This window comes from Taudactylus pleione, unplaced genomic scaffold (assembly GCF_031769625.1).
Source record: "Taudactylus pleione unplaced genomic scaffold, aTauple2 ptg000535l, whole genome shotgun sequence".
In the NCBI taxonomy this organism is placed as follows: Eukaryota; Metazoa; Chordata; class Amphibia; order Anura; family Myobatrachidae; genus Taudactylus; species Taudactylus pleione.
The window spans coordinates 7,717,966-8,294,681 of NW_028284937.1; the positions used below are offsets into that span (position 1 = coordinate 7,717,966).

General features: G+C 44.6%; 3 protein-coding genes and 3 pseudogenes across 5 annotated transcripts; 2 read left to right on the top strand and 4 right to left on the bottom strand.

Moving 5' to 3' along the window:
- The first annotated feature begins 32,297 nt into the window (after positions 1-32,297).
- Positions 32,298-36,096, top strand: LOC148501087 (uncharacterized). The gene is made up of 2 exons (XM_088450969.1): positions 32,298-32,804; positions 35,074-36,096. The coding sequence occupies exons 1-2, from the start codon at positions 32,298-32,300 to the stop codon at positions 36,037-36,039; spliced, it is 1,473 nt and encodes a 490-aa protein (XP_088307095.1). The 3' UTR covers positions 36,040-36,096.
- A 3,311-nt stretch (positions 36,097-39,407) lies between these two features.
- On the bottom strand, positions 39,408-88,187 carry DNAAF3 (dynein axonemal assembly factor 3). Of its 3 annotated transcripts, none has more exons than XM_088451004.1 (12): positions 88,100-88,187; positions 87,858-87,938; positions 84,498-84,637; positions 82,967-83,060; positions 75,572-75,729; positions 63,301-63,477; positions 61,533-61,655; positions 60,493-60,615; positions 45,103-45,313; positions 44,746-44,860; positions 43,207-43,281; positions 39,408-40,765 (listed from the first exon to the last, which is right to left on the bottom strand). In XM_088451004.1, exons 2-12 carry the CDS (start codon positions 87,931-87,933, stop codon positions 40,597-40,599), a joined length of 1,461 nt encoding a protein of 486 aa, XP_088307130.1. In that variant the 5' UTR covers positions 87,934-87,938; positions 88,100-88,187; the 3' UTR covers positions 39,408-40,596. The 3 variants fall into 3 exon arrangements, with proteins under 3 accessions (XP_088307130.1, XP_088307129.1, XP_088307132.1); XM_088451003.1 differs by having other exon boundaries at positions 88,062-88,167; XM_088451006.1 differs by lacking the exon at positions 43,207-43,281 and having other exon boundaries at positions 88,062-88,167.
- LOC148501089 (5S ribosomal RNA) lies at positions 78,374-78,492 on the bottom strand (annotated as a pseudogene).
- A 26,887-nt stretch (positions 88,188-115,074) lies between the features above and the next one.
- SYT5 (synaptotagmin 5) lies at positions 115,075-469,668 on the bottom strand. Its single transcript, XM_088450947.1, has 9 exons — positions 469,506-469,668; positions 213,008-213,174; positions 200,405-200,586; positions 170,160-170,279; positions 168,828-168,995; positions 165,635-165,802; positions 123,553-123,670; positions 122,324-122,457; positions 115,075-121,219 (listed from the first exon to the last, which is right to left on the bottom strand). Exons 2-9 carry the CDS (start codon positions 213,165-213,167, stop codon positions 121,010-121,012), a joined length of 1,260 nt encoding a protein of 419 aa, XP_088307073.1. The 5' UTR covers positions 213,168-213,174; positions 469,506-469,668; the 3' UTR covers positions 115,075-121,009.
- Positions 206,639-206,758, bottom strand: LOC148501091 (5S ribosomal RNA; annotated as a pseudogene).
- On the top strand, positions 207,799-207,918 carry LOC148501092 (5S ribosomal RNA; annotated as a pseudogene).
- Positions 469,669-576,716: the final 107,048 nt, after the last annotated feature.

Here is a 576,716-nt window from a genome sequence, read left to right on the forward strand (position 1 = left end):
GATGCCGAAGGTAAGTAACGGGGTTGAGGTGAGGGTTAGGTTTAGGGGTAAGGGTTAGGCACTTGAGGAAGGGTTAGGCACTAAGGGGGGAGGGTTAGGTTTGGGTGCAGGGAGGAAGAGGTTAGATTCAGCCACTTGGTTAGGGTAGGAAGAGGGTGGGGTTAGCATATCGACCAACTAGTGTCGGTATGTTAACCCTGTCGGGATCCCGGCGTCAGGATTCTGACCGCCAGGATCCCTACTGTCGGTATTTCATACCAATTCCTTGTACAATATGCAACTGAAAACAGCATGTACAATCAATACGCGCGACTCAGAATAGATCGCAACACTGAGTACACACCCACAACGTGCAATGGGACCTTTCTGTTACATGCAAGCCCCCTGTTGCCACCCTGCAAAGCCCATTAAGCCATTGCTTAGAACTTAGCCACTGAGATGCTTACGACTCAGAACTACACTTAACGGCTTAAGGTCCTTGACAAAGACAACCTAGAGCGTCTAAACACGTTGGACAAGTGACGTGAAGCATCTACTCCTTTCCAGAGGTCTCTTTCAAGCCAGTGTTAGGACTACCCGGGTTCCATCTATCCTGCCTGGAGACTGATATGTTATTTGTATCCATCTTTTTTCTGCTGCCCTCTGTATGATGTCAATCTTGTTAGGATAAAGTACCATCTCCAAGAAGTGATTGATTGACAAAGATACCATTATATGCTGGTCTCAAGTTGATGTGACATAAGCTTTCAATCCTTAAGGCTTGCTTCCACTTATCTTATCTTGTGTTTTTCCGGGCTGTTGGGAGAGTACTTCTTTTGGAACTTGAGAATTATTTAAAGACACTTTTGGATCCCTCTCCCATTAACTATTGTAGAATGCAGCCTGTAGGGGCCCAGCTTGGTACATTTGGCAAATAAGCAGCCCCCATTGATACCTGTGTGGTTGCTTTTGCAATCGAAAATGAGGGATCACAGCAGATATCTCAGATATCTCCTGAGGTCCCCAGTACATACATTTAGGGGATACTTAATATTTGCAGGTACATCCCGAAAATTGGTGTTTTGGGGCGATATCCTGTAAACAATCTTTGATAAATAAGTCCCTTTGGGGTTTATGCACTATGCCTTGGAGAGAGATAAAGTGAACAGTGATAAAGTACCATCCAATTAACTCCTAGCTGTTATTTTTCACACACAGCCTGTAAACGGACAGATGCTGATTGGTTGGTACTTTATTTCTCTCCAAACCTTAGTACATAGACCCCTTAGTCTTGTGCGCTGAATTCTATAGTGTATATAATATAGTAAATAAAATTACCTACAGTAAGGGGGTTATTAGCCGAAAATATAAGTTACGGGAAATTGCTTGCAGCATTCACAGATATGTTTTTTTGAATATTTGAAATTGTATTTTTTCATGTTTTCAGTAACTACTTTGTCGGTAAGAAAACACTGGTAACTCTCATATCTGATCAATAAAAAATATCTGGTAATTTCATATAACAAAAAAAAACACAACTCTAAAGCTTTGTTTCAGTTACAAAAAAAAAAGAAGAAATTATTAGTTTACATAAATATTCACCGACTGTGCTAAGATACACCGAAATAACCCCTTAAGTAATCAGTTTTCTTTAACAATCAAATGATTAATTCATTGGAGTCTACCTGTGTACGTACAATTGTCTAAATTAATTTAAAAATAAATATGCCAATGTGTGATGTCCTACAGTTGCATTATCAAACAAGAGCTTCATCACAAAGATCAAATAAGTTATAACAAACTTGAGGTTATTAAAATGCAAACTTAAGGAGAAAGATATCAGATTTCATGCCTGTATGACATAGCTAAGGTTACTAAGGTTATAAGATTTATCTGTATGTGTATATATTATCAGCGTAGAAAGTGCTTTTTAATGTACACTAATGCAATTTCAAATGCTTTGCTTGAATTATAATAAAGAAATACAATTATATACATTACTTACGAAATTAGTAATATATTTACACATTACAGTAGATCTATAAAACTATACTTAAGTGTGGACAAATAAAAAACCCAGCATAGAGGGGCCAAGCTGATTAATGTATAAAGTAAAAATAAAAGTCTAGAAAATATTTATATATGCGTTCAAATTTTCCATTCATCAAAATTTCAAGAAGTTGTGCTTTTTTTATTTAATTTTTTAAGGAGAGGTGTATATAAAAATATCTGCTTTAAAAAAGTTATTTTACTGCATTTTCTGTTTATGAAAACACAAACGTAAGTAACACTACAAAGTAAAATAATTTATAAAAGTATAATAGAAAATAAATTGTTACACAAAGCAATTGGACGAGTGGAACACTAGTATTTGTTCTAATGTTTAATACTTTACCAATATTTTTTTTAATATAATTTATGTGTAGGAATGTGCCCAAAACAAACGTTAATATAAATTGCTAATAATAAGTTAGCAAACCTTATTATCTACAGTAGTGTTCCAAAGAAACATCAAAATGATCAACAAAGGCATAAAAAACAGAAACAAGTTATTAGTTGACGGGTCTTTATGATGGAAAATTGAGACAAATTCAAGTTTTAACAATCACCCAATTACAATTTTTGTTCAGTCTTAGCTACCCACAATATATTGTCCTCTATGCAGAATATCACCTTATTCCAAAGTTTAACATACCTGTAGTGAGCAGCGGTTTCTGGATAGTGAGCTCAAACCCCTGCTGCTCTTTTAATACTTAGAAGTGAAAGAATATCCAAGATAAAGGCATCAGTGACTGTTATAAAGAGAGACAAAGCAGACCAGCCCTTGTAAGGTATAGTACAGGGGGCCAGGAGATACCACTCTGCTATCTTGCAGGTCACTATCACATTTTATCATCCTAGACATTCCTCAGCCAAGGATTGCTGTGCAAAAATAAAATCACACTTCTAAGCAGTGACGTAAAAGAATGTTTTTATTTTTATCAAGAAAATACATAACACTGAATGAAACAAGTAATTTGTGTGCTGCCTCTAGGGTCCCCACACCAGTAGCAAGACTAAATTAAAATGTATGGACGTTTGTTATATCAGGCATTTAAGGATATATTTCTTACTCCCACTTATTGTAGAGATTAGTACTTAATACTGACAAGCAGTATACCATTATTTACTCACAAATCAGTACTGTTCTATTGATGTCTATTGATATACGTTCTCTTTCAGGACCATCCATGAGAGCTCCCACTCCTGCTAGATAAAGGAGGAACAATATAAGACTTCCTACGCAGAAGGCACAGTACACCCTATGGGGTTAAGAAATATAGAAACAGTAAACACTACTACAGCATATTTGTTTTAATTAAACCTGTACATTTTATATTTATCGTAGGTTGTGAACTTTATTGGGTAACCTTCCCTTAAAGCCGTGGGAATATTCTTATTATACTCATAAAGTAAAATCTTATCGAAAAGAAACCGCCTGCCGTCCCCAAGTAACAATGAATAAAATAATAAAGCTGGTAATTAGCTGTGTTTTATATTGGAGATAAAGCAAAGCCTATGATTAACTGTTCAGCTATTAACTAGCCAGACTGCCTAATTAAACTCATAGTGTAGTCGGGGCACTCTGGAGAGATACGCTTGGGCTGTGTGTTTTTCCCCCCAATACCAATTGGACTTTAGCAGATCAAGCCAGTAACAAGGGAACATGTAGGTTTCAAGTCAGAGAACACAGTTTTCTATTATAATGGTTGCCTGTTTTTTTTTTTTTTTTTTAAACTAATGGGGGCACAACTTTATTTTTTATTTTATTTATAAAAAAATCAGTAATGAAATATTTAATTTTGGGGTAAAATTTTATTTAATTTTTTTCTTAAAAGTGGGCAATGATTTGGTGCCGAGAGGGGTTGGGGCGGGTAATGGTTACCCGAACCCAGGCTTTTTGGAGCTACTGAGGAGGACAAATGTTTCCCTTTGCAGTGTTGCAGTGGGAGAGAATTGTCCCCCCTTTGCAGCACGCAGCCCCACTTTGCACATAATGTTTTCTGTTTATTTTCAAAGAGGGTGTGGCCATACATCCCAGATTCGGTCACGCCCCTTCCAGTACCTGGGCCCCATTCAGCTCTCGGTGGTCCTGATAATTAAAATGATATGAATAAATTAAGGCACCACAAATTATTGCTATTAAAAGACTGAAGATTATTAACCTGACTCCCACATCATTAGCCCAGTTAGCCACACACAGGGGGGAGTGAGCGTTTGTACGTTTTTTTGCATGTACGTTTATAGGACCCGATGCTGAATAGCACAAGTCTTTATATAACGGAGGTTAGGAATAGAGCCGACGGCACATAAACTTCTAGTCAGGGATAGAGGGGTTAATAAAGTTAAAAATGTTTGTTTACAGTTATAGGCAGATGCGATAGGACGTTGGGTTAGGGGCGGAGTTAGTGAGAGGGTGTAGAGAATCTACTGTGGTAAAATCTGCCTCTTTTGAATTGATCTGCGACCAGGGAAGTGCAGTTCCTTTATTAGCAGATCTGTCTGTTGGGATAATCGTTTTTATTCATCCCTACTTTCTCTTTCCCTACTTTATATCTTTCCCTACTCTATTCTCTATACTTTCCCTATATATACACTCTTTTTTCTTATCTAACTTTTCTTTCTCTTTCTTTACCTACCTATCTTGCTTCCCTGCACTATGAGCCGCCCCCAGCGCGCGCGCTCGGTACCCGCCCGTCTGTCAGACGGTGGCGGGCCCGGCGCACTTTATTTCCCTCAGGTACTGCCCTCCCGGCGTTCGGGAGGGTCAGGTACAGCGGGCCCCTTAGCGGACAACGCTGCGGGCACGTGCACGCGGCCGCGGCGGTCCCGCGAGACGCCACAGGTGCTGCCTCCGCCTGCACCTGGTTCCCCGCGGGTCGCCAGTACTAGTGCGACTGGGGACCAGGGCAGGCGGGGATCGGGGGCGGCCAGGCATACTATAGTGCCTGCGCGAGTCGCGGGTGCGCGCTCCGGCCGCTCTCGCGGCCAGCAGCGGGCAGTCACACCGCCCGTCCCTTCTTCCCCGGTGGCCGCTCAGAGGGAGCCGGCTGAAGTCCGGGGGGAAGGGCGGCGGAAGCGGCCACATAAGCGTGCAGGCCGGATGCCTGTCATGGCGCCGGCTTGCACGCAGGCCCACATTAATACAGGCGGGGGGCGGAGATGAAGGGGGCGGAGCCAACGCCTGCATGGTGACAGGCAGGTTAATCCGCCCCCTCTTCTGCTGCCCTCTGTTCATAATGATGCAGACATGGGGTCCCCCATGTCTGCAGTAGCCAGCTCCTCCAGGCCTGCGGGGGTGGCAGCTGCTCCGGCGTCTGCTATGCCTGCAGGGCCTGCGGCACCAGGGAGTGCTCCGTTGCTGGATGCTGGTGCCATAGCCGGACTGCTGGTGTCTGTGGTGGGTGCACTGACACCGCTTTTGACCCAGCAGCCTGGAAACGCTGACACTGGAGGCCCTTCTGCGTCAGCGGCGTCCGCCGTGCAGACGCAGCTTGGCCCTCTGGTGCAGCAATTAGGCAGGATTTGCGGTCTTTCCCTCGCTCCCATGCCCGCAGCTCCTTCCGTTTCTTTCTCTCCCTCTGCCATCTCCCTTCCTCAGCCCAATCAGGCTACGGACACAGACAATGCGCACAATGCCGCCTCAGTCTCTTCTTTTACAGACGACAGTCTGGAGGAGTTAACAGTGGTCGCAGCCCCGACCAGAAGTGCGACGGCGGAAGTCGGAGCTAACGCGGGCGCTGGAGTTTCCAATGCCCTCGCCAGCGCTTCTGGTGAGTGTGACAGTACGTCTGACTGCGGGTCTACTTCCATTTCCTCTTCCTCTTCAAGCGATAGTTCGCGGAAGGCTAGGCGTAAAAGGGCAAGGAGGTCTCGCAGACTTCGCTCACGTCGTCACAGGCATTCTAGCGAACGGTCCTCTGGCAGTAGTACCAGTGTAGATCGCGGAGTGGGTCCGGAGGATGTTGTAAACTGCGCTAATACAGCTGTCACTCGAGGTATGCGTACCAGGGTTAAGCAGCGGATCAAAAAAGGGCGCTACGTAGATATGTTCACCCTTACAGCTACGGCGAAGAAAGCTGCTGCGACCGCAAAGGCAAAAGGGGGTATTGGTCTGGAGGCCTTTAAGTCTTACACGAATTGGATATCTGGGTTCTGCGTGTTCTCAACTTGCTATCTCAAAACCAGGCCTTCCGAGTACCTTAACGTAATACGATACTTACACCTGATACATGGCCTATTCAAGGCCTCATGCAGTACGGCTTGGCGTCAATACGACGAAGAGTTTCGTCGAAAACAAGATCGGGTTAAGGTCATGGAATTGGGTTGTAAAGATGTTGAAGTGTGGATGGAGGTGACCCAGCCTACACGCGTCCTTGTTGATCAGTCCCCTGGGTGGCCAGTTCAACCCTCGTCCCCCTCGGCACCAAGGACAGCCAATGGAGGGCAAAACAAGCGGAAGTGTTACGCATACAACAATGGGAATTGTACCCTTGGTAACAGGTGTCGCTTTTCGACACCAGTGCCTTCGCTGCGGCGCGGCACACCCCAGTAAGGACTGCTCCCGCGGTCCAGGAGGAGCTCAGGCCTCCTCTGCAGTACCCTCTGCCAAACGGTCAGGGGCCGGGACTTCAAAGTAAAGAGTTGACCCCCATTCATCTGGATGCCATGGCAAAATGGTTAGACTGGTATCCTGTGCGGGACGCCGCCGCCTTTTTGCGTAAGGGTTTTGCAGAAGGATTTTCGCTTCCAATAATACGGCCTGTCAGTTCCGGGTCCCCTAGGAATTTACGCTCGGCCTGCGATTTACCTCACGTACTAAAGGATAAGGTTATGAAGGAGGTAGGGCTGGGTCGCATGATTGGACCTTTCCCGCAGCCTACGATACCCGATCTGGTCCTTTCCCCTGTGGGTGTTGTCCCCAAGAAGGCCCCCGGGAGTTACCGTTTAATTCAGCACCTGTCACATCCGTCAGGCACGTCGGTTAACGACGCCATAGATGTTGAGGTCTGCCGCGTACAGTACCAGTCATTCGAATCTGCGTTAGCCTTGGTTCGCGCAGCGGGTCCGGGTTCTTTCATGGCGAAAGTGGACATTGAGTCCGCCTTCAGATTGTTGCCCCTGCATCCTGAATCATTTCGTTTCATGGGGTTTCGGTTGACGGATGGCTATTACCTGGACAAATGTCTTCCGATGGGTTGTTCTATTTCCTGCGCGTTCTTCGAGCGTTTCAGTTCCTTTCTCCATTGGTGTGTCGCGGTGGGGTCTGGGGAGACGAGCATAGCCCATTACTTGGATGACTTCTTGTGCGTAGGTCCAGCTGGCTCGCGTCGCTGCAATCGTCTCCTTTTTTCATTGCAAGCACTCTTCTCGGAATTTGGAGTACCTATTGCGCAAGATAAAACTGAGGGCCCAGCCACTAAGCTGGTTTTCTTGGGTATTGAAATTGATACCTTGGAGGGTCTTTGCCGGCTGCCGCCGGACAAGATTCGTCGCTTGCAGGATACTATCCTCCTAGCGTTGGCAGGAGGAAAGGTAACTCTTCGTCAAGGTCAATCCCTGCTCGGGCTGTTTAACTTCGCGTGTCGAGTTATCCCGATGGGGAAGATTTTCTGTCGGAAGCTACAGAGGGCTTTGGTAGGGCTGCGTCACCCGCACCATTTTCTGCGACTGTCGTCTGAGCTAAAGCTGGACCTGGCGGTTTGGGACGTTTTTTTTTGGTCGATTTTAATGGAGTGCGCGTCTGGCCTGCGGATCCTCAGCCTAATGCTTGCCTGCAGCTCTTCACGGATGCTGCTGGATCATCAGGTTTCGGATCTTTTTTGGGAGGAGATTGGTGTTTTTCAGTTTGGCCGGCGGAATGGGTGCAGGCAGGATTGACCAAGAACTTGCTCCTGCTGGAGCTGTTTCCCATAGTGGTGGCATTAGAGCTATGGTGTCAGCGGTTGCGCGACCGTTCCATAGTTTTTTGGTGCGATAACCTGGGGGTAGTACATGCGATCAATAACCAAAGATCGTCGTCGCTGCCAGTGTTGCGGCTTCTTGCTTGGTTGGTTCTGCGCGCTTTGCAGTTTAACATATTGTTCACAGCTCGTCATGTGCCGGGTACTGATAATTCCATTGCTGATGCGCTCTCCAGACAGGATTGGCGACGGTTCCGCGAATTGGCCCCGTACGCGGCATTAAAAGGTGAGCTTTGTCCATTTCATTGTTGGCAGATCATCAAACCAGAATGGAAGATCTCGCACGTCGGTCCGTGGCCCCACGGACGTTGACGGCCTACCAGACATCTTGGCAACAGTGGGAGAAGTTTTTGCAAGGGCGGAGTTCGTCAGGTAAATCTCGTGATACTAATATGGTTGCTTTTGTTTGTTTCTTGTTCGATTCCGGCAGGTCGCGGGCTTATGTTGCCCAGAGGCTTGCTGGGATTTCGTTCTTTTTGCGCCTAGCGGGGCGGAGGGACATAACTAAGGGTTTTTTAATACAAAGGGCCCTTAGGGGTTGGTCTCGCGTCAGGCCTGCCGCGGATGACCGACGTCGTCCTATTGGTCCTGATTTGTTAGCGCGTCTAGGTGAAAGTTTGACGGGCATTTGTTCTTCGCAATTCGAGGTTCTGTTATTCCGACTCGCTTTTGCGATGGCCTTTCATGGGGCGTTTCGCATCAGCGAGCTGGTAGCGTCTTCGCGCCGCGCTCAGCCCCCTCTGCTTCGTTGTCACATTTTGCTGCGTGATACGCTGCTGTGCCGTATTCGGCGTTCCAAGACCGATCAGATGGGTAGAGGTCGCTGGGTGTCCCTGAAGTCCTGTCCTGATGACGGGATTTGTCCGGTTCACTTAGCCTCCCAATATACTCTTTGCAGGCCAATGCGGCCGGGGGCTTGGCTTATGCACGAGGACGGAAGTCCTTTGACTAAATTCCAATTTAGATCGGTCTTCCATCGCTGCATACGGCACCTCGGGCTTTCCCCTTCGGATTACGGCACCCATTCTTTTAGAATAGGTGCCACCACTTTTGCGGCCTCCTCGGGTCTTTCTTCACAGGAGATCCAGGCTCTCGGAAGATGGAAGTCCAATGCTTACAGAAGTTATGTTCGTCTGGAATCATAAATTGTTATACTTTATTAGTTTGGACTTGAGTGCCTTGGCCAACTCGCTGCCTTTCCGGTGGGGGTCCCGAGAGATTTTGCCCTGTTTTTTGCCCTGCTTTGGACATTGATCGTTTAGCTTAAAATAATATTAATGTGAACGAATGAAATATAGAAAAGATCCGGCAGGTTTTTTGTAGGTTTTCACCTCGGGTCAAGTCTTCCTCCCCCCCTCCCACCCTCCCACTCCTCCTTCGTGATTTACATGTTGCATATATACTTATCTATTATATTTCTGTATATTTGCAGGTTTCCAGGACGCTAGGCCCATTTGGTTGATTGGTCACTCTTTTATTTTTTGGGCCGGGCAGTCGCGCTTTGCTGAAGATGCCTCCGTGTTCCCACATTGGGAGAGTGTTAGGTGGTTGGGGCAGAGGGGCATGCTGTGGGAAGCTTTGTTGCGCAACTTGCACAGGGCAGTAGCTGAATTTGGTCCCCCTTTAGTGTTAATTATCCATCTCGGGGGCAACGATTTGGGTCAGCAAACGTCCTTAGAGTTGCGCCATGCGATTGTTCGTGACTTGAGAGAGGTGGTTCGGTTATTGCCTAACTGCCTTTTGGTGTGGTCCCCTATCATCGCCAGGCTTTCCTGGCGCTATTGCTATAATAGTGTGGCTTTGGACAGGTCCAGGAGGAAGGTTAACAAATGGGTGGCTAGGCACGTGCTGGAAATGGGAGGGCTAGTGGTGCACCATCCTTTAATTCGGATTCAGGATGCCCACCTTTTCCGCAGGGATGGAGTTCATCTTACTGAGGAGGGTAATTTTTTGTTTCTAGAAGATATTTTTGCAGTTTTTAAGGGTTTGGTTGGTTAGCATGGTGGCGGGCTGCTTCTCTCCTGAGAGCCGCTGTGGCGGGAAAGACCGGCAATATTGAAGTGTCCATCTTGCAGCAGTAATAGCGGTGCGCACCCCTTCAATGCACTGATAGGCTGATTTCACCCTATTGGGGTCAGCGGCACCTCTCGACCGAGCAGGATGAATGGTGCATTGGCATGGGTGTTGGGGCCGCATCACTTGCTCTGAAAGGGATAGTTGGCCCTTTGCAAGTTTTTAAGATCACCCTACCCTTGTCTGGGATAGTTGGCCCTCACAAGTTGTGATTTACTTCCGGCCTAAGACAAGCGGACGCGGGTTAGTTGCCGTTCTTTCTCCTGCCACCATGTCTACCTTTGTAACCAAATAAAGCTGACCAATTAATTTAAACGGCATAACTTGGTCTCCTGTGTTTATTTTAGTTAAGTTTAGTTTAAGTTTATGGGTCACATCTATCATCTGACGATAGAAAGTTTAATATAACGGAGGTTAGGAATAGAGCCGACGGCACATAAACTTCTAGTCAGGGATAGAGGGGTTAATAAAGTTAAAAATGTTTGTTTACAGTTATAGGCAGATGCGATAGGACGTTGGGTTAGGGGCGGAGTTAGTGAGAGGGTGTAGAGAATCTACTGTGGTAAAATCTGCCTCTTTTGAATTGATCTCCCACCCTCCCTACCCTCTTGTGTCTTGTGTCGGCTTTATTTCATTGGCAGGGAAAGACCGGCAATATTGAAGTGTCCATCTTGCAGCAGTAATAGCGGTGCGCACCCCTTCAATGCACTGATAGGCTGATTTCACCCTATTGGGGTCAGCGGCACCTCTCGACCGAGCAGGATGAATGGTGCATTGGCATGGGTGTTGGGGCCGCATCACTTGCTCTGAAAGGGATAGTTGGCCCTTTGCAAGTTTTTAAGATCACCCTACCCTTGTCTGGGATAGTTGACCCTCACAAGTTGTGATTTACTTCCGGCCTAAGACAAGCGGACGCGGGTTAGTTGCCGTTCTTTCTCCTGCCACCATGTCTACCTTTGTAACCAAATAAAGCTGACCAATTAATTTAAACGGCATAACTTGGTCTCCTGTGTTTATTTTAGTTAAGTTTAGTTTAAGTTTATGGGTCACATCTATCATCTGACGATAGAAAGTTTATGGAAAAAGGGAAAGGACTGCGCGCATCTGAGTTTTTTCCCCTTTATTTACGGTGTCTCAATTGCACAGACCAGATAGCTGTGGCTGCAGACAGAGGGCCTGATTCAGCAAGTATCTCAATTGCAGAGCTGCACGCAGGCTAAAGATATATGATGTATGCACGCAGGCAGCTTTGCAATGCGATCCTTGCAATAATGCAAATGCAGCAGGAGGTGTATGACACCCTCTGCTGCATTTGCAAACCCAGCACTTCGACGGAGGTCGCAGGCTGGGATTACCCTCACCCTCGCGACCATCGGTGGTCTATGGTCGCGATGGTGGACAGTGCCGGGCCTCTGGCCAGCTAAGTAAGCCTCAGCTTACTCAGGCTGGCCGGCTTGCAAGCCCAGGACACTCGCAGATCATGGCCACTCCAGGAAAACGGGGTGTACACGTTTCCGGGAACGCCGGCCAACTGCACCCTGCACCGCCGCTAAAATGCCTCTGCCTGTCAATCAGGCAGAAGTATTCAAGGGTTTGCAAGCGACTTCGCAGAACCCATTCTGCACACTCGCAGAATGGGTCCTGCGCATGCACAGATTCCCGATAATCAGGAATCTGCGATCAGCAATGAACTTGCAAGCCTTGCTGAATCAGGCCCAGAGACCCCTTTATCGTTTGCTGACTTTTCTTGGAGACTTCTGCTCAGCTTAGTTATTACATCTGACAGTTTGTTTTCAGAACACTGGAAAGATCAAGGTGGTTTTAGGGTAATTTTCTGCTGTTTCGCCTCTATTACATACATACATGTATATATATTAGGGGTGTGCACCGGCCACTTTTCGTGTTTTGTGTTTTGGTTTTGGATCTGGATCTTTCTTCGTGTTTTGGATCTGGATTGGTTTTGCCAAAACCACCCTTCCGTGTTTTGGGTTCTGGGATTTGTGTTTTGGATCTGTATTTTTTTTTAAAAAAGCATAAAAACAGCTAAAATCACAGAATTTGTGGGTTTTTCAGCTTCTATGCTATTATTAACCTCAATAACCTTCATTTCCACTCATTTCCAGTCTATTCTGAACACCTCACAATATTGTTTTTATGGCCAAAAGGTTGCACCAAGGTAGCTGGATGACTATGCTAAGCGACACGAGTGGGCGGCACAAACACGTGGCCCATCTAGGAGTGACACTGCAGTGGCAGACAGGATGGCAGTTTGAAAAAGTAGGCCCCAAACAGTACATACTGCAAAGAAAAAAAAGAGGTGCAAGATGGAATTGTCCTTGGGCCCTCCCACCCACCCTTATGTTGTATAAATAGGACATGCACACTTAACAAACCAATCATTTCAGCGCCAGGGTCTGCCACATGACTGTGGCTGAAATGATTGGTTCGTTTGGGCCCCCACAAAACAAGCTGGCAATTAATGTGTCCCTGCACAAACTGGTTCTATGGAGGCAAGATGTCGTCCTCATCCTCCTCATCCACCGATTCCTTGGATAAAACAGGAAAAAGGGATTTAGGTGACCCTGGACTGCTTACGGTCTGAGCCAAAGTTTCTGAACTTGACAGTAACTTTTTATGAACGCGCTGCAGGTGCCGTATAAGGGAGGATGTTCCTAGGTGGTTAACGTCCCTACCCCTACTTATTTCACCTTTACATATGGTACATATGGCAAGACAGTTGTTGTCCGGATTTGGTTAGAAATATTGCCAGACCAAAGAGGTGGAATGTTTGGTCTTCTGCCCAGGCATGACCGTGATGGGCTTTTTCATCCCACGGACAACAACTGTCTCCCCCGGAGCCTGATTTAAACAAACCACATCACCATCAGAATCCTCCTCGCCAACTTCCTCCTCAGTGCCAGCTACACCAGTATCCTCATCCTGTTGTACTTCAACAGTGACATCTTCAATTTGCATATCAGCAAGTGGACTGTGGGTGCTCCTTTCAGCACTTGCAGGGGGCGTGCAAATGGTGGAAAGAGCCACCTCTTCCAGTCCAGTGCTGGGAAGGTCAGGCATCGCAACCGCCACCACACTTGGACTCTCCTTGGGGATTTGTGATATCTTCTTAGAACGCACAGTTCTTCGCTGTGCTTTTCCCAGCTTAACTCGTTTGATTTTTTTAGCGGGAGGAGGGCTTCCATCATCATGTGAAGCTGATGATGGAAGATAGGGAAACATAGGGAAAGACCTTAGCCGTTCCTTGCCACTCCGTGTCGTAAATGGCTTATTGGCAAGTTTACGTTTCTCTTCAGATGATTTAAATGTTTTTTTCAAGGTAATTTTCCTGAACTTTGTCATTTGGGATTGTATGTGCCCTCTACTATGACATTGGGCATCGGCCTTGGCAGACGACGTTGATGGCATGTTATCGTCTATGTCATGACTAGTGGCAGCAGCTTCAGCACTAGGAGGAAGTGGTTCTTGATCTTTCCCTATTTTATTTTTATCGGAGAAAGTTTGGTCCTCCATTTATGTTATATTGATATATACGTGCGGCTAAGGCGCACACAAACACAGAAAATAATTTTTTATTTTTGTTGGAGACTAGTGCACTTTGTGGGTTACACCACCCTTTAAGAAATGAGCCAGCCGCCCCTTAACTTATGGGACACAGGCGCACGCTTGGCACTACTTTGTTGATGCACGTGCGGCTACTGCGCACACAATTCACAAACACAGAAAATATTTTTTTATTTGGTTTGGACTGGAGTGTACTTTGGGGGTTACAGCACCCTTTAACGGTCAAGCCAGCCGGCCCTTTACTTATGACACAGGCGCACGCTTGGCACTACTTTGTTGATGCACGTGCGGCTACTGCGCACACAATTCACAAACACAGAAAATATTTTTTTATTTGGTTTGGACTGGAGTGTACTTTGGGGGTTACAGCACCCTTTAACGGTCAAGCCAGGCGGCCCTTTACTTATGACACAGGCGCACGCTTGGCACTACTTTGTTGATGCACGTGCGGCTACTGCGCACACAATTCACAAACACAGAAAAAAATTTTTTATTTGGTTTGGAGTGTACTTTGGGGGTTACAGCACCCTTTAACGGTCAAGCCAGCCGGCCCTTTACTTATGACACAGGCGCACGCTTGGCACTACTTTGTTGATGCACGTGCGGCTACTGCGCACACAATTCACAAACACAGAAAAAAAATTTTTTTTTTAGCACTTGGGGGGAGCACCCCTGACGAACAGAGCACCCCCTGGACAACACTACAGCACCCCTTTAGGACTGGGACACTGCACAGGACTTTGGAGTGGACACAGCCCCTATGGACAACTGACTGCACAACACAGTCCAGCCAGCCCCTATGGACTTTGAAGTAGTGGACACAGCCCCTATTAACAACAGCAGCACAGCACAACACAGCCAGCCCCTATGGACTTTGAAGTAGTGGACACAGCCCCTATGGACAACAGCAGCACAGCGCAGCACAGCACAACACTACTCTGCACTACACTACACTACACAGCCCAGCCAGCCCTAACTCCCACCGTCCCTCTTCACTGTCCACAGCCGAGTGAGAAAATGGCGCCGACGCGGGTACCTTATATAGGATCCAAAACCCGCGAGACTCGGAAGGCGGGATGATGACGTTTTGCCTCAATTTCAGAATCCGAGTCAGGCGGGAAAAGTCGAGCCTGACTCGGATCGGACTCGGATCGGGCGGCTCGGGGGGGTTCGGATTTCAGAAATCCGAACCCGCTCACCCCTAGTATATACACTATTTTACAACTAGCCCCCAAAAATTTACAAAGTCGGTTGACCACCGAAAATCATCCAGAAGTTGCCCAAGAGGAATTGCAATATTTCTGTTATGGAACAGGTCACAAAAATCACCCACTGTATTTAATAAGAAAATGTAGCACAACCATTTTTGTTTTCCTTAGTTGCTTGAGGAAAAACAGAAAATGTTCTTAGATGTGTTATGTGTAGTTGAATAATGTTTCCGAGCTGCTATATTATTATTATTATGTTTTTGGCTTTTTAATACTTATAGACAAATATTTTGTATTTTGTCAGTTATCTACCACTTAAGTCGAATATGCAAATTAATTAAACTAACCTGTGAATGTCTCACTTTAATTACCTCACCACAGATCATATAGTTTATGTTTATCAAACAATTTTCCCTGATCTCCATAGATTAGGAATCGCCACGATGATCACTCTCAGTAAGCAAATGCTAACAAGTTAAAACAATAATTAGCATATATTGCCCAATTATCACTTTAAAATGTATGCATCCTACTGTATAGGTTGAGTATCCCTAATCTGAGATTCTGAATATAGACTGAGATAGTGACTACTTTGTTTACTGATTGTTCAGTGTACACAATCTTTGTTTCATGCACAAAATTATTAAAACTGCTGTATAAAATGGCCTTTAGACTATGTGTATAAGCTGTATATGAAACATAAATGGATTTCATGTTTAGACTTGAGTCCCTTCCCCAAGGTGTCTCATCATTTAAATGCAAATATTACAAAATCCAAAACATTTCGTATAAGGGATACTCAGCCTGTACTGAAAATCAGAGTTTAACTAAACAATCAGCAGTTTAAAACTGATTTCGCCAAGATCAATAAAAATAGATTTTTTTCTGTGAACAAAATAAACGTCAAGGTACATACTGCTATATCTCTTCATCATTGTTTAAACTAAACAGGACCATTGGGCCTATGTATCAAGCCATTTTTTACATAAAAATGCACAATTTTATGTATCGATCCTATGTACTAATAGCACATTGCAGGAGATTTCACAGAAATCTCCGGCAAAGTGCTAATTAGCACTATAGATCGCAGTTCCCATTATTATCAATGGGGACTATGATCTGACCCCTTTGTACTAAGAGCCCGATTCAGACCCACTTGCTAGGCTGCGTTCACACGTAGCCTGACGATGTTTGCAATCTGCGCATGTATATAAAACACAGTGCACGTGCACAAACCTGTCCATGCGATCGCGAAGCAATCGCCCCTCGCTAGCATGAGTGACAGGACGAGTCATTTATGGGTGGTGACAGGGGTTGGTCGATGGAAACAGGGGTGTGGTGGTGCAAACACAGGCGTGTCTGTGCATCTTAACTCCATTTCAGAGGCGTGTATAATTAAGACGAAGCGTCATAATACACGTCACATGGCTGAATTACACACTGAAGCACTCGCAGTGCTTGCGGTAGGATATGGTCAGCCACAAATGCTGCGTATGTGTCCGATGTTACCGATTGTTGAATACACTTCCTGGAGATTCCTGGGCGTGCTACTGCCTTGCCGTGCGTTCGCGGGATTTGTATACCTTGGCAGCTGACGGCTTTGCGTATCTAGTGAGCGGTTCTGAATCGGGCCCTAAACTCTAAAAAGTGCAGCTTTTTGGAGATTAGCCCAGGTAGTTTACTCCATCTACAGATAGTGTAAACTACTGTATGCCTATGGGCGCCCCAGGGGCAGGAGAGAGATCTTTCAATCTCTCCCCCGCAGCCCCCGTCCAGTCCCGGAAGTTGACGTTGTGAGCATGCGCAGTGTCAGCTTTCCCTGGGGAAGTCTTTCACTTCTCCAAAATAATGGGGATATAACTCGCGGGGACAGCGGCTACCGCAATCGCTGTCCCTGCAAGTTCCGGATAGTGCATAGCCAGGATATTTTCATTTAAAATGAAAATATTCACGGCGAGTTGGATTGTTAATAATAGAGACAGTACGGAGATTATTAATACATAGGCCCCCATTTCTGAACATTGCATTCATACCATCAGTTTTGTGTTTGAATGGCTATTTACTTTATTCATCAGTACAATCATATTACTGAGGCACAAAGGCTATTCAGAACAAGTATAGATATACAAGAGATCGGCAAGACATATTCAGTGTGTGTGTTCAACCTGAGGTTTGTTTTATCAGTCAGAGAAAAGCAAAATCTTAGTGATTCATAAGGGTAAATTTACTAAAGTGAGAGTTTTTAGAAGTGAGTTTTAAAAGTGAAGTTGCCCATAGCAACCAATCAGATTCTAGCTATTATCTTCTAGGAGGTGTTAAGTAGAATCTTTTAAAACTCACTTCTAAAAACTCTTGCGTTAATAAATTTGCCCCCTATAGTGCATTATACTCAGTTGAGTGGGATGACTTAATCAGAGTGCAATGCATAGATTTTCTAGCCCAGAGATTGTAGTGACTAGTCAGTCGTGTCGTCAGCACGGTCTTTATTAAAACCAAAATTTTAAAAATAGCTAGTGGGAGTCTAAAAAGTTTCTTGTACTGTTAAGCTGAAGTCACATCTTGTATATGAAATGTCATCCCAGTCAACCTTTGGCAAGGAGAGGCAAGTCAGTGCATAAAGCTGATTAATTAGAGAGGGGTGAAATTTCTTTATTGATCTCAACTTTTTTTATTTGCATATTGCATTAAAATCCACACTTTAACCCTGCTTGCTTTGTGTAGGGGAGAATTGCTTTGCAATATGAAAGTTTCTACTCCTTTTTTCCAATTGCGAAAGTTTCTTCCATTAACTAAACTTGACTAAACTAGTTTCTTTTTAATTGCTCAAACACAAACAAAACAGACAAACACAGAAAAAAAAGAAATACTCATTTGCGGGGGCACTATTATAAAAAATATTTCATATATAATAAAAACTGAGTATAAAATACATATATAAAATCAAAGACTGTAGTGAGCCATTGAGACAATAAAGATGAACATAAGCATACCATAAGGCAGGGCCGGCTCCAGGGGTCGGAGCACCCTGTGCCGGCCCTCTCCAGCGCGCCCTCTTTTTAATTACCATAGGGCACGCCCCCTACGTGACGTTATTAGGAGGCATGTCCGCCTCCAAATAACGTGAGGCTGGGGGAGCCTCACTAGCTGGGCTTCCCCCAGCCCTCTCTCGTCACTGAATGGACCCCACACGCATGCGCGCAGTATCCATTCAGAGTCTCCGGGGTCCGGCGCCGCCGCACAGCAGCGGCAGTGGGGGGTCCCCCACCTCCCAATTTAACCACCTGCGGGCCACTTCAGCCCACGGGTGAAACAGCGGGACAGTAATGTCCCGCTGAAATCGGGATGTTGGGGAGGGGTGTGCCCTCTATGGGTGGCGCCCCTGTGCGACAGCTCAGGTCGAACACCCCTAGAGCTGGCCCTGTTCTTCACAGTGGCCCTGCCACAAGGTCAAGGGCAATATCAATTATATCACTGTGGTTACCAATACCTATAGCAATCTATCACTTTGACCCAATTTTGTCTGGAGTAATATAGTGTTTATGCACAGAAAAGGGATTACATACAATACAGAAAGCACTTGTGAGGCCACCATACAGTTAGAGATGAGCAGTGCAGAATCCAAAGATCCGAACCGCTCCGAACACTGGGGATCCGAGTCCACCCGATCTGCGGCTCGGGTGTTCTCGCCAGACTCGGATCCCACTTTGAGGCCGAACGTCATCCTCCCAGCGTCGGATTCTCATGGGACTTGGATACTATATAAGGAGCCGCGGCCAGGACTCAGCACCATCTCACCGAGATGCACGGTGATGTTTGCTGCCCTGTACTCTGCTGTATTGACTCAGGCTGTGCTGTATCCATGAGAGGCTGTACTCTAAACTCTAAAATGACTGTGTATAGGGAGCACATTAATTGGTATCATGCCCTCCCTTGATGTTTAGGCCCTTTCATTACTGACACACGATAGGTGGGTGGATTCGGTTTTTCTGGGGGGAGGGACTGTGACATCGGGGATCACATGGTCACATTAGCCATGAAGATCATATTGACAAAAATCTATTGATTGGGACCTATAAGGAACTCGATGGTTGAATATTCGCCTCATGTTTAGGGTTAATGTTGGTTACCATCTGTTTCACAATTGTTTAATAACCTCATTATTAAAGGCTCTATAATTTTATATTTATTAAGATCTAGTAATTGGGACCTATAGGGATCACAATGGTTAAATACTGGCCTTGTGTTTAAGGATAAGGTTGGCACCCACTGGCTATATACATCTAAATAATATCACTATCAAAGGTTCTATAGTTCTCTACTTTACTATGGATCATATTTATTTGGGTATTGAGAGTGAAGCAACCTCTGAAACTCACTGTTAGGTTGAACATATTGTCATCTGTGAGACATATTGATGTTTAAACTCCTCTTTGAACTTATCATTATTTATCTCATTATAATTGATCAAATATAATTAAATGCAATTAATTATGATGAGGCTGAGCATAACTAAATATGGTTATTATTAGTAATATTATCCCTACTTTTTACTTACTTAATTTCTGAATTTATTTATATATATAGTATTTATAGAATATTGTTTTATTATATTAATTTCAATTATATATATTTTTAATTAATGCGATGTGAATGTATAATTATGTGATATGTGCAATGTATATGCTGCTAAAATGACCACACTCAATTATCTGTTTATGTATTAATTGACTTTTTAAGTGTCACCTGTGGGAGCAGGAATATAAGGGCACTACGTAGATCTCCCTATCACCTTTGAAAAAGTCACATGACGAAACGCGTTAGCAGGACGCTTTTTCAAACTTACCTTGCTACACTGTTGCCTTACTGCACTGGATTAATGTTCCACTAACGTCCACACTCCGGATCCCGTTGAACGGCTAATATACCAGCAGCATCCGGCTTGGCCTTATAAATATCCCGGCTGAATACACGGAACTCCGGACCACAGAGAATAGGGGGCCCGCACGTTGTTCTATCAACAGTCTGTGAGTACACACAGTTCACATTATGAGAACACGGTCCGGCTATTAGGAGATACGATCTGCTTGTGGCTGTAATAATTATTTGCCTGGCCGAGTGGTTACTATTTACATTATTTCTGCCCAGAGACTGTGCTCAATCTCTCACAGCGGTTTGAGCTTTAACATGGGAGAAACACTCTGATGGACTAATCTGTGTGTATATATAATATATTACAGCGTAAGGCTAATCAAAAACATCTTTGGGAACAAACAAGTGCATGTGATCAAAAATAAGGATATTATTATTATCCTTTATTTATATGGCGCCACAAGGCTTCCACAGCGCCTTACATAGAACATAAACACAGTACATACACAGTTGAGCAGAACAAGAAAACAGTGACATACAGTACAAGACAATGCAAGACAAGTACATGGTATAAAAACATTGCAGCAACAGTAGCAGGATGGCAAAAGTCATGGGTTAGGTGCTTTTGAGTATAGAGTAGATAACAATATAAGTAAAGAAAGGAAAAGCACATGAGGGAAGAGGGCCCTGCTTGTGAGAGCTCACATTCTAAAGGGGAGGGGCAGACAGACATGGGTGACACAGATGGGGTAGACAGTGTGCATGGCAGAGGGTTAGGATGACAGATGGGTGGATTCCTAATTTACAGTATGTGTGGAAGTCATCTGGAGTAAGATTTACACCACTGACATTCTACTTCACATGACAGTATTTGTAGGTGTCTGTGGAAAGCCATGGTTGTTATTTCAGTTTACGTGAAGTTTGATGGGTAGCTGAAGCCACTTCATTAAGGGCTATTTAAAGAGTTTGTTTAACGTGTGAACCCGCTGTCTCAGGTGAATGTAGAAATTGGTGAAAGTAGTTGTTGTGAAGAGATGTTCAGATGTAAAATATTGCTAAGTTGTGATAGAGTGTGAATTCTATAAGGCACATTTATTGATTTGGAGGGTGATGGGGGACATGTGAGGTTTGCAGGATATTTATTCCATAGTAAAACCGCTGTGTGTGTGTGTGGGGCCTAGATTTGGTGATATGTCACCAGCTAATAAAAGCAGGAGTATAGAGAAGTAGATATAGTTGTAGGAGGTGTGTAAAAGTTTTTTATAGTGACACAATGAGGTTGTAATAGTCAATGTACGATGAAAAGAAATCTCATTAGTTTTTAGAGGAGTTGAGTGAATCAATACGGCTGCAATAAGCACAGAGAGGTGAGATGCAGGGAGAGTTAGGGATGTTATAACCTTAGAGAAAATACAAAGGAGTGTTTTAATAAAAAGAAATGTGTAGAACATGGCGAGTTTTAGGTTTGTTACTTTTAGACAAATTTTAAAGCAATCAGTTTTTTAATCTGAAATTACCTTAGATGTTGGTCAATGTTTGTTTAACTGTTTAGTTTAAGGTGCATACACACGTAACGATTTTGTAGCCAACGAGTTTCATTCAGATTTTCTGGCAGATTTTCCCTTGAAAAAGTGATCGATTTTTGAAGTGTAATAAACAATTTTTACAATGATGAACGAAAAATGTTCCTTCCCTTAATGAAAATCGTTATGTTGGACAGTCTGAAATGGACGATGAACAACAACTACAAACGGGAGCGCACTTGAACGATTATCATTCATTCATTCATCAAACTGAACAATTTTTTGAACGACTGAACGATAACGACTTCGTTAACGACAAATCGTTAAAAAATCGTTACGTGTGTATGCACCTTTACTGTTATGTTAGCACACTTTGTGATTTAACACTTGGTGCATTTAACCCCAGCTGCCAAACAGCCACAGCTGCCCCTATACTGGATACTGCCATTTATGATTTTCAAAAGGCTGATGCTAATGATCTAACATTTATTTGAATAAGTTACTTTACCATCATTCTGTAGATGATCAGTATCATCCTGTTTTTCACCTGCTAATAAATCGGCTTTAATATATATTTGCATAAGTGTGAACAGCTCCGCTTGCAGGAAAGCCTTTCAGTTCTGGACTGCACTATTTACCTATTATCATATGTATCCATTTGTAACGGATCAGTGATTAGCAACAATATCATATACTTATGTAACAGTGTAAAGCTGGCCACACATCTAAAGATTATCTGTCCAACCAGCCAACTATTTGATTGGTTGGAATGAATATCTGGTAAGGTATGAAAGAAAATAATCTGCACATTGCTCCCAAACGCCAGAAAATGGACAAAAACTGTTGTTTGAACAAATTGTTTAGATCAAACATTTAACAAACTTGTCTGAACGACCATTTTCATGTTTTCTGGCATTTAGGAGTGAAATGCTGATCATCATTTACTCTCATATGTTACCAGATTTTCATTCCAACCAATCAACTAGTTGGCTGGTTGGACAGATAATCATTAGATGTGTGGGCAGCTTAACAGTGTGATTTAATATTTTATTTTATTGTTAGTTTTTATTGTTATATTATTTCAACTCATGTCATAGTATTTACAATAACATGGATTATTTATAGTGGTTAATAAACATTTTTTTATTGTGAACATATTCACATTCCATCCGTTCATATATACACACACACACACATACTGTTTTTTTCTTGATTCAACTGAGATTATTATAGAGATAGCGCGGATTAACAATTTTTCCTTGCTTTCTTTGCACTACAAACATACACAGAGTTTGTGTAATCTGCTGCAACTCTATATTATATCCTAATGAGAGGATTGCTAATGGCTACGGGCACCAGAATTGGTTCTTTTTATTCTGTGTATAGGGAGCACACTGCATGCTTCTGTGTGCTGCACTATACTCTGCTGCATTCGCTCAGGCTGTGCTGTTCTGTGTCCATGACTGGCTGCACTCCAAAGTGACTGTGTATAGTGGGCACACTGCACGCTATAGGATATGTCAGAGCTGACTCGGCACTGTGTGTGTGGGTTCCGCGTATCGGTTTATTGTACCAAAACCATGCATGCTTACATGGAACGAAGAGCACCAGAAACAAGGGGTGGGTAAGTATGTTTTGTTTTTTGGGGTTTTTTTAAGAGCGATTGGGGAATTTACTGCACAAGAGAGCAGACCGACGCAAGGGACAAGGTAAGTAGTATGAGTGGAGGTGAGGGTGAGTGAATGTGTAATAAAAGAAAAAAAACTTATGGTGTGTGTGTAATTATTTTAATACAGGTTGAGTCTCCCATATCCAAAATGCTTGGGACAAGAAGTATTTTGGATACCGGATTTTACAATATAATGGAATATTTGCATACCATAATGAGCTATCTTGGAAATGGGACCAAAGTCTAAACACAGAATACATTTATGTTTCATATACACCTTATATACATAGCCCGAAGGTCATTTTATACAATATTTGTAATAATTTTGTGCATCAAACATAGTTTGTGTACATACACAAAATTCATTTATGTGTCATATACATCTTATATACACAGCCTGGAGGTAATTTTATATATTGTTTTTAATATTTTTGATCATTAAAGTAAGCTTGTGTGCATTGAACCAACAGAAAGCAAAGGTGTCACTATCTCAGTCGTGGACAAAAAATTATGTATTTCTAAATATGCCGTATTTCAGAAAATTTAGATATGGGAGACTCAACCTGTATTTCTTTTGTAAGTGGACTAGAGGCACCAGCGGGTTCCATAACGCGGAGGAGGTTTGCTGGGAGCTCTACGCCTCCTGTAAAAGACAATATTACTTTATATCTATTTTTTTACAAATTCAACCCCGCATCCACCTGCCAGGGATGCAGGGAATAGCCTCAGGTTTCGGTGTTGGCCTGGGGTTCCCCGGAAGTGGGACCCCTTTGTTGGGAGGGTCCCCATCTCCCCAGGGATCCCCGACCTGGACTGACTACTGTGGGGTGCTGAAAGCTTTGGCCGGGGGACCCCGTTAAGTATGTCGTCCAGCTACAGCATTATACCTCCGCTAGTAAGAGCCCGGTCCTGGATGTGGATAACACAGGAGGACTCCTACTCATTTTTCCACCTGTATTTTCACAACCAGGAACGGCTCACAGAGCTTGGTGCCAGTTGATGAAATATGGGGGGATCTCTACGTCTTTTTTCCCCTGTGTTTCCACAACCAAGACTGATTCACAGCCCGATGCTAGTTGTGCTATTGGGTGGAACCTCACATAATTTTGTTACAACACTTTCCTACACTTTATACACACAGAAGCCTGCATGGATCTCACTGACCTGTGCACGCTTTTGCTAAACGCGCACCGTGTAATGAAGCCTGCATTACAAGTTGTGAGTTTTCACACCAATAAATTCGCATTTCTATCACACTCACATGCTACAATTCGCAAGCTGTTACATAGTGCAACTTTAAGTGCAGACTCGTGTCAAGCTCGCCGTGAAGTGAGTCCATAGTCGCACATACACTCAGACTCCATTACATTTACTCCACAAGCTCTCATTGGCTGCAGCAAAAGGTCAGAGATCAGCAACAGGTAAGTTAGAACTTGGGGAAGGGAGGAGGATTTAAAGTTTATAGTTATTGACAGTTCAAAAGTATAATGTGGTAAGTTATGAAAAGAGGTGGTTAAATGGGGGTGTAGGTGTTAATGCTGTAAAAGTGTTAGGATGAATGGGGTTATTGCTTAATTAAGATTAAGGGTTCTTTTGATGAGAATGAGTGCAGTAATGAGAGGGTTAATGAATATGAATTAAATTAATTGATATGTGGGGGCTAATTAATGTTTGTATTAAGGGAGCTAATTTTAATAAAGTGGTTCATTTTGTGGAATGGGCTTTTTAAAATTAAGGAATTCCTACTTTTTGATGATAGATTATGGAAGGAGGAGATGATATTGAGTGGCAGCAACAAAATTGCACTCTGTAATAGAGTATATGGCGGTCTCAAAAATGTATCACTTTATTGTATGGTGATTTCACAAATATACTTTGTATTGTATGGTGATCTCCCAAATTCACTTTGTATTGATTGGTGATCTAAAAAATTCTCTCTATTGTCTGACATTCTGGCAATGAAGCATCATTATTGCCCAATCTGGGAAAAGTGAAAGTAGCTTTTTACAGTATGAGGTTGAGTCTCTAAAGTTGACCTACCAGAATCAGGTGTCACAGAACTGCTCATAATTCTCCCGTCGACGCAGGCAGCTTTGCAAATGCGATCCTAGCAATAATGCAAATGCAGCAGGTGGTGCACTCATGAATCAGTGGCCCAATCTGCAATGGGTGTAAAAGAGTGAGCGGACCAGCGAGCAGAGGGCCTGATTCAGACCTGCTCGCGAGCGGGGCGATGTTTGGCCACTGCGCATGCGCACGCTGGAGCTGGCTCCGACGTGCGAATGCACGAGACCCGGCTAGCGACGGGCGCTCCCTCGCTCCGGGTCTCGCACCAAAAGGGGGCAGCTGTCGATTTTGATTGACAGCTTGCCCCGTTTTGGAGGCGGGCAGGGGGGATGGCTGGCCAAACGGAGACGTTCCCGAAGGAACGCCTGCTATTTGGGGGCGGCCCCACTGACAACACGAGTGATGTCAGTGGGTGAGCTTCTGGCTCTAATAGAGCCGAAAGCTCACTGGGGCTTGCGGAAATGAGACCCTACCACAAGGGTTTCGTCGCAAGCCCCGATGGTCACGACCATCGCCTGGCCGGTCGTTACCCACAGCTATGCAAGCGGCCAGGAGGTCGCACAAAAAAAGAAAGAAAAAAAAAACGCCCTGATTCAGAGCGAGCGCTCTTTCAGAGCGTCCGGCTCTGAATCAGGCCCAGAGAGCACTGCCTTGGTGGCATTGTTAAGATGCTTAAAGGTGATTTTTTTTTTTATAGCAGGATAGTGGAAGAGCCAGAACATGGGATCAGAGGGCACATCTTCATGAAATAAATTGCACAGACAATTTAATAACAGAGGACCTAATTCAGCTTTGGGAATAGAGTAAGATATAGCAAGTAACTGTGCATCTTGGTAAAACCATGCTGGGACAGATTTAAAATGTGCAGATAGATTTAGATTTGAGAAGGGTGTGTCCTAATGTCCTAACTGAAATATAAATTGCAGTGTAGAATAAAGCTCTGCAGTATTTGTGGGCTACATGCAAAAGCAGACAGTATTTACCCCAAATGTACTTGCACCAGAGCCGTAACTAGACCTTTTGGTGCCCTGTGCCAGAGAGAGCATTGGCGCCGCCCCCCCAATTTTTTAAATAGGGACATAAGCTAGTGCACCTGACAAAGGGCCATGGCCGCATGGGGAAGTGCCAGGGAAGAGATAGGGGAGGCCAGGAGATGTTGGGGAGAAAAGATGAGTAAGTTACAAGTCAGAATGATAATAAACAGGAAAATTGATAGGCCCAAACAGCTCCCTCTGCCCTGCAACGCCCTGTGCCATGGCACTTATCGCACCACCCTAGTTATGGCCCTGATTTGCACCCCTTGCATTGCAACATGGTCTGTCCAGGCTCACAGTTACTTGCTATATCGTACTCTATTGTCAAAACTAAATCAGACCCAGAGTTCCAAAAGGGTCGTAGTCTGGCCCAACCAAATGTGCCAGCAACCATTATTTTATTACTTATTTATAAACACTTACTTGTATAGCGCAGCATATAATGCTGAACTTTACACTTGCAAACAGTAATAGAACAAAACTGGGTAACAACAGACAGACCTAGACAGACAGACCTAGAGGTAGGAAGGCTCACAAGCTTACAGTCTATAGGGAAAAAAAAGGACATTAATACACAAGGTTAGGTGCTTATCTATTGCATAATGGTCCAGGCAGATTGCAAAGGTTCTTAATGGGCTGTATAATATAGTCACACAGCAATGTTGGCCAAAGGTTGGGTATGGGATGGCGGCAGTCAGGATCCCGGTCAGAATTCCAAAGCCAGCATCCTGACAGGATTAGCATACAGACACTTGTTGGTTGGAATGATACCCCTCACCTTGTGACAGACAGAAAAACAACAAACATTAAGCAATAGCAAGAGAGATCATCAGAAAAACTGGACATGGAAAGAAGACCCAACCAATGGAACGTGGAGGATTCATCCACCAATAGAAGACATAACATGTATATATATATAAAAAAGAAAAAAAAAGGCAAGCAAAACACACAAAGCATACTGAAACAATATACTGTAAATAGCAGCATGGGGTCTTCAGATGTCTTGTACCTATACCAGCCCGGAGACTTCTTTGAGCACTGTACTGTTTGCCATCTCTCTCATTGGGGGAAGGCCTAACAGGTGAGCCAAGGGACGTGTATGATCCTACCAGTCAAGCAAACCAATTTTGTCGAGACCGAATGCAGAGCAGAATCTGTCAATAGCAGAGGGGACCTTCAAGGAGAGTACTTTCCCATCTTGTAGCCCCTGATGGGTAAATGGGAATCCCCAGTAGTACTTGATAACAATTTTACAAAGCTCCCTTATCAGGAGTATCAATAGTCTATACTGGAGTGTGTGCCAGGACAAGTCTTAATAGACTTGCACTCTGTTGCCATCAAGACCACTTACCCATTTGAGGATTTTCTCATTTTGTGAAAAATAATGAAGTCTACAGGTGACATCAAAAGGATGATCACCAGCCAACCCCTTCAGTCTCAAAGCCCGGTCAGCCCTGTCATATTCAATAGCATTACTTGGGTCCAGAATTTCACCGAAGATTTTTAGTGAAAGCAAAGATCAAACCATGCACGGGAACATGCTAGGGAAAACCTCTTACTCTGTCATTTTTACAACCTCTATTATCAAAGTCATCAATTTTGTGTTGCATAGCCCTCATATCAACTGTGTTGCTCATCTGTGTCAGGCAGTTGAAAGAAGATTGTCTGAAGTATTGTTGCCATCTTCTTAGGTGGAGACTCTTGCCCCAAGGTGTGTTAGGTTTACTGCAATGTGAATGATCTAGGACCCTAAGGGCCCTAGTCAGGGAGGTGACCAAGAACCCGATAGTCACTCTGTCAGAGCTACAGCATTCCTCTGTGGAGAGAGGAGAACCTACCAGAAGGACAACCATCTCTGCAGCAATCCACCATTCTGGCCTGTATGGTAGAGTGGCCAGACGGAAGCAACTCCTTAGTAAAAAGCACATGGCAGCCCACCTGGAGTTTGCCAAAATGCACCTGAAGGACTCTCAGACCATAATGAGACAAAGATTGAACTCTTTGGTGTGAATGCCAGGCGTTATGTTTGGAGGAAACCAGGCACCGCTCATCACCAGGCCAATACCATCCCTACAGTGAAGCATGGTGGTGGCAGCATCATGCTGTGGGGATGTTTTTCAGCGGCAGTAACTGGGAGACTAGTTAGGATAGAGGGAAAGATGAATGCAGCAATGTACAGAGACATCCTGGATGAAAACCTACTGCAGAGCGCTCTTGACCTCAGACTGGGGCGACAGTTCATCTTTCAGCAGGACAACAAACCTAAGCATACAGCCAAGATATCAAAGGAGTGGCTTCAGGACAACTCTGTGAAAGTCCTTGAGTGGCCCAGCCAGAGCCCAGACTTGAATCCAATTGAACATCTCTGGAGAGATCTGAAAATGGCTGTGCACCGACGCTTCCCATCCAACCTGATGGAGCTTGATAGGTGCTGTAAAGAGGAATGGGTGAAACTGCCCAAAGATAGGTGTGCCAAGCTTGTGGCATTATATTCTAAAAGACTTGAGGCTTTAATTGCTGCCAAAGGTGCATCAACAAAGTATTGAGCAAAGGCTGTGAATACTTATGTACATGTGACTTCTTAGTTTTTTTTTTATATTAAATTTGCAAAAAAAACTTTTTACATGTTGTCATTATGGGGTATTGTGTGCAGAATTTGGAGGACAAAAATGAATTTATTCCATTTTGGAATAAGGCTGTAACATAACAAAATGTGGAAAAAGTGAAGCGTAGTGAATACTTTCCAGGTGCACTGTATACAGAAAAGCAGGGCCGTAGCTAGGGTGGTGCGGTCGGTGCCTCCGCACAGAGGGCAACATTGCTGAGGGCGGAACGCCGACGCCCGCCATCTCATATATAATTGTATTCTCTGACTCTGTGTTCAGCGGTACCCAGCATAGAGGAAGAAGACAGCAGCATCCTCCCAGCAACCTATTGTGATAGGTGAGACGGAGACGTCGTGATATTTCCCTCCTAAGGATCCCAGGGGTCAGTGAGGAGTGCTGTGTGGTGGCGCTGGCTGTCGAGGAGTGGCGCAGTGCGGAGTTCCTTGTGTGTACCGGCTGTGTGGATACAGGACTGAATGACACACATGACCGAGGACCAGCCAGTGCCAGGTGAGATCTGAGTCTCTGACTGGTCCAGAGAGAGACTGGGGCGGCAGTATGAAAAGTAGTGGCCAGCCCAGCAGCCTGCTCCAGCCCGCATCCATTACAGCTCCTGTGCTGCTTTATTCAGAAAAAATAAATAAATGTATATACACATATATAAATGAATGTATATGTGTGTGTAATAGATAGATAGATCTAGCTATGTGTGTGTGTATTTTGCAAGTGATTTTTGTTAGATAAGCAGGCGGGGGGGGGGGGGAACTTTCTCACACAAGGTACCAAAATGTCTAGCTACGGCTCTGCAGATAAGTGTCCACAGGTCTCAGAGATGCCGCATGGCGACAGCAGGGGCACAGGCGGCAGTAAGCTGACATCGCCAGATCTGGTAACGGGGACCTGGACCCTGCCGGTTTGAATCTTCTTGGCATGGTCAGGGCATCGGTTTCTTCTGCTGCTGAGCCTTTGAGAAGGGAGTAGGATTTTTTTTTCAATTTATTGACTTGTTTCCTCTGAGTCTTTATGGGAAACTACAAACTTAATTTATTTAGTGAAACATCTTTTTGTGCAAGTCTCAATTTTTCTGGATGAAATAGAGGTAACCTGCCACCTACTTGTCTTTTACCGCTACATGAAGCAGTGTGGGGGATAATAAAGCGTTCTTTGCCCCGGATATGAGTGTTGATATTTAGACCATCTATTGCCTGCTTTTTGTGCTTCCTTGTCCATTTATGAAGGCTACCACTAGTTGTCTGAAAAGCGCTTTAGATGTTTTTACTGTAGTTCAGGTACAAATTATTTGATGTGCACACCACAATGCTCTTGCATCAGAGAGGCTTGAAGGCAGTCTTCCATCTTTTGACTCCACACTGAGCACTTTAGATTTCTAGTGCAGATGAGCCACCCAACTCTTGGACATTTATAGTGTGTTAATGACTATTCAAGATAGGTAGTGACTATTCTTTTCATGTCTGATCTTGCCACAAGTCCATGGCTATACTGGTGTTCTGCATCCATTTTAAAAGTTAAGTTAATCAAGAGTTTTTGTATTTCCTTACCATATTGTGGGAAACTCAAGTTGCAGGTCTCCCATATGCCAGCTTACCCACGGGAGGACACTTATGGTAGAAGGAAACCCAAATAAGAGCTCCTCTCTGAAGACCCCTGCAGAGATTGTATCTGATAAGACCATTGTTAACACCTGCAACACTAATACTCTGTCTCGCAGGGTTACCAGAAATTGCAGTGGTTTATAAAGGCATCAGGTGACTGTTGCTGAAAATCAGGATTGATCCATGTTTCAGTTAAAAAAATAAAATATTAGCTCATTTAGAGCATCTTGCTTTGCGTACTACATATTTTGTGATTTTCCCATTACTAGAATATTACTAGACTGCTTTCAGAGTGCCGCCAGCAGGGCTACCATAAGATCCTAGGAGATGTTGAGAAACCAAACGGTAGTCACATAACCAGGAAATTATGTCCCAGACTGCAGACCCAGAGGTAGTAATGATGCTGTGTTTCAAAGGATGGAACATAAACTTCATTAAAAATTTATTTTATTTTATTAGCTGAAGATCTAATACGTGCAAAAACTCAGTTTGTTTGCCAGGAAGAATATGGTTCTATATGGCTATCCTTTGCTGCTGCAAATCTGGGGTTTCTGATTTCATAAAAAAGCACGCGAATGCTAGAATAAGCATGAGAGGACATAAGCACCCTGTTTTTTATTGTGCTAATACTGGTTAAAACTGGTTTGGGGGTTGCAGTCTTGTTATAGGTTAGGTTAGTGGGTCAATCAGTAGTGACAGCCTATCAGGGACCTGTTTGGGCGGGCTCTGTTTATGAATATTAGGGAGGAGTCAGCTTTCTCTTTTCCAGTTGTGATCTCCTCTGGATAAGTACCTCAGTGTCATAAGACTAAGCTATTATTCCTGCTATTGTTGTTTTACCTACAATTTTCTACCATATAATTCCTTCCTCTTCTCTATTGTTTCTCCTTCATTTATCTGTCTCATAGTGTACCCCCCCTTTCCTACACGCTCCTCACCCCCCTGTCTGCTCTTATTACACCCCCCCACCATCTTTTGCCAATCCATCATGCCGCGCCCGCACCGCAATGCCCCCCCCCCCAGCGGTTGGCCGATGCAGCCAGGCCGCTTGCAGTGGCCGCCGCTTCCCCTTACACGCGCGGTGCGCGCACTGCACCCGCGCGTATGTCATCACGGGCACGGCGGCGCCCGCTTCCAGCGCGGGCACCGGCGTCCTCGCGCCCTCACCGTCGGGCCTGCAAGTCTGGCTGGCCCGCGGTGGGGGCCCTTCCCCGAGTCCATCACAATCGCGGCTCCCATCGCTGGCCCCGCTCAGATGGCGGCGGCGGCCATTTTAGGTGCGCAGGGGCGGCAGAGCCCTGCGTTAATGGCCGCCGGCCGCCAGGACTCGGCTGGCAGCGCGGGGATAAGAGGCTTGGCGCCCTCATCGCCGGGCCCCCAGGTCTGGGTGGCCTGCCGGGGGGGCCCTTCTCCCCATGCCTTTAATATGACAAGGGCTGGCGGCGGGAGAATCGCTGCGGTAGCCGCGGCTCCCGTCGTTGGCCCCGCCCACATTACGGCGGCGGCCATTTTAGATGTGCAGGGCTTGCAGAGCCCTGCGTTAATGGCCGCCGGCTGTCGGGACTTGGGGAGGGCGGGTTCGCTGACCCCAGTACCCGGCCCCGCATGCATTGTTACCCAGGCACCTGCAGAGCCACAGCGTTTGCGCAGCCCTTTTTCAACTACCTCCACTGCTTTAGGGGCAGGGAGGACGGGGCGCAACACCCCTAGCAGAGCACAAACCCCCTCGGATAATGTGCTTTTCTCCAGCCCCGCAGGGTTGCAGGCTTCCCCTATTAGGCGTAGTGCTGCTGCGGATGGACACGGCAGTGTCTCCGCTCGTAGCACCCCCATTACGCCGCAGTATGTGCTACCTCTCGCGGCGCCATTGCCGCAGGCGCCCAGCATTGCGTTTTATGGCCCTGCGCGGCATAATTTGCCTTTGCACAGCCCGGCATTGGGGGCGCAGTGGTCCCCTTATTTTGCTCAGGGCTTAGCGCAGCAAGTGCTCCCAACCGTCCCTCCAGCGTTTCCGCAGCAGTGCTTCGACCCGCGGCTGTCTCAGGCAGCGGGTCAGTTCATGCACCAGGTGATGCCGCCCTATGCGGGACAGCAATTTTATTCTGCCCCTTCATGGCTCCGCTTGCAGCATCCGGTTTCTCACCAGGCACCAGACTATATTGTCAGGCAGGACCCAATTCAGCAACCCCCTCTGCCAGCGACCCCTCCTCCGGTTAGGCCACTCACCCCCCCCCCATGCTCAAGCCACGCGCAGGCGAGGGCTTCCCCATCCGCAGTGGTCCCGACCCAAGCCCCCGCAGCGGCCTCTGTTGCACACGAGATTGTGTCTAACACTGTTGTTACAAGTCCACAGGGTCCATCTGCTTCGGCCGTCATTGCTGTTGATGCTGTGTCTACAGAGGATGCCCAGCCGTCGTCAAACCCGAACGTGATGGACATGCCACGCGGCGCAAGTCAGGAGGCGGTTTCCGCCGTGGCGTCAGCTACCCCGTCGACTTCCGAAGCAGGTGAGATACCATTGCACCACAGCCACATAGATTTGTCACACTCGGAGGATTCCTCCGACTCTTCCAGTTCAGTAGATAAACCGCGTAAGCTAATGCGCTATTTCGTTCAGCAATTGAAAGGGAAGCGTAAAAGCCCGAATAGAGCGCGTAGTTCTGCAGGCAGCTCGGTTCCGGATGCGACGGGTGATGCCGTACACTGCTCTAACACTGCCATTTTAAGAGGCGTTAGGTCGAAAGTGAGGGAGCGTATTAGGAAGGGCAAATACGTAGACATGTTTGCCATTACGCATGACGCCAAAAAAGCTTTGGATACAGCTAAATCTGGGGGGGCAACAGCGGAGGAGGCGCGGCGCAGCTACGCCAATTGGCTTTGCGGGATGTATATATTTGCGGCTTGCTACACTGAGACTAGGCCTGCCGAGTTTCTGAACATCCTGAAGTACTTACACCTCGTTCACAGCATTCAGTTGTCCGCTAGGCATAATGTGTGGCGGCAATATGACGAGGCTTTCCGTAAGAAGCAGGATGGCCAGAAAATTCTTAGCTTCGGCTATAAGGACGTGGAGGTCTGGCTTGAGGTCACTCAGCAGAACAAACCCACCACAGAAGCACCAGTGGGCCGTAAGCAGCCCTTTGTTGCCCGCCCAGGTTTCAACACGGCAGGAAAGGGAAAGTGCTTTGCCTTTAATAATGGGCAGTGTAACAGAGGAGCAAGCTGCCGTTTTAAGCATGTCTGTCTGTCATGTGGAGGCAATCACGCAGTTAAAGAGTGCAGGCGCACAGGCGGGCAGGCAGCGGGACAGGGCGAGCAGCGAGCTGCTAAATAGAGCCGCTTCACCAATACAGTTAGATGTGTTGGAGCGGTGGTTGGGCCGCTATCCGCTTAGGGCGGAAGCAGCCTTTTTATTGCAAGGTTTTCAGGAGGGTTTTCGTTTGCCAATAGTTAGGTCAGTTGCAGCGTTAGCAAAAAGGAACCTTAAATCGGCTAGGGATTATCCTGATATTGTGAGAGCCAAAGTAATGGCGGAGGTGGAATTGGGCCGCATGGTTGGCCCTTTCTCATCTCCTCCTTTAGTGGATTTGTGCATTGCTCCCTTGGGAGTTGTGCCCAAGAAGGAGGTGGGTAAATTTCGGCTGATTCAGCACCTGTCCTACCCGGAGGGAGGATCAGTTAACGACGCTCTGGACCCGAGGGACTGCAGCGTCACTTACCAATCTTTCGAGGACGCCCTCCGGATAGTGCAGGGGTTGGGGTAGGGGAGCGCTATTGGCAAAAATAGACATAGAGTCGGCTTTCAGGTTACTTCCATTGCACCCCGACTCTTTTAGGTTCATGGGTTTTAAGTTCGAGGGTTCATATTTCGTGGACAAATGTTTGCCAATGGGTTGTTCCATTTCCTGTGCCTTTTTCGAGTGCTTTAGCTAATTTTTGCAATGGTGCATTCGAGTGGGTTCGGGAAAAACTGGGATAGCCCATTACTTAGATGATTTTTTATTAGTTGGTCCAGCTGATAGCGGTGTCTGCAGCGAGCTGCTTTTATCAGTGCAGGCTCTTTTTCGCGTTATGGGCGTGCCCATTGCGACGAAGAAGACAGAAGGGCCTACCACAGTTTTGTCCTATTTAGGTATCGAGATTGATACCGTGATGGGTTTATGTCGATTGCCCCAGGATAAAGTCAGTAAGATGCGGGAGTATTTAGGGCTCTGCCTCTCTGCAAGGAAAATTTCATTGAGGCAGTTGCAGTAGTTACTCGGCCTACTTAATTTTTCTTGCCGAGTGATTCGTATGGGTAGGATCTTCTGCCGTCGGTTGGAGAGGGCCACGGCGGGCGTTAAAAAGGCGCACCATTTAATTCGTTTGACTAGGGAGCTTAAGGAGGACGTGCGTTTGTGGTGTGCCTTTTTACGGGATTTCAATGGGGTGAGGATTTGGTTACCCGAATTGGTGGCCAACTCTGAACTCCAGCTTTATACGGATGCGTCCGGAGCTTGCGGTTTGGGGGCATTTTTCGAGGGGCAGTGGTGCGCGGAGCCATGGGCGAAAAGCTGGCAGGACGCCGGTTTGACATCTAATATGCTCCTTTTGGAGCTTTTTCCGATTGTGGTGGCAGTAGAGATTTGGGCTGCGCAGCTTAGCAATCGTAGCATAAGTTTCTGGTGCGATAACTTGGGGGTAGTCCAGGCCATTAACAATCAGAGGTCAGTCTGCCCTCAGGCTCTCAGTTTACTGAGGCATCTGATACTTTTGTGTCTAAAGGGGAACATTGATTTCAGGGCTCGGCACGTCCCTGGCGTTGAGAACGAGATAGCGGATACTTTGTCTCGTTTTCAATGGACTAGGTTCAGGGCATTGGCGCCTGCAGCCAGCGCCCAGGGCTTACCTTGTCCCGCTCATGTCTGGCAGATCATCGGGCCGGCATCGATGGACTCGCGTTGAGAGCTTTGGCACCGAGCACCTTAAAGTCATATACGGCAGCGTGGGATTCGTGGCTGGCTTTCTTAGCTGAAGTAGATCGGGGTAAGAATATTGAGGATAGCATGTTGCAATTTGTTTGGATGTGGCACGAGCGGGGCCGGTCTAAGGCCGCAATGTCCGGCGCCTTAGCCGGCATCTCGTATTTTTCGCGCTTGCGTGGTTTGGTAGACCCAACCAAGTCGTTCCTTCTGGCCAAGGCTTTAAAAGGTTGGGCTAGAGAGCAGGCAGGGCCAGGTGACTCTCGGAGGCCGGTTGACACCGGTTTGTTGAGAAATCTCCTGGTGGCAGTAGCAGGAGTAGCCTTGGGGCAGTATGAATCCTTTTTGTTTCAATTAGCTTTTGTGTTGGCATTTTTCGGAGCGCTGCGGGTAGGCGAGTTGGCAGCCGCTAGCAAGAGAGCAACAAGCTTGGGGATTCTTTTGAATAACGTGATGGTTAAGTCGGATTTGATCTTGCTCAAAATTCAAAGATCAAAGACCGACCAATTAGGTAGGGGGCATTGGCTGTCGATCCCTGCGCATCCGGACCCGAGCATATGTCCAGTAACCATAGCTAGGCATTACAATTCTCAGCGTCCGCAAGGCGGTTTGCAATGGCTAGTTCATGAGGACCTTTCGCCACTGACACGTTTTCAGTTTTCTGCAATTTTTAAGCGGTGTTTGGTAGCGCTTGATTTGCCGGTTGAGCTTTACGGCACACATTCGTTTAGGATTGGCGCAGCTACTTGTGCGGCAGCAGCGGGCTCTTCCAGCGACGCAATCAAACGGTTGGGTCGTTGGAGGTCTTCCGCTTATAAAGGTTACGTGAGAGGCGACATGCTGCCTAATTAGACAGCGCATCTGGCGAGTTTGTTTTTTGGGAAACCCAGTGCCTTAAGCTACCCGCCGCTAGGGGGGGTTGGAGTTCTTTTCACCTTTAGCCCTCCATTGAGGTTTTGGTGTTGTTCACCTCCATCTGGGTCACTCAGATAACTCAGTTTCCCCGACCTTGTTGTTGGTTACTTGAAATTCGAATTAAAACTAACGTTCTTTTAAATAATTTCCCCTTACAGGTTGTGGTAGGGTGTTTGATAGGGTGTGGATCGTAGGCCATTCATGTGTGTTTTGGGCTTGCAGGCACCCCCTTGCTCGTGATAGCCCCGGTAATGTACGCTGGATCGGGGTGCGAGGCTTTCGTTGGAGTGGTCTGTTGCCTCTTCTTTGGGAATCAGAGAAGAAATGGGGTGCCCCGGATTGCTTGATCATCCACTTAGGCGGCAATGATTTGGGCACTTGTAAGGGTGTTGAGGTTATCCTGGCCATTAAAAGGGATTTTCAAATAATAGCCGAGCGTTGGCCACAGGTGCATTTGGTGTGGTCGGAGGTTATTCCTCGTAGGTTTTGGCGAGGGGAGCAAGGTGGCGCGGCTTTGGATAGGGTGAGAAGGAAACTGAATGCCGCTGTGTCTCGTCATGTAGAGGGTCTGGGAGGGCGTGTCATTAAACACCCCCGTATACGTTTTGAGGAGGTTGACTTCTACAGAGAGGATGGAGTGCATTTGGCAGGAGAAGGTTTGGCATTGTTTGTTTCGGCTCTTTTGTCGGGCATGGGTAGAAGTTAGTGGTCCTGTTAGCTGGTGGCGGTTCGTTGTCTAGGGATCTCGTTTTGGCGGAAAGCAGTGCTCCTCGGCGGCTCAATTTAGTGCAGCTGAACTTGGCTAGCATCCCCCCTTTGAGAGAGGCGAGTCGGTTGCTGCCTTAGGGGAGGACCAGGTCTCCATCTTATGGAGGGATCAGCACTGTGCTAGATTAAGGGGGGATGGTACTACTCAAGGCAGCTCACATCGGGTGGTGGATTCTCCACCTCCTTCTTAGTAATACTCTTAAACGGGCTGTAGTCGAGTTAGCACTGCTTTTTCGCCACCATGCTCGATCATTACAATTTCAATTCCTAATCTGATTTCGATAAATTTGGCTGCGACCTCTTTTTTGCAAATCTATATCGTTGTCAGTGTCTTTATTTTAGTTGGATAAGTTTGATTTAAGTATGGTAGAATAATAAAACTATGGGTGACTTAACATTTCTGTTCATTTCTAACTGCAATTAATTTGTATCAATTTCTTACAATGTCCTGGACCCAAAAGGTCATGTATAGAGAATGTGTATTTCTTGGTTGTGTTTTCTCACTTCCACGAAAGTGACAAAATTAAGGCCCAGGTCCATTACGTAGATAGTCTGTTATATGTCTGCCAGAGTACATTCTGGCATTCTTGTACGGTTGCTTGACGCAACAGAAATTTTTTCTTCAATTCATCATGGGTAATTGCTGTAAACTATATTCAGTACCTTTTTGAATCATTGTCAAGACACCCACAACATGACACTCCTTAAGGACCATTAAGCCTACATATGACTGCCCCAACATTCAAGAATGAAAATAAAAAATTTCATAAAACAAACCTTCACGTGCTAATGTCCCTCACCCAAAATTACCCCAATTGTTCCAAATGATCCCTCACCTGTACTCAAAAACTTCCCATGCCATGCAGACCTCATCACATATCTCCAACATGCTACAGACCTTTCAACAAGTCCATCACACGCCTCCAACATTTTTACTACTTTGCTCATATCTCCCCACGGTAGAGATTTTGCCGAAACCCTACAAAATACCAGAAAAAAAAAAAGGAGTGGTGCTTGATCATGGAGAGATGCCCGATTCTGCATGTCTTAATGATGGTGCCAAGTAGATTTACTGCAATTCACAGTGATAGAGCATGTTCTGCAGAATACACTGCACTTGTCATCCTATTGGCTGTGCTGTGTGACCACCCTGCAGTGAGCAGAGGTGGTCTAAGGCCACAGAACTAAACTGCTCCCATTTAGACTTAAGGGGCCCATACATCTGAGGTGCATTTCTCATTCCCCGATCCAAACCACCAATCGGAACGCTGATCAGCAGCCATCAATAATCGGTGTGTTAGTCGGGGTAATTCGGGATTTTTAACATGCAGAATTTCCCAGTTATACCTATTCCAACCATTTCCTGTTAGGATCAGGGAGTTGAGATCTTTCAACATGTTGAAAACTTGAGATTCCCTGACCCCCACTGTCGGCAGAACTGGGAGTTGCTCCAATCAATCGTAGATGTATGGTGGCCTTTATTCTCTTACATAAAGCAGAGAACAAGCTAGTTCGATAGTAGCCGTAGAGACTAGCCAGGCGGCTGGTGGACTGTGACCACATGCACCACCACTGCTTTGGAAAATATGTCCACTGTTTAGTGTATTCAAATATTAAAGTGACAAAATAGGGACTTACTGTATCCATTGATTCTATCAGAGTATACAGCATTAGTATAATTTAGTGCAGGGGTAGCCAACCTCGGTCCTTGAGAGTTACCAGCAGTTCACGTTTTCCAGATCACCCAGCAGGTGCATTCATTATTCACTAACACATTTGAAAAGATCCACAGGTGAAGCTAATTATTTCACTTGTGATTCTGTGAGGAGACCTTGAAAATATGCACTGTTGGTAGCACATGAGGACCAGGGTTGGCTACCCCTGATTTACTGCACATCTTCCCAAATAGCTCTAAATAAAAATGTAGTAGATAGAGACGTGCAGTTTGGTTCTCCAGAAATCCGAATTCACCCATATTTTGTGAATCCCGGAAGATCAGATCTCTTGAGGAGATCCTGCAAGATCTGAGAGTCACGGTTCTGCTCTTCCCGCGGTTCGGAATTCTCATTTTAGATCTGAATTTCAAGTTTTGGATTGCAAAAATTACATGATTTTAGCGGTTTTTGAAAAGTTAAAAAAAAAAAAAAACCACACCCAGATCCAAAAACCAAAACACTTGAGGGCGATTTTGCAAAACCAAAAACACAAAGATGAATCCGGATCGAAAACTAGTGGGGTCAGCGCACACATCTAGTAATAGCGATCTAATGCTGTCCCTTCCATGTGCGTAACCAATACTCATAAACATGCAGCAGTCCACTAGAAAGAAATAGTTGTTAGTGAATATAAGGAGGGGGGCCGCCTATGAATTTTGGTTTAGCACAGAAAATGGCTGCCAGCAGTATATGTTGGCAACAGCCACAATTGAAATCAGGACAGACTTCAAAGATGCAACTTGCAATAGGAAAATTAAACTAGAATACTGAGGTACAGTAATGGAGAAGGTGGCAACGTTTAGATAACACATACAAGGTGCCCAATTATGAATGGTATTTTTATTATTTAACAATGACAAGAAACCAGTTCCATAAAATTAATAAATAGGAAGATAAATAAGTGCATGTTAATGAACAGGTTAGTAGATAGACAAGCTGTACGCCACACAGAGATTAAAACCATCTCCTAGTGTGGCCATAAGCCAATTGCTATATAAATTAACTGTTCTGTACAGTGAAATATAATTTAATCGGACAAGAAGCTTCGTATGATTTCCTCAACTTTACATTAAACTCAAAGATGGAGATTTATCAAAGCATGGAGAGAGAATAATAGAGGAGAGATAAAGTACCAACCAATCAGCTTCTGTCATTTTACAGGCTGCATTTGAAAAATTACAGTTAGAAGCGGATTGGTTGGTACTTTCTCTCTCTCCAAGATTTGATAACTCTCCTCCACTATCACAAAAAAAAAAAAACTTTACACTAAAAAGGAGAATCCCATTTACAAACTGTAAAAATATATTTTGTAGGATTTTTTGTGAGATTATATTTACTTAAATGCACATAAGCAGGTTGATAGTGTACAACATAGTTTTACGCAACAATGGAACCCAACTCCTCCAGGGTTTGTTATCTATATACAGTACCTGGGGAAACTCGAAGCACAAAAAAAAAATAAAAAAAAAATAAGAATTCATTAATCTGCATAATTTGTTACATTTCTTTTAATTCATGCTCGGCAGGCTAGCCAGTGAAATCCTACAAAATATATTTTGATATTAATAGAATTTTTTAAACTTTTACAAACAAATGGACAAATGTAAAGTTTTTCCATGACAAATAAAGCTTTAAAGATTCAGATATAGTAAAGGGCTCAACATAATCTATTGTAGAGGCGTGTGATCTGTTGCCTTTCAGTAGGCTTACTCTTGTACACATATTGGGGGCATAATGGATCATACACGTACAATATCGAAGACAAAACGGGTGTTACAGTAAGAAAACTGTCAGCAAAATTGTAGTCTGGTCTTTTTCCTGCGCTGAAAATATAGAGTCCTCGTTTGCAGTCACCGTAAGCTTGCTGTAGACCGAATCCTGCTGCTAGGTTGGAAAATGAACTTTAGCCTGAAGTGGATGGCTGTGATTGGTTAGAATTACAAATGTATAATAGATTTCTGAAAGGAGAAATAGCCCAACTTAAACAATCCTGATTGCTGCGTCTGTTTTTTCAGATTCCATTTTTCTCTTCTGCACAGTCATCTACCCGCTCAAATACAGCAATATGATCTCTCTTCCAGTCCGTGTTTTCCTTGGATGCAAATCCTGCCTCTTTTGCAACTTTGGTCACTATGGTGACGTAGCTCTTCACCTTGTCCACATGAAGATCCACCATGAACCTAAAAACAGAGTGTGTCTTTATAGCCAATACCAATAAATACAAAACACAATAAGCTACAGAAGTTGTATGCAACGCAATATTCCAACACCTTCATTATTAGTAGATCTCAATCCTTCCATCCCACTTTCTTCTTGAAAGGGAAATACAGATGTAATCTCATATGGGATGAGTACAGGATTCCGGCACATGGGATCCCGGCGGTCAGAATCCAGACGCCGGCACCCTGGCAGGGTTAGAATGCAGACACTTGTCAGTCACTATCCTAACCCTTCCCTCTCCCTATGTGGTGCCTGAACCTAATGCACCCCCCCCCCCTCCCCCCCCGCCCGCAACCACCTAACCCTCCCCCTAATCCCAGTACTTACCTTTGGGGTTCAGACCTACGAGATTCTGACAAGTGCCCGGATTCCAGAGTCTGCGTTCTGACCGCCGGCATCCCCTTTAATAGGACATTGAACGTATCCCCCTCATACATCTAGCCTCAATACGTCATGTAGCATTACTTGCCTGGCATGAGTGACCCGCCAGGTCCCGCGAGACTCAGATGTGTTTTCGGCAAAAAAAAAAAAAAAAAAAAGACGCCGGACACTAGCAAAGTCGCATTGCGATGCATCTAGGACACACCAGCAGACTCTGACGATTAATTTGATGTGCGACACGTGTGCACCCGAGTCTGTGTCTAAGTCACACTGTGCATGAGTCCAGAGTCTGTGCATGCAGAGTCTCAGTTGCGATTAAGATGCAAGGTCTCCAAAATGTATTCGGTGTTACGGTGCAGTGACTGGGAGCTGCCTGAGCAGATGCACAGAGATGGTCAGTCTTGGTGTGCGGCTGATCTGGTTGTGAACCCAGACGGATAATCGATCAGATTGGAGGCCATCCTCATACAGAAAATCTGCACCTAGCTGTGACCGATGGTTGTGTCTGAAGGGACAACAAGCGGCATTTCAGAGTGTAAAGACTATTAAAGTGGGCGTCTCAGTCCTTGCACATGCACGAATGTATACCAGGAAAGGACTAGTATTTCATCTGCGGCTTTATGCAAATGCCACTAACGCCAGAAGATGGACTCTGCAGTGTTCAACTCTGAATCAGGCCCTTCAGGTTTTGTTTTTTTGTCCAATCTTGTCCCGTGTACAATAATATAAAAAAGGTACTTTGTCCAATATGCTGCAAATGCCAAATAATTCTCATTAGAAGAGAGGGCAAAAATGGGCATTATGGTGCAAATCACCTCTGCAATTTGGGAGGGAGGTCATGGTCACATTGGCGGCAGTATGATCGATGGCATTTTCAAAGGTGTGCTCTGGTCAATAGATTATACTGATGAATGATCCTTAGGGTTTACAGGATTTTTTTAGAGAAAAATCTCAAACTGATCCACCCTGAATGTAGCATGTGAAAAGGCTTTGGACAACTCTGGGTCTCATTCAGAGCTACCTGCACAGCAGCCACAGGTGTGGAGCCCAACATCTGCATCTGGGTGAATTACGGGTGTCAGTTACAAGGAAGCAGCCGGATTCACAGCTGTGGTTAAATGGGAGCAGCCGGGCAGCTACAGGGCCCTTGCAATTAGCAGAAGCTTCCAGTTGGCGTGACTATACAGTGATAAAGTGTTTGCAAGGATCTGGCGATTTTAGATGGATCTTCTGCACCCAGGAAAGTGCTGGGGCAAATATGTGCTGATAGTGACGATGGCTGTTCTCACCAGCAGATGTAAAGGGCTGTGCAGTCGCTTAGGTGCAACCAACTCTGAATACAGGAAGAAGCGGAGGCTATTTTCCTGCACACGTCCGCAAACGTGCTCGCATTGCGTGCAGATCCGAATCAGGACCTTAGTGTGGACAAGGCAAAAGACTAGTCAGGTTAAATATTTAATTTACCGCACCTAGGGCCACTGCTAATTTATAAAAACTTCACACTTCCCAATGGCTACTGCAAGGGGAGGCAGATCCATGCTATACTGATGGGCATTTCCGGCTGGTAACTTCCAGTCACGGGCATGTCCCTCAGACATTCTGCAATTACCATAGGCAGGTACAATGTTCGATGGTGCAGCTGATGGTCCGCCTTTAGTGCGTCTTTGTACATTGGCGGATTCGCACCGCTGCCGGGAGTCTCAATAGCCCGCCCATCGATTGCAGCACTGAAAAGGCGGAGCTGCTACTGCATCCACCCCCTGAATGTTTTATTTTGTATTCATATGGATCAACACAATTAGAACAAATTGTACACAATATACAGTAAGGTTTTAACAAAAAAAAAAATTGTTAAGGGATGGTAACATCATCAGGATAAAGATCTATTTGTCACTTTTCCGTGCCGCCTATGCGTCCAACAAAGCCTTAAAAACGCAGTGCAAAATTACATCAAACTAAAATAGTTTAGTGGAGTTAATGATTACATCACCCCACTAGGAGCACATTAGCGAGAGCTTACTTTGTGAGTTCCACAATAAGAGTTGATTTCTTGGCAGTGATCAGCTTGTATTCTGGATTTAAGTAGTGAACCATACTAGAAGAGAAATAAATGCAACATGAAAGTTTTATCTGTTCAAAAGAGAAGTCTACTTAGCGAAGACGTGCAAGACACTGTGGCATCTGTGCAGCACAATACCAGCAGGAATGGTCAGCAAACAAAGATCTTATACAATACCAAGGAGAAATATACTGCAGCTGGCGGCTTTTTTCTGTCTCCATCGCAGACAAAAAACAAACGGCTACAAGACTATAAACACACAGTCAGAAAGGGATCAGGTAAGGCAGTGGTTCTCAAACTCGGTCCTCAGGAGCCCACACAGGTCACGTTTTCCAGGTCACCCAGCAGGTGCACAGGTGTATTCATCACTCACTGACACATTTTTAAAAGGACATCAGGTGGAGCTAATTATCTCACTTGTGATTCTGTGATTAGACCTGGAACATGATTTTTTTAAACGTTCTATTACATTTATTATTATTAAAAAAAAAAAAAAAAAATCTGCTCAATGTTATTATTGGGGTCTTCGGGGAGACTTATCAAAACTTCTAAAAAGAGGACAAGAGGAGAAATTTGCCCGAGCAGCCAATCAGCTTCTAGCCATCATTTATCTAGTACAATGGTTCTCAAACTCGGTCAGGACCCCACAGAGGTCACGTTTTCCAGGTCACCCAGCAGGTGCACAGGTGTATTCATTACTTACTGACACATTTTAAAAGATCCACAGGTGGAGCTAATTATTTCACTTGTGATTCTGTGAGGAGACCTGAAAAACGTGCACTGTTTGGGGTCCTGAGGACAGAGGCCCTGATTCAGAGCCGGACGCTCTGACAGAGCGCTCGCTCTGAATCAGGGCGTCTTTTTTTTTTTCATGGAGTGGCCTCCTGGCTAGGATGATGGTCGCGATGGTCAAGACCATCGGGCTTGCGATGATACCCTTTTGGTAGGGTCTCGTGGCCGCAAGCCCCAGAGAGCTTTCGGCTCAAACAGAGCCGAAAGCTCTCCCACTGACATCATTTGTGAGGTTAGTGTGGCTGCCCCCAAACGGTAGGCGTTCTCATGGGAACGCCTCCGTCTGGGCAGCCAACCCCCCAGCCCGCCCACCAAAGGGGGCATGCTGTCACTCAACATCGACAGCACGGCCCCTTTGGTGCGAGACCCGGAGCGATGGAGTGCCCGTCGCTATCCGGGTCTCGCGCATGCGCACGACGGAGCCGGCTCAGTCGTGCGCATGTGCTCTGGGCCACCATCGACCCGGTTGCGAGCGCTCAGCGCTTGCGACCGGGTCTGAGTCAGGCCCAGAGTTTGAGAACCTGTGATCTAGTACATTCTAGAAAAGAACAGATAGAACCATTTCAATTCTTGTACAGTATAGCAGTGATGGGTTGTAGCAAGCACATAAAACGGACCAGAAAGGAACGAGCAGGTCTGATGGGAGCGGTGTGCGTAGAGTGGCCCAAGCAGGGCCACTATACAGTTACATGATGGGAAACATATTACCTGCAGGAAAAATAGACAACGTTGAAGAGATTAAGGAACTTGCTCCTCTGATGAAGGCTGTTCACCCAGCTGAGAGGCAGGAAGTGTATTTCTATGTTGTCAACCTTGATAAAACCTGGAAAAAGGAGTTTGAGAATTTAGGTATTTCTATATCAAACAGTGAAAACAGTGAAGAAGTTGTCCATAGCAACCAATCAGCATTTATTAAGTATAGCCTATATCTATATAATAATAGGCAGGAGCTGGCTGGTTGTTATGGGCAACGTCTCCATGCTTTTCACTGCTTGACACAAACACCCAATATAAAAATAATCAGATACTAATGCATCTCACTCCAAAAACCAAGTTGACCATTACTTGGGGCTTTACTGGAATTCTCACAGTCCGTTTTCCCATCAGTTTCCTCCTCCTCTTCTTGGACTTCACTTAGACAGCCAGCAGAGGAGAAGGCACCATCTCTTCCGGCTCCATTCTCCTGTTTGTTTGTTGTTGGCAGGGTGTATTTCTGTCCAGTAACTAACTCATGGAACATCGATGTGATATTATACTGAGATACATCTTGTGCTGTCTGAGGGGGAGAAGACAGTATTGTTAATATTTTATAATATTATATATATGCACATACACACATACATACCACACACATATTTCTCTCCTCAAACCAGTGGGGGGGGGGGTTGTGTCATCAATAGATATCTGTCTATTTCCCCCCACCCTGGAAACTTTTTTCATGCAGCTCCCAGCCTTACCCCTTCCCTTTGTTCCCTGCAGTATGAGAGGCATTGGCCGGGAAAGTGGGGCAGCTCCTACTGTCAGACCATCCACAAGATGCAGATATACATACACATCCATCCTTTTTAGACTGCCCGTCTTCACAGGCAGGGCCCTCTTCTATGGTTCTCCTCCTAGCACTATCCCTGTCATGAATGCTCTTTTGTTCTCCCATCTGTGATTCTGGTCCTGTCTGTTCATTGTGAGCACACTTTCTATATTACTTGTTACCCTGTATATGGATGTATATTGTATCTTAATCTCTGTACTGTGCTGTGAACACCTATCTATATATATCTATCTATCTATCTATCTATCTATATATATATATATATATATATAAAGTGTAGTTTTGGTGTGTGTTACAATGAGAATTTGTCTCGACTAGAACAGTATATGCAGAATATACAGGGCAGCACATCAGAAGCTTTGGCAACAGCCATAGAATTATTAGGGAAGTAATGTGGACACTAGACTGGTTTCTTTGTTACATGTTCCTTTTATATGACAAAGTTCTGTGTAAATTCGACCAATAAAAAAAAAAAAAAATACTCTCTTGGGAAGATTCCAGGAGACAGAAGTCTTATCAAGTACCTGCTGATAATTAGGTGTGGGGATTTTAGCCTCTATTATCCCTCTTATTTTCGGGTCATAGAATTTTGGCTGATATTATATAAACCCTTTGTTTATGTCTACTTCTCCAGGGTCTGTCAGTAACCACTGTGAAGCACTCATGAAGAGGTATACACTATGAGGGGTATTCAATATGAAACGTTAACCTCATCAAAGATTTCGCTGCACATTGGAGCTTTTGCCAGCGAAAAAGTATAGCGCGAGCTCCCGCTTATCCCCGTATTCAATATGAAATCGTCGAAAACGGGACCCAGCGATACTTGGATCGGTGAAAAAAAAAAATGGGAATTTTTTGGAAATAATTGTAGGACCCCCTAAAGATGTCCAGACCTCGGGGATCACTATGGGTATCCCCGTTTTTGCCTGCAGAAGAAAGTCTGGGTTTTTAAATAGCCGTGGCAGGTGTTTTTTTCCCAGACTTTGAAGAAGCGATGCAGAAGAGCATTTAGCTTCTTTTCTTCATTTTTAAAAGTGGTCCCATCAAATTTGGGGTACATGAAAATGGGTACTAGCATATTTTTAAGTCCCTAAAGTTAGGTTTTAAAAAATTCTGCAAAAATGCACCTGCTGCTACTTTGCGCAATGAAAGAAAACACCTGCCACATACTTGGGGACCCCACCAGAATTAATTTAGTTAGTTTGGCATTTTTTTTTCCTTTTTTTATATTTTCACAACATATTTTTTTTTTTTTTTGGGTGTCCCGATTTTTTTTTAAAACAATTTTTTTTGAACATTTCCTTTTAAGGGGACATTCCCAAAAAGTACAGGCTGTTTTTTTTATACCCCCAAACCCCAATTCTGCACTTTTTTTCACTTGCTGTAGTGAATTGAAAAATTTTTTTTTTTTTTAAATGACCCTTGACCCCATTAACGAATAAAAAATGGGAAATTTTGGGAAAAATGCCTGGGACCCCCCTAAAGATGTCCAGACATGGGGATCACTATGGGTACCCCTATTTTTGCCTGCAAAAGAAAGTCTGGTTTTTACATAGCTTTGGCAGGTGTTTTTTCCTGCCGCAGCTATTAGAAACCCCGAGTTCCTTCAGTAGTTAAAAATGGGGGTACCCATAGTGATCCCCCATGTCTACACATCTTTAGGGGGGGTCCCTAGAATATTTCCCAAAAATTCCCGTTTTTGTTGAACCTGTAAAAAAAAAAAAAAAAGTAGCAAAAATTTACAAAAAAAAAAATTACATAAGGTCCCCCCCCAAAAGCCAAACCAGCCCCAGGTTTGCCAGCCAGTTGTGGTTTCTAAAGATACGGGGAACAAAATGTGTAGGGTTCCACCGTATTTTAGAAACCAACACCAGGCTGCAGGGACTAGTGCTGGTTTTAAATATAGGGGGCAAAAAAGATGTGGGGTACCCCCTATATTTAAGACCAGCACCAGACCCAACCGACCGGGGTGTAATGCCACAGCCTGGAGACCCAATCACCGGGGCTCCAGGTCCAAAGCATTTCACCCCAAGTCGGTCAGCGCAAGCCGGTGATCTCGGGGGAGTCGGGGACCCCCCAAAAAAGGGTCCCATCTCTCCCAAGCACCACAGACTTACGCTGAAGCCTGGGGCTCTTCCCCATTCCCCTTGCTTGGTGGGTATGGGTGTAATAGGGGGGCCAAATAATGTAACACTATTGTACTTTACAGTGAAACTGCAAGTGCCAGCATGCCTGCCATTTTGCACTTGTGGAACTACAAGTGCCAGTAGACATGCGGCACCTGTAAATTCACTGTAAAATAAATAGTTAAAAAAAAGACAAAAGACAAACACACACCCCGTGAATAGTATAACTTTATTACACACACCTACCCATTCAAACATACTTACCTATACCAGATGTTCAGTCCCCTTGTCCAAGCAGAATAGCCAAAAAACATGACCCTACAAAGAAAAAAAATCATACTCACCTCTATCCTGGCATTGGTCTCTGCAGTAATCCACGTACTTGGCAAAAAAAACCAAAAACGAATACACGATCAACGAACGAGCTATGAATATGTGTGTTCCCAGGCATACTCATAGCTCCCGAATGCAAGCTGACGGCACATCCACGGAACTGGCAGTCCTGAGAGCCAATCAGCATCCAGCGCTGACTTTAGAGCGGCCGCTGATTGGCTCCGGCTACTGACAGTTCCCACGTGGGCCAGTCACACCACGTGGGAACTGTCAGTAGCCTGAGCCAATCAGCTGCCGCTCAACAGTCAGCGTGGCCGCTGATTGGCTCTCAGGACTATAGATCAGAAGCAGAAAAAGTATTCTCATGTTGGGCATACACAGATTATATAACTATATCTACAGGGTACAGAAAAAGAACCTAGTTCATAGAATTAAAATATAACTTTTATTAAGGCGAATTCTAAAATAAATGTGTACAAGAAAATAAGTGATTGAAATATTGACAAAAACCTATGTTGTGTATGTCTTTTATTGACCTACTATTATCCGCATAATCGCCTAAGAAAAGAAGAAGAAATGCTTAGCCTAGTATTGGCTAATATAAGGTAGGTAACAATAACGAGAGTATCTTATTCCACAATTCTTAGAACAGTAATAACCAATTTGCCGCTGTATCCCACCTGTCAAGAGAGATTTGACAAACTCTCTCCGGTTCAGACTATGGGCCAAATGCAATAGGGTGAGAGTTTAGAAAATGTGAGTTTAGCAGTAAACTCTCACATTGGTTGAGTTTTATCTTCAAAATGGGAAAACATCTGAATGAGATTTTAAATCTTGAGAGTTTAAGTCTAAAAAAACATGCAAGTTCGCTCTGTTACTTTGTTTTTGGACAAAGTTTAAAAAGTGTCAGAAACTCTCACTTTTATAAACTCTCACCCTATTACATTTGGCCCTATGTCTCAGATACATAGCCATATTAATAACAAAAACTGTAATTCACAGTTGGTTAATATAATGTGTTAATAGACACTTAATTTTTGATACAGTATTTTAATAATATACCATTATATGGCCATCATATTTCAGTTCCAGTTGATCATTTAGCTGTAGCATATCCCAGAATGTTACATTAGTATCTTATAACACCATTGGAAACGTAGTATTCTCTCTATATGTGGAGCAACATTCCACTTGTTACTGAAGTCAGAGACCAGAGTTTCAATTGTAGTTTATTGATAACCATATATCATAGAATAATATATTCTCTAATTAGGGACTCATGCATATTATCTGATTTATCCATTATGGTATGTCTCACATCATTGGGTCATCTTCGTGTATTAAAACTACAATACCAAATTTTTATATTAAACTCTGACATATGTAATTAGTAGTGTCTCCTATATTAGACACTGCGGAATCACAGCTGGTGGATGTAGTATTTATTAATTACTGCTGCATAGCATTAATCATTCCACTATCATTGTGGTATGCATTTCCAGTACCGCTATCTTGTCTTATAAATTCTGACAAATATAATCAGTAGCATCTCATATCTTTCGTTCCACAATTATTGTGGTATAAATTTCCAGCAGCGTTGTCCATATGATAGAATCCGATATGTACAAACAGCAGCGTCCCATATGTTAGACACTGCAATTATTATAATTAGAATAACATAAATTAGTGTAATACAAAATGGATTCATAATTGAAAGTGATGACAAAAGTTCAACAGGTTCTAAAATAAATTATATTTAAATAAGCATCTATGTGATACTATTACTCAAAAAGTGAAAATTAAATTAAGTGATTGACGACTCCATCCTCCAATCCTAGAAAAAAAGTGGCAATATCCATCCTATGAAACCATAGTAATACCTGAAAGGTATCAAAGTTCAATTCATAAATATAGCCCTTATTGTAATTAAAATACTAGCTCAATATTAGTTAATATGATAGAATCCGATATGTACAAACAGCAGCGTCCCATATGTTAGACACTGCAGAGTCTAGACGCTATCTTGTCTTATAAATTCTGACATATATAATCAGTAGTATTGCATATCTTTTGTTCCACAATTATTGTGGTGTCACTTTCCAGCAACGCTGTCCTATATGGTAGAATCTGATATGTATAATCCACAGCGTCCCATATGTTAGACTCTACAGAGTCCAGACCGTTATAGGCAATATTTATTTATAAACTTCAGCTATTAGCATAGCTAGAGTGGCTCCACATTTATCGTGGTATGCGTATCCAGCAGCGCTCCGATTCAATTTGCAACACAGTGTAAAATAGGATTCTAGAGTCTTACTTCCTACTAGTAGGTTTTACACGTGTGCAAGCAAACAATTTTTAACCAATGGTGAACAGTGTAGACTCAGCTTACAGCATAATGTATGTTAAACTTTAATAATGTGAAGAGTCAGCGGCATCACTTGTATATCACAGATGTTCACAATTATAATATCATAATAGTAAGCGGTATCACATATATTATTATTTGACACAGACATAGGTATAGTCATTTAAAACGGAGGAGACGCCAAGCGTGTCCTCCCTCCCTGATGCGCGTTTCGCTAGTGGCTTAATCGTAGGGGCCAACCGTACTGCGGGCTGCCTATCTTCTTAAAGAGTACAAACCAATCATCTCCATCCTAGATGACTGACGGCTACTTCCTCCAATCAAAATTTAGTTAGGTGATTGACGGCTCCGTCCTCCAATCCAGAAAAAGCATATGGTAATATCTGTTCTATTAAACCATAATACCAAAAAATATCAAACTTCAGTTCATAAATATGACTTGTTATTAAAATACTGGACTATCATATATATTATCAAATGTTAGTATAAATTATTGTAATTAATAAAATTCTAATAACATCAAATATTAATATTAATATAAAATTATGACATATGTGATAAGTACTAAACTAAACCCAATTATTATAATTAGAATAACAAATTAGTGTAATACAAAATGGATTCATAATTGAAAGTGTCCTCACCAATTAAACAATATAAATAATATCCCTTAAAAATGTCATAAAGTGATGACAAAAGTTCAACAGGTTCTAAAATAAATTATAATTAAATAAGCATCATCTATGTGATACTATTACTCAAAAAGTGAAAATTAAATTAAGTGATTGACGACTCCATCCTCCAATCCTAGAAAAAACATCTGGTAATATCCATCCTATGAAACCATAGTAATACCTGAAAGGTATCAAAGTTCAATTCATAAATATAGCCCTTATTGTAATTAAAATACTAGACTATCATATACATGATCAATATTAGTTAATATAAATGATTATAACTAAATAGAATTATTAATAGGATTTAATAACATCAAAGATTAATATTAATATCATGTGGGATTTATGACATGTGATAAGTGCTAAACAAAACCCAATTATAATTATCAGAATACCATAAATTAGTGTAATTCAGTGAATTCATAATTAAAAAAAGTGTTGTCACCAAATATTCAATATAAATAATATCTCTAAAGAATATCACAAAGTGATGACTTTTTGTATCAGTGTCAAAATAGAATAAAATGTGCTACACTATAATAAACATAACTGTGATTCTATTACTCATAAGGTGAACAAAAAGTGAAAAAGATAGTACTTAAAATAAGAAAATAAGTCACTATCACATGATAAAATAGTGTAGTGAATTAAATAAGAACCCATCAAAATTAGTATCAAACAACATCTGTTCATATAAAAAACCAAATATCAAAAATAATAAAAAATTATGTATGTGTAATATATAAAATGTAACATAGTCCATACAATATGTATAAAAGGAAAGTCCCATACTTAGATCTATGATAAAACTTATATCAAAAGATTCTAACATGATGGCAATAAATGTTATATCACAAAAATGCTCCGAAATAGATAAATTCATTAAGCCCTTCAGGATTGAGGCCCCCCATTTTATAAGTCCATTTGCTTTCCCTACGTAGCAGTTCCTGTGTTAAGTCTCCACCCCTAACACCCAGTTGAACTTTTTTAATGCCAAAGACTCTCAATAATTTGAAATCATTCTGATGAAAATCATGAAAGTGTCGTGCAATAGATGTAAATTTTTTCTTTTTCATTAAGTCAGACACAGAGTTCCTGATATTGCCCATATGTTCTAGTGTCCTTTGCTTAAGGGGTCTAGTTGTCATGCCAATGTAGTTCTTCTCACAGGGACATTTAATGCAATAGATAAAATCCATGATTACATTAAATGCAATACATCAGGAATTATGTATTTTCTGGAATTTATCCTTAAATTCCAAAGTCTTTACCATGAATTGGCATGCTCTACATCCCCCACAATTATATGAGCCCATTACTAATCGGCTGTTTTTTATTTTTCTTAGTAAAATGACTATGTACTAGATGGTCTCTTAGGTTCCGTGTTCTTCTCCAGGACATCTGTACTCTAGGTTTCAGATTTATCACTAAATCAGGATCCAGCATCAATACATTCCAATGTTTTTGTAATATTGACTGGATCTCCTTCCACTCTCTACAAAAGTCTCCAATAAATCTCACTTCTGTGGATTCTTCTTTCCTCCTATTTTTCAGATATATCAGTTGTTGTCTGTTCCTTTGATCTGCTTCATATTTCGCTTTTTAATAGCTCTTTTGCTAAATCCTCTATCTACAAGTCTCTGGCTAAGTGCTTGACATCTAAATTGATATTGTTCTGGATTGGAACAATTGCGTTTGAAACACATAAATTCACCCTTCGGTATACATCTAAGGATGGGTGGAAAAGAAGAACTGCTATGATGAAGTACACTGTTTGTTGCAGTATGTGTGTCTGACTTAATGAAAAAGAAAAAATTGAATCTATTGCATGTACACTTTCAATAATTTGAAATCATTCTGATGAAAATCGTGAGAGTCTTTGGCATTGAAAAAGTTCAACTGGGTGTTAGGGGTGGAGACTTAACACAGGAACTGCTACGTAGGGAAAGCAAATGGACCTATAAAATGGGGGGCCTCAATCCCGAAGGGCTTAATGAATTATCAATTTCAGAGCATTTTTGTGATAGAACATCTATTGCCATCATGTTAGAATCTTTTGATATGTTTTATCATAAATATGGGACTTTCCTTTTATACATATTATTGTATGGACTATGTTACATTTTATATATTATACATACATAATTTTTTTATTATTTTTGATACTGGTTTTTTTTATATGAACAGATGTTATTTGATACTAATTTTGATGGGTTCTTATTTAATTCACTACACTATTTTATCATGAGATAGTACTTAAAATAAGAAAATAAGACACTATCTTTTTCACTTTTTGTTCACCTTATGAGTAATAGAATAAATGTGCTACACTATAATAAACATAACTGTCATTCTATTTTGACACTGAAAAAAAATGGCATCACTGTGATATTCTTTAGAGATATTATTTATATTTATATTGACTATTTGGTGACAACACTTTTAATTATGAATTCACTGTGAATTACACAAATTTATGGTATTCTGATAATTATAATTGGGTTTTGTTTAGCACTTATCACATATGTCATAAATCCCACATGATATTAATATTATTAATCTTTGATGTTATTAAATCCTATTAATAATTCTATTTAATTATAATCATTTATATTAACTAATATTGAGCTAGTATTTTAATTACAATAAGGGCTATATTTATGAATTGAACTTTGATACCTTTCAGGTATTACTATGGTTTCATAGGATGGATATTGCCACTTTTTTTCTAGGATTGGAGGATGGAGTCGTCAATCACTTAATTTAATTTTCACTTTTTGAGTAATAGTATCACATAGATGCTTATTTAAATATAATTTATTTTAGAACCTGTTGAACTTTTGTCATCACTTTCAATTATGAATCCATTTTGTATTACACTAATTTATGTTATTCTAATTATAATAATTGCAGTGTCTAACATATGGGACGCTGCTGTTTGTACATATCGGATTCTATCATATGGACAACGCTGCTGGAAATTTATACCACAATAATTGTGGAACGAAAGATATGAGATGCTACTGATTATATTTGTCAGAATTTATAAGACAAGATAGCGGTACTGGAAATGCATACCACAATGATAGTGGAATGATTAATGCTATGCAGCAGTAATTAATAAATACTACATCCACCAGCTGTGATTCCGCAGTGTCTAATATAGGAGACACTACTAATTACATATGTCAGAGTTTAATATAAAAATTTGGTATTGTAGTTTTAATACACGAAGATGACCCAATGATGTGAGACATACCATAATGGATAAATCAGATAATATGCATGAGTCCCTAATTAGAGAATATATTATTCTATGATATATGGTTATCAATAAACTACAATTGAAACTCTGGTCTCTGACTTCAGTAACAAGTGGAATGTTGCTCCACATATAGAGAGAATACTACGTTTCCAATGGTGTTATAAGATACTAATGTAACATTCTGGGATATGCTACAGCTAAATGATCAACTGGAACTGAAATATGATGGCCATATAATGGTATATTATTAAAATACTGTATCAAAAATTAAGTGTCTATTAACACATATTAACCAACTGTGAATGACAGTTTTTGTTATTAATATGGCTATGTATCTGAGACATAGGGCCAAATGTAATAGGGTGAGAGTTTATAAAAGTGAGAGTTTATTACTTTTGCAAAGTTTAAAAAGTGTCAGAGTCCAAAAACAGAGCGAACTTGCATGTTTTTTTATGGTGCATACACACGATCAGATTTTTTCTTCAGATATGGACGATAACGATTTAAAAATCGTTCAGTCGTTCATATCTGAAGGAAAATCGTTCATATCTGACATGCCTGAACGATGGACGATCAACGATGCGCGTTCCCGTTTGTCAGATAACGATATCTGACATCTGATGGGTTTGCAGTCAGACTTGGACGATTCCATTCATTTTAATGCAGTCAAAAATCGTTCAATCGTTCAAATCGTTCAAAACTTTGGTCAAATCGTCCAAATCGTTCAAATCGTTTAATCGTTCAGTCGTTCATCTGACAAATCTGACAAGTCTGACAAATCTGACCGTGTGTACGCTCCATTAGACTTAAAAAACTCTCACGATTTAAAATCTCATTCAGATGTTTTCCCATTTTGAAGATAAAGCTCAACCAATGTGAGAGTTTACTGCTAAATTCTCACATTTTCTAAATTCTCACCCTATTACATTTGGCCCATAGTCTGAACCGGAGAGAGTTTGTCAAATCTCTCTGACAGGTGGGATACAGCTGCAAATTTATGAATTCTACTTTAGAAGGAGAATAGTTTAGATCATGGTTATGTGATAAAAGTATGGTCTTTATAGAGAGATGATTGATGAACCCCATAAATAGGATATCCATAAGGGGTGAGGTTATTATTGTTCTAAGAATTGTGGAATAAGATACTCTCGTTATTGTTACCTACCTTATATTAGCCAATACTAGGCTAAGCATTTCTTCTTCTTTTCTTAGGCGATTATGCGGATAATAGTAGGTCAATAAAAGACATACACAACATAGGTTTTTGTCAATATTTCAATCACTTATTTTCTTGTACACATTTATTTTAGAATTCGCCTTAATAAAAGTTATATTTTAATTCTATGAACTAGGTTCTTTTTCTGTACCTTGTAGATATAGTTATATAATCTGTGTATGCCCAACATGAGAATACTTTTTCTGCTTCTGATCTATAGTCCTGAGAGCCAATCAGCGGCCGCGCTGACTGTTGAGCGGCAGCTGATTGGCTCAGGCTACTGACAGTTCCCACGTGGTGTGACTGGCCCAAGTGGGAACTGTCAGTAGCCGGAGCCAGTCAGCGCTGGACGCTGATTGGCTCTCAGGACTGCCAGTTCCGTGGATGTGCAGTCAGCTGGCATTCGGGAGCTATGAGTATGCGTGGGAACACACATATTCAGAGCTCGTCCGTTGGTCGTGTATTCGTTTTTGGTTTTTTTGCCAAGTACGTGGATTACTGCGGAGACCAGCGCCAGGATAGAGGAGAGTATGATTTTTTTTCTTTGCAGGGTCATGTTTTTTGGATATTCTACTTGGACAAGGGGACCAAACATCTGGTATAGGTAAGTATGCGTGAATGGGTAGGTGTGTGTAATAAAGTTATACTATTCACGGTGTGTGTGTTTTTTGTCTTTTTTTTAACTATTTATTTTACAGTGAAATTACAGGTGCCGCATGTCTACTGGCACTTGTAGTTCCACAAGTGCATAATGGCAGGCATGCTGACAATTGTAGTTTCACTGTAAAGTACAATAGTGTTACATTATTTGGCCCCCCTATTATTCCCATACCCACCAAGCAAGGGGTATGGGGAAGAGCCCCAGGCTTCAGCATAAGCCTGTGGTGCTCGGGAGAGGGGGGTCCCCGACTCCCCCGAGATCACCAGCTTGCACTGACCAACTTGGGGTGTAATGCTTTGGACCTGGAGCCCTGGTGATTGGGTCTCCGGGCTGTGGCATTACACCCCGGTCGGTTGGGTCTGGTGCTGGTCTTAAATATAGGGGGTACCCCACGTCTTTTTTGCCCTCTAGATTTAAATCCAGCACTAGTCCCGGCAGCCTGGTGTTGGTTTCTAAAATACGGTGGAACCCTACACATTTTGTTCCCTGTATTTTTAGAAACCACCACTGGCTGGCAAGCCTGGTGCTGGTTTGGCTTTTGGAATTTTCGGGAAATATTCTAGGGACCCCCCTAAAGATGTGTAGACATGGGGGATCACTATGGGTACACCCATTTTTAACTACTGAAGGAAGTCGGGGTTTCTAATAGCCGTGGAATGTGCATAAATGCGACTTTGAAGAAAGTGATGCAGAAGAGCATTTAGAATTTTTTTTTGGGGAAAAATAACTATGCCCAGCAAATAGTGGTGTACTTGAAAATGGGGGTCAGCATATTTTAAAGTTGCTAAAGTGACTTGAAAAAAATCGTGAAAAACCCCACCTGCTGCAAGCAGCTGCAATGAAAAAAAAAAAACCTGAGGCATACTTGGGGACCCCCCCAGAGTCAAGTTCGCTATTTTTTAACTTTGTCGCCCAACATTTTTTTTTTGGCCCCCAAATTCAAAGTGCTTTTTTGGGGTGTCACGATTTATTTTTTTTTGACACACATCGTTTCAAGGGGTCATTCTGAAGGGTGCAGGCTATTTTTTTTTTTTTTTTTAAGCCTGTACCCCTAAACCCCAATTCTGCACTTTTTTGAGACACCTAGTCAGTGGTGAAAAGTTATCCCCGTTTTTTTTCAAAGACTTTTCGAACCTGCGAAAAGTCTTTGATAGCGAATACGGTGTAAAACCAGTTTTCGTTCCATATTGAATACCCCTGTATGTGGTGTATGACAATGTATACAAATACAAAATCGGTATCCCCACCACAAAAAGAGAAAAACAATAAAAATATATAGCAATAATATTATTATTAATATAAAAAAATAATAACTAGCTGAAGTACCCGGCATTGCCCGGGTTTAAATCTTCAAGTTATTACATTTTATTATGTGAGGTTTTCTTTATATTGATACTGCAACCATATTTATACGTTTAGTAGCTGTTCTCTCAAAATAGGTCTCACCTTTTAGAATGAATATATAATAATATATAAAATACCTCATATGTAGTGGTTAAATACATGGGGTCAACCCAATTAAGTGCGATTTGTGAGTAGCGAGTATGTTACTTGAAACTCACCCCCGAGAATTCTCCAATTCAATTAAAAATATCTATTCTTTGTACTCGCAGCGGAGGTTTGCGAATTGACTGCCAAATGTGATGTGAGAGAACTGCATGAAAAAGTGGGGAGACAAGGCTGATTTGTCTTTTTTTTTTTTTTTTTTTTTTTAGTTTAAAAGTAAACTTTATTCGTTTAATCTCAAACGAATTAAAACAAGTAGGAAAAAAGTGATTTTGGGGTACTTTGAGGGCACCTTGATAAATTGTAAAAAAATAAAAATCAATTATTTTTCAAGTAAAAATAAATATTGTAATTAAATTTATGGTGCCTAAACGAAAAAGTTGATTTTGCGGTAATTTGAAGACAGTTTTTTTTATTAACCCCCAAACATTACATGTAATTATTGGTAAGTAAGCGAATTGGAAATTTCCAATTGCCTAATTAGTCATTAGGGGGGGTGCCCAAGGGATTCGTCACAGTGTCCCGACATTTTAACCTTAAAATAAAGATTTTCCTTTCCATTTTGTCACCCTCAGTGAGTTGTGTATGGAAAAATGTGAATTCAATCTGACTGATTCAGTGAGAGTTGGTAATTGGATTGCAAAATGAATTTGCTATGCGAATTCGAAGAGAAAATAGCAACTCGCACCTAATTGGATTGACCTCAATGTGTTGAGCTTCACCAAAATTGCTAGGGGTGAGATGTAGCGGTTTTTAAGTGTTCAGATGCATTAAAGGCTTCAAGGTCTTGTACAATTTTGTAGTTTAAAAAGCTTGCAAACTAGCCAACATTAATTTGGACAAATGCCTCATGCCTCTCTACAAAAAGTGGTATGCTAGGTATCAAAACGGCTCTATGGCCCAAATTGCAAATTGATTCACTTGCAAATTGCGGCAACCGACACAATTTCAGCGATCCAGTCGTTTGATTTAAAGTGGCAATATGTTTAAGGCAAAACCAGGCTGGCTTTATTGTAAAATCAATTGCCGCATTAAATCAACCAGCTATATTGCAGAAATTGCTCAAGTACCGCAAATCGCAGGCCATTACACTTGGGCCTATGAGGGAGTTAACATCACTCTAAGGGGTGTATTTACTAAAGAGCGGTTTGCCAAAGCCACTAATCGCGGCTTTGACTGATCATTTTAAAAACGGTAATAGAAATCAATGCCAAGCCAAGCTTGTTTACATTAATCGCTATTGCAGTTTAACACTATTGACAAACTGTTAATTTGTAAATACACTGCTAAATGTCGGTGGACAATTATCACATGCATGCCGAGATGTTTAGTAAACAAGTGTGTATTTATATATAACAAAAAAATGGATTATAAATATGGTCCAAGTCTGATATTACTATAGTACAGGGGTGGCCAACCCGCGGCCCTTTTGTTTCCCCCTTGCGGCTCCCGGTTCGGCAGACCCCCACTGGTATTGAGAACACTGGTCTCTAAAGCGATCAGAGACTAAAGAAGCCTCTGATCGCTTCAGAGGTCAGCGTTCCCAGTGATGCAGTGTACGAGTGACGTCATCCGCAATGTCAGGAGCTCACGCGCCTGCTGGATCCAGTTAGATCCAGCAGGCATCGGAGGAGTCGGCAGTGACGGCGGGACTCGGGAGCCATGACAGCATGGAGCGGTGCGGCATGAAGACAGGTAAGTTTCTTCATAGAGTTATGGGCGGAAAAGGGGAGCTAGTACTGGGGGCAGTGCAGAAGGGCCACAGCTACATGGGGGCAGTGCAGAAGGGCCACAGCTACAGGGGGGCAGTGCAGAAGGTGAAGCATACCCCTATCTTGATAGCAGCTTTAGATAAGACTTATTCTAATCTTTTATAAATAGGGGAGTATATAGAAGATTAATTAGAGCGCCTGGTGTTTCTTTTTTCTTGTTGAGCATTGCATAAGGGCCACAACTACAGGGGGCATTGCATAAGGGCCACAACTACTGGGAGCACTGCTTAATGGGCACAACTACTGGGGACATTGCATAAGGGCCACAACTACTGGGGGCATTGCTTAATGGGCACAACATAATGGGGACTACTGCCTGAGAGCTGGGAGGGGGGGGTTTGATGCCTGCTTTCTCGCTTATGGTGGCAGAGTGGAGCTGGAGTGACACATGAGGGGCCGCTGCAGTGGTAATCATGGAATGGCACGGGAGTGACACATGGAGGAGCTGAAGTGTATATTATGTGAATCTTGCTTTTTCAATGTATTTTAGGTGGACCTGGCTGGTTTCTGTGTATTTTATGTGAACGTGGCTTTTTTCTTTCACTTCTACAGTGAAAAAAATATATTGGGAAGATAAAGTAAATTGTGTATTTTCAATGTGCTGGGCTCGCCGCCAGTGTGACTAAAACGGGGGTGTGACACAAGGTCATGCTCCTGCGAAAGTCATGTCAGAGGCGTGTGCAGAAAACTGAGGCGTGGCCTTGTGACAGCTATGCCACCACCCATTTTTTGCGTGCGCGCATGCCATCGGCTCTTTAACGTGACTACAGGTATTTTTGAGCTCTTTGCCTCTGACTGGTTGGCCACCCCTGCTACAGTATAATGGTGTCACTCAATCGTTTGAATATTGAACTACATATTTATGGCATGAAAAACAAAACCCAGCTCATAGGATGCTGTAACCTTCTGTGCATCATTTTTAAAAAAGCTATATGTGATTTTGTGTATTGATACGTTGACAAAATGAGAAGTTTGTATATACCTTTGTAGGTACACCATTAGCGGTTTTCAATAAGCTCTTTTCTTCAGTTTCTATTCCATATGTTATGTAAGGACTGGTGGTAATATCGCCCCAGTATCCTCGAGCCTGTACTTTCACGCATCTCTAGGATCCAAATTAAATGAAAAAATAAAAATATATAAAAAAATACTAAAGAAAAAAAAAAATCAGTAAAAAAAAAAAAAAAAAAATGATAAGATCTAAAATTTCATAGGAATTCTTCTACATATTAGACACGTTTGCAAAACTTTTGCACAAGCAGAAAGACATTTATAGACATTCTTTAACTGGAAGTCTAGGAAACAGGATATTCAAGACCATTATATGCAGGGCGCTGCAACAAACTACAACCAGTTCCTACAAATGGCCACCAAGTTAGGTTTTGGTAGAAGTTCCAGTACTTCTGAATCATGTGAATAGGCAAAAGAAAAAAAAGTTAGAGTTAGGGGATATGTTAGGCACTAAGGGGAGGGTTAGGCACCAGGAACGGAGGGGGAGAGTTAGGATGCCAACGACAGGTGTCGGTATCCTAACCCAGTCAGGATGCAGGCGTCGGGATTCTGACCGCCGGCATCCCGCACTCAACCCCTGCAGACTGCACATTACCGTTATCACAGACTAGCAGTGTTAGGGTGGGTACACACCTAAACGACAGGCAAACATGCCGATGTTCAGGGCGATTTGCCTTCACCCTGGACATCGCATGATTGCCGGTACACACTTAAAAGATGTAATGAACGATGGAACAATCACTGCTCCGTTTTTCATTGATATGATATTGATATTGTGTGATTGGCCGTACTGCACAGCCAATCACACGATATTGCATGCAACCGCGGGAGCGCGCAAATTGGGATATACACTGCACGATATGCTCAGTTTTTCGTTCCGATTTAGCCATATCGGGCTGATATCGTTCAGGTGTGTACCCAGCCTTAGAATACAAGGAAGAGAATAGTGCAACATCATCTTACTCACAGGAGAGTAGCAATCTCACGGCAGCACAAGTGTCATACACTTACATTTGTCACAGTCATATGAGAAGACAGTGTTTTATTAGGGACATCATAGATTCCTTCCCGTATCATAAATGCAATGCCTTTTTCTCTCCAGCGATTATAATCAATGGCATTTATCACTGTTGCCTGAAAGACATGGAGTTGCCTCTTCGTAATAGGAAAACATTATAGACGGTCAACAGGACTTTAAAAGAGAAAGGTGTTTTTAATCGTAACCCTAAGCTGTACTGTGACATGCCATCCACACCGACTATCTACCTGATCACCCCCAAAAATGGCCATCAACTCACCACCTCGGCCACACCCCTGATCCCTAGGCCATGCAACACACCCTCACAGGAACAGTCTGGTAAAGATATGTATGGTAACAATTACACATGAAGTCCGGCATGAATACCTGGGGACACATAGTGGTATCTGTGCTAATAAAACTTTGACTTTCTCCACAACATTTTTGTTAGCAATAAAGTAAAATGTTAATTTGCAAAAGGTGAACAGGTTTAGGAAGTCATAATCATAAAGCCTGCTATAAATACAATGTGCACAAGGCACCTCAGCAGGACACACGAGTGAGGAGCACTTAGGGGTTTATGTACTAAAGCCCTGATTCAGACGTGCTCGCAAGCGGGTCAATGTTCCCCCACTATGCATGTGCCGCCCCTGGCGTGCGCATGCGCGAGCCCCAGCGGGTGACAGCAGCTCCATCGCTCCGGGACTCACTACAATTACGCGGCAGCTGTCCCCGTTTTGTAGGAGGGGAGGTGGCTGCACAAACGCAGGCGTTCCCTTAGGAACGCCTTCCGTTTGAGGGCGGCCCTACTGCCATCACTCGTGATGCCAGTAGTGGACTTCCTGCTCTATTAGAGCAGGAAGTCCACTCGGGCTTGCAGGAGCTGAGACCCTACCACAGGGTCTCCTCGCAAACCAGATGGTCGCGATAATCGCGACCATCGCCAGGAAGCTCGCACAAGCTGTGGGTGGTCACCCACAACTTTGCGAGCGGCCTGGAGGTCGAAACAAAAAAAGAAACGCCCTGATTCAGAGCGAGCGCACTCAAACAGCATGCGCCTCTGAATCAGGCCCTAAGTCTTGGAGAGAGATAAAAGGGGACGGAGATAAAGTACTCATCAGTCCCCCCTGACATATGCTCCACTGCACTTTGCATGTGGGGGAGGAGAGGGCATGTGCCCATAGGAGTGGGGTGGGGATAATAAAGTATTAGGACGCTGGAGGGTAAAATAAAAAAAAAATAAGCAAACTGGTCACAGGGTAGGAGAAGGAGGGAAGGAGGGAGCATAAATAAAGTGTATGTGTGTTGGTGCTAGGATTTATGACCACTGTGGGGTCTATTGCAAATGGGGGGGTGGGAAGTTATTCTATAATGGTGCCCTATGGGTACGGGGTGGTTCGAGACACCTCAAAGGTATATACGGTTATCAATATTTAAATATGCTTTGAAAAATATTTTAAACTATATTAAATAAAACACAACAAATCTGACTGATATTACAATGCATGCAGTTAGTTCCTGTCCAATTACTGTTTACATTGGGTCGATCTATGCTGAAGGGGGAAAGGGGGGGGGATAAGACCAACCAGAAACTTAATTGACTCCTTGATGTAAACCCACCTCAAAATTTTAGGTTATATTCTGCAAAACCAACAGTGTGAAAATATGGCCTATAGTGTGCACACAGGCTCCCGCTCAGAAGTGTTACCAGCAAGGGGAGCGCTCAGGATGACCTTTTGAAACAAAAACAGAGAATCTTACCCCCCTGTCATGCAGCTTCATGGTTAAATCCCAGTCATAGGCTCCTCTCCTGGAGTCATAGCGTTTGCCCAAAAACTGCCTGTTCTTCACATCCCAATATCGCTCAATAGGGAACAGTTTGGGTTCCGGAGTCTGCCAGAATTTAAAGATGTATTCCAGTTCATCCCTCTCTCTGAACTGCACAGTGGATAAAATACACACAGTATAAAGTGCAGAGCAGATACCATGATACTGATAAAGGATAAACATTTTTTTTTTATTTTTTTTTTTTGAAAGCCACAGCAGTTTCCCTAAGTTATCAGTACAATGCATGAGTTGGGTACAGGATGATGCCACTCGGGATCCCGGCAGTCTGTATCCTAACCCCGTCGAGATGCAGACTACTTGTAAGTATCCTAATGTTCCCTCCACGCAGCCTAAACCTAACCATCCCCCTAGTGCCTAACCATAACCCCTAACCCTCCCTCTAACCCCACTACTTACCGTCGGGATGCTGGCATTGGGATTCTGACTGGTGTCGGGATTCCAGCGCCGGCATTTAAACTACACATATGGTATTATACAGTACATATTCTATTAAATACAATTACACCTGTTAGTGGAGTGAAGGCCCACAAGTAAATTGAATCCATCAAAATGGTTTGAGACAGAGCCTTTGAGCTACGTAACCATTGGCCTTAAAAGGTTTCCCCTAACGTGTGTAAATGGATATAAAAGAGAGAAAAATTTTTTCTACCAAATGAGACCTAAATAATGCACAACAAATTCTCTTCTAGTGTCATTTCAGTGCATTGGGTGCTTGCCACCTCATATGATAACTACATTTAGATACTCAAAAATCAAAGTAAATACATGCCGTTTATGTGTGTTTTAATTGCATTTTGACATGCATTAAAATATGCATTTGAGTAGGGACAGTACGTAGTCAATGTGTTACAGTTTAAATAAACAGGATATTGTCAGTACAGCCTGTGATTGCTATGGCTTTAGTGGGACAGAATACTAGTACAACAGCAGTTACTCTCTGGTCGCCAAACTTTTTAATGAGCCACCTGTTTTTTTTTTTTTTTTTATTAAAGCAGACTTACTCAAACAGGGTGCACAGACGTTGCCAAGCAAAATGTAGACTGTAGAAATCCTCACTGTGTTGGGCCGAGGCCACATTATCATTCCCCAAGGTTTCTGCTAGATGAGCCTCTTTGCTATAGAATGAAACTGATATTACCAGTATATGAAGGAAACCCCCATCTAGTAAAGCTGAGGACCTAATCACAGCTCTGTTGTGTGCACATCCATCGCCTTATGGAGGGTACACACGGTCAGATATTCTGGTCGATATGAACGATAAATATCGTTATGGTTAATATCGACCAGAATATTACCCCTTTCAACAACCAAACGACGGTCGATGCGTGGGCACGAATGGTCGATATAGATATCGACCATCGCTCTTGCATGCAGGTCAACATGGTCGATATCGACCATGTTAGCCTGTTTACTATAGGGTCGTTATAGTAGCTGAGGAGGTGCTGCATATTCGATCCAGCACATGCAGGACGATCAGATAACAATCGTTACCTGATGGTCTGACCGAGTGTAACCGCCATTAGAGTTACGCCACCAATTAAGTGGGTGTAGAATGCTCATATCAATTGGAAGTAAAGAGCCCAACTTTACAGGTCTTTTTTTGCAGCTCTCAGATTGCTGGATGTATACTCCGGGTCGGACTGGCTTACAGGTTTACAGGGAAACCTCCTCTAAGGTACCGTAATTTGGTCGACCAGGATCATGAATGCACCTGGGTGCCTGCTTTGTGATTAGCCCTCCTGCTAACCAAAATGGGTGGTACTGACTCACCTTTATAAAGGGACACTGTTCTCTGCATGTCCTTTCTATTGGTTGGGCAAGTCCCACTGTGGTGGCTGGCCACACTCCTTATATCTGGCCCTTACAACTGTATTCCTTGGTGGGCCCTTCATTCCCCAGGCAAACACTTTGTATTCTATATCATTTATTGGGGACCCAGAACAATGACATCACCATCTGGGGGTCACAGCTAGCGCACGACTGGTTTAGTGTAGACTGTAGAGTACAATATAAACATACCAAAAGGATTGGGATTACCATTCTTCTCATTATATACCAATTCCATAAATCACTATAACGATGCTATCAGAGTACCATTCTTAGTCCAATTCAAGACTGGCATACAAGACCCTTTACACCATCTTCTTTCTAATTTTCAAGAAAAGGCTTTTAGGCAAGAGCTGCTTTTCCATTCGGATATGGAGACAGAGCATGGGAAGTAACAAATAATGTCCCATTTTGCTTTGATGACAGCCTATTTAGTCCTTTCCTATGTGAAGATGAAAGCAAGCACTTCAACACAAAGGAAAGCTGGAGCGGAATAAATGAGTTTATTTGCAAGTCCCTGCACTAGTAACAGAGGAGGTGGTATCCGGCTTCTGCACTTTGCAACAGGTGTTATCAAGAGAAAGTCAGAAATGACAATTTTTAAGAACAAAAAAATATATTAAGAGCCTCTTATTTCAAGGGAAGTCATCGTAATAACATTGCAGAGGTTTAGCTTCTGTACGTCCAAAAACAGTCATTGGGAACTTTCTCCACTCCAGCCAGTAAGCTCCAAGGACCATTAAGTTGATTAACAATCCATTAACAACTATTCCTGTCACAATTACATTAGTGGATTACAGAGAACAGAAGTGTTGATCCAGTAGCGAGAAAGTTTCTCTCACAAATAAAAGGTAAATCAATACAAGGTAAATTGGGATGTTCTTTGGAGTGGATAATAAATTATATGGCGTCAAGTGTTGGCATAAAAACAGTCTAATAGTGTGGTCCTCTTCAATAAGAAACTAGCAATTTACTAGGATATTAACCCTTTTAATAACATTCATCATCTTTAACATTTGGTGCCCTGTGCCGGAAAGAGCATTGGCGCCCCCCTCATTTTTCAAAGGGACATTATGCACCCAAAAAAGGGCCATGGCTTCATGGGGAAGGGCCATCAGCTGACAGGTCAATGTACAGTCACTCAGAAGCCCTGCGAGAGCTACAGCTCCTGACCGGTGTATCTGCTCCTAGGCACAATTACATGAACACGTCCTAACTGTACTCGTCCTATGCTTACGTGCCCCTTCTCTCCCCTGTGCCACCTCTCCAGCCATAAGGAGTAGTCTGTATTAGCTGCAGTAGAATCTGCATACGGCTGTAGTAAGCATACACATTTGTGGTGTGCATGTACTGTATGGAAAGTATAAGTCACATATTACAGACGTACGTTCAACATGAGAAAACCGGTCACACTGGACACAGACTTTGTATACTAGAATGAAGAACAGATATGGCAGATTAAGGCAGGGTTATGAAAGAAAGAAGAGCAGTAGGCACATTCTAGTGGCTTACCTAGATGTTTGTGAGCCATGTTGCAATGGCAGTTGCAGATCATTGGGAGGGGGTACAAAAGGTTGACACTCAGAATGTCAACATTGCCAAAATATCAACACTGCAAGAATGTCCACAGTCGGCATGTCTATATAGCGTTTTCAGCATATTTCAGCCCTGACCCTACCATAACCACAACCTAACCCCAACTTGGACTGCTGACATAAGTGCTGCACACCCATTGGGGGCACTGTACTAGTAAAATGTTGCTGAATTTGAAATCGCCCCAGCTCCTCTTGGTCTGGAAATTAGTCAGCAGAGCTAGCAATCCATGCATGAAGCTTTCTCTACTTCTTTTCCTTCCTGCAAGGGGCTTAGCCTCTGCCATGTCATTGGCATATGTACATCTGGTGCAGCCCAGGCTACCCAAACCCAGCATGAAACATGAGTGGGTCCCCAGAAACTGAATTGCCCTGGGAGGATCAAATATAATACAATTAATTTTCTATTGAGATGAATGAATAAGGGGTCTATTTACTAAGCAGTGTTAGTAGAATTGAAAAGTGAAGAGTGAAAAGTGATAAGGTGCCAGCCAATCAGCTCCTAACTGCCATCTCACAGGCTGTGTTTGAAAAATGACAGTTGGGAGCTGATTGGCTGGCACCTTACCACTTTTCACTTCTCCTAACACTGCTTAGTAAATAGACCCCTCAATGCTTTCCCCCACACCATTTTGTAATAAAACATTTTTGTATCACAGCATCATAGGTCCCGAAGTAGCATCACAGCACAAGTCTGTACCAAGCATGTGGCGTCTTCAAATGGAAAACGGTGCCTATTTGGGTTAGGTTTGTAAGAGGCAGTGGCTATATTATGCATGCAAAAGACAAGTGATTATTATGCAAATTAAAGTTTAAAGAATCTTGACCAGTAACAACTAATTTAGTCAGTAAATCATCTTCAAGTGAGATTTGAGGCAGCCCATACATTAATTTATTGAATATTAGCTTTTTAGCATACATTACCAGCATGTCAGTGGGAAAAAGCTCAATACAAGTTCCAGCAGGAAGTATTACTCAGAAAGAGTCGCTGATTACTGCATACCTTACTATATAAATTACAAACTGGGAAGGTTTTTACCAAGAGGAAATGGATTACACAGACAGGGTTTTTCCAGTTATGTTATTAGGTACTGGGTAAAAGTATGCTCCTGTCCCTCCTATCAGTGCCATAACTAGGGTAGTGCGACCTGTGCCATGGCACAGGGCACCTCAGGGTAGGAGGCACTGTTTGGGCCTGTCAATTTTCTGTTTATCATTCGCACTTGTAGCTTCCTCTTATTTTATCCTCAGCATCTCCTGGCCTCCCCTGTCTCTTACCTGGTGCTTCCCCAAGAGGTTATGGCCCTTTTTCAGCTAGTTATCTCCAGATTTAAAAAAATAGTTGGAGGGCGCCAATGCTCTTTCTGGCACAGGGCACCAAAAAGTTTAGTTTCAGCTCTGCCTCCTATTAGTCCACAGGTGGATCCCAAATCAGGGCTCACAAGCTGATCATAAAGTGACTGCATGGTAGAGATGGGCATACTATCTGTACATGACAGCTTTTAATTTTCCTTATAGATCTACAATGCGGGACAGTCTGGGGAATTACCATTATGGCCACAGTTTTCCGGTTGGGAAAAATTATATGAGCCCTTTTCATTCCTTACACCGCTGGCCAATGACACCAGGGACAGGGCCACACAGATGGCCAGTTATACATGATATTCTCCATTATCCCATTGCGGTGATGTATAAAGGGCACCGCTGGCCAGTGACACCATTGCTGAATAGGGATTTACATTAAAAATTTATATATATATATATATATATATATATATATATATATATATAAATAACATATACATACATACATATACACACACGTAAATCATAGTTTGCATTTTTTTTTTTATGTAAAAAAATCATTGCTGAATAGACCCCTAAATAAGGAATCATCTTTAGCCCCATCCTCCTTAGGAGGCCTGCCATGACTTTGGTAAAAAAAATCAAAGGGGCTTTTACTAAACCAAATAGCAGGGCCCTGAATTGAAAATGCCTCTCTGACTGCGAATCTTAGACTTTGATGGCATTCAAAAGTAGGCACATAAAGATTGGCATGTATAGACTTCAAAAATTCCTAAGTTTCATGTAGCTCCATTCCATTTATGAGTGACCTTATGGACTCCATTCTGAATTGTCTATTCTTAGTTTTGTGTTATAAAAAAAAACAACAAAAAACAAACACACACACACTTTTTTTTTGGCATCTGACATTTCGATACTGGGATGATTACCCTTGAATCTTTAATGCCTGACCTAACTACATTTTTTTCTGTCTATCATTTGGCCATCTTGTTGCAAAAAACCTTTTCGGTGGCAGACCCGAAAGACTGAAAGTAACCCTTTTCTATTAGATTTTTTTTTTACCCACTTGTCCAAGGAAGATATCCTCCATTGGTCCTTGAATGATAGCAAATGGGCACCTACCCGAGATACTCCTGGGTGTATGCTTCGCCCCTCATGCTGACTTATCCTGGAACTTTGATACCAGCTTTCCTTGCTCCTTTAATTGTCCTAGTTTGTCTTCACTTATAACTGAAGCCTTGGATCGCAGATAACTTACCCCTTGACCGAAAGGACTGGGCAGGCTGCCGTTTAAAAGATGGTCATAAATTTAAACTTTTAGTCTTCAATCCTCTTCCGAATGGTAAGAAAAAAAAAAAAAAAAAAAAACAAACAACAAGTTTTCCCACCTGTGACTTCCGAAATTCTTTTATTTAATTCGGGACCAAACAAAAATCTACCCTGAATAGGCAAATCTTCTAAAAACTACTCAGTCTCTAAATACACATCCCACAATTTTAACCACAACACTCGTCTAGCCACCACTGCTAGACCTGAAAATCTTTGACAGAATCAAAGATGCCAACAAAGTGGCTTCTCCCAAGTAATCTGCTCCCACTTTGAGTTGCTCTGTCATAAACAACAACTGGGACCTTGGGCTGTCTGACTGGATCCCTGGCAGCTCTGCACAAGATTTGATGTATAAAGGGTACAATTTACAAACGATCTATTGTGCATCCAGACTTTTTCCTGTGCATCATGTCCCAGATTGGCAGATCTGCCCTACAGCACATCAGATCTGAAGATGCGATGTGCGATCAGCGGGGACGTGCATCGCATCGTCAATGTGAGTGTGGACTCACGATTTGGGCATATTTTACATGATCTGTCGCTCCAATGCGTCTGAATCGGCCAGATCGGGTAAAATATCACCAAGTGTGTAGGCACCTTTACAGTGAGAGCTCTCTTTAAGAATTGCTCCACCAGGAATAGGGAAACCCATAGCATTAGATAATCTTGCTACTCTAGGGGCTAAATTTACTAAGGTGAGAGGTTGTTTTTTTTTTTTTTTAGAAGTGGAGATGTTGCCCATAGCAACCAGATTCTAGCTATTATCTTCTATAACGTGCTAGTTAAATGTTAAGTAGAATCTGATTGGTTGCTATGGGCAACATCTCCACTTCTAAAAAAACCTCTCAATTTAGTATATATACCCCTAAGGTGACTGTGCTCTATACACAATATCATTATCTGAAATAGGGTACATGGATGGAAACCTGCCTTTTCTTTATTTTTTTTGTCCTGAACACATCATTGAATAAATGATACTGATTATCACTATCCTCTAGGTGAAGAACCTGACTGACTGCTTTAATTTTCCACTCCCTGGACACTAAATCCTTCTTCTATAAAGAAAACAGAATCCTCTACCTCAGAATCTTCAATCTGTCCTTCATCCTCAGAGGAAATATCAAATTCTGAGAAAACAAGACACCTGCCCCAAAAACTGTCAATCGCGTAACTTAGGCCCGGCTGAGGATAACAAAATTGCTCTAGTGAAGAGGACGTCCTTTCTAACCCTAAAGCAGTCCTTTCTATTGATTTGGCCCAGGATGGAACCTCTGCAGGCCCTAAAGCCCCAGACCACCATGGAGAATGAGTGTTTAATAGGATATGACCTTGTTCTACCTTGGCTACACCCTGTTGCGAATCAAAGTAGATACAAAGTTAGACAATTCCTCTCTCATAACCGAACTACGGAAAGGGAAGAGGACCCAACTCAGGCTGCTTCCTCCACCGGACCGGCAGAGGTCTCCTCAACCAGTAACGGACCACATGCCTCCTTGCAAGCAGCACATCGAGCATGCGTGTCCCCAGAAGGTAATTTAGCCTAACAACTGGACTTCCCTCCTCCAGGTTTAGCCTTTGAAGTATTTCCCTTCTCAGACATTACCAAACCTTTACAAGGTAAACTGTAATAGGCTTGTATAGGAAACTTTGACGACCAAATCTTCTTATACAAATGCTATATTCAGAATTTTGTATTTTATGTTTTTACTAGCTGGAGTACCTGGCGTTGCCCGGAATTTTAAGAATGTTTGTTTACACATCATCCTCTAACAAACCTCTCCTTAGGCAGGCCTCACGAAAAGTGTGACAAACTTCTCCATCAACAGTCCTAAGGTCTTCGAAGGAAGTAGCACCTGTAACGGTGTCAAGCAAACTTCGGATAGAAGCATACAAAATTTGTCGGATGTACAGTGTAAACACGGCCAAGAGCTTCTGTTGCTCAGGATGACCATCTACAGCGACTCAGTTTTCTGCGCAGAAAAACTTTTGAAGAAGCATTCCATGTGTAACATTTTGGCAGCTCACAGTACAGCAGGGTCCTTGCAAAGTCATCATTTTCACACAGTTGGAAGAAAGAAGTGAATGTTGTTGTGTAATTTGGTATAGTCAGAGACCTGAGAATGCTGGCAAAGCCTGCTAAAGCTCTCTGCGATAATAAACATTAAGATCATGACAAAACATAGACAACACAAAAGGCTTGCTCCGAAGGCCCTACCCATATGCAGTGAGGCCCCACAATGAGCGTACAGCAAAAATTGAGGTTTTAAGTTAATTAAAAATTAACAATAAATGTAATTTTTTTTTAATTTGCCTCTGCCGTGTTTTAATACGCTCATATGTATAATTTCACGATCTTGGCTTGTAAACTTTGGATTTGTATAGAAAGACAGAAGGACAGTAGTAGGGATGGACCTCGATGGTCGATGTTTGCAGACCATCAATGTTAATCTTTCGATGTTAGTGTTTTTACCATTCGATGGCAGCATTCCAATGTTTGCTGCCATCGAATGGTAATCATTCAATGGTGTTTCAATGGTGGCTTCTTTTCTTTAAATCCTATAAGCTATGCCTCCCATGGCTGCTGTGTGCTGAGTCTCTGCCTCTGATAACCTTTCTGGCTCATGCTGCTGGGATCGTTAGAGGCAGTCTCTCACTGCCTCAGACCTGGCCCTCCCTCCCCTTTCTGCTGGATCTCTGAGACTGTGAGAGCCAATCAGTGTGCAGCCCAGCAGCAGCTGTCACTCACAGAGACACAGAGTGACAGCTAACAACGTTTATACCAGCAGAGATGGGGAGTGATTTCTTTGCTGGTGCTGTAAGAGGTTCCTTTTCTGTGTGTTATAAGTATATGTAATAATGTTTTTAGACTTCACTTTATTGTTCCTTTAAGTGCCCACAGCAGCAGCGTGGCAGTGACAGTGTCTCATTCTCCTCGTCCTCAGTCAGCTCTGCCTGCATTGCCTAGGTGTTTTTTTTTTTTTTTTAATGCCGCTTTGTGTGTGAGCCCCTCCCCCAACCCCGCCCCTTTACTATTCATATAAATAGTTTTTACCATTGAATGCTTTTTATGCGATGGTTACTTACCATCGCATTGAAAGATTCAATGGTGGAAGCACTGCAATCATATGATGGTGGGCTTTCGATGTCCATCCCTAGACAGAAGTACAGAAATAGTATAAATAGTAGGGATAAGAAAGTTCTTATATATCACCACTGGAGGCAGCAGACAGCAGTACTGAGTGCAAGGCCCCACAATGAGCGTCCAGCAAAAACTGTGTTCTTTAATTAAAAATTAACAGTAATTAATTTCGATTTCAATTTTTTTTAGTTGCCTCGACCGTGTTTTAATACACTTATGTAAAATTTCACGATCTTGGCTTGTAAACTGTGGATTTGTATAGAAAGACAGAAAGAAAAATTTTTCGCTTTTATATAGTAGATGTTCCTCTCTCAGCAAAAATATTAAACATTATCCTAATTGGTCATATGTAACTATTTAAACACCTTTAAATACATAATTCATTACGAACTGCATACCAGAGGTTCTGCACTATGGGCCCGATTCAGAGAAGGGAGCAATGGCGAATACGCAGGGAAATCGAGAGATTGTCATAGCACATGATTTAAAAAGCCCCACTGTGTGTGCGCAGCGATCTCACTGCGATCACAAACACACACACACACACACACACACACACACACAGAGGAATCATCTCAGAGTGAGTGACAGGTAGTCAGCGTTTGCGGGGTGGCAATAAAAACGCAGGCGTCTGACCGTTTGAACGCCGTTTCATGGGTGTACATAACTTAGCCCTTGTGATCTCCTATGCAGCTCTGCTTATCAGGAGAGCTGCCGAATCGGAGGCTGGTCAGGCCTGCCGCGAGGGAGAGATGGCCACTGTGTGTGTCAATGTTACCAATATTTATGCAGGTATAAGTCGTCGCACGCAGGTAAGAAGGCAGCAGTGGGCGTCCCTATGCTGGGCCTCTCTTTGCAGACATTAGCATATTGTCACAGCTGCATTTCGTACGAAAACTCAGCTGCGATCGCATTAGCACCCAGCTCTGAATCAGGCCATATTTTCTGCCATTGTAACATTAAAACAACTTTGAAAGTGGGAAATATCAGATTTTAGTTTGCAGATTCACTCAAATGTTCTGTTAATGTCATTTTCTAATAACTAAAAAGTCCTGGCTGCAGAAAGTACACACGGGACCTAATTCACAGCTAACCAAGTCAGCACCATAGTGTCTACATGTGCAGGGTTCTGGGGCTTAAACAAAAAAAAAAAAAAAAAGCCTTTTAAAAACGATTGGATCCATGATGGGTCTACAAATGCTACTTACTGCCTGAACTCGCCTCATTATAGGTTCATTACTCTAAGTGGAGTATAGAGGTCATTAACCGAACGCTAAAAAGGATAGGCAGTAGTTTTGTTCTGGATAGAATACAGTATATATATAAAACAGCAGAACACATGAATTGGGTTATTCGGCAAAGATCAACAAACTTTGCATTAATTACTATATATCCATGAAAGCTACCATTCTGTTTACACACATAGCAAAAAAAGGATCAATAACCATAGGAGCATAGCACACAGCCAAGACATTATATAACTTGGGTAACAATGGGTTCCCCAGTAAATGTATGCAACGGGTCTGACAATGTATATGCCAGGTCTGCCAGTGGACTGATCTTTGATAACACAATGAGAAGATGTGCCCTCATACACCGAAGCCTCAATACGCCATGTGGCACAAGCGAGCTGCCAGGTACTATGCAACTTGACTTGCGCCAAGCCTCTTTTCCGCATATTTTATGCCCACAAATTCTTAGTCACAATCGGATGCGACAAAAAGCTTCACTAGACTGCACAGATTAATCAGAGATGCAACATTTGTAGGTCTGTGTGCAACCGACTCTGTACATGAAGCGTGGAAAAAGCTGCGGCAGCTATGGTACATCCTTGCAGTGGATATACAGATTTAGACCCATGAGCACACAGATATAAGTGACGCATATGAAATGAATCAGTGCAGTCTCATGAAGACGCATTTTCAGGCAAAAACAGACGTTAAAAAGAAGCTCATTCAATACAGAGATATATCTAGATCTTGGCTTTTGAATCTAACATTTTGTGTCTGTACTGTATTCACAAAGTACCTTCACAGAAACTAGTGGGTGAGTTTAGTCTAAGCAATGGGGGCCCTGTAATAGAGTAATGGCTGGACCTCTGGGTGCCGCAGCGTACAAAAGTCTCACCAATAACCAGAGGTCACAACCTGTGCCTTGATTAGGCTTAAGCTGCCCATCCACTAGGCGATTAAACCTAGTGAATGAGCGATAACGACGGTACCATCGTGTGGTAATCGCCCGCAAATCGGGCAGTAAAAGGTTAAAAACGACCAGCGATGCGCGCGCCCGCTGGTCATTTTTAACATCAATCATCGCCCGAACATGACTGTCAACCTGACGACCGCCGTCAGGTTGCCATGTTCGGGGATGATTGATCTGCATACACTGAACGTCTGAACGCTCAGCGTATGCAGTTCACCCCACGGGAGACGACGGCATCGTAATCGTGCCGTCATCCCCCGTATCATTAAGTGGATGGGCAGCATTAAATACTGCATCTGCCAAGTGCAACAGTTCACAGATTTATCCTGCCCAAGACCGGCTCTAGGGGTGTTCGACCAGTGCGATTTCAGCGGGACAGTACTGTCCCACTGTTCCACCCACGGGCCGAAGTGGCCCGCGGGTGCTCAAATCGGGAGGTTGGGGGACCCCCACCGCCGCAGCTGTGCCGGACCCCCGGAGTGTGAATGGATGCCGCGCGCGGCAACCATTCACTGACGGGAGAGGGCTGGGGGAAGCCCAGCCAGTGACGGAGGGCTGGGCTTTACCACCAGCCTGACGTTATATGGAGGCGTGCCATGCGGGCACACCTCCAAATAATGTCAATTGGGGGCGTGGCATATGGTAATTAGGCCACAAACCCAAATTTGGACGCGTACGATGTTAGGGCGCCTTCTCGAGGGCCGGCACAAGGTGCTCCGAACCCTGGAGCCAGCCCTGATCCTGCCAATGGGAGTACTGTATATAGACTGTATATTTAGAATGAAAATACCTTGATAAAATGCAAATTCAACAGCGGGAGGATACTCTGCTGGTACTCGGGATCTGTGACAAAACGGATGAACAGTACACACTTCTCCTGCAGGTAAGCTGCGGTCTTACTACGGATTAGGCTGTTTCCAAAAAGCTCAAGAAACATTTCACACTTCTCTGCAAAGAAAGGAAAGAATAAGCCTTGATGATACAAGACAAGAATGCTTCATGGCATGGACTTAACCACAGGGCTGGAGATAAATCACCTATATGCAGTTCTAAATATGACCGAATCTGTCATAGTGGGAATTCAATTAGCCATGAAAAGTTTTCATGGGTGAAAAAGTGGTAGCCTCGAGCTTGATCGTCTGAGGCTATTCACTTAGGTTCCCTATTCACCAGATATCTTTGTTAACACCCGTTAAATTAACATGGGTTAATGGGTGTGAACACACAAATCCATGAAAAACTTCAGATTCATGCATCAACAGGGACCTGACTACATTAACCAGAGATGTGCGGTCAGGTGAGGCAGAGCCTTTCCTGTCAGACTTCAGTATACTCAATTTTTTCTTATTTTTATAGTGAAAACTATGAAGTATTATCAATATCTTCTTTATATTTTTCTAATAATTTTTGTTCATACAGAATCAAACCGCAAATAGTCCGGTGTCCGTGCAGTTTAAAACAGCAGTTGCTAATGCTTAACAACTGCCAGGAGTGAGGCCAATTACCGGCATCCAGGAAGTGACGAGTGAAGGTGCTGCCAAAAGGCAGATTATACAGAGCCGTGCTTAACGCATGGGAGAGCCATGCTAATTGACTACGGCACATAGAGCCACCATCGGCATTAAGTACACCAAACACCCGCATTGATGGAGGGTGCAGCACGGACTCCCCCGGACCACCAGTTGGTGGGAAGAAGGATCAGACCTTACAGGCAAGTCTTACTGGTAAGCAGAAGAAAACTAAATAAAGCAATATTCTGCCACACGGTTTTAACCTGCATGGACGCCGGACTATTTGTGGTTTGATTTTGATTCTGTATCCCTAGCTGCCTAATTATTTTTGAACGAACACCATTTCCCCAGCAGGGAGACCGCGAAAACATTTTATATATATCAGGGGCGTTTCTAGAGAGGAGGGGGCCCATGTGCAGTCTCCAAAATGGGCCCCCTCCTCTGTCCGGCAGCGCACTGAGCTGTGCGTGGCCAGCGCCGGAGTTATAGACTCTGGGCGCACTCTAAAGTATACACAGATCACCGGGAAAATGGCCGCGGTTGCCATTTTCCCTGAACTGCGCATACGACTGGAAAATGTCAGCAGCGGCCATTTTCCAGTCATTTTTAGAGCGCCGGACCTCCGCTCCAACATGGGACTCCGTAGAGGTAAGTATGCTATGGGTGCAGGGTGTGCGTTGCAGGGCCCCTCTGGACCCAGGGGCCCGTGAACCCCACACACCCGCACCCATTATAGATATATCTATGAAAATATGATTGACATATGGGAGACTAGTTTGCAACAAAGTGCTAGTGCATAAAAAGGGACTTAAAATTTGATGAAAACCTTCTCAACATAAAAAGTGCTAGTGCAAAAGCTAACTTTTCAGTTCGTATAACGTACAGAGTGTAATTAATATGAATATAAAAAGTGCCATAATGAAATTGGTAAAATATTATTTATTCTATATATCAAAGATTAAAAAAGGTAATAAATAAAAATCAATAGGCTACACAAGATAATGATCACATAGAAAGACAGTACATAATTCAATATAATGTGGACATGATAAGAATAAATAGTTAAAGGAGTAAATAAATAGGACAAAGTATAAGCTGATTTGTATGATAAAGAATTCAGGGTTCATGGGGTAAGAGACCACTGCTCCCAACACGTTTCATCCAGGGTCTTCAAGGGGATATCGATCTGTAGGGGTATCTGTCCATCTATACCTCTTCTTGAGTTACTTCCACCCTTCCTCGTCACTATGGTGCTTCCGCCCACAGCTTAAATCCGCAACGTCACATCCACACACGTGTACAGGTCTGGGACTTTGAGGCGCGCCATCCTCCATTGTGTGTCCAAGTCACTTCCGCCCTTTTCCTGTGCAGTTGTTTCTGCCCTCAGTCCTCTAATGTCCGGGGTGCATCATTAATCACAGGTGTTTCTTGACTGGTTTAGTATCACGTAAATCGCTTCCGCCCTTCTTGATTTGACAACATATGTCCTATTTCCGCCCTCAAAAGGCACAATGTATATTCTTTCTGTAACTATATAAAAAAAAAAAAATCAATAAATAAATATTTTGCTTGGCACTATTTTATGAGTGTTAATCACCCAAAAAAACTGTTGGGTATTTAAATAATGTTAGAAGAAATTTATAGTGTTAAAAAATTAATACTTCATCTAATTAGTTAGAAATGTCCACCATAAGAAAAAAAAAAGAAAAAAATCTTGTAAGAATCCTGTTCATAACCTCCATCTAATAAGGTGTATGTAATCAAACAAATATTAAGCTAGTTCTAACTAACAAAATATAATTTAACCCAGTTCTAAATAAAGTGATAGACACTTGCCTCTATGGGTAAGTGATTAGTAACGAAGTAGTCTCCATTTATATACAGTATGTGAGTTCCAAGAGTCGCAGTCCTTCTGCATCAGAGCAAATAGATTTGAGTTTATAAAATCTAGTAACTTCTCCAAGTGGTTACTACATCCTGGGAACTTCATGTACTTCATATCTTCATGTGTCCGGATCTTCGTATGTTTGGATCTTCATGGGTATGCCTTTCTGGATGGGTACGTGTACATTAGAGGATTATACATACAGCACCTGGTATTCTTGGGAAGTCTCCCGTCCCAGTACTAACCAGGCCCAACCATGCATAGCTTCCAAGATCAGACGAGATTGGGCATGAGCACAGTGGTATGGCTGTAGAGACCTGAAATACCTCAAAATGTCTTCCATCCGTATCACCCCTTCCTCCTTTTTCATTACATACATCTTCTCTAAGCCTTAGGAATTACTACACCAAGTATTCCCAGGGGGTCACCCCTTCTAGTATTAGCTTGGCCTATCAGTGATTTCAAACAACATTGGATGATCCCTTGATGGTTTAATAGTAGATATAGCTTATCGCATACTTCCTTCTTTTATGTAGATTTTTATAGGAAGGGAGCCATCTCATAACACTCATTGAATCCTTTTGGGGCCATAGTACGGAGTTAAAATATCCAATACATTTCTCCATTTGACAGCAGGTTACTCAGGTCTCTTCCTCTTTCACCCAATGTCACATGTTCTATTGCTTTGAAGTTAATCTCCTCTGGGTTCGAATTGTGCTCTGTGATAAAATGTTTTGATACTGCATGTCCTTCGATCTTGTTTTTGATGTTCCTGATGTGCTCTTGTATTCTTAATTTTAAAGACCTCTTCATTTTCCCCACATACTTCTCGCCACACGTACATTCCAATAAATATATAATAGATGTTGAATTGCAGTTCATAAAGTCATTGATACTATATTCTTTTGATCCATCATGAATAGTAAATGTTTTTCTTTTTGGGTGTAAAAACTTGCAGATGTTACAATGCCCACATTTATAGCTGCCCTTACATGTTTGGGTCAGGCTAGGTTGTGTTTTATTCTTCTCTCTCAGCATACTTGGTGCTAATATCTCCTTTAAATTTCTGGATTTTCTAAAAACAAGTTGTGGTTTTGGTGGTAATATATCTTTTAATATGGGATCCTTAAGGAGGATTTTCCAATACTGGTTGAAAGACTTTCTAATTTGGCTCTCATGGCCACTATAGGTGGTGATAAATGGGACCATTTGTTGATTATGGTCTTCTATTTTAATAAACCATTTCTATCCAGAGCCTTTTCTTACTAATGGCTGTCTTCAACATTTCTTCAGGATATTTTTTCTCTCTAAACCTGTTGGCATATGTCTCTATCTGTTCATCACCAGTCTTCAAATTGCTACAGTTGTGCTTGATTCGGCAAAATTGAGAATGTCGTATATTCTGTTTCCATTTTCTCAAGTGGCAGCTTTCAAAATGTAGGTAGCTGTTTGCATCCACTTCCTTAATAAAGTTTTTTTGTAACTACTTTATCCTCCTCGCCTCTTAAAACTAAGTCTAAAAACTCCACCATCTGAGTACTGAATTTGGAAGTAAATTTCAAGTTCATATTATTTGAGACATACAATAAAAAACAGGTTATAACTCTCCTCAGAACCTTCCCATATGATTAAAATGTCATCTATATATCTTTTGTACAGTATAAGATTAGTCTTGAAAGGGTTATACATATTTATTCTCCCAGCACCCCATGAATAAGTTAGCAAAGCTGGTAGCAAATGTAGTACCCATGGCTGTACCACATTTATGATAAAATTGATCCAGAAATTTAAAATAGTTATGGTTCAATATAAAAGATATAAGATCACATAAAAACTATGGATATTTGACTGAGATTCCCAAAAAGTCCCTTGTCGCGTAGATTCCTTTCGTATGTTCAATGCACGTATACACGGATTGAACATCAATTGTTGTCAAGCTGTATGATTCCTTCTAAACCAAACCGTTAAAGTATATGAGACTGGACAAAACATTACTAAGTGCTATGAGTCACACTCTGGCTCCGTTCTTGGTAAAATCCAGGAATCTGGATTTTTTAGTGACCCGGAAGTAATGGCGACCACGAACCCTAATGAGCTCAAGAAGGGGTATAAATGGACAGATACCCCTACAGATCAGTATCCCCTTGAAGAAGTTCCTGGACGAAATGCGTTGCAGGCAGCTGTCTCTTAACCCATGAACCCTGAATTCTTTATCATACAGATAAGCTTATAGTTTGTCCTATTTATTTACTCCTTTTAACTATTTATTCTTATGTCCACATTATATTGAATTATGTACAGTCTTTCTATGTGATTATTATCTTGTGTAGCCTATTGATTTTTATTTATTACCTTTTTAATCTTTGATATATAGAATAAATTCTATTTTATCAATTTCATTATGGCACTTTACTTTTTATATTTATATTAATTGCACTCTGCACGTTATACTAACTGAAAAGTTAGCATTTTGCACTAGCACTTTATGTTCTGAAGGTTTTCATCAATTTTTTAAGTCCCTTTTTATATACTAGCACTTTGTTGCAAAGTAGGCGCCTATATGTCAATCATATTTTCTACATAATTAGCTCTCAATTATTGACTTAAGGCTGACGTCCATTATCCTTGGGCAAGTGTGTTGCTTAGTTTATCACAGGTGGTGTTGAATGAATTGAACATATTTAATCACCGAATATTGTGTATACCGATGCCATATACACATATTGTTGCGAGATAGATATATATATTTTTTTTATTATTATTATTATTATTATCTCTTAAGGATGTGCAGGCTCGGATAGTCTCAGAAAGAGGCAAAACATCAACTTTCATGGACAAACATAATCTTCCATGGACTTTTGTCCAGGAATGATGATGTTTGTCCATGAAAGATGACATTTTGCCTCTTTCTGAGACCAGATTTTTGGAGGGAAAAATCCGAACTCGGCGTGCACATCCCAAATAATAAAAAAATTATATAAATATATAAAACAGCACCACCTGGATAGTATTTATATAATGGTAAGTAATTATAATTATATACATATATTCACTCTCCCACTCGGTTATGGGTGTCAGCCAACACAAGAATATTTAAATAGCAGTGATAATCTGCTATTATGAAGAAAAAGTTAAGTTTAAAGTGGACTTGGTGCAAGGCGACAATTGTGCTCAGGTACAATACATAAATTAAATATATAAGTGAATAATAAAAAAAAATTCTTAGTGAATGAAAGAAGGATTTTATAAAATAGTGATAAATTAATTCCAAACAAAGGGAAAGTAATAACGCTTAAAGCTTATATTAATAAAGTGCCAGTGCTGAAATGCATAAAACTGCTAGATAGTACAACCTCTGGGATAAATGTAAATTCTCGTATATATTTCTATAAAGCCAACTTAAATAACATATTATGACCAGTTTAAAAGGAACAAAGATATAAATAAAAAACTACTAGCACGGTTTTATGCATTTGTTGAGAATTAATTTATCACTATTTCATAAAATCCTTCTTTCATACACTCAGAAAAAATTTTTTTATTCATATATTAATTTATGTATTGTACCTGAGCACGATTGTCGCCTTGCACCAAGTCCACACACACACATATATATATATATATATTTTCTGTGATCACACATAGTTTAGCCGAGCACACTAGGCCGCACCAAGATTCTAATTCTGACATCAGGTAACATTTGAAGAACACATTTTTAAAGCACATGCCTATATGTGTTTTGTTCAAGAAAATGAGCCTTAAGCTGTGTTATTTTAGACTAGTAATGATTGTAAGGCACTTTTAAAAAGGGGTTTAGTATGACATTTGGACAAGAAAGTAGACAACCAATATATAGACATGTCGACATATGTTTTTTTTTTTTGCCTAACCAACCAAAAAAAAACACATTAACATTTTGGGGTAACATGGTAAATGTCGACATTCTGAACGTGTCAACATTTTAACTAGTCGACCTTACAGGCTCATCGACAGGGGGTGGACAAAGGGGACACCTGTATGGGGCCCCGAGGGTCAGGAGGGCTCTGAGCGTCAGGGACAGAAAAACTGGGGCCTCAGCACTTAATACTTTGTAAACTGCTTGATTCTGTAGACGAATCTTTTATCCCTGTCACAGCAGCCATCCAGCAGAAGCCCTGTCAATGACACTTCTCCCTCCCCCCCCCCCCCCAAGGGGTCAATGTGGAGGCGTTGGGGGTCCCAAAGATATCAGTGTACCGGGCCCCAAGATTTCTGTTGCCAGCCCTGCGACCTTAATGCAGGTCTACATATTGGTTGTCAACCTAATGACCATGTCGACATTCTAAAGCCAACATTCTGTCAACAAGTCAGCTAGATACCCTTTAAAAAGGTGTTCATGGTTTATACAGTAGATTGAATTGTAAGCTTATTCAAATAATGTAGTATTCTTTAAATAAAAGTAATTATTTCTGATATTCACAGGGCTCCTAGAAGAAGTAGTAGCAAATGAACTTCACCAAAAGCCCCCTGAAACTACCTTTTCCAATGTCAACTATTAGCAGGTTTGTTCTACAAGAGAACAAGAAAGATAAAAATAAAAGAAGTCCTTCAATATTGATGTGGGTGGTATTAATTGATTGCATGAAAGGAAACATTGAACGTTGCATGCATTTCTTCATAATCCATTCTGACAATGTAAATGAATAGCGAGTGATATTCTAAATGTGCGGAGACAGATGCTGACCTTTGTATCACATTTAAAAACCTGGCCACAGATGAACTTTGTTAGACATTAACATCTCCATTTTACCTTGTAACCCCATTTGTTCTGGATCTTCCAGTGCTAAAGTCAAAAACAACATCTGTCGAGCCAGCAGCTCCAGGTCACTCTCTATTATGAAGAACTAAAAAGGAGGTTAAACATGTACAATAAGAAAAGCAAAAAGAGGTTTTAAAATAAAACATTTATAGAATAACAGACAAGACTTGTTGAAGCAAAGTCATTTAAAATGGATTTCAGTTTGCTCTAACCATTCCTGCCACTCAAGGTACTGTATCACTTCAACACTGCCCCCTACCTGTCACTCATTTGTAGGAGCAACTCTTGTTAAGCTGGGTACACACTAGGTTGACAACCCGCTGACCCATTCTGACGATTTGTAAGTGCATACACTCTTACCAATCGTTTGCCCGCCTAGCTGAGCTGTCACTCATCGGTGGGTCCCTGCAGCATGTCTACGAGCAATCAGCAGGTGACCAATATAAAACACATCTGTCTCTGTGTCTCTCTCTCTGTGTCTCTCTCTCTGTGTCTCTCTCTCTGTGTCTCTCTCTCTCTGTGTCTCTCTCTCTCTGTGTCTCTCTCTCTCTGTGTCTCTCTCTCTCTGTGTCTCTCTCTCTCTGTGTCTCTCTCTCTCTGTGTCTCTCTCTCTCTGTGTCTCTCTCTCTCTGTGTCTCTCTCTCTCTGTGTCTCTCTCTCTCTGTGTCTCTCTCTCTCTGTGTCTCTCTCTCTCTGTGTCTCTCTCTCTCTGTGTCTCTCTCTCTCTGTGTCTCTCTCTCTCTGTGTCTCTCTCTCTGTGGGGTACACTCAAAACTTCAGGGCAACCAGGAACCTTAAATAAGATTGGCTCACACCGAACCAAAATAAACATATATAGTGTAGTATTTCACACACACACACATATATATATATATATATGCTATCTGCTGTGCTGCAAGGCCGATTTGATAATGTCTGAACAACGTCGTTCACAGACATATTGCGTGTACGCACCCGTTGATGTACTATAGATATACAAGAGAACAGCCAATATGCATCAGTGTGTACCCAGCTTTACACGGTAGTCACTGTACCGCAGTAACTACAGGAAGCAATGCAGGAGACTAAAGTTGGCCTATGCTCCTTCTACAGTCAATTAATAAATAGCACATAAGTGCTAAAGGGAGGGTTGCAGAGGCATTTTGGGGCAGGAGTGTGGATGGAGGGGGCAGCTACCTCTAGGATTGTGCAATCTAGATCAAGGTTCTCACTTTCCCTTTTGGGAGAAACAGCTCTGAGTGTACAATAAAAATGTGTAACGTGCATACTAAAACATGGCTCGGATGGTGAAAACCACAGTATAGTACTTAATTGTGCAGTGAATAAACAACATTTTGCAATGAAGGGGTTTTCAGGTAGTTACTAAAGTGTGCGTTTTAAGGAGTGGAGATGTTGGGGGGGAAAAAAAAAAAAAAAAAAAACTTCCTTGAAATGCTTGGAATAGGATACATTAAATTGACTAACGAAATGTTAAAAAAAACTTTATAGAATGGTTTTTAAATTGTTTTGATTAGATACCAACATTTAGTCTTCGCTGAGGCCAGCGACGGGCCTGACTGATTGTTTTGAGAAGATGTCTGCCATCCCCACACCCCACCAGCAGAATATTCAGCTCAGGGATATCATCAGAAGTAGATAAGTGCTGAAGGGTATTCTGAAGACCTAAATGAGAAGTACTTGTAAACCATGATGTCCTACAGTAGTTGTGGTTACAATGTTATTCACACTGCCTAATGCTAGCCATACACCTGCACGATGAGAGCCGATGAGACTCAACGTGCCGTGTTCCCTTCAACTCCCCGGCAGCCCCGGCCACACGATGTACATACGATATCACTATACGATGCAAAGTACGTCTGTCGTGTGAGCGTCTTCACTTGTTTAAAATAAAAATAAAAACTGATGCACGCACGGGGATATAGGTGATGCATGCATCTGCCTGTAATAAAATAAGCACAGATGCAGGGATGGTTCAGTGAGAACCATCCATGCATCTGTGGGAAACCCCCCTCCCCATTTCACCCCCAAAGAGCAACTAGCCCCGGGCTTTAAGGGACCCAGTGCTGGTTGGGCAACATACAGGGGACAAATGACGTAGGGGTCCTCCATATGTAAGCACAACCAGCACCGGGCTAGTCAGAACCAGCCCTGGTTGCCAAAATACGGGGGATGAATGACGTAGGGGTCCCCCGTATTCTGCACAACCAGCAGCATCTGATCCGGTCCTGGTTCTGGAAATACAGGGGAAAAAAAAAAAAAAAATGAGTAGGGTTCCCCTGTATTTTCCAGAACCGGCCTTTTTCTAGCGAGGGCTAATGCCACAGCCAGGGGAGCCCTTTCACCGGGCCCCGCAGCATCAGCCTTGACCGCTAGTCAGCCCAGGCTGGGTATCCCTGGGAACCCCCTAATAAAGGGGTCCCCCCCCTCCAGGGCATTCCAGGCCAATAGCCCGGGGCTATCCCCGCCACCCCTGGTGTCGGGTTGATAGTGTATAGGAGTTGTGTAAAATTAGATGTGTAACATTGTCTTTACAAGTAGAACTGCAGGTCCCAGCAGGCCCTTAATGCCCCGCATGCTGGTACTTGTGGTTCTCAAAGTACCAGCATGCAGGGGAGGCTTGCTGGGACCTGCAGTTCTACTTGTAAAGACAATGTTACACATCTATTTTTACACAGCACCTATACACTATCAACCCACCACCAGGGGTTGCGGGGATAGACCCGGGCTATCAGCCTGGGCTGCCCTGGGGGGGAGCTTTTTGGGGTTGTCCCCAGCTCTCCAAGGATCCCCAGCCTGAGATGACTAGCGGTCAGGGCTGATGCTGCAGCTGGGGGGCCTGGTGAAAGGGCTCCCCTGGCTGAGGCAGCCCCCCAGTAGAAAAAGTCTGGTGCTGGAAATTACAGGGGAAACTACTAATTTTTTTCCCCTGTATTTCCAGAACCAGGACCGGATCAGAGCCCAGTGCTGGTTGCGCAGAATGCAGGGGACCCCTACATCATTTGTCCCCCATATTTTGGCAACCAGGACTGGTTCTGACTAGCCCGGTGCTGGTTGTGCTTGCATACGGTGGACCCCTACGTCGTTTGTCCCCCGTATGTTGCCCAACCAGCACTATGTTCCTTAAAGCCCGAGGCTGGTTGCTCTTATTTTAATACAGACAGAAGCATGCATCACGGATCTCCCCGTGCGTGCAATTTTTTTTTTTTTTAACAAATGAAGCCTCTCAGACACACGATGCATCGCATGCTGAAAAAAACAGCATGATCAGCAAACAAACACGATGGAGAAGATGGACTGCACAGCTGATCACACGATACGTTTTGACGGCTGCGGGAGCGCGCATCGCATCCTACATAAAAAAAAACAAAAACCACCACACGATTTCCACACGATCCATTGTACGGCGTGACGAAAATCGGGGAATCGGCCCAATATTGGGTAGGTATATGGCCAGCATAAGAGATCATACACAGGAACAGCTAACGAGCATTTAGTAAGAGGTCCTGTTACAGACTGAACCCACAATGAGAAAACTTATTCCATGAAGAGGGACAGCTTTATAAATCACAGGTCAGTCTCAAATGCTGCTCCACAGCTACCAGCATTAGTCCACGGAACAGATGAGAAGATTACAGGGAACAACAACCCAATACCTATAGTGTCCCAGGCACTAATGTGGTATAAATAAAGGTTATTTATTAAAGTTGAATGTTCGGAACAATTTGAATGTCAATGCAATAATAACCAAAATGGAACAGAAAAATGATAGACTAAAAATCAATCAAATGTATTTGCATCAATAGTCACACTGTTACTGCAATATGCAATTCCTATTTTATGGTATTTGGGATTATTCCCCTACCACATGCCAGCTGGCAACTAAACATGAGTTTAGCAGGTATATTCTCACATGTCTTTTAAAACCAATACCTACTCTGTAACCAGGGCAGATAGCTCACATCATATTCTGTATTGTACGCAGCACGATTAAACGCTTACTAAATGTTCCATTATCTGCTTGTCTGCACAGCCCATAAGGGGAAAGATGTGTATCCAATTAACACTTGTCAAACAATTAATCAAATACATTTACACAGGTGTATTAGCCATGTGCTTCGTGTTCAGCAAATAAAATTCAGGGAACAGACATAAATAGGCTTACCATACTATCCCTTTAAACGAAGATACTGTACATGAATTACACAGGTTCTGTGGCTGGGGCTGACTTCAAGTCTGCATTTCAACTGGCTTTAATCAGCCACAGAAACTGTGTAATTCATGTGTCTCGGTTTAAAAGGGATGCTAATATATATATATATATATATATATATATTTATTTTTTTCCCTCTCTCTCTCTCTCAGTGCTGCCGCTGCACAGAATTTTTCTATTTAGTCATTGCAGAGGCCACCAGTTATTCACATAACCCAGAGGAAGTATGCCCAACATGTGCTAATATATACACACACAGATCATAGATTCAACTTGCTAGCTCTCAAGACACACAAAGGGAAGAAAGCAATTCAACGCCAAGGACAGAATGTGCCATTCCAGAATGGCAAACCGCATCCAGCTACCTCGCAACTTTTTCTTTGCTCCCCATATCGGTGTTTTAAAATATGTGCTATGCTCGATGGCACATCACCAGAAATAGAATTTCATCCTAGCAGACTAGGTTTCAGGGATATCCATTCTTGAGCATATATGGTTAAATCTAGCTGACATGGATACGAATTCATTCATCTGGGCTTAAATATGGACATCCTTAAAACCTGGACAGTTAATGTTCCTTGAGGACAGAGTTGGACAAACACTGGGTCGCTATGCTATAGTGTGTGGCCCATTAAGGGTCTGGTTTGTTATTAAGCTCCAGGTCACACTCACAATGCATCTGAAGGTCTAATGCAGGACTGCAGCCCCATAAGGCCGGATACACCTCTCCACCGCCTGCAGCCGCCATGGACACTGTAAATGAACATACACAAATCACATGCGACACGTTTACATTAATAAATGACTCTTTCGCCTATTTAGCGTTTATTTGATGACAAACTATTGTCTAACTTACAGATATGAGCGTATACTTACACAAGAAGCGTTATAAGGGAGTAAAGTAACTACAGTACCTACACTGCCGGCGACGAAACTATCACAACTTCAGGCAGCCGTTTAAATTAGTAATGTTACTCCTGTACAGCTGCCATGAGCGCTCGTATTCTGCCAAAGGCCGTCCAATGGAAAGCTGTAGCTGAATGACTGACATTGGATTCGAGCAATAGGAAGGCGTATGCTCGGCAAGGGGCCGATCCTGAGCAGCTGATCCTATCAAGCTAGGTTGGCTTGTCAGCGAAGCTTTGCGGTTGCTATGGTGACGGCAAGCTGCAGAGTGTTTTGCACCTGTTACTATAGCAGTGCCTTGTTCCCTATTGTTCTTCTGTCTTTTTTGCTCTGCATACTTTTTATTATTGTTATTAATCTAGTACCATGATATATGTAGTAGTTTTGCTCATAATAATGTGAATGTGAAGAAATCTGGGATGCAAATCCTGTTGATGTAGGAGAGTGCGGCAATACACATTCATCTTTATTGCTGTAATACGGCAAATGTATGCTTTAATGAGAAATAATAATGGACCAGTGTGTGTCCATTATTATTATTTTATTTATTTATGAATTAGGGATGTGCAGGCTCGGATAGGTTCGAGTTTGCACGTGGAGTTCGGATTTTTCCCTCCAAAAAAACGGAACTCAGAAAGAGGCAAAACATCATCATTCCTGGACTGTTGTCCAGGAATGATGATGTTCGTCCATGTAAGATGACGTTTTGCCTCTTTCTGAGTTCCGTTTTTTTTGAGGGAAAAATCCGAACTCCACGTGCAAGCTCGAACCTATCCGAGCCTGCACATCCCTATTATGAATAGATATTTATATAGCGCACACATGGGGCCTGATTCAAAGGTTTACGCAAAGCCGATATTTACTCAGATGGTGCTATTGTTTTCTATGCGCAGGCGCAGCGATTGTATTGTGATTACTCTAGTACATAGGAACCACTTGCAAAGTGAGTGACAGGTAGTCAGCAATTGGGGGAGGTAACGGGGGTAGTTAGAAAAACACAGGCATGTCAGACAGCTTAAACGTCGTTTCAAGGGCATGCATAACTTAGCCATTGCAATTGCTTTCACAGCATGAGAGAGTATGAGGAGAGCTGCAGTTTTTGCGGCTGGTCAGACTTGACTTACATGCTGCGTGATTGCTCGATGTGCATCGATGGTACAGATGTTTACGCTGTTGCACGTGGTGTCCCAGATCATTTATAATTCATACTCGGCGTGAGCGCAGGAACAATTCATGATCAATTTCGTAGCACTGCCGACTCTAACTTCTTTACCTGCTCTCCATCTTGCTGTCCATGTCATTTTTTACCTATAAACCTCCCTCACCTTCCTGATTAAGCCCCACCCCTCTCTTATTGTGCTCATGTTAGGAGAATGCTGGAGCATCTGAGGGCCTGATGTATCAAGCAGTGAAACGAGTGGGGAAATGGACCAGTGGATAAGTTACACATAGCAAGCAATAAGCTTTGAGCTAGCATTTATTAAGTACATTAGCTGATTGGTTCCTTTGGGCAACTTCTCCACTGTTCCACTTCACTACTCTTTCCACCGCTTGATACATCAACCCCATCTTGGCCATATAGTGTCTGCATGGGAATTGAAGTGGACTCTGTCTAGACACCTCCTGTTGAAGAATGGCCAAATTCTGAAGACGCCTAATCAGTACAGTGCTTTCTAGGATTCACTATTATAGACATTTTATCAGAGGCTTTTCCTAGGTGGCTCAAACAATTGCTGTGCTAACACGGAAGGGAATACTCTTTAAATGAACCGGCTCTACAGCTTTCAGTCTGGTAAAAGAGGCTTTGCAGTTGGCTGCTATTTAGATTTATCCCATACTTACCTACTCTCCCGGAAGTTGTGAGAGGCTCCCGAATTTTCACTGCCGGAAGAGTATCCGGATCTCTCCCATCCCGTTCTCTTCCTAGTGAAGTGGGCAAGATGAAGAGATAATTGCCGGGAATCACGGCATAACTGCAGGCAGTCGCGATTCGCTGTGCTTGCGATGACGGCCTAATGACATAGGAATCCTGTCCCGCCCCCCAAAGTTGCCACCTGTGTGTGCTCTCCAGGCATCTCCCGGGGAGCAGATAATAAAAGTAGGTAAGTATGACTTATCTGGGTCCCCAGCATCAATTTGTATTGGAAGTAGATGCTTCTTACAGAGCTATTGGAGTGGCTCTTTCACAATGCATACAGTAGGTCTCCAACAACTCCTTCTTCCTTCATATCTCTCTAGAACATGCTCTACAGCCAAGCAATATTATTACATTGGAGCCTTGAAGAAGTGGTGACATCTTCTGGAAGGAACCTCTGATCCAATAACTACTTCTAATCAGAATCTTGAATACATCAAATCAGAGCTGTAACTAAACTTTTTGGTGCCAGAAAGCGCATTGCCCCCCCCCCCCCCCATTACTGCGCTGGTGGTAATAATCTTTGTCTTAATAAGATTATAATTTGGTAGAGGTTTGTTCTCTATTAAGTGAACAAGAGGTTTATGTAATCATATCAAACATAGGTTTTATTAATACATAAACACATACCCAATAATAGATTCACACAAATAGCAGCAATGGTCTCATGAGACAATAGTATCTAATTGCATAAAAACATATAAAATACAGTATGTATAATAAATATATATAACAGAAGCTTCAAGTGCTATAAGTAAAACTTATTATGCTATCAGAAGAATCATATAACACATCCAGTCAATGTGATTAGTAGCAAATCTGCATTATAATTATTGGTACTTGTGTACTTTACGGACTCATTGCAGAGAGAACCCAATGAATGTTTTAAATGGTACTTGTATACTTTACGTACACAAGTACCGAAAGTTGTCCCCACCTAAAGAAGAAAGTTGTCCCCTCGCAGGCTCGCTGTGCTCGCCACGCTTCGGGCACAGTGGCTCGCTATGCTCGCCACAGGGTTATATTCCCCCTCTATGCCCACTTGGATGGTAGGGAATGATGCTGGACATTGGGAATGACGCTGGACACTGGCTGATGATGTCAGGGTCCTCGCTGTGAAGGGGATTTAGACATTACCATTATTGATAATAATAATGAGTGTAGGACACTTGGGTTCTCTCTGTAATGAGTCCGTAAAGTACATACACAAGTACCTAATTGTTATTATGCATGTAGCAAAATATGTTGCTGATTTCCAAGCAGATCCGGCAGGTCGGTCAGTTAGTCAGCAGCTATAAAGAACAAAGTCGATATGGTACTGGCATCCCAGTACATATATTGTAATTTCAGCTGCCCAATAGATCGCATTATATATAGTCGGTTACCTTTATTACAGTAAGCCCAGTATGCTCATGTACCCTTACTGGTAGTGGGTCCATTGCAGTAGCGTGGCCACGCTGCGGGGGGGACCGTATGTCAGGTACTTTAATTCCTGTAGAGAGCGATGGCTGGATGTACTGATGCTGCTTGGGATTGCCTCCGGCTGCCGCCACAAGCCGTTCCTTCTCACCAGGCAGTAAAGCGCGATCTCTCAATAGATAACACAGCAATGACCGGAGCTGGGGTAAAGCTGGAGGGGGAGTTTTTTCTCTCAAAGTCAACGTGTTTCGTCCCGTGGAATGCTGGGACTTTTTAAAGATCTGTGCACAAGCCTGGAGCCGGCAGTGTGGATCACAAACTGAAGGTATGGAAAGAGTGAAACTTATAGTGTATATGCAGCAAATATCAGCGGCAGGGAGATCCGTGTATGTACCCTGCACTGGCAGCTGTACTTACCGGCAAGGGTTCTCAAGGTTTGCTGGTGTTAGAAATCAAGGGCTGTGTTCAGGGCTGCCATCAGAAATTGTGGGGCAGATAGATCTATGTGTAATGTGTATGACTGTCAAGAGAGAGGTGATAGGTTCAGGTCCTGGGTATGACAGAATTTTTTGTGTTAAATAAACGAGGATGTGACTGAAAGTGGTCAGGGAGGTGGTGAGATGGAGGGGGAGTCGACCAGAGAGGAGATAGGAGCAGCCAGGAGATTCCGGGGATAAAAGAAGAAGAAGCTACAAGTGAGAATGATTCTAAACAGAAAATTGATAGGCCTGAACACATTCCCCGCCCTGTCCTGTGGCACATGTTGCACCACCCTAGTGATGGCCCTGCATCAAATTAAACAAGCTCGATAGGCCTAATTTTATACCAGCTTCAGTTTTGTATTTCCTTATAGATCTGGTTCTCAACACAATAAAGCTGAAGAAATCGCCGGGCATTTTGAGAAATATCATAATCTGTCTCAAGCTAATCTGCATTTTTACCATTTATCAAAGTCATAGCAGTTCTTACACCCCAGACTTAATGGAAAGACAAAGTGGTAGCTACACATAGAGAAAAAAAATCTGTTAAAAGGAAATTGCTGGCTACAGGTAGACAGGAACTTGATGTAAATTAATCTGTTAAATCTCATCTTTTTGATCCCAATCATCATCTTCGAAGACAGGTCTTGTAACAACATTGTGGTTCTCTTACTGCTGGTTATCCTAGACCTACAATATAAATAGTACCTTCTCATTAGTTCTAGTGGCCTAAGGGCCTGATTCAGGTTGGATTGCTAAACTGCGGACGCTCGCAAGCGGTCGATGTTTGCGTTCTGCGCATGCATCGCAGTGCTCGTGCGCAAGCGACCACTGTGATCGGGTATACAAACGTAGCGGATACAGAAATGAATTACAGGAAGCACCATTTGGGGGTGGAGAGGGGGGGTGGTCGAAGGAACGCAGACGTGCCTGTGCGTTTGAACGCCGTTACAGGGGCGTGTATAATTAAGCCACAGCATACGCAGCCAGAGCACTACATGGCGACAGGAAGCTTCGCAGGCTCTTAGGCATGTCATGCTCAACCACAACTCTGCGTATGGGTCCGATGTTTTCACTGACTTGCGGAAGTATGTAATGGGAAGTGGGTGGCCTTATAAGCTGATGGGTGTCTTGGCATAGTGCTGCGATTGCACTGCGATCGCATTAATTTGCAGATTTTTGCATCGAGTGGGGGCATGCGATTGCAGACTTGCGATCCGTGCTGAATCAGGCCCTAAGTTTACTACTTTTGTCCATCAGTATGTCAAAGTCCGCTGAACTTATATCTGAAACAAACCTTGCTATAGGTAATAGTTGATCTCTTTACTAAGATGGCACATTTGTTCTTTTTGTCAAGATGCCCACAGCTCCTGAAACTGCTTATATCTTCATTCAATTATATTTATAGATAACCTGATTGCTCTAAGGGCCTGATTTAGAGATGGATGGATTTGCAGATCAGCACACAAGCGGCTGTGCAAACTCGTCCATCCCCGATAAGTGTCATCGGGGGCGGATTGGGCCGCCAGGCAGGGGCGTATCTTCCTATTGGCCAGGATGGCACTCGCCAGGGGCGCCGGCCAGTGGGGGGTGTCGGCGCCGCCTGGCAGTGCCACCCACGGCCAGTTCTGTCTGTCAACAGTCTTAGCTGCTCCGATCTCTGGGCCTAAATTCAGACCTGCTCGCGAGCGCTGAGCGCTCACCAGCGGGTCGATGTTGTCCCTGCGCGCATGTGCACGAGGGAGCCGGCTCGGTCGTGCGCATGCGCGAGACCCGGATAGCGACGGGCAAGCCGTCGCTATGGGTCTCGCTACAGAGGGGGCGTGCTGTCGATGGTGAGTGACAGCACGCCCCCTTTGGTGGGCATGCCGGGGGCGTGGCTGGCCAGACGGAGGCGTTCCCATGGGTTCTTGACCATCGTGACCATCTTTTTGGCCGCTCGCTATAGCTGTGGGTGGTTACCCACAGCTATGCGAGCGGCCAGGAGGCCGCTAAAAAAAAACAGAGGTACGGCCCTTATTCAGAGCGAGCGCTCTTTCAGATCATCCGGCTCTGAATCAGGGCCTCTGTCAGAAGCATTAGCACTAGACAACGAGAGAGCAACCATGGTGTCTGTTTACCAACTGCCAACAGGGGGGGGGGAAAGTGCCAGTCCAGTACTTTGCCTGGGGCACTTCAACCACTAGATACACCCCTGCCGCTGGGACACCGGGCTGGTTCCCGCTGAGCCGGTCACTGCCCAACACTTACCCACTCCCGCACAGCACAGCTACTCCGATCGGGCAGCTCTACACAGCTACTGGTAGAAGAAAAAAAAGACTGATGGGAGAGCCGCTGCGGTCCTACCACAAGCCATTGCGGAGCCTGTCAGTCACCACCGACAGCTCCGCCTCCATCCAGCTCCTCTGCACCTGGGCCCAACTCCACGCATCCAGGAGAAGCAGCGCTGCAGTGGGCAGCCAAAAAGAGCAGCTGCAGGTAAGTGGCGTGCGGCGGGGGGGCGACGGCAGTGGGGGAGGGGCTGGTTAAGGATCAGACAAACACTAGGGGAGGGGGGAATGAATGTGGCTGACACACAGGCCCGGCTGAGACACACAGGTGCTGGGGGGAATGAGGCTGGTGCACACAGGAGCTGGGACACAGGCCTGGGGCACACAGGTGCTGGAGGAATGAGGCCAACACATTTGAGATGAGACCCACCACGGGTGTCTTAAGAGAGGAGGGGGCACGTGTGCACTCCCCGTGCGGGGCCCCCTCCTCTCCCCCCGGTGGCCGGCAGCCGACTGACGCAGCTGGCCAGCCACCGGAGCATTAGTAGACTCCGGGCACTAGAGTCTGCCCGGAGTCTACTGTGCATTAGAGTGTGCCCGGAGTCTACTGTGCATGCGTAGAACACCAGAAAAATTTTTTCCGGTGTTCTAAGCAGCGCTGACACCCGCAGCGGGACCATGGACAGGTAAGTTTAAAATAATATGGGTGCAGTGTTGTGCGGTGCGGGGCCCCCTGGACCTGGGGGCCCATGTGCCCCGCACACACTGCACCCAATATAGATACGCCACTGAGACCCACCCTGGAGCTGGGGAAAGGTTTAAGACACACACTGGGGCTGGGGGACATGGCGCTGACACACGCTGGGGCTGTGGGGAATAAGGCTGACACACTGGGGCTGGGGGACATGGTGCTGACACACACTGGGGCTGTGGGGAATAAGGCTGACACACTGGGGCTGGGGGACATGGTGCTGACTCACACTGGGACTGGGGGACATAGGGGTTGAGACACACACTGGGGCTGTGGGAAATAAGGCTGACTCACACTGGGGCTGAAGAATGGGGCAGACAGACACAGGGGCTGGGGGGAATGAGGCAGACAGACACTGGGGCTGAGGCACACTGGGGCTGGGGGGAATGAGGCTGACACACACGAGCTGTGACACAGGCTGGGGTGGGGTAATGGGGCTGGTACACACACACTGGGTCTGGGGGAATGGGTCTGAGAGAATGTGGTTGTGAGACACACTGGATCTTGGGAATGAGGCTGAGACACACACTGGGACTGAGGGAATGAGGCTGAGAGTTATAGGTGGTCTTGGGTATGGAGAGACACAGGGGGTCCTGGAAAGAGACATGGCGGCCCGGAGATGGAGATTCACAGGGAGCCTGGAGAACCACAGTGGGACCTGAGGATAGAGAGACGTAAAGGGGTCTGAAATAACACCTTGGCCTGGAAAGACGCAAAAGTTGTTTGATCAGGGAAATTCACATTTTGCCCTGCACAAAAACTTCTGTTACTATACATTATTTGGTTATGAAGATGACATTGGTTAAATTTCTATGTAAACAGGCATCTTCCAGACAGTGTGATCTTGAATAGTGAATACCGGCTGAAGACGCTGCCCAGTGAGGCTCAAATTCTTCAGATGCTCCCCGTTGCAGAGAACCCGCCATATAGGTAAGAAAAAAGACTTCCAAACTCACTGGCCTGTTCCTAGTGCAGAGGGATGGATGGTGTATCATTCACCAAGATTTATGTTGCTGACCCTTCTCCCCTCAGTGGCTTACAAAAGCCCCTCCAGGCCCCAAGAGTAGGGAGTATCCTGCCCTCCTCCACAGACCCCACCCCCACAACAGCCCACCCCCATAAGAGCTGCTTCCAGAAATTTCCCGGGCTGGTTTTCCATCCCAATCCGCCCCTGAGTGTCATACACTTCCTTGCTGCATTTGTGATCCCAGCACTGCTACCGATGTCACAGGGTGGGATCATTGGTCAAGGTGGTTGCTGCTTTGGTCAGACTGTGGGGGCTGAGGCCTCCTGCAGCCTGGCCGGTGACTGGTCATGCAAAAGGCCAGGAATCTGCATCCATCGATGCATACCCTGGCCTTGACCCTTCCGGAAAACGTAGGCAGAATGCCTCTGTTTCCGGGAACAGTGACCAGGAACTCCCCCACTCCGCCGACCAAACGCAGCAACATGCTGCAGCTTGGGGGGGTCTGCAAGTGAGATTTCAGGACCCAATCTGCACATGCGCAGAACGGGTCTTGCGCAGGTCTCTAACCATCGGAGACGTGCGTTCATCCATCACTCTAATGGGGAACATTCTGTGAAATATTACATGTCCGATTGAAGATGCCCTTACCCTCAGACATACAGACAGATGGAGAGGGTAAATCAATTTTGGAGGAATATGTCTATAATAACTGTCAGGAAGACAACTGTTGAAAATATCCTCCAGCAGAGTTTGGTTATAATAATAGCCAGAACGCCTTAACTTTGCACTGTCCAATCTTTGCCAATTGTGGATTCTGGGGCTAATTCAGCAATTGCACTTTAATTGCAATGCTGAACGCAGAATCCCGATAATCCCATGCTATGCCTCTGACCGGAGACAGAGCCCTTGTAATTTCTTGCATCTTAGTGTTGATTGTGTTCGAATCCCAAAGCTCGTTCCATGTGAACCCCCTAGATCCCAGGCTAGCGAGGTCTTCCGCCACTAACAGCCACCCGTTGTTCCCATAGATCAGTAAACGATCACGGTACTTAGGTGGCCGCCTGGTCTTAGTACACAGGGTAGTAGCAGTTCACACGAATATACTATGGGATCTGATGATGAGAGGAACGGCAGGAATAGGTACAGTCAGTGTTTTGGCTTGAAAGCCGATGATGCAGTTTATGAGCCTATGAAGCGACTTGGGAGTCAGTGATACAGTTGAGAGCTAGGAGCAGAAGTTAGTTGATGGTGCGGCTTTGAGCTGGTAGCAGGAGTTTGTGTACTTGTGATGCGGCTTTGAGTGCCGATGGTGTGGCTTGAGAGCTGATACACAAGTTTGTGTAATTGTGATGCGGCTTTGAGAGCCGATGGTGTGGCTTGAGAGCCGGTGCACAAGTTTGTGTACTACGATGCGGCTTTGGGAGGAGCCGTTGGTGCGGTTTGAGAGCCGATACACAAGTTTGTGTGCTTATTGTCATGACCAGGGACGTGTGTGTCCGGGGCCAGCGAGCCTTACCTGTTCGGATGCTGTGGTGGGGTCCCTCTGGCGGGGGCACGGGCATCTGGAGGTCAGTGCTGCATACATCAGGGTCACACAGACACCGAGTTCTGAAAGCAGGTGTCAGTTTGGGTCACTTTAGGCAGTGCTGCAGTGAGACATGGGTGCCGCCATCTTGGTTCATCAGGTGACTCATTTCAGCCAATCCAACCAGAGCATTATTAGGAATCCTAGCAACCATGCATTCAGCAGTCCTTTCTTTGCCAGTGCAACGTTAGTCCCAGTGCAAGCTGGGTACTAGTTATCTGTGCACCCTTGCAGTTACCTGTTCCTAGCTATTATCCACAGACCCTGCTTGCTCCAGACTCCAGCTCCTCTTGTCAGACCTCTGTGAGACAGCAGTGCTATTCCAGGCTACCACCCCTAGGGTGACTCCTGCTGACATCCGAACTGTCTGCGCTTCTCCCCAGTCAGCCAGTTACCAGTTGGCAGTACTCAGCATATCTGTAGGGTTTTCCCCATCTGGGCTACCACCTGCCAACAAGTCACTCATGAATCATACCCCTCTGAAACCTGCATCCTTCCAGTACCAGCAATCTTCCCTAAAGACCTCTCCTAGTTCCACTCCAGGTCCAAGTCCAAGACAGTTTGCACTGGCCAAATGGATTCGGCCAGTGGACAGGCTCCCAGGACAGATATCCTCCAAGGCATCGTCAGCTGCCTGGAGGGACTAGAAGCTTTGCAGCAACAGCTGGCCCAGTTTTTACAGGAGATGTCCCTCTGCAAAGACAATTTACAGGCTTCACTGGTCACTGTAAACATGCCAACCTCTGCTAGTCAGACAGCTTCCCCGATGATACCCGCTCTGACTGCACCATCCCACCTGCACCTACCAACACCTAACAAGTATGACGGGAACCCGAAATTGTGCAGGGAAATTCTCAACCAGTTTGATGTACACTTCATGCTGCAACCAGCGAACTTCCCTACGCCTAAATCCAAGGTTGCCTACATTGTGTCTCTTCTGTCTGGGTCTGCTCTGGACTGGGTATCTCTGATCTGGGAAAGATCCGACCCGATCCAGGACAATTATGCTGAGTTTCTGGTCTTCAGGAGGATTTTGACAAGCCAGGGAGAACAACCTCGGCTGCCGCTGAGATTATGTGACTCCGTCAAGGCAACAGTCCTGTGAGCCAGTATGTTATTCAATTTCAGACGCTGGTATCTGAGTTGAGATGGAACAAGGAAGCCCTGATAGTGGCTTTCTTGAGCAGCCTCTCAGATCGAGTACAGGATGACCTGGCTACGAGAGACCTTCCTTCTACTCTGGATGGGGTTATTTCTCTCTGTATCAAGGTGGACTTGAGATTCAGAGAACGCCAAGTTGAGAAATCTAAAGGGGACTGCTACCGGTTTCACCCAACTAATCCCTCCAGTACTCCCATGCCAGAACCAGTCAGAGAGGAGCCTATGCAAATTAATAGAGCTCATTTATCTTCCGAAGAACGACAGAGACGTCGCAAAGAGAATCTATGCCTGTATTGTGGTGGAAATGGACATATGGTGGCTTCCTGCCCTCAGCATCCGGGAAACCCTCGCTCCGAACTGGCATCGGGGACACCAGGTTAGGAGTTATAACTTTGTCTCCATCTAAGAAGGAATCTACTCTGTCTCTTTCCCTGGAGATGGTACAGGATAATAAAACTGTGCTTCTCTTCTTGCTTCAGAAGCCGCTGCGAATTTCATAACAGCCAAACTTGTCAAGGAGTTCCGGATACTGGTCGAGACTCTTGACCAGCAGTTGATGGGAGCCGTATCCGTAACGGAACTGTGTCTTTATTTACCTCCCCTTTATGAGTCCACATAGGGGCTCTTCATACTGAGGGTCTCATTCAGACCCGCTCGCAAGCGCTGAGCACTCACAAGCAGGTCGATGTTGAGGCCTTGCGCACGCGCAGCGGCCGCAGAGCGCATGTGCAAGTCCCGGAGTGAGAGAGAAATTCTCTCGCTCCGGGGCTCACTACAAAAGGGGCGGCTGTCGATGGTGATCGATAGCTCGCACCGTTTTTTAGGCGGGATGGAGAGGTGGCTGGCTGGCCAAACGGAGGCGTTCCCAAAGGAACGCCTGCCGTTTGGGGGCAGCCCCACTGACATCACTCGTGATGTCAGTGGTGAGCTTCCGGCTCTATTAGAGCTGAAAGCTCACTGTGGCTTGCGGCAGACGAGACCCTACCACAAGGGTCTCGTCACAAACTCCGATGGTCGCGATGGTCTTGACCATCGCGACCATCAACCTGGCCGCTCGCTAAAGCTGTGGGTGGTCACCCACAGCTTAGCGAGCGGCCAGGAGGCAGGCTTTGCACAGAGAAGTGGCCATCCTCATTCAGAGCGAGCGCTCGCATTTTGCGAGCGGCTCTGAATGAGGTCCAGAGTCCATACAATTCTTAGTTATCCCCAAGGCTTCACACAGGATTATATTGGGATACCCTTGGTTATGCCAACATAACCCTAGGATTGACTGGGACTCTGTGCAAATTTTGTCTTGGGGAGAGGCTTGTCAAACATCTTGCTTACCCTGTATTAAATCTATGAGGAAAATACAAGTTCTTGAAAATCCACTAATTCCTTGTCAGTATGCTTCCTTACTGGAAGGAAGCTGATTCCTTGCCTCCACATCGGGACTGGGATTGTCCTATTGAATTGATGCCCGGTAAATCACCACCCCAAGGTCACACATACCCGTTGTCCTTGCCTGAGACCCAAGCAATGTCCGAATACATCCAGGAAAATTTGCAAAAGTGCTTCATAAGCCCTTCCACCTCTCCAGCTGGGGCAGGATTTTTCTTTGTTGCCAAAAAGGATGGAGTCCTACGTCCATGTATTGACTATCAGGGACTAAACAACATTACTGTAAAGAACCGTTACCCCTTGCCTCTTATCACCGAACTTTTTGACAGAGTCAATGGCGCTTCCATTTTTACAAAACTAGATTTGAGAGGGGCTTACAACTTCATCCGAATATGACCTGGAGATGAATGGAAGACCACATTCAATACTCGGGATGGACATTTTGAATATCTGGTGATGCCTTTTGGCCTATGCAATGCCCCCACGGTCTTCCAAGGATTTGTGAATGAAATCTTCAGAGATCTGCTGTATTCCTCTGTCGTGGTCTATCTCGATGATATTTTGATTTTTCTATCTCTCCAGAAGAGCATCAAGAACATGTGAAAGAGGTCCTGTCTCGTTTACGTAAGAGCCAGTTGTATTGCAAGCTCGAGAAATGTGTGTTCGGGTTGTCCTCCATTTCTTTCTAGGGATATGTTATCTACGGCTCTGGAATAGAGATGGATCCCAAAAAATTCCAAGCCATTCTTGATTGGTCCCGTCCTGGCTCTCTAAAGGTGGTCCAAAGATTCCTGGGGTTTGCCAATTATTATAGGTGTTTCATCAAAGGATTTTCCACCTTAGTAGCACCTGTATCTGCTCTGACCCGTAAGGGGGAAATTCCCTCTCAATGGCCTCCGGAGTCCAAATAAGCCTTTCAGTTATTAAAGCAAGCGTTTATCTTCACTCCAGTCCTGAGGCAGCCTGACATGGACAGACCTTTTTTGTTGGAAGTGGATGCTTCTTCTGAGGCGGTTGGAGCGGTCTTCTCTCAAAAGATTGAGGATAATCTGGTCCACGCCTGTGTCTATTTTTCCAAGAAGTTCCTCCCAGCCAAGAGAAATTACCATATTGGAGAGCAAGAGTTACTAGCTGTTAAACTTGCCTTTGAGGAATGGCATTATTTGCTTGAAGGCGCCAAGCACCCTATCACTGTTTTTACAGATCATAGGAATTTGCTTTTCCTAAAGAACATCCATTGTGTCAGTCCTCATTTAGCTAGATGGGCAATCTTCTTCTCCCGGTTCAATTTCTACTTAACCTTCCACCCGGGATCTCAAAACCAGAAAGCAGATGCCCTGTCCCGGTCCTTCTCGTCTGAAAACTCTGTAGAAGACCTCGGGGAGACACCTGTCCTGGACTCCAAGGTGCTTGCTGTCACTAACTTTCAACCACCTCCTTAGAAGATTTTCGTAGCCCCAAATCTCAGGAAACAGCTTCTAACTTGGGCTCATAAGTCTCGCTTCTCTGGACATATGGGCATTCTCAAAACTCTGGAGTTTCTCCAACAAACTTGCTGGTGGCCTGCTATGAAAGCTGAAATCTCTGCGTTTATCTCTTCCTATACCCAATGTGCCCAACATAAGACACCACAGTGAGCACCCGCTGGTGAATTGAGACCTCTGTCCATTCCGACTCGACCTTGGACCCACTTGTCCATGGACTTCATGATCGACTTGCCTGTCTCCAAAGGTTACTCAACCTTATTGAAAACATCCCACCATTACAAATTAGGGGCTGACAGGAAGAGGAGGTTCATTCCCAGTATGAAAGTCGGGAACCAGGTATGGCTTTCCACTCGTAACCTTTGACTCCAAGTACCTTCCATGAAGTTTTCTCCCCGTTTTATTGGTCCTTTTACTATCATCGAGGTGATCAATCCTGTGACCTATAAACTTCAACTTCCTGCATACCTTAAAATTCCGAACTCCTTCCACAGTTCTCTTCTCAAGCCATTGGTTCTAAATCGATTCCTTCCAGTTTTGCCTCCATCTCCCAAGGTCCATACCGAGAGAGGAGTGGAGTTTGAAATTAAACAGATACTGGATTCTCGATACCGCTGTGGTCAACTCCAATATTTGATGGACTGGAGGGGGTACGGTCCCGAAGAAAGATGTTGGGTAAAGGAGGAAGACGTCAATTTTCTCTGTCTTCGTTGCAAGTTTCATTCAGAAAATCCTGAAAAACCCAAGAGGTGCCTGGAGGTCATCCATAAAGAAGGGGTTACTGCCACGACCAGGTCTGTGTGTGTCTGGGGCCAGCGAGCCTTACCTGTTCAGACGCTGTGGTGGGGTCCCTCTGGTGGGGAGCGCGGGCATCTGGATGTCAGCGCTGCATACTTCAGGGTCACACAGACACCGGGTTCTGAATGCAGGTGTCAGTTTGGGTCACTTTAGGTAGTGCTGCAGTGGGGGCCGCCATCTTGGATTTCACCAGGTGACTCATTTCAGCCAATCCAGCTAGAGTATTATTAGGAATCCTAGCAACCATGCGCTTCCTTTAATATTTAAGGGCTGCTGAGCCATCCTTTCTTTGCCAGTGCAACGTTAATGCCAGTGCAACCTGTGTACTAGTTCTCTGTGCTCCCTGTTCCTAGCTATTATCCACAGCCCCTGCTTTCTCCAGACTCCAGCTACTCTTGTCAGACATCTGTGAGACAGCAGTGCTTCTCCAGGCTACCACCCCTATGGGGACTGCTGCTAACATCCGAACAGTCTGCACTTCTCCCCAGTCGTCCAGTTACCAGTCGGCAGTACTCAGCATATCTGTCGGGTTTTCCCCCATCTGGGCTACCACCTGCCAGCAAGCCACTCATGAATCATACCCCTCTGAAACCTGCATCCTTCCAGTACCGTCAATCTGCCCTAAATACCTCTCCTATTTCCACTCCGGGTCCAAGTCCTAATCCTCCCATGACACTTATGATGCGGCTTTGAGAGCCGATGGTGTAGCTTGAGAGCTGATGGTGTGGCTTGAGAGCCGGTACACAAGTTTGTGTACTACGATACAGCTTTGAGAGCCGTTGATGTGGTTTTAGAGCTGGTACACAAGTTTGTGTACTGGTGATGCGGTTTTGAGAGCCGATGGCAGTACGGAAGTTGCTGGTGCGGCTGGGAAGCTGATGCAGTGACAGGTGAGCCGGTGACAGCACGGAAGCTGCTGGTGCAGCTAGGGAGCCGACAGATAAGCTTGGGAGCCAGTGACAAGGTAGTACACTACAACAAGGAGACACAGAATGCTGACCATTCTGCTGAGCCAAGAGAACTCATAGGAACGCTATAGTCGGCGAGGCGGAAAAAGGCCAGTGTGTAGAAATAGAAGGAGGAACCAATCATGCCGTGCTGTGGGTAACACATGACCTCCTGAGGTGTGCAGATTGCCTAGCAACTGAGGGAACGGGAACAACAGCGTCATGAGATGGTAAACTGCTAGAGGGAGACAAGTCATGACCGCGACTTGTAACAGATTGGCTGAGAGAGGTCTGATTCTCAGCCAATCAATAGAAACTGTCCGCTGATTGCCTGAGAGAGGTCTGATCAGTGCTAAGATGCAGGAAACCAGATGGTTCCTGTCATCCTTCCCTGCATACAAAAATGTGTTTTGCTCTTACTCCTAACACTGACTAAGGCCCTGCATGTTCTATGTACGTATTTTAAAGGGCAATAGTCTGATCCTTTCATTATCCAGTTTTTGACCTGCTTTTATACCTTTTTAACTGAGATCATTATTTTTATTGATAATTTCCCAGAATTCTGACACTGTGTTACTAGGAATCTGTGAATACTGGTAAATTAGGGAAATTATGTTTCCTTGCCTTCCCCCATGGCAGCATTTGCTAATGGGTTTACCCCTCCCTTAGGGCCACATCAATGCAGAAAAGAAAAACATCTCCAGAATAAAAATAAGACCATATCATGTTCCTTCAAATATCTTCTGAGGTCTCTGTGGGCACCAAACACCCAAAACATACGGAGCAACAAACAACTTGTGGAAACAGGGAGGAATGACAGGCATATTGCCTGTCATTCCCATTAACACTTTAAAATATGTCTAAATGTTGTGCTGGAACAATACACAACTGTGATGTGTGGGAAGACATCATTGATATAGACTGAAGCCTCATCTCCCATTATTGTAAGATCTCCAGTTCTTTATTTTTTTTATTACTGATAATTTACTTATTTACTGTTGTTGACACTTATGCATATCTATATATCTAGATCAGGCGCAATAAAGAATGTAATTAAAAAAACAGATACCTGCAATACCTTCTGATGAAACCGTTATAAGATTACAACTGAGAAACGTGTTAAGGAACTCCTTGCAGGCTTGTCCACTATCGTTATTTACTCAGGTGACATCAACCAGGGCTCTGTGGATACAAGTATTTGAATCCTCCACTCCAGTGTAAGCTGCGTCTCCTTCCCCTAAACCAGCCGATGACGTGTTGCTCCCGCTGACTCCGCTCCATCACAACATCAGGTGGATGCTCTCTACATCTCACGGGGAACGTAATTCACTGGGGTACTGCCCTCCCACCGTCGCTACTCCGAGATTAGAACTGGGGACTGAGATCTGCAGTGGTGGTGAGGTGTATTTACGGTGGGGAGGTTGAGCATAACACCAGTATTTGGGATCACTGATGATGGCATTTGTTTGGAAAATCTACCTGTCCCATTTGAAAGTGGATTCCCTTACTACACTGGATTTCTAAAGTCATAGTGTACTGCATATGCATTTTTTATGAGGATATTTGCTTTTCCTTATATATATCCTCTATATATATTTTTTTTTTATTAAATCTTCGGCCATATCAAGTGGTTTTAATATTGTAATAAGGGTGTAATGTATGTTTTGTTAAATATGCCTTATTAAATGAATTTGTAATTTGTTATTTAGTGCTCCCTTCTGTGCTTTTATGTGTTTACTTATGCATACCAGTGATTGGTTTGTTCTTGGTGTATCATCATCATGGATTATACTCACTGTTTAGTAATCGACACTGCATTATATATCTGTGTTTTAAGTTTTTCGTATTCCATACACCTTCCAGTAAGGAGCAGTTGGGAAAGAAAGTAAAATGTCACCTCTTTGTTGTCATGCAATTAGTGAGGTATAGCTGTGCTGTAATACTCGGTAAATGGACTTCTTAGTGATATTTACTTGTAACTGGAGTAATGTCTAACCGCTTTGAATGCTAATTATTTATTTATTTATTGTAAGAAATACTACTCTAGTAGTGAGAAACAGTCCGATAATTCTAATTACTGCCTCACTACAGAGTTCTGTGTCTGCTGAGACCAGGCAGTAAAAACATAGGGGTTACGTGATATATTTCCATGGAAACACAACTTTCCTTATTTTCTGCTGCATAAAACTTTCCCTGTTAGACACAAAAGCAGTATTGATGATGATAATGATGACAAAATACAGCTTTATTTAACACATTGTACAGCAATGTGGACCAACTCCAGTGCTCAATGACCCCTAACAGTGCATGTTTTACATAACATCTAGATGGTGTATTCATTACTGGCTGACATGTTTTAAAAGATCCACAGGTGGAGCTAATGCATTGTATTGTGATGCTGAGGAGATCTGTACTGCACTGTTATGCTGGGTACACACTTGGCGGTATATCGTTCGTCCTATAAACAAGCGATATTACTGGGATGAGACCAGCTTGCAGGAACTCTGGGATGCGGAGCAGAACCAGTTACACTTGTTTACTGGGATGGGACCAGCTTGCAGGAACGCTGGGGTGCAGAGCAGAACCAGCTAAGCAGGATTGCTGAGAAGTGGAGCCAGGGAGTGCTGTAGATAATTACAGCAATGAAAAACACACTGGCAGTTACTGTACCTCTGAAGCTCACAGGAGAGTACTTAGCAGGTCAGAATGCAACAAAGCACTGGCTGCCGGTGAGTGTTCAGGAAGCTTCCTTTATACCCGTGGCTGTTTAGGGATAGGCAGAGAGATTCATGTGACTGCTGACCGACTCCCTATTGGAGATTGATCGGTCAGTTGATGCACACTGTCATGGCTGCGCCCATAGCTGGCTTTGAAGGGAACTCCGGCGTTCAGCACACAGATGCCACACAGAGGAGCCACGGTCACCGCAGACAGTAGGTGACTGCCACCAATAGTGGTATGGTTGTATACACATGAGCCAGCTTGATCTCTGGGCACTCTGGCTACCCGAATCCACAAGACAGGTGAGACAGCGCACGGCTGGGGAAACCTGGACAGGACCATTTTGGGACATACGGTATGGTACATCTGATCTGTTAATGCATATTGTGCAAAAGGTTCTGGAATCCAGAAAGGTAAAATAAATAAATAAATATTTTACACACAGAGATGATCACCAAATTACTATAAGGAGTTGTGAATTTTTAATTGTGTTGTAGTATTGTACCATTTAGGAATGGTGCTCCAAATTATGGGAAAGCCCCTTTAACTGCATGACCATTAATGAATGGAAGTTCCTTTGCAGGTTTCTCTAGATAACACATGTTGACAGCTGGAGCATAATAAATTCTCAGAATCATCTTCATCCTCATCTTTTGTTTGGAAGGTACCACAAAACTTTGCAGGGCTAGACAATTGGTATAGCAAATGTACTAAATACAGATCATAAAGAAATACAGAACTATCACTTATGTAACATATGTACGTGATGAAAGGTAAGTACCCTATCATGAACCCAGCCTAACCCTAACTCTCCCCTCCTGTAGCCTAACTTGAATCCTTCTCCCCCTAGTGCCTAACCCTAACGCTTCCCCTCGCAGCTTAACCCTAACTCTCCCCATAGTGCCTAACCCTAACCATAATAGTTACAGTCAGGATTCTGGAGCCGGGATTCCGAATGCTGTCGGGATATGCAATAAGCAAGGAGAAAGATATAAAAAACACTTACTATAATGCCTACCATGCTGGAATGGAGAGTAATATAAACGCTTAATAATATATAATATACATAGCATCTCTGATTAAGTGATCATAAAAATCATGTGTGTCTTAAATAGAGTAATTACAAAGTGATAATGGTTGGGTCGGACTGTGCTCTACTGTATGGGCAGATAAGACGTGGTGTAGGTGTGTGAAATGTGGGTAGTGTGGGGTTTGTGGGGTGCTGCACCTTCTGAAAAGAAGGGGGGGAAGGTGCGCTCTCTCGGTGTGATGGTGTGTGGTTGTGGTGGAGTATGGGTGTGGTTGCTGATGGGCTAGGTGTGTTGTGGTGGGGGGATGAAGATGAGATGTGGAAAGGAAGAGGCAGACAGAGATGAGGGGGTCAAATCATTTAATGGAGTAGTCACAGTGCTGCTCATGTAGAGTCCCGGGCAGAGGGAGATGGTGTGGTAGTGGAAGTGGGAGAGACTGGGGAGGTGGGTGGATCCTTTCAGGGGGCTAATTGCCGTGCGGTTCAATTGAACCATGAGAACAAAATATGAAAAAATGTGTAATAAGTGAAAATTAATAAACAAGTGTATAAATAGAAGAATTGATACAGATCCTATTGTGTCTTTAGGGCACAAGAATTAGGCTGCTACACTAATATGGGTTAAAAGTGCTGTAAAATACCTAATAAAGTTATGATATGTATTTCTTTACAGTGCGCTGTAGTGAATGTCTTCTTCATTGCTCCTTATTTGTAATCATATGTCACTTTATAACGCTGTTCCACCTCTGATTCAGTTGCAACATGGTGAGTTTAGTGTCAGCTAAACTATTGTTGATTTGTTTCCAATGAATTCCTAAAAGAAATAACTTTAAAATTATCCAAATGTAACGCTTTTAAAGAGCAGCTCTAATGAGCTTCTTATTATCAGTGTGAGAATCGATGTGTAATCTTAAATAATGAATTATATACTGCATACATTAACCCAATGAATACATTATATCAGGACTGTTATTTGATGGACAGATCCCGTACATAAATTATATATCATATTTGACTTGATCATTTGGGTATTTCATACATATTAAGAGGCATTTACCAAGGACACGGAAAGCAATTTGTTTATGTTGCCTAATTGTGTACAGTTGTGTCCATTTTCCTGGGTGAGTGCATGACTAACTGTGTCAGTACAGAAGAGTCTGCAGGGGAACAAAATTCCTGTCCGACTGATGGGACAAATGGTGTGAATCAAATTACTTGCTATATGAGGGCTAGCTTCAGTAATATGACTGGTATTGTGGTGAGTGAGGTACACTACTAGGAGCAGTGGCGTAACTTCATCCCAGACGCCCAGAGGCAAGTTATAATCTGGTGCCCCCATCACAGCCGCTGACACTGTAAAGTAGCAATACGCATGCAGACAGGCTATAGATGACGAAGGCAGCAGCTGAAGGTCTGACATGGAGCTCTCCACTAGTGTATGGGGTGGCTTCTCAGGTGCCGGGAAGGGGTGCCATGTATTGGGCGGCCGTGACGGTACACTCTGGGTACATAGTTACAGCCCTAAGTGGGGTGAATATGTTGTGGACAATGGAGGAGGTGCCCTTTTAGGGCTGGAGCCCGGCAGTAGGCGCCTCCATTGTCTCCCATAGTTCTGCCCCTGCCTAGGAGTGAATAAAAAAGAAGTAACTTTACACTTTAGCAAAACCATGTGATCCACAGTCCCAAATTAAGTAAGTAGTGCTGTTCACACTGACCTATTTGGTTTGAATTTTATGCACAAAATAAGGAAAGAAAGTCTATTGCGGAGGGACACAGGGGTATATTTACTAAAGGGTGGGTATTTAGAAGTGGAGATGTTGCCCATAGCAGCCAATCAGAGTCTACTTAGCATGTGTCTAGCACCTTCTAGAAGATAATAGCTACAATCTGATTGGTTGCTATGAGCAACATCTCCACTTCTAAAAACCCTGCATTGTAGTAAAGATACCCCACAGATTTGTATCATTAAACATTACTTTTATATGTTTTAATGAAAGTTTGACGTCTAAATCAATGTATTATCAGAAGACCTTGTTCAGCAAAATGTTATACAGATGAACATATATAAATAAATGACAAAAATGTGCAAAGAAATAAAGTTGTAAAAACTAAAATATTAAGTGGTTTTAAAACCTTGTGTGTTGTCCAGCGGTGGTTCCTTACCTGTCTGGCCGGAGAACCTGTAATTGTGCACATTTCCCTACGGCAGAGTGCAGAGGAGAAGCCAGGCAACACCCACGGAGCTGCTGATAGAACCGGCTCCACCACACAGGATAAAGGTAAGAGCTGGATGAGGGGAGGCAGATACATTTGGGGAGTGGGGGCTGATGGCACTACTATGGGAGGGGCAGACAAAGACATATGGGGAGTAGGGGCTCAGGGAGCTAATGATACTGCTATGGGGGAGGGGGAGATATATACATATGGGTAGTGGGGGCTGATGGCACTGCTGTGGGAGGGGGAGACAAATACATGGGGAGTAGCAGCTCAGGGAACTGATGATACTGCTATGGGGGAGGGGGAGGCAGATACATATGGGGATTGGGGGATGATGGCACTGTTATGGGAGGGGGAGACAAAGACATGGGAAGTAGGGACTCAGGGAGCTGATTATACTGCTATGGAGGGAAGGAGGAGGCAGATATATGTGGGGGCTGATGACCCGTTATGGGGGGATGCAAAGACAAGGGTGTGTGGGATCTCAGGGCTGAGGACACTGCTATTGGGGGGAGGGCAGAAGGCAGAAACACATGGGGAGTGTTTATGACACTGATTTGGGGGAAGGGGAAGAGATTTTGGGAGTGGGACCCAGGGGGATAGGACACTGCTCAGGTGGACCATCTTCCACATTGACAATAAGGGACCCATCTGCGACAGTCTTCCAGCATCGGGATTTGAACCGCTGGCCATAGGGTCATTTATACTGATTCCCAATATGGGCAGCAGTCTCTCTTGTGTACTATATGGTGGCTGTGTCATATCATTGTTCTGGGAAGCATATATGACCATTTACATTTTATTCCCGTGAATGGGTGGGTAGGGGCCCCATTGCATTGCTTTGCCCAGGGCCCACACTGCTGTTAAGACAGCCCTGCCCAGATGATGGGTAATGTGGAGAAAGTTGTTGGCTTTAGCTCCAATATCCTCTCAGCCTTTTTTTCTACTATAACCAGTTTACAAGGCCAAATTGGTATTGACATACACATTTTAGCTGTTCTACAGATACACAGGAACTTGGCTTGTAAGGTAGTTCTATCACATGTGACTTTAATTGCCATTAGCAAGTACCAACTGCCAGGCTCACAGGGGTATATTTACCAAAGTGCCGGTTTTTAGAAGTTGAGATGTTGCCCATAACAACCAATCAGATTCTAGCTATTATCTTATAGAAGGTGTTAGATACATTTGAAGTAGAATCTGATTGGCTGCTATGGACAACTTCTAAAAACCTGCACGTTAGTAAATACACCTCACATATTTTACACAGACCTTTTAAACCATGTATTTCACTGTGAACAAAACAACAAATAATAGAGAGAACTCCAGTCCCTTAAAACTTTTTACTGTCCCCAGAGATACCTACCATTCAGGCAATGCTCAGCTTCAGAATTTTTATATTTTTAAAATTTAAAGTGAGCATAACTGAAGGCATGATGTGAGGACACAGAGGAGAGAAAAGCAGCATTAAGATCTGACTGCTTCATTCAAGTGCAATGCGATACCCTCCCCCAGCTCCAAAACGCTCTTTAGGGGTTGATAGCAAAACAAATTTAGAACTTTGGGCCTGATTCAAAGCCACACACTAAGCCGATATGAGCGCAGTTGGCCAATGCTTTGAGTTCTGCACATGCAACTTTATTGGTTATGCACCAAGGTGCAGAACAAATTTGACCACAGGCAGTGTGGTTTGTAGTAGTGGGCATTCCTGAGAGTTAATGGGAAGGGCTAGGCAGACATGGGAATGTCACTGACAGTGGCTGCACCTAAAGATGCACAGCTGTTCACACAGAACACCATACTCAGATGGAGAAACAGCTTCTGCCCTAGGGTTGGTGCAAATTTTGATTGTGCGTTCGATGGTGTGTCTACAGATGCACCAAGACCAGGGCCAAAACTAGGATTTTTGTCACTTGGGGCAAGGCAGTAATTCCGCCCCCCCTTCCATGTGTCTCTGCAGCAGTCTGTGCCCCACCTTCCCATATCAGGATCTTCTCCTTGCTCCTTCTTTAGACGTGCAGCGGTGCCAGGATCCTCACACATTGTTCTTTAGCATGTGATGTCACCTTCCTCAGCCAGTACCCAGTCCCCATAATCAAACTCAGCCAGTCCCCAGCAACTATCTCAGCTAGCACCCAGTCCCATCACCTTACTCAGCCAGTCCCATCAACTTCCCCATCCAGCACCTAGCCCCTCACCACTGCAGCCAGCTCCCATCACCTCTCTCAGCCAGCCCCCATCACCTTCCCCAGCCAGCCCCCAGTCCCTATCACCTTTCTCGGCCAGCCCCATTACCTCCCTCATCCAGCACCCATTACCTTCCTCAGCCAGTCATCAACTACCTCAGCCAGCCATCACCTTCCTCAGCTAGCCCCCAGCCCCTTCCTCAGCCAGCCCCAACACCTGACATGCCGCAGCCTTTCCCCATCACCTACCTCAGCCTCCATCACCTTCCTCAGCCAGCCCCCAGCCCCTTCCTTAGCCAACCCCCAGCTCCATCACCTGACCTTCCTCAGCCAGCCCCATCACCTACCTCAGCCAGCCCCATCACCTTTCTCAGACAGTCCCCATCACCTTCATCAGCCAGTCCCATCACCTTCCTCAGACAGCTGCCATCACCTTCCTCAGCCAGCTCCCATCACCTTCCTCAGCCAGCCCCCATCACCTTCCCCAGCCAGCCCCCATCACCTTCCTCAGCCAGCCTCCAGCCCCTCACCACCGCAGTACAGGTGGAGACAGCGTGCGGCGACGTGACCTATGACATCACACTGCCGCGTCATCAACTGCCCTAGCCGTCACCGAACCTGCAAGAGCCCAGTGCAGTGTGCACTGTGCATACATTGCATGCAGATGGAGAAAGGAGAGACGGGAGGAGGAGTGTTGCTCTCTCCAAACTGTGGAACTGCGCCCTCAATGGGGTGGTGCCCCCATTCGGCCATACTGGTCGAACGTCCCGGAAGCTGGCCCTGCAGTGCCCCTAAAATCCAGCGCCTGGAGCATGTACCCCCACTAGCGACTCCCCAACCTCATAGTTGCAGCCCTGCCAAGATGGATATTCACAGGTGCAAGATGCTGCAAGTGGGTTTTCAAGAAATCCGTCAAGCATAAAGACACAGACGCACCTTCATCTTTGTGTGACTCAGAATCAAGTCCTTTGTTTCTAAGGGGTCAATGAAATATTCAGCAGGTATAAATAGTAACATTATTAAACCAAAACTGTGAGGCTGCATCTTGCCGCACCATTGTTGAACAAACTGCTCAAACACCCTCCCACTATACCAGCTGACCTAGCCTCTCCTGCAAAAGGGTCTCATTCTAAAGCCTGCACACACAGGTTTGGCCTGCCACTGTAGCCTGCATATTAAGCATGCCTTCTGAAGCATGGAGTTAGAACCGGAGTTCCAACTGGATTTGGACTTTTGACTACTTTCTAACCAAAATTTAAACCATTTCACGAACACACACGAATGCTGCCACTCCACCTTCATTTACACTCCCCTGAGACTGGGTTCGGCTGCTGTCTCATGCTACAGCCAAATCGAACTCCACAAACTGCTGGATGCGACAAACCCACACACTCGAGTGAAAGAGGCGCTGTGGCTTTTTGCAGATCATTCTATAATTTTTTAATTTCTGATTAAGTTTAGCATGGTTTTAACTTAAAATGCGGTCACCATTTATTCTTTTTATTTTTTCTCCACCTGGATGTTATACTTCCGCTACTTGCACACCCTGCCAGATGTAACCTACGCAGTTCGCCAGATGGCTGCCTCGGATGGTTCATTCTTGGCAGGATGAACAAAAACGTGGATCTATTCATTCTGTGTATTTAATATTTCAAATGTTTCAGTCACCCGTAAATCTCATGCCCGAACTGCAGCACTGTTTGCTGTATTTACTAATCCCTGTTTTGTAAAATGTACTTCCACCCCACTCTATGCTATACTGGTGTGCTATACCTCCACTGTATGATATACTGGTGTGCTATACATCCACTGTATGCTAAACTGGTGTGCTATACCTCCACTGTATGCTATGCTGGTGTGCTATACCTCCACTGTATGATATGCTGGTGTGCTATACCTCCACTGTATGCTATACTGGTGTGCTATACCTCCACTGTACGCTATGCTGGTGTGCTATACCTCCACTGTATGATATGCTGGTGTGCTATACCTCCACTGTATGCTATACTGGTGTGCTATACCTCCACTGTATGCTATACTGGTGTGCTATACCTCCACTATATGCTATACTGGTGTGCTATACCTCCACTGTATGCTATACTGGTGTGCTATACCTCCACTGTATGATATACTGGTGTGCTATACATCCACTGTATGCTATGCTGGTGTGCTATACATCCACTGTATGCTATACCGGTGTGCTATACCTCCACTGTATGCTATGCCGGTGTGCTATACCTCCACTGTATGCTATGCCGGTGTGCTATACCTCCACTGTATGCTATGCCGGTGTGCTATACCTCCACTGTATGCTATGCCGGTGTGCTATACCTCCACTGTATGCTATACTGGTGTGCTATACCTCCACTGTATGCTATACTGGTGTGCTATACATCCACTGTATGCTATACTGGTGTGCTATACCTCCACTGTATGCTATGCTGGTGTGCTATACCTCCACTGTATGCTATGCTGGTGTGCTATACCTCCACTGTATGCTATGCTGGTGTGCTATACCTCCACTGTATGCTATGCTGGTGTGCTATACCTCCACTGTATGCTATGCTGGTGTGCTATACATCCACTGTATGCTATACTGGTGTGCTATACCTCCACTGTATGCTATACTGGTGTGCTATACCTCCACTGTATGCTATACTGGTGTGCTATACCTCCACTGTATGCTATACTGGTGTGCTATACCTCCACTGTATGCTACACTGGTGTGCTATACCTCCACTGTATGCTATACTGGTGTGCTATACCTCCACTGTATGCTATGCTGGTGTGCTATACCTCCACTGTATGCTATACTGGTGTGCTATACATCCACTGTATGCTATACATCCACTGTATGCTATACTGGAGTGCTATACATCCACTGTGTGCTATACTGGTGTGCTATACATCCACTGTATGCTATACTGGTGTGCTATACCTCCACTGTATGCTATGCTGGTGTGCTATACCTCCACTGTATGCTATACTGGTGTGCTATACCTCCACTGTATGATATACTGGTGTGCTATACCTCCACTGAAGTGCATCCTCCATGGGCAGGATGTACTTCATGTGGATCTATTCACACAGGGTATATGCCACACGTTAGTTTTCCCATATATTCCTTGGGTTTTTGTATGGTTTATCACCCACAGTGTAACCTTCGTAGTGCGTCCAACATGGCTGCCTCACCTGGTACACTCGTGGATGGGATGAAAAATACATGGACCTGACTATTATGTTCGGACCCTACTGCTAGCATCAGGATGCTGCAACCACCCATTTTGTGTCATCTCTTCTAGGCGTAACCTATTCCACCCAGGGTAATCCTACGTAGTGCGCCCAAGATGGCTGCCTCATTTGGTACATTTGTGGGTGGAATATATGACCCATGGAAGTATTTCCCAAAATGTCTGCACCACCCCTGCAATATGCTTATTGTGCTCTCTAGGTTTCGGTTGATTTTAATTATCTCGGTGTGGTTTTCTATTTTTTTTGCAACACCAAATCCTTGTACAATGTACCATGTTTTCTGATTGAGTCCTATGGGAGAAAAGCGCTATATAAATACAATTATTATTATTATTATTAAACTACAGTATAAAACAAAACAATAAGGCAATAACTATTTTTACAAAGAGGGAAGACATTTTTTTTTTAAATATATAGCTTTCATTTATTCAATAACAGACGACGTTTCATTCAAATACATTAATATTAAAATATGTTCAAAAGGGAACCTTTATAAAGTACAGCGTTACTGCTAGAACAGAGGAATGTCAAGAAAACCACAGGAGGGGAAATGGGTCTAAAAGCTCTGGCTGATTCATCCACAATGGTTCACCTAGTGCAGAGATGTTTTTTGTTTGTTTGTATGTAATATGCCAATTTATGATATAACAAATGATCTACTGTATATTGTTTTCAAAAGAATCACAAACTTCTGGCTAGTAATGCATGTAACTATTTAAAAATGGAATGAACATGAGAACACTGAAAAATAAATATTTTTTTTTTCCAAACATAGAAAGATGCATGGTACACAGGGATGCAAGAAAATACACCTATAGGTGCGGTAAATGTGTACTGAAGCTTTGTGGATGAACTTCCCCCAGAACCTTATATACACAATGCTAGGCAGCTGTCTATTTGTGACATTTTCAAAAGAGATTTGTACAAGAGAAATGTTCCTTTACGGATGTTCAAGGGCTGTAGGGACTGTTGCCAACCCGGAGAGGAACAAAAGAAATTACAAGAAAAAACAAAATTTCGGAGAAACCACAGATGATGAATTACAAAAAGATATAAATGGGGACAAGAACAAGAGAAATACATATACCTGTCAACAGGACGTGGAGGTGCAAAATAAATCAAAAACTGTTACAAAAGTAAATAGGAATTGAGGAATAGATAAGAAAGACAGTCAACCTGCAAAGGAGTGTCACAATATCATCACAAAATATTCTACTAAAGTATCAAAAAAGGTAAAATTTGGTCCACTGGATTTTGTACACAAAATGTAACAAAATTTCAATATTGTCACCATATTTATGCTTACAAGAGAATCCCTACTATGTGTTGCCTGTGCATGCAGTATACACGGTGACGGTAATTTATAACAGTGGGAAAAGTACCACTTCCACAGTGCTTACACTATCTGTTCTTGTCGTTTCATAAATGTTCATATATTTTCAGTCAATGTGGAGTTATCTGTTCTTGTTTTAAGGGGAGTATTTGGGCAGATTGGAGGGTGTTACTTGCTGAATTCGGGCTGGGTGTATGTGAGTCTACTTATGCACCAACGTTCAAAAACAATATGTAGTTTGAGAAGACTTTTAATTGAAGTCCAATGAGTGTAGACAGAATTCAGGTGCCATGGAGGGGGCGTACTTTGTCACAAAGCTGGACAGCAGTTGCTCCATCCAAGAAATTGTCAGTTTATGCACATTTCAAATGCATTTTGTAGGCTGACGTATATTTCTAGGTGTAATCTGACCAATGTAATAAAAACTTTCCAACACCTTACTCTCAAGACTAATGTAAGAGGTATACTAGGGTGAACCCATCAGTATTTTGCCAACTACAAAACAAAGCGGGGGATTGTCTGGCTTGTAAGCTTCAGTCTAACATTTACTGTATATTCAGAGTTGTACGCAAACCTAATGCTCTACGTAAACTCTGAGGATAACTGCGCATGCACAGGATTTACAGTGCACATGTGCTCCTTGCCCCGAAGTCGCAGCATGATTGACGTGCCGCAGCACTATTCGAGCAGGGAATAGGTGGTGACAGCCAGTGTTCCAAAAAAATGGGACGCATCACCCCCTTTTACTGGGATTGCCGTGACCAGGGACTGCGTCTTCCGATGCAGATTTACTAACCTCGGCAAAAGGAGCTGCGGAGGCCATTCTGTGTAGCCTAAGGCTCACTCAGATGGCAGGTGTCGCGACCGATGTTTTGCGATGGTGATCAGATGCTGCTCCTTCGGACAAAGCACTCGGATCTGTGATGCCATCAGGGGGCATCTTTCATCTTCAGACGCTTCCTGCAACATTAGAATATTTTAGCATCGCTGCTGCACCCAAAGAATCAGACCCATTGTTCATTGAAGGGCCCTGTATCCTTGGGTGCTGGAAAAAGAAGACCTGCTAAAATAAAAACCAGAACATTATACTTTGTCCTCATTTTTAACACAATGTTCAAAATGTTGAAAGCATGCTCTCACAGCCTCTCTGCTGTTCAGTGTGCTTTGTACATAGCATTAGTGCTCTTGAAAATGGCAGGCAATATCAAGAGTGAGTAATATGACATTTTGGACATTTTTATATAGAAAAGTCTGAATATTACTGAGCTAAATAAAGAAACAGAGATTGCTTAGACTAGAGCATGGTGCTCTTTATCTGGCATCACTCTGACAGTTTATTAGAACTTGCAAGTCTCCTAGGTAACAAAAATCCTTAGTACAGGCCGCACAGGGGGAAAATATACAGGGACTCTGCTAGTGATGTCAAACACATATAACTGACATGCTATACTTTATAATTCTGCTGTTATCCTACATCAGGACCACTTTTGAATGTGTCTTAAAGTCAGGGAGATAACTACAGCAGTTTGTAATGGATTGGGTATAAATACTGCTGGGTAAAACTAATTTATTAATTTGACACCTATAATTCTTCTAGTTTAGAATTTCTTTGACCTTGATGGCTTACTGTACTAAATGCAATGTGCTAGAATCCATAGCGACCAATGCGACATCAACTTTGAACATCGTAGTGCAAGTGGAACTAATGATAGCAGATATCTCATTGGTTCCTGCACATATTGTTATAAAACATTGTTCTGTGTGTCTGAATGTGGATTGTGATACTGCAGCATGGCAACTATACCTTTATGTCCTAATAAATCTTTAAATCATGTTCAATCTCGAAGCAAAATAAGGAATGAACAGCACATTTTGTGTACAACTTAGTCCTACTTAGCAAATGTTTGTTCTCCTAATAGTCACAATAATTAAGCACCAACATATTTCTCAGTGCTAGACAATAAGAGAGGTCGCAGTACAAGCAAAATCACAGACAATAAATACCTGAAACATGAGGTATGGAGCTCCCTGCCCATAGGAGCTTACAATCTAAACAAATCTCATCAAAGGATAGAAAGAAGAACAAATATGAGCTACACGGGAACAAAGTTGCCATTTTTGCACTTAAAGATCTCCAAGTCTTAGTAGCTAAGGCAACAAGTGGGGACCCAAACGCTATAGTTTCCCTGCTTTCAAACACACTGTGCTTGACTGTTCTCCTACAGTCCTATTTTCCAGTGACTGCAAAAGAAAAACAAATAGAACGTTGATTGTCACAATCAGTCCTCTGGAAGCAAATACACTTTTCCTTAATTCTTATGTATTAATGTATTTGTTGTAGTGACACCCCCAACAGTGATACCCTTGATGGATCTAGAAAGAGGCATAATCCTTTCTCTCTAACTTTAACCCTCAAACTATTTTTCTCCTTAGTAATTAGCACTATTGATTAGTAAGGAGTGGCAGTGAGTGGCAGGTATAGAGTGGGTCCGTGAGTAAATATAAAAATTGATGTAATCCCTGCATGTCATATTAATTCAGTTGGTTTCTGTTACGAGAAAATTATAGCTCATGTACAAGTTTCCCATTTATGAAAGAGAATGTGTAACTTTAAGAAAATTTAGATCAATGTGTTGAAACCTATGTATTTTTAAGTTACTACCATATTGATGACTCCAGGGAGCACCCCCTGATCTCCTAATTTCCCTATTGATATATTGATTTGTACATCAACATTTTTCCTGTGCAATTGCTCCCTCTCCCCCCTTTTTCCCTTTATATGATATTTTTAAGTTGACTTGTCACTGATAAACTGTATGATCTAATTAAAAAGTACATAAATAGATAAATATATATTACATATCATATCAGTCGTGTCTCAGTGATGTTTTCTGCTATTTATAATTGTTATCGCTAAACTCACTCTTCCCTTTTGAAAGCTACCCCTAATGCCACTGTAATGTTCTGCAAATAAGAGCGGGGAGACAATTTGAGCAGGCAACAAAATTAAATATTCAATTCTTTAGGCTAGAGTTGCTTACACCCCTGGTCGTGCTTAGATATAGACTTTGAATTAAATTTGGGACCCATGCATCAGTGTTAACTAAATAACATGGTTCATTTTCAGTTCTATAATTTTGTCTTGTTCAACATATTTTATACACATAGAATTGCAGTGGAATTCAGTATGTATACAAAATATTAAAATTAAATATTTAACATTAAAATCTGATTAAAAGCGATCATTAATTGGTTTAATATAATCATTTAGCTGTTGAGAAACATAGGAATCATAAATTACTTGCATTCATTGTTTTAGATCTTTCCTGTTGTTACAAAAATATTGGTCTAGAGCAGTGGAACTCCGGTCCTCAAGTACCCCCAACAGGTCTTTTTCTGCGGATTTCATGAATCATGCACTGGTGATTTAATCTATTTAGCTAGGTCAGTAATTATGCCACCTGCTTCCACAGACAGAAATCCTCAAAACATGACTTGTTGGAGAGTTGAGGTTGAGAACCACTGGTCTAGAGCAGTGTTTCCTGAATCCGGTCCTTAGGGACCCCTAACAGTGCATCTTTTACAGATCTCACTATCACAAGTTAAGTAATTTGAATACACCTGAGCACCAACTACAGTACGAGATCTGTAACACATGCACTGTTAAGAGTCTATGGTCAACAGCAGTGGTTCTCAACTCTAGTCCTCAAGTACCACCCACAACAGGTCAAATTTTCAGGATTTTTGTCTGTTGAGATAGGTGGAATAGTTACTGCCCAGCAAAACAGACCAACTCAACTGTGCATGAATAAAGACATCCAGAAAACACAACCTACAGTATTGGAGGTACTTTTGGACTGGAGTTGAGAACCACTGGTCTACAGCAGCGTTTCCCAAACACATGGAGCACTAACAATGCATGTTTTCCAGGTCTTCTCACATAATCACAAGTGAAATAATTAGCTAAACCTGTGGATCTTTTAAAATGTGTCAGCCAGTAATGAATACACCTATACACCTCCTAGGAAAAATGGAAACCATGCACTGTTAGTGTTCCTTGAGTAATGAGTTTGGGAAACACTGGTCTAGAGCAGACATATTTAAAACATTCAGAAGACCTGGAAAACATGCACTGTTTGGGATCCTGAGGACCGAGTTTGAGAACCTGTGGTCTAGAGGATAGAACTAAGGGCAATTACAAAGTCTTCTTTCTATTTTAACAGAGGTTATACAAAAAGTGTATTGATATTTTAAATTGCCAGTATAGTTGTATATGGGATAATCAGTCCAAAATGTTTATATTCCACCGATTCTGCTCTGTAATTTAAAAATTCCAGGATACAGTACTTTCTGAGCGACTATATAGACTGCAGATAGTGCAAGTGCAACTACATGTTATGTTACCAATTCCCTTTGGGAAGCTGTTTTATTGTAGCCATAATTTTCCAGTAACGTGGCTGCACTGCAGTAGAAAGAACATTTTTTTTTTTTTTACAAAATATCTGTTTGAATTGCCATAAGCCTTACAGCAGACATGTCAGTGATGTCATCCCTAATCATTCAAACAATTCTAAAGCCAACAAACTTGCTCTATTTCAAGTTTACTTCACCTATAAGGTTTTAAGGCAAAGTTTCTAATGCTGTATCGGACAAAACTATAAATACCGTATCTAAAACTCAAGCATTGGAAATAACCATTACTTGTAAAAATGCACACAGGACTTCCTCTATGCTTTATAACCTATCAGAAAAAAAGTTTTTAATTATTAGACCAAGTACTTTAGTGTTCATAGTTACTAAACCATCTGAGAAATCTGAAAAAGGATACTGCCTCTTGGCCAAGTCATATAAATATTTTAGTAATTTACAAATAACCACGAAACAGGAGGCTTCTCAAAGCTATTGTACAGCTACAGCTTTGAACAAGTATATACACACAGCGGCACGCGGAGCGGCGCTTGTTTACACAAACACCTCCAAGTGCCCACATACACTCACACTCATTCACACACAGGAAGTGACATCATGAGGTCTTCATTCCAAGAGAAGCATCCACTTCCTCCTCTGGCTGTAGAGTGTGCCACTGTGCGATGGGCCTCCTGGGGTTAGCTAACATATCAGACCAGTGACGGAGCTCAGTCCCTGTAGCATTGCAGCCCACAAAGACCTTTCCAATAGCTTCATTCTTGCCCAACTTGTCATAATCGAGTACTGTAAGAACCACTTGCACTTTCTGTGGACAGAGGAGAAATAAAGTTATTAAAACTATAATATATGTAAATTAATTTAAACTGCTGTATTATCCCTTGTGGACAGGCAATGGCTCAGAACCAAACCAACATTTCAGGATATCAGACCCTCACACAGCCGCACATCCCAATGTTTGGAATTAGGCCACAGAAAGATGGAGACATGACAACATTACACCAAGGGTGTCACTGTATTACAATGTGGGTGTGGTCACGTATCTGTGAGGATGTGGCTACTTCCCGTGGGAGTCATGTCTAGTGCTATCCATGGGGTTGTGAAACTCTTGCAGTGGGAAAGAGGAGAGTACAATTAAGAGAAACCTGTGCATTAAGGCCTAGCTCCGTAGCAGGGCTCAGAGGCACACCATGCTGGCACAACCTCCCAGCAGAAAGATTTGAGTCTTTCCGTGTAATGGGGTGCTCCCTCAGCCACCTGACAAGCTGTAAGCATTTGCCTTTGGGGCGGAGACTGTTCTGCCTCTTTGACCTTGTATCCTGTGTGGTTGCACACCCCTCACTATGTCCCTGTGATCTTCCAAGGCAGGGTGGCTACTGCAACTGATTGGAGGCTGTTGCTGATTCCTAGAGATAGAAGAAAACCTGTGTCTGCATAGTAGCTCCTCTATAGAGTATTCACGAAACATCACTAGAAAGTATGATAAAGGTAACAGAATATAATACATTATAGTTAATATTCAAAATGGCAAAACATACAACTCTTACAGTGCAATTTATCCTGAACGTTGAGCAAGGGATCCTACTTTTATGGGAATGTATCTGGATATGTGGGCCAAGGGGGTAACATCTGTGAGTGCAACATTTGTTTTAATATTCTGCTGGATAGCGCTGGGTGGATCGTGCAAAGTCCATGAATTGATATCTGCCTAGCACTGTAATACTGATCGCATTAAGTAATAAATCAATAGCTTCTATATATACAGTACATAAAAGGTACATTAGTAAATAACCTTAGAACAATATTGCATGATGTTGTGGCTTTGGAAAGTAACTTCAAAAGATTAATTTTACATCAAATGCTCTTCGCTTCTGAGTACAAAGATGTGTTTTCTGACTAACATGCATCTCACCTGGATTTGCTCGAATGGAACTTCAAAGCTGAATGACTCATTATAATAGGGATTTAGGGTATTTTTCTTGATTGTGGTCTTCTTCTTCTTGAGTCTCTTGCCATTCTGCATCAGATGAATCTTAACGTATGGATCTAGTAAATGAGTGAAACAATATAAAGTGAAACAACTGCCATAATCTCGCATGAACATACCATTCAGCATGAGGTGGAGAGCTATGTTCTAGACCAGCACTGTAAAAGTATTTATGTGAAGATAGCCACATATATTTCAACTGTGTGGTCAAATACCATTGAAAAACATATATAATACAGTAGAGTTTGTAGAGATTGCTAGGGATGGTGGGAGCATAAAAAGGGGTCTAAGAAGATATTTCCATCGAAGATTGGTCCAAAATCTGAGAGGCATTTGGCACTTGCACTATTTGTACAGTTGTAAAAGAAGATTCTTATAAATTTTTGTGTAGATTGGAACCATGAGATTACATTTATAAGTCTATAAGTATTCCTCCTTAGGCCCGAAGGCACCTTTTGGCCAATTTGGTAGGCTTGACCGCATATTACTTAAGCCTGGTCAGAAGCACAGTCTGTGGCCTTCTGAAGAGGCCAAACACACTCTATATAGGCCTATGCAAAAACTAACTTTGCAGATTTTATCTGCCGTTAGATGTCCTATGTTAGGTGCATCCAGGGCCGGTGCTACCATTAGGCAACGATAGGCAACCTCCTAGGGGCGCCGGCCACTGGAGGGCGCCGCTGAGTCTACAAAAAAAATGGAATTGCATAATTCATGGCTGAGTGGCATATAATGAATTTGTGGCACAGCTGTGTGACATACTATGAATTTGTGGCAGTGTTATGAGGTACATTATGATTTTGGTTCTCTGCTGTGTGGCATATTCTATATAGTATATTATGAATTTGGGACATTACTGTGTGGCATATTATAAACTGGGGAGACTGATGTGTGGCATATTATAAATTGGAGGGAGCAGGGGCAGTTGGTGAAATTTTGCCTAGGGTGCCCAGAAACTTTGCATCTGCCCTGGTTGCATCTAAGGTGAAGAGGTGTAAGGGAACCTCAGCAAGTGACCACTAACTATACCATGGGTAGCGGGCTAGCTGTTATATAGACGAAAGTACAGTATGTGTGACATGAGACTGATATGCAATAGACAATGGGCACAGTTTGGAGAGAACCCAGAATGCAGATCACTTGTAGTAACTTACCTGACAGTCCTCCTACATCCATCTTCTTCAGATTTTTGGCCTCCAGCACGATCACAGTGAGCTTCCCTGCTGTGGGCACGTATCGCAGAGAGAAGCAGATGTCCCCTAACTTCTCTTGCTGTAAGAAAACACATTGCAAAGATTAGACAATGCAATGATCATATGAGAATGGCCTGATTAGAATTAAGATTAAACACATACAGTGGTGTAAATTCATCCCAGATACCCGGAGGCAAGTTATAATTTGGTGCCCCCCCCCCCCTTAAAAAAAAAGCAAAAATAAATATGGTGCATATCTATCTATCCATCTATCTCAGATCTATCCATCTATCTCATATCTATCTATCTATCTATCTATCTATCTATCTATCTATCTATCTATCTATCTATCTATATCATATCTATCTATCTATCCAATATCTATCTATCTATCTATCTATCTATCTATCTATCTATCTCATATCTATCTATCTATCTATCTATCTATCTATCTATCTATCTATCTCATATCTATTAATTCAATAATTTCTTTATTTGTTTTCAAGAAAAAATTGAAACATAAACAGTAATAAAAATAAATAAAAATTGTTTTACATCACAATAAACAGTCTGTGTGTGGTCATATTACATATATTCTATACAATAGTATAAATCAAACAAGGCATACTACAGTACGTGTTCTTATTCAGGACATACACCCTGGGCATAAATGATACAGCAAGATTGAAGCAATTACACATCTTCTTTATGCAAATATATATCCCTGTTCACATACATATCACCTCGTCTACATCACATTAAATATGAGGAATCTCAGTACTACGCACAGCTCTATCCCCAGTGGTTATCTGCATAGTATCAAGTCTAGTTTCACCCAGTCTCCGCACATATGATGAATCCAGCCATCTACCCCAGATAAGATGAAATTTCTTTTCAGCCTTTCTAGCTACGTACACAAATTTCTCATGCGCCAAGGTCTCATTTACCAGTGCTATCCATTGTCCTATCGTTGGACCTTCAGGGGCCATCCATGTTCTAGCTATGCAAACCTTGGAAAGCATACATAAATGAACAACATATTGTGCAGAAAATGTATCTAGTGTATCTTCTCCAAGAGCAGCTAAAGTGCACACCATTGGAGTTAACACATCCCGGGGAACACCAGTGGACACCAATATATAATTGACCTCTTCCCAAAAGGAACTGACTATAGAGCATGTCCATAATAAGTGCCAAAAACTACCATTAGGGGAATTGCATTTTGGACATTTTGAATCAGATCTACCACCGAATTTAAACAAGCGATCTGGCGTTAAATATATTCTATGTAACAGGAACAACTGAATTTGTTGAAACCGAATTGTTGTAGTAGCCATTTTTGGACTACCCAGTGCTCCTATCCACACATCATCTGGCAATAGTCCAAGGTCAGCTTCCCATTTTTGCCTAATAGATGGTAAATCCGTACCATGATATTCTCTCATCAAGACTGCATACATAACAGACACCAAATGTCTTGGTCCAGCAGCCTGTAATAACATTTTAACAGGGGAATCTCGGAACACTGGAGGGGCATCCACAAATTGTGCGTCTATAGCATGACGAAGCTGAAGATATCTATAAAACTACTGTCTTGGGATATTAAACTCACTTTGCAGTTGTTCAAAAGTCTTAAACACTCCAGACGCATATAATTGTCCTAACGCGTTCACCCCCCATTTCCCCCAGGCCTTATTAATCTGCAGCAGAGCAAGCTCCTCAAGCCCCCTGGTATTAAGTAGGGGGGTATCAGGATCCCATCCCTGTCCCTGAAAAATCTGCGTGATCTGTCTCCAAATCAAAACCACTTGTCTAACCAATGGAGCTCTAACACCCTTCAGGTTGCTACTAAGTAACATTTGAAGTGGAGTATGCCCCCTAGATCCCTGCCCCACCAGAAGAACGGCTAATTCATCCACCTCCGTAACCTGTGTCCATGTCCACAATTGCGCCAATGGTGACGCATAGTAATAAAACTTAAAATGGGGTAGTGCCAGCCCCCCAGCATCTCGTGACCTAGTAAGTGTATTCAATGGAATATGGGCTCTACGTTTAACCCAAATCAGGGAGGATAACAATCCATCTATTTGTCTGAACACACTCTGGGGGAGATAATTGGGGAATGTTGCACTACATAAAGGAGTTTGGGTTGTAGAACCATTTTTATAAGATTTACTCTGCCAGTGAGCGGTAATGGTAATTTCCCCCATGTATCTACCCGGGATCTTAAATATTCTATTTGTGGCTTAATATTTAAAGACACATAGCTATGAGGATCGTTAGTTATCCATACACCTAAATACTTGAACGAGTCTACCCATTTTAATGGGAGTGGTATAAGCGGAGCAACAGGACACACTCCCCTAATGGGAAGTACACATGATTTATCCCAATTTATCGACAGACCCAAATATTTTCCAAAGGAATTAATAATTGCAAGAGCATTAGGCATGGAAGTGTCATAATCTGAGACAAAGAGCAGGATATTGTCAGCATATAATGCTATTTTATCCGATCTAGTTCCCATTGAAAATCCCTGAACAGCAGGACTAGCCCTATTTCAAACAAGCCAATGGCTCAATGGCCATAGCAAATTGAATGGGTGACAAGGGGCAGCCCTGCCATGTACCCCTCGAAAGAGGGAAGGGAGATGAAGTATATCCATTGGCCGATACCCTGGCCACAGGCGCCGAGTACAGCAATTTAACTCATTTAGTGAAACCAGAGCCTATCCCAAAGCTACTCATTGTCTCCCATAGAAATGGCCATTCTACAGAGTCAAACATCTTAGCGGCATCTAGTGACACTATTATCTTAGAAGAGGGGACCTCATGTGAGATCTGCAATTGGGTAAAAAGGCGTCGGAGATTAAGCGAGGTTGACTTTCCTGGCATGAATCCAGTTTGATCCGGATGTATCAACTGGGCAATCACCTGATTTAACCTAATGGCCAGAACTTTAGCAAGGATTTTAATGTCTGTAGGGAGGAGAGAAATGGGCCGATATAACTCCGTCTGTTTAGGGTCTTTTCCCGGCTTTGGTAACGCTACTATAAGAGCTTCTGACATGGACTGAGGGAGAGAATTACATTCATACAATTGATTGAATAGCTCTAGTAGGCGGGGCACATAAAACTGGCTATGTTTTTTATATAATTCCAATGGAATCCCGTCTAACCCTGGGGCCTTGCCGTTTGGGAAGGATCTTATAGCTATATCAATTTCCTCCATAGTTAAAAGAGAATCAAGGAAATCTTTAGCCCCAGAGGATAATTTAGGGAGAACTATATTCATAAGATAGTGGCGTAGTTCTGCAATACTATATGACATGCCAGAGCTATATAGTCGCTGATAGTATCAAACTCCTGTGTGATATCTGGTGTTTGGTCATAAATTATACCCCCTGGACCCACAATCTCTACTACAGTTATTGAAGGACGGTCCAATCTTGCCAAATTGGCCAAATAGCTTCCAGGTCTGCCACCTGTTGCATATCTAGAGTGTGAATTGAATAGCAATTTATATCTAGCCTTATCTGTCAAACAGTCGTTCCATGCCTTCTGTGCAGACAGCCATGCAACCTTGGACAACTCTAAGTCATCAGCAAGGTAAGTAAGCTCTAATGATTGACAGGAAGCCACCAGCTCTAATTCCTTTTTTTTGTGAAAGGACCTTAAATCAGAGACACGTTTAATCAAAGTCCCCCTAAGAAAAGACTTAAAAGTGTCCCATACTATCTGAGCTGAGGCCGTACCACAGTTCAGTTCAAAATATTCCTTCCACATTTCTTCCAAATCAGAGCCCTCCCCCATGCGGGCACGGCGATCCAGCCACAAAGCAGCCTCTCTCGGGGTGAAGAAAAATTTTGTTTCACCATCCGCGACCACTCGTAATTTCGAAGGGAACAGCATGGCATATGGAAGATTGAGATCCCGCAGGCGACGCTTGACTGGAAGAAACTGTGCCCTCTCCTTTTGAACCTCGACGGAGAAGTCAGCGAACACTGAAATCCGAGAGCCATTACATTCCATAGGACCTTTAGTGCGAGCCAGTCGTATCACAGTATCCCGATCCTGATAGTGTAGGAATTTGGCAATGAAAGTACGCGGGGGTGCTTCAGGAGGAAGCGGTCTGGTCGGTACACGGTGAGCCCCTCTACTGCAAAGTGTGAAGTAAAGGCCTCCTGGCCATATGTTTCCAGCAGCCATTTTTCAAGAAATTCCTCAGGACTCGAGCCTTCCTCTTTTTTCTGGTAGCCCCACAAATCTGACGTTATTACGCCGAAGGCGCCCCTCCATATCCGACATCTTCTTATGTACCACAGCCATCTGAGAATCCAAAGTAGCCACGGAGATACTGTATCCTCGAGCGTAGAGGTACGTGTTTCCACCTCTCCCACTCTCTCCGCTGCAGATCATGATGAATTATAGATAGCTCAGACTGCACTTTGCCAATTTTATCAGCAAGCCTTTTTTCACTGGCCGTGACTGCATCCAGCACACTCTGCAAAGTGGCCGCAGAGGAAATCACCGGTATAGTATCAGCAAGAGGAGACGCAGGAGGAGATCCGACATCCCGTTCATCGCGGGGCGGAGGCTGCGGCGTTGACGAGCGAAAATAAAGCTCCAGCTTCGCTGCTGCTGCAGCATGATGAGTTTTCCCCATATTAAATAGGTGATGCAGTATAGCAATATAAAGTAATAGATATCAAAAGCACCAACACTGCAGTTGTTGTAGTAAAGGAGGTCACAGACTCAACACACAGTCCAGGGAGTGAAATGGTGGCCAGCAGCACCACCAGCACTCAGGAGAGAGAGGCACCCAGGCAGGGGATCAGGGCAACAGCAAGGGCTTCCAGGGGCCTCCAGTAGGTGATAGGATTAACCACTAGAGTCAGCTGTAGGTACTCCTTACCAAGGAGAGCAGGGTTAAGGCAAGCAGGACTGTGTGTGGCAGTGCTGCGCGGAGACACGGAGCCCGCCGGCATCCCACGTGACCCGCCGCGGCTGTTATACCCGTCGAGAAGACTGCCTCTTATGGGCTCAGGAGGCTGCAAAATGCTCCCGCAGCCGGCGCAACAGGTGCTCCAGGACCTCCGACGGCTACCCAGCCCATTGTGTCCCCGGGGTGCTGTAGCAGGAGGTAATGCAGGATGTATGTATTGGAGAGCTCACAACTGCGTGTGCTACTCCATAGACGCCGTGGCCAAGCCCCCATCTATCTCATATCTATCTATCTATCTATCTATCTATCTATCTCATATATGTCTGTCTGTCTGTCTATCTATCTTATATCTATCTATCTATCTATCTATCTATCTCATATCTATCTATCTATCTATCTATCTATCTATCTATCTATCTATCTATCTCATATCTATCTTTCTATCTCATATATGTCTGTCTGTCTGTATGTCTATCTATCTCATATATATCTATCTATCTATCTCATATCTATCTATCTATCTATCTATCTCATATCTATCTTTCTATCTATCTATCTATCTCAGGTGCCGGGAAGAGCGGCCGTGACGGTACACTCAGGGTACATAGTTACAGCCCTAAGTGGGGTGAATATGTTTCAAGATAACCTCTAGGTAAGTATGCCCTTTATTTCTTATTCTCATGATTATTATAAGACATAACTAATGTGCAACAAAACAATATCTTAGGAAGACAATGTATATCTAATTCAGGGGTAGGTTGCTTTTTCCACCTTGTTTGGGGTCCAGATGTAAATCCACATAGTGGAAAAAGTGACACATTATTTCAATGTCCAGCCTACTAGCACTAGTAATACAACCTGTATTAATTTAACATTTTACATAGAGGTGCAGGGTGATATACTAAAGTGGGATGTTGGATTGCTCCTTTCTCATTTGCTCACCATCATAGATACTGTTGGGGCACCTTTTCCATTGTGTTTACATGGATTCAGTCCACATCACTGTAAGCTTGGGCTGCCAATGACTAGATTCACATGACAATACTTATTCCGCGCCTAGCATTTGTATGCACAATGAGCAATATCAGTCTGCAGGTGGCGCTGCTGCTCTTCCTGCCTAAAGTAATTATTGTTTCTACACCAATGTCATTAATTCTAAGGAGGACACATGATTACACTAGTCCAGCTGAGTTTTCTATGCACTCTATATGGAAACTTGTAGTTGTTTTTTCAAACGGAATGTCTCTCTTACACAGCTAGATGTAACTGAAGTGTACAAATGATTAAAACATTCAGTAATGATATAATTATTTAGAGATCTGCATATCATGTTTTTTATCTACTGACTAATAAGTCTGCCGGAGTAAAGACAATTTCTAAATTGTGCCAAGATATGAACCGTTTTCTTGCTAACAAGATATTTCCCAGCAGAAATAAAATTGCAGGAGATTATCTTCATTGCCAGTCACACGTTCCAAGAACGCTTTTGTGTGTTAAAGTATTTAATGACCTTTTTATAGACTATTGGTAGCATATGACAATGCAGAATTAACACTTGCATTTAAACTGCTGCAATAAATCAGATACAGTCAGGTGCATAAATATTGGGACATTGACAGAATTTTCATATTTTGGCCTCTATTCACCACCACAATGGCTTTGAAATGAAACAAACAAGATGTGCTTTAACTACAGACTTTCAGATTTAATTTGAGGGTAATTACATCCAAATCAGGTGAACGGTGTAGGAATTACAACGGTTTCTATATGTGCCTCCCACTTTTTAAGGGGCCAAAAGTAATGGGACAAACTAAACAATCCTAAATCTAACTTTCACTTTTTAATACTTTGTTGCAAATCCTTTGCAGGCAATTACAGCCTGAAGTCTGGAACGCATAGACATCACCAGACGCTGGGTTTCATCCCTGGTGATGCTCTGCCAGGCCTCTTTTAAAAACTACAATTCACAAATACATATTACAGTATATCACCAGTGGCTTTAACCAATAGTCAGAAAGTGTGAAAGGGCTGTCATGCAGAGGAGTTGGCTTTTCAGACATGCCATTGGGAGTGGAGTCGGGTAGCTCTTTAAAGTTGGGGTTCGCGTGATTTGCATCATAATGCACCACCTATCACAGTATGATTATGCAAATCACACCGTGACACTGTGGTGGGTGGAGCATTATGACCTGAACTGTGTCATCATGCCAGTGTTGAGGCTGAGTCACGTCATCGCGATGCTCCGCCCATATGCTTGTCTGTCTGGCCCGGATACAGGGAGGTTGCAAGTCTCCCAGACATTTTTGTTTAGTTGGCTAATATATAGTTTATTTGGTATATTTTGTACCAGTTTAAAAAATAAAATGGCACTAATTTTTCCAGTGAAAAATACACAACTATGAGCATTTACAGAGTCGTACGTATCTCAGTCTTACCTCCACTTGCAGCTGAATGGGTGTACCTGTGCGACAACTGAGCATCTGCACATAGGGATTTCTGAGGGTGTGCAGCGAACTATGCAGACTTGAATGTACATATATCCGTCTGATTTCAGATAGATCTCTTGCACTGTGCCCTGTGATGCCCCACAACCTGAGCGCATGACATCATAACCTTATCGAGAGGGGCCAGGGAGGCAAGCACCAGGAAGTACGGCATTGCAGGTGAGTCCCCGGAGCGCCTAAAGGACATTCCAGGCGGCACTGTCGCAGTGACACTAACCGCAGGGTGTCATTCCAGGCACCCTGGTGGCCAGATGCCCATCACCATTACCACACAAGAAACCATTGACAAAAAAAGCATGACTTGATATTGGAAGATCGAAGAATAACAGAGCGTTACATTGCCAAACATCTGTGTATCTCCCAGGACATGTTCATGCTGTTATTCACAATGAACTCCAAATGACAAAGGTCTCAGCTCGATGGGTCTCAAAACTTCTTAGTGTTGATCACAAGAGGGAACGTCTCACCATGGCAAAGACCAATCGGGCTCTGTTTGATGCAGATCCTGAGAGGTTTCTTCAGCAATTGGTAACCATGGATGAGACATCCAGCCAGAGACTAAATAATAATCAAAACAGTGGAAGCATCAGGGATCTCCTGCTCCAAAGAAGGCGAAGTCAGTGCTGTCTACTTGAAAGGTGATAGCCTCCATCTTTTGAGATGTAGAAGGAGTACTGCTAGTGGGCTACATTGAAAGTGGCAAAACTATCACCGGGACATACTACACTGATCTTTTGAAGCAGCTACAACTAAAAATCATTAAGAATCGACGTTGGAGGCTGACAAGAGGGGTGCTCTTCCACCAAGACAATGCTCCAGCTCAAATTCACTGGTGACCATCGCTGCCATCCAGAATTGTGGATTCCAACTGCTGGAACACCCACCTTATTCACCTAATTTGACACCCTCTGACTTCTACCTTTTTCCCAAACAGAAGAAAGAGCTCGGTGGTCGGCATTTTGCCACAGACAATGAAGTAATTGAAGCCGTTGATCAGTTTGTGAGGGTTCAAGATGCTGACAAGACAGGGATATGTATGCTTCACGACCGCTGGTCTAAGTGTGTACATCCACAAGGGAATTAAGTTGAAAAATAATGCAGTTAAATTGCCTACAAATAAATCCTTTTACCTTAGGCCATATTATTATTATTACTGCCATTGGAAATCCAGGAAGCAGGACAGTTATCTATTTCGTTTCAAGGGGAAATACTCCTGATAAAACATTCGGAGGTAATTGCACTATAATAGATGGTGGTTTGTTTGGAATAAACTAACTCTCGTGTTACAATTAGTGTAGCATGCCAGCTCTATTTCACTCTCTTAAAGTGCCACTCAAATCTAATACTGATAACATTTATAGACATACACAATCCCATAGCTTGAAATACATGATAGTTACTAGCATGATGAAGAATTATTATTACCTATATTTGCTGTTACAGCTAAGGACAAGCCATTATTATCTGTTATCAGCCGTTTCCTGCAAGAGATGCCTATAAGTGGCTGATTGTAGGTTTGCGGCAATAGTCTCACAGAACGGAATCGGTATGAATTACCACCGGACGCAAGGCTGCCCGACATGGTTGAAAATCCCAATCGTTCCCCAGGTAAGTATTTACTAACCTAACCTCCCCCCTAACCCTAACCGTCCTTAGGGGTGCCTAACCCTTACCTTCCCCAAAGAGCCTAACCCTAATCCCCATTCTAAGTGCCTAAACATAACCCCCCCTTCCCCGCCACCTAAACCTAAGTCCCCCGTGGGGGTGCCTAACCCTAAGTCCCCCTCAGGGGGTGCCTAACTCTAACTCTTCCTCCCCCTAGCCTAACCCTAACCTCCCAGGGGGGGTGCCTAACCCTAAGTCCCCCCCGGGAGCCCTAAACCTAACCCTCCCCCCCCCGCGCGGCTGTCTGCAGCGGCAATCGGCATCACCTCGATCGGGATGCCGGGCGTTGGGATTACCGGGATAAAGCAGTCGGGAAGCCGGCCGTTGGGATTACGTCCGCCGGTTTCCCGACTGCATACCCACAGAACATTGAGGAAACGTCTTCTTCATGATCACAACTTTATTTCAATTACCTTTGGTTTTGATACACTCCTCACACATTTACTTTTATGTTTTTTTAGCATATATTTTTATTTAACAACTTTATTTTAGATTATGCGTGAAACAATACAAATAGTAACAAACAATGGCGGCATACCCAAAGGTAATAGGTACTGTAAGTACACAGTGGCGTTTCGGAAGTACTTAAGTGTATGAAAAAGTTAAAAAAAAAGCTTGTGTTCCTTCTATTTTGTATTGTATTAGGAGTTTTATTTTATTATTATTATTATTATTATTATTATTATTAATGATAATAATAATAATAATACTACAGGTTGAGTCTCCCATAGCCAAGTATTCTGAAATACAGAATTATTTGAGCATAACTGAGATAGTGACGCCTTTGTTTAAGGTACAAAATGATTAAAAACATTGTATAAAATTACATTCAGGCTGTGTGTATCAGGTGTATATTAAACATAAATGCATTATGTGTTTAGATTTGGGTCCCATTACCAAGATATTTAATTATAGTATGAAATAGCTCAAAATACGGAAAAATCCAATATCCAAAGTACTCGTGATCCCAAGCATTTTGGCTATGGGAGACTCAACCTGTAATAATAATTCTATAGCTTCTTTTCCCAATAGGACTCAAACGTCCAGATTCAGAGGTGGACGCAGAAGCGCTCGCTGCTGCGTCTATTAGTCATTGCCTGTCTGCGACTTTATGCAAATTCTGAATCAAAGTCATTCCCTTGTGTACATCCATGTGCCTGAATGTGCAAGGACTGAGACACCCACTGACAGCACTCGTACACACAGTAATACTGATTGCTGCGTCTTTAGATGCCACCATCTGTCGCACCATCAAAACCTGCACCACCCCTTTGGCATGTGCAGTTTCGCCATCCATGTAACTGATCGGTCGAGCGCCTGTCTATGCTACCACAAAGCAGGACCCACAATACTCCCATAATACACCCATAAGACAGAAAATCCCCACCTTCCTGTCACTGTCCAGGAATGCCCAATACACTTCAATACACTTCTCCCTGCGTGCATCTAAAAATTACAACTGCACAGACACAATCAGAACACATGTGCGGAGCAACTTAGATGCAGCAGATTTAGATGTGCAGTATTGAAATATCGCTCCGCTACGTCCAACACCTCTGAACCAGGCCCGAAGTGCTTTACATTTGCATTTAAAAAATACAAGATACAAAATAAAGAAAAGAGGGCTAAGCATTTTTTTTTTTTTATACTAACAGAACTTTCTTTCATTTACATTTAGCATTTGTGTCTATGATGATATAATGCAAAATATAAAATAGACTGCAGTGTTTCTCAGTATATCCAAATACAGCAAGTATCAAACTTGCCAACTTACACCAGGAAATCACATAGCATTGTGTTTCCCAAAAAGTAATGTTGAAATTCCCTGTAATACATTCTTCTGCCAAAAGATGGCTCCTTCATAGAAGCAAGTCAGAGGAATAAATAGTATGCAATACATGCTTTCTGCGCCATACTGTGAATGAATTTCTATGGCTGCACCCCAGCTTAAATTAATGAACTAACAGCATCTGTGTTCTGAGTGGAGGTAACTGTCAATCACTTGCAGGAAAAACCCAGATGGTGAAATTTCAGCAAAACAATGAAAGTAATGGACAGTTGCCATCACTCAGACCACAGATAATGGGGTATATTTAAAGGTCAATTTTATTAGATTCTAAATCGATCAGCATCGATGTTGTGTTACTGTGGCTCAATCACACATTTACTAACAGATCATTTTGATTTGTTTTTTTAAACGTTAGTACTGTAAATGTGTGATTGAGCCCCAGAAACACAATATCAATGTTGATCGATTTAGATCAATTTGAAATAGAATAAAATTGACTTTTAGTAAATAAACCCCAGGGTTAACAAACATGGTGGCACCCAGGGCCGGACTGCCCATCTGGCACTTCTCGTAAATGCCAGAAGGGCCGTTGGCCTGATGGACCGGTCCGATCTTAAAACCCGGGTGAACAGTTCCATCTCCACTCTGCTCGGTCGGGATACTAAAAGACGGAGGCGTGCCACGAGGCCAGGCCACCGCGACTCGCGGCACGCCCCCGTTAGACTAACTCACGCCCCTTTTGTTGTGAGGCCATGCCCATTTTGCGCAGGTGTGCCGCAGGGGGGCTGCCAGGGCTTATCTGAAGCCCCAGTCCATCCCTAGTGGCATCGCATGCACAAAATAAAGCAAATAATTTGGCACTGTGCATGCTCCATATTTACAGCAATATCTTCAAAAATATGGCGGTGGTGCAATATTTCTGGTTATTTCTTCAGATATATGGTGCGGGTGGATGCTGGGTGCATGGTGTGTGGTTAAATCGGGACCCCATGAGCACCATACCCCCTGCACACCTTATAGATATGCCACTGCTATCACCCACTTCCTGAAAAGTGTTGGTGGTCTTCCAAACCTTGTTGGGCTATGGGAGTCAGGGTAATTAACACGATATGGACCACAGGAGTGGTAGTGTTCAAAGTCAGAAAATACAGTAACAGGGTGAATACTTCTTTTTACTAATTGTCATATCAACTTTATTAGCAGAACTAATAGCAAAACAGTTATGTTAGGGCAATTGTAATCTTACAAATGGGTTGGGTACGGGATCCCGGCGTCAGGGCCGGATAAAGGCTTGTGGGGGCCCTGGGGCAACTAAGTTGTGGGGGCCCCCTCCAAACCACACTGAGCCAAACCCCCAACCAAGCCACACGGAAAACATGCACCTCCCCTCCCCCTGTCTGATTACTTACCTCAAGTCCTGTGATTCTGGTTCTGTGTTCTGAATGCTGCAACACCTTGGAGCGCAGCTGCATACAGCGTAGAGCGGCTTCAGAGGCCCCACATCAGCATCACGGACATTATGTGTCATGTGACGCTGATTAGGGGACTCAGGAGCTGCTCTGTGCTGCTGCATTCAGAACACAGAGCTGCAGCAGCTGAGGCCCGTTCCGGGAACAGGTGCCGCTGGTCACTTGTTCTCGGCAGGATCACACTGACTCCTGTGGCCTAACCCTAATCTTCACCCTCCGCAGCCTAACCCTCCCCCTAGTGCCTAACCCTTAACCCTAAACCTAACCCTAATACTGTCAGGATCGCAGCCACCGGGGTTCTCGAGATGAGATTCTGACCCCTGTCGGGATTCCGGCACCGGGATTCTGAGTGCCGGCATTCTGTGCGCCAGGATGCCAACTGCATTCCCTGCAAATATAATCCCAATGGCTGTATGCCACTGTGGGTTCAGCATGACATGTCCATTCATAATGCGGATAGTCATAATCTAGACTCCACAAAGTTGATAGGTATTTCATATCGACAGACTGCATGTCCACATGTTCATTATTTCAACGTGCACAGTGTCGATTTGGAACATGTTGCCATTAGGCTGATATAAGTCACCGTAATGATAACCATAACGCTAGCCCTATCCCTAACATTTGTAATGTCAACATTATGACTATATAGACAAGTCATATAATTATATTCTAACCATGTCGACATGGAGCAGGTGCCGTCTTGTAGAATGTTGATATTTTAACATGCCACAATTTGACATCATGGCATTCACATTATGAACTTCTATACTGTCACTGTTGACATTGTGACTCCATACCCCAATGGTAATTAAGATAATGCAAATTTGGTGCAATCCTCACTAATGCCCATAAAATCCATGTCTCAGGGCCTGATTCACTACGGAATGCAACTGCGAATGCAACAGCGATTACGCTAATTCATTGACTTCACAATGCTGCCGCTGCACTATATAAGGACGCCCACTTTACCTTACACACATCCGTAATGTTTAGCAAGACTGCGAAAACATTTGTACAATCGAGTACCATCATAGCCTCACGCACACACTTGCACAAGCCCTGACCTTACTCAGAAATTGCTAAAAACCACGCACGCTTTCAGGCCTCAGGCTGCGTACGGCAGCGCAGTGAATAATATATGTACACCCTGCAACAGTGTTCAAACGCACTGGCACGCCTGCGTTCGACCGACCAATCGCAATAGCTAGTTCGCGCACAGGCACTGCAATGCATACGCATGTGCAGTACGGAAAATCGGCCAACTGCGTGCGTATTAGGAACTGCGTTCCTTGTTGAATCAGACCCTGAGTGATGTCACCAGTTCCCAAAGAATAGTTCTTCTGCTTTCTCAGAAATAGCCGTTCAACCACAAATAAGGCTTTTTTTTTTTGTTTGACGAAGACCAGAGGACTTTAATTTAATGCAACTTTGGGATATGACCTAAGTATAAAACAAATAGTCACTGAACTTTAAAAACATGAATACACTGGCGGCTCGCATTGATTGGGGCCATATATTTCACTGACCCTTGTGTTAAAGTATTAGAAACTGTGAGATGTTCATGTTCTATGTTATATTAACAAAAATATAGATCAGTTTTAGGATTATTTTGTAATCACACAGAAGAATAAGATTTTTTTTGTAAAACAATTTTTCTTTCTAAATGTCAGCCCATCAATGGACATTTGTAGTAAAGCCTAGTACTTGCTTGTAAGGTGGTACAATGATGTGTAGTTCAGCGGTGGGAGAGAAAAGGCTGATGAAGGATATGTTTTCCTATTCCTTATGGAATACCTATGTTTTCGCAACCAATGCGAGAGATCGGGATGTGTTCGCTCGCTACGCATAGACTGCCCAGTACAGTGAGTGACAAGAGAGGCCGTTTGTGGGTGGTGACAGGGGCTGGCCACTGGAAACGGGGGAGTGGAGGTGCGAACGCAGGCGTGCCTGAGTGTCTCAACGCCGTTTCAGAGGCGTGCATAATTAAAAAGCAGCATCATAGTACACGTCACTTTGTGGGATTTCACTCTGAAGTGAAGGGTGCTTGCGCCAGGGTATAGTCAACCTCAAGCGCTGCGTTCGCTGCTGATGGACCCCGATGTACCGATGCTTGCATACACTTCCTGGAGATGACGTGCGCTAGTGGGAGTCTAAAGACAGGCTGGTGGGCGTCTACATACACAAAACGATCTCACGCCAATACATACTTGCCGTGCGATCGCCTCCCATGCTGTCACTTAGCTGAATTTGCATACGCTGGGAGCGAACGTACGCATCATAACGAGCGAGTCTGAATGAGCTCCACATTTCATTGCGAATCAGAAAATAAGAATACAGCAGTACATAATTGCTTTCTGCAATGACTGTTTAAGCCTATATCTAATTGTCTGTCTGACTGTTCACAATTACAGGTCATTTCATGATTCATAGGAGTTGTAAATAGGAATAATACTAATAGTTTAATCATTAATTCTAAAGCACAGTTTGATACCTGGCAGCAAGGAGGCCAATAGCCATAAGTTTATTGAGGTTATGGTGTGTTGTCTTATGTTACTAGCCCAACCAACCCCAACACTTGTATCTGAAGAGAAATAGACAACCCAATAAAGACTAACTGAATCCATTCATTCGGTGCCAGTCAAAGAGCTGAAGTACCTTTTCATCTCCAACACCCTGAATCTCCTAGCTGAAATCTGGATTTCTCCCTCTGACACCACTTCTCCCATTGCTCTCTCCCCTGGGGGCCTTACATTCTCTCACACCTCCGGCCTGGGTGTCGCCATGGTGGAAGTGTTGGGGTCCTTCTATCCTCTGGTCACTCCTACCAACTCATTCCCTCTGAACCAGAGGCGTCACTTACCCAAGTGATGCAAAGTGCAGTGGTCAGTCACACGGAAGGGGGCGTGGCCTAGTGTCGCAAAGGCATGCCCACACATTTGTGCCACTCTTGGAGGCGTGACCACATGTCACGCCTCTCGATCTCGACACTCAATGGACTTAGAGAGGCAGGGGAGAAGCTGGGGATTGCCTAAGTAGCAGCTGTGCTGCTCCGCTGAGTAATGGTGCCCATCCACTAGCAGACATAGAAACGACTGCACGATTACGACATTGTAATTGTGCAGTTGTTTCTCAGTCTGTGCTGTACCTACACTGACCGAGCAGTCGTTCAGTGTAGGCACATCAATCGTCCCCTAACATGCTCAACCTGACGTTATCATCAGGTTGAGCAGCATGTTCGGGCGATGATTGATGTCGGAAACGACCAGTAAGATTGCACATCGCTGGTCGTTTCCGACATTAATGTGCGTGATTTGTGCCTGATTACTGAGCAATTGCACGATTACGATGTTGTAATCGTGCAATCGCTCAGTAATGTCACGTAGTGGATATGCGGCATAAGCCTAGCTTACTCAGCACAGCAGCAGCTGCTGGGCAGCCTCCAGCCTCTCCCCTGCCTCTCACTGCTGTGTGGCTGCTCGGTGACACCATCCAAGGGGTTGACAACAAAATAGCAGAGCAGCTCTGCTATTTTGGTGTAACCCTCTCGGATGATATCACCCAGTGCAGCCCACACCCCCTTTGTGAGGCCAGTGCTCTGAAGCTTCACCTACATTCTCTAGATTTGTGGTTCATGCTATACGCCTCTTACAACCTGTTCACGTTCAAGTAGCTGTCATTTACCACCTCCCTGGCTCTCCCTTCAAATTCCTTGACAACTTTGCTTCCTGGCTTCCTCACTTCCTCTCCTCAGATCTTCCCTCTATTGTCTTAAGTGACTTCAATATTTCTATCGATATCCCAACAGAATCCTCTGCCTCTAAACTCCCTACCTTTACATCACCGTTTGGGCTTTCCTAATGGACTAACTCACCATTGTGATATGTCTGATTTTACCAATTCCCCTTCCCCCCTCACTTTTAACTTCTCCCTCTCACCTTCTCCACCTCGGCTACTATCACTAAATGTAACATTGAGACTATCATTACCACTTCCTTATCTTCCCTGCTCAACTCACTTTTCTCCCCTATTCTCTCTTTCCTGCCCTGAACAAGCCACTTCCCTATAGAGTGCCTCCCTTACTACTGCTCTTGACGCTGTTGCTCCTGCATTCACTACTCACCCTCACAGATCCACACCTCAACCCTGGGATTCTAAATGCACCAGATACCTACAAAAATGTTCACGTACCACTGATAGATAGTGGAGGAAATCTCACTCTAACGCAGACTTACTCCAATTCAAATGTATGCTCTCATCCTACAGTGGTGCCCTTTCCCACTCTAAACAGTTGTATTTCAATAACCTCATCTCCTCCCAGTCCTGAAACGCTCAGAGTGTCTTTGCCACCTTCTACTCCCTTTTCTGTCAACCCCCTCCTCGCCTCCCCTTCTCAATCTCTGCCCCTGACTTTGCTACCTACTTCACTTCTAAAATTGGCTCCATACATAAAAACATCATATCCCACCAGACCCTCAGCAACCTGCTCTCTTCTTTGCCAACCTACCCCTCCCCATCCATCTTACCAACTTTGACTTCTTTTTCACCTGCATCTGGAGATAAAGTCATGGCCCTCATCTGGTTCCCCCCCCTCACCTCCGCTCTTCACTCTATCCTCTCCCACCTCCTCCACTACCTCTCTCCTTCTGCCTGTTCCCATCTTGCACACCTCCTCAATCTCTCCCTCTCATCAGGCACTGTCCCCTTTGCATTCAAGCATGCCATTGTTTCCCCCATCCTTTAAAAAATTACTCTTGATCCTATCACTCTCTCCAGCTACTGACCCATCTCTCTCTTCCCTTTTGCCTCCAAATTCCTTGAGCCAACAATGACCTCCTTGCTGCTAAGCCCAAGGGTCATTACTTTCTGCTCATTCTTTTCAACCTCTCTACTGCTTTTGACACAGTGGACCACTCTCTCCTCCTGCAAATCTCCCTTGGTCTATGTCATACTGCCTTCAATTGGCTGTCCTCGTCTCTGACCACTCCTTCTCTGTCTCCTCTCATGACTCCACTTTCCCCCAATTTCTACTTAAAGAAGGTGTCCCCCAAGGCTCTGTTATCTCCTTTTCTCCCTCTATACATCCTCTTTAGGTTTAGCTTATCAGCTCTTTTGGCCTCCAATATCATCTCTATGCTGATGATACTCAGATCTACCTTTCCTCCCCTAACCTCTTCCCCTCTCTCCTCACTTGTATCTCCTACAGTCTCTCTGTTATGTCTTCCGGGATGTCCCAGCGCTCTCTTAAACTTAACATGTCTAACATTGAACTGATCATCTTCACACCCTCCTGCATAACCGCACTTCCAACAATTTAATTATCTATTGACAGCACAAACATGTTCTTTAGTCCCCAAGTGTGCTGTCTTGGAGTTATCCTTGACACCTCCCTCTCATTAAAACCGCACAGTCAGTAGCTTATTCAGTCCTGCCTTTTCCATCTCAAAAATATTTCTAGGATCAGACCCTTTCTTACCCTGGGTGCTACTAAGACCATCATCCACAGACTAGTCATCTCCAGATTGGACCATTGTAACCACCTCCTATCTAGCCTCTGACTTCCACCTCTCTCTGCTCCAATCTCTTCTCAAAGCTGCTGCCCAGCTCATCTTCCTCTCCAAACATACTACATCTGCCTCCCCTCTCCTACATGCACTACACTGGCTTCCTTTCCCCTTCAGAACCAAATTCAAGCTTCTCACATTCACTTACAAAACCTTCATCCAATCCTCTTCCATTTACATCTCTGACCTCATCACCCTTCACACTCCTGCCCACCCTCTTCATTCTGCAAATGAATGCTGCCTCTTCTGCCAACTGATTACTTCCTCCCACGACCGCCTCCAAGATTTTGCATGTGCTGCTCCCTACCTTTGGAATTCTCTACCTCTTTACAAAACTTCAAACTCGCTCTCAAGACCCATTTTTTCATCAAAGCCATCCATCTCTCATCCTAACTATCTAACTATCTGTCTACCCCATCTGTGTCACTCCTGTCAATCTGCCCCTTCCCTTTTAGAATGTAAGCTCTTACGAGCAGGGTCCTCTTTCCACATGTGCTTTTCATTCTCTTACTTATACTATTTTCTACTCCATGCTCCTTACAACAGCACCTAACTCTTGACTTCTACCACCCTGCTACTTATTTGAGTGTTATGCTTGCTGTTACAGCAATATTTATATACCTTGTACTTGTCATGCAAAGTCTTGTACTGTAAGTCACTATTCTCTTGTTCTGCTCAACTGTTTATGCACTTTTTTAGGCACTGCAGAACCCTTGTGGCACCATATAAATAAAGGATAATAATAATCTATACTTAAAATAAAGTTGTAATGGTTATGTTTGCACATAGAATTTTTGGAGGAGAATTGTACTCCTTGGAACTGTGTATGCACTACGGAGACAAAAGTTTTTGATCAGAAATGTTGTATGTCTGTTCGTTCCGACATCATGCAAAAACTACGGGATGAATTTGGATTGCGTTTTCAATAATATATAGCTTAGTCATGTAGAAAGAAACTGAGGTATGTATTATCTCAATGTGACATCAGGAAGAGGAGCAATAAAGGAAAATACAGACGTGTGCAGTGTGCAGGCTCCTCAAGCCAAAAATGTATAGATTTATATAAATATATATTTTTTGGGACAAATATACTTTGAGTGACTGTTTATGAACTATGAAGACAAACATTTTATTATCGGAATTTGCATAGGCTCCTCAATTCCAAAATGACTATATGTATATAAATATATATACAATATATACATATAATGCACACCCCGAACTCAAACAGTTATATATGTATGTATATATATATATATATATATATATATATATATATACAGTCAGGTCCATAAATATTGGGACATTGACAGAATTTTCATATTTTGGCCTCTATTCACCACCACAATGGCTTTGAAATTAAACAAACAAGATGTGATTCAACTGCAGACTTTCAGATTTAATTTGAAGGTAATTACATCCAAATCAGGTGAACGGTGTAGGAATTACAATGGTTTCTATATGTGCCTCCCACTTTTTAAAGGGGCCATAAGTAATGGGACAAACTAAACAATCCTATATCTAACTTTCACTTTTTAATACTTTGTTGCAAATCCTTTGCAGGCAATTACAGCCTGAAGTCTGGAACGCATAGACATCACCAGACGCTGGGTTTCATCCCTGGTGATGCTCTGCCAGGCCTCTATTGCAAATGTCTTCAGTTCCTGCTTGCTCTTGGGGCATTTTCCCTTCAGTTTTGTCTTCATCAAGTGAAATGCACGCTCAATTGGATTCAGGTCAGGGGATTGACTTGGCCATTGCATAACATTCCACTTTTTAGCCTTAAAAACTCTTTGGTTGCTTTTGCAGTATGCTTCGGGGCATTGTCCATCTGCACTGTGAAGCGCCGTCCAATGAGTTCTGAAGCATTTGACTGTATATGAGCATATAATATTGCCCGAAACACTTCACAATTCATTCTGCTGCTTTTGTCAGCAGTCACATCATCAATAAATACAAGGGAACCAGTTCCATTGGCAGCCATACATGCCCACGCCATGACACTACCACCATCATGCTTCACTGATGAGGTGGTATGTTTTGGATCATGAGCAGTTCCTTTCCTTCTCCGTATTCTTCTCTTCCCATCACTGTGGTACAAGTTGATCTTTGTCTCATCTGTCCATAGGATGTTGTTCCAGAACTGTAATGGCTTTTTTAGATTTTGTTTGGCAAACTTTAATCTGGTCTTCCTGTTTTTGTGGCTCACCAATGGTTTGCATCTTGTGGTGAACCCTCTATATTCACTCTTGTGAAGTCTTCTCTTGATTGTTGACTTTGACACATATACATCTACCTCCTGGAGAGTGTTCTTGATTTGGCCAACTGTTGTGAAGGGGTTTTTCTTCACCAGGGAAATAATTCTTCTGTCATCCACCACAGTTGTTTTCCGTGGTCTTCCGGGTCTTTTGGTGTTGCCGAGCTCTCCGATGCATTCTTTCTTTTTAAGAATGTTCCAAACAGTTGATTTGGCCACACCTAATGTTTTTGCTATCTCTCTGATGGGTTTGTTTTGATTTTTCAGCCTAATGATGGCTTGCTTCACTGATAGTGACAGCTCTTTGGATCTCAAATTGAGAGTCGACATCAACTGATTCCAAATGCAAATGTCACACCTAGGATCAACTCCAGACCTTTTACCTTCTTAATTGATAATGAAATAACGAGGGAATAGACCACACCTGTCCATGAAATAGCTTTTGAGTTGATAGTCCCATTACTTTTGGCCCCTTAAAAAGTGAGAGGCACATATTGAAACCGTTGTAATTCCTACACCGTTCACCCGATTTGGATGCAATTACCCTCAAATTAAATCTGAAAGTCTGCAGTTAAAGCACATCTTGTTTGTTTCATTTCAAAACCATTGTGGTGGCGAATAGAGGCCAAAATATGAAAATTCTGTCAATGTCCCAATATTTATGGACCTGACTGTATATATATATATATATATATATATATATATCAAGCTCTATTTAGCAGGAAAATCCTACAATATATTGAGCACTTATCAGGCAGCTTATCTTGACTCATGAATTTGCAGTATACATGTCAATATGTATGTATCACACACCAAGATAAATACTATATATCATAGAGTCGCTGCTCATGTTACTTGCAACCTTTTAGTGCTACTGTAGGTTAAGTGGCTTGCTCACGAGTTAGTAGCCCGAAGCATCTTTTTTTGTTAATCCCTGAAGTAAAAACTGCAAATATTTTTTACAAAGACATTTTGTGATCAATGTCTACAATGTAAAATATATATCACAATAGTAGATGCCACTACTCCAGACAAGTTCCGGCCAACTCAGAATAGGACGGACATACACAAAAGTGCGCAAATGATTTGGCTGTGCCTGCATTTTATGCTAAAACTCGCTATTTGCATCCGTGCACAGAGATCCATCCAACTGAGTCCAAATCTGCCCCATTAGCAATATAATTACTATGATATTTATGTTTTTAGTAGCAGTACTGATATAATGTATTTTATCGGCACTGCCAAAGTCCACAATTTATATAATATTGGTGCGATGGGACCCTAGGTGCCCAACTGAAATACGGGGCCCTTTAGTGTTACTTGCAGTGACATAGAGAGCAGTGCCAGGCCGGGGTACTGAAGGGGGCATGGCCTAATAGTGCTGGCGTGGCCATGCCCCCTAATAAAATAACGAAAAATCAGAATTCAGATCGCCCTCCAATCTCCCCCTGCAAATCGGGTGCATGCTTAGCAGACTGCTGCTGAGTTCAGTGGCAGAAGCCACCCTGGACCCACCGCAGCCCAACAAACAGCGAGGCTGCAACCACTGACAGCCATGAGGAAGGGGGGTGGGGGGGCGAACCTGGGCCCCTCCAACAAGCCTGGGCCCATGTAATTAGTACTCAGTCCCCCTCCCCCTCTCTGCGCCCCTGGTTGCTTGTATACCAACGTCCTTCTTGGTTTTGTGTCTCTGGCTCCGCCTTAGTTACAGCGGTAGCTTGCAGCATACAGACGTATTCTAAAAGATGCCTCTTTGAGATATGTCGTATTTTCAGCTAAGTGTATCTTTGTAAAAAATAGTATTTATTAGTTTGTAGAAATACAACTAGAAATCAGTAAAAATAGTTTTAGTTAATGATGAAGATGATGATATATATTTAATTTGCATAGAGTACAGACCTGACCTAGGAGATGTATCATACCTTCTGAAGAGTGGAGAAGAAGACAAGTGGAGAATTTGTCCATAGCAGCCAATTATCTTCTAGGTACTGTAGCGTTTATCAGGTACATTCTATACTATGATACGTACAAGCTGATTGTTTGCGATGGACAACTTCTCCTCTTCACTTTTTAAAAGGGTTTGATACATCTCCTCCCACATCACTGTGCACACACAAACAGGCAACTGTTGCTTTCAACTCAAAATCACCCCCATAGTCTTTAACATTAGTCGCAACTCTTCAAGTTACAGTTCCGCACCAGGCAATGGCCAGATCATATTAGCTAGTACTATGGCAAATATATAAGCATATATACTTGACTGTTATAAAAATACATTCACTGCTGCTGCTACTACAACCACAAATAAGATTCATTATAATAATATTATCTAAAACTACAATTTGAAGAAACAAACGTAAAATATATATTTTTGTAAATAACTGCTGTATGCTAATGTATCTGGGGGGGCTTCGGGCCCCTAACAGCTCTTGTGTAACAATTTCCTGGAGTACAAGTGAGAAAGCTATGAAAATCAGCTGGGATCACACAATTGGTGATTAAAACTGAAGTTACTCATAGCACAGAGAATAAACAGGAGAAAACGTAATGTCGCGGCAGGGAAAAAATACAGCAGCCACACTCTACAGGGAGCCTATTAATTTAAAGGTAAATAAGGAATCATTACTCACTGGGGATCCTGTAAATTAAAAAAAATCATGTACCGGCATGCATTAGGACTTATCTGTACAGTAGAAGCAAGAAAAGGCCATTTGTAAAATAAAATTCAGGTCACACCATACTGGTTCATAGAGATGTGTGTATGACATACTCTTACTGTATCAGTGTGGCAGGAGCCTCATATATTGTGCTGTTCCTTCTACTTTGAACTTCTCAGTCTGTGGCTTCTTGCTTATCTCCTTTCCCCTTTTCTCATCATGACAATTGGCACTGTCACATGCAGCCTGGTTCTCACTAAAATAATAATTAGAGATGTGCGGTTCGGTTCTCCAGAAATCCGAATCTACCCGAATTTAGTGAATCCGTTTAAATCCGAGTCGCGGTTCTAATCTCCTGTGGAGATGCGGGTAAATCCGGGTCGCGGTTCTGATCTTTTTGCGGTTCGGAATTTGGATTTTAAATCCGAATTCGAGTTTTGGATTTAGCCGTTTGTAAAACTTTTTATTTATTTATTTTTCTAAAATCCAGATTCAAAACCTTGAAGGAGATATAGGTCCAAAACCAAAACACGGGGTTCGGCGCACATCCCTAATTATAATCATACAGGTCATCTCCTGAGTACTTTGGGTGTGTGTGGTCATGCATAGAGCAGAAGGGGTGCTTCTTTGGCCGCATTGGGCCACATACCGTACGCAGGCAATGCCAATGTTCACCTAATTCGGCAATAATTTGCAATTGTGCATAGTTCTGAAAACACCTACGGCGCATGCATTACACAGAGTGGGCCCACGCATAAAGTTGCTGTTGTTAAAGGGACAGGTGATATCAGACAAGGCGGAAAAGGAATGGGCCTTCCTGGGTGGTGGCTGGGAGGAGGCTAGAAGTGGACGCAAATATGTCTTATTCAGTGGGCGTGATATTGGCTTGTAGTGGGCGTGTTAATGCAAGCGGCTGCGTTCAGAGGCGCATGGCCGCAAGAATAGGAGGCTATGGCCAGATGGAGAAACGGCACCTGCCATAGGGGTGATGCAACTTTTGATGGTGCATCCGATGGCGGCATATAAGAATGCATAAATCGATATTACAGTGTGAACGGACACCAAACGATGGCGTCTCAGTCCTTGCACCTGGGCGCATAGATGTACATAAAGGGAGGAGCTTGTAAGCCATTTGCATAAAATCGCACACGGGCGACCGCCAATACACGCTGCTGCGTGCGACTCAGAATCAGTCCCATCATGTGTCTCTATTGGTGCAAGTACACCTAGATTTCGGTCAAGGTGAATGGGTTTATGAGGCAGTATAGCGATGTTTGTGCAGGAACAGACATGGGCACAGGTGGAGGGGAGGAATTGTACAGAGAGCCAGAGCTCCTAGTAGTATGGAAATTTCATTTCATTCGCGGAGTGAGATTATTAAAGAAATAAAATAGGCGGAAAGGTGCGTTTTCAGTATCACTACTTGCTGTACTGCTTTAATGGAATACGTTATGCAAATAATTTGTTTCAGGGCATGGAAAAGATGTCAGAGGGTAATGAGAGACAACGTCACATGTATAAGACAAAGAGTGTGCAGAAAGCAGAGATGAAGCTAAATGCAACAACTAGCGATCTTCAGCCGCTGCAGAGCTTTATGCCAGTCTCCCCATATTTTTAAAGCAGCAATCATTTAAAGACTAAACCAGCTTGGTCGCTGACACTGTAAAGAAGCATTTTGCATGCGCATACAGCCGCAGATGCACAAAAAGATGCTCGCCACTACTGAGTCACACGGAGTTCCTGCGTTATGAGTAGTGCGACTTGTAGCGCACGGAGGATAGATGTATGTGGAGACATCTGTATGTACTTCATAAAATTTATCAGACGGAATGTCAGAAGAATCAGAAAGTGTGAATGCACTACCATCTATTCTGTCTGAAGCCTGTAAACTGTGTATGCACTACCAGCTATTCTGTCTGATGCCTGTAAAGTGTGTATGCACTACCATCTATTCTGTCTGATGCCTGTAAAGTGTGTAGGTACTACCATCTATTCTATCTGATGCCTGTAAAGTGTGTATGCACTACCATCTATTCTGTCTGATGCCTGTTAAGTGTGTAGGTACTACCATCTATTCTGTCTGATGCCTGTAAAGTGTATACGCACTACCATCTATTCTATCTGATGCCTGTAAAGTGTGTATGCACTACCAGCTATTCTATCTGATGCCTGTAAAGTGTGTATGCACTACCAGCTATTCTATCTGATGCCTGTAAAGTGTGTACACACTACCAACTATTCTGTCTGATGCCTGTAAAGTGTGTATGCACTACCATCTATTCTGTCTGATGCCTGTAAAGTGTGTAGGTACTACCAACTATTCTGTCTGATGCCTGTAAAGTGTGTAGGTACTACCATCTATTCTATCTGATGCCTGTAAAGTGTGTATGCACTACCATCTATTCTGTCTGATGCCTGTAAGGTGTGTACACACTACCATCTATTCTATCTGATGCCTGTAAAGTGTGTACGCACTACCAGCTATTCTATCTGATGCCTGTAAAGTGTGTATGCACTACCAGCTATTCTATCTGATGCCTGTAAAGTGTGTACGCACTACCATCTATTCTGTCTGATGCCTATAAAGTGTGTACACACTACCAACTATTCTGTCTGATGCCTGTAAAGTGTGTATGCACTACCATCTATTCTGTCTGATGCCTGTAAAGTGTGTAGGTACTACCAACTATTCTGTCTGATGCCTGTAAAGTGTGTATGCACTACCATCTATTCTGTCTGATGCCTGTAAAGTGTGTACGCACTACCATCTATTCTATCTGATGCCTGTAAAGGGTGTACGCACTACCATCTATTCTGTCTGATGCCTGTAAAGTGTGTATGCACTACCATCTATTCTGTCTGATGCCTGTAAAGTGTGTACACACTACCAACTATTCTGTCTGATGCCTGTAAAGTGTGTACACACTACCAACTATTCTGTCTGATGGCTGTAAAGTGTGTACACACTACCAACTATTCTGTCTGATGCCTGTAAAGTGTGCACTCACTACCAACTATTCTGTCTGATGCCTGTGAAGTGTGTACACACTACCAACTATTCTGTCTGATGCCTGTATAGTGTGTACATACTACCAACTATTCTGTCTGATGCCTGTAAAGTGTGTACGCACTACCATCTATTCAGTCTGATGCCTGTAAAGTGTGTACGCACTACCAACTATTCTGTCTGATGCCTGTAAAGTGTGTACGCACTACCATCTATTCAGTCTGATGCCTGTAAAGTGTGTAGGTACTACCAACTATTCTGTCTGATGCCTGTAAAGTGTGTAGGTACTACCAACTATTCTGTCTGATGCCTGTAAAGTGTGTACGCACTACCAACTATTCTGTCTGATGCCTGTAAAGTGTGTACACACTACCAACTATTCTGTCTGATGCCTGTAAAGTGTGTAGGTACTACCAACTATTCTGTCTGATGCCTGTAAAGTGTGTACGTACTACCAACTATTCTGTCTGATGCCTGTAAAGTGTGTACGCACTACCAACTATTCTGTCTGATGCCTGTAAAGTGTGTATGCACTACCATCTATTCTGTCTGATGCCTGTAAAGTGTGTAGGTACTACAAACTATTCTGTCTGATGCCTGAAAAGTGTGTAGGTACTACCAACTATTCTGTCTGATGCCTGTAAAGTGTGTAGGTACTACCAACTATTCTGTCTGATGCCTGTAAAGTGTGTAGGTACTACCAACTATTCTGTCTGATGCCTGTAAAGTGTGTACGCACTACCAACTATTCTGTCTGATGCCTGTAAAGTGTGTACGCACTACCATCTATTCTGTCTGATGCCTGTAAAGTGTGTACGCACTACCAACTATTCTGTCTGATGCCTGTAAAGTGTGTACGCACTACCATCTATTCTGTCTGATGCCTGTAAAGTGTGTACACACTACCAACTATTCTGTCTGATGCCTGTAAAGTGTGTATGCACTACCTTCTATTCTGTCTGATGCCTGTAAAGTGTGTATGCACTACCAACTATTCTGTCTGATGCCTGTAAAGTGTGTAGGTACTACCAACTATTCTGTCTGATGCCTGTAAATTGTGTACGCACTACCATCTATTCTGTCTGATGCCTGTAAAGTGTGTATGCACTACCAACTATTCTGTCTGATGCCTGTAAAGTGTGTAGGTACTACCAGCTATTCTGTCTGATGCCTGTAAAGTGTGTACACACTACCATCTATTCTGTCTGATGCCTGTAAAGTGTGTATGCACTACCAATTATTCTGTCTGATGCCTGTAAAGTGTGTACGCACTACCATCTATTCTGTCTGATGCCTGTAAAGTGTGTACACACTACCAACTATTCTGTCTGATGCCTGTAAAGTGTGTATGCACTACCTTCTATTCTGTCTGATGCCTGTAAAGTGTGTATGCACTACCAACTATTCTGTCTGATGCCTGTAAAGTGTGTAGGTACTACCAACTATTCTGTCTGATGCCTGTAAATTGTGTACGCACTACCATCTATTCTGTCTGATGCCTGTAAAGTGTGTATGCACTACCAACTATTCTGTCTGATGCCTGTAAAGTGTGTAGGTACTACCAACTATTCTGTCTGATGCCTGTAAATTGTGTACGCACTACCATCTATTCTGTCTGATGCCTGTAAAGTGTGTATGCACTACCAACTATTCTGTCTGATGCCTGTAAAGTGTGTACGTACTACCAACTATTCAGTCTGATGCCTGTAAAGTGTGTAGGTAATACCAACTATTCTGTCTGATGCCTGTAAAGTGTGTCCGCACTACCAACTATTCTGTCTGATGCCTGTAAAGTGTGTACACACTACCAACTATTCTGTCTGATGCCTGTAAAGTGTGTACGCACTACCAACTATTCTGTCTGATGCCTGTAAAGTGTGTACACACTACCAACTATTCTGTCTGATGCCTGTAAAGTGTGTAGGCACTACCAACTATTCTGTCTGATGCCTGTAAAGTGTGTACACACTACCAACTATTCTGTCTGATGCCTGTAAAGTGTGTACGCACTACCATCTATTCAGTCTGATGCCTATAAAGTGTGTACTCACTACCAACTATTCTGTCTGATGCCTGTAAAGTGTGTACGCCCTACCATCTATTCAGTCTGATGACTATAAAGTGTGTACTCACTACCAACAATTCTGTCAGATGCCTGTAAAGTGTGTACGCACTACCATCTATTCTGTCTGATGCCTGTAAAGTGTGTCCGCACTACCAACTATTCTGTCTGATGCCTGTAAAGTGTGTAGGTACTACCAACTATTCTGTCTGATGCCTGTAAAGTGTGTATGCACTACCAGCTATTCTGTCTGATGCCTGTAAAGTGTGTACACACTACCAACTATTCTGTCTGATGCCTGTAAAGTGTGTAGGTACTACCAACTATTCTGTCTGATGCCTGTAAAGTGTGTACGCACTACCAGCTATTCTGTCTGATGCCTGTAAAGTGTGTACACACTACCAACTATTCTGTCTGATGCCTGTAAAGTGTGTACGTACTACCATCTATTCAGTCTGATGCCTATAAAGTGTGTATGCACTACCAACTATTCTGTCTGATGCCTGTAAAGTGTGTAGGTACTACCAACTATTCTGTCTGATGCCTGTAAAGTGTGTACGCACTACCAGCTATTCTGTCTGATGCCTGTAAAGTGTGTACACACTACCAACTATTCTGTCTGATGCCTGTAAAGTGTGTACGTACTACCATCTATTCAGTCTGATGCCTATAAAGTGTGTATGCACTACCAACTATTCTGTCTGATGCCTGTAAAGTGTGTACGCACTACCAACTATTCTGTCTGATGCCTGTAAAGTGTGTACGCACTACCATCTATTCTGTCTGATGCCTGTAAAGTGTGTACACACTACCAACTATTCTGTCTGATGCCTGTAAAGTGTGTACACACTACCAACTATTCTGTCTGATGCCTGTAAAGTGTGTAGGCACTACCAACTATTCTGTCTGATGCCTGTAAAGTGTGTACACACTACCAACTATTCTGTCTGATGCCTGTAAAGTGTGTACACACTACCAACTATTCTGTCTGATGCCTGTAAAGTGTGTACACACTACCAACTATTCTGTCTGATGCCTGTAAAGTGTGTACGCACTACCATCTATTCAGTCTGATGCCTATAAAGTGTGTACTCACTACCAACTATTCTGTCTGATGCCTGTAAAGTGTGTAGGTACTACCAACTATTCTGTCTGATGCCTGTAAAGTGTGTACACACTACCAACTATTCTGTCTGATGCCTGTAAAGTGTGTACGCCCTACCATCTATTCAGTCTGATGCCTAAAAAGTGTGTACTCACTACCAACAATTCTGTCTGATGCCTGTAAAGTGTGTACGCACTACCATCTATTCTGTCTGATGCCTGTAAAGTGTGTACGCACTACCAACTATTCTGTCTGATGCTTGTAAAGTGTGTACGTACTACCAACTATTCTGTCTGATGCCTGTAAAGTGTGTACACACTACCAACTATTCTGTCTGATGCCTGTAAAGTGTGTACGCACTACCATCTATTCAGTCTGATGCCTGTAAAGTGTGTACTCACTACCAACTATTTTGTATGATGCCTGTAAAGTGTGTACGCACTACCAACTATTCTGTCTGATGCCTGTAAAGTGTGTACGCACTACCAGCTATTCTGTCTGATGCCTGTAAAGTGTGTATGCACTACCAGCTATTCTGTCTGATGCCTGTAAAGTGTGTACGCACTACCAACTATTCTGTCTGATGCCTGTAAAGTGTGTACTCACTATCAACTATTCTGTCTGATGCCTGTAAAGTGTGCATGGACTACTGTTCTGTCTGATGCCTGTAAAGTGTGTCCGCACTACCATCTTTCTGTCTGATGTCTGTAAAGTGTGTCCGCACTACCAACTATTCTGTCTGATGCCTGTAAAGTGTGTCCGCACTACCATCTATTCTGTCTGATGCCTGTAAAGTGTGTCCGCACTACCATCTATTCTGTTTGATGCCTGTAAAGTGTGTCCGCACTACCATCTATTCTGTCTGATGCCTGTAAAGTGTGTACACACTACCAGCTATTCTGTCTGATGCCTTTAAAGTGTGTACGCACTACCAGCTATTCTGTCTGATGCCTGTAAAGTGTGTACGCACTACCAACTATTCTGTCTGATGCCTGTAAAGTGTGAACGCACTACCAACTATTCTGTCTGATGCCTGTAAAGTGTGAACGCACTACCAACTATTCTGTCTGATGCCTGTAAAGTGTGTACGCACTACCAACTATTCTGTCTGATGCCTGTAAAGTGTGTATGCACCACCAATTATTCTGTCTGATGCCTGTAAAGTGTGTCCGCACTACCAACTATTCTGTCTGATGCCTGTAAAGTGTGTATGCACTACCAACTATTCTGTCTGATGCCTGTAAAGTGTGTAGGCACTACCAGCTATTCTGTCTGATGCCTGTAAAGTGTGTAGGCACTACCAACTATTCTGTCTGATGCCTGTAAAGTGTGTACCCACTACCAACTATTCTGTCTGATGCCTGTTAAGTGTGTATGCACTACCATCTATTCTGTCTGCTGCCTGTAAAGTGTGTATGCACTACCAACTATTCTGTCTGATGCCTGTTAAGTGTGTACGCACTACCATCTATTCTGTCTGATGCCTGTAAAGTGTGTATGCACCACCAATTATTCTGTCTGATGCCTGTAAAGTGTGTCCGCACTACCAACTATTCTGTCTGATGCCTGTAAAGTGTGTATGCACTACCAACTATTCTGTCTGATGCCTGTAAAGTGTGTAGGCACTACCAGCTATTCTGTCTGATGCCTGTAAAGTGTGTAGGCACTACCAACTATTCTGTCTGATGCCTGTAAAGTGTGTACCCACTACCAACTATTCTGTCTGATGCCTGTTAAGTGTGTATGCACTACCATCTATTCTGTCTGCTGCCTGTAAAGTGTGTATGCACTACCAACTATTCTGTCTGATGCCTGTTAAGTGTGTACGCACTACCATCTATTCTGTCTGATGCCTGTAAAGTGTGTACGCACTACCAACTATTCTGTCTGATGCCTGTAAAGTGTGTACACACTACCAGCTATTCTGTCTGATGCCTTTAAAGTGTGTACGCACTACCAGCTATTCTGTCTGATGCCTGTAAAGTGTGTACGCACTACCAGCTATTCTGTCTGATGCCTGTAAAGTGTGTACGCACTACCAACTATTCTGTCTGATGCCTGTAAAGTGTGAACGCACTACCAACTATTCTGTCTGATGCCTGTAAAGTGTGAACGCACTACCAACTATTCTGTCTGATGCCTGTAAAGTGTGTACGCACTACCAATTATTCTGTCTGATGCCTGTAAAGTGTGTCCGCACTACCAACTATTCTGTCTGATGCCTGTAAAGTGTGTATGCACTACCAACTATTCTGTCTGATGCCTGTAAAGTGTGTAGGCACTACCAGCTATTCTGTCTGATGTCTGTAAAGTGTGTAGGCACTACCAACTATTCTGTCTGATGCCTGTAAAGTGTGTACCCACTACCAACTATTCTGTCTGATGCCTGTTAAGTGTGTATGCACTACCATCTATTCTGTCTGATGCCTGTAAAGTGTGTATGCACTACCAACTATTCTGTCTGATGCCTGTTAAGTGTGTACGCACTACCATCTATTCTGTCTGATGCCTGTAAAGTGTGTACGCACTACCAACTATTCTGTCTGATGCCTGTAAAGTGTGTACACACTACCAGCTATTCTGTCTGATGCCTTTAAAGTGTGTACGCACTACCAGCTATTCTGTCTGATGCCTGTAAAGTGTGTACGCACTACCAGCTATTCTGTCTGATGCCTGTAAAGTGTGTACGCACTACCAACTATTCTGTCTGATGCCTGTAAAGTGTGAACGCACTACCAACTATTCTGTCTGATGCCTGTAAAGTGTGAACGCACTACCAACTATTCTGTCTGATGCCTGTAAAGTGTGTACGCACTACCAACTATTCTGTCTGATGCCTGTAAAGTGTGTATGCACTACCAATTATTCTGTCTGATGCCTGTAAAGTGTGTCCGCACTACCAACTATTCTGTCTGATGCCTGTAAAGTGTGTATGCACTACCAACTATTCTGTCTGATGCCTGTAAAGTGTGTAGGCACTACCAGCTATTCTGTCTGATGCCTGTAAAGTGTGTAGGCACTACCAACTATTCTGTCTGATGCCTGTAAAGTGTGTACGCACTACCAACTATTCTGTCTGATGCCTGTAAAGTGTGTATGCACTACCAACTATTCTGTCTGATGCCTGTAAAGTGTGTACTCACTATCAACTATTCTGTCTGATGCCTGTAAAGTGTGCATGCACTACTGTTCTGTCTGATGCCTGTAAAGTGTGTCCGCACTACCATCTTTCTGTCTGATGTCTGTAAAGTGTGTCCGCACTACCAACTATTCTGTCTGATGCCTGTAAAGTGTGTAGGTACTACCAACTATTCTGTCTGATGCCTGTAAATTGTGTACGCACTACCATCTATTCTGTCTGATGCCTGTAAAGTGTGTATGCACTACCAACTATTCTGTCTGATGCCTGTAAAGTGTGTAGGTACTACCAACTATTCTGTCTGATGCCTGTAAATTGTGTACGCACTACCATCTATTCTGTCTGATGCCTGTAAAGTGTGTATGCACTACCAACTATTCTGTCTGATGCCTGTAAAGTGTGTACGTACTACCAACTATTCAGTCTGATGCCTATAAAGTGTGTAGGTAATACCAACTATTCTGTCTGATGCCTGTAAAGTGTGTCCGCACTACCAACTATTCTGTCTGATGCCTGTAAAGTGTGTACACACTACCAACTATTCTGTCTGATGCCTGTAAAGTGTGTACGCACTACCAACTATTCTGTCTGATGCCTGTAAAGTGTGTACACACTACCAACTATTCTGTCTGATGCCTGTAAAGTGTGTAGGCACTACCAACTATTCTGTCTGATGCCTGTAAAGTGTGTACACACTACCAACTATTCTGTCTGATGCCTGTAAAGTGTGTACGCACTACCATCTATTCAGTCTGATGCCTATAAAGTGTGTACTCACTACCAACTATTCTGTCTGATGCCTGTAAAGTGTGTACGCCCTACCATCTATTCAGTCTGATGACTATAAAGTGTGTACTCACTACCAACAATTCTGTCTGATGCCTGTAAAGTGTGTACGCACTACCATCTATTCTGTCTGATGCCTGTAAAGTGTGTCCGCACTACCAACTATTCTGTCTGATGCCTGTAAAGTGTGTAGGTACTACCAACTATTCTGTCTGATGCCTGTAAAGTGTGTATGCACTACCAGCTATTCTGTCTGATGCCTGTAAAGTGTGTACACACTACCAACTATTCTGTCTGATGCCTGTAAAGTGTGTAGGTACTACCAACTATTCTGTCTGATGCCTGTAAAGTGTGTACGCACTACCAGCTATTCTGTCTGATGCCTGTAAAGTGTGTACACACTACCAACTATTCTGTCTGATGCCTGTAAAGTGTGTACGTACTACCATCTATTCAGTCTGATGCCTATAAAGTGTGTATGCACTACCAACTATTCTGTCTGATGCCTGTAAAGTGTGTAGGTACTACCAACTATTCTGTCTGATGCCTGTAAAGTGTGTACGCACTACCAGCTATTCTGTCTGATGCCTGTAAAGTGTGTACACACTACCAACTATTCTGTCTGATGCCTGTAAAGTGTGTACGTACTACCATCTATTCAGTCTGATGCCTATAAAGTGTGTATGCACTACCAACTATTCTGTCTGATGCCTGTAAAGTGTGTACGCACTACCAACTATTCTGTCTGATGCCTGTAAAGTGTGTACGCACTACCATCTATTCTGTCTGATGCCTGTAAAGTGTGTACACACTACCAACTATTCTGTCTGATGCCTGTAAAGTGTGTACACACTACCAACTATTCTGTCTGATGCCTGTAAAGTGTGTAGGCACTACCAACTATTCTGTCTGATGCCTGTAAAGTGTGTACACACTACCAACTATTCTGTCTGATGCCTGTAAAGTGTGTACACACTACCAACTATTCTGTCTGATGCCTGTAAAGTGTGTACACACTACCAACTATTCTGTCTGATGCCTGTAAAGTGTGTACGCACTACCATCTATTCAGTCTGATGCCTATAAAGTGTGTACTCACTACCAACTATTCTGTCTGATGCCTGTAAAGTGTGTAGGTACTACCAACTATTCTGTCTGATGCCTGTAAAGTGTGTACACACTACCAACTATTCTGTCTGATGCCTGTAAAGTGTGTACGCCCTACCATCTATTCAGTCTGATGCCTAAAAAGTGTGTACTCACTACCATCAATTCTGTCTGATGCCTGTAAAGTGTGTACGCACTACCATCTATTCTGTCTGATGCCTGTAAAGTGTGTACGCACTACCAACTATTCTGTCTGATGCTTGTAAAGTGTGTACGTACTACCAACTATTCTGTCTGATGCCTGTAAAGTGTGTACACACTACCAACTATTCTGTCTGATGCCTGTAAAGTGTGTACGCACTACCATCTATTCAGTCTGATGCCTGTAAAGTGTGTACTCACTACCAACTATTTTGTATGATGCCTGTAAAGTGTGTACTCACTACCAACTATTCTGTCTGATGCCTGTAAAGTGTGTATGCACTACCATCTATTCTATCTGATGCCTGTAAAGTGTGTACGCACTACCAACTATTCTGTCTGATGCCTGTAAAGTGTGTACGTACTACCAACTATTCTGTCTGATGCTTGTAAAATGTGTACACACTACCAACTATTCTGTCTGATGCCTGTAAAGTGTGAATGCACTACCAACTATTCTGTCTGATGCCTGTAAAGTGTGAACGCACTACCAACTATTCTGTCTGATGCCTGTAAAGTGTGTAGGCACTACCAGCTATTCTGTCTGATGCCTGTAAAGTGTGTACTCACTACCATCTATTCTGTCTGATGCCTGTAAAGTGTGTACTCACTATCAAGTATCAACTATTCTGTCTGATGCCTGTAAAGTGTGTACATACTACCATCTATTCTGTCTGATGCCTGTAAAGTGTGTATGCACTACTATTCTGTCTGATGCCTGTAAAGTGTGTATGCACTACCAACTATTCTGTCTGATGCCTGTAAAGTGTGTACTCACTATCAACTATTCTGTCTGATGCCTGTAAAGTGTGCATGCACTACTGTTCTGTCTGATGCTTGTAAAATGTGTACACACTACCAACTATTCTGTCTGATGCCTGTAAAGTGTGAATGCACTACCAACTATTCTGTCTGATGCCTGTAAAGTGTGAATGCACTACCAACTATTCTGTCTGATGCCTGTAAAGTGTGTAGGCACTACCAGCTATTCTGTCTGATGCCTGTAAAGTGTGTACTCACTACCATCTATTCTGTCTGATGCCTGTAAAGTGTGTACTCACTATCAAGTATCAACTATTCTGTCTGATGCCTGTAAAGTGTGTACATACTACCATCTATTCTGTCTGATGCCTGTAAAGTGTGTATGCACTACCAGCTATTCTGTCTTATGCCTGTAAAGTGTGTACGCACTACCAACTATTCTGTCTGATGCCTGTAAAGTGTGTACTCACTATCAACTATTCTGTCTGATGCCTGTAAAGTGTGCATGCACTACTGTTCTGTCTGATGCCTGTAAAGTGTGTCCGCACTACCATCTTTCTGTCTGATGTCTGTAAAGTGTGTCCGCACTACCAACTATTCTGTCTGATGCCTGTAAAGTGTGTCCGCACTACCATCTATTCTGTCTGATGCCTGTAAAGTGTGTCCGCACTACCATCTATTCTGTTTGATGCCTGTAAAGTGTGTACACACTACCAGATATTCTGTCTGATGCCTTTAAAGTGTGTACGCACTACCAGCTATTCTGTCTGATGCCTGTAAAGTGTGTACACACTACCAACTATTCTGTCTGATGCCTGTAAAGTGTGAACGCACTACCAACTATTCTGTCTGATGCCTGTAAAGTGTGAACGCACTACCAACTATTCTGTCTGATGCCTGTAAAGTGTGTACGTATTACCAACTATTCTGTCTGATGCCTGTAAAGTGTGTATGCACCACCAATTATTCTGTCTGATGCCTGTAAAGTGTGTCCGCACTACCAACTATTCTGTCTGATGCCTGTAAAGTGTGTATGCACTACCAACTATTCTGTCTGATGCCTGTAAAGTGTGTAGGCACTACCAGCTATTCTGTCTGATGCCTGTAAAGTGTGTAGGCACTACCAACTATTCTGTCTGATGCCTGTAAAGTGTGTACCCACTACCAACTATTCTGTCTGATGCCTGTTAAGTGTGTATGCACTACCATCTATTCTGTCTGATGCCTGTAAAGTGTGTATGCACTACCAACTATTCTGTCTGATGCCTGTTAAGTGTGTACGCACTACCATCTATTCTGTCTGATGCCTGTAAAGTGTGTACGCACTACCAACTATTCTGTCTGATGCCTGTAAAGTGTGTACACACTACCAGCTATTCTGTCTGATGCCTTTAAAGTGTGTACGCACTACCAGCTATTCTGTCTGATGCCTGTAAAGTGTGTACGCACTACCAGCTATTCTGTCTGATGCCTGTAAAGTGTGTACGCACTACCAACTATTCTGTCTGATGCCTGTAAAGTGTGAACGCACTACCAACTATTCTGTCTGATGCCTGTAAAGTGTGAACGCACTACCAACTATTCTGTCTGATGCCTGTAAAGTGTGTACGCACTACCAATTATTCTGTCTGATGCCTGTAAAGTGTGTCCGCACTACCAACTATTCTGTCTGATGCCTGTAAAGTGTGTATGCACTACCAACTATTCTGTCTGATGCCTGTAAAGTGTGTAGGCACTACCAGCTATTCTGTCTGATGCCTGTAAAGTGTGTAGGCACTACCAACTATTCTGTCTGATGCCTGTAAAGTGTGTACCCACTACCAACTCTTCTGTCTGATGCCTGTTAAGTGTGTATGCACTACCATCTATTCTGTCTGATGCCTGTAAAGTGTGTATGCACTACCAACTATTCTGTCTGATGCCTGTTAAGTGTGTACGTACTACCATCTATTCTGTCTGATGCCTGTAAAGTGTGTACGCACTACCAACTATTCTGTCTGATGCCTGTAAAGTGTGTACACACTACCAGCTATTCTGTCTGATGCCTTTAAAGTGTGTACGCACTACCAGCTATTCTGTCTGATGCCTGTAAAGTGTGTACGCACTACCAGCTATTCTGTCTGATGCCTGTAAAGTGTGTACGCACTACCAACTATTCTGTCTGATGCCTGTAAAGTGTGAACGCACTACCAACTATTCTGTCTGATGCCTGTAAAGTGTGAACGCACTACCAACTATTCTGTCTGATGCCTGTAAAGTGTGTACGCACTACCAACTATTCTGTCTGATGCCTGTAAAGTGTGTATGCACTACCAATTATTCTGTCTGATGCCTGTAAAGTGTGTCCGCACTACCAACTATTCTGTCTGATGCCTGTAAAGTGTGTATGCACTACCAACTATTCTGTCTGATGCCTGTAAAGTGTGTAGGCACTACCAGCTATTCTGTCTGATGCCTGTAAAGTGTGTAGGCACTACCAACTATTCTGTCTGATGCCTGTAAAGTGTGTACGCACTACCAACTATTCTGTCTGATGCCTGTAAAGTGTGTATGCACTACCAACTATTCTGTCTGATGCCTGTAAAGTGTGTACTCACTATCAACTATTCTGTCTGATGCCTGTAAAGTGTGCATGCACTACTGTTCTGTCTGATGCCTGTAAAGTGTGTCCGCACTACCATCTTTCTGTCTGATGTCTGTAAAGTGTGTACGCACTACCAACTATTCTGTCTGATGCCTGTAAAGTGTGTACTCACTACCATCTATTCTGTCTGATGCCTGTAAATTGTGTACTCACTACCAACTATTCTGTCTGATGCCTGTAAAGTGTGTATGCACTACCATCTATTCTATCTGATGCCTGTAAAGTGTGTACGCACTACCAACTATTCTGTCTGATGCCTGTAAAGTGTGTACGTACTACCAACTATTCTGTCTGATGCTTGTAAAATGTGTACACACTACCAACTATTCTGTCTGATGCCTGTAAAGTGTGAATGCACTACCAACTATTCTGTCTGATGCCTGTAAAGTGTGAACGCACTACCAACTATTCTGTCTGATGCCTGTAAAGTGTGTAGGCACTACCAGCTATTCTGTCTGATGCCTGTAAAGTGTGTACTCACTACCATCTATTCTGTCTGATGCCTGTAAAGTGTGTACTCACTATCAAGTATCAACTATTCTGTCTGATGCCTGTAAAGTGTGTACATACTACCATCTATTCTGTCTGATGCCTGTAAAGTGTGTATGCACTACTATTCTGTCTGATGCCTCTAAAGTGTGTATGCACTACCAACTATTCTGTGTGATGCCTGTAAAGTGTGTACTCACTACCAACTATTCTGTCTGATGCCTGTAAAGTGTGTACACACTACCAACTGTTACGTTCTGGGTTATTTGTGGACCCGGGGTGGTAGCAGGAGCGATCACAGAAGCAGATTTGTAAATAAAACTAGGATTTTTAATAAGTGCTCGAGTAGACATATAATGTGGCAGTAAATAAAAGTCCAGGAAAATATAAATGTGCACAAGAGTTCTGTGGTGGGAGCAAAGGGTTAATGTCCAGGTAGAAACAATTAGAGCAGTCCAGGTGTGCAGGTAGTGAAACTGAAAATAAACAAGCCAGGTTTGCAGATAGTGAACTGAAGTGCAGGATGTCAGCAGGCTCAGGCACTCAGGTATGGGCAAGGGTGATGGAGGTAGCGGGGTAGTCCAGTGGGAACTAGGAGCTGACAGGCAGACTGGCAGACAGCGGATTCACAGGAACAGGATAAGCACAGAGAACTCCCTCTCAGCTAGGCTGAGATACACGTTGCACTGGCAAAGAAGGAAGGCACTGACCCTTCCTAAATACCCCATGCCGTGCTGTTACTGGCCGGAGGGTACATGTGACTCACCAGGATTGGCCAGCCGCATCACATGGCCAGAAGGCAAGATGGCGGCGCCCATGCCAAACGGAATGGAGATGCCGCCAGGCCTTACCAGCGCAGAGTGACAACAGGCACGCACAACAACGCGCGCAGCCAAAGCCCCCCGCCAGACACCAGCTCCGCCACCAGACAGCCCGCGCCACAATGACCTCACAGGTAACACTCGCTTAGCGCCATGCTGAAATACCCTGGCCGTGACACCAACTATTCTGTCTGATGTCTATAAAGTGTGTACTCACTACCAACTATTCTGTCTGATGCCTGTAAAGTGTGTATGCACTACCATCTATTCTATCTGATGCCTGTAAAGTGTGTACGCACTACCAACTATTCTGTCTGATGCCTGTAAAGTGTGTACGTACTACCAACTATTCTGTCTGATGCCTGTAAAATGTGTACACACTACCAACTATTCTGTCTGATGCCTGTAAAGTGTGAATGCACTACCAACTATTCTGTCTGATGCCTGTAAAGTGTGAACGCACTACCAACTATTCTGTCTGATGCCTGTAAAGTGTGAACGCACTACCAACTATTCTGTCTGATGCCTGTATAGTGTGTAGGTACTACCAGCAATTCTATCTGATGCCTGTAAAGTGTGTACTCACTACCATGTATTCTGCCTGATGCCTGTAAAGTGTGTACTCACTATCAACTATTCTGTCTGATGCCTGTAAAGTGTGTACTCACTATCAACTATTCTGTCTGATGCCTGTAAAGTGTGTACATACTACCATATATTCTGTCTGATGCCTGTAAAGTGTGTATGCACTACTATTCTGTCTGATGCCTCTAAAGTGTGTATGGACTACCAACTATTCTGTGTGATGCCTGTAAAGTGTGTACTCACTACCAACTATTCTGTCTGATGCCTGTAAAGTGTGTACACACTACCAACTATTCTGTCTGATGTCTATAAAGTGTGTACTCACTACCAACTATTCTGTCTGATGCCTGTAAAATGTGTATGCACTACCAGCTATTCTGTCTGATGCCTGTAAAGTGTGTACTCACTACCATCTATTCTGTCTGATGCCTGTAAAGTGTGTCCGCACTACCATCTATTCTGTCTGATGCCTGTAAAGTGTGTCCGCACTACCATCTATTCTGTCTGATGCCTGTAAAGTGTGTCCGCACTACCATCTATTCTGTCTGATGCCTGTAAAGTGTGTCCGCACTACCATCTATTCTGTCTGATGCCTGTAAAGTGTGTATGCACTACCAACTATTCTGTCTGATGCCTGTAAAGTGTGTCCGCACTACCAACTATTCTGTCTGATGCCTGTAAAGTGTGTATGCACTACCAACTATTCTGTCTGTTGCCTGTAAAGTGTGTAGGCACTACCAGCTATTCTGTCTGATGCCTGTAAAGTGTGTAGGCACTACCAACTATTCTGTCTGATGCCTGTAAAGTGTGTACGCACTACCAACTATTCTGTCTGATGCCTGTAAAGTGTGTATGCACTACCAGCTATTCTGTCTGATGCCTGTAAAGTGTGAACGCACTACCAACTATTCTGTCTGATGCCTGTAAAGTGTGTAGGCACTACCAGCAATTCTGTCTGATGCCTGTAAAGTGTGTACTCACTACCATCTATTCTGTCTGATGCCTGTAAAGTGTGTACTCACTATCAACTATTCTGTCTGATGCCTGTAAAGTGTGTACTCACTATCAACTATTCTGTCTGATGCCTGTAAAGTGTGTACATACTACCATATATTCTGTCTGATGCCTGTAAAGTGTGTATGCACTACTATTCTGTCTGATGCCTCTAAAGTGTGTATGGACTACCAACTATTCTGTGTGATGCCTGTAAAGTGTGTACTCACTACCAACTATTCTGTCTGATGCCTGTAAAGTGTGTACACACTACCAACTATTCTGTCTGATGTCTATAAAGTGTGTACTCACTACCAACTATTCTGTCTGATGCCTGTAAAATGTGTATGCACTACCAGCTATTCTGTCTGATGCCTGTAAAGTGTGTACTCACTACCATCTATTCTGTCTGATGCCTGTAAAGTGTGTCCGCACTACCCCATCTATTCTGTCTGATGCCTGTAAAGTGTGTCCGCACTACCATCTATTCTGTCTGATGCCTGTAAAGTGTGTCCGCACTACCATCTATTCTGTCTGATGCCTGTAAAGTGTGTCCGCACTACCATCTATTCTGTCTGATGCCTGTAAAGTGTGTATGCACTACCAACTATTCTGTCTGATGCCTGTAAAGTGTGTCCGCACTACCAACTATTCTGTCTGATGCCTGTAAAGTGTGTATGCACTACCAACTATTCTGTCTGTTGCCTGTAAAGTGTGTAGGCACTACCAGCTATTCTGTCTGATGCCTGTAAAGTGTGTAGGCACTACCAACTATTCTGTCTGATGCCTGTAAAGTGTGTACGCACTACCAACTATTCTGTCTGATGCCTGTAAAGTGTGTATGCACTACCAGCTATTCTGTCTGATGCCTGTAAAGTGTGTACACACTACCAACTATTCTGTCTGATGCCTGTAAAGTGTGTACATACTACCAACTATTCTGTCTGATGCCTGTAAAGTGTGTATGCACTACTATTCTGTCTGATGCCTGTAAAGTGTGTACGGAGTCACAATCTTTTCACCAGTTGGTTTTGAGAGATTGGGATTTCCATTGCAAGGTAGATTGCAAAGGGGTGTACACATGAATCCACATGCCAATCGGGACTATCAATCGCGAGTGGAATTGTAAGTACCACCACATCTGAAATATGATTGTATAGGTGTCTACAGGCTTAATGCAATCATCTCTGCTTGAACTGATAACAGCTCTATCTGTTTATCTCTGTAATACTTGTGGCTCCAGTATGTAACGGAGAGGGGTCAGATTCAGCAGTATTTCTAACAGTGAAGAAAAAAAAGAGGGTCCCTGCCATTGACATTTGGGGTAAACTATAACAACGGTCGTTAGAGAAGTTATTTTCTATTAATTATAATACAAAATAACTTTACTGTATGCAGAAACATCTAAAAATGATTATATTAGCAGCACACCACTTAATGACTACACCAGGCAATGCATCGTCTTCTTATATAAGAGATCCTAATAGGATTTACCTCTTCTTTTTCAGCAGACTGAAGGTCCTGCCACTCCTCAATGACATGAGCCAGGTCGACAGTGTTCATGTGCACACGGGCTTCTCCAATGGCATCATGTTTAGAGAATCGGTCAAAATCATACACCGACATCACTAAAGTCTTCCCTCCAAGCTCTGCATAGGGAATCTGGGAGGGGGGGGGGGGGGGTTTGCAATTATTAAAATAAAATACAATTTCTGCAAAATGAATATAAGAAATCTGACATTTTACATATATAGGTATTTTTCTGTAGAATGCAAAACAGTCATATTTATTAAAAAGAATAGATTTACTGGCAATGCAATTTACATGTCCTTCTTTCTAAGCCCAGAGGCTAAAACAATGACTGACCATGCAATGGCATTACTTAGAAGATAAAATAGCACTGCTCTGTCTTTGTTTTGCTGAGATTAGTACTTAAGAGTGACTGGCAACTTCTGTGATCATGGATGGACCCTCCCCTGGTCCAGAGGACATTACTAATAACACCTAGGGTATCATAATGCCCTGCTCAAGGTTGTATTCAGCTACTGTATCGCTTTACTCATCCCAAAGTTCCTATAAGTCTGGGCTGATTTTCTAAAATAAAAAATAAACTTCTATTTTCTTATTATGCCTCTATGACGTTCTTACCGAAGTAGAGTTTCCAGCAGTAGAAAACGCACAGTTTTGTTGTATACAAGCACATTGGTCAAAAATATATATACTTTTTAATGCACCACAGAGTTCTGTAGAATTGACAGTGAAGAAACAGAGCATACCTAAATAGGCACATACGAGGTTGGTAAAATACATACAGATGTGAACACCAACTAAGTACCCTCTATATAGTCTAGTCTAGGCCTTTGCCTAGGACCAGATGGACACTGGGGGCCCGTCACCTAAACGTTCCGGAGGGGTAGGAAGGGCCAGCAGCAGGGTGGTGTGCTGGTGCAAGTAGCATGTTTCTTAAGGCTGGTCCAACTTTGGACAGTTTGGATCCAGTGGTGGAGATTAATGTCTATGCAGCCTCATCATTTGTTAACACAGTATTGGTACTACATGGCTTCCGTAGCCTTAAAATTGTGACTGATGAGGTCACTAAGGCCGTACTACTAACCGGCCAGCTGTCTGGATGACTGTGCAGAGCTGACCAGTTGCCTGATTGTTAAATTAATTTAAGTGGAGCCATAGTGTAAGAGGCTCCTATATGGGTAAGGCATGCTAAAACCCAAATACTGAACTCAGGACACACAGAAATAACAGATTAGAGAAACAAAAGAGATGATAACATTGAAAAACGATAAAAAGATATAGAAAAACAGAGAACGCAGCCAATTGCATCTACCTTTTTTTTATGTATTCTTATATATTTATTTACTATTAAAAATAATAGCCTTTCAGCTTTTAGAACTTACGTATAATGTAATGTGTATTTTAATTAAACATATTTAGAATGAATAATGTTTCCATCTGTGTTTGTTAACTATGCAGGGATCGCTTCCTCTGGTTGAACTGCTGTCTTGACTTGAGTCAGCCAATAACAGTGAGTGGTGTAAGTGAAAGAGGTGCAGTGCTAGCGAGCTACAGTGGTACCCGAATTGCAAGGCGTGTGGTGCATAGAGGCCCATGTGTCCAGAAGTACCCCATGTTACACATCGTACACAAAGACTAGAAGCCACTGCATGCCGAGCAGCTATCCCCCTATATCTGCTTCCGGCGACCATCTTTTGGTCGATATATTCGGGAAGATGAGCCGGAACAGGAAAATGTAAAGACCCTCACACTGTGTCAGAGCCTTTGTGATCTTCTGCTCATGTGTCATCTTTCTGAACATATCATAAGAAAGATGGCCGCTGGCTTAAAAAAACAAATTGCAAAAACGCTGCAAAAAACAACAACAACATAAAAAGGTTCCCAATGGTAAAACCTTCACTTAACTAAGATATCTATGGGTTTATGTAAAATCAGGAGCTTCTGATCGTGTTTATGCCCGATATGTAAAAGGGCAATGCTTTTACCAGCCGTCTCTTGCTAGCAAAGCATTTCCCTTTTAAATATCAGACATAAATACAATCAGAAGCGCCAATCGTCACAACCCGACACTTCGTAAATAAATTCCCCAGTGTCCAAATTCTTGTCAAAATCTTGCTGCTATCATCTTCCACTCATTTACTGCCTCGCACTGCTGCCACATCGTCACATCATGGTTGCACAGTGGTTAGCATTGCTACTTCACAGCATTGGAGTCATAGGTTTAATTCTGCCCAGGGCCCTATTAGTTTGGTGTTTGTATGTTCTCCCGGCGCTTGCACAGTTTTCTTCCACACTCCAAAGATATCTTATAGGTTAAATGATGAATATAGACAGACAGTGGGGCCTGATTCTGAGATGCACATAATGCCTATAAGGATTAGATATTCTGTTGAAAGCCCTTCATCATATGTATGGGCTATATAAATAACTGTTAATAAATAAATAATAAACATATAGAAATTGCCGTTCGACTTACTAGTGACATATTCCATATTCATAATTGAATGTTTTTTATATTGCTGAGTTCCTTATACTAGAACCCTATTGTATCTTTTTGGATGCATATAAAAAATTGCTTTCATATTTTTTCAAACCGATTACCATTTACCCAGAAGCTTTTCTAAGAAAACTTAACTGAATGAGACCAAACAAATCTTGGGATCCTGGAAAAGAAATGATGTCCCTCTCTTCTGTCATTACTTTTATAATTATACATTTGAGTGCAATTATATATGTCTTCCAGTAGCCAAGATGCAAAATAGGATTGAAAAGCAATAACGGGTAACTACTCCTTATGAAGACTGTTTTTTAATTGTGCACTGTGCACCCACAGGAAGACATGGCCACTCTCCCTGAGGCGGCATTGTTTCTGCAGGGGGCCGCCTCCCAGGTATTTACCAGGCTTAAGCACCCCCCCCCCCCACCCACCAACAGAGAGTTGCTCAATAGATCTCTGAATGGCCCTGTTTATTGTTTTGTATTATTATTATTATTATTATTATTATTATTATATCAGTAACCTTTTTTTGGTCTCTAACCATTATGTAAAAGAAGACCAAGGGGATACACATTTAATAGCACAGGGCCAAATAACTAAAGACAAAGTATACTGTATATAGATATGTGTATAAAATAAATACATTTTATTAGTCCCTACCTTAAAAGTGAAGGACTCATTGAAGGTTGGGTTAAGAGTCTTACGATGAACTTTTGTTTCATACTTCTTCTTTTTGTCCGGTAAGAGAAATACTTTGACATAGGGATCGGAAGTCCCTCCGATGTCTAGTGCTGGAAGATCTGCAGCTTGTATAATTCCCACAACCAACTGCATTGGGAAGCAGAATAAAGTTGAGAATCAGAACCTGAAGTTTGTGTTTCAATAAACCTGAAAGGGAGCTTGGGTTGTGATTCATAAATTGAATTTTAGCAGTGACTCTGAGTAGACAGGATACAGAGCAATGTATATTAAAATGAATGGTACCAGGGAAGCATCATTTACATACTATCCCATCATGAATTCAAACCAATCACAAAACTGCTGACAACACAAAGATCCCCAGTTCCAATGCCCCTTTAAATTGGAATTCTGCTGTAAATGGAAACTTCTGAACAGAGTGGTGCTTGTCTTGCTTCCCAGATTGAGCTGTTTGGAAGAGGACGGTATGAGTTCTCAGTCTGTCACATCGTCCAACTTATATAATTATGCTATTGAGACAGGCTCAGCTCACTTTAGAATTGTGTGAGGTTGCTAGCTATAGGACATTTCTAAATTCCTATATTCACCCATGCCATTTATAAAGAAATAATAATACGTTATGCAATGTTATATCAAGAATTTGCAGTTAATTGCATTTATGCTAGTTAACTGGATATTTGTACAGTACTGTATATAAAATGGTATTTTGCTGGATAATAAGCTGTCTCCCAGTAAAGTACTGTAGATCTAGTTGCATTTAGCCTAGAGCAGAGCTCAACAAACTCTGCCATTACAGTCCAGGTTTTAAGGATATCCATGTTTAAGCACAAGTGACTTACTTAGCAACTCAGTCAATTTGATTTAACCATCTGGGCTCAAACACAGATATCCTTAAAATCTGGTCTGTAATGGCAGAGTTTGGGAGCCTCTGGCCTAGACCCAATGGCTGCTCTAGGCATGGGCTAGCAGGGCCGTTGCACTGAGCGCAGCCCTACTCCCTGCCTGAGCTGGCTGCGGTGGAAAAGCCTGCCTTCCACCCTCCCTCTGGTGCTATTGTGTAAGCGCTCAAGGGAAGGGGCGTGGCTGTGCTGGGCGCAGGGAAGCCTAGCGCCGGTCCTGCCTAGACCAAAAACACAATGCCATCTACAGATCCCTGCTTCTTGGTCCATGGAATATGATGTGAAGTGAGTACTCAAATTAATTATGTGTGCCATAGTTAGTAAGAGCCTAAAGATAAGAACTCTGTATTTAGGTGTAGGAGGCCTACTGTAGTAAAAAGTAGCTTCTCTATACCTGTCCTGTTTGGAAATCATAGTCCAGGGAATACTGCAGCTTTCCCAGCTTCTCCTGAGGTTTATCATCTTTTTCATCCCCTAGAAGAGAGGGATCGAGGTCTTCCACATCTGGTTGCACCTGCACAGAAACACATCATTTCACTGTTAAATAAAACCAGTTGATAAGGGAAAATAACACAACCTATAGCATAGATAACCTAAATAGGTGCTACCTGTATAAAACGCATACTGCTAGTAACACCAGTGCTGTACCAGACATCAATAGGATAATATGTACTTTGTTGTAAAACATTATATTATTTGATTTCATTGTTGAGGAAATAGTACTAAACATTTTTAAGGACTTCTTTAATTGTAATTTGTAACACATACAAAGACAACTGTCAAAATGAAAATTTGATCCATGAATTAGTCCAAATTGTACACATAGATATTAAAAGAACTAAAAGCAGCTAATCATCCATTAATCAAACTTTTTAAGTGGTCACTGCTGGCATGTTCAATTCCAGGTAGTGGCAGCACGCCATTTGTATTTCCACTAAACAATAAGGCAGTAGGGAAGACTATGAGAACTATAGAACTGTGGGTCTCACCAGGGCCTCTGTGACTTTGGATGAGCCCCAGTATGGGGGATGAGCATGGCGACATAGAGGCATTTATCCTTAATTCAGTATGCATACCGCACACTGGGCCTGATTCAGATATGTATGTAAACCCGATGGTTTACGTACATACCCGATGTTTGTGGGTCTGTGCATGTACAGAATGAGTCCTGCTTTTGGGGGCGGGGAGGAGGCAGCACCGGGCTGCCTTCCTGAAAACGAAGGCGTGTTGCTCCCGTTTCCTGGGAGTACCAAAGCCAGGTTCTGTGTCCAAGAAGCAGGAGAGAGCAGATACTAATTACCCGAGCCTGGGCTTGCTGGAGGGGCCTGGCAGGGACCCGGGTCTGACCCCACCTCCCCTCTCTCCTACCTGTCAGCGGCACTGAGCGCTGTAGATTCTGGCTTAATGGCAGAATCTACAGCGCATGCGCGGGTCTCCAAGAAAATGGCGCCCGCGCCTACTTTCCCGGGGACATCTTTTCTGCGAATACGCAGATCATTGGGAAAATGGCCGCACCATTTTCCCAATGAGTGTTTGCTGCTCTACAGCGCCGGTCCGGCGCTGCGGAGCAGCACTTCGGGAATCATCGGAGAGGTAAGTATAATTACCTATAGGTGCAGGGTGTGCGGTGTTGGCCCCTCTGGACTCGGGGGCCCGTGTGCCCCACACACCCTCCACCCATTATAGATATGCCCCTGGGCAAATGACAAAGGGATATCACAGATGTAACAGCAGTATACAGATATAGGCAGTCTGGAGCTCAGGGTGTTGCTGGGCCTTATAGTGTGCCAGGTGAAGTGGCGGAAATGGCAGGAGTGATGCCCTGTGCCATAATGGTGGTGATATAGTATACTTGCGGTCCAGCTTTGTGGTTGTGGGTGGCTATGTACTGTGAGAGTCTCCTGGGCAGGGCCAGATTAAGGGGGGGCAACAGGGGCGGTCGTCCTGGGGACCCCACACACAGAGGGGCCCCCACCACTAGAGGACGCAGGGGGGGTTTCTGAGAACCTAGAAACGACCCCTGACGGACCAATTCCCCCTTCTACTGTGGCCGAAATGGGGGCAGAGCCAAGATAACAAGCCCCATGAAGTGAGCAGCAGCTGCATCGAATGTAAGTGTATGTATACTGTTTTATTCTTTATATACAGTATGTGTATGTATGTGTTTATGTGTATATATGTGCTAGTGTGTGTATACTTTGTATATATATGTGTTAGTGTGAATGTATGTGTTTATGTGTGTGTATACTGTATATGTGTGTGTTAGTATGTATGTTATATATAATATATATGTATGATACATATATATTATAGGGATGAGCGGGTTCGGTTCCCTGAGAACCGAACCCACCCGAACTTCGGGGATCCGGGACGATCCGAGCCCAAGCTCGGATCTCCCTGTCTGCCCCGGATCCCTCTCCCGAGGCAAAACCTCGAGATCTGCTGTCGGATCTCGAGGTTTTGCCTCGAGCGGCTATTTAAGAAAAAATGCCTTTGCCTTTAATGGGCAAAGTGCTGATTGGCTGACACAGCCGTCTGTCACGGCTCTCAGCCAATCAGCATTATGGTGCTCATTTGCATGTAGCACGGACTCGTGAGATCCGTGCTACATGCATCTGTGTGACTGACAGTGACACAGAGCACAGATGGGTCAGTGAGACCCGGCTGTGCTGCTGTGTATTTCAATGACACAGATGCACGCACGGACCAGGAGATCCGTGCTACTTGCATCTGTGTCATTGACACAGAGCACTGACGGGTCCGTGAGACCTGTCTGTGCTGCTGTGGTAAAAAAAAAAAAAAAAACCTGTGTAAAAAAAGAAAAAAATGGCGTGCCCCCCCCAAAAAAGAGCAACCAGCCCCGGGCATTAGTGACCCAGTGCTGGGTGTGCTTAAATACAGGGGACAAACGACGTAGGGGTCCCCTGTACTTAAGCACAACCAGCACCGGGCTAGTCAGAACCAGCGCTGGTTGCCAAAATACGGGGGACAAACGACGTAGGGGTCCCCCGTATTCTGCGCAACCAGCTCTGGGCTCTGATCCGGTCCTGGTTCTGGAAATACAGGGGAAAAAAATTAGTAGGGTTCCCCTGTATGTTCCAGAACCAGCACTGGACTTTTTCTAGCGGGGGGCTGATGCCACAGCCAGGGGAGCCCTTTCACCGGGCCCCCCAGCCGCAGCATCAGCCCTGACTGCTAGTCAGCCCAGGCCGGGGATCCCTGGAGAGCTGGGGACCCCCCCAATAAAGGGGTCACCCTCTCCAGGGCACCCCAGGCCCAGGCTGATAGCCCGGGGCTATCCCCGCCACCCCTGGTGGCGGTGGGTGGCGGGTTGATTGTGTGGTGTGGTGTAAATAAAGAATATCAAACATTGTCTTTACAAGTAGAACTGCAAGTCCCAGCAAGCCTGCCCCGCATGCTGGTACTTGGAGAACCACAACTACCAGCATGCAGGGCATTAAGGGCCCACTAGTACCTGTAGTTCACCTGTAAAAAAATGTTTAAAAAAACACAGGACACACACACCGTGACAGTATAAGTTTATTAAACATACATACACACACACACATGTACAAATACTCACCTATGTAACCTGTAGCATCGGTCCACTTGTCCGATAAAGTATACATAGGGGACCTGTGAAAAAAAACATACTCACCATCTCCTATGCGAGGTTCTGTCCTCTTCGTTCCAAAGTAGGCATCCCCGGACTTGGCAATAAAAAAAACGAAAACGCGATCCACGAACTTAGTACCGTTCTATAGAATGGTACTTCCCGAATGAGAGCTTAGCGGCAGGGTATCACCATGGAAACCCCGCTGCTAAGCGTTCATTGGCTGAGAGAGGTCATCTCCCGTCTCTCAGCCAATGAACGGCTCCCTCCATTGTAGTCAATGGTGGGAGCCGCAAGGTTATTAAAGTTTACCCTGCGGCTCCCACCATTGACTACAATGGAGGGAGCCGTTCATTGGCTGAGAGACGGGAGATGACCTCTCTCAGCCAATGAACGCTTAGCAGCGGGGTTTCCATGGTGATACCCCGCCGCTAAGCTCTCATTCGGGAAGTACCGTTCTATAGAACGGTACTAAGTTCGTGGATCGCGTTTTCGTTTTTTTTTTTTGCCAAGTCCGGGGATGCCTACTTTGGAACGAAGAGGACAGAACCTCGCATAGGAGATGGTGAGTATGTTTTTTTTCACAGGTCCCCTATGGATACTTTACCGGACAAGTGGACCGATGCTACAGGTTACATAGGTGAGTATGTGTACATGTGTGTGTGTGTGTGTATGTATGTTTAATAAACTTATACTGTCACGGTGTGTGTGTCCTGTGTTTTTTTAAACATTTTTTTACAGGTGAACTACAGGTACTAGTGGGCCCTTAATGCCCTGCATGCTGGTACTTGTGGTTCTCCAAGTACCAGCATGCGGGGCAGGCTAGCTGGGACTTGCAGTTCTACTTGTAAAGACAATGTTTGATATTCTTTATTTACACCACACCACACAATCAACCCGCCACCCACCACCACCAGGGGTGGCGGGGATAGCCCCGGGCTGTCAGCCTGGGCCTGGGGTGGCCTGGAGAGGGTGACCCCTTTATTGGGGGGGTCCCCAGCTCTCCAGGGATCCCCGGCCTGGGCTGACTAGCGGTCAGGGCTGATGCTGCGGCTGGGGGGCCCGGTGAAAGGGCTCCCCTGGCTGTGGCATCAGCCCCCCGCTAGAAAAAGTCCAGTGCTGGTTCTGGAACATACAGGGGAACCCTACTATTTTTTTTCCCCTGTATTTCCAGAACCAGGACCGGATCAGAGCCCAGAGCTGGTTGCGCAGAATACGGGGGACCCCTACGTCGTTTGTCCCCCGTATTTTGGCAACCAGCGCTGGTTCTGACTAGCCCGGTGCTGGTTGTGCTTAAGTACAGGGGACCCCTATGTCGTTTGTCCCCTGTATTTAAGCACACCCAGCACTGGGTTACTAATGCCTGGGGCTGGTTGCTCTTTTTTGGGGGGGTGCACGCCATTTTTTTCTTTTTTTACACAGGTTTTTTTTTTTTTTACCACAGCAGCACAGACGGGTCTCACGGACCTGTCATTGCTCTGTGCCAATCACACAGATGCATGTAGCACGGATCTCCCGGGTTCGTGCTACATGCAAATGGGCACCATAACGCTGATTGGCTTCCTGTCTGCCACTGCAGTGCCACTCCTAGATGGGCCACGTGTTTGTGCCGCCCACTTGTGTCGCTTAGCATAGTCATCCAGCTACCTCGGTGCAACCTTTTGGCCTAAAAACAATATTGTGAGGTGTGAGGTGTTCAGAATAGAGTGGAAATGAGTGGAAATTAATGTTATTGGGGTTATTAATAGCGTAGGAACAAAAAAAGGCCCATTTTATGTGATTTTAGCGTTTTTTTTTTATTTTTTAAGAAAAAATCCAGATCCAAAACACAAAACCCAGAACCCAAAACACGGAAGGGTGGTTTTGGCAAAACCAATCCAGATCCAAAACACGAAGAAAGATCCAGATCCAAAACCAAAACACAAAACACGAAAAGTGGCCGGTGCACACCCCTAATATATTATATATATGTGTGTGCGTATTTAACATGTGGCAGGGGAGGGGGGTAGACTCCATGTGGCTTGGTGGGGACCCCCACAAATTAGTTGCCACAGGGACCCCACAAGCCGTAATCCGGCCCTGCTCCTGGGTCCGTCCTCATGGAATGATTAGGTCTAGAACTGGGTGCACAACGCCCATGGAACGCCAGGGAGTAAAGATACGCTTGAGACGCCGCGCATGCCTAGTAGCGCATGTCACTGAGCAGTGGCAGGTCCTAGTGACTATCTCCTCAGTACTACCAGCAGATGCTGGAGGGAGGCAGTGCAGGAGCACACTCCTTACAACAGGTATAACTTGTGGTCTACACAGAAATCCAAAATCAGATTAAAGAATGAATGTTCTATGTGGTCCTAGAAAATAGAGGAAAGGAACTATAGAGCTATGGTTTCAGCACAAAATAAACAGTGTGGAAAAAGTCAGTAAAATACTTTGTAATAAATAATTAAAAAGTAATTCAGTAAAAAGCTACAGAGATAGTACATGGGAAGCATAGCAAAACTATCAGCAAAGACTTCAAGAGCTGAAGATTTACATCTTAAATAGGACAGGCTAGATGGCTCCTGAGGTCCTTTACAGCTGTCTTTCTTTAGTGTATCTAGGTTAATTAGCTCAGCAAATAGATTTAAGTAATATCGGGGCAGAGAACTAGACTTCCATCTTTCTAGAGTCTGACAGCTGTAGGTGAACTGCCCTCGGTTAGACAGCAGACTGTCCAAGGGTAAGTGTCCTCTGAAGACTTGACAAGTAATGTCCCAGTTAGTGAAGACCTGCAGTACCAATTATGATATGTTAATCAAACGTTTTCACTGCTGACACTTCTTATAGTGCTATATTTCTAAGGTATTGCAAAGTTTATCAGCCAGGCTAGCAATTGCAGTTTATAACTAATGAAAGAAAAATTCTATTTTCATTATTCATTATTTACTCCCTAATATTTCTGAAGTGTTTGACATACACAACCTTTACCCTCTTTCTCAATCTGCAACTATACATACATTATAGCACCTTGAAAACACCTAATTATGTGATTAACGCTTTTTATGAGACTGTCACTGCTCTGCCTCTGAGTGGACTGATAGAGGGGCCTATTCATTAAACGCAAAAATTCAATGGAGATAATTAGCTTTAGAACTCTCATGGAGTTCTAGCTAAATAATATTATAGGTGGAATTCATCATTCCACCTCTCCATAAGTATCTATTCCGAAAAGCTGTCATTTTTGCGATGACAGCTTTTCGGGAAATAGATACTTTTCCCTGCCTACACTACCTTATCGCATCTGGGAACAGTGCTGCGCACGCGCTGTTACATCTGTAAAACCAGCGCATGCGCAGCACTGCCTACAGATGCGTTAAGTTTCGTACCCCCCCCCGACCCCCCCCCACCCCCCTCCCCCCTCCGCTCACCTTCCCCGCCCCCCGACTTACCTGCCTGCGCAGCAGCCTCTGGCTCCGTCCTGCTGGTCTGTCATGTGGTTTCCCAGCAGACCACATGACAGATTAGAAAAAAAAAATTTTTTTTTTCTTTTTCTAAACTTTCTTGTGCTCTGCTGGGGAGCACACATGTCCGACCAGCCTCCGGAGCCTGAGGACGGAGCAGAGCGCCGGAGGGACTAGTCGGGGGACCTGCACACACCGATACTGGTAAGTGGATTCTGCTATTCGCCACCTCACAGTGGCGAATAGTAACTGCATCAAATTCCGAAAATTCATAATTTTCGGAATTTGAAGAATACCATAATTTCCACATCCCCATACTAATGTATGGGGAGTGTGGAAATTAACGCAGGGGAACTTAGCAAGGAGATATCTGTGATATCTCCTGTGTTAAGTCTGTTCATGAATACCAAAATAACGTTATTTAAGGAAAATGTCCTTAAAAACGTTATTTTAGTGTTGATGAATAGGCCCCACAGTCATAGACATTTGCCGCCGGGTACCTGCTGTGCTGCGCCAGTGAAGTGAGTGCCTGAGCTGGCCTCCCTGCACTCTCTCCCTGCAAGTGGACTGAAGCTGAAGAGTGAGTAGGCTGTGTGTGGTGTGGACCAGCAATGGCTCCTACCCTCTTATGGTGCATACACACAGTCAGATTTTTCCTTCAGATCTGAATGATAACGATTTAAAAATCGTTCAGTCGTTCATACCTGAAGGAATATCTGACATATCTGACATGCCTGAACGATGGACGATGAACGATGCGCGTTCCCGTTTGTCAAGTAACGATATCTGACATCTGATGTGTTTGCAGTCAGAATTGGACGATTCCATTCATTTTAATGCAGTCAAAAATCGTTCAAAACTTTGGTAAAATCGTTCAAATCGTTCAAATTGTTCAATCGTTCATCTGACAAATCTGACAAATCTGACCGTGTGTATGCTCCAGTAGATGAGGGAGGCTGCCACCATTGAAAACGAGAGGGTACAATCACTCACTGGCTCCTCCTGGCTGGGTCCCAGTGCCTGCCCAATCGACCTGTCAGGTGCAGGGACTGGCGCATGTGCACTAGAGGCATGGAGCCACACATGCACATGTCACTGGCTTCCAAAGGGCTGCATCTTCTGCAGCCCCTAGTAGCCGGTTAGGGCTGGCGGAAAGGCAGAGTAGCGGCTTCCTACTGGAAGCTGCTCTCTGCTAATAGCAGCCCGGACTGGTAGTCCCAGGGGGAGGAGAGACCTCCCCCTGAGGCTGCCTGTTGTTTATTTGACTGGCAGGTAGCGCTTCCAATAGGAAGCTACTGCCAGACACAGTGTAGCCAGTGCAGTCACGGACTGGACTGACTACAGTACACTGAGGTGGCGAATTTTACTGGGGGGGGGGGGGGGGGCTGCAGCCCCTATGCAATATCTGACACTGGTGTGGACTCTGGAGAGTGATTGAATGTTTTTTTTCTTACTGTACTGATGGCTGTCAGATTAGATACATTTTGAATAGTCAGACTCAGATCAGGATCCATTCTATTAAGTCTGACTTTTAACACAGGGGTCTATTTACTAAGCTGTATTAGGTGATAAAGTGAATGGTGATAAGGTACAAGCCAATCAGCTCCCAACTGTCATTTTTCAAACACAGCCTGTGGCATGGCAGTTAGGAGCTGATTGGCTGGCACCTTATCACCGTTCACTATATCTCCTAACACTGAATAGTAAATAGACCCTATACTTGTTGTATTTTGAAAATGTTAATAAAAGCAACTAATTTTCGCACTTTTATTTCTACTAGTGACTAATTTTATATATTAGAAAAAGTAAAAATTAATAATATTGTCCTTGCTGAACTCAATCCCGGGAATCCCAGGATTAAGATTGTTTTTAAATATCGGAATTGACAAAATGAGGCAGGATTGGCTTCCCTACTTCTACGTTATACTCAAGTCTAAATCATCCCCTCTCACCTCTTGTGTTCACTCCATTTGCATTACTAAAGATTTGTGCCTTGAAATCTGTGTGTATATATGAAAATGTCATTTGTAATAGGACAGAACAAGGGATCTTAGAACCATGAAAGCTTGTCAGTTATTGCAATAATCTGCTCTCCCATCTAATTTATGGGTAACACGGTACAACACTATGGGCTTGAGTCAGAGGTGCTCACAGTGCCAATGTACTCACAGTTCAGTGATTATCTGCTACTGCACATGGGCAAAATATTTAGAAAACCCCTGCGGGGCGTGCGTTACTCTGTGTATGCGCACAAAAGCGCTGTTGCATACGGGATTGCTGGCATTAGAAATGGAGAGCCAAAACCATGGGCATTCCTGGGAGGTGACTGGGAGGTGCCTGAAGTGAACATAAAAAAAATCAGTTGCCTGGTCGTGTTTTGGGAGTGACGCGGGCATGTCAGTGTAAGCAGCTACGATTTTAGACACAGAGCCACAGCCACAGTGCCCATGTTTAGACGGAGTTCAGTAGGAGACACTCCACCTACCATAGGGTAGGTGCAAGTGTCAGTGGTGGACGCAATGGTGCTCAGATGGTGGAGCATCCAAAGACATAGTGTAGTTGCAGAGTGCACGGGCACTGAAAGTGGGCAACTCAGGACTTGCACATTCCAACGCACGCGAGTACCCAAAGGGAAGGCTGAGTCTAGCTCTAAAGGGGCCTATCCATTACACTACTTTGTGAACAATCCGACCAAAACCAGAAACCAGGAGGTTTTGGTCGCATTGTTCACAAAGTCGAGTAATGGATAGCCGGCAAGGACCAGCGATGCGCGTGCACGCTGGGTTCTTGCCATCCCCGACTATCTACTGAACGTGCCCGTCATCCTGACGACGCTCGTCAGGTTCGGCATGTTCAGAAGTAGGAGGTTGGGCCCCTGCACTGAATGACGTTCAGTGAACAGCGTTCGGCGTGGGCACCGCACCTCGGCGACCTGAAGGTCTGAACGCTAGACGTTCAGTCTTTCAGGTTGCCTAGTGGATATGCCCCTTAAGTCTTTCACCCCTTTGAAGTCGACTCATATGACATAATCCATGTAAATCAATTGGCAAAGTACATCCCACAGACTTAATAACGTCTACAGCAGGGTCGTAACTAGGGGTGTGCGACCGAAGCGGACGGACAAAGCACAGGGCTCTGTGGACGGCACTATCGCCACCCCACGGCCCTTGCTTCTGGCTGCTGGGAGCCTGGAACGGCACCCTGCAGCCAGCATCGCCATGGCAGTGCTGCCTGTAGCGTCCATTGGATGCTACAACCAGGTCTGCCATGAGTACAGCTGCCCGGAGCGTATTGAAGATACTCCAAGCACTGCTGCAGTTCCAGGTGCCGGTAGCACCGCTTCTTTAGGCGCTACGTCATGATGTAATGCGGAAAGAGGGTGGGGCCGGCACAGGGCGGTCAGAGCCCTTGATAAGGCTATGGTCTACAGTATGAATGTTCTTTGAGGCAATGATAAGGTTAAGAAAAAGTTTTACCATAGAAAAATATAAGTAGACACGAAACTGAGACACTCAGAGATGACAGGTAGAGGAGAAGACAAAGGGAAGGCAGCCGCGATCACATGTGACAGTCAGAGTGACTAATGAGTGTGTACTGTATGAACAGCATTGTTCTAAGTAATTCACAAAAAAATGAAAGCTGGTAAAAACAAGATTGAGGAGAACAAAAGATAATTTCATTTTCAAACAGAAGCAATTGCTGAACCCGCAAGTGAAATTAAGTGTCAAAGAAACTGTACAATGCCGAGCAAGAAATGTTCACAATTTGCAACCAAAAAGCGTTTAATTTTAGTACAGCAGGAACTAGATAGAGAGAAATGTACTTTGCTTTGTTTTGCCATGGCAGCTGACAGCTACCATCTCCAAGACGTGTTTATTTCTTATAGGATAAAGACGAGTAGATTTACTAGGAAATGGCAATCTTTAAACATCTTTGTCTACATTTCAAAAGGTGAAATGGAGACTGTTGATAAATTTGCCAGCAGCTTCTTTATACCAAGTGAAATAATGCACATTAGGATTTATGCTGAGATAGGCGTATACCTGATTCCTTAGTGTCGAATACATGAACTCAGTACTTGCACATGGAGTGGGGGGCAAACGCAGGCCAAACACGGTAAGGACATGTTTGCAATATTGCAGACCCACACAGAGATACATATCCACCTGTCAGTAGCACATATCCACCTGTCAGTAGCACATATCCACCTGTCAGTAGTACATATCCACCTGTCAGTAGCACATATCCACCTGTCAGTAGCACATATCCACCTGTCAGTAGCACATATCCACCTGTCAGTAGCCGGATCAGCTGCAATTGTTTGATGAATGGTGCAAGTGACTTAGAGGTGGACGCTGTTCCGATATTAAAGCAGATGGGCAATGTTTTGAGGACTGCTCGTGCATTGGAGACACAGGGCCTGATTCAGCAAGGAACGCAGTGGCAAAGACGCACGCAATCGGTCGATTAATTCACATTGTGCATGCCTATGCATAGGCAAACGCAGGGGTGGTTTCCGTCTGCCTGGAGACCCCCCTCCCCAGCACATACCATGACCACAGTAGAAAAAGTAATATAATAGACTTTTACTAGTGCTACATGTTCTTCTCAGTATCACAAATGAAATAATTAGCACCACCTGTGGATCTTTTAACATGTATCAGCCAGTAATAAATAACCTGTGCACCAACTAGGAGATCTGGAAAACATGCAATGTTTGGGATGCACTGCTATAGAACCCAATATGTACATATATATCCAGGGCAGTGCTAGGTTCTTTTGCTGCTCCTCCAGGCTCCCGGACTTGCTCCAATGCTCTTGAATGGTGCCCGCATCTAAAATAAAAACATTCAGCTCAGACAGGATGGCTTACTGCCGCATCTAATGGCTTACTGTGATCCAGTATATGCTGAAATATGACACGCTATATACATTGTATGACGCATATTACAGCTAGTTAAGTACTAATTCTGCCCTCTTCATGGACTGGCCACACTCACTCTAAAATCAAGTATTTAGAAACCCCCATCTAGAAATCCTGCGTTTGCCACTGCTATGCATCGCAGTGCGCAAACTAGCAATTGCGATGGGAACTGCGTTTGCAGAGGCTGCGCAGACCCAGAGCACATTGATTGACAGGAAGTGCCGTTTGTGGGTGGTGGCAGGGGGGGTGGTCGGGCAAAAGCAGGCGTGCCAGTGCATTGCAATGGCGTTGCAGGGGTGTGCATAAGGGCTCATAGCGTGTGCTGAAATGAGCAATTCCTGAGTGAGATCTGATCTGCCTTAACTGTGCGTATGGGTCCGATGTTACCGATTATTTTGCTATATTGCCCAAGTATACGGATGTGTGTAAGGGGAAGTGGGCATCCTTATGGTAAGCTTTGTTCACAATGCGATTGCAAACATTGGCATTTCACCGCTAATATTAGCAGCTGTGGTGCGTGCGTTCTAGCAGAATAGCGATCCTTGCTGAATCAGGCCCACAGTGCGCATGTGCCTCCTTACATCTGCAACGGTGCCGCAATGCCCTGTTAGCCTGATTTATTAGCTGTGGGCATTTCAGGGATGCGACGGCAGCATTGCAGAAAAGAGGGGGCATCCGCCCTATTTTCTGGGCGTGGTGAAGCCAGTGGCTGCATCCTCATACACTGTTTTCCTGGCCCTAGCAGCATAGTTTTGCCGGACATCCTGAGTAACCTTTGCAGGCCAGCGAGCTCAGGGTTTGGTATGCTTTCAGAGCCCTCCCTATTAAACTGGGTTGTAAATATCTGCACAATTCCATCTCCCTTATTCCATTCATACCTATCATGCATTCAAACATCTGCAAATTGGTGTCTATATCCCTATATCCATTAAACCTGGGGGTGTCTATGAATCCATCTATGTCTAAGTTGCTCCTCCATTAACCCATGACAGTTATATACATTTCATGGGGGCAATTGGAATGGCACCTTCATTACATCCTGCATCATGTAAATTCCCTCTCTATTACTCCTTGGTTTTGTAGTCCCTTAGGTCCAATCAATTGGCCCAATATTGTCCCCACTGGTAGGAGTCAGCCCATGGTCTCCCTGTTCTGTGGGCACACCATGTTACAGGCCTTTCCTATAGAAATAACAAGCAGAAGCCTCAACTTAAATGAACAGACTGTTCCCAAGAGACCTCCCCTCTGAACTGTTTCATCACTATTTGGTTCCTATGCGTACAGGGGTTATTCCTTTCCCACACTTACACATCAATAGCTCCGTATGCTGGTACGACTCCAGATTGTCTAACTGGCTACAGCCCACAGCAATGACACCTCACTTAGGTTAACTAAGAGTATTGGTATGTATAAGGACTGCGCAACTTCCAACTTAAACTCTTCCATTACTTTTATCCAGAACCGTGCTGCCAACTGACTTGAGCTTCCTATCTTCTGTTGGGACATGGTACTGCACCTCTACTGCTGGATTAATGATCGGGACCCTCTTGATAATTACCCAGAACCTATTTGGCCATATACAACACATTAAAATATGTAAGGTAACTGTGGGGATAATTTGAACTTGAATTCACACAATGCACACCCCTACCCGCTACAAGCCAGAAGTCAGAGAGAGGGTGTCCAGTGTTTTTTTATCCATATTTACACATGCTGGACTCTTGCTCTCCCCACACATATTAGTACAACTCAACGCCAACCCCATAGTTGTTAACCCCGGGGGGAGGTTAGGGTTAGGCACCCCCCTGGGAGACTTAGCTTTAGGCTGCGGGGAAGGGGGCGTTAGGTTTAGGCACTTAGAGGGGGGATTAGGGTTAGGCACTTGGGGGGGAGGTTAGGATTAGGCACCCCTAAGGGAGAGTTAGGGTTAGGAGGGGGAATTAGGTTACCGATACTTACCTTAGGGACGATCTGGATTTTCACCCTTGCCGGGCTGCCGCTGTCAGGATTTGAACCGCCGGCACTGCGTCCGGCGGTAACACCTACTACACACCCTTAAACTGGACCCACTAAGCAAGACAATGGAGACTTTTGAGCCTTGTTGGAAACCATGGGCTACATGTTATAAGCTTGCGGTCTTCAGCTGCATGTCTACAGATACTATAAGTGTATATTTACAATGTGTAAATATACAATATAAATCTGTCCTTATACACTGAGGCTCAAGTCGCGCCAAATAGCCCTTCTTGGTGCGCCAGGCATCTTTTTCACTCAAAATGTGCATCTTATTTGCATACTTAAAACAACTAGACATCCAGATTTACTACCATATCCTATATGTATGACCTAACACATAACTTTGAGACGCTGGAACCGATGGAGGATATAAGTGAAGAAGAGCCAGATCAGGGAAGTCCTAATATTTTATCAATCAAAAGAAAATACTTCTTTCCAAAATTCTTTAATTGCAGGACATGTCCAAAAAACATGATAGATATGGCCAACCTCCCCACGATTCTGCCAACAAAACTTTGATTGGATTGACCAAATGGTATGTAAACGTTCATGAGTAAGATACAATCTATACAATAATTTTAGATGCATTTCTGAATGATTCAGGTATTTGGACATGCGATACAATGTTGCATAAGTCAAATTCCACTGAGCATCAGAAATAGAACGTCCCAAATCGATTTCCATATGTACCTGTGAAGGGGACTTTCCACAATGCTGTAATTGAAGCCCAAGGTTATACCAATAGGAAATGTGCCCTTGCCCTCTACTGGATGTTAAATGGGGTATTACAGTAGATCTCCTGGTGGTACACCTACGTATCCTGAAAGTTTAGTAATAATGTACTCTTAAACCAATGAGTAATCTGATAGTATTGGTATACAACCACAGATGAAAGAGAGTAGTGACTTTGCATGCTGGAAAAGGGTAGTAAAAGGCCCCCTTCCATGATATCCCCTAATGTAATAACCCCACAAGAGGTCCATACAGATACCCGTAACTTGGGAATTAACTTAAAAAGGGCCAAAAATGAAAGATGAGCAATAAAGGGGAATTTGAGAGAGAAATCTATCCCAAACTTACAATGAAGCTTTTGTAGATGAGAGTATCGAAGGACACGCAGGTTGGAGAGATTAAGGGGTCCACAATATGCCAGCTAATGGATAAGCTACAGTACATATCGTGCTTTTCTATATGGACCCAGCTTTTAACAGAAGGGAGACATACCCAGTCTCGAAGTTGAGCCAGAAGGTAGGCATCATGATAGCCAATTATATCAAGGAATGCCAAACCTCCCTGCTGTTTAGTTAGAATCAATTTAGAATGCGCTATTTTCGGAGGCCTATTCTTCCATAAATATTAAGATAAAATAGTTCAACACTTATTTAGAAAGGGTTTAGGAAACAAAAACTGGATTGTGCAGAACATTACATAAGTTTTGGAAGTAGGGTCATTTTAAATGCCACTAATCTACCCAACCACGAGATATCATAGCAAAGCCAAGATGTAGTAAAGAAGGAGAGCTACATAAGCATGGAGGGGAGATTACCATCAAACACAGCAGAAATGGATGCCGGCATATGGATACCAAGATTTTGTAATGAGGTAGTATGCCAGGTATAACTAAACTGAGAGCGTAGCCTAGAGACAAAGGATTTGGGGAGATTTATAGGCAAAGCATCTGATTTAGAGGTATTTAATTTATAATAAGAAGCGTCACTGTAACTGTCCAAGACTTTATCGAGCCGAGTCAATGAGGCCAAGGGTTCCGAGGCAAAAAGGATTACGTCATCCGTGAACAAAGTTTATGGACTGTATAACCAACCTACACCCCAGGAAAATTTGTGCCGGTACAGATTTTAGCAGCCAATGGTACAATAACTAAATCGAATATAAGGGGGGAGAGAGGGCAACCCTGATGGGTACCATTGGAAATGTGAAACGCATCAGAGAGGAACCCATTACTAAATACCCTAGCAGACGGGGAACTGTACTGAGCTAAGGCAGAAGTTAAAATGTGGTCTTGAAACCACATTTAGAAAGCACCATTTGCAGATATAGACAATTAATCCTATTGAATGCCTTTTCGGCACCAAGTGATAATATCACAAACCCAATTCCAGAGGACGAATTAGAATCAATCAAGTTAAAAACTCTTTGGGTGTTATCAGAGGCTTGTCTGCCCGATACGAATCCCACCTGATCAGGGAGTATTAATCAGGGGAGGAGTGGACTTAAATGATTAACAATTAATTTAGCAAAAATCTTGATGTCTTCATTCAAAAGAGCAATGGGATAGTAGTTCTTACAATATGTAGGATCCTTCCCAGGCTTAGGAATAGTCACCACCTGTGCCTCTAACATCTCAGATGGAAATTTGCCGGAGTCAGTGACATCACTGAACAGTGTTGTCAATGTAGGAAATAAGGAGCCACGAAAAGAAGTATACAAATTGTTAATAAAACCATCCGGACTTGGTGCTTTACCTGACCGGAGAGCATCAATCACCAATGCCACCTCTGAAGCCGTCCAAGGAGCATTGAGTGTAGTCAGTTGGTCCGGGGACAGAGATGGGAGCTGTAAACCCTCTAGAAAGCCCTGATTAGAAGATGGTGAAGGTTGGAGAATAGAAGGGTCACAGGATAAATTATAAAGTTTATAATAATATTTTCACAAATTGATTTGCAATGTCCACAGGGTTGGCAATCTTTGCACCCAAGGGAGAAAATATATGTTTAATCCTATTCCTAGATTGTTGGGACCTCAGTTTACGTGCCAATAGTTTCCCAGCTCTATTACTGACAGAATAAAACTTCTGGTCCAATTTATTTAGGGCTATCTGAGTACGAGCCATCAACATTTTCTGCAATTGTCTCCTAATAGTGAAGAGTTCCTTATGTAATTCTGGATAGGGATATAATTTTTGCGTTCCTCAGCATCTCTAAGCTTAGTTCCTAAGTCTAATTGGGAGTGGGCAGCCTGACGTTTGAGCCTAACACCTGTTTGGATAGCTGTACCCCGCATAACTGCTTTAAGAGAACACCAGAAAATGGGAATTGAAGTGTCAGCTGGGGAGTTAGTATCTAGATACATGGAGAGACTAGCAGTAAAGACCTATTTAGCCTCGGCATCCTGCAGAAGGTGGGGGGACAGCCTACAAGGTGTTGGGCGGAACTCTTGCAGGAGATATGTCCCAAGACCACAGGAGTGGGGCATTATCTGGCCACGTAATGGGTAAGATGGAAATAGATCTAAAGTGTTCTAAAGTGATGCAAAGTCCATTTTTCCGACAGAATTAGATCTATACGAGAATAGGAGTTATGAACTAAAGAGAATCAGGTATAGTCTCTAGCGGAGGAGTTTTGCAGTCTCCAAACATCATATAGATCAAACTGTTAGTAAATTTACAAAATGTCAGAGAAAGACCTTCCTGTGATCTATGAATAAGAGTAGACATCTGGCAAGATTTATCAAACTTTGTATCTAAGACCAGATTAAAATCCTCCACAATAATAAGACTATGGGCCTGATTCAGACCTGGACGCTATGCTGCGCTCGCTCGCATTGAGCGATTTTTCGCAATCTGTGCATGCATATGAGTCGCAATGCGCGTGCGCAAACCAGTCATTGCGATGGGAAAGTGCTCGCCCGTAGCCTGCAGTTGGGCCGCTAATTTGAGTGACAGATAGTGCCGTTTGTGGGTGGTAACAGGGGAAGGTGCTTGTAAACAGGGGTGTGGATGTGCGAACGCAGGCGTGCCCGACCGTCAGAACGGCGTTTAATGGGTGTGCAGAATTAGCAAAGTAGCGGCATTACACACGTGACTGGGTTGTATTTTAGCCTGAACTGCTCGCAATGTTGTGGTGGGAAAAGGCTACCACAAGCGCTGCGAGCAGCTCCGATGGCTCTCGATGTTCCCGATTAATCCTACAACTGCCGGAGATGACGTGTGTTGCGAGTGGGAAAGGGGCGTCTTTATACAGGTGCGAGCGCATAGTGCGGCCGCTCGCTATTAGTTAGTGGGCGGCTTTACACGACACAGTGCGAGCACATGATTTAAATAGCCGGCCCTTTTTAGCCAGCGAGCGGACGCAAATAGGACGGGTCTGAATCAGGCCCTATATTTTTAGACTTTCTGAACCGCCAGGCATAGTTTCCAAAGGAACGTGATTTGATTAGAGTTAGGTGCATAGACAGAGGGCCTGATTGCAAGGATCACTAGTCTGCTTATACGCAAGGTCGTATGCAACGCAGTTGATAATATCAGCAGTGATATGCATGTTTGCATTCGCGTTGCAATCGCAACATAAAGATTCCCACATCCGTATGTCAACATTGCGGAATAATTGGTAACATCAAGTAACAACGGAACCATATGCACAGTTAAGGCAGGTCAGACCTCACTCAGGAATTGCTTACCTCAGAGCACGCTAATTTATGCACGCCCCTGCAACTGTGCGCTAACGCACTGGCACAACAGCGTTCACCCGACCCCCCCCGTCACCACCCACAAATGGCATTCCCTGTCAATCACTCTGCCATGGGTCTGCGTATCCTCTGAGATCGCAGCGTCTGATTCGCACACACGCACTGCGAAGCACATGCATGCACAAAGCAAAATAATCGCCAGATTGCGTGCGTATAAGCAACTGTGATCCTTGCTGAATCAGGCCCAGAGACCAGAGTGACCCACCTGTCTTCCAAAAGGCCAGGTAAAATTAGATAATGCCCATTTTTATCGTTGGCATGAGACTTTAAAACAAAGGACACAGATGCCCGAAATAAAATAGTCACGCCATTCAGCTTAAATGGACCGTTGGCGAAGTAGCCCTTAGGGCGGACTTAAGGAAGAAAAATGGGTCTTTTGTAGTGCCACTACGTCTGCTCCTTGTTTATAGAATGTAGATAATGGTAACCTTTGTTTATTGGGGGAGTTTAGCCCTTTAACATTTAAAGAGAATATTCGCACCATTCATTGAAAGTGGGACAAAAAGTAATAATTGAGTCATGAAAAGCAATAGAAGAACAATGAAAAAATTCCTGTAGAAAAAATATTTAGATGAATTCCATATGGGGGGGAAAAGAGGGGGAAAAAAAAGGGAACAAAAAACCAAAATGGCCCTGTACATCGGGCAAGAGTGTTTACTGCAGGGAGAAAAAAAAAAAAAGTGTGCAGTAAAGACAAAGAATTGGGGGCGCCTTGTGTACCACCACCTGTGCTCAGTACTTATTCATACCATAGAATGAAAGAGAACAAATATACCTAACACATTTTAGATAAATGTAATAGACATAGCACAAAATTCTTGAGAAATAGAACTATGACTTATAAATAATGAAATATAGCTTATCACAGTATGAACAAACATTGAAAGCACCTATACTAACAGATCCTCAAGGTTCACATTCTAAAGGGTCTAGCATATCGAGTATAAGTTTCCAAACAAAAGTAGAAACGGTAATCAATCTAATTTATCATGGGAAAGAGTCACTGCATGGACCACTCGGACTGCAGAAGGGATTCTTTTCAAGTGGCTGCAGGCAGTTGTACTGGTATGTCTCCCAATCAGATAGAAGTCTAATCCCGGCATCTAGAGAAGAGATGGTATAGGAGGAACCTTCAGGCTGGACGATCAATTTGACTGGGAAACCCCAATGGTATGTAACCTCTGGGAACGGAGAGCTGTAAAGGAACTGCATTTGGAGATGGTTGCAGCTAAGAAATCAGGGAAGAGTTGGAGGCCTCCCAGAACATCGGAGTCCCCCACTGATCATGCAGATTGTTAGATACATTCCTTGATCGTAAAGATATGGACATGTTGTAGAGTATCGTTAGAAAGGGAGCTCGAAACCGATCTGGGTCTGGGGAGATGATGAATACGGTCTATAAGAAAATCTTAATCTTCAACATTAGCTAGCAGTTTACAGAAGAGAGCTAGAGCATAATCTTGCAATTCAGAGTTAGAAACTGAGTTACGGGATACCTCGAATCTTGATATTGTTCCACCATGCCCGATCCTCCATATCCGCCATTTTATCTCGGAGGCCCTCCATTTCAGATACTGGGGGAGATGTACTAAGCTCTGAAAGTGATAAAATGGAGAGTGATATACTAGCAGCCACTCAGCTACCAACTGTCATGTTACAGGCTGTGTTTGAAAACTGTCAGTTGGGAGCTGATTGGTTGGTAACTTATCACTCTCCATTTTATCACTTTCCAGAGCTTAGTAGATCTGGCCCACTGTATGAGGTGGTCATGAGCCGAGATAAGGTCATTATGAGAAAAAACTAGTTCATCCATCTTATGTACAAAATCATCAGTATGACAACCGATAGTGGATATATCGGACTTAACCTCCCGAATTGTCGCCGCCAGATCTTGCATGAGATCTGTCTTAAATGCTAATTAGCACTTGACATAAAGTCTTGGCGGTAAGTGGGGCATCAGAATCAGGGTTCATCTCAGAGTACAAAAGTAGACTAGATGCACCCCCAGACTTGGGACTGGACGACACTGTAGGTAGTGCTGCAGTGGTAGAAGGTTGAGAGATGGGTCCCTGGGAAGCTTTGAGGCTGTTAAATGTGAGCTTCAGAGGGGTTTGTAATCTGGACCTCTTTGGAGGCATAATGGAGGTGGCCAATATAGATAAAGCACAGAAAAAGAACCAAATCCAAGGGCAAGCCGCAGGGGCTTACGATGTTGCTATGTGTAGGTATAGATGTTCCATAAGTTAGGAGCTACATCTAAAGAGCACAGGTGGTGGGGTGTGGGTACATAACTGTCATATCATACCCATCAAAGTACCTCTGTAGATGAATGGAGGAGGGTGGTACCTGAGCTGCACTCATTATAGGCAGGCTACTCCTTAGGACCAGCTGCAACCAGACTCAGATCCAAGACGGTCACCAACATAGTCCCGGTCCAGCCTCAGGACATCTGGGAACATCCGTGCTGCGTAGCTCCAGTGGGTAAATAGACAGGGACTTTGGAACAATCAATATCTGACTTCTGCTGACCTAAAGCCTTTATCTTTAAGTATTCTACAAGCTGTACTCTTTTCTTGACCCGGGACCTATGTTCTTGTTTCATGCAGCCTTCAGGACTTCTCTAGAGCTGTGCAACTTCTCTCAAAGGGGCCTATTCATCAACATTCAAATAAAGTTTTAAAGACATTTTCCTTAATTACCGTTTTTTTAGTATTCATGAAGACACTTAACACAGGAGATATCACTGATATCTCCTGGTTAAATTCCCCTGCGTTAATTTCCACACTCCCCATACATTAGTATGGGGATATGGAAATTATGCTATTCATCAAATTTCGAAAATTATGCATTTTCGGAATTGGATGGAGTTACTATCCACTACTGTGAGGTGGCGTATTGCAGGTGACACTAACCTGTGTCAGTGTGGGCAGGTCCTCCTCTGCTCCCTCCTCTGCTCCCTGGTCGCTCCAGTGGCTGTTCTGACACATGTTCTCCAGACAGAACACAGTAAAGTTTAGAAAAAAAAAATCACTTTTTTTCCCCTAAACTTTACTGTGTTCTGTCTGGAGAACATGTGTCAGAATAGCAGACAGAGCCGGAGGCGGCTGCAGTGGCCAGGTAAGTCTGGGACTGGGAGTTGGTGAGCGTAGGGGGGAAGGGGAGTTGGGGGGAAACACAGAATTACCGCAGCTGTAGGCAGTGCTGCGCATGCGCTGCTTTTACGGATGTAACAGCGCATGTGCAGCACTGATTACAGCTGCGGTAAGGTAGAGTAGAGAGGAAAAACTATTTATTTCCTGGAAAGCTGTCATCGTAAATATGACAGCTGTTCGAAATAGATAGTGATGGAGAGGAGGAATGATGAATTCCTCCGGTAATTAGGTAGAACTACATGCGAGTTCTAAACCTAATTACCTCCAGATAAATTTTAGTTATGATGAATAGGCCCCAAACTCTCTCCACTATATTTAACTCATTACAGCAGGGGTCTTCAACCTTGGCTCTCCAGCTGCTGTAGAACTACACATCCCAGCATGCACTGCCACCTTTTTGCTATAACAGCATGCTAAAACTATGGCAGTGCATGCTGTGATGTGTAGTTCCACAGCAGCTGGAGGGCCAAGGTTGAAGACCCCTGCATTACAGGATCAGTGGAAATTTACTGTTCAGGGTAGTTTAACCTGGCTGCTCAGATCTTAGTATCCACGTTGTCATCACTAGTGTTTTTTTTTTTCAGCCAACAAATTTTCAGCCACCTGTTACTGACCACCTACATCTCTCTTTTGTTCTCATTCTTTCTTCAGGATTTTTGGGGGTATTATGCTGGGCCCTTTTACCTTCTGTTTCGCTTTGTTGCTGAATGGATTGTATTTGAGTAATTGTACAGCTCTGCATAAAATGTGTGGATAATAATAGTAATACATAGCACCTGTATCACCTCCTAGAGGTAATTGTAAACACAGAAGCCAGTAACTGGAATCTGGACAGCTGAATTCTTTGGCTCAGGTTATAGCTACCAGCTTGTCAATTTATCTCAGAATTTCAGTGAAAGTGTTGCTGCAGCTTTCACAACATATTGCCAATTTACTGCTGTCTAACAAACGGTGACAGTAATGAGACATCACAATGATAGATGAAAAGGAGGAAACAAAACTCGCACTCCTCTGGGGATCATGGAGCAGAAGTCATCCAACTGGAGACGACATATGATGACACAACAAATGCTTCAGTTCTCGTTTATAAAATTCCTCTTGCACACAAGTATTTTGGAAATCCTCCAGATTACCTGGCTGCCAAATAAAAAAAAGCAAGCACTTATGTGTAGAGGCAATTATGACATTCAGTACGATTGTCACTGCCAAAAATCAGACATATATCCATAGGACAAAAACAGAATGCAAATGCAGGAACGTCTGAAATGCATGGTGCATAGTTATTTGGGAGGCATAATTAAAATGCAAATTGCTTCTTATAAAAAAAAACAACTATTAATATTAACATGCAAAAAATGAACAGACAAAAATAAATACTATTATATATACATACTAACGAACCTCTCTACCGCTTTGCACAGGAGCTTCATCGCGCCAAAGTCCCCTGTATCTCATAACAACCAACGCCATGTCACCACAGTCCCATGCATCTCACCACAACCCTCTGCTTCTCACTCCTGCCCCCTGCATCTCACCAGTGTCACCACAACCCCCACCGCTAGCTGCCCTGCAGCTGGCTGGCCCACGGCCACTGGGATGTGCTGAGAAGTGCAGGAGGATCATGGATGAGAGATTTGTATTGCAGCTACCGTAGGCATTTTCAGCAGCATGTCCTCGTGGGATGTAGTTGACATCCCGGCGGTCAGGATGCCGGCATTCAGCATATCGGCTCCAGAACCCTGACACTAGTCAGAATTCCGGCGCCAGCATCCCAGCCGCTGACATCCCGACAGTAAGTATTGGGGTTAGGCACTAGGGGGTGAGTTAGGGTTCGGCTGCAGAGAAGTAGGTTAAGGCTGCAGGGGGAAATTCGGTTTAGGCTGCGTGGAGGGATAGGGATAGGGTTAGGGTACTTACCTCCAGGTATCGGTATTCTAATCCAGCTGGGATGTTGGTGTCGGGATTCTCACCGCCAGAATCCTGAGCACCAGTATCCCGTACCCAACCCATCCTTGGGGCTGGAGCACCTGTGCATATTTCCACAGCCTCAATGCGCACCCCTCCCCAGCTGTCAAACATGGCGATGAGCAATGTCCTCTTTGTAAAATGTACCCTGTATTTACTGGGCTTCCTGATGAGCATCCTTGCCATGGTGCCCCTGTCTGGGAACATCGTTGACTTCCATGTGAGGTGCTTCCTTGTCACCGAGGGCATGTGGCTGAGCGGGAACATCACTCTGGAAAGGGAGCACTTCATGGTGGAAGAGTGGTGGCCCGGAGTCTGTCTACAGGTGCAGTATAGGGATGGACATCGGAATCCGATGATTAATAACCATCGATGTTTTTGTTCCAATGGTAGCGTTTTACCATTTGATGTTGGTGGTCCAATGTTTGCCACCATCAAATGGAACTCATTTGATGGTGTTCAGATGTTTTTTTTTATTCCTGATAGCTATGCCTCCCCTGGCTCCTTCCTGGCTACTGAGTCTGCATCAGAGCATCTTCATGGGATCGATTAAGGTTGTCTTTCACTCTCTGTCTGTCTCACAGGTGACCTTCCTCAGTCCCTGACTCTCTTCCCTACTCTAGGCTGTTGCTAAGCAACAGGGCACATTGCTATCTCTGACTGGCTTTCATTGTCTCTTGCTGTTTTAGCACCCTGGCCAGCTCCTATACAGCAGCTTCGTGCAAGATTTGTTCTGTGACTTTGCTTCACTAAAATCGTCACTGCTTCACTAAATTTGTCACAGATGAATGGTTCATACACCTAAACCTTCCTCGACCAGTGCTGTACAGAATAGTGAAAGCCCCATCAAAATACATCGAGTGGTTCAAGAGATTAGCCCGAATGAACAGGCAGACCCCTAAACCAGGGACTGGAAATTAATTCTGACATATGGGGGGTATCAGAACAGTGACACACTGAAACTTGGGATCCAATCTAAAAAAAATATATATAGCATAAATATATTATTGGACAAATTTTAAGACAATGCATAGCACTCAGCCAGGCCCAGGGTTTTGCAAATGTCCTTTACGACCAGGTTCAGGTAAGACAGAAGAACTTAAATTATGGACCGCCTAAAGCAATAACTAATTAATTATAACTGGAGTTCAATAAGGTAAAATAAAGGATAAACTCTCTGACACTGGTTGAGCCCCAGATGTATTTAACGGTCCCTCACTTCACAAGTCGTGCAGGTTCAATGTTCCTCCACAGCACTCTTCCTGTTTAGATGAATAGGAGGCACACGTACGAACCATTAGAGAGGGATACCACAACAAAATTTCAGAAGACCCTGAAGGATTTACTTAAAGCAGGCCATGATATAGGGATACTGACCAAAAAAGAACATGAATACCTCAACATAACACATCCAGTGATATCAGTATTTTATTACTTGCCTAAAGTTCATAAAAACATAGAACACCCACCAGGACGACCAATAATATCCGGAATCAATTCCATATCCGCCAACCTGTCCAGTTATATCGATACCTATCTACAACCGTATGTCAAAAAACAAAGATCATTTTTACAAGACACTACAGACATACTAAATACCCTACAAGAGGTAGAATGGAGAGATGATCTATGGCTGTGTACTAGTGACGTTACGTCCCTGTACACAGTCATAGACCACACAAAGGGACTAGAAGCCATCAAACATTTTCTTGCCCACGATTGCACCTTACAAGCGGAACAAACACAATTTATCACTGATTCTATTGACTATATTTTACATCACAACTATTTCAGGTTCGGAGGGAAGTATTACTGCCAGAGAACTGGTACCGCCATGGGAACCAGATTCGCGCCAACTTAAGCCAATCTCTATATGAGTTATTGGAAAGACAATCACATCTGGTCCGGGCATGACTTAGGCGCCGGTCTGGTCCTATGGCGGCGCTTTATAGACGATGTGTTCTTCATCTGGGAAGGTGATGAAGATTCACTCACAGGGTTTTTGGCCCACATTAACAACAACAACTATAATCTCAAATTTACCACTGACTATAACCATAGCAGCGTCAATTTTCTAGATATAACCATATACACAGAAAATCACCAACTTCATACTAGAACATACACCAAACCGGTTGACGTGAATAGCTATATTCTGTCAACTAGTGGACACCACCATAATTGGCTCAAAAGCATCCCAATTAGTCAATTCACCAGAATTAGACGAAATTGTACCCAATTACATGAGTTCAAAATACAAAGTCAAAATTTGAAGGAACAATTCCTAGCCAAACAGTATGACAGTAAAGTAGTGGAGGAAGCATACCAGAGAATAGAGAATACGGAGAGACAATCATTACTCAAATACAAAAATAAAAAAAAGATGATAATAACCGCTTCAAGACTGCATTTATCACTAGGTTCAGCAAGGATACTAAACAACTTCAGAAGATTCTGAATAGACATTGGCACACTCTTAAGGAAGATGATACTCTCTCAGATTTGCTACCAGCCAGACCACAAATAATATACAGAAAAGCCTCCGACCTGAAACAAAAATTGGTCAAAAACCACATCAAGACCCATTCCCTTAGACAAATGACCTTAGGAAACACAGGGATCAGGAAAGGATTTTACCCCTTTGGAACATTTAAAAACTGTAGAGAAGGATACAGTAGCATTAAAATAATTGAACAATTTACATCTACCACCACTAACATGACATACAAAATACAACAACATATTAGCTGCAACAATACAGGGGTTATTTATCTGATAGAGTGCCCCTGCGGCCTTCAATACGTGGGTCGGACCAAGCGTAACCTAAAAACCTGCATATCTGAACATCGCTGTAATACAAGGAAGGGACTAGAAACTCATTCCCTTTCTTTACACTTTAAAGAAGCACATAGACAGGACCCTAAAGGGAAGAGGTACATAGGAATTGCTTGCATGGAAAATAACTGGAGAGGAGGAGACTTTGAGGGCACACTGAATAGAGAGGAATTAAAACGGATCTACACATTAAAAACCTTTATACCACAGGGTCTCAATGCAGATAATGAAGTTAGGTCTATCATAATGCAATAATCCATCCCCAGACTTCTCCTGTTAAGTATGCACCGCCCACTTCTGGTTATATAATAGAGATGGTTACATATGCATCTTTGTATCTAACCAATATTTAGATATCACCTTGGTACCTAAATAGGAAATAAACGACATCCATACTGAGAATAATTTACTAGCCCACAACAAAGATGGCCCGCCGCAACAATATGATCACATATACCTCAACAAAGATGGTTGCCGGCATAGAGTACTTAAAGCCACACACAAGATGGCGCACATTAACCCCTGAGGAAGGCTGTATAGCCGATACATGTTGGGAGGACACCCGCTGTTTCATCCAAGAAAATCATATACATTGCCGAGTCCCACTCCTGAAGTCTCCTCGCGGCGCTGAGTCGAGCCACCGCGACGGAACTGCTGAGCCCGGGCAAGTGCACGATCTCGCGAGAGTTCACTTCCCTGAAGTCTCGCAGACCCACGGTGAGGACTTTGCTTCCCAGTCAGCGCGTGTATCCAAGCGCGCTGACAGACATAGCGGAACGAGGGACCGTAAGGCTGAAGACCGAAGAAGTGGACATCGCTCACCCGGAGGTGAGCGGTAAAGGACGCTGAGGGTAAGTTTGTACACCTGGGGGATACGGGACACCGCCCCGTCAGACACAATCTGACAACACCCCGCGTACATCATCAGACATTTACTATCTGCATATCAGAGAGACTACTGGTGACTACAAGTAGTCTACCATTTCATAATTCTATTAGAATACCTATTGTATACCCAGGACATTGACTCTTAAACTATTTTCCTAACTGATACCTACAGTCCTGGTTCTTCCATAGGTATCTACATTCACTCACAACAATGCACTTCACTCCTAAAACTAACATATAAGGGAATTGTGACCCTGATGTTTACAAATAAATATATACTGAGTATATTGGATTAAACCAGTCTGTGCAGCATATTTATTTATTTTTCTCCATCACATTTAGTGCAGCGCTGACTTGGTGTAGCGCTGATCCATATCACTTTGTGTAGTGCATTTATCCTAATTGGATTTAATTTTTTTCATATTGCATCAGTGTAGCGCCGACCTAATCTGATTATTGTACACAATGTAGGGTTAACAACACCTTCTCATCTTGTTTCAAACTAGCTGAGAAGGAAGAGGAAAGTGAAGTGCAGCATGGAAATTTTGGCTCAAGCATGGCTCCAAGCCTGGCTGACTGTCTACAACCTGATACAATGATATTGCACTCCAATTACATTTGTCTACTCTGCTAATAGACACCTAGGGGTACATTTCTAAGAATCGAGATTGGTCGAGATGTCATTCTCGGGTGATTTTAGGGTTGATTTTCATCTCGCAAAGTTACTAAAGGTAAAGTCTTGTGAGATAGATGAGATTTCTCTCTTCTCACTAGTAAAACTCTGGTGAGATAGCTAGCTTGAATCAACTCACCATCGGGCAAATCGGAAGTACTTTTCACCTAAAATATACATCTCTCAAATTTACCAAGAATCGGGATGACAAGCTCGGGTGAGATGACAGCAAACTCTCTGCCAAATTGAAGTTTTAAAAACTCACCTCCAAAGCTGCGAGTTTGCCAGAAACATACACAGATCAGTGTGATTTGTGTATGTTTCTGCCTGTAAATAATTAAATTAGGGTTAATTTAAAAAAAAAAAAAATGACATAGGGTCCCCCCCCCCAAAAGCCTAACCAGCTCCGGACTTGTCAGCCTGTCCTGGTACCTAAAATTGCAGTGAACAAAATGAGTAGGGTTCCACCCTAATTTAGGTACCAGCACCAGGCTGCAGGGCCAGTTCTGGTTTTAAATATAGGAGTGGGGAGAAATTGCATAGGGGTCACCCTATATTTAAAACCAGCCCGGACCAAACCGACCGGGGTGTAATGCCACAGCCAGGAGCCCTATTACCGGGTCTCCAGGGCAAAAGCATTCTCACCCCAAGCCGGTCAGGCCACGCCGGGGATCTCAGGGGAGGTGAGGATCCCGGAAAAAATTGGTACCCCCTGTCCCGAAACCCCAAGCTTATTATGGGGGTAATAAAGTGTGAAATGAAAGTAAAATATTGTTTTTAAATTTCACTAGGTTTGAACTTTGATTTCCTTATCTTGTCTGAAACCAATGAAAACTATTTTTGGGACTTAGGGCCTGATTCAGAGCTGAACGCTCTGACCAGAGCGCTCGCTCTGAATCAGGGCCCTCCTACCTTTTTTTGGAGCGTCCTCATGGACGCTCGCATAGCTGTGGGTTACCACCCACAGCTATAGCGAGCGTCCATGATGATGGTCGCGATGGTCTTGACCATCGAGACCATCAGGTTTGCGACGGAGACCCTGCGGTAGGGTCTCGCTGCCGCAAGCCCTGGAGTGATTTTGGCTCCCACTGACATCACTAGTGGGGCCGGCTTCAGACGGTAGGCGTTCAATCAACATCGACAGCACGCCCCCTTTAGTGCGAGACCCGGAGCGACAGCTTGGCTGTCGCAGTCCGGGTCTCGCGCATGCGCACGACGTAGCTCCCTCCGTCGTGCGCATGCGCAGTGGGGAACATCGACCCGCTTGCGAGCGTACTGCCGCTCGCGAGCGGGTCTGAATGACCCCCTTACTCCGTAATCTTTTCAATTGATCTTTCATAGATTCACTGGTTGTAATTTAGCACTTGAAAATAAGTGGCTTTAGTTATATGCCAAATTCTGGCAATTTTTGAAAAAAGATTTGAAAAACTGGTGATTTTATAGGTCAAAAATTACATACATTTTGCATGCAGAAAATCAACCTGTAAGTCACTAGATATTTCAATCACTGTCTCTGCAAAAGACTTTCAGTTGATGCACCCATAGAACTGAATTGTGTTATCCCTGTCCACTGTATCATTCAGTTTGCCCATATATTGGTAAATGCACATGTTCATTGTAATGTGACCAGTCTGAAAATGGCTCACAAAATGTAAACTATAGCCATCATTCACCTATATACGGCGGAGCCAGACTGAACCACAATTCTCATCAATTCGCTAGGAGCTTGTGAATGAGGCATGAGGTACAAAGTGCCTCAGTAATGTTGCTAGTTTAGAGAGAATCAAAGCTGACTTGCTTATGTAAATTGTCTTTGTACTGTACCATCAGACTTTGGTATCTATAGATCGTCACGCAACCTGGTATATAACAACTCTAATAAAATAAGTATATGACCTAATTTGCTTGAATGTTCTGATGATACGCATATACTGTAATAAAATACTTATAACCTAAACTATCTAACAGAGAAATATATGTGGTTTACAAGAATATACAATTAATCTGAATTGCTGGAACAATGAATGATACGGTGTTCATACTAGGCAATTTATGAAGCCAATATTAACATGGATTAACACCTGTGAATTTTAAATGTGTAGTAATGTATGACAATATATGTCATTATTTATAAACTATTAAATTATTGATTTTTTACAAACTGGTAGAGGAATCAATATTGAATCATATACCATGGATCCGTTATAATCTACATAACGACTAACGTAATTAGATATCCCTTACAGGGTTACTTCCAATGACATATGTTCCCATATGATTGGATTAGTGATCCAATAATAGGATATAAATTCCTCCCAGATTGTGAGCATATTTATGCTGCCACCCAACTTATACATCGGAACATATATATAACATACATTAAAATATAACAAGTGTCTAGTGGAATTTTAATTATTCCACACTTTTCTGTCTCTCTCTGTCATTTCATTTGTTTGTATTACAGTTATTGAATGTGTGTGTATAATAAGTTTTAAATATTTCGCTTTTGATGTTACAATATTTTAATGGGATTCATTAAACGTTAATTTTTATTTTCATACCAGTGCGCCATTTAAGACAACTTTCTTTTCCTTCTTTTTGATTTGATGAATTATCTACAGATCTGACAAGCGTGCATAGTGGGTTACCTTATCAATGTAACTCTTCCCCAAGTCCTTCACCTCCTTCATGTTGATTTGGGCTTTGACTTTATCTTTGCCTTTCTTGCCTTTCTTCTTCTTACCGCAGCATTTCTTACAGATGCAGAAACAGCAACACAGTAGGAGCAGTCCAGCAACAATCAGAATGGTAGCCAGAGCCCAGGGAGGAACTGATGGCAAAGGAAGACACAAGGCAAAATAAATTACCAGATGGTCATTGTAGATACACCATAGTAACTGTAATTTCATAGGCAACTAATGGATCTCTAAATCTTCTTCTACCCAACTACAACTCCCAGCATGTTTTTCCAGCTAAAGGAGAACCAATGATAATTTTATGTCAGTGTCCAGGTAAGGGCATTTATGCTTTAAATATGAGGTAATATAACAATGATAGCCTCTCGTGTTAGTTCTCATTTTTCACTCAGTTCTGGAAATTTTACATACAGTAGGAAGAGTCAAATATAACGTGCTGATATAATATTAGGCTTTGAGCAGTGCCTTGCTGGGGCATGAAGTGAAGGCAGAATGAATACAATAATAGAGGGCCAAGAAATAGTGTGTGTGGTACTTCTACTTGGCGGTGAGAAGCAAGCGACACCTCTCTGGCCAACCTCCAGAGACGTGTGCCCAGCCACAAGCAGGGGTGCTGAGAGGGAGGAGGGTATGAAGAACCCACTGCAGTTTGCCGGGCAATTGTAGCCATACCCACACTCCCTTAGGTTCCATAGCCATGCCCCCAACATACGCACCACCCAGTATCGTGGACTGGCCAACCTCTCAGCAGCTCTGGCCATAGGTGTCTTAGTGAAGTGTACAAATGAAAAGTATACCTTGCAAATTAGGCACGTGCCATATGCACAAAGTAAAAAGCTCAACGTAGATTAAAACATATGCAACTTATTTTATACAGATGAACATGAATGATGACATTTCTCATGTTCATGTGGTTGGCCATGATGATAATGACCTTTGAGATATCTTTGATCTTTACTGTTGTGGGGTGTGGTCCTGTATCATAACTTTTAGGTTGAGTATGATGAGACGCAATTCAGATATAACCAACTGTCACAACTATTAGATTTTGTAATATCAACGGTACAGTAATTATACAGTTGGTGGTGCTCCCTGGAGTCAGCTTAGATAGCATGTTCTTGCGGGTTGAATGATAGAAGACTTCTGTGAGGGGCACTCTTTTTTTAGATTATTACAATTAAAATGCAACTGTTATTGGTTTTCAAATATTAAATATATAGACTGAGTATATATATAGACCAACAAAATACACAGAAACATTTCTTTTCTTAATTCAAAATACTTATTTGTCACGGATAGAGATCTATCCTGTGAAATAAGTATAGCCATAGGTCAAAAATATAACCTCCACAATATCACGGTCAGGGAAACGACCAATAAGTAAGTCTAGTGGTGACACTATACAAATAGCATTGGTATTCTGAAAAATGAGATATTTTGTTTACATAAAATATTTGATTAGCCAGTCATCTTCAGTACATATGATTCATTTAATTCTATGATGGTAGTGGGAACAAGATGCTGGATTGTCCTAAGTGTAATATAAATGATTACTTTATATTACTATCATCTGTATCTCAAGACCTAAAATAAAACCTGCAAAACATATCCTGGTATAAAGGATTTATGGGAGTCAGGAGTGTTTTAGAAAATAACTTTTATATTTTAACTTGTTTTATTTTTACGCAAAATATATTTATAATCTATTTTATACTGACCCCTGTGTTTTGGTTTTGTATCTGGATTCATTTTCGAGTTTTAGTTTTGCAAAACCACCCTCAGGTGTTTTGGTTTTGGATCTATTTTTTTTTTTTTAATTGATAAAAAGATTTTAAAAACAGCTAAAATCATATAATTTTGACAAACTAAAACCCAAAATTCGGATTTAAAATCCGAATTCCGATTAGATCAGAACCTGTCCGGATCTCCTCAGGAGATCAGAACCGCAACTTCAATCAGATTCTAACTATTATCTTCTATAATGTGCTAGATGAATGTTAAGTAGAATTTGATTGGTTGCTATGGGCAACATCTCCACTTGTAAAAACCCACACTTTCGTAAAAACTGTATACCCCTAGATGTCTTAAGTTGCTTCAGGATCCCAGTCTGAGAACATTCAGTAAATAGCTAAACGTACCAGAGTCTTTTTATTTTTTTTCTTGCTACTAATGGTTTGTGGAAAATTTATATAAATCATTCTATGAATCCTATCTGCTTAGTGTGGCTAGATGTGATGGGAATGGATCCCAACTACATCCCGTCTAATTTCCCTCCCTTCCAAAAATCATGGTTCTACTAGTTACTCTGCATCATTAGGGAAAACAGTGCCGCCGGATCCTCGTGGGCGGGTGACATTTCATGTTCCACAGCACAGATGTTCCACTGCTAGTTACTCGTGAACCATCGCTTCATCAATTTTGTTGAATGTTACCAATTACTCAGGTGTTATGAAAATATCCTGTTTTTATCACAGGGAAGGAGAGAATTCAGCTGCCATGCACATATAACAAGGATTATATTCACCCCCCCCCCTTATTTAGTTGTTTAACCCTTTATGTCATAAATGCTGAAGAAACTAGATACTCTGAAGTAGGTTAATTTTCCTAAGACATGGCTAATGTACAATTTAGGGAGGAATTCAATTAGCCACAATCGTTTTTTGGGGTCGAAAAACGTGACTTTTCCCCATGTTTTAGCTTCGGGCAATTCCATTAAAGCCCGTTTTTTGCACCAGAAAATGATCTATTTTCAGGCGAATACACATAGAATCCGTGATAAGTTCAAGGACCTGTGTTTTTTTGCTGGCGGCTTCCCGAGAACAGGCTAATTATCAAGGATTTTCTTTTTTGGAGCCTGCCGTGGTCCGGAAAAATAAAACTCTGTTAAGTGCTGCAGACCGCGTTATGGGGCTAATTGGATAGCCGCGGGGGATTAATTAGCGCTCAGTCATTTACCGCGGCTAATTGAATCCCCCCCTTAGAATCCAGAGTCAATTAACAACCATGGCCGGTGTTCTTTACCTACTGTATTTACCTAGAAATAGGTTTTAGGTTTCCATGCCATCATTCATTTCTATTTGTGCAGTGTTTGGTTTATATATGTAACATAAGCAAAATGTCTTCTCTCTTCATTTTTACTAAGACAATGCTACTCTGGACAGTGGAGAGGTAGATGATATACGTATGTACAGTTTGTTTAAACGTTCCAGGGGGCTGATTCAGAGTTGTACGCTATTCCAATGTTCACACAGTTGAGCGATTATCGGTGGTCTGCGCTTGCATCCCAGCTGCAACGCACACACGTGGTGACCATTTTCCCTGTGACTCAGGCATGCGCAGAAAAGACGTCCCCGAGAAAAAGGCGTGGGTGCCATTTTCCTGGAGACCCGGGCATGTGCAGTAGATTCTGGGAAGAGGAGGGGGCTCAAACGAAGGATGCACAAGGGGCCCCCTACTCTCTTAAAACGCCCCTGCGTATAACTCTGCACCAGGCCCCAAGTCCGACCTACTGGATGAGTGCTGAGTTTGTATAATCCACTAATCAGCTAAAACATAACACAACGGTTAATATATAGGTGGATCTGAAGCAGGGTGAACAGTATGACCACTTACCTTTTCTGGCATGAGCTTACAGTAACAAAATGAAGGCAAACAGAAGGAAAATGGAAAATGAATAAATGAAAGGAAGAAATTAACAAATTTAACACATTGTTTTCCTCAGTATCAATGTTTTACCTCAAATCTACAGAAAAACAAGATACACTCAGAACAATGTGGAAATTATTGTCTTTTTAATTAAACATAAATTTTATGAGGGTACAAAAGCTTTGAGAAGACCAGGAACAACATTTTAAAGGGCATTTTCGAAGGAAATCCTCAGCAAACATATAGTTTCTGAAGATTGCAGAAATTACCAAGTATCCCCACAATGTATGAAGGGGTGACCGCAGCAATTATTGGGGATAGCTCCATGGGCCGGGGACTGCTAAATTACAAAATGTATTCCTGAATAAAAAATATAAAGGATTTGTAATGCAGAATTGAATAATTATGCATACAATCATGTTTAATTATCAAGACACTTTTGATTAGTAATGGAGGGAGAATGAATTCCCAAAGAAAGAAATAACGTACTTTTAGGTATTATGCCAAGAGGGACTATGAATTCAGAATAGAGCAAAGACTGATATACTAATCAATGGTAAAAGTCCCTATAAAGAGAATATTTAGACAGGCCAGCAGCACATTCAGTGCTGCTGCATCAGCTTGGGGCAGGGCGGTAGTGTGGACGGCACATAAGTGCCGTCCGCACTACACAGCACAAACACACATCCTCCGGTGCCGGCAACTGTGTGTTTGTTTTAGCAGCCGATGAGAGTCAGACAGACTCTCATCGGCTGCTGCGCTACGGTCCACTGGCGGAGCCTCCGTTCTCCGGCTCCCGCAGTGGCTGATGAGAGAGACGTCGACGTCCCTGCCATCATGCAGAGCGGGCCGGCCCGGGAGGACGCCGAATGGAGGAGCAGATGCCGGAGCGGGGATTAAGGTAAATGGAGATTTTTTTTTTCTTTCCTGTGTGTGTGTGTGTGTCTGGCCGGCTGGAGGGGGATGACTACTACTTAGGGCACTGCTGGGGAGGGAACAGACTACTCCTAAGGGCACTGCTGGGGAGGGTACGGATTACTACTAAGGGCACTGCTGGGGATACTACTGGGGGCACTGCACACTGCTGGGACCACTACTGGGGGACACAGCATAGAGGGGGAATCACTACTAGGGGTGTTCCTGGGGGGACTACTGTTGAGGGGGACTGCTACTGGGGGCATGGCTGGGCTGGGCTCTGTGTGGCTTGAAGGGGGCCCCCTCAACTTAGTTGCCCTGGGGCCCCCACAAGCCTTAATCCGGCCCTGTATGTAGGCACTATAATCTGTCACTGGTAAATAAATGCACCCAGCATCCCTGTGTCACCTCAGCCACCACGTCCCCTCAGCAGCACCCCCTCTCCCAGCTTACGCCTGCTCTCGACACATTAAACTTACCCCCTCCGGTACGCGGTCATCTTCTCTTATGTCGCTGCACCGCGCACATGCATGTCATACCTAAGGTGCACGGCGCGTGCAGTTGAATCTGGGGTTAGGTTTATGGTGCACATTCGGCCTTCACACAAACTTGCGTGATTACATAATTTACATCAGGGGCCTATTTTATAATAATAGATATAGAGATATTATATGTATGTATATATATAAAGTCACTGAAGCCGGCACTCCACAATAACCAACTATACTTGCCCAGGTGCCATCTGAGGTTAGAGAACCTGATGTGTAGAATCGAGGAAAACAGCGGCACTCACAGGACTGGATAAAGAAAGACTCAGGTACACAAGTGTTGTGTAATGTTCGACGTTTCAGTCGGTGCAGACTTTTATCAAGAACGCAAAGTAAATACAAAGTACAAACCTTTATAGGACTGTGATGCGGTGATGAAAATGCTATCCGTACCCATCTTGTCAGTCGCCGGGTGAGTGACGTCATCAGCGTGCGGCCGAACTGTCACGATGTATGTGATGACGTACGGCGTGCAACGCTGGAGGTGATGACGCACGCCCACCGGCGTCAGCTACAAGTCAAGGGGCGGGGTTATATGATAGGTAACCATAGCGACAATGTGTAACGTAAATACTAGCAGACGTGCACTGAGAAGAGCATAGTGAGTGATGACAATATGTACAGTGCTTTCCAATATACCGAAAGCCAACAATAATAGAAATAACCTTGTAGGTAACAGGATAAATAAGTACATACGTGCTAATAAAAACATCAAATACAACATATAACATATAAACTTATATACTGCAATGGTCATCATGGAAAAGACCGGGCAACAATAAGTAAAATGGTGCAATGACTAGGTAGCTAAAAAAGCAATGTAATATCGACTAAAATATATATCTGGATGAAAATATCCGTACGATGCAAAGTACTGATATCACAATAATCAGAAGTAATAGCTGAAAGAAGGCAAAAAATCTAAAATGGGTATATACATGTATTACGATAATGGAATCAAGCAGGAGAGACTGCCAAAGATGTGTTCAGGACCATGCCACATGAAGGGTAAAGGAGATCATACTGACCATGTGAGGTAGGGAGAGGTGAAAATTGGAAAAGGTCCAGAAGTAAGTTTGGTTTACTAAACCTGGTATTCCAAGGGAGTCACCCACCCTAGTACTGACCAGGCCAGACACTGATTAGCTTCCAAGATCGGACGAGATCGGGCTTATCCAGTGTGAGTATGATAGTAAACCTTAAAAGGAAAAGTAACCAATAGACTCTCCCACAATCAAACCTCTAAAGTAGGTCACAGATCAATACCACTAAGTGAAGCCTTGATCCAAACACAAAAGAGGCATAAATCCATAGAATAGGACTAGGACTGTAAATACCATCAGCAATCTTAAACCTTTTCATTCCTCTAGAATCATGATGGGCTATAGGAGAGGCAAAAATCTGAAAGAATGGCTGGTACACAATGATATTTCTACATCTGAAGATGCACAGGGATCTAATTTTCTTGCCCGCAAACCTGGCTGTTACAAATGCATAGGCTGCACTACATGCAGACATATGGCAACCAGCTCGTATGTTGTTCATCCACACTCAGGGAGACGTATCCTTATAAGACATATTCTCAATTGCATGAGCAAGTTTGTTATCTATATCATCTGGTGTCCGTGTGGCCTGGCCTACATAGGCAAAACGTCCTGTACCATGAGGATTAGGATGGCGCAACACCGCACTGCCATTAGACAAGCACTTGAAGGAAAAGACAATGATCAGCCAGTGGCACGTCATTTTAAAGAACTCAAACATCCACTGGCTACTTTAAGACACAAGATTATCGATCACGTGCCTACTATGAAGAGAGGTGGAGACAGAGATAAACGTCTACTGCAATTGGAAGCACGTTGGATCCATAATATGAACACTGTTGCTCCTTTGGGCCTCAATGAGACATTATCATTTGCTTGTTTTCTGTAAATCTGATTTTTCTCCTGGTGTGCGTTACTGGTTGCCTATTCACCGTTGTTTTTCATCATCTCTTCACAGGACCTATTTATGACCTTACATTGGCTTTGATGTACATTTTGATATCTACTTTATTCATTGGTGCTTAATTGTGATAGTCAGCACCGCTCCATTCAGTGTCATTTACAGTCCTAGTCCTATTCTATGGATTTATGCCTCTTTTGTGTTTGGATCAAGGCTTCACTTAGTGGTATTGATCTGTGACCTACTTTAGAGGTTTGATTGTGGGAGAGTCTAATGGTTACTTTTCCTTTTAAGGTTTACTATCATACTCACACTGGATATGCCTGATCTCGTCCGATCTTGAAAGCTAATCAGTGTCTGGCCTGGTCAGTACTAGGGTGGGTGACTCCCTTGGAATACCAGGTTTAGTAAACCAAACTTACTTCTGGACCTTTTCCAATTTTCACCTTTCCCTACCTCACATGGTCAGTATGATCTCCTTTACCCTTCATGTGGCATGGTCCTGAACACATCTTTGGCAGTCTCTCCTGCTTGATTCCATTATCGTAATACATATATATACCCATTTTATATTTTTTGCCTTTTTTCAGCTATTACTTCTGATTATTGTGATATCAGTACTTTGCATCGTACGGATTTTTTCATCCAGATATATATTTTAGTCGATATTACATTGCTTTTTTAGCTACCTAGTCATTGCACCATTTTACTTATTGTTGCCCGGTCTTTTCCATGATGACCATTGCAGTATATAAGTTTATATGTTATATGTTGTATTTGATGTTTTTATTAGCACGTATGTACTTATTTATCCTGTTACCTACAAGGTTATTTCTATTATTGTTGGCTTTCGGTATATTGGAAAGCACTGTACATATTGTCATCACTCACTATGCTCTTCTCAGTGCACGTCTGCTAGTATTTACGTTACACATTGTCGCTATGGTTACCTATCATATAACCCCGCCCCTTGACTTGTAGCTGACGCCGGTGGGCGTGCGTCATCACCTCCAGCGTCACACGCCGAACGTCATCACGTACATCGTGACAGTTCGGCCGCACGCTGATGACGTCACTCACCCGGCGACTGACAAGATGGGCGCGGATAGCATTTTCATCACCGCATCACAGTCCTATAAAGGTTTGTACTTTGTATTTACTTTGCGTTCTTGATAAAAGTCTTCACCGACTGAAACGTTGAATATTACACAACACTTGTGTACCTGAGTCTTTCTTTATCCAGTCCTGTGAGTGCCGCTGTTTTCCTCGATTCTATGTATATATATATATATATATATATATATATATATATAAAAACCTTTTAGTAAATAAGGTTAGGATTAATAATGGAGCAAGGCAAACACTGGGTAAACAATGTAGGGTAGGACTAGGCCTCAGTTAGGATAATGTAGTGGTTAGCATTACAGCCTCAAAGCACTGAGGTCATGAGTTCATATCCAAGTCATGGTCCATCTGTGGAGATTGTATGTTCTCCCCATTGGGTGGGTTTCCTCTGGGTGCTCCAGTTTCCCTCCACACTCCAAAAACACACTGCTAGGTTAATTGGCTTGTGGCAAAACAATAACCCTAGTGTGTATGTACAGTATTTATATGTGATAGGGAATATAGATTGTAAGATCTAATGAGACAGAAACCAAAATATTCTCAGTAAAGCGCTGTGGAAAATACAGTATGTGCGCTATATAACTATATGTTAATAAATAATAAAAGGATACAAGACAGACATGGTACTTAGAGGGAAACAGGGATTAGATGTACAAAGTCAGAAAGCTCAGGGTCACAGCACTAAAACTAAAATAAGAGTGCTACTAGCAAGCACACTGCACAGCCACAGATCTAAAGGCACAAAAAGGACACACACTGACCTGCAGAGGGCCTGATGTCTTCCCCAGCCCCTGCTCTGAGCCTTGAGGCTAAATACAGACACTAACCTACAGAGGGCTCTGAGATCAACCCCAGTCCCTGCTCTGAGCCTACAGGCTAAGGACATACACTCAGGGGCGTATCTACCCATTGGCCAGGATGGCACTCACCAGGGGCGCAGACCAAAGGGGGGGGTGCCGCCCAGCAGTGCCACCAGTAGCCAAGGGGTGGACAAGTCCCTCGGCCCCACAAGTGTAGGGCATACCGCAGTGAGAGCGGTCTGCCCTACACAGTAACAAACACACATCCACCAGCGGCAGCTGTGTGTTTTAATAGCAGCCAGCTAATGAAAGTCAGACAGATTCTCATTAGCTGCTGCGTCGTCCGCGGAGGGAGCCGGCTGGAGCTCACTAATGAGCTCCGTGTTCCGGCTCCCCCCGCAGTATGTGATGGAAGAGATGTCATACGTTATGGCGTCTCTCCCATGCAGGAGAAGAGCGGACTGGGACTCGGGCAGCGGCGGTCGCGTCAGGAGCGGGGACCAGGTAAGTTGAATTTTTTTTTGTTCTTTGTAGGTGTGTTTGTGTAAGCCTGGCACGGGGGGGGGCACTGAAATAGGGGGTATCCGCTACTGGGGGCACTTTATGGGGGGGTGCACGCTACTGTATTGGGGTGGCCACTACTGGGGGCAATTTATGGGGGTGGCCACTACTGGGAGCACTGTATAGGGGTGGCCACTACTGGGGGCAATTTAGGGGGGTGGCCACTACTGGGGGCACTGTATAGGGGACTACTACTGGGGGCACTGTATAGGAGGACTACTACTGGGGGCACTGTATAGGGGTCTACTACTGGGGGCACTGTATAGGGGGCTACTACTGGGGACAATGTTTAGGGGGGAACTACTACTGGGGGCTATGCATAGGGGGGACTACTACTGGGGGCACTGTATAGAGGGGACTACTACTGGGTACTATTACTGAGGGCACTGTATAGGGGTCTACTACTGGGTACTATTACTGGGGGCACTGTATAGGGGGTCTACTACTGGGTACTATTACTGGGGGCACTGTATAGGGGGGACTACTACTGGGGGCAATGCAGCATAGGGGGGATTACTACTGGGGGCACTGTATAGGGGGCTACTACTGGGGGCACTGTATAGGGGGGACTACTACTGGGTACTATTACTGAGGGCACTGTATAGAGGGGACTACTACTGGGTACTATTACTGAGGGCACTGTATAGCGGGGACTACTACTGGGTACTATTACTGAAAGCACTGTATAGAGGGGACTACTACTGGGTACTATTACTGAGGGCACTGTATAGAGGGGACTACTACTGGGTACTATTACTGAGGGCACTGTATAGAGGGGACTACTACTGGGTACTATTACTGAGGGCAATGTATAGGGGGCTACTACTGGGTACTATTACTGAGGGCACTTTATAGAGGGGACTACTACTGGGTACTATTACTGAGGGCACTGTATAGAGGGGACTACTACTGGGTACTATTACTGAGGGCACTGTATAGAGGGGACTACTACTGGGTACTATTACTGAGGGCACTGTATAGAGGGGACTACTACTGGGTACTATTACTGAGGGCACTGTATAGGGGGCTACTACTGGGTACTATTACTGAGGGCACTGTATAGAGGGGACTACTACTGGGTACTATTACTGAGGGCACTGTATAGAGGGGACTACTACTGGGTACTATTACTGAGGGCACTGTATAGAGGGGACTACTACTGGGTACTATTACTGAGGGCACTGTATAGAGGGGACTACTACTGGGTACTATTACTGAGGGCACTGTATAGAGGGGACTACTACTGGGTACTATTACTGAGGGCACTGTATAGAGGGGACTACTACTGGGTACTATTACTGAGGGCACTGTATAGAGGGGACTACTACTGGGTACTATTACTGAGGGCACTGTATAGGGGGGACTACTACTGGGTACTATTACTGAGGGCACTGTATAGGGGGACTACTACTGGGTACTATTACTGGGGGCACTGTATAGGGGGGACTACTACTGGGGGCAATGCAGCATAGGGGGGATTACTACTGGGGGCACTGCATAAGGGGGTAGGGGGGGCACCAGTACATTACATTGCCAGGGGCGCTTGAATCCCTAGATACACCCCTGCATACACTGAACTGCAAAGGGCTGGGATGGGATCAACCTCAGTCCCTGCTCTGAGTCTAGAGGCTAAGGACATACACTAACCTGTAGATTTCCAGGAATCTATTCCAGCCCTTGCTCCAAGCTTAGAAGCTAAGAACACCTTAGAGGCCAAGGACGCGCAATGATCTGCAAAGGGCTCTGGGATTTATCCCAGCCCCTGCTCCAAACCTAGAAGCTAAGGACATACACTGACCTGCAGAGGGCTCTGGGATCTATCCCAGCCCAGCTCTGAGCCTAGAGCCTAAGGACAAACACTGACCTGCAGAGGGCTCTGGGATCTATCCAAGCCCTGCTCCGAGCTTAGAGACTAAGTACATATACTGACCTGCAGAGGGCTATGGGGTCTATCCCAGCCTCTATTCCAAGCATAGAGGTTTAGTACACACACTGACCTGTAGAAGGCTCCGGGACCTATCCCAGCCCTGCCCTATCCCAGCCCTGCTCCAAGCCTAGAGGGACATACACTGACCTGAGAGAGCCTACCATATACTGTATCCTAGCCTCTGCTCTGATACTAGGATTCAGGGATCTATCCCAAAAAGAACACTACACCTACATAATTAAAGTGTTGATATTTAGGTAAATACTGTATGTCTAAAATGCTCTTTCGCCTATCAATCAAGACAGCTGTTTGTCATACATAATAGTAACCTTCTGCATTAATATTAGTCACACACAAGTTCAGCCATTATCTTCGGTTTTCACCTTTTTTTTTAATGTGCGCACAACCATTAATTATAACATAATCCTCACAGCCGATTCACCTCTATGCATTATTAATAATAATAAGAAAAAGATATTGGTGAATATCACAGGATGGTAAAGCACTGTACATGTGTGTTTCCCGAACATCAATTCTTAATGAACGGAGGTAATTCAAATCAGTTCTCAGTAGAAAATATATTAACTGGGAATGTATTGTTGAATTATTAAAAGCCTAAAGCTTGCCTGGCTTCCTACGGCTGAAGTGGAACTTGTTCATTGAGCCTAGGAACTAATGTGTCAAATTGAGAATAGCAGTGGTAAATATATTTTCAGCGTAATATAACAAGTTTGTTCCTAGGTAGCATATATCTCTATAATGAATATGCCTTTCATGATATCTGTGTATACTGAGCATTTTGTTTCATCAATAATATAATCCATTCATTAGGGATCTTTAAAGATACTTAAGTAACATCTTGGCCTTTTACGTAACGCCTGTGTAGACTTCGTGATAAATGTCTCCTCTCAACCTTAGCTGCTTTAGAAACTATATAGCTGTGACAATTCAATGTGACAATCTCTCCTCCAGGACAAATGGAGATACATTGATTCTTACAGCGCACGCAGGGCCTAAGGTTGTCATGCACTGAACATTTTTAGCTGTCTTCTTCCCTGGCGGACAAACGGTACACTTGACATTTCCTTACTTGGTAGTTTGCTCAGTTCATTCATAAATTTGTCCTTCATGTCCGAGAAGACATTGTGTTTGGTCGATATATCCGTGCCATTTTGGTGGGGCTCCGGCAAGGCCGTGGTGTGCGTCGTCTGCTCAGATGCAAACCCGGCAGATCTACGCTCCTGGCTCATTGTTGAGCTGTGGGGGGGAAGAAAAATATTAATTGAATTGCAGAAAATTAGTTTTTATTTTTTTTTGCACAATATATCATTGGACAATCCCTTACTGGGAGGAGGGTGTGGGTCTGGGTGCTGCTGGAGTGTTGGCAGTGAATGTGGTTTAGGGGGAGTGTGCGTAAGTGCTGCTGGGACTGGGATGTTGGAAGTGAATGTAAGTGGGGAGGCATCAACAGCTATCTCGGCTCCTGGTATGAACTTACGCCCCCTTTGCATCTACGTTTTGGAACAGTGTAGACAACTGTACATTGTTTCTGTCATCATTCCGTACATTTACCACTATTGGCCAAAGGTTGCAACAAGCTACCTGACTGACTAAGATCATAAGCGTCAGCAGTGGGCGACACGTGACAGTTCAACTTCACAGTCAAACTTGGCACAACTAGTGTTTGTGGACACTAAATCGGGATTATTATTATCACTGTTCCATCCAAAATTAGTGGCCTGAAAATTATAGCTAATGTAATTTTCTATGAAGTAACCTGCAAATTGTGAACATATTGATTATTTATTAGATCTTTAATTCTTTATACCATCCAGCTCCTAACCCTGAGAGTCCTGTACAATTGGTAATGTTTGACCCTTTGCATCTACTTTATGTAACAGTGTAGACATCTGTACATTGTTCGTGTCATCAGTCTGTAAATTTTTTAGACCAAAAATGTCTTTGCGCTGTCACAATATATATTTAAAAGTAAAGAATATTAAATACACTATTCTGTTTTGTTTGTTTTATTTCTCTTTGATCAGAGAAGAAAAGTCTAATGCTGGGTACACACTAGACGATATGTCGCCCTAACCGGCGGATTGGGCCGATATATCGTCCACATCGGCCAGTGTGTACCCGCTATGTCACTGATCATGGGCGCTCCTACGTGTCATCAGCGTATTCCTCCATTGGACCTGCATACAGGTCCGACAGATGTTATCGTTAGTGGGGGCCACCATCGCTGACGGCATCGGCAAGTGTGTATGCACTTGCCGATACCGACAACCCCACCTGGTCCCATCGCTAACCAGGTCGTACATAATAGACATTGGCTAGAGTGTACCGCCCTTTAGTTGTATTGAAATTGGTGGGAATTTTAATTGTCTACATTATTTCTATAATAGTGTTATAGGCGAAGATGATTAAATGATTGCATTGTTTGGATTCCACCCTCTTCCCATTTCTTTTGTCCAGTACCTGGGAGCAAGATGCTGTTGTGTTTGTTTCGGTTTGTTTGTTCTCTCCTCCCCCCCCCCTTTTTTAGTTTTTTTATTTTATTTTTGTGTGTGCTCGGTCGCCTTTGTTTTTGGTCCTTTCCTCCTGCCCTCTGTATCCAATTTATACCATGGTCTATAACGTTATTTTTTTTTGGGGGGGTGAAGGTGAGAACTGAGTAAAAATACAGCAGAAATATTTACACTGTTTCTGTTCTCAAGGTTATTATTCTCCTAAACTCAAACTACAAACTGTACCACTGTATGGCATATGAGGCCCCAATGCCTCTTGGCCTACCCTCCTGGAATAACCTAGAGACTGCCACACTCTTGGGAGTATAGACCGGCCTTCCCAATCCAGAACACTTCCACACGTACTTGCCGAAATTTAAGGACCCCACTCTGGAGGAGGGGACAGCAAGGTGTGGATGTGTGGTGCTGCAATTGTGTCATCGTGGTCCTGGACATCACTATACAGCATTGTAAGATGCGGAATCGGCTATGATGACATAATTCAGCACCCAGACCGCTGACTTCACATGGTAGATGGCAGCGAGCAGCATGCGGGAAACTGGCATACAATTCAGGAGTCTCCTAAACATTCTGAGAGAGTAAGAAAGTATGCCTCACGTTGAATCAAGTCACCATAGACCTGCATCTGCTGCAGCAAACCGCAGAATTGAACACTGAGTGGTGGGGCCACCAAAATAAGACGATTTGCAGGGCCATGCCCTAGCACCTCCCACTTCTACCTCCTCTCCGGCATGTATGCGTGTACGTGTGCAAGTGTGCGTGTGTGTGTGTGCAGGGGAGTTTTTTGTAATCACATAAAATGTTGAAAATAATAAAATTAAACTTTCAAAACAACATTTAGGCAATGCTATTGATTTATTAGATTGCACATAAAAATAGAATGATGTCCAAGTTAACAATAAGTTCGTAATAATTTATTGATGCCCTGAACAATGCAGGTAATACCAGTACACCTAAGTAGTACTAAATATACCAAGCTCAATAATCATGTTGTAGCCTCAGTTAAAAATCACTCCAAACACCTCACATTTAAATATACATGTTTAGACTTTTGCAGAAATTAGACTATGGACAGAGAAAACGAGGAGGGAAGGGAGGCAACAGAGGAGGCGTTAGTCTAGATAAACTTTTGTACCCAGTTCACACCAGCCAGGGGTGAGTTGTACTGACACCATGGGCCATATTCAATATAGGAGCGGAAAGTCAGTGCTGGACTTTTCGCTCCACATCGGAGGTTGGAGTGGGGATAAAGTATCGGGCGCGTGCCCGCTTATCCCCGTATTCAATTTAAAAGGAGCGAAAGAGGGACCCGGCGAAATTGGATCTACGAAAAAAACATGAATTTTCGTCAAATGTGCCTGGGCCCCCCCTAAAGATGTCCAGACATGGGGGATCACTATGGGTACCCCCATTTTTGCCTGCTGAAAGAAGTCAGGGTTTGTACTAGCCACGGCAGGTGATATTTGCGGCTATGAAGAAGGGGTGGAGAATAGCACTTATTTTTTATTTTTTGTAAAAATAACTATTCCTATCAAATTTGGGGCATATGAAAATGGGGGTAAGCATATTTTAAAGTCCCTAAAGCGCATTTTAAAAATTCTTCAAAAATATACCTGCCACTACCACCCGCATTCTTTTAAACACCTGCCACATACTTGGGAACCCCCCCCTGAATTAATTTTGCTATTTAAAAACGTGTTCCCCATTTTTTTTTTACCCCAAAATTAAATACATTTTTTTGGGGTGTCCCTATTTTTTTATTTATTTTTTTGACACAGTTCATTTTTAGGGGGTATTCCCAGGACTGCATGCTATTTTTTTTAAGCCTGCAACCCCTAAACCCCAATTCTGCACTTTTTTTCGCCATGTAAAACATGGTGAAAACTTATCCCCATTTTTTTTTCACAAAGTCTTTTCGCACCGGCAAAAAGTCTTTGAATATGGGTATAATGAAAATAGTCGAAAATTATCGCCGATAATGGCCTTTTCGCTTCAAATTTAATATGGCCCATGTGTTCCACATCTAATGACATTAAGGTACAAAATATTGTTTGGCTGTGTGATTGGTGCATTTATGAGTCTGATGAGACTGTAATTAACATTGGGGATCTGCTAGGCAGCATCTGTGCAGCAATCCTTATTTCCAGGCACTGGTACACACCACGCTGAATCCTCACAAATCATCTCCGTAGCAACCGTCCCTGTTATCCACTACAAGAGGCTCCCCAGTGGAACTGCTAGCTGCTATTTACAAATCAAAGCATGGCTGCCAGACACAGTCACCTCAGAGATGTCATGATAATGTCATTGTTACAGGAAACAGAAGCCTGGATCTGTGCTGAACAAATGCATCAATGTGTGCACTGTTCAGGGCTTAAAAGTAACTTAACCTGTAACCGACACTTCTTACATGGTCCTACTAGGATTCGTGTGTTCCACAATATAGCACAGAAAGCATGGCAGTAAATGGTAAACACATTGTTCTATTGACCCAGACACTGGGATCCTTTCAGGGTTGCTGCTATTTCCTAGTTGGAGAAAGGACCTCTGTGACGTTTCCACCAAGTGACCGTTGCAGGAGGCTGGACCGCTCCTGCGTTACCATCCACTAGGGCATAGAGGGGGAATAAATATTTGTGGCGAGCGCAGCGCGAGGGGACACTTTTGGTCCCCTGTTAGCACCCCTGCCCCTCCCCCTTTCAGGCCGGGTCACGTGGGTGTGACGTCACAGGTCCATCTGCGCTGTATAGTCTAGTCCTAACCATCCTTTCAGTGAGCTGGGAGGATGGAAGAAATTGTTGCAGCTGGTGTTTTCTGGACTTCCCTCTTAATTTATGATAGCCGTCACCTGTGTTGAAACATCTTTCTTGTCAATTAACTAGTTCAACACAGGTGACGGCAATCATAAATAATTACATTATCATGACATGGCCCCAACCCCTACTGCTCAGTGGCACAAATTGTGACGCCTTCTACCTGGATCTCCTGGAGAGGACAATAGAAATACCGGCAAGTATGCCTATAACCCACAACAACAACCAATCAGATGGCAGCTTCAATTAGATTAACTTGTCCTAGAGTGATGAAAGTTGAGCGGTTGCTATTGTTTATAGTACATTTGTTCTACTATATTTGTATCTCCAGCATGAGAACAGAAGACACTAACAACAAAACACAACAAAAGTACATTGGCCAGATGTACTAAGCTCTGAAAGTGATAAATTGGAGAGTGATAAACCACCAGCCAATCAGCTGCTAACTGTCATTTTTCAAACACAGCCTGTGGCATGACAGTTGGGAGCTGAGTGGCTGGTAGTTTATCACTCTCCAATTTATCACTTTTCAGAACTTAGTACATCTACATATATGAAATATATTAAAACATGTCATATTATTAAACATTTTGGGCATATTCAGACTTGCTCAAAAAGCTGCCTCAACTGTAGATGAATTATGTATTTAAAAATAAATTCAGCCAGCCGCATCACTCCAATCTATATGCAGAGAAATCATTCATCATCATCAGGAGCACGCATTTCCAACAGCCCTATCCTTGGTACAGGACTCATGTGACTGATAGCAGCGGCCAGCGGGATCTATGAATACTCAGCAATTCCATCAACACGCCCACAGAACACATGCCCTACTTGCAAATGACCAGCTGCCCAGCCTTAACACCCACTCAAGTTGTCTGATTCAGAGATGTGCTTTCATCTGAGAATGAACGCACAACTCCGATTTTTAGGGGTCTGCGCCTGCACAGGACCCATTCTGCGCATGTGCAGAACGGGTCCTACGATCTCACTTGTAGACCCCCCCAAGTCGCAGTATGACTGACATGCTGCGCCGTTTGGGGGTGAAGCGGGGGCGTGCCTGCTCGCCATTTATGGAAACGGAGGCGCGTCGCTTCTGTTTTCTGGGGAGAGATGAGGCCAGGGTCTGTGTCAGCGAACGCAGATTCCGAGCTTTTTCCGTGACCCGGCACCAGCCAGGCTGACCGAAGGAGCAACCATCGGTCGCGATGGTGATCCCAGCATGCGGCAGTGCTGGGATCACAAATGCAGCAAGGAGGTGTCTGACACCTCCTTCTGCAGTTGTATCTGAGATGGACGGATTTGCACAGCTGCTTGTGTGCGGCTGTGTAAATCCATACATCTCTGAATCGGTCCCACAGTCTGCTAAAAATCACGAGATCCACACGTAGACAGAATTGCATGCAACTGTAAAACCAGACCCTTTTGTTTTTCTACCTTCTCAAATTGAATTACTGCCAGCACCATTGTCATGCTCCTCAACCCCTAGTGTAGCCTGGAGCCGAGATGCGTATATATGCTCTCATGTGCCCTTTGACAAAGATGACTTGATGAGTTGTAAATGATTGAATAATGATATCATCTTGTTTTCCACATTATAAGTACATGCAATGCACCTGCTTAACAACCTACTAATTATAAAGTATTCATGATTCACATAATCAACGCAAGGGCACAATTATAGCTGTTCTTGCAAACGGTACAGCAATAGGGGCCAGTGGATTTGATGGCAGGAAAAATTCTGGCACTGTAAAGGGCTATGTAGTCTGGCAGCATATTATGTTCTTTAGGCTAAATTTGGAATAGGCGGGTAAAATGATAATGGAAGTATAGGTTGTGTGTGTTAGGTTGGTAAATATGTACTAGATATTATAGTTAATATATTTTCATACCACTAGATGGCTAATTTAAAGATTGCATAGGATTAATAAATCAGCAATATGTTAATGACATATTGTGATAGATTAAATAGAGAGACCACATATATAGTATATACAGATCTAGGCATCATAAAACTTTGGTATGTTATCAAATAATTGAGTAAGTTTAACAGCTTGACCAATCATAGCTTGCCACAGTGTTCACAGATATAGGCATAGATTTCAATAAGAATTGGCAAAATATGGCAGCTTTCAAGCATTCATTGTAACCCGGGAAGCCATGTTTTAACATCTAAGAAGACTTATGTCGTATGTATTTGTACCTTTCCACACTTATTTTATTTTGGGTATAGAAGATACTTACAAGTTGGGTTTTATTATTAAGTTTTGTTTTGGTATTGTTAATGTTGCTTTTTGGTGTGTAAGCTTGGCAATGGAGTTAATCGAACAAATGACTTGGGGGAACGTGGGGCCTCTTTATATTTTCTTACAGAGCCCTTTATTTTCCAATTATGGGCCGTGTTCAATTAGAGGCGAAAATTCCAGCCGGATTTCACCTAAGTGGAAACTCAATGCAATGTAATAGGTGAAAAAGATTTGCCTATGAATAACAGGTGAAGAGAAGTGCAAAATCTTTATTTTGGGGTGCAAAGCTGGGGAAACAACCTAGAACCCTTGTGACAGTCCCCCAAAGGACAAATCTGGCACAAAAAAGAAAACCTAAGAACACCCCAAAAAAGTACTTTCATTTTAGCGGCAAAAAAGTAAAAAGTGGGGGGACAAGCATAAAAACTAGCGAAATGGACTTCTTGGAGTCTGCAAGGATGGGTCAGGTGTTTTTGGGATTGCAGGTGCATGTAGCAGGTGGGTTTTGGAAATTTTTTAAAAGTTCACTTTCTAAACATTAAAATATGCTTACACCCATTTTCAAGTACCCCAAATTTTACTGGACTACTTATTTTCACCACTTTTGCAAAGACGCTAATAAGAAGCAATTTAAACTACTTAAGTACCCCAAACAGTTTTATTAGGGCTATTAGTACACATTTACATCGATTACCTATGTTAGTGCATCTTCTTTGGGGGTACAGACTGATTTCCCCACTTCTGACAGTACTTTCCACCTGTTCCGTATATTCACCGCTTTCCGTTTTTGCGTGGGTTGTAATTAAATAGGACAAAAAGCCGGGGCGCACGCGAAAAGTTTTCGCCTCTGAAACAGGCGAAGGAGGCGGAAAGTCTGACAGGCGAAACCTGTTCGACTTTTCGCCTCTAATTGAATATGTCCCTACATCTCTAACTCAACTTTTCCCTTTCATCTTGTAGTACATTGCAAGCATAATGTCCCTTACAAAGTAATTAGATATACTATAGTGTAAGTACAGATAACATTGGTGATAATATAAATGTTATAAAATATTTGTTGAAGACATATTGCAGCTAGATATAAAATGGAACATACTGTATATGGGAATCTATATTGTATATTTTTTATTTTTTTAAGTAGACCATGGTTTGGTTGGTTAACACGGAGGAGTTTGATGCTAAACAAGGGGTTAAATAATGGAAAATGATCACAAGAATGATCTTCATTTCATGGTAAAGTGGTCAGAAGGAACTCTTTCCTATTATCTTATCACATTAGGCAATATCAGGAGTATGCAAAATAATACTTAGATACGCCTCAAACTTTTTTTAACGTGAACCAAAATGTAACCTTTTGACCAAAACCACTAAAGATAGACTTGGAGTAAAATAGGCGACACAGTTACAGAATAGATCACATTGACAACTACAAAGCATGGGGTTTAGTATATATATTCCACATTCACAATGCTGGCATTCATTATGTCGACATGGTCGTAACGTAGACATTGAACTTGTTGGCATGTTTATAATGTCGACATTGACAGTGTCGACATTCAGCATGCCAACACTTATGTTATGTTGACATTGTTAAAATGTAATTGTAGTCATTCTGTCTGTCAGGGTTCAGCCTAGGATCGGCTATCTCTTACCTCCATGCCGGCTTCCCACGACTTCCTTGTGGTCAGACGCCTGGTGCAGTGAGGGGTGAGATGCTGAGTATTCTACCTTTGGTGCTTTTCCGGACTTCCATGGTTGGCTGTGTGTTTTGGGGATCGGAGTTCCCATCATGGGCGCCGCCGTGACAGTCCTCCTAACCAATGGTAGCATGATCTTAGTCAGCTGAGGCTGTGCTCCAATAATCTGCTACCCCTGGGTATAAATCAGCCCCCAGAACTTCAGGAAGATGCTGTTCAACTTCGTTATTCCAAGTGCCTGTGTTTCTCCCATTGTTGCTCTGTGCTAAATCCTTCAGTGTGTTGCTTCAGCCTGCTCACAGTTTCCCAGTTTCCTGTATTAGCTTCCATGCTAAACCTTACTCTGAGACTTTAGCTTACTCACAGTCCTTCAGTGTTTCATGTCCCTTCCCTGTGTGTCCTTGTATATGTGCTGCTAATTCTATTGCAGCTTTCCTGTGGCTATTACTCTGTATCACTGAAGTGTCAGATTACCTGCTGGTATTAATTAACTCACAGCTGGACCCCCCAGCACATGTCTGTGTCAATCTGCTCTGTGTTTTGTCAGTGCAAATCTGCACTTGCAGTTAGCACTCTCCCAGTGTATGCCTATCTTCTCTATATGTCTTGTCTGTGCAATCTGCACCTGCATATATAATTATTCCCAGTATTTTGCCTTTGCCCAGTACCAGCATTTCTAGCTCTCCCAGTATTTGGCCTTTGCCCAGTACCAGCATTTCTAGCTCTCCCAGTATTTGGCCTTTGTCCAGTACCACATTTCTAGCTTTCCCAATATATTCATTGAGTCCACTCTACTCTTGTATGTGCAATCCCCAGTATATGTTTGTGTTTTCCTGCATATTTAGCACACTCCAGTACCTGCCTGTGTCCACATCTCCCTGAGCTGCTGAGCTAGTCAGCTCCTGGATTTCTTAGTGATTCTTAGTACATTCTCAGTAATCTCATGCAAGCCGGTGATCAGGATTTCTAATTGTGTTCCAGTGTATCTCCAGTGTTCTAGCAATAACTTAACGTAATATAGTTTCCAGTCTTCTGCCATTCCCAGGTACCTGTCCAGAGGGCTGCGACCTGCTCACTTGGTGCAGCGGAAAACCAAATCCCAATTGGAGGGGTCACTGGAGAAAACCACCAAGTGAGTTAGACTCCGCGCCTCTGGGCAGGTCTAGCCAAACCTGGGTTCGGCCGCAAATAGGAGACCTAGCCACAGTCACTCCGATAGTCACCTGAATCCCCCGGCTCACCATCCTCCACAGAGGATCACTTTCACCGGGTTGTGACAGTTTGAACAGCCTAATATGCAAGCCGCCGGGTTCCAGTTTGAAGCAGGTTTTCAGGATTTACTCTTTCGTGTGTCTGCACAGGAGACAGCTTTGCAATCCGTCAGACAGCAGCTGCAAGAACTCTCTAGTCAAATGATGGTTATTCATTCAGTTCTAGCTGCTTTGCCCCCAGACACACCACAAGTTCCGCCAGTGAATTCTCCACAGTTTCGTTCCAAAGTTTCAATTACACCTACAGATGAAAAATTTTCTGTGCAAGCTAGTGAACCTCTCAAGTGTCCTCTGGTTCCCCAATTTCCTGATATTCGTTACCCTGAACCTTTCAAGAGTTTCTACTGGCTTCTAGAACAACTACAAAATCTCCGTCCCAAAATTTTTCAAGTTATTTCCAAGCTTTCTAGTGCTACTCCTGACTTGACTAACAGCTTTTCCAAGCAAACTAAAGTAAAGCATCAAAGTTACCTGCGCCCTAAACTTACTGAGGTTGAACGTCAGCGATGCCGGGAACTGCATCTGTGTTTATATTGCGGTTATGACGATCACTTTCTTAAGGACTGTAGTCTGCGCCCACTGAGAAGTGGTGACAAGTGTGTGACTCCTAATGTCTGCGTTTTCAGTTCTCCCCATCATCCATCAGTGATTCCCGTTTCTTCAGTTACAGATAAGGAGGTGATGTCCACTAAGCAAAAGAAAGTTCAAGTTTTCGATTGGGGCCCTGCTACAAGATGCTTCATCCCTCGTCTAAGAAATATTGGGAGGATATTTCAACCTTCTAAAGTCAGGGACACTACTCATTCCACTTCTACTGGTCACGGCCCGGATTCCATTTCCATCAGTCCCAGCCCGGATTCTGCCTGTTCCGGTCCCAGTCCGGATTCTGCTTTTCCCAATACGGGACTCCAGTCAGTAGCCCCAGGAGGGGTCTCAACTTCCTTACCCCAGCAGGGGGTCCCAAATCTCGCACCCCAGCAGGGGGTCCCAAGTCTCGCACCCAGCAGGGGGTCTCAAGTCTTGCACCCCAAGAGGGGGTCTCAAGTTCCATGCCCCAGAAGGGGGCCTTCATTTCAAGTTTCATGCCCCAGGAGGGGGTTTCAAATCTCTCACCCCAGAAGGGGGTAACAAGTGTTGTACCCCAAGAGGGGGCTTTCATTTCAAGTTTCACGCCCCAGGGAGGGGTCTTCATTTCGAGTTTCATGCTCCAGGAGGGGGCCTTCGTTTCGAGTTACACGCCTCAAGAGGAGGTCTTCATTTCGAGTTTCACGCCCCAGGAGGAGGCCTTCATTTTGAGTGTTATGCCCCAGGAGCGGACCGTAATTTCAAGTGTTACTCCCCAAGAAAGGGTCTCAAGTTCCATACCTCAAGAGGGGGTTCTGAGCCACTCACCCCAGGAGGAAGCCTGTGTTCTTGCATCCCAAAAGGGGGTTTCATATTGCGTACCCCGAAAGGAAATGCCAAGTCAGCTTCCCCAGAAGGGGGTTTTAGGTCCCATACTCCAACAGGGAGTGACAAGTTCTGTACTCCAGGAGGGGGCCTTGAGTCTCTCACCCCAAAAGAAGGTTTCAAATCTTGTTTCCCAGGAAGGGGCCTCAAATGCTATCCCCCAGGAGGGTGTTTCTAGTGTTATACCCCAAGAAGGGATTTCAAGTGTCACGCCCCAAGAGGAAATCCTCATTTCAAGTTCTTTACCCCAGGAGGGGGTTTCAAGCCTCTTAACCAGAGAGAGGGTTCCTAGTGTCCTTCCCCTAGAGGGGACTTCAAGTGTCTCACCCCAGGATGGGGTTCCCAGTGTAATACCCCAGGAGGGGATTTCCAGTGTTACGTTTCAAGAGAAAGTCCTTGTTTCAAGCCTCGCACCCCAAGAGGGGGTTTCAGTTTCCTCACCCCAGGAGGGGATTTCAAGTGTCTCACCCCAGGATGGGGTTCCCAGTGTTGTGCCCCAAGGGGGAATTTCAAGTGTTATTCTCCAAGATGGGACCTCAAGTGTCTCACCCCAGGATGGGGTTCCAAGTGTTATACCTCAAGATGGGATTCCCAGTGTTATACCCAAGGAGGGGATTTCAAGTGCCTCATCTCAAGATGGGGTTCCCAGTGTTATACCCCAGGAGGGGAATTCAAGTGCCTCATCCCAAGATGGAGTTCCCAGTGTTATACCCCAGGAGGGGAATTCAAGTGTCTTACCCCAGGATGGGGTCCCCAGTGTAATGCCCCAAGATGGGGTTCGTGGTGTTATTCCCCTGGAGGGGACTTCAAGTGTCTCACCCCAGGATGGGTTTCCTAGTGCCATCCTAAAGGGGGGGATTTCGAGTATTACATTTCCGAAGAAGAGTTCAAGTGTCTTATCCCAGGAGGGGGTCTCAAGTCTTGTACCCCAAGAACAAGGGTTTCCAAGTGTTACTCCCCAAGATGGGGGTTCAAGCATCATACCTCCAGAGGAGGTTTCTAGTTATGTACCCCGGCAGGGGGTATCATGTCCTATAGTCCAGGGGAAAGTCTCAAGTTTTACATCTCAAAAAGGGATTTCAAAATCTGTATCCCAAGGAAAGATCTCTGGTTCTTTACTCAAGGAAGAATCTTCTAGTGTTGTGTCAAAGTCAAATGTTTTAGTGCCCAATCCGTTAAGAGGTTCACAAGATGATGCTACCACTACATTTAAAGGTATACCTCAGGATCCATCTGATGTTTCTATGTCCATTTTTTTTTATGGAGATATAATGCAGTATTATGCTTTGGTGGATTATTTCATCGCTATTATGAAATTCTCTCCATGGTCTGAAATCAAGCCTACTAATGTAGTAAAATTTATAATTTCATCTTTCCGAGGTAGAGCTTGGGACTAGGTTGAGCCTATTTATGATTCAAAGGATCCGATGCTGTCAGATTTAGTAGCCTTTACTGCGGCAGTCATTAAAGAATTTGGTCCAACTTATCCTTACAGTTCTCTCGAGGATACTCATCTCAACAAAGTCTCAAGTTCTGGGGTACCACCCTCTGCTATTAAGCTCAGATGCATTTCTTTGAGTCCTTTGCAAAAAGATCCAGTTCAAAAACAACCTGTCCCGAAGGATAAGACTCAAGGAGGCATAAGGATGATTAATTATAATACAGATTCTGACTACGATCCTGAGTACGATAAAAAAATAATTTCGGTGGTTCCCGTGAAAGACACTTTGCAACTTAAGTCTTCTACTTCTAGTGGTTTGAAAAAGTCTCGGAAAAAGAAGAAGAGTCGATGACTTCCTGGTGACCAACCTTTCTATGACAAGTTGACCATTTTTTCCAATTATTTAGTCCCAATTGAAGTTTGAGAGACCATCTGGTAGTTGTGTACCTTGTTCTTCTAATCTTCAAAAACATCTTATGTCTTCAAAGATTTTTGACTTTCCTGTGTTTTCAAGTATTTTTTGTGCCTTTCTGAGGAGTTCCAGCTGAGCTTTTATGGGTGTTCGGTGCCCACCCTAAAAGGAGGGGGTACTGTCAGGGTTCAGCCTAGGATCGGCTATCTCTTACCTCCATGCCGGCTTCCCATGACTTCCTTGTGGTCAGACGCCTGGTGCAGTGAGGGGTGAGATGCTGAGTATTCTACCTTAGGTGCTTTTGCGGACTTCCATGGTCGGCTGTGTGTTTTGGGGATCGGAGTTCCCATCATGGGTGCCGGCATGACAGTTCCTCTCATGTGACAGTCCTCCTAACCAATGGTAGCATGATCTCAGTCAGCTGACGCTGTGCTCCAATAATCTGCTACCCCTGGGTATAAATCCGCCCCCAGAACTTCAGGAAGATGCTGTTCAACTTCGTTATTCCAAGTGCCTGTGTTTCTCCCACTGTTGCTCTGTGCTAAATCCTTCAGCATGTTGCTTCAGCCTGCTCACAGTTTCCCAGTTTCCTGTATTAGCTTCCATGCTAAACCTTACTCTGAGATTCTAGCTTTCTCACAGTCCTTCAGTGTTTCATGTCCCTTCCCTGTGTGTCCTTGTATATGTGCTACTAATTCTATTGCAGCTTTCCTGTGGCTATTACCCTGTATCACTGAAGTGTCAGATTACCTGCTGGTATTAATTAACTCACAGCTGGACCCCCCAGCACATGTCTGTGTCAATCTGCTGTGTTTTGTCAGTGCAAATCTGCACTTGCAGTTAGCACTCTCCCAGTGTATGACTATCTTCTCTATATGTCTTGTCTGTGCAATTCTGCACCTGCATATATAATTATTCCCAGTATTTTGCCTTTGCCCAGTACCAGCATTTCTAGCTCTCCCAGTATTTGGCCTTTGTCCAGTACCACATTTCTAGCTTTCCCAATATGTTCATTGAGTCCACTCTACTCTTGTATGTGCAATCCCCAGTATATGTTTGTGTTTTCCTGCATATTTAGCACACTCCAGTACCTGCCTGTGTCCACATCTCCCTGAGCTGCTGAGCTAGTCAGCTCCTGGATTTCTTAGTGATTCTTAGTACATTCTTAGTAATCTCATGCAAGCCGGTGATCAGGATTTCTAATTGTGTTCCAGTGTATCTCCAGTGTTATAGCAATAACTTAACATAATATAGTTTCCGGTTTTCTGCCATTCCCAGGTACCTGTCCAGAGGGCCGCGACCTGCTCACTTGGTGCAGCGGAAAACCAAATCCCAATTGGAGGGGTCACTGGAGAAAACCACCAAGTGAGTTAGACTCCGCGCCTCTGGGCAGGACTAGCCAAACCTGGGTTCGGCCGCAAATAGGAGACCTAGCCACAGTCACTCCGATAGTCACCTGAACCCCCCAGCTCACCGTCCTCCACAGACGATCACTTTCACCGGGTTGTGACAGTTTGAACAGCCTAATATGCAAGCCGCCGGGTTCCAGTTTGAAGCAGGTTTTCAGGATTTACTCTTTCGTGTGTCTGCTAAAGGCCCCTACACACTAGACGATATTTTGAATGATATAGTTGATTTCGACACATCGGAACAACAAATTGTTCAAATCATGAAGTGTGTGTGCACTATGCGCGCTCCAGTGGCGTCATCCGTCGCATCTTCAGATCTTCTCTATATGCAGGAAGATCTGTCTATGTCGTTAACGATTCCCCTCAGATCGTGCAGTGTGTACGCACTACCAAACGATATGTCATTCCGACCTGGCCAATGCGGAGATTACATGCGGACTGTCCCTCCCTGGACACTCCCCTCCTCCATTTTGTACCAGCATCGTGATGAAAATCTGCAGCAGCAGCAGCAGCATCCAGGATTGATCAACCCACACATCATCTCTATTTCGGTGAGTTTTAATGTCTCTGTGTACTGCTGCTGACAACCTGCTGCCCACCAATGACTCTGCTGACCACCAATGTTTATTATATGCTGCTGAACACCAATGGGCCTGCTGACCACCAATGACCCTGCTGACCACCAATGTTTTTATATGTTGCTAACCAACAATGTAATTACAGTATATGCTGCTCACCACCAGTGGCCCTGCTGACCTCCAATGTTTTTATATGTTGCCTGACCACCAATGTAATTATATGCTGCTGACCACCAATGACCCTGCTGACCTCCAATGTTTCTATATGTTGCTGACCACCAATGTAATTGTATGCTGCTGACCACCAATGGCCCTGCTGACCTCCAATGTTTTCATATGTTACTGGCCACCGATGTTTATTTTACAGTATGCTCTCAACACCAATGGCCCTGCTGACCACCAATGACCCCGCTGACCACTAATTTTACCACCAATGTGCCTGCTGACCACTTAGGTTACCCCATGATGTCCATTTTTATAATACACCCATTTTTCTTTTCATTTTGTAGTTCGATTGTGGCTTTCTGAGGCTCTTCTGTCTTTTATGAGGCCTACAGTTCGGTATCTACAAAACCGAAAAGGCATTGGCCCTCATTCAGAGCCGCTCGTTAGCGGCAGTACGCTCGTTCCGAGCGATGTTTGCACATCTGCGCATGCGTACGCGTTTTAGTACGCATGCGCGAACCAGTCAGTGTGGCCGAAAATCCTTTGTACGCTATATAGCGAGTGCCTGCTATTTTGAGTGACAGAATGAGTCGTATGTGGGTGGTAACAGGGGAAGGTGTTTGAAAATGGGGAGTGGAGATCCGAACGCAGGCGTGCTTAAAGGTCAAAACGGGCGTTTTATGGGTGTGTATATTTAAAACAGCAGCGTCATTGACCACGTCACTGGGTTATTTTATAGCCAGAACTGCACGCAAATTTGTGGTAGCAAACACCAACCACAAGAATAGCGAGCAGTTCATACGCTGGTCGATGTACTCGATTAATCTAATAAATAGCGGACATGACGTAGGATGCGTGCGGCCAGGGGGCGTTTTTATCAAATAAACGAGCGTATGTTTTGCTCGCTCGTTCAGACTTAGAGGTGTGAACAGACTGCAATGTGCGTACGGATCATTTGAATAGCCACCCCTTGTTTTTAAACGAACGACCGCAAATAGCGAACGGCTCTGAATGAGGGCCATTGTCTCAGGTATGTTATGCATTCACCCCTAATTAACCTTGTGTGAATGCTGCTGTTCATGTTCATGACATGTTCATACGTATATGTTGCACCCCTGTTGAACGGGATGGGTATGGGATCCCAGCAGTTAGAATCCCGACGCCGGCATCCCAACATGGTTAAAATACAGACACTTGTCGGTCAGTATTCTAACCCTTCCCCTCTTCCTAACCCTCCCTCCCCGGGGCCTGGCCCTAACCTAACCTCCCCACACCCTAAACCTAAACCTCCCCCCTTAGTGCCTAAGCCTCCCCCTAGTGCCTTACTCTAACCCCTAACACTAACCCTCCCTCCAATTCCACTACTTACCTTTGGGATTCCGGCGGTCTGTTACCTTATCGGTTCTCGCCATTGATTTCAACGGTAGGAACTGCTCATTGGTTGAGAGGCAGAAGGCTCGCCTCTCTCAGCCAATGAAAGCTCAGCACCGGGATTTCTATAGTGAAATCCTACGGCTGAGCGGACATTCGAGTACTACTGTCCTTAGAGGACAGTACTAAGTTCGTGGACTGGGACAAATTGTTTTTTTGTTTTCCAAAGACTGTGGATTCCTACTTGGAAGGAAGAGGACGTGATCCACGCGAGGGATAGGTGAGTATGGAATTTTTTTTTACAGGTATCCATGGATTTCTACATGGACAAGTGGACGTGAATGGCTACAGGGATACTAGGTGAGTATGTGTGATTGTGAGTGTACATGTATCTTTTAACAAAATTTTACTATCAAGGTGTGTGTCTTGTGTTTATTTTAAAATTTCTTTTGCAGGTGAACTACAGGTACCAGCGGGCCCGTAATGCCCCACATGCTGGTACTTGTGGTTCTCCAAATACCAGCATGCGGGCTAGGCTTCCTGGGACCTGTAGTTCACCTGCAAAAAACAATATTATCGCTTCAATTTTTTTACCCCACATTTACACTATCAACCCAGCAACCACCAGCCAGGGATGTTGGGGATAGCCCCGGGCTGTCAGCCCAGGCCTGGGGTGCCCTGGAGATTGGGACTCCTTTATTGGGGGGTTCCCACCTCCCCAGGGATCCCCAGGCTGGGCTGACTAGCAGTCAGGGGTAACAATATGGCAGGGGGACCCGGTGAAAGGGTTCCCCTGGTTGTGGCATTACTGCCCCGCTAGAAAGAGTCCGATGCTGGTTATGGAAAATACAGGGGAACCCTACTCTTTTTATCCCCTGTGTTTACAAAACCAGGAATGGCTGCTTAGCACTGTGCTGGTTGTGCTAAATACAGGGGACCCCTATATCCTTTGTCCCCTGTATATTCACAACCAGCACTGAAAAGCCTGGGGCTGGTTGTCTTTTGGGGGGGCATGTTGTTTGTTTCTTTTTTCACACTTTTTAATAATTTTTTTTATGCATGCACTGATCACTGATCTGTGCATGCACCTTTGTCATATAGGCCAGGCCATATATATCGTGTACGATCTAAAGATTTGCAAATAGATAGATCGTGCGCGATATATAGTTTGTCAGATTGTACAGTTTATGCACCATATCGTGTCCTGGAGTGCCGGGGAGCTGACGGGGACAGTTCAAGGGAAATCAGTGATGACATTGCATTGTTTGCAGGTCGTCTAGTGTGTGGCCAACTTATTATGCTTGTGTAGTATAGGAAATAATGGCTGGCTAGTAGCTAGACAGGAATGAAATAAATATGAATGTATGAAAATATGAAATTTTAACATCTAACGTCCCAGAATCAGTGAAAATAATTGAAGCTAAAAGTGGCTGGATACTTCAGCAAGACAACGATCCAAAACATATTTTAAAAATTAACCATGAAGTACTTCTATAAATGAAGAATTAAGCTTTTGGAATGGTGCTTACAGTATCCAGACCTGAATATTATTGAAAATCTGTGGAGAGATCTCCAACATACGGTGCATGCAAAAGATCCAAGACTAGACAACTATGCTAGAAGTGTTCAACATGGAAGAGTGATACAGAAAAATGGTAAAGGAAGAACACTTTTCAGATTCTTTATTGGCTTCAAGAAATATTTAGAACCGTGATTTCTGCAAAAAGATATGTAACTAAGAGATGTCTGGCCAAGTGATTTTGCACATGGCCCACTAATTTGTTTTAAATATATTTCATTCAGTAAACAAATAGTAGTTGTACGTTGCAATGTGCAGATGGATACCGTCATATTTAAGTTTGAACAATGCAGAGGTTGTGTTCACAACTTTTTATTTAGAGCTTTAAGGGTCTCTTCATTATCGGGGGTCTGGTGGCCCACGATAATTAAGTATCCAACTCGCCATGAGTAGCAGCAGTGGATACAAAATCATTGGAGCATTTCAATATTGCTCCGGCAGAGACAACTGATCTGAAGATCATCTGTCCTCGCGATTCATATCACTGCTACTGAAACTTAGCACTGCTGAGTCTGACTCAGTAGTGTTGGTGCACTTGCGTCAATTTTAGTTCACGCATGCACACATAGAACTCGGCGTCCGGTGGAAGGACATAACTAGACACGGGGTTCCAAATGGATCCCTATTCGCAACCTGGAACTCCTTCCCATATGGAAGCAGCGGGGTCTGGGAATTAGAGCAATACCCCAGGAACACAACATCAATAATCACTCAACTGCGTGAACATTGGAATAGCATTTAACTCTGAATAAGGCCCATAGTGCATAATGGTATCGCTTCTGGTAGCGTAATCCATTACCACTAAACTATACTGATGACCCAGGCAGACTTTATTAGAGAGTCAACCAAATCCATAGCTATTCTCTCAAATGGGACCTTAATAATGGGTAACGGGACCAGCGGACTTCTATAATGTACCCCTGGACAGAAAAACCACTGCAACATTCTCTCAGAGTTTTTTTCTACCCCTATCTGTCCTGCAGTTATGTGACCATGAACCAGGTCTAACACTGTTCTTCTATATGCCTTAGGGATAATCAATTGTTGTACAATATCTTCTCCTTTCTTGGACACTTGGTACAACAAATCTTGACGTACTGCCGTGTGAGAGTATGACAACCTACTATCAAGTTCTACTGGGTTCCCATCAACCATTTTTACATTCTCTCTAGCCTTTACCAAAGTAGGGTCTATTTCTTCAATAGTTTTTATTGAATACATTTCAAAAGAAAAATAAAAGGCACAAAAAGGAGGGGGAGGAGGATGGATATAGAAACGAGAAGGGAAAGGACACATATTCCGCATAAGCAAATATTTTACAATATGTACAATATGGAACCATAGCAGTACACATTGTGCAAGGTATCAGGGCAAATTATATAATCAAGTCCATGTCTAAAAACAAGGATCATATTGACAAAAAGTTTGGAAGACAGAGGGGAACCACTTAACAATAAAGCTGCCCCGTCGCCGCCACTGATACATTCATGCCACTTAAACCATTTTATCAACAGTCGAAGAGGCAGATGTCGGATAGGGGATGTTTAGTGTCTGCATTAAAAATGTAATCTGAATTTTGTGAACAATCTTGGAAGAGAGTTTTTGTCCACAACTAAAATATGCCCCAATACATTACAATGAGCTTTGGGTAAATCATGGGATAGACATGAAGAAGGCTGGGTGAGGGAGAGGGAGGAATTCTAACATTTAAGACATTATAAACCAGATCTAATTTAATTGGAGCGCCAATACTAAAAAGCTAAATACAACTCATAGTTTTTGTACAAATAAATTTAATATCCATTACATGACATGTAGAATATAAAGTTAAAAAAGCCTTCAATCAAAAGGACATAAATATAGACATGATATTTTTCAGCAATAACTGTGCAAAATCAACTCACACGGATGAATATCCAATTTAATATTTTATTAGAGCAGCTGACAATGTATCACTAGAAAAAATATTCCAGCAAACCTACAAAAGTCACTGATAGGTATCTACTTGCGTTGGCTCAGAACGTGTAAATGGGAGCTTGGGAAGGTGTATAGTGACTTGCTGCTGTACTCCTGGTCGTGTAGCACAGAAGAAATGACCTGACTGCAGCTCCACTTCCAGCTATTCTTCCCGTCCATACTGTCCTTGTGTGTGTCCTAACGTAAGGAGGCGAAGGCCACGTAAAAATGTTACGATGAAGACGGCAGTCGGTTGAAATATAGAGCTGTCAGATGCAAATTACACAGGGAAGTGTAATATTTAGCAAAGGCATTGTCTTGATCCGGTGCAAGAAGTTTCTCTGTGGACAGAGAGCCGGGGGGTTCGGATAGCTAGAAAGCAGCTAGGGAAGTGACAGTCCTAGTTCGAAAAATAAAGGTCAAACCCAGGTGTTGGCTAGAGCTAGCCAGAGATGCGGAGTCTAACCCACTCGGTGGTCTTCACCACTGACCCCTCCAATTGAGATGTGGGTTTCACCGCACCGAGTGAGCAGGTCGCGGCCCTCTGGGTAGATACATGGGAGAGTCAAGAAGTTGCAACACTGGGAATAGGTTCAGGATACAAGTAGCTGTGCTGGGTACACAGATGCTGGTGAGTGAACTTGTTACACTGGAAATGTACATGGAGGATAATAACTGCAGGGAATTCAGCAGGAGAGATGGAACATAGGTAATCAGCTAAACAGCTGTGACATGAAACACAAGGAGTCAGTGTAGAGAGCTGAACAGCAATCCAGAAATCAGCAAGAAACTTGACACTGTGGTAATCATCCTAGTAGCTGAAGCATGTAACTCAGGGATTTCAGTATAGAGAGCTGCTGCACATAGCACAGGTAGTCAATTTGATAGTAGATCCAGTCACAGAATAATAATCACTGCAGACTAGCTGTGGGATACGCTGAGAAAAGCAACCTAGAACCTGGAATAAACACTGGCATCACAGTCACTGGGAAAGCGAAGTTGAACAGCATCTTCCTGTTCCTGGAGTGAGACTATATACACCTAGGTAGCTGATCACTGGATCAAAGGATCAGCTGAGTGACCGCAGGGGTACCATTTGTTGGAGACTAGTCAGATGATATGGACCAACAAGGCTGCGCCCATGCCCGCTACCACGGGAACCAGGACGCAAACACGGAAGCCCTAGCAGACCCTGGGTTGAATACTCAGCCACCACTTACCTCCACTCCCAGTGACTGAACACCTAAGCCCAAGGACACCAGAAGGGAGGTGAGCAGCGGCCGATCCCAGGCCGCATCCTGACAGGCATTAGCCACAGTATATCTGCTGAGTTCAACAATTTCTCTCTATCTTGGGACAGGTTATAACATTTTTGTTGAATTTTGGTAAGGGCATTCTTCATGCGAGTAACTTTTGGAATTGATACTTAGGGCTCCATTTATTAACATTATTTTTACTAAAATAAGGTGAAAAAGGGTGTTGTTTTCACACCCTTTTCACATTATTTTAGTATCACCTATAGTTATTACAGGGCAATTGGAGTAGAATTCGTAAAATTCTACTCCAACCCCTAAGTATCACTTATTTTTAGTAAGCAGATCGCATTTCCCATAATTGTAATGGGAAATGTGATCCGACCAAAGTTACTAAAAATAAATTGTAAAAGAATACCGGGGAAAGCCCTGTTATAATAACGCCACCTGGAGGTGGCGTTATCCAGGGTCTCCCCCAGTCACCGGACTCCTACTCTGCTCTAAAAGGCAGAGCAGAGCTGGGAGCCGGCCCCAGTGATCGGCTGTGTGGTCTAAACAGACCGCAAGCTGATACACTGCAAAAAAAAAAGTAAAAAAAAAAATTCACTTACCTGACTCCAGGGTCCGGTGGTCGGGGCTCCGGTGATGACTCCCCTCCGGTCAGCTGGTCTCCCATGCTGCACTGCGGCCCGGTCATCAGGTGATCAGGTCCCAGTGCAGTATGGGATATCAGCTGACCGGAGGCATGGAAGACATCACCGGAGCACCGTTGACTGCAGGTAAGTGCTATTAAGGGAGGGGGGGTCACGGGGGGGGTCTGCGATCGCGGGGGCGGGGCTTAGTGCCGGGGGGGGTAGCAGCAGCGGCCGGTCAGCGCATGGGCGGGGCACTAGTCACAGTATTTTTTTGTGAAAGTATCATGACTAGAGTGTGGAGGGGATTCGCAGGGACAGAGCTTTCTCGCAAGCTCTGTCCCTGCAAGCTTGCAGTAAATCCCTGTAATATTGCCTGAATTCGCAAAGTGAATTAATTCGATAATATCACACTACAATCTGCATTACAAATGCGGATTGTAGTAAATAGAGCCCATAGAAACATATAATTTGATGGCAGAAAAGAACCATGTGTCCCATCAAGTCTGCTCCTTGTCTCGGTGTAGGTGACGGAACCGCTGAGAACCGGACAGGGGCAGGAATTTTGTGATGTTTAGTTCTCCTAGGTGACATAGTGGCAAACAATGTGTGACGACCCCAATAAAGCGGAACAGATAGATGATATCACGACCCATCAAGACTAAGACAACTTGTTGTAGGTAGGTTACCACATGGGTGTAGGTAATATAAAGCACATAAACACGTCATGACATTACTCAAAATGTGCTCAGGAGAGAAACTATCAACTGTAACATTGGTGGTGCAGAGTAAAAGGTCACCGAACTAGCTCCAAACACGGTGGGGTGCTGGACACAGAAAACTTGCCTGGGAAGCAGTATGGCCAAGGTAACACACCCGCTGAGCCTCTGTGAAATCACAGACAATAGCTGCCGGAAGGTACAGTAGCTGAGAGAAGTACTGAGGAAAAGGGCCACAAGGTGCAGTAATCATAAAACAATGCTGAAGTCCATCAATTACAACAGCATAATAGGGGTATAGGACAGTAAGCCTGAGAAGGGTCAATCTCTGGGTGTAAAGTGGCAAACTAGAAAGTCCAGGACAGATCCCCCCAGTCATTGTAATTATTGAGGACACCGATGCCTACAGTATCTTGCAGAGCCAGGAACAGCGCAGTTAGTAGCAGAAGTGCCGGGGGTTATAGTCCCAAGGCCGCAGGTGCAGAGTAGCAAGTTGGCACTGGCATCATCAGTGTATATACAGTATATGACACTCTAGGTCTTGTGGAGTAACAAATTAATCGTCAACAACGTCAAATATATATATATATTTGTAAAATATATTATAAATGTAGATCTGGCACACTGTAGCTGGCACAGTGACAGAAAAAGGATGCCAACCCCTGTCTTAGCGTGTTATCGGCACATGTGCTGCCAGCTATCTCCCAGAAACGTAGAAATGCATTTTTGTGAACTTTGTAACCAAATTCAGGGAAACAGCATCAATATACTTTCCAGGATTTTATACGTGTGTAATCCTCACACTGTATGCATGCAATTACAGTATGTATTGAATATGCCAACTTCCTCCCACGATCTCATGTGATGTATGCAACCTTAAATTGATTTAACTTCGTATGATTGAATGTCATAATTATGTTTGGTCTGTGGTGCTGAGAATACTCCTGCCCATCAATTAATGTCAAAAGCAACTTTCTTCATCTGACACAGTCGGCATAAGGCATCTGTCAAAATTAGGTGCCAAATAAATACTATGCAGAATATTAAACCGATACTGTATTTGTCTTTACACTACATTACCATAAACAACCAGAGACAATGGTTATTCATTAACAAATAGGCAGCACTGGATTCATTCTGGGATGATTGTACTTTCACCAAAAAGATTGATAATATAAACGGCTCAATCCAATTGTCTGCGAAGATCTCCTGGGTGCGACAACAGCTGCACCTGATGGCAGCCCGAACTCGCACAAAAGTGCTCGCAGCCTCATAGTGTTCTGAGTAAAATTGTGCGAATTCGGGCTCGGAGCGGGCTGCGATGGGTGTTGCTAACTCACGCTCTTCACAAACAATTGGATTGACCCCATAGTTGTTAAAAAGTGAAAGGTTTGTTAAAGCATAATCAAAACACACAGGTTTATTTATCAAGCGGCGAAAAACTTACAGGAGTGGACCAGTGGAGAAGTTGCCCATGGCAACCAATCAGCTCCTACCTGTTATTTTATAGAATGTACTTGATAAATGTTACTTCAAAGCTGATTGGTTGCTATGGGCAACTTCTTAACTGGTCCACTTCACTAAGTTTTTCACTGCTTGATAAATAAACCTGATACTCTCTACCAACCTACTGTGAATCAGGGGACAGAAAACAAAAAAACCCCACTAAACATATATATATACTGTATCTATTTATTTATTAAACCTACCACACCTTATGCTAAATTGCTGACTCACTGGGGTCTATTTATCATCGGGGGTTGTATCGCCGTGGGGGATACTTATCACTGGAGCAATTCATCTTTGCTCTGGTGCAGGAAGAGCTGCTCCGAAAAGCAGCGTTAAATACCTGTCCCATTGCCAGCTTCTGCACAAGTTGTCGGAGTTTGCTGAATATCAGACCCCTGGTGATGAATCGCCCGTTACCTTAAATATGTGTAACAGGCCATTTAGTGATGATGATTAGGACCCTCTGAATCCTCACTGAGATGCCCTGCTGTGGACATGGGGCCTGATTCATCAAGGATCGCTGATGCGATTGCGGCTGCAATCGCGCACGCAGGTCTGCTGCGAAAGTATGCTAATATGTGCAATCGCAAAGCACTCGCACGGACAACATGCAGATGCCCACTTCCCCTCTCTCACATCCGTAATACCTTGCAAACCTCCTCGAACATTGGAACCATCGAGTACCATTGACCCCTCACGCAGAATTACTGCAGCCCTGACCTTACCTATAAATTGCTAACCTTGTTGCATGCAGTGAGAGCTCAAGCTGCGTATGCCATCGCAGTGGCTAATTAATGCACGCCCCTGTAATGGCATTCAAACACACTGGCACGCCTGCGTTTCTCCGACCACCCACCCCCGTCACCACCCCCCAAACGGTACTTCCGGTCAATCACTCTGCGATGGGTATGCGTACTCACTGTGATCGCAATCCTGATTGCAGTCAGGCATTCGCGCACGCGCAATGCGATGCATACGTATGTGCAGTACGCAAGTCAACATCTGCCTACACTTTAGTTGCGATCCTTGCTGAATCAGGCCTAATTCAGTTCTTAGTGATGACCATGACTTATCGGTGCTTCGGTCATTTTGCAGCAACTCAAAGGGCCTGATTCAGAGGTGGACGCTATGGCAGCTGCATCTGCTGCTTTTCACGCAGCCGCGACTGCGTCTTTATGCTAATACTGCAGCTACTGGGCTTCCTACTGTGGCGCACCCAGGCTGCGGGCTAATCTGCTATTGAGAAGAACCATCAGACAAACCAGTCGCACCACTGGATGCACCATCGGAGATTGCACCTACCCCATGGCAGGTGCGATTTCTCAGTCTGAACATGGCTGCCACAGTCAGTGCAACCTAGTCTTTGGAAGCAGTTGATGACAGCGACATGCCCGCATCTGGCTTGTCACCTCCATATTACCTCCCATAAAACGGACACCAAAATTGCACGTTCTGTTTATTTGTGCAGTAACTATCGGAACACATGGGCAGTGCGATTTGGACCCATGCTCAGACTGAAAACATAGGTTGCTTGCGTGCAGTATGGACATTGCGTGCACCCCTGAATCACGACCACAACCTTCAAAATCTATAATGTTGGGCTACCGTAATCCAGAGTAATTGCACATCGCTCGGAACTGAATTGTCCCCTAAGTTTTCACTTATAAAAAAAAGAGGCTTTAAGAAGCACATCCTGTCACACCAAACCCTCTGCTCTACTCCTGTCTGCTTTTGTTTTGTTTGTTTTTTAACAGTGTTTTTTCCATTAACACAGTGTCACGAGAAACGTTTCCATCATGCAGCATCACAAACAACATAAACAATTAGGAAAAATGCAAACAATTCAAATGGTTATGTGTTATCATTGCCAGGAGAGATGCAACAATAACTGGGGTATAGTGGGGGACAGTAGGGGAAACTAAAGAGGAGGGAGGGGTGGAGAATGAGATAAAAGAAAATTAACGAGAGAGGTAGGAAAGACCATGGGTTAGGCTGGGTACACACTATGCGATATTACAATACATCGCACGCGCCGTACACACTGCATGATCTGGTGTACGATGGCGCGATGTGTCGTTACATGTAGCATGGTAACAGCACTGCGTCGTTAATGACAGATTGGACGTACACACTTTACGATGTGTATGTAAATCCCTTCCTGACCAGACGGACAGTAATTCGATTTAATTACTGGCGATCTGCCTAATGGGTGGTCTGGTGCACCCAGGGCCGGATTAAGGCCCACATGGGCCTGGAGCTGAAAATGTTCAGAGGCCTATACTGAGAAGGGGAAGAGCTGTGATCGGTGCTGTGTGAGTGTGTGCAGAGTCACCTTGGTGTGTACATCCCCTACACTATGAACACTAACTAGAAAGAATTAGAAAAATTGCATAATTTTTTGGGGGGGAGGGGTGGGGGGGACTAGAAAAACTATTGAAAGAAATACAGCTGGTAATCATGCATGTAATGTTAATGGGCCTATTTTTATGTGGAGGCCTGGAGCTGTAGCTCCATCCGCCCCATTGTTAATCTGGCCCTGGGTGCACCCCCGGACCACCCCTTAGTTTCGCCTATGTATATGATATATCGTTCCAATCTACGACAGGACGACATATAGTATAGTATGCACCCAGCTTAAGGTGGTGGGGTTAGCGAAGTGGAGAAAGTGTGAATTCTGTCCACGGAAGTAGAACTAGGCAGCATTCAGTTCATATTCGGTTCATGAATTATAAATGAACCATGGTTCCCATATTTGGTCAGATGTTTGATTATCGGAACCCCATTGTGACCAAATAATAAATAAATCTGAGACTACTTGTATAAAACTTAGATCTGCCATATAGCAGCATGTATATACAGAGTGCTACAAGGGAAGACATGCTAGCCAGGACCCAGCTGTTACTGCAGTATACTTCCTACCTGCAGTATACTCCTCACAGCCTCACCATATATGCACAACACATATTTAATACATCTATAATAAGACACACTAGCCAGGACTCAGCTGTTACTGCAGTATACTTCCTGCCTGCAGTATACTTCCTCACAGCCTCGCCATATATGCACAACACATATTTAATACATCTATAATAAGACATGAATTCTCATGTAGATAAAGACTCAGAAACATCAAGTTTATGTGTGCACATATAGTATATTCCTACATCATAGATCTAGTGTCCAAACAGTTGCCTTCAAAAACCTTACACTCTATTATTACTTTGAAAAATAAATGAATTAGATGAGCTGATGGGTTTAGTTACAAAGCAGGGTTCATCATGAGAAGATTCCCATATTACCTTATGTTATGGAAATAGCGTTTCTGTAATGGTATGTAAGAGAATGGAATTCTTCTTTATAAGGGGTTTGCACTTGCTAATAGCTTTAAACTCTAATCTCCCATTTTTATAATAGAACTTTGGTGGGAGCCCTTCCCCATAGAAAGCCACTATTCTCTGTATTTAGCAGTTTCCTGGAGGGATGTAGTCATCTAAATGCAAACGCTGATATCCCGACAATGTAGTTAAAATAGCTGTTGAAATACTGGCGCCTATCTTAATCCCGACGCCGGAAAGCAGACGGACAGAGGTAAGTCTGGGGCGCCCGTCCTCATAGCCGCGGGGAGGGTTTGGGGGGGTTGGGTTAGGGCAGTTATTGGTGTTAGCATTATTTTTTTTTGGGGGGGGTTAGGGTTAGGCACTCCCAGGGGGGAGGGTTAGGGTCAGGCACCACCTTTAGATTTAGGACTAAGGGGGGATCGTCAGGTTTAGGCACGAAGGAGTGGGATTTAGGTTTAGGAACTAACGGTGAGGGTTAGGGGGCGGGGTGGTCAGGGTTAGACTACCAGAAGGGAGGGTTGGGGGGGGGATAAGTATACTTACCGGCATACCAACCATCGGGATGCCGATGTCAGTATTTTGACAGGAGGCATCCCGACAGCCGGCATATCATACCGATTCCGTTCCTGGATCCTATATACAGACGGGACATCTGCTAGTCACCTTTGGCACTGTTCTGGCCTCTCTGATTCAATGCATCATCTGTATTTAAAATAGAGATGTGCGGGTTCGGTTTTATTCGGTTCTTATCGCCAAAGTATTGCAAGTTCGGATTTCTCTAATTGGCAATCCAAAACACTCACAGCCGAATAGCCAATATGATCCTGTTTTTGAGATCCGAACATATCAGAGTGAACCGAATCGCACATCTTTAATTTAAAAGTAAAATGATTGGAGGAGCCCTCCGCTCCTCCATAGTCCTATTATTAGTAAGAGAGGGTTTGGTACAATATGATTTAAGAGCTGAATAAAATGTTACCAGGTTATGTCTATGAGAGCATGCTACAGTTTGCCTTAGCTGTATACTCCCATTAAGTAAGATAATCACACAAAGGCCATTCAGTTCTCTGTGTGATATGCCCGGGGAACAGTTATGAGGGCCCTCCGTGACGAGGCAACCTTGCTCATTTCTCCTCGCACCCCATAGAGGAGTACAGAGCAAAGATCACTTGCTAGTAATATTCAATAATGTGAGCAGCCGGAATAGAATTCCCCCAAATGTAACATTTATACACTATTACCTTCATTGTTTGCAGAATGCAATTATTTTGAAGTGTATTCATGAACTCCTCCCTGTAACTTATGAATATGAGCCATAGAATGTCAGACTGCTAAATATTGCCAAGTCTTCTGTTCCGCAAAACAAATTTCTGCTAAAATGCCAAATTTACCAAGCTCCACAATTTACCAGCTTGTCCCCACCCCTAATGCTTTCTTCAGCTGGCAATATGCATATCGGCTACACCATCAAAAAAATTTACCTAGAGAGGGAGCCGTAGGATCCCCCCGGCAATGGGCGCTCGCATATGCATTGTCTGATGACTGTGCATGTACAGTAGTCCGGCCGTGTCCTGCACCCGAAAGTAAAGTGATCACATTAGCAAATATTAATACTTGCGGGTTTTACTTAATTCCTTATTGCCGCTATAAGCGTCAATAAGAATTTATCATTATGGGGACCAAGTCCCGATAATTAATATATATCCCTTATGGCTCTGATGCTGAGTTGAGATATGTATCTTTGTATGTCTCATAGGCGGTATGCAGTCAGGATGCCGACGGTCTAAATGCCGATCGTCAGCATTCCGATTGTCTAATCCCGGCAGGGGTCTAATGACAGGCGTCGAAATCCCGATGCCTGTCATTTTACCTACGCCAGGAGCCCGGCACCCGGCATCCCGATCGAAAGTAAGTTTAGGTTAGGGGCTCCCAGGAGGGACTTGGGGTTAGGCACTCGGCCGCGCGAATATATGCTAATCAATGCATATGCATGGCAACCACAGCATAAGATGTAGACGCCCAGCACTACACAATGCCGCCCACTTCCCTTTACTCAAAGCCTGAGTAGACCGCAAGCCAGCGGAAACATCGGTAACATCGAGAACCATCGGAATCATACACACAATAGAGGTTGACCTGATCTCGTGCAGGATTTTGGTCACTTCCTGCGTGCATCGAGTCGTCCGGCTGTGTATGCCGCTGCACTGCCTTAATTATGCACGCCTCTATAACGGCATCCCAATGCACAGGCACGCCTGCGTTCGCCCGACCACCCCCCCATGTCACCACCCACAAATGGCACTTCCTGTCAATCAATATCGGAAGGGTCTGCGTACACACAGCGTGTAGTCTGCGTACCCTTACCAGCTCGCACTGGCTAGTTTGCGCACGCGCAGTGTGATGCATACGCAGTGCGAAAACATCTGCCGAGTGTGTGCGTTCTCTCACTTGGGTTCCTTGCTGAATCAGGCCCTCTGTTTGTACTATTAATATTAGAATACATTTTAAATGTACTTTAATTATTATTTTATTTAATGTTCATTTCCCTCAAATTGGACCCATTTCGTAAATGCATTGTACTTTCTAAATGTTGACTGCAAGTTTTTCGGGTCCAGATTCTGCACAGTAATTAATTATAAATTGTGCAGGTTATGAATGCTTATCAGATATTGAGACTATTCTCTGTTGTACTCACCCGGCAGCAATAGTACAGCTGTAGGCTAAACATATCTTATTCTAAATTATTTATTGCATGCCCAAAAGTGAGGCGGAGTTGAAAAGCTACCAGGAATAGCTTGTTAGCGATTTACTGTAGGTTATCAATAAAAGACAGATTTTTTCACTTAAGCTCCTATATGAAGCAAAGCAATACCTAGCTTACAACGTCATGATAATTGGGGACTGTAGCTTCCTGACAGCCTGGATATGTCACTGAAATGATGGTTACTATGTTTATTTTCTCTATACCCTGTTGTTGTGTAGCTGATGCTATATGGTGATTAGTATTACTCAAATGTATCCTTTCTTGAACATGAGATTGAGTAACCATTATTAAAGTGTAATGTTTTTAACTCTTCCACAATCTGACTGTGATATATAATTATATTTTATTGTAACTATAAATCTATCAGCCTAGCTATACTGCAATCTGAGTTGTATCGCTAGATTGTTGAAGTCCCTTGGGCATACTTCTGTCTGCAACCAGAATTCCAGGCACAAACATGTCAACAAAACACTAGTCCACGGGTCCTGTCTTGCTCTACCTATGGGCCTAACTCAGCAGGGCATGTTAGTGCACTGCTGAATGCAAATTCCCGATGTTCGGGAATCTGCGCAGGCGCCAGACCCGTTCTGCGCATGTGCAGAACGGGTGTGTGAGCCCGCACGTAAACTGGCAGCAGACTGTCAGTGATTGACAGTCTGCTGCCATTTGGGGGCGGCGATGGCCTCCATTTCCTGAAACGGAGGCGTGTCGCTGCCGTTAGGGGGAGGGAAGAGGTCAGGATCTCCGTCGGCTGACAGAGATTTCTTGGCCTCTTCCTTGCAGCTGACCTTAGCCGACCATTGGTATCCGATGCTGTGTTGGACAACGCAGCTCGGATACATAATGCAGCAGGGGGCGTGATGCCATTACCTTCAGCACAAACGGAATACTGTAGCTAAGCTGCTTGCGAACAGCTTAGCTATTCCGTCTGAAGCTGAATCAGGCCCAATATCCCTTAAAGTATAAAAGGTGGGTGCTACACATTTATATGATTATTATATTATATATAAAAAGCACCACAATGGTTCTGTTGTGTCGTATATAGGACTAGCATACAATAAAAAATGGACACAATTTAGTTAAAGACTAGTTTACAAACTGACATGTAAGAGATGGGCCTGTTCGTTTGCGTTTGCATTCTAGGTAGCAAAGGGGTCTATTCATCATTGGGGGCCACCTCGCCGTGGGGAATACCTATCACCAGAGCAGTTCATCATTGCTCCAATGCGAGGACAGGTGCTCCAAAAAGCAGCTGTCCTCACGATTAGTAATACTGATACAGAAGTAGCAGTGTTATGCACCTGTCCCTGTCGCCGGCTTTGCGCATGCGTGACCTCAGGTCATACATGGGCAGAGGAGGAAGTGAGGAGGTGGCGGAGGGATCCGCTCTGATCCCTCTTTGCATCCCCGGAACTCCTTCCCATAGGAAGAAGCAGGCCTCTAAGAACAAGTGCGATCTGAAGATGATGTATGTTCTCGCAGGCAAACATTAAGTTTTCAGAGTTTGTGGAATATCAGCTGGTCCTATCGGACCCCTGATGATGAATGGCCCATTACCTTAAGTATGTGTAACGGGCCATTTAGTGATGAATAGGTCTCTTAATGATATATCAATAATCATCTGACTAAAGCAAAATATCTTACTTGTAACGGCACCCTGCTGCCAGAAACTCTGCAGTCACAGCGCTGCGCTTACAGCACCATGGAGCATCCTGGGGATGCTCCGGGCATTGCTGTAGTCACCCGCTCCCGGTGACGGGTGCAGGCCACGCCCCCTCCATGTGACGTCATACAGAGGGGGCATGGCCTGTTGCACTGGTTTCTGGGAGTGCTAGCTATGGCACTGCACTGTTCACTCCTATCCTACTGTACCTACTGATATGTATGAGTTTGGTCAACAAACAGTAGCTGTTCCAGCTACCACATTCTGTCTGCCTTGGCTGGTTAGTGGTTCACTAGAAGTAACAGCAAGTTCTAGTAAAGGCCCCCATACATCAGCAATCGATTGTGACAATTCTGCAATTTGCAATTGATAGTGTATAAAAATGTGCAATGTATGGGCTTCACAAATCGCAGATTGCAACCAAAAAGTGATTGGAATTGTTAAATCTGATTGTCCAACATGTTGGATGTCACAGATGGATTGGGGCTGTAAATTTCTTTTGTATGGAGATGATCAGCAGATTTGCAGACCAGTAAAATGATGGGCCTTTCAAGATTGGCAGATCTGTGGGCCTGATTCAGAGCCGCTCTTAAGCGGCCGCTCGTTCGCTCCGAGCGATGTTCGCACAACTGCGCATTCGTATGGGTTGTAATACGCATGCGTGAACCAGTCATTGCGGTCGGAAATTGTGTGCTCGCAAAATAGCGAATGCCTGCTAATTTGAGTGACAGAATGAGGCATTTGTGGGTGGTAACAGGGGAAGGTGCTTGAAAACGGGGAGTGGAGATCCGAACGCAGGCGTGCCTAACGGTCAAAATGGGCGTTTTAAGGGTGTGCATAATTAACAAAGCAGCGTCATCGACCACGTCACTTGGTTGTCTTTTAGCCTGAACTGTTCGCATGATTGCGGTAGGAAAATCCTACCACAAGCACTGCGAGCAGTTCATACGCCTTTCGATGTACTTGATTAATCTAATAAATAGTGGAGATGACGTAAGATGCGAGCGGCCAGGGGGCGTTTTTTAAAAAATAGCGAGCGCATGTTTCGTTCGCTCGTTCAGACATAGAGGCGTCAACAGACCCTATTTAAATATCCGCCCCCTTTTTCTGAACGAGCGAGCGCAAATAGCGTCCGGCTCTGAATCAGGCCCTATGTTTGCTGCAATCGATCTGCAAATCACTGAAAAAGATCTGTAATGTGTGGGCCCAGATGGCTAAATTGGGAAATCCTAAAATCGGGCAATAAATCTTCAAATTGTTCAATTGTGGTTTTCAGATTGCTGATGTATGGGGACTTTTAGCCCGAACTAAAAAAAAAAGGCTCCATGATATAGGGTGAGTTGATGTGACTGAGTAATGAAAGTATGATCTTTTAAGTACTTGATTGATAACTTGATGTGACTGAGTAATGAAAGTATGATCTTTTAAGTACTTGATTGATAACTTGCGGAGAGATACTTCAATGTACATTTGTATATTATAGTACTTGCAACTTAAAAAATACAAACAAATTAGTATTCTAATGTCTGTGGGATTCAGAGGTATGTGCAGTAATATGTAACACAGCTGCCCTTTATTTTAAAGTGCAGCTCATGAACTTCGACTTTATCTTCATCCAAGGCTTAGTAAATAGATCATAATGGTCCTTGAGGGCCAAGTTTTATGAATACCATTGCATGGAATTGTCAATTTTAAATCCATTATCCTGACTGTTGCAAATCTGATGTATTGAATAGTTTCCTGTAACTGTCACTCTGTGACCCTAAATATCCAAATTCAAAATAAAAAAAATGTATTGCAAATTTACAAAACAAAACTTTTAAGTAATTTTTAATCAATTTCCAAAACAACCATTACAGTGTGTCAAATATTTACAGAATTCTACAGGCATTGCAAATTAATCCAATACAGTAATATACTGTGGGGTCTCAGGCCCTGATTCAGAGCCGGACGCTCTGACAGAGCGCTCGCTCTGAATCAGGGCCGTCCCTCCTCCTTTTTGGAGCGCTCGCATAGCTGTGGGTGACCACCCAAAGCTATAGCGAGCGGCCAAAATGATGGTCGCGATGGTCAAGACCATCGTGACCATCGGGCTTGCGACGAGACCCTTGCGGTAGGGTCTTGCTGCCGCAAGCCCTGGAGTGCTTTTGGCTATATCAGAGCCGAAAGCACTCCCACTGACATCACCGGGGCCGGCCCCAGACGTTCCCATGGGAACGCCTCCGTCTGGGCAGCCACGCCCCCGGCACGCCCACCAAAGGGGGCGTGCTGTCAATCACCATCGACAGCACGCCCCCTTTGGTGCGAGACCCATAACGACGGCTTGGCCGCCGTTATTCGGGTCTCGCGCATGAGCACGATGGAGCAGCCTCCGTTGTGCACATGCGCACTTGGGCAACATCAACCCGCTTGCGAGTGCTCAGCGCTCGCGAGCAGGTCTGAATCAGGCCCTCTGTACATAGTTGTCTATAGGCACTAGAGATGTGCGCCGGACCATTTTTGCCGGATTTGGATTTGGTTCTAATTCGTCATCCGGTTTTGGATTTGTTTTTGGATTTGGATTAGCCAAACTGCGGTGACTGGCTATGGATTTGGATTTTTTACAAAAATTTACAAAAAAAGCTAAAAGCACATAAATAGTTTTCTTTTTCTTCCTAGAGTATTATTAAACTCGATAATTTCCAGTCAATTTAGACTACCTCACAGCTTATAATATTGTTTTCACCATTATTGGCCAAAGGTTGCAGTGAGCTGACTGGTTACTAAGTGACAGAGCAGCGGCGCAGTGACACAGACACCACAGTTTAAAGCACATCTATGAAACATTGCCACACAGCAGTGGCAGAAATGAAAATTAGTGCAAGATGGAATTGTCCTTGTGTCCTCTCACCCACGCAGTGGGGTACGTCCAGCAGAATCCCAGTACTTGTGTACAACGTGGGCTACGGCCCAAGGAGTCACAGAGCACAATTTTATTCACATTACACCGCACATAGGACACGATTCAGACCCGCTCGCTAGATGTGATCGCTCGCACCCAGCGTATGCAAATTCGGCTAAGTGACGGCATGGCAGGCGCTCGCTGGGGAAGGCATAAGCACGCTTTGGCGAGAAATCACTTTGTCTCTATAGACACCCTTTAGCTTATGACGTGCCCACTAGTGCACGTCATCTCCAGGAAGTGTATTAAACATTGGTACATCGAGGACCATCGGAAGGGTTCGCAGCGCTTGTGCTTGCCTTACCCTACCGCAAGCACTGCGAGGACTTCAGTGTAAAAAACAGGCATATGACGTGTATTATGATGCTGGCTGTTAATTATGCACACCTCTGAAATGGCGTTGAAACACTCAGGCACGCCTGCGTTCGCACCTCCACTCCCCCGTTATTAGAGTCCTGCCCCTATCACCACCCACAAACGGCCTCTCCTGTCACTCATTTCACTGGGCTGTCTTTGCTGGGCAAGCAAGCGAAATCCGATCGCTCCTAGTAGTTTGCGCACACACAGAATGAAGAGTACTCATGCGCGGTCGCTTACCATGGGCCGCGAACGAACAAGCGGCCGCTAGCGAGCAGGTCTAAATCAGGTCCATAGTGCCCCTGATTCACATTACACCATAAAATAGTGTCTATTATTTATGTTACGACACACAGTAGTGCCCCTTTTACGCAATGCCCACAGTAGTGACTCTTTTACACAATGCCCACAGTAGTGACCCTTATACACAAAGCCCACAGTAGTAATGCCCCTTATACAATGCCCACAGTAGTAGTGCCACTTATACAATGCCCACAGCAATAGTATCCCTTACACAATGCCCCCAGTAGTAATAGGGCCCCCTATGCAGTGCTCTTAGTAGTAGGGCCCCCTATGCAGTGCCCTTAGTAGTAGGGCCCCCTATGCAGTGCCCTTAGTAGTAGGGCCCCCTATGCAGTGCCCTTAGTAATAGGGCCCCCTATGCAGTGCCCTTAGTAATATGGCCCCTATGCAGTGCCCTTAGTAATAGGGCCCCCTTTGCAGTTCCCTTAGTAGTAGGGCCCCCTATGCAGTGCCCTTAGTAGTAATGCATCTTGTAGTAGTGCCCCCAATAGTTATGCCCTCTGTAGTAATGCCCCCAGTGGTAGTGCCCCTAGTAGTATGCCCCCATTAGCAGTGCCCCCTGTAGTATGCCATTAGTAGTGCCCCTAGTCTGCCCCCATCAGCAGTGCCCCCAGTAGTATGCCCCCATTAGTAGTGCCCCCCCAGTAGTATGCCCCCACAGTAGTAGTGCCTTTAGTATGCCCCAATTAGTAGTGCCCCCAGTAGTATGCCCCCATTAGCAGTGGCCCCAGTATTATGCCCCCTTAGCAGTGACCCCAGTAGTATGCCCCCATTAGCAGTGGCCCCAGTAGTATGCCCCCATTAGCAGTGGTGCCCCAAGTAGTGACCCGAGGAGCTCCCCCTTACAAAGACACACAAAGCCGCTGGCAGCTGTGTGTTTGTTTCTGTGTAGGGCAGATCGCTATCACTGCGTTCTGCCCTACACTAGTAACCCTGACGTCGGATTCCCTCGCGAGAATCTGACATCAGGAGGCCGCTGTTCGGTCTCGAAGGGGGATCCGAGTCAGGCGGGGAACACCCGAACAGCGTTCGGGTGGACTCGGATCCCCTATGTTCGGAGCGGTTCGAATTCCCCAGAATCCGAACCGCTCATCTCTAATAGGCAAACATCCACTAGACGATTAAATTGAGCGATTGAACGATAACAATATTGTTATCGTTCGATAATCGTTTGAAAATCGTTGGTTGCTTAGATATCTATCATTGTACAAATATGGCTGGGTGCACACGTAAAGATTTTCTGTCCAGCCATCCAACTAGTTGATTGGTTGGAATGAAAATCTGGTAAGGTATGAAAGCAAATGATAATCAGCAATTTGCTCCCAAATGCCGGAAAATCGACAAAAACTGTTGTTTGAACAAATTGTTTAGATCAAACATTTAACAAACTTGTTTGAACGATCATTTTCATCTGTTTTCGGCATTTAGGAGTAAATTCCTGATCATCAGCTACTCCCATACGTTACCAGATTTTCAGTCCAACCAATCAACTAGTTGGATGGTTGGAGAGAAAATCTTTACGTGTGTACCCAGCTTTAAGGCCCCCATACATCAGAGATTGATTGCAGCAATCGTGCAATTTGCAATCGATTGTGTATAAAAATCTTTCCCTTTTTCAATCGATTGCTGATTGCAGAGATCCCACAATCGATTGAAAAAGGTAAAGATTTTTATACACAATCGATTGCAAATTGCACGATTGCTGCAATCGATCTCTGATGTATGGGGGCCTTAAGTTGTACAATCTGACGATATCGTCAGGTTCAACATGTTTGCACATGATTGATGTGCCTTCACTGAACGACTGCTTGTTCAGTGAAGGCACATCACAGACAGACAAACTACTGCACGATTACAATGTCATAATCGTGCAGTCTTTTGCCTGTCGTCTAGTGGATGTGTGCCTTATTTACTAAGCCTTGGATGGAAATAATGTGGATGGAGATAAAGTACCAACCAACCAGCTCCTAACTGTCATTTTTCAGATGTATTAAGTTCTGGAAAGTGATAAAGTGTAGAGTGACCAGCCACTCAGCTCCTAACTGTCATGTTATAGGCTGCAGAGCCGTAACTAGACTTTTTGGTGCCCTGTGCAAAGAGTATTGGCGCACCCCCTATTTTTCAAATACGGACATAAGAGGCGTGCTATAAAAGGTCCATGTCCTTATGGGAAAGGGGCATGACAAATCTGATTTGTCCCTTACGATGATGAAGGGGTACAGATCCCTTTTTACCACTGTTATACAGATGTCACGGCCAAATACAGTGTTAATCCAATGGCTGCCGTGATGATACACAGTAATTATGCAGTATAACTCACCACCTTTACTTGCTGGGGATAAAAGAAGAGGAAGCTGCAAGTAAGAATGATTATAAACAGAAAATTGACAGGCCCAAACAGTGCATGTCGCACCACCCTACTTACGACCCTGACAGGCTATGGGGTCTATTTACTAAGCAGTGTTGGGAGACAGAATGAAAAGTGATAAGAAAGTGATCAGGTGCCAGCCAATCAGCTCCCAACTGTCATCTCACAGGCTGTGTTTGAAAAATAACAGTTGGGAGCTGATTGGCTGGCACCTTATCACTTTCTTATCACTTTTCACTCTGTCTGCTAACACTGCTTAGTAAATAGACCCCTATGTTTGAAAAATGACAGTTAGGAGCTGATTGGTTAATACATCTGCCCCACAACCTGTAAAGTGATAGGAGCTGATTGGCTGGTACTTTATCTCTGTTCACTTTATCTCCATCCAAGGCTTAGTAAATAGACCCCTAAGAGAGATAAAGTGGACGGAGATAAAGTACCAACCAACCAGCTCCGAACTATCATTTTTTAAACACAGCCTGCAAAGTGACAAGAGCTGATTGGTTGGTTCTTTTTCTCTGTCCACTTTATCTCTCTCCAAGGCTTAGTACATAGACCCCTGTGTATTTTCAGTGGAGTTTGGAGCATGATCAAAGTTATTTCAGGTCTTCAGATTCAGGACTTGGCCAACGTGTATGGTGTTAGAGATGCAACAGATTAATTTTTCTACAGCACCTTTAGTGTTAATAGTAGCAGATTACTTAGCAACCAATATCCAGCTGCACTAATCAGTTATGAGTTCAAGTGTTACCTGTGACTCTGTGTTTTCTACCTTCTATCCCTGTGTCATGCTTCTTGTTGTCCCTCTGGCTGTGTTACAGACAAATAATATTGTTATGTTTATCCAGTGTACAGTGAATATAGCTGAGTTCTTGTTCCCTATGTGTATCCATCTGCCCTCATTTACAAAGAATCTGAAGTTAAATATCAGTATTCTAACAGGTTATGGATCCAGTTCATTGCATAAGTGTAATCTGTAACCATTGGAGAGACAGAAAGACTCGCCATCTGGCAAAATGACATCCAATCTGGAGTTTACTTCAGATCTAACACAGCTGAACAATAATAATTACTAGCTACTGAACGTAAAAAGTGGAATTGCTTCTCTGTACAGATTACCTGGGGGGAAGTGCTAACAGATTGACCAGAAACCAATCCAGAAAATTTGGATAATAGAAACAGGTGGTCTGAAGCTGTAATCATCTTAAGAAGACCTATATATAGAACAACTACCATGGTTTATAATAATGCTATAACAAGAACGGGATGTATTGTTAATTCTGACCTATGGGATGAATGCATAAACCTAGTAACGGCTGAGGTGTGTCGTGGGTGTGTGATCATCATACATAACCAAAACTTATCTAAAATAAACACACGGAGACAGAAATGGAATTAAAAAGGTCAGCTATTTATTTGAAGAATTTCATTTTAATTTTAAAATATTGTATGGTGACAAGAAAGGACGGCCCCTACACAGAGCAGTCCAACAATGCAGACTAAACAATCAAACACTGCATAGCGGGCAGTGTCCGCCCTATGTATGCAAAAACCAAACACTAGGGTACTAAGCACAAACCTTCAACTCTCCCAATGCCATCTGGAGATGGTCATACTACCCCTCGTAAAGGTGGTACAGTACTTTTCCACAATTACTAGAGGGTGAGTGCACCCAATACACCAACTGCACCCAGGCTGATGATAAGCCGTACTTTCACGCCAATGCCAGTTTCTGCCTAACAGAAATGCAGCCCGCCACCATACAAAACTAAACCACCTGACCAATGCTAACGAAGAGACTATTCACAAACAAGACCAAACCCTCCTCCATCAAATGCACCCCATAAGGCCTATAGAGATGTTTATCGCAGAAACGGCTCAAAGGAAGCCTCACCACAAAATCACCATGCGCCAGCACAAATTTAGCCAAAGCAACATTAAACTTCTTTCGAGCCTCGTCCAAAGACCTCAGACAACGGGCACCACGCCACTGCTGCCTAGGAGTAATGGAAGACCACAGTATGGTACAGCCAAGCACCCATTATGAGTAGGAGGTCCGACACAATGTTAAGGCGTAAGTCGGGAGCTATCCTAGAGCCAAGGTCATTCCCACCTAGGATGATTAAAAACACTTTGGGGACACCAACTGCCGCTACCAACCTGGGTTTCAGGAACTCTCAACGGAGACCTCTGAAGCCTAGCCAACGAGTCCTAGCTGACAAAGGACATTGCAGCCACTCTCTAGCCCTGCGGAGCGAGTCACCCAGAATACAAGCGAATGACTCGCAATCCACACATCCTTAACATCGCATATAAAACCTACAGAGGGCGGGGGGGAAATTAGAAAGAACATCAATATTATAGGTCATATTAAAAAATTTTATTAGGTAGGTTATATTAAAGAATGTTATTAGGTAGGTTATATTAAAGCATGTTATTAGGTAGGATATATATAATTCAATTTTAGTCAATCAGAAAACCAAATTAACCATTGAAAAACAACAAACTTTTAATTAGTCATTTTACTTTTTTAAGAAACCTGACAACAGTAGAGAACAATAGGAGGAAGATGAGGGATAAAAAGGGCGGAGAGGATAGTTCAGGAAAACAACACAATAAATCGGCAAGAGGCAAAAACAAAAACCTGCTGAGGGACTGTATGGTTGGGCAGAATTAAGTCCATCTAGTTAGGTAAAAATAAAAAAGTCCTCAAGACCCCCACTTTGAAAAGTGTTTTACCCGAGTAGGATGGACAGGGGAGACAAAAAATGACAAAGCAAACATGCAGACAGACAAACAGGACCGCAATACAGACATTAAGCACAAGTAGACAAAACTTCAACCAGTGGCAACCGGCCTAATGTAACATTTATAACCAGCCATTTTCCACCGACCAAGAGCCATGATCTGTGGAACCGACAACCCATCCTACGCAGCAGATGCGGTGGCACCATTCCAAAGGAATGAGTACCAAAATGACTCGGGGAGAGGCCAATGTGGAGCAAACAACATCTAAAAACTAAACCAACTTATATGTAGTAAGTAGCGAACCATAAGCATGAATTAACCATGCACCGCCCACGGTTGGTCGCAAATCTAAGTACATTTTGGCCAGGTATTCTGGACAAATACGTCCATTAGCGCAAGCCGGCAGGGAGACCCAACAGGCGCGACCCATTTGGTCGGTTTCAGAACGCCTAATTTGCACATCACTGCACTCTCCCCAACCCATACGTCCCAGCGGAGAATGGCGGGCAACGCTAATTTAATAATAATAATAATAATAATAAAGCTCTTAGTAAAATCAGGACGCCCTTTTAAAAGTGATATGAAAGAAATATCAGTCAGAATATGGGAGACAACTGCCTGAGACTTACCAGAGATATGGAGACCCCAAATAAAGGGTAGCATCGAGTGATGCTTGCTCACACATCCATGTCTGTGGCGCCGATGGCTAGTGTCCCATTCCATCCACGCTTTCTGATTGGACAGCTGTGCTGCAGGAGCGAGGGATTGCTCAGCTAGGCCCTCCATGCTGGCTCTATGACCAGCCAAATATAAGGAGGGTGAAGCACATCAACCAAACAAGCCTCGGGTGCACGAACCCTAAACCTGTCCCACTGGAAGCGCGAACGCGGATCAGCAATGTTGTTTTCTGAACCCAGAACGTGGAGCGCTTTGAAAACAATGTTAAAATGCAAGCAGCGCACCCGAGGCTTGTTTGGTTGGTGAGCTGAGCAGGCAAAAACCCAACACTGATAGAGAGGATGCCCACTGCCCATTAATAGCGCGCGCAACTCCCATTTTATCGCATCTAAAGGTAAAGCTCCTATCACGCAAATTGCGACCCCATAACTCCAGCGCCCCTATGATCGGAAAACAGTTCCAACAGCAACATATCTTTAGTAAGGCCCCTGGAAAAGCACTTCGCAGGCCAAGGGGCAGCGCGCCAAGCCCCTTCCAAATAACAACTGAGCCCAGAGGAGCCAGCCGCGTCAGTGAAGAACTGCAATTGGGAGCTGGGGACCGCTGGAGGCAACCACAAGAGAACACCATTAAAATCATCCAGAAAAGAGATACAAATAGAGAGGTCCGTTTTGATTTCTGCAGAGAGCTGAATAAAATGATGTGCTCTACGAACTCCCGCAGCAGCCCTCTTGAGTTTACAGGAGAAAAACCCTACCCTACCCATGGGAATAACACGGCAAGTGAAGTTCAGCAAGCCCAAAAAAGATTGAGCTTGGTGCAGCAGTACTTTCCCGGCAACCAAGCACACCTGAATAGCATCATTCAACTTTAGCATCCATCCAAGTAGAGATGAGCGGTTCGGATTCTGTGGAATCCGAACCGCTCCGAACATTGGGGATCCGAGTCCACCCGAACCCTGTTCGGGTGTTCACCGCCTGACTCGGATCCCCGTTCGGGGCCAAACGGCGGCCGCCTGATGTTGGATTCTCACTAGAGAATCCGACATCAGGGCTCCTATTGTGTAGGGCAGAGCGCTGTGATAGCGCTCTGCCCTACACAGACACAAACACACAGCCGCCAGCGGCAGCTGTGTGTTTGTTACAGCAGCCAATGAGAGTCACACAGACTCTCATTGGCTGCTGCACAGAGGGAGCCGGCTGGAGCTCACACATGAGCTCCGTCTTCCGGCTCCCTCCTCAGCGTGTGACAGCAGAGCGGACGGCGCGGGAGCGGGGATACAGGTAAGTTTTTATTTTTTAATTTTTTATTTGTGCAAGGGCCGGGGGCGCTACTGGGGGGGGATGTCTGCTACTGGTGGTGCGGGGGGCCATACTACTGGGGGGGGTCTGCACTACTGGGTGGGGTCTGCTACTGGGGGGGGCTATACTACTGGGGGGGCCATACTACTGAGGGGCCTGCTACTGGGGGGGCTATGCTACTGGGGGGCCATACTACTGAGGGGCCTGCTACTGGGGGGGCATACTACTGGGGGGGCTTACTACTACTGGGGGGGGCCTGCTACTGGGGCAGCCTACTACAGGGGGAGGGCATACTACAGGGGGGCCCATACTACAGGGGGGGCTACTACTGGGGCAGCCTACTACTGGGGGGTGCCTGCTACTGGGGCAGCCTACTACTGGGGGGGCCATACTACTGGGTGGCATGCTAATGGGGGGCATACTACTGGGGGGGCCTGCTAATGGGGGGCATACTACTGGGGAGGCCTGCTAATGGGGGGCATACTACTGGGTGGCATGCTAATGGGGGGCATACTACTGGGGGGGCCTGCTAATGGGGGGCATACTACTGGGGGGCATACTACTGGGGGCACTGTATAGTGGACCCTACTACTAAGGGGACTGCATAGGGGGCACCACTGCTGGGGGCATTGTGTAAGGGACACCGCTACTGTGGGCATTGTGTAAAAGGGGCACTACTGTGGGCATTGTGTAAAAGGGTCACTACTGTGGGCATTGTGTAAAAGGGGCACTACTGTGTGTCGTAACATAAATAAGAGACACTACTTTATGGTGTAATGTGAATCAGGGGCACTATGAGCGGCTGTCCGCTCGCAAGTGGGTCGATGTTCTGCACTGAGCATGCGCACGACGGAGGGAGCTCCGTCTTGCGCATGCGCCAGACGCGACGAGCGAAGGAAAGTCCTTCGCTCGTTGTGTCTGATCAAAGGGGGCGTGCTGTCGATGTTGATTGACAGCACGCCCCCTTTGGTGGGCGTGCCGGGGGCGTGCGTCCCTGACGGGGGCGTTCCCACGGGAATGCCTCCCGTCAGAAGCCGGCCCACTGACATCACTAGTGATGTCAGTGGGAGTGATTTTGGCTCTGATAGAGCCAAAATCACTCCGGGGCTTACGGTTGAAAACCTCAACCGCAGGCTCCGGCTCGCAGTTTTGATGGTCGTGATGGTCACGACCATCGCGGCCATCAAACTGCACGCTCGTATAGGCTGTGGGTGGTGACCCACAGCTATACGAGCGTCCAGGAGGACGCTCCATTTTTAGGGAGGGCGGCCCTCATTCAGAGCGTGCGCTCTGCTCAGAGCGTACGGCTCTGAATGAGGGCCTATGTGCGGTGTAATGCAAATAAGATTGTGCACTGTGACTCCTAGGGCCGTAGCCCACTTTGTAAACAAGTACTGTGATTCTGCTGGCTGTACCCCACTGGGTGGGTGCACTACTTTTCATTTCTGTCACTGCTGTGTGGCAATGTTTCATAGATGTGCTTTAAACTGTGGTGTCTGTGTCACTGCGCCGCTGCTCTGTCACTTAGTAACCAGTCAGCTCACTGCAACCTTTGGCCAATAATGTTGAAAACAATATTATAAGCTGTGAGGTAGTCTAAATTGACTGGAAATTATCGAGTTTAATAATACTCTATTGACTGGAAAATAATGTTATTGAGGTTAATAATACTCTAGGAAGAAAAAAAAGACCAATTTATGCGATTTTAGCTTTTTTTGTCAATTTTTGTAAAAAAATCCAAATCCAAATCCAAAGCCAGTCACCGCAGTTTGGCAAATCCAAATCCAAATCCAAAGCCGGACGACGAATTAGAACCATATCCAAATCCGGCAAAAATGGTCCGGCGCACATCCCTACATCCAAAGTATCGATTTTGATACCCAATTAGGACAGCCGAGTAACAGGGTGAAAAGTTTTATCGTGGGCAATGGGAACCCCCCCAAGAATGAAAAAAGTGCCTGAATGGAATCCAGCAAGTAACTGGGTAATCAGCAGGACTGACGCACAGAAAGTTATCTAGATAATGCGTGATACTGTGACCCCGGACCCAGCCTCCACACACCAATGCAGAAAAAAGCAGATTTTTTTTAAAAAGGCACATGACACGGAACACCCCATAGGCAAGCACTTGTCTATGTAGTATCCGTCATTTAAGCGAAAAACCATATACCTGAATGAGTCAGGATGCAAGGGCAGCAAGCGAAAAGCGTGGTGGTCCTCTCCACATTTTAATGCAGAGGTGTTGAAAATGACACCGCTGCCCAAATGGGCACTAAGTGGAGTGATGGCAAAGCACTTCCCTTTACTGGTGGTAGAGGGGGCAGGGTGGCCTGCACCTAATTAGCATAGCTGGTTAGCTGCTGCAGGAGGCGAGCGAGAACCCTGTGTGACCGCGAACCACATCTCCACATGTTTGCACCAGAGTTGCCTACCTTTTCAGATCTCTTCCCGGGAGAAGCCCGGGTAAGAGAAGCAGGAGGGGGGTGATGGGGGCGGGGCCTGACGATTCACATCATTAAGCCCCGCCCCTCTCTGTAAAATTGCCTCGATAGGCTAGAATTTGCATAGGGGCGGGGCCAAATGACATGATTCATGTAGAATCATGTTTTAAGCCACGGAGACCCGCGATCGCCGCGGGTATTCTCCTCATTCTGCCCACTTCACTAGGAAGTGGGCAGAATGCGGGAGAAATGCCTACCCTTCCGGGGGTGCAGGGGGTTAGCCGAAAAATCGAGAGCCTCCCGCGAAAACCGGGAGGGTAGGCATGTATGGTTTGCACCGAAGTCTATGATTGGAAGCCTGTACCTGTTTTCGTAAACATGCCTGGCCACGCCTCTACCCGACCTGTACATGCTATGTATGAGGTAGAAGTATTGATTATGTTTGGGTACTTGGTGGGACAAGTCTCCAAATAGCAAGCAGAGAAAACAAATATCCTCACCTGCCAATTGGAATAGGACTGGAATGCTTCCAGGCCTATACCACCTTTGCACTTCGCGGGCAGCAAATCTGTCCTAATTTTTTCTGTGAGGGAGAACACATCAACGTATCGCCCTATATGGATCTTGTTCCTAATGCGAGGTCGTAGGCTGCACAGGATTTCTGTGTTAGCACATTGGACAATGGGCCTGATTCAGAGCCGCTCGTGAGCGGCCGCTCGTTCGTTCCGACCGATGTTCGCACAACTGCGCATGCGTACGGATTTTAATACGCATGCGCGAACCAGTCAGTGCGGCCGAAAATCGTGCGCTCGCTAAATAGCGAATGCCTGCTATTTTAAGTGACAGAATGAGGCGTATGTGGGTGGAAACAGGGGAAGGTGCTTGAAAACGGGAGGTGGAGATCAGAACGCAGGCGTGCCTAAAGGTCAAAACGGGCGTTTTAAGGGTGTGCATAATTACTAAAGCAGCGTCATCGACCACGTCACTTGGTTGTTTTATAGTTAGAACTGCTCGCATGATTGTGGTAGGAAAAACCAACCACAAGAATAGCGAGCAGTTCATACGCCGTCCGATGTACTCGATTAATCTAATATATAGCGGACATGACGTATGATGCGAGCAGCCAGGGGGCGTTTTTTTCAAAATTATGTTAGCATGTTTTGTTCGCTCGTTCAGACATAGAGGCGTGAACAGACCGCATAGAGCGAACGGTTAATTTAAATAGCCAGCCCCTTTTTCTGGACGAGCGAGCGCAAATAGCATCCGGCTCTGAATCAGGCCCAATGCCCGCTTCCACTCTATCAAAGGGCATAACGCCATCCCGACCAGTGGAGCGAGGCCATCAAGCCCAACGATCCCATTTATCAGACTCTAACTTAGCCAACTTCAGAGTGCGCTAACGTGCTTTACATCTGGAAAAGAGGGAAATGGACCCAACAGGGCCCCGGCTAGACATGAACGCCCAGGAGGCGGGTTGCGGTAGCAGACCCCTTGAAGCGTTAGCAGAAGAGGGTACCAACTCAGCTTACAAAACGTTAGCAGCCATAGGTGTAACAGGGGTGAAGGGCACAGCTTACACAGCATTATGGGTCATTGGTGCAGATTGCGCAAGATTAGGAATCAGAGCAGCCAGCACTGGGGGTGAAAACAGTAGCCATAGATGAGTCCAGGGATGCAGACACAGTGGAAACACCCGCAGCCAGTAGAGCAGGAGCAGCTACAGGCAATGCAGGGGTTAATACAAGCACAGCCTGCGGAGCAGGAGCAGCCACAGTCAATGGGGGAGTTAATACATGCACAGTCTGTAGAGCAGGAGCAGCCACAGGCAATAGGGGAGTTAATAAACCCAAAGTAGGTTCTGCATAAACCTGAGCTATGTCAGGTGCCAGCACAGTTAACACTGGCCTGACTGAGGCAGCTAGCTCCTCCCCTGCTGTTCTGCAAAATGGTGCCTGCCTCCTCTTCTAATGGAGGCAGGTCCACTAACATCCAGGGCCTCTGAGTGGTCGGGAACCCCCTGGGGACCGGCGGGGGTAGGGGCAGTAACAGCGCTGCAGGGCTGTACAATACAGAACAGTCTCCAGTTCCCAGGTCCAGCCACGAGCGGGCCGCAGTGTGTGTGACGTCACCGCCGCGACCCGTGACCACTACAGCCGCCGGAGAGCTCCGGGCGTGCAGTTCACTAATTTGAAAAACCTGCGGGAGGGAGCGGGCGGGGGGCCCAACATGGCGGTGGGGGTGGGGCATGGCGCTGCCAAGGGGGACAGAGAGAAGAATAACATGGAGAGGAGAGAGAAGAATACTGAAAGGGAGAGATGGGAAGAAAAGCAGGAGGAGGGAAGAAAAGAACCAGTAGAGTTAAGCAGAAAAGAAAGTAAGAGAGAATAGGCAGAGCTGTATGTAAATTACTGTACTAAACAGCTCAAAATAACTTCACCTTCCTGGCAAATTTTCTTCAGGAAAGAGGCCTAAAGCCTGCAAACCAAAACTTAAATAAACTCTGCAAAAACCACACCCCTAACTGTGTAATAGGGTAACTGACTGCATGTGATCATCACCCAAGCCAGCCCCCAGCCTTCTGGTTTAAGCCACTCTTGGCTCATCCGAGCCCTCCGTTATTCTTGTGGTATGGGCGGTTGGACAGTGTACCCAAATCAAGACTGTCCCTCCTAAATTTGGAACAGTTATGAGGTAGAAATGTCGGTAAATTTAGGCCCAGATTTATCAACGAGAGATATTGTTGTTATCACTTGTTGTTACTAATGATAAATGGTACTGCAACCAATCAGCTCCTGTCATTTTTTAAACATGGGAATATCACTCGTGGATGAATCTGAGCCTCTAGAGTTACGTGGAGCTGGCTCGCTCCATGTCTGGAGAGGTTGATCTATAGAGTCTAAACGCAAATTAAGTATAGTAGGTGCATGCTAGTGCTGTTTAAAGGGGCACATCCACTAGGCGACAATGAAAAGACTGAACGATAATGATATCGTTATCGTTCAGTCGTTCATTGTACTGTGCAGTGCCTACACTGAACGATATATCGTTTAGTGTAGGCACCCTCCATCATCCCTGAACATGGCCAAACTGTCGTTATCGGCAGATTGACCAGCATGTTCGGGCGATGATTGATGTCTGAAATGACCATCGCTGGTCGTTTCCGACATTTGCACGCCCTATTTGTGACTGATTAATGAGCGACTGAACGATAACGATGTCATTATCGTTCAATTGCTCTGTTTAATCGGGTAGTGGATGTGCGCCTTAAGTGTAGTATGTTACCTGGGAATTAGGCACTGATACTCCTCCTAATTGAATCCTGATGTATATATACACGCTGACAATGATGACACCAGCACATATCTTAGGTGTATTTAATAAAAAAATATTATGAAATAAATACATGATGGTAGCCATTGCCTGCTTGGGCGTGCTGGTTTATTTAGTGCCAGAAGCACCAGCATGCCTTTGCTGCCAGAGTATGTTGTAGTGTGAGGAATTACAAGCACCAGCAAGTACTGGCACTCAAGACCTGCTGGAATTCGTAGTTCTACAACAGTATCTAATAGTAAAAAACAGAGAAAACAATTGTCCGTCACCTACTGTATGCACAGTGAGGACTCCTAGTGGCTTTACATACTACTGCTGGCTAAAATCTCAGCATCGCTCAGCTGCCCCAGCAATATTGTTTTCTGTTAAATAGACCTAAAAAAACTTTCTATCACCGAGATAAGCGATGATAGAAAATCTGTCTTATCTGTCCTCTATTATAAAAAGCCAATTAAATGTACATTTCTTCATCACTTAATAAAATATTAAGCACTCCCAGCAGATTTAGGACCTCATTCAGAGTCTCTCGCTAGGGCACGCTCGCTTGCTGGGAGTGATATTCGCACATCTGCGCATGCGTATAATTCACAGTGTGCGTGCGCAAGTCATTCATTGCGATCTGATTATGGTAGCTCGCAAGCCACTTTCAGGTCGCTGCTTGGAGTGACAGATAGCGCCGTTTGTGGTTGGTAACAGGGGAAGGTGCTTGTGAACGGGGGAGTGGTTGTGCGAACGCAGGTGTGTCTGACCGTCAGAACGGCGTTTAATGGGTGTGCATAATTAGCAAAGTAGCGTCATTGCACACGTGACTTGGTTGTTTTTTAGCCTGAACTGCTCGCAGTGCTTGGGGTAGCTTAGGTCAACCCCAAGCGCTGCGAGCAGCTCCGATGGCCCTCGATGTTCACAATTAATCAGACTCTTCCCGGAGATAACGTGTGCTGGAAGTGACAGGTGGGAGGTTTTATAGTCCAGCGTACGCTAATTGCCATCGCTCACTAAGACATAGAGGGCGTCCTTACAGCGTAAAGAGCGGTCACTTGATTTGCATACCCAGCCCCTTTTTGCAAGCGAGCGATCGCATCTTGCGAGCGGCTCTGAATGAGGTCCTTAGCGCGCTGGAAAAAAATGTTAAAACTCAATACAAAACGAAAAACCTTTATCTCTTTATATATGCACTAAGCAATAACAAATGTAAAAGGAAAGGACATATGAATAAAGTACCTTTAGGGTGTATAATAGGGATAAAAAATAAATAAACATACATGAAATAAATAAAAGATGATAACAGGACAGTTACAGCTGCAAAAACAAAAGAAAACAAAAACAAGAGTAGAGCGGTTCGGTTTTTCTGAAAACCGAACACACCCGTATTTTTGGGTTACTGGGTCCAGGCTCGGATCACTTTTGGGGTTCCGAGTAGGATCGTGTCCCAGCTCGGGTCTACCCATAATTTCAGGTCTCGGATCTAAAAACCGGATCTCGGGATTTGGATTGCATGTAAACAGGTCCAAATTACATGATATTAGCAGCTGTTCTTAATTTCTTATACATTTTAAAGATATTCCAAACCAAAACACGTGAGGGTGGCTTTGCCAAAACCCTAACATTTGAGGGTGGTTTTGCCAAAATCAAAAACAAGACATGGTCATAGGGGTCACAGTGAACATAAATGTCTTGGAGTAAATCCTAAATTTGAATGTAACTTTGTAATGAAGCAAATATTAACATTTATTTAATCAGTACATACTACATAGCAACATAGCACAGAGTGACACTGCTATCTAATGACACATGACATTACTAACTGCGCATGATTGGATGTAAAAAAGACAAAAAAGAAAGAGACATTTTGGTTCTGAAGCGTTTCTTGGCTTCAGCTTCTTATTTTCATCCCATGTGTTAGACAAAGTAACAGCTGCCATCTGAATTTTCCACATTGCTCAGTGTTTTATTTCAGCCAAGTATTATAGCAACTTGGACAGCTATCGCAAAAACACAAAAGTACTTACCTTTAAGCACCACATTAGATATGTTTCCCTGCACTTAAATTGTCTCACTCTTAAGCAATACAAACACTACAGGAGCACATACATGTGATGATTTTACAGTCGCCTGCATAACCAATAGCACAGCACAAAATCAGTGATTATATTAGTAACCACTAATGCACACGAATAGGTTCGTCATATTCCTGCTATAATTACTGTAGACAGGAGCGTATTTATAATGGGTGCACACCCTGCACCCATCCTTTTTTTTTTCCATGGAAAACCAAAACACAGTGGTGCGCTTATTCAATCAGGGATAGAGGGCTTACTATAATCCACATATTGAATGCAGATTGTAGTGTGATATTTTCGACTGAATTTGCATTGTGAATTCAGGCAATATCACAGGGATTTACTACAAATCCCTTGCAGGGACAGAGCTTGCGAGAAAGCTCTGTCCCTGCGAATCCCCTCCGCATACTAGTCACGGTATTTTTGCAAAAAATACATACCATGCCGAAGTGCCCGCGCATGCGCCGACCGGCCACCACTGCTACCCCCCTTGCGCTAAGCACCGCCCCCATCGCTAACCCCCACTCCCTGCGATCGCAGACCCCCCATGACCCCCCCTCCCTTAATGGCACTTACCTGCAGTCATCGGTGCTCTGGTGATGTCTTCCTTGCCTCCGGTCAGCTGATATCCCATACTGTACTGGGACCCGATCACCTGATGACCGGGCCGCAGTGCACCATGGGAGACCAGCTGACCAGAGGGAGAACATCACCGGAGCCCTGACCACCGGTCCATGGAGTCAGGTAAGTACATTATTTTTTTTTTACTTTTTTTTTTTGCAGAGATCAGCTTGCGGTCTGTTTAGACCACACAGCTGATCACTGGGACCGGCTCCGGGCTCTGCTCTGCCTTTTAGAGCAGAGTAGGAGCCCGGTAACTGGGGGAGACCCTGGATAACGCCACCTCCAGTCTTTATTATCACAGGGCTTTCCCCGGTATTTTTTTACAGTTTATTTTTAGTAACTTTGGTCGGATCACATTTCCCATTACAACTATGGGAAATGCGATCTGCTTACTAAAACTAAGTGATACTTAAGGTTGGAGTAGAATTTTACGAATTCTACTCCAACTGCCCTGTAATAACTCTAGGTGATAATAAAATGATGTGAAAAGGGTGTGAAAACACCCTTTTTCACTTTATTTTAGTAAAAATAATGTTAATAAATAGAGCCCATAGAGTGAATCCACAGCAGCTGACATACAAAGGAAACTGCCACAAATCCCCTCAAAGAAAATACAAGTGAAAAAGTAAGTCTGCGCTAATGTTCACTCAACACACAATTCACTATTCAAAAATGTGTTAATTCCAATTATTTATTCATAATAAAATACATATAAATATAGAACTGCAGTTCCTGTATTTATAAATGTACAATCAACATATAAAATGTTGCATCAGTGCACCAATAAATAAAAGAAAAGGAATATATTCATAGTCACGATTCCAAAAAGGGTTTGCAGGTAAAGTGAGTACACAGATGATAGAATTCCTTCCTAATGAAAATAGATGCCTGTGAGAACTCCTGTTAGAGAATGTCACAATTGGTATATATACAGTGACAGTGTCACTTCCCAATTCCCAAGAGGGAAAGCCAGCAGAGACTATCTTATGGGCACAAAGCACTCACTGCTCCCCCGTTTGTCAGACAGTGGTAATCCAGAAATCCTGGAGTGCTCATACAATGTATGAGTATTACTGTGAATACAATATGCCTCTTGTATTTACCAGGAGGATAATAGCACAGCGTGGAGTAAATGCAGTATAATACCTGTGCTGGCTAAGGCGATGAAGGCACAGCGTGGTCTCTCTCCGGCAATAGCACATGCAGTAAGGAAACCAACTCCACAAGCTGTGTAGCCGCTCACCGTAAGTATAATCCACAGGGGGTCTGGACGCTCTGGCAGACTCTTGGCTGTGAGCACATTAGGTGGGGTGTATCGCGGTGAATGAATGGATCGCGACTGGAGGGATAATCAATGTGCGGTCTCTTGGCAATTCCCAGGAACAAATGCAGGTCTCAGTTCTCTCCCTTGATGCGTTTCTCCCCTCTCACAGGGGTTTTATCAAAATACTTTTTTTTTTCATACTTACCTTTCTGAAGTCCCACGGAGTAACGTTACACAAAATGTCTATTTTCCTGGAGTTTTGAACATGCGCAGTAGGAAATCACCGGGAAAATGGCTGCTGAGTCTACTGCAGCTTTCAGTTCGCTGATGGCAGCCGGGGAGATAGGAAGGGATCCCGGACGGGGAGTGAACACGGGCCCCTTCATCTCTTAATACGCCCCTAGCTGTAGGTGTGCATTACTAATGCACAGTGACTTACATATATGACCCAGAGGAGGAGGTTACAAATATACTCCTTCGAGCAAAGGTCCTATAAACTACAGAGCATAAGTGAGCTATCGAGCAAGAGATTGATAGGGCCTGCTGGATCCTGTAGTCCCACAACACCTGGAGAGCCACTAGCTTTTTTAATCTAGTAAAGACATGCAAGAATTTTATGTACAGTATTGATCCGATAAGAGCCTGTCCTGAGGAAAGTGTGAAAAGTAAAATGAAAACTTACCCTGGGTTTGGATCTGCCTTACCTACTGTGCATGCAAGATGGCCGGGCCCTGAATCTGCAAATATAGGCTGCCAGGGGGGATCTGCAGAACCGACTAAAAACTTGTCTGTAGGTTACAATAGTTAATACCATCTAGCCTATAGGTGGTCTAGTATTTCAGAGACTGACAAATTGGTGAACAATTGAAAATGATGGGGACCGTGGTACCTAGATGAATGTAGGCAATATCTGATATCTCCTGCGTTCAGCCTTTGTTATATATTGTAAGATGAATACTAAAACAGCCATTTCCACATGATATTGGCTAAATAGACCTCTATTCAGGGCCTGTTGGGTTCTAGATGCAATGAGGATGGAGGGGTAAGGCATCTTCACTCCCAAATCAAGGGTAGGAAGTATGGCCTTCTAGACCCAATATCCATGGAGGTGCTGGAGTATTTAGTTATTGGGAATAGTTCTAGCATATCCCAGCAGTTAAAGGGCCTCCAAAGCCCTGCACAGATTTGGTCATTTGAATTTCGACTTCAGGGCTTGGGGATTAAAGGGTCCTGTTTCCATTACGGGAAGACTTATAGTCCATACACATGGGACATTTGCTTTTGTACATGTGACTGAATCGTGATAAGAATACATTAATAAGGCAGGAATTTGGTCACCTGGCTGTTCTCCACCAGATCTTGCACGTACAGTCTGCCATTTATAATACATTACTCACTCAGCTATGGTTACCAAATCTGTCATGTAAATATAATACCAGACACACATCAAGTAACATGGCTGCAGTGCAATTAGTTCCCATGCAGATTGCATGGACATAGTACAAGCATGCAGCATGGATGTAACTCATTGCAATGCAGCATACGTTGTTCATATGTGCTGGGGTCACAAGGCTGATTGTCATTCTCCAGATCTGTACCAAACATACATTAAAAGGTAAGATCTAAGGCCGCACAAGTGCAAAGCAAAAGCCCTGCGATGGGCATCAGAAACAGCTCTAGCCCACTGCATACATGCCTACCCCCCCGCACCGCCCGGAAGGGTAGGCACTTCTCCCGCATTCTGCCCACTTCCTAGTGAAGTGAGCAAAATAAGGCGAATTTTCTTGCAGACTGGCGGGACCGCGAGTAGGGGGCGTGGCCTAATAATGCGATTCTATTAGAATTGCGTAATTTGGCACTGCCCTCTTATTAAAATACGCACCGTTCGTGGCGAATTGTCACAAGGGGACGGGGCTTAATGACGTTACCCGTCCGGCCCCACCCGCAACACCTCCTACCTGCTTCTCCTCGCCGGGCTTCTCCCAGGAGGAAAAATCAAATATCTGCAAGTATGCGATTCCCTCTCCATTCCAGCTTCCCCCATAGAGGTAAGCAGCCTGACACTATCTTTATCAGTGGCATAACTAGGGTATTTGGAGCCCAGGGCAAATTTGAAAAGGGCGCCCCACCGCCCCCGATGTGCGCGCGCCGTAGGCGCGCGCGTAAAAAATTGGGCGTGGTCACTTAAAAATTGGGCGTGTCAACATGACACACCCATTTATTTTCACACTGAACATTCCTATCCATATGCACCTTAACCCCAGTAGAACCCCTTATACAGTACCCCCAGTATGCAGTTGTGGTCCCTCTTATGCAGGCCCATAGTAGTGCCCCTTATACAGTATCCCCTGTAGTGGTCCCCCTTATTCAGCCCCCAATTAGTTCCCCTTACTCAGTACCCCCAGTAGTGGCCCCCCAAATGCAGTGCCCCATGTAGTGTTTCCCCTTATGCAGTGCCCCCAGTAGCAGTCCCCACAATGCAGTGCGCCCAGTAGCGGTATCCCCTTATGCAGTGCCCTTTATATGGTGCCCCCAGTAGTAGTCCCCCCCCATGCAGTGCCATTTATATAGTGCCCCCAGCAGTAGTCCCCCCCATGCAGTTTTCCCAGTAGTGGCCCCCTTATGCAGGCACCCAGTAGTGATCCCCCTATCCAGTGCCCCCTGTAGTGGCCCTTCCTATTATTGCCCCCAGTAGTGGTCCCCCGAGTGCAGTGCCTCTAGTAGTAGGCCCCTTTTAGAATGCCCCCAGTGGTAGTTCCCCCCCAAGTAGTAGTCCCCAGTAGAGGTTCCCCCTCCCGATTAAGTGCCCCCAGTAGTAGCCCCCCCAGTAGAGGTCCTCCCAATAATGGTGCCCCCAGTAGTAGCCACCCCTCCCCCGTTGTGCCCCCACCCCCAGTAGAGGTCCCCCCAGTAGTAGCCACCCCCCTCCCCCATTGTGCCCCCAGTAGTGCAGACAGGTTAAAATATATATATATATATATATATATATATATATATAAAAATATACTTACCTGAATCCACGCTGCTGCTGCTCCGGTCCGCGACGCCGCTCCCGCCGCTGCCGCCCACCAGTCCTCCCGGGCTGGCGCGCTCAGCATTATGGGACAGACGTCATGACGTCTGTCCCATTACCCACTGCAGGAGCCGGACGGAAGCCCGGCTCTTGCAGTGGGTGCTGAAGCAGTCAATGAGCCCGCGACAGCCACCAGCCACCCGGCCCACTGACCACTTCCGGGTCCGGCTGCACCACCGGTACAGACACCACTAGTCTGACCCCCAACACCGCGGAGTGCCAAAAGCATTGCACCCACGGATACCTCCGAACCAGGAGCAGCGACTAAGAAGCGGTCAGCGAGCACAGCCACCAGGCGACCAGGACCATATCAAGAGTCTGCCTATCATCACCCTCCCGCCACCCACTTACACCATCAGAGACTTCCACCACACCTTTGCTGGGCCAGTAAGACTGTCAACCAAAGGTCCAGCAGGGACAACGTGCAGGTCCTGAACTGCACGGTAAGGAGCCCCCTAAAAGAGTCCACCCACCTTCCCCCCCGAGCTACTACGCTGTTCCACCCCACCCACCCCTGGGTCGATTGTCATAGCAGCATTGTGCCTACGAATAAACCAATTGACCCAACACCACAGTTTCAGTCTCTCTTTTTCAACATTACGCTGTACGCAAACCATCACCACACATTCCCACACCAGTAGAGAGCGCACCTTACCAACCTCTTACCAGTCCAATTCTCAGGTAGGAACAGGTACTCCTACCTTAGGTGCAGCACTCTCACCTTTGCCACCACCCACCAACCCCCAGCACTTCAGATACACATACATACCCATACCCATATACTTACCTCACCCCCTTCCCGCCACCGCCCAGTTACCCTATACCTCCACCGTGTCCTCCTCCACTCCCCCACCAGACCTTCCCCCGTCTCCTCCACCACCACCCCCTCCCCACCACTCCCCGCCCTACAGAAACACCATTGAGCGCGGTTCACCCACCTATAACTGCAATCTCTAAGTCATTTCTAAATAAGGCCAGGGCGGGAAGCAGTCGGGAAGCCGACAGATGGAATCCCGATCATCGGCTTCCCGACTGTCTAATATCGGCAAGGGGTTAAATGACAGGCATCGAAATCCCGACACCTGTCATTTTACCTACGCTGGGAACCCGACACCCAGCTTACCGATCGAAGGTAAGCCGCGCGCGGACAGCCTAACATTAATGGTAAAATAAATTTGCCACCCCTCCCCATTACCTCCCCCAAACGCTCCCTGACTATCACACTGTGAGTAAAAAGTCGCTGCGAGTGAGAACAGTAATGTACCTTGTAATGAGCCGTGCGACTTAGACACAAATGCGCAGTTTACCGATAATAGCTCAACTGTGTAAATATCGTCATTGTGTACATTTCTGAATCAGCCCTGTGTCATTACAGGTTTAATGCCAGATAAATCTGAAATTTCTCTGGCGGTAAACCTTTAATAATTTGAATTAAGCCCAACGATAGCAATTCTCTGGAGAAAACAAAAGCTTTGGCTGGTCGCAGGATAATATATAGACCTTTTGGTATTCTATCAAGTAACTGTCATGCTATGGATTACGTTTTAATGATGTAGTGGTCACAATACGCCTCTATTAATGTGAAGCGCAAAGTTATAAATATCTTCCGTTTGCAATAGTGCATTCATTTTACATACATTTTTCTTCCAGATAGTCAAATAGTATCATAACCAATTAAAAAATATATATTGGATCATTACGCATTCAGCAAGGGTTTAATCACATGTGATAGGCAGCTCATTGACTCAGGTGTTAAGATAGCAAAATCGTTCCCAGAAGAATAAATATCATTTCTCTATCACAGTAATTTTCAGCCGAAGAAAATTTATTTTTAAATGGCATGAAACGTGTGATATTAAACTTCCTCACGGCATATATATATTCCTCAATTACCAACACCCAATTTGCATAGAATATGTTTTCCATTGCGCAATGTGTAAAATATTTATTTTTAGTAAATAAGATTGCAAATAACAATAATATGTAGCAATGTTCTATGTTTTAATATTAATCAACTGCACGGTACATCTTGCCTTGTGTGATTCTTGCATCCTTTCTCACCACTCAGATAGGATTTTGTTTGATGAAAACCATTATAATGTGATAATAATAGCTACTGCAATTTACAGGACTCCTGATACTTGAAATTGAACTTCAGTCTAAAATTGTCTGGTGACACCTCAGAAACACACTACTGCTACCATCTTAAAATCCATAACTGTGAAAATAATCAGTACAGTGCAGTTTATTTCCACATTAACAGATGTTGCTGAGGAGACAGGTCCATTTTTATTAAGAGGCAGAAGACGTATTTCCACTGGGTCTATTGAAACATGGGACTCAAGGGGTCTATTTACTAAGCAGTGTTAGGAGACAGCAGCGCCGTAGCTAGACGGCAGTGCGCCCAGTGCAGCACTGCCGCCCCTCTCACTGACTCTCCGCCCCCCCGTGCGCTTACCCTGACTTCCGACAACAGGAGGGAGGGCGGGATCTTCCGCCGATATTCAATGTCCGGCGCGCACCACAGCCGGAGGTCTCTATCTGCAGACCTCCGGCACAGAAAAGTGTGTGGCCGCTGGAGGATGGCGCCCCGGTGTACGTGACCCCTCAGCCCCCCCCCTAGTTGCGGCCCTGGAGACAGAGTGAAAAGTGATAAGGTGCCAGCCAATCAGCTCCTAACTGCCATGTCACAGGCTATGTTTGAAAAATGACAGTTGGGAGCTGATTGGATGGCACCTTATCTCATTTCACTTTGCTGCCTGGTAGGCGCACAGGATCTACTGCACTTCAAGGAAAGTCCCAATGTCCTGTACACCACTGCTTAGCACGTTTCAGACCTTTCTGGTCCTTATTTAGTTTATCTACATTTCCAATTAATTTTCAAACTTTAGAGTAAATTTTTTTCTAGCAGCTCTTTCTTCTAACTGCGTACATACCATAAAGCAGACAGAGACCCGCAGGCTCATTTTACACATACTGTAAATAGGCGCAGTCACAGATGACCATGGCTGTTCCTAACAACTGCTTCTCGACACGTTATTACGAGGAGCTGAGGAGGGGGGTTCTGGGCAACAGGAAACCCCCTATAGGTGTGCATTGCTAAACAGATCTCTGTAAAACACACGGAAGTCAGTTATTTTAGGCATATCTGCTATGGTGTGGATGCAAGACTGGATTTACTTCTTTGGAACCTTTAATCCAAAAGACCTGCCTATGATTAGATCACACCAATTGAGCTTTTACAGTTAATAATACGTAGAGAGTTGTTAAATCCTATAATAGACAGACACATCAGACACATGATTACACACCGCCTATTTGTCCTAGTACTGGCATGACAGTCCCGATTCACAGACCTCAGAAGGTGAGAGATTTACAGCCTATTATTGTGCAGATTAAAAATGTTATATAATCTATTATTATACAGACATGTCCTCATACACTATTGCAGCAGTCGCGCCAAACAGCTCTTCCCGACGTGCCAGGTTCGGTGCAACTCGACTTGCACCAAGTGTTTTCTTCACATCTTTTTCACTCAAATGTGCGCCTTAGCTCAACGGCACTGATTCATTTGATAAGCACCACTTGTACATCTGTGTGCTATCTGTACACAAAGTGCTACCATGCAGCGGCCGCAGATTTTTTTCACGCCAAGTTGCATCATCTGCCACGTTGTATATATTTAAAACTGAATTCCTGTGTGGTTAAAGTCGCAGGCCAGCGTCACTGGTACAGATTGAGTGGTGATTCACTGTGTAAAGAATAATAAGAAAATTTAAAGAACAAGTTGTTGAGCAGTAGACTCCATTAGAGAGGTGTTTGGTTGCTAACATACTGTGCAAAACACTGGAAAGGGAGGCCGCCAAAAGGATCAGAAGATGGCTGTGTAGCAGCTCACAGCAAGAAACTAGACCTGAGTAGTTGCTATCGTGGGCGTATCCTTTAGTTGGAGAATCCAGCAAAACAAGCTATGCTGAGATCTGCAGCATCAGTCAAAGGGCATAAGTGGTGGAGGGGAAACAACCAAACTGTTTGAAATGTTGCTAAACCAGGCCAGGCTTCAGCCGGGTGGAGATATAGTGGAGGTGGCTCTTGAAAAAAAAATGGTAAAGATCAACCCCAATGAAGGAGCTCTGATCAAGTGAGGTCTCAAGTGCATTAGATAAAGGGCATAGAGATCTGAGCTTATATTAACCCTCTAAAATGCTTAGTTGAGAAATTTAAGAATGAGGTGGTGGCAATTAATCTGGTTGCAGTGACAACCTGAGATGTCAGCAGACAAGAGTGCTCACAAAAACCTGGGTGCTATATGCCAAAAGCAAAGAAATATACATAACATCCAACTGCAATTTGCCTGTTGTTGTTGGTTGTCTTTTTCCTTGCCGGTGAGGAAGTCTCCAGCAGTTGCTTCAAACAGCATCCAGCATTGCTCCATTTTACATAGGGCACACAATTGACATGTCTGTAGACTCTAAATAATAATCGGTGGCATATGGGCTGAGTGATTGTAAAGCAGTGCAGAAACAAGACTGCAGTTTCCAATTTGGAGAAAGACTTGAACTTTGCACTGGCAGGGATCATACTTTTAGTAGTACCTGTTTTCAGTGGTGGAACATCACTGGCCGCTACCAGAGACAAGCTCTCCTCTCAGTCGCCTCCCTCCCCCAGGGGTTAAGAGCACCTCCCTCCCTCTGGCGATGAAGCGGTTTTGCCGATCTGGCTGCCCCCTCCCGGAAGGTGCAGCCAGAATGTCGGCATCTCTGGAGTATTTGCACATTATATTTTTTAATAACATCTCCTGGATATCATATTGACTATTAGTAGGAACCCCCACAAGTTAGTTGCCCTGGGGCTCCCACAAACCTTAATCCGGCCTGCATCTTGAAGTACACTAGGCATGCCGTAAAGGCACTCTGATGTAAAACAAATGCGATTTGCACACCCAGTGGTAGGAGTAGCAGAGGTATCAAGGATTATTAGTTTGCTGAGTTGTTTTGCAGTATAAAAAGAGGTAGTATTTTGGGTTGATTTGTGGTATGGATCCCAAATAAAACCATTTTTATCCATGAAAAGAAAGACAAAGGGATTTTTTTCTCATACCCAGATGGTATAAAAAAAAGTTAAAAACCAAATAAACATATCTTTTAAAGATGACATGCCAAGCTCTGGAGCTAGGAAAATGGCTGCCATATATCCTGGCCAGCTAAACTATACTATAGCATATAAACGTTATCCTTCATCAATACTTCCTACATGCTGATTATTACACTATAAAGTTTTATTCTACTGAACAAATATTCTATTCTGTATTCAATGGTATAGGAGTGTATTGCAATTTCAGATTAATTGTATGCTATTGTTTCTATAGTGTGTGTATACAGTATATTTACAGTATTTATTACTAGTTATATATATAGTGCATACATAATTCTGCAGAACTTTAATAAAGCACCTATCATACTTGATAAAAGTCTGTAGGAGTGCCATCTGATCCTTCTTGCTGGATAACTAATATGCGTTATATATATATATATATATATATATATTATATATATATATATTATCTACTATGCGTGGGTCTTTTTCATGTCACTTTTATAATCAATGTTAGTGTTTGATTTATTGTTATACCATCTGTGTATTTGTTTCTCTGTTGCTGAATTGGACACTGTTCCTGGGTTTTGTACCTTCTGTGATGATATAGACCTACAGCGTTTCCCATCCTTATTACTTTCTCACATACACCATCGCTCCTAGCACATATTTTTCCTCTTCTTCAAAATGTGAAAGATGCCAAAGGGGGTGAGTGCTATTTATAGCCACTGTAATACGTACAGAAGCTGGGGTCATGCATCTATGTTTGCCCATATACTGACAAACTAATTAAAATCAGGTAGAAATGTTAGAAGAATATTATCATTCAGCATTTACACATTGACTCTGGGGGGTATATTTACTAAAGTGAGAGTTTTTTAGAAGTGGAGATGTTGCCCATAGCAGATTCTACTTAATATTTATCTAGCATCTTCTAGAAGGTAATATCTAGAATCGGTATGCAGTCGGGAAGCCGGCGGACCTAATCCCGACAGCCGGCTTCTCGAATGTCATATCCCGGCAAGTGTCTAACGACAGGTGTCGATATACTGACGCCTGTCACTAGACATACGCCGGGAGCCCGACACCCGGCATCCCGATCAAAGGGACGCCGGGAGCCGAGCGTGGATAGCCGCGCGGGGGGGGGAGGGTTAGGTTTAGGGTTCCCAGGGGGACTTAGGGATAGGCACCCCCCCAGCAGGTTATGTTTAGGCTAGGGGAAGGGGGGATTAGCGTTAGGCACCCCCGTGGGGGGGACTCAGGGTTAGGCACCCCCCAGGGGACTTAGGTTTAGGCGGCGGGGAATGGGGGGATAGGTTTAGACACTTAGAGGGGGGATTAGGGTTAGGCACTGGGGGGGAATGTTAGGGTTAGGCACCCCTAAGAAAGGGTTAGGGGGTAGAAATAGGTGAGTATATACTTACCTTTGACGATCGGGATTTCCTCCTCTGTCGGGATGCCGCTGACGGGATTCCAACCGTCGGGCATGGGTCCGGCGGTAAATCATACCGATTCCATTACTCCTGCCCATTTAAATCTAGCCATCAAAGCTCCCGAGAGTCGGCGGCTTTGAAAAACAAATCTTAAGTAAATTTACCTCAAGATTTCCATAGGAGAATGTCAGCAGTTTGTGTTAATTACATCAGTTTAGTAGATGAATATATTTAAATGCCAGGTAATTATTGGGGAAAGTATAAAAAGGGTACTGAGGCGTAAGAGAATTGCTTAAATCTGGCAGCAAAGGAAACATCAGTGTGCTGAATGTGTTTGATACTAGAGAACATGCTATCACATCAAGTCGCCCACACAGACATCCTGCCAGGGGGAAAATGCCTTCTTTTCTCTTCTACGTTCCCAGATTCTAAAATCTGAAAATGAGGTATTGTTTATTAGAAACTCGCTCAGGCAGGATGGAAGATTGGCTTGCCAGAAATCATACAAAATGCTGGGATCTAAATTCTCCCTTTGTTTTTAATGTCAAGTACCTTGTGAACTAAAATGAAATGGCTTTCTGCCTCAGCTGTGCTTTCTTATCATAACCAAAATACACATTAATAAAGTTATTTTATTAAGGGTAAATAAAATGTATGAAATATGGAGGGGTTATATCTGCATCACCTGCTAAATCTACTCATTCTAATCATGCCACACCACCGGTAGCCAGGGACGGATTTAGGGGTCAGGCTGCCTCTAGGCACAATATTATTGGGCACTCGTTCCCATCCCATGGGATTCTGACAACAAAACATGGGAACCAATAAAATAAATAATCATTTAATATGCAATATTAATAAAAATACATCTGAACCATGTTGGCTGTGAATAATTCAAATGGTGGTCAAAATAAAGTGGTCATGCATTGACCCACAAATGAATAATATATTATATAAAACAATATTAAAAAATGGGAAACAAATATGAAACAAATAGTAAAAAGAAGTCTCTTCATATGGTGTTGGAGTGACTTAATCAGGCTCCTTTGATAAATCCTGTGTTGCACACGTGGTAGAGAAATTGCAGAAAGAATGTACATTCGTTTAAGTGTGCATATTCATGTAAAAAGTAATTAATGTCCTTATGGATAATCTCACACTCCTAATGTGTGGTAATTATGGATGACAGCCTATGGAGCAGTAAGTAAATGTTACCTGAACCGGCGTGGTGATAGCCGGGTGGGGTGATCAGAGGGCAGTGTCCGGATTGCCGCTCTGTCAATAGAGGCTGTTTGTAAAAAGACTGAGGAGCTTATTCAGAGGCGGCCGTACGGTCTACGACCGCACGGCCGACTCGATGTTTTGCCAGTGCGCATGCGCACGAGGGAGCCGGCTCCCTCGTGCGCATGCGTGAGACCCGCTACGACCGACAGCGCTGGTCGTAGCGGGTCTCTTTCCAAAGGGGGCGAGCTGTTGATGTTGATTGACAGCTCGCCCCGTTTGGAAGGCGGGCCGTGGGGGTGGCAGCCCAAACGGAGGCGTTCCTATGGGAATGCCTGCCGCTTGTGGGAGGCCCCACTGACATCACTAGTGATGTCAGTGGAGAGCTTCCGGCTCAGACAGAGCCAGAAGCTCTCCGGGGCTTACGACAAGTGAGACCCTACCCTAGGGTCTCGTCGTAAGCCCCGATGGTCGCGATGGTCTCTGACCATCGCGACCATCACACGAGCGGTCGTTAGAGCTGTGGGTGTTAACCCACAGTCTAATGACCGCAACAGAGGCGGCCGGTCAGGATGCAAGTGGCCGACCAGTTTCTGAGCGACCGCTTGCATCCTCCGACCGCCTCTGAATGAGGCCCTGAGTCCCGTCTGTTGTAAATAAGGCTCCGTATGAGCGCTGAGAGTCCGGGTGTTGTCTTTTAAAAGCTGGTCAATGGTTGTAGCGGGTCCCGCTGTAGAGTGAGCTCATTTTAAAGATGTTACCAAGGTGATGAAATTTCTGTGCATCTGACGTGCATACAATAATGGAAACTCTTTTTTCTTTTGTAATCTCCACCAGTAAGGTAAACTAACGCATTTCTCAGTCTTAGTAAGTCTGGCTGTTTCCTCAGAGGACCTCGCCAGTTACCTGTTTTGTTTTTTTTTGCAGACTCAGAACTTCCTCTTCTGGGCTCCCGGATGGAATGCGTATGCTCCGGAGATTCTCCCCCATACAGACCTAATTTTTCAGGCTCCTGGACTGCTCATGCACCCACTCCTGAGACTACCCCTTTCAAACTTCAGAAAACCCGGCTGACAGTGGCTGTCCTCTGATGGGATGTACTGGCTTTCCGGCACTGCTGTACTGTTGTAGGTCATATTATATGACAGGAAGCAGCAGCAGAAAGCCTGTACTGCCCAGCGCCGATAGTACAGCTCCTGCAGCTTCCATCAGTGTGGTGCAGGCGTGACCTAAGGTCACGTCAGTGCCATTCACAGCAGAGAGCGCTCCGTGGAGGACTGAAGCTGAGGGAAGACAGCAAATGTAAGTATATTATGAGCTCTTTTAAACAGGCTTGGGACTGGATTGCTGGAGACACACAAGGGGGAGAGATTTGATGGCTGGAGACACAAGGGGGAGAGACTTGATGATTGGAGACACAATGGGGAGATATTTGATGGCTGGAGGCACAAGGTGGAGAGATTTGATGGCTGGAGGCACAATGGGGAGATATTTGATGGCTGGAGGCACAAGGTGGAGAGATTTGATGGCTGGTGGCACAAGGTGGAGAGACTTGATGGCTGGAGGCACAAGTGTCAGAGATTTGATGGCTGGAGACACTGACACTCTCTCCATCCCCAGTCACCCACTGCCATGAGGCCATGTCCATTCAGCGAGGCCACGCCCCTTTCACGGATCCCCCATTGGAGGGGGGGGGGGGCATCTGCCAGAATCTTGCCTAGAGCATCAAATTGGTCAGGGCCTGCTCTGGCAATGTTCAGATCTGTGCTGAGACTAAAGGTGTCCATACACGGTGTGATAAATCAGCCGATCCAACGGATTGGTACCATTTGGCTACTATATCGCACCGTGTATGGGCATGATATCAGCCAGTGCATGCACTTGTGGGGTCGTGCATCGCACCGCCTGATCTTACTGCAGGTTCAGTCGATCTGGGGATGCGATGTGCGATCCCATGCAGCGCTATGCGGGTGGGGGAGCCGGCATATCGGGCGGTCGACCACCCGATCTCACCGTGTATGGGGACCGCCCGCTATGTCGGATGTTGGATCCCCCGTCGCATCACACGGTGCATATCACACCATGTATGGCCGGCTTAAAGGTGCCCATACACGGTGCGATAAATCAGCCGATCCGACGGATTGGTGCGATTTGGCTGCTCTATTGTACCATATTTGGGCATGATATCAGATGGTGTGCGCACCCGTGGAGTCATACATCGCACCCCCAGATCTTACTGCAGGTTCAGTCGATCAGGGGATGCGATGTGCGATCCCATGCAGCGCTATATGGGTGGGGGAGGGATGAGCCGGCGGGGCTTAATGATGCAATCTGTCTGCGTCCGCCCCTAACACCTTCCACCTGCTTCTCCTCCCCAGGCTTCTCATGGGAAGGAGAAGTCAAATGTCGGCAAGTATGATGCAATGATAACAGGTCACTCTGCCTACTGTATATCACATGTAATGATATAAGGCCACTCTGCCTACTGTATATCACATGCAATGATAACAGGCCACTCTGTCTACTGTACTGTATATCACATGCAATGATATCAGACCACTCTGCCTGGAATCGGTATGAAATTCTGATTCCCGGCAGCGCCTGGCCGACAAAAGCAGAGTTCCCACCAGCGGAAACCCGACAGCGCTGGAAATCCCGATCGTCGATAGGCAAGTACTTACTAACCTAACCCCCTAACCCTAACCCTCCTTAGGGGTGCCTAACCCTAACCCCAAGTGCCAAACCCTAATCCCCCCTCTAAGTGCCTAACCCCCCCCTTCCCCGCTGCCTAAACCTAAGTCCCCCGGGGGGAGTGCCTAACCCTAAGTCCCCCCCGGGGGTGCCTAACCCTGACTCTCCCTCCCCCTAGCCTAAACCTAACCCTCCCGGGGGGGGTGCCTCACCCTAAGTCCCCCCCGGGTGCCCTAGACCTAACCCTCCCCCCCACGGCTGTCCGCTCGCTGCGCCCGGCATCCCTTCGATCGGGATGCCGGGGCGCCTGTATCCCGGCGTCAGGAAAATGTCAGGCGTCTACATCTAGACGCCCAGCATTTCACCCTCACTGGGATATGACAGTCGGGAGGCCGGCTGTCGGTATTAAGGCAGCCCGCTTCCCGATTGTATACCCTCTGCCTACTGTATATCACATGCAATGATAACAGGCAACTCTGCCTACTGTATATCACATGTAATGATATCAGGCCACTCTGCCTACTGTACTGTATATCACATGCAATGATATCAGGCCACTCTGCCTACTGTACTGTATATCACATGTAATGATATCAGGCCACTCTGCCTACTGTATATCACATGCAATGATAACAGGGCACTCTGCCTACTGTATATCACATGCAATGATAACAGAGCACTCTGCCTACTGTATATCACATGCAATTATATCAGGCCACTCTGCCAACTGTACTGTATATCACATGCAATGATAACAGGCCACTCTGCCTACTGTATATCACATGCAATGATAACAGGCCACTCTGCCTACTGTACTGTATATCACATGCAATGATAACAGATCACTCTGTCTACTGTATATCACATGCAATAATAACTGGTCACTCTGCCTACTGTACTATATATCACATGCAATGATAACAGGTCACCCTGCCTACTGTACTGTATATCACATGCAATGATAACAGATCACTCTGTCTACTGTATATCACATGCAATGATAACTGGTCACTCTGCCTACTGTACTGCATATCACATGCAATGATAACAGGTCACTCTGCATACTGTACTGTATATCACATGCAATGATAACAGATCACTCTGTCTACTGTATATCACATGCAATGATAACTGGTCACTGCCTACTGTACTGTATATCACATGCAATGATAACAGGTCACTCTGCCAACTGTACTGTATATCACATGCAATGATAACAGGTCACTCTGCCTACTGTACTGTGTATCACATGCAATGATAACAGGTCACTCTGCCTACTGTACTGTATATCCCATGCAATGATTACAGGTCACTCTGCCTAGGGTGTAACTAACTAGAATGAACTAGACCCACAACAAATCTCTGAAGAGATCGAGCCAATGGACAATTTGCCTGCTAAAGTCACCGAGATCTGTCTCATCCGAAAAAAATAACATCAAGCACTACGGAATATTAGTTATATTGTTACCAATTTGATACAGCTGAACGCTAATAGAATAATTTATTCAGAACAGTCTTTATCCTACATATCTGATTGCTGCGGAATACATTCAACATCTATGAAAGGTTGAAATAAATTGACGTAATGATTCTTATTGAACAAAAAAAACTAAACAAATTAACTGTCAATTATGAGTAATGTATATGCATGCAGTACATACACCGCTAGTGTATATTCTACTTTATTATTGATGTTGTGATTTTATTTTGTGTCTGAACTAAAAGTATTTATGTGTTTATGCGTGGGTGTAACTACCATAGGTGCAAGGGGTGCAGCTGCTGTGGGGCCCAGAGCAGAGGGGGGCCCATCATCCATGTCAAAATTACATGTGTTATATAAATGTTTATCCATTGAATTGTACATAGAGGCCCTTAAAAACTATTGCTATGGGGCCTTCAGATAACTAGTTACACCCCTGTGTTTATGTGTTCATTTACATAAGTGCATGGCTACAGCAGTCTTGCCAGAGGCAAATGTGTAACTGAAAACTATGTATGGTTGAGCTGGGCTGTTTGGAACGTTCTTTGGCTGCAAATTCTGCTGTCAGCAGTACTATTATTATTATTATTATTATTATTATTATTATCTTCTATTATGATATTTTATTTCTAGACTAACAATATGTTCCACCGCACTGTAAATTGGAGAGATAGAACAAACATTTGCTACAGTACAGTGATATACAATCAGGTGCATAAATATTGGGACATTGACAGAATTTTCATATTTTGGCCTCTATTCACCACCACAATGACTTTGAAATGAAACAAACAAGATGTGCTTTAACTGCAGACTTTCAGATTTAATTTGAGGGTAATTACATCCAAATCAGGTGAACGGTGTAGGAATTACAACAGTTTCTGTATGTGCCTCCCACTTTTTAAGGGGCCAAAAGTAATGGGACTCAAAAGCTATTTCATGGACAGGTGTGGGCTATTCCCTCATTATTTAATTATCAATTAAGCAGGTAAAAGGTCTGGAGTTGATTCTAGGTGTGACATTTGCATTTGGAATCAGTTGCTGTAGACTCTCAATATGAGATTCAAAGGCAAATTATTTTTAAGTGGTTCACAATAGTTTATTTGCACACAGCTCCTTCACCCTCCAGCGTATCTTTCAATAGATTTTCTCTCAAACCAATGGCAACCAGTGGCGAATATTACCTAGGGGCTGCAGCGCCTCCCAGTAAAATCCTCCACTTCAGTGAGCCACTGCTGTCTGTGACTGCACTGGCTACACTGTGACTGGAGGTGGCTTCCCATTGGAAGCACCATCTGCCAGTCACGCACAGGACTGGTGTCTCCTTCCCCTGGGACTGCCAGTCCGGGCTGCGATTAGCAAAGAGCTGCTTCCAGTGAAATCCGCTGCTCTGCCTTTTGGGCAGCCCTACACGGCTTCTCCGGGTGAATGCAGCCCCCAGAAGCCAGTGTCATGCGCTTGCGCTGGTCCCGGTGCCTGCCACATCTATCGTGCAGGCTCTGGGACCCGGACAGCCACGGCCAGACCAGCAGCAGTGGCAGGCCCCCAGGAGCCGCTGCTGATGGTGACACATTCAGATATGTACGCTATTCCAATGTTTATACAGTTAGCGAGAGTCGTCAGCCTGCGCGTGCATCCTAGTCACAATACGAATGCATCAAGGTACATTACCATAATTGCTCAAAACAACTATTTCCTCGCAGTGTGACTGACAGTCAGGGAGCATTCATACAAGGTAAAGGGGAGTGGCGGCAAATTACGCAGGCGCGTCACGACCGTTTTGGTCCAGTACGCAGTGAAAGTAGCTCCGACGTCTCAGTACACAGGGCCATTCTGCGCTGCCATAGGGCTACTCAGAAGTCCTATTATCGAAGAATCTGTGTCCGATGCTGCGCCCTTGTACGCAGACACTTGGATTTGCAAATTCGGAGGGGGACGTCTCAATACATTCCTCAGCGACCTGTGATATTTGTACATTATCGCACAGCAGCTGCGTACGGGATGACAGCTGCGATAGGATTAGCGTACTGTACATCTCTGAATCAGGCCCACAGATCACTCTTCCACCAACAATCCCACAGAGTGCGGAATAATGAGTGAAGTATGATGTTGTGTATTTTACTACATCACTAATAACTATGACTTATCGGAAGCTCCTTGAGAGTTGTTTCTCATAATTAGTCACCCAAGTCTCATCGTTCACTGCTTATAATTAATTGCTTGTTACCCATCGTTAATTACTAGTCAATCACCATCTGTCATTTATTGCTTATCACGAGTCACACATCACTTCTCATATACGTCATACACATTAGACACAGCAATGATTTGAGTAGTTCCTTGGCCAATAACAGGACAATGATTGGCTTTGCTTATGCTTCTCCTTTTTTACCTATTTCCTACCTCAACCACTAGCGATATCTCTGAATGTCTCGGAATATTTGCAAAGGAAGTCAAAATCAAGAAAACTTGTTGCAAGATAAGCACAGTAATAAGCACGTACTAAAGAGAAAACATTAGGCATATGTGTGCATTAAATCCAGAAACAATGATATGCTAGTCCATTCCTTTTGCTACTGTATCAACATATCTGCGGCTACATCTGCCACCAGCATACAGTAGGTGAATTTTACAAATGGAAATAAAGGACAATCACCAGTTTTCAGAGTAAAGTAAAAGTCTAATTTATATAATAATCTACATCCTGTATAGCACAGGTTCTCAAACCCGGTCCTCAGGACCCCAAACAGTGCATGTTTTCCAGGTCTCCTCACGGAATCACAAGTGAAATAATTAGCTCCACCTGAGGATCTTTTAAAATGTGTCAGTGAGTAATGAATACACCTGTGCACCTGCTGGGTGACCTACAAAATGTGACCTGTGTGGGGTCCTGAGGACCGAGTTTGAGAACCACTGCTTTGTAGTATATATTCACCTACTTGCTGGCTGTCCCTCCAGGAGGGACAGCCAGACGCGTTGGGAAGTATAGCGCGATTGTGTCATCATGGACCCCCCGCTATACAATGCCTCAATTTATGATGTGTCTTTTGCCAGGAGACGGTCTCCAATAAAAGCCCATCTAGACTTACGCTACGACACTTTCTCCTGGTTTGGGCCCCCTGCAGCCAATGCGCATGTGCGGTCATCGCATGCGTCATTTGCAATATAGAAGCTGTAGGCTACTATAGGCTAATGACATGAGCCGATGGCGTTAGCTATGGCAAATCCGACTGCATTGCAGCCCCCATAGACACCTATGGTGGCTGCATTTGCAGTCGGAAATGGAGGATCTTTCCATTATACATTTGGGGGATCCTTAATATTTGCAGTTACCCCCTGAAAACAGCTGCAAATATTGATGAAAAAATATGACCCTGTGAATTATTTTCAGAAATCTGGGCCTGCCTTTGAGGTCAGACTGAGTCAGTGTTTTATCCAGTATAGTAGGAAAAGTAGCACTACTATGATATTTATATTTTATTTTGACTTATATTCTTATTTATAACAACTAGAAACAAGTCATTATTTATATAAACTGTTCCAACATAGAATATAAATTGTGGATCATCTATATGTATCAACACCAGAGGGAAGAGGTTCCTCCTGAAGCTTTGAGGTGGTATATGTGAGGGTTTTCTGTTACTAGATTTATGCATAGTTGCCAACTCTCCTGGAACGTCCAGGAGACTCCTGAATCTCTGGTGACTCTCCCGGATACCCAGAAAGTGGGAAAAGTCTTCCAGAGGCCATCTGAGATGCCCACGTCCTAATAGAAGTGGGCATACCGGGTGGCTAAGGTTGCGATTCACACTGAATCGTGATACCATGGCCTTGCCTCCTACTACACTATACCAGCAATCACAGCATTGTATATTGGGGCTAGGATGAGGCAAGTGTGGCATCACACCCCATACTTGACAGCGCCACAAACCCCCACCCTAAAAGCAGAAAAAAACTCGCCAATTATGGATTTATGACTTTAATAGCACAACTTGGGGTGTTTTCATATTGAGCATGCTCCAGAACCAAACATATACATCTCCACTTATTCTATCATTGCAGCCCCGCATTATGTTGCTGGGAGGCAGGGCCACAATGAGGCAATTTATGTTCAGAGAGAGTGCCGTGCACGATCTTTCCGTCTGGAGTGCTGGAGACGCGGTGTGTCCGCTCGCTTTCAGTTCCATCCTCCATGCTAGCAGGACATGCTCCCAACAATCTCCAGTATACTCACAGTGATAGTTCCACTGCACCAACAATAGCGTTACACTGCTGCATGTATAGAGCCAGTGTGCATACGCCACTGCCACCTCTGCATGTACAGGCACAGGCGTGTTCCTGGCTGGATCTGGTAGATACACAGGGGCATTTCTAGAGAGGAGGGGGCCCGTGTGCAGTCTCCGACATGGGCCCCCTCCTCTCCGCCCGGCGCCACACTGAGCTTTGCGCTGCCAGCACTGGAGTTATAGACTCTGGGCACTAGAGTGTGCCCAGAGTCTATAGTGTATGCACAGGTCATTGGGAAAATGGCAGCAGCGGCCATTTTCCCTGTACTGCGCATGCGTGAACGATGGGAAAATGGCCGCCGCGGCCATTTTCCAGTCGTTTTACAGTGCCGGACCCCCACGCTGATGTGGGACTTTGGAGAGGTAAGTAATATTATGGGTGCAGGGTGTGCGGTGCGAGGCCCCCCTGAACCCAGGGGCCCGTGTTCCCCGTACACCCTGCACCCATTATAGATACGCCCCTGTAGATACACTATATACAGTGCTGTGTACCTATTATATAGACCTGCTGCATTAGCACTGTGTCATCCTGTAAACCTGTTCTGCCAGGATAATCTACCTAAAACCTGGTTAAGTTATCTGTCCTGTGGCCACCTACACCGGGATGCAGTCAATATCGCGAACACTTGGATTCCGACGGTCAGAATGCTGACACGGGAATCCCGACACTAGTCAGAATATTGGAGTCGGCATCCTGACCGCCGGGATCCCGAAGGTAAGTACTGGGGTTTGGGTTAGGCACTAGGGGGAGGGTTAGGGGTAGGAACTAAGGAGGGAGGGTTAGGTTTAGGGTGCAGGGAGGATAGGTTTAGGCACTAGGGGGGAGGTTAGATTAAGACACCGGGGAGGGAGGGTTAGGGTCAGGGTAGGGACAGGGGGAGAGTTATGATAAAAACCAGCAAAGTGTCTGTATTCTAACCCTGTCGGGATAGTGATTGCCAGAATCCCGACTGCCGGCATCCCGTATGTATTCTCCTACACCATCTATAGGGTCCACCAATAATTCATGGCAAATCGCAGCATCTTACACGTCCACTTCTCCTGAAAAGTGGAGGCACAGGAGAGATGCGGAAGAAATGCGCACGTTCCCGGGAGCTGGGGAAATTCGTCGCGAGTGGGCAGGAATGTTGCAGTGGAACATGTGTCTCCTTGTTAAACAGAATTCCCGATGTTCTTGACAGAGAGAAGCCAAATATCTGGCTGCTCTGTGCTTAATAAATAAAACCAATAGTATTTGTATATGATGCAGCCTCTTAAGTATTACCATGTATCTCATTTGATGTTTGGATTTAAAGGATTAGCTCAGATTACACACATCTGAAAATAGATTAGAAATGTTAAAGTAGGTTTGAGTCATACAAGAGGTTGTACATGAGTAGACTGGAAAAATTTAAAAATATTACTGTAATATTGAAACGGCTCCAATGGCTTAATATGCAACTAAGACTACAGACTTCTAGATATGTATATACACCGATCATATATAACATTAAAAACACCTGCCTATTATTGTGTAGGTCCCTCTTGTGCCACATACACAGCTCTGACCTGTCGAGGCATGGACTCCACAAGACCTCGGAATGTGTCCTGTGGATCTGACCGTTCATACATGGCCCAGGCTATCAGCGTTGCTATCTTGCAGATAGTAGCGCTGATAATGACAGGGCGCCCCTATCATTTACCGCCAAACCCCCGATCATACATCAGGTAGAAGCGGTATCAGCGCACATAACATGTGCTGATACCACTTCTGAGCTTCTTAAATCTCCCCCAATGAGCTCTATGGCTACATGCATTTCCCCCAGTGAGCTCTATGGCTACATGCATTTTCATATAAGGTCTCTCATGGCCACTTATATGGAAGCCCGTGTAAAATACGGTATGCTGTCAGGAAGCTGTCAGCCGGCTTCCCGACTGTGCAGTCCCGACAGGGGACAAATGATAGGCGTCGAAATCCCTATGCTGGGAGCCCGACGCCCGGCATACTGAATGAAGGGGGGGAGGGTTGGGCACCCCCCCCGGGAGGGTTAGGCTAGGGGATGGAGAGGTAAGGGACGGGTACCCCCCCTTCCCCGGGAGGGTTAGGTTTAGGCTGCGGGGACGGGGTGGTTAGGACTAGGGGAGATTAGGGTTAGGCACTAGGGGGGGAGGTTAGGGTTAGGTATCCCTAAGGGAGGGTTAGGGGGGGAAAAAGTTAGGTTAGTTAGTGTACTTACCGATCGGAATTTTCAGTGGTGCCGGTCTTCCAGCGTCGGGATTTGAACTGCTGGACATAGGTCCGGCGGTCAGTCATACCGATCCCGTAAAATACAATACATGAGCAAGCCCATAAAAGAAGCAGTGTGTTTTCAATATAATGGCACGCCTCTCAGATGTAGCAGTACACGTCCACTTTACCGCCGCGCTCATAGGCGCTGCTTTCACAATCTCCCTGACATGTTTTTTCAAAAGTAGGCAAGTATGGATCTAGCTAACCTGCGGCGCATGCAGGGCATACTTGCCTACCCTCCCGATTTGGTCGGGAGCCTCCCGAAAATCGGGTGCCGCTCCCGACTACATTACGGGCTCTGAACAGCGGGGGGCGGGGCCCACGATGACGTGTTGAGCTGCCACGCCCCCCCCACCTGCTGTGAGAGGAGTGTCGTCCAGGCTGTCTCTTCCCGGAAGGGACAGCCTAAAGGTAGGCAAGTCTGATGCAGGGCTCCTCCCTGGCACAACATTTGTGAAAAGGTAGTCTATAGGCTGCTTTGGCATTAGCTATGGTATGCCATCTGTAGCATGACCCTGATGTAAAATGGCCCCAATAACCAAATGATGTTAAATGGCTCAGATAATAAATAATGCAGCAATCCTCAGAAAATTTACTTTTTTTAGGACTGAACTGAAATGATGCATTAATAAATAGACAATGATGTGACTAGTTCCTACTGACTTTGTAGTCTGAATATTGGTCACTGGATGCAGACGATGGACTGAATGAATTACCCCTGTGACTATAAACAACCGGAATATTTTTTTTTTTAAAGTCAGTTAAAGTACATCTACAAAAGATGATTTGTTCAGAACATCAGGAATCACATAAATGGCATTTGCTCTAATCAGAGATACATCCTAAGGCAGAAAGTTGCAGTGTTTGAATTAGAAATGACATTTCAACGGTCTCTTCAGCCGGCTATTGTTGACTGTGGGTGACATGTGTACAGACATTTTCTTGTGTTCAAAATTCTTCTGTCATCTTCCCCTTCCAGGGAGAAAAGGAGGGGGCCCTGACACCCTTGGATAAGTTGAGGGTAGACTGTAGAGGACATGCTCCTACAGTAGAAAAACTATGTAACCTCTTACAGACTTACATAAAAACCTACAAAAATACTCTATTAGTTGGAATTTGCTTGGCACTGGTGCAGTGGTGTATCTATGATGGGTGCAGGTAGTGCAGAGCACACGAGCCCATGAGTCAAGGGGGGCCCCGCACAACACAACCTGCACCCATGAAATACTCCGTGCGGCAGAACCCCCTTAAGTGATTCATATGTATTTGGAAATAAGGTGCCGGCACAGCAGACAGCAGAGATTCTAGCACCGTGCCAGAGACTTAGCTCTATACTGAGCATGTGACTACTTTTCAAATATAGATATTTGAAACGCCGGCAGGGGCGTTTCAAGAGAGGAGGGGGCCCGTGTGCAGACTCAGTGCGGGCCCCCTCCTCTCTCCGACGGTCCTGCGGCACAGCATTGGCAGTAGATTCTGACAAAATCGACTGTGCATGTGCGGGTCTCTGGAAAAAAATTGCCCGCACCGTTTTCCCAAGGACAGGGGCACTGCGCATGCGCGAATCACCAGGTAAATTGGCTGCCATTTTCCCAGTGATTTTTGCTGTTCTGCAGCTTCAGCTCGGTGCCGCAGAGCAGCACTACGGACAGGTAAGTATAAGACTCTATGGGTGCCGGGTGTGCGGTTGTGGGCCCCCCTGGACCGCACACCCTGCACCCATTATAGATGCACCCCTGGCGGCCGGGATCACTTACAGGGGGTTCTGCCGCACAGACACTGGCAGCAGGCACAGTTATTGGGGGAAATTGGGGGGGCAGTGCACACAGCGAACTTGTATTTGGCCATTTGTGATTGTGAATGGTCCCCTAACATTCATGCATAGATAATGTATTTGAGTGTAAGTAGTTTTTTGGGGGAGGGGGGTGCCTACGTGAGAGTTATTAAGACGTGTTTTATGAAAGCCTAGTTAAGAATTTACTTCTGTTGCCTTTTTAAATCTATTGGCGGCTTTGACAAATCACAGCTTAGTAAATCTTCCCCCTTGTAGTTGTTTGTGTTTTATTAGAGAAGTGTTTGTACTTAAAATGATTCCTATACCAAATGCATTTGCTGCAAATCCAGTAATTGGTTTATAACATGTGGGTAGATGGGAGGGGATGTAGTTAATAGACCAGCGGACGCAATGCCGCTGGTCTCGATTCTGACACGACCTGCCCGACAAGGGACTTGAGATAGGCGTCAAAATGCCGACGCCTATCTTAATCCCGACACTGTAAGACCGACCCCCGCCATCCCGATCGTCCTCTGAGGGGTAAGTATAACACTTAGCCCGGGGATGGGGGGAATAGGTTTATGGACCCCCGGAGGGACTTAGGGTTAGGCACCCCCCCCGGGAAAGGTTAGGGGTTAGGCTATGGGAAGGGGGGGTTAGGGCTAGGCACGAGGGTGGGGAGATTAGGGTTAAGCAAACCCCCGGAGGGTTAGGGTTTAGGCACCCCCGGGGGGAGGTTAGGGTTAGGCACTAGGAGGGGAGGTTAGGGTTAGGCACCCCTAAGGGAGGGTTAGGGTTAGGGGGGGAGAGGGAAGGGTTAGGGTACTTACCAACGCCCGTCGGGATCTCGATCTGTCGCACTGTCACAGTCGGGATTTCAATCCCATTCCGATGGGAGTTACTGTGATGTAAGCGTGGGCGACATGTCACTGCCATAAACCAGATGCATATGCTACTGGTGCTGACTGGACACATCTTGTGCATATGGGCAGAATTACATGCATGCAGTTATTGTTACAGTAATTTTTTTTTTTGCAACAACCTCTACATCAGTCTTAATGCTTTATACATTATTATAAAATTATACCGGGTTGAAATTAGGTAATCTCGTTTGCGTGATAAAATAATCTCGGCTGCAGCAGACACACACGGAAGGGGCAGAATAGCTAATGTTCTATTAAGGGCCATTTGACTACGGTCATAGCTCCATTTTGCTATCAATCCTAATTTTCATCTGTGTTTCTACGGTTTTGAAATGGGCAGGGATAGAACCAATTCTTTGCAATTTCATTATGAAACTATTCACAGCAGCACAGAGTATGTCAGCAGTTAAGTGTGCTGAATTTGTGTCTTGTTTTATATTTTTTAAGAGTTTTTTACATGTTAGACACACTATCCTTGACAAAGTGTGCATGCACGAAACGCGTTGAAGCACGCTAGCCTTGACAAAGTGTGCATGCACGAAACGCGTTGAAGCACGCTAGCCTTGACAAAGTGTGCATGCACAAAACGCGTTGGTAGCGAAAGCTGACAACTGGAAGTTGTGAAGCGCCAATACCAGAAGTAGACCAGCTCGAGGAGACCAGCTGCAACGGAGACAAGCCGCAAAGCCACAAGGTAGGAAAATAGTGACAGTAAGCTTAGTAGAATTTGGATGCATCTCCACGCTTGGCATAAATAGGAATCCTTTCACCGAAAAGAACACCGGAGCCGCTAATCTCTCAAAAGAGACCTATAAACATAGAAGCATTTTTGTTTTTATTTTTTGGTTTTAATAAAATGGTATTGCACTTATATTTATACATATAGCGCTCTGTATTACTAAATATGTTGGACACTGTGCCTAAAAGTGGTCAGTTTTGTCAAAGTTCAATGGAAGGTGCAAAATGTGTTCACTATTAGAACAAGGTGTGCTAGCTCATAGCTGGTGCAAATCTTAAGTGGGTACTATAGGAATCCAATCGTGTATCCCTGACTTATTTATCTAATAAAATTGTGATGCTATCGCTTTTACCAGATTGCATTAAATCATTATCAGAAAGACATCTCCAAGTCTCCATAGTAACCCCAATGCAGCATTCAGGTACCCGGAAACCAAGACAAGCATCACAAGCACTGTGATGGAACTAGCTGACACACTTTTCCAGGCCAATTTTATTTTAAAAATCTGCATTTTGTCTACATGCCGACACCATGCAATGCATGTCTTTTCTCTGTAGCAATCATGACTTGCGACTGTAGGGAGTATCCAATTAGCCCCGAACATTGTTCGAGCGCTAATGGATAGCCGCGGTCGTCGAAAAACTTTTTCGGCAATTATCCCAGTTTTTCACTGATGCATTTTTTCACCCTATCCTATTATTTCGGTTGAAATAATAGCATAGTTCTCCCGATAAGCTCGCAAACCTATGTGTCGCTATTTAGGAGGTGAAAAAATGGCACTTATCGTGGATTATTTTTCGGGAAACATCAGATACTGAAAAATATCCAAGATAAGTGTCGGCATCAGGCGGCACTTCCGGGCTAATAGGATAAGCCTGCCGTGATCAATTAGTAGTGCTACTTTAGTGCTGCTAATTGGAAACCACCCGTGTATGACGGAGGGAGGATGGAATGGGCAAACAGGCACGGGCAGAGAGCATGCAGATGCGGCCAAAATACAGTAAGGATATTGGCCCTCATTCAGAGGCGGTCGGAGGATGCAATCGGTTGCTCAGAAACTGGGCGACCGCTTGCATCCTGACCTGCCGCCTCTGTTTCGGTAGTTAGGCTGTTGGTTTACACCCACAGCTCTGACGACCGCTAGGGTGATGGTCGCGATGGTCATAGACCATCGCGACCATCGGGGATTATGACGAGACCCTAGGGTAGGGTCTCACTTGTCGTAAGCCCCGGAGAGCTTCTGGCTCTGTCAGAGCCGGAAGCTCTTCACTGACATCACTAGTGATGTCAGTGGGGCCTCCCCCAAACGGCAGGCGTTCCCATGGGAACGCCTCCGTTTGGGCTGCCACCCCCCCGGCCCGCCTTCCAAACGGGGCGAGCTGTCAATCAACATCGACAGCTTGCCCCCTTTGGAAAGAGCCCCGCTACGACCGGCGCTGTCGGTCATAGCGGGTCTCACACATGCACACGAAGGAGCCGGCTCCCTCGTGCGCATGCACACTGGACAAACATCGAGGCGGCCGTGCGGACAAACATCGAGGCCGCCTCTGAATGAAGCCCATTGTGTGGTATTGTGTGGGCATGTAGTTGTGAATTGAGACTTAGGGGTCTAGTTACTAAGCAGTGTTAGGAGACAGAGTGAAAAGTGATAAGGTGCCAGCCAATCAGCTCCTAACTGTCATCTCACAGGCTGTGTTTGAAAAATGACAGTTGGGAGCTGATTGGCTGGCACCTTATCACTTTTTACTCTGTCCTCTAACACTGCTTAGTAAGTAGACCCCTAAATGGCAGGGACGGATGGATCTGAGGCTGGAAGTGATCAACAATGTAGCCAGCTAGGCTGTTGGTCATCATCATGGTGTCATGACGATGAGCCTATTTTTATGTGGAGACCTGGAGCTGTAGTCCCATCAGCCCCATTGTTAATGTAACACTATAAATGTTGTTTGCCTGGAGGTGCCTAACTTGCGGATTGTAAAAACTTGCTATAAATTGCACACTGATGATGATGATGATGATGATGTAAACAGCGTGCATATGATTAGGCGGAAATGCTTCGCAAACACCCATTTATTCAAATACACCAAAATAGCTGCAACACTGTTTAAAACATAAAAAATGCAAAGCACTAAACACTCGTCTTACATAACAAATATGCTACATACTCTGTTGGGGAAGGTTCCACATTTGTTAATACAAGGTAAAAAAAAAAAATTATATTTGCATCTGTTTCGCTTAGCAGTTCAGATGCTCAAAGCCACTTCTGTATTTATTATCTGCTCTATATGGATATTAAATGAAATGTGGATGCCTTGGGAACTGCGATTTTTAGCTGTTTTGGTGCTCACATGAAGCCCTGCCTCCACCCATATTCCAACTGCACCTGTCACAGGTAGATGAAGGGGAGGGAGTCACAATTGCTGACTTGCATAAGTGCCCAACTCTCAATTGATTGCAAAAATGCTACTTTTTTTCAGGAAGTATTTTGCGATTCAGTTTGTGCCCAACTCTCAATCAGGCCGGGAACACACTACAACGACGGGCAATCAGTAAGATGGTCGGGACGAATTCCCTTCATCCCAGACCATCCGTGATTGCCTGTACTCACTGTGCAATTTAATGAACGAAGGAACGATATCTCGTTCTGACCTTCATTAAACTGCACCACCTCATACATAATATCTTCTGATTGGCCGCGCAGCAACTCCACCCAAAAGATACTGGGTGAGTCCCGTGGGAGGGCGCAATTGTGCATACACACTGCACGGTATGCAGTTCCAATTTGCCAGGAAACGACAAATCGTGCAGATATCGTTGTAGTGTGTACCCAGCCTAATGTCCTCAATGCAGAATGCAAAAACTGTGTAGCTGGAAATTTGCCATGCTTGCCAACATTGTATGCCTCACCTCTGGAAAATTCCTGGAGGTGAGGGTCATGTGGGGCATTCTGTAAGCTCTGGAATTCCAATGCGATGTGTGATGCCTGCAAATCACGGGGTGGGCTTAATGATGTAATTCACAACAAATCACATCATCAAGCCCTTGGCCTGCCCACTTCACTGTCGAACTGGGTGGGATCAAGGAGATTGGTCTAGTCTCCCAGAAGTCTGGGAGTCCTTGCTCAAAATTCTTAGTCTCTGGGCCACCCCTGGGGGTATATTTGCTAAAGTGCGGGTTTACAAAAGTGGAGATGTTGCCCATAGCAACCAATCAGGTTCTACTTATCATGTATCTAGTATATTCTACAAAATCATAGCTAGAATCTGATTGGTTGCTATGGCCAATATCTCCACTTTTGTAAACCTGCACTTTAGTAAATAACCCCCAGGAGTGTAACAGTACTCAATGTCAGTTGCTGCGGAAATTAGGTGAATTGATTCTTTGTTGGATACATTATACAGTGTGTTAAGGGGAGATGGATGCAGTAAGTCAGCCGTAGGTGTTGCCTTGTGTGAAGAGCCTAAAAAATTTGCATAATTTAAGGAATTAATCAATTACACATTAGCATCCTTATAAATAATAAATATATACAAGCTGTGTCCATGATCCGTCTGGCAAATGCAGAATCTGTCTTTTTATTCACCAGCCAGTAAACCTCCCGTAAATGCGGCGCCGGTTAGTATGAAGTTGCAGAACAACGGTTTGTACATTTCTCTTTCCCCTAATCATGTGCAGTTGGCAGCATATGTCTGTCTAATTGTACAAGGAGTTTGTGCGCAGACATTCTCTTCCTAACCTAGTAATGTCTTGTAGCGATAACAGATATTTTATTAACATGACAAACATAATTTATCTCTTTACACATGTGATAAATGTCTGAATTGGAATTTACATTTTGTCCTCACAGCAGCAGCTTTTGATTTAGATTTCAACTGTATAAAAAGCAATTTCTTATTTAGATACATTGATGTTCCTGAACTTTCTTTTAACCAAATGAATGTACAAGTTATAAAACGGTAGATAAATAATTAAGACGTTGATATTATCATTAGTCAGTAGCAGGGGCGTTTCTAGTGAGGAGGGGGCCCGTGTGCAGTCTCCGTCACGGGCCCCATCCTCTCCGTTCGGCAGTCGGCAGCGCTCTGAGCTGTGCGCGGCCAGCGCCGGAGTTATAGACTCTGGGCACTAGAGTGTGCCCAGAGTCTATAGCGCATGCACAGGTCACCGGGAAAATGGCCGTGGCGGCCATTTTACTTATACTGCGAATGCCCAAATTATAGGAATATGGCCGCTGCGGGCATTTTCCAGACATTTTTGCAGCACAGGACCCCCGCGCCAACGTGGGACTCCGGAGAGGTACACCCTGCACCCATTATAGATATGCCCCTGGTCAGGAGCATAACCATAGCTGTACTGTAGCTGTTCATGCAACCGTTACCTGCCCTAGATGCATGGAGGGCCCAGGAAAGTGCCTCAAGCCCACCTCCCGCCATTCCACAACCATGATGCACCAGAAGCGTGCACCATATTTCTAGTGATTGGCACCACATTTCTAGTGATTTATTTGGAAATATGGCGCTGGCACCATATTTCAGAAGAAAGCACCAAAAATAATGCAGAGGGGGTCGCAAGTGCAATGGGTATACAACCCCCCCTCTCCCCTTGACATAGGGTCCCGTGTCCAGCTGGCACCCATTATAGATATGCCACTGCAGTCTCTTTAATGTATCACATTATATAATGTTATTTTGAAATGTTATAAATAAGTGAATTTCCATTATTATTCATATTTGGCCACTGGCAACATTGTTCTTTAATGATATATAGATTATATTACTATTACAATTGAATACATCAAGAATCGAGTGGTATAGAATATTTACTAACAGAGCGCTTAGGCACAACACAATGTTTAATAGGATAAAAGGTGTTTCCTTTGTCCTTAATCAGGTATTTACCTACAGTACAACAAAGATAATACCTACCATAGGTGCGGCTGCTATGGGACCCACATCTAATGGGGGTGGCTGTTTCCCATGTCTGTCCCATTTATCTGCATGAGTTTTTTGCCACTGGGCAGTACAATCCCATAAAAAATGTTGCTATGGGGCCTACAACTGACTAGTTTTTTGTGATTCCATAGTACAAAATTTGTGAAAATAGGCCATTTAGTATATGCAATATTATGCAAGTAAAGCTGCTTTATTTGTAGTTCTTGTATACATTTTTTACTTGATAAGACTTATTTTACCTAAGTGTAAGCAATGATAATGTACTGTAACATATACTGTAGCAATTGATCAGATACAGTATCAGCTGTCTGCACTTAACTGTAGTTACATCAACTTACATTAATGAAGTTTTTCTATTAGAGTAGCTATAGGTTAGACCAAATACGAATTCTTTCACAATACCATGCCCCCACCCCACCACCGTCACCACCTTCTCCTTTAGTTTTTTGTGCTACTCTAGTAATTTGCCACATGTAAGGGACAGTTTTTGCAGGCAGTGACTGCATCTTCTTAGGCAGTATCACTGACCCCAGCGGCTTAGTTGTGTCAGGCAATCCGAGCAACCATAGGGTCCGATGGTGTGACCGATATTCGTTCGCATCTCCATCTTTTGAGTAACACTGGGGGACTACAGCTGGAGTGACACTGGGGGGCTTTGCTGGAGAGACAGAATTGGTCTGGAGCTTGGGAGACTCAAGGGGTCTGGAGAGACACTGGGGGTTTGGAGAGACAGAATGGGTCTAGCTGGAGCTGGAGAGGCACTGGGAGGGCTAGAGAGAACTGGTGGGAAGTTCACATTTTGCCCTGCACCAAAACGCCTATTACTATGTATTATATTTGAACCTATGTTGTATGATGATGACATTGGTTATATTCCAAAGCAAACAGACATCTTCCGGACCATCTCCTACGTGAATAGCGAATACCGACTGAAGTCACCATCTGCCCAGGGAGGAACAATTTCTTCAAAGCAGGGCCGGATTTACTGCTAGGCAACCTAGGCAGACGCCTAGGGCCCGGCGGGTCCTAAGGGGCCCGTGGCCGAGCCCCCTTCTGAAATCCGCCCTGTCACAATGGCTGCAAGGCTGCTCTCCCCTGGCTGTGGGTACATCCTGTAATGGTTACAAGACTACGCTCCCCTGGCAGCAGCCTGCAGGTCCCATACTGACTTCTGCTGCATACTTCACTGACTGACTGCCATGCGCTGCCGATGCAGAGCGCTGCGAGCATATCAGTCAGTCCATCTAGATGTATGTGATCATGCTGCAGCAGCTGCAACTGTTACATCAAGAGGGTGTGGGGTGTAGTAAAAGAATAAAAGTTCTGCCCAGCCGGTACTGCTGCCCTGTTGCTGCAGAAGCATACTGTAACTCTCCTGTCTCCCTGTACAGCGACAGTGACAGCCTGCACTGCAGTGACCTGTCGATGGACATCAGCTGACCTGCTGGCTGGTGAACTTCCCTCCAGTTTCCGGCAGTGTCAGCATTTTCCAGTTGTCATCCAGCAGCGCTCACTGCTCATTGCTCCCCCTCCACGTTTGCAGCAAACAGCAGGGATTGGATGGTATCTGGTGACAGACAGGAGAGCTGGGTTTGCTTCTTCCCACTGAGGCAAACCCAGCCCTTCTGTCTGTCTAGAGATATAGAAGTTGAGTGAGAACCCACCCTGTTGTGGGCCACTGTTCCCCTAAGTTGGGTGGGTTTCTGTTGTGATCGTGGGGCAGGCACGTGGGTCACTGGTAGGCTTGCCTGCTTTTCCGGAGGGGCGGGAGCGGCACCTGATTTTCGGGAGGCTCACGGCCGAATCGGGAGGGTAGGCAAGTATGACTGTAAGTAAGTATTGTGCTGGACTTTGTTTCCCCGAAAAGCATTGGCTGTAGGTTATTATGGTAGGTTACAGTGTGTATATAAATAGTGTTGTTAGATTTAGTAAAGAGGTGTCCCAACTCCAAATGCATTTTATAGTGTCTCTATTTTTATTAATTAGACTTTTGCTCTTTAATTTAATATCTACATTCTAATGCCACTCCCCACCTACCCCCCGCTCAGCCTAAACCTAATCTAGCAGCAGGACTACCTTTCTTTGTTGTCCTTTAATTTACACTAGTGCCCCCCCCCCCCCCCCCTCGCTTAAACCTAATCTAGCAGCAGAACTAGTATTTTTTATTGTCCATGAAAAACACTAGTGCTGCTAGACCAGGCTTAGGCAATACTTTGGTCTGCAGCTGCTATGGAACTACAAATTTATCAAAATTGACAGCCATTGTTTGAGAGGACTTGCTGGGACTTGTAGTATCACAATGGCTGGAGATCAACAGGTTTCTCTCTGTGACCTAGCCATGCTGCTGTTCCTCAAGGGAGGTCATTTAGCTCCTTGTTTGTAGAAGGTGTTTATGTATTTCAGTCAATCAAGAGCCTGATATTTATATTTGTTGTTATAAGGTAGGTAAAATTATAACTTCCCCTATTCCCCAATCTGCTTCCAGAGGTTGCATTCTTCTATAAAGTAGGTGCTGTGTGGCATAATGTGTAAGGGCCATTACAGTGTGGCATGTGTATAAGGGGCTCTTCTACTTGTGTCATTATGCGCTATAAGGGTCACTACTGTGTGGCGTAACATGTATAAGGGGCACTACTGTGTGGCATGATGTGAATAACCAGCTATACTGTGTGGTGTAACGTGTATAAGGAGCACTACTGTGTGGCATAATGTGAATAACCAGCTATACTGTGTGGTGTAACGTGTATAAGGTGCACTACTGTGGGGCATAATGTTAATAACCAGCTATACTGTGCGGTGTAACGTGTATAAGGGGCACTACTGTGTGGCATAATTTGCATTGGTACTATTGTGTGGCCATGCCCCTTATTTAAGGCAGGTGGGCCCCAAACCGGTATCTTGCCTAGGGCCCCATGAATTTTAAGTCCGGCTCTGCTTCAGAGGTTCCCTGTTGCAGAGAAACCACCATATATGTAAGGTTAAGCGATATATATAAAAAAAGGGGGACAAGGACCAACACCTTATAGTGCAGTAATTGATCACAATGTTAAGAAATGTAAATAAATGTTTATATGCGCGTACCATATACTGTATATACTTGTGTAATAAGCATATCATAAACAATCCTTAGATCGCAGTCATAGGATCCCACAACGGACATAGCCTTCAGCTTTTGACTCTCTTCCCCACACTGACCAGGAAGTCACTGACCGGACTATTGCAACCTTATAGGAGCAGAATAATTTGCTTCCATAGTGTGGTATGTTTTAGTAAATACTAAATTTTAATTCACAAAATACACATACTACACACAACATAAATTGATATAAAAGGTAGCTTATCTTAAGTCTCAAAAAGGTCTGTTCCTGCTGGGGTAAGTCCAGGTGAGATCAGTATAAGTCCACTTAAAGTTCATATGTGGTAGGTATATAGGTGAGTATAGATGGTGAATCAATGCCAATGCATTTCAGCTCTCTATAGGCTTTCTCAGGGGTTATATATAATGAGATACAGAGAGGCCTTAGATATTTCTCTTTCCCCTCCAAAGTTTGGCCGATTTTGGCGCCCTCTGACGGTCACTAACGGTTCCGCGCACCCACTATGATGTCCGTGACCAGAAGTATATATATCGCGGTGTCTATCACCGGAAGTAGTCATAACTAAACAAGGCTACACCTCTTCAGAAGGTAGTCCAAACTCATGTGGTATCAATATACTGTTGCCTTTACTATTGTTGTGTACTCATAGAGAACAGCAGCCTTATTTCTTTATATCCTCTATGACTACACAGGTGCCATTTTCTTGGAGTCCATATAGACTGCACCGCACCATCATGTCGGAGATTATTCTCCAAAGTCACTGGGTACTTTCTGGAGACCCTATAAAAAATTTGGTCTCTAATTTGTTAAGGACAATCTATAGGGATCAGTGGGACCAAAGATCGGGAAATTATGGGGACCAGGGTTCAAGGCCATAAACAACAAGAATCTATTCTGTGGTCGAAAATTTTTCACATAAATACATAATAAATTCTAGACTTCTCACATAATACAAAGTTAAAAATGGAAAAATTCTATTTAAAAATACAGTACATATTAAAAAAGGTGTAAATACTTATAAGGCTGTAGAAAATAGCATACAAATTATTTCTATTTTGAGAATTCAGCACAAAAACCCAGATATATATAAGAATTGGTCTAACATATAAAATATATTAAAACCCAACATATAAAATACCAGCATCATAAACAATAATAAAAAAGATTAAAAATAAGCCTGAGAACAAACAATAGCTTATTTATTTCAAGTAATACAGTGATCTAATTTGAGCTATACTCTAAAGTGCACGTATTAGAGAAATGGAGCTATTTCATATCCTTCATTATGGCCATTTCGGTACCAGTGTGTTAAGTTCATAGATCCAGAACATCTCTCTTTGAGCCAAAAGTTTAATTAGATCCCCTCCTCTTGGGCCCAGAATAACATGCTCAATCACTTTAAATGAAAAGCTATCTATAGATGAGTTATGAACATCAGAGAAGTGTCTAGAAAGAGGATGACTTTCTACTTCGTTTTTAATATTACGCAAATGTTCTTGAATCCTCAACTTTAAGAGCCTCTTTGTTTTCGCAACATTATTATATTTGAGTTTACAGCCACATTCGATCATATATACAACTGACGTAGTCATACAATTGGTGAAATGTTTCAGTTTATACTCCTTTGTCTGGTCAAAATTAGAGAAGGTTATACAATTAGAGTTCACCTACCTGCATACGTTGCAGTGCTCACATTTATAAGAGCCGACACACTTAGGCATAATTTGTTTGTTCGGTTAATTTTTTTGTTTTAGGCTACTGGGGGCCAGAATCTCCTTCAAATTCCTTGCTTTTCTGAATACAACAGCAGGTTTAGTAGGTAATTAAAATATATATGTACAGTTGCATAAATTAAATCCAAATTTGTATAAATTAAATCCAAATTTGTAAAGAAATGAGCGCTATTACTACATGTGGCACCTGAAAAGGAAAATTGGTAAGGGTTAAAAAATAGAAGGAAGAGAGAGAAAAAAAAGGCTACCTGGGGAGACTGGCAGGAAGAAAACTACATCCAGCAGCATTGCCTGCAAACATCACCCGCCCGCGGCACGCATTAGTGACGTCATCACCATCGGTGAGCTGGGCGAAGTCACACGGCAACACAGCGCTGACAGAAGAAGATCAGCAGTGCCTCAGCCGGGACTCAGTGAACCGAAGAGTCTACCACCCTTGAAGATAAAGGTAGGGAAAGTTAACACTCAACTCTCATTGTGTGTACATTGCGCAAACGAACATTACTTATCCGGTTTCCACCAACATTTCAGAAAGAGCTATAAACACATTTTTCTTTTTTTTACTTATACATACATGGTTTGTTTTGTTTTGTTTGTTTTTTCTCTCTCTTCCTTCTGTTTTTTAACGCTTACCAATTTTTCTTTTCAGGTGCTACATATGGTAATAGCGCTCATTTCTTTACAAGTTTAGGTTTAGTAGGTAATATCTCTCCCAAAATTGGATCCATCTTTAGGATATTCCTGTGTTAGTGATAGTTTTCTTAACATTTGCCTCACCACTATTACTGTATATCATGTAATAAATGGAATAAACTCTTCCTTCTCTCCTGGTTCCTCAATTCTGGGAACTAATAATTCTTGTCTGTTCTTTTGTTCACTTTTTGACAAGGCTTGTTTCAAAATGCTCTCTGGGTATCCCATCTCTCTAAAGCGATCTGTATATGTTTTTACTTGCTCTTGATAGGTAATGTCTTTAGAACAATTCCTCTTGATTCGATAAAATTGAGAATATGGTATATTGTTTTTCCACGATTTGGCATGTCCACTTCTATAATGAAGGTAACTATTAGTATCCACATTTTTTATATAATTCTTCGTGACCACTTTGTCTCCTTCACCAGATCAAGGAACTCCACATGGCTACTACTAATATTGAAAGTGAATTTAAGATTAAAATCAAAAGTATAAAATCAATAAATTGTTTAAAATCACTTTCTTCACCATCCCACACTATGATGATATCGTCGATATACCTTTTGTAGAATTTTATTTTGTCAAGGTATGGATTGTTTGTATATACATGTTGTTCCTCCCACAAACCCATTATATATATATATATATATATATATATATACGTTCTTACATTAGCGGTACCGGAATGCCAGCCCCGGTCAGAATCAAAGGTAAATAGCAGGGTTGGGGGGAGGGTTAGGAATAGGGGTTAGGCACTAGGGGGAGGGTTAGGCACTAAGGGGGGAGGGTTAGGTTTAGGGTGCGGGGAGGTTAAGTTCAGGCATTAGGGAGGGAGGTTAGGGTTAGGTACCAAAAAGGGAGGGTTAGGGTAAGGAGAGGGTTAGCATTCTGACCACCAAGTGTCGGTATGTTAACCCTGTCAGGATGCTGGTGTCAGGATCCTGACCACTGGGATTCTGACTGCCGGCATCCAATACCCAGCCCAGGCTGTTATGTGGTGGTGGCTCGTAGGCAAGTTGATGATTCTCCTTGCATGCATTGTATGCTGGCGGCCCCACAGTGCTAGAATTGTACCAGCCCGGGGGGTGGATGGCACCCTGCCCATCAGCCCGCCCTTGTTTATATATATTTATCTACAGTATCTATCTTTCTATCTATATCATATATGTCTATCTTTATATATAGTTATATTTTTTCAAACATGTCCATGGAACATTTTAGAAAGAAGATATAGGCAACATGTGCTAAATTGTCAAATTTCCTTTGGTAACAGTTGGCAGAAATGGGAACAGATATGAAATCATTAGCTGCATGAGAGAGAACGTGTTACAGAAAGGCTGGTGTGGAGCAGAAGTAGCATTACATGTTAATTCCCTCTCGCATTAGAAGCTGTGAAAGCACACGCAGGACAGCTTGAATCAGCAGACTCGGTTATTTGTGTCGATTGGAAACATAACCTGCTAGAAATACACATTGCAAACTAGAAAATATTAAAGTACAGGAATTAGACACTAGCACCGTGCATGATCATAATACATTTCTATTACACTATACAAACATACAGTACAATACTACACCTCGCAACACCTCCTGATCTGCATACATCATAATACATTACACCATACTTGCCTACTCTTCCGGAAGTTGTGGGATGCTCCCAATTTTTTAGGTAGCCCCCTGTACCCCTGGAAGAGTAGACAGATCTCCCGCATCCTACACACTTCCTAGCGAAGCTGGCAGAATGGGTACATTTTACAGGGGATTGGCGGGTCCGTAGGGAGGGTCAGGGCTAAAATGACGTAAATAGCGTTATTTAGCCCCGCCCACTCATTGTGGACCCTCAAACGGCTGCCTTTCCCTGTTAAGGACGGGGCTTAATGATGTCTACAGTCCGGCCTTGCCCCCAAAACTTCTATCCAGGCTGTAAGTATGCATTACACTCTATACCACAGGTTCTCAAACTCGGTCCTCAGGACCCCAAACAGTGCATGTTTTGCAGGTCTCCTCACAGAATCACAAGTGAACTAACCAGTGGCTCTTTTAAAATGTGTCAGTGAGTAATGAATACACTTGTGCACTCACTGGGTGACCTGGAAAACGTGAACTGTGTGGGGTCCTGAGGACCGAGTTTGAGAACCTCTGCTCTATACAAACAGTACAATATTAAACCTCCCTACACCACCTGATCTCTAAACATCATCATAATACATTATACTCTATACACACAGCACAATACTACACCTCCATACATCACCTGTTCTCCAGACATCATCATAAAACATTACACTCTATACAAATACAATATTACACCTCCCTAAACCGCCTGATCTCTAAACATCATCATAATACATTACAATCTATACAAACAGCACAATACTACACCTCGATACACCACCTGATTTCCAGACATTATCATAATACATTACACTATATACACAGAGCACAATAGTACACCTCCCTACACCACCTGATCTCTAAACATCATCATAATACATTACACTCTATACACACAGCACAATACTACACCTCCCTACACCACCTGATCTCTAAACATCATCATAATACATTACACTCTATACACACAGCACAATACTACACCTCCCTACACCACCTGATCTCTAAACATCATCATAATACATTACACTCTATACACACAGCACAATACTACACCTCCATACACCACCTGATCTCCAGACATCATCATAATACATTACACTCTATACAAATACAATATTACACCTCCCTACACCACCTGATCTCCAGACATCATCATAATACATTACACTCTATACAAATACAATATTACACCTCCCTACACCACCTGATCTCCAGACATCATCATAATACATTACACTCTATACAAATACAATATTACACCTCCCTACACCACCTGATCTCTAAACATCATCATAATACATTACACTCTATACACACAGCACAATACTACACCTCCCTACACCACCTGATCTCCAGACATCACCATACATTTCACTCTATACACACAGCACAATACTACACCTCCATACACCACCTGATCTCCAGACATCATCATAATACATTACACTATATACACACAGCACAATACTACACCTCCATACACCACCTGATCTCTAAACATCATCATAATACATTACACTCTATACACACAGCACAATACTACACCTCCATACACCACCTGATCTCTAAACATCATCATAATACATTACACTATATACACACAGCACAATACTACACCTCCATACACCACCTGATCTCCAGACATCATCATAATACATTACTCTCTATACACACAGCACAATACTACACCTCCCTACACCACCTGATCTCCACACATCATCATAATACATTACACTCTATACAAATACAATATTACACCTCCCTACAGTACCTGATCTCTAAACATCATCATAATACATTACACTCTATACACACAGCACAATACCACACCTCCCTACACCACCTGATCTCCAGACATCATCATAATACATTATACTCTATACAAACAGAACAATACTACACCTCCCTACACCACCTGATCTCCAGACATCATAATACATTACACTCTATACAAACAGCACAATACTACACCTCCCAACACCACCTGATTTCCATACATCTTCATAATACATTACACTCTATACAAACAGCACAATATTACACCTCCCAACACCACCTGTTGGTTCTTTTCAAAGTAACTAACGTTACATATCTACTGTCTGCTACTTGAACAATACTGCATAGCTTCCACAAAGATGGAAGATGTATAAAATATAGTATTACAAGATAAGTGGAATTTAATGTATTTTTATAAGTGTCATTTACTTTCTTTGCTGAAAATCTTAGGTTGACATTTAATTAAAAATTCTGGTCTAGTTAACTGTAACTAACGTTACATGAAAGCAGTGATTAAAAGTAATAGCCTTTGTTACAATTTAGTTTTCTGCTTCTCTATATAGTTGATGTAAATGACAATTTTAGACTTTAGTGCAGCACTAAATATGATCATGTTGGTATATGTATTTAAATTAAATACTATGAGTTTCAATGGTGTTTAATATTAATAAAATAGATGTTCTTGTTACTAACATTACACACATGTAACTAACATTAAACAGAGAGAATATAATACAGGAACAACTGTTCTTTGTATAGTATAATAAAAATTAATTAAATTCTACTTGGTAAATTAGAGAAATAATGTTTCTTACACATATTTTAAAAGTTAGTACAGGTACTACATCCCATGAATGATTTTAAAAACCTCAGTATTAACATGTATTTTTTTTTTATAAATTTGTTAAATGAGGCAAATGGTAACTTTTCCCTTTACAATAGCAATAGTCCTACATAAGATTATGTTTGTATAATTAGTTAAATGGAGTTACCATAAATTTCTAGTTATGATACTAATATCACATAATATAACTTACACAAATAATGTATATTATACTCTGCAGTATAACAATAAACATTTAACAAAACTCAATATTACATGGCAAATCATAGAAATAATGTTTACCATGTTCATGTGGCTTTTCCAAAGTACACAGCACTAAATATGTGCTTATGATGCCAATGTCGTCTTTCTGAGGAAAAATATAAAATTCCTGTAAACCCAGACCACCTTTTTTTCGGGTTGGGTACAAGATGCCAGCGCTCGGGATCCCGGCGATTAGAATCCCAACGCCGGCATCCTGACATGGATCTGATACCGACACCTGTTGGTAAGTATCCTAACTCTACTTATTATTTTCCTGGATCTATGGAGACCACAACAGGACATGGGAATGGATTGTTTGGCTTTCTACTTAGGGGTCTATGTACTAAGCCTTGGAGAGAGATAAAGTGGATGGAGATAAAGTACCAACCAATCAGCTCCTAAATGTCATTTTTCAAAATATTATTTAGCGTTACAGAACATACTGTCTGTAACCAACCTTCATGAAATTTGTCTACAATTCTAGCTTGAGCTTACACCAATGCTGTATCTAGACCCTAGCACACAGTCTGACACAGAGCAGTGTCATCCTGGGAGCCGATATGTGGGAAACGCAGACAGCCCACACTACAGCGCCAATACCTTATACGTACAGCATAGGGTACATATGTTAAATGCAACAAGAGCATATGTTTCATGTATGAAGTCTTATGTCTAGTACATTCTCTGTCATTGTAAACAAAAAAAATTATTGAACCACAAAAATAAACGTCCAAATGGGTCCCCGTCCCTTGCCCTCAAATGATCATCACCCTACCAATGCTTACACCTTTTGTATATTTTAATATTTCAGAATTTCATAATAAAAAGAAACAAGTAAACTAGTTTTCTAGAGCCCGTTGTATTTTCACACTCAATGTGCTTTACCCCTAGTAAGTTATAAAAGAGGACAAATTAGGAGATAATAACATTTATGTAGCCTATGATATTGACTTAAATACACATGTAATAATAGTGACAGAAGACAGTAACGTTAGTTACAGAGAAAATGTGTAACGTTAGTTACCAATTATAAGATAAGCTATTTTATTTAATGGCCATCAATGGACACTGAGGTATTGGTTAGATGTCCAGAATCCTCATATATCATATGGTATCTAAAAATTACACATTTTACAAAGCTGAAGGGAACTTATTCATGTTTTATAACTAATGTTACAAGTTAGTTATACTCATGTTTACCTTCAATATTCAGCTTCAGACACTGATTACTCTTTCATGTGAACACATGTGGTCAACCACCATTTACTAATAGTAACACCACCTAGTGATAAATTATGGAACTCCCATTTGCAATGTGGGAATTTCAAACATTAAATTGCATCCCTTATCAACATTTTCTTCCTTAGAATTATGTTAACTGTACATAATTATCTCTCTACTTAATAATGTAGATACCAACATTATATTAACCACTTAACTGATGATTCTTTTTTCTAAAAATCGCTCCAAAATTGTCATTTTTTTTTTAACGATTGAATTAGGTGAGGCACACCCATTTTAACTCATCCAAAATGGTTTCATAACAAAAAAACCCAAAGATTTTTATTTTAAGATTTGTAAAATTTTTTAGTTTTTTAAAACATCGGAAACATCACGACCATCGCAACATTAGATTTGAGACCGGATCCAGGTACCTGGTATGTCAGGGGCATGAGGGGGAGGTTAATTTACTTTTTACCAGCAGCTGCTAATCTTTGCAGCTACAGGGTGGGGGGTCCTGCTTTGCTGACCGATCAGTAGTGATCGGCAACACAACAGACACAGGGGGAGAGGGTGCTGGCAAGGCAGCAGCTGCGGGAAGATTCTCTTCCTGCAGCCGCCCTCATGTTTATCTGAGTGGTCGAAATTTTACGACCAGAGCAGATGTAGAACTGCCTGGTGTGGTAGGAAACTATGACCATGCCAGGCAAGTGGTTAATGATTAATGTTGCTCCATCTATGACCTAATTTGTGTGGACGCAGAAAATTTTTACAAAATGTGTCCTCTTTTTTGTGAAATGGACCTACACCCAACACCACCTGATCTCCATACATCATCATAATACATTACACTCTATACAAACAGTACAATACCACACCTGCCAACACCACCTGATCTCCATACATCATCATAGTACATTACATTCTTTACAAACAGTACAATACTACACCTCCCAACACCACCTGATCTCCATAGATCATCATAGTACATTACACTCTATACAAACAGTAAAATACTACACCTCCCTACACCACCTGATCTCCATACATCATCATAATACATTACACTCTATACAAACAGTACAATACTACACTTCACAACACCACCTGATCTGCATACATAATATATTACACTCTATACCAGGGGTTCCCAACCACGGTCCTCAGTCATGGCACACTAAAAGCCCTCATACACGGTTAGATATGCACCTTGCGACGAGACGAGGGATCCATGGACAACATACCGGGCGGTCCCCAGACAAGGTGCGATCAGGTGACCGACCGCCCAATATGCCAGCCCCCCTCTCCCCCACCCGCATAGCGCTGCATTGGATTGTTCATCGCATCCCCAGATCAAATGAACCTGCAGAAAGATCTGGAGGTGTGATGTACGACCCCATGGAAGCGCGCTCTGTCCGATATCATGCCCATACACGGTACAATATAGCAGTGAAATCGTACCAATCCGTCGGATCGGCTGCTATATCGCACCGTGTACAGGGGCCTTAACAGTCCAGGTTTTAAGGATAGCTTGAGCACAGGTGTCTTAATTAGTACCTCAGTTATTTTGATTTAACCATCTGTGCTCAAGCATGGATATCACTAATTCTGTACTGGACCGAGGTTGGGAAACACTGATCTATATTCAGACAATACAATATTACACCTCCCAACACCACCTGATCTTCAGACATCATCATAATTAGGGGTGAGCGGGTTCGGATTTCTGAAATCTGAACCCCCCCGATCCGAGGCCGATCCGAGTCAGGCTCGACTTTTCCCGCCTGACTCGGATCTGAAATCGAGGCAAAACGTCATCATCCTGCCTTCTGGGTCTCGCGGGTTTTGGATCCTATATAAGGTACCCGCGTCGGCGCCATTTTCTCACTCGGCTGTGGACAGTGAAGAGGGAGGGTGGGAGTTAGGGCTGGCTGGGCTGTGTAGTGTAGTGCAGAGTAATGTTGTGCTGTGCTGCGCTGTGCTGCTGTTGTCCATAGGGGCTGTGTCGACTATTTTCTGTGTTTGTGAATTGTGTACGCAGTAGCCGCACGTGCATCAACAAAGTAGTGCCAAGCGTGCGCCGGTGTCATAAGTAAAGGGCCTGCTGGCTTGACCGTTAAAGGGTGCTGTAACCCCCAAAGTACACTCCAAACCAAATAAAAAAATATTTTCTGTGTTTGTGAATTGTGTGCGCAGTAGCCGCACGTGCATCAACAAAGTAGTGCCAAGCGTGCACCTGTGTCATAAGTAAAGGGCCGGCTGGCTTGACCGTTAAAGGGTGCTGTAACCCCCAAAGTACACTCCAAACCAAATAAAAAAATATTTTCTGTGTTTGTGAATTGTGTGCGCAGTAGCCGCACGTGCATCAACAAAGTAGTCCCAAGCGTGCGCCTGTGTCTTAAGTAAAGGGCCGGCTGGCTTGACCGTTAAAGGGTGCTGTAACCCCCAAAGTACACTCCAAACCAAATAAAAAATTTTTTTCTGTGTTTGTGAATTGTGTGCGCAGTAGCCACACGTGCCAAGCGTGCGCCTGTGTCCCATAAGTAAAGAGCCGGCTGGCTCATTTCTTAAAGGGTGGTGTAACCCACAAAGTGCACTACTCTCCAGCAAAAATAAAAAAATATTTTCTGTGTTTGTGTGCGCCTTAGCCGCACGTATATATCAAATCGATATAACATAAATGGAGGACCAAACTTTCTCCGATAAAAATAAAATAAAGAAAGATCAAGAACCACTTCCTCCTAGTGCTGAAGCTGCTGCCACTAGTCATGACATAGACGATAACATGCCATCAACGTCGTCTGCCAAGGCCGATGCCCAATGTCATAGTAGAGGGCACATACAATCCCAAATGGCAAAGTTCAGGAAAATGACCTTGAAAAAAACATTTAAATCATCTGATGAGAAACGTAAACTTGCCAATATGCCATTTACGACACGGAGTGGCAAGGAATGGCTAAGGTCTTTCCCTATGTTCATGACTAGTGGTTCAGCTTCACATGACGATGGAAGCCCTCCTCCCACTAAAAAAATCAAAAGAGTTAAGCTGGCAAAAGCACAGCGAAGAACTGTGCGTTCTAAGAAGATATCACAAATCCCCAAGGAGAGTCCAAGTGTGGTGGTGGTTGCGATGCCTGACCTTCCCAGCACTGGACGGGAAGAGGTAGCTCTTTCCACCATTTGCACACCCCCGGCAAGTGCTGAAAGGAGACCCACAGTCCACTTGCTGATATGCAAATTGAAGATGTCACTGTTGAAGTACAACAGAATGAGGATACTGGTGTAGCTGGCGCTGAGGAGGAAGTTGGCGAGGAGGATTCTGATGGTGATGTGGTTTGTTTAAATCAGGCTACGGGGGAGACAGTTGTTGTCCGTGGGATGATAAAGCCCATCACGGTCATGCCTGGGCAGAAGACCAAACATTCCACCTCTTTGGTCTGGCAATATTTCTATCCAAATCCGGACAACAACTGTCTTGCCATATGTACCATATGTAAAGGTGAAATAAGTAGGGGTAGGGATGTTAACCACCTAGGAACATCCTCCCTTATACGGCACGTGCAGCGCGTTCATAAAAAGTTACTGTCAAGTTCAGAAACTTTGGCTAAGACCGTAAGCAGTCCAGGGACACCTAAATCCTGTTGTCCTGTTGTATCCAAGCGCCTGCAAACCACACCGTCAACTCCCTCCTCGTCAATTTCCTCCTTAGTCAGGATCGGAAGTTGTCCTGCAGGCCATGTCAGTGGCATGACTGACTCTCCTATTCGCGATTCCTCCGGAGGATCCTGCATTGCTACGCCTACTGCTGCCGCTGCTGCTGCTGGGAGTCGTTCATCATCCCAGAGAGGAAGTAGGAACACCACTACTTTTACTAAACAATTGACCCTCCAACAGTCCTTAGCGAGGAGGATGAAGTACGACAGCGTCATCCTGAAGCAAAATGTATAACTGAGGCCTTGACTGCTATGTTGGTGTTAGACGTGCGTCCGGTATCCGCCATTAGTGCAGTCGGATTTAGACAATTTATGAAGGTAGTGTGTCCCCGGTTCCAAATCCCATCTAGATTCCACTTCACTAGGCAGGCGATACCGAGACTGTACAGAAACGTCAGAAAAAGTGTCCTCAGTGTCCTGAAAAATGCTGTTGTACCCAATGTCCACTTAACCACGGACATGTGGACAAGTGGAACAGGGCAGACTAAGGACTATATGACTGTGACAGCCCACTGGGTAGATGTATCACCTTACGCAGCAACAGCAGCAGCGTCACCAGTAGCAGCATCTCAGAAACGCCAGCTCGTTCCAAGGCAGGCTACGCTGTGTATCACCGGTTTCAGTAAGAGGCACACCGCCGACAACCTCTTAGAGAAACTGAGGGAAATCATCGCCCAGTGGCTTACCCCACTTAGACTCTCCTGGGGATTTGTGATATCTGACAACGCCACCAATATTGTGCGGGCATTACATCTGGGCAAATTCCAGCACATCCCATGTTTTGCTCACACAATAAACTTGGTGGTGCAGAATTTTCTGAAAAGCGACAGGGGCATGCAGGAGATGCTTTGGGTGGCCCGAAAAATTTCTGGCCACTTTCGCCATTCAGCGACTGCGTGCCGAAGACTGGAGCGCCAGCAAACACTCTTGAACCTGCCCCGCCATCACCTGAAGCAAGAGGTTGTGACGCGGTGGAACTCAACCCTCTATATGCTTCAGAGGATGGAGGAGCAGCAAAAGGCCATACAAGCCTATACATCCACCTATGACATAGGCAAAGGAGGGGGTATGCATCTGACTCAAGCGCAGTGGAGAATGATTTCCGTGTTGTGCAAGGTTCTCCAGCCCTTCGAACTTGCCACACGTGAAGTCAGTTCAGACACTGCCAGCTTGAGTCAGGTCATTCCCCTCATCAGGCTTTTGCAGAAGCAGCTGGAGAAAGTGAAGGAGGAGCTAAGACGGAGCGATTCCGCTCGGCATGTGGGACTTGTGGATGAAGCCCTTCATTCGCTTTTCCAGGATTCCAGGGTGGTCAATCTGTTGAAATCAGACCACTACATTTTGGCCACCGTGCTCGGTCCTAGGTTTAAAGCATATGTGGTGTCTCTTTTTCCGGCCGACACAAGCCTGCAGAGGTGCAAAGACCTGCTGGTGAACACACTGTCAGCTGAAGCGGAACGTGACATGTCAACAGCTCCTTCTTCATTTTCTCACGCAACTGGGGCTGCCAGGAAAAAACTTAGCTATCCTAAGAAACCCGCTGGCGGTGATGCAGGGCAGGCAGGACCAAGTTTGGACATCTGGTCCGGACTGAAGGACCTGGCAACAATTTCTGACATGTCTACTGTCACTACATATGATACTGTCACCATTGACAGAATGGTGGAGGATTACATCGGTGACAGCATCCAAGTAGGCATGTCAGACAGTCCATACCTGTACTGGCAGGAAAAAGAGGCAATTTGGAGGCCCCTGTACAAACTGGCTCTATTTTACCTGAGTTGCCCCCCCTCCAGTGTGTACTCCGAAAGAGTGTTTAGTGCAGCCGGGAACCTTGTCAGCGAAAGGCGTAGGAGGTTGCTTCCACAAAATGTGGAGAAGATGATGTTCATCAAAATGAATTATCAACTCTTCCAGGGAGACCAGCCTCCAGAACATACAGAGGGACCTGTGGTGGTGGATTCCAGTGGGGACGAGTTAATACTCTGTGAGGATGAGGATGTACACAACACTGAAGAGGGTGAGGAATCGGTGGATGAGGAGGATGAGGACGACATCTTGCCTCCGTAGAGCCAGTTTGTGCAGGGACAGATTAATTGCCAGCTTGTTTTGTGGGGGCCCAAACGAACCAATCATTTCAGCCACAGTCGTGTGGCAGACCCTGGCGCTGAAATGATTGGTTTGTTAAAGTGTGCATGTCCTGTTTATACAACATAAAGGTGGGTGGTTGGGCCCAAGGACAATTCCATCTTGCACCTCTTTTTTTTTCTTTGCATTATGTACAGTTTGGGGCCTAGTTTTTCAAACTGCCATCCTGTCTGCCACTGCTGTGTCACTCCTAGATGGGTCACGTGTTTGTGCCGCCCACTCGTGTCGCTTAGCATAGTCATCCAGCTACCTCGGTGCAACCTTTTGGACATAAAAACACTATTGTGAGGTGTGAGGTGTTCAGAATAGACTGGAAATGAGTGGAAATTAAGGTTATTGAGGTTAATAATAGCATAGGAGCAGAAAAACCAACACATTCTGTGATTTTAGCTGTTTTTATGCTTTTTAAAAAAAATACAGATCCAAAACACAAAACCCAGAACCCAAAACACGGAAGGGTGGTTTTGGCAAAACCAATCCAGATCCAAAACACGAAGAAAGATCCAGATCCAAAACCAAAACACGAAAAGGGGCCGGTGCACACCCCTAATCATAATACATTACACTCATAGGAATCTGTACCTACATGACATGACCTGACCTCTACATGATCATAATAATAGCAGGATACATCAGTGATGTCACTAGGGGGGTGCGGGCCGCACTGGGTGACACAATCCGAAGGGGTGACACCAAAATAGCAGAGCCGAGTCCGGAGCACTTGGCAAGCCCCCAGATAATGAAGGCAGGGGCATGACATACGGTCATGCTCCCAAAAAGTCAGACGAGGCCCAGCCGGTGAGTAACGCAACGGGTGTCAACACACCCGGTTACGCCTCTGGGATACATAAATGTATTACACTCTGGGCCGATATTTTTGCGAGTGAGTGATTATCAGTAAACTGTACATGCTCTCATCGGCTGCTGTTCCCACTGCCAGGGCTGGGCTGGAGCTCACTCATGAGCTCCATTTTCCAGCTCCCGCAGTGGGTGATGGGAGAGACGTCATGACGTCTCTCCCATCATGCAGAGCGGGCCGGCCCGAAGGGACAGAGGAGCGGACACCGGAGCAGAGATTAAGGTAAGTGGAGTGTGGAGTTTTTTTGGTTGTTTTACATGTGTGTCTGTCTGGCCCTGGGATCACTGCTGCAGGTACTGCTGAGGGGGTGGGGACTACTACTGGGGGCACTGCTGGGGGGGACTGCTACTGGGGGTACTGCTGGGGTGGGACTACCACTGGGGCACTGCTGGGGGGGACTACTACTGGGGGCATTGCTGGGGGGGACTACTACTGGGGGCACTGCTGGGGGGACTACTACTGGGGGCACTGCTGGGGGGGGACAACTACTGGAAGCAATGCATCAGGGTGACCACTACTGGGGTCACTGTACTGGGTGGGTTAGTACTGGGGGCACTATATAAGGAGGACTACTACTGGGGGCACTATATAAGGGGCACTGCATAGGGGGACCACTACCTGGGGCACTGCATAGGGGGACCACTACCTGGGGCACTCTATAAGGGGCACTGCTGGGGGCACTGTATAAGGGCTTGCAGGGGCGGATTGAGCCACTGGGACCTTTTTATGCCCTTTAGGGGCCGGCGGCCGCCCTTCCCTCACCCACCCCACTGGCGGCCCCGCTGCAGCGCTGCAGCTTCTGGACATTGCCGGCAACCACCCCTAAGCTTACCCAGCTCTCTGCCGCGATCGGAGCTCAGCTCCGATTGGGCAGTGTTTTGACCATAATAAAAATGGCCGACAGGGGAGATCCCCCATAAGCCATTGCGGAGCCTGTCAGTCATAACTGACGGCTCTGCCTACAGGCTGCCTGCGGCCTGCCTCGGCGCCTCCGGGACCACGGCCACCATCGGGGGGGGGCTGCAAGGCGGTAGTGTGGACGGCACATAAGTACCGTCCGCACTACCTACTAGGAACAAACAAACAGCCGCCGGCGCCGGCAGCTGTGCATGTGTTTTAGCAGCCGATGAGAGTCAGACAGACTCTCATCGGCTGCTGTGCCCACTGCCGGAGCTCCATTTTCCGGCTCCCGCAGTGGGTGATGGGAGAGACGTCATGACGTCTCTCCCATCATGCAGAGCACGCCCGCCCGGGGGACAGAGGAGCGGACGTCGGAGCAGGGATTAAGGTAAGTGGATTTTTTTTTTATTTTTTACGTGTGTGATTGGCTGGGACTACTGCTGGGGGGGCGATCACTACTGGGGGCACTGCTGGGGGGGAGATCACTGCTGGCTCCACCCCCCGCTTCACTACTGCCAAAAATACATTGTGAAGCGGGGGATGGAGCCACGATGACGCGCTTTCGCGCGAATTGCGTCATCGGGCCCCCGGCTGTGGGGGGTTTCTAGTTGTAGTTGGGGCTGGGCAGCCAGGAGGCTTGCCTGCTTTAACTGGGTAGTCAGGAGCGGCACCTGATCTTCGGGAGGCTCCCGACCAAATCGGGAGGGTAGGCAAGCCTGCTGCACCTACACAGCATGACCTGACCACTGAATGACTACAATACAAATAAGGGGTCTATTTAACAAGCCAAGACCGAGAAACAGATCCTCAACAAGAGCCAGGCCCAGGTCCCCATAGGGATCAATGATTTATCTGCGGTTTAGATATTGGTAAATTGTTAGAAGCTGAGATACACCCTTTCTTCAGCATCTTCGCCAGTGAAGGTGCTTCACCCTCATTATTACACACAGACACACCTATACATATATTATATATGGAGCTACAAAGCTAGACCTGACACCTACTGTATATGACCACAGTATGATTCTGTCACACTCCATATATAGAACACTACACCTCCACTGCATGACCTGACCACTACCTACTACTCATAGTACAAGTCAGGATGGGCAGTTCCCTACCAAGTAAAATACATTGAGTAACCCATTTTATTATCTAAAGGGGATGTAGTAATTATCTCAGCTGTCGGGATGCTGATGCACAGAATGCCGGTGCCGGAATCCGAACACCAGTCAGAATCCCGGAGCTGGCATCCCGACTGCCAACATCCCGATGGTAAGTAAGTAGTAGGGTTAGGGAGAGGGTTAGTGGTTAGGGTATGTTAAGTTTAGGCACTACTGGGGGGAGGGTTAGGTTTACACTGCAGGGAGAGGAGGTTACGGGTTTGTGAATGGTAATATGCTGTCGAAGTCAAATAATTGGCAATTATTGTTTGTAATTATCTGACAATCCAGTCATCTGTGGGTTGATATAGAGTAGATCGGACGCTACCCTGCATCGGCGAAATCCGATTTTCACAAATGCGTATATGTATATGTATATCTATGCAAGGTTTAGTCAGTGATGAGAAACAGGTTCTGGGTACATGTCTGTGACTAGTAATTAAAATACACAAAGATACTATGAGGTGTTAAATTGCAAAGTTAGAGACAACTGTCAGAAGTTTGACTATCGTTAGCAATTGTATGCCTTGTATTCAATGCTATTGTAGTTAAGAGGGACTGACATTTACATTCTAAATAAGCATAGGAAAGCCTTTGTTGAGTAATTAGACTTCTTGACTCCTGCAAAGACTTGCTATGTCACCTGTGAGCAGAACAACTTCATTGTATATGACACCTTGGAATAAGATTCAGACAGATATAATATCAAAAATGCCAGTTAATGGATAAAGATATATATATATATGTATATATATATATATATATATATATTAATCCATGACACATACAATGATGCACATTTGCACACACATATATACATGCATACACGTAGACGATCGCATGTGTATCCACATGCGTACACATAGACGCTTACATGCATACTCACATACGTATACATAGTTGCTATTTCAATATACAGACATACAACACACACTGATGAATTCCTGTAAATATCTCACATTCACGTATGCAAGCACATATATAAAAGGTTCCCTAGCATTGAGTGTAATATTAGAGGTTTTGTTAGCAAATCATTAAGGTGTAAAATGTATATACAGTATATGATATTTAAGGTATAGAACTTAGTAGACATGTCGTGTTTGGTATCATACTGACACCCTGTTTAATTCCAGATATCCAAATCTATCGGCAATGGAGTCGCATCTTGTGTTCGGTGGTTATGGATTATGGGGAATTATTGGTTAGAATGTGTACTCTGTATGTAGTGTCTTAACCAGTCTTCTTTAGGAGGGATGGACCATATCCCTGTTGTCACCATATGAACTGTCCTATGACCTGCATCGTACCAGAATGATAAGAATCAAGAACCAATTAAATCACGTATGCTTGTCTCTATTGTTGGTGTAACACTCTGGAAGGTATATAGGCTTGTGCTTTTGGGGCTAGATCTCAGTCATACCCATTTGATGACCGCAGACGTCAGGATTGATGACTGGGACCTGGATCCGGGGTGCATGCGTATATATTGGCTGTACTTTTTGTATTTAATTGTCTTTGCGCTAATTGTGATAGATCAAAGCGTGTAATTTACTTTTTGTTGCAATAAGAACTTTTTGTGCTTTGGAACCACAATCAAAGTCTGGAAAGCAATTATTTCTGTTTAGCGATATTGAGGTATTCATAATACTTACCTCCTTCTCTCGGGATTGTGACCCTGTCGGGATGCTAGCGTCGGAATTCTGACGGCTGGGATGCTGATCGCCGGCATCCAGTACCCAACCCCTCTAGAGTACTAAAGAAGAAAAAGTAACTGGGATCTATTTAAAAAGCAGTGAAGAGCCAAATTCAGACGTAATCACCAACAGAAAGCTCTATTAACGGTAAATGCCTTTGGTAATTACCCTAGTTACTGGAGCTTACCGCTGGCAGTACAGACCTCCCAGGATGTCTGTGGAAGGATTTCTCTTGGACCCCAGCCATATCACTTCACTACACTTGGACGTTAGCTACCCATGCACATGGAACTGCTTCTTGCCAGTGAGAAGGACAAAATCTTTGCTGAGGAGGGAAGGGGGGTGGGGGGGGGAGTAGGAGTTTCCTGAGGGCTCCCATGGTAGTTTGCATAGGTACTTTCTATATATATCACTGCAACATGCAGCGATACATAGTGAATGTTACCGCCGCTCACTGGCCACCAATGATAAATATATTAGCATAGAAAAAGGTTATAGCATTCCGGGTGACACAACCTGTTAGGGTTAATGTGGCTATCAATATGAAAATGGAAGTGCTGGGAGCAGTGATCCTCCAGACAGAACGTTAAACCAGGTTATAAAGCACTGTGGCCAAGGTACATGTGATGCTAAATATGTAACACAGGTGTTGATGCTGGTGGCTGTCAGTGCACATGTGGTACCAGGGCCATCTGCCCATAGCAACCAATCAGATTCCACTAAACATGTATCTAGCACTTTCTAGAACGTAATAGGTAGAATCTGATTGGTTGCTATGGGCAACATCTCCACTTCTAAAAACCTGCACTTTAATAAATATGCACCTAAGAGTGAGATAAATTAATGAGTTGATATTATTCATTGATAAGAAACAAAATGTTTCCCTAGTGAAATATTTCATTGATATTAGAATAACGTTATCTTGGAATAATAGAGTAAAAAGAAAATTAGCCCCTATCGGTATTTTTGGACCTATAATAAAATGACTGTGCATTTATCACTCAATGAACGATTACACAATCACAAAATGATCATTTAGATGCAACCTGTGTGCCAAGAAAATTCTTGTTTACAGCAGATGCACTTTCCAGAGCAGCACACAATGCGGAGACCTCCGACGCAGAATTATATTGATTTAATTAGGAACTCAATCCCCCAATCTCCGAACTGACTGCAGAATTCAAATGAGAGAAAGACAGAGATGAATCACTTAGAATCAGATGTCATAATAGGAGGACAGCCTCCAGACAGATGAATCCCAGGAAGAGAGGAACTGTTCTCACGCACAGAACATAACGACGAAGATAGAAAATAAATAGGACAGACAAAAAACTTTATTCATGACACAAACATAGATAAAGGTGTATAGTGACATGTTATTATAGTGTACTAATACCCCTTTTATACCAGAGCTAAAACCAGAGTTATTGCAGGGTTAACCGGAGTTGCTTCTAGGTGTAAAAGGGGCCAGGGTTGGATTCCCGGGTCGAGTGACCCAACAATCCAACCCAGATAACTTACAGGGTTTAACCCTGCAGTGTAAACGGGTAACCTGGGTCGTCCGACCCAGGTCCCATTTACAGCATGGGGACTTCTTGGTTTCTCAGCTCTTGGAGAGTATGGGGTCTATTTACTAAGCAGTGCTAGGAGACAGAGTGAAAAGCGATAAGGTGCCAGCCAATGAGCTCCCACCTGTCATTTTTCAAACACAGCCTGTGAGATGACAGTTGGGAGCTGATTGGCTGGCACCTTATCACTTTTCACTCTGTCTCCTAAAACTGCTTAGTAAATAGACCCCTAAGTCATTTCCAAGCGCCGGGAGAAGTGTTCCACTGCACCCATGTGCAGTGTGAACCGCGCCTATCCGGGGTATGTCCAGGGTCTGGCCCGTTTTGGAACTGTGGGCCTGATTCAGCAAGAATCGCAATTGCTAAGCTGCACGCAGGCAGCTTTGCAATTGCGATCCTTGCAGATATGGTAATGCACAGGAGGCACCACGTCTCCTGTGCATTACTTATCCAAGCTGCGTTGTCATTCAGACCCGCTCGCCAGATGCGTACGGTCGCTCCCAGCGTATGCAAATTTGGCTAAGTGACGGCATGGCAGACGATCACACGGCAAGGCATAAGCACGCCCACTATATCTTGGCATGCGATCGCTTTGTGTATGTAGACGCTCCCAGTCTGTCTTAAGATGCCCACTTGCACATGTCATCTCCAGGAAGTGTATGCAAAAATTGGTACATCGGGTACCATCGGAAGCGAACGCAGCGCTTGATGTTGACTATACCCTACCACAAGCACTGTGAGCACTTCAGTGTGAAATACAACCAGCTGACGTGTACTATGACACTGCCTGTTAATTATGCACGCCTCTGGAACGGCGTTAAGACGCTCAGACATGCCTGCGTTCACACCTCTACTACCCTATTTTCATAGACCAACCCCTGTCACCACCCACAAACGGCTTCTCCTGTCACTCACTCTGCTGGGCAGTCTAGGCGCACGAGCATCCGCTTTACGGTCTCTTGTACTGGTTCGCGGACGCGCATTGCGATGCGTAGGCATGCGCAGAAAGTAACTATTGGCCAGCTACGAGCGTTCGCTTCATAGTGAGTGGGTCTGCATCAGGCCCTGTGTTCCAAAATCTCGGGTGAGACCCTGGACTTAGGTGGAAAAGAAATATAACTGAAGAACATGCAGAAAGAAACACATTTAATTATGTGCAAAGGTGTATATTTGTCCATCCTGTAAGTGTATAATACTTTCAAATGTGCAAAATGCCCCCTTGCACACACATGGCCGTGGGATTATTGTCGCCAACAGAAATGAACATAGTGGGGGAAAAAGTGTATAACATCCATTAGTCACGGATTATTCCCTTAATTATCCCCTTAATTATTTTCATCTTAAACATGTTACTTGGTATTCTGGCACATAATAATGCTCTTTCCAGCATAATATGTGTCTATATTTTGCAAATGTAATCCCATTGAAATTACAGATTGGTTCTCAATTGCACTAAATGCGTGCTGTCCACCCTCTGGCAGATACTGTGCTTAAATTTCTTGTCCTGCAAAACATAAAATCTAATTAGAAATGAGCATTATGTCCTCCAGAATCTGTGCAGTACAGTTTGGTTGCAGATGCTTCAGGCGATTCCCAGGTCATGAAGCCTTTCGTATGCAGTGTCATTACACCTGGAATGTATGCAGGTAACCGACCACTGCAAAGGATGGAGAAGCTGGAGGAAGAACGTCTGAGGGATTGCTAGCTCTTAAACACTTCTGACATTTTCAAAATATACTAGTTCTTCTTAGTATTATAAAGGAAGGCTATGTCAGTGTGTAGATTAATGGGCACAGTTTTAAATTGTCAATTACGACAACAATCTAAATCCCTTCATCATTTTTAATAGACCGACATAAAAATGCAATAGGAGATACTTTAATTATTTAATTATAGTATATATGTTTGTGAAGGCTAATGATGATCAATTATACACAATGCCCACAGTAGTACCCCTAATACACATAATGCCCACAGTAGTAGTGTCCCTTATACAAAGCCCACAGCAGTTGTGCCCATTACACATAATTCCCACAGTAGAAGTGCCCCTTATGCAATGCCCACTGTAGTGGTAATGCCCTTTATGCAGTGCCCACAGTGGTACTGCCCCTTATTCAGAGCCCACAGTAGTGGTACCACTTATGCAGTGCCCCCAGTAGTAGTGCCCTTTATGCAGTGCTGCCGGGAATTGTGCCCCCTATGCAATGCCCCCATTAGTAGTGCCCCCAGTAGTAATGCCCCCTGTAGTAGTGCCCCAAGTAGTAATGCCCCCAGTAGGAGTGCCCTCACTGGTAGTGCCCCCAGTGGTAATGCCCCCAGTGGTAATACCCCAGCAGCAGGGGCTGGCTGGCAACTTTTGGCCTGGGGGGCAGACACAAGTAAGTGGCCCGATTTCTCCACCAGCGCATTGCAATGGAGAAAAGACACATGATAATAGCCTCTGTAAGTAAGGTGTGCCTAATGTGGGTGTGCTTTAAATAATGTAGAGAGGTTTGCAGTGACAGCCAGATTAGGGAGCATCGCAGTGACTGCCATATAATACAGAGAGGTTCGTAGGGACCATCAGATCAGGGAGTGTCGCAGTGACTGCCATATAATGCAGAGAGGTTCGCAGGGACCATCAGATCAGGGAATATCGCAGTGACTGCCATATAGTGCAGAGAGGTTCGCAGGGACCATCAGATCAGGGAGTGTCGCAGTGACTGCCATATAATGCAGAGAGGTTCACAGGGACCATCAGATCAGGGAGTGTCGCAGTGACTGCCATATAATGCAGAGAGGTTTACAGGGACCATCAGACCATCAGATCAGGGAATGTCGCAGTGACTGCCATATAATGCAGAGAGGTTCTCAGTGACCACCTGATCAGGGAGCGTTGTAATGGCTGCCAGATAACGCAGTAATCACCAGATTATGCAAAAATCATCAGTGACCCACATATAACACAGGTATTATGAATATACAGTAGCCCTCACACACAATAATAATACCCCCCACCCCCCACATTCACACACATTATTACATCACCCCCAGCACCAACAGTATTAAAACACCCCATCCCCCCAAAGATAAAAATAACTACAGCCCCCCATTGCATAAGTATTCCAACACCCCCCTTCCCTCTCAAATGTCATTTAAACATGTACACCTTTACTGGCACTTACCTGCCTGGAAGGCTGCTCTGTCTCTGGTCCCTGCGGAGCTCCAGGGTACAGGAAGAGCTCACACAGACAGGATAGACCAGTGAAGGGGCGGAGACTCGTGGTGAGGGGGCGGGGTCTTCAGCAGGGACTGGAGGTGAAGGATTAATATAGTCATTCAGGGTATGAGAGGGGGCGGGGCCTTCCGGTGAGGGGGCGGGGCCTTAGCCGGGGAGAGGAAGGAGCCCGAGGGAAGGGACAGAGGGCACAGAGAGAGGTAGGTGCACAGCCCCTGCAGCGGAGCGGCCTCGGAAGGAGCGCTGCTCACGGTGCAGCCACAAGCTACATAGGGTGACAGACAGCCCGGTAACAGGCAGAGAATGCTGCCCAGCCGCTCTGATGCTGCTATAGTCGGAGCGACTGAGAGCACTTTCTGCCTGTCACCCGGCCGTCAGTCATATGATACCGGCCCTCACTGAGGCAAAAGTCTACCGGCCCGGGGGGCATATGGCACCCTGCCCCCCCGGCCCAGCCCGCCACTGCCCAGCAGTAATGCCTCCTGTAGTTGTGCTCCCATTAGTAGTGCTCCTTACACAAAAAAACCCCAAAAAACAATACTTACCTTAAGCTCCGCTAATGCAGCTCCTCGGAACTATGGGAGAGACGTCATGATGACGTCAGGAGTGAGCTCCAGCCTCTGGCTGCCGCTGTGGGGATGGAGCCGAGCGACCGCTGGTAACAAAATCTCAGCGGGCGCCCAGCATCTCCCTGCGTGCCGGGCTGACAGACTGAGTTAGGTGGGCAGGAGAAGGCGGAACTTGTTCTGTTTCCAAATAGAACTGATGGAACGCAGTTCCGCCCCGTTCCGGCCCACTTTAACCCCTGGTGGCTCCCCTATTTGAATAGTGAGGATAGGGAAAGTGTTACTACAGTGGTGAGAGAGGATAATGTATTACTATAGAGGTGCGAGAGAAAGTGGGAGATGTATTAAGCTCTGAAAAGTTATAAATTGGAAAGTGATAAACTACCAGCCACTCAGCTCCTGTCACTTTACAGGCTGTGTTTGTAAAATGACAGTTAGGAGCTGATTGGCTGGTACTTTATCACTCTCCAATTTATCACTTTCCAGAGCTCAATACATCTGCCCCAAAATGTATTATAACCACAGTGAAAGGGAAATGTGTTACTATAGAGGTGAGGGAGGGGAATGTGTTAATACACAGATGAGGGAGGGGAAGGTGTTACTATAGAGGGAAAGGAATGTGTTACTACACAGTGATGGGAGGGGAATGTATTACTACACAGATGGTGGAGGGGAATGTGTTACTGCACAGGTGAGGAAGGGGAATGTCAAATGTGTTACTACGAGGCGAGGGAGGGGAATGTGTTACTACAGGGGTGAGTGGGGGTAATGTGTTACTACAGAGGTGAGAGAGGGAAATGTGTTATTCCACAGGTGGGGGAGGGGTATAAGTTACTACAGGTGTGAGGGTAATGTGTTACTACAGATGTGTGGGAGGGGAATGTTGAATGTGCTACAACACGGGCGAGGGAGGGGAATATGTTACTACAGTGGAGATGGAGTGGAATGCGTCACTACAGAGGTGAGGCAGTGGAATGTTTTAGTACACAGGTTAAGGAGGGTAATGTCTTACTATTGAAGTGAGAGAGGTGATGTATTACTATACAGGTGAAGGATTAATGTGTTACTGGAGTGGTGAGATGGAAATGGAAACCGGGTACATCAGCAAGGATATATATATACATACATACAAATATATATATATATATATATATATAAAAAACAGCTGCACTCACAGGACTTGCAAAGAAGACTCAGGACTCCCAAGGTCAAGTTCAACGTTTCAATCTCACAACTTTTATCAAGAACCACAAGAACAGTGAAATAGTACAAACCTATATACCAAGATACATCCCATAGTGACAAAGCGTGTAGCGTGCCCAGTGCCTCCCGCCGGATGAGATGACATCATCAGAGCCGTGCCATGTTTAGGAGGCGGGTCCCGCTCTGATGATGTCATCTCATCCAGCGGGATGTATCTTGGTATATAGGTATGTACTATTTCACTGTTCTTGTGGTTCTTGTTAAAAGTCGTGAGACTGAAACGTTGAACTTGACCATGGGAGTTCTGAGTCTTCTTTGCAAGTCCTGTGAGTGCCGCTGTTTTTTCCATATGTACATTTTGGCCTGTTTAGACCATCAGAGGGCACCCAGGCATGTGTATTATGTCTAACTCGTGGATTGCAGGCCTTATTTTGATATATATATATATATATATATATATATATACATATATATATATATATATTCAAAAGTCCGGCACTCTGTGCCAAAAAATTTGCTTTGGCCAGGTGCCTCCACTTGTTTAGTACTCACAGTTCCCCCAATAGTGCGGCACTCAGGCTAAGGATAGAGATATAATATTATACTTACATTACTTTTGAGGTGTTTGTAGATCACACTTTAGGGGTTAGTATTATCAGGCATGATTGCTCCATTAAATATGGATTTATTATATTGATTTGTTTTAGTAAGAACATATTATTATTAGCAAGAATTGCTAAATATAATATTTGGACTAAGCAAATGCTGCTACTACCACTATGCACTTTATGAATGTTATCCATTTCTGCTGCTATTTATGCCATGCACTTTATTAGTTTTGATAATGCCTACTATTGATCAATATAGGATTCATGCTTATAGACACTACCTACAGTATACAGCCTAATGCTATCTAATAAGATCTCCATTGGCTTATTGCTAATTAAATAACTTAAACATCCTTGCTTAACTTAGCACTTAACTTATCTATTAAAGATACGGACACCATAACAGCTTGGATAAACGGTCACAGCTTTTATATCCGAATTAATTAATTCACCTAACCAAGGTGGCCAGGAGACGCTGCATACTCAGTTCTAGCTTTCAAGCTGACACACACGGGGAACGACTGAAACGCTCCCCCTAAAGACGCACTTACGCTGCGAAGGTCTCGCCTCCCTCCTGGGCCAGTCTACTCCGAGCGCTTCCATACAAAAGCGCTCAGGTCCCCTCGTATGAGAAGGGCAAAGTCGCCATGTTACATCGAGGTCCAGCGCCCTCACAACGCTCTCTTGCGCCACAATAAAGCCACTGAGATGCAGCTATCTCCCGCCATGCTGTGCCTTCCCTGAATAAGGAAAAAATAAACACAATAACATACAAACAGCAAAGCTTTGAGCAGGATGGTGGGCTCCAGAATTAGCAAAGAGGCAGATCACATGCACATCATTTTATACCGATAATCATAGGCACACCCACAATTCACAGCTTTGGTGAGCTAACAACCAGCTGACCCCTTAACCCACTTAATCTGCCTAGTAACAAGGCTGTCAAGACAGCCAATCAGCAAAACCCCAGGATTCTTATTTCATCTCACATCTATGCAACCTTCGCTTTCTATAATATGCTGCAATGTAGGACTGTATGTTTATAATAGCGCTCTGGCCAATATACAACTGAGAAATAACACCGATCTATGCGGTTGATAGTTCTGTATTTATTGGTTATTGTTACTAGGTGATGGGTGTGGATGTTTATTATTGTCACGCGGTGTGCGCCGTCTGAATAAATGCAGTGGCAGCATCGGGGAGCGGCAGTGACGTACGTCATAGATGCTGGTCCCTGCCGGGACGCCGGAGGCACTGGTTTACTACACATGGTGATGGTGGTGGCTCTATATAAGGTAATTATTGTTATATTTCTTTTGTATCCTGAAGACAGTTTGTTCATAAACTGAAGTTTTGATTGGATCACCCTGTTGAAGTGTCTTATGTTTGGAGCCTGAGTGCTGCACTATTGGTGGAACCAAGAGGTAAAAACAAGCGACTTTTGTGTCCTCTCTCCCTCTTATTGTTCAGGTTCAAACTTGACTCCGGACCCAGTAGTTAATATAGGGAGATAAAGAGCACTTGCATGGTGTAGTAAATTTAAAACAATTTATTGCAAAGGACAGACATAATCACATAAAAAAATGCATAATTACATTAAGATAAAATTCAATAGGCTTACAACAATTCCCAAATTTAAAAATTGATCATTTGCTCAAGGCCCTCGATGATTCCTGTCGTCTCCTTCCAATGAGTTCTTATAGAGAATTATTTCTAAATGTTTTTCATAGAACATAGATTAGTCCAAAAAGGGGCTTCCTGATGGGTTGTTCTCACTCAAACAATTGCCCTCGTTGCGGGGACGACAATGCAGATTTATATCATTGCCTATGGTCTTGCCCTTTGGTTAGAGCCTTTTGGCTTCAAATTCGTCGATTTGATCTGGGGCATTTGGTCAGTTTTGTTTCCTTTAACCCTCAATGGGCCATATTAGGGATCCTCCCTCAAGGACAAAGAGTGTCACCTGGGAGTCGTAAACTCTTGCTTGCTTTGAATGCGGCTGCTAAAAAAAAATATTACAGGTATGGATTCAACCAGGGATGCCTCCCTTTTCTTTATTTAAGGAAAAATTATTTTATTTGTTTAGAATGGATTGGGTGGAGGCTTCTTTGTGCAACGAATCTTGGGTGTCTAAATTTTTTAACACTTGGGAAAGTTATATAGCTACACTCCCTTTGCAAACCCAAACGTTGATTGTCAAAAGTTTTTCATCAACCTCGTGGTATCTGAGGCGCTTAATAGACAATGACCCTCCCATAACACTAGCTGGGAAACCCTAGTCCGCATGCCACCATTATGTTTTATTTTCAACGTATTATGATATTGTTTTTGTTTATTTTTACATTGTTTTATTTTAAATTTCTGTTTGATTTATTGATTTAATGATGTATTTTGTCATTTGTCTTGTATATTCTCTGATATTTATATTCCTGCTCATATTTCTATAATACTTTATATTGCATTTATTTTTTCTGTCAAAAGATGCTTTTGAATCAATAAAATAAAGTTTAAAAAAAAAAATTCAATAGGCTTATCTGAGAGAGTGGCAGGATCAGCTAATGGAGGTCACCTTGACCTCAACGCGTTTCGTCACTTATGCCTATATGGCTGGACTTCATCCAGAAAATAGCTTTAAGGGACTCCCCCCACAGACTTATATACCCTGTGATTTAAATACAAATGGCCATACATGGTTGGCACAATTTTGGATGTTCCCGCATGCGTGTGGGAAGTACTAACTCTCGAGGTGGATTGGAGATGTATTATATCCCCTCCGCTGGGAACACTATCGCACTTCATCCGAAGTGCGCATGTGTAGACCCACACTCTGTGTTTTAGGCTTTGTATGGCACCGGGTGAATACCCGTGGCCATACTCTAAATGCTTAATATGGTTCCCTTACGGGACCCATTTTGTTGAAGTCTCAAAAGACTATAGTAAGAATGATTTCTTATTTTCATGGGTATAATCAGGGGAGTATATACTATTATTTATATATAAGGCAGAGTCACCATTGTAAAAAAAACATGTGGATTCAGACATAATCCAACTCTAAATTATTTCATATAAAACAGTAACCATATAAAAATCTTAATATTAGGAACAACAGTAATAAAATGTAAACCCCCTCCTACAGAATGAAAAATGGAGGATGGAGGGGGAAGAAAGAAATCTCGAGCATCATATATGAGTGCATACTCAGTAATTTTATAATAAAAAAAACTAAAAGGTATATAAAAAAAAATATATATATATATATATATATATATATAATATACGACTATATAAAATATTGGGAGGATTGCATGTAAATATCATAAAAAAGGTGTAATTTCATAGCCTTCATTTCATCCATAGAGGACCATGGTGTTAAGTGTAAAAATCCAGAACATTTCCCTCTGTGATAATTTATTCTATATGTCGCCAACTCTATCACATAGCTGTACACATTGAATTGCTTTAAAGTCTTGATGGATCCACGTTATGATATTTACAGAAATGTTTAGGTATAGAATATAGATTGATTATCTACTTTATTTTTGATACCCCTCACATGTTCTTGTATCCTCAGTTTGATGTTTCTTTTGGTTTTCCCAACATATTTGAGGCGGCATGGACATTCTATAACGTATATCACCCATGTGATGTGATGTGGTTAAACAATTCATCACATGGGTGATATACGTATGTATATACATACACACACATAAGGGTATATTTACTAATGTGTGGGTTTTTAGAATTGGAGATGTTGCCCATAGCAACCAATCAGATTCTACTTAACATCTATGTAGCACCTTCTAGAAGATAATAGCTAGAATCTGATGGCTGCTATGGGCAAAATCTCTTCTAAAAAAACCCGCACTTTAGTAAATATACCCCATAGTCCACCTCAATGTCACGCTCACACGTGTTGCTTTCACAACAATCTCCGTGAAATGCCTTTCAAATGTAGGCAAGTATGGGTAAGTGAAATGACTTTAAATAACTAATAAATCTAGCTTGAATAATAACAGTGCGTCCCACTCCCTATATTTATCCTTCAAATTAAATTGAATTAAAACATTCTAATAACAAAGTTATGGTTTCGGATTACCATCTTGACTATTATGTTTTTGAGATGCGTCATCAGGCTGCTCTCAGATGACAGATTTCGGTGCCTGGCAGCTGACAGCAATATGGAACAACAAACTTGAGTCCCTGTTCTCTGATCAAAGTGCAACGCTCACAGGCACCAACTGATTAGAGCCCGTGGCATGCGTCCACAATGCGTTGCGGGGGATGTATATTTACACCAGTCCAGCCATAGGATTCAGGATTCCTGCTGCAGCCCAGCATGTCAGCTTTCTATTTCATGTAAAGGTTTTGTTCTGCTTGCTCACTCTGACGTTTACATAGCACTGTGATGAGATTTTTCCATTTCGCCTGCCTGTCACATCTTGGAAACGGTCTCCGAGCTGGAGCTGGACCCAGGGATTGCTCTTTAACGAGTATTGATTGACATGGAAACAGGCTCTTAACATGGGAGCTCAGAGAAGGGGCAGCTGCAGCAGTCACAAGGACTCTGCCAAGTGTTGGCTGTAGGCGGGAAAGGCTCAGGAACAATTGTATTTTCTGAGGCCTTTGATATTGTGCGCCTTATTTGTTGTTAATTGAATCTATTGCAGAATAAACCTGCCTGAAAGAAAAGAGTGTGGGTTAGAATTCTCTGCTCCTTTGAGGACTGAGTTTTTAAGGGAAAGGAAAAATCACCTTAATGGGTTTTTTAGAATTATACTAGCAATGTGATGGCACCAGTCACGAGACGTTGAAGGATATGGGGCATAGTGAGAGTTGCACCTTTAGCACTGTGCATGCTTCGTGGTTGAGCACAAGCTTCTATAAGATACTAGGAAGTCGTACGCATCTCTGCCACACCTCCACTTGCAGCTCATTGGGTGATCCAGGAGGGTGACCGTGGGGGCGATTGGTGGCAGCAGCCTCCCTCCCGGGCCCAGCACATGGTCGCTGCACTCTCCCTGCCCTGATGTGTGCACTTGGGTGCTCTGCGGCGCTGCTAGAGCCAGCACAGCAGTAGTGGGCAGGAGGGAAGTGTAACAAGGGATGGGCGATCACTCCCCTTGGATCCGCCACTGGAAAGGTGTAACTTGGCGGCAAGGTGCCGTCTAATACTTGTGTTTATCATGGGCATATCAGCGGACACAGAGATCCACCTGATTTCAGATGGCACAAGGTATACAGCTGGAACAAATGATCACCAATATATAGGATGGCAATTGCAACAAGTGAATGGGCACAGGCGGTGCAAATATCCTAATTTATTTCTTTGTAAGTAGTGGAAGCAGGTCCAACACCGTATCTAGGGGTCCAGGCATCCCTGGCAAAGTGAAGGACTTGACTAATACTTCTGCTCAGCTGCATCACGATGTAATGATTTTGCACGTACTGAGCCACAACTACATGGAGACTTTGTTACAGTCTGCAGAACCAGGAGACTGGACCAAAAAGCATGGCTGCGGTAATTTCCAGAGAGCCTTCCACAGTGTCGTATGACCGCGGGCCCTCCAGCAGATAAAAAGTGTGTTCGGCTGAGCCGGACGATCCCCCTTCAACAAGCGTCCCTGGCGAGCGCCATCCTGGGCAACCGGTAAATACAAAAAGAAAACAAATTTTCACAACCTTTGGCGCTGCCCCATATAGTAGCAGAAAAAAGATCAAAATATAAGTCGGTAAATACCGGTAAATACGCCTCCTGTGCTGGTATATAGAAATCAACCCCAATGACTCTAGGAACTGTTACTTTGGCTCTATTTATTACAATCCGCATATTGAATGCAGATTGCAGTGTGATATTATTGAATTCAGGCAATATCACAGGGATTTACTACAAATCCCTTGCAGGGGCAGAGCTTGTGATAAAGCTCTGTCCCTGCGAATCCCCTCCGCACACTAATCACGGTATTTTCACAAAAAATACCGTGACAAAGTGCCCGCGCATGCGCCGACCGGCCACCACTGCTACCCCCCGGTGCTAAGCTCCGCCCCTTGTGGAAAGCCCTGCCCCCCGTGATCGTGACCCCCCTCCCCCCCGCGGCCCCCCCTTTTCTTTAATTACACTTACCTGCATGATCCGGGCCCCCGGTGATGTCCTCCATGCCTCCGATCAGGTGATCTCCCATACTGCAATGGGACCCGAGCACCTGATGACCGGGCCGCAGTGCACTATGGGAGACCAGCTGACCGGAGGGGAGACATCACCGGAGGCCCGATCACCGGTCCCTGGAATCAGGTAAGTAAAACATTTTTTTGACAATTTTGTTTTTCTTTTTTTTACAGTAATCAGCTTGCGGTCTGTTTAGACCACACAGATGATTACTGGGACCGACTCTCGGTTCTGCCCCCCCGTTAGAGCAGGGCAGGAGGCCGGTAACCGGGGGAGACCCTGGATAACGCCACCTCCAGTTGGCGTTATTATCACAGGTCTTTCCCCGATATTTTTTTACAATTTATTTTTATTTTTATTTGGTCGGATCACATTTTCCATTACAATTATGGGAAATGCGATCTGCTTACTAATAATAAGTGATACTTAGGGGTTGGAGTAGAATTTTACAAATTCTACTCCAATTGCCCTGTAATAACTAAAGGTGATACTAAAATAATGTGAAAAGGGTGTGAAAACACCCTTTTTCACTTAATTTTAGTAAAAATAATGTTAATAAATAGAGCCCTATGTCCAGCTTCAGGACTCCATGTTTTACAATTCTTGACCTATTTTTTATCAAAAACAGAAAAAACAAGTCTAAACTCCATCGCTGCCCGAGGCACAGCGAGTAACAGGGCCATTGCTACGGCACTACATACCTCTATATGTAACTAGTGACACAGATATCCTGGGCAGCTCATAATAAAGATAAATGCTGGTTTAATATCAAAATATATTAAATGAAAGTCACAGCAACTGCACAACCACCTTGCAGACTGATTCATCTTCTTTAAGATTTCTCCCCAGATGTTATTTTTCCAAGTGGATGATTTTATATTATTCTCTTAAATTAAAGAGTCTTTTGTAATTCACGAGAGATTGTTGTCATGTAACTAGACACTCAATGAAATCAGCCACTAGGAAAATCTTCAATATCCCTGTACGTTTATTAGCAAAGTTGCTAGAGGCTAACAAGCCTGTAGAAGAGTTGGGATGTGATAATGCCAGTAAATGACATTTGCTTAGCACCACCCCAGTTCATCCTTGCCTAATAACCTGTAGTTTCCCAGGAGAATAATGAATTTAGGGAGTTCTGCCAGGCGAGTAGACAGCCCTCCAGGATCCTGTTCTCTTCTCCAGCTCAGTGGCTGGGGCCCCTTTTGATGCAATTTGTTGTGGACAGAATCATCATGACCCTGGGGCTGATTCAGTATGGATCACAACTGCGCATGCAATAGCGATTACGCATACACTCTCACTGCGAAGATATGCTAATCATCTGTGTCATTGCAGCACAACATAAGGATGCGCACGCCATAGACTTCAATGGGAGAACGCCGGCCGTGTCTAGTCGCGGCCCAGTGAGAGCTCCGCTATGCCGGGATGCGTGACGCTGTGCCCACGCATTGCGGCAACAATAAAGATAGCTCCATCTGTACCTTACACACATCCGTAATACTTAGCGAGACTTCGAAACCATCGGTAACTTCGAGTACCATCGCAGCCTCTCGCACGCTTGCACAAGCTCTGACCTTACTCAGGAACTGCTGACCTCATTGCACACAGTGGGTAAACAAGCTGCGTATGGCATCGCAATAGCTAATTTATGCACGCCCCTACAACGGCGGTCAAATGCACTGGCACACCTACGTTTCTCTGACCATCCCGCCCCGTCACCCCCACAAACGGTACTTCCCATCAATCATTCTGCGATGGGTCTGGCTCAGCGTAGACACTGCAATCGCAGTCCCAATCGCAGTGGTGTGTTCACGCACGCGCACTGCAATGCATACGCAAAACGCAACAATCGGCCGACTGCATGCGTAATCGCAATTGCGTTCCTTGCTGAATCAGGCCCCCAGTCCCCTGCTTTTCTCTTCATTACACCATGGTAAGGTATGGGCATCAATGGCTCAAATCATGACGCTACATTCCCCATACCTCTCACCTAGGTATACCCAATCCTGATTTCCCGGAGGCCTGCATGAAATAGCAGGTAAGTAGTTGCACATCTTAAGCTGGGTACACACTGACCGATACATTGGGCAATCAATGGCCAATGATATCTGCCGCCTGTCGGGCAGTGTGTAACCGCCGACGTTCACTGACATATCGCATTGGCTGTGCTGCACAGCCGATGGACAGATATGTCTGCAGTCATATCTGCCCATCGGCAGGTGTGTACGTGTACACACAGAGCGGCAGCCACGAGGACACGCCCCCTGGACGTCGGGATCTGCTGGCAGACACAGATGATGGTTGTTCAGTGTGTACGAACAACCCCATCATCTGCATATCACTCGATCTGCAGATATATCTGTATAGTGTGTACCCACCGTTAGTCTATATAGATTACACACACCGGTTTGACTGCACCAATTGAGCGAAAGCCAGGGGTGGGAAAAATGGGAATAGATAATGAGAACTGAATGAGAGTAGGTAAGTGGAGAAGCAAAGAGATGATAAGATGATAAGGTTATCCGTGAGTACAGGAAGACTTACACAGGTATTGTACACATACGCACTAGAGATGTCTTCAGAAACATAGAGCGGACACCATGTTCCCGGAGACCTGCATATGCGAAGTAGCCTCTGGCACAAAGCTATTGTCTATTGTGCTGCCGGAGAGGAGGGGGCCCACTCGGAGGCTACACACGGGCCTCCTCTCTTAAACTGCCCCGTTAAATACAGGAATTGGCATGAAATACCGCCGGCCGCATGCCTAAACCTAAGTCCCCCGGGGGGGTGCCTAACCCTAAGTCCCCACCGGGGGTGCCTAACCCTAACCCTCCCTCCCCCTAGCCTAAACCTAACCCTCCTGGGGGGGTGCCTAACCCTAAGTCCCCCCCGGGAGCCCTAAACCTAACCCTCCCCCCCGCGGCTGTCCGCTCGCGGCGCCCGGCATCACTACGATCGTGATGCCGGGCGCCAGTCTCCCGGCATCGGGGAAATGCGGGCGTCTACATCTAGACGCCCGGCATTTCACCCTTGCCGGGATAAGACAGTCGGGAAGCCGGCTGCCGGTATTTAGGCAGTCGGCTTCCCGATTGCCTCCCTAAATACAGTATATACTATATACTAATATTATAAGAACGTTGTGTCTGTTTGTTTGTTCCAAGTTGGTGCAAAAACTACTGAATCGATTTTCATGAAAACTGCATGATTTTGTGGTGGAAACTCCTAGAAATAACCTGCGCTTTATTTCATCTCGATCCGTCAAGTTAAAGCTGAGTAAAAACTAGAGATAAGCGGGTCAGGTTCTCAGAGAACCGGACCCACCCAAACTTTGAAATCTGGAGCGAGATCCAAATGCGGCTCAAGGTTTCCCACGTGACTCAGATCTCAAAACAAGGCAAACGTCATCCTCCCGCTGTCAGATTCTCACAGGTTTTGGATTACATATAGGTTCCTTGCAATCTGCGCCATTTTCACTCCGGCTGTGTAGAGAGAAGCCAGCAGACTAAAGCCCTGATTCAGAGCCGCTTGCTGCTGGCGGCCGCTCGCAGGGCTCGTGGATGTGTTTTTTTGGTCTCCAGCCACTCGCAAAGCTGTGCGTGCGCACTGGAGACCATCGCAATAATCGTGACCATCGGCCTTACGACGAGACCCTGGGGTAGGGTCTAGCTGCTGCAAGGCTGAGTGGACTTCCTGCTCTAATAGAGCAGGAAGTCCACTACTGACATCAATAGTGATGTAGTTGGTCCGCCCAACAAACACCAGGCGTTCCTAAGGGAACGCCTGCGTTTGTGCAGCCACCCCCCCCTACCCACCCACAAAACGGGGCGAGTTGTCACTCGCTATTGACAGCTGCCCTGTTTTGTTGCGAGCCCTGTAGCGACTGAACTTCAGTCGCTCAGCGGGGCTCGTGCACGCCGGACGCAGCGCATGCACAGTGCACAATCATAGAGACGCTTGCGAGCGGCTCTGAATGAGCTCCTAAGTCACTGTCAGTCACTCAGTGTGTGTCCAGTTGGGTCTTGGGCTGAAGGCTGCTGTATAGTTCATAAAGGGGGGCTTCCTTCAGTAGGGTGCTGCCAGAGGCGTCACTAGGGCTGGTGTCACCCAGTGCTATAACTCATGGTGACACCCCCCCTCCAAAAAAAAAAAATTGATATGCAGCTCCACGAACTCTCCCCAAATACCAGTCCAGCAATCACACTTACACAATGCCCCCAATAGTGGTGCCCCGTAGATTGCAGTGACCGCCAGATAATACAGAGAGCGTCGTAGTAACCGCCAGATAATGTAGAGAGTCACAGTGAATGCCAGATACTGCAGAGACCATCATAGTCACAGTGAATGCCAGATAATGCAGAGACCATCATTGACCCACATATAACACATAATATGAATACACCCCTTATACACACAGAAACACAATAATTATACCCACGCACATACATTAATCACCATCCCCAGCATAGACAGTATTACCTCCCCAAGTTAAAAACAAATACACCCTCCCCCATTGAATAAATATATCATCCCCCTAGGTCTGATGGGCAATGTCGCTGACGAAACGTGGGAGCAACCCTCGTCAGTGACATAGCGGGTACACACTGGCCGATATGCCCGATATGTACATATCTTCTAGTGTGTACCTGGCATTAGGTTTAGGGAGGGGAGGTTAGGTTTAGGCACCAGGGGGGAGGGTTAGGCACTAGGTGGGGAGGGATAGGGTTATGCACTAGAGGTGAAAGGGTTAGGCACTAGACGAGAGGGTTAGGGTTAGGCACTAGGGGAGAGGATTAGGGATAGGCACTAGGGGAGAGTATTAAGGTGTGGGGAGGGGGAGGTTAGGGTTAGACACTAGGAGGGGAGGGTTAGGGTTATGCACTAGAGGTGAGAGGGTTAGGGTTAGGCGCTAGGAGAGAGTGTTAGGGGGTGCGGGGAGGGGGAGGTTAGGGTTAGGCACAAGGAGGGGAGGGTTAGGCACTAGGAGGGGAGGGTTAGGGTGCAGGGAGGAGGAGGTTAGGTTTAGGCACTGGGGAGGGAGGGTTAGGGGTTATGGTTAGGGGTATGGAGAGGGGGAGGGTTAGGCACTGGGGGGTTTGGGATAGGCACTAGGGGGGAGGTTTAGGGTGCGGGGAGGGGGAGGTTAGGTTTAGGCATTGGGGAGGGAGGGTTAGGGGTTATGGTTAGGGGTATGGAGTAGGAAATAAAGGACAGGGACAACACAGCCCCTGCAGGCACAGGTCTAACATAACAAACACACACACAATGACAGGTAATGCTCCCCCTCCTCCCTCATTTAATTATTTACATCCCATTACACCTACTGTATACGCTGTGCTGGCTGCTGCTGTCTCCCAGTTCCTTCTCATCCTCGCTGACTGAGAGGTCAGAGGGTCACGCTGGGAAGAAGCAGGGACCATGTACAAACTACTTGTCAGTATTCAAGTGTAATCAACAGTGTCTGAATACACTTGAACACTGGAAAAATGTTTTGTAGACTGTCCCTGCTTGTTCCCAGCGTGACGATCTATCAGACAGCAGCGAGGAGCAGAAGCTCAGCTGCCATCCATCCACCCCAGCGGCTTCAGCCAGGCTGATCAGTAATCAGCCCCCTGTCCTCTAGCGCTTGCACGCCCGCCCCACATGGAGGGGACTGCATGAGGAGCTCAGCCGCACTTACTGTATAGAAGGCTGCCGCTGGCTGTCTCAGTGTGACAGGCGCAGCGGCAGCTGGCAGAAGCAAAAACTGTCTGAGCAGGCAGCTGCTTCAGGGAGAGCGCCTCTCCAGCCTGGCGTCTCCCTGCAGTGCAGGACCTGCTGAGCGGGGGGTGGGGATGAGTCGGATTTTGGTGTCACCCCCTTGGAGGGTGACACCCGGTGCGGCCCGCACCCACCGCACCCCCCTTGTGACGCCACTGGGTGCTGCAGCTGCTGTGTCACTTGTCCTGTCAATTAACTGTGGCTGTTGTTATCTTGTCCATCAGGCTAGGGCTGCATTCCATAAAGGGGAGCTGTGTTGTTCAAGGGGGGGGTGTTCTGTCAGTCAATTAGCGGTGCTCTTCCCCAGTGTAAAAAATAAAAATAAAAATGCTTTTTTCCTTTCTTTTTTTTTGTGTGCTTTAGCAACTTAGTTGCGCTATTATTGTTTGGTGACACTGCCGCAGTTTATCGTCCTCATATTTGTGACTTTGCAGGTGGTCTGTCCGCACTCGGCAGGAGTGCTTTGCTGTCCATAAAGAAGGGGTGCTGTCTGTGATGTTCATCAAGGGGCTGCTGCCTCGTTCAGGAGTGCTCTCCCCCAGTGTTAAAAAAAATTAAAGAGAAATAAAATGAATATTATCAATCCACAAAAAAATCTATATTTTTTTTATTGTGTGTGTGCATTAGCAACTTAGTGTAGCTGCGCTATTATTGTTTGGTGACACTTCCGGCCAGACCGTAGTTTATAGTCCACGTATTTGTGACTCTGCAGGTGGTCGGAGAACTACAGGCTGCTTTCCTCTGATGTAAATAGCAAGTCTTGGTCCCATTATTCCTAACAACCTCCCTGAGTACAAAGTAAACTTCTGTTTACAGTATGTTCTAGCAGCACCTCCACAAGCAAGGCCACCTCATTTCAATTAGATATATAAAAATTAAAAAACCTCCTCCAGATCAAGGATGTCTTTTAGGAATTGGGATAGATGCCTAGTATCATGTAGGATCCCTTTAGCCCGGTGAAGTGCAGTAACTCTACGTGACATCGATTCTACAAGTGGACAGAAGACCTTTGGAGAGATGTTGACCCATGCCATCTGGTCAGCTTCCCACAGCTCCCTGATATTTGTAGGTGCAGGATCTTAGGTGCAAATGGACCTCTCCACCACATCCCATAAATGCTCAATTGGGTTCATGTCGGGCGAACATGATGACCACACCATTCATCGTAACTCTCCAGAATGATCCTCAAACCAATTCTGGACAGCATTATCCTGTTGGAATATTTCATCCTTGTGGGGGTTCATTAAGCAATGCAATGTAGCAGTTACTGGTCAATGACGTGTTCAGGCGGAGCAGCGGACCAAACCATGCCACATGAACACACCCAACACCATTATGGAACCACCACCAGCCTGCATGGTACCTTGTTGACTACTGGGTTCCATGGCCTCATGGGGTCTGAGTCACACTCGCATGCTACAATCTGCCCAAAACAACTGGAACTGTGACTTATCGGACCACGCCACAAGGTGCCAGTCCTCCAGAGTCCAATTAGTGACATCACAAACCCAGGTGAGGTGCTGTGTCCGGTGTCGTCGTGTTAACAGGGGCACTCTGGTGGGCCTTCTGCTCCCATATCCCATGGAAGCTAAAGAACGCTGCACTGACTTGCTGGATATATGTCTGGTACCTCCTGCATTGAATGTGGATGTGATTTGAGCCAGTGTCGCTTGTTTGTTACCACAGAGAATTCTGGCCAGATGCCGCTAGTCACAATCATTACACACCCGTGGTCAGCGCACCTGTGGTCGGCCACTGCACTGTCCATGGTGGGTGGTAATGCCTTTCATGAGGAATTCCCGGTACACACATGACACTGTAGATCGAGGAATGTTGAATGTCTGCACAACTTCGGAATTAAAATGTCCCATCCGTCGGGCACCTACTATCATGTCCCGTTATAGAGATAGAATAAAATGCTCAATACTGTAAATTTTATGGATACTAAAGATCGTGATTACCCTAGAGATTATAAACTTGCGCACAGGGGGCCTGATTCAGAGATGGACAGATTTACACAGCCACACACAAACGACGGTCGCAATGGTTGCACCTTCGGTGAGGCTGCGGGAACTGAAGCTTCCCGCAGCCTGGCCGGTGTCTGCTCACACAAGAGGCCAGGAATCTGTATCCGCCAACCCAGTCCCTTGCCTCGTCCCTCCCAGAAAACGAACGGCGTCCAGGCACGCCCCCCCAAACATCGCAGCATGTCAATCATGCTGCGGCTTGGGATGTCTGCGAGCGAGTTTGCAGGACCCGTTCTGACCATGTGAATCAGGCCCAGGGCCCTCTTACCTCTTTGTCTATCTTGTTTTATTAATACCAATGATAATTTACAGCGGGGTCTTCAGTATTGCTTATACAAATTGTCACATGAGTATACAGTATTTGTAGGAGTTTAGATGTATATTTAGCAGCACTTGACTAATGTATTCTATATGAGTCTGAATCAGAGTTGGGAGCATACTTGCCTACCCTCATGATTCAGCCGGGAGCTTCCCGAAAATCGGGTGACGCTCCCGGCCCCCTGGAAAGACAGGCAAGCCTCCCGGCAACCCGTCCGCTTCCCCCCATTACAGTATAAACCCCAGCAGCAGGGGGCCGGGACGCGATTCGCGCTGAATCGCGTCATCGTGGCCTCTCCCCTGCTTCACAATGCCATTAATAACGGCATTGTGAAGAGGGGGAAGGGCCACGATGACGCGATTGCACTGTCACGCCCTAAACTCCGCCCCCAAAATATTGTAATTTCCCGACCACGCCCCCTTTTTACACACAACCCCCCCCTGCCGAGAATGCCCAACAGCTCCCTCCCGGGAGGAGGGAGCGAGAAGTCGGCAAGTATGGTTGGGAGCAAAGAAAAAGTACGGGGATTCTCTGCACAAACCATGCACATGGATTATTATTATTATATTTTATTCTGTTTATGCAGGGTAAATACTGACTGCTTGTGCATTTAGCCCAGAAATACTGGATAGCTTCTTCTTCTAATACTGCAATTTATAATTTAGCTAGGACACTCCCCACAATTTCATCCTACACAAAAGCTTTAGACCATGGCTGTCACTGGGTGTATTCAAGCAGTGTTGCCCAGGGCCGTCAAGAGCTCTAATGCGCCCTGGTAATGATGGGGGCAATGCCAATTCTGGGGATGTGGCTACACCCACTCCCCAAAAACCTGAATAAACAGAGCGTTGCTCTGTGAAGCAGCGCAGGGGACATCTCTAGGGGAGAGGGGGCAGCTCCAGGAGGACATTTTTCTCTGCCCACTACTTCTGCAGCCGAGTCTGTATAGCAACGCAGCCGCACGTCCGCAGCAGTTTCCTCTCTGTCACTGCCTGATGTGCAGCTGTGCTGCTATACAGGCGATGACGCAGCAGTAGTGGGGGCGGTTGCTGACCTAGGCCCTTCCAACCGGTTCGGGCAAGTAATACCCACCCCCCCTCTTGGTGCCCCTCCTGCTGCCACTCAGGATGCAAGACTGTGGGTGTGGAGCCATTGATGCAACAATGCCACATGTATTTGATAAGTTAACAAATATTAACTTTTTCTCCAGCTGAATCGCGTCATCATGGCCCCGCCCCAGCTTCGCAATGCCGTTAATCTCGGGATGGGTCATTGCCGCATCACGCCCCCTTTTGCCGAGACACGTTCCCCACCATGGAAGTCCGACAGCACCCTCCCGGAAAGGAGGGAGCTAAAAGTTGGGAAGTATGAGCTTATGGAGGTTCCGTGGGTTATGTCACATAGTATTACTCCTTATTCACGTTACACCACACAGTAATACCCCTTATTCATGTTATATCACACAGTAGTGCCCCTTATTCATGTTATGCCACACAGTAGTGATGCTGATTCTATACATAATGCCACATAGTAGTAGTGCCCATTAAATACATAATTCCACACACGGGTGTTATATAAATAAACGATAACGCACAGCATGGCATGGTGCGTCTAGAAGGGCTGTTTAATGCGCAAGGAAGTAAGATGTATGTGGACACATCTGTAAATTATTTGGTCCGGGGTCCGTGCTAAGGGTCCCCGGACCAAATCATTTATTCATGGTCTCTTTCATACTGTCAAATTTGGAAAAAGAACACTGCACAGTGAAGATACAAAGAATTCCATCTCTGGTCTACTAAAATTTTAATCTTCTAGGATGAATACAAGAGGGACTGCACGTAGCTGCAGGTACGAATCTACCACCCCGAGTATGCTCATGTCTGCAACTTTGGACTATTCTAGTGTACTTTACCTATCTACAGGAATGTTTTTTAACTAGTGACTCTGATACCAGGACCTATTGGTCGGGACTTACACTTATTCGCTAAACTTCTGAATATATACAGTCAGGTGCATAAATATTGGGACATTGACAGAATTTTCATATTTTGGCCTCTATTCACTACCACAATGGCTTTCAAATGAAACAAACAAGATGTGCTTTAACTGCAGACTTTCAGATTTAATTTGAGGGTAATTACATCCAAATCAGGTGAACGGTGTAGGAATTACAACAGTTTCTATATGTGCCTCCCACTTTTTAAGGGGCCAAAAGTAATGGGACAAACTAAACAATCCTAAATCTAACTTTCACTTTTTAATACTTTGTTGCAAATCCTTTGCAGGCAAGTACAGCCTGAAGTCTGGAACGCATAGACATCACCAGACACTGGGTTTCATCCCTGGTGATGCTCTGCCAGGCCTCTACTGTAAATGTCTTCAGTTCCTGCTTGTTCTTGGGGCATTTTCCCTTCAGTTTTGTCTTCATCAAGTGAAATGTATGCTCAATCGGATTCAGGTCAGGGGATTGACTTGGCCATTGCATAACATTCCACTTTTTAGCCTTAAAAAACTCTTTGGATGCTTTTGCAGTATGCTTCGGGTCATTGTCCATCTGCACTGTGAAGCGCCGTCCAGTGAGTTCTGAAGCATTTGACTGAATATGAGCATATAATATTGCCCGAAACACTTCAGAATTCATACTGCTGCCTTTGGCAGCAGTCACATCATCAATAAATAGAAGGGAACAAGTTCCATTGTCAGCCATACATGCCCACACCATGACACTACCACCACAATGCTTCACTGATGAGGTGGTATGTTTTGGATCATGAGCAGTTCCTTTCCTTCTCCATACTCTTCTCTTCCCATCACTCTGGTACAAGTTGATCTTTGTCTCATCTGTCCATAGGATGTTGTTCCAGAACTGTAATGGCTTTTTTAGATGTTGTTTGGTAAACTCTAATCTGGTCTTCCTGTTTTTGTGGCTCACCAATGGTTTACATCTTGTGGTGAACCCTCTATATTCACTCTTGTGAAGTCCTCTCTTGATTGTTGACTTTGACACATATACACCTAACTCCTGGAGAGTGTTCTTGATTTGGCCAACTGTTGTGAAGGGTTTTCCTTCACCAGGGAAATAATTCTTCTGTCATCCACCACAATTGTTTTCCGTGGTCTTCCGGGTCTTTTGGTGTTGCTGAGCTCTCCAGTGCGTTCTTTCTTTTTAAGAATGTTCCAAACAGTTGATTTGGTCACACCTAATGTTTTTGCTATCTCTCTGATGGGTTTGTTTTGATTTTTCAGCCTAATGATGGCTTGCTTCACTGATAGTGACAGCTCTTTGGATCTCATATTGAGAGTCGACAGCAACTGATTCCAAATGCAAATGTCACACCTAGAATCAACTTCAGACCTTTTACCTGCTTAATTGATAATGAAATAACGAGGGAATAGCCCACACCTGTCCATGAAATAGCTTTTGAGTTGATAGTCCCATTACTTTTGGCCCCTTAAAAAGTGGAAGGCACATATAGAAATTCCTACACCGTTCACCTGATTTGGATGTAATTACCCTCAAATTAAATCTGAAAGTCTGCAGTTAAAGCACATCTTGTTTGTTTCATTTGAAAGCCATTGTGGTGGTGAATAGAGACCAAAATATGAAAACTCTGTCAATGTCCCAATATTTATGCACCTGACTGTATATTTATATATTATTCATTTAATTTTTTCATTGAGACATATTTCATGGGATTTATTTATATGATAAGTGAATAAGGGTTCTATTTACTAAGCAGTGTTAGGAGACAGAGTGAAAAGTTATAAGGTGCCAGCCAATCAGCTCCCAACTGATTTTTCAAACACAGCCTGTGAGATGACAGTTGGGAGCTGATTGGCTGGCACCTTATCACTTTCTTATCACTTTTCACTCGGTCTCCTAACACTGCTTAGTAAATAGACCCCTAAATGTTTACATTTTAAATATCTACCTCTAGTTCAGTGACTGCAAATAACCACATACTTTTTTTGCACTGCTTTCCTTCCATATCTGTTTACATTTTCAAGCATGTCTCTTCTGTTATGGTCAGGTAAGTGTCTGTGTAGAATGATGCAGTTCATATTGAAGAAAAGGAATGTGTGTGTGTGTGTGTGTTTGGTGGAGAATAGGTGCATTTGTGATAAATATGCACCGTGCTGGCCCATTTTTTTTAGTTTGTAAATTTCCACAGTTGTGGGTGGTGTGGGCAGGAAATACTGCTGGGCTGCTGCATTGCCGCAATCGTGGTGGGAAGGTGGAATATACTGAAGGTACTGTTGTCTAAGGGGGGTGACTGCTTACGTGATTGCGGGGGGTGCCGGGTGCGGGAATGAAGATACTAAAGGTGCTGCTGTTCAGGGGGAATTAGTAACCGCGGGGAGAGGTATGGAAATACCGAAGGTGCTGCTGTTCGGTGGGTGGTTGGGGAGTGATACTGAAGGTGCTGCTGCTCAGGAAAGGGGGTAGGGGGGCATGAGGGCCTAGAGAGACAGTTACCTGCGCTGCAGTGTCCTCTTCATCTGTCCCGTTCACACTCCTCCAGTCCAGGCCAGTAATCAGTCAGCCGTTGCCCTGCCCACAGCCACCGCTATTGGCCTCTGGGCCAATGGCAGCATCGGGGTAGTGGGGCAGAGATCTGCCTGGGAGGCGGAGCTCCGAACTGCATGGAAGCCGGGTGCACAGCAAGACATGAGGGCACCCGGCAAATAGAGATTGTGGTGGCGGCTGTTTCCGCCCCAGGGCATCCTACACTCTGTGTGGCGGGACCGGCCGCATCACCCTAGTTACGCCCCTTTTTCTTCAGCTAGGCGTAATCATTATTTCCACTATTTTGAACTTGACAGTATGGCTAAATAGATGTCTAATGTTTTTTTTTTCATCTACTGTACAACAGAATTATTCTACTCCGCCGCACCCCTCGTCTCCTCCTATGAGAGCTCCTGGCCGCACCGACTGCAAGTGCAGCTACGGCCTGTGACGCGTCCGGAAGCGCACCATCAACCATCAGAGTAGCTTTATTTCGCTCAGTCACAAGGAAGGAGACCATTCCCATGCTGACCGGACATGAGGCAGCCCGTCGAGCACGTGGTACCGCGCCGGTGACAGCTGCTCTTCTCATGATGCGGAAACAAATTTGCTATGGATAAATATGCCAGTGTAATCAAGACCTAGGGTAAATTCACTTTTAAACAGTGAAGGTGTTGCCCATAGCAGCACAGGGCCATTAACTAGGGGTGTGCGAGCGAGTGGTGCTGCCACACAGAACACAGGGCTCTGTAGGTGGCACCATCGCTGCCCCATGTTCGGTGGCTGCAGGGTGCCACTAGTGTTACTGTAGAGGTGCCCAGAGCGCCCAAGGGATATTCCGGGCAGGTACAGCTGCAGCTTGTGGAGCTGCTCAGGGAATGCTCTACTTACCAGACACGACGGCGGAGTTTAGAGCTCCCCCTCCTAGGTATGATGTCATATGTTTAAGGGGCAGGGCCATCACAGGTCAGTATAAAGCCTTGTTACAGCCTTTTAGATTCAAAATGATAGCTAGAATCGGATTGGTTGCTCCACTTTTGTAAAACACACTTTAAATTTACCCCCTAGTGTCTATCTAGCATGTTGCTAAGGGAGGTTGCATAAGGCAAAGTATCTATCTACACAAGTTATTATTTAAATGAATGTAAACAAAAAATTCCTACGTAATGTATGTTTTTGTTTTATCCAATCATTAACGTGTAGTGCGGCCTTGAAATTGCATCAACAGCGAATAAGGCCAATGCAGTCAGCATAGAGAACAACTGCTCTGCATTTCAATGTATCTCCAACAGAACAATTATGCAAGAAATCCCTTGTCATTGTGAAGTAATCCTCCATGCTAGCACGTAATCACTGAGCAGCGCTGCTTCTTTTAATGGACGCACATCACTTTAAACTAAGCCTCTGCCATCTGTTCTATCCTCTACTTACTTAGGCAAAATAAAAAGGGACATAAATCAGCGAGGTAAGAATACAGGAAGGGTTTAAAGAAGGCATGCTTAGGGTTTATTTAATGAGCAGTGCGTCTATTTTGCCTCCATGGTACCGGGTGGGAGGTAAGTAAAGATAGAATTAAGAGATTTATGTATGACAGCCATGAAAAAAAAAAAGAAGTATTTTTTTTTAACTGGAGTCAAGTGTTTTATCCCTTCTGTTTCCAGGGAGAGTCTGCAGTATTTCTGCATATGGTTACAAATCTTTCCTTGTATCTATGGGAATTTCTATAGCACAATGGAATTTATGAATTCAGTGTTGGTGTAAGGAGACACCCATTGGACAGGAAACATGCTCACTCCGTAAAAGTCACTGCTCCCATTTGGGTGCCATAGAAAGTATCCAGAGGCTCAGGGCATACTTGCCTACTTCTGAAAACTAGTTTCAGGGAGATTATAGGCTGTAGTAAAATCCGCAGCATGGACGCAACAGAGGAGGCGTGGCCAGTTCCGGCCAAAGGGCGTATCTAGCTTCACTTAAGGGGGTATCTATTCCCACTAAGGGGGGTGTCTTGCAGAGGCAGGTGAAAACATGTAAAATGCATAAACTAAAATAAAGCAAAGGAATAATAAAAAAGAATACACTTTTCTAAAATATGGTTGAATGTTTATTGTTGTAAATTATTTCATAGCTACAGTAGCACTATTCCAAGACAATGGAGTATGGATAAAGAAGGGACATTAAAGTTAGACAAAATAAATGCAGATTTGAGAGCAAAGGGTAGGGAGAGGCCTGCTGTGAGAGAGCTCACTATCTAATGGGAAACAGACAGAACTATGGGGACAGTAACAAGGGTGCACCAGTTTAAGTATAGGTGGGAGTATGATATCTATTGTAAAAGGGTGGGCTTTCACTTTAGTGAATGTGAGGGGGGTCAGTGTGAAGCTGTCTGGACTAAGTGGATTCCCTTATCTTGCAAGGTTATGATCTCATTAGACAGCTCTCTTGAATGACAGGCAGTCTCTCCTCCCAGTGGGGACCTGCAGAGTGCAGACTGCCTGTCATTCCAGAGAACTGTCCACAGAGATCACGACCCTGCAAGATAAGGTAATCCCAACCTTAACTCTCAGGGCCTGATTCAGAGCAGCTTGTAAGCGGCCGCTCGTTCGTTCCGAGCGATGTTCGCACAACTGCGCATGCGTACGGGTCGTAATAAACATGCGCGAACCAGTCAGTGCGGTCGAAATTCATGTGCTCGCAAAATAGCGAATGCCTGCTAATTTGAGTGACAGGATGAGGCGTTTGTGGGTGGTAACAGGGGAAGGTGCTTGAAAACGGGGGAGTGGAAATCCGAACGCAGGCGTGCCAAACGGTCAAAACGGGCGTTTAATGGGAGTGCATAATTAACAAAGCAGCGTCATTGATCACGTCACTTGGTTGTCTTTTAGCCAGAACTGCTCGCATGATTGTGGTAGGAAAATGCTACCACAAGAATAGCGAGCAGTTCATACGCCCTTCGATGTATTCGATTAATCTAATAAATACCGGAGATGACGTATGATGCGAGCGGCCAGGGGGCGTTTTTCTCAAAATAGGGGCCGCAGGTTTTGTTTGCTCGTTCAGACTTAGAGGCGTCAACAGACCGCAAAGAGCGAGCACTTCATTTAAATAGCCAGACCCTTTTTCAGAACGACCGTCCGCAAATAGCGTCCGGCTCTGAATCAGGCCCTCAATCCTTCCATCCACGGGAAACCATCTGCGCAGAGCAAAGCAACAGAAAACAAAGCTGCTTAGTTCACTATCACTTTGCAAGCTCTGTCACATAATAAACAAAAGTTCCAGAGTATCTGCAACTTACTTTTACTGTTTTTCTAGGGGATCGGTTTAGAGCCATCAGGGGAAAGATGCTGCTGCATCCAGTCACTGCCATGTGACTCCGGGTGGGAGGGCACTGGAGGGAGTCTGTGTGTCTGTTTATGATTATGTGCTAGGCAGCCACCGCTGCTCACAACCCCGCGGTGGCCAGCCTCTAGCACTGCAGTAGCAAAGTCACGTTGCTACATCCACTCAAGCCCCGTCTCTGCCCCATCCAGACTCGCGCATGCGCAGTCAGATATTCAACTGCACAGTCGGGAAACCGGGAGGTTTCCGGGGTAGCGGGAGCTCCCATCTTAAAACGGGAGGCTCCCGCGGAAATCGGGAGGGTAGGCAAGTCTGGTTCAGGGCCCTGCTCTATCAAGGCCACCTGTTTTTTTTTTTATCTTCCCTTCTCTCAAGGAGCATTCCAGCCGAGTTACCAATCATTGCCCATCACTGGCGTTCTCCTCATAGCAATAGAGGAGGAAGTGCAAGATAATAGGTGAGTGATTAATGCTATCACCACACTCTTTATCATGTATCAATATATGACCTACTCTCATAGAATGAAGACTTATGAATTTTAAGGAGTATACAACCCTCCCCTATCCCGTCCACTTCTGCATAGGTACAGATTTTAGTTTACTGCTTTAACAACTGTTCCCCGACTTTCCTTCCATTACCCCAGAGCACATTTGCCCGGCTATACCTTCAACAATCCGTATAAAAGACATCTAGCTACTAGTAATGCCTGAGGCCTGGAGTTGAGAAACACTGGTCTAAACCAATATGCAGTAGAATCCAGCATAGGAATAACTAGGTACTAGGGATATTCCTGGAGTATAAAGCTAATCTGGTTCTTAGTCATGTCAAACCCCATCAACAACAAAAGGTTCTACATACTAACATACATGTAACTCCTGAGCTGCTCAAGTACTTCATTATTGGAACTGAGTATCACCATATGTAAGACTTGTTTCTTACATAAAACATAGCTCACAGGCCTCATAGTAATGATTAATCTCATTAGCATACATAGATTGCACCGACTCCTCCTCCAGACACGCCACATGGTGGACGGTTGAGCAAAGTGACAGATAGAAGGCAAATATGGAAATATAACAGTCCTTCTCCATATTTTCCTTCAGGGATTGACTCCATGGTGTCCGTAACCTAAGTGCATTAGGAGTCTGATATCCAAGACAATAGGAGTTAAAATTTCCAAGGTGAAAAACCTGGACACACACCGAGACGTATCAGTGCAGTCAGGGGTTAAAGTGGGCAGGAACGGAGTTCTGTCACCTCTAATGGTAGTTCCACCTCCACCAAGTCCCTGCACAGAAGTCCCACAGACAGAGAGTCACTCACTGTCTGCCTAGGGAGGCTCAATTTCTTCAGAGAAACCAGCATATAGGTAAGGAAAGAATCAAGTGAAGGCAATACATTGGGGTTGCAAAAAAACATTGGGCATCCAAGTGACATAGACTAGTTTGTGGGGACCCTATAAAAAAACTCAATAACACTGATGATAGATCACTTAAAAAGAAAAAAAAATTCTATAACATTGTAGTCGGCCCCCAGACATTCACTTTACCATTTCCTATACACAACAGTGTGTGTGTGTGTGTGTGTGTAGAGAACAGTTTTCACACTTGTTTTGGCCTGTCAGACTAGCGTGGCGAGGGGGTGGGGAGTAGGCGGCGGGAGAGAGGAGTTCCACCACCTCTCTAAGACCATTTTAAGCCCTGAATGCAGTAGTATAGTAAATGATTTGTGAATTGTCAGTTATGTAAGTAAGCCCCCTTCTTTTTTGCTTTATTCTCTCTAATATATTAGCATTTCTGGACTGCACACATTTTTCTTTGAATTGGTAAACAAAACAGAACACTCCAGTATCAACTTAAGGGGCCCATTTATCAAAGATCATTTGAGGTAAATTCCCCGAAAACACCTGTTTTCAGGGGTTCACCTCAAATACTAAGTATCCCCCGGATGTATGAAGGAGGGACCGCAGCAGGTCGCTGTGTGCTGAGCTGCTGTGTGGGAGAGAGAAGGGAGGGGGGGGCAGCGCGGGACCCGGAACCCCGCCGGGCCGCTTAGGAAGCCCGGGTCCGGGTAAGCAGTACCCGCTCCCCCCACCCCCTCTCGGCGCCCCTGGATATATCCACACACCGTCTAGCGTTCCATTCTGTATAGACCCCTATGGGCTCCTTTTATTATAGTTTATTTTTACCGGCGGCATATTTAGTTTAGCATCACAGTGATAGTAACGAATATACTGCTGGCACTTAACATTACTTATCTGTCCAGCGAGGTTCTGAACTGTCCTTTGCTGCCAGTGATGGGCTAACAAGCAATGCCCATTAGCGACATCCACATGTGCATTGCGCTTCCACCGGGTGGCGACTCAGCAATGCATGGAGCTGGAAACGTTTATGCTGGGTTCCCGATTCCCCATTGATGGTAATTGTGACAGTACTGCTAAAGCCATCTATATCGCTGTTTGCGCAATGCAGAATGAAGGACATATCCCCTATAGCATGTGTTAAAGCGATTATGGGTTCTATTTACTACAATCTGCATTTGTAATGCAGATTGTAGTGTGATATTACCGACTGAATTCGCATTGCAATCTCACAGGGATTTACTACAAATCCCTTGCAGGGACAGAGCTTGCGATTAAGCCCTGTCCCTGCGAATCCCCTCTGCACACTTATCACGGTGTTTTCACCAAAAATACCATGACAAGAGAGGACGCATGCGCCGACCGACCGCTGATAAGCCCCGCCCCATGTGCTAAGTCCCGCCCCCGTGATCGCTGACACCCTGCGACCCCCCCCACCCTTAATTATACTTACCTGCAGTCATCGGTGCTCTGGTGATGTCCTCCGTGGCTCCGGTCAGCTGACATCCCGTACTGCACTGGGACATGGTCAGGTGACGACCGGGCACCAGTGCAGGCTGGGAGACCAGCTGACCGGAGGGAGGACATCAATGGGAGCCCCGATCTCTGGTCCCTGGACTCAGGTACGTTTTTTTTTTTTTTTTTTTTAACAGAGATCAGCGTGTGGTCTGTTTAGACCACACAGCTGGTCACTGGGGCCGGCTCAGGGCTCTGTTCTGCCTGTTAGAGCAGAGCAGGAGTCCGGTAACCGGGGGAGATCCTGGATAACGCCACCTCCAGGTGGCATTATTATCACAGGGCTTTCCCCGGTATTTTTTCACAATTTATTTTTAGTAGCTTTGGCCAGATCACATTTCCCACTACAATTATGGGAAATGCAATCTGCTTACTAAAATAAGTGATAATTAGGGCTTGGAGTAGAATTTTACGAATTCTACTCCAATTGCCCTATAGTAACTGTAGGTGATACTAAAGTAATGTGAAAAGGGTGTGAAAACACCCTTTTTCACTTTATTTTAGTAAAAATAATGTTAATAAATAGAGCCCTATGTCTTGTTCTTAAATGGAGCCCTTTATATCTAAAATTAAGGGGCCTATGTATTAATGTTAACAATCTGTATCGCAGTAGATATTATCATTTTGAATGAAAATATCCCCACTATGTACTAAACAAAACCGGCAGAGGCAGCAGTAGCGATAACTGCTATACCTACAAGTTACTTCCCCAGCCTATTGGAAGAGTCTGCAACTGTGTATGTGCACAGTGTCAGATTCGGGAGCCAACTAGTGGCTGCAGGAGAGGGATCGGAAGATCTCTCTCCTGCAAGTAAAGCCTCCATAGGCTTAGCGTGGTTTGCACCATTTGAAGATAATATAAACTAACAAGGCCAAACTTCAAAAAGCTTTGCTTTTCGCAGTCTGGTTCAATGGGGTCAGATCATATTCCCTAGTAACAATAATGGGGACTCTGGTCTGCAGCGCTATTTAGCCTCTGGCGGGACATTGCCGCTATTTAGGTACTGTCTCACCATCCCACCCGTGTTGGGGGGAAGTTGGGAGAAATGAATCACACTGCTGCTCTGCAGAGTAGACTGTTCATGGAGAGCCCTGGGGGCAGCCCAGCATCTCCATGGATGCTGGTCTCACCCCCAGAGTGATGAAAAGGGGGGGTGTCGTGAGGACACGCCCCTTCACTGTGAGATCATGCCCCCTTTTTGGGCAGTCCCGATCCTGAATCTTCCAAAGTTGGGAGGTATGCTATTAGTACATAGCAATAATTCATTAAATTATGAAGAAACTGCAGTTTTCTACATTTTATATATAACAAAAAAACCCTTGATAAATATGCCTCTAAAATTCTCATACTGCAAATGAGAGGTTTAAATCCATCTGGAGAATGCTTAGATTTAAATGTTCTCTTTTAATGCTAGAAGCAAGTAAAGTGGTGTGTTTATCTCAGAACCATGATTCACAGCTTTAAAAGAACAGATGTATTGTGTAGGTATGAATTACTGTCGGACCAAAACACATTTTGTAGCTTATGAAACTGCTGAAAAGTTTATATGTAAAAAAGAAAGAAAAGCTATAATTACAGTTTTGCAGGATGCTGCTCATTTCAATTAAATACACTGTGGATACACAGTCTTCTGTTTCCCTATACACAAACATTTCACCCAGCTTGGCTTGTGATTTGTGCCGAAAGACATTCTCCCCAACCAGTGGATTATTTTTTTAAGACATTGGATATGAAGCTGCTAAGAGGAGGAGAGGTTGCTAGGCAACCAGTCTCCCACAATTCTCCATCAGCTCAAAGATGATAAAAGAGCCAAAGTGACAGAAAAATCTTTATCATTTCTCTCTCCAATAAAAATAAAATATTATTGAAACTTAAAACAAAAGAAAATAAATCACAGACAAAAGCAAAAAGGGGGTGTTTATAAGAGGGATAGAGAAAGAAAGACAGAAAAGAAACAGCAACATACTGTAGTAAGAGACACAAGATGAGAGGAAGACTGGAGGAATCCAATTATGTTATCAACTTCAATCCCCAGAGCTGTTCTAGTTTTCACAGGGTTTTCAGGTTCAGTCCCACTTAAACAGCACATACAGTATCTATTATTACAAATTGTTTTGCCATACTCATTAAACTACTGGATATGCAATCCATACGCAATGTCCATCATCATATTAGAGGATTCATAAAGAGAGGGTCAGGAGGGAATGGACCCCCAGTCAGGCTGTAATATTGTTTTATTCCCAGATAACTGTGAGACAGAATGCATGTTCTATTCTATAACATATCTGTAACACCAGGATTTGCATCTCAGAGATGGTTTTCATGTGATGTAATGATCTGTAATAGCTGTAATCCTACTGGGCTGAGAAGGGGTTAACGTCATTGTCATTCTCTCGCAGGAGCCGTTCCCTGATCAGCTTATTTTTGTGTCAAACATGGAATGCAAATGAATAGACGTTTCAGCAGTACATGCCCGGGCAGTGATCGTTTGGTGCTTTGCGTGAAATATATTTCCTACAAAGCAGCATCAGGCGACACCCTGGCACACTGGTTAGCATCCCACGCAGACCCGCTATCTGTGTGGTGTTTATATGCGCTGTCCATGCCTTCATTGGTATCCTCTCATGGTCCAAAGACATGGTAGATTAATTGTCTTCTAAGTTGGCCCTGGGTGTATAGCTGTGTTAGCGAACTAATATTGTAGGCTTCACTGGGACAGGAACGAATAGAACATATTCTGCAAATTTTAAAGGGGCTGTAACAATGCAGAATTGCTTTTTTGTTAAACATACTGTAATATTGTGACCACAAATCCTGATCAAATGTGACAATGTTTATATGAATCAATTGTCTCAAGGCCTGGTTCAGCAAGGATCGCTATTCTGTTTATACACACGCAACGCAGTTGCTAATATCAGTGGTGATATGTAAATGTTTGCATTCGCATTGTGATCACAGCCTAACATAAGGACATCCACTTCCCCTTACTCACATCCGTATACTTTGGCAACATAGCGAAATAATCGGTAACATCGAGTAACATCGGACCCATACGCACAGTTAAGGCAGGTCAGACCTCACTCAGGAATTGCTAACTTCAGCGCACGCTATGAGACCTCAGGCTGCGTATGGTATCGCAGTGTATAATTGATGCACGCCCCTGCTACGCCGTCCCAACACACTGGCACGCCTGCATTCGCACAACCACCCCCAAACGGTACTTCCTGTCAACCACTCTGCCATGGGTCTGCGTAGCCTCTGCGATCGCAGTCCCGATCACAGTGGCTAGTTCGCGCATGCATGCAGAAGGCAACAATCGGCTGATTGCATGCGTATAAGCAACTGTGGGCCTTATTCAGAGCCGCTCGTAAGCGGCCACTCGTTCGCTCCGAGCGATGTTCGCACATCTGCGCATGCGTATGGGTCGTAATACGCATGCGCCAACCAGTCAGTGCGTTCGGAAATCGTGTGTTTGCAAAATAGCGAGTGCCTGCTAATTTGAGTGACAGGATGAGGCGTTTGTGGGTGGTAACAGGGGAAGGTGCTTGAAAACGGGAAGTGGTGATCCGAACGCAGGCGTGCCAAACGGTCAGAACGGGCGTTTTAAGGGTGTGCATAATTAACAAAGCAGCGTCATCGGCCACGTAACTTGGTTGTCTCTTAGCCTGAACTGTTCGCATGATTGCGGTAGGAAAATCCAACCACAAGCACTGCGAGCAGTTCAGACGCCTTTCGATGTACTCGATTAATCTAATAAATAGCGGAGATGACGTATGATGCGAACAGCAAAGGGGCGTTTTTACAAAATAGCGAGCGCATGTTTCGTTCGCTCGCTCAGACATAGAGGCGTCAACAGACCGCAAAGAGCGAGCGCTCAATTTAAATAGACGGACCCTTTTTCTGAACGAGCGAGCGCAAATAGCGTCCGGCTCTGAATCAGGCCCTGTGTTCCTTGCTGAATCAGGCCCTCAATTTGGTCCTTTGCAAATGTACATGAATAGGGTGTTACAACCAGGGAAGCTGAAAGTCATACTACTTACCTGGGCCAGCTGGAGGGGCCAGGCGGGGGCCAGGGTCAGTAGCGCATCAGCCAGGGAAAGAAAGGTGACTGCCGCTGCTGCTCAGCAGCCGCTCTTCCCAGCCCGGTACACATTGCGCCACACCTTGTTACCTTCCCCAAATGATCCCTGACTGTCAATCACACTGCGAGTAAATAGCACATGCTGAGTTTACCGATAATCGATCAACTGCGAAAATATCGGCATAGCGTACAACTCTGGATCAGGCCCTTTGTTGCACAATACTCAATAGAATGCTATTGTATAAAGGTCACTATAATCTATGGTATCTCAGTCACTAGAATTACTCTGTACTGAAAAAGTACACTAGAATGCTCTCAGTATTCTTTATTGGTTTCTAGACTGTTGTGGTTATTGTGTATGTCACTAGAATGCTCACTATATTGAATACCATTCACTAGAATGCTCTGTTTATTGTATATTGGGCCTGATTCAGACCCGGTCGCAAGGCTGCGTTCGCAAGCAGCCGTCCGCAGCCAAAGCATGCAAATCCTGTGATCGCTAGCAAGACATTAGCACGTTCACTATGTTTTGCTGTGCGATTGCGGTATGAAATTAGACGCCCACCAGCCTGACACAAGACGCCCACTTTCCCTTAGTAACATACGTCATCTCCAGGAAGTATATTAAACAATCGGTAACATCGGCTGACATCGAACCCATACACACCACTTGTGGCTGACCATACCCTACCGCAAGCACTGTGAGTGCTGCTGTGTGTAATTCAGCCATGTGACATCTATGCTGACAATGCGGCTTAATTATGCATGCCCTTGAAATGGCATCCCAATGCACAGACATGCCTGCGTTCGCACCAACACCCCCCCGTTACCATCGACCACCCCGTCACCACCCACAAATGGCACGTCCTGTCACTCATGCTTGTGGAGCGTCTGTGTACTGGCTGCGGTCGATTCCTAATCGCAGTTACTGGTTCGAGCACGCATACTGCGTCTTGTACGGATGCGCAGATTGCAAACATTGTCAGGCTGTGTGCGAACGCAGCCTTGCATCCGGGTCTGAATCAGGCCCATTGTTCCTTAGAATGCTGTATATCAGTCACTACATTGCTCCCTGTATTGTATATCAGTCACTACAATGCTCCCTGTATTGTATATCAGTCACTACAATGCTCCCTGTATTGTATATCAGTCACTACAATGCTCCCTGTATTGTATATCAGTCACTACAATGCTCCCTGTATTGTATATCAGTCACTACAATGCTCCCTGTATTGTATATCAGTCACTACAATGCTCCCTGTATTGTATATCAGTCACTACACTGTTCCTTGTATTGTATATCAGTCACTACGATGCTCCTTGATTTGTATATCAGTCACTACTAGGCTCCATAAATTGTATATTGGTCACCAGAATGCTCTGTTTATTGTATATAGGTCACTATAATGATATTGTATATAAGACTATAATACTCTGTGCAGTGTAAATAGGTCATTAGAATGTTCCCTATATCGTAGGTCAGTCCGTAAAATGCTTTCTGTAATGTATATGGGTCACTTGCATTCTCTCCGTTTTGAAAATCTGGCACGAAAACGTCTCTTTATTTATAGAGGTCGTTAAGATGTTCTCTGTGTGATTACATGATCACTATATTCTGCATTGCATATAACGTCAGATAGGGATGTAACATGCAGGAACGTTTTCCATGACACAGATTTATCAAGCAAGTTGCTTATCCGTGTACAGAACTGCTTTTCACACCTTTTGCATAACCTGTGAGACCTCCTTTCCTGACACTTTCCTCTGCATGTATATCCAAGTGTGGCATTGGCACTTATACATCATTCAGAAATGCTAGTGATGTGGCTCAACAGGGAATATTATTATCAGGGATGATCTGGATTTATTCTGGTTGATTAACATTTTAGTGTTCCCTTTGGAATGTATATCCTCAGAACCTAAACAATCATAAAGCCCACTTTGAATATAAAATGTTTGACATCAACAGACAAAGTTTTATTCTACATCTTTTTCTGGAGCCTGGAGCCACTTTTCCCAAAGCATAATGCAAATTGCTGGCGGGGACCATTCTGTGGGCTCAAAGACCTATGACAGTTCGACATCTGCACATTCTCGCTGTGTTGCAGGAGAACGGCACACCCACCTAGCACTTTAAAAGGGAAATGTTTGTAACGCAAACAGTCAAAATTTAATGGAAGTATCCATTTACCTTGTATTACTGCTTATAGTCACGCTGCCCATTGCAGATATTTGCAGGCAGTGGCATAACCAGGGTATTTGGAGCCCAGGGCAAGTTAAAAAAACTGAGCCCCCCCAAGTAGGTGAACGCGCCAAAGGTGTGCAACGAAAAAGAGGGCGTGTGCACATGCCACAAGGGGCGTGGCCACTGGAAAATGGGGGTGTGGCAACAGGACACACCAACGTTTCTCGTCACTCTGGGAACATTCCTTTCCATTCCATATGCACCTTAATGCTGGAAGTAGTAGTGCCCTTCTTGCAGTGCCCACTGTAGTAGTGCCCCTTATGCATTGTCCCCAGTAGCAGTGCCCCTTATGCAGTGCCCTCTGTAGTAGTGCCCTAATACAGTGCCCCAGTAGTGCCCCTTATACAGTGCCCCCCAGTAATGCACCCTTATACAGTGCCCCTTATGCAGTGCCCCCAGTAGTGCCCCTTATACAGTGCCCCCAGTAGTACCACTTATACAGTGCCCCTTGTAATTCCCCTTATAAAGTGCCACTAGTAGTGGTCCCCCTATGCAGTGCTCCCAGTAGTGCCCCTTATACAGTGCCCCCAGTAGTGGTCCCCCTTTATGCAGTGCTCCCAGTAGTGCCCTTTATACAGTGCCCCTAATAGTGGTCCCCCCTATGCAGTGCTCCTTATACAGTGCCCCAGTAGTAGTCCCCCCTATGCAGTGCCACCAGTAGTGGTTACCCCCTATGCAGTGCCCCTTATATAGTGCCCCCAGTAGTAGTCCTCCATATGCAGTGCCCCTTATATAGTGCCCCCAGTCCCCCCTATGCAGTGCCCCCAGTAGTGCCCCTTATATAGTGCCCCCAGTAATAGTCCCCCCTATGCCATGCCCCAATAAGTGGTCCACCCTTATATAGTGGCCCTTATATAGTGCCCCCAGTAGTAGTCCCCCATATGCAGTGCCCTCAGTAGTTGTCCCCCCCTATGCAGTGCTCCCAGTAGTGCCCTTTATACAGTGCCCCCAATAGTGGTCTCCCCTATGCAGTGCCCCTTATACAGTGCCCCAGTAGTAGTCCCCCCTATGCAGTGCCCCCAGTAGTGGTTACCCCCTATGCAGTGCCCCTTATATAGTGCCCCCAGTAGTAGTCCTACATATGCAGTGCCCCTTATATAGTGCCCCCAGTCCTCCCTATGCAGTGCCCCCAGTAGTGCCCCTTATTTAGTGCCCCCAGTAGTAGTCCCCCCTATGCCTTGCCCCAATAAGTGGTCCACCCTTATATAATGGCTCTTATTTAGTGCCCCCAGTAGTAGTCCCCCATATGCAGTGCCCTCAGTAGTTGTCCCCCCCTATGCAGTGCCCCCAGTAGTTGTCCCGCCTATGCAGTGCCCCAATTAGTGGTCCACCCCTATGCAGTGCTGCCAGTAGTGCCCCTTATATAGTGCCCCAGTAGTAGTCCCCCATATGCAGTGCCCTCAGTAGTTGTCCCCCCTATGCAGTGCCCCCAGTAGTGGTCCCCTATGCAGTTCCTTCCCCCAGCAGTGCCAGACAAAGACACACACACACACACACACAAAAAACATTTACCTGATACCTCGCTCCCGTCCTGCTCCTGCGGCCACCACTGTCCGCTACTCTGTCCTTCCGGGCCGGCCCACTCTACACTATGGGAGAAACGTCATGCCATCTCTCCCATCACCCACTGTGGGAGCCGGAAGATGTAGCTCATGAGTGAGCTCCAGCCCAGCTCCAGCAGTGGGCGCAGCAGTTAATGAGAGTCTGTCTGACTCTCATTGGCTGCCAAAACAAACACACTGCCGCAGCGGCGGTAGTATGAGACGAGTGTACTAGCCAGCGGCGGTGTTTGTTACTACACTGACCAGTGTCCTGGACAGCGCCGGCGACACCTCCCCCACGCCACCGGCCTGATCTCGCCCAGGCAGGGGTGCCGAGAGGGGGGGTAGCGGGTACAGATTACCTGGGCCCGGGCTTCCTCGTGTGCAGAGCTGCAGTGGGGGACTGCTCGTGGCTGTTGAGCAGCAGCCACAGCAGTCTCCTATGCCTGTGAGTGGGAGCGATCACACTGATCGCGCCCCCCTGGCTTTGAGCAGGGCTGAGCGGGCTCAGAGCGCCCCCCTCCCAAGCACGCAGCAAAGCTTCACGGCGCTGCAAAGCGTTTGTTTTTTTCGGGAAGGCGGCGTGGCCACGCCTCCGGTGATTAGGCCACACCCCCTGTTACCCAGGCCCGCCGCACAATCCCTGCTCGACCCCCCTAGATACGCCACTGTTTGCGGACTGGCTTCAGTTGCAAGAACATTTATATGAAGACAGCCCTTTTATTGGGACGTTTGGTGTCTTTTCTCCATCTACCTGAAATACCTCCATATATTCAGACTAATCCACTGCTGATGTCCACCTGAAAACAGTGGCACATCTTAAGAAACAAGTGTAAGTTGAACCCTTACATTTATTTTTTTCCCCCATTCTTACGAACCCCAAACTTCCAGCATGGAGAGGTCCATCCCTTGGCTGTCTGGAGTACTGGGGGTCTTTGTTCTATTGGACAGTGTACAGATAAGCTAACAGGGAAACACCTGACATTTCCCCAGGCATCTGAACTATATTGCTTTGTTAAATCCTTTAATCTTGTATGCTGGCTACAGGCGCAACATTATGCTTCAAGGATGCTGTCCCAACCTACTAAAATAACTTGCTAGATTGTTTATTATTGGTTATATCCTTCCCACAAAGCAACATCTGTGCACTTCTCTTTCCTACATGAGCCATTACAATATGACACTCTAAAAAAAGGACTACCACAATGCAGGGGTCACTCTCCTTCATAAACTAATGTCATTATTATTAGAGATGTTTGCAGGTCCCCATATTTTAGTTCTAAATCATCGTCATGTTTTGGTCTTGGTTTTGGTAAAACCACCCACAAGTGTTTTGCTCCCTTATATTATTATTAACCTCAATAATATTAATTTCCAGTCCTTTTTGACCACCTCACAGCACCTGAAATCATAAAAGAGGGACTTACTGTATATTCAATCCAAAACATGAGAGATCTGGTTTTTAAATCAGATAAACGAAATGACTGTATAGGAGTGGAGAGGGTTAAACTTCCTAGGCTGGGGGCAGACCAGTGTGAGGAATCATGTGATAATTAGGGCCAATGGGTTTTTAGGGTTGTAGGTTATAGCAGGGATATTAGAGATTGTTGGAGGCGGAGTCAGCCTCTTTTGTTCCTGTCTTGGGAATGGGTAAGTGCTCTTACCTGAGCTCTGTTATATTTTCTTCATAGCCATCCTTCTGTTTTTCTTTCCTCTTCTTATCTTTGTTCTTCACCTTCTTCTATCCCTCTCTCTCTCTGCCCTCCCCCACCTTTGCGCGCTGCATTTTCTAACAATCCTCCTAACCCTTATAAGGACTGTGACCCCCCCCCCAAATTGGTAGCATGCCCCGCCCGCACCGCTCATCGCGGATCCCCGCCCATTACCGGGCACAGGAAGAAGGCCCAGGGAGTTCTGGGGAGGCTCCTGCCTCTCAAGAGGGAGCTGAAGGGGCTAGCGCGAGTCGCGCAGCCCCGCGGCGTCATGGGCGGCCGGGCGCGGCCGCGCTTACCCGCGGCCGTCAAGCAGGTGCTGTCAGGGCGGCTGGACACAGCCGCCGGCGGGGGGAAGGCGTGGCTGCTCTGAGCAGCCGCGAGAGGCAGTTAGTGAGCCCGCGGGAGGGCAGAGCTGCCGCGATTAGGGCGGTGAGCGCTCGCCCCCCGCGGGTTCAAAGGTCACAGGCGCACACGCGCACCGCAAGGAGGGCTGCTAATAGCCCTGTTAGTGCCCGGAGGGGCAGGGGGGACTCCCCCACAGTTAATGAAGTGGGGAATGTCGAGGTGGGGGAGATGGACAGCCCTGGCAGCACATTAGGGGCTTTGTCAGTCAGGGAGGCAGCCATTTTAGGACAGGGAGAGCTGATGGAGGATGATTGCCAGGCTAGTCAGCAATCAGCAGACAGGGCCATGTCTGGGGCAGCAGCTTCTGGCTATGTGGATACTCAGGTCCCTAGTGGGGGTGCAAGTCAGTCCTTTGACCCTGCAGCTTTTGCGGCCATGATGTCATCAATGACATCTGCTTTTGCTCCCATGGTTGCGGCATTGGCTCCTAGCCAAGCAGATAGTGAAAGGGTGGATCAGAGGCAGCGTTCAATTTCTGCTACTCTAGGGCCAGCGGTAGATCAGTTCATGCAGGCTTGCAAGGCTATGGGCTCCGCTGCGGCTCAGTTGGCAAGACCAGAGGCGTCTGGGGCTAGTGCTGCTGTGTCTTCTCCTGCTGTGTCGACCGTGCCCAGGGTTTCGGCCCAGGGGGCGGCTTCATCGTCTGTTTCAGATACTGCTGAGGGCGAAGCTATGGAACAGGATTTCAGCGTCGAGGAGGCTTCATCATCGGTCGTGTCCGGGAGGGAGCAGTCCGGATCGTCAGGTGAGATCTCAGAAGATGATGATGTTGCTGACTCTGCCTCCTCTTCTTCCTCTGTCTCTGACTTGTCGTCGACCTCTTCTTCTCTGGCTTCTTCTGTCAGCAGCGCGAAAAAGGCGCGGAAGAGGGCTGCTAAATATGCGCGCAAGGAGGCGGATAGGCGGGATAAGCGGGCTAAGCAGCAGCGTCAGAGTAGTAGCGCGCGGAAGTCCAAGAAGCGTCAGCATCAACCAGGTGTGGTGCATTGCGACAATACAGCAGTATTGCGGGGTCTGCGCGATTGTTGCAAGAAAAAAATCAGGAAGGGCGATTATGTGGACATGTTCATTTTAACTGAGCAAGCCAAAAAAGATTTCAAGGCAGCTAAGCTTAAAGGCGGGGTGGGGTTGGAAGCTTTTCGTTCCTATGATAACTGGCTTGCTGGGTTTTGCGTATTCGCAGCATGCTACTTGAAAGATCGCCCAGGGGAGCACCTGAACGTAATAAGGTATATCCACCTGATTCATGGGATGCAGCGTAAATCCAGGGGCAGCGCCTGGAGAACATATGATGAGGAATTTAGGCGCAAGCAGGACGGATCCAAGCGCTTAGATTTTGGGTGCAAGGACGTGGAAGTGTGGCTTGACGTCACGCAACCACCAAAAGGTGGAGTGGAGGATTCTCGGGTAGGCGGGGATACTCATAAGGGGGGGTCTGGGGCGTGGCGCCCGAGTTCTGATCCCTCCCCGGGGCGTCGACAGACGGGCCCCGGTCGGCTTTCTGCGCAGACACCTTTTAAAGGTAAATGTTTTGCCTTTAATAATGCCTCCTGTTCCCAGGGCCAACGGTGCCGTTTTCGACACCTTTGCTTGCGTTGCAACGGATCGCACCCCGCCTCTAATTGTTTCAGGTTGTCAGCCCAACAGGGATCCAAGTCGGGAGGAGGAGCTATTCCCAAAGCGGGAGGTAGCGCAGGCGCTAAATAGGGCACCAACCCCTATCCGTTTGGATGCTATGTCCAGGTGGCTAGGGTGGTACCCTAATAAGCAGGACGCTAAGTTTTTGTTTTTCGGGTTCAAGTTGGGTTTTCGTTTACCAGTTATAGGGGAAGTTCGAGTCGGTTCCCCGAGAAATTTACAATCAGCTCGACTTTTTCCTGACGTTCTTCAGTTAAAAGTCGAGAAAGAGGTTCAGTTAGGACGTATGGTGGGTCCATTTGCGCATCCTCCAATGGGGAATCTGATTCTTTCCCCAGTGGGGGTGGTGCCTAAGAAAACTCCAGGAAAATTTCGGCTGATCCAGCATCTGTCTTATCCATTGGGGTCCTCCGTTAATGACGCTATACCTCCTGAATTCTGTTCAGTGAGGTATCAGTCTTTTGATGATGCTCTCAGTATCGTTAGGGCATATGGACGCGGGGCCCTCATGGCTAAGAGGGATGTGGAGTCAGCTTTTCGTTTGCTTCCTTTGCACCCCGAATCGTTTAGGTTCATGGGTTTTCGCATTGGGGGGGAATACTTCATAGACAAGTGCTTGCCTATGGGGTGTTCGATTTCCTGCGCATACTTTGAAAAATTTTGCACTTTCCTTCATTGGTGCGTAGAGTTTTCTTGTGGGGGTCATGGGATAGCGCACTATCTCGATGACTTCCTCTGCATGGGGCCCGCTGGGTCAGAGCGTTGTAACGAGTTACTTGGTTCCATGAGAGCGCTGTTTTTTCATTTTGGAGTACCTGTGGCAGACGAAAAGACAGAGGGACCCCTCTCGTGTTTGTCATTTTTAGGTATCGAGATTGATACCTTGGCTGGATCCTGTCGGCTGCCGCGCGATAAAATTGACAAATTGCGAGATTCCATTTCAGAGTGTTTGGTTGCGCGCAAAATTTCGCTCAGGCAGGCCCAATCACTGTTGGGTTGTATGAACTTTGCCTGTAGAGTTATACCGATGGGGAGGGTATTTTGCAGAAAGCTAGAGAGGGCCACAGCGGGGGTTTCCAAACCTCACCATTTGATCCGTTTATCGTCAGAAATAAAGAGAGACCTGGAAGTTTGGGTTTCCTTTTTGGCAGATTTAATGGGATCAGGATATGGTTATCCCCTCTGGTGGGCAATGTCGATTTGCAGCTTTTCACCGATGCAGCAGGATCTTCGGGGTTCGGTTGCTACTTGAGGGGATCCTGGTGCGTCGCAACTTGGCCAGAGGAGTGGATTCGTGCAGGTTTGACAAGAGATATGCTGCTCTTAGAACTGTTCCCAATAATGGTCGCCTTGGAGGTCTGGGGCGAGCGCATCTGCAATCGCAGCATTCTGTTCAGATGTGACAATCTGGGCGTGGTGCATGCGGTAAACGGGCAGCGAGCAAAGTCGTTGCTGGTTTTGCGTGTGCTAGCGCAGCTGGTGCTTGCCTGTTTGCGCCATAATGTGCTGTTTCGAGCTCAACACGTACCCGGAGTTGACAACGGGATTGCCGATGCGCTGTCCAGATGTCAATGGGGTCGGTTCCGTACATTGGCTCCTGATGCAGAGACTGATGGTGTGCTGTGCCCCTCTTATGTTTGGCAGGTTATCAAGCCGGACTGGAGGGGTTAGCGGAGCTGTCCATTGCACCAAGTACCCTCAAGGCTTACCGTCGGTCTTGGGAAGAATGGGAAGTTTTTTCCCGTAGCCAAGGCCTTGGAGGTAAGGGTCAGCATCAATTGATGCTTGCTTTTATTTGGCAGCTGTATGTATCTGGCAAATCGAGAGCGGTAGTTTCACGGTACCTGGCAGGTATTTCGTTTTTCTCCAAATTGAAGGGAATCCCTGACCTTACAAGGAGTTTTGTCATCACAAAGGCCTTGAAAGGTTGGGCGCGCGCTGAGCCGGTTAACCCCGATAAAAGACGGCCTATAGACATTTATCTGTTACCGTCCATTCTAGGAGCGGTTGCGGACGTGGCGGCCTCCGGTTTCGAAACGCTTTTGTTTAAGTTAGCTTTTTCCATGGCTTTTCATGGTGCTTTCCGGGTGTCGGAATTGGTTGCTCCCTCCAAGTGGAGGGATTCAACTATGCTGCGTTCGGATGTGAAGGTGGGTGAGAGGTCCTTGCTGTGCAGATTGCGTCGTTCTAAGACCGATCAGTTAGGCAGGGGTCGCTGGATAACATTGGTCCCCTCGGCGGATTGTCGAATTTGTCCGGTCGGCTTGGCCACTCGTTATGCATCTGTCAGACCCTCAGCGGAGGGCTCATGGCTGATGCATGGCGATGGGCTTCCGCTGACAAAATTTCAGTTTAGTTGGATGCTGCGGCGATGTCTTTGCAGCGTGGGCCTCTCACCAGGGGAGTTCGGCACGCATTCGTTTCGAATTGGTGCTGCCACTTCCGCTGCTGCTGCGGGATTTCCAGAGTCACAGATTCAAGCTCTGGGCCGATGGAAATCAGCCAGTTATAAGCGTTACATTCGACCGAATCATTGAGGTTAATGTTGTGCATGCACGTTACATATGGTTTGTTATGTTTTACGAAATGTCATTGGTCCTGGTCTTGTTTGTTTTCCCCTGTCTTTCCTACTCGGGGACTAGCTACTCGCCATTGATTTCAGTGGGAGTCTGGAGAGTTTTGACGATTTTTTTTACCTGATCTGACGGATTTAATTCGGCTATTTGGTTTATAATTACAATTATATGTCCCTCAGCAGGTTTTACGTTTTCTCTCTGGTCGAGTTCACTTGTGTTATCCGATATCTCTCCCAAACCCCCCCCCCGCTCTCCCCCCCCCCTTCTTTTTTATTTTAACTTATCCTCTTGTGTCTTCATGTTGCTTCAAATTGGCACAGAAGCTTGTTGATCTTTAAAGATTCAAATCAAAATTTTTTCTTTTTGGCAGATCCTCAGTAATATGTTCCCCGTTAGATATACATGATTAAATATGCTAAAATTTTACAATAACTTTAATGTTTTCTTTGTTTTTCCCTCATTATAGGAATGGCTTTTGATGATTGTACTGTATGGATAATTGGCCATTCATTTGTTTTTTGGGCGGCTAGGTTCATGCAGGCGCAGGACGCGCCGTTGTTTCCGGGGGCTAGTGGAGTTAGATGGATAGGGGTCAGAGGTATGTTGTGGGAGAGCCTTAAGCCTAAACTCTTGCAGCAGGTTCAGCGGTATGGCTTACCGAGAGTCGTGGTTATTCATCTAGGCGGGAATGATTTGGGCAAGAGGACATCTCTGGATTTAAGGCATGCGGTGGTGGAGGATTTGGGTCAGATTATAATGGCATGGCCAGCTTGCACAATAGTTTGGTCTTTCATGGTCCCTAGATTGTGTTGGAGTGGTGTGGTTGACGGCAGAGCCATTGATGAAGCCCGGAAGAAAGTGAACTTTACGGTTTCAAAATTTGTGTTGGAAAATGGTGGGGCAGTGGTCAGACATCCTAGGATAAAATTTCGGTATACTTACCTTTTTCGGTCTGACGGGGTTCATTTAGCGGAGGAAGGTATGTTTATTTTTCTTGAGGATCTGTTTGAGGTTGTGGTTTCTGTGCGTTAGTTCTATGGTGGCGGTGCAAGGTTTCTTTTGGCAGAACCTTGCTTTTGGCGGGAAAGAACGGCAGGTTACCTATTAGCACTGTGAATATTTGTTTACTCATTGTTTTGCTCACCTTCGTTGACTCATAAAGTCTGCTGGACCACCCTGCCGGGGGCAGCATCATCACCTTACCGGGTGGGTAGTCAAGATAGAAGGCTTGAGCGTATTGTGTTGTGGTTGGAGTGTTTATAGTGTTAGGCTTGGGCTGTTGTTAGCCGTTCTTTCTTTGCCACCATATTTAAATTAATTTAATTAATATAGTAACTAATTCATTATATGTTTTTAAATAAATAGCTAACAAATTCTGCCAAATACAAGTCTCCGTGTCTTTATTTCAATTAAGTATGTTATTGTCACTGATTCACACGCAGGTCAATCCTCAGACGATGGGAAGTTTAGATAAACGAAATGACTGTATAGGAGTGGAGAGGGTTAAACTTCCTAGGCTGGGGGCAGACCAGTGTGAGGAATCATGTGATAATTAGGGCCAATGGGTTTTTAGGGTTGTAGGTTATAGCAGGGATATTAGAGATTGTTGGAGGCGGAGTCAGCCTCTTTTGTTCCTGTCTTCCCACCCTCCCTCCCTAAAGTTTATTTTATGGGCTCCTTTTGATTTGGGTTTGGTGATTGTTTCGTTGGCTATTTTAGGCGGGAAAGAACGGCAGGTTACCTATTAGCACTGTGAATATTTGTTTACTCATTGTTTTGCTCACCTTCGTTGACTCATAAAGTCTGCTGGACCACCCTGCCGGGGGCAGCATCATCACCTTACCGGGTGGGTAGTCAAGATAGAAGGCTTGAGCGTATTGTGTTGTGGTTGGAGTGTTTATAGTGTTAGGCTTGGGCTGTTGTTAGCCGTTCTTTCTTTGCCACCATATTTAAATTAATTTAATTAATATAGTAACTAATTCATTATATGTTTTTAAATAAATAGCTAACAAATTCTGCCAAATACAAGTCTCCGTGTCTTTATTTCAATTAAGTATGTTATTGTCACTGATTCACACGCAGGTCAATCCTCAGACGATGGGAAGTTTAGAGATTCCGGAAGACTCGAGTCAGGACTCAGGACCTGATTCAGACCCGGACGCCATTTGCGGCCGCTCGCTGGCAAAAAGGGGCCGGCTATTTAAATCATGTGCTTGCATTGCATCGTGTAAAGCCGCCCACTAAGTTATAGCGAGCGGCTGCACTATTCGCTCGCACTTGTATAAAGACGCCCCTTTGCCACTCACAACACACGTCATCTCCGGCAGTTGTAGGAATAATCAGGAACATCGAGAGCCATTGGAGCTGCTCGCAGCTCTTGTGGTAGCCTTTTCTCACCACAACATTGCGAGCAGTTCAGGCTAAAATACAACCCAGTCACATGTGTAATGACGCTACTTTGCTAATTATGCACACCCATTAAACGCCGTTCTGACGGTCGGGCACGCCTGCGTTCACACATCCACACCCCCATTTACAAGCACCTTCCCCTGCTACCACCCACAAACGGCACTATCTGTCAAAATAGCGGCCCAACCAGCAAGCGCCCGGCTCCTTCTCTACCCCCCCCCCCTCCGGTGCCAGCGGCAGCCGGAGGACGGAGCTCACTCCGTCACTCACATTGTTCCGAGGAGCGGGCACCAGGGACGGACGGCAGCAGGCACTAGAGTGGGGTTTAAGGTAAGTATTTTTTTTGTGTGTGTGTGTGTATGTCAGTGGGGGGCCTACTACTGGGGGCATAATATGAGGGCACTACAGGGGGCATTACAGGGGCCTTACAACTGGGGGCATAATAGGGGCCTTACTACTGGGGGCATAATATGGGGGCACTACAGGGGGCATTACAGGGGCCTTACTACTGGGGGCATAATATGGGGCCTTACTACTGGGGGCATAATATGGGGGCACTACAGGGGCCTTACTACTGGGAACATAATATGGGGGCACTACAGGGGGCATTACAGGGGCCTTACTACTGGGGGCATAATATGGGGGCACTACAGGGGCCTTACTACTGGGGGCATAATATGGTGGCATTACAGGGGCCTTAGTACTGGGGGCATCATATGGGGGCATTACAGGGGCCTTACTACTGGGGGCATAATATGGGGGCTGTCACTGCTGGCATCGGCAAGGGGTCGGGGTCGAGAGGGGGCCCCAGAAATATCTGTGTAACGGGCCCCAAGATTTCTGTTGCCGGCCCTGTCTAAAAGTGGAAGCCCTCGTGGCAGATTTGGTACATTGTTTATAGACACGTCTCCCAATACGGCGGTTTTGAGCCAAGGTGTGGAGATACATTAACCGTCACTTGGTTGATTATCTTCCACTCTGCCCTTAATGGGCCATTTCTGGTATATTGCCAATGAAGTTGCAGGTAATTGGGGGGGCAAGAAAACTTGATGGGTGTGTCCACTGCTGCCAAAAAAAGTGTGCTGCAAGTGGGGTTACAAGTCACCCTCCTTTGACTAGTCTCTCTGACTAGTGCATACATTTTTAGTTCAACATCAGTACGATGTACGAATGTGGCTGGTCCTTTGGGGTTGTGGTTCTCCTTCACCTTCCCATTCTCCTTCCAATTCTTTCAGTTTTGAAGTCAGGTCTACTTCTAAATTTTATATTTCTGCTCATTATTGTGACAATTACGTTTCTGTAATGTATATATGATTTCTGATTTCTTGTTTCAATAAAGAAAAAAGTTTTTGCTAAAAAGGGAAAATGTTCACTATTAACAAGTTACATCACCTAGAGGACAATTTTAAAACATAAATGCTCCATTAATTATGCAGAGAGAGTATAAATAAGAAGAACCACTATTTATTAAGCCTCTAACACAAGAGATAAGTTTCGAGCACACTGCAGTCCCCATACAATGAATGAGACATGCGGGTGTGCTATTTATCAAGCTCCAAAAACTAAATATTCAGATGGTGTTAGCTTGCTCCTACCTACTGTAAAACAGTCTAGTGTGAAATGAGGAATCCATTTGGATGCCTCCTCCAGCCTTCACAATGTGTATATGCACAGTAATACCGCCGGGAAAGAGTAAGGAGCAGATGAGGGGGCATGGTTAAATTGCATTTGTCACAATTTGGAATAAATAGGCCCCATAAACACATCAGGATATACAAAAATAGTCAGTGATAAAACTGTATACAGCTAGACATAGCAACTGTGCCACCACAGAAGGGTTTAAAGGCACAAGGGGCCTTAATGATTTTTATTTTTTTTATCTATTCAATACTTTTAATTTGAAAGCCAAATTTATTTCTCTTGTCAATAAGTTATCCCACCTCCTGTCACTCACTAGAAAGTCCAGGATCTTCGCTCACTACAGTATTTCTGGTGACACAAGAATAGCCAGTCTTTCGTTCACCAGCTGTGGTAAAGACGAGCCTGGTAGTTATATAGCAGGTTGTAACGGAAACCCATTTTGTAATGAGGAGTGTTTGGCTTTCTTAGCAATATCTAGTCTCTGTAAGTAGCTGGAAGCAGGTATTCTCTACAATATTGCTGTCCATCAATGACGAATATGATTTGCAATGCAGTGAGGGGACTGTGCATTTTGGAAAGGATGTAGTCAAAGGGTCGACAGTGACAATGTGGAATATTCATAGTCGACAGTTCATACTTGCCAACTCTCCCTGATTGTCAGGGAGACTCACTGATACAGTAGCAATCTCCCTGTCTCCCTGAAGATCTTAGCAATCTCCCTGATTCTACCTTACCCCCATTATGAATATGTTATATATAAAAAATCAGATATTTACATTCAAATGGGATCATTAGTATCATGTCCCTGCATTGGCACAATGATCCCTATGGCTACATGCATTTTCTGTAATGTATCAGTGTGTTTTCATCAAAAATTAGATCTTACTAACTGCTTTTGGGCACATTTACATTTGGATGTTAGTCAATGTTATGACACGCCTCTCAGATGTAGCAGTACGCGTCCACTTTACCGCCGCGCTCATAGGTGGTGCTTTCAAAATCTCCCTGAAATGATTTTTCAAAAGTAGCCAAGTATCTGACAGTTATGATGTTGACAGGCAACGTGTCGACAATCTCAGAATGCCAATACGTGAATTGTCGACATTGTCAGATTGTCCACATTAGGGTTAGGCTGCGGAGGGAGGTTAGAGTCAGGTTAGGGTTAGGCACAAGAGGGAGGATTAAGGATAAGGGATAAATACTCACCTGAATGTGGAAGGATCGGAGGTCTGACCCGGAAGTCACAGTGACATGACCCCGGACCCGGAAGACATCGCTAGAGGCGCTGCAGTCGGCGGGAGGGTCGCTGAGCTACCTTGGTTGATATTTCGACAGTCTAAAGGATAAATGTCAGCATGGTCAACGACGACATTAAGACCAAGTCGACATAATGGATGTCAGCATCGACATGACTAATTTTGACTATGACTGTCGACATAACCAACCCATTTTAGACGTCTGGTGGGTCCCAGTGCGGTGCCGTGCCCACCCGTGGGTTATGGGTAACAGTACTCTGGATATAATAACCATGGGAACATTGTTCGTATAATCATATGAAATGTGTGGGAATTATAGCGTAAATGTTGTCACAAGCAGCAAGTTTTCAATAATCTTCCCGTCAGCAAGGCAATAAATATAGTAAATCGCATAAAATGACTTCGTTATAAAAGCACAATTTTTATTAGCCTTGCTTATCAGTGATGGAAAACTAGCTGCATGTGACAACATCACGGTGTAATTCATACAAATGTTATCTCATAAACCGCTCCTATCATTGCAACAAATCTCACTCGGCATAGCAATAACGCATTATACAATTTATGAGCATTCCCAGGTTTTCTCAGAGAATATAGACTACGCGTGGTCCAAGGAATATCCACACACTCATTGGCGGCACTCAGATATCTCACATGCTTGTAGCAAAGCTAGGACAAGAGGAAGCAACGTTACACTATTCCGGTATTATGATAAAGATCATTAGTCCTGATGACAAATGTTTCTCTTTGTTCCCACAAGAACACGTGTTGCATACTGTAGATGTGAACGCACATTAAAAAAAAATCAATTAACCTGCATCCAGTTCCGAACCTTGAAAGTATATATTAGCATTAGTCAGACATCATTGTAGCAAATCAGGACATTTAACTTAAAATATCATTTGCACTCTAAATTCGAAATGTTACTGCTTCCAGTAATCATATATAATGTACATGAGCTCTATTCATATGTAATGCACCTACTGTACATTTACGCAATCTTATGGTAAACGCACAGCCTGATCCTTACCGCAACAGCACTTGAGTTTTCCTACGCGAATACTTCTTGAACAATACTGCTTTTTTGATGCTTGGCGCAGTATTATTGAAGTGGGAATTAAAAAAGATTTCAAGGACCACCGCTGTCCTCTTCCTAACACTGGCATGTATTACGGCCCACAGACTGTTATCTGTGGAATGAAAATCCTTAAGCATTAGGCAACCTATTAGTTTTGTAATTTTATACAAGATGAGTAATACCTATTGATGTTCTCTAATTAGGTTAATTAGTAATACCAAAATAATGAATTCTATCAGCGTAGCATTCTTTGGTCACTGAAATGCCACACTGTGAAGACAAGCTGACAAGTGGATGTGTCACAATCACTTTTACAATGATTACTGTACTGAAAAAAAAAATTACATTTACAAAACCTGAACATATTTAACAGGACATAACAAGTGGAAATAAATGTTCTATAATGTGGCAAAATGCTTCATAATTATTAGCATGGTAGACCATTCACAGCACATAATGGGGCTGTTTCTGAGTTCGCCATGCGCCAGCTCAGCACGCGATGGTGGTGACGTCATCGACCCGGCAATGTCGGGTCAGGTCGCTAGTCTGAAAGGGGTCTCAGCCGGGTCACACCCGGGATGGACACATGAACAAAATCCCGGGTATGACCCGGCATTGCAATCTGAAGGGGGTATAACTTTGCACAACCACGTTGCACTGCAGGTGGGGGAGATATAAAAAGTGCAGAGAAATTTAAGTCTCAGAGGGGTGTGTCTAAACTCAAATCTAGTTGGTTGGTTGGTTGGAATGAAAATCCGGTAATGCATGGGAGCGAGTGACAATCAGCAATTTGCTCCCAAACGCCAGAAAACACGAAGAAGGTGGTTCAGGCAAGTTGGTTAAATCTGTTTGATTTAAAAAAAACTTGTCAGAACAACAGCTTTTGTCCACTTTCCGATGTTTGGGAGCAATTGGCTGATTGTCATTCGCTCCCTTGCGTTACCGGACATTCATTCCAATCATCCAACTAGTTGGATGGTTGGAGGAAAGTTGGTCTGGTGTATGGCCTGCTTAAGATTGTGTTAAGGGGCATACACACTAGACGATAAAGTGAACAATATGGACGATAACGTTATCGTTCATATTGTTCAAGATCGTCCAGTATATATGCAAAATATCGTTAACGATGCGCGCTTCTGCGGATCGTTAATGATATGTTCCATCGCCTGAACTTGCAGGCCAATCTGACGTCAGATTCTGCAAGTTCGGGGATGTGGCAGCATGACGTCACTGAACGATATCGTTCAGTGTGTATGCTGAAATCATTTGCCCGAGACAGCCCAGGAGTTAAAGGCCAAACTCTAGACAATATCGCTCATCTAGCATATCGTCTAGTGTGTATGAGCAGATTTAGGAGGAGGGCACATTAATTGAGTTGCACTAGCTAAGAGATAGATATGGCAATGTCCTATTTTATTCTGGATCAATAACTGAAGTACAGCATTGCTTTACTATACTTCCCTTCAGTAACAGTTTGTCATTTCTAGATTGTATTATTAATTTTTGGTCTTTTTGTTGTGAAATAAGGAATGCACATCTACCAGTAACTAATCGGATAAAATATGTAACTTAGGGTCTGATTCCGAGATTTATGTTAATCCGATATCTACGTACATCTCAGATGTTTATTGATCTGCATGCGCAGGAGACGCACTTCGCATGTGCGGATCTGGTCGCAGTGCCACAAAAGTTGCAGCATGATTGACATGCTGTTGCCGCATGGGGGTGCGACAGAGAGTGTTCCAGAAAACGTGAGGTGTCGGCCCTGGTTTCTGGCCGAGTAGAAGCCAGTGGCTCCATCCTTGTGCGCAGCATCACTGGCCCCGACAGTGTGATATTTTCGGCCATCCTGAATAACCTGAGGGTTGCTCAGATTTCCGATGTTCTCGCAGTTGATCCGATGCGGATCACAGGAGCCGGCAGTGGGCATCTTTTTATTTAAGACGCCTCCTGTGTTTAAGTATGACTGATTGGACATCACCCACTGCTGAACTCTCTCTGACAACAGCTCAATTTTCAAAAGTTCATTGTATGCCAATTTAGGATTCCATTTAATACTTATTGTGAATTATCCACTCTCCACATGGATTCCAACCACTGGCATAACTACCGTAGGTGCAGGGGGTGCAGCTGCTATGTGGCCCGGACCACCTCCAGGGCCCTGCCCACTCCGTGCACCTACAGTGCCAGGCCAGCCCTGGTCGCGGCCTGGCCAGGCCAGCCCTGGTCACAAGGCAGGCACATCTGGTCTCCCAGTCGGCTCCGCCTCAGGCTCGCCTCACTGACTGAGACTGGGAGGAGGTGCGGCCGCCTCCTCCAAGCATCAGTAACTGAGGAGAGTTGGAGCCGACCGGGAGAGGAGGTGTGCCTGCCCTGCGCAGCACACGCTGAAGGAGGTGGCGACCACCAGAGGTAAGTTGAGGAGAGGGGAGGGGGGAACGGGAGTGCGGAGGGGGGGGGACCTAGGGGGGCCCATGAAAAGTTTGCTATGGGGCCCCCCAAGGTCTAGTTATGCCCCTGATTCCAACTGCAAATTATAGAATCACTTTTTTACTGGAAACACAACACAGGTTAATTGACACCTTGGGCTCTATTTACTACAATCCGCATTTGTAATGCAGATTGTAGTGTGATATTATCGACTGAATTCGCATTGCGAATTCAGGCAATATCACAGGGATTTACTACAAATCCCTTACAGGGACAGAGCTTGCGAGAAAGCTCTGTCCCTGCGAATCCCCTCCACACTCTAGTCACGATATTTTCGCAAAAAATGCCGTGACTAGTGCACCGCGCATGCGCCGACCGGCCACCGCTGCTACCCCCCGGCGCTAAGCCCCACCCCTGACACTAAGCCCTGCCCCCGTGATCGCAGAACCCCCGCGACCCCCCCCTCCCTTAATAGCACTTACCTGCAGTCATCGGTGCTCCGGTGATGTCTTCCATGCCTCCGGTCAGCTGATATACTGCACTGGGACTCGATCACCTGATGACCGGGCCGCAGTGCAGCATGGGAGACCAGCTGACCGGAGGGGAGTCATCACCGGAACCCCAACCACCGGTCCCTGGAGTCAGGTAAGTGCATTTTTTTTTTTACTTTTTCATTTATTTTTTTTTGCAGTGTATCAGCGTGTGGTCTGTTTAGACCACACAGCTGATCACTGGGGCTGGCTCCCAGCTCTGCTCTGCCTTATAGAGCAGAGTAGGAGTCCGGGAACCGGGCGAGACCCTGGATAACGCCACCTCCATAGGCAAACGCAGGGGGGGTTTCCGTCTGCCTGGAAACCCCCCTCCCCAGCACACACCATGACCACAATAGTAATAGTAATATAATACAATGTTACTAGTGCTGCATGTTCTTCACAGTATCACAAATGAGATGATTAGCACTACCTGTGGATCTTTTGACATGTGTCAGCCAGTAATAAATATACCTGTGCACCAACTAGGAGATGTGGAAAACATGCACTGTTAGGGGTGCACTGCTATAGACCATCAATAGGGTTAATTATTAATACTGTATAATAATACACTATCCAGTGCATAAGGAGACCAATATCTACATATATGTCCAGGGCAATGCTAGGTTCTTCTGCTGCTCCCCCAGACTCCCGGACTTGCTTCATACTCTGGAATGGTGCCCACATCTGAAAAAAAAACATTCTGCTGTATCTAATGGCTTACTGTGATTGCTGGTCCAGTATATGCTGGAATTATGCAACACAATATACTTTGTATGATGCATATTAAAGCTGGATAAGTGCTAATCATACCCACTTCATGGACAGGCCACACTCACTGAAAATACAAGCATTTGGAAACCCCCCTCTAGAAATCCTGCATTTGCCACTGACCTCCAGGTGGCGTTATTATCACAGGGCTTTCCCCGGTATTTTTTTACAATTTATTTTTAGTAACTTTGGTCGGATCACATTTCCCATTACAATTATGGGAAATGCGATCTGATTACTAAAAATAAGTGATACTTAGGGGTTGGAGTAGAATTTTACGAATTCTACTCCAATTGCCCTGTAATAACTATAGGTGATACTAAAATAATGTGAAAAAGGTGTGAAAACACCCTTTTTCACTTTATTTTAGGAAAAATAATGTTAATAAATAGAGCCCCTTGAGAGAAGCTCTGAAATATTATAAACAAGATGCAGAAAAATACAGCAGAGCTTTACCAATATTAAGGCTGGAGACAAAAGTCTGGCTGCCCGCTAAAAACTTCAAACCTTATCTCAAGCTGGGCCAAATGTTTATTGGGCCATTTTAGATTTAATCTCAAATTAACAAAGTTAATTAGTGCATAAAGCTTCCAGCTTCTATGAAAATACAAAAATGTTTTTTTCACATTTATCTAATTAAAACATTACATGAGAACCCACTTCCTGTTGGAACATCCACTCCACATTAACAAGTAATTGTTGAAGGTGAAGAAGAATGAATTGTTGAGAAAATCCAGTATTCTAGAATCCATAAAAATAGACTACAATATCTGGTGAATTGGGAGGAATATGGTCCAGAAGAAAAAGTAAAGGAGCTGGCTCAAAATGTCCATTGTCTTAGGGGTGATTCAGTTATTTGAGAGAATTAGCTCCTGTTGAAAGTGGGCGGGAGCTAACTCAATTGTTTGTGTGACCAGCTGGTTGCGATGACCACATTCTTGTGTTCTAATGCATGGGATTAGCAGCGTTAATCTGCTTCTCCCGTGCAAGGTGCAGGGTGTACTGAGATTAAGACGCGCTCAGCACTCACGATCAGCCCAAAGCCCTACTTTACGTAAATTACTGCTCGCACCTCAGGAGGGTTTGAGAAAAAATGCGCAATAAGTGCAGCCTTTAGAACTGGTGGCACAAAACAATTGAATAGCTCCCAGTCACTTTAGATGGGAGCTGCACTACACAGAAACAATTTCATTGTCCCATAAATTATCTAAAAAGCATCATTTTAGGCATCCTGATAAGACTGCTCCTGAATCGTCTAGGCTCACCCATCTACTGCCTATCTAGAATGCTCTAAAGGCTCCCACACATGGTACAATTTGCAAACGATCCAATCTTGATTGCAATTTCCCTTGAATTCCTGAAAACTCCTGGACAAACGATATTGTGCCTATTATTTATTATTATTATTATTATTATTATTATTATTATTATTATCGTTTATTTATATGGAGCCACAAGTGTTCCGCAGCGCCTTACAAAGTACATAACTAAAAAAGTGACACAGTACAATACAATGCAGGACAAGGACATAGATAAAATCATAAAATACATTGATACATTGGTGGCCAAAACACCCAATTAAGCAACAGAGCATAAGCAACCAAGTGTTAGGTGTCCTAGTGGTGAGTAAGAAGGAGATGAAAATAAAGTAAGGAGAAGCACAAGAGGGTAGAGGGCCCTGCTCACAAGAGCTTACATTCTCAAGGGGAGGGGCAGACAGACAGGAATGTTACAGATGGGGAAGACAGGGAGGAGAGAGCATGTAACAGCAAGTTAGAATGAGAGCTGGAAAGCATTGAGGAAGTAGTCTGTCTTGAGAGCCCGTTTGAAGAAATGTAAAGAGGTGGAATCTGATGGGGAGAGGGAGAGAGTTCCAAAGGTGGGGAGCAGCGCCTACACATGGAGCGATTGTACAAATGACCAAACAATATAGATGGATCGTTAACGACTGCAAATTGTTAACGATATATCGCTTGGCAGCAAACAACCTCCCAATGCATCTGCTGGTACATTTAAAAATAGCGAAGGGGTGTGGCCAGGATCAGTGACGACAAATTGTCCATCGTCCATTGCATCGTTCATCGTGCACACACACGAAACGATGTGTGCCAAATCCTGAAAGATACTGTAGGTCGATATCTTTCTACAGGTTCAATTGATCAGCGGCCACGATCAGCGACAGCGGGAGTGTGCATCGGCATCGTTATCATGGTCACACACAGCACGATTTGTCGTTCCAATCTGTCAAAAATGGCCAAAACGTTTAAAAAATTGCACTGTGTGTGAGGGCCTTTACCCCACCTCCTGACTACCTAAGCCAAGATCTGTCACTTCCTTCCTGGTTGCTGTGGTTTGCTGCTGCTTTCAATGAATACAAAACAGAAACACAATTGTTGTCACCACAAATGCAAATCTGTGCATATCTAACAAATGGAAACATGAGGAATTTGTTCATATTCTGATCAAAACATTAAAGCCTGTAGCCCAGCGTCAAGGGTTTCTTATATTTAGCAATTTCCTACACTACCATACAAATTACTTGACTACCTTTAGGCTGTCCCTGCCGGGAGGGGACAGCCTGGACAACACTCTGTACACAGCAGGTGGGCGGAGCGGGGGGGGGCGTGGCGGCTCAATCACGTCATCGTGGCCCCGACCCCCGCTGTGCAGAACCCGTAATACAGGCACTGTACTGCGGGGGGTGGGGCTTCGATGACGCGATTTGTTGCGAATCGCGTCATCTGATCCCCCGGACTGCATACTAAGTGGCCGACATCGGGGGGTGCGGGCTGGCTGCGGCTGGTTCCGGGACACTTGCCTAGTCTTCCGGGTGGACGGGAGCACCACCTGATTTTCAGGAGGCTCCCGACCAAATCGGGAGGGTAAGCAAGTATGCCATACAAGCTTCAAACACCACTATATCGCTGTGTGCTCACCTCCCAGATGCAGACAGGGGCTGGCTTGTGGGCCACACACAAATATCTATACTAATATAATAAGAACGCTGTGTCTGTCTGTTTGTTCCAAGCTGGCACAAAAACTACTGAACCGATTTTTATAAAATCTGCATCATTGTGTAGTGGAAACTCCAAGAAATAACCTGCACTTTGTTTCATCTCGATCCATAAAGTTAAAGTTGAGCAATAAGAAAAACGAAATGTATTCACATCATCAATGCAAGAGAGCATTATGGCACCATGCATGGCCGGTGTTCACTTAAATAGGATAGGCTACATAGCAGTCTGTGCACAGGGCACACAGTGACATTGGTGTGAGTGGTAGGTGAATAGGATAGGCTACATAGCAGTCTGTGCACAGGGCACACAGTGACATTGGTGTGAGTGGTGGGTGAATAGGATAGGCTACATAGCAGTCTGTGCACAGGGCACACAGTGACATTGGTGTGAGAGGTAGGTGAATAGGATAGGCTACATAGCAGTCTGTGCACAGGGCACACAGTGACATTGGTGTGAGTGGTAGGTGAATAGGATAGGCTACATAGCAGTCTGTACACAGGGCACACAGTGACATTGGTGTGAGAGGTAGGTGAATAGGATAGGCTACATAGCAGTCTGTGCACAGGGCACACAGTGACATTGGTGTGAGTGGTAGGTGAATAGGATAGGCTACATAGCAGTCTGTGCACAGGGCACACAGTGACATTGGTGTGAGAGGTAGGTGAATAGGATAGGCTACATAGCAGTCTGTGCACAGGGCACACAGTGACATTGGTGTGAGAGGTAGGTGAATAGGATAGGCTACATAGCAGTCTGTGCACAGGGCACACAGTGACATTGGTGTGAGTGGTGGATGAATAGGATAGGCTACATAGCAGTCTGTGCACAGGGCACACAGTGACATTGGTGTGAGTGGTGGATGAATAGGATAGGCTACATAGCAGTCTGTGCACAGGGCACACAGTGACATTGGTGTGAGTGGTGGGTAAAGGCGCTGCTGCCACCAGTCTGTATGGCACTGCTGGTCATGTGGGCCACTCCCGCGACAGGGCCCCTATGCAAAGCAATATAACTAGAACACCTCAATTAAAAAAATGTTGGCAGAAGCTACTTCATCGTGGGCGAAGCGGCGGGCAACAGTTAGAACCTTATATAGCTTTGACAGCTAGAGCAACATTGAGATTTTTTTTAAACAAAAACAGAAAAGAAATATACCATGTTTTAAACCCAGCTACCTATGACCATTCCAACCACTGAATACCCAACTCTTAAACCCCAACTCATGTAGAATGGTGTGACATTATGTGTGCACATAAACATGTGCACATTGGCAGTTCGGGACACACAGTGGTGATCTTGCAGGTTAGTCTACCTTGCCAGGAGTCTGAGATGACTCTCAGTATTTCCAGACATAGAGCCGTACCCACCACACCCCCGTTCCGACGCCCATGGACGTGCGTGGTCCAGGGGGGATTGGATCCCTCTCAGTTAGAAAAGAGGAAAGAAGCTCATAGGCTTCTATTGGGTTATCCACTGGCTCCAAGCTCCAAGGAAATATATTTTTATATATATATATATATATATATATATACAGTCTTACTTTCTTACTTGAGTGCGGCACCCCTGGCACAGACTGAAACTCCAAAACAGCGTGTACTGAGTCAACATTTCAAAGCTTTAATCTAACTTTTTCATCAGGGCAATATTTTTGCCAGGAGTGCCGCTCTCAAGTAAGACTGTTCCTATTTTCTTGCGGGCACCCGGCTGAGTATACCAATCGAGGAAGTGCCAGACCTTGCCTGTATTTTATATACATATATATATTAGGGGTGTGCACCGGCCACTTTTCGTGTTTTGGTTTTGGATCTGGATCTTTCTTCGTGTTTTGGATCTGGATTGGTTTTGCCAAAACCACCCTTCCGTGTTTTGGGTTCTGGGTTTTGTGTTTTGGATCTGTATTTTTTTGAAAAAAAGCATAAAAACAGCTAAAATCACAGAATTTGTAGGTTTTTCTGCTCCTATGCTATTATTAACCTCAATAACCTTAATTTCCACTCATTTCCAGTCTATTCTGAACACCTCACACCTCACAATAGTGTTTTTATGTCCAAAAGGTTGCACCGAGGTAGCTGGATGACTATGCTAAGCGACACGAGTGGGCGGCACAAACACGTGACCCATCTAGGCGTGATACTGCAGTGGCAGACAGGATGGCAGTTTGAAAAACTAGGCCCCAAACTGTACATAATGCAAAGAAAAAAAAGAGGTGCAAGATGGAATTGTCCTTGGGCCCTCCCACCCACCCTTATGTTGTATAAACAGGACATGCACACTTTAACAAACCAATCATTTCAGCGCCAGGGTCTGCCACACAACTGTGGCTGAAATGATTGGTTCGTTTGGGCCCCCACAAAACAAGCTGGCAATTAATCTGTCCCTGCACAAACTGGCTCTACGGAGGCAAGATGTCATCCTCATCCTCCTCATCCACCGATTGCTCACCCTCTTCAGTGTGTACATCCTCATCCTCACAGAGTATTAATTCGTCCCTGCTGGAACCACAGGTCCCTCTGTACATTCTGGAGGCTGGTCTCCCTGGAAGAGTTGATAATTCATTTTATGAACATCATCTTCTCCACATTTTGTGGAAGCAACCTCCTACGCCTTTCGCTGACAAGGTTCCCGGCTGCACTAAACACTCTTTCGGAGTACACACTGGAGGGGGGGCAACTCAGGTAAAATAGAGCCAGTTTGTACAGGGACCTCCAAATTGCTTCTTTTTCCTGCCAGTACAGGTACGGACTGTCTGACATGCCTACTTGGATGCTGTCACCGATGTAATCCTTTAACAGACAGACGCACGCTTGTCGCTGCTGCTTTAAGGATGCAGGTGCGGCTACAGCCCACACAATTCACAAAGACAGAAAAAAGAAGAATATTTTTATTGTTTGTGTAGCACACTTTGAGGGTGTCACCACCCTTTAACAGACAGACGCACGCTTGTCGCTGCTGCTTTAAGGATGCAGGTGCGGCTACAGCCCACACAATTCACAAAGACAGAAAAAAGAAGAATATTTTTATTGTTTGTGTAGCACACTTTGAGGGTGTCACCACCCTTTAACAGACAGACGCACGCTTGTCGCTGCTGCTTTGAGGATGCAAGTGCGGCTACATCGCACACAAGTCACAAACACATTAAAAAAATAGTTTTTCATTTTTTGGAGCACTTTGAGAGTTACACCACCCTTTAACAGACAGACGCACGCTTGTCGCTGCTGCTTTAAGGATGCAGGTGCGGCTACAGCCCACACAATTCACAAAGACAGAAAAAAGAAGAATATTTTTATTGTTTGTGTAGCACACTTTGAGGGTGTCACCACCCTTTAACAGACAGACGCACGCTTGTCGCTGCTGCTTTGAGGATGCAAGTGCGGCTACATCGCACACAAGTCACAAACACATTAAAAAAATAGTTTTTTATTTTTTGGAGCACTTTGAGAGTTACACCACCCTTTAACAGACAGACGCACGCTTGTCGCTGCTGCTTTAAGGATGCAGGTGTGGCTACAGCCCACACATTTCACAAAGACCGAAAAAAAAAGAACAATATTTTAATTGTTTGTGTAGCACACTTTGAGGGTGTCACCACCCTTTAACAGACAGACGCACGCTTGTCGCTGCTGCTTTAAGGATGCAGGTGCGGCTACAGCCCACACAATTCACAAAGACAGAAAAAAGAAGAATATTTTTATTGTTTGTGTAGCACACTTTGAGGGTGTCACCACCCTTTAACAGACAGACGCACGCTTGTCGCTGCTGCTTTGAGGATGCAAGTGCGGCTACATCGCACACAAGTCACAAACACATTAAAAAAATAGTTTTTCATTTTTTGGAGCACTTTGAGAGTTACACCACCCTTTGACAGACAGACGCACGCTTGTCGCTGCTGCTTTAAGGATGCAGGTGCGGCTACAGCCCACACATTTCACAAAGACCGAAAAAAAAAGAACAATATTTTAATTGTTTGTGTAGCACACTTTGAGGGTGTCACCACCCTTTAACAGACAGACGCACGCTTGTCGCTGCTGCTTTAAGGATGCAGGTGCGGCTACAGCCCACACAATTCACAAAGACAGAAAAAAGAAGAAGAATATTTTTATTGTTTGTGTAGCACACTTTGAGGGTGTCACCACCCTTTAACAGACAGACGCACGCTTGTCGCTGCTGCTTTGAGGATGCAAGTGCGGCTACATCGCACACAAGTCACAAACACGTTAAAACATTTTTTTTATTTTTTGGAGCACTTTGAGAGTTACAACACCCTTTAACAGACAGACGCACGCTTGTCGCTGCTGCTTTGAGGATGCAAGTGCGGCTACATCGCACACAAGTCACAAACACATTAAAAAAAATTTTTTATTCTTTGGAGCACTTTGAGAGTTACAACACCCTTTAACAGACAGACGCACGCTTGTCGCTGCTGCTTTGAGGATGCAAGTGCGGCTACAGCCCACACAATTCACAAAGACAGAAAAAAAATGAACAATATTTTAATTGTTTGTGTAGCACACTTTGAGGGTGTCACCACCCTTTAACAGACAGACGCACGCTTGTCGCTGCTGCTTTAAGGATGCAGGTGCGGCTACAGCCCACACATTTCACAAAGACAGAAAAAAAAGAACAATATTTTAATTGTTTGTGTAGCACACTTTGAGGGTGTCACCACCCTTTAACAGACAGACGCACGCTTGTCGCTGCTGCTTTGAGGATGCTGGTGGAATCTAGACGGGATTTGGAACCGAGGACACACTACCTCCATCAATTGTCTAAATCCCACTGCACTAATGGCGGATACCGGACGCACGTCTAACACCAACATAGCAGTCAAGGCCTCAGTTATACGTTTTGCTTCAGGATGACTGCTGTCGTACTTCATCCTCTTCGCTAGGGACTGTTGGAGGGTCAATTGTTTAGTAAAAGTAGTGATGTTCCTACTTCCTCTCTGGGATGATGAACAACTCCCAGCAGCAGCAACAGCACTAGGAGGAAGTGGTTCTTGATCTTTCCCTATTTTATTTTTATTGGAGAAAGTTTGGTCCTCCATTTATGTTATATTGATATATACGTGCGGCTAAAGCGCACACAAACACAGAAAATATTTTTTTATTTTTGCTGGAGAGTAGTGCACTTTGTGGGTTACACCACCCTTTAAGAAATGAGCCAGCCGGCTCTTTACTTATGGGACACAGGCGCACGCTTGGCGCTGCTCCTTTGTTGATGCACGTGCAGCCACAGCGCACACAATTCACAAACACAGAAAATTATTTTTTTTTGGTTTGGACTGGAGTGTACTTTCGGGGGTTACAGCACCCTTTAACGGTCAAGCCAGCCGGCCCTTTACTTATGACACAGGCGCACGCTTGGCACTACTTTGTTGATGCACGTGCGGCTACTGCGCACACAATTCACAAACACAGAAAATAATTTTTTTTTTGGTTTGGACTGGAGTGTACTTTCGGGGTTACAGCACCCTTTAATGGTCAAGCCAGACAGCCCTTTACTTATGACACAGGCGCACGCTTGGCACTACTTTGTTGATGCACGTGCGGCTACTGCGCACACAATTCACAAACACAGAAAATAATTTTTTTTTTGGTTTGGACTGGAGTGTACTTTCGGGGGTTACAGCACCCTTTAACGGTCAAGCCATCCGGCCCTTTACTTATGACACAGGCGCACACTTGGCACTACTTTGTTGATGCACGTGCGGCTACTGCGCACACAATTCACAAACACAGAAAATATTTTTTTTTTTGGTTTGGACTGGAGTGTACTTTCGGGGGTTACAGCACCCTTAACGGTCAAGCCAGTCGGCCCTTTACTTATGACACAGGCGCACGCTTGGCACTACTTTGTTGATGCACGTGCGGCTACTGCGCACACAATTCACAAACACAGAAAATTAATTTTTTTTTGGTTTGGACTGGAGTGTACTTTCGGGGGTTACAGCACCCTTTAACGGTCAAGCCAGCCGGCCCTTTACTTATGACACAGGCGCATGCTTGGCACTACTTTGTTGATGCACGTGCGGCTACTGCGCACACAATTCACAAACACAGAAAATAATTTTTTTTTGGTTTTGACTGGAGTGTACTTTCGGGGGTTACAGCACCCTTTAACGGTCAAGCCAGCCGGCCCTTTACTTATGACACAGGCGCACGCTTGGCACTACTTTGTTGATGCACGTGCGGCTACTGCGCACACAATTCACAAACACAGAAAATAATTTTTTTTTTGGTTTGGACTGGAGTGTACTTTCGGGGGTTACAGCCCCCTTTTTTACGGTCAAGCCAGCCGGCCCTTTACTTATGACACAGGCGCACGCTTGGCACTACTTTGTTGATGCACGTGCGGCTACTGCGCACACAATTCACAAACACAGAAAATAATTTTTTTTTTGGTTTGGACTGGAGTGTACTTTCGGGGGTTACAGCACCCTTAATGGTCAAGCCAGCCGGCCCTTTACTTATAACACAGGCGCACGCTTGGCACTACTTTGTTGATGCACGTGCGGCTACTGCGCACACAATTCACAAACACAGAAAATAATTTTTTTTTTGGTTTGGACTAGAGTGTACTTTCGGGGGTTACAGCACCCTTAACGGTCAAGCCAGCCGGCCCTTTACTTATGACACAGGCGCACGCTTGGCTCTACTTTGTTGATGCACGTGCGGCTACTGCGCACACAATTCACAAACACAGAAAATATATAATTTTTTTAGCACTTGGGGGGAGCACCCCTGATGGACAGAGCACCCCCTGGACAACACTACAGCACCCCTTTAGGACTGGGACACTGCACAGGACTTTGGAGTGGACACAGCCACTATGGAGAACTGACTGCACAACACAGTCCAGCCAGCCCCTATGGAATTTGAAGTAGTGGACACAGCCCCTATTAACAACAGCAGCACAGCACAACACAGCCAGCCCCTATGGACTTTGAAGTAGTGGACAACAGCAGCACTACACTACACTACACTACACAGCCCTAACTCCCACCCTCCCTCTTCACTGTCCACAGCCGAGTGAGAAAATGGCGCCGACGCGGGTACCTTATATAGGATCCAAAACCCGCGAGACTCGGAAGGCGGGATGATGACGTTTTGCCTCGATTTCAGATCCGAGTCAGGCGGGAAAAGTCGAGCCTGACTCGGATCGGACTCGGATCGGGGGGGCTCGGGGGGGTTCGGATTTCAGAAATCCGAACCCGCTCACCCCTAATATATATATATATATATATATATATATATGTATATCCACACATGTATCCATACTTACTCTTCTCTGTAATATTTGTTATTTATTTATTAATACCATTGCCGGCGTGGGTGGACCTGTTGACAAAAGTGTGTAGGCCTAGGAAAAATCCCAGTTGCTATGGTAACCTTAAACACTGTAGAAACAGGCACAGTTTAATTACTGGTCAGGAGACTCCAAATCTCAGTGATACATTGCCTGTTTTACATCTCCTTTTGCAAGTTGTTTTGCTTCCATTATATGTACACATGCCAGCGTCAAAAAAAGATCTGTGTTATGTAAAAGTACCAAAGAACATGGATCAGATGAAAGGAACATTCAATTATTTATTTTTTACAAGAAATAGTTTCTTGACTGAGTAGCATTTTTTTTTTAACTTAGGCTACCTTCATAATGTATAATATATAATATAGTGCCTCAATATAGCAAGGGGTCAAATACTCTTACCTAAACTGCATTTTGCAAAAGAGTAGCTCAGCTGCTAAATACAGAATGAAACAAACAATGCTGAGAGCATCTGTGTGTATCAAACCCCAAACCTCAACTGTCCGCATACACACTGCGTTAGCACAGTAGCAGACAAATTAGCAGAATGTAAATGTCTGCTGGTTCTTAATAACTCAAATGTCTGTTAATGATCTATTAAATTCAATAGTTGGAAAATAACACGAGCACACAACATGTTTAGAGAGTAGTCATCTTCCAATAGAGCTACCAGGCTGTACTGAGCCCAGGAGTGAGTGTGATCCAGACACTTTATTCATGCACTAATGGGCCGATGCAGTACCTATTCAATTTAGACATCTACTGTATATGTGGTCAAACTGAAAACTGACCATGTAGCTTGTCTAAGTTTGAGTGACAAGATCAGCTCATCCGTGTCCCCCTTTACTCCCTGAGATTGCCTAGCGGTTCTCAAGCATTGGCTTTGTCACTTATTCCCATCTTCTCTCCAAAGCTCTCATTATTTTGGTTGCCAGAGGCAGGTATAAATGTGTCTCACCTCCCAACGTTCCTACCTGTAGGACAAAGCTAGCATCATCGGGACAGCTAAACAGAGCCCTCTAATTGGGACTGTTCCACCTAAATGGGGGCAGTTTGGAGTGCATATGCAGGAAACATTCTTCATCATCATCAGTATTTCCACCTGCCCTATACCAGGGGCATGTTAAGAGGGGAGGGGGCTCATGGGCAGTCTCCATACTGTTCGTCTCCTCTTAGCGGCCATGCAGGTGAGTAGACTCTGGACTCTGCTAGAGTCTACTGGTCTCCAGGATCATGTTGCCTGTGCCATGTTTCCGGTGATTCTCTACTGTACATGTGCAAATTGCCAAGAAATTGGCCACCACCCATCTTCACGGTGATTTGTGCAGTGCCACCGACATACGAGTTCTAAGAGTTGAGTATTAAACATGGGTGCAGGGTGTGTGGTGTGGGCCCTCGTGTGCACCAAACACGAGGGAGCACACTATTCGCTGCTCTTTGCTGTGACTGGGGCAGGGCAGGAACCCGGAGAAGAGCCTCTAAAAGTAAGTATGCGTTACTGTAAAATGGGGTATTTTCATTTACATCCAGGTCTGCACAGCCTGCATATGTGTCAGCATGCCCTCCCTGAACTCTGACTACTGTACATGCCAAAGCTCATTGCACCCTAGTTCTTCCTCGGTCGCATGTATAATCTAAACATGTATGTTTAATCTAAACATGTATGACTCTGCATCGCCCACACTTGTGTGTGCACATTTTCAGAGCATGCGCAGCGTGATCTCATGTAACATACACTCCGCAAATAGGCATGCCTTCAACTATGCCTCGGTACCTAAAATCTCAAGTCTTTTAGAGACTGATGTGTCAAAACTTCCCTGGAGTGGAGAAGTGGACAGATTTAGATGTTGCTCAAAGCAACCAATCAGCTTCTACTTATCATTTTATAGAATGTATTTGGTAAATGATAGCTAGAAGCTGTTTGGATGCTATGGCAACTTCTCCCCTGTCCACTTCAGCACTCTTTAGAAGCTTTGATATATCTCCGACTATGGGCCTTATTTAGCAACGAGTTTTATCACTCACAACTAGTGATAAAACTCGTTGCATATGATAATGGTGCTCCAGCCAATCAGCTGCCAACTGTCATCTGTTTGAAAAATTACAATTGGGAGCTGATTGGCTGTAGCATCATTTATCACATGCAATAAGTTTTATATCTCGTTGAGAATGATAAAACTCGTTGATAAATCAGGCCCAATCAGCTACACACATGGAGGAAACCAGCTTGTAGGATAATCTAAGACTCATGAAAAAGCAACCAATCAATTCACTGACCTCAGTTATAGCTGTTTCAATATGATGATACAACCCTTATTTTAGTATTGTAATGTAAATTAAAAAAAAAAATAGTATGTAGTAGGTTAAAAACTATACATAGATGTCAGTCTCATGGAAATTTGTTGTTTTTGTAAAGATAAATGTATTAGTTGAAAATTAGGAGGAATATTATTAATTCTGGTCAGATATTCATCATAGATGAAAATTATATAGAGACAATAGAAATAATATACTAGAGAAAGTAGCTAATTCGTTAGAAGATACAGTGTCAGTCTTTAAAAGATGCCACAATCTAGAGGAGAAAGCTACATGTAATAAATACATTACAACATAGAAGCAGTGGTTAATGCCATCTCAAAGTCAGTGTTAAAATCATGCTTTAGGGTGGTGCAAAGTAGAGAGGAAGCAATTGTCACAGCCATGCCATGGGAAAGTGCCTCAATCTACATTTGGCTGCAAAATTGTGCACATTTCGCTGGTAGAATTTGGCTTTTAGGGTTTCCAGACCCTAAATGTCTTTATCACCCTCACCCTCCAACACTTCATAGATGTAGAAAGGTACCACTTAGTGTATAAGAATTCAAAATCGGAGAGTTTAGAACGCACTAATTAGAGGGACAGAATGACCCTGTTGCTCTCACTGGCATTTGTACTTTTATCTCAATTTATTTTATGGGAATGTTATATATGCGAAAATATTGTGATATTATTAATAAGTAGAAAATGTTCTAATCTCCGTATTGATTAAATATATTCATTAAATATACTTTGTCATTAATTTATGTTTAGTTAAGAAATATTTGCCCTTTTTTTAGAAACCTGCAGCCTAATTCTGCTTCAATGGAATTACTTTTGGGTCAAATCTGCACCAAGGGTAATATTTTCAGTTGTTTGTTAAACATATTATTATTAACCTTGATTTATTATCTCTCAACCCTCCCCTTGTCATGCATTATTATTCTTAATCTTTAATTATTATGACCCCAACCCTCCAAAACTGAAGTGAAGGAAGAAGGTGGAACCAGAGTAGGAGGCGATTGGACTTACTGAGGGATTCCCCATATTTTCACAGGAATTGTGTAAAAACATGGCATTGGGCAGGGACTTGATGATGTGACTCGCAGCTCCACGCCCCCACCTTGCCCTACTGGTCCTCTTCTCCCTCTCAATGGACTTCACAGGTGCCAGCATACAAAACTTGGCAAGTACAGATGTGGCCACATACATCTTACTTCCTTGTGCGTTAAACAGCCAATCTAATCGCCCCATGCCGTGACTCAGTAGTGCCGAGCGTCATTTTATGCAACTCTTTTTACCTTCAAATTAGGGATGTGCAGGCTCGGATAGGTTCGAGTTTGCACGTTTTGTCCAGGAATGATGATGTTCGTCCATGTAAGATGACGTTTAGCCTCTTTCTGAGTTCCGTTTTTTTGGAGGGAAAAATCCGAACTCAACGTGCAAACTCGAACCTATCCGAGCCTGCACATCCCTACTTCAAATGCATCGTATTTGCAAAGCAATGTGAATTTGATGCACGCACAGCTTCTGCTGATTAAAAGGCTATGTGGCATGCCCAGGCCCGACAAGAGCCGCGGCGGGCCCGGGCAAAAGGGGGCGTGGCCTAATCACGGGAGGCGTGGTCATGCCCCCTTCGGTAAAAAAAAACAACAAACAGTAAAGTTTTGCAGCGCCACTTCGTGTTGGGGAGAGGGGCGCTCTGAGCCCCCTCAGTCCGAGGCATAACCAGCGGGGGGCGCGATCAGCTTGATCGCTCCCCCCACAGGCATAGGAGACTGCTGTGGCTGCTTCTTAGCAGCCGCGAGCAGTCTCCCAGTGCAGCCCAGCACACTGCAGCATGTGCTGGGCTGCTGTGATGTAAGAGGGGGGGAAAGTGGTGCCGAGCCTCCGCGGGGCCCCTCCAGCAAGCCCGGGCCCTGGTAATTAGTACCCGCTCCCCCCCACCTCTCGGCGTCCCTGGGCATGCCTATATTCTGTGTGCAGCTGTGGGTGTATCTGCATGTGAAATGTTATGTTATAGTGTCACAGGCGCTGTCACTGTAACGTAGTATTTTGCATGTATTTGCGATTAAGACGCCTTTGAAGGTTAAAGGTCGCATGAAAAGACGCTCGGTGCGACTTGCAGCACACACAGGTAAGATGTATGTTTATTATACATCGTATGTTCTATCCTGCACATATTCAAGAGGTTCTGCAACTCGCCTTTACTGGGGTGTTTCCAAAAGACTAAAAGTGGGCATATCGAAACAGTGCTGGACCAGAGCTGGATCATCAATGACTCTTGTTATGTTGTAGAACAGCTTGCAAAGTTTTGGCAGCTCTCTCCCCGCTCAGCTGTTAGTGGTACTCTCAGATCAGTATAGCTAGCAGGGGTTGTTGCAAATCCTAAAGCTCACCATACACTAGACCAACTTTCATCCAAGCATCCAAAGTTTGAGAATAATGTTAAGCTGGCCAGAGCCGTAACTAGACTTTTTGGTGCCCTGTGCCAGAAAGAGCATTGGCGCCCCCCTCATTTTTCAAAGGGACATAATGTACCCAAAAAAGGGCCATGGCTTCATGGGGAAGGGCCAGGGAAGAGATAGGAGATGCCAGGAGATGCTGGGGATGAAATAATAGGAAGCTGCAAGTAAGAATGATAATAAACAGAAATTTGAGAGGCCCAAACAGCACCCCCTGACCTGTGGCGCCCTGTGCGATGGCACCGGCCGCACTACCCTAGCTACGGCACTGAAGCTGCCCATACAATAGACTCTAGTGTATAGCCAGCTTAACATTATTCTCAAACTTTCAGTTATTTGGTTGAATTGCAACGAGGGGTGGTTTAAAGCTGTGCTTTTTTCTTTGCTTTGTTTTGTTATATAGTCTACTTCAGAGCATTTGTAAATATGTTTTGCGCTCAAAATAACACAACCAACACATCCACTATTTATTTGTATGCATCTTAATTCCAAATTACCAAATTCAATACACAGTATCACATGTACTTTATATATATATATATATATATATATATATATATACAGTATATGTAGTCTAAGAAGATAGGTTGGCATTGGCACACACTAAAATAAATGATATCCAGATGCCTGGGGTGCAAATCCAATGCTCCTCAATGAGTAGCATATGTACAGTACATATATGTATATATATATATATATATATATATATATATATATCCATCTTTGGGCAGCTATGGCAGCTGTCTGAACACAATTGGGAGCAGCATGCAACACCATGTGATTTATAGCTGCCACTTAGACATAATCCAAGTTAAGCAGCTCAGGCTTTCAGCCTCTCACTGAAATGAACATAAGTGTTTGTCACCTCTAGTTTCATCCAAAGACACATACAGTAATACAGCTTAAACTTGCAGAAGATATACATTGTTGTCTTATACACTTACCGTATACAACATAGCAAACATGACCAGTGCATTGTTTTTGGGCATCCTAGATTTTCCACCTCAGGCATCACCCCACGCTCCCAGGGCAAGAATGAGGGGTGTGCAACCAATGCCGCCATCCAGGGCAGAAGGCCGAGACCAGCACAGTTACTGCACCGATGACACCCGTGTGCAGCTTGTGGGTTACTGGGAGAGGCACCCCACTGTATCCTTAGGATACTCCTGGTAACCATTTGCCTGCTCCTGGAGCGTGTTCTGTAACATTATGACATCATAAGTGACGCTGGTGGGGGAGGGGGGGGGATGTGCAGAACCATAGAAGGTCTAACCCCGCCAATTCTTTCCTAATGTAAAGTAGTGTTGTACAGCATCTTGTATAAGTGTTCCTGGGCTGTGACATTATCTCTAAGTGCCACACCTCCAGCCAATATTATAACATGGAAGAGCAATATCTGCCATATACTCATGTCACTAAGTGGTTACATACAAACATGCAGAAAGACAAAGCAGACAACATATTGATGTTGCTAGATCATTATTACATTTATTCAGCTGCACAGAGATTGTAATGTGTCATGGCAGTGACATTTCCAGGAATAGAACAATACAAAATGCAGATTGTGTTTGCCAATTGCTACCTTTCTGCTGTAATATTATTTAAACAGGAATGAAAAAAAGCAGTTGTGAAACCAATATTTCAGTTGTTAAATAGGGTTTATAATTCAAGTTCATTGGTGTTTAGTAAAATCAATATTTATTCCAGCCTGGATTAAATACATTGGAAAGTTATCGTATTTCAGTGGAAATAGGTCAAAATGATGAAACTGAAGCTACGGATAGACGCAGAAAGCCACAAAGTATCACCTGTCATCCATATTTGTCCCATAAACCTCCAGATAATGGCCTGGTAATATAGACATTAATTTCCGCTCATGTTCAGCCAGAAATAACGAAGTATAAAAGACACATTTGCACCAATGTATTTCTCTGTTTTCAGATATCTATCTGTCTGTCTATCTATATATATATATATATATATATATATATATATATATATATATATGTAGCTCCCATATGTCTAAAGAAAATACTAGTTACCCATTTGCCATAAAATACTTGCTATAACTTCTATCACGGTAATTTTCTTCTTTTCATCAGCATGAAGAAAAAAAGCTTATAGAATTTTAATATCTGGTATTGCTGTATAATGTCACTGTCACTATTAAGCACTGCCGCGTATAAGGGAAATTGGAGGCCTATAAAATTCCCCTGACACCTGAGTCCACAAATATTGTGCAAAGATGCTACATACAGCAGCCATACCTCTTGTGATCTCCTAGACCAGTGGTCTCCAACATTAATTGGGGTATGAGCTACTTTAAAAAAATTATACCTGAAGAGCTACTAAAATTGTAGAGAAAAAAATTCTGGCTAATAACTGTTGAACTGTTGAAGGTAATTTAATCAAAATGAAAAAAAAAATGTTTAATAGAAAATAACAATGCATTTATTTATTACAGTGATATTGTTGTAGTTTGTAAATAAAATGTAAGCACAGGCACATTTCACTGTTTATTACCAGCTCCAAAGAGGTACGTGCAGTAGAAGAGCAAAAGATATAGGTAGGGCTGCCGTGTGATTTTCTGGCAGGGCTGGGTGGGAGTCACTAGCTCTGCCATATTGTAGACACCATGGGTGGAGCACGTCGGGTGATTTCCGCAACCTCTACAGCAATCACCATCCGTGACGTCGATGCCACGGGGAAGCACACATCACAGGTCACTTTGTCCTAGTTGATTCGGCAGTACTGCAACTAGGTGAGCTACCAAAATTAAGACCGTAAGCTACCGGTAGCTCACGAGCTACAGGTTAGAGACCACTGTCCTAGACAAACTGTATATTACAGTATACATTGTGAAGTATTTTAGGGAAGGATTTATACCATACATATGTGTAACTGTGTTATGTATTTCTCAAAATCGGAAAAGCATCTATATAATATTGTATTTGTCCCTGTGACACCACAGTGCCACACGCACTATCTAATCTATTATAGGTGCTCTTGCTTTTTTGCTTTGCAGTTCACATTTGGAATCCACACATTGAAGATAATGTGCTACTAGTTATTTTTGGAACTAGGACAGAACTATGCAGAACAATGCATGAACAAGCCCCATAACAATATCAGGGTATGTACGGGCTGTTCCTACCCCCCCCCCCTGCTTACAATGGAGCATAGGGAAGGCTTCTTGAGAACCTGCCACGTACTGGACCTATGGACACTGAGAAGAGGCTTCTGAAAAGACAACAATAGAGGCTTGAGGGGAGAACTGTGTCCTCACTGGTGGACCAATACAGCGTTGCCAGGCCCCCACCCCCCACCACCCCCTTCCCCTCCCCTCCTTACTTCTGGTTCCCAAAGCCTCCACACAACTTAATATAATGCTCTTGATTATAAGCTTTTAAATATCATATTCATTTTCCCAATAGCAATTTACTGTATGTCAGTGGGTTACACATCCATGCAATGATGCTTATATACTGTAAATGTCCTTTCACAAGGAAAGGAAAGCTGATAATTACTGTATGCTTCTATACATAAGTACGTGTTTTATCTCAGACACTGCATGATCACTACATTGCCAACTGGGAGTAAATGATAAGAATTTATTCAATTTCTGCTAGCAACTCTGCAGGTTACCAAAGTGTAATGAACATATCAATTATATTACATACGTATGCTCCTTATTTTAAATGTCTTCATAATGGAAATTTAGCACACGGCAATCAGGCCCTACATCAAAAATCTAGAATGCATCCTAGGGACCAATAAAAGTAAAGTAGAGCAGGGTTCCCCCATGACATCTTCTACAACGGTGCTGTGAATTGATTCCCAAAAACTGGTAACTAACAGGTTCAATCACTCCTGCATGGTATTATGTTTTACGCTCTGGGAAGACACTTGCTGAGGAGCCTGGGAAATCAGTAGGATGTCTATATAAACGTACGCTTATGATTTTATTACTTAAACACGTAAATTAATAGTATGAACTAGGGGTGAGCGGGTTCGGATTTCTGAAATCCGAACCCCCCCGAGCCCCCCCGATCCGAGTCCGATCCGAGTCAGGCTCGACTTTTCCCGCCTGACTCGGATTCTGAAATCGAGGCAAAACGTCATCTTCCCGCCTTCCGAGTCTCGCGGGTTTTGGATCCTATATAAGGTACCCACGTCGGCGCCATTTTCTCACTCGGCTGTGGACAGTGAAGAGGGAGGGTGGGAGTTAGGGCTGTGTAGTGTAGTGTAGTGTAGTGCTGCTGTTGTCCACTACTTCAAAGTCCATAGGGGCTGGCTGTGTTGTGCTGTGCTGCTGTTGTTAATAGGGGCTGTGTCCACTACTTCAAAGTCCATAGGGGCTGGCTGGACTGTGTTGTGCAGTCAGTTCTCCATAGGGGCTGTGTCCACTCCAAAGTCCTGTGCAGTGTCCCAGTCCTAAAGAGGTGCTGTAGTGTTGTCCAGGGGGTGCTCTGTCCATCAGGGGTGCTCCCCCCAAGTGCTAAAAAAATAATATATTTTCTGTGTTTGTGAATTGTGTGCGCAGTAGCCGCACGTGCATCAACAAAGTAGTGCCAAGCGTGCGCCTGTGTCATAAGTAAAGGGCCGGCTGGCTTGACCGTTAAAGGGTGCTGTAACCCCCGAAAGTACACTCCAGTCCAAACCAAAAAAAAATTATTTTCTGTGTTTGTGAATTGTGTGCGCAGTAGCCGCACGTGCATCAACAAAGTAGTGCCAAGCGTGCGCCTGTGTCATAAGTAAAGGGCCGGCTGGCTTGACCGTTAAGGGTGCAGTAACCCCCGAAAGTACACTCCAGTCCAAACCAAAAAAAAAATTATTTTCTGTGTTTGTGAATTGTGTGCGCAGTAGCCGCACGTGCATCAACAAAGTAGTGCCAAGCGTGCGCCTGTGTCATAAGTAAAGGGCCGGCTGGCTGGACCGTTAAGGGTGCTGTAACCCCCGAAAGTACACTCCAGTCCAAACCAAAAAAAAAATTATTTTCTGTGTTTGTGAATTGTGTGCGCAGTAGCCGCACGTGCATCAACAAAGTAGTGCCAAGCGTGCGCCTGTGTCATAAGTAAAGGGCCGGCTGGCTTGACCGTTAAGGGTGCTGTAACCCCCGAAAGTACACTCCAGTCCAAACCAAAAAAAAAATTATTTTCTGTGTTTGTGAATTGTGTGCGCAGTAGCCGCACGTGCATCAACAAAGTAGTGCCAAGCGTGCGCCTGTGTCATAAGTAAAGGGCCAGCTGGCTTGACCGTTAAAGGGTGCTGTAACCCCCAAAGTACACTCCAGTCCAAACCAAAAAAAAAATTATTTTCTGTGTTTGTGAATTGTGTGCGCAGTAGCCGCATGTGCATCAACAAAGTAGTGCCAAGCGTGCGCCTGTGTCATAAGTAAAGGGCCAGCTGGCTTGACCGTTAAAGGGTGCTGTAACCCCCAAAGTACACTCCAGTCCAAACCAAAAAAAAATTTATTTTCTGTGTTTGTGAATTGTGTGCGCAGTAGCCGCACGTGCATCAACAAAGTAGTGCCAAGCGTGCGCCTGTGTCATAAGTAAAGGGCCGGCTGGCTTGACCGTTAAAGGGTGCTGTAACCCCCGAAAGTACACTCCAGTGCAAACCCAAAAAAAAATTATTTTCTGTGTTTGTGAATTGTGTGCGCAGTAGCCGCACGTGCATCAACAAAGTAGTGCCAAGCGTGCGCCTGTGTCATAAGTAAAGGGCCGGCTGGCTTGACCGTTAAAGGGTGCTGTAACCCCCAAAGTACACTCCAGTCCAAACCGAAAAAAAATTATTTTCTGTGTTTGTGAATTGTGTGCGCAGTAGCCGCACGTGCGTCAACAAAGTAGTGCCAAGTGTGCGCCTGTGTCATAAGTAAAGGGCCGGCTGGCTTGACCGTTAAAGGGTGCTGTAACCCCCGAAAGTACACTCCAGTCCAAACCAAAAAAAAAATTATTTTCTGTGTTTGTGAATTGTGTGCGCAGTAGCCGCACGTGCATCAACAAAGTAGTGCCAAGCGTGCGCCTGTGTCATAAGTAAAGGGCCGGCTGGCTTGACCGTTAAAGGGTTCTGTAACCCCCAAAGTACACTCCAAACCAAAAAAATATATATTTTCTGTGTTTGTGACTTGTGTGCACTGTGGCTGCACGTGCATCAACAAAGGAGCAGCGCCAAGCGTGCGCCTGTGTCCCATAAGTAAAGAGCCGGCTGGCTCATTTCTTAAAGGGTGGTGTAACCCACAAAGTGCACTACTCTCCAGCAAAAATAAAAAAATATTTTCTGTGTTTGTGTGCGCTTTAGCCGCACGTATATATATCAATATAACATAAATGGAGGACCAAACTTTCACTGATAAAAATAAAATAGGGAAAGATCAAGAACCACTTCCTACTAGTGCTGTTGCTGCTGCTGGGAGTTGTTCATCATCCCAGAGAGGAAGTAGGAACATCACTACTTTTACTAAACAATTGACCCTCCAACAGTCCCTAGCGATGAGGATGAAGTACGACAGCAGTCATCCTGAAGCAAAACGTATAACTGAGGCCTTGACTGCTATGTTGGTGTTAGACGTGCGTCCGGTATCCGACATTAGTGCAGTGGGATTTAGACAATTGATGGAGGTAGTGTGTCCTCGGTTCCAAATCCCGTCTAGATTCCACCTGCATCCTCAAAGCAGCAGCGACAAGCGTGCGTCTGTCTGTTAAAGGGTGGTGACACCCTCAAAGTGTGCTACACAAACAATTAAAATATTGTTATTTTTTTTTCTGTCTTTGTGAAATGTGTGGGCTGTAGCCGCACCTGCATCCTTAAAGCAGCAGCGACAAGCGTGCGTCTGTCTGTTAAAGGGTGGTGACACCCTCAAAGTGTGCTACACAAACAATTAAAATATTGTTCTTTTTTTTTCTGTCTTTGTGAATTGTGTGGGCTGTAGCCGCACTTGCATCCTCAAAGCAGCAGCGACAAGCGTGCGTCTGTCTGTTAAAGGGTGTTGTAACTCTCAAAGTGCTCCAAAAAAATCAAAAAAATTTTTTTAATGTGTTTGTGACTTGTGTGCGATGTAGCCACACTTGCATCCTCAAAGCAGCAGCGACAAGCGTGCGTCTGTCTGTTAAAGGGTGGTGACACCCTCAAAGTGTGCTACACAAACAATAAAAATATTCTTCTTCTTTTTTCTGTCTTTGTGAATTGTGTGGGCTGTAGCCGCACCTGCATCCTTAAAGCAGCAGCGACAAGCGTGCGTCTGTCTGTTAAAGGGTGGTGTAACTCACGAAGTGCTCCAAAAAATAAAAAACTATTTTTTTAATGTGTTTGTGACTTGTGTGCGATGTAGCCGCACTTGCATCCTCAAAGCAGCAGCGACAAGCGTGCGTCTGTCTGTTAAAGGGTGGTGACACCCTCAAAGTGTGCTACACAAACAATAAAAATATTCTTCTTTTTTCTGTCTTTGTGAATTGTGTGGGCTGTAGCCGCACCTGCATCCTTAAAGCAGCAGCGACAAGCGTGCGTCTGTCTGTTAAAGGGTGGTGACACCCTCAAAGTGTGCTACACAAACAATTAAAATATTGTTCTTTTTTTTTCGGTCTTTGTGAAATGTGTGGGCTGTAGCCGCACCTGCATCCTTAAAGCAGCAGCGACAAGCGTGCGTCTGTCTGTTAAAGGGTGGTGACACCCTCAAAGTGTGCTACACAAACAATTAAAATATTGTTCTTTTTTTTTCTGTCTTTATGAATTGTGTGGGCTGTAGCCGCACTTGCATCCTCAAAGCAGCAGCGACAAGCGTGCGTCTGTCTGTTAAAGGGTGTTGTAACTCTCAAAGTGCTCCAAAAAATCAAAAAATTTTTTTTAATGTGTTTGTGACTTGTGTGCGATGTAGCCACACTTGCATCCTCAAAGCAGCAGCGACAAGCGTGCGTCTGTCTGTTAAAGGGTGGTGACACCCTCAAAGTGTGCTACACAAACAATAAAAATATTCTTCTTCTTTTTTCTGTCTTTGTGAATTGTGTGGGCTGTAGCCGCACCTGCATCCTTAAAGCAGCAGCGACAAGCGTGCGTCTGTCTGTTAAAGGGTGGTGTAACTCACGAAGTGCTCCAAAAAATAAAAAACTATTTTTTTAATGTGTTTGTGACTTGTGTGCGATGTAGCCGCAATTGCATCCTCAAAGCAGCAGCGACAAGCGTGCGTCTGTCTGTTAAAGGGTGGTGACACCCTCAAAGTGTGCTACACAAACAATTAAAATATTCTTCTTTTTTCTGTCTTTGTGAATTGTGTGGGCTGTAGCCGCACCTGCATCCTTAAAGCAGCAGCGACAAGCGTGCGTCTGTCTGTTAAAGGGTGGTGACACCCTCAAAGTGTGCTACACAAACAATTAAAATATTGTTCTTTTTTCTGTCTTTGTGAATTGTGTGGGCTGTAGCCGCACCTGCATCCTTAAAGCAGCTGCGACAAGCGTGCGTCTGTCTGTTAAAGGGTGGTGACACCCTCAAAGTGTGCTACACAAACAATTAAAATATTGTTCTTTTTTTTTCGGTCTTTGTGAAATGTGTGGGCAGTAGCCGCACCTGCATCCTTAAAGCAGCAGCGACAAGCGTGCGTCTGTCTGTTAAAGGGTGGTGACACCCTCAAAGTGTGCTACACAAACAATAAAAATATTCTTCTTCTTTTATCTGTCTATGTGAATTGTGTGGGCTGTAGCCGCACCTGCATCCTTAAAGCAGCAGCGACAAGCGTGCGTCTGTCTGTTAAAGGGTGGTGACACCCTCAAAGTGTTCTACACAAACAATTAAAATATTGTTCTTTTTTTTCGGTCTTTGTGAAATGTGTGGGCTGTAGCCGCACCTGCATCCTTAAAGCAGCAGCGACAAGCGTGCGTCTGTCTGTTAAAGGGTGGTGTAACTCTCAAAGTGCTCCAAAAAATAAAAAACTATTTTTTTTATGTGTTTGTGACTTGTGTGCGATGTAGCCGCACTTGCATCCTCAAAGCAGCAGCGACAAGCGTGCGTCTGTCTGTTAAAGGGTGGTGACACCCTCAAAGTGTGCTACACAAACAATAAAAATATTCTTCTTTTTTCTGTCTTTGTGAATTGTGTGGGCTGTAGCCGCACCTGCATCCTTAAAGCAGCAGCGACAAGCGTGCGTCTGTCTGTTAAAGGGTGGTGACACCCTCAAAGTGTGCTACACAAACAATTAAAATATTGTTCTTTTTTTTTCGGTCTTTGTGAAATGTGTGGGCTGTAGCCGCACCTGCATCCTTAAAGCAGCAGCGACAAGCGTGCGTCTGTCTGTTAAAGGGTGGTGACACCCTCAAAGTGTGCTACACAAACAATTAAAATATTGTTCTTTTTTTTTCTGTCTTTATGAATTGTGTGGGCTGTAGCCGCACTTGCATCCTCAAAGCAGCAGCGACAAGCGTGCGTCTGTCTGTTAAAGGGTGTTGTAACTCTCAAAGTGCTCCAAAAAATCAAAAAATTTTTTTTAATGTGTTTGTGACTTGTGTGCGATGTAGCCACACTTGCATCCTCAAAGCAGCAGCGACAAGCGTGCGTCTGTCTGTTAAAGGGTGGTGACACCCTCAAAGTGTGCTACACAAACAATAAAAATATTCTTCTTCTTTTTTCTGTCTTTGTGAATTGTGTGGGCTGTAGCCGCACCTGCATCCTTAAAGCAGCAGCGACAAGCGTGCGTCTGTCTGTTAAAGGGTGGTGTAACTCACGAAGTGCTCCAAAAAATAAAAAACTATTTTTTTAATGTGTTTGTGACTTGTGTGCGATGTAGCCGCAATTGCATCCTCAAAGCAGCAGCGACAAGCGTGCGTCTGTCTGTTAAAGGGTGGTGACACCCTCAAAGTGTGCTACACAAACAATTAAAATATTCTTCTTTTTTCTGTCTTTGTGAATTGTGTGGGCTGTAGCCGCACCTGCATCCTTAAAGCAGCAGCGACAAGCGTGCGTCTGTCTGTTAAAGGGTGGTGACACCCTCAAAGTGTGCTACACAAACAATTAAAATATTGTTCTTTTTTCTGTCTTTGTGAATTGTGTGGGCTGTAGCCGCACCTGCATCCTTAAAGCAGCTGCGACAAGCGTGCGTCTGTCTGTTAAAGGGTGGTGACACCCTCAAAGTGTGCTACACAAACAATTAAAATATTGTTCTTTTTTTTTCGGTCTTTGTGAAATGTGTGGGCAGTAGCCGCACCTGCATCCTTAAAGCAGCAGCGACAAGCGTGCGTCTGTCTGTTAAAGGGTGGTGACACCCTCAAAGTGTGCTACACAAACAATAAAAATATTCTTCTTCTTTTATCTGTCTATGTGAATTGTGTGGGCTGTAGCCACACCTGCATCCTTAAAGCTGCAGCGACAAGCGTGCGTCTGTCTGTTAAAGGGTGGTGACACCCTCAAAGTGTTCTACACAAACAATTAAAATATTGTTCTTTTTTTTCGGTCTTTGTGAAATGTGTGGGCTGTAGCCGCACCTGCATCCTTAAAGCAGCAGCGACAAGCGTGCGTCTGTCTGTTAAAGGGTGGTGTAACTCTCAAAGTGCTCCAAAAAATAAAAAACTATTTTTTTTATGTGTTTGTGACTTGTGTGCGATGTAGCCGCACTTGCATCCTCAAAGCAGCAGCGACAAGCGTGCGTCTGTCTGTTAAAGGGTGGTGACACCCTCAAAGTGTGCTACACAAACAATAAAAATATTCTTCTTTTTTCTGTCTTTGTGAATTGTGTGGGCTGTAGCCGCACCTGCATCCTTAAAGCAGCAGCGACAAGCGTGCGTCTGTCTGTTAAAGGGTGGTGACACCCTCAAAGTGTGCTACACAAACAATTAAAATATTGTTCTTTTTTTTTCGGTCTTTGTGAAATGTGTGGGCTGTAGCCGCACCTGCATCCTTAAAGCAGCAGCGACAAGCGTGCGTCTGTCTGTTAAAGGGTGGTGACACCCTCAAAGTGTGCTACACAAAGAATAAAAATATTCTTCTTCTTTTTTCTGTCTTTGTGAATTGTGTGGGCTGTAGCCGCACTTGCATCCTCAAAGCAGCAGCGACAAGCGTGCGTCTGTCTGTTAGAGGGTGGTGTAACCCTCAAAGTGTGCTCCACAAACAATAAAAATATTCTTTTTTTTTTTCTGTCTTTGTGAATTGTGTGGGCTGTAGCCGCACTTGAATCCTCAAAGCAGCAGCGACAAGCGTGCGTCTGTCTGTTAAAGGATTACATCGGTGACAGCATCCAAGTAGGCATGTCAGACAGTCCGTACCTGTACTGGCAGGAAAAAGAAGCAATTTGGAGGTCCCTGTACAAACTGGCTCTATTTTACCTGAGTTGCCCCCCCTCCAGTGTGTACTCCGAAAGAGTGTTTAGTGCAGCCGGGAACCTTGTTAGCGAAAGGCGTAGGAGGTTGCTTCCACAAAATGTGGAGAAGATGATGTTCATAAAATGAATGATCAACTCTTCCAGGGAGACCAGCCTCCAGAACGTACAGAGGGACCTGTGGTTCCAGCAGGGACGAATTAATACTCTGTGAGGATGAGGATGTACATAACACTGAAGAGGGTGAGGAATCTGTGGATGAGGAGGATGAGGACGACTTCTTGCCTCCGTAGAGCCAGTTTGTGCAGGGACAGATTAATTGCCAGCTTGTTTTGTGGGGGCCCAAACGAACCAATCATTTCAGCCACAGTTGTGTGGCAGACCCTGGCGCTGAAATGATTGGTTTGTTAAAGTGTGCATGTCCTGTTTATACAACATAAGGGTGGGTGAGAGGGCCCAAGGACAATTCCATCTTGCACCTCTTTTTTTTCTTTGCATTATGTACAGTTTGGGGCCTAGTTTTTCAATGCCATCCTGTCTGCCACTGCAGTTTCACGCCTAGATGGGTCACGTGTTTGTGCCGCCCACTCGTGTCGCTTAGCATAGTCATCCAGCTACCTCGGTGCAACCTTTTGGACATAAAAACACTATTGTGAGGTGTGAGGTATTCAGAATAGACTGGAAATGAGTGGAAATTAAGGTTATTGAGGTTAATAATAGCATAGGAGCAGAAAAACCTACAAATTCTGTGATTTTAGCTGTTTTTATGCTTTTTTTCAAAAAAATACAGATCCAAAACACAAAACCCAGAACCCAAAACACGGAAGGGTGGTTTTGGCAAAACCAATCCAGATCCAAAACACGAAGAAAGATCCAGATCCAAAACCAAAACACAAAACACGAAAAGTGGCCGGTGCACACCCTTAGTATGAACTCTGCTCGTCTAGTACACCCACATAAAACTTGTTATTCCAGTCATCTGTAATAAAGTAGTTGCCAATGGTTTCTAATTATGGGGCACAATCCCAGTTTTCAGGATTTCCACCTGGGACAGATGAGTGTTTCCAGTTCCATTAATTCTTTATTAATTAAATAAACATTGTTGAAAGGAAAAAAAAGGAACAAATTATTTATTTTAATAATAAAACATTTATTTCTGTGGACAAACACAGGGCTATGACCATCCTGAGATAGTGTTAGAAATCTGAGGACATCTGCAGTACTTGGGGAAGCGTCTCTGAATACGCCCAGTGAAAGCTTTCAATTACGATAGGCGGCATTCGCTTACACCAGCTGGGGTGCTTTAAAAAAATCTAAATCCTCCCAAACAGGATTTAGGGTTCTTTGTATTTGAAAAATAGAACCCCTATCCTCTGACAATAAAATCTATTTATTGTCATTTTGGGCTCTATTTATTAACATTATTTTTACTAAAATAAAGTGAAAAAGGGTGTTTTCACACCCTTTTCACATTATTTTAGTTTCACCTGTAGTTATTACAGGGCAATTGGAGTAAAATTAGTAAAATTCTACTCCAACCCCCAGTATCACTTATTTTTAGTAAAGCAGATCGCATTTCCCATAATTGTAATGGGAAATGTGATCTGTGTGCAAGTTACTAAAAATAAATTGTAAAAAAATACCGGGGGAAGCCCTGTGATAATAACGCCACCTGGAGGTGGCGTTATCCAGGGTCTCTCCCGGTTACCGGGATCCCACTCTGCTCTAACGGGGAGAGCAGAGCTGGGAGCCGGTACCAGTAATCAGCTATGTGGTCTAAGTAGACCGCAAGCTGATTGCTGTAAAAAAAAGAAAAAAAAAAGAAACATTTTTTTTTTTCCTTACCTGAATCCAGGGACCGGTGATCGGGCCTCTGGTGATGGCTCCTCTCCGGTCAGCTGGTCTCCCACAGTGCACTGGGGCCCGGTCATCAGGTGATCGGGTCCCAGTGCAGTATGGGAGATCACCTGATCGGGAAGCCCGGAGAAGATCACCGGAGGCCAGGAGGATGCAGGTAAGTGTAATAAAGGGAGGGGGGGTTGCGGGGGGGGAGGGGGGGTCAAGGGGGTCAGCGATCGCGGGGGTGGGGCTTAGCGCCGGGGGCGGGGCTTAGCATCGGTGGGGGGGTAGTAGCGGTGGTCGGTCGGCGCATGCGCGGGCTCTTAGTCGCGGTATTTTTTCCGAAAATACCGTGACTAGAGTGTGGATGGGATCCGCAGGGACAGAGCTTTATCGCAAGCTCTGTCCCTGCAAGGGATTTATAGTAAATCCCTGTGATATTGCCTGAATTCGCAATGCGAATTCACTCGGTAATATCACACTACAATCCGCATTCAATATGCGGATTGTAGTAAATAGAGCCCTTTGTGACAAAATGGGCGTCATTTGGTTGAAAGTAAAAACTGCTTATTTGAGTATTTGCAAATATGCATCTCTCTCGTTACTTTGAACTACTGTACATGCACATTTAGGGGCATATTTATCAAATAATATTTGTGGATATTCCCCAAAACACCCTTATTGGGGATACCCGCAAATATTAAGTATCACCCGAATGTATGTACTGTATAGGGGATCACTGCAGATATCAGAGATATTTGCAAATCCAAGAGCCTGATTCAGCAAGGATCACAACTGCGATTACAATAGCAATTACGCACGCAGTCTCACTGCAAATTAGGGGTGTGCACCGGCCACTTTTCGTGTTTTGTGTTTTGGTTTTGGATCTGGATCTTTCTTCGTGTTTTGGATCTGGATTGGTTTTGCCAAAACCACCCTTCCGTGTTTTGGGTTCTGGGTTTTGTGTTTTGGATCTGTATTTTTTTTAAAAAAAGCATAAAAACAGCTAAAATCACAGAATTTGTTGGTTTCTCTGCTCCTATGCTATTATTAACCTCAATAACCTTAATTTCCACTCATTTCCAGTCTATTCTGAACACCTCACACCTCACAATAGTGTTTTTATGTCCAAAAGGTTGCACCGAGGTAGCTGGATGACTATGCTAAGCGACACGAGTGGGCGGCACAAACACGTGACCCATCTAGGAGTGACACTGCAGTGGCAGACAGGATGGCAGTTAGAAAAACTAGGCCCCAAACTGTACATAATGCAAAGAAAAAAAAGAAGTGCAAGATGGAATTGTCCTTGGGCCCTCCCACCCACCCTTATGTTGTATAAACAGGACATGCACACTTTAACAAATCAATCATTTCAGCGCCAGGGTCTGCCACACAACTGTGGCTGAAATGATTGGTTCGTTTGGGCCCCCACAAAACAAGCTGGCAATTAATGTGTCCCTGCACAAACTGGCTCTACAGAGGCAAGATGTCATCCTCATCCTCCTCATCCACCGATTCCTCACCCTCTTCAGTGTGTACATCCTCATCCTCACAGAGTATTAATTCGTCCCTGCTGGAACCACAGGTCCCTCTGTACGTTCTGGAGGCTGGTCTCCCTGGAAGAGTTGATAATTCATTTTATGAACATCATCTTCTCCACATTTTGTGGAAGCAACCTCCTACGCCTTTCGCTGACAAGGTTCCCGGCTGCACTAAACACTCTTTCGGAGTACACACTGGAGGGGGGGCAACTCAGGTAAAATAGAGCCAGTTTGTACAGGGACCTCCAAATTGCTTCTTTTTCCTGCCAGTACAGGTACGGACTGTCTGACATGCCTACTTGGATGCTGTCACCGATGTAATCCTTTAACAGACAGACGCACGCTTGTCGCTGCTGCTTTGAGGATTCAAGTGCGGCTACAGCCCACACAATCCACAAAGACAGAAAAAAAAAAAGAATATTTTTATTGTTTGTGGAGCACACTTTGAGGGTTACACCACCCTTTAACAGACAGACGCACGCTTGTCGCTGCTGCTTTGAGGATGCAAGTGCGGCTACAGCCCACACAATTCACAAAGACAGAAAAAAGAAGAAGAATATTTTAATTGTTTGTGTAGAACACTTTGAGGTGTCACCACCCTTTAACAGACAGACGCACGCTTGTCGCTGCTGCTTTAAGGATGCAGGTGCAGCTACAGCCCACACATTTCACAAAGACCGAAAAAAAAAGAACAATATTTTAATTGTTTGTGTAGAACACTTTGAGGTGTCACCACCCTTTAACAGACAGACGCACGCTTGTCGCTGCTGCTTTAAGGATGCAGGTGCGGCTACAGCCCACACAATTCACATAGACAGAAAAAAAAGAACAATATTTTAATTGTTTCTGTAGCACACTTTGAGGGTGTCACCACCCTTTAACAGACAGACGCACGCTTGTCGCTGCTGCTTTGAGGATGCAAGTGTGGCTACATCGCACACAAGTCACAAACACATTAAAAAAATAGTTTTTTATTTTTTGGAACACTTTGAGAGTTACACCACCCTTTAACAGACAGACGCACGCTTGTCGCTGCTGCTTTGAGGATGCAGGTGGAATCTAGACGGGATTTGGAACCGAGGACACACTACCTCCATCAATTGTCTAAATCCCACTGCACTAATGTCGGATACCGGACGCACGTCTAACACCAACATAGCAGTCAAGGCCTCAGTTATACGTTTTGCTTCAGGATGACTGCTGTCGTACTTCATCCTCATCGCTAGGGACTGTTGGAGGGTCAATTGTTTAGTAAAAGTAGTGATGTTCCTACTTCCTCTCTGGGATGATGAACAACTCCCAGCAGCAGCAACAGCACTAGGAGGAAGAGGTTCTTGATCTTTCCCTATTTTATTTTTATCGGAGAAAGTTTGGTCCTCCATTTATGTTATATTGATATATATACGTGCGGCTAAAGCGCACACAAACACAGAAAATATTATTTTATTTTTGCTGGAGAGTAGTGCACTTTGTGGGTTACACCACCCTTTAAGAAATGAGCCAGCCGGCTCTTTACTTATGGGACACAGGCGCACGCTTGGCGCTGCTCCTTTGTTGATGCACGTGCAGCCACAGTGCACACAATTCACAAACACAGAAAATAATTTTTTTTTTGGTTTGGACGGTCGTGTACTTTCGGGGGTTACAGCACCCTTAACGGTCAAGCCAGCCGGCCCTTTACTTATGACACAGGCGCACGCTTGGCACTACTTTGTTGATGCACGTGCGGCTACTGCGCACACAATTCACAAACACAGAAAATAATTTTTTTTTAGGTTTGGACTGGAGTGTACTTTCGGGGGTTACAGCACCCTTAACGGTCAAGCCAGCTGGCCCTTTACTTATGACACAGGCGCACGTTTGGCACTACTTTGTTGATGCACGTGCGGCTACTGCGCACACAATTCACAAACACAGAAAATAATTTTTTTTTAGGTTTGGACTGGAGTGTACTTTCGGGGGTTACAGCACCCTTAACGGTCAAGCCAGCCGGCCCTTTACTTATGACACAGGCGCACGCTTGGCACTACTTTGTTGATGCACGTGCGGCTACTGCGCACACAATTCACAAACACAGAAAATAATTTTTTTTTTGGTTTGGACTGGAGTGTACTTTCGGGGGTTACAGCACCCTTAACGGTCAAGCCAGCCGGCCCTTTACTTATGACACAGGCGCACGCTTGGCACTACTTTGTTGATGCACGTGCGGCTACTGCGCACACAATTCACAAACACAGAAAATAATTTTTTTTTTGGTTTGGACTGGAGTGTACTTTCGGGGGTTACAGCACCCTTAACGGTCAAGCCAGCCGGCCCTTTACTTATGACACAGGCGCACGCTTGGCACTACTTTGTTGATGCACGTGCGGCTACTGCGCACACAATTTACAAACACAGAAAAAAAATTTTTTTTTGGTTTGGACTGGAGTGTACTTTCGGGGGTTACAGCACCCTTAACGGTCAAGCCAGCCGGCCCTTTACTTATGACACAGGCGCACGCTTGGCACTACTTTGTTGATGCACGTGCGGCTACTGCGCACACAATTCACAAACACAGAAAATAATTTTTTTTTGGTTTGGACTGGAGTGTACTTTCGGGGGTTACAGCACCCTTTAACGGTCAAGCCAGCCGGCCCTTTACTTATGACACAGGCGCACGCTTGGCACTACTTTGTTGATGCACGTGCGGCTACTGCGCACACAATTCACAAACACAGAAAATATATTATTTTTTTAGCACTTGGGGGGAGCACCCCTGATGGACAGAGCACCCCCTGGACAACACTACAGCACTCCTTTAGGACTGGGACACTGCACAGGACTTTGGAGTGGACACAGCCCCTATGGAGAACTGACTGCACAACACAGTCCAGCCAGCCCCTATGGACTTTGAAGTAGTGGACACAGCCCCTATTAACAACAGCAGCACAGCACAACACAGCCAGCCCCTATGGACTTTGAAGTAGTGGACAACAGCAGCACTACACTACACTACACAGCCCTAACTCCCACCCTCCCTCTTCACTGTCCACAGCCGAGTGAGAAAATGGCGCCGACGCGGTTACCTTATATAGGATCCAAAACCCGCGAGACTCGGAAGGCGGGATGATGACGTTTTGCCTCGATTTCAGATCCGAGTCAGGCGGGAAAAGTCGAGCCTGACTCGGATCGGACTCGGATCGGGGGGGCTCGGGGGGGTTCGGATTTCAGAAATCCGAACCCGCTCACCCCTACTGCAAATATATGCTAATCCATTGATATCGCTATGCCGTCGCAGCACATCATAACGACGCCCACTTTACTTTACACACATCCGTAATGTTTAGCAAGACTGCGAAACCATGGGTAACATTGAGTACCATCGCAGCCTCACGCATGCTTGCACAAGGTCTTAAATTACTCCGAAATTGCTAACCCCATCGCACGCTATGAGGCCTCAGGCTGCGTATGGTATCGCAGTGGATAATTTATGCACTCCCATGCACTGGGGTTCAAATGCACTGGCACGCCTGCGTTTCACCAACCACACCTCTGTCACCTCCCACAAAATGGCAATTCCTGTCAATCACTCTGCGAAGGATCTGCGTAGTCACTGCGATCGCAGTCCCGATCGCAGTGGCTGGTTCGTGCTCGTGCACTGAGATGCATACGCATGCGCAGAACGCAACAATCTGCCGATTGCTCGCGTAATCGCAGTTGCAACCCATGCTGAATCAGGCCCTATGTACAAAGACACAGCTTAGTCGCAGATCAGTCGATTATCGGATTTCTGAGTAACCCTATGGTCGCACAGAATAGAACTGAGATGATGGAGCCATTCTAACTGTGTACGGGATTGCAACTGCAGCCAGAGACGCACCAAAAATGGTTGCAACAGGCCTGCGTTTGAGTTGCCCATAAAGGGTTCCTGCCTGTCAATCACTTTGGCAATAAATTCTCTCTTTGAGAGATGAAAATGAAACTTGACGCATGCACAGTGCAACTCAATCGTATGAGCAGATTACCGATAATCGCTCAAGCTGCATAAACATCGTATTGCGTCCATCGCTGAAACAGGCCCCATGTTTAGACGGAAAAACTACATCTGCTCTAGGGCTTGTGCAAGCTTCAATGGTGCCACAGATGGTGCAGCGATGGTGCATCTAAAGATGCATAGAGACGGATTAGTGCCTCTGTTAGTGGGCATCTCAGTAAATTCAGAATTGGTTGCAGTATTGACAAAAGACGTCTGCGCCCACCTCTGAACCAGGCTCTGTATGTGTTGTTATTCGTAAGTCTTTTCCACTATACATAATTGTCAAGGGCATTTCTAGAGAGGAGGGGGCCCGTGTAAAGACTCCAACACGGGCCCCCTACTCTCCGTCCGACGGCTGGCTGCACACTGAGTGTGCCCAGAGTCTATAGCGCATACACAGATCACCGGGAAAATTGTTGCGACAGCCAGTTTCCAGTCGTTTTTACAGCCGCAGACACCGGAGTGTGAGTGTGCATTTTGCCACTTGTTTAGTTGCTTTGGCTGTGTTGGGTTGCTTTGGGCTGTTTTGACAACGGGTGGCTGGCTCTGGTCCCGGAGCGCCACTACCATTGTTGTGTCTTAGCCTGACGAGTTCAGGTTTTCAGAGCGTCACTTCCTTTTGACTGTACATTGTTGGCCTGCATGAGGTTCACACAACCACGCTTTGCCCCACTTCCGGTCCTGGTAACTCATGATATTTGGCGCGTTTCTCCTGATACAGGTGTGTATGCTTGGTCGATTATTATACAGGTATTTATTGGGGGTGTTGGGATATGTATTTGCTGCCCATGATGATGGTGTCACTGTAAACACCGAAACCGCTGTTGGGCAGTACATGCTGGGGATTGACTTGCGATAAGTATCTAATTTGCTATATGGATATGCTGCTTTTCACACAGACGGTGCAATGGTTAACATTACTGCCTCACAGCACTAAGGTCGTGGGTTCTACCACCACAGCCCTACCTGTGCAGAGTTTGTATATTCTCCCTGTGCTTGCGTCGGTTTCCTCCGGGTACTCCGGTTTCCTCCCACACTCCAAAAATATACTGGTAGGTTAATTGGCTCCCAACACAAATTAACCTTAATGTGTATGTGTATGTGTGTGAGCATGTGATAGGGAATATAGATTGTAAGCTCCACTGGGGCACGGACTGATGTGAATGGCCAAATATTCTCTGTAAGGCGCTGCGGAAAATGTGTGCTCAATATAAATAACTGGTGGTAATAATAATAAGAATAATAATAATAATAAAAATAATAATGATGCTGCCTTACATGCGTTAAGTTTCCAGTCTCCCCTATGCCCTGACTATTTTTCACGAATATGCACTTTATTGTTGGATGCTTTGTTTGGATCCCTTTTTTGATGGATTAAAAGTTTATCTTTGTGCATTTACTGAAAGGATGTTCTCTCTCTCTCTCTCTCTGTTCAAAAGTTTGGGGTCACTTAGAAATGTCCTTATTTTTGAAAGAAAAGCACTATTTTTTTCAATGAAGATAACATTGAATTAATCAGAAATACACTCTATATATTGTTAATGTGGTAAATGACTATACTAGCTGCAAACGTCTGGTTTTTAAAGGAATATCTATATAGGTGTATAGAGGCCCATTTCCAGAACCATCACTCCAGTGTTCTAATGGTACATTGTGTTTGCTAAGCACTTTAGAAGACTAATGGATGATTAGAAAACCCTTGTGCAATTATGGTAGCACAGTTGAAAACGGGTTTGCTCGTTAGAGAAGCTATAAAACTGGCCTTCCTTAGAGCTAATTGAGTATCTGGAGCATCACATTTGTGGGTTCAATTATACTCTCCAAATGGACAGAAAAAGAGAACTTTCATGTGAAACTCGACAGTCTATTCTTGTACTTAGAAATTAAGGCTATTCCATGCAAGAAATTGCCAAGAAACTGAACATTTCCTACAACGGTGTGTACTACTCCCTTCAGAGAACAGCACAAACAGGCTCTAACCAGAGTAGAAAGAAAAGTGGAAGGCCCCGGTGCACAACTGTGCAAGAAGACAAGTACATTAGAGTCTCTAGTTTGAGAAATAGATGCCTCACAAGTCCTCAACTGGCAGCTTCATTAAATGATACCCGCAAAACGCCAGTGTCAATGTCTACAGTAAGGGATGGATTAAGGCTTGTGGGGGCCCCAGGGCAAATTAGTTGCGGGGGGCCCCTTCAAGCCACACAGAGTCGAGCCCAGCCATGCCCCCAGTAGCAGTCTGCCTCAGCAGTGCCCCAGTAGCAGTCCCCCCTCAACAGTAGTCTCCCCAGGAGTACCCCTAGTTGTAATCCCCCTCTATGCTGTGATCCCTAGTAGTGGTCCCACCATTGTGCAGTGAGCCCAGCAGTAGTCCCCACAGCAGTGCCCCTAGTAGTCCCCCCAGTAATCCCTCCCAGCAGTGCCCCTTGTAGTACCCCCTGCAGTGCCCCTATAGTAGTAGTACCCCCCCAGCAGTGCCCCTTGTAGTACCCGCTGCAGTGCCCCTAGTAGTAGTACCCCCCCAGCAGTGACCCTTGTACTACCCCCTGCAGTGCCCCTAGTACCCCCCCAGACACACAAAAAAAACCAACTTCCACTTACCTTAATCCCCGCTCTGTCGTCTGCTCCTCCGTCCGGCGTCCTCCCAGGGCGGCCTGCTCTGCATGATGGGAGAGACAACATGGCGTCTCTCCCATCAGCCACTGCGGGAGCCGGAAGATGGAGGCTCCGGCAGTGGGAGCAGCAGCCGATAAGAGTCTGACTGACTCTCAGCGGCTGCTAAAACAAACACACAGGTGCCGGCACCGGCAGATGTGTGTTTGTGCTGTGTAGTGCGGACGGCACTTATGTGCCGTCCACACTACCACCCTGCCCTAAGCTAATGCAGCAGCACTGACTGTGCTGCTGCATGCAGTAGAATGGCCGCAGCGGCAGAGCGCCCTCCCGGGAACAGGTGCCGCCAGCACCTGTTCTCGGCAGGGTCACACCGACCCTGTGTGGGGGCCCTCTGTGTGGGGGGGCCCAGGGCGACCGCCCCTGTCGCCCCCCCTTAATCCGGCCCTGTCTACAGTGAAGAGGCGACTCCTGGATGCTGGCAAAAAAAAGCCATATCTGAGACTGGCCAATAAAAGAAAAAGATTAATATGGGCAAAAGAACACAGACATTGGACAGAGGAAGATTGGAAAAAAGTGTTATGGACAGACGAATCGCAGTTTGAGGTGTTTGGATCACACAGAAAAACATTTGTGAGACGCAGAACAAGTGAAAAGATGCTGGAAGAGTGCCTGACGCCATCTGTCAAGCATGGTGAAGGTAATGTGATGGTCTGGGGCTGCTTTGATGCTGGTAAAGAGGGAGATTTGTACAAGGTAAAAGGGATTTTGAATAAGGAAGGCTATCACTCCATTTTGCAACGCTATGCCATATCATGTGGACAGCGCTTGATTGTAGCCAATTTCCACCTACAACAGGACAATGACCCAAAGCACACCTCCAAATATGCAGAACTATTTAGGGAAGAAGCAGGCAGCTGGTATTCTGTCTGTAATGGAGTGGCCAGCGCAGTCACCAGATCTCAACCCCAAGCTGTTGTGGGAGCAGCTTGAACGTATGGTACGCAAGAAGTGCCCATCAAGCCAATCCAACTTGTGGGAGGTGCTTCAGGAAGCATGGCGTGAAATTTCTTCAGATTATCTCAACAAATTAACAGCTAGAATGCCAAAGGTCTGCAATGCTGTAATTGCTGCAAAAGAAGCATTCTTTGACGAAAGCAAAGTTTGAAGGACAAAATTATTATTTCAAATAAAAATCATTATTTCTCTCCTTGCCAATGTCTTGACTATATGTTCTGTTCATTTTGCAACTCATTTGATAAATAAAAGTCAGTTTTCAAGTAAAACACGAAATTGTCTGGGTGACCCCAAACTTTTGAACGGCAGTGAATATATATATATATATATAAATCTTGAAAAAGTATCTAGATAAGGGACAAAACGCGTTGATCTAAAGCCAAGATAATTGCTACTATATAATGGAACCTAGCATAAATTACATATGATCCTGCACTAGCAATCTATATGTACAATCATATTATTTCATGTCAATAGCTCTTGTCTTTTGCATGCGACATTTACTCAGTAATAAAAAGATTAATTTATTTATCTGAGGTTATTAACAGTAATTATAATGTTACTGTGAAGTTTATTACTGAGGTGCTACCATACACTTCAAAACATACTTAAAAAAACACAATAATAAGGAGAAAAAGTGAAGTGTTTTTGTTCAGGTGCACTTATGTGGATTCCGCATGGAGCATTGATTATATAGTTAAAATATGAAATCATTATTTAATATTTATTGACATTTTTTTAAAACAATTTTGGAAGGGTTACCGATAGGGCGAAATATTAAAAACAAGATATAAGTATAGATAGAAAGAAAAAATAATAATAAGAAAACTTATAATTTTCCCCACTGGTTAAATATATTGTTTTAAAGAAATTTCAATAAAAATGTAATATATATATTGGAACCTGTCAGGACAAATCCAATTGCTTAATGAAAGCCAAATTTATTGTGTAGAGGAGGATGAACTTGCTAGTGGCTATCACCGCCCAGGGTTAAGGCAAACCAGCCCTGGGTGTCTTTCAAGCCCAACATCACTTTGTTGTGGCAGTGTCCTACCGGCACCGGGAGAACAGCGTGCTGGATCCGGACCGCCACTATTGCTCCCGCTGCTCCCATTCACTACTTGTGATGGATACTATTATGGAGGTGCACCCGCTGGAGCAAGGACCACTCAGTTGGCACTCCCCGCCGCCACACTCCCATGCACATACGACGGGTGCAGCGGGCAGTGAAGTTTAAATGTACAGCAGCTGCTCCCCATTTTGTTCTGCATACAAATTGCCTACTTTTGAAAAAGCATTTCAGGGAGATTGTGAAAGCAGCACCTATGAGCATGGCGGTAAAGTGGACGTGTACTGCTACATCTTAGAGGCGTGCCGTAAAATTGATTTACATCCAAATGTAAATGAGCCCCGAAGCAGTTACTAAGATCTACTTGTTGATGAAAACACTCTGATACTTTTCAGAATATGCATGTAGCCATAGGGATCACTGTGCCTTCTAACCAATCCAGGGAACATTTACTAATGATCCCATTTGAATTTATATACTGTAACTGTTTTTTTTTGTTATATATAATAGCTTCATAATGGGGGTAAGGTGCAATAGGGGAGACTGCTAGACTCTTCAGGGAGTCAGGGAGATTACTACTATTTAAGGGAGTCTCCCTGACAATCAGGGAAAGTTAGCAAGTATGATACAAATATACTACAGGTAGGTGAAGTAACTGCATAAAATAACATTTTGGGGTATATTTACTAAAGGGAGAGTTTTCAGAAGTTGAGATGTTGCCCATAGCAACTAATCAGATTCTACTTAACATTTAACTAGCACCTTCTAGAAGATAATACCTAGAATCTGATTGGTTGCTATGGGCAACATCTCAGTTCTAAAAACTCTCACTTTATTAAATATACCCCTTGGAGTGCAATACAGATCAGATTGTGACATTTTTTTGCTATCATATACTAATCTGAACTCTGTGGACATTTTTGTTCTGACAGTCCAAGATACAAATATATAAATATAGAAATTTTATATGATTGAAGGTAGATCTGAATTTTCTAGGATTTTTGTGGGTGTTAATATGTTAGTATAATTGTGTTTTTATTAAATAAGTGTATCTAAGAAAGGCTACTTCCCTTTACATTTATTCTATTAACAGATAAATATAGTTTTTACTCACTATGTCCCCCATTGGCTTGGTCTTTGCACATGTGATTTTACATGTGATCTTATTGTAGTTATCCCATTATATATATATCTACAGGAATCTCCTCTGAACAGAAACAATTTTTCAGGGATTCTTTTCTTCTGTCTGTGTTGGCTGCTGTCCTAGTTATCACACTGCAATACTTCACCTTTTTTATCATACCAGCTGTTATTTTCATGAGGTCCAATCTTGTGCTTTGATGATGGTAGTTCCCCAATGCATCTCTTTCTCATTTTCAGAGACGGCCTAAAGTTGATGCTGTATTTGGAAATAGGTCTATTTTTTAACAGTGACAAACTGCATGTTTTGGGGGGAGTGGATGGCTGCAGTCATTATCAGTTGATATTTATTGAAGTACTGAGGGGTCTAGTTACTAAGTAGTGTTAGGAGACAGAGTGAAAAGTGATAAGTCTGTGATAAGGTGCCAGCCAATCAGCTCCCAACTGCCATGTCACAGGCTGTGTTTGAAAAATGACAGTTGGGAGCTGATTGGCTGTCACCTTATCACAGACTTATCACTTTTCACTCTGTCTCATAACACTGCTTAGTAAATAGACCCTTATATGTTGCAAATGCTACAAAAAAATGATGTTCATTACATTTTTTATTGCCACATTTTTCCTATTCCAGAACTCACTATTTTGGTAAGCTATTTCAAGATCATATAATAACAAGATTATCAACGCAGAAACATGTGCCAGGAAAGCTTACTGTAACATCCAGGCCAGCTGTGAACTCCTATGCCACTAGTGATTTCAGCTGGCCACCCTGGGGTGCGGTGTCCAATGAGAACCCAAGGTTTGTTACACTTACAAAACAATGGTGCTCTTAAACAACTTTATAAAAAGCTCACATAGACTCTGATCACTAATTCCCCAGCATATTAGCTACTCAAAGACTGATGTAATTATGACGGACTAATGCAATATTGTAAAAACCAGACTGACTGTCTCTCATTCTGTCTACCTTATTCCTCACACAACATTGCAATCTCTATTTTTTATTCTGTTGTGTAATGCTGATATTTTACTTTAGTCGTCAGAACATCAGAAATATCCAATTACTTATTTCCTTGGCAAAGTCGGCATCATTTAAATGAATTATCTACATTACACACTTGAAGTTCAGGTGACTACTGGACCTAATCATATTTAAACTCTACTGTAATATTATACCTCTATCAAATAATTCCCATCAATAAATATAAAAGGTGTACATACCTATAGAATGCCAGCAACTCATCCTAAAGCCCGAGGCATAGGTTTGTGCAACAGATTTGGGCCCATGGACAAATGTAAATTTTGGGTGCTCGGACCTTACAGACAGCAGTTAGTCAAGTTGTGCTAAGGCCACAACCGCAATTGTAGTCCTTGTCTGACAATCTTCTTACATCAGTCCTGACAAACATCTGGTCAAACCTGATGAGATGTTGATCATGTTGTGTAGGATCTGGCGGTAATGGTGCAACTGACACAGGGATTTGTGATAAATTAGCTGAATATTGGGAAGATTTATCTTGTACAGCAAACAATAAATTGTACTGTACAGTAAGAAAAAAAAAAATCAGGTAAATGTCCAAGGGTACATTTTCCAAATCTTGGATTGTCTCTCAGAAATTAGGAAACGCGACAACTGTTGGCAAAAAAGTATTGGTGATTAATCAGCATTTGGTGAAAATGTAATCACCTGAGAGATGCAGCATTGGTGCAATTCTGGCGAGTCTGCCAAATGTTTTAAAGTGGCAATCATGTAAATGGCAAAAGCAACTTGGTGTTGCATTTTAAATGATTGCCACTTTAAAATATTGGGCAGACTCGCTGGAATTGCACCAATGCCTGCACCTCGCAGGCTATTACATTTCCTCCAGTTAATTTGCTTCTGCTAAAAATTCAGCAGAAACCATTACAACAAAACATTATTGTGTTGAAGTGTGTGGGGAATTTCCATAAGCAATGTCAGCCTGGTTTATGATAGAAAAGCCAGTGTGAATGACGTCCTTTAAACCACTAATGTAGTCATCACAGAGCAGTCCTTATGTAATTATCTAATCAGAACACTTCCATTAAACTTGAAAACAACTTGGAGGAGTGTGATGTAGAGGAATAGCATAGTTCTGTGCAAACAGCCAAGTAATGCCACCTTATTAGCAGGTTAGGAAACACCCACAAATGCTCCAGCACACTGCTGTCATCCAGAAAATAAACTGCCCTCTGTTTATACATTAAATGCAGGAGTCAAAGGCCTATTTACTAAGCCTTGGATGGAGATAAAGTGAAATTAGATAAATTACCAACCAATCAGCTCCTGTCATTTTCAAGCACAGCCTGTAAAGTGACAGTTAGGAGCTGATCGGTTTGTACCTTAGTTACACACATTTGCAAATATATGATAAGCCATTCACCACTTCACAGCGCTTTGTCATTGGGTGGCTCTAACCCTATAGTATGACAGTCCCTATATTGGGTAAGATTTATGTGTTTTTAGAAGTTGAGTTGTTGCCCATAGCAACGAATCAGATTCTAGCTATTATCTTCTAGAAGGTGCTAGATAAATGATACGTTTATGAATCTGATTGGTTGCTATGGGCAACAACTCCACTCCTAAAAACCCGCACTTTAGTAAATTTACCCTTGAAAGCTAGTTTACAAGTAAGTACCTCAAAAGTCTCCAAAACGGCACTACAAGAACCAGCGTTCCCTGTTAATTACCTATTAGTGTGTACCTAGTTACTATATCCCTATTGGTTTGCCAGTATTGCAAATAGCTCACATGAAGCACTGGAATTAATTTTATTTTCCCCAGTGGACATTCCTCTGTCAATCATCAATTTACCATTTGTCTGTGTGTGCAGAAGGTGCATTCCATCTCAGCTGGGTACTGTACACATTGTAATAGACAACGACAAATGGCCACTAGAGTGTGCCCAGAGTCTATAGTGCATGCGCAGGTCACCGGGAAAATGGCAGCGGCGGCCAATTTCCCTGTACTGCGCATGTGCAAAATGACGGGAAAATGGCCACTGTGGCCATTTTCCAGATGTCTTTTTACAGCGCTGACACCGGCACTGACGTGGGACTCCGGAGTGGTAAGTATAATATGGGTGCAGGGTGTGCGGTGCGGGCCGCCCCGGACCCAGAGGCCCGTGTGCACAACACACTGCACTTATGCACTTATTATAAATACGCCCCTGCTATGGACCTGTTCTCGCCCTACGTGCCCTTCATTACTCCCCCGCCTGCCATGCCTTTAATACAGCTCCAGTAGCTTTTTCTTTTTTTGTAATTTCTTATAATGTAGATACGTTAACCAATGGAAATCTTGCAGAGTCACAGAATATGCCGATAGGTCTCCTATATTACCAATGATAATAGATTCAGTGCACGCTGGGTCTTAGATCAACAAACAATCCACTTGCAAATACATTCCGTTTACATAATTCTGTCTCATGTCTGGCAGAGAACACCTGACCTTTCATACTTCTCTCTTGGGGTATATTTACTAAAGTGCGGGTTTATGGAAGTGGAGGTGTTGCCCATAGCAACCAGATTCTACTTATCATTTATCTAGCACCTTCTAGAAGATAAAAGCTAGAACCTCGCTGTCTGCTATGGGCAACATGTCCACTTCTATAAACCCGCACTTTAGTAAATATACCTCTAGGCGTCTACTAGCATCTGACGTGGGGTATTGCTCAAACCATTCTCATGGTTGAAACTCAAGTAGTGTTAGATCATATATAAAATATGCTGTGGACTATTTATGTGCTGCTACTTATTAGATCAATTAATATAAATTACACTAAAGTCATTACCAGCACTGTAATCATCATTATATTACTAGGAATAATTACTTGTGTGTTCTTCCTGGAACTGGGTTTAACATTGTTTAGCATCGGTGAGAAATACTGACCGTTACGTCTACGCTATGATATCAGCACTGAAATATTTGCATATATGACTCATTGTTTCACTATAGTACATGGGCATCCTAACATGGAACCAAGGGTTCTATGTACTAAGCCTTGGAAAGAGATAAAGTGGATAGGGATAAAGTACCAACCAATCAGCTCCTAACTGTCACTTTACAGGCTGTGTTTGAAAAATTAGAGTTAGGACATGATTGGTTGTTGCTTTATCTCCATCCACTTATCTCTCTCCAGGGCTTAGTACATAGGACCTGATGCAGACCCGCTCGCTAGATGCATACGCTCGTTCTCAGCGTATGCAAATTCGGAATACACCCAGCAAGGCAGGCGATCGCACTGCAAGGCATAAGCATGTCCACTATGTCTTGGCGTGCGTTCACTTTGTGTATGACGTCTCTCCCATAGTGCAGAGCAGGCCGGCCCGGGAGAACAGAGGAGCGCACTGCATAGGGGGGGACCACTACTGGGGGCACTGCATAGGGGGACTACTACTGGGGGCACTATATAAGGGGCACTACTGGGAGCATTGCATAGGGGGGACCACTACTGGAGGCACTGCAAAGGGGGGACTACTACTGGGGGCACTATATAAGGGGCACTGCTGGGAGCACAGCATAGGGGGGACCACTTCTGGGGGCACTGTATAAGGGGCACTGCATAGTGGGGACCACTACTGGGGGCACTGTATAAAGGGCACTACTGGGAGCACTGCATAGGGGGATCACTACTGGGGGCACTGCGTAGGGGGACCACTACTAGCAGCACTGTATAAGGGGCATTACTGGGGGCACTGTATAAGTGGTACTACTGGGGGCACTGTATAAGGGGTACTGTATAAGGGTGCATTACTGGGGGCACTGTATAAGGGGGCACTACTGGGGGCACTGTATAAGGGGGCACTACTGGGGGCACTGTATAGGGGCACTAATACAGGGGGCACTGAACAGGGGACACAGCTACTAGGGACATTGCATAAGGGGCACTACTACAGTGGGCATTTCAATAGGGGCACTACTACTTGGGGCATTAAGGTGTATATGGAATGGACAGGAATGTTCCCACAGTGACGAGAAATGGTTGTGTGTCATGTTACCACGCCCTCATTTTCCAGTGGCCACGCCCCTTGTGGCATGTGACCAAGCCCACTTTTTCACTGCGCCCCTTCGGCGCACGCACCTACATAAGGGGGCTCTGTTTTTTACCTTGCCTTGGGCTCCAAATACCCTAGTTACACCACTGCTTAGCTGCATCCAGGGACCGGTGATTGGTGCTCCACTGAGTTCCTCTGGAGCTTTCGGTTAGCTGGTCTCCAGGCTCCTGCACTGTGACGCTGGTCAGCTGACCGGGGTCACAGTGCAGGAGCCAAGAAACCAGCTGACCGGAGCGCCAGAGAGAAGACCTCACCAGAGCACCGTTCACCGTGGTAAGTATAAACTGAGCAGGGGGACGCATTGGGGGAGGGGCGGGGGATGGTTGCAGTATCCGGCGGCGGCGCATGCACAGACAGTCTCTCTGTAATTTTTCCAAAAAATAGAGAGAGAAGTGTGCGGCAAGGATTCACAGGGAGAGAGCTTTATCGCAAGCTCTGTCCCTACAGGTGGATGTGTGATATTTCCTAAATTCGCAATGCGAATTTAGTCAAAAATATCACACTACAACCGCATTTTAAATGCGGATTGTAGTAAATAGGGGCTCAAGACTTAGAAATAGACCCTATAAGAAAGAAACCAACCCGTGTGCTGATTATTCAGTGGGTCCCATACCTAGTGCTGTATAAACCCCATAAGAGGATATTTCTGTTGACTACAATGCTGGTGTGATCTGCCTTACAACCTCCCCCTAATCTGCCTCTTTATTTCTTTCCTGCTGATTGCACATAAGCCAAGTTCAACATATAGGAAGCGACATGGTCTGTAACCATTAGTGTATTTCAGCAATTAGCGCATAGCTAAAATGACTCAGTGTTCTGGCTTTTTTTTCCCCTGCCCCCCCCATCTTCTGAAAGGACAGACTGCACCGTGAAAGAATCTTAATTCTGTTATTTTGTTCCCATAACAGGTTTTCACAGCTAATAAATTAGGAGGATGCATTGTCTCCCCTCTTATAACTGCTTCTCGTTTGATATGGCAAGGTCTACAAAGGACTTGCTCCTGTTCTAATCCGTCAGCTTGGTTTTCAATAATACATTTCCAGCAGCACCTTGTTCTCTCTTCCTTTTCCATCTATTGTTTTATACTATTAGGCTCTAATTCCAATTCATTTCTTTTTTTTTCTTTTCTATTTTTGCCCATTTAAATGCTTCCTCTTTTTTCTTCCACCTCCACCCTGCCTCTCCTTTCTTTCTCTAACACCATGGCTTGCTTTTTTAGAATGTGCAATTTCTTTCATTCGTTTGCACCCACGCTTCGTCACTTTTCACCGGCATGCATATTTAAGTACAGATACACTTAATTTAACCCTGCTGCTTGCTGCTGACATTTGTCTTTGTCTAGTCACCCTAGACTGCTGTTTTTATTATTATTTGTATTATTATTGTTTGTGTTTATTTTTAGCCCCCCACCCCCCTTTGATCCATAATCTCTGACCACTTGGTTTGGAGCTTTCTTCTCTAGCTGTCAATCTGCTCTCCTAATCTCGCTGCTGTCTGTGATCTTATATGCCTACATATGTAACCCTCTCACAGTTTACTTCAGTAATTACAATTAGAGAGATCTAGCACACAAACATGAAAGTCAGAGATATTAACTTTCAGACCGGAGGATCGATCTCAAGAAAATAAAAATCCTAATTCACCCCCCTCCCTTTTTTTAACTAGTTTATAATATATATCACATGTTTTTTTTGGGGGGGGGGGGTGGGGGGGGGGTTGGGTTGATTCCCGCTTTGCGTTTTAAGGGACAAAAAGCGTCTCTCCACCTATATTCAGAGTAGAATATGCTTGAGAAAGTAGTCGTCATCGATATCAGCGCACATTTGTCCCAGCCCTTTCCTTGGTGCAAGAGAGCTGTCTGATGTCAGCCGGATCTCTGCTTACGCTCAACTCTGGGTAGCCTGTGTGTGATGGGTGTGATATTGCTTGACAACATTCAGAAATTCGACATTCATAATGTCGACACGAGGATGATAACATGGTCTTAGGTCAGCAATCAATATTTAGACATGTATTTAGATCGACATGGTTAAAATGTTTAACACGTTTAGAACGTTAATCTTTACATGTCAACACCAAAATGTTGTCATATGTTTTTAATTTATTTTAGCCTACTCCTTAACCCTAAACCTAACCCTAAACTAAACCCTAAACCTAACCCTAATCCTAAACCTAACCCAAATCCTATACCTAGCCCAAACCCTAAACTTAACCCTAAACCTAACCCTAATCCTAAACCTAACCCAAATCCTATACCTAACCCAAACCCTAAGCCTAACCCTAAACCTAACCCTAATCCTAAACCTAACCCTAAACCAAACCCTAACCCAAACCCTAAACCTAAACCTAACCCAAATCCTATACCTAACCCAAACCCTAAACCTAACCCTAAACCTAAACCTAAGCCTAACCCAAACCCTAAACCAAACCCTAACCCAAACCCTAAACCTAACCCTAATCCTAAACCTAACCCAAATCCTATACCTAACCCAAACCCTAAACCTAACCCTAATCCTAAACCTAACCCTAATCCTAAACCTAACCCTAAACCAAACCCTAACCCAAACCCTAAACCTAACCTTAATCCTAAACCTAACCCAAATCCTATACCTAACCCAAACCTTAAGCCTAACCCTAAACCTAACCCAAACCCTAAACCAAACCCTAACCCAAACCCTAAACCAAAACCCTAAAAATCAACAAAAAAAGCATTCTGAATGTGTCACTGTTTTTTAACCATGCTGACCTAAATGCATGTCTGCATATTGATTGTTGAAATAATGATCATGTCGACATTCAGAAGCTGTCGACCTGTTATACATGAACGTTTATTTAACTTTATAATCAGATGTTCCTCAGCTGCTGTTCCCACCTACTGAAACAGAGGGGTGAATTAACTTAAAAAACATATCTTTTCATAACTTAACCTTCTTTCACTACAAAAAGCTTATTCTACCTGTTTAACAATTTACTCATAATAAAATGTTTTGTATGTATTCTGTGTAATTTACTATGCTAGGGAAATGGGTAGGGTGGAAATTACCATATAACACTCCATGTATCAGTCATTTGCTGCCAATTAAGCGGCTCCTACTAGAATGGAATACAGAGAGGATAATTGCTCATGACAAAGGTTATAAATACCTGTCCCATAAATAAATTTCACTTCACACAAGGAAAGAAACCTTTAACATGGGTAGGTGTATGTTATAGTCATATATATACACCAATTTATACATATTAAGCGTAATTATTCGCCATCAACTGATAATTTATTATATGGAGGAATCTGTACATCAGTCTGTCAGTACATGCAGAAGAAACAGGCTTCACCTACTTTAGTCATTATTTTAGGTATTATTTATGAAAATGTGTCTTATGTTTAATAAGGGACACAAAGTACACTAAAATAATGACTATTGTCTACAAACATGGGTTTGGTAATATTTTACTATACAAGATATGGAATTGTGCCTTGTACCTAGCTCTGTATAGGGAAACATAACAGTCACACTGAACATCTTGTTCATCATACAGATTCCTGAGGGCTTCCTGGTAGTCTAGTGATCCACACTTGCCTACTTTTGAAAAAGAATTTCAGGGAGATTGTGAAGGCAACACCTATTAGCTCTGCAGTAAAGTAGGCGTGTACTGTTACATCTGAGAGGCGTGCCATAACATTGACTTACATCCAAATGTAATTAAGCCCCAAAGCAGTTAGTAAGATCTATTTGTTGATGAAAACTCACTGATACATTTCAGAGCTTGCTCACATATTGTGTTTTACAAAGGGTTCGAGGGGGGTACCTATAATGGGTGCAGGGTGTGCGGTGCCTCGCTAACGATGTGATATCACTGAAGACGTGGGAGCCTGCATAGCCAGCGACATAGCGGGTACACACTAGACCACAGGTTCTCAAACTCAGTCCACAGGACCCCAAACAGTGCATGTTTTCCAGGTCTCCTCACAGAATCACAAATGAAATAATTATCTCCACCTGTATATATTTTAAAATGTGTCAGTGAGTAATGAATACACCTGTGCCCCTGCTCAGTGACCTGGAAAATGTGAACTCTATGGGGTCTTGAGGACTGAGTTTGAGAACCACTGCACTAGGCAATGAGCCCGATATGTCGTCCGATCCGGCCAGATCGGACGACATATCTTCTGTGTACCCGGCTTAATGGAAACCCACATGGGTCACATTTTAAGTGAAATTGCTCACGGTCCTTGGTGGCGAGCTTTCACCATGAAGTGAATAATTATTTTAATGTAAGCCGGTTATTCATATTTTTAACCATTTTTTTATGTTGAATAAAAAATCTTGTATTAATGTTGGCCTATGGGCCTTCTTTGTCTGGTTGATTTCTTGGTGTGAGGGTGTATTCCAGTAAAACCGAGAGGAAAAGATTGTTTCCTTGAAGGATTGTTCTATTGTTTTTCCATCTCAACTGTTGAAAAAACTTTCTGTGAAGGTCCCAGAAAGAAGAATACAGAACCACTGTCGTTCAGTCATCTGAATCTTATATACCACCTTTCAAATGAACTTTTTGTCCATTACAAGGATTCAGTACCATTTTATTTCTATCAAATTGTATTACTATCAAATTATATAATTCTTTGAGGAACAATATAGAATCATTGTCGTTTGGCCATTCGAATCTGATGATCTGATGTACTACATTTTGGTAAGTAAGGTCATTGCTTACAACAAGTGCTTGGCACTAGTACATTACCTATTGAGGTTAATGTAGTAATTTTGATTATTTTTAGCACCCTCTTTCTATATATATATATGTCACTGACCCACGGCACTCACCATTCCTAGATTTGGGGTGCAATATGATATTTGATCACATTGTTTAAATAGAGTTTAACACTAATGTAATAACTATTTCCATGTTATAAATCTGAGCAATAGAGTAGATACTTGCAGTTAAGCGGAGTCCCTTGATGGGGGCTGCAAGCTTAAATGCATTGATCAATTCATGAACCAAAACCCCACTGTTTATTATCATTGTTAGTTATTATGGTGAGTGGAGAGTCGCTGTGTTATATATATATATATATATATATATATATATTAGGGGTGAGCGGGTTCGGATTTGATCCGAGTCCGATCCGAGTCAGGCTCGACTTTTCCCGCCTGACTCAGATCTGAAATCGAGGCAAAACGTCATCATCCCGCCTTCCGAGTCTCGCGGGTTTTGTATCCTATATAAGGTACCCGCGTCGGCGCCATTTTCTCACTCGGCTGTGGACAGTGAAGAGGGAGGGTGGGAGTTAGGGCTGTGTAGTGTAGTGTAGTGTAGTGCTGCTGTTGTCCACTACTTCCAAGTCCATAGGGGCTGGCTGTGTTGTGCTGTGCTGCTGTTGTTAATAGGGGCTGTGTCCACTACTTCAAAGTCCATAGGGGCTGGCTGGACTGTGTTGTGCAGTCAGTTCTCCATAGGGGCTGTGTCCACTCCAAAGTCCTGTGCAGTGTCCCAGTCCTAAAGGGGTGCTGTACTGTTGTCCAGGGGGTGCTCTGTCCATCAGGGGTGCTCCCCCCAAGTGCTAAAAAAATAATATATTTTCTGTGTTTGTGAATTGTGTGCGCAGTAGCCACACGTGCATCAACAAAGTAGTGCCAAGCGTGCGCCTGTGTCATAAGTAAAGGGCCGGCTGGCTTGACCGTTAAAGGGTGCTGTAAGCCCCAAAGTACACTCCCGTCCAAACCAAAAAAAAAATTATTTTCTGTGTTTGTGAATTGTGTGCGCAGTAGCCGCACGTGCATCAACAAAGTAGTGCCAAGCGTGCGCCTGTGTCATAAGTAAAGGGCCGGCTGGCTTGACCGTTAAAGGGTGCTGTAACCCCCGAAAGTACACTCCAGTCCAAACCAAAAAAAAATTATTTTCTGTGTTTGTGAATTGTGTGGGCAGTAGCCGCACGTGCATCAACAAAGTAGTGCCAAGCGTGCGCCTGTGTCATAAGTAAAGGGCCGGCTGGCTTGACCGTTAAGGGTGCTGTAACCCCCGAAAGTACACTCCAGTCCAAACCAAAAAAAAAATTATTTTCTGTGTTTGTGAATTGTGTGCGCAGTAGCCGCACGTGCATCAACAAAGTAGTGCCAAGCGTGCGCCTGTGTCATAAGTAAAGGGCCGGCTGGCTTGACCGTTAAGGATGCTGTAACCGAAAGTACACTCCAGTCCAAACCAAAAAAAAAAATATTTTCTGTGTTTGTGAATTGTGTGCGCAGTAGCCGCACGTGCATCAACAAAGTAGTGCCAAGCGTGCGCCTGTGTCATAAGTAAAGGGCCGGCTGGCTTGACCGTTAAAGGGTGCTGTAACCCCCAAAGTACACTCCAGTCCAAACCAAAAAAAAAATTATTTTCTGTGTTTGTGAATTGTGTGCGCAGTAGCCGCAAGTGCATCAACAAAGTAGTGCCAAGCGTGCGCCTGTGTCATAAGTAAAGGGCCGGCTGGCTTGACCGTTAAAGGGTGCTGTAACCCCAGAAAGTACACTCCAGTCCAAACAAAAAAAAAATTATTTTCTGTGTTTGTGAATTGTGTGCGCAGTAGCCGCACGTGCATCAACAAAGTAGTGCCAAGCGTGCGCCTGTGTCATAAGTAAAGGGCCGGCTGGCTTGACCATTAAGGGTGCTGTAACCCCCGAAAGTACACTCCCGTCCAAACCAAAAAAAAAATTATTTTCTGTGTTTGTGAATTGTGTGCGCAGTAGCCGCACGTGCATCAACAAAGTAGTGCCAAGCGTGCGCCTGTGTCATAAGTAAAGGGCCGGCTGGCTTGACCGTTAAGGGTGCTGTAACCCCCGAAAGTACACTCCAGTCCAAACCAAAAAAAAAATTATTTTCTGTGTTTGTGAATTGTGTGCGCAGTAGCCGCACGTGCATCAACAAAGTAGTGCCAAGCGTGCGCCTGTGTCATAAGTAAAGGGCCGGCTGGCTTGACCGTTAAAGGGTGCTGTAACCCCCAAAGTACACTCCAGTCCAAACCAAAAAAAAAATTATTTTCTGTGTTTGTGAATTGTGTGTGCAGTAGCCGCACGTGCATCAACAAAGTAGTGCCAAGCGTGCGCCTGTGTCATAAGTAAAGGGCCGGCTGGCTTGACCGTTAAAGGGTGCTGTAACCCCCGAAAGTACACTCCAGTCCAAACCAAAAAAAAAATTATTTTCTGTGTTTGTGAATTGTGTGCGCAGTAGCCGCACGTGCATCAACAAAGTAGTGCCAAGCGTGCGCCTGTGTCATAAGTAAAGGGCCGGCTGGCTTGACCGTTAAGGGTGCTGTAACCCCCGAAAGTACACTCCAGTCCAAACCAAAAAAATAATTATTTTCTGTGTTTGTGAATTGTGTGCGCAGTAGCCGCACGTGCATCAACAAAGTAGTGCCAAGCGTGCGCCTGTGTCATAAGTAAAGGGCCGGCTGGCTTGACCGTTAAGGGTGCTGTAACCCCTGAAAGTACACTCCAGTCCAAACCAAAAAAAAAAATATTTTCTGTGTTTAGCCGCACGTATATATCAAATCGATATAACATAAATGGAGGACCAAACTTTCTCCGATAAAAATAAAATAGAGAAAGATCAAGAACCACTTCCTCCTAGTGCTGAAGCTGCTGCCACTAGTCATGACATAGACGATAACATGCCATCAACGTCGTCTGCCAAGGCCGATGCCCAATGTCATAGTAGAGGGCACATACAATCCCAAATGGCAAAGTTCAGGAAAATGACCTTGAAAAAGACATTTAAATCAGCTGAAGAGAAACGTAAACTTGCCAATATGCCATTTACGACACGGAGTGGCAAGGAACGGCTAAGGTCGATCCCTAGTATGTTCATGACTAGTGGTTCAGCTTCGCATGACGATGGAAGCCCTCCTCCCACTAAAAAAATCAAAAGAGTTAAGCTGGCAAAAGCACAGCGAAGAACTGTGCTTTCTAAGAAGATATCACAAATCCCCAAGGAGAGTCCAAGTGTGGTGGTGGTTGCGATGCCTGACCTTCGCAGCACTGGACGGGAAGAGGTGGCTCTTTCCACCATTTGCACGCCCCCTGCAAGTGCTGAAAGGAGCACCCACAGTCCACTTGCTGATATGCAAATTGAAGATGTCACTGTTGAAGTACAACAGGATGAGGATACTGGTGTAGCTGGCGCTGAGGAGGAAGTTGGCAAGGAGGATTCTGATGGTGATGTGGTTTGTTTAAATCAGGCTCCGGGGGAGACAGTTGTTGTCCGTGGGATGAAAAAGCCCATCACGGTCATGCCTGGGCAGAAGACCAAACATTCCACCTCTTTGGTCTGGCAATATTTCTATCCAAATCCGGACAACAACTGTCTTGCCATATGTACCATATGTAAAGGTGAAATAAGTAGGGGTAGGGACGTCAACCACCTAGGAACATCCTCCCTTATACGGCACCTGCAGCGCGTTCATAAAAAGTTACTGTCAAGTTCAGAAACTTTGGCTAAGACCGTAAGCAGTCCAGGGACACCTAAATCCCGTTGTCCTGTTGTATCCAAGCGCCTGCAAACCACACCGTCAACTACCTCCTTGTCAATTTCCTCCTTAGTCAGGATCGGAAGTAGTCCTGCAGGCCATGTCACTGGCATGACTGACTCTCCTATCCGGGATTCCTCCGGAGGATCCTGCATTGCTACGCCTCCTGCTGCCGCTGCTGCTGTTGCTGCTGCTGGGAGTCGTTCATCATCCCAGAGAGGAAGTAGGAACACCACTACTTTTACTAAACAATTGACCCTCCAACAGTCCTTAGCGAGGAGGATGAAGTACGACAGCAGTCATCCTGAAGCAAAACGTATAACTGAGGCCTTGACTGCTATGTTGGTGTTAGACGTGCGTCCGGTATCCGCCATTAGTGCAGTGGGATTTAGACAATTGATGGAGGTAGTGTGTCCCCGGTTCCAAATCCCGTCTAGATTCCACTTCACTAGGCAGGCGATACCGAGACTGTACAGAAACGTCAGAAAAAGTGTCCTCAGTGTCCTGAAAAATGCCGTTGTGCACAATGTCCACTTAACCACGGACATGTGGACAAGTGGAACAGGGCAGACTAAGGACTATATGACTGTGACAGCCCACTGGGTAGATGTATCACCTTACGCAGCAACAGCAGCAGCGTCACCAGTAGCAGCATCTCAGAAACGCCAGCTCGTTACAAGGCAGGCTACGCTGTGTATCACCGGTTTCAGTAAGAGGCACACCGCCGACAACCTCTTAGAGAAACTGAGGGAAATCATTGCCCAGTGGCTTACCCCACTTAGACTCTCCTGGGGATTTGTGATATCTGACAACGCCACCAATATTGTGCGGGCATTACATCTGGGCAAATTCCAGCACGTCCCATGTTTTGCTCACACAATAAACTTGGTGGTGCAGAATTTTCTGAAAAGCGACAGGGGCGTGCAGGAGACGCTTTGGGTGGCCCGAAAAATTTCTGGCCACTTTCGCCATTCAGCGACTGTGTGCCGAAGACTGGAGCGCCAGCAAACACTCTTGAACCTGCCCCGAAAAGTGGCTGGTGCACACCCCTAATATATATATATATTAGGGGTGTGCACCGGCCACTTTTCGTGTTTTGTGTTTTGGTTTTGGATCTGGATCTTTTTTCGTGTTATGGATCTGGATTGGTTTTGCCAAAACCACCCTTCCGTGTTTTGGGTTGTGGGTTTTGTGTTTTGGATCTGTATTTTTTTTTTTAAAAAGAATAAAAACAGCTAAAATCACAGAATGTGTTGGTTTTTCTGCTCCTATGCTATTATTAACCTTAATAACCTTAATTTCCACTAATTTCCAGTCTATTCTGAACACCTCACACCTCACAATAATGTTTTTATGTCCAAAAGGCTATGCTAAGCGATACGAGTGGGCGGCACAAACACGTGGCCCATCTAGGAGTGGCACTGCAGTGGCAGACAGGATGGCAGTTTGAAAAACTAGGCCCCAAACAGTACATAATGCAAAGAAAAAAAAGAGGTGCAAGATGGAATTGTCCTTGGGCCCTCCCACCTACCCTTATGTTATATAAACAGGACTTGCACACTTTAACAAACCAATCATTTCAGCGCCAGGGTCTGCCACATGACTGTGGCTGAAATGATTGGTTCGTTTGGGCCCCCACAAAACAAGCTGGCAATTAATCTGTCCCTGCACAAACTGGCTCTACGGAGGCAAGATGTCGTCCTCATCCTCCTCATCCACCGATTCCTCACCCTCTTCAGTGTTGTGTACATCCTCATCCTCACAGACTATTAACTCGTCCCCGCTGGAATCCACCACCACAGGTCCCTCTGTACGTTCTGGAGGCTGGTCTCCCTGGAAGAGTTGATAATTAATTTTTATGAACATCATCTTCTCCACATTTTCTGGAAGCAACCTCCTACGCCTTTTGCTGACAAGGTTCCCGGCTGCACTAAACACTCTTTCGGAGTACACACTGGAGGGGAGGCAACTCAGGTAAACTAGAGCCAGTTTGTACAGGGGCCTCCAAATTGTCTCTTTTTCCTGCCAGTACATGTAGAAAAGAAGATTTTTTTATTTTGGTTGGAGCGCACTTTTTGGTGGTTACACCACCCTTTAACAGACAGACGCACGCTTGGCGCTGCTGCTTTGAGGATGCAGGTGCGGCTACTGCGCATACATTTCATACACAAACAGAAAAAAAGAAGATTATTTTATTTTTTTGGAGCGCACTTTGGGGGTAACACCACCCTTTAACAGACAGACGCACGCTTGTCGCTGCTAATTTGAGGACAGTATCATATGCAGTGACAGTAGACTTGTCAGAAATTGTTGGCACATCCTTCAGTCCGGACCAGATGTCCAAACTGGCCCTTGACTTATGACACAGGTGCACGCTTGGCGCTGCTACTGTGTTGATGCACGTGCGGCTACATCGCACAGAAGTCACAAACACATTAAAAAAATAGTTTTTTATTTTTTGGAGCACTTTGAGGGATACACCACCCTTTAACAGACAGATGCACGCTTGTCACTGCTGCTTTGAGGATGCAGGTGCGGCTACAGCCCACACAATTCACAAAGACAGAAAAAAAAAAGAAGAATTTTTTTATTGTTTGTGGAGCGCACTTTGAGGGTTACATCACCCTTTAACAGACAGATGCACACTTGTCGCTGCTGCTTTGAGGATGCAGGTGCGGCTACTGCGCATACATTTCACACACAAACACAGAAAAAAAGAAGATTATTTTATTTTGGTTGGAGCGCACTTTGGGGGTTACACCACCCTTTAACAGACAGACGCACGCTTGTCGCTGCTGCTTTGAGGATGCAGGTGGAATCTAGACGGGATTTGGAACCGGGGACACAATTGTCTAAACCCCACTGCACTAATGGCGGATACCGGACGCACGTCTAACACCAACATAGCAGTCAAGGCCTCAGTTATACGTTTTGCTTCAGGATGACTGCTGTCGTACTTCATCCTCCTCGCTAGGGACTGTTGGAGGGTCAATTATTTAGTAAAAGTAGTGGTGTGCCTACTTCCTCTCTGGGATGATGAACAACTCCCAGCAGCAGCAACAGCACTAGGAGGAAGTTGTTCTTGATCTTTCCCTATTTTATTTTTATCGGAGAAAGTTTGGTCCTCCATTTATGTTATATTGATATATACGTGCGGCTAAGGCACACACAAACACAGAAAATAATTTTTTATTTTTGTTGGACACTAGTGCACTTTGTGGGTTACACCACCCTTTAAGAAATGAGCCAGCTGGCCCTTTACTTATGGGACACAGGCGCACCCTTGGCGCTACTCCTTTGTTGATGCATGTGCAGCCACAGTGCACACAATTCACAAACACAGAAAATATTTTTTTATTTTGCTTGGAGTGCCCTTTGGGGGTTACAGCACCCTTTAACGGTCAAGCCAGCTGGCCCTTTACTTATGACACAGGCGCACGCTTGGCACTACTTTGTTGATGCACGTGCTGCTACTGCGCACACAATTCACAAACACAAAAAAATATATATTTTTATTTTTTTTGGAGTGCACTTTGGGGGTTACAGCACCCTTTAACGGTCAAGCCAGCCGGCCCTTTACCTATGACACAGGCGCACGCTTGGTGCTACTTTGTTGATGCACGTGCGGCTACTGCGCACACAATTCACAAACACAAAAAAATATATTTTTTTATTTTGTTTGGAGTGCCCTTTTGGGGGGTTACAGCACCCTTTAACGGACAAGCCAGCCGGCCCTTTACTTATGGGACACAGGCGCACGCTTGGCGCTGCTCCTTTGTTGATGCACGTGCGGCTACTGCGCACACAATTCACAAACACAGAAAAAATATTTATTTTTTTGCACTTGGGGGGAGCACCCCTGATGGACAGAGCACCCCCTGGACAACACTACAGCACCCCTTTAGGACTGGGACACTGCACAGGACTTTGGAGTGGACACAGCCCCTATGGACAACTGACTGCACAACACAGTCCAGCCAGCCCCTATGGACTTTGGAGGAGTGGACACAGCCCCTATGGACAACAGCAGCACAGCACAACACAGCCAGCCCCAATGGACTTTGGAGGAGTGGACACAGCCCCTATGGACAATAGCAGCACAGCACAACACAGCCAGCCCCAATGGACTTTGGAGGAGTGGACACAGCCCCTATGGACAACAGCAGCACAGCACAACACTACACTACACAGCCCAGCCAGCCCTAACTCCCACCCTCCCCTCTTCACTGTCCACAGCCGAGTGAGAAAATGGTGCCGACGCGGGTACCTTATATAGAATCCAAAACCCGCAAGACCCGGAAGGCGGGATGATGACGTTTTGCCTCGATTTCAGATCCGAGTGAGGCGGGAAAAGTCGAGCCTGACTCGGATCGGCCTCGGATCGGGGGGGCTCGGGGGGGTTTGGATTTCAGAAATCCGAACCTGCTCACCAATAATATATATATATATATATATATATATATATATATATATATATATATATATATTACACACACACACTGTGGTGGCCAAAATTGCGGACACTTTTTGAAATTTGAATGTTTTTCAACTTCAAATGCTTATAAAAACTGTGACACTTCATGCAGTGCAATGATTCATATATCAAACGAAAGGAAATTTAATGCCGAATTCAACACAATAAACAGAGGTCAAATATTTGCAATCCAAGGGAAGTTGTGCAATGAAAACAACACTTAGGGTGAAAATCCCTGTGTACTTATGATGTTACTGTCCTATCAGTATTTCGTTGGGTATCCTTTATTTTTCAAGACAGCAGCACAGCGACGTGGCATTGAATCAACCAATGTTTGGAGCTCTTCCTTCTTTATTATGTGGTGCCATGAGACAATCATAGCCACAATTAATTGTCTTTTATTGGATGGACGCCTCAGATGTACCAGTTTTTTTAAACGGAACCACAAATGTTCTATGGGGTTCAGGTCTGGGCTGTTTCCTTGCCATCCCAGCACCTGTATGTCATTCTCTGTGAACCACTGTTTGCATATCCGTGCAGTGTGGCAGGGAATTGGATCCTGCTGAAAAAAAAAAGGGGCATTAACTGGAAAAAGATCCCTGATAGAAGGTAGAAGTGTTGGTTGTAGGATGGTGTACTTTGGTACTTTCAATGTGCCATCTATGACATAAAGGCGGCCTACTGCATCTGCTATCATACATGCCCAGATCATAACACTTGTAGGATTCTTTGTTTTCGCTTGAACACAATCTGGACGTACCTCTTCTCTGATGCGACGTCTCACATATTTTCTCCCATCACTACCAAATATCGATATCTTAGTTTCGTCACTCTATATCACTTGTTTCCACTGACCTTCTGTCCATGCAATGTGTTCTTTTGCCCACTGTATTTGTTTCAGACGCTGCTTTTTATTCAGCAGTGGCTTTTTTGGGGGAATCCTACCTTTTAGGCCAACCCTCCGTTAGTCTTCTCCATACCGTTCTTGCACTGACAAAAACACCAGTTGCACTCAGTTCACTGCTAATGGCCGCAGATGACATCCATCTGCCCCTGGACAGAAATTTGTTTTATTCTCCTATCATCAACAGCTGTTGTGCACTTTTCCGGCCTTTTCCTTCTGTGTTTTGTATAGATTGTGTTTCCTGATAGCGTAAACAAAACTTTCGTACTCCTGATGTTGTCACATTCCCACCAACTTCTCTCGCAATTGCTGCATACGAAAGACCATTTTCACGCAACACCACAATCCTGGATCTCTTCCTGGGTGACCAGTCACCACTCTGCCTGGACAACATTGTTTTATTTATTTCTTACACCGTCAATAGCACTAAACAATACACACAAACATCCAACCGTAATTGCACTTCAGTAACCAACTTTATTCTGCAAAATTAAACAGCCAAACTGACCTTTCCCACCTTTGAACATGACCTTGCACCAGCTCATAAACAACAGCTGATTGGTCCTCAGAACGACGATTCCGATTGGCTGGTAGTAGCTGTTACTACAATCCGCTTCTTGAATCTAACGCATCTGTGCTTCTTTGTCTGACTGAAAGTAGCATAACTTCCCTTGTAATGCAAATATTTGACCTATGTTTATTGTGTTGAATTCAGCATTACATTTCCTTTCATTTGATATATGAATCATTGCACTGTGTGAAGTGAAACATATTTTACAAGCATTCAAAGTGGAAAAACATTCAAATTTCAAAACGTGTCCGCAATTTTGGCCACCAGTGTATATACTGTATATGTATGTATATATATATATATATATATATATATATATATATATATATTGTGACACAGTTAGGTTAGGGGGTCTCTCTCCTGGGTACTCCTTCCTTACACACACACACAGCAGCAGGGAAGCAGCACACCAGTCTGGATGCAAGTACAAGCTGGTTGGCTCCAGTCTTTATTGTACAATGTCAGAAACAAACATAAAGAAAACATAAACATAAATCCTAGCCCTGTCGGGGCACTAACTTCACAGGTAGTTCCCTCACTACCAGAACCTGGCAGGGCCTAATGCCCTCACCAGCAACAAGGGCACAGCACAACACTTACAGTTAGGTTTTCAAGTGTCTCTGAGCAAACTCCCTGTCTGCTCTCCCAGGTGAGACAATCAGCCCTCAACACACTAGGCTTATATTGGCCACTCTCAGGTGGAAACTCTAACAAGCCTGTTACCAGGCTATGAGAACCAAAACCTGGAGTGGCCGTGGATGGAGCCCTCCCTCTCCTCTCACCCACAACCCCCAGGTCCCAAACCGGCTTTTCAAAAAGCCGAGACTCAAGCCTGCTACACTGCAGACTTTCTCCTGGAGGTTTAAAACACATAAGACAGGAATCTGGGACAAATGTACCTGCCACAGACCACTTTACCAATGATCCTATCACAATATGTTTATATTATATATATATATATATATATATATATATTTATATATATATATATATATAGTGCAGTGCAGATATAATCGCACACATCACAGTCCATATATAGTCCGGGTGCACGGTTAGTAGGAAGTACATATAAATATATGTAGACAGATTTATGCAACAGTGGCACTCAATGCATAACTAAAGAAAACTGCAACAGTATGGTTTACCGAAGTTTCAATGCAATTAGCATTTACATCAGACTGCATTCATGTATATATATATACAATATAACTATATATACAGTATATATACATATATATGTATATATATATATATATATATATATATATATATATATATTATAACTATTATTACAGTTACACTGACCTGTATTTCCACCAGCAGCTCAGGCTCTGTGGAAGTGCTTTTATCATAATTTCAGTGCCCAGCTGCCAAATTCCAACTAAGTTGACTGCCAAGGGGCAGCCACGGGGGCGAGGATTTTGTTGCCACAGGTGGGTAGGGCTTAGGAGAATGTAAACAAAGGGGCGGGGCTTCGGTCAGCCAAGTCAAATAGACAGGGCCAGGGACTTTCCGGAGCTGAATGGGCAGGGCTTAGGACAGCCGGGGTTGGTGGGTTGAATGGGTGTGGCTAAGTGATATTGAGGGAGAGTGGGTGAGACTCTTCAATGCTGCTAGTCGGAGGGACAGAAAAACTGTCAACTACAGTGTTTCGTGTGGGCCTGTTTTCTGCCCCATTGTTAATCCGACCCTATGATTAGGGTTGACTGAGCAGTGGCGTAACTATGGTATTTGGAGCCCAGGGCAAGTTAAAAAACTGAGCCCCTATCCCAAGTATGTGCACACGCTGAAAAAGTGGGCATGGTCCCATACCACATGGGGCGTGGCCACTGGAAACTGGGGGCGTGGCAACATGACACACCACCATTTCTCGTCACTCTGGAAACATTCCTTTCCATTCCATATGCACCTTAATGCCCCAAGTAGTAGTGCCCCTTATGCAATGTCCCCAGTAGCACTGCCCCCTGTAGTAGTGCCCCTTATACAGTACCCCTTATGCAATGTCCCTAGTAGTGCCACTTATACAGTGCCCTATATACAGTGCCCCCAGTAGCGCCCCTTATACAGTTCTGTTAGTACTGGTCCCCTTATGCAGTGCTCCCAGTAGTGCCCCCAGTTGCAGTCCCCCTTGTGCAGTGCTCCCAGTAGTGTCCCTTATACAGTGCACACAATAGTGGTCCCCCTATGCAGTGCCCCTTATACAGTGCCCAGAGTAGTGGTCTCCCCTATGCAGTGCTCCCAGTAGTGCCCCTTATACAGTGCCCCCAGTAGTGGTCCCCCCTATTCAGTGACCCTTATACAGTGCCCCCAGTAGTAGTCCCCCCCTATGCAGTGCCCCCAGTAGTGGTCTCCCCTATGCAGTGCCCCTTATATAGTGCCCCCAGTAGCAGTCTCCCCTATGCATTACCCCCAGTAGTAGTCCCCCCTGTGCAGTGCCTCCAATAGTGCCCCTTATATAGTACCCCAAGTTGTAGTCCCCCCTATGCAGTGCCCCCAGTAGTGGTCCCCCCTATACAGTGCCCCAGTAGTGTCCCTTATATAGTGCCCTCAGTAGTAGTCCCCCCCATGAAGTGCCCCCAGTAGTGGTCCCCCTTATGTAGTGCCCCCCCATGCAGTGCAAGCACCCCTTACATATATAAGGACAAAGACACACCAGAGTTGCCTACCTTTAACATTCTCTTCCCGGGAGAAGCCCGGGTAAGAAATGCAGCAGGGGGCCGATGGGGGTGGGGCTTGACGATTTGCGTAATTAAGCCCCGCCCCCTCACGGTAAAATTGTCGCGATTGGGCACAATTTACATAGGGGGCGGGGCCAAATGCTGTGATTCATGCAGAATCATAGCTTAAGCCCCGCCCCCTTCACGGAGACCCGCGATTGCCGCGGGTATTCTCCTAATTCTGTCCACTTCACTAGGAAGTGGGCAGAATGCGGGAGAAATGCCTACCCTTCCGGGGGTGCGGGGGGTTACCCGGAAAATCGGGAGCCTCCCGCGAAAACCGGGAGGGTAGGCATGTATGAGACACACACACAAAAAAACAACAACACTTACCTCAATCCCCGCTCCTGCTCCTCCATCCTCCCGGCCCAATCTGCACCATGGGAGAGACGTCATGACGTCTCTCCCATCACCCACTGCGGAAGCCGGAAGGTGGAGCTCATGAGTGTCTGACTCTCATTGCCAAAACAAACAAATTGCCGCCGGGTAGTGCGAGTGTTTGTTACTGTGTAGTACGGACCTCAGTACACTGACCAGTGTCCTGGACCGCGGGTGGCCCTCCCGCCTTCCCTCACACACACACACACTCACACACACACCGCCAGTCCGATGGCGCCCAGGGCACATGCCCTGCTTGACCCCCCTAGATATGCGGCTGTCTGAGAGCTATAATCTAGTAGAGTTTTTACAATTGATCTATTAGTGTTGGCAATAGACAAAACATATACATGGCACCTCTTATTTCTCTCATGGTTCAACTAGTTTAAAACGTACTGTATTAAAATACTATTAAGAACACAAAAAAATAAAACAGCATGGCAATTAAAAAGTGTCTTGAAAAACAATCACTAGCCACTATTCATGGTCGTACTGTTCATTAGTATACGTCACAATACTATCCTTTTCATTAGCCTTCCAGGAATTATGTGTACGTCATAACCCTTCTGTTTATTGCTGTGCTGCCCATTACCATACAAGCCATTTCCCCACGGCTCACCACAACCGAATGAGCAGAATAAGCCCTTGCAATCTGCAGTGTTCCCAGCCTGTTGCCACACTCTCTTTGCGTGTAACAGTTACATGAATACACACAAAATGCAAACTAATGTCTGTAATAAATGATCATAACAGTGTTTCAACAACATAAAAGCCACTGGCAAAAGGATGGAAATAAAAATATAACAACAGCTATTATGTTCCTAGCGATTCTGCCTTTTAAATCAGCTGCATGCAGAAAGGAGGCCCAGCCAGGAAACTTCAATGTGTATTTCAAACACTACATGAGCGTGAAATATGAATACTATTGTTACTCTTTAATCCCAAGCTATTCTAACATAATAAAGACTCTGTAGTTGCAGGAGGGGTCCTATAGTGATATGGGATAGAAGAAAACTCAGCTTTTTATTCATCATGAAAAATACACACCGCAGAGTTTCATAGAACAGTTAACTTTCAAAGCCGTGCAGAAGACTTGGGTCTGAAGTCATTTGTATGGCACACGGCTTGGAGAAAACACTATTAACAATGACCTTTGCGTTTCATTAAACTATATCTTTCTTTTTGAAAGGTAATCTTGTAATGTGTCTGCTATAGCTATTGCCATGTGAAGTGTATGAGTGAAGAACATTGATGGCTGTTTAACACAAGTGGAAGAAACCATTGGTGGAGAAACAGCTACCTCCTGACTGGCCATTATCGGCCGAATGTGCAGTTCGGGATGCTTGTAACATTTGTGGACAGCGTAACTCTAAAGGGTTCTGCACAATCAAAGTCCTATCAGGTAGGACAGATACGATTTGATACCCGTAGAAAATGTTATTATCCCGTCCACTGATGTATGTGTGTTGGGTTCCATGATCAAAGTAGAATTTCTCTACTCATTTTTGATCTAAGTGCATTGATGGCTACATAACCATCTTTGACAGTCTATGGATAGCTTACCATAAAGGAGATAAACTACAGCAAGAACTGCTGCTAGAAATCTAACTTTAGGGTAATAAGAAGCTTGTACCACCCACTATTCTGTGTGGGTACCTTTTGTGTAACTGCAAATCGCATCATCGGCTGCCCGGACCGCCCACTTTACTCGGGAAGAGGGTAGCGCTGAGCGCATGCAGTGCATCTCAGGGAGACTTGCATGCTCCTCCGGGTGGCTGGGAGTACCAATCGAGATTCCAGAGCCTCTGGCCATTCCAGGAGAGTGGCTAAGTACGATAAAATATTATGAGAGTTCAACGGCAATGGGCCTGATTCAGAGTCCCACACTATGCCGACCATTCAATCAAACGTCCAATGTTTTTCTTCTGCGCAGGAGTCTAAGTCGCACCGCACATACGCCCCAATTTTGTTCGTACAGAGTCACAGATCAAATTTAGATGCATGGTAGCAGAAATGCGAGGGGTGTTCCTGGACGCTGACTGCAAGGTAACAGGGGATGGCTTAAAAGACACACGGAGATGCTGCATCTTATGGGAGTGTTGCAGGTGTGTCGCTCAACGCTGTAACTAGCCGAGAAGTCTTTGCACATCTTTGCCGCAGGAGGTGTCTAAAGTAACAAGGCGCCTACTGCCGGCTTCTCTGATCCGATGCACGTCCTGAGATGCAGCCATCGAATCAGCTGCATGCACATCGGTCATCTGAGTAACCCTCAGGTTACTCAGGATAGGCGCGTATCCAAGAACGCAGACGTTGGCTTTGGCACGCCCTGAAAACAGGGCCGTTTCACCCACATTTTCTGGCACGCCGGCTGCCGCCACCCCTTCATGCTGCGGGCTTAGGGGACACTGCGACCGTTGTTGCAAAAACAGATCTGCACATGCGCAGATTGCAAAACATCAGCGTTGTATGTAAACCATCAGGTTTGCATATAACCCTAAATCAGGCCTAAGACCCTAACGGGTCTAGTTGCTAAGCAGTGTTAGGAGACAGAGTGAAAAGTGATAAGAAAGTGATAAGGTGCCAGCCAATCAGCTCCCAACTGTCATTTTTCAAACACAGCCTGTGAGATGACAGTTGGGAGCTGATTGGCTGGCACCTTATCACTTTCTTATCACTTTTCACTCTGTCTCCTAACACTGCTTAGTAAATAGACCCCTGAAGCACTCACACAGGAGGCCATACTCTGAAGGAGGAACTGCACCTGCCATAGGGCTGGCGCAAGTTTTGATGCTGTGACCGATGGTGCATCTATGGACACCAACAGTCGGTGTATAGGCATATTTATTATGGGTGCAGGGTGTACGGTGCACATGGGCCCTTGGGTCCAGGGGGGTCCTGCACCTCACACTCTGCACCCAGAGTGTATTTACCTTGTGCCGGGATGCAGGCCCTTCCTCCTTTACGGCGCCATCTTCCTAGTGACATCTTTAGAAAGATGGCTCCTCGCAGTGAAAGCAAAGACTCTGGCATTGTTCTAGAACCTTCCTTCTCTTGTGCACATGTGTCATCTTTGTGAATACCACTGGGAAGATGGTGCCGTGGAGGAGGAGGAACCCTCATTCTGGCACAACATAAGATGCGGTGCTGGGCAGGCGGGCGCTGCTCAGGGGACGGGGCCCGCTGCACACTAGTACTGTCAGGCGTTAGTACGCACCTGGGTGCCTCAGTCCCCGCACATTAGGATGCATGTCTGGGCACCAGGGAGGGGTGTTGTAGCTGCGTTACCAAAAAATCGCAGCCTCGACTGAGGCGAAAGGCACAGACGCATGGACCCCAACGTGTGGTGCTCTTAATGTATCCCTAATTGCCCTCTTCTTGTTTCAGGGTTTAATTACTGATGAATTTCAAAACCAGTTGACATGCTAGTCTTCTGCGGATGCTGATTCACATTACGCTTAAGGACATCTCTATGGACATAATGTTGATTCATTTAGACAAGACTCAGAAAAAAGGATTCAGGCCAATTATTCATAAGCGGCACGACAGTATTTTATAAAATAATACATCTTTTTCTAAGCACGTAGCAGAGCATTGTAGAATACACCCAAGATCTCGGTTTCACCAAAGTCAAAACTGCGCCTTTGAAATACGGAGAGCAACGTAGGATTCTGTATTAATCTCATGTTTCGCTGCACGGTTTGAAAGGTATAAATTAATATTTCCATCCTTTTCATCTCAAACTGTAAAACACATTTCACTTCACAGGCTGCATGGAATGATTAAACACTAGCCAAGACAGGTCAAAAGGCCTCACTAGGCCTTGAAACTAGCTTTAACGCAGGCTTGCCGATAATCTGGCTGCCTCTTCCGGAATGAAACAGCCAGCTCAGCACAGCAGCCTGGGTGGGGGTGAGGCAATTTTGGGGGCGGGGCCACACGATTATGTCATAGCGGCCCTGCCCCCACTACTCAATGCGAAGATTACCTGCATTGTGTAGCCGGGAGCGGGGCCACGATGACGCAATTCAGCGCAAATCATGTCATCAGCTCCCCCGAACTAGCCACTTAAACGGGGTGAGCGGGGGTATGCGGGCTGGTTGCACAGGGTTGCGCCTGTGTGCTGATTCTGCTATGGTGTACACAGCATTTTCATTGTCCACGAAACCACAAGTTAATAACTTAGGGGGTCATTCAGACCCGCTCGTGAGCATCAGGACGCTCGCAAGTGGGTCGATGTTCCCCACTGCGCATGCGCATGATGGAGGGAGCTCCGTCGTGCGCATGTGCGAGACCCTGGGAGCGACGGGCTTTCCATCGCTCCGGGTCTCGTACCAAAGGGGGCGTGTTGTCGATGTTGATTGACAGCACGCCCCCTTTGGTGGGCGTGCCTCCCATGGGAACGCCTCCCGTCTGAAGCCGGCCCCACTGACATCACTAGTGATGTCAGTGGGAGTGATTTTGGCTCTGATAGAGCCAAAATCACTGTAGGGCTTGTGGCAGGGAGACCCTACCGCAGGGTCTCCGTCGCAAGTCCAATGGTCGCGATGGTCAAGACCATCGCGACCATCTTTTTGGCCGCTCGCATATGCTGTGGGTGGTCACCCACAGCTATACGAGCGGCCAGAAGGCCGCTCCATTTTCATGGAGGAGGGCCCTGATTCAGAGCGAGCGCTCTGGTCAGAGCGTTCGGCTCTGAATCAGGCCCTTAGAGCAGGCTATATTTCATGTATTGTGAAACTACAAGTCTTGGGGCTCTATTTACTACAATCCGCATATTGAATGCGGATTGTAGTGTGATATTACCGAGTGAATTCGCATTGCGAATTCTGGCAATATCACAGGGATTTACTATAAGTCCCTTGCAGGGACAGAGCTTGTGATAAAGCTCTGTCCCTGCGGATCCCATCCACACTCTAGTCGCGGTATTTTCGGAAAAAATACCGCGACTAAGAGCCCGCGCATGCGCCGACCCATCATCGCTGCTACCCCCCACCGACGCTAAGCCCCGCCCCCCTTCATTACACTTACCTGCATCCTCCTGGCCTCCGGTGATCTTCTCCGGGCTTCCCGATCAGGTGATCTCCCATACGGCACTGGGACCCGATCACCTGATGACCGGGCCGCAGTGCACTGTGGGAGACCAGCTGACCGGAGAGGAGCCATCACCGGAGGCTCGATCACCGGTCCCTGGATTCAGGTAAGTAAAAAAAAAATGTTTCAATTTTTTTTTTCTTTTTTTTACAGCAATCAGCTTTAGACCACATAGCTGATTACTGGTACAGGTTCCCGCCTCTGCTCTCCCCGTTAGAGCAGAGTGGGAGCCCGGTAACCGGGGGAGACCCTGGATAACGCCACCTCCAGGTGGCGTTATTATCACAGGGCTTCCCCCGGTATTTTTTAAAAATGTATTTTTAGTAACTCTGGTCGGATCACATTTCCCATTACAATTATGGGAAATGCGACCTGCTTTACTAAAAATAAGTGATACTAGGGGTTGGAGTAGAATTTTACTAATTCTACTCCAATTGCCCTGTAATAACTACAGGTGAAACTAAAATAATGTGAAAAGGGTGTGAAAACACCCTTTTTCACTTTATTTTAGTAAAAATAATGTTAATAAATAGAGCCCTTAGCATCCTAGGTGGAATACAGTGAAGCCTTCCACAAATAGGGCTCTATTTATTAACATTATTTTTACTAAAATAAAGTGAAAAAGGGTGTTCTCACACCCTTTTCACATTACTTTAATATCACCTACAGTTACTAAAGGGCAATTGGAGTAAAATTCGTAAAATTCTACTCCAACCCCTAAGTATCACTTATTTTTTAGTAAGCAGATCGCATTTTCCCATAATGTAATGGGAAATGTGATCTGACCAAAGCTACTAAAAATAAATTGTAAAAAAATACCGGGGAAAGCCCTGTGATAATAACACCACCTGGAGGTGGCGTTATCCAGGGTCTCCCCCGGTTACCGGACTCCTGCTCCGCTCTGACGGGGAGAGCAGAGCCCGGAGCCGGCCCCAGTAATCAGCTGTGTGGTCTAAACAGACCACACATTGATACACTGTAAAAAAAAGTAAAAAAGCCCTCAAACTTACCTGACTCCAGGGACCGGAGTTCGGAGCTCTGGTGATGTCCTCCCTCCGGTCAGCTGGTCTCCCATGCTGCACTGTGACCCGGTCGTCACCTGACAGGGTCCCAGTGCAGTATGGGATGTCAGCTGACCGGAGGATATGGGGGACATCACCGAAGCCCGGAACATGCAGGCAAGTGTAATTAAGGGAAAGGGGAGGTCACGGGGGGTCTGCGATCATGGGGGCGGGGCCTGGCGATGGGGGCGGGGCTTAGCACCAGGGGGGGTAGCAGTGGCGGCCAGTCGGCGCATGCGCGGGGCACTTGTCACGGTATTTTTTGCGAAAATACCGTGACTAGTGTGCGGAGGGGATTCGCAGGGACAGAGCTTTCTCGCAAGCTCTGTCCCTGCAAGGGATTTGTAGTAAATCCCTGTGATATTGCCTGAATTCGCAATGCGAATTCAATCGGTAATATCACACTACAATCTGCATTACCAATGCGGATTGTAGTAAATAGAGCCCTAAGACATGGTACAAGCCGCAAATTAAATTCCTATGAAATTAGACCAGAATCTTGCCAATGCCATACACTTTTTTGTTCAAAATGATTATCTTCAAATAAACCTTTGGGTTACATTCCCTCCAGTTGTATTTTTCTATGAGACACATATGGGTCCAAATGTAATAGGGTGAGAGATTAGAAAATGTGAGTTTAGCAGTAACCTTTCACACTTTTTAAATTCAGACAATGTAATAGAGTCAGAGAACAGGCAAACTCACATGTTTTTATACTCAAACAACTGCCACGATTTAAACTGTCATTCAGATGTTTTCCTATTTTGAAGATAAAACTCGACCAATGTGAGAAGTTACTGCTAAACTCTCCCCCTATTACATTTGGCCCATGGAGTTTAGCTGTCTTTGCTGCTGCCATCTCTGTTCCTCTTTGGTGACAGCAGCTGAACATAGGCCCTGATTCAGAGCCGGACGCTATTTGCGCTCGCTCATTCAGAAAAAAGGGGTGGCTATTCAAATGAACCGTTCGCTCTTTGCGGTCTGTTCACGCCTCTAGGTCTGAACGAGCGAACAAAACTTGCGGTCGTTTTTTGGAAAACTACGCCCCCTGGCCGCTCGCATCCTACGTCATGTGTCGCTGTTTATTAGATTAATCGAGTACATCGACCAGCGTATGAACTGCTCGCTATTCTTGTGGTTGGTTTTACCTATCACAATCTTGCGAGCAGTTCTGACAATAAAATAACCCAGTGACGTGGTCAATTACGCTGCTGTATTAATTATGCACACCCATAAAACGCCCATTTTGACCTTTAAGCACGCCTGCGTTCTGATCTCCACTCCACGTTTTCAAGCACCTTCCCCTGTTACCACCCACATACGCCTCCTCCTGTCACTCAAAATAGCAGGCATTCGCTATTTAGCGAACAAACGATTTTTGGCCGCACTGACTGGTTCGCGCATGCGTATTACGATCCGTATGCATGCGCAGTTGTGCAAACATCGCTCGGAACGAACGAGCGTCCGCTTACGAGCGGCTCTGAATCAGGCCCATAGTGAGAAAGTATCCTGGCTCTAATTCCAACAGGGAACATGATGCTAATGAAACCCCTGGGCACACAGCACGTGCAGCACAAAAGTGAAATCCTTTTCCAGGCACAGAGGAAGGAGGTCCAGACCAGTTAAGATAAATGGGGAAGGACAGCTATGGCTGGCAATGGCTGTTTTAAAATATCTACAGTGACTGGTTCATGTTTTCCCTGTCCACTGTCTCCTGTCGTTCCAACAGTCGCCAATGGCTGCTTTATAACTGAACGTTGTTAATGCTGCCACCTTACAATAGCCACAATGTACTTTCCCCATAATAAGCTACTGTTGTTATTCTGCTGCATTATATAGATTGTTTGCATCCTCTTTTGGGCAGGGCAATCTGTACCGTCTGATTTATGTCACTCTTTGTAAATTGTTTGTGTCATGATCCCTCTACTGTACAGCATTGTGTAATAGGATAGCACCAGAGCCGGAGCTATATCGTCTTGGTACTATCGGGCTTGTCGGTCATTGTGAATACCGGGTCCTCATTACAGGCTGCGCAGGTCGCTTAGATAGCGTGGTCATGCCTTCTTGGTATCACTGCTGCCAGGCCCAGACCTGAGCACTGTGTACCCACTTTTCCCCTTTCTCTCAGGGGCCTATTCATCAACACTAAAATAAAGTTTTTAAGGACATTTTCCTTAATTACCGTTATTTTAGTATTCATGAACACACTTAGCACGGGAGATATCACTGATATCTCCTTGCTAAGTCCCCCTGCGTTAATTTCCACACTCCCCATACATTAGTATGGGGATATTGAAATTATGCTATTCATCAATTTCCGAAAATTATGTACTTTCGGAATTTGATGGAGTTACTATACGCCACTGTGAGGTGTATAGCAGCTGACACTTACCTGCTTCCAGCTGGTGAGGTCCCCCGGCGTCTTCCCCCGGCGCTCTGGTCCGTCCTCTGGCTCCTGGGGCTGTGCAGACACGTGTTCTCCCAGCAGAACACAATAAAGTTTAGAAGAAAAAAATATGTTGTTTTTTTTTTAATTCTAAACTGTGCTATGGGCTGCTGGGAGAACACATGACAGCACAGAGCCAGAGGCGCTGCAGCGAGCAGGTAAGTGCGGGAACGGGGGGAGGACACAAACTTACCGCCGCTGTAGGCAGTGTTGAGCATTCACTGGCTTTGCGAATGTAACAGCGCATGCGCAGAACGGATTCCAGCTGCGGTAAGTTAGTGTTGATAGAGATAACTATCTATTTCGCAAAAATGACAGCTTTTCTAAATAGATAGTTATGAGGAGGAGGAATGATGGATTCCTCTGGTAATTAGGTAGAACTCCATGCGAGTTCTAAACCTAATTACCTCCAGATAGTTTTAAGGAATGATGAATAGGCCCCTCAGTGCCCCGGTTAGCACTTTATAACTAAACGATGATAATGATAATAATAGGAATCCTGAAACCTTATTTATGCCATGCTCATGTTTTTCCTTTTTATTTTTTACGAAACCGTTTGCATCCAGAAAGACTGATGATACCAGTAGAAATATAAGACATGACCACGAGAAACCCACAATATATCCGATTCACACAGATGTGCGGCAGCGGCTGCTTCGCCAGTGCTGTTACTATATTTTTTGCCTATTACAAGCTTCCTGCTATTTTATGACAGAGGGATACACATTCTCTCTTTACCGTTTCTGCTCTCTGACATTTAATTGAAAATTGGCACACTAAGTACTTTGCGCTGCTATATCACAGCACGGCTCGTACAAGTATAAGTATGTCTTTGATAGCGTCCCTGCTATTTTATTGCAGACAGGCTACACAAATACCTGGCTGTAGCTATTTTCTGGGTATTGTGCAGAGCTTTTGTCAGTTTAGGGGTAGATGTGCTCTGACTGCAGGGCCACACAATAGTTGGAAATACAGAACAATAACAGCTTTAATATAGAGGACTTGTTGCACCACACCCATACACCCACTCACTGCTTGCTCAACCCCATCCATCACCCAAGAAATTAGATCAAGAGAAAGGGATGGATTATCCTCCAGGCTTGATGGAAATACAGCACAGCTGGATGTTTCCTGCAACTATTTTCAGCTATCAGTGCATTTGAGAAATAAGCCTTTGTGGTACATTGAGGCTTATTTTGTAGACAAGCATTTCAGCTCAGACAAGCAACAGAAATAATCTCAACAGCAGGGATGTGCAACCTTCAGCATTAACCATGGTGCTGAACTGCAGCTGTCAGGATGCTAAAGGCACCTTGTAACTATACTTGAGCTATAGAGTATATATCATAGATGGTCCATTATAAAACATTTCCGGGGACTATGTGCTGCTGGTCAGGTGCATCTAAGGCTGTCCTGCACGGTACTGACTCTGCACTACAAGCACCTTCATAACAGGTTTAAGGACCTATTCATCATAACTGAAATATCGATGGAGGCAATTAAGTTAGAACTCGCATGGAGTTCTACCTAATTACCAGAGGAATTCATCATTCCTCCTCTCGTTAAGTATCTATTGCGAAAAGCTGTCATTTTTGCGATGACAGCAGTGGCGTAACTATAAATTTTGCTCCCCCATGCCAAAAAAGTTTCAGGCGCCCCCCTCCTGCCCAACTCCCCTCCCGCCCAAAGATCAAACACACCCAAAGACGACGTTTAAGGTGTGTGGTTACATGATACAGCAACGTGCCTTACACATTATGACACACTAAGTAATGCCACTTACAACACAGTGTGCCACACCGGAATGCCCCTTACAACACATTATGCCACACAGCAATGCCCCTTACACATGCCACCCTGTAATAATGCCCCTTATGCAATGCCCCCTGTAGTAGTGCCCATTATGCAGGGCCCCCTGTAATTGTGCCCATATGCAGTGCCCCTTGTAGTTGTGCCCCTTCAAGTAGTGCCCCCTGTAATTGTGCCCCTTCTAGTAGTGCCCCCTGTAGTTGTGCCCATTTTAGTAGTGCCCCCTGTAGTTGTGCCCAGTAGTTGCCCCCTGTAGTGAGCCCCCTGTAGTTGCCCCTTGTAGTTGCCCCCTGTGGTTGCCCCCAGTGGTAAGCCCCCTGTAGTTGTCCCCAGTAGTGAGCCCCCTGTAGTTGCAACCAGTAGTCAGCCCACTGTAGCTGCACCTAGTTGATCCCAATAGTGAGCCCCCTGTAGTTGCCCCTAGTGAGCCCCCTGTAGTTGCCCCCAGTAGTGGGCCCCCTGTAGTTGCCCCCAGTAGTGAGCCCCCTGTAGTTGCCCCCAGTAGTTAGTCCTCTGTAGTTGCTCTCCCCCCCCCGCGCGCACACAAACACACAAAAAAACAAAAACAAAAACAAAAAACACTTACCTTTACCCCGGCATCCGTTCCTCGGCACTATGGGAGTGACGTCATGACGTCACTCCCATAGTGCTCTGCGGGACACGGAAGACGGAGCTCACTCCTGAGCTCCGTCCCCGGCGTCCGCTCCTTGGCACTATGGGAGTGACGTCATGATGAATTATACATATTACATTTCATTTTGCATTCAGACATTAAAACATTCAGAGCCCGAAGCAGAGTTGAATGAAATTGGGCACATGTTCCCCAAAACTTTAGAAGTGATTACTGGACTAGTCTTACACCATTGTTTCCAAACTCCAGTCCTTTGTAACAGCGCCATAACTGTGGGTCCTGGCACCTTGTCCAGGCCACGCCCCCTCCGCATGACATCATGCCGGGAATGACAGAAAAGCTCAGAGGATTCTGAGGATGCTGCAGGGGGCTGTAAGGGTGTACGTCTGAAGCGTCCTAAGGACACTCTGAGCGGCACTGCTGCAGAGATTCTAGCTGCAGGGTGCCACGGCGGCACTGCACTCACACCCCTAGTTCATACATTCCAGGAGCCTCTTTGAAAATCGTGTACTGCTCCCGGCCCCCCTGGAAAGGCAGGAAAGCCTCCAGGCGACAGTCGACCCCCCTCCAGCCCCCCTGCGGTTACAAAAAACCTGCAGTGGTGGGGGGCAGGGCAGGGATGCGATTCACGCTGAATTGCATCATTTTGGCCACACCCCCTGCTTCACAATGCCGGTATTCTCGACTTTGTGTAGCGGGACTGGAGTTGGGAAACATGACTTACACCTCCCCTATACTAGGTGCAAAATATAGGCCAGAAACAGACATTTGAAATGTACAGCTCATAGCAGTTCCGTGTAGATGTGATTGAAAAGCGTATAGCTCTGCATCACCCATCCTTCCAATCCCGACTCCAGAAACCTGACGGGACAAGATCCTGACTAGGCTGGTTAGTACCTTAACCCTCCTCTCCCCCCCCAACCCTAACCCTCCTTTAGTAGTGCCCCTAAGACTCCCGGGGTGGTGCCTAACCCTAAGTCTTCCCCGGGGGTGCCTAAATCTAACCACCTCTTCCCGCACCCTAAACCCAACCCTCTCGGGGGTGGGGGGTGCCTAACCTTCCCCCAGTGGCGCCTAACCGTAACCCCCTCCTAGCCTAACCCTAACCCTCCCCTTGGGAGGTACCTAACCCTAAGTCCCCCCAAGAGTCCCTAAACCTATTGACTGAGTGCTAAGATGCCCGGACTTGCCTCGATAGGTCCGGCATCCTTCAGCATTCCGGCATCAAGATTAAGATAGGCATCGTTATTTCGTCTGTCTTAAGTCCCCCGTCGGTCTTTCGTTGCCGGGATATGGACCAGCGGCATCTCATCTGCCGGTCCATTAACTACATCCCCTTTCATGTACTCAGTTCTGGAGCATGCACAGTGCAAAAACACGCAAGATACCCATCCGCAAACAGGTCATCTCTGCTTCAGCCCTCAAGTTTTAATGCAATACAAAAGCCAACCTGAACTGATTTATTAAGATTCATACTGTTCACGGAAACTGTGCACAATAAAGTTACCTAACAACGTGTATATATGTACACCACCAGTTGCACCATTTAGAGGGAACAGTGATTACATACAAACCCAACACCACACACACACATATGTATACAGTCAGGTCCATAAATATTGGGACATTGACAGAATTATTATAATTTGTCCACTATTCACCACCACAATGGCTTTGAAATGAAACAAACAAGATGTGATTTAACTGCAGACTTTCAGATTTAATTTGAGGGTAATTACATCCAAATCAGGTGAACGGTGTAGGAATTACAACGGTTTCAATATGTGCCTCCCACTTTTTAAGGGGCCAAAAGTAATGGGACAAACTAAACAGTCCTAAATCTAACTTTCACTTTTTAATACTTTGTTGCAAATCGTTTGCAGACAATTACAGCCTGAAGTCTGGAACGCATAGACATCACCAGACACTGGGTTTCATCCCTGGTGATGCTCTGCCAGGCCTCTACTGCAAATGTCTTCAGATCCTGCTTGTTCTTGGGGCATTTTCCCTTCAGTTTTGTCTTCATCAAGTGAAATGCATGCTCAATAGGATTCAGGTCAGGGGATTGACTTGGCCATTGCATAACATTCCACTTTTTAGCCTTCAAACTCTTTGGTTGCTTTTGCAGTATGCTTCGGGTCATTGTCCATCTGCACTGTGAAGCGCTGTCCAAAGAGTTCTGAAGCATTTGACTGAATATGAGCATATAATATTGCCTGAAACACTTCAGAATTCATTCTGCTGCTTTTGTCAGCAGTCACATCATCAATAAATACAAGGGAACCAGTTCCATTGGCAGCCATACATGCCCACGCCATGACACTACCACCACCATGCTTCACTGATTAGGTGGTATGTTTTGGATCATGAGCAGTTCCTTTCCTTCTCTTCTCTTCCCATCACTCAGGTACAAGTTGATCTTTGTCTCATCTGTCAATAGGGTGTTGTTCCAGAACTGTAATGGCTTTTTTAGATGTTGTTTGGCAAACTCTAATCTGGTCTTCCTGTTTTTGTGGCTCACCAATGGTTTGCATCTTGTGGTGAACCCTCTATATTCACTCTTGTGAAGTCTTCTCTTGATTGTTGACTTTGACACATATACATCTACCTCCTGGAGAGTGTTCTTGATTTGGCCAACTGTTGTGAAGGGGTTTTTCTTCACCAGGGAAATAATTCTTTTGTCATCCACCACAGTTGTTTGCCGTGGTCTTCCGGGTCTTTTGGTGTTGTTGAGCTCTCCGGTGCGTTCTTTCTTTTTAAGAATGTTCCAAACAGTTGATTTGGCCACACCTAATGTTTTTGCTATCTCTTGTTTTGATTTTCCAGCCTAATGATGGCTTGCTTCACTGATAGTGACAGCTCTTTGGATCTCATATTGACAGCTCTTTGGATCTCATATTGAGAGTTGACAGCAACTGATTCCAAATGCAAATGTCACACCTAGAATCAACTCCAGACCTTTTACATGTTTAATTGATAATTAAATAATGAGGGAATAGCCCACACCTGTCCATGAAATAGCTTTTGAGTTGATAGTCCCATTACTTTTGGCCCCTTAAAAAGTGGGTGGCACATATTGAAACTGTTGTAATTCCTACACCGTTCACCCGATTTGGATGTAATTACCCTCAAATTAAATCTGAAAGTCTGCAGTTAAAGCACATCTTGTTTGTTTCATTTCAAAACCATTGTGGTGGTGAATAGAGGCCAAAATCTGAAAATTCTGTCAATGTCCCAATATTTATGGACCTGACTGTATATATATATATATATATATATATATATACATGTGTAGTGCTATGTATATAATATATATATATATATATACACTGTATATATGTATATATATAATATATACATATTTGCATGATAGATAGATAGATAGATAGATAGATAGATGCAACAAAAGGCAGCACACCGGGGACTTAGAAGAAAATGATCACAGCATACAGCCAGATTTTATATATATATATATATATATATATATATATATATATATACTCCAGATAAATGTAACCCACAATTTCATTCACAATTCGTTTTGTAGCCTCACTCCCACTCTTAAGGTTTATTTTTTTATGAAACTCAGCAGCGTTCTCATGTACTATAGCAGGTGCCTTTAAACAATAACATTTTTGAACGCCCTTAAATTGCTACAAAAAAAATTAAATAACAGAAAATTCAGTGTGTATTAGAATATCCTGACACCCCTGTCTTTAAAGGTTACTTACCTAGGGCTCGACTTTCAGAATTTCCATGGGTCCACAATTTTCAACTTATTGCTTAGCAGCATTGAAGCCTGTGTAATTAACATGTCGGATTTACATGGCTGATTGACTAGCCAATCTTAGCAACAATAATGGTAACATATCATTAGCGTACGGTACACAGCATTCTGTCACTTCTTGAAAGCTCGTTATACTGTATGTCCTATCTGTTTTGTTATCTAATTCAGCTCCATACTGTCCAGTCTACTTTTGAAAGGGATCAAATTCTAAATATAGAATTTTAAAATTGTTTGTCAAATTAAAAAAAAAATAATAATTTGTGAATAGCAATCATTTTTTTCTAGCGAAGATTGACAAGCATTAATGGAGTTATAATTGTAATAGATGTTTTACTCAAGAAAGTAGTAGATGATATTAAATGAAATAAAAAGTTCGACTCATTTCTGTATGACTCATGCATAGAGTTTAGTTTGATTCCCAGTAATTGCATATTGATATTGAATTTTGCTGTCAGTCTTATTACAGCTGTTGCTTGCTGCTAGAGATTAAGGCTATTTTAGGTGCTACAAGGAACTTGTAGAACATTTTCCTGTTTAAGTGGTGGGTATTATAGGAGACAGAAGGCAGACTATCATATCCAGTCAAAATAAGATTCAAGCATTAAATATGCAGCCATTTTACATCTAGGTCTTCATAGCAACACAACTGAGACGGAATGAGCAGTATATTTTATTTTTAGAGTTGTGCACTGACCCCCATGTTTTGGTTTTGGATCTGGAATTATCTTTGTGTTTTGGTTTTACAAATCTGGATCTGGATTTTTAAAGAAAAAAAAAATGATAAAAAGTTTTTGAAAACAGCTAAAGTCATGTAAATTTTGCAATCCAAAATCCGAAATTTGGATATAAAATACGAATTGCAAACTGCTGGAAGATCAGAACCACAACTTGGATTTATCCGGATCGTCTCAGAAGATTAGAACTGTGATTATGATGTGTCCGGAATCACGAAATTCAAGTGGATTTATGGAGAACTGAACAGCACATCTTATTTTATGTGAAATGATCATTACAGATGAAGAAGCACTATTACAAAATAATCAAGTTTATTTTGACAGTTTATGTGTGTATATTAGAACTAGTTAGAAGTGCCCTTTCATTTTATGCAGTACAATGGTACATAGGGCCTGGTTCAGAGTTTAGGGGCATATCGCAAAGTGCACCTGTGAATATGGCTCCGGCGTCTTAATTCCCACGCCCATTCTGCGTGACCATAGACTCACTCAGGACTGTGACAATCGAATGATCTGCAACATTTTATGCAGATGCTTGGATTTGCAATGCAATCTCAATGCATCTTCCGGCAGCTGCGACATTAGCATATTTCACATAGCAGTTGAGTACAAATTAGCAACTGCGACAGCATTAGTGTACATCTCTGAATCAGACCTATAGTCAATTCTCGACAGACATTGGAGCACAACAATACGCTACAAAAGAGAATCCCAAACGTAGTACTCAAGGCTCCCCAACAGCTCAGGTTTTAGAGACATCCATGGTTGAGCACAGGTGATTAAAACAATTAAGGTACTAATTAAGTCACCTGTGCTCAACCTCTGCCATACATGTAATGTTAATTTGAAACTGATTAAAACAACTTTTTGGGATTGTAAATATACCTAATTCATAATATATATACTAATTTATCAAATGCTAATAATAAAAGTACACATTAAGACATGCATAAAACATGCAGGAAAGAGGCATTTTATAGTCTAGATGGCCAAAGTAGGGACATTGACACAGAAAGATTTCTATGGGCAAAAAAAGCTGCAATTGTCGTAGGAAGCAGAGGGACAGTTGGTAACTATGGGGCCTATTAATTATTGAAGGCCAACTCGCAGCGGGGGAAAAGTGACACCGGGGCAATTCATCATTCATCTCTGAAAAGCAGTTGTCCCTGTGGTTAGTATCGCAGCTACTTCTGTAGCTGCGTTACTTACCTGCTCCCCGTCATCTCCCGGCTATGCATGCGTGACCTCGGATTAGGCATGCGCAAAGCCGCCGGGGAGCTGGTGAGGAGGCGGCAGAGGAATCCGCTCTAATCCCTCTTCGTATCCTTGGAACTCCTTCCCATAGGAAGGAGTGGGGATCCGAGAACAACTGCCGTCTGAAGATGGTGTTTGTTTTCGGCAGCAAAATCCGAAAACTTTCAGTTTTCTGAGTTTGCTGAATACCAAAAGGGTCCTATCGGACCCTCACGATGAATGGCCCGGTAACTTCAATATGCTGCATTTCCGCATGGTTACCGGGCCATTTATCATTTGATGAATGGGCACCTATGGACTAAAAATCACAGCTTGGTCAGCCAATATACCTTATGAAGAATATTGCTGCAGATCCAAACAGAGGGCCTGATTCAGAGCCGCTCGTAAGCGGCCGCATGTTCGCTCTGAGCGATGTTCGCATAACTACGCATGCGTATGGGTCGTAATGCGCATGTGCAAACCAGTTATTGCGGTCGGAAATTGTGCGCTCGCAAAACAGCGAGTGGCTGCTAATTTGATTGACAGACTGTACCGTTTGTGGGTGGTAAGAGGGGAAGGTTCTTGAAAACAGGGGAGTGGAGACCCGAACGCAGGCGTGCCAAATGGTCAAAAGGGCGTTTAATGGGAGTGCATAATTAGTAAAGGAGCGTCATCGATCACGTCACTTGGTTGTCTTTTAGCCTGAACTGCTCGCAGTGATAGCGGTAAGAAAACCCTACCACAAGCACTGCGAGCAGTTCAGATGCCTTTCCATGTACCCGATTAGTCTAATAAATAGCGGAGATGACGTGTGATGCGAACGGAAAAGTGGCGTCTTTACAAAATAGCGAGCGCATTTTTCATTCGCTCGCTCAGACATAGAGGCGTCAACAAACTGCAAAGAGCAAGCGCTCAATTTAAATAGCCGGCCCCTTATTTGGAACGACCGTCCGCAAATAGCGTCCGGCTCTGAATCAGGCTCAGAGTGTGCTTATATGAAGGGGAGATAAGAGAAAGTATATACATAAAAGAGTTGTTTATGGAACATTTCCAAAACATAACAAGATAACCTGTGAAACTCTAGCTGAGTCTTAGCTACATAGGCCCTCATTCAGAGCCACTCGCTAGCGGCAGTACGCTCGTTCCGAGCGATGTTCGCACATCTGCGCATGCGTACGGATCATTATACGCATGCGCGAACCAGTCAGTGCGGCCGAAATTCATGTGCTCGCAATATAGCGAATGCCTGCTATTTTGAGTGACAGAATGAGGCGTATGTGGGTGGTAACAGGGGAAGGTGCTTGAAAATGGGGAGTGGAGATCCGAACGCAGGCGTGCTTAAAGGTCAAAACGGGCGTTTTATGGGTGTGCATAATTAATACAGCAGCGTCATTGACCACGTCACTGGGTTATTTTATAGCCAGAACTGCTCGCAAGATTGTGGTAGCAAAAACCAACCACAAGAATAGCGAGCAGTTCATACGCTGGTCGATGTACTCGATTAATCTAATAAATAGCGGACATGACGTATGGTGCGAGCGGCCAGGGGGCGTTTTTAACAAATAACCGAGCGTATGTTTTGCTCGCTCGTTCAGTCTTAGAGGTGTGAACAGACTGCAATTTGCGAACGGATCATTTGAATAGCCACCCCTTGTTTTTGAACGAACGACCGCAAATAGCGAACGGCTCTGAATCAGGCCCATAGATCCTAATGCACTAATAGGACATCACCATGGGAGGTAACTTAGCAGCAGATGGAGAAATCATGACTCCTATATGTATGTAAAAATTATTTCATCATCACTTCATTTTAATTAAGTGTATGCGTTTGCCTATGCAACATATTCTGTCAGAGAAGACATTAATTGGCACATAATAGCAAATCCATACAGATGAATGGCTCAATGCATAATCACATTCCTCAAATAAGTGACATTTTTTTTTTTAGGTCACTACATACTGTATTCTCCTCTAGGTGCAGACCCCCCTGTGCTGCCGGATCCTGTATTAGTCACGCTGCTTACTAAGCTTTAGTTACGTCTTTGCTGCTTATTTTACTTAGGATCAGGTCACACTAGCATACTGCCCACGCCACAGATCAGTAGAACAATGGGATAATAAAGCATTACCAGAGGTGAAAAAAGTGATCTTTGATTCTTATGCGGAATACAATACAAAGGCATACTTTGTTCTAGGTTTTCATTTATTTTTATTTTTTTTAACAATGTGTGTTCAAGTCTGAGGTAAATTGTATAGAAAGGATATTAAGTTCTCTGAGTTCCCTTCTTGATTCTCCAATACCATATTATTACCCATGCGTTCAAACGGGCGAACTTTATAAGGCTAAGGTCACGATCATTGGCGGGTCATGGGCTGGTGCAGTCTCTAACTTGTCCTGCTGTGCTACTTTCATATTCCCTGAGGGCCTCAATGTTAGCCCATAGGGCCGCCATTTCAGATCATGCCTCTTCTCCGAAATGGCATGGCTGCTCTGTTGCCACAAGGTTTTTTGTTTTTGTCAATGCCCCAAAATAATCTGGTGCTGGAGCTGCCAACTCTGAGATAGAGCAGCGCAGCCTTTGTGCAGAGAGACGAAGGCTTAGCCAACAACTGCTGCATCCTTTTCATTTAATCTGTTTAGACCTGCATCAGGGAATGGCCTAATGACCTCCTGTTACTAATGATTGTCAGGGCTTGAGGTTGTCACTGTCCCAGGCCTATATAAGCAGCCTCCTGTGATCCTATAGCCAGTTTATTGAGCCTGGTCTTTGTGACCAGCATTGTAAATTCTGTAATTTGCTAGCTGTTTTACCATGCTTAAGGCGGTGTCCTCATACACCTAGCCTCAATACGACACAGTGTGACTTGTCTGTCGTGAGTGCGCCATAAGGACCTGTGGGACTCATCTAGCGCCAGGTGTCTTTTTTGCATCTTTTTTTTGCCAAAAATGCATCTAAGTCCCAATGCAACTAGGATGCACCAGCAGACTGTGCTGACTAATCTGATATGTGACACCTATATATCTATGTGCAGCCTTGGAGAGAGTTATAGTGTAGAAAATGCTCAAAGCAACCAATAGGCTCATACAATTTGAAAGACTGTGCTAGGTAAATGACAGAAGCGGTTTAGAGCATATTGATCAATTACTATTTATGGTATGTCCCCCCCCCCAAAACACTGGTTTTCAAATATTAATGATTCCCGAATGTATGAAAGAGATAACGCAGCAGATATCTCCATATCTGCCATTGGTCTCACCATTTCTGACAGCACCTGCAGCTCCCATAGGTTTCTAAGGGGATGCAGTTCAGATGCCGATGGTCTAAATGCCGACTGTCAGCATCCCGACTGTTTAATCCCAGCAGGCGTCTAATGACCAGCGTTGAAATCCCGACGCTGGTCATTACACCTACGCCGGGAGCCCAACACCCGGCTTAATGATTGAAGGTAAGCCAGGCGACGGGCGTGGACAGCCACAGGGGTTTAGGTTTAGGCTAGGGAAAGGGGGCGTTATGCACCCCCGGGGGGAGGTTAGGATTAGGTTAGGCACCCCCTCGGGGACTTAGGTTAAGGTGGCGGGGAAGGGGGGGTTAGGTTTAGGCACTTAGAGGGAGGATTAGGGTTAGGCACTTGGGGGGAGGGTAGGGTTAGGCACCCCTAAGGGAGGGTTAGGGGGTAAAATTAGGTTAGAACATACTTACCTTGGACGATCGGGATTTTCGCCCCTGCCGGGCTCACGCTGTCAGGATTTGAACCTCCGGCCATGTGGCCGGCGGTAAATCGTATGTATTCAATTTCTAAGGGCGCTACGAAGTTGTCAGATTTTGGTTACAAAGTTGTCAGAGTTTGGCCCCAGCAGCTAACGCCATCTGAACATGACATTAACTATTGTAGCCTATGAGCTACATAATGCATTAATTAGCGAGTGAGAGTTCCTCCAAAACCCTCACTGGCAATGGCTGCCGCACATGTGTGGTCTACTGACCGCGGAAATAATTAGAACAGCCCCAGCTCTCAGAGGAGAAATGAAATGATTTCACTTCTTACACATCATATGGTGAGAGCCCCTGTACCTGCGGGTGATTAATGATACATTCGGACAATCTATAATATCTTATTTCCACAAACAGCAGCTTTAAGACATTATAAATATTGGGTCTAGAACGCAATGATTAGTAAATATGCCCCTTTATCTCTCTCTAAGGCTTGATAGATCTCCCTTTTGACATTATCCTACTACCTCTCTGGCTCTTTACTCATGGCCTTGGATGATTACCTCTCTGGCTATTAACCCCTAGGTTCTTGGGGAAGTAACTCAGTAACCACTATACAAATATCATAAACCCTGACAGAGTTACGATAGTGTCATCTCACCTTTATGTTGTAAAAACTCTTTAAAACGCAATATCATTAATTGAGAGCAAAACAGATATGAAATAAATGTCCAGTATTAATACTGCTCTTGCAGGATTATAATTTTGGGAAATAACATGGTGCTTCCACTACCTAGCCCCATCTACATTATGTAGACAAAAATGATTGGACACCCCCGGGCGAGCAAAATGGTGTGTTCCTGTAGCAGACACGAGTTCATGAAAGTATAAAACGAGAGGTATCGAGATGTTCTCGATAACTCTGTGCTCCTTTCTTTGTAGCAGTTCTACGGAAACAACAAATGTTTTTATCAGGATGACAATGCCACTTGTCATGTTTCCAGGGTGATGCTGGATTGGTATACAGAAAATTTGGTAACCTGGATGGACTGGCTAGCTCAGAGTCCAGATTCTAACCCCATGGAAAACCTCTGGGACTAATTGGAGCGACGGGTGCGTTCTAGGCTGACTCGACCTTCTTCAGTGTCACAGTTGGTCACTGTACTTAAGGTGGAATGGCAAAACATACCACATGCTGTTGTCCAGGAACTTGTGGAAAGTTTGCTGTGTCTGCAGTAATCACTACATGTAGTGGACCTGAAAATTACTGACGTCAATAAATCTTGTTGATCTATTTGCTGTCAGTCCAATCAATTTTGTCTACATAATGTCTATGGAACGGGAAGCAGTCGGGAAGCCAACGAACGGAATCCCGACCGCCGGCTCCCCGACTGTCTAATCCCGGCAAGGGTTAAATGACAGGCATCGAGATCCAGACGCCTGTCATTTTACCTACGCTGGGAGCCCAGCGCCCGGCATCCCGATTGAAAGGTAAGCCGGGCGCCGGGCGGGGAAGGTTAGGTTAGGGGCTCCTGGGGGGGACTTAGGGTTAGGCAGCCCCCTGGGAGGGTTAGGGTTAGGCTAGGGGTAGGGGGGTTTATGGCTAGGCACCCCCGTGGGGAGGTTAGGGTTAGGCACTCCCCCGGAAGACTTAGGTTTAGGCAGCGGGGAAGGAGGGGTTAGGTTTAGGCACTTAGAGGGAGGTTAGGGTTAGGCACTTGTGGGAGGAGGTTAGGGTTAGGCACTTGTGGGGGGAGGTTAGGGTTAGGCACCACTAAGGGAGGGTTTGGGTTAGGGGGGGGTTAGGTTAGTTTATACTTACCTTTAGTTCAGTCGGGATCTTCACCTCTGCCGGGCTTCTACTGTTGGGGTGGTAAATCATACCGATCCCCTATGGAACACTATCTATGCACCTTGCATTCAGACCGATTGCTCCTCCCTGCTCAACAGTTATTGCCAACAGAACATTAGTGTATGATAAATTGCTTCTTCTACTGTGGAACTGTTTGATGATTTGATCGTAAATGTTTCATTTCTAAGAATACATCTCAAAATGCTAATCTGTCCCTAGTGCAACTTCTGAGAGCAGCTCTGCAAGAACCAGGAAAACAGTTGAATTGTTATTGTGACCAGGTATGAAATATGACATCTTATGCATACAGTATTACTTTATCATAGGATCATTGCTAAATAATGTGTTTTTCAATTGTGGAAACAATTTGGAATGTGATATAAATAAATATAAACTAACCTTTGTTTTGTGCCATTTTTCAAAGACAGCAACACAGTTAAAGTGAACCCTCCAGTAGCATTCAAAAACATTACAGTCAGGTGCATAAATATTGGGACATTGACAACATTTTCACATTTTGGCCTCTATTCACCATCACAATGGCTTTGAAATGAAAGAAACAAGATGTGCTTTAACTGCAGACTTTTAGATTTAATTTGAGGGTAATTACATCCAAATCAGATGAACGGTGTAGGAATTACAACGGTTTCTATATGTGCCTCCCACTTTTTCAGGGGCCAAAAGTAATGGGGCAAACTAAACAATCCTAAATCTAACTTTCACTTTTTAATAATTTGTTGCAAATCCTTTGCAGGCAATTACAGCCTGAAGTCTGGAACGCATAGACATCTCCAGACGCTGGGTTTCAATCCTTGGTGATGCTCTGCCAGGCCTCTTCTGCAAATGTCTTCAGTTCCTGCTTGTTCTTGGGGAATTTTCCCTTCAGTTTTGTCTTCATCAAGTGCATTGCATGCTCAATCGGATTCAGGTCAGGCGATTGACATGGCCATTGCATAACATTCCACTTTTTAGCCTTAAAAAACTCTTTGGTTGCTTTTGCAGTATGCTTCGGGTCATTGTCCATCTGCACTGCGAAGCGCCGTCCAATGAGTTCTGAAGCATTTGACTGAATATGAGCATATAATATTGCCCAAAACACTTCAGAATTCATTCTGCTGCTTTTGTCAGCAGTCACATCATCAATAAATACAAGGGAACCAGTTTCATTGGCAGCCATACATGCCCACGCCATGACACTACCACCACCATGCTTCACTGATGAGGTGGTATGTTTTGGATCATGAGCAGTTCCTTTCCTTCTCCATACTCTTCTCTTCCCATCACTCTGGTACAAGTTGATCTTTGTCTCATCTGTCCATAGGATGTTGTTCCAGAACTGTAATGGCTTTTTTAGATGTTGTTTGGTAAACTCTAATCTGGTCTTCCTGTTGTTGTGGCTCACCAATGGTTTACATCTTGTGGTGAACCCTCTATATTCACTCTTGTGAAGTCTTCTCTTGATTGTTGACTTTGACACATATACACCTACTTCCTGGAGAGTGTTCTTGATTTGGCCAACTGTTGTAAAGGGGTTTTTCTTCACTAGGGAAACAATTATTCTGTCATCCACCACAGTTGTTTTCCGTGGTCTTCCGGGTCTTTTGGTGTTGCTGAGCTCTCCGGTGCGTTCTTTCTTTTTAAGAATTTTCCAAACAGTTCATTTGGCCACACCTAATGTTTTGCTATCTCTCTGATGGGTTTGTTTTGATTTTTCAGCCTAATGATGGCTTGCTTCACTGATAGTAACAGCTCTTTGGACCTCATATTGAGAGTCGACAGCAACTGATTCCAAATGCAAATGTCACACCTAGAATCAACCCCAGACCTTTTACCTGCTTAATTGATAATGAAATAATGAGGGAATAGCCCACACCTGTCCATGAAATAGCTTTTGAGTTGATTGTCCCATTACTTTTGGCCCCTTAAAAAGTGGGAGGCACATATAGAAACCGTTGTAATTCCTACACCGTTCACCTGATTTGGATGTAATTACCCTCAAATTAAATCTGAAAGTCTGCAGTTAAAGCACATCTTGTTTGTTTCATTTCAAAGCCATTGTGGTGGTGAATAGAGGACAAAATATGAAAATTCTGTCAATGTCCCAATATTTATGCACCTGACTGTATATAGGTATTACACAAAGTTACAACAATAATATAAAGGGGGAGACTTATGATAAGGTCTATTCAAGAGAGACTGTTTACAGTATGTCCAGTTTGAATGTAATCTTTATCGCCCAATTTAAGGGATGCCTAGTGGACCCAGCCGGCAATGTACAAGTACAGTCTATAGTGAGTAAATGTTGCTTATATCGGCCTGTGCATGTACAAGCTATGGGGACCTGAGAGCTATAAAAAGGGGAAGTTGTCGGGAAAAAAGGAACTAGTTGTTATTTGCATTTGTTATTACATACCAATTATATTATATCATATATACAGTATCTATACTAATATAATAAGATGTTGTGTCTGTCTGTTTGTTCCAAGTTGGCACAAAAACTACTGAAATGCCTAGAAATAATCTGCACTTTGCTTCATCTCAATCCATCAAGGTAAAGCTGAGCAATAACAGAAACAAAATTTATTGACATCATTAATGTAAGAGAAAGGTGTGCCACCATGCACGCGTCCGGTAATGGCTAGGGGGAGGGGGTCCGCATTCACATGAATAGGATAGGCTACATAGCAGCCTGTCCACAGGGCACACAGTGACATTAGTGTGAGTGCTGGGTGAATGCGCTGCTGCCAACAGTCTGTATAAACCATTTTATCAATTTAAACCAACCAAGACCCAAGTGATCTTAATATTGCAAAATAGGACAAAGTCATAAGCAGTTAAGTTACAGACCATTGAGCCTCAAATCAGTAGTCTGGAAATAGAGGTAACATACATAACTGCAAACAAACTAATAGCAGAGGCTCAACGTGGTCTTTTAACTGATCGGCCAAGACAGACTAATGTAATCAGTTCTTGTGAAGAAGCGAGTTGTAAGCTAGATCTTGTCAATGTAGTGGCGATGTATTTGGGTTCTGTTATTGGACAAAAAGTCTGTGTATGGGCAAATAGGAAACAGAGGGTTGCTATAAAAGGAACAGTATCAGATTGTATGGATTCCAGAGTTTTATCATTGCTTTTATTATCTGGTAGAAGGTCTAGAAAGTATGGTGTTCAGGGAATTGTATGGGGTCAGGAAGGCATTTTCTCCCCATGTTAGGTTAATTTGGCAGACACATTTGGGAGCTAAGAGGTTGAAGTTGACGGATTTGTTTCTGTTTCATTATATGTAATATCACCAATTGTTCCACAAACCAAACCACAGGAGGTTTGGCTCATCAACACAAATCCAATATGTTGTATGTAACTAAAACCACAATGCTATCCACCTTATTATTAAATGCACCCATTATTACTCTACTGATACATGCAATAAGCTGAATAATCTCTAATATTAGAGAGGAGACCTCAGGGAGGAGACTTCACTATTACATAAGACAAGAGCTATGTTTTCCTTCTTAGAATATTATAAGCTGCAGATTATCCATAATTTGATTGGGAAGATCCTTCTTCTTTAATTGGCATAAAAAAATGTATCTTAAAAGATTTTATTAGATTGGGTTTTACTCAATTACAAGCTTTTCAATCCATTGTGACTGTCCCCGCAGCTTTAATTCAATAGTAATGTCTGATATCATGATAAAATATACTGTAGACATACAGTACAGACTGAGACGTGTGCGATTTTGATGCTGCTCTAAGACATTTAACTATTCTGCATCAATTATGCTTCGCTGCCAATCATACGTAATAATAGCTGGCAAGGAAAACATCAGGGCAATGTAGAAATGCAACAATACAACCCCAAATGACTCACAATTCCGTATAAATCTATGTAGCAACTGGAGGCACTTTGGATAATTGCTCCTAAAGGAATCAGCAGGTAGCGTTTGAATTGGTGGCAAAGTGGATGAGGAATTATTTTATTTCACAGTACATTTTCTTTCCGAATGGACACTGAAACAATGTATTGATGTACAGTATATATTCAGGGATTTAACCCCTGGGCGAAGGCAGATGCCAAAGCAAGTGAGGTTCTACTTTCTAGGTTTGTGTAAAAATGTTTTCTTTACTGTGGTAACGAGTGCTGAATAGGAATGGTCACCAAATAGGCAGTACGTATAGTATAAATAAAATGTGCAATATGTTAAGTCAATATGTTTTCTTACCATGTAAATCATCATGTTACATTGTGTCAGCCGGCGTCACCTGTCTATGGCCAAGCAAGGTTATTGGCTCAAAGCTCTACATAAAAAAACCCATTGGCAACAATCAGAACCGTAACTAGACTTTTTGGTGCCCTGTGCCAGAAAGAGCATTGGCGCCCCCCTCATTTTTCAAAGGGAAATAATGCACCCAAAAAAGGGGAATGGCCTAATGGAGAAGGACCAGGGAAGAGATAGGAGAGGCCAGGAGATGCTAGGGATGAAATAAGAGGAAACTACAAGTGAGAATGATAATAAATAGAAATTTGACAGGCCCAAACAGCGCCCCCTGACCTGTGCGATGGCACCGGCCGCACTACCCTAGCTACGGCCCTGGCAACAATGTATACTTCATGGCATCCCAGCTAAAGTCCAGTACATAATTGGCGCCTATGCCAGTCCCAACAGTGCCAGGTTCCCAGCAGCATTGCAGGTGCAATGTAATTGACATTGCGAGCTGGAGGGAGCCACAGACCGGAGGTTATAACAGGACTGGAGGATGGATGGTATGATGTACATTAATGTATATTTATGGGAGGGGGAAGACTACAAAACACAGAGACAGGTGTGGAAAACAGTTGATACAAAACATATAGATGGGGACAGCTCAATACAGATGGGGGTGTTGGGGCACAATACGAAATCAGAAATGAGGGGTAGTACAGGACATACAGATGAGGCGTGGGGAAGGGCATGGGCATAATACAAAACACAGTTTGGCGGGGATATAGAACATACAGTAATACAGATCAAACAGATGAGGTGCAGAAAGCACAATAAAGGAGTTACAGATTGGGGTTAGCACAATGCACATCAGAGGGGCTCAATATTGAACATACAGATTAGGGGGTACACAAAATAGGACATGCAGATGGGGAGCATGCGATGGTTCTGATGGGCCTTATAAGGGGTGGGTAAGAAGTGCCACGACCTGAGGAGCTTCATTTTCCATGTTCGCTCCACCGTGTGTGAAAATCCGTCACCACCACTGTGTATACTATGTGCCTGGGCATATGAGTACCCTCCTGCCTAACTAAAAGGAACGATGAAGACTGTCTTCTTATGTATCTACAGGTGTTGAATGGACACACAGAAACCAATAGCAAATGTACTGTACATCTAAGAGTGTGGTATGATATGTGGACAGTTTTCATGTCGACATGCAGAGTCAACATGAGAATGTCGGCATGGTCAAAGTGTTGACATACAACATGCAACATGCTTAGTATCATATCTACACAAATGACATGTCAACATGATAAAATGTCGACATAACGCCCCCTACCTAGTCCCGGTGGCAGCGGTGTATCCAGCGATGTCGTCCAGGTCCCCGGCAGTCATGCAACGAGCAGTTCCGGCGCAGATATCTGACGAGCAGCATTCTGGTGAGTACAGTCCTCATCCCTAATCCTAATCATCCCAAACCTATAATACTTCCCCCTCAGCAGCCTAACCCTAACCTCTCCCTAGTGCCTAACCCTAACCATCCCGTCAGCAGCTAAACCTAAGTGTTGGCATTCTGAGAATGTCTACATTTGACATGGCAACATTTCAGATGTCGACTTTCTGAGGATATCGATTTGGTGCCTGTCGACATGTTAAATCATGTCAACATTTTTGTGTCGACAATATGACCAGATACATATGTGAAGGGGGTTAGTGCGTCGGGCAGGAGACAGCACGTGAATGATTAACTGCAGCCACCATTACATTACTGGAACCTGCACACACAATTGGTGCCCTAAAGAGTACTCTCTCCACCAACTGCCCTATTTTATACAGCACTCTGTAGCTTCAACAGTCTGATCACAAGATCAGATTGTGCCACTTACTGTACCCACGTAATGTATGACGCTTTAAAAAGAAAATTTACCAACGTCCCCTCAAATGCTGCCTTTACAGGGTCGTATTCATAGTTGCGATTCCGAATGCGGCCAGATCTTGCAAACGTATATACTTTGGGGCCTACCTCATACACACCATGATTGCTTCTCATTTAGGGGTTAACTGGCATTACAAGGGCTGTTCGCACATAGAAGAAGCAGCCCTTGGGTGTGTCATGGGCATGTAGACAGAGTTGCAGGCTATTTACGAACCTAGGCAGAGATCCATCTAATCTCACAGATACAGTCAACTCAGAATACAGACGAACGTCTTAATGGATATCCGACAGCTTATAGCAGACGGGATTGCGTCAGCTTTAGGAGTGACTCAGAGTCAGGCCAATAATCTATGCCGGTGCCACTTGAAATAAGCATCACAAGGATCACTGGGACTGGTCTCAAGCTGGATATATACGTTTATATGCGTCATTTATTTTGGATATATGATTAAGCTCTGTAATAAACAATGTTAATGTTATTTAAATATATTGTGCTAGGAAAATGTCATATTAATATGTATGAATCAGATTTGAAATTATTTTGCTGGATTCTAAACAATCTACAACAATGAAATACTAATAATCCAGTGCTTGGTGAAGAGAGGAGCAATTTAATAGTGTGCAAGATAATGAGAAGTGTGTGTAGGCTGCATAAGCCTGGAGCCAATCGCAGCATTAGAATGCTCAGGTATTAGTCAGCTGTATCTATCTTCTTCTAACAGAAGTGTGGACATATTCTGCTGGCACCTATCCCCCTCCTGCTCCATGGAAGGTTTCTCTCCTCCCTCAGCTCACCTGAGGACACCTGCATTATGATTTGACAGGTGTATTACCCCAGTCAAACTACCCATCTAACCCTCTTTCCAAAGATGCAAGGAAATATATATTGTCCTGCAGGTCCGGACTGCCCATCAGGCCCTTCAGGCAACTACCAGAAGGGCCGATGGCTAGATAGGCCGATCCGGTGTCAAACCCCGGGCCGAGAAGCTTCGCCTCCCAGTGCCCAACTTGGCCAGGGATATTGAAAGACGGACACGTACAGGAAGACTGCCAGGCCCTGTCCATGCCTGTTGCCCTGTTATAGTAAACCCCCTGAGTGACTATATTTATACAATGTATCTCCTCTATTATTTAGCTTTTTGCTATAACATATGGAGAAAACAAACTGTATGCTTGAATGTGACTTTACATGATGCAAAGTTCAAGAGCCCATGATTACACTACAGTACCTTTTATATTTACAGTTTATTGGAGGATGTCATGCATATTTATGTGCTGTAATTATTACTATGTTAAACATGGCTGGATTTAAACTATTTTGCGCTTAGGTAGCACACAACCGCGGTCCTTAACTCCCAATACATTTCCGGTGTCTGGTAACTAACTAGAGTGCTCATTGTTCTTTTATATACTCTCTGGTCTGCTTTGAGTTGAATTTCTCCCTACACAGTCTGCACCTCATCACAAATGCATTGATATGCAAGGAGTGCTATGTTCTACAGGTAGTTTGCAATAAATAGCAGGAGCATCATCCAATCTAAATGGAATATTCAGCAAAACTCTCTCAATGAGTTAATTTCCCCTTCTTAATGTTGCACTCTCAGCACTAAGGCCCGTATTTAATTAGTGGTGAAAAGTTTTCACTGATGCACGGTTTTCGCCTGTTTTCCAAGTATCGCCGTATTGAATTCCAGGACGTTTTCGCCTACGCAAAACTCCATAGGCAAAACCAGACACGGCTTAATATAATTTTTCCACACTTATGCAAATATGCATATAACAGCCCTTTGACTCAAAATAAGATCCTTAAGTACTTTTATTATGGCTAATAATACACTTCTATATTGATTCCCTGGGTGAGTTAGGTTTTATTGGGGGTACAGACTGATTTCCCCCCCAAAAAACAGACCTTTTTGCCAGTTCCGCTATTTGCTGCATTCGCCCATATGCGTTTTTGCCTGTTTTACAATTGCATAGGGTGAAAGCACGCATTGAGTAAGCAATGAGGTGAAAACATCTCACTTTTCGCCGACCTCCGCTTTTCGCGGCTAATTGAATCTGCCCCTTAGTTTTCATAAGGGATGCCTGTGCCCTCTTAAAAAAAGCCCCAAATATCTATTCCAGGGGTTCCCAACCACGGCCCTCAAGGCACACTACCAGTCCTGGTTTTAAGGATAGCCATACTTCAGTACAGGTGTCTTAATTTTAACCTCAGTTATTTTGATCTAACCAAATGTGCAAAAGCATGGCTATCCGTAAAACCTGGACTGTTAGTGTACCTTGAGGACCGAGGTAGGGAAACACTGACCCAGGGCCGTAACTAGGGTAGTATGACCAATGCCATAGCACAGGGCACGCAGGGCAGGGGGTGCTGTTTGGGCCTGTCAATTTTCCTGTTTATCATCATTCTCACTTGTAGCTTCCTCTTCTTTTATCCCCAGCATCTCTTGGCCTTCCCTATCTCTTCCCTGGCTCTTCCCCATGAAGCCATGGCCCTTTTTCAGGGTTGATATCTTATGTCCCTATTAAATGAAAATGGGGGGGGGGGGGGCGCCAATACTCTCTCTAGCACAGAGCACTAAAAAGTCTAATTACGGCTCTGCACTGATCTATTCATATTCAGACTTTAATTTCATGTCGATTTTACAGTATTCTAACTTGTCAGCTAACACCTTGCTCTAAAAAACTATATATAAATCAAATGAAATGGCAGTGTCCATTATCAGTGAGAAGCAGGTATGCTATTCGCTTTAGCATGTCAATAACAGCCTAAATGGAATACAATGTTCCAATGTGAATAATAAGTAGAATCTGTTTCTGTGTAACCTCATTCTCTGGGAGTCTGGTTTGCATGAATAATAAGCACTGTACTGTATGTATGTACAAAATACTGAGCATATGTATGGAAACTGTAGTATAAGCTCTCATACCACTCAAAGATTATACAGAGCATATTCAATAAAGCAGCAGTATCTAGGTCACAGGACATATGGATATTTTTCATCATATATGTAAGATTGGAAAGTGCCTTCTGCCAGATACCAAATATCAGATAACTGAGTACCTGCAAGTAATAACCACCAGAAGCTCATATAGAAAATGAGTATACCATTTCCCTTACAACAATACACCTGAAAGCAATTGAACACAAAGACCTGCATTTACAAAGTGGCCTACTCTGTAACGCCAAGGGTATGCGTATCCAGTAGTGTGAAAGCAAAGCTGTAACAAGGGTGGTGCAACATGTGCCCCTGCCAAAAGTGCAAAGACAGAAAAGGTGGAGATGGAATGGGTTCAATTATATATATATATATATATATATATACGTGCATACATGCTGGGGCTTTGAGGATGGGTCCAGGCTTCTCGGCCATGCTGCCTGTCCAGCCTTAGCTCGGAGTGACTTCTGCCAGATACCAGATGCCAAATACCAGATATCAGCACAAAGATCAATAATTAGCCACAAAGGGAAGAATGTGCAGAGTCTTCACATGGAGTTGGAGGGTGGTCTAGTGGGGATGTAGTTACTTAGTCGACCTTAAGGTTGTCGATAGTCAAAATGTCTATAACCATGTCATTGTCTTTTTGACATAATGCTGTCATATTGTTTAAAGCATTTCAATCATGTATGTTTTACTATGATGTTTAAAGTTATAAAGCCAACAGGATTAAAATGGTTTAAATAACATCACAACTGCATCTGCATTTTTTCCGTTAGCATGAAGCTCTCAACATTTTGATTGTCAACAGCAATTGTGTCTATGTTTCTTATGTACCCCCTGACTTGTAAAAAGGCTAACCATGCCAACCATGGGCTTGGCATGTCTCCTTCATTGGGTTGACCACACCCTCTCCGGCAGCACAGTGACACTCCATGGCAGCGCCTACTATGCTGTACAAACTGAGATGGTGGGTTCAAGTCTTTTCTCTCAACCAAGTCAGTGAGATGTCTAGTTACAGCTCTATGTGTCAGTGATAAAAACTTGAAACTAATTTGAAAAATAAAAACAATCAAACAAGCAAAACACATATATTGAGCATCATTCATTTTTAAAATTCTGGCATAAATATTATTGTTTCTTAATAGAATTTGTGTCTAGTACGTACCACTACTATTTTATTTCCTTTCACTGTAAGAAAATGTTAACTTTTTAAAATGCTTTTCTAATCGAAGCAAGTCTATTCATGTGCATCTCAAATACCAAAAAAAAGTATACATACAACATAGAACTGCCACATCCTTTTTTATTACACATACATTTTTTTAATCACACTTCCACAATGCAACCCGTAATCTAGTTATAGGCCACAATGAGAAGGGTCTTTTGATGTTCAAATGTAGATCAATTTAGTGTTTAAGTTTTTTTTGTTATTTTTCTTGGTAAAAGGCACAGAATTGCCATTTTATCGCACTTGTACTCTGCTTTTATATTTTTACACCAGTAGGCTTTTAAAATCCCATTCATTTTCTTTTCATAGCTGGACTGTTGATATTTTATTGATGCCCATGTTTAGAAGAAAAGAAAAGGTCAGTCTATTAGGTGAACAAAAAGGTCTGGAAATTCAAAAGGGCCCTCTCTAATGTCACTATTCACTTTGTGCAAAAGTCAGACCAGTGGGAACTAGGCAGAAATCATACAGAGATCGTTAATATTAATGAGTCACCATCAGCCACACACAATTTTTCTGTCATTAAAATACACATAGGAAGCAACTCAATGTGACACAAGCAGCAAACTTTGAAGATCTTTTTTCCATCCCACTGACCTCTTAATGCTTTGACAGAAGCGGGGTATGAAAGTATTAGGGAGAAAAAGCAAAGCATTCGACAGCCAAACATATAATACAGCCATTGCATATGCTGTTCTGTCAGACATTCCACAAGAAAGACACAGAAAGGAAGATATATGTTTATGTCGCTGCAACACCTATCATACTGTAGTTTTAGTCTTGCAAGCTTGTAGTAATTGCAGATATAGTTCAACAACACCTAGAGGCACAATTTCAATACTGGCCACCAGCAATAAGCAACATGTGTATCCCTACCTGTTGTGGAACTACATGACTCACAATGGCCAATCGGCCTTTTCAGTTGCTGTTGGAACGTAAGGCATGACAATCTCCAATGCTGAGACTTTTAGTTCTACACCAACTGGAGATGACCCAAGATGCCTAGCCATTCTGGCACAAAAATAAACTCCTAAAAGTTTCCGGTTTGACAAAACACACATACACATGAGATGTACAGTCCTTCTCAATACAATGGAATACCAAGGCACACCCAGCTGCACGGATTTCTGTCTAAATACAATGCTAGATATGCTGCCTACATGGTTTAATTGTAAATCTCCATTTGCAGTGAAATCTTGCCTTCCATAAATATACAGTACTGAATAGAGTACTGATTTTGTACTCGAGTAACATAGAAATATGTGCGTTATATACAATGTATCCACGGTGACAATGGCTGTCAGGTGCTCCCCTGCTATAAATCATCAAGTCTTTTCAGTACTCTAAAAATAGAAAGACTAGGAAGTATAGAGCGTTTCTTACCTCTTTACTTGTATCCCCAAGTTCTTTATTCCCCTCTTCTCAGCTGAGTAGTAAATCACGGCAGGTAAACGGAAGATACAGCACAATAGCAGAAAGGTGACCCGAACTGGATCCGTCAGGCGTTGTCCCAGCACTTCCAGCTACTATGTTAGTGGAGGGAGCTGTCCACAGCTCACGGTGCTGAACCATGAAGTGAACACAGAGTTGTTTGGCTAAGGTGGAGCCCCAGCGAGCTGGGGAGGTGGAGACAAACACACAGTCAGGAATCCTTTTTTTTTTTATCATAAGGACTCTTCCATCTGTCTCTAAGAGGCAGGGTGGCGAGAATGAAGGAAGCTTTCAAAATCCTAATGCAAACTGTTGCTAACAACTTCTTTATAGTCTCTGCGATCTCCAAAGATCATGTTTCAGTTTACATTTGTAACCAATAACCTGCACTGACTATCAAACTGGTACATTTGAGATATGCATGAATCCCCATATAACCTGTATATGTTGCAATGAACACATTGCCTGGTCAGAAGTATTATTTGTATTGTTATTAATAATAAATAACAAAGTACTTTTCTTTTTTATTACATAATAAATATCAGTAGAGATTATGGTGGGTGAATAACATTTTAGAACAGTATTTAAAAATAAAACAGAACAGTTGGACTCCATTCTACCGTACTCCCTCAACATATGATTAATAAATTACATGCAATGTGCAGTGCAATTAGAGGGAGGGATAAAGTGAAGACTTCCTTACAATTAAAGAACTGACATTTAAATTATAATGAAATGCTGCCCAACTGTCAGAGCAGCAGGAAGGGGCGTCCTCCCTCCTCCACTGAAGCCACAGCAGATAGCACAAAATGTTAATTATGTCTACAGTAGGGTGTCACTATTCACAGTATGTTGTGTGTTATTAAGAATTTAAAGAGCCTTAGGGAAACTTTTTTTTCCTCATAAGATGCCACTAACTCTCTAAGATGTTAGGTTAGTGTTATCATGTTGACAATTAATGCAGGTTATTGTAAATATATAGCAATGAAAAATAATCTGACATGTATAATGTGACATTGTACAAATACAGTAAGCTTCATTGTTTATTGCATTAGATGTATCAGTATTGTGTGACACCACTACCCAGCAACTGCATGCATTGCCAGTGGAAACCAATGTCATGCAAATGTATTTGTGAGCTCCCAATGCAAAATTAATCATCGATGAGAACGTACCTGTCAGGAACAAATAAACTCACCTTGCCTTTGTTACACAATACACACTGTTGTTCCCTACATACGCCCTCTTCTGGGGAGAGCCCATAGTTGCACAAACACTCTGCCATGAATTTGAATATTGTTGTTCATTTACATAACATCTAATGACAAACAAGACTTGCAAGCAAACACACACCTATGCATAATGCTCAATTAATTGTTTTATTTTCTGCTAAATAGAAGTGTCAGTAGCTTGTCAGCATACCCAGAGAAGGCTTTACATTTATGCTCTAATATGAGTCAATATCCATGTGTACTGGAGTATTATAGTGCAAAATGACATATTTTTAAAGTATATATTTTTTATGATTCTTCATAATGAGGAAACAATGTCGCTATTGTATTGCATTTCTGCTTGGCAGTGCCATGCAAGCTTGTACTATTTTAGATTAAATTTTTTCACTAGAGAGTATTGTTTATTTTCTGTATTGGATTAGATTTATCTTTACATCAGCAAACCAGGCAATTGTAATGGTTTTCAGGTTTGTTTATGTTGAATTCCAGATTCTACAAAGTGGGGTTGATGCAGAGTTGTCTCCAACTGCGGCCAAATGTGAAGACGCAAATTGCATTCACTAAAGAAGCCGTAATATGTACCACATGTTTCTTACTGTAAGATGTGTATCAGTTCATAGGCAAACACAGGTAGTTTCCGGTTGCCTGGGAACACCGTTCCCCAGCTAACACCATGACCACAATAGAAATATCATGGAATTTTACTAGTGCTACATGTTCTTCTCAGTATCACAAAAGAAATAATTAGCACCACCTGTGGATCTTTTAACATGTGTCAGCCATTTATGTTGTAAACCATTTATTTTATGTTCAGCAAACACTTTCACTGTTATGCATTAGTTACATTTAAAACATCTCTATAACACAGGAGAAACAGCTCCCTTCTCATGTACAAAAAAATACAAGTTTTGCTTAAACACGCACACAAAAACATAATATATGCTCTAGAAACAAAGGAATGACCAAGCAGCATCATTGGAACATTTATAAACGGCATGCGGTCATAATACCGAAATTCGGGATGATGGCGCTTAGAATGCCGGCACTGGAATCCCAACACCTGTCAGAATCCCAGAGCGGGATCCAGATGGTTAGCGGGAGGGTTAGGGTTAGGCAGTGCTTAAAGTGGTCCTAGAGAAGTGGTGGAACTCACTGCCCCCCTTACTGCTTATTCAATAAAGGGACAGGGTGCACCACAGACGCGTGCTAAAAAGAGGCGTGGTCTCAAAAGAAAGGGGCAAGGCCAAACAATAGTATTTCCAATTCAAATTACGCCACACAGTAGCACAATCGTGATTCACATTACACCACATAGTAGTGTCCCTTATTCATGTATAACACACAGCAGTGCCCCTTTTACAGAATGCCCACATGTGTGCCCCTTATACACAATGCCCACAGTAGTAGTGCCCCTTATACAATGCCCACAGCAGTATATGCCTATATGTATAATTAGGGGGGCACACTGCACTGTCAATCTAAATGAATTGAACACTGTCTGTCACTTACCCTAACATCCACTGGGACAGACAGTGCACAGTGGAGGACGGTACAGCCGGTGATTAATTCCCAGTTGGTGGCTCCTACTGGACTTCCTGCTGAGCCCGCTCCTCGGTGGGTGGTGGACGTAGAAGGGAGCCAGGGAGATGGGCCAGCGCAGCCACGTGGCATCATGAAATCATACCCATGATGCCGTGTGCCTGCGCTGGCCCATCTCCCTAGCCAATCATCCAACCTCCGCCGGCCACACTCAGTACAAGCAAGTGAGACTGTGCCAGGGCCAGCCGGGCAATGCTGCGGACCCGCGGCAGAGAGGAGCTTTGTGCCCCCGAGCCCCCAGGACCCCTCGGAACCTTGGAGCCCGGCACAGATGTGCCCCTAGTCTCCCCCTGTTGCCGGGCCTGCCCTTATGCAGTCTCCCCAGTAGTGGTAGTGCCTCTTATGCAATGCCCACTGTAGTGGTGCCCCTTATGCAATGCCCACTGTAGTGGTGCCCCTTATGCAGTGCTGTCAGTAGTGGTGCCCCTTATGCAGTGCCCCCAGTAGTGGAAAGTGCCCCTTATGTAGTGCCCACAGTGGTAGTGCCCTTATGCAGTGCCCTCAGTAGTGGTGCCCCTTATGCAGTGCCCTCAGTAGTGGTGCCCCTTATGCAGTGCCTTCAGTAGTGGTGCCCCTTATGAAGTACCCCCAGTAGTGGTAGTGCCCCTTATGCAGTGCCCACAGTGGTAGTGCCCCTTATGCAGTGCCCCAGGAGTGGTGTCCCTTATGCAGTGCCCCCTATGCAGTGCCCCCATTAGTAATCCCCCTGTAATAGTGCCCCCAATAGTAGTGCCCCTAGTAGTAATGCCCCCTGTAGTAGTGCCCCCAGTAGTAGTGCCCCCTGTAGTAGTAGTGTCCCCAGTAGTAATTCCCCCAATATTAGTTCTGCCTAAGCAATGCCCCAAATAGTAATGTCCCCCCAGTTGTAGTGCCTCCTGAGTAATGCCCCCAGTAGTAGTGCCCCCTCTAGTAGTGCCCCCAGTTAGAGTGCCCCCAGAAGTAGTGCCCCCTGAGTAATGCCCCCTATAGTAGTGCGTGCCCCCAGTAGTAATGCCCCCTATAGTGAAGCCACTTACATTAAAAACAACCCCAAAGCCTAATACTTACCTTAAGCCCTGCTCCCGCATCCACTGCCGTCTGGTCTGCCTGGCTGCTCCTCTGAACTATGGGAGAGACGTCATGATGTCATGATGCCTCTCCCATAGTGCACTGCACACTGCGGGAGCCGGAAGCCGGAGCCCAGGTGTGTGCTCCAGCCTCCGGTTGACGCTGGCACTGCGGAGAGGGAGCCTGGAGCCCACTTTTTACAAAATCTCAGCGGGTGCCTGGCAAATGGAGCCTCCCTGTGGCACCGGGCTGAGGTGGGTAGGGAGGAGGAACTGGTTCCATCTCCAAATAGAAGTGACAGAAAACAGTTCCACCCCAGTCTGGCCTGCTTTATCCCCTGAGGTTAGGGTTAGGCATTAGGGGGAGGGTTAGGGTTAGGCATTAAGGGGAGAGGGTTAGGTTTAGGGTGCGGGGGGATGTTAGGTTTAGGCACTAGTGGGGGAGGTTAGGTTTAGGCTCCAGGAGGAAGGGTTAGGGAAGGGAGATGGGGAGGGTTAGAATGCTGACCTTCAGGTGTCGGCATCCTAACCCTGTCAGGATGCCGGCATCAGGATTCTGACCGCTGGGATCCTGAGCGCCGGCATTTATAAACAGCCAATCGCAAGTAGCTCACTAATACTGTCTTCTGCTATGTGTACCTGTCACTGACTACTCGCAAATTCAGAATCATACAAGTCTGCATGGATGAATATACATAGCTACAGCAAATTCATGCAATATACACTACAGCAACTGATATAAATTGCACTCGTCATCAGGACCAATGACAGCAAGTAGCTCAGAAAATCGCACAGACATCAAGACCATCGATCCAGCTTCCTGCTTACCTCCAAAGGTATAATTCCCATGGTAGCAGGAGGTGCAACTGCTATGGGGAATGCAGCTCCCCTATCAAAACCACATGTGTATATATGACCTTGGACAGTACTTGGGGTTTCTTACAAAACTCTGCTATAGGATGCACAAATGTCTAGTTACACTCTCCCCCACGCTTTTGTAGTTCATAAGTGTGGCAGCATAAACTGTGAGTCACATGATTCATCTGCAGGTGAGTTCATTTGTTAATGGGGCATATTTATTATATTATGTGGTAAAGCCACAAATGTTAGCATTCCTTATCACCACATGGCACAGTGATTTGGAATTCCTTTTTCTTTTTTTGGAATTAATTTACTCTGGTCAAGAGAAACCAGGTCACGGGCTCCGATAGGACCCAGTGACGGCAAAAGCTAAAAAGTAAACTGATATCTCATGCCAGTGGTTCTCAAACTCTATCCTCAGGTACCTTAACAATCCAAGTTTTAACTGATCTATTGCATAATTATAACATGGCATTAGAAAATCGGGCCAGTTACAAAAGCTAAGCTTTAATGGGGCATTATCTCTTATATCTGCTATGGTACACCCTTCTTACAAAGCCCCAATACTCCATATTATAGCCATTTATAGGGGATTGACTTCTGCACTTAGCTTCCTAAGTAGCCCCTATATAACATGAGCCATGTAGTGACCGAAATCATTGATCACATTTGTAAGAGGCTTGGGCCCTCATTCAGAGCCGCTCGTTAGCGGCAGTACGCTCGTTCCGAGCGATGTTTGCACATCTGCGCATGCGTACGCTTTTTAGTACGCATGCGCGAACCAGTCAGTGCGGCCGAAAATCCTTTGTACGCTATATAGCGAGTGCCTGCTATTTTGAGTGACAGAATGAGGCGTATGTGGGTGGTAATAGGGGAAGGTGCTTGAAAATGGGGAGTGGAGATCCGAACGCAGGCGTGCTTAAAGGTCAAAACGGGCGTTTTATGGGTGTGTATATTTAAAACAGCAGCGTCATTGACCACGTCACTGGGTTATTTTATAGCCAGAACTGCACGCAAATTTGTGGTAGCAAACACCAACCACAAGAATAGCGAGCAGTTCATACGCTGGTCGATGTACTCGATTAATCTAATAAATAGCGGACATGACGTAGGATGCGTGCGGCCAGGGGGCGTTTTTAACAAATAAACGAGCGTATGTTTTGCACGTTCGTTCAGACTTAGAGGTGTGAACAGACTGCAATGTGCGTACGGATCATTTGAATAGCCACCCCTTGTTTTTAAACGAACGACCGCAAATAGCGTCCGGCTCTGAATGAGGGCCTTGGTTCATTCCATTCCATGTAGAACTCGCAGCATGATTTAGAGATGTACACTATAGCAATATTTACATACTTGAGCGATTATCGGTGAACTGTTCATTGGTCGCACTGCACACTCATCAAGGTATCTCCGTGATGCCGCTCTCTGTGAGGTTTCCTTCAAAAAAGTGAATGACAGGGACCATTTGGGGGAGGTAACGGGGAGGGCGACAAAAATCGCAGGCATACCACAAACGTTTTTGGGGTGTGTCATAGCCTGCGATGGCTCAGATCAGGCAGCCATTCTGCGTGACCATTGGGCTGCTCAGATGGCCGATTATCAAATGATCTGTGATGGCGGCTGTGTATTTGTTTGCAGGGCCGCCGACAGCTGCGCCAGGCCCAGGTGACAGGGGGCGTGGCTTAATCGCAGTTGGCGTGGCCATGCCTCCTTAGAAAAAACAGAAAAGAAAAAAATCAGTTTTGCGCCAGGGAGGGATGTGCTGTGTGCCCCTCAGCCCAGCGCACAGCCAATGGGGGGCGCTATCAGTGTGATCGTTCCCCCCAAAGGCATAGGAGACTGCTCCGACTGCTGCTTTAGCAGCCGCGAGCAGTCTCCCAGGGCAGCCCAGCACACAGCAGCGTGTGTTGGGCTGCTGTGACGTAAGAGGGAGGTGGAGCGGTGCCGGACCCCTCCAGCAGGCCCTGGTAATTAGTACCCGCCCCCTCTGCGCCCCTGTTTGTGCGCACTTGCTTGGGTTTGCAAAGCCGCAGAGGGTGGGGGGGGGGCGTCTCAATACATTTACAGCCGGCTACAGCATTAGCATATTTTGGCATAGCAGTTGCGTGCGGGGCCACAGCTGAGATTGCAATAGTGTACGTCTCTGAATCAGGCCCTCGGTATATACTAATTCTGCCAATGCACATATGAGCACATGGTTAGCAGATATAAACAAACTCACAAACTGACCTTCTGCTATAAGAATTGGACGTGCAACTGAATTCGTGTCATTCAGAAATAATATGTGAATTTGTCATTTAAAAAAAAAATTATTTTCAAACTCGTTTTTATTAAAATTAGAACCTTTTGTGAAGAGTCACAATTACTCTGTATAAATTTTTAAAACATTGTATTAATTAGGTTCAAATATTTGGAAAAGATTACTTTCTTTTTTTTTCTTTTTGCTATTAATCATAATAGTAGACATCGTAACATTCTAAATAAAAATTAGGTGAAAAAAAACAAAAAAAACAAAACCCTTTTCTGTATTTGGTGTAATCAGGCAGGAAGACACTTCAGTGTTTGATAACAGTGGGATATTGTAGCTGAAGAGGATGTTAGCTGATCATGTGATACTTTTCTAGCCTACATTCAATTACATGCCAGCCACCCTCTTCAAACTAGAATGCCCGCTGTTTCCAGACAATACGGTGTCTCCTAGCCAGACTACTGCTGTAAAACATAGAAAATTGTTTTTCACTAGGGCATTGTTCAACCTCTGTATGCAGATGTAGTATAGCAAATAGAATATAACATTTCAATTTTAATACTAGTCCTGTATGAATGACACATGCTGTATGACTGCAGTGGCAAACGCAGGATTTTGAAAGGGGGGGGTTCCAAATTTTTGGTTACCGAACCAATGAAAAAACATCTAGACACAAATAGATAGATAGATAGATAGATAGATAGATAGATAGATAGATAGATAGATAGATAGATAGATATGAGATAGATAGATAGTTAAGAGATAGATAGATAGATAGATAGATAGATAGATAGATAGATAGATAGATAGATAGATAGATAGATATGAGATAGATAGATAGATAGATAGACAGATAGATAAATATGAGATAGATAGATAGATAGATAGATAAATAGATAGATAGATAGATATGAGATAAATGGAAAGCAGTCGGGAAGCCGACGGACGAAATCCCGACCGCCGGCTTCCCGACTGTCTAATCCCAGCTATGAAATTACATAAATAGCTAGGCCAAGGCTAGTTACTTCAGCACCACTATGGGAGTGAGCAAAGCTGAGCGAGGTTTTCCTGCAGGATGACCAGCATTACATCAGCGCATCAGGTTCTGATGGAAACTTGCTGCTGATTGAATCTCCCCCATAATTGGCCATGATGAAAATACAGTGGAGGACCCATCTTGCCTATTATACGTTAGACCTTAATGATTGATAAATATTCAGTTTACCCAATGTAACTTGATCAGTATGCAATATATCCCTGTTATGCTTGGCCACTATACAGATTAGGCCCACTGTGCTAAGTATACACTCTGGAGGTCGGTTAGAGTTGGATGTGAGGCTTTTTTAGAGTGTAAAATATGCTTTTTCAGACCTCTCATGCACATGAAGAATGTGTATCCCAGTGTCCATTTAACACTCTTTGTGTATCCCTGACTTGTGCATCCTTGAGTCTGGAGATGCAGAATGCGGGAGGGAAGGGGGCATGTACATGCAGGAAGGAGGATTACACTCTGCCGCTGAGATGTAAACCTACAATTATAGTATAGTAGTTTATTATGGGTTTACATTCCAGCACTGGACAGTAACTTCCTTTCCTAACATAACCCCAGGGTCTCTTTGGTAGGTTCCACTTCTTCCTGGATGACAATATTTAAACCATTTACCTTGTGGTTATCACTCCAACCCTGCTGGTCTGATTCTCTGCATACGTGTTAGTGTAGGCCAAGTTCAGTACATTGGTTAAACAGGGTTTGGGGAAGTGTTTGGTAAAATCAACCATTTTGTCATAATGTTTGTGGGTTTTTTAAGTGTTTTTTTTTCTGTGGCACTACAGGTCCCAGTAGGTCTTGGATGATTTCTCCAATCTCCAGCATTCTTTTTCAGCCATGGGTATGCAGGCACTTTTAATGCTGCAAGCGGCAGCATGCGCAAGCAGTTTGTGTTTGCCATGGCTTGCTAAGTCTATTAGTGCCACCGAAAAATGTTTATTTCTGGCATTCAATAATTTGTTACCCCAACACCCACAAGAAATGGAAGTTATGAGGAGCCACAATGCTTTCAACACAGAGCTGTTTTTTCCTAGGGAAGAGTCACACATCCCCCTGCAGAATAGGCTTGGACTAGGTGACAGGAGGACCCCTTGCTTTGGGTTTTCTTCTTATCGTGTCAACAGCACAGGATGATAACATTGAGCAATTGCCTGGGAGACTTGACAGACTGAATTAGGCATCTCGTAAGTGAATGTGAGCCAATATGTGATTTTTAATCCACTCATAATGGCTACCTGTTCTGCAGGTGCACTCCACTGCTTCCAAGTCTGCAGGATGATTGCATTAAATAATGCAATTGGGACAGGATATCCAACCTCTTTAAGGAATGCCTTGAATGAAATCCTAAATAGTTGCTATGTAAAGGGATTGTAACCTTCCATATGTCATTTGCTTCATTTTGTCCAGCACAGAAGAGTATATATGTTAGAAAACATTTTATATTATATTTATTTCACCTGGACTCTTTAAGTTTTTGTGTCCTTTCTGGACTTGACCACTTCCCCAATGACATCATGTACCAGCACATCCCTCACAGGGATGTAGTCTGGAAGCCGACGGTCTAAATGCCAACCGCTGGCTTCCAGACTCTCTAATCCCGGCGTGGTACTAATGACAGGTGTCGAAAACTCGATGCCTGTCATTAATCATATGCCGGAAGACCGACGCCCGGCATACCGGACAAAGGTAAGCCGGGCGCCGGGCGTGGACAGCCGCGGGTGGGGAGGGTTAAGTCTAGGGCTCCCGGGGGGACTTAGGGTTAAGCACCCCCTCGGGAGGGTTAAGTTTAGGCAGCGGGGAAGCGGGGGGTTAGGTTTAGGCACTTAGAGGGGGGATTAGGGTTAGGCACTTGGGGGGGAGGTTAGGGTTAGGCACCCCTAAGGGAGGGTTGGGGTAGAATTAGGTTAGCGATACATACCTTAGGTACGATTGGGATCTTCACCCTTGCCGGGCTGCCGCTGTCGGGATTTGAGCCACCGGCCATACCTACCGCACCCCTCTCACATTGCCATTAGGCCATAACCTTAAACTACTATGTAGTACGAAGATTATAAAATTCTATTTACAGGATAGTTCTGGGAGGTGTGAAACAGATTCTGGATGAAAGAAAGCAGAAGATTGGAGATTTAGTAAATGATGAGTTCGGTTAGCAGTATTAGTAGTATCATCATATACATTGCATAATGTTCAGTATTAAGATTATTTGAATAAATTCATTACTTAATATTTATATGAGAAAAGAAATACACATTAAGAATCTCTCTAAAATCCTGACCCGGATTGTGCATTAAAAATGTATTTGTCATTGGGACCCTTCCAACAGCCCAAGTTATCATATCACTCCTAAGGTGCCAGTAATCCATATGAGCTTCATAGAAATATTTTATATCATTCAGAATACAAGGTCTTTAGTGCTTTGTGAGTGTCATGAAATTAACATAACATTTTTGTTTTTATTTTACTTTCCCTTTGTTTTGGTCAGATTTTGTTTCTTTGTAAAAAATTGCAAAATGTCACTGGATCCTTTTAATATTTTCCATGCAACTCTTTTTACCATTGTTGTAAAGGAGACAAGTGGGTAACAGCCAGTATGGAGTAAGACCATATTCCTGATTCTGTAGTAGCAGATATACAATATTTAAGAAGAGTTTATCACCTATATATGTTATTGTTATTATTACCTTACTTACATACACATAGAATTTTTCTCAACCAATTCTTGATCATATATCAGAACGAAACATCCATCCATTTTCTTCATTTCTCCATAAACATCCTAATTTTTATCATCAAATGTCACACCTATCCCCATGATCTATACTGTATATAGCATAGCTTTCATCTTTTTAGCCTCCCAGCTACTGCATAATGTTCCTTTACCCACTCTGGTCTCATTTACTTTGCTAGACCTCACAGCCTCTTAACCTTCTCAGAGCCTCCATGACGGAAATCAAAGAGCAAATCAAGCAAAGTCTGTTTTAAAATATATTTATTATGAGTTTTCAGAACAAGGAAAACAACACTTTGTTTTTACTCTGCATTGTAAAATAAATTATTGACCAAGATTGGCCGGAGGCTCTAAAATCTTGTCCTATAAGAGGACCAAGATGGTGGAAGCCTATTGACTCACAAAGAGTCATCCTTAAGCACTCAGGAGAGGAAAAACCCCCTGTGGAGGAAACCTCTGGGGACCCATGGCTTGAAGGATTGCCCGTCCCTCTGGGCACTAGGAGGCTATGCAGAGTTATATTTCCAAACTTATTTAAAATATGAACATTTGACACTAAAATGCAGTATACATTTCACCACATTAATAAATAACATTGGCTGACGTCATTAATATAGCTCCTGTCCACATCTCCTGACATTACCCAATTTACATTCCTCCCAAAGCTGCGCAATTTTCTGAAGAGGATGGTCATCCCCATTTGAGAAGCACCGAGTATACCCGAATGGCTACTACATTGCGATAGATGTGCTGTGCTGCTAGAACCTCCAATTATAGAAATAAATAAGCTCAAAGTCATATCTTAGGGTAGTCAAGCTCCAAGTCTGCAGGCACGTCCAAGTGAGACGCCCTTGTCTTTAATGAAATACTTACCTCATGCGGATATAATCAGTGAGCTCGGTGCAAGATATGTATATGGAGTATGTTAATGACAGCAATGACAATGCTATGTCACTGTCATGGGCAGTTGAGAGAGGTAGCAACAGCAAAGAGTTTCCATTATGACATCACAGCATGACCTCACTCATTTTCTACATTCCTTTAAGGAGAAGTGCATAAAATAATCTCTATAGATGTGTAATATGGTTATATTCCTCCATCACCTCTGCTTCTCATAATACAGCTGACATTTTCAACACCTGTCCCTTTGCCATCTCCTTATTCGTCCAAATTCTCTTTAAACTGCATCCAATCATTCAATTATTCAATCAATCAGTTCCTAGCAGCTCTTTCTCATTTCATTAATCTGCTGCTTCTGTCCAATTTTCATGTTTCAAGACTGCTACTTGGGTAGAAAACAAGGGATTGAATTAATATAAACACACCATTAAAATGAAAATACTGTTGTGATGTTTATACATTGAAATAACATTAATAGGCCAAGGCTATTTATTTCAGCACCTGAGTGTGAGCAAAGCCGAGCGAGTTTTTCCAGCAGGAGGACCAGCATTACATCAGCGTGCAATATTCGGATGGAAACGTGCTGCTAATTGAATCTCCCCAATAGTCTCTGTTCTCAGTATAAAATATAATTGGCCATGATGAAGATACAGTGCAGGACCCATCATGCCCATTATACGGTAGACCTTAATGATTGATAAATATTCAGTTTAGCCTAATGTAACTTGACCAGTATACGATATACAGTATCTCTGTTATGCTTGGCCACTATACAGATTAGGCCCACTTGCTAAGTACACACTCTGGTGGTCATTTAGAGTTGGATGTAAGACATACATGCCTACCCTCCCGGTTTTCGCGGGAGGCTCCCGATTTTTCGGGTAACCGCCCGCACCCCCGGAAGGGTAGGCATTTCTCCCGCATTCTGCCCACTTCCTAGTGAAGTGGGCAGAATTAGGAGAATTTCCGCGGCGATCGCAGGTGTCCATGCAAGGGGCGGGGCTTAATGACGTGATTTGCGTCATTTGGCTCCACCCCCTATTTAAATTTAAGCCACCCGTGGGCATTTTACAGTGAGGGGGCGGGGCTTAATTTTGTAAATCATCAGGCTCCGCCCCCATCGCCACCCACCTGCCTCTCCTCCCAGGGCTTCTCCCGGGGAAGAGACAGCAAAGGTAGGCAACTATGATGTAAGGCCTTTTTTAGAGTGTAAAATGTGCTTTTTCAGACCTCTCATGCACATGAAGAATGCGTATCCCAGTGTCCATTCATCACTCTTTGTGTATCACTGACTTGTGCATCCTTGAGTCTGGAGATGCAGAATGCGGGAGGGAAGGGGCGTGTACATGCAGGAAAGAGGATTAAACTCTGGCGCTGAGATGTAAACCCACAATTATAGTATAGTAGTTTATTATGGGTTTACATTCCAGCACTGGAAATTAACTCTCTTTCCTAACATAACCCCAGGGACTCTTTGATAGGTTCCACTTCTTCCTGGATGACAAAATTTAAACCATTTACCTTGTGGTTATCACTCCAACACTGCCGGTCTGATTCTCTGCATGCATGTTAGTCATACTTGCCGACAATCAGCTCCAGCCTTCCGGGAGGAAGCTGATTGTTGGCTAATAGCAGGGGGCGGGGCCGGCCATTGGGGGCGGAGCCGGGGGCGGGGGCGGCCATTTGGTGGCACACTGGGGGCGGGGACGCACGATCGCGTCATCGTGACTCCGCCCCCTCTTCACAATGCTGTTATTTTCAGCATTGTGAAGCAGGGGGTGGGGCCACGATGACGCGATTCTGCGCGAAATGCGTCACCGGGCCCCCCGCTGCGGGGGTTTCCATTTTTTTCAGGGGGGAGGTCGGGAGGGTCGTAAGCTTCCGGGAGGCTTGCCTGCCTTTCCAGGGGACCGGGAGCGGCACCCGAAAATCAGGAGGCTCCCGGCCAAATCGGGAGGGTAGGCAAGCCTGATGTTAGTGTAGGCCAAGTTCAGTACATTGGTTAAACAGAGTTTGGGGAAGTGTTTGGTAAAATCAATCATTTTGTCACAATATTTGTGAGTTTTTTAAGTGTTTTTTTTTTCTGTGGCACTACAGGTCCCAGCAGGTCCTGGTTAATTTTTTAATGGCCCAGCATGATTTTTTAGCCATGGGTATGCAGGCAATTTTAGTGCTACAAGCGCCTGGATATGCAAGCAGTTTTTATTTGCCATGGCTTGCAAAGTCTACTAGTTCCAACACCAGGGCCAGACACAGACTAAAAATAGACCCTGGCATTTAAAGCACGCAGACACACTTTGCGTCAGCATCTGGCTCCTGACATAGACTCCTCCATTTATTTTTCCTCCCACTTCTGAGTCTATTCTTACAGATACAAGTAATATTAGAATAACATAGAAGTGTACAATATTCTCTGTATCAAAATACACACAACAGAGCTCATCCTGCAGGGATTCATACATGTGCCATAGTCAGACCTTTGGTATTTGGTTGCTTCTGTTAGATAAAGCTGGCACTACATTGGTGTAGGTCATACACAAAAAAAGGGAAGGCATTTTCCCTGTTGACCAAGCCTTAGCTTAGCAGTTGTAGAGGATTAGATTGTGTTCACTGTAGGAATGATTTAGGGCAGGGGGGCTGAACATAGAGGACACATCTGTGCACACCAAATCAGAGCCAAAACTACACATTTTGTGACCAGTGTACATAAAGGGCATTGGTTCCCCCAACAATAAGTGAATCAGGGAGAGTGCAGACAGGTATGGTCTCGCTGTGAAGGTGCATGGACCATACAATTAAAATTTTGCCACACATTAATGCCCCTTAGTCACACTACACTGCACAGTAGTGCCCCTTTGTTACATTACACCACACAGTAGTGTCCCTTAAGGTGCCCATACACAGTGCGATTTGAATACGATGCGATCTTGTATACGATTTCCCTTGAAATTTCTTCCCTTGAAATTCTTTATGCTTTGTACCAACAAATGGAACGATTGTACAAACAACAAGCATACGATTAGATGTGTCGTAAAGCGATTGCAAATCATTTAAGATAAATCGTATGCAGCAAACAACCTCACGATGCATCTGCTGGAATCTGAATAGGGGAGGGCTTATCTAGTGGGTATAAAAGGTAGCATCCATTTTAGATCTGGGCACACTGCTCTGTGACTAGTGAGGCTTGGTTTTATACCCTGCTGAATGCTGTACATTGCTATTGTGCTTTGCTTTGTTTTGGGCTTGCCTTTAACAAAGTGTGTTCTACACTACATTTTGTGGTGATGGATTCCTATCGCTATAAGCTTCTGCTAGCCTATGGCTATCTGATGCTGAAAGTTGATTGAGCTGAGGAGAGCAGGAGGATGAGGTCTAGCTGGACCAAGGAGTGGCTGATGACGAGGGAGACTTGCTCCCATATGCCCCTGTTGATGGAAATGAGGAAGAACAACCTGGACGATTACCACAACTACCTGCATATGGATGTTGCCACCTTCCAGGAGTTGCTGCGTCCGGTGACCTCCTATATCCAGAGGCAGGAGTCCAGCATGAGGAGGGCCATCCCAGCTGAGGAGAGGCTCATTGTTACCATGAGATACCTGGCTACAGGAAGGTCCTTTGTAAACCTGAAGTTTGGGAACCTCATTTTCCCCCCAGGCTTTGGGGCGCTTCTGTCACAACTCTCGGAGGGCAAATGGACGCAACCCGTATTTGGGGATTGGCATGACCTATTTTTGAGGTGCAGAGTCTAATGTGCCGGCGGTGTTCACCAGGGACCCTCACAAGAGGGTATGGCCTTGGCTGCGTCTGACACACAGGTCGCGGCCCTCAGAATAGGTTCCCTTATACAGGTGCTGGGTAACTCTGGATGAAACGGAGAAGACTTTCAGCGTAGTGAACATCCCGAGTCAGAACCAAACGGACAACAAGGTACCAGGGAACAGACGTGTGCAGATCGCAGAGGGTAGCCAAGGTCAAACCAGATTATCAAACGCAGTACCAGGGATTAGACAGAAGCAGGTCAGAAACAAAGCCAGGGTCAGGAACAGATTTGCAGCTGCTGATTGCAGGAATCATCTAATCAGTGCAGCTGGTGATTGCACTGAGCTGGATAATAGACTGCAACTGATGTTTGATGAGTAAGTTCACTGGAACAGCTTGTGATTCCTAAACTGGAATACAGCAGCACACAAATCAGGACACAGGAACTGTAGATAATGAGCCAGATAGCAGTGATGGTATTCTGCACAAAGGAGTCACAGGATAGAACTTAACACCGGGAAGCAACTCTTTGCTCTGGCACCAGTGGGAGTTCTCACAGGGAATATAAATCTGCTGCTAGTCCCTGATAGGCTGCTGAGGTCGGTTGAGGCAGGAGCACTCCCACTGGAAGAATGTGCATGGTTCTCGAACAAGGTCAGGCAGAAATCCTGACCTGCAGCAAATGGTAATGCAAGTCATGCAATTCGAGCAGAGTGTGACATTATCCCCCTCCTAACGGGTGGCCTCCGGACACCCCTATGACTTGAGAAAAAAAGCTTGAATAGATCTCTGAAGATCAAAAACACTCTTCATTGGAGAAGCAGAACCATGGTAGCAATTAATGCTTTCGATGAATCTTCTTGCCCTTTCGAGAACATCTTGATCCATTCGGAAGAGACAAAATCTCTGGTTCAACGAAAACTTCTTTTCTAAACACAGGACCTCCAGGGAAAGGTGCATCATCCGGTACAGAATCATAATCAGAATCACAATCCAAGTCTAGGGTCAGAATCAAATTTTTTTTCTTAGAAACAGAAGTGGATAATGGATCCAAAGGACCAGGATACACAGAGGAGCGTTCATGGAGACGAGCCAAGGAAGTGACTCCAAGTCTTAATACCGCAGGCTGTGGACCTTGTGCTGATCTTGAGGCTTTTGGAGCAAACTTTTGCAGTACAGCAGGCCATAGACCTTGTGCTGATCTCGATGCTTTTGGAGCAAACCTTTGCAGTACCGCTTCAGTGAAAGCTGAGAGATCTTCTAAAATGGGATCCTTGGTCTCTATGAGTGGATTAGCCCAGTCCAAAGCTTTATCCCAAAAGGCCAAAAGGAAATAGTTTACCACATTGGCAGGAGTAAGTGAAGGTAACAATCCGGAATCCACATCGGAAAGATATTGACGTGCCAAGGCGTAAAACTGATCTAAATCTCCATCAAAATAAACGGATAGTCGATCATCCACCGAACTTCTAAGCAAAGAATCAGGTGAAGGGCCCACTGCAGCAGGTATTACATTGATCTGTGAGAACTCTAAGTCCTTTTTGGAACCAGGAGATGGAGGGCTATCACTTGGCTGAATCGTAGAGGTCAAAACCGGATTAAGTCCGGACACACTGGAAGTGGATAGAACAGGTAGTTTATATGACCCTTTCTGAGTCTGGACCGTACTAGTAGTCCACATGGTGATGCTCTCGGGAAGTGGCAACCTGAATCCATGTCTGTATCCATGGCACTGTGAATCACTGCTGGGATCTTGGCACTGGAAATCTCCCCTGGGGCTGAGGCACTGGAGACCCCTTTTGGGGCTGAGGCACTGGACACCCCTCCTGGGGTTGAGGCACTGGACACCCCTCCTGGGGCTGAGGCATGGACACCCCTCCTGGGGCTGAGGCACTGGAGACTCCTCCTGGGGTTGGAAACTCAGACACCTTCTCTGGGGTTGGAAACTCAGACACCTACTCTGGGGTTGGCAACTCAGACACCTACTCTGGGGTTGGCAACTCAGACATTTTTCCTGGAGCTGGAGGCTCACATGCTTCTTGGAGCTATTTAATCAGACACCTTCTGGGGTTACAAAGTCAGATGCCCTTCCTAGGGTTACAGAATCAGATGCCCCCTCTGGAGCTATGAAGTCAGATGTCCTTGGGTTACAAAGTCAGATGCCCTTCCTAGGGCTACAGAATCAGATGCCCTCTCTGGAGCTACAAAGTCAGATGTCCTTACTAGGGCTACAGAATCAGATGCCCCCTCTGGGGCTACAAAGTCAGATGCCCCCTCTGGGGCTAGAGAATTGGATGCCCACTCTGGGGCTGGGAAGTCAGATACTCCTTCTGACGCTGGTACATCGGTCACTGCTCTTGAGGCCGAAACATCGGCTGCCCCTGCTGGGGTTAACACATCGGATACCACTGCTGAGACTAGAACATCGGATACCCCTCCTGGGGTTGAACAGTCGAACACCTCTCTTGAGAGTGAAACATCGGGTATGCCTCTTGTGGCTGAAACAAAGGATTCCCCTGCTGGAACCGAACCATTGGATACCCCTGCTTGTACTGGAGCATCGGATACCCTTATTGGAGGTGAAACATCGGATACCCCTACTGGGGCTGGAACATCGAATCCCTCTCTTTCATCTGGAACATTGGATACCCCCATTGGGGTTGGAATATTGGACACCTTGCTTACAGGTAGAACATATAGGGCAATTGCGGATTATTGAACTTTTAAAAAACATTTGGCATGATGTGTATGGACTATGGCCCTCATTCAGAGCCGTTCGTTAGCATCAGTACGCTCGTTGCGTTCCGATGTTGTTAAACCACGCATGCGCCGGTGTTACACTGCGCATGTGCGTACGGCATATTGCGAGCTTTTTTTCTCTTGTTCGTCAAATAGCGAACAGGAGGTGACATGTGAAATGTGATTGACAGAAAAGGCCGTTTTTGGGCGTTGACGGGGGTGGAGATGTAAAAACGCAGGTGTGGCGAGGCGTTTTTGGGGCGTACATAAAGTTTCAGATGCGTACGGCAAATGTGTTCGTACCAAGTCATACGTCACAGGCTGATCCTCTTTCCGTTCAACTTGCTCGCACAGCTTGGGGTGTGGATTACTCAACCACAATGGCGATGGCCTTGTCCTCTGGTCCGGGCCTCCTCGATGTTTCATCGATTTATCACGGATTGTCAGAAAAACAATCAACTTTAAATTGCAAACCAGCTTGTAATGTGTTTTGAAACGAGTTTTTTGGGTTAGCACAAAACCGTACGCAGGTGAAAATCTCAGCTGCTAATTTCAGGATTACATAATCAATTAGCGTACATTTGTTTGAATGTTTTTATTTTTGGTATTTGGTTTTGTGCTATTGTAACAATAATGTCATCATGTTTGTGTGTATTTTACCATTTTGCTTAGGAAAGGAGATTTTGCATCCTTTTTTTAATTTTACAGTGTTCCTCAAAGAACCCTTTTTTTAAAAACACATTTTTATTTTTTTTTGGAGGACGTTTTTGGCTTGTGGGCCAGGATTAACTCTCAAACAATTTTTAAATAATGTCACACTACAATGGAGATCATTTGTCAATTTTTTATTTTCAGAGACAATTTTTTCAAGTTTTGGGGTGCATTTTGCAAATACACTTTTTGGGCAGTGTTAGGCAATAATAACGTAAAAAAATCTGTAAAACATATTACCAGTGTTGGCCAACTTAAACAAACACATTAAAAACAATTCACAAGAAAGGAGAGCGAAGTTTTGGCCCGAAAGGAATATGGGGCAAGCACAGAAGGAGTGTGGGAAAAGTAGCCAGTGCTGTCATCGTTTTTTTCCACGTTTGGCTGGGGTAGGGTGGGCGCCAGACCGGGTCCGGGATGTCCTCTGGCTGGCCTGTCCAGAGGCAGATGTTGGGGCCTCTGGACTAGGCACATGGCTAGGCACATTTGGAGGAATGGCTGTTGTTGTGCCAGAGGTGGAGGATCCTGATGTTCCGGCAGGAAGGGAGGTCGGCTCCACCATGTGCTGGCGAACGAGCTGCTCCAGGGCATTGGCTATTCTGATGTTGGCCCTGGTATTTTCAGCCAGAGCCTGACCAATGGTCACGTTGGCCGCAGCATTTTGCTCCAGGGCCTCAGCCACCCGTAGCAGACTGGCGTCCATCCTCTGCAGAATCTCCGTATGGTAATCCAATTTAAGATTGAGTTCTGTGAGGAGTGCCACTGCCTGCGAGGGGGATTGCCCTGGACTGGCTTCTGCAGGGTCCTCAGCCGGATGTACTGGTTCCTCCCCTGCAGAGCCAGCAGAAATTCTGCGGCCAAGGCTCCCCTCTGGAGCAGACTCATCCGCCTGTGTCTCTGTGATAAAAAAGAGAAAAGAGTCACATTAGAATCTACATAGTGTCACAATAACATTTCAGAGTTGGTTACATCACAACATTTACCTGGGACAACATGAGGAGCCGCAAAGTCTGGCATGTCCGTATCCATGTTGGACACGCCAAACACCTCCACATCCTGCACACACCCCTGTGCCAGCTCTTCCAAATCATTCAGCTCCAATGACACAGGGGTGGGACCCCCACCTGTCCCCCTTGCATGCCTAGCCCTGTCAGCCAGTTTTTGCTTCAGGCGATATTTGAAGTCTTGCCATCTGTGGGTGAAAAAGTAGGCATTATTCCTGCATTATTTTTCCCTGTTTTTATTTTCTAATTCAAGTTTTTACTTACCAGCGTTTGACATTTGACATCCCGGGCTAGACGGACATAATCACCCACCCTATTGACAGCACTGGCTATCTCCTCCCACATTCTTCACTTCTGGCTTACACCCATATTCCTGTCTGCCTGTGGCAGGATGTCCACACACTTCTGAACCAAAACCTCCATCTCCTTTCTTGTGAATTGTGGCTGCCTTTTCTTTTTGCCAGCTTTGGCCGGCATACTGGGCCCAGCAGCCTCTTCCATGTCATCCTCAACACCTATTTACATTAAATTAATTTGAATTTAGATGTCAATCTTTCACTATATTCTGTTTCAAAATCAGCTTTGATTAGAAATGTGAGAAATACTTACCGGCCGCCTCTTGGCCATTGTTTGGCTGGTCTGTAGCCATTTTTCAAGCAAAAACAAGAACTACACCAGACCGTTTGTTTTTTTACGTGACGTATTTATACATGCGTCCTTATTATTCGGCCGCATCATTGATTGTGCGTTCCTATGATCCATCCTTAATTTGAGCGGGAAAAGAAACACTATTTATCGCTTTAGGCGACTCGAGTCGAGGTGGCGGTTGTTGTTTGTTGGAGGTTACGTTGTTCTGAGTGGTTTGTTGGAGGGAGTTGTGTTTGGCAGATTTTTGGATTGTGTTAGAGGCGTTTTTTTTTGGATAACTTTCCGTTCGCATTTTTTGGTGTGGTTTTCTTTAGTTGTGGTGTTTTTTCTGTGTAAGTTTTTTCCCCTCATCCTTTTGTAAAATATGGTTCTCCTTTTTGAGAGATTGTAAAAATGCGAACCATTTAGCGCACTTTTGCAGGCTTGATTCCCCTTGTAAAAATGCGAACCATTTAGCGCACTTTTGTAGGCTTGATTCCCCTTGTAAAAATGCAAACCATTTAGCGCACTTTTGTAGGCTTGATTCCCCTTGTAAAAATGCAAACCATTTAGCGCACTTTTGTAGGCTTGATTCCCCTTGTAAAAATGCAAACCATTTAGCGCACTTTTGTAGGCTTGATTCCCCTTGTAAAAATGCGAACCATTTAGCGTTCAAATTCTGGGATTTTTTGTTTCTGTCAAATTGTGGAAGTCCTCTCAATGTCGGTTTCCTATTTTTCGAAATGTGTGTTTACCCCCTTTATTTTTGTGCATTTTCCAAAAACAAGATTACAAAATGGCCACCACAAAATCTTAACTTATTATGGTCTTTTGAAATGTAGGTTTTTGAAATCATGACAATACCCCGGCATGTAAGCATCTTTGGATTGTATCATAAAGATAAGTATTTTTGGGGTTTTTTGGGGGGCAACATACCTTAACTACAATTCTTACCATTTCAGGTTCATGTTGGTGTATTATTGTGGCCATGCTGCCGGAAGCCGACCAACCTCAATCTCGTCCCAGGCGTAGGCATCGTAGGCGTGCTCGGCCCCAGATATATAGAACATGTGTCACCCTTTTTGGAATGCCCGATGATGAGGTGTTAAGGCGCTACCGTCTTCCGCCCCAAATCATCATAGACACTCTCTCATTAATAGAGAGTGATCTTGAGTGGCAAATTGACAGTCCTACAGCAATACCACCACTTACGCAATTTATGGTGGTGTTACATTTCTGTGCCTCAGGATCCTTTCAAACCACGGTGGGAATAGTTGCGGGAATCTCCCAATCCTCCTTTTCAAGGATCCTGAGGGCAGTGATGGAGGCCCTTTTCAAGCACCTCCATCGTTTTATTCAAATGCCTTTGGATATGGGTTCCCTTAGTGTGGTGAAGGCCAATTTTTACCAAATTGCTGGCTTCCCACACATCATAGGGGTTGTGGATGGTACTCACATACCAGTTCAGCCTCCAGCACGGCTGGAGGTCATTTTTTGGAACAGAAAACACTATCACTCACTGAATGTAATGGTGGTATGTGATGCCTCCCTCCAGATCCTGTCCTTGAATGCAAAATTACCCGGGAGTGCACATGACTTATTCGTCATCCGTCAATCAGGGATTTGGCATAAATTAAACAACCTACAAGCTGGTGATGCATGGCTTCTGGGTAAGTGTAGATCTCTTTAAGAAAGCAATGCAAAGCTTGATACACAGTGATCCTGATTTTGTAATTTCTTGTTCACAGGAGACAGTGGCTACCCTTGCACGCCCTGGCTGCTCACTCCTTATTTGGCTCCCACACCAGGGCCACAAAGTGAGTATAATTCCGCACTTACAGCCACCAGCAAGTGGTGGAGCGCTGTATCGGCCTTTTAAAAGGCCGATTCAGATGCCTCCACCGCTCTGGTGGCGAGCTCATGTATTTGCCGGATATGGTTTCGAAAATTGTGGTCCTGTGTGGGATATTTCACAACATCGCCATAAGGAGTGGTGTCCCAATGCAGCCAGAGGATGCCTTGCCTGAGGATGGCCCCCCCGAGGTTGGCCGGAGGTCTGTATGTGGGGGGGCCATACGTGATGATGTTGTGGCCCGTTTTTTCAGGTAATTATTGACCAAAATGAAGTGAGATGAAACAATGTAGACATGTAATAATGTAATTAACAATTTTAATTTTTGTTTTGTTTGTGTGTTTTATTCCATAATATTTATCGTGAAAACCATGACTACTACCTGTTCTTAAAAAATGACTTCATGTGGACACATTGGATTTAACTTCTGGACCAAAATTGTCGTCAACTCATTTGTGGAATCATGTTGGCATGCTACTTCGTCAAACAGTTCTTGATTGTTTTGTTTTTGTATTTTTTTGGTGTAGGCTGTTTTTTAATGAGTGTTTTCACTGTGTGTATTGTTTGTCCTTAATCACTTTGTGTTTCTAAATTTTTACTTAATAAATTTTTGTGACATTATAACAAACATTTCCATTCGAAATTACATGCAAGTGTAACGTGGTTCCCCAATTGGAAACTTGATTAAGGGCTAATCCATTTATGATTTAAATTGTGCAGTATTTTACCATGCTTAGTGGCTCAAATAAAACACACCAAGGTATTATGGTGAATCAGTATGTTTTGGATTCTCGGCCTAAACAGGTTTCATTTAATATTTACCTTACCCCCCCAAAAAATAAAAATAGTTATAACAAACAAAAAAAAAACCTATTGGTATTGTTAGGTGTTGAATGTGCCAGCTGACCGAATTCAGCTTTCTCGAATCTAAGTTACATTACTTTTAAAAACTTGCTGCAATAGTCGACTTAGGTAAGGTTAAACAATATAATATTTACAGAGAAGGAATGAGACTTCAAACGAACCTTTTTTTTTTTTTTTGAAAAAGTGACAAAATTTTGATAAATGAAAAAAATTAATGCCGCAGGATCCCTGCCATGTGATCGAGGACCACCAGCATGCCTATCACATGGCCCCTCAGCCTCTCCACACACGCTGCTGTCTCCGTCAGCCGCCTCTGGTCCTCTGTGGGTTTAAAAATTGAGTTCTTAATAAAAAAATCCATAATTTTGTTTGATAAACAACTGCCAAAGGAAATGCAATTTTCAAACCCAAAATAAATTGGACAAACATTACAATTCAAAGCCAACATTCTTTGCCCAAGTAAATTCGAAATAAACACGACAAAAACAAGAAATTGTACACCGAAAAACTACTTTGGTGGGTACCGTAAACAAGAGATACAAGTATGAGTGTTTGGACATGTGTGATATGTGTAAGGGCCAAACATCATAGACATTTCTAAAACCAGATATATCTAACAAAAATTTCAAAAAATTTAACAAATAAAAACCTGAAGCATCACCATCGTCCTCCTCGGAGGTGGGCCAATACAGGTCTGTAGGAGGAGGGGTGATTTCTGAAGGGGGGGAGTGGGTGGAAAAGAGAGGGGTGGTTGGAGGGGAGGGTGATGAAAAGAGAGAGGGGGGTTGAGGGGAGGGTGAATTTTGAGGGATGGGAAGTATACTAGAGGGAGGGGCGTCCGGGTCTGGCCATGCTGGGTTGGAGGGTGAATTAGGGGTAGGGTGGGGAGAGGAGGATTGGCTGGGAGTTGGGGATAGGGGACGTGGCCGACAGCGTCGCTGTCGATGTCGGCGTATTCTGCGCTCTGCCCCTATAATGATGGATAACAATTTAAGGTTGGATTAATTTTTAAACTTTAAAACATCCAGAAAAAATATTTAGAGACGAAAAAAAACAAAAAAAAAAACCATGCACACGCAGATATGTATTAAATAAACAAACAGGGCAAGAAGGAAAACATGCACACGCAGATATGTACTAAATAAACAAACAGGGCAAGAAGGAAAACATGCACATGCAGATATGTATTAAATAAACAAACAGGGCAAGAAGAAAAACATGCACACACAGATATGTAGTAAATAAAAAAACAGGGCAAGAAGGAAAACATGCACACGCAGATATGTAGTAAATAAACAAACAGGGCAAGAAGGAAAACATGCACATGCAGATATGTATTAAATAAACAAACAGGGCAAGAAGGAAAACATGCACATGCAGATATGTAGTAAATAAACAAACAGGGCAAGAAGGAAAACATGCACACGCAGATATGTAGTAAATAAACAAACAGGGCAAGAAGGAAAACATGCACACGCAAATAGGACCACAAAATTAAAAAAAAAGCGAAAAAAAACACTTACTTTCAGCTATCCGCTGTCTGAAACATGCCAGCAAGCGTGGCGTGCGTCGTTGCAGATCCGACCACCTGCGCTCCAGCTGGCCAATCTGTCGTCGTGACACGAAGGAGCGCAGGCGGCAGCGAACCTCCGCATAGGCGGATCGCTTCTCTCTGTTGGTGATGGGGGGAGGCTGGCTGGTTATCCGCCGGTCCATTACCTCCGTCAGGACTAGCAGCTCCCGGCTGGTGAACGCAGAGGCTCTCATGATGGCAATGGTGGATTTTGGAAAAAACTGTTTTAATAAAGCCAAGAAAATTATTTTGATTGGCTAATGTATTTGGAAAATTAACAGGAACCATTCTATTGGTTAGTGTATGAGTCATGTGTTCGACAGGCTTAAAAATCTAATGTGAGTTATGATTGGCTTAATGCAGTGACATGCGTTAGCTAATTTAAATCAAAAAAGGAAACAAGTAAAATATGCGTCAGACAAAACACGGAAAACAATATGAAAAATGACACAAACATGTATTTTGGATAAAGGAAACCATTGTTTAATCCGTACGTATTCTGCGTGAAAAAACAAACACGGACAAGAGTAAAGTTTATTGCAAATGAAAAAAAAAAAAAAAAAATGTGAAGAGCAATTAAGCTGATTGATCTGTTGATTGGCATGATACGATTAAAGGATGTATGTAGAATGAACGAGCAGGTAATCGAAAACTGACAGGCCCACTTCCGGTTTGTACTTGTGCGAGCATTCCTTGCATGCAAAATTGGAGATGTACAGTCGCAATTTGGCTCGCTCGTTAGCTAGAGGAGGGGTTGGTAGACTATGGGGCGGAAGATTAGCTGCGTACGAAATTACGAGCGAGCGCTTGAATTTGCATTTTTCGGCTTGTACGCCGTACGTGCGTCCGGCCACTTGCGTCCGGCTCTGAATCAGGCCCTATGTCTGTACTTACCACATCCAAAGAGGACGGTTGTTCTGTTTCTGCGCTGTCCTCTTGCTGCTCCTCAGGGACACTAATGACCATGAGCGCTTGTGAAGCTCTCTGCGGCTCCTGCTCGTGCAGGAACTTGAGGAGGTCGAAGTACCACAAGGTACTGGTGTATACCTCATCGGCCCCCGCTCCAAATGCCCGCGACTACTTCTGTTTTTTCACTTTGACCCACTTCGGGAAAGATACAAGCTCTTCAATTGCAACAGCTGTCTTGTATTTATTGCTGTAGTCGGGTCCCTTCATGCGCCGCAGACATTCGTGAGCGACAAAACTCTTGTGAAAACCAGTGACAAATTGTCGCTCTTCAGCACTGCTCATTACTGTGGGAAAACAGAAAAATACATGCCTGCAAAATGTTAAAGTTTGAATGTTTTACCAGTTGAATTATTTTAATTAGTTGATATGTTTTCAATGTGTTCTAAATACATTTCTAAACCTGCGTCAGTTTATTTTCATAGTACCTTTTTTTTTAAACAATTGGGGGACAACTAACAATGTGCTACACTGTCATAACATTGGCTGAGGCAGTGGGTACATTGTGGGTGCGGTGGAAATTAACCATTGATGGGCTACTACATTGGTGGCATAGGGTACATTGGTGGGGCAGGGACTAATGCACATCGGGGGTGCAGTGGTTAAAATAAACATTGGCGTGCAGTGGTTAATATGCATTAGGGGTGCAGTGGTTAATACAGTTTGGGGGTGCAGTGGTTAATACAGTTTGGGGGTGCATGGGTTAATAAGCATTGGTGGGGCAGGGATTAATACATATATGGGGCAGTGGTTAATAAGCATTGGTGGTGCAGGGGTTATATGCATTGGAAGTGCAGGGGTATATTGTAGGGGTGAGCGGGTTCGGATTTCTGAAATCCGAACCCCCCCGAGCCCCCCCGATCTGAGTCAGATCCGAGTCAGGCTCGACTTTTCCCGCCTGACTCGGATCTGAAATCGAGGCAAAACGTCATCATCCCGCCTTCTGGGTCTCGCGGGTTTTGGATCCTATATAAGGTACCCGCGTCGGCGCCATTTTGTCACTCGGCTGTGGACAGTGAAGAGGGAGGGTGGGAGTTAGGGCTGGCTGGGCTGTGTAGTGTAGTGTAGTGTAGTGCAGAGTAGTGTTGTGCTGTGCTGTGCTGCGCTGTGCTGCTGTTGTCCACTACTTCAAAGTCCATAGGGGCTGGCTGTGTTGTGCTGTGCTGCTGTTGTTAATAGGGGCTGTGTCCACTACTTCAAAGACCATAGGGGCTGGCTGGACTGTGTTGTGCAGTCAGTTCTCCATAGGGGCTGTGTCCACTCCAAAGTCCTGTGCAGTGTCCCAGTCCTAAAGGGGTGCTGTAGTGTTGTCCAGGGGGTGCTCTGTCCATCAGGGGTGCTCCCTCCAAGTGCTAAAAAAATAATATTTTTTTCTGTGTTTGTGAATTGTGTGCGCAGTAGCCGCACGTGCATCAACAAAGTAGTGCCAAGCGTACGCCTGTGTCATAAGTAAAGGGCCGGCTGGCTTGACCGTTAAAGGGTGCTGTAACCCCCAAAGTACACTCCAGTCCAAACCAAAAAAATATATATTTTCTGTGTTTGTGAATTGTGTGCGCAGTAGCCGCACGTGCATCAACAAAGTAGTGCCAAGCGTGCGCCTGTGTCATAAGTGAAGGGCCGGCTAGCTTGACCGTTAAAGGGTGCTGTAACCCCCAAAGTACACTCTAAACCAAATAACAAAATATTTTTTCTGTGTTTGTGAATTGTGTGCGCAGTAGCCGCACGTGCATCAACAAAGTAGTGCCAAGCGTGCGCCTGTGTCATAAGTAAAGGGCCGGCTGGCTTGACCGTTAAAGGGTGCTGTAACCCCAAAGTACACTCCAGTCCAAACCCAAAAAAAAATATTTTCTGTGTTTGTGAATTGTGTGTGCAGTAGCCGCACGTGCATCAACAAAGTAGTGCCAAGCGTGCGCCTGTGTCATAAGTAAAGGGCCGGCTGGCTTGACCGTTAAAGGGTGCTGTAACCCCCAAAGTACACTCCAAACCAAATAACAAAATATTTTTTCTGTGTTTGTGAATTGTGTGCGCAGTAGCCGCACGTGCATCAACAAAATAGTGCCAAGCATGCGCCTGTGTCATAAGTAAAGGGCCGGCTGGCTTGACCATTAAAAGGTGCTGTAACCCCCAAAGTACACTCCAAACCAAATAACAAAATATTTTTTCTGTGTTTGTGAATTGTGTGCGCAGTAGCCGCACGTGCATCAACAAAGTAGTGCCAAGCGTGCGCCTGTGTCATAAGTAAAGGGCCAGCTGGCTTGACCGTTAAAGGGTGCTGAAACCCCCAAAGTACACTCCAGTCCAAACCAAAAAAATATATATTTTCTGTGTTTGTGAATTGTGTGCGCAGTAGCCGCACGTGCATCAACAAAGTAGTGCCAAGCGTGCGCCTGTGTCATAAGTGAAGGGCCAGCTGGCTTGACCATTAAAGGGTGCTGTAACCCCCAAAGTACACTCCAGTCCAAACCCCCAAAAAAAATATTTTCTGTGTTTGTGAATTGTGTGTGCAGTAGCCGCACGTGCATCAACAAAGTAGTGCCAAGCGTGCGCCTGTGTCATAAGTAAAGGGCCAGCTGGCTTGACCATTAAAGGGTGCTGTAACCCCCAAAGTACACTCCAAACCAAATAACAAAATATTTTTTCTGTGTTTGTGAATTGTGTGCGCAGTAGCCGCACGTGCATCAACAAAGTAGTGCCAAGCGTGCGCCTGTGTCATAAGTAAAGGGCCGGCTGGCTTGACCGTTAAAGGGTGCTGTAACCCCCAAAGTACACTCCAAACCAAATAACAAAATATTTTTTCTGTGTTTGTGAATTGTGTGCGCAGTAGCCGCACGTGCATCAACAAAGTAGTGCCAAGCATGCGCCTGTGTCATAAGTAAAGGGCCGGCTGGCTTGACCATTAAAGGGTGCTGTAACCCCCAAAGTACACTCCAAACCAAATAACAAAATATGTTTTCTGTGTTTGTGAATTGTGTGCGCAGTAGCCGCACGTGCATCAACAAAGTAGTGCCAAGCGTGCGCCTGTGTCATAAGTAAAGGGCCGGCTGGCTTGACCGTTAAAGGGTGCTGTAACCCCCAAAGTACACTCCAAACCAAATAACAAAATATTTTTTCTGTGTTTGTGAATTGTGTGCGCAGTAGCCGCACGTGAATCAACAAAGTAGTGCCAAGCGTGCGCCTGTGTCATAAGTAAAGGGCCGGCTAGCTTGACCGTTAAAGGGTGCTGTAACCCCCAAAGTACACTCCAGTCCAAACCAAAAAAATATATATTTTCTGTGTTTGTGAATTGTGTGTGCAGTAGCCGCACGTGCATCAACAAAGTAGTGCCAAGCGTGCGCCTGTGTCATAAGTAAAGGGCCGGCTGGCTTGACCGTTAAAGGGTGCTGTAACCCCCAAAGTACACTCCAAACCAAATAACAAAATATTTTTTCTGTGTTTGTGAATTGTGTGCGCAGTAGCCGCACGTGCATCAACAAAGGAGCAGCGCCAAGCGTGCGCCTGTGTCCCATAAGTAAAGAGCCGGCTGGCTCATTTCTTAAAGGGTGGTGTAACCCACAAAGTGCACTACTCTCCAGCAAAAATAAAAAAATATTTTCTGTGTTTAGCCGCATATATATCAAATCGATATAACATAAATGGAGGACCAAACTTTCTCCGATAAAAATAAAATAGAGAAAGATCAAGAACCACTTCCTCCTAGTGCTGAAGCTGCTGCCACTAGTCATGACATAGACGATAACATGCCATCAACGTCGTCTGCCAAGGCCGATGCCCAATGTCATAGTAGAGGGCACATACAATCCCAAATGACAAAGTTCAGGAAAATGACCTTGAAAAAAACATTTAAATCATCTGAAGAGAAACGTAAATTTGCCAATATGCCATTTACGACACGGAGTGGCAAGGAACGGCTAAGGTCGATCCCTAGTATGTTCATGACTAGTGGTTCAGCTTCACATGACGATGGAAGCCCTCCTCCCACTAAAAAAATCAAAAGAGTTAAGCTGGCAAAAGCACAGTGAAGAACTGTGCTTTCTAAGAAGATATCACAAATCCCCAAGGAGAGTCCAAGTGTGGTGGTGGTTGCGATGCCTGACCTTCCCAGCACTGGACGGGAAGAGGTGGCTCTTTCCACCATTTGCACACCCCCTGCAAGTGCTGAAAGGAGCACCCACAAATTGAAGATGTCACTGTTGAAGTACAACAGGATGAGGATACTGGTGTAGCTGGCGCTGAGGAGGAAGTTGGCGAGGAGGATTCTGATGGTGATGTGGTTTGTTTAAATCAGGCTCCGGGGGAGACAGTTGTTGTCCATGGGATGAAAAAGCCCATCACGGTCATGCCTGGGCAGAAGACCAAACATTCCACCTCTTTGGTCTGGCAATATTTCTATCCAAATCCGGACAACAACTGTCTTGCCATATGTACCATATGTAAAGGTGGAATAAGTAGGGGTAGGGACGTTAACCACCTAGGAACATCCTCCCTTATACGGCACCTGCAGCGTGTTCATAATAAGTTACTGTCAAGTTCAGAAACTTTGGCTAAGACCGTAAGCAGTCCAGGGACACCTAAATCCCGTTGTCCTGTTGTATCCAAGTGCCTGCAAACCACACCGTCAACTCCCTCTTCGTCAATTTCCTCCTTAGTCAGGATCGGAAGTTGTCCTGCAGGCCATGTCACTGGCATGACTGACTCTCCTATCCGGGATTCCTCCGGAGGATCCTGCATTGCTACGCCTCCTGCTGCCGCTGCTGCTGTTGCTGCTGCTGGGAGTCGTTCATCATCCCAGAGAGGAAGTAGGAACACCACTACTTTTACTAAACAATTGACCCTCCAACAGTCCTTAGCGAGGAGGATGAAGTACGACAGCAGTCATCCTGAAGCAAAACGTATAACTGAGGGCTTGACTGCTATGTTGGTGTTAGACGTGCGTCCGGTATCTGCCATTAGTGCAGTGGGATTTAGACAATTGATGGAGGTAGTGTGTCCCCGGTTCCAAATCCCATCTAGATTCCACTTCACTAGGCAGGCGATACCGAGACTGTACAGAAACGTCAGAAAAAGTGTCCTCAGTGTCCTGAAAAATGCTGTTGTACCCAATGTCCACTTAACCACGGACATGTGGACAAGTGGAACAGGGCAGACTAAGGACTATATGACTGTGACAGCCCACTGGGTAGATGTATCACCTTACGCAGCAACAGCAGCAGCGTCACCAGTAGCAGCATCTCAGAAACGCCAGCTCGTTCCAAGGCAGGCTACGCTGTGTATCACCGGTTTCAGTAAGAGGCACACCGCCGACAACCTCTTAGAGAAACTGAGGGAAATCATCGCCCAGTGGCTTACCCCACTTAGACTCTCCTGGGGATTTGTGATATCTGACAATGCCACCAATATTGTGCGGGCATTACATCTGGGCAAATTCCAGCACGTCCCATGTTTTGCTCACACAATAAACTTGGTGGTGCAGAATTTTCTGAAAAGCAACAGGGGCGTGCAGGAGACGCTTTGGGTGTCCCGAAAAATTTCTGGCCACTTTTGCCATTCAGCGACTGCGTGCCGAAGACTGGAGCACCAGCAAACACTCTTGAACCTGCCCCGCCATCACCTGAAGCAAGAGGTTGTGACACGGTGGAACTCAACCCTCTATATGCTTCAGAGGATGAAGGAGCAGTAAAAGGCCATACAAGCCTATACATCCACCTATGACATAGGCAAAGGAGGGGATATGCACCTGACTCAAGCGCAGTGGAGAATGATTTCCGTGTTGTGCAAGGTTCTCCAGACCTTCGAACTTGCCACACGTGAAGTCAGTTCAGACACTGCCAGCTTGAGTTAGGTCATTCCCCTCATCAGGCTTTTGCAGAAGCAGCTGGAGAAAGTGAAGGAGGCGCTAAGACAGAGTGATTCCGCTCGGCATGTGGGACTTGTGGATGAAGCCCTTCATTCGCTTTGCCAGGATTCCAGGGTGGTCAATCTGTTAAAATCAGACCACTACATTTTGGCCACCGTGCTCGATCCTAGGTTTAAAGCCTATGTGGTGTCTCTCTTTCCGGCCGACACAAGCCTGCAGAGGTGCAAAGACCTGCTGGTGAACACACTGTCAGCTGAAGCGGAACGTGACACGTCAACAGCTCCTTCTTCATTTTCTCCTGCAACTGGGGCTGCCAGGAAAAAACTTAGCTATCCTAAGCAACCCGCTGGCGGTGATGCAGGGCAGGCAGGACCAAGTTTGGACATCTGGCCGGACTGAAGGACCTGGCAACAATTTCTGACATGTCTACTGTTACTGCATATGATACTGTCACCATTGACAGAATGGTGGAGGATTACATCGGTGACAGCATCCAAGTAGGCATGTCAGACAGTCCATACCTGTACTGGCAGGAAAAAGAGGCAATTTGGAGGCCCCTGTACAAACTGGCTCTATTTTACCTGAGTTGCCCCCCCCTCCAGTGTGTACTCCGAAAGAGTGTTTAGTGCAGCCGGGAACCTTGTCAGCGAAAGGCGTAGGAGGTTGCTTCCACAGAATGTGGAGAAGATGATGTTCATCAAAATGAATTATCAGCTCTTCCAGGGAGACCAGCCTCCAGAACGTACAGAGGGACCTGTGGTGGTGGCTTCCAGTGGGGACGAGTTAATACTCTGTGAGGATGAGGATGTACACACTGAAGAGGGTGAGGAATCGGTGGATGAGGAGGATGAGGATGACATCTTGCCTCCGTAGAGCCAGTTTGTGCAGGGACAGATTAATTGCCAGCTTGTTTTGTGGGGGCCCAAACGAACCAATCATGTCAGCCACAGTCATGTGGCAGACCCTGGCGCTGAAATGATTGGTTTGTTAAAGTGTGCATGTCCTGTTTATACAACATAAGGGTGGGTGGGAGGGCCCAAGGACAATTCCATCTTGCACCTCTTTTTTTTCTTTGCATTATGTGAAGTTTGGGGCCTAGTTTTTCAAACTGCCATCCAGTCTGCCACTGCAGTATCACGCCTAGATGGGTCACGTGTTTGTGCCGCCCACTCGTGTCGCTTAGCATAGTCATCCAGCTACCTCGGTGCAACCTTTTGGACATAAAAACACTATTGTGAGGTGTGAGGTGTTCAGAATAGACTGGAAATGAGTGGAAATTAAGGTTATTGAGGTTAATAATAGCATAGGAGCAGAAAAACCTACAAATTCTGTGATTTTAGCTGTTTTTATGCTTTTTTTAAAAAAAATACAGATCCAAAACACAAAACCCAGAACCCAAAACACGGAAGGGTGGTTTTGGCAAAACCAATCCAGATCCAAAACACGAAGAAAGATCCAGATCCAAAACCAAAACACAAAACACGAAAAGTGGCCGGTGCACACCCCTAGTATATTGGTGGTTCAGGGTATACATACAGTAGAAGAATACAGGCGATTACTCACTTTTTATACTGCAAGCCTCTGCAAGATACGATGCTGCTGCTGCTTCTCTTCACTCCGTCGTCTCTCACAAAATGGAGGAGGGGAGTGGCCAGGGACATCGTAACTTGTACATCGCATCGTACATCAAGCAAAATACCGTATGATGTGTGTCAAATCCTACACGATAGGTCGAAATCTTACTGCAGGTTCAGTTGATCTGCGATGCCGATACATGACACCGGGGACACGCATCGCCATCGTAATCGTACTGGAATCCGCCACTTTTTACATGATTGGTAAAACGGCCAAATCGTGTAAAAAAAATGTACCGTGTATGGGCACCTTTAGTCACATTACACCGCACATTGGTGTTCCTTATTCACATTACGGAACACAGTAGTGACCCATATTCACATTATGCCACACAGTAGAGCTTATTCACATTATGTCGCACAGAGCCAATTCACATTATGCCACACGGAACCCATTCGCATTATGCCACACAGAGCCTACTCGCGCTATGCCACACTATAGTACTCAGATAAAGAAAAGTAACCATGTGATAGGCGCTTGATTTCCATGCAGATGTTTAAATAATAGTATCTCATATCCCAACCCTAACCCCTATGACATTGGGGATAACAACGATGGGAAAAGAGAAATAATTCAATGATTTTTATTACCATGACAAAAATTATAATAAAATATTTACATATAAAACATATACACACAGACCATGGGTTATTGTAACTAGTCTACAAAAGTTCTTTCATGTTTCTCACCCTTCCTTGGAGCATGTGTTGGGCTACCTAAGAAAGCATAGAAGGTCCCAGGCCACAATGCTCGGAACCACCGAAGTAAGATTTTTCAGGGCCACAAAAAGATAGGACTGGTTATCACCCTCACCGATCTGCTGTGCATTCATCCATTGTAAACGCGTTTCGGAGACTCCTCCTTCCTCAGTACCGGATGATTACTGTTCCAAAACCATGGGGTTTTATACTGCTGGGTCATGTGCTTTTGATGATTCTATTTCCTTTCTTCTGTATCCGGAAGTGATGCGTGCATTCCACCCATTACTTCGTGTATATTCCAGCCACGCACTTTCTATTCTGGGACCGGAAGTGAAATGTGCATTCCACACTTCACTTCCGTTTGCATTCTAAATGACAATCACATGATCCTAAGTAGCGATCTGATCTCCTTTTCAAACATACATAATGAAGTAGGTTTTATATATCCACAATTCTTTTCCATCATGGTAACATCACCTAGAGGGATGTGGATTCTCCATCGGTTTGTAGTTCCCACCTGAAAAACCAAAACTACTATTGTACTGTGTACTCCAATAGAGTCCAACCCTAAACCAGAGGCGGGGACAAGCTTGGAGCCATTTTTCTTGAAGGAAATTCGCTCTCATCATCCGCAATATTTGAAAAGAGAGATAAGATAAAAATAATTAATTTGATAAGAACAATAAAAAAGTTAGATTAATATCATAGTAACCACTTAAAAATCAATAAAAATTCAAGACGATATAATAATAATGTATATATAAAATTCAAGATCATATAGTAAAAAATAATGACTATATAGTAAAAATTATTAATCTAAAAACCACTTAAGTTCAAAATCTACATTATGGCCATTTGGATGTAAGGTATCTATATTAAAAATCCATCTAAATTACATTGGGTGAGGTTCCTTTCAATACTTCTACATCCAGGGCCATCTTAACGTATAGGTACACTGGGCAGCTGCCCAGGGCCCCACAATTCTAGAGGCCTTTGACAGGGGCATCTACATAGAGGGTGCGGCCACTCGCTCCACAAATAGGGCAGCCAGCTGATGGGCAGGCAGAGAAAGATGCTCCCTGACCGCTCTGATTGTAAACTACACACAGTAAGAGTGGCCAGACAGCATTCTCTACCTGCCTCCCAGTCTGCAACCACAGAGCCACATTTAGGGGGTGGAGGCAAAGGGGGCACAATCCCCTGGTCCCCCCTCTCTTAGGAGGCCACCAAACTTTAATCACAGCTGCAGTGAAGAGCAGGAGCTGCACTGCAAACTGGAGAAGAGAAGAGGGATGTGGAATCCATAATCCTTTCTTCACATAATGTTTTTATGTATAAACAGTGATTTTGTTGAACGTACCAATAAAACGAAAGGTTAATTTTATTGACCGTTTATATTTGTATTCCCGTAAATGGGTGGGTTGGGGCCCCAGTGTTTTTTTTTTGCCCAGGGCCTACAATGCTGTCAATACAGCCCTGTTTAGATCTCAAATTTTCCTTAACTTGTTGTATTCCTAAAAATCTTTTTATATACCCCTCACATTTCGCATGTTTAGTATTAAAATGTTCCAAAAGAGGGTGTGTAAGGAGACCTTTTTTTATATACGTGTTCCGCTGATCTCACTTTTAGGTTCCTTGTGGTTTTACCAATGTAAATTAAACCACAGATCACATTTCTGGATGGACACGTAATAAAAAAAATATTTATTTTATAATTTTTCCCTTTTGCCTCAAATTCGGTGGTCTTTCTTTCGGCCAATTCCCATGGCCGTGGCGCATGGGAACTGGCACGATGAAATGTAATATTTGGCGCGACTGAAGCAAATGTGAGAAACATATGTAACATATGCAAACATCTTCAATGATCAATCCCTCACCTGTAGTGTCTTGTACTCCATTTCTCTGAGTGCAAAAAAATTATTTACATCAGCAGATTGTTCTTATCTTCCAGCCTCAGGCTCAGCTGCATTGCTTCTTAGAGGCAGCCACCAGCTCTCCAGGAACTTCAGAAGAGGCGGAGGACGTTAAGGGGTGAAGAGTTCATAAGGGATAGGTGGGTGAAGGTGCAGGGCAAGAGGAATATTGGGTTGTGAGTATACAGTAGAAAAGTAAATTTGGGGGCAAACTGTATAAATAAAATGATGGGGTATAGATATAATAACAGGGGTTCAGGGAGACAGAAAGGTGGAGAGAGGAAATACACTTGAAATGCAGACACACACAAATACACAGGGGGTACAAACAGCCCCAGATGGGGAGACAGAAAGACATATACAATATTTTAGACAAAGAGGGGAGATAGAAGGGGACAAACAAACACATAGGCAAAGGGGGAACAGAGACATGGGACTCCGCCTAAGTATTTTGGGTGACTAAATTCAAATAAGGGGCAATGGACACCTTTTTCTTCTTCACTTACTTAAAATACATCCTTAGCAATGATAAGATATTTCTATTAGACTACAGCTCTATGCACAGTAACATGCCAGACATGGAAGGAATACAGATGAGGGGTCAGGGGGCATGCATGCACAGTTAGCAAGTCCCCCCTGTGTAAATGGCCACATGCTGTATTTAGGGGTGCAGGGAGCATGCAGCCAACTGTGGCCTTATCATAATTGTGCCAGGCAGACTGTGCCTCCCGAACCACTGAAGTATATTAGGTGTCCTGTATAATACTGGACCAGCCTGGTGGGAACATGCCGTCCCGTCCTCCTTCTGCCCTAGCCCTGCCCTCCCTTGTGGCACAGTGGAATATGGGGTCTGATGGTACCTCCCATTGTACTGGAAACCTGGGCACATCTGATGCTGCGGATGGAGATGCGCAAGTCGCTCTGGGTACTAGTGCCCGGCAGACTCAGTTGTAAACAGTGGCTGAGCAGAGTGCTCCTCTGACACAGGGAACGCTGTTCTACGGCGCATAAGGTGAGACCTGGGTGCAAGGGGAAATGGGCTTGGGGGTGAGACTTGGGCCCTGAAGCAAACGCAGTCCCTGCAACTATGGTAACTATGCTTTTGGGTATGGGCAGAAGCACACATGGGTACAGGCAGAGGCACACAGGGTAGAGGCACACATGGGTAAGGGCAGAGGCACACATGGGTAGGGTCAGTTGTATACGCAAACTTGGTGATAAAGGGTTAAAACAAAGGGAGAGAGAGACAGTGGTTGACAATGACAGGCACACTGGGAGGGGGGAGGGGTCAGGGAGAAGCAGACAGACCATTTTTAGACAGACAAACATGCTGTGGATAAAAGACTCAGGTTATAAGCTGGGGAGGAATGGGTCAAGTCAGTTGGAACCATGTGTGGCCAGGCTGGGCTTGGAGCAGATGAGGATGATTAATCACATCTTTAGGTGCTGGTCACGTCTCCTCCTGTACTGCACGCTCCCTGACAGTGAAGAATACAGGGCAGGCAGCTGGAACTTGAAAGGGTTGTGTACTGCACGCAATCTATCCCCAACCAACTTGGAAGTCACACTGACTTCCGTGCATGTGATATTCTGACCAGCCAATGGGAGAGAATAGGGGAGGAGTTACTGGCTGGACAGCAGAAGGGAAATAGTGGTGGCGTGGGCCGCAGATGTGATTGAAGTCGGAGTGCTGTGCTGCTAGGAAACATAATATGGCCACGTGCTGCCTCATTATGTCAACAGGTAGTGCATAGCCAATCAAAGTATAGCATATAGTGGCCGGCAGTGCCTGCGGTTGTCACAATGGTTGTCGGTATTGGCCAGACCAGCCCATCTGAGCATTGCCCCTTCTGGCATTTGCTAGAACTGCCAGATGGCCAGTCCAGCCCTGGCTGACACACATACACCATAGCAGATGCATTGGGTACCAGACATTCCATCAATTGTAATGGAGTGACTCTGTGGGAGATGTAGCCTTGGAGAGAGATAAAATGGAGAGCGATACAGTACCAACCAATCAGCTCCTAACTGTCATGTTACAGGCTGTGTTTGAAGAATACAGTTAGGAGCAGATTGGTTGGTACTTTAACTCTCTCTACTTTATCTCTCTAGGCTTAGTACATCTACCCCTGAGCCCACAAAGCTTAAATGTTCACCTTCAGGTGGACAGTTGAAGTTGGATGTATGCAATTGTAGATGACCTTAGATTGTACTAATTATCTAACAGTGGGAATTTTACTGTAGTTAGCTTAGCACAAATAAACTGGGCACTACCTGGTATGAAATTGCAGTGGTTGGCCATGAGTACGCACTCCAACCCTGCCCGGTTCCATTGGGCTTGAATCCGCTGGGAGGAGCTGCAAGATGAAGAGGAGCAGCTGCCAGCCAGAAGGCAGAATAAGGTAAGTGAGTGTTTCTGGGGCTCAGCTGGCTGGAGACAAACAAACTGGGGCTGGCTAGAGCAAGGCTGTAACTAGGGGCGTAAGAGCAGTGCGGCCACACAGAGTGTACAACTCTGTGGGAGGCACCACCGCTCACCCACGGCCCTGCATCTGGCTAGCAGGGTGCCTTTCCAGGCACCCTGCATCCAGAATCTCTGCTGCAGTGCCACCTGGAGCAGCCTTAGGGCGCTTCCGGCATGCACACCACTGACCTTACAGCCTCCTTATGATGTCACATTGAGGGGGTGTGGCCTGCATCGGGCGCCAGGACCACTGGTTACTGCTCTGCTCTGGAGACACACATGCTTGTGCTGGCTGGAGACATGCACACTAGGGCTGGCTGGAGACACAGGAGGGGAGCAGTCTGGACACACAGAAGGGGGGCTGGCTGAATAAACAGAGGAGAGCAGTCTGGATACAGAATGGGGGCTGGCTGAAGAAACAGAAAGGGGTCTGGCTGAAGACACAGGAAGGGTCTGGCTGGAGCTGGAGAGACACTGCAGAGCTAGTGTTGTAGAAACTTGGGGGGGCGTGGGCAGCCCTGCCTGTTTTCTCAGTCCCGCTCCCCACATTTTCTGATGGCAGCTGTGGATATACGCTGGGGCAGTGCTATTTTTTTGGAAGAATAGGTTCAGATATGATGGGTCAGGGGTGGAGCTATTTGAAAAAACTAATATATATATATATATATATATGATAGATACAGTAGATAGATAGATAGATAGATAGATAGATAGATAGATAGATAGATAGACAAAAATTTGAAAATAAGGCACTCTAAAGGGACTTTACAATAAAACTTATATTATGGACAATATATTTTGGCCCTGGACAGGTTCAGAAACTCCGTTCCTGATTATATCATAGTTTATGAAAGGTTCAGGAACCGAGTTCCTGCTGAAAATAGCACTGTGGTGGGGCAATGTGTGTGTTTAATTTTCCTGTGGGGGCCAATGTGTGTTTTTTGTTATTGTGGTGCTGCCTTGGACTGATTTTTGGGAAGTAATTTGTTTAACTGATTTTTCATCTTTGGAGAAAAGATGGAGTCCCTGGTATGTTGTGTCCCCGCATGTAGTCTAGGGGGTATATTTGCTAATGTGTGGGTTTTTAGAAGTGGAGTTGTTGCCCATAGCAGCCATTCATATTCTAGCTATTATATTCAAGAAGGTGCTAGATAAATGATAAGTAGAGTCTGATTGGTTGCTATGGGCAACAATTCCACTTCTATAAACCAGCACCCGTATATATAAATATACCCCTAGGACCCACATTGTTTCTTTACTGACACTGATCTGTCCCTGAGTTGTCTGTGTATTTCTCTCTTGTAACACAGCTGAAATATAAATTCTAAATGTGACAAACAGGAGAGGAACACTAAAAGTAATGCACTGTATTTTTTTTTTTATTAATAACAGTTATTTCCACAGTTTACTCCTATTACTCATAAGCCAAATAACCTACAATACCAGTATATTTTTGGGAGAAAACCCATGCAAATATTGGGAGACATATTAACCCCACACAGCTAAGGCCTTGGGTACAATTGAACATGAACCCACTGCTGTGAAGCAGCAAAGTTACCCATTGCACCACCGTGTTGCCCACTGTATGCAGAGGTATAGCGTGAGTTTAGCAGGAGCTCCGGGCATTGGTGGCTGGTAAGGGCACCTGAACAGGGCCCTTATTGCTTCAGGGGGGGGCGGGAGTCAGAGGCGTAAGTTCATGCCAGGTGTCCAGAGGCAAAATAGATGGTGGTGCCCCCTACCCCCGTAGGCTCCAGCTTGCTCCAGACCTAGCCATGTGTCTCTAGCATCAGCCAGCACCTAGTGTCTCTTCAGCCATTCCCCAGTGTCTCTCCAGTCAGCTCCCATCTGTCTTTCCTGCCAGCCCCCTTCTGTCTCTTCAGCCAGCCCCCTATCTCTGTCTCTTCAGCCAGCCCCCACCAGCCCTCTCAATATCTCCAGACAGCCCCCATTGCCAGCCCCATTGTTTCTCCAGCCAGACCCCAGCCAGACCCCATTGTGTCTCCGTCCAGTCCCCACTGTCTCTCCAGCCAGCTATCTTTGTGTCTTCAGCCAGCCCCCATTGTCTCTCCAGCCAGCACACATTGGACCTCATTCAGAGTCGGTCGTTGTGGCCACACGGTCGTAAGGTAAAAGGGGCCGGATATGCAAATGAAGCGCTCGCAAGTTGCGTCGTTAAAATGGGATCGTTAGCTGGACGAGCGAGGGGAGGATGCGGCTGTAAGACTAAAAAAACGCTCCCGTCTCGTTGCCATTACACATCATCTATGGGCATATAAGGATTAATCGAGACCATCGGAGCTGGTCGTAGACCTTAAGGTTGACCATACCCTCTCTTAAGCACTACAATCAAGTCAGTGTAAAAACATCCCATGTCACATGTGCCATGACACTATTTAGTTAATTATGCACTCCCATAAAACGCCGTTTGCATAGTCAGGCACGCCTGCGTTCGGATCTCCACTCCCTCGTTCACAAGCACCTTCCCCTGTTACCACCCACAAACGCCTCATCCTGTCACTCAAACTAACGACCTGGCCAAGTTGAAGGAGAGAGCAATTTCTGATCGAAATAGCTAGTTTGCGCATGCGCATTGCGAATTTTATGCATGCGCAGTTTAGCAAACATCGGTGGCGTACAACCGTGCGGCCGCAACGACCGACTCTGAATGAGGTCCATTGTTTGGTATTGTCCGGATGCGTACTCTCTCAACAGTATTCCGGTAATATCGATGGAGAGATCGCAACATGCATTCTCAACTTATGGACCGCAGAGACTTCAAGCAACAAAATGTACATTATATGAACAACTGTTAGGATTTGCATGAGGCGGGAAACCAGAGACCACCAGTTGTTAGAGGCTGGGCTGTGTCTATTTGAACCAACCTGTTAAATGCCTTGTAACATATGCCCTCTCCTTTAGGACCAATGGTATTAGCAACAAACTTCTCTATTGTGTTGTTTATTTCTGGGGGGTATAAATATGTGTGCTCTGACCCTGGGTTCCTAGTCTTCATGCTGAATGCTGATTGACGAGGGGTTTCTTGCTGATGCCTACATGTGGACCAGAGAGCGCTGCGTATGTATAATTGTACTTGGGTCTGTATAATCTCTTTACACTAAGATTATGGACCTCATTCAGAGTCAGTCGTAGCAGCCGCACGGTCGTACGCATTCGATGTTTTTCCTTCTGCAGCTACGCACGGCTAGTTGTGCGCATGTGTGTACGAGCTCTACCGATGAAAAATACTGTCGGCCGTAGGGCTTCCGACACAGAAGTGGATAGCTAAAGTTGATTGACAGGAAAGACAGTTTGTGGGAGTATACGGGGGTGGTGGTCTGCAAACGGAGGCATTCTTCAGCGTTTCCAGGCGTTTTAGGGAGTGCATAAATTATCTGCTTCGTACGACCAAGAATTGCGGATGCATGACAATGTCACTCTACTAACAGGATGATCGTCCAGGCTAAGGTAGGCAAGAAGCGTCCGTAAGCCACAACAGTACAACCGTTAATCCGATGTTACTTGCGATGTTTCTAATTTGAACCACACAAACGAAGCAGCTAAGATTGCTGCATTGTAACTATTAACACTGCTAATTACCTTGTAACTGATTTCACTTGCGTGTGCATTAGGGAATTCGTAACACAAAGGTTTATTTGTGTTTTTTTAACTATTCTTTTTAAACAGTTTTTTAAACATCTAACATTGTGTTTTGCGTAGAAGCCATTTCAGATACCATACTTTTTAAACCTTGTATACATTGATATAGTTAAATATAGACATTTTTTAACCAAATTTTTTTATTTTTTCGACATTCGCCTTTCAGCACAATTTAACTAACAATTTTTAGGGCAACATTTGCATATAATTTAAATAATAAAAAAAAAATGAAAAAAATGAAAAAAAAAAAAAAAAAAAAAAAAAGAGCTTGACACATTGGTGACAAGAAATATGGGGACTGGACAACAGGTGAGGGATGAGATATCCAGGGCTACTTTCGTCGTTTGGGCCGGCTCGGAGGAAGAGGTAAGCTACGGACAGCCGACTGGCGTGTAACACGCCGACTGGCCTGGCCAGAGGTAGATGGGATTTCCTCTGGCCTAGGCATAGGGCTTTCCATACTTGCGGGGGTGGCTGTTGGGCTGCCAGAGGTGGTGGTCCTGGGAGGAAGGGAGTCTCGCTCCATAATGGCAGGTGGGTTTGCCTGCTCCTGGGTATTGGCCAAACGATCTAGGGCCCCATCACACATCCCTGAGCCAACATCTCCAACCTCGTCAAGGCCAGCTCCTCAGGGATGGGACCACCACCTGTCCCCGCAGCATGGTCCACCCTACTCCATAGCTTCCTCTTCAGTTGGTACTTAAAATCAGTCCAGCTGTCAATGTGATTTGGCATTTTTTAAGGGTTAGTTTTTTAAAATAAGATCAAGCTTTTGACTTCAGTACACTCACAATATCATTTTCTTACCGTTTTTAACGACTTTCTGGGTTTTGTGGGTTGTCCCCACAGCATTAACAGCCCTGGATATCTCCTCCCAAATCCTGTCTTTGGCTCCAGCCCCCATATTTCTTGGGGCATGGACAAGATTATCCATTGTCATGGTCACCAATGTCTCAAGCTCGATCCGTGAAAACGGAGGGTTTCTTGGTCTTGGCCTGCTTGGGCCCGCCTCCTCCTCCTCTAGTGGTGGAATTGGATTCCCAGCACCTACAACATGTTTAAAATTAGATAAAATTAAAAAAAGATATTTTTGGAAATCTGAACTGTTCTTGTGTTTTTAAAAAAAATGTGATTCACACCTGCCTCAGTTGGCCTCTGCTCTCCATGCTCCTCGCTTGACATTTTACAAACATGTGAGAGAGCATGAAGCTTGCATACTTGCATACACATGCATACTGCTTGTGCAGACTTTTTTTATAGATGTGAGCGCATCCCTGGATTGGTTACCCGTGCATCCCTATTTGCTTAAGTACAATGCACACCTTTCCTGCATTCCGTAATCACTGCGTGGGTTGGGCTAGATGTGAGCGCATCCCTGGATTGGTTACCCGTGCATCCCTATTTGCCTAAGTACAATGCACACCTTTCATGCATTCCGTAATCACTGCGTGGGTTGGGCTAGATCTGAGCGCATCCCTGGATTGGTTACCCGTGCATCCCTATTTGCCTAAGTACAATGCACACCTTGCCTGCATTCTGTAATCACTGCGTGGGTTGGGCTAGATGTGAGCGCATCCCTGGATTGGTTACCCGTGCATCCCTATTTGCCTAAGTACAATGCACACCTTTCCTGCATTCCGCAATCACTGCGTGGGTTGAGCTAGATGTGAGCAGATCCCTGGATTGGTTACCCGTGCATCCCTATTTGCCTAAGTACAATGCACACCTTTCCTGCATTCCGTAATCACTGCATGGGTTGGGCTAGATGTGAGCGCATCCCTGGATTGATTACCCGTGCATCCCTATTTGCCTATGTACAATGCACACCCTGCCTGCATGAATCAATAATTGTGTTTTCTTTCCCTTATTTAAGGCAAAGCCAAATGTTCCCTTACTTGTGGGTTGTAGTTGGAGTGATTTGTGGTGCAGGAAGTGTTTGATAGTAGTTACATCGTTTTAAGTTGTTTGAGTGGTGCTTGTGTGTGTTGTTTGAGTGGTTCTTGTGTGTTTTTGGAGTGGTGCTTGTGTGTGTTGTTTGAGTGGTTCTTGTGTGTTTTTGGAGTGGTGCTTGTGTGTGTTGTTTGAGTGGTTCTTGTGTGTTTTTGGAGTGGTGCTTGTGTGTGTTGTTTGAGTGGTTCTTGTGTGTTTTTGGAGTGGTGTTTGTGTGTGTTGTTTGAGTGGTTCTTGTGTGTTTTTGGAGTGGTGCTTGTGTGTGTTGTTTGAGTGGTTCTTGTGTGTTTTTGGAGTGGTGCTTGTGTGTGTTGTTTGAGTGGTTCTTGTGTGTTTTTGGAGTGTGGTTTTTTGTTTTGTTTTTGGTTGCCTTATTTTTTTTTGGGTGGTTGTTTTTTCTTTATATTTTTTTTTTGTTTTTTTTGTTTGGGTGTTTTTTTATTTCATAAATTTATTTTGGATGTTCGTTTTTTTTTTATTATTTTGGGTGTTTTTTTTTTTTAGGATTGTGGTGTTTGTTTTTGATTTCTACTTCTGTTTGGGGCATACATTTCCCAAACCCGGTTAGTTGGTGTGTTTGGGTGGCCGTGCTTTTGGTGGATAAAAATCCAATGTTATTTGAAGCCTCCAGTAAGTGTGCCAGCCTACTTCAATTTTTTGTTTGTTTTTTTGGTTATCTGAACGAAAAAAAATCTAAAATATTTTGCTATTTTTTTATTTTTTTTATTTTTTTAAGGTGTTTAACAGTCCATTTTGAACTTGAATCAGGTAAGTGTCTATTTATACAAGCCTAAAAGTTGGGTTAGTTTAATTATGAAGTGTTTTTTGCAATTTTTTAAACATTTAATAATGCGGTTGTAAAATATTTTTAAAAAACAATATTTTTTATTTTAATAACAAATATTTGCCATTTTAAAATATAAGGTTTGTTTTAACTATAATAGTAGTAATAGTGGATTTAACAAAATAGAATATTATTTGCTTTTTCTTACACCACAAAAAAAGCGACCAACATATACACCTGTAGGGTTTCCTGAAGATGGCACTGCCCGACCCTGTAAGAATATGCACCATTAGTACCAAGCTAAGTATTTTGTTTAAAAAATTCCCAAATCAGTCTGACAAAATGTTTTTTTGTTTTTTAACAATTTTACAGAGTGAAGTGGGCCAGCTAATAGTGGCCATGTTGCCCCCCACAAACCTTCCTCAGCCTCCTCCTGGGCATAGGCATAGGAGGCGTGCAAGGGCCAAGATATATAGAACACGTGTCACCCTTTTTGGAATGCCCGATGATGTGGTTGTAACCACTTATCGCCTGCCTCCAAATATTATCCTAGACACTCTTTCAATAATAAAGAATGATCTACAAAGTCAGATTCACATTCCAACAGCAATCTCACTACTTACACAGTTGTTGGCGGTGTTACATTTCTGTGCCTCAGGGTCTTTCCAAACCACTGTGGGGCTAGTGGGTGGACTCTCCCAGCCCTCATTTTCACGGATCCTGAGGCATGTGCTAGATGCATTTTTTAATCATCTAGCACATTTTATTAGTATGCCTTTGGATATGGAAGCCCTTGATGTGGTAAAGCAGAAGTTTTTTGAGATTGCAGGCTTTCCACATGTCATAGGGGTAGTGGATGGCAATCACATAGCACTTCAGCCCCCTGCATGCAGGGAACAAATATATAGGAACCGAAAACATTACCATTCACTTAATGTAATGGTGCTATGTGATGCCTCCCTCCAGATCCTCTCCCTGAATGCCAAATTTCCAGGCTGCAGCCATGATGTGTATGTAATCCAGCATTCAGGGATTTGGCCCAAATTAAGCACACTGCAAGCTGGTGATGCGTGGCTTCTTGGTAAGTATAAATCAAGGATGTAGCTATAGTAATAGTGTAAACATGTTTTCACGGTCAATTTATGTATCTTTTGGTGTTCCATTTCCATCAGATGACAGTGGATATCCTTGCACGCCCTGGCTGCTGACTCCTTATTTGAATCCCACACCAAGGCCCCAAACTCTATATAATGCCACGTTTACTGCCACCAGGCAGGTGGTGGAGCACTGTATCGGCCTTTTAAAGGGCCGGTTCCGGTGTCTCCATCACTCTGGTGGTGCCCTCATGTACTCGCCGGATATGGTTTCTCGCATTGTGGTCCTGTGTGGGATTTTACACAACATTGCAATAAGGAGTCGAGTATCCATGCAGCCAGAGGATGCCTTGCCCGAGGATGGCCCCCCGGAGGAAGGTGTTGTGATGCTGTCAGGGGGGACCAAACGCGATTATGTTGTTTCATGTTTTTTTAGGTAAGAATATTTCCCTGTTTTTTTTTTTAACACTTAGTGCAAATGTATTTTAATGTGTACCTATTTTTTTTTCTTTTCCTACCAACAAAATCACAACCCATTGGCAATACCCTGTATGTTTTTGGACAACTAACAAATTTAGCCCGGATATACCCCAACATGTTTAGTTATTTTGCCTTTTCTTTTCTTAATTTGTATGTTTTCCATTCAAAAATCTGTTTGTTTTTTAATATTGTTGTTTATGTCTGACTAAGCCAGATGTTTTCTTTGGCAAAACCCTGAGGACATTTGTTATGTGTGATTCTGTGCTGAAATTCTTTTTACGAGTAAAAGCCTGTTGGCAACATGTTTGTTATTTAATAAATTTTTACAATTAAATACAAATGGTTTGTGGTTTTTTTTTAGGAACGACAATTTGAGGTGGATAATGTATGCCAACCCCTAAAAAAAAAATTAAACAACATTACTGCAAATGTTCTTAAGCTTTACAAATACATTTTTGCATTTCTTACACTATGGAAAGGCACCCAGCTTTGTTCACAAAGTATTTGAAATGCAGAATTACACCCTTTAATTTGTTCAAAAAAAGAGGACAAATGTTGGACCAACAAAAACTTTAATGCAATATAATTTGAAAAATGGGCAAATATGAAAATAAAACATTAAAATTGCTCCAAACTCAGCACAATGCGTTGGAGGCAGCAGTAGGCCTGCAATAAATGTCCACTTGTGGTTCGCAGCTCCTCCCTCATTTGCCCCAGGATGTGGGTTAGATCTGTGGACAGAAACATTTTTTTTAAGTTTAAAAACTTAATAAAAATTAGCAACAGTTGAACATTAAACATTATTCAATGTACCAAAAAGTGGGTAAACACAATGATGTTAGGGTGTGTTTGAAATTTTCATCCACACAACATTATTAATATGATTATACTTTTATGGTGTAAAAACAATTGGAAACCCTAACTATGTGGCATAAGCCAAAAACCCCTATGATGATGTTAAAAATAATGGGAGGTGTATTCTTAAGTCATGATGGCCATATCCTTAAAAGACAATGCACGTATTCACTTCAAGAATGTTCTTGATAATCCAAAAATACAATGTGTTTGTTTGCTATGGCAAACATCACTTTTCCTAATGAAGTTACATCTTAGTACATTTTAAACACAGTGTACACAACATCAACATGGGTAGTCTGGTTCCTAGCACCTTGCCAAGTTGTGTGACATGGATAACAAAAAAAAAAAAAACACATTACAAAACACATACCATCAGAGTGGTGTGTCAAAACCCCAGATGTCGATGTGGCCGGAGATGGTGCAGGAGATGGGGAGTAATTTGGAGTTGGGGGAATGGTGGAAGGGGAAATAGAGGTGCAAATATCCAAGGGAGGGGATATTTGGAATGAGTGGGCAGGGGAGGGAGGAATACTCGGGGAGGATTGGAAGAGGGAGGGAGGGTTACTGGGGGAGTATGGTGGTGGGGAGGGAAGGCTGGGTTGAGCAGATGGGGAATGTAAGGGCTGCAGGTTGGCACCTGCATTTCCGATATTTCTGCGTGCCCTTCTCTGTCTTGTGTTTCTAAAATTTAAAGATTAAAAAAAAAAAAGATTAGTTTTCAATGTCGGCTACACAATACAAGTACACTTTACACATTAAGGACAATAGGGACAACATACAGGAGGGTTTTTTAACATTGACTAAAATAATTGGAAAAGGAACATACATTTTTAACAGTCTACTAATTATTACATTTATACAAACGCATACTTACGTCTGCATAGTCGCGCCCGTAAATTCCTCAAAAGGACAGGCGACCGGCGGCGCAGATCTGACCAGCGCCTCTCTAATTGCGCTATATTGCACCTGTATCCCGCACTTCTAAGGGCTCGCCTCACCTCCGCACAGGCCGCCCGCTTTATGTGGTTGGAAACGGGCGGCTGTGCGGATGTAATCTGCCTGTCCATTATCTGCACCAGGATCAGCAGTTCCCGACGGGTAAAGGCCGCGGCTCTCATGATGGCAATGGCCGATTTTTCAGAAAACATGAAATATACATGGGCTAAAAAAAAGATGATTGGCTAAAATATTTACTCAGTTTCCAAAAAAAACCACTATTGGCCAATCCTTTAATCATGTGGCCCAAAAAATAAGGTCACATTTGATTGGCTACAACACGCAGTGTGCAATTGCAAACATAAGAGTGCAAATGATCCTAAAGCAAAATGCACATGCATTTTTAAAGTTAACACACTTATCAACAGTACATTCACTGATAATAAATCTTACTTTGTTTTTAAAATTGTGTGAAAAAAAAAACCGGAGAAAACACCCACAGAATGAACAATAAAGTTTATTGACACACGATAAAAAACTCGTTTTAAAGAACAGCAAGAGTTAAACACACTTAATTAGATAATTGACAAGCTCATAACAAGCTGATCGATAGTCCATGAAAACATGACATGTGACCATCAAAACAACACATACGGCCGCAAACATCAGAACATAAATAGCATACAGCGACTGACAGCGCCTGACTACGATTGTTTCATTCGTATGATCAGATCAGTCGGTAGCTAGAGGAGGTGCAATGCTAACGAGTGGGTGTCACTTTGTTTACGATCGACCTGCCGTACGATCGGAATTTGCGGTCGTTGCCCTACGACCGTGCGGCCGCTACGACCGACTCTGAATGAGGTCCTACATGAGGATCATAGCGTGTAACTGCTGTACTTTTACTTGAATAATACTTTGTGCTTTGGAACCACAGGTTCTAGGTCTGGAGTCTTTATTTACTGTATGACTGCGTACGAAAAGTAGCATCATCCTTAGAGGTTTACAGGAAGGATATTAGAAGGTATAGGCAGGGGTATATAGAGGTTCAAAGGCAGTATCATTAGTTGGGGGCTCGTAGTGAAGTCACTTACCCGCTCACATGGCACTTACGGTTATCGATTTCTTGCCAAAGGGTGGAGTGGCCACATGCAGGGTTTACCTGCAACCGCTCGGTGCTGAGAGATCGCTACCCGTTTTTGTGTGAGCCAGGGACGCTGACTAGAATCCAGGGACAAGAGAGGAAAAAGTTTGTTTTCCTTTGTTGATAGAACCTAACATTTAAAGGGGTGCCGCAGTATTGAACACACGGCTGAGTCGCAGTTTTGCGCACAGTAATGACGCACTTTTGTGTACGCAGCTAAAGGTTGTCATACGGTTGTGTGGTAGTCACATTATTGTGTATGCGACTGGTCGCACAATAACGTATACCAGGGCCGAAACTAGGATTTTTGTCACCCAGGGCAAGGCCATAATTTGGCGCCCCCCCCAAAATATACAACATAGCATAATGTGTTATAAGGGGCATTATTGTGGCATGTCTTATAAGGGTCATTAATGTGTGGCAAAATTAATACAACACATTCTGCCACAGTAATGCCCCTTACAACACATTATGCCACAGTAATGCCCCTTATACAATAAGCCACAGTAATGCCCCATATACATTATGCCACAGTAAGGTTCCTTACTCATTATGCCACAGTAAGGCCTCTTTTACATTAAGCCACAGTAAGGCCCCATCTCCCTTCTCTTACCTGCCAGGGCCGTGCGGTGGGTGATCTCGGGGTGGCGCGGGACGGAGCTGCCACACGCTGGAGAACTGTCAGTACTGCCATCATTGGAATGTTGCGCCGCTTGCGAACCAATTGGAGCTCACATACTTGCAGCCCCTGCTGATTGGCTGCTGGTCCGCGAGCACAAATTGGCTTGTGACCGGCACCACATTAGACTGATGGTGTCTCTGTGCCTCTCAAGGCCAGGATGCGGCTCCAAACCCACAAGAGAAGCAGCCTAGTCTGCCGGCAACCTTTCCCGGCACCACCTCAAGTCCGGCACCTGGGTCACGTGCCCCGTTAGACCCCCCCTAGTTGCGGCCCTGCGTATACGTACTTCCGGTCGTGCTGCCACATGTTTAAACAAAGCCGTTGAGGTTTACATTCTTTTCAATTGTTGTCAATATCTGGGTTAACGTGTATTTTTCTGCGCAGAAACAAAGTGTGTAACAGTGAGTATTTGTTGGTAAGGGTAACTTGTTCCCTAAAGTTAGAGGTATCGTATGACCTTTAAGGGCTAAGTGCTAGCCGCTCGATAAGCAGCTTACCATTCTATACACAGTAGCAGGTGTACATGTTGTCTTTGTTGTAGAGAGGTGCGTGGAAGTAGCCGACTTAAACTTCCAAAGGTGTGGAAGTTGCCTTCTTAAATCTTATCCGGGTGTGTGGAGTAGCCTTCTTCAAATCTTCACAGGTGTGTGGGCGCTGACGTTTAAATCGTCCACAGGTAAGTGAAAGTATCTTGACTGTCTTTCACCAGTTTAAATCTTTATTGAAAAACATAGGAGTTGTCTCAGAATGGGGGCCATGCAAACAATAGAGATGTTAGACAATGATGTGCTGCTAATGGAAGCGCCGTTTGGATCGGCCTGTCGTATTATGCATACTAAGGGCCTGATTCAGAGCCGCTCGTAAGCGGCCGCTCGTTCGCTCCGAGCGATGTTCGCACATCTGCGCATGCGTATGGGTCGTAATTAGGGGTGAGCGGGTTCGGATTTCTGAAATCCGAACCCCCCCGATCTGAGGCCGATCCGAGTCAGGCTCGACTTTTCCCGCCTGACTCGGATCTGAAGTCAAGGCAAAACGTCATCATCCCGCCTTCCGGGTCTCGCGGGTTTTGGATCCTATATAAGGTACCCACGTCGGCGCCATTTTCTCACTCGGCTGTGGACAGTGAAGAGGGAGGGTGGGAGTTAGGGCTGGCTGGGCTGTGTAGTGTAGTGTAGTGCAGAGTAGTGTTGTGCTGTGCTGCGCTGTGCTGCTGTTGTCCATAGGGGCTGTGTCCACTACTTCAAAGTCCATAGGGGCTGGCTGTGTTGTGCTGTGCTGCTGTTGTCAATAGGGGCTGTGTCCACTACTTCAAAGTCCATAGGGGCTGGCTGGACTGTGTTGTGCAGTCAGTTGTCCATAGGGGCTGTGTCCACTCCAAAGTCCTGTGCAGTGTCCCAGTCTTAAAGGGGTGCTGTAGTGTTGTCCAGGGGGTGCTCTGTCCGTCAGGGGTGCTCCCCCCAAGTGCTAAAAAAAAATTATTTTTTCTGTGTTTGTGAATTGTGTGCGCAGTAGCCGCATGTGCATCAACAAAGTAGTGCCAAGTGTGCGCCTGTGTCATAAGTAAAGGGCCGGCTGGCTTGACCGTTAAAGGGTGCTGTAACCCCCAAAGTACACTCCAAACCAAATAAAAAAATATTTTCAGTGTTTGTGAATTGTGTGCGCAGTAGCCGCACGTGCATCAACAAAGTAGTGGCAAGCGTGCGCCTGTGTCATAAGTAAAGGGCCAGCTGGCTTGACCGTTAAAGGGTGCTGTAACCCCTAAAGTACACTCCAAACCAAATAAAAAAATATTTTCTGTGTTTGTGAATTGTGTGCACTGTGGCTGCACGTGCATCAACAAAGGAGCAGCGCCAAGCGTGCGCCTGTGTCCCATAAGTAAAGGGCCGGCTGGCTCATTTCTTAAAGGGTGGTGTAACCCACAAAGTGCACTAGTCTCCAACAAAAATAAAAAAATATTTTCTGTGTTTGTGTGCGCCTTAGCCGCACGTATATATCAATATAACATAAATGGAGGACCAAACTTTCTCCAATAAAAATAAAATAGGGAAAGATCAAGAACCACTTCCTCCCAGTGCTGAAACTGCTGCCATTAGTCATGACATAGACGATAACATGCCATCAACGTCGTCTGCCAAGGCCGATGCCCAATGTCATAGTAGAGGGCACATACAATCCCAAATGACAAAGTTCAGGAAAATTACTTTGAAAAAAACATTTAAATCATCTGAAGAGAAACGTAAACTTGCCAATATGCCATTTACGACACGGAGTGGCAAGGAACGGCTAAGGTCTTTCCCTATGTTCATGACTAGTGGTTCAGCTTCACATGACGATGGAAGCCCTCCTCCCGCTAAAAATATCAAACGAGTTAAGCTTGCAAAAGCACAGCGAAGAACTGTGCGTTCTAAGAAGATATCACAAATCCCCAAGGAGAGTCCAAGTGTGGTGGCGGTTGCAATGCCTAACCTTCCCAGCACTGGACGGGAAGAGGTGGCTCTTTCCACCATTTGCACGCCCCCTGCAAGTGCTGAAAGGAGCACCCACAGTCCGCTTGCTGATATGCAAATTGAAGATCTCACTGTTGAAGTACAACAGGATGAGGATACTGGTGTAGCTGGCACTGAGGAGGAAGTTGGCAAGGAGGATTCTGATGGTGATGTGGTTTGTTTAAATCAGGCTCCGGGGGAGACAGTTGTTGTCCGTGGGATGAAAAAGCCCATCACGGTCATGCCTGGGCAGAAGACCAAACATTCCACCTCTTTGGTCTGGCAATATTTCTATCCAAATCCGGACAACAACTGTCTTGCCATATGTACCATATGTAAAGGTGAAATAAGTAGGGGTAGGGACGTTAACCACCTAGGAACACCCTCCCTTATACGGCACCTGCAGCACGTTCATAAAAAGTTACTGTCAAGTTCAGAAACTTTGGCTAAGACCGTAAGCAGTCCAGGGACACCTAAATCCCTTTTTCCTGTTTTATCCAAGGAATCGGTGGATGAGGAGGATGAGGACGACATCTTGCCTCCGTAGAGCCAGTTTGTGCAGGGACACATTAATTGCCAGCTTGTTTTTTGGGGGCCCAAACGAACCAATCATTTCAGCCACAGTCATGTGGCAGACCCTGGCGCTGAAATGATTGGTTTGTTAAAGTGTGCATGTCCTATTTATACAACATAAGGGTGGGTGGGAGGGCCCAAGGACAATTCCATCTTGCACCTCTTTTTTTTCTTTGCAGTATGTACTGTTTGGGGCCTAGTATTTCAAACTGCCATCCTGTCTGCCACTGCAGTGTCACTCCTAGATGGGCCACGTGTTTGTGCCGCCCACTCGTGTCGCTTAGCATAGTCATCCAGCTACCTCGGTGCAATCTTTTGGCCATAAAAACAATATTGTGAGGTGTTCAGAATAGACTGGAAATGAGTGGAAATTAAGGTTATTGAGGTTAGTAATTGCATAGGAGCAGAAAAACTCCCAAATTCTGTGATTTAAGCTGTTTTTATGCTTTTTAAAAAAAAAATACAGATCCAAAACACAAAACCCAGAACCCAAAACACGGAAGGGTGGTTTTGGCAAAACCAATCCAGATCCAAAACACGAAGAAAGATCCAGATCCAAAACCAAAACACGAAAAGTGGCCGGTGCACACCCCTAGTCGTAATGCGCATGCACCAACCAGTCAGTGCGGTCGGAAAACGTATGTACGCAAAATTGCGAGTGCCTGCTAATTTGAGTGACAGGATGAGGCGTTTGTGGGTGGTAACAGGGGAAGGTGCTTGAAAACAGGGAGTGGATATCCGAACGCAGGCGTGCCAAATGGTCAAAACGGGCGTTTTAAGGGTGTGCATAATTAACAAAGCAGCGTCATCGGCCACGTCACTTGGTTGTCTCTTAGCCTGAACTGTTCGCATGATTGCGGTAGGAAAATCCAACCACAACCAGTGCAAGCAGTTCAGACGCCTTTCGATGTACTCGATTAATCTAATAAATAGCGGAGATGACGTATAATGTGAGCGGCCAGGGGGCGTCTTTTCAAAATAGCGAGCGCATGTTTCGTTCGCTCGCTCAGACATAGAGGCGTCAACAGACCGCAAAGAGCGAGTGCTCAATTTAAATAGCCGGTCCCTTTTTCTGAACGAGCGAGCGCAAATAGCGTCCGGCTCTGAATCAGGCCCTAAGTACGGTACTTATGCAATAAGGTATTGTGATGCATGGTTTAAAATGATGATGAAGAGTGTTAGACTGTTTCCCAGAATTGGTAGTTTTGATAAAGATGTATTAGATAATGTCCAGGATCACATCAGTCTGATGCGCTCCCGAGAGAAAAAGGACAAATATTATGAATGTTTAAAGTTGTGGCAGCATGAAGGGGGATGCGTGGCTTAAAAATGCGCAAGCGACGCAAACTAGCATTGTGAGCGCTTTGCCAGAGAATACATCCGCAACGCTGAAATGCAATGCGGGCAAGCCGCAAAATGGTGCGCACGTGCAGCAAGGTAGCATTGTGGAAGGTATTGCCAGCAGTTCACGCGCACCACCCCCACCTTATGTGGCTGGAGGTGCAAGATCAGTTACCAAAAATACCCATAAAAATGTAACAAGCAATTTGTACCCTCTCTTAAGCAACTATAAAGAAAATGTTCATGATGTGGATGATGAGCCTATTGTAATGTCTGCCATTTCCCATGCTGTACAAATGATAGATGCTATGCCACGACAACAATCACAAGTGGTGCCGCCATCTCCATCGGTAACAGCAAGGGAAGTGCTAACACCCTCTGCACCCGTAGAGGAAGTTGTTAATACCATACGTAGCAGCAACAGATTAAACCCCCACGGCCCGACAAAGCCGGAGGCACACACTGACAGCCTAACATCAGAGCGGGACTGCAGACCACGCGACAGACGGAGCGAGTCTCACCGCCTATACCACCTGTAAGAATCAGAAGAGACCCGCGCCTCAGATAGCCGGAGAGTAGAAGCTGCGCCCACGGACCTGAACGGCAGAAATCCAGCGGTGATCGTCCGTGACGCCAGCATCAAGAGACTGGAGTCTCTGCAGCCCAGGAAGGGTAAGTCACCCACGGGGCTCATCACGGCCGGACCCCAGCGGTTATACAAACATTCCAAACAGCCATTTACTTATTGATTCAACGACGACCATACCAGGGTCCCTACACAATAAGCAACGTTGGTCCATTTTAACTGGACACCATCGGGACAATACAAATACAGAATCCCCATTTCCCCCCCCCCTTTCCCCCCACCTAAGCACTATTGTCATTTGTCTATTACACACATCCACACACTCACCCTTCCCAATGTCAGTTTGTATTGTATACGTGCTGTAATGTTATATGTGGACGTCTTATAATCACCAAGTGCCAGCAAGAGATTATACAGCATCCAATATATGTGTGGTAACAATTTACTTTCATCTGATACAGAGATCTAATCAAACACATGTTAAAAGTTCATTCTTTTTTATTCAGGTATAACATAGAATTGTCATTTAAAATATTGCCAACAGACGCCGCAGGTGTCTGTTAAAAAGTCTGTATATGATCTGATAGGGGCAACATATTGATAAATAAAAGATTTTAAGAAAGACCAACATCTATTCATTTATTTAAACGATATACTATACATAGGTAGAGCGCTGAGGTAAAATTATAAAAATCAAGTATCCATATGCAAATTGAGGGTGGTTACCTCATATGCCTACAGCTGCCCCCGACACAAGGTTTATTTATTCTTAGAGCGCTGGTGCATACATGCAATAACATTTCGTGAATCAAACTCTAAACCAGGTCTGTACTAGCAGCTCAGATAAAGATCTATACATACCTTCTTAATACACGTATGGGAATCCTGGAATTTAGGAAAAATAGGGATAGTAGGGCGAAGGAGTTGTTTAAAACACTAATTAAAGATACTACCAATAATAAGGAGGATGCAAACACACACAGGGACTTAAAAAGATTATCCAAACTCCTCTCGAAAGAAACTAAAACATGGTGGGATTACTTCACACTACATTGGTACAAAGATAATCAAGTTATCCCCAAAGGGTTGAATATAAAAAAAAACCCCGCATACAACAAGGACGACCAGGACTTCATGCAAAATTGGAATAAAATACTAACAAACTGCTCACAACGTTTAATAGATTTATTAATCGACACACATACAGTGCAACTAGAATCATTGGACAAAGAAATTAATTTATTACTCAGCACATTGGACACAAACATACAAACTGATAAGCAGAGAGAAACACTAACATCAATAAAAGAAGAAATATCGAAACAAGAAGAACACATCATAAATAAGAAATTAACCAAAATTATAAGGGACAAATTTGGGATCAAAAATAAGAAGAAACAAAATCTCAAAAAACCACGAGTAAGTGAAAATAACGAAACTAACAAAAATAACAAAAAGAACAAGAACAAAGGGATAGGAGAAAAAACCCACTCACCTGGAGAAACACCATCATATGTAAAGCTTGGTCTGACATATCAACAGTATATGAAGAAATGCCATGATGAAGATTTGATGAAGCATTTAAGAAATCATAGAAAGACTCTACTTCTGGAACCATCATCTATAAAGTCAATATCCAATACAAATTAAATTTCAGCTCAAGAAACTACAGAAATCAATCCTGAATTTTCTGTACATATAAGCGAGGAAAGTGTAAATGATATAGACACTACGAGAACATCGATACAAAGCGCATCGGAACCAATACGAGAAGGAGAAACAGAGGCGATTTTCACTACAAGACTTCAACCATCAAACACCCCAAAAAATCCTGCCTCACATAACCAATCCGACAACCTCAACGAAACCGAGGAAGAACAAGAATGGGGACACCATTTTTTAGATATAGAGGCAGGAGCAAGTGCCTGCCTAACACCAGAAATGAAGAAAGCCAGAAGAGAAAGGTTAGAACTCAACAGAATACGACAAACAAATATCTCAACTCCAAAAAAGGAAAACTACAATGTAATACAAGTAGAAAAACCAGAAGAGGAACCCGAGGAGGGAGGAATTGTAAGAGAACAGGCAATAGACAACAAGAACAGAGGAAGAAAAATCCAACATACCAAACTCAAGAACAAGAGGGGAAGTAACATCAAATAAGACAAGATTCCCCAGAAGAAGACATACATGACATTCTACAAAAGAAAGGTATATTCAATTTAAGTACATTGAAACTTGCCGACAGTCAGATTACAATACTCCAAAAAGGATTGAAATTCGCACCTCCTAACAAAATCAACAAGTTTGAAGTTTTCCTAGACGTACATAAATTCACCAGAAAATTGACCCTTAAAAAATTCTTTGAAAGGAATCAAGCCCCAAGTACGGACAAAGAAAATCCTACAGAATATATACATAGTGATTTGAAACCACAATCACAATTCTATCCGCAACACATCAAAGGAAATTTTATCTCCACATTTGAAAAAATGGTCACGGACGATATTCAACAATTGAAGACAAATATACAAGTCAAGAATCAGAACATCAGCAAACAAGAAAATGCAGCCCTAAAAGAATTACAAAAAAACAAAGGGATCACAATAAAACCGGCTGACAAAGGGGGAGGCATTGTGGTCATGAATACACAACAATATATTCAAGAAACCTTGCGCATCTTAAGTGATCAATCCACTTATCAAATACTCAAAAGAGACCCAACTGAAGTATTCAACAAGGAGTTATTACAGATTCTGAATACAGCAGCAGATGAGGGAATCATAACCAAACAAGAAAAGGCATTTATGTACAATAAACACCCAGTTTTTTATCAGCTACCAAAAATACACAAGGACAAGAAGAACCCACCTGGAAGACCAATAGTCTCAGGGATAGAGTCCATCACAGCCAACCTGTCTCAATATATTGACTTTTTTCTCCAAAAATATGTCACTCAACAACCGTCACATCTCAAAGACACTACTCAAACTATACAAGAAATAGAGACACTAACCTGGAACGATAACAGATGGTTGGTGACGTGTGATGTCACATCACTTTATACGATTATAAATCATACACAAGGCATCAACATTATAAAATATTATCTGGATCAAGATACCAACATGAAACCGAAACAAACGGAATTCATAATACAAGCGATTAACTACATTCTTCACCACAACTACCTGTGGTTCGAGGACACATTCTACTTACAACAGCAAGGCACGGCGATGGGGACCAGGTTCGCACCCAGTTACGCCAACCTCTTCATGAGCCATTGGGAGCATGAGGAGGTGTGGACCAACAACAAATTTGGGGCGAACCTGGTCCTCCGGAAGCGCTATATTGACGACGTTTTGTTTGTGTGGGAAGGAAGCGAACAGTCCCTGGAAACATTCATCTGTCAAATCAATAACAATAATAGAAATCTTAAATTTACCACCCAATACAGCAAGACGGCAGTCCAATTTTTAGATTTGGATATTTATATACAAGAAGGACTAATCAGAACAAAAACCCACTACAAAAATGTGGACGTCAACAGTTAGATTCTGGCCACAAGTGGCCACCATCCGCAATGGCTAGAAAACATTCCGAAGGGTCAATTCACCAGGCTCAGGAGGAACTGCACAACCACAGAAAACTACATACAACAATCAGAAATACTCAAAACACAACTGCGGGAAAAAAATTATGATGGAAAAATTATAGAAGCTGCCTACACGGAAGTACTAAACAAAGAAAGGAATACCCTCCTCACACACAAAGGGAAAAAGAAGGACAACAAGCATGAAAAATCAGTTTACTTCATAACAGAATATAACACGGCTTCAGCACAGATTAAAAGAATTCTAAACAAACACTGGCAAATCTTGTTAAAAGATGAAACACTCGGATCCATCCTTCCACCAAAACCGTCGATAGTTTATAGGAAAGCTCCGAACATTAGTAAGCAACTGGTTCACAACCATATCAAATCAGGAGATCCACAACAAACATCAATCATCACGACTCAAAAAACAAAAGGATTTTTTCATTGCGGCAAGTGCAAGAACTGCCTCACTATGGGTAACAAAACAACTAAACCAACAGTATCCTTTACTTCAAACACAACCAAGAAAACCTTTCTAATTAAACAATTCATAACATGTGAAACAAAAGGGGTCATATATGTTTTAGAGTGCCCCTGCGGCAAACAGTATGTTGGAAAAACAATTAGGCAATTCAGTCAAAGAATTGGAGAACACAGGAGAAACATCCTAAATGGTTTTGAGATGCACAGTGTTTCCCAGCATTTCAAACAATGGCATAACCAAGATCCGAGTCAGCTAAAGTTTCAAGCAATTGAGAAAGTAAAATCAAACTGGCGAGGAGGAGACCACAATAAAAAAATGAGCAAAGCAGAAATAAAATGGATAATGACTCTGGACACATTACAACCAAAAGGTCTCAATATAGACCTAGAGATACAAAACATATTATAAACAATATAATCTGTTATATGATTTAGAGTCGCTAGATCACCCTGCGAAAATATATACAGCACAACTGAAACATCAACCATCCTCAAATTAATTTCAGTGAATATGTATTCACACAGAACAACCAAATGTAGAATTACAAAGAGAGCTAATAAACAGAGATTATAGGAGTAGAAACAAATGGCGTATTTAGTATCCTGAAATATCATTAACATCATAACTATATACAGTTTGTAATTAGCAAGATCAGAATACATGCACTAAACTTAAATAAGTAGAATAGAAGGGGATGATATCTAGAAGATATACAACACTGTAGGTATGCAAATTTATTGCAATACCCAACACTGCACATAGGTTAATATAAACTGCTATTATAAATATCCCAAAGGCATGCCCGCAATGACCATTATAAAATTTTATGAAGAATTATACCAGCTAGCAAATATAGCTAAAAAGATGAATTGCTCTATTAAATTTGAATGTCAAATTCTATATAAAAAATACTCTACAATATATCATTTTAGACCAGTAGTAGCAAAATTGTAAATTAGTTAAAAGGCACCATTATGTAAGTTATCACCTAATGTGTCACCCTCATGATTCCATCACTAATCACCACACCTTTGAAGGATATAACTAATTACATGGAAGGATCAATCAAACAATTAAGGGTATATAAGAAGGCAAAAGGAATTAAGATGATACACCTTTACAAAGGCTAGACAAAGCCGAAACGCGTTGGTGTACTGACACTATTAGCAGGAAAAGAGACCCAGCACTGGATTGCAGGACAAGCACACACGGAGGACCAGGACAGCGCGTATACACGCTGACAAACTTGCATTGAAGCCACGGCCCGACAAAGCCGGAGGCACACACTGACAGCCTAACTTCTGAGCGGGACTGCAGACCACGCGACAGACGGAGCGAGTCTCACCGCCTATACCACCTGTAAGAATCAGAAGAGACCCGCGCCTCAGATAGCCGGAGAGGAGAAGCTGCGCCCACGGACCTGAACGGCAGAAATTCAGCGGTGATCGTCCATGACGCCAGCATCAAGAGACTGGAGTCTCTGCAGCCCAGGAAGGGTAAGTCACCCACGGGGCTCATCACGGCCGGACCCCAGCGGTTATACAAACATTCCAAACAGCCATTTACTTATTGATTCAACGACGACCATACCAGGGTCCCTACACTATAAGCAACTTTGGTCCATTTTAACTGGACACCATCGGGACAATACAAATACAGAATCCCCATTTCCCCCCCCCCTTTCCCCCCACCTAAGCACTATTGTCATTTGTCTATTACACACATCCACACACTCACCCTTCCCAATGTCAGTTTGTATTGTATACGTGCTGTAATGTTATATGTGGACGTCTTATAATCACCAAGTGCCAGCAAGAGATTATACAGCATCCAATATATGTGTGGTAACAATTTACTTTACAGAGATCTAATCAAACACATGTTAAAAGTTCATTCTTTTTTATTCAGGTATAACATAGAATTGTCATTTAAAATATTTCCAACAGACGCCACAAGGGGTCTGTTAAAAAGTCTGTATATGATCTGATAGGGGCAACATATTGATAAATAAAAGATTTTAAGAAAGACCAACATCTATTCATTTATTTAAACGATATACTATACATAGGTAGAGCGCTGAGGTAAAATTATAAAAATCAAGATTAAACCCCCAGCCAAGTAATAAGGTCAAAGGTAGCAGCGCTACCAGTCTGCATCCAATTCGGACAATAACTGTTCCGAATGGGAATGCAGATGCGAACGGTGTAGTGCTCACGAGGGAAGTGGTAATGCATTGTCCTTGGACAAGAGCATAACTAAATTCCATCATAAATGATTTCCCTGATCCCAAAAAGGAACTAGCCAAATGTCAGAGATTTTTGAGGAATTTGGGTAGTTCTCATGAGCCAACTAATAAAGATTGGCGTGTGGTGTTAAGGGTCTGTCTACCAAGCAATACCGACGTGACAAAATTTATCACGGATTGTGTATTGGATGGTGACGTTCCCTTAACGGACCAAGTAAACCTAGGTAACATTTCCCACATTGTAACTCAATTGGGTATACATTTTCCAGTAGTAGTTAACTGGAACAAAATTTTCACCATAAAGCAAAAGGAGAGTGAATCTGCAGAAGAGTATTGCGACCAGGCTCTGCAGGCTATCACCCAGTACACTGGGATAGAAGATATTAAAGATAGCACTCACCACAGGGGAATGATAGTCATGGTACTCATGGACGGTCTTAAGGAAAACTTAAAGACTCGGGTTCAGACCTCACAACCTGGCTGGAGGGGAGTCACAATAGATACACTCATAGTATCTGCCATAGAACATGATAAGAACACCTCAAAGAAGAGAGAGACCCAGAGCGAAAAACTAATGGCTGTCAGTATTCAAGCTCTGGAAGGAATGATGGTAACGTCACAGCCAACAGACACACTTGCATCTACACACACACATCTACACCTGAACAGTTATATGCACTCACTAATAGCCACGCAACAGCAAACACAGCTCTCTTCTACTAACCCTGGACACAACCACAGGTCCCACACTACTCACAAACTTCATATGCCTCACAATACCCTTATCCTCCATATCCCTACCCATATCCACCACCTCTTCCCCCTGCTCAAACCTAACAACAACCCGTGTCTTCATCCGATCCACGAATGTTTTAATTGTAACCAGCCAGGACATTTAAGTAGAACCTGCAGAGTAAAAAGGGTAGGACCCCCAAATCAGAGAGTACCTGGATATCCCCATAAGGGATACGCACAGAGACCAGCAAATATCCAGCAAGCACTAGCTCCAATTGTGGCCGTTAATGCTTTATTGGAGAATGGTAGCCATCGCTAGGGGTCAGGTCATACCTGTAGTCTACAGATAGTCAGGTTAACGGGAAGTACTAGGGAAGAACCGGTCATGATGGTTGATGTAGCTGGTACTGAATATCCTTTTCTTGTAGAGACAGGGGCGACCAGGTCAGTGATAAAATCTCCTGTTAATTTACAGGTGACCGACGAGACAGTACCAACAATGGGTGTAACAGGTAAAGTGCAACATTATCCTTTATTAAAGTCCACAGAGGTTACTATTGGGCCGTTGCATACCAGGCATTCTTTCCTTCTGGCTGCTGCGGCTCCTACTAACCTGCTGGGTAGAGACTTGTTATTTAAGATGGGATGTATTATATATTGCACCCCTGATGGTGTATTTTTAGATATCCCTGAGAGAGTTGCGCACGAGGTGCGGGATATGTTGGACTCTCCCCAAAGGATAATGTATCACTCTACCAGTTTAAATGAAAATCCATCCCAGGTAGATCAAATGTTGTCCAAAATTCCAGATTCCCTTTGAACTAAGGATGGACAGGACACTGGATTAATGGTAAATGTAAGCCCCGTAATGGTGAATTTGAAAAGCGGTAGGCAAGCTCCAAAAATTCCCCAATACCCACTAAAACAGGAGATAGCATTAGGGGTTTTTCCAATAATTGAATGATCATTGCAACAGGGAATTTTAGTTCATACAGCTAGTGTAGCCAACAGTCCCATCTTTCCAGTGAAGAAGAGTGGTGGGAGGGGTTATAGGCTGGTACAGGACCTTAGAGGTGTTAAGGTAGTAGAAAGCCAATTCCCCGTAGTGCCAAATCCAGCTGTCATTCTTATGCAGATCCCTCCAAACGCAACCCATTTCACTGTCATTGACCTCTGTTCTACTTTCTTCTCTGTGCCTCTCCACCCTGACTGTCAGTATCTATTCGCATTTACATACAGAGGTGTGCAATATACATGGACACAGTTGCCCCAAGGTTTCATAGACAGCCCCAGTATCTTTTCCCAGGCATTGCACGACTGTTTACAATCTTTTCAACCTACAAATGGGTCTGTTCTAATCAATATGTGGACAATTTATTGCTGCGTTCTGATTCGTTTATGTCGTGTTTGAATGATACTAAACTTTTGTTGCTTCATCTCTTGCATACAGGACACAAGGTGGCTAAGGACATACTACAGCCGTGCCAATGCAGAGTCAAATATTTGGGACACTGCCTAACCCAGGGGTTAAGACATCTCACAAATGATAGAATCCATGCCATACAGAACATGACACTGTCGCAGAATCAACAGCAAATTCGTACATTCTTGGGAATGTGTGGATACTGTAGAATGTGGATCCCAGGTTTTTCTATTTTGGCCTTGCCTTTATAGGACTTAGGCCCTCATTCAGAGGCGGTCGGAGGATGCAAGCGGTCGCTCAGAAACTGGGCGGCCGCTTGCATCCTGACCACCCGCCTCTGTTTCAGTCATTAGGCTGTGCAAATCTTTATCCTTTTTTAAGAAAATAATTTACATTTTTATATTTAATTCAGTGAATATATCACTCTGTCTTCAAAGATGAGCAGGAATATGGAATGTGTAATGCCATCCTCAAGCTCCCCACACCCCTTCCCTCCCTAAGGGGTCTATTTACTAAGCAGTGTTAGGAGACAGAGTGAAAAGTGATAAGAAAGTGATAAGGTGCCAGCCAATCAGCTCCCAACTGTCATTTTTCAAAAACAGCCTGTGAGATGACAGTTGGGAGCTGATTGGCTGGCACCTTATCACTTTTCACTCTGTCTCCTAACACTGCTTAGTAAATAGACCCCTAAGTCTTGGACTTACTAGCATAGTATTCTGTTTTTGTGGGACCGTTGCTTTCAGCCACTGTTCCTGTTTATACAGTAAGCTGCTCTTCCGACTCCAGTGTCCCTCTCCACGCACTGATAGCCGCCGCGCTGTCCTCCTCTCTGCATACACGCCCGGCCGCAGTGTCTCCCATCCTGGCTCCTCTGTCAGGCTCGAGGTCGGATGTCACGTGACGTCCGCGGCCAGAGCAGAGACAGAGAGTCCAGGTCACGGAGTGGGAGTGCCGCTGTGCTCTGCTCGGCAGCTCCTTACAGGCAGCAGCAGGAAGGGTAGTGACGGAACGGGGGACAAGGGAGTAGGTGCTCCCTTCAGGGCTGGAGCCCGGCGGCAACTGACTCCATTGTCTCCGGCAGTTCCGCCACTGGGGGGAGTGACATTGGAACATAAGTGCCTGCTAATTATTAAACACAGGGGACACAGATCTACCTATATACATGCTGCTCCCTCTGATGTCACCTCTGCTGCTCCCCCTCACCTCTACTCCTCCTTCATGATTGCACTCTGCACTATTCTCTCCCTGCGTTATCTTGGCACCTCTGCAGTTGCTACTGCCCCTGCTGTCATACTAGAGGAGCACACCCCTCGTAGGAGGCTGGATGCTTTTGACATATTGAGCAGTATTATTATAATTTTTAATATTATTATTATTATTTTCAGTAGTCACTACAGTTTTCTATATGTAAGGAATGCATGCTTTTTCATATTTCAGCAGCAGCAGGAGGATTTCTTGTGGTTGTGTGCAGCACTATCTTATTTTATCACTACACTAGCACTCCCTTCTCACCCCCGCCCCTCCCACAAATGTGTATGTTTCTATGACCCCCCTCTTTATAACCATTTGTGTGTGCATCTGGGCCTCCTCTTTGTGTGTGACCATGCCGTTCTCCCTCTAAATACCTCTCTCTAATATTATGTGTTTTTCTATATCTCTTTATTGGATGTGTCATTTATTTCTCCACGTTTTTGTGTCTGTCTGACTCCTTATACTTTTCTTTGGAGGTATAACTAGATCTGCATGGTCCCCCTAGCAAAATGTTGCTATGCACCCCCTCCCGAACCCTGCTAGAGAGTCACCACTCTCCAAAGCATACCCCTTGGCCGGGCCCACCTCCCAATGTGAGCTCTTCTAAAGTCTACACTGAGGGCGGGCGCTGAGCAGTCCCCTCTCCCTTTCTAGTGTTGACAATATGGTGTTGAAATTATAACTGTTAACATTGTAACTGATGACCATGTGACTGGATTTCTTTACGAGTAGCCCCTTGGTTATGTACAATCTACTGGGTTATGACTATAATCAAAACCTTGAACTCAAAGCCATAGATTAAGCCGGATTTGTGTTCAAAAGTCAAAAGATTAGTTGATTTGATGATGCATTAGGCCTCATGAATAGCTAACCCAAAAGGCAATAGGTAATACCTATGTGCTCCTGCTGCATGATGCCAGGTGTAGTCACATAGGCTAAGGTTTCACACATATACAGATTATGGTCAGATGGGTGAAAGAGGAATAGTGAATATTGACAGTATACAGGGAACTTGACTTTAAATAGTTTTAAGACATCCCAACATACAGAGTAAGAGACCCAGCTGAGATCACAGAGCGTGACTCAGAAATGACAATATGTGTACAGTTGAGCGATTATCAGTAAACTGTGCATGTATCTAAGTCGCACTGCACATGCGTCAAGGTACATTACCGTATTTGTTTGCAGCAACTTTTTACTTGCAGTGTGATTGACAGTCAGAGAGCATTTGAGGGAGGTAACGGGGAGTGGCGGCAAAGAACGCAGGTGTGTTGTGACTGTTTTTGGGGCCTGTGTCTTATCACAAACTGCACTATTTTCCTGGTGATTTGTGCTGCTGCTGCAGCTGCGACACTGGACTCTGGAGGGCCAAGTATTAAATATTGGAGCACAGTGGCGTAACTAGGGTAACTAAGTATTAAATATTGGAGCACAGGGCAAATGTAAAAATGGAGCCCCCCCACACCATCCCTATGTGCGAGCGCCTAAGGCGCGCGCGTCAAAAAAATGGACGTGGTCACTTAAAAATGGGGCGTGTCAACATGACACACCCCTTTATCGTCACTCTGAACATTCCTTTCCATATGCACCTTAACCCCAGTAGTGTTCCTTGTACAGTACCCCCAGTATGCAATGTCCCCAGTTGTGGTCCCTCTTGCAGGCCCATAGTAGTGCCCCTTATACAGTACCCCCAGTAGTGGACCCCCTTATGCAGCCCCCAATTAGTTCCCTTTATACAGTACTCCCAGTATGCAATGCCCCGAGTAGTGGTCCCCTTTATGTAGCCCCTCATTAGTTCCCCTTATTCAGTGCCCTAGTAGTGGTCTCCCTTATGCAGTGCCCCCCCCTATGAACTGCCCCCAGTAGTGGTCCCCCTTATGCAGTGCTCCTTTATATAGTGCCCCCAGCAGTAGTCCCCCCCCTTATGCAGTGGTCCCTCTTATGCAGGCTCCCAGCAGTGACCCCCCCTATCCAGTGGCCCTTGTACAGAGCCCCCTGTGGTTTTACTCCCTATTTAGTGCCCCTAGTGGTCCCCCCAATGCAGTGCCCCTAGTAGTAAGCCCCTTATATAGTGCCCCAAGCAGTAGTCCTCCCCCCATGCAGTTCCCCCAGTAGTGGTCCCCTTTATGCAGTCCCTCAGTAGTGATCCCCCCTATCCGGTGCCCTTATACAGTGCCCCCTGTAGTTTTCCTCCCTATTTAGTGCCCCCAGTAGTGGTCACCTAGTAGTAAGCCCCTTATATAGTTCCCCCAGTAGTAGTTCCCCCCCCCCAGTAGAGGTTCCCCTCCTGATGCAGTGCCCCCAATAGTATTCCCCCCCCAGTTGTAGTCCCCAGTCGTGCCCCACCCCCAGTAGTGGTCCCCCCCAGTAATGGTGCCCCCCGTAATGGTGCCCCCCAGTATTGCTCCCCCCAGTAATAGTGCTCCCAGTAGTGCTCCCCCCCTGTAATGGTGCCCCCAGTAGTGCTCCCCCCCTGTAATGGTGCCCCCAGTAGTGCTCCCCCCCTGTAATGGTGCCCCCCCCGATGTGCAAACACACAACACAAGTGAAATTTTTTTAAAAAAAATACACTTACCTGAATCCATGCTCCGGCTCCAGCCACTGCTCCCGGCGCCGCACGTCAGTCCTCCTGGGCTGGCGCGCTCTGCATTATGGGAAAGACATCATGACATCATGACGTCTCTCCCATTACCCACTGCAGGAGCCAGAAGGGAGCCGGCTCTTGCAGTGGGAGCTCAGCAGTCAATGAGAGTCTGTCTGACTCTAATTGGCTGCTGGTTAGCACACACATCACTGCCGCGCGGCGGTGATGTGTGTGCAGCAGCAGCAGCCAATGAGAGTCTGTCTGACCCTCATTGGCTGTCGGGTAACACACACATCGTTGCCGCACTGGCCGCCTCCCACCCTTCTCCTAGCGCTATTGGGTAAGCGCTCAGGAGGAGGGAAGGTCTCGGCTGTGCAGCAAAGGACCGGCGCTGGGCGCAGGGAAACCTAGCGCCGGTCCTTTATAAATGTGTAGCGCTGACCGCACACACTGCGGTCGGCGCTACACTGCCTATCTAGGGCGGGTCGGTACCGTGGCCGGCGGCGCCCCCCCCCCACACCGCCGGTCCTACGGCGCTCAGAGCACGCACCCTGCTCGACCCCCCTTAGTTACACCACTGTTGGTGCAGGGTGTGCAGTGTGGGCCACCAGAATCGTTGCACAGCATGCTCCCAGTATAGATACTAAAAAAGTTTTCTGCTGTAGGGTGCAGAAAAAAAGCAGAAACTTTTATTTGGGGGCATTCTTTTTTGTAAATTCAAATGTAACTTATCTATATAATAAGCAAGAAAACGCCTATTATATGTGTGTCTGTCCGTCTGTTTGTCCTTTATGCATGGCCAGAGTTTTTTACTAAGCTCAACCAAATTTGGCATGGTGGTGTAGTTTGATCAGGATTAGGTTTGTGGCTAGGTTTGAACTGTGGGCCTGATTCAGACCCGTTCACAAGCAGCCGCTCGCTCGTACGCGGCCAATGTTATGCTTTTGCGCATGCATCGCAGTGCGCGTGCGTGAACAAGTTTGAGTGATCTGGTACCGCTCGCTCGCCCAGCAAAGACAGCCCAGTGGAATGAGTGACAGGAGAGGCCATTTGTGGGTGGAACAGGGGCAGTCCAGTAGTAACGGGGAAGTGGAGGTGCGAACGCAGGCGTGCCTGAGTGTTTCAACACCATTTCACCTACAAGGTTTTAGCCGCCTACCTACTCAAACTGTACCAGCTCACCGCCATACCTGTGCCCAGGGGACCAGACTATTGCAGAAGCCTGCCAGCACTGCTAGTTAGGACCCCTCATTCATGTTGGACATTGGACTTGGTAATTATTTAGCCTGGACTTATCCTATAACAACTGAGTATTGACACTCTTGGAATTCAACCTAACCTTAGAGCACTCAGGGATTAGTTCTACATGGTGGATTGGATGATGCATTTTTATATGTCTCCATATTGATTTTATTGATACATGTTTATATGTTGTTATTAAATATACCAATTGTGGAAATTGTCAGATTAGCGCTGTTATCCTTGTTCCATTGTATGTTTTCCATAGAGGTCTGACTAACCTCTTTATACAGCTGCTTCCTTCAATATAGAATATCCACCCCACCATAGCGCACCTTCAGTATTTTTACTGTGTTTCTTTGTGCCTTTGTCAGGACCACACACTCTCACACAATCCCTAAAAATGGGGATACTCTTATATCACACAGGTTCCTGAGCTGGCTCCAGTGAAAATTGGCAGTTTGCCAAAAACCTGTGAGAAAGCTACAAAAGTATCCTTTTAACCTTGGTCTGAGAAAACTTGATGACTCATGCAAGTTCATATTAAATTCAAAGCCTCTGTATTTGCATGCAAGGGTTTAACTACTGTAGAACTTTGTGGGCCTCATAGAAAAATATTAAAAGGCTTCCCCAGAGATAAAAAAATACATACATTCCCCCCCCCACAGAGCCCATTCATGTCATGCCACACAGACCCCATTCAGGTTATTCAACATAGAGCCTATTCAGGTTATGCCACACAGTAGTACCCCTTGTACACATTTTTCCATGCAGTTGTAGTTCCCCTGATACATTATGCCACACAGTAATGCCCCTTACACTACACATGAATGCCCCTTACACATTATACCACACAGTAATGCCCCTTACAGATTATGCCACATACTAGTAGCACCCCATATAACACATTATTCCACACAATGGTAGCGCCCCTTACACATTATGCCCCCCCAGCAACTCACATCCCCATGTCCCTCCAGCAGCCTCTTGCCTCCCCCTGTGTGCTATCAGAAGCCAGCAGGTGTGGATATGGGGTCGGACAACCAGCTAATTATAGCTGGCGCACTGGCAGGCATGGACAGACAGCGCCAGAGCAATTTAAATCTGGCGCCGGTCATGAGCCAATTGGAGTATGCAGACCGGCAGTCATTCAGGAGCCACCACAGCTGATTGGCTGCTGGTGCGCGAGCTCTGATTGCCTCGTGGCCGGCGGCGCTGTCTCTCCATGACTGCCTGCCAGTGTGCAGCTGGCAGGCCGGCACCAAATCAACATCGTTGATACCTGGGCCCCCTTCGACAACCCTGACTGGGCCTCCCTTGTGTGCATGATTAAGTGCAGGGGGAGCTGTAGGCCACAGAGGCAGCTCGAGCACCATAGCAGCCACACCCCTTGCACCCACGGTAGTTACGCCACTGTTTGCATGCATGTTAGCAAACAGTGGGGTCCTTTTCAGGATTAATGGAATGGGGTTATAGGCAAAGACAATGTAAACAAATAAAGGCTGCAGGTGTATTTCAGGGTCAAGTCTTCAACCCGGCCAATGCCGGGTAGCCCAACTAGTCTATTATATTTGTAACAAATTTTAATTTGTAGCAGCTTTGCGCGAAAATGTAATTACTACATAAATTGAGCATCCAGCTGATGTTTGTATTCTGCGCATGTGTATAAGATGCAGTGTAAGTGCGCAAACCAGCTACAGCGATCGGGAAGCGATCACAGTGAGCACGCAGAGTCTTCACACAGTGATTGACAGGAAGTAACCGTTTGAGGGTGGTGACGGGGGTTGATCAGAGAAACGCAGGCGTGCCTGGGCGGTTGAACGCTGTTACAGGGGCGTGCATAATTAAGCCCCTGCGATAGCATACCCTGGCAGAAGACTAGATGGTGACAGGAAGTTTAGCAGTTTCTGCGGTAGGGTCAGGTCAACCACAACTGTTCGGATGGTTCAGATGTTACTCGATGTTACCAATGTTTTCGCTGACTTGTGGATGCATGTCATGGGAAGTGGGCGGCTTTATACAATGATGGGCGTTTTGGTATAGTGCTGCGGTAGCTGTGCGATTGCATTCATTAGCATATTTTTGCAGCGAGCGGAGTGCGTGCGAACACAGCCTTGCGAACCAACCTGAATCAAGCCCATTGTTCTTTAATGCTTGCAAGAAATTATATATTCTTGCGGGGAATCCAAACATCCGTGAGGTTTACCCTATGGTTAAGTACCTGTGCCGTACAGGGAAATGCTTTTCAATTAAATAGCATTTTCCCTGCGCAGTAAACCAGGGGTTAACGCGCGCTAACCCACTGATTCTGTATAAACTGCTGAATCAATGGGTTTCCCCCACACGTTAACCCCCCGAGGGTGCCTTCTCTTGTGGACTTATCCTCGCAGCTCCTGAAGTTTAACTTCTGCAGTTTAACGCGCAGTAGGTAAACCTCACTATTTGAATCTCCTGGTGCGGGTAGTTAGCCGCAGGGTTTTATCATATTATTTGTAGAGTATCTTGAATAACATCATATACCACTTTACACCTGCAATTCATAAAAGGAAATTTTGAACTCAAAATCAATTGCTTGTGAATACATATAATTATATATATGGTCCATCGTCTCCACCTGCATTTGACAAACTGCAAATGTATGACTCATAATCAATTGCATGTTAATGCCTTCAGTCCTATCCATGGTTCTTTCTTTAACACCTGTTATATAATTAGACCATACTCTTTGAAGTGTTTATTGCCATACACTTACTGTATGCTTAAATAACTTCTGCTTATTTGCTAATAATACCACTTTCAGACCAAAGCCAGGGCTTCTACCCTGCCAGTGGCATAACAAGGTATTTGAAGGCCCCAATGGTGAAACATTTATATAACACATGTAGCTTTGACAAGGAAGATGGGCCTCCTAAGCTCTGGGCCCCATAGCAGCTGCACCTCTTGAACCTATGGTAGTTACGCCCATGGATCCTGCTTTGTCCCAGGTTATTGAACACAGGTTGGACCCGGGTAACAGCTCCAAAACCCTTTCCACACTGCACTTTAATCCAAGGTTATTTCTGGGTCAGGCCCTTTCACACTGAACCTGCAAAATAGCATAGAGTCATCAAAAGTGGATTTTCCCTGCTGACGTCACCTTTCAACGCTTCAGAGCGATCCAGATCCGCCAATTAGCAGCTTGGTAGGGTGACCCGGGTTGACTAACCTTTCACACTGCAGGTCAGACCCGAAAATAACCCTGGTTGTGACCAGGGTCGAGGCCCCGGCAATTTGGACCTTTTACACAGAGAAAGGACCCAGGTGGACACGGCTTGCCCCGGCAATATCCAGAGTCAAAAGCTTGGTCTGAAAGGGGTATAAGTTTTTCCTAATGTGATAATTTGACCGTATTATTTTTACACACTTGTATGAAATAACTGGGTTATACTATGCATTGTCATTTTGGTGTGTTCAGTTCATTCTATTGCACTATTATTTTTTCTGAATTGCAAGAAAAATATTAACTCTATATGGTTAATTGTGCCTTCTGAATATTTTGCCCAATATCTCTGACTCTCAGGGACTCCAAGAATAAATAATTTCTTGCAACATATCCTGTTGCAAGCATTAAGGAACAATTTACATCCCAATTACATTTTCGTTTAAAACTGCTACAAATTTAAATTGATTTTAAAAATATAATAAGTAAAAGTTACAATTTAACTTTACAAAAATAGTGGCCCCAAATACAAGTTTCCTTTTTATTTGTACCCTACAGCAAAACTTTTTAGGATTACTTACATTTTGACTCTGGGGAGCACCGGCAATTCGATATCTTTGTGATAATATTAGTATAATAAGCTCTATTGATACTATAAATATTATATAAGGAATGCTCCAAAATAAAAGCCCTGTGCAGTAAGTCTCTTTTACAGGGGCGTATTAAGAGATAGGAGGGGGCCTATGTGCAGTGCAGTAGAACATAGTTTTACTATGATGCACAGTTACTTGCTCTGTCTTACTCTATTCCCAACTCTGAATCAGGCCCTGTGGGCCTGATTCAGAGCCGAACGCTCTGACCAGAGAGCTCGCTCTGAATCAGTGCCCTCCTCCATGAAAATGGAGCGGCCTCCTGGCCGCTCGCATAGCTGTGGGTGACCACCCACAGCATATGCGAGCTTCCATGATGATGGTCGCGATGGTCTTGACCATCGCGACCATCGGGCTTGCGACGGAGACCCTGCGGTAGGGTCTCACTGCCACAAGCCCTGGAGTGATTTTGGCTCTATCAGAGCCAAAATCACTCCCACCGACATCACTAGTGATGTCAGTGGGGCCGGCTTCAGACGGTAGGCGTTCCCATCACATCGACAGCATGCCCCCTTTGGTGCGAGACCCGGAGCGATGGAGAGCCCGTCGCTCGCCGGGTCTCGCGCATGCGCACGACGGAGCTCCCTCCATCGTGCGCATGCGCAGTGGGGGAACATCGACCCGCTTGCGAGCGTCCTGCGCTCGCGAGCGGGTCTGAATGACCCCCTGTGTCTGTTAATTTTATGAGATTTTGATTAGTAATGTGAATGTCCCACAATCTGTATCCTTTGCTTTGTTGGCAATATCCAAGCATAACACGAGATAGACTTGGGATCTAACTTGCATTTTGTTTCTTTATGGATATGGGTATATGCTTTACATCCAAATACACGGAGATGACTGACACTTTCCTTTTTACCGGACAACACCGCCAATGGTGTTTTATTTTTGGCTGCTACTATGAGTGCTCAATTCTGATGTACACTGCACTAAAGACTGCTTCTGCCAAGAAAATTTTATCCAGACCTGCAGCACTTAACATAGGGCCTGATTCAGCATGGATCGCAGTTGCTAATACGCACGCAATAGGCCGATTGTTGCATACAGCGCATGCATCGGAGTGCGCATGCGTGAACCGGCCACTGCAATCGGGACTACGCAGACCCATCGCAGAGTGATTGACAGGAAGTGTCATTTGTGGATGGTGACGGGGTGTGGTCAGGAAAACGCAGGCGTGCCAGTGCATTTGAATGCCGTTGCAGGGGTGTGTATAAATTTGCCACTGCAATGCCCTACGCAGCCTGAGGTTTCATATCATGCGATGAAGTTAGCAATTTCTGAGTAAGATCAGAGCTTGTGCAAGTGTGCGTGAGGCTGCGATTGTACTCAATGTTACTGATGGTTTTGCAGTCTTGCGAAACATTAGGGATGTGTGCAGGGCCGGACTGGCCATCGGGCAGTTCTGACAAATGCCAGAAGGGTCACGACGTCATTACACGGGTGCCGGCCGTGTGTGAAATCTGGGTGGGAGAGCGGGCGGCCATTATTCTGCCAGCTCCAGTGAGGTGGCTAACATGCTGGCTGCCCGTTCTGTGCGGCTGCATCATGACTTGGGTCCAGGGGTAACCTGGCTGGGCGCCGGTTAGTTTGGGGGTGACGAGGGCAGTAGTTACGCCAGTCAGTGGCGTAACTCCCGTAACTACGGAGGGTGCAGGGGGTGCGGTCGCACCCCCTGCACCCTCCATCTGCCGGGCGCCCGCTGAGTGTGCCACCAGCGGGCCCGGCTCCTATTCAAACCCCCAGTGGCAGCTGGAGGACGGAGCTCCCTCCGTCTTCCGGGTCCCGCAGGGAACTATGGGAGTGACGTCATGATGTCACTCCCATAGTGCCGAGGAGCGGACGCCGGGGACGGAGCTCAGGAGTGAGCTCCGTCTTCCGGGTCCGGCAGAGAACTATGGGAGTGACGTCATGACATCACTCCCATAGTGCCGAGGAGCGGACGCCAGGGTATGGATGGCAGCAGCACTGGAGCGGGGATAAAGGTTTTTTTTTTGTGTGTGTTTGTGTGCGCGGCGGCGGGGGAGCAACTACAGGGGGCTCACTACTGGGGGCAACTACAGGGACTTACTATTGGGATCAACTAGGTGCAACTACAGGGGTCTCACTACTGGGGACAACTACAGGGGGCTCACTACTGGGGCAACTACAGGGGGCTCACTACTGGGGGCAACTACAGGGGGCTCACTACTGGGGGCAACTACAGGGGGCTCACTACTTAGGGCAACTACAGGGGGCAACTACTGGGCACAACTACAGGGGGCACTACTAAAATGGGCACAACTACAGGAGGCACAACTACAAGGGGCACTGCATATGGGCACAACTACAGGGGGCACTACTTTAATGGGCACTACTACAGGGGGCCCTGCATAATGGACACTACTACAAGCAAAATTTATAGTTATGCCACTGCTGGACGCCATTGTGACAGCTCCTGTGATCTACTTGCAAGGCTTACCAGGCACCTTGCTGAGGAGGGTGGAGACTGGAGAGTGTCACATGCTGCAGCGATGATGTCAGGACATGGCTGGCCCAGGTATAAAAAGTGTGGCGCATGCAGGAATCTGTGTGGATGCCATTTGTGTACCTGATAATCTGGTGACAGATGCCATCTACAGATGCCAGGGTATTACTGTGTGTGGCATGTGTTATAATTGGCATTATTGTGTGTGGCTGGCATACTGTATAAGGGGCATTACTGTATAGCATAATGTATAAGGGACACTACTACTGCATGGCATAATGTATAAGGGGCATTTCTACTGTAAGTCACTGGTTTCTTGTTCACTTATTTGTTTATGTACTTTGTAAGGCGCCGCGGAACACTTATGGCGCCATATAAATAGAGGATTATAATAATGTGACTAAGAGGCACTACTGTATGGCATAATTTGAATTGGGGGTACACCTGGACCACACAGGAATTTTTTGGCGCATGCCTTAGGCACGCGCTCTCCCTGCTTCACCTGTGGTTTACGGCACAAACACTTTTATCAAAATGTGTAGTTACAGCTCTGCTTTGGTGGCACAGATGTGTCCTCTGCGTTCAGCACCTAAAAAAATTCTTACAGTGAACACTATCTAATCCTGTACAACTGCTAAGCTAAGGCTTGGTCATTTGGGAAAATGTCTTCCCTTTTCTTTGTGTGTGACCTACACCAGTAACGTCTGACTATGGCACATGTTGAATCCCCTGCAGGATGAGCTCTGTTTAGGTATTACATTTTTAATACAGAGAATGATGTATACTTGTATGTTGTTCTAATATTAATTATATTTGTAATAAAATAGACTTAGATGTGGGAGGGACCAGTGATGGAAAGGGGAGGAGTCTATGCCAGGTGCCCACGTGAGGTGGGCCTGTGTGCTCTTTAAATGCCAGGGCCTATTTGTAGTCCCAGTCCGGCCCTGGATGTGTGTAAGGTAAAGTGGGCATCCTTATGTAGTGCTGCGGCGGCATATCGTTCACAATGGATTAGCATACTATCACAGTTGAACTGCGTGCGTAATCGCTATTGCAGTCAGAGTTGCGATCGGTAGTGAATTAGGCCCACAGTCCATGCTTTCTCAACATTTGTTCTAGTTGTTCCTTTACTCACACTGTTTTTCTCAGGTGTGTAGGCAACTGTTAATTGGTGTTGGATGCCATTCCTCTCTAGAAAAGTAGCAAGATCTGTTTTCATTTTTCCACCATTATCAGACCTTAATACTTTTATTTTTAGGCCTGTCTGGGTTTCTACTAGACTCTTGTATTCTGCAAATTCACTGGTAACTTCACTATGAATTTGCAGGAACTATACGTTCATCATCCTTGTAGCATTATCTATGAGTGACAATACTCCTCAGTGTCTAGAATATACAGTTGTTGGCACCTTCTAGCTGTTGCAATCACCTGATCGGAGCTCAGCTGACAGCTTTGATCTGGCCCGGCAGCAGCAAACAGTGGATGCAGCGCAGGAGCAGCTGTCCCAGCCGGCAACAGGTGCCCTATGCCTACCCCAAACCTCCGTTGACCACCAGACCTAGGTGGGCTTGGATGCATTTGTTTAGTTTGCCTATGCCTTGGGCCGGCTCTGCCTGTTAGCACATGATTCCAAGCTACTATTAGAAAATCATACTGTGGTGTAGGTTTTGAAGCATTGCCATTGCAATCTCCTCCTTGTCTACTTGGATAGTGTAGCTCGTCAGTGGAGGACCCAATCCAGCAGGAGGGAGCCAGTACAGGTAGGAGGTTAGTGTGTTCTGCAATATGAGCTGGCCTTACACAGGACTAGTGATTATATAGGTGCTCCTGTATGGCTTCTGGGTCCCCTGTCAGCGCTGGGAAGGGAGGCTGCTGCAGTGGGTGTCACAGTGCCGGGTAAGATGGCGGCCTCCCGCGATTTGCGGGTACACCTGTAACGATACTGGATCAGAACCTCTATACACACCTTCCTATACCTTCTAATATCCTGCCTATACCTTCTAATATCCTGCCTATACCTTCTAAGGATGACGCTAATTTGCGTACGCAGTCATACAGTAAATAAAATACAGTAAATAAAGACTTAGACCTGGAATCTGTGGTTCCAAAGCACAAGTATTATTCAAGTAAAAGTACAGTCAGTTACACGCAATTGATCCAGACACAATTTAGGCGCAAAGGAATTATACAGACCCACGTACAGTATACATACGCAGCGCTTCCGGTACCAGGTGTTAGGCATCAGCAAGAAACCCCTTGTCTATCAGCATTCAGCACGAAGACTAAAAACCCAGTGTTGGAGCACACATATTTATACCCCCAGGGATAGACAAAACAATAGAGAAGTTTGTTGCTGATGCTATTGGCTCCCAAAGGGGATCCATCTGTTACAGAGCATTTAACAGGCTGATTCAAATAGACTCTCCCAGCCTCTAACAACTGGGGGTATCTGCCCTCCCGCCCCCTGCAACATCCTAACAGTTAATACATTTTGTTGCTTGAAGTCTCTGCGGTCCATAAGTCGAGAATGCATGATGCGATCTCCCTACCGATATCACCGGAATACTGTGGATAGAGTACGCATCAGTACAAAACCAAACACGGCTTTCTTAGCATGTATAAAACCTTAGTTATCAAATATCCTTATTTCACAGCATTTATACTAACTGAGCAAACTTAAATCTTATACCTTAAAGCTAATGGAACCTTGTAAGTGAATATGTAATGTGTGAGTGTACGGGGTTTGATATGAAGATGCTAGTTAACTGGGGACAGATGCGTGCGCATTTAGCTACTAAACTGTGTTTTCATTCGGGGTCTTGTGCATTCGCTAATATGCGACTAGTTAACAGCGCTATTATGCGTTTTATTGTGTATATGAGAAATGATGGAAGATGCAATCGCATGGTGCTAATAGTATTATCGCCACATGTACTAAAATGTGAGTTTATCTAAAATGGCGCTTAGGCGGCCATTCGCAAAATGGCGTCTTGTGATCTCATTTCCAAGATGGCGTCTTGTGGCCAGTCGCAAGATGGCGTCGCTGCGATTCAATTTTAAACTGAACTTGTCTCAGCCAATTACTCAGCTTCGACAGTCCACCCTTTGATAGCAAACAACATGCTATCACAATCTGCTATTAGAATTTAATTTAGGCTTACATTTACATATTATTTAGTGTTATTGTGGGATGGCACAAGGTGGTTCTTAATCCATCAATAATGTGTCTCTGGGTGGGGACATAAAACTGCTATTATACGCACACTACGGATCTTGGAAGATCATGTGAAAGGTGTTTGAATGCACCAGTCTTATAAAAGCAGTCTTGAAGGGGAATTGAAACTTTACATTATCTGAGGTGTTTAAAAAAAAATAAATAAATAACTTTTCAATAATACATTCTATGCATGTCTAAATATAATACATCAAATGATGGTATTTCCTAGTTCAGGGTTGTAATTCAGTTCTCTATTTACCTCGGTATTCATATTGTCATTACTGACCACCATCATATTTTCGTTCTTACGTTTTACTCTATTTTTACATTTTCCAAACTTCAACACAATACCGGACGCATATGCCAATTACTATGATGACAATTAGTAAAAGGATCAAGAATTTGCCTATGCTGGCGATCACTTCCTGGACCCATTCCCCTAGATCTGAGAACCATTTTACTGGGTTCAGCCATGAAACCCATCCTTCTATCTTTTCCCCTACTTCAGCCACTGAAGCGTTTTGGTTCTTACGAAACTTCCATTTTAGCTGCAGAATTTCATCCATCTTTCGGTCTATCACCTCCTTGGGGTCGCTAGTATCATTGGTGACATAGGTGCAACATTTTACTCCAAATTGGGTGGCCAACATTACGCAATACCCTCCAGTAACAGCAGTTAAATAATTCAACACTACCCTGTGTTGCACCAGTTCTTTCTTGTACGCTTCTAATTCTCTCCCTGTATACCTGAATGTGTCATCATACATCTCGGTGATATTATCTATCAATTTAGCAAGTTCCTGGATATATCTAAAATTTAATGTACCCTGAGCGATCCTGGTGGGATCCAATGCGACTAAAACTTGAAAGCCAGTTGTCTCACTGATTAACTGAGTGGCTTTATGCATGTCACCAGGTATCATATTTCTTTTGCCTCTGTGTTCATATTGTGTGTGAAGGTATGGTGACGTGTTTTTATGTATACCCAGTATTTCAACATGTGTGAGGGTCATAACTTCTGGTACTACTCTTCCCAGGTAACACAAACCTTCGGAACTCGGGGAGAGCCATTTATATGCTTTTCTTCCACATATGAAATATACATTATCAGGGAGAATATAAGGAATGGTATGTATCATTATCATTAAGCACATTTCCCTTGCAAACAATCCTATTTCTGGGTCTTCCATCAGGTGCATGCAAGTTTCTGGTTGTATTATCTTAGCAGAATAACCATTTGGCACCTTACCATTAATTTCTTTGGTGGAACTCAATGTATACCGATACCTAAAATGTTTCCCACCAGACTTAATGGAGCGTAACAGATCATGGTTTATGGACTCATTATCAGCTCTTTGTGAGAAGGTCATCGTCTGATTATTCCCCGTCACTTCCCAACTCCCGGGTTTATTGGGGTTGGTTATGTTTAAACACAAAAGTGATCTATCTACTTGGAATTGATAGAGTTTGAAATGAGGTGGTTTGGATGAGAGGAATTTTCCATCCAATGTTTTCCCTTTTTGTAATTCTAAAATTTCCGTGATATTCAGCGGAAATGGCACCAACCCTAAATTATGCTGTCCCTGTGGCACATGTGAACACACCCAGCAATCAGTTTGATTTAACACTTTGCCTACCATGCTATGGTAATCCTCTAAAGGATACCCACCCCAGTACGGGTTATATTTAGGTTGGCACCGTTGGATACAGTTTTCATCAACTAGGGACCCACATAGCTCACAAATACAGGAATCTTCAGATGATAAACCTCCACACTGTCCCCGAGTATCCGGAATGACAGCTCTCTTAACAATAACAGTACTAAGATTGGTCAGACACTCCCCTGATTGGCATTGCACTCCTCCTGACTCCACTCCATCAGCACTGCCATCAGCTCCCATTTCCTCGATCGGTCTCCCATCACAGAAACTGGATATTCCCGAACCGACCAAGATGGAGAACACTCTTAAGGAGAATATGAAAATGAACACAGCAGGCCCGTCCATTGTCACAACAAAACCTGCAAGTTTATTTTAGTTCAGGTATCTCACTACAACCTTTTCAATCCTCCCGGAACAAGCTCGCGAGCGACAGGGCCACACTATCAGTCTTGTCTCCGACTTGTTTCTAAACCGGTTGATTGACCTTTTTGCAGTGAGTGGAATGGACCCAGGTATCTCTTTCGGCCACTTTCAAAGATGTAGTACTAGTCAGCAGCACCTGGTACGGACCTTCCCACCGATCAGTCAAACAACCTGAACGCAAGAAATTTCTGATCATTACATATTCTCCTGGTTCAACATCATGACAGTTAGTTTCAGGCATATTATTGGACAACAATTTCAGTTTCTGCTGCTGTTGCTTTAACTGCTTACTCATTGATATAAGATACTTTACAGTTACCTCATTGTTACCCTTCAGGTCTTCCTGTGGACTTATAATCAAATCATAATGAGGTTGTCTACCGAACAATATTTCAAATGGGGACAGATTCAGAGGAGGTCTAGGAGTGGTCCTTATGCTATGTAGAACCAAAGGTAATGCTTCTGGCCATCCTAGTCCAGTCTCTGCCATGATTTTACTTAGCTTATTTTTAATAGTCCCGTTCATCCTCTCTACCTTGGCACTGGCTTGCGGTCGGTAGGGGGTATGAAGTCGGCTATTAATACCCATCAGCTTACACATATTTTGAAAAACATCACCTGTGAAATGAGTACCCCTGTCACTTTCAATGATTCTAGGGATACCGTACCTGCATACAAATTCCTGAACTATTTTCTTGGCAGTAAACGCAGCAGTATTAGTGGCCGCTGGGTAGGCCTCAACCCAGTTAGAAAATACGTCTGTGCACACTAATACATACTTAAGGTTCCTGCAGGGTGGTAATTGGATGAAATCAATTTGTATCACCTGGAAAGGTCCATCAGTCGGTGGAATGTGGGATGGTTCAGTAGGGATCGCTTTCCCTATGTTCTTTCTCAAGCAGGTCAGACAAGACATTGCTATCTTTTCTGCTTGTGAAGAAAAACCTGGTGCGCACCAGTATGCCCTCACCAACTTGCACATACCTTGTTTGCCCAGATGAGTCAGACCATGTGCTGCCTCAGCCAGGCTGGGGTAATATGCCTTGGGGCTACTGGCTTACCTTGTCCATCCCTCCAGAGCCCGGAGGACTCTTGCCCACATCCCTTGGAGTTCCAGATGGATTTTTCCTGAGTTGAACACAAATTTTGCATCTCAATTAATTTCAGCATATCAATTGTTTGGAATGACATAATTGTTTCAGTTGGAGAAAACATTTTTAACCCTGCTGCCCATTTTGCAGCTTCATCGGCTCTGTTGTTGCCCAGTGACACCGGGTCATCCTCACATGTATGGGTTTTTCATTTAATTGCTGCAACCGCTTTGGGCAGTTGGATTGCTTCTAAAAGATGTTTTATGTGTCGGGAATGTGCAACTGGTGTGCCTGCTGCTGTCATAAAATTTCTCAGACGCCATAGAGCCCCAAAATCGTGCACCACCCCGAACACATACCTCTAGTCAGTGTAAATGTTAGCAGATTTGCTTGCTGCCAGTTCACACGCTCTAGTTAGTGCTACTAACTCTGCCACCTGGGCTGAGTGAGGAGGACCAAGAGGTTTAGCTTCTATGATGTCTGTGTCATTTACAACAGCATAACCTATACATAATTCACCTGTGTTCTGTTTGTCTATGACAACTCCCATCCGTATAAAAAGTCACATCCACATTCTCTAAAGGTGTGTCATGTATGTCAGGTCTAGCAGTAAAGGTCTGGTTCAGATATGTCATACAATCGTGCGTATCCTTATGTCTGCTGAACTCACCTCCCATCAGCAACTCCTCTCCTTCCACCCTTTGTACATCATGTTGTACATATGGTAGATATGATGCTGGATTCAGCGTACTGCAACGTTTAACAGTAATATTTGCAGGAGCGATTAGAGCTAGTTTCCATTTGGTGAACCTAGCCGAGGAGACGTGTCTGGTTTGAGCTGAGTTCAACAGAGCAGATACAGCATGGGGAGTTTAGACAATCATATCATGACCCAATACTATGTCCTCACTTTTACTCACCAATAGAGCGGTAGCTGCTACACTTCTCAAACAGGTGGGGAGTGATCTTGCCACAGTGTCCAATTGGGCACTGTAGTATGCTACGGGCCTACTGGCATCACCATGTTTTTGTGTAAGGACACCTGCAGCACAACCATCGGCTTCCGTATAATACAAATCAAAAGGTTTTTCATAATCAGGTATTCCCAATGCAGGAGCTCTTGTCAGACTATCCTTAAGATTAAGGAAAGCCTGCTCTGATTCCTTTGTGTGTACGACACGATCGGGCTTTGAGGAAGAGACTAATTCCTGTAAAGGTAAGGCCAAAATAGAAAAACCCGGGATCCACATTCTACAGTATCCACACATTCCCAAGAAGGTTGTTGATTCTGCGGCAGTGTCATGTTTTGTATGGCCTGGATTCTATCCATTGTGAGATGACGTAAACCCTGGGTTAGGCAGTGTCCCAAATATTTTACTCTGGATTGGCACGGCTGTAGTTTGTCCTTAGCCACCTTGTGTCCTGTATGCGCGAGATGAAGTAACAAAAGTTTAGTATCATTCAAACATGACATAAATGAGTCAGAACATAGCAATAAATCATCCACATATTGAATTAGAACAGATCCATTGGCAGGTTGAAAAGATTGTAAACAGTCATGCAATGCTTGGGAGAAGATACTGTGGCTGTCTATGAAACCTTGGGGTAACCGTGTCCATGTGTATTGTAAACCTCTGTATGTAAATGCGAATAGATACTGAGAGAGGCAATCGGGAAGCCGACTGCCTAAATACCGGCAGCCGGCTTCCCGACTGTCTTATCTACATGTAGAGGCCCGCATTTCCCCGACGCCGGGAGACCGGCGCCCGGCATCACGATCGTAGTGATGCCGGGCGCCGCGAGCGGACAGCCGCGAGGGGGAGGGTTAGGTTTAGGGCTCCCAGGGGGGACTTAGGGTTAGGCACCCCCCGGGAGGGTTAGGTTAGGGGGAGGGAGGGTTAGGCACCCCCGGGGGTGACTTAGGGTTAGGCACCCCCCCGGGGGACTTAGGTTTAGGCAGCGGGGAAGGGGGTGGTTAGGGTTAGGCACTTAGAGGGGGGATTAGGGTTAGGCACTTGGGGGGAAGTTAGGGTTAGGCACCCCTAAGGAGGGTTAGGGTTAGGGGGGTTAGGTTAGTGGATACTTACCTATCCACGATAGGGATTTCCAGCGCTGTCGGGCTTCCGCTGCGTCGGGCTGCCGCTGACGGGAATCGAACCGCCAACCATGCGGCCGACGGTATTTCATACCAATTCCGATACTGACAGTCTGGATGGAGAGGCACAGAGAAGAAAGCAGAACAGAGGTCAATGACAGTGAAATGGGTTGCATTTGGTGGGATCTGCATCAGAATGACAGCTGGATTTGGCACTACAGGGAATTGGCTCTCTACTACCTTATTAACACCTCTAAGGTCTTGTACCAGCCTATAACCCCTCCCACCACTCTTCTTCACTGGAAAGATGCTACACTAGTTGTACGAACTAAAATTCCCTGTTGCAATAATCTCTCAATTATTGGGAAAACCCCTAATTCTACCTCCTGTTTTAGTGGGTACTGGGGAATTTTTGGAGCTTGCCTACCGCTTTTTAAATTTACCATTACGGGGCTTACGTTTGCCATTAATCCAGTGTCCTGTCTATCTTTAGTCCAAAGGGAATCTGGAATTAGGGACAACATTTCTTTTATCTGAGATGGATTTTCATTTAAACTGGTAGAGTGATACATTATCCTTTGGGGAGTTTTCAATATATCCCGCACCTCGTGTGCAACTCTCTCTGGGATATCTAAAAATACACCATCAGGGGTGCAATATATAACGCATCCCATCTTACATAACAAGTCTCTGCCCAACAGGTTAGTAGGAGCCGCAGCAGCCAGGAGGAAAGAATGCCTGGTATGCAACGGCCCTATAGTAACCTCTGTGGACATTGTTAAAGGATAATGTTCCACTTTACCTGTTACACCCATTGTTGGTATTGTCTCATTGGTCACCTGTAAATTAACGGGAGATTTTATCACTGACCTGGTCGCCCCTGTGTCTACAATAAAAGGATATTCAGTACCAGCTACATTAACCATCATGACCTATTCTTCCCTAGTACTTCCCGTTAACCTGACTATCTGTAGACTACAGGTACGACCTGACCCCTAGCGTTGGCTACCATTCTCCAATAAAGCATTTACGGCCACAATTGGAACTGGTGTCTGCTGGACATTTGCTGGCCTCTGTGCATATCCCTTATGGGGATATCCAGGTCTTCCCTGATTTGGGGTTCCTACTCTTTTTACTGTACAGTTTCTACTTAAGTGTTCTGGTTGTTTACAGTTAAAACATGTTTGTGAATCGGGTGAAGACATGTGTTGTTGTGAAGTTTGAGCAGAGGGTAAAGGTGGTGGATATGGGTAAGGAAAGGGAGGGTAAGGATATTGTGGGGGATAAGAAGTTTGTGAGTAGTATGGGACCTGTGGTTGTGTCGGGTTAGTGGGATAGAGTTGTGTTTGTTGATGTGTGGGGTTAGTGAGGGCACATACTTGTTCAGGTGTGAGTGTGTGTGCAAGTGCAAGTGTGTCTGTTGGCTGTGATGTTACCGTCATTCCCTCCAGAGCTTGGAGACTGACAGCCATAAGTGGGTGATAGCCTGCAGACCCCGATCGCAATAATCTTCTGCAGTTTCACTCTCCTTTTGCTTAATAGTGAAAATTTTGTTCCAGTTAACTACTACCGGAAAATATATACCCAATTGTGTTACAATGTGGGAAATGTTACCTTGGTTTACTTGGTCTGTTAAGGGAACGTCACCATCCAATACACAATCCGTTTTAAATTTTGTCACGTCGGTATTGCGTGGTAGACAGGCCCTTAACACCACTCACCAATCTTTATTAGTGGGTTCATGTGAACTACGCAAATTTCTCAAAAATCTTTGACATTTGGCTAGTTCCTTTTTGGGATCGGGAAATCATTTATGATGGAATTTAGTTCTGCTCTTGTCCAAGGACAATGCATTACTACTTCCCTCGTTGGCACTATACCGTTCGCATCTGCATTTCCATTTGGAACGGTTATTGTCCGAATGGGATGCAGACCGGTAGCGCTGCTACCTTTGACCTGGTTACCTGGCTGGGGGTTTAGTCTGCTGCTGCTACGTATGGTATGAACAACTTCCTCTACGGGTGCAGAGGGCATTAACACTTCCCTTGGTGTTACAGATGGAGATGGCAGCACCACTCGTGATTGTGGTGATGCAGCATCTATCATCTGCACAGCATGGGAAATGGCAGACATTACAATAGGCTCATCATCCACATCATGAACATTTCTTTATAGTTGCTTAAGAGAGGGTACAAGTTGCTTGTTACATTTTTATGGGTATTTTTGGTAACTGTACTTGCACCTCCATCCACATAAGGTGGGGGAGGTGAGCGTGAACTGCTGGCAATACTCTCCACAACGCTACCTTGTCGCACGGGCGCGCCATTTTGCGGCTCGCCCATATTGCAATTTAGCGCCGCGGATGTATTTTCTGGCAATGTGCTCGCGACGCTAGTTTGCGTCATTTGCACATTTTTAAGCCACGCATCCCCTACATGCTGCCACAGTTTTAAACATTCAAAATATTTAACCTTTTTCTCTCGGGAGCGCATCAGACTGATGTGATCCCGGACATTATCTAACACATTTTTATCAAAACTACCAATTCCGGGAAACGGTCTAACACTCTTCATCGTCATTTTAAACCATACATCACAATACCTTATTGCATAAGTACCGTACTTAGTATGCATAATACGACGAGCCGATCCAATCGGCGCCTCCATTAGCAGCACATCATTGTCTAACATCTCTACTGTTTGCGCGGCTCCCATTCTGAGACAAAATCCTACGCTTTTCAATGAAGATTTAAACTGGTGAAAGACAATCAAGATACTTTCACTTACCTGTGGACGATTTAAGTCGGTGGCGCCCACACACCTGGATAAGATTTGAAAAAGGCAACTTCCACACCCGGATAAGATTTAGTAAGGCAACTTCCACACCTATAGAAGTTTATATGTCGGCCACTTCCACACACCTCTCTACAACAAAGACAACATGTACACCTGCTACTGTGTATAGAACGGTAAAGCTGCTTACCGAGCGACTAGCACTTAGCCCTAAAGGTCATACGGTACCTTTAACTGTAGGGAACAAGTTACCCCTACCAACAAAACACTCACTGTTACACACTTTTTCCTGCGCAGAAAAATACACGTTAACCCAGATATTGATAATTGAAAAATGTAAACCTCAACGGCTTTGTTCAAACACGTGGCAGCACAACCGAAAGTACGTATACGCTATTGTGCGATCAGTCGCATACACAATAATGCGACTACCACACAACCGTATGACAACCTTTAGCTGCGTACACAAAAGTGCGTCTTTGCTGTGCACAAACCTGCGACTTAGTCGCGTACTCAGTACTGCGGCACCCCTTTAAACGTAAGGTTCTATCAACAGAGGAAAACAAACTTTTTCCTCTCTTGTCCCTGGATTCTAGCCAGCTTCCTTAATTCACACGGAGACGGATAGTGATCTTTCAGCACAAAGCGGTTGCAGGCAAACCCTGCATGTGGCCACTCCACCCTTTGCTGAAATATCGATAGCCGTATGTACCGTGTGAGCAGGTAAGTGACTTCACTACGAGCACCCAACTAACGATACTAGATCAGAACCTCTATACACACCTTCCTATACCTTCTAATATCCTGCCTATACCTTTTAATATCCTGCCTATAGCTTCTAAGGATGACGCTAATTTGCGTACGCAGTCATACAGTAAATAAAGACTTAGACCTGGAATCTGTGGTTCCAAAGCACAAGTATTATTCAAGTAAAAGTACAGTCAGTTACACGCAATTGATCCAGACACAATTTAGGCGCAAAGGAATTATACAGACCCACGTACAGTATACATACGCAGCGCTTCCGGTACCAGGTGTTAGGCATCAGCAAGAAACCCCTCGTCTATCAGCATTCAGCACGAAGACTAAAAACCCAGTGTTGGAGCACACATATTTATACCCCCAGGGATAGACAAAACAATAGAACAGTTTGTTGCTGATGCTATTGGCTCCCAAAGGGGATCCATCTGTTATGGAGCATTTAACAGGCTGATTCAAATACTCTCCCAGCCTCTAACAACTGGGGGTATCTGCCCTCCCGCCCCCTGCAACATCCTAACAGTTAATACATTTTGTTGCTTGAAGTCTCTGTGGTCCATAACTCGAGAATGCATGATGCGATCTCCCTACCGATATCACCGGAATATTGTGGAAAGAGTACACATCAGTACAAAACCAAACACGGCTTTCTTAGCATGTATAAAACCTTAGTTATCAAATATCCTTATTTCACAGCATTTATACTAACTGAACAAACTTAAATCTTATACCTTAAAGCTAATGGAACCTTGTAAGTGAATATGTAATGTGTGAGTGTACGGGGTTTGATATGAAGACGCTAGTTAACTGGGGACAGATGCGTGCGCATTTAGCTACTAAACAGTGTTTTCATTCGGGATCTTGTGCATTCGCTAATATGCGACTAGTTAACAGCGCTATTATGCGTTTTATTGTGTATATGAGAAATGATGGAAGATGCAATCGCATGGTGCTAATAGTATTATCGCCACATGTACTAAAATGTGAGTTTATCTAAAATGGCGCTTAGGCAGCCATTCACAAAATGGCGTCTTGCGATCTCATTTCCAAGACGGCGTCTTGCGGCCAGTCGCAAGATGGCATCGCTGCTATTCAATTTCAAACTGAACTTGTCTCAGCCAATTACTCAGCTTCGATACCTGGGAGTGTGAGTGGTCTCACCTTGGGTCCCAGTTGTCAGCGAGGGTCCGGAGTGTGCAGAGCGGCCGCGGCTCCGTCCAGTGGCAGCCACGACTGCTCCGGTCCGCAGAGCTCCAAAATCGAGGCTGGGGCCTCTGGAAGTGGTGTAGGCCTCGGCCGCACCTGGGCCACACAACGCCTCCAAGGTCCGGGCAGATGGTTAACAGAGCTGCAGGTGGTCAGACTGGGCAGAGAGGACCAACAGAAGTGGTGGGGTCCAGCCGAATCAGGGGGTTTTAAGGGTAGTCTGAGGAGCTGCAAGGAAGCATGTCTGCTCCTTTCAGCCAGCAAGCCATGCCCTCTATATTGTTATTCTTCACACACTGGTTGCCAGGGCCCATAACTTACTATCAGAGCCTATGGTGTTGATAGAAGTCAGCGTTGTGCGATGGAGGTCACATGGCAGATAACTTAACAAGGCTTATTGGTTTATTAACAAGGCAGAATACAGTAGTTTGTAGGATAACACAGGGTTAATGGAGGCATGCACATACAGTAGAGACAGATCCAGTTTCTATAGGTTATGCGATGCTGCCATATTTACAAAGCTCCAGAATGCAGAGCCCCTGTCCCTGCGGGTGACTATGGCGCTATGATCGCATCTTGCAAAGCGATCATGGGCGGCAGGGCCCGATTAACGGGGGGGCGACAGGGGTAGTCGTCACTGGGCCCCCTCACCTGAAGGACCCCCACACCCATGGGGGTTAAAGTGAACCGGAGTAGACAGAAGAACCAGTTCCGCCTATTCCAGCCAATCTAACCCCGGCACCGCAGGGAGGCACCATTTGCCAGGCTCCCGCTGAGATTGTAACCAGCCGACGCCTGGCTCCCTCCCCACAGTGGCAGCCGGAGACTGGAGCTCAGTCGTGAGCTCCGGCTTCCAGCTCACACAGTGCACTATGGGAGAGACGAGGAGCGGCCGAGCGGACTTGCCGTGGACGTCAGCAGACACGGGAACGTGGCATAAGGTAAGTATTAGGTCTTTTTATTTTGTGCAAGCGGCTCTTCTACTGGGGGCATTACTCGGGGGGGGGCATTACTACTGGGGACATTTCTATCAGGGTCATTACTATTGGGGGCTCTACTCTTGGGGGCTCTGCTACTTGAAGACAAGGCACTACTATAGGGGCATTACTACTGGTGGCATTTATACAGAGGGTACTACTACAGGAGGCATTACTACTGGTACCACTACCACAGGGGGCATTGCTACTGGAGGCACAACTACAGGGGTATTGCTACTGAGGGCAATTATACAGGGGGCATTACTATTGGGCACACACAGGGGGCATGACTACTGGGGGGCATTACTAATGGGGGCACAACTACAGGGGTATTACTACTGGGGCCATTTATACAGGGGATGCATAGGAGGCACTGCATAAGGGGCACCACTCCTGGGGGCACTGCATAAAGGGCACCACTACTGTGGGCTCTGCATACAGGGCACTACCACTGTGGGCACTACCATTGCGCATACCCCCAGTTCATCACATTTAATAGGGGCCCCCACATTTGTTGCCCAGGGGCCCCCAAAGACCTTAATCCGGCCCCGATGGGCGATAATATCATGCCCAGATCACATTGCAAATATGATAATTAATAAATGGACCTCATACTCTACTACAGGGCAGTGATCAGATAATGTACCTCATACTGTACTACATGGGGTATATTTACAAAGCAAAGTCTTTGCAAGTCGCCTCTTCTCTAAGAGTTTGACCTAAAAATGTAAAGCAGCACTGATATTAAGTACAAAGCCCAGTATGTTTTGCGTTTTAAATTAGTACCAATTCAAATGTTGAGGTCAAACCCACTGAGGGGCTGCGGCAAAGCTGACTCTTTGTAAATACACCCCTGTATGTATGTATTGTATCTGGCAGAGTACAAACACTCTACTACATTCCACAAAATCAGGTTCCTTTGCAGTGCAAATTTCAAATAAAAATGTTGTCTTGCAGTATAAACTTCAAGTTTCTTTTTTATATCCAGCATATTCACAAATCAGACCTGACAGAAATTGTGCCCATATCTCAGTTATGGGTCCTTTATAAGTGCTCATGTCATCTCATTTGTGAGCTCAACATTCACTGGAATAAACCTTTTTCATAGACCTCTCGTTTCTAATTAGCCATTCAAGGGTACTTTATTCCCATACCACCAAACTCCCTTGCCAAGAAGAGGTAGCCCACATAACAAAGACATTCAGGACCCCCACAGAGAAAATAAATTTGACCCATCAATTCTGTGCGGACTGCTACACTCTTTACTCTCCATGGGGCCTATGTATCAAGCTATTTTGATGCAGAAAGTGTAGTTTCTGCATAATTTTATGTATCGATCCTATGTACTAATAGCACATTGCAGGCGATTTTACAGAAATCTCCAGCAGAGTGCTAATAAACTCACTAATGTGTATTATCGTGTTACCATATAACAACCTTCTTAAATACAATGTAACTTAACTTAAAATAAAGACACAGACAACAGTGTTGGCGTTTAAATATTTTATCAAATTTATTTTTGACAAGTCATTAAATTTTAGACTATAAGTTAATACTAATAATGATGTCGGCACAAAAAGAAGGCACAGGACAATAACAACCAAACATCTCAAACAAACACACACACAAGCCAAGCATTGGTGATCAACTCTCCTTTACCTTCAACCACCGGTCCAGGTGGTATAGCCATTTCCCATCCAGGACAATTGGCTGTCGCATTACTCCACTTTAATGAGAGCGCACCCACTAAGCCTAACTATTAACATAAGTAACTCCAAGTGTCGTTCTTTTCCGCCAAGCGAGGCCTAAACCGATGCGCCACCACCATAACTCAACCCTGTAACAAGAAACACCTAAACCAGCAGAAAAATGAGCCAATCCTGCAGGACTAAAAATGCATGCCATCTCCACAACACAATTGTGCATCGCGGAATTAAATAAACACCTGCTCCACTACACCACCACCATTCTCCACTACACCACCACCATTCTCCAATATGTACCTCACCACTGCAGTATTTACCTTCCTCCTAGCAACATCCAACCGGGCACCAGAACCAGCACACCACCAAACACTCCTGTGGACAATGAAAGACCACAACACTGGCAGGAAGGCAGAGCTTCTGCTATCAAATGGATCTAATGACAATAGAGCGCCAATCCAATGTAGTGCGCTGACCTAAATCATTCCCAATATGGGTAGAGAGGGAAAGAGTTGTCTGCAATGGATGCACAGAATTAAAATATAACTGTTATTATTCTTTAAAATATGTATATCATGATATAGTCCATGAAATATTAAAAGAAAGAAATGAAAGTGTTATATAGGTAAGAAAAAGTGTAATTAAAATAGATTCTCGCTACTAAATCAGGTCTGTTTTTAATATTTTCTGACATATATGGTAGTATCCTAGATACCTATATATTATTTATTTAACCTATTGCAATAAAAATTATGTAAACCAGGGTTCGCAAAATACGCGCTATAGAGAGTTGCGGACCCGATTTTAAAAACTCAGCGGGTCCTGCGGGACCCGCTGTGTTGAGCTGTGCTGGGTGCAGCAGCCTATCACCGCCGGTGGCATCTTTTCAACCAATAGCCGCCGGCGTCTCCTCAGTCACCGCCGTGTGGCGTCCCCTCAGTCGCCGCCGTGTGGCGTCCCCTCTCCCAATCTCTGTCCAATCTCGGACTGACTGGCCACGCCCACCGCCCAGGAGCAGCAGCAGCGAGGCAGCATCTCTTTTCCGCAATACCCCTGTTCCCAGGTCAGACTCGGAGTGATCACTCGTTGGAGAGCTGGGAGCGGAGCGCAGCACGGTGACTACTGGGAGCCCGGCTCATACATCCCTATAGCAGCGCTGTGCGGCGGCCACCGGGAGACGCCAGGTGTGTTTGGGGGTCTGCACTTGGGGAGGGGGAGCTGCCGGGCGGGCTGTCCATACACGCCGGCCCAGCAACATGGAGTGACTTCTGTGACAGGCAGCCTAGCAGACCATCAGATTGGCTGCCTGCCACTACAGTGCGCCGGCCGTGCAGAGCTCAGTGTGGTGAGCAGGGAATGTCCAGAGACTGCTCAACACACTGATGTACAACGTGCTGCAGAGCCGACTGAAAGCTCCTGCAGCCAGTGCACTGTAATGACAGGCAGCCGATCCGATGTCACTGCTGCCAGGCCCTGGGGAGTCTGGAGATCTGCCCCCAACACACTCAGTATATATATATATATATATATATACACACACACACTACATATATTATATGTATATATATATATATATATACTTCTCTCAACTCCAGCCCCTTGTGTGCCTCTGTCCCAGCCTCCAATGTGTGTCTCTGTTCAGTGCCCCAGTCCCAATGTGTGCCTCTTCATCATCCCCCAATGTGTGCCTCTGTCCAGTGCCCCAGCCCCCAATGTGTGTCGCTGTTCAGGGTCCCAGCCCCCAATGTGTGTCGCTGTCCAGGGTCCCAGCCCCCAATGTGTGTCGCTGTCCAGGGCCCCAGCCCCCAATGTGTGTCGCTGTCCAGTGCCCCAGTCCCCATGTGTGCCTCTGCCCCAGTCCCCATGTGTGCCTCTGCCCCAGTCCCCATGTGTGCCTCTGCCCCCCCTTCCCATGTGTGCCTCTGCCCACCCTCCCCATGTGTGCCTCTGCCCACCCTCCCCATGTGTGCCTCTGCCCACCCAGCCTTTGTGAGCATCTGCCCACTTCCTCCTATCTGTGTGCCTCTGATTGAGGAGCCCTACTTGTTTAATTTAATTTATACTGGTCCCACATATTCTGAAGTAAGCCTGCCTGCACCCACAGTGCTCTATCCTTTGTAGTTTGGCAGCGCTGGACTTTTCCATGCGATTCAGATGCAGCCCGATCCTGCATGAGACGGTGATGTGGTTACGTAGCCTCCAGCTACAGTGATGCAGTGACACAGCAGGGCAGGCAGCAGTGCCATGAAGTTGAATCAACGTGTTTATAATTTTTCCTATGGGGGCCAATGTGTTGGTGTTTTTTTTATCCTATTGGGGCCAGTGTGTTGGTGTTTTTTTTTTATCCTATCGGGGCCAATGGTTGTATCTTTTTATCCTATCTGGGCCTATGTGTGTGTTTTTCTTCATGTGGGGCAAATGTGTTGTTTTTTTCCTACCAGGGCCAATGTCATCTGCTACATGCTTCATGGGATTTGGATGGGACCCAGAAAATGTCAGGTAGGACCCTGATTTTTTAAAGTGAGGGGTCCCTGGGACCCACATTTTTTTTGGCTCACCACGATCACTGTAAACCAAATGCCACTCTGTCAGTATTATTTCAAACATTAATTATAGCACTGCGTTAAATGGAGTACATATATGTCCACATATCACAACATAAGTAGATATGTTCATTCACGCACAGATACAGCACCTATAATACGGAAAGAAAAAACACAAACCAAGCAGTTGAACCACAGACACACCATACTGACAAGACATGGAAACGTAACATAGAGAGGGGAAGGGGGAGGGGAACAACGTAGCTAACCAGACTTGAGGCAAAAAATATAAAAAAACCCTGGAGTAAACTAACCATCACGCCATATTATATAATTCAGAAGCCAATTGGGCCCCCGGGGGAAAATAAAAAATTCCTCATAGACTCCCGCAGTAGGTGGGAGAGTGGTTAGGCCTCCGGTGAGCTATGTTGGAACAAAATAGCTAAACCCGGACGAATGTAACGTCAGAATGCAGCAGAACGCCACCGGCCAAGGGATTGTATATCCCCGTCAGATAAGCCAGCAGAAGCCGCCGATGAAGCAGCTCCTATTCTAAGTGCTTTTTCACATTATTTTAGTATCACCTATAGTTATTACAGGGCAATTGGAGTAGAATTCGTAAAATTCTACTCCAACCCCTAGGTATCACTTGTTTTTAGTAAAGCAGATCGCATTTCCCATAATTGTAATGGGAAATGTGATCTGATCAAAGTTACTAAAAATAAAATGTGAAAAAATATTGGGGAAAGCCCTGTGATAATAACGCCACCTAGAGGTGGCGTTATCCAGGGTCTCCCCCGGTTACCGGAATCTTACTCTGCTCTAATGGGGAGAGCAGAGCCGGGAGTCGGTCCCAGTAATCAGCTATGTGGTCTAAACAGACCGCAAGCTGATCACTGTAAAAAAAAAATTGTAAAAAAAAAATTTTAGTTACCTGACTCCAGGGACAGGTGATCGGGCCTCCGGTGATGACTCCCCTCCGGTCAGCTGGTCTCCCATAGTGCACTGCTGCCCGGTCATCATGTGATCGGGTCCCAGTGCAGTATGGGAGATCACCTGACCAGAGGCATGGAGGACATCACCGGAGGCCCAGATCATGTGCCGGGGGTGTGGCTTAGCGCTGGGAGGGGGGTAGCAGCGGCGGCCGGTCGGCGCATGTGAGGGCACTTTGTCACAGTATTTTTTGCGAAAATACCATGATAAGGCTCCGAAGGGGATTCACAGGGACAGAGCTTTATCGCAAGCTCTGTCCCTGCAAGGGATTTGTAGTAAATCCCTGTGATATTGCCTAAATTCGCAATGGGAATTCAGTCGTTAATATCACACTACAATCTGCATTCAATATGCGGATTGTAGTAAATAGAGCCCTAAATGAGTGAGTACCGAACTAGCCCAGCTCGAGCTCTGAAAAAAGCCAGACAACGCTGCAAAAACCTGACAAAACTGGTATTTTGTAACCATGGAGAAATCCTTGTGCAGTAACCATGCCCCATCCCATCGTCATGCATCTGCTCAAAGGAGCCCGCCAGCACCACCGGACATACTGCAGGATTGGGATATGGTTGCAGTGAAGCCAGGGCCTTCTACCAGCCTGGTCCGCACTGGAGCACTGTATAAGGCCTAGAATTGCTTCCAGGCATACAAATTACATACCCAGTAGTGAGTGGTGGGTCAGCCCTTTTAAAGGGGGGGCAACTAATTCGCAGACCCAAAAACGCCACATGAAGCGTCATGGCAAAAACCTAATTGAAACAGCAAGCATTCAAAGCTGAAAATAAAAACAAACTGAAGGGACCGCAGCCAGCAAGTAAAGCAACATGGACATATCAATGGGACACCTGCAGTTAATTGCTTTTAGGGGTCGACCTGGACCAACCCCCGCAGGTCCTCGAAATTATGAAGGACCTGCAGGGGCCGGGCCCATCATACAACGCAAAGAAAAATAGACACGACTGCTAAAATATGCTGTAACACAGCGAGCGAGCGCCCTGACGAATACAGATCCCAAATAAATGTCAGCACGACTCTCTGCAAGCTCTTAAGTGCCCGAGCCACCGAAACCAGATATTCCAGCCTCCCATTCCAGCCAACCCACCTGGTAACAGCACAAAGACTTGGGGACAGTGCATCCGCAATCCCAATCTGTGTATCAGGCACATGACTGACAACAAATGGACATTAAGCAGCAGGTAACACAGAACAATTCATCCTAGCAAACGAACAACTGGAAGAGAGGACGAACTCTGAGGTCAAGCACCGCGCCCAGGGTGTCGCAAGAAAACCACACTCACGTTACCCAAGCGGTCCCCCAAGAGTTCTAGAGCAACCACAATGGGGGACAGCTCAAGCAACAGCATGTTCTCAGCGAACCCCTACGCAACCCACATCAACGGCCAAGGTAAAGCGCACCATGAACCATTCAGGTAGGTACAAAAATACAGTCACGACAGCAGCGTCAGTAAAATTGGAGCTGAGTGTTACTGCAGGAGTACTCAGCCACCTCCCTATGGGGATATAGCTGTAGACAGCGCCACATATGACCGAGGTGTATAGGGGATGCGACTTAAGGAGATCTGCCGTCGTCAGCTGAACGTCTGGGGGCGGTACCAGATTCGGCACGGAAACAAGCCTTTTTAGGGTGATGCCCCAAAGTTCCTGAGGGCGGGTTTCAGGATAGCACGCTGCAAATATATTGAAAAACCTGCCTGCTAATTAATGTAGGAGCAATAGGCCTCCTCACCCGTGCCCCCCAGCGCAGCAAGCGCTGGCCTGCCTGACTGATCAATTGATGGTCCAGGCGTGGAAGACTGGGATGCTAGCAAAGGGGTCAAAAACGCTGGCTCGAGATGACTGCATATGGAGGGAGGCAATAGTAGCAGGTGGCTAAGAGGAGGGGGTGGGCTTCGCCACCGCCACGGGAGACAGTGTAACAAAACCATGGGAGTAGCGAGGGTGGTTCCAGTGGAGAATGAAGTGGACAGAGGGCGCCATAGAGTTCCGGAATTCATGGGGCGCTACATAGTATAACGGCCGCCAGTAATTTATTTATTTTTATTAAATTTTTTTGGTTTGTTTGCACTATAATCTAAGGAATTTATGGATATTTATTTATTGCCATTTATTATTTATAATTAGGAGACCTGGATTAATAATAATGGTGGTAGACAGAATATGATTAGTAGCACTCACATTAATATAAGTGCAATGTATATTTGCGAAGTAGGAGCATAGCAGAGAATGGAGCTTCCCATAGGTGTTCCCACTGCAGTGATAGCTGCTCGGGGCAGTAATTGCAGTAATAAGCTGTGCACCCTGTGGAATTTTACTGTAGCACATGTATTCTGTCAATGTAAATTAAATGCCCAGGATAAACAATACAACCTCCTCTATCAACTGATATCAATGATTCAAAGGGAACACAGTTAGATCCTAGGTGCTATACTTAAATAAGGCAGTGTCAAAGCAGCTACCAGTTAATGTCAGATATTGCATCACTAAAGCGTTATATTCCCCCAATAGGACGTCAATGCCCAGCAGAAAAAACTGCCACTGTTTGCTGTTTTTACTTCACTCCAGTATTCCTCCGCAGGCTGGCCATACCCCACTAGCTCAGTACAGGGAGTGTGTGTGTGTGTGGGGGGGGGGCTGCGCTAAGACATACACTTTCTCCGGGCGCCATGGTCCCAACTCTGGTAATAACTGACGCAGTGTGGGGCAGCCGACCAGGCAGCACCCTGGATCGTCGGAGCCAGCACTGCCTAGCTCTATGCATGGGAGACTAAATAACTGCTGGCGTAACTGCATACTGCGGTAGTGGAGAGCACACCGCTACTGAACACACACGTGACCTCTGCGATATATAGGAGGGGCCTGCCTGTGCCTCCCGCTTGGGCAATCCTAACAGCCCTTGTTTGTAAAGGGGACAGGGCTCAGTGGCAAATGCAGAATTTCTACAGAGGGGTTCCCAAATGCTTGATTTTAACATGTTACCAGTAATAGGGCATAATCAGCACTTAAAAACCAGCTAGAACAGACATCATACGAATGTACGGAATTAAGTAATTCCGGCCTATACAGACTAGCAGACACAACACGCAATTATATGTATAAGTAGGGCCATCCTGTCTGACTGAATATTTGTATGTCGCATGTGGGCTCCATTACAGATCATTTGAGTAAGTTGAACAATCTGGGGTAGGATAGAAAAAATAACCGTGCACTGCCCTGGACACAGATGTACAGATTGGTCTCCTTATGTACCGGATAGTGTATTCAGTATTAATAATTGAACCTATAGATGGTCTATATCAGTGCACCGTAATAGTGTATGCTTCCCAGATCTCCTAGTCAGCGAACCACTATATTCATTACTGGCTTATCAATTTAGCCTCTTACCTTAGGGGGCACTAATGGGGCAGTTTGGGTCACTGGAGTGGACGATCACAGCGTCTGGGGTGAATAGCTGCACCCCCTCCATTACCTAAAATGTTGGCCACAACTCGCAGCAAAGCCACGCCCCCTGCGCGGTCCTCATACACGGGCGTGGGACTTTCCCGCAGCCAAACCCATCAGCGGTGGCAGCTGCCGCTGCCCGTCGCTGATCACTCACTACACAGATGGAGCTGGCGGACACATGCCCAGCTACGGCTCCATCTGACTGCATAGAGCCAGAGCGGGGGTTATAGCAGCAGCGCCAGGAAACCCATGGGGCTACAGGGACGGGGTCGCGCCTAGCGCTGCCCGCCGTACAGTAAATGCAGGGCAGTGACGACAGCCATGTTAACAGCCGCCGCTCTGCCCAGTTGCGCATGTGCGGCCACCGCCCAAGGCCTAACACACACTAGTGTGCAGCGGCCGTGGCGTGGAACAGCACTGGGGGCTTGCTGCCAAAGAGATCAGGCTCCCAGGGTGCATACAGCTTGCCAACCAGGCGGATGGGGAGGCACATGAACAGGAAGGGACATGCTCAGCAGCAAGATTATAAAACAAAGGGGGGGGGGGGCAGGTTAAAGTAAGAAAGGAAGAGAAAAGAAAAAACGGAGTGAATGAAGATGAAGGAAAGAGAAGGGGGGAGCAGAGGAACAGTAAGAATGAAAGATAAAGTAAGGAATCTGCAAATATGAGAATTGCAGCCGCATGTACTTCTCTGACCTGAAAAACTTGAACAAAGAGGCAGCTTTCCATACATCACTCCATTACATACTCTTAGACCACTCCCCATGAAACATTCATTGGCTGCATAAGTCCAGCTAAACTTAAAGGGGCAATATCCAACACGTTATTACACTGGCAACACTCAAAACACTTGTGGTTTAATATCCCTCATGCTTACATGTCATCCTTCGGGCTTACATAGCACTGCATATCACAGTCCCAATTATTATCAATGGGGACTACCATCTGACCCCTTACCGCAACCACTGTCTCCTTGATACATAGCGGGAAAATGAAAATATCCCCTGCAAGATGGATACATAATAATCGTGGCAGTATCGCGACTACTAGTACATACACCCCCATGTCATCGAGAATCCCAACGAACAAGGCATGCATCCCCTAAATCTAGACGCCTGTCATTTTACCGATGCCGGGAGACCGGCTCCCGGCATCCTGATCGAAGGGACGCCAGGCGCTGAGCATGGATAGCCGTGGGGGGGGGGAGGGATAGGGTTAGGCACCACACCAAGAGGTTAGGTTTAGGCTAGGGGAAGGGGGGGGGTTAGGTTTAGGCACCCCCGGGGGAGACAGGGTTAGGCACCCCCCCGGGGGTCTTAGGTTTAGGCAGCGGGGAAGGGGGGGTTAGGTTTAGGCACTTAGAGGGGGGATTAGGGTTAGGCACTGGGGGTAAGGTTAGGGTTAGCCACCCCTAAGGGAGGGTTAGGGGAGGGAATTAGGTTAGTCAATACTTACCTTAGGGACGATCGGGATTTTCACCCATGTCGGGCAGCCGATGTCGGAATTCCAACCGCCGGACTGTCCGGCGGTAAATCATACTGAATTCCCCGCAGCTATAAATATGCCATCAGCCTCAGTTAAGTTTGGCCTGGTCCACAACTCTTGGCTCACCACCTATTGTAGCAGAGGACACACATATACACATATATCTTGCCAAGGGGTACACAAAGAGGCAAATAACCAAGCTTTTGTACAAGTGATGCAAGTGTTTGGATATCATATCTTCATATGTTTTAATAGTCTACTTGGAACCCAACAATGGAAGCTTAATTCTCTATAAGTTCATATGTCAAATAACGATACTGCCTTTGAACCTCTATATACCCCTGCCTATAGCTTCTAATATCCTGCCTATAAACCTCTAAGGATGACGCTAATTTGCGTACGCAGTCATACAGTAAATAAAGACTCCAGACTTAGAACATGTGGTTCCAAAGCACAAAGTATTATTCAAGTAAAAGTACAGCAGTTACACGCTATGATCCTCATATAATCTTAGCGCAAAGAGATTATACAGACCCAAGTACAATTATACATACGCAGCACTCTCTGGTCCAGATGTAGGCATCAGCAAGAAACCCCTCGTCAATCAGCATTCAGCACCAAGACTAGGAACCCAGGGTCAGAGCACAAACAAACAACACAATAGAGAAGTTTGTTGCTAATACCATTGGTCCTAAAGGAGAGGGCATATGTTACAAGGCATTTAACAGGTTGGTTCAAATTGACACAATCCAGCCTCTAACAACTGGTGGTCTCTGGTTTCCCGCCTCATGCAAATCCTAACAGTTGTTCATATAATGTACATTTTGTTGCTTGAAGTCTCTGCGGTCCATAAGTTGAGAATGCATGTTGCGATCTCTCAATCGATATTACCGGAATACTGAGAGTACGCATCAGTACAATACCAAACATGGCTTACTTATCACGTATAAAACCTTAGTTACGAAATAACCTTTATTTCCTAGCAATGATAATAAATGTGCATACTCGAATCTTATACCTTAAAGCTTATGGAACCTTGTATGTGAATATGTAATGTGTGAGTATGTGGGGTTTGATGTAAAGACGCTAGTTAACTTGGGGCAGATGCGTGTGCATGGAGCTAATATTCAGCGTTTTCATACAGGGTCTTATGCATTCGCTAATATGCGACTAGTTAACAGCGCAATAGTGCGTATTAACGTGTGTATGAGAAATGGTGAAAGATGCAATCGCATGATGCTAATAGTAATATCGCCACATGTACTAAAGTGTGAGTTTATCTAAAATGGCGCTTAGGCGGCCATTCGCAAAATGGCGTCTTGCGATCTCATTTCCAAGAGGGCGCCTTGCGGCCAGCCGCAAGATGGCGTCGCTGCGATCCAATTTTAAACTGATCTTGTCTCAGCCAATTGTCCAGCTTCGACACAAACATTACGTAAAGGCAAAAAAACCCAGCAATATAACAATATGCAGTTATAATAGGCTTACGGTCTGAACAGAGGAGAAAAAAAATGACAATTCAATCATTGTTGCTTTTGTTAAACACACTGTAACTAAACTAAAAATTATCCATACCTAAATAGTCCACAAGGGCAGGTAATACATGGTGCAGAAGAGATATATAACAGGGGGTGAACAAGCAAGAAACAAGTATTTATCCTTGATTATATTAACTCTGAACTATCAATTACCGCACACTAGCATAAAGTGGACAATAGTCCAGGAGGCATGCCATCGAAGGCAAATACAACCATATGTCAATAAATACCAAACATAACGTAGAGGCAAAAAAATAACAGTATAACAAATAAGCAGTCATAATTGGCTTTTTAGACCTAGAGGCAGGCAATCGGACCTGCTGCCAATCAACACAGACAAACAACACCCCCAACAGGACAAAAAGAAAATTGGCCCAACTAGACAAGGATGTAGAGGAGGACATACAACCAAATCCAAAACAAACACTGACAGACCCGGGAACGAAAGACACATAAGGCATCTTCATTCTAAGCAGCCACACCCTCCCAACCAGTGACATCACACTTCTAAACAAAGGACTCAAGTTCGCCCCACAGAACCATTTGAACAAATTCGAAACCTACCTAGACATCAACAGATTCGTCCGCAAATTAACACTCAAAAAATACTTCATGTGTAACCCGGTAACAAAAGAGCAAAACCAAGATAAATACAAAAAAACAAAACAAAAAAAACCAACATACCTCCTGGATAAAGGCTTAGGCAGAAACGCGTTGGGGTTACACCAACCACCAGCTACCCCTCCCCCCCAACTCAAGCACCAGCGCTCTTGAACTCCGGAGTCAGAGCTGTCTGCCACAACCCGCTCCCCAAACCAGCAACACACTGTCACTCACCAGCAAGGGAGGTTGCCGACCAAGGGAAGCTCACCTGACAGGGTTACCGGCAGCACCTTCAGCCACCGGTACACTTACCCTGGACAGGCACCTGAGCGTATCCCAGACAACCATGCTGCACACTGGCGATTCGACATCCGCAACACATCACAGAGACGTTTTCTACCCCGCCCCCAGAAGAGGGTCGCCCCACACATGACCCAAGCCGCTCTACTGCAGCTTCCTCACCATCGGGTCCAGGTGTAGTGCGGACACCACACCAACCTCTGCTTCAAACCTCGCTGACACATGGTCTGCACCACCTGTGTTACCTACATCAAACCAGCAGACCGAGCCAGGACATAGCGGAAGGGTACATACCCACAATACTCCGGGCCAAAACATTCAATATATGAACCACCTACTGGTAGGTATCCAAGGAACTTGAGACTTTGACTCTACATCCACCTAGCGGGACGCCGCCTGCACGAAGTGCCACCCCACACCTATCCATTGCACCCTCTCAGCCGGCTCACCAAGACTGTAGACCATAGGTCCAGCAGGGATAACATTCTGGTCAAGAACCACACGGTAAGGAGCCCCCTGGCAAGGCACCCAGTGCATCCCACTCCTCTCACCACACTCGTCAATCCATCCTACTCCAGCCATTCCCCCCGTCCCGTCCCCGCAATCCCTCCCCCCAGGACCAAATCGGAGCACCATTGTGTCTTTCAATAAAATATTTGGCCCCTTATCTGGTTGTCTGTCATTCTTTACGGCACTACATACCACACTCTTCGTCACTCACAGCTCACACAACACTACCCCCATTCCATCACACCTCAACTACCAGCAAAACCACCACTCACAAGAAGAGCACACCCGACCTACGAATAACAACTCTATCAATATCAGGACCTGGTACTCCTGTAAGATGGTGCAGCACTTGGCATACACTCAACATAACTACCCCACCCACTGATAACACTCACACCCTCTCACCCACATTCCTTCCCCCCAACCTAACAAAAAAAACCTCCTTACCTATACTCTCTACTCTCTAACATACACACCACCCCCACTTCTCCCTACTCCATGCCAACAACACACAACCATATACACAGTACCCTATCTACCAATCCCACCCCCCACATCACTCTCCTACAACACCACACTCTGGATGTGCGCAGTTTACCCCAAACAATTGTAAACTAAAAATTATCCAGATCTAAATAGTCCACAAGGGCAAGTAATACATGGTGCAGAAGAGATATATAACAGGGGGTGAACAAACAAGAAACAAGCGTTTATCCTTGATTATATTAATTCGGAACTATCAATTACCGCATACTAGCAGAAAGTGGACAATAGTCGAAGGGCATGCCATCGAAGGCAAATACAAACATATGTCAAAAATACCAAACATAACGTAAAGGCAAATAATAACAGTATAACAAATAAGCAGTCATAATCAGCTTAAAAAAAACCAAAACTTATTATTGCCTCAGTTGTCTAGGCCTTTGCGAGTAATGTGCAGATCTGCTGCTTTCCCCAAGGCAATAGGGATATTCAGGTTCAGGAATTCAAACAATGATGACCCCGTAGAGAGAATCATGAACTCCCATGAATCTGGAATTGTGATGGGTGCCTGAGTCATCTAGGGGTTAAGTAGGCCAAGGGTGTGTAGCGCACACAGTCGGAAGAGCCTGCGCCTAGTAATCTAAATAACTGGAACTAGTTTCAAGATGGGCTGTGCAGGAGTCTATCTGAGCAAGAGCTGTCACTATTTTAAATTCCGTGGCCTGAAGCCTTTTATCGATTTGTAGTGTGTCCTGACTGCCTCTGAGATGTCTCAGGCTGTGATAGATTTTCCCTTGTTTATTATGGTATTCAAAATAAGTTGCTGCTTTGTAAGTAACAGCGGAATTGCTGTATAATTGCTAATAGTATGGCCACAGTAAAATAGAGATATTGAAGAACATATAATACACAAAGGGGACCACTAGGTGGCAATATCGTAACACCACATTGAGGGCTACTGAGAAAAGAAAAAAAATAAACAGGGAAAGAAAGTCTCCCAAACAACTGTTCCGCAACCCTCAGAGCCTTTGTCTCTTTATGTGTCCTTCTTGTTCTTCTGCAATAGATCGCTGAAGACACTTGTCATTGTGTGATAAACCCCAATGTTCAAACAGAAAGTTATAGTGAAACAAACAAAAAAATCAAGTAGGGGAAAAGGCAACTAATCTGTGAGAGACTGTGTTGGGGTTCAAAAGTTCCAAGAGCCACCGGCCAGGGAACATAGGCATGGGAAAGTACAGTGGATGGGGAAGTGATCAGGTTGTAAATGAGGGGAGTAGGCACTAGGCACTACTGCTGAAATGATAGAGGGATAAAGGAAAAGAGTGGGGAAGAGAGAGAAGAATAGGGGAGGGTTATAGAGAGAAGCAGTAGGGAAGATGGAGGAATAACCAAAAGGAGGGCAGACAAGGGAGAGACACTGCTGGCACCACCAGGCATCGGAGAACTTGATCCAGGAGCCGGATACAGGAGGTCTGATGACGGGCAGAGGAGGCACCAACAAGGAGAGACCAGCGGGAGAGAGACTGCAGCAGGCAGGGCAACAGAAATCTTGGGGCCTGGTACGTCTATATTTTTGAGGCCCCCATTCAGCACTGTGCCCCAAAAACAATTATATGCCACAAAGTGCCCCCAAATAACAGTATATGCTGCACTGTGACCTACTATCACAATGTATGCCCACAGTTTACACTAAAATCACATTATATGCCGCACTGTGCCCTAAAATCACATATGCCACAAAGTGCCCCCAAATAACAGTATATGCTGCACTGTGCCCTAGTATCACAATATATGCCACAGTGTACACTAAAATAACATTATATGCTGCACTGTGCCCTAAAATCACATTATATGCCACAGTGTACCACAGAAACACATTATATGCCTTAATAACAGAAAAATAACCCCTAGGTGCAGAAGAGCTTGATATCTTATTTTAAATAAGGTTATATGAGACAACTTCTGGCTGGTAATTTTCTAGTTCATTCACCAAAAAAATGGAGCAAAGTCTATACAGTGTGTTCACTATGCTGACACTACAGAAACACAGGAACAAGGCTACAACCCGGGGACTGTCCTAGAGAAACATGACACCTGGCTAATGTTATCAGTTGTCAATCATCACCTCAGGGTCCTCTTCAGTACCCCCACACCGACTCCTGATTGGCGGATACTTACTCCAAGACAAAGCTTGACCCTCAGCATATCTGGAAAAAGTGGTGCCTCTCACCTCTTTCTCCGAGCGTGAGTCTCCTAAGCATCCACTGTTTCTCCCCAGCCAAATACACTAAGGTGGTGTCCAGTTCGTCAAGGCCGCATCTGAGAAAGTCCTGCACCGCCTCGCCACTGACCCACACGTTCATCAGGCACCCAAACTCCATGGTGCTGAACACGGTGAGCTGGGGCCTCGGCGGAGATGCTGGTGTGGGCGGAAAGCGAGATTGAGGAGAGGCACCTACAGCAGACCCAGGATCTTGGGAGCACTGAGTGGGGCAGCGTGATCAGTGATGTCACGCGGCCACCGCATCCCTGTTTAAAGTTCACAGTAGGGATGGGACGTTGAAAGAAAACATTGAAGGTACCGATGTTTTTAACATTGAATACAAAACATTATTTAGATATAAACATTGGTTCTCTGGAACCGATGTTTACCGATTTATTTATTTTTTTAAGCAACCTGTATGTAAACATTTACAGACTAATAAACTTTTAAAATAAGCTTATACTATGGCTATCTTCATGGAGACAAACAGTATATTATATATATATATATATATACAAAAAGCAACACAAGAGGGTGTTTTCAAGGTGGCATTCTAAATTAGATGTGTTTGCACATGTTTTATCTTCTTGCTGCAGTATCTGCAAATAGCTGTTTTGGGCTCATTATCTTTCCTATCAAAGTGTTTCCACAAATGACTTTTGGGTGGTGCCATGTTATTGTTAGTACTCACTACTAGTGACAGATAGTATAGCAGAAGTGTAGTGTGTTACTGCTGGCAGGGCACTACTAGTGACAGATAGTATAGCAGAAGTGTTGTGTGTTACTGCTGGCAGGGCACTACTAGTGACAGACAGTATAGCAGAAGTGTAGTGTGTTATAGCTGGCAGAGCACTACTAGTGACAGACAGTATAGCAGAAGTGTAGTGTGTTACAGCTGGCAGGGCACTACTAGTGACAGACAGTATTACAGAAGTGATGTGTGTTACAGCTGGCAGAGCACTACTAGTGACAGACAGTATTGCAGAAGTGTTGTGTGTTACTGCTGGCAGGGCACTACTAGTGACAGACAGTATAGCAGAAGTGTTGTGTGTTGCTGCTGGCAGGGCACTACTAGTGACAGACAGTATAGCAGAAGTGTTGTGTGTTACTGCTGGCAGGGCACTACTAGTGACAGACAGTATAGTAGAAGTGTTGTGTGTTACTGCTGGCAGGGCACTACTAGTGACAGACAGTATTACAGAAGTGTTGTGTGTTACTGCTGGCAGGGCACTACTAGTGACAGACAGTATAGCAGAAGTGTAGTGTGTTACAGCTGGCAGAGCACTACTAGTGACAGACAGTATAGCAGAAGTGTAGTGTGTTACAGCTGGCAGGGCACTACTAGTGACAGACAGTATTACAGAAGTGATGTGTGTTACAGTTGGCAGAGCACTACTAGTGACAGACAGTATTACAGTAGTGTTGTGTGTTACTGCTGGCAGGGCACTACTAGTGACAGACAGTATTGCAGAAGTGTTGTGTGTTACTGCTGGCAGGGCACTACTAGTGACAGACAGTATAGCAGAAGTGTTGTGTGTTGCTGCTGGCAGGGCACTACTAGTGACAGACAGTATAGCAGAAGTGTTGTGTGTTACTGCTGGCAGGGCACTACTAGTGACAGACAGTATAGTAGAAGTGTTGTGTGTTACTGCTGGCAGGGCACTACTAGTGACAGACAGTATTACAGAAGTGTTGTGTGTTACTGCTGGCAGGGCACTACTAGTGACAGACAGTATAGCAGAAGTGTAGTGTGTTACAGCTGGCAGAGCACTACTAGTGACAGACAGTATAGCAGAAGTGTAGTGTGTTACAGCTGGCAGGGCACTACTAGTGACAGACAGTATTACAGAAGTGATGTGTGTTACAGTTGGCAGAGCACTACTAGTGACAGACAGTATTACAGTAGTGTTGTGTGTTACTGCTGGCAGGGCACTACTAGTGACAGACAGTATTGCAGAAGTGTTGTGTGTTACTGCTGGCAGGGCACTACTAGTGACAGACAGTATAGCAGAAGTGTTGTGTGTTGCTGCTGGCAGGGCACTACTAGTGATAGACAGTATAGCAGAAGTGATGTGTGTTACTGCTGGCAGGGCACTACTAGTGACAGACAGTATAGTAGAAGTGTTGTGTGTTACTGCTGGCAGGGCACTACTAGTGACAGACAGTATTACAGAAGTGTTGTGTGTTACTGCTGGCAGGGCACTACTAGTGACAGACAGTATTACAGAAGTGTTGTGTGTTACTGCTGGCAGGGCACTACTAGTGACAGACAGTATAGCAGAA

Excerpts from the sequence above, each read along its gene's own strand:
- LOC148501087 (XM_088450969.1), top strand. The coding sequence starts at position 32,298 with ATGCCGCCCTATGCGGGACAGCAATTTTATTCTGCCCCTTCATGGCTC. Across the intron at positions 32,805-35,073 it reads CCTCCGACTCTTCCAGTTCA|GTTCAGGGCATTGGCGCCTG; the intron begins GTAGATAAACCG and ends TCAATGGACTAG.
- DNAAF3 (XM_088451004.1), bottom strand. The coding sequence starts at position 87,933 with ATGGCGGCTGCAGGCGGTGGAGAGGTGTATCCGGCCTTATGGGGCTGC. Across the intron at positions 45,314-60,492 it reads CTAATGGTGTACCTACAAAG|ACAGCACAAGATGTATCTCA; the intron begins GTATATACAAAC and ends TCTCCCCCTCAG. Across the intron at positions 44,861-45,102 it reads GAATTCCAGTAAAGCCCCAA|GTTTTATCAAGGTTGACAAC; the intron begins GTAATGGTCAAC and ends TCCTTTTTCCAG.
- SYT5 (XM_088450947.1), bottom strand. The coding sequence starts at position 213,167 with ATGAGCCAGGAGCGTAGATCTGCCGGGTTTGCATCTGAGCAGACGACG. Across the intron at positions 200,587-213,007 it reads TGAACTGAGCAAACTACCAA|TTCCTCCCTGGGCTCTGGCT; the intron begins GTAAGGAAATGT and ends CTTTGCCATCAG. Across the intron at positions 122,458-123,552 it reads GGATGTAGGAGGACTGTCAG|ATCCATACGTTAAGATTCAT; the intron begins GTAAGTTACTAC and ends CTCATTTACTAG.